The following is a 576,716-nucleotide window of genomic DNA, read 5'->3' on the forward strand; positions in this document are numbered from 1 at the left end:
TCGAAAATTCTGAAAACATATGCGGCCCCGCTGCTCCGTCAGACAGCAGCAACGTGTGCTAAGATGTGTAATTGCACGCTCATGTTTGACCTTGTTTGAAAATAATTTAAAAAAAAACTACTTTAAGGTTTCTTCTTACACTGAAGTCACATCTCAGCGAATTTCCTACTCCCCGCATCCAAAAGAACCCCCTCCCCACCCCCACCCCCGTAGGCACTTTTAACTGCATGACTTGGAAGCGCCCCCACACCACTCCTTGCCTTTCAACACTTCTACCTATTAACAGTGGATGGCTTGATTACGATCTCGGACATCGACGACAAGCTCTATTCATTCATGGCTCCCACCTCCAGGACAAGTACGATGACTTCTGAAATGAGGAGACCTCCCTCCACTATACGGCATATTATCATAAGTTTTGTTCCCAATAGGCAGTTTTCCTTCTCCATTCTCTTTCCCTGTATAATTGAGACAGTTTGGTAAAAAAAAACATCGAGTTTAGTACAGATTGCGCAGCAAAGCTCTTAGTAGCTCACTAGTCGGAAATCTTGATGTCATTGCCAGTCAGTGAACCAGACATAGAAACTTATAATATATGGGCACCGGGCTTCACCTTCCACTAAGATTGGAGCACGGAGTGCCCTTTCTCAATGTTCACTTCTCTATCACGTGACATATCCCTCCCCAGGTACAGTACAGATGAATTCCTCAACGATGTGACGAGTGCGGTTGGTGCACGTGTTACGCAACGATGATGCGACGATTCAGCCCGCGATTATGACAGTGAAAACTACGTGCCACAGCACTCTACAACTTCCCCGAAGGCACTACGGTAGATAGGAGAGGACCAGCAAGTCAAATACCTTCACTGTTGTTCAAACGTGGCTATGGCTAGGCCACGGAAATTTTGTGCTTATTAGGATCACCAGGAATGTCCACAACGGTGTTCGTTCCAAGCCACAGAGTCTAAGCGTGGGGCCAGGAAGGACAAATTAGTTCCTGCACAAAAGAGGGGCGGAAGCGCCAACGCCGCCAGAACGCTGAAGAGGTGGTACATGACTCAAGAATCGTAGCGCAGCGTGAATACAGTGATTGACAGAGTGAAGAAAACCGCATCACTAAGCAACAGCACCACGACCTTGCCACCGCAATGAAGACCGTGCCCCAGAAGCAGAGCGCAGGCGTGGCCAAGATTTCGGCGACTTCCCGGAAATTAAAAAAACAAGAAAATGCCGAGCGCTCGTGTGTGCGTGCCTCGCAGCAACCGCCCAGCGTCCCCGGCGCACGTTTGTCAAGCTGAGCATACCCACTAAGGGAGATTGGACGAGATAGGCAAAAAAAAAAAAGAAAAAAACTGCAGCGTTCGCCGCAATCGTGACAACACTTGCTCGGAACCAGAAAGACACGTCATAGCATATGCCCCTCCAAAGTGATCTCATATGATATCACTTTCAAAAAATGAAGAGCTCAGACGTATAGCAACAATGTCGGAGTTAACGTCGCTGCGGCAGCGAAGAAGAAGCAAATCGGCTGCAATCATGGACTTAAACCTTCGTGATGGTCGTGCAGGTTGCGTACAGCTTCGCCACCTTCAAATCTTCACCGAGTTCGTCAAGCAGCCCTCCTCCAACGTGGGCTTCGTGAACCTTGTCTTCTTCCCTTTGTTGCCTGGGTCTGGTCACTTCTTCGCCTCTGGCAATGATGATGACGTCAGTAGTGCTTTGCCCATTTAAATATGGCGACGCCTTCCGCGGGGCCTTGTCCCCCCCCCCCCCCCCTTACACCTTGTATATTTCTGGGATCTCACCACAATATCCCTGTGCGGCCAGGCTCCTGTAATAAAACGTAAGCAATAAATTAGGGGCCACTCCGGCTTCTGAAGATGGATGACCGGAGAAGGTGCATAAAATGCACATCAAACACGTGGTGAGAGAATGTACGCGTATTTATTTTATTCATCTTTGGGTAATTGTAATGACTGTGCCTCTGTGATTACTTAATAAAACTTAGAAGGACTGAAGTTTCAGCCCAGCAAACAAACATGGAGCTTTCCGTTTCCCTTCCGTATAAGCCAATGTATTCACAGCAGACAGAAATTTTAACAGCGAAGATGTTTAGCAAATCGTAATTTTTCGCGTCCCCAATTAAGAATTTCAAGAAATTGCCGAGCGCACGCACTCACGTGAGCGCGGGCCTCTCGGCGACAGCCGGGCAGTTAACAAAACCAAGAATATGCCTAGCCCTCGTGTGTGCGGGCCTCGAGACGACCGCCCAGCGTCCCATGCGCATGTCTTTCAAGCCAAGCACACCCACGTAGAAGATTACAAAAAAAAAAAAAAAAAAAAAAGAGAGCCCAGCGTTCGCCGTAGTCATGGCAACACTTGGTCGGAACGAGAAAGACCCAACATAGCGCACGTCCTTCCAAAATGACGTCCAATGATTGCGAATAACTGAACGAAACTCTCACTTACGGCCGCAATGATGGAGAAAAGGGCGTTGCGACAGCCAAGAAGCAAATCGGCTCCAACCGTGGAGTTCATCCTTCGGGACCGTCGCGAAGGTAGCGTACAGCAGCTTCGCAAGTCTTGCGCGTTAGTGTAAGCTTCCTCCATTTTTGTAACGTTTACAACTTCACTGTAAACTATTACGCGAACATTCATAACTTTCTTCCAAATAAGTTATTTGAAATAAAACTTCGAGTACTAGTTTTGCACATACAGATCTGTGAATTAACTGTGCGATTTTTTTTTATTTTGGTGCTCATTTTACGAAAAAACCCGAGGCAATCAACCGAAGACTGGCTACGGTAGAGGCAACTACAGCAGACATGAGCGTCCGCATGGCCAACATGGAACGCATGCTACAACAACTCCTAACACGATTCAACGAGATAACCCACCAACAGCAGCCGCAACAACCGAGCACGACCCGACCAACATGGCCAGAACAGCGCTAACGCGGGATCTCGTGGTGTGGCAATGGAACGCGAATGGCCTGCGCAAAAAGAAGGCACTCTTACAACAATACATGAGGCAAGTCGGCCGGCGGCCAGACGTAATACTCATACAAGAAACACACACCGAGACTCCCCCGGGCTTACCGGGGTACCGCTCCTATGCCAGCCCGCCCAGTGCAAGAACGGCTGGGAAAGGTGCGGGTCAGGGGGTGTGTACCCTGGTGAAGAAGGGACTCACTTATATCGAACACGGCCTGCTCCAAAACAGCGCCATCGAGCACCTAGCCATCGAGGTCGTCACGGGCCGCAAGAGAAAGGAGAGCACCTACATAGTAAACGTCTATAGCAATCCCAAACAGTTCCAACAAAGATTCAGAACCTTAATACACAAGACGAAACAACTGGCAGGGGACAACACCGCGCTCGTGTGCGGAGACTTCAATGCGCCGCACACGGCGTGGGGGTACCCGAAGTCTACGACCAAGGGCCAGAGCCTCTACGAGGAAGCTATGGAGGCGGAATATCACCTGCTGAACGACCCATCGGTACACACGAGACACGGCACTTCCACGCAACGGGATACGAACCCAGACCTTGCATTCTGCAACACTACCACCGGAGTCCGCTGGCGGAACACGGGCGAAACGCTGGGCAGCGATCACTGCGTACTCGAGATAACAGTGCCGCTGCGCGGCAAAGCGCCGGTCCCCCGCAGGCTAGCGATGACGGATTGGAACAAATACAGACAAGAGTTGGACGCTCTGACCGAGCAGATAGAAGACATCGACAAGTGGTCGCGTGAGCTCAACGCGGTGACACGGGCAGCTACAACGGAGGTGGAGGCAGACGAAGGGACCCCGCAAGTGGACAGCCGCCTAGCACACCTGCTGGAGGCGAGGAACTCACTGAGGGCCCAGTGGAAGCGACAACGCCACAACCGGAGGCTCCGTAAACGCATCGCCCTACTAAACACCGAGATCGAAAAGCACAGCGAGGTGCTCTGCCGGCAGCAGTGGCAGGCGGTCTGTCAGGAAGCGGACGGCCAAATCCACAAGAGCAGAACCTGGCACCTGCTCCGTCATCTGCTGGACGAGAGCAAGACGAAGGGGACGCAACACCACATCCTTGCCCGGACACTACACAAGGCGAAGCAGGAGCTCGGCGAAGCTGAGGTCCGCCGGCGCATCGACAACAAATACCTTCCATCCACCCCGCCGACCCCCCTCCCGAGTTACGCGGGCGAGGCTAACGCCAAGCTCGACGCCGGCATCGAGGAGTGGGAGGTCCGGGCAGTCATTCAAACCATCAACTGCAAGTCGGCCCCGGGGCCGGACGGGGTGTCGAACAAAGCGCTGCGCAACCTCAGCGACGCGGCCATAACGGCGCTGACGGGTTACTTTAACAAGTGCTGGCGGGCGGGCAAGCTCCCCGCCAGCTGGAAAGAGGCCAGAACAGTACTGATTCCAAAGCCGGGCAAGACGCCGAGTATCGACAACTTGCGGCCCATCTCCCTGACGTCCTGCATCGGGAAGGCGTTGGAGCACGTCCTCCTAAACAGATGGCAAGCGTACCTGGAAGAAGAAGGTCTCTATCCCGACACGATGCTGGGTTTCCGAACCAAGCTCAGCACGCAGGACGCGATGCTGCTCATCAAACACGAAGTCCTAGACCGACCGGCCGGCTCCATGGACAACAGAGCGGTACTCGGCCTGGATTTGAAGAGCGCGTTTGACAACGTTCGCCATTCAGCCATACTTCAACAGGTCTCGCGCCTCAACATGGGGGAGCGCTCCTTCGCCTACATCCGCGATTTCCTCACGGGCCGCACCGCAAAGATAGTGGCGGGAGATATGGAACTACCCAAGAAGAGTCTGGGGAGCACGGGAACGCCGCAGGGCGCCGTGATCTCGCCAACGCTGTTCAACATAGTCATGATCGGGGTTGCCCAACGACTACAGGGCATCCCGAACGTCGGGCACACCATTTACGCAGATGACATCACGCTGTGGATGTCCGGCGGCAGTGACGGCGAGATCGAGGCGTCCCTGCAGAGCGCCATCGACGAAGTCGAAGACCACCTGCAGGACACGGGCCTCACGTGCTCCCCGAACAAGTCGGAGCTGCTGATTATTCCACCGAAACGAAGAGGTCAGGGAAGCAAAACAGAACCCGACATCAACCTCCGAACTCGAGACGGGACGACCATACCGCGGGTGAAGACGCTGCGCGTCCTCGGACTGCACGTCGACGCCCTCGGGCACAACGGCCTTACCGTCACCAAGCTCGAGATGAAGATCATGACGGCAATACGGCTAATCAAGAAGGTGTCAACACGGCACGGAGGGATGCGAGAGAACAACCTCCTGAAGCTGGTTCAATCATTTGCAATCAGCCATGTGGCATATGTGGCGGCCTTCCACGACTGGTCGGCGGCCGAGAGCGGCAAGGTTGACGCTCTGATACGCAAAGCATACAAGATGGCACTAGGCCTCTATACACACACCAACACGACGCGACTCTTAGAACTAGGAGTCCATAACACCTTAAGCGAGATAGCAGAAGCACAGCGCACAGCACAGCTTACTAGACTAACGCTAACCAGAACAGGCAGGTCGATCCTGCACAGAGTAGGTTGCCAGACGAGGCTGCAGGGGGAGGGAGACAGGGGACCGGTGCCACCGCCGCCTCCGCGGTCGTTGCCGCGCAGGCTGCTCGGCCTCATGCAGGTCCCGCCGGTCCCCAAGCACATGGATCCGGAAACGAACCGGGAACGCCGCCTGGCCAGGGCAAAGGCCCTCACGGCCGCGCATGCGGCAGACACTAACGCCTACTACGTCGATGCGGCGGCATATCCGAACCGCCAAGGCACGTACGCTGTGGCCGTGATAGCGGCGACCTCAGGGGAGCTGTACACGGCGGGCAGCGTGCGGGCCCAGGACCCGAGGCAAGCGGAGGAGCTGGCCATAGCGCTGGCCCTAACCAACCCCAAGTGTGCGACGGTGTTGTGTGATTCGCGCAGTGCTGTCATGAACTACGCCACAAACAGAGTGTCCTCGTGCGCGTCTAGGGTGTGCGGGGCCCTACCACAACGAACAATGCCGGTGACCATCAAGTGGTTCCCGGCGCACATGGGCCCGGTGGGAACGGGTGCCAACCGCAACGAGGGGGCAGACCGAGCGGCGCGCGTGCTTACCAGACACAGCGCTGCCCCGAGCTCCCCCCCTCGTCCTGCGGAAGGCGAGGAAGAAGATGAAGAAGACCACGTCGAGGCAACTCCAATCGACACATACAAGGAGGTGCTGGCCTGGTATCGGGAGGGCAGAAGAGCCTACCCGCCGCCGCACCGGAATCTTACCCGAAGAGAGGCGGTGCTAGTGCGCCAACTGCAGGTGCGCGCGATATTGACGCCTGTGTTCGCCAAACACGTGTGCCCCGAATTATTCCAGACAGATAAGTGTGTGATGTGTGGTGGCGGTCGCGCTACCATGCAGCACATGCTCTGGGAATGCCAGCAAACGGACTCAACCACTGCGGATCCGCTGCCGCCGCGCTTGGAGAGTGCGGTGACCAGTGCGGAATATGAACTACAGAAGATGGCTGCGCAGCTCGCGCTAGCGGCCATCGATCGCCAGCGGCCGAACTTGTCACCTCCCCACCAGGGAGGCCGGCGATAGTAGGCACCCCCCGAGGTTTCCGCAGGCCAAATAAAGACGTTGTTTCTCTCTCTCTGGGTAAAAGGGGCGATTTTTTTTTACTTTATGCAGTTTTTGGGTCCCCACTTTCTTAATATTATATTACATTTACCCTGGTTCGTTGAAGAGGCCAGACCTGTTGCTAAATAAATGCCAAAGCTTTCTTTCATTGAACATTTCCTTATTTAATTATCATTGCTGGCGCAACTAGCAATTTTGACTCGTTTATCGACAAAAATTAACTTTTAGAAATTACCGGTAGATCTTTTTCGCACTTTAATGAGTTAGCCAAGTTAAACAAATCATGCTTATTCTACAGAAGAAAAACAGACAAACCTGGCTCGTGAATTAAGGAGAAAAATGTTTTGTGTTGCCGGTGTACATTGTCACTGGCCTCCAATGGCTGCATGTTTTCCGGGAGGTCTGGAAGGGCTGCATAAGTGGGCTTGTGCTACGTATTATTCGTGACACATACACCGCATTGTGAATGGGAAGCAGTCCTTCGGCATATATATTTTTTAAATAATGCATCTGGCTCTGTTGTGAGACTCAACAAACATGGGGTTCAAAGGGCACGCAGTTAGGTAAATGGTGTCACTTCGTTATACCAGCGTTTTCGTTATATTGAAGTTCACCATAATTTATGTGCGCTGCGCAAGGTACAAATCAGGTCAGAATTGCATAAAAGGCAAATGTGGCTGTGCTGCAAAAGTAGCACCGAAGTTGAGGAGCAAAATTACAACATATTGAGAGGCTCCGGCGAGAAGGCTTTGTTGAAGGCGAGAAGGCCCTTTATTCGGCAAGCAGCAGCCCGAACCCGAGAAGGGACCTCAAAACACGATGATGATGATCGAGCGTTCCGCGCCCAGGCGATGAGGCGCTGATGAGGAACGGGCGAGGTAAGAAGACGAAGACGATGCATTGATGGCAAATAAATGGAGGGAAAACGATGAAGGAAGCTCGGCAGTCACTTGCGCTTACAATATTCATAATTCAAAAAATGTGAACAGGTTAAGTACTACTGAGAGGTTCACGAAGGACGCCGCTTTTCCACTGCCTGCGAGGAATACGCGCAAACCAAGGTGCAATGACTCGGTGTAAAGCTTCTGTTTTGTTATGGAGTTATGGAGATAAAATACAATCTCGCTCAATTTGAAGAACTAGCCCTTGGAAACTCACTCAGGTCACGTCCTTTTTTTTTCCCTTGAATCGAAAAACAAAACGATAGAAATCTAAAATTTCGCGCTAGATGACGTCAGCTGTGACGCAATAGAGGACAACACTAAGAACACTCAATCCAAAGGCGTTGTTCGATCAGTTAATAATAGTAAGATTCTCCCTGGCCTGTGGTAACAAGCACTTTTGCTTCCAAGGTAACATGAAATCACGCGATAGCACTAGACGTTACTGGATATCTGGATATAGACGATATAGACTGTCACTGGTCACCATTCACACAAGTAAAGTGTGGTGTACTTTCTTGCGTCTGTATTTTGTATTTATGGAAGGTTATCGGGGTTTTACCGGGTTTTACTATAGTGAACTAGAATATTTTACTGTTGTTCAACAACACGCTCCCGTAGTAAGCCGAAGCTAAAGCCGACGTTAGCCAAAGCATGCTCGAACGCGCCGAGCTCGGTCGCGATTGCGATGATCAGTGAAGCGGGTTCGTGCTGCTGGTTGTTTCTCTACGAAGCATGTTGGTTAGCCAGGTGCCAAAGGCTATCAATATTGGGTGTACGAGTAACGTCGACTAGCTGATGACAAAGCTGACATCGATCTTGCTTCGAGGTAGGCCGAAACTCCTCACGATTGGTTTTTTCGTGCTGGTCCAAAACAGGCGCGATTGACACCTTGGGATGTTTCGCGTACATCGATCGCTGTTCCCTGTACGGCGGCCGGAGTTCCTGGTTAGTGCGCGTTGCTACCACCAAATGCGAAGGCGTCAAAACTTGCCTGTTTGTACATAACAGGCTCCATCACAAAAGCACACTCAAACCCCGTTAGTGCGAAAGCTGAGCCACACAGCGTGCACAGCCCAGCAAAACTTCGCCCGGGAAATCGGCGTAGTACATTGGTTCCCACGGGGAACCCTGAGAAATTGTACCGTGATAATTTCATAAAAGCGTGAAGTAGAAATGAAGTCTGTTGAAGTCTGTTGAACTCAAATGAGCGCCTAAATCGGCGTCGCTTCTTTCCCTCTTCTCTCGTCTTCTTCGCTTCGCCGTGGAAGGCGTATCTGAGCTTTCGCGTGTGCGTGACCGTTCGTCGCCTGGTTTCGGCATCGTCCTAGTGCAGCGGTGAAGGCGATCATGGCCGTGCCTCGACACCGTGCGGTGGCGTTGGTCGACATGGACTGCTTCTACGTGCAAGTGGAGCAGAAGCTGGCACCCGAGTGGAATGGCAAGCCCTGCGCCGTGGCCCAGTACAACACCTTTCAGGGCGGAGGGTGAGTGAACGGTCGAAACTCAGGACAGGTGGGCGGGAAAAGGGAACGGGAACGAAATATCTGTGCAGGGGGTCAGGAAAATAAGTGTGTGGACATAATGTCGCTATGCGTTTGTGCGAAATCTTACACTAAAGTTTTCACAGGGTTATTTAAGCTCTGGCTGTCAATTAATATAGAGTAGGGTTGCCGCCTTTTCCCGAAGAAAAAACCGGCAATTCAAATGAGGGGGGGGGGGGGGGGGGGGGGGGGGGAGAGGGTAGTAGAAGGTTGGATTTGTGTTGAAAAAAAGACGCCACATTTTTTTTTATTGACATGCAATGTCATTTCTTGTAGCTTTTCCCTACAAAGAAAGCAACATTACGTTTGTACTGAAGGCGATTGAGGTTTTGGCTCTTGCTCTGAATGTGCCGCACTGAAGAGTAACCGCACTTGCTTGTCGTGCCGGCGGCATCTCGTTGTGCTGTTCCTCCCTTTGGTCCCCTTCCATCTCGGGAATCGCGCTCGGCCGCGCATTTCCTCTGCTCGCGTTTCTTTGCCCAGCTTGTCAACACATAATGGTTGTCTTAGTACATGTGATTACGCTTACAAAAGGCCAAAAATAAATAACCGTGGCACGATGGCAAAAAAAACGGCCAATGTCGGCCGGTTTTAGGTACAGACCGGCAACCGGCCCGCTGTCTAAAAAAACCGGTCAGGTGGCAACCCTAATATGGAGTGTCTCAAAGTTTTTAATGCGGAAACATTAATGGCCCCTAAAATGGCAGACGGCATTGGAATAATAGAGTAGTAGAGTTGAAAAGAAAGTTAAAAAAATTTGGGACTGGGTACGAATCGAACCGAGGGCCTTCGAAATGCAAGTCAAGCCCGCGTACCCCGACCTCGAGACCACTAAGGTTCCACTGCTTTAGCTGACTAATTGTGGACGTAGTGAACGCGTTGGTTGGGGCCTCCGACTTCAAAATGATAGAAAACCTGTACACTGCTCGACGCACGAGTTTGACGCTGCTCGGTACACCGACAGGGGCTGAATATAAGTGTAACAGGATACCCATTCAGGTGTGGATTGGCCAGTGATTATGACAGCTGCTGTTAGATGCTCATGGCCATTATTTCTCCATATTTCATTTAGGCATAATGCCTACATACCCATTTCTCACATACCCACTCAAAAGGATTGTCCAGTGACGATGACAGTTATCTTCAGAAGCTCACGACCAGTTCACCAATTCCTTTTTGGCTTAAAAGTCATCACAACTAACTAGTATCCTCACATGACCACTTAGTGGGATTGGCTGGTGACGATAACGGCTGCCATCAGAGGCTCATGGCTGGTTCACTGATTCCCATTAGATGTGACATGAACGTGCCCGCTAAAAGGAAAACTACGCTGTGTTCAGTTAAGCGTTAATGCTTTCTTATTCACAACTAATGAGAAGTGCTCTGGTGTGCTGCTTTTTAATTTATTTCCTTTTTTTATTTCGTTTCTACTATGTTTTCCGACACTTCTTTCCGCCTTTATTGGCTGTTTCCTTATTTCTCATGATTTAAAGAATGGAAATCAGTGACAGAAAAATTTTTCTAAACGTTCTGCTTATGTTGCCATTTTTTGGACTTGCTCATCATGTCCACACATTAGTTGATGCAATTCTCTTCTTCCATTGGCTATCTTGTTCATGTGTACAACCAGCATTCACATATTTATCTCTAATTATCCTGGCTTACTTATTTGGCTAGTCAAAAATTTGGTCTCGTAATTTGTGGCACAGAGAAAACAGAGTTGACTGCTTGTGCAAACCACGATAAAGCCAGTTTTCTGATAACTGAAGTTTGCCTGCTGTCTAGGAGGCACATATATCATGTTAGAAAGTCCCTAGGAAGCCTGACACATCTTTGAGTGTTGTGAGGACCACTTTCAGTGAGTTTAAGTGATGAGGGGCACCTCATTGTTGTCTTACTTTGACTCTAAAATCTGCATTCCTTTGAGAATAGCTGCAGGCATGACTTGCCGCTATCGTATTCGCAGCACGGCGAATGTGTGCGAGAGAATGTGGCATTGTCAGCATTCATATACATACTAGGGCACTGTGAAATGTGTAGCACTAACTGGAATCATGTAAGCAGGCTATGCGTGTATTCTAGGACATCAGTAATGCCAGAGTAAAGCAGGTGCTTTTGAGATCCTTAAGCTGCGCAAAGAAAGAGTTCGTAACTATTCATTGAAAGTGGACTGTGCCATAATTACATCAAAGTCGTCATCTCCAAAACATGAGGGAGCGTGCAGGGAAAAAGGCGGCCAGGTTAAAACTATTTTGCGAGGGAGAAAGGTTTAATGAGAGCTGAAATTGTCACTTCCTGTGGCGGAAGGGCTTGGGAACAAAATGTGGCTCAAGAGCGTGGAGCAAAGATACGTATACGAATAAACAGTACTGGTTGCCCCAGTTAGCTGGCCTTTACATAATAAGTGACTCTCCTTAAGAGAGGGTGTGGTATTAATGGTAGACGGACAGACGGGTAGCATGATGCCTCAGAAATCGGCTCCAGACTACACGGATGAAACAGGCCAAGCAAAATGTTATGTATTCCTATTTGAATAAGCAGAATGTTCTATTTTCCCCCCTTACATGCAGATTGATCGCAGTGAACTACGAGGCCCGGGCGTTTGGTGTTAAGCGTGGAATGCGTGGTCAGGAAGCGGAAAAGCTGGCCAAGGACCTGCACCTGTTTCGGGTCCCCGAGGTCAGGGGCAAGGCTGACCTTACCAGGTGGGGGTCACCTTCCCTCCTCTTTCACCTAATGGTATGCATGCATGCTACATATCATCTCTTTTATTTGCCAGTCCTGAGCAGCTTTATTGGCAAAAAAAAGATACGGAGCTGCTTTGAACCAGTGCTGGGCAGTCCACGATGACACATCAAAGCCACCTATTCGCGGGGTGTTAGTGACAATTTTCACTAGGACACGAAAAGACGTCCACATGTTATGCATGGTGCATTCAAAGCCAATGACATCATATTCCAGCAGAAAGGTGTCATATTCTTTTCACTTCCAGCAGGGTCCAGTGTAGCCCATAGCCCACCTTAGGAAATGGCTGGCTGAGGTTTTAGTGAAAAGTCATTTCCAGGGAAGTTCTGTCACCTTTTGTGTTCTGCTAGCTGCAGGGGTGCATGACCTTGTGAGTGCAGTGCATGTGTTGGTGCCTGCGAGGTTTCACTTGCCTTTAGGTGCGCGACAAGAGATGTAACGCCAGTTTGTCGGAGCACCAACTCCTGCAGTTTTTCTGAAAATGCACTGTATGCGACAACTTCAAAACACAGTGTACAGCATACGGTCATTTCCCTCTAGCAGTTTAGCTGGCGCTTCTAACCACTGCCCTTGCGCGTAGGTACCGGGAGGCTGGTGCCGAGGTCCTCTCGGTGCTCTGCCAGTTCAGCGATGTGGTGGAGCGAGCCAGTGTGGACGAGGCCTACCTGGACCTCACGGAGGCCTGCAAGACGGTCCCCATCCCTCAGGACGCAAGCAGCAGCCTGCCCAACACATTCCTGGCGCAGCAGCCTAAGGGGGCTTCACAGGACGTGGATGGCACAAGTGAGCCCCCCACCCCAGCACTTTTGTTTTTCTTTTTCTGCAGCCTAGCCGATGGCAAGTTGGTTTCATTGTAAGGCATGAGCACTCTGTAACCTGCCTCCTATATTCGTGTACAAATTCAGGACGGCAATAGCTCATGTGGTGTATCACTCCGCTTAATTAAGCAATAGACTTGTGATGTCGGCGCACATGCGTGTTTTGAAAGGCGATTGCACCCAATGCGGGACATAGTTTCCTTTTTCTCTTCTAGTTTGTTTTTCATGTTGCAGTAATTTATTAGCTGATCCACTGCGAAAAATCATGGAGATGACACGTGTCCTGCTCAAACTATCCGCAGTAATGCACTCTTTGCACCGCGCAGGGGAACAGCCAGCTGTAGTGATGTGGTGCAGAGGTAACTTTTGTTGTCATTTATAAGTTGCCCCCCCCCCCCCCCAGTATAGTTGCATAAAATGCATTCTCACATCAGCCGCTCCACCCATGCGTGAAAAAATTTGAAGAAAAACAAATCCTGCACTTATGGCATCTCAAAACGGGGTTTCCTCACTTATGAAGCCGACACAGGATGACTTCTGCGTTGTCGGCATGAAGCGAAAGCTCGCATGATTTCGGCTAGAAAACACAATGAGGTGGGGAAAATGCGTGCTACTGAAGCCAGTGGCATGGACAAACACAGGTTAGAAGAAAGGAAAAAGGAGGAAACGCGCCGTAAACTCTTGCCAAGTCTGGCAATTAAGAAAGGGTGAGGTGCTAATTGATGGCAACATATGTGATGTGCCCCCGCATGTGTCATGGAAGAGACAGATGTGCATGTACACACTCACAAGGGGATTTGCTCCGTTCTTCAGAAAAAAAAACACTGTTAAACAAATTCATACAAAGAAAGAGAGCAGGCTCGGAAATTGCAAGTGAGGTAAAACCTCATCATTTCATTGTTCAGGGGACAACAGAGTACATTTCAGAGACACAAACAAACCAATGTTACATTGAATTGCAGCTGTTACAGCGGGACCAGGCTTTTGCCGCATAGCTACCAGGAAAACATTATGCCTGGGGATGCGTCAACAGAGTTGTACTTTATTCATCGACATTGCCTATTACATAGCCTGTAGTTTTCTTTTTTTAACTCCTTGAAAAGGTAAAATTAAAAATGTTTCACGTTTTTATTATCAAGCGTTTCTTCCTTGTCTTAGAAGTGTGTGGGCCCGTTGAAAGTATTGAGCACGTATCCAACCCCACAATTCTGCACATTGAACATTGACGCCAGGTGCAACAGCTGTTAGAGAAGGGTGAGGGTTATTCCCAGACATGCAAAGAAGGGAATTCGAGGTCAGAGGCTACATCTATTAGTATGCATGCGTGTGGTTCTTCCAGGCTCTGTTGTTTTGTCATCATTGCTTGTGACCCATGACAGCTGCTCTTGTTATACATCTATTAATTTGTAGCAAAGCAAGCAAGGATTCAGATATTGGTAACTTAAGTTCACATGTAACAAATAAGAGGCACTATAACAAACTGATGACTGATTGACATGGCGGTTGTTGTGTGCAGGGCGCACTGTACACCTGGTTCACATGAGTAAAAAGAATGCAGGGTTCGTAGCGGTCCTTGAAACCCTTGAAAACCCTGGAATTTGAAAATAGCATTTTCAAGGCCTTGAAAACCCTTGAATTTTTTTAGGTCCTTAAATTTCCTTGAATTTCGTCAATTGGCTTCTGTTCAGCCAGTTTTTAGCGGATGCCTCTTGAACGCCTGGCAACTATGTACTGGAGCCAACAAGGGATCCAGTCCAATCCACTCCTGTGGCTAGCGTGGTTGCAGCTAGAGATGGGCAAAACGGCTCACTTCAGTGAGCGGCTCAGAACGGCTCAGTTCACTGAAGTGAACCGGTTCATTTGAACGGTTCAGCGGTTCATTTAGGTTTGTAACCTGTGTTAAGCATCCATAATCTAAATTATTACTCAATTGTTATTTAGTCATTTATTTTGTAACAACATCCGCTGTATTTGTGCTGAAAAGAATTGGCCTCACCATCATTACAAAAGTTTTTGTGTGTCAGTGGTATTTCAGAATCACTCGGTCGATATATATAGAAGAAAATGCAACTTTTTGTCAACTTTATAACATCACAAATATGAGCTCTACTAGTGAGCTGTGACGCCAGAAAAAATGATTCTGGACATAATATAAGAAACTAATTTTAATATTGTGGTGGTGAACTACACTTTCTTCAGTTTATTCGAAGCGAGGTCGACGGGTCCGCTTTCTGGCAGCGATAATAGATGACGGGAAAGTTGCACACAAGACCCAGCTGAGTCGGCCGATACGCCTCTAATAACTCTACCGGAACGTGCCGACACGACTCCTTCAGAGCCATGCTCAGCACGATTCTCTAATCGAGCGAGCAGCCGCTGAACGTCGGTTCTTAGGAGAGCCGCTCTGCCAAAGAACCGCCGGGAGCCGATAATCGCCGCGGAACTGAGCGGTTAAGAAGATGCGGCTCGTTTCTGACTCGGACAACAGCTACACGCACAAATGTAACTGTAGTGATTCTAGTGAATTATATGGTCACAGGAGTTTATTGTCCTATTACTTTGAAAATACAGACGCAGTTCGTTCACTGCTGCCATTGCGGCCTCCCGATCTGTCATTCACCGCCGCCGCCATCGCGGTTCCCAAATGGCGCCTCAGAAGATCCGCTTCGCGAAGAGCGGCTCTCGAAAAGAGCGGGAGCCGTTCTTCGGTTCAGTAACTGAGCGGAAAGAGCCGGAAGAGCCGATGAACGGGTCAAAACTGCATCCGGTTCTCCTGGCTCGAATTATCTGCTCCCACGACAGGAGGTGCGCTGGAGGAGTTTGAAAAATTAGCCCCAGCCGGCCCGGCAGTACAGTTGCTTTCCCGCGCCGATAACAGATGGCGCAGAGCGACGGCTCATTTGACCCGGGTCTTCGGTTCTTTCGCTCAGTAACTGAGCGGATCCGCTCACCGGAAGAGCCGATGAACGGGTCAAAACTGCATCCGGTTCTCCTGGCTCGAATTGTCTGCTCCCAAGACAGGGGGCGCACTGGAGGAATTTGAAAAATTAGCCCCAGCCGGCCCGGCAGTACAGTTGCTTTCCCGCGCCGATAACAGATGGCGCAGAGCGACGGCTCATTTGACCCGGGTCTTCGGTTCTTTCGCTCATTAACTGAGCGGATCCGCTCACCGGAAGAGCCGATGAACGGGTCAAAACTGCATCCGGTTCTCCTGGCTCGAATTGTCTGCTCCCACGACAGGGGGCGCTGGAGAAATTTGGAAAATTAGCCCCAGCTGGCCCGGCAGTGGAGTTGCTTTCTCGCGCCGGCAATAGCTGGCGCGAGAGAGCGTTGACCCGGCTTTTAGGCTCTGTTCGCTCTTTCTCCATGGTTTGCAGTGCTGTGGCTCGCCCCGTTCGACACTGATCACTGAGGGGGCGAGAAGGGTCTCCCTCTCTCCAAAAGAACCGCCGCTCACTTTTACTGAGCCACGGCTCACTCGTTCTTCAAAAAGAGCGACTCAAAAGAACCGGATCACTCCTGAGCGACGCATCTCTAGTTGCAGCGGCAGCAACGATCAAAGCTAAGCCTACCCTACCGGTGTTGTGGGAAACATGGTGTGTGGATAGTCCAAGTCGTCTTCTGCAGCTGCAATATGCCGGGAAAATGCAACTTCCAGCACACGTGGTTAAGCAGTGCTGCTTATAAAGAGTGGATTTCTCCGGACACATCGAACTCGCATCGAGCTAAGTGCAAGGTATGTGCAAAAACATTCGACGTGTCGTCAATGGGGGAGTCTGCCCTCAAAAGTCACATGAAAAGCGCAAAGCCTGTGGAGAACATGACAGCAACCGCAGCGCATAGTACTGTGCGGAGCCACTTCACAGCTGTTGATAAGCAACGCATCGAGCCAACTCCTTCAAGTTCAACGTCGTCGGATGTGAGCAGCTTGTGCAAAGCTCACGAGAGTGTGATCGACGCGGAGATACTGTGGACCCTGAAAATGGTCACGGCGCACTACTCCTACAAATCGTCAGCACATACAGGGGACCTTTTCAAGAAAATGTTCCCGGATAGTGAAATCGCTAAGGCATTTTCCTGCAGTGAAAGGAAATCTGCGTACGTGGTGTGCCATGGTCTCAGACCGTTTTTTTCTCTCGCGCCTACAACGTGAATTGGAACAGTCTGATGGTTACACCGTTCTGTTCGACGAGTCTTTGAATGACTACCTGCAGAGGAAACAAATGGACATTCATGTGCGGTACTGGAGCACGATGCCCGAGCGGGTAACCACGAGGTTTTACACGTCGGTGTTCATGGGACATTCAACTGCCGAAGACCTTCAAGAGAAGCTTCTGGGTGCCCTGGAAGATTTGCCGCTGGCGAGAGCTGTCCAGCTGTCAATGGATGGCCCCAACGTAAACCTGAAGTGTTTTAGAGGATTGCAGGAGTACCTGCAGCAGAACCATCAAGTTCAGTGTTTGGACCTGGGCACTTGCGGACTTCATACCATACATAATGCGTACAGGGCGGGCATTGTTGCCAGCAAGTGGGGCCTAGAGAATCTCCTTTCAAGCCTCAGTGCCATTTTTCATGATGCGGCAGCGCGAAGGGAAGACTTCTCTACCGTGACAGGCCAAGTGACATTTCCTCTCAACTTCGCTGCTCATCGCTGGGTAGAAAATGTTCCCGTCATCGAACGTGCCATTACCCTGTGGGGCGACGTGCAAAAGTATGTCGCATGTGCAAAAAAGAAAGAGGTGAACTTGCCGAGGTGTGCATCGTTCATCCAGCTCAGTGACTTTTGCCAGGACCCACTGCTGTTGGCCAAACTGAAGTTTGCTCTGGGCATCGCGATGATTCTAAAACCATCCCTCACGGAATATCAGCTGGACAAACCACTGGTGTTCTTTTTGAAAAGGGATCTCGAGTGCCTCGTGAGGAAGCTTCTTGCGAGATTTGTGAAGTGCTCGGTGCTGTCCGCTTCCACAGGAGTTGTCGGCATGCTGAAGATGGACGTCGCAGACCCAAATAACCATGTATCATCAGAGAAAGTTGATATTGGGCACGCTGCAGAACAAGTACTCAAAGCCGCGAAGGTGAGCGCCAAAGATATGTTTGCCTTTAGGATGGAATGCAAACAGTTCCTTGTAAGCACAACCAAGAAGATTCTGGAGAAGAGCCCGCTGACATACCATCTAGTTAGGAACCTGTCGTCGCTTGATCCCCGTCAAATGGCCTCAAAGCCAGATGACTGCCTTACAGGCTTCAGGAAGGTCCTAGACGCACTTATTGCAGTTGGTCGATTGGGTGAGCATGAGCGCGATTCTGTCCTTGGGGAATACACAGAACTTCTCCAAGAGAAGAAACACAACCTGCGACAGTTTGACAAACACTCTCTTGGCCTAGACGAGTTCTACCTTGAGCTGTTGAAGGGTGACTCATCCTACATGCACTTGTGGAAGGTTATCCGGCTTCTTCTCGTCTTGAGCCACGGGCAGGCAACTGTTGAAAGAGGCTTCAGCGTCAACCGTCAGGTCTCTGTCGAAAACCTTAAGGATATCTCGTATGTGTCACAGCGAATCATTTGTGATGCTGTAAGCAAGGCTGGTGGCGTCCTGAACATTGGAATAACGAAGGAGTTGCGGAAGTCGGTCGCAGCCGCACACAACCGCTATCGGGCCTACTTGGAGGATACAAAAAAACAAGTGATGGAGCAGACAAAGGCATCAAAGAGAAGCCGCATTGAAGAAGAGATACAGAGCATCAAGACAAAGAAGAAGAGGCTGGAAGCAACAATCGCTGATTTAACAGCCTGTGCCGACAACTGCGCTCTGCGGGTGGAAGCCACAAGCGACATCACTTTGATTGTGAAGTCCAACAGTTTAAGAGAAACTGCAAACGAAAAGTCCCTGGAGCTTGCAGAGATGGATGAGAGCCTGAAGGGGAAGCTTCTGGAGCTTAAAGCCTGAAGGGAAGCTTCGGGAACCTAATGTTTGAACCTAGTCCCCTTTTGTGCGTGTGTGTGTGTGTGTGCAATACGTCTAGATTGAGAGGTGAATCAGCAAAAGGGATGTTGAAATCAGCCGAAAACAGTGCAATGAAACCAGCATTAAATGAAAATTGTGCTTGCATTTTCTTCCGTGCAGTAAAATATGTGCTTCCATGCTGTGAAAGATGGTGTTGTGTTTTTCTATTATCTCAAAAAATGTTATCTTAAGTCCTTGAAAATCCGTAGTTGGGGCCTTGAAAGTCCTTAAAAACCCTTGAATTTTTTTCTTCATGGCCGCTATGAACCCTGGAATGCTACATAAAGCGTATCGGAAACATGAGGCACAATTGACAAGGAATAATAATGCAGTAATGAAGTAATATAAGCATCGAAGCACAATTGGTGCTACTTGTAAGGAACATGACGGTCAGGTGGCATTTGCAGGGGTGAGACAGCTGCGCATATTGCGCAGATTTGATACAAATTTGTTTTCCTGCACCAGGCTGCTCCAAAAGCTTGAAAATTGGTAAAATTGCGCCAAACTGCTCCCAAACAGTCTGAGAGCCAACGATTTTAACGCTCCCATCAGTTTCAGTGGGGAAAAATGCTTACTGACCACAATTTTCCATTACCCCCAAGATGATGCTGTTTGTAAAAATTAATTGACTGATCATTCAATAAAAAACTCGCATAAAACGGTACCCGAAATAGTTTTTTCGGAAGACACAATGTCGGGTTGCACATGTTATATTCTGTATGTTTTTAAAGCTTTCCCATCGAAAATCATTGCAAAGTCCTGTATAAAAATACTAATGTTTACTGAGGCGACAAAACTTGTTCAAGTTAAGGACAAAACGGCAATTTTCTATACGGGGCGCCGCTATAGGCTCCGTGCGCTGGTGTTTCGAGCGCGACCGCAGCGCCGCCGAACAGCGGCGCCGTCGAAAATTGGATGTTGGTCACCCCGAAAGAGCGGCTTACCGGACGGAGATTCCGCAGTCGTTGTGAAAAAGTCGAGCTAGTAGTGCGCATTTCTATGCGTATTGCTGGGTCTACGGCTCCGCAACATTTTAAAAAGGTCGCGAGGAGGCTGACGAAAAAATAGTTTATCTCGGTTCTCTTGAAATGAAGCGCAAAGGCGACAGCGATGAACCAGCGCACTGCGACGGGCAATGTAAACAACGCCGATCGACTTCTGGCCATAAGCGTTCGTTTTGCTGTTCTGTGTGAATGTGGTTTATACTCTGGGATCTTGTTTTTGTGCACACCCGCCGTCAACTTCGCGGGGGACCTGCGACAGCCGGCGAAACTTGCACAGGCAACGCGAGCTTCGTCGGGAACAAAAACAGCGCGCCAGCATACACCCCACCAATCTTACCTGAGTGCTACGCAATATGACGCACAGTAACGGTTGACACGAAACTGCAGTGATCCCACAGGCAACCACCGCAGCTAAACGAATGGGCCATTAATATGCGCGTCAATCATCTTAAAGCAGTGACGATGTCGGTCGTTTTCTTTTTTCTTTTTGTCGCTGAGCTTATGCTTCCCCGGCATTTTAGCATTACGTGTTGCTTAGGCTTTACCAATCTGTATCGGTTATTCCTCTTCTCTATTATGGTGCTCATCGCTGCTTACCCCTTCCTAGGTGTACGCGCGGAGGTTCTGCCCGTGCGGCCTCGGCGGCTGCTTTGACGCAGATATCGCGGCAAACTCCATACGACTAACACTTCGTTGGTTCGGACAGAGCTGGAACACCAGCGTTGATACCGGCGCTAAAATTTGGCAATAGCTGTACGGTGCTCACAGTTATGAGTTGACGAACATAGCAACTGCATCGGCATGTTTACGCGAGCCGCGGCACCCGGCCTTGCGCGTGCAGCTTCACCCGCCTACCTCGCTTAGACTCACTGAACTCATAATAAAGTGCAGAGATGCGTGAGCCGCGTGTTTACAACAGAACTCGCAACCATTCACTGTACCGCCTAAAAGTCGCAGCCCAGGGTCACGTCTGTCATGTGCCCAACGCCATTGCTGGAAACATCGGACGGGTCCGTTGCGTTCGCTAGCTCCTCCCGGATGCAGTAAACATAGTTTGCGGCGTGTAGCTGACCACGTTTTGAGGTTTTCTTATATAAAAAAGAAAACGAGCCAATATATCCCATTTCTCTAAAACCGTTAAAACGAGCGCGCTGGTTTGAGCAGTCATCGCAGCGTAGCACGGGCGGAACGGGGAAGGGCGCAAGCGATGACAACAACATCCGATAAATGCCTCCAGTGGCCGTAGATGGCGCTAGTTGTACAGGCGATGGTGTCGCCACCATACCAGCGCACGGAGCCTATGGTGAGGATCGGAAAACATGGCCAGCGGGCGAAGCAGTTGCTCGTAGTTCAGGCTAGTTCATTCTAGTTCAGGCAGACCGCTCTCCGCAGATTTCTACTGTGCTTTTGGTTACGGGGGTGGCTAGGTTTAGATTTAGTTTGATCTGTTACGGGAAGTTGCGCCACTCGAAAGGTGGAGTTCATAGAAAACAACGCGGTGCCCGCAAATTCACACCGTGTTTCGTGTGAGGCGCGGTTCGCGCTTGAAGTGAAATTTCTGACTCATTGCGTTGTTATAAAACGCGGAGTTATTGCTGCCTTTGACAGCGAGCTTGCAAGCGGCGTGAATGGGACGGTCGACACTTCAAAAGGGGTGGCGCAGGCTACATCGCCGCAAAATGTTCAAGCAATGTCCGATAGCGGGACGGGCTATTATTGCACGCTAGTAATAATGGTTCATCAATCTGAAGTGAAATTTAATGCCAAAAGGGATATGGATAAACATATCAACGTTACTCGAATTACGATTGATCGTAGTGAACGTGCACCTTAGTGTTTGATATGGGAAAGCTGGTGGGGTGCGACGACTGTCACCTCGCTTTGCGCAACTTTTGCCGTGGCTCTACACTTGTGCTTAATAATTTAGGCATTCCCATGATAATAAAAATGCCTTACGATTGCATAGTTTTTCAACTTGATATTTTCAACGGAACTCCATGTTATCCATATATACATAGGGCCTAAGAATTTAAAAATGGTTTGTAAAAGGTAGTGCATTTGGTACCTCGTGATATTCTGGTAGAAAAACTTTATTAAGAGGCTGTTTCAGTGTTATATACATTCAAAACCGATTAAAAAGTGCTCTTTCCCCCCGAGTTGCCAAAAATTTGATTTTTTGGGCACCTAAGGTGACATAAAAAATATCGTTAACTGCTCCAAACCAAGGTTCTTCTGCTCCAAAATCGAGATTTTGCTGCTCCAAAAACTGCTCCCAAACTTGATTCAGCTGTCTCACCCCTGCATTTGCGCAACTGGAAACAGAAATTTGTTATCTGGGTACCTTTGTTACCCTGAACCATACTGTAGTAGTCATTCGTCCTTCGGTGCGCTTCGGCAAACTCCCTACGCTTGGAGCTCGGAGTCACTCTGCACGGCTTCGTTGCCTCTAAGTGGCGGCGCGGTTTCAGAGGACTTGGGAGTGACCTCGAGGTGCAAGGTGATGCGCGAACTTTGGCGAAAGTGCAGCTTCACTGCACCGCATGGTGCGCCACTGTGATGCGCCTCATTCCATCTCCGGATTGCAGAGGCAGACCTGGCTGCATGGCTGTCCGAAATCGACGACCCTGACTGCCCCGACGCCCTGCTGGCACGGGCTGCGGCACTCACGGAGCAGATCCGAGCTGCCGTCTATGCCCAAACAGGCTACCGCTGCTCAGCTGGGATCGCGCACAACAAGGTTTGTGGCAGTGTTTCAGCTCCTTGCCTTGACAGGTCACATAACTTGTGATAAGGAATTAACTTCACTAGAATGAGAACATGAAGGCGGAACATGAATGGGTCAGCAAATTTAATTTCATTTATCATATTAGATGCGAGATTTGTTTCATGAGAAGGCTACCTGCTGCTGCTGATAAAACCAAACAACCTCGATTGTTTCATCCGGTTCAATTTCTTATTTGACAAAAATCTTTTCTTCCCTTGTGATGATGGAAAACAACCAGCGCAAGAAAGACGAGGAAGGTTACAGACGAGTTGCAGGCTTGCGTAGTGATTCCTTCTTTAATTGAACTGTTCTGACATGCGCGGTGTTTTTTGTGTATGTATGTTTTCTTGTCCAATAAAAATTAAGTTGTGAGTAAAAAAAAAGCGCTAATTGCGCAATACATTTCTTTCCTCAGCTCCCAGGTGTGGGCACATTCTGACGCTAGTCAGCTCGTGTAGATTGTGTGCCCTAATAAGTGCAGTGGCAAGCTTGTCAAGGTGCTGGTACACAACTCAGAACTAGCACCCGCCATGCGGCGGCCAGTCTGAGCTTAGAGCCTAAACGGTTGTTTTGTCCTCCATGACACGTAGTGACCTTTACCAGTCACAACTGCATAGTTGTCGCCATGGCGCCACAGGGCACCTGCAGGGAAGCCTGCCTAGGGAAGTTGTGCAAACCTAACGTGTGGTGGGCAGTCTGAGTCGGCGACTAGCAAAGCGGGAGTGCGAAGAGGCATTTTCAGGGTAGAGAATGTGTGGAAAGTGGCAGGAATAGCTGGACAAGCAATAGGAATACAGCACAGAAAGCCGACACTGAAACCCTGATGGGCTCCTGACATGTTGGCGAGTGCAGTAGTACGTGTTACACATAGTGCAGGGGGGGTGCAGACTGCGAGCAAGTTAGTGTGCTGGTCTTGTTTTTGACCTGCATGCGCTTGTGTTTGTGTGTATACTTTTTTTGCTTAGTTTTTCTCAAAAGAATATTCGAAAAAGTAAAGTAGCTCCACACATATGACAGCTCTGACTGTACTAGAAGAGTTCACGATTTACATAATGGCTTTACGCTCTGGAGCAACACCTGAGGGTTGAGGTTGGCCCTAGTAGAGGCCTATGGATTAATTGAGGCAATGTGGTGATATTTACATTTTCTGCAATGTCACATATGGATAGTCATTTTGGTTTTTTGTCTCTATAAGGAAGACAGCTTCAGTGCTCATTGATAGGCCCCAAAACACAGCAAAGATCCCAACATTGTGAGCCTTCTGTTTCTGACATGCTTGCTTGGGGGTGGGGGGAGGGGGAGGCAGAGGCTTGTGTGAAACGGCTTGTGTTGATTGGAATGCAAAGGCCAACATCAGGTAGCAAAATTTGTGAACAAAAACTTGTGTCACTTTTGAGTTAATACAGTATTTTTCTGAGAAAATAAACCCTTCCTGGCAAACCTAAGCAAAAGCACGTGACAAAACTTACAGAAATTGTACTGACAGGCAAGAAAGCTTCACTTGTGAGTTGTCTGCTGTCCAATCCCAATGTTGCTCTCTCCCCCTCTTTGCTTACTGCAAGTCTAAATCATAAATCAGCAAGCCGATGCTAGAGGGGAGGAGCGAAGCACTTGAAATTCAACCAAAGTGGCGTGGGAGTTAGCTTTCATGAGTGTGGTTCTCAGCCTGAGCGATCGTGGGTATGAGTGAGGGACCAACCTTCTACGAGCCTTAGGCAAATGAATCAGTGATATGAGTAGGCCTGGGTACGAGTGGGCACTGAGTAGGAAAAAAACTTCTAAATGAGCTGCGTGGAGTTGCATGCAATTTTATTGTGAAAGCAGCATGGAGGGAGAGAGAGCGAGCTTGCAGTTAGTGAGCTTGTGAGAGAAGTGGAATAAGGAAAGTTACTTGTAAGTAAGCTATGTATGCATACCTACTAACTCTTCCGAATTTTCCGTAAAATGTACAGAATTTTGCCGCGTCTTACGATTTTACAAATCGTGTCTGAAATTTTACGAATTTTCGAAAAAAATTGGACCATCTTTAAATGACACTGTGGTACCTGCGCCGCCACGAGAAAGCAATACGTAGTATTGTTATCACCAACTGCGAAGCAGCGATTTCGGTCTTCTTCTCGGGATGGGCTACGTATCCATATCCAGAACTCGCTGCTTCTAAGACAAGTCTGCTTATAGCGTGTTGTTCACGGGCCGGTTACAACTTCCGTGTTTGTGGCGCTCTTTGTATTACTGCCGCGTCCTGTGCAGCAAGACCCGTGGTATGATAGCGGTAGTTCCTTCACATTGCAACGGCGGGCTCGAAGTTGCGAGACTACTACCAAGTGTTCTTGAAATCGTACATGTAAGAATTTGCTTCCCTGCCCAATGGAGTTGCTGCTCATTACTCTACAACACTGACGGTTTGCACGGATGGTTCTGAAAACGTGAGAACGTTTGTCACAAAACGTTCATCCGTTTAGACTTAAAAATTAAAGTGTGCTGCCCCCCACTTCCCCCAGTCCGCAGTTATTACGAATTTTCATGTCACCAGGTTGGCAGGTATGACTATGTATACTTTCACAAATGATGGAGAATGTATGAAGCTTGTTGCAGTACCAAGTAACGGTGAAACTGGAAGACTGAGGAGCGGAATGGGAAGGGACTGATGAAACAGTTTCGTTGTCGGGCTTGTTGTGTTCCTGTTTTACATGAGTCACCAAGTTTGGGTGAAGATGTGTCATTTTTAGACATTTTCCCTATGAAAATAAAAATAATGTGTGAATGGGCCAAAAAATGTGGAACATGGCCTACACGCCTACAAATTTAACCTTATATGTATTGTACATAATTAGACTGAGCTTATATACCTTTACGTGGCTCTTTTAAGCAAGTGCCTTGTTAGGAAAAGGCTGCTAGTAGTAGTAGTAGTAGTAGTAGTAGTAGTAGTAGTAGTAGTAGTAGTAGTAGTAGTAGTAGTGCCACTTTATTTAACATTGGGTTCAGGGTAGGGGGGTGGTGGAAGGCCAAAGGGCTTTCGCGACGTCCAGGGCTTTGGCCGGGGCAGTTTTCCCATAGAAAGAGTGAAAGTAAACAGTTGCTCCCTCAGCAGTCTATCGTTGTGGCACAGTCGAAACATGGTGTGTTACCATCCTACTTGACCCACATTCAAGCGCCTGCTCTTGTGGACTCACTTCCAGACTCGCGTCTACACGTTGACATGCCTGTCTATGTGCCAGGCATGTTTTAGAAAACAATGGAAAAAGGAAGAGCTGTCCTTGCACTTTCAGTGTGAACAGCTTGCAAAGAATACATGAACAAGACGCGTGTGTTCGATGCATGCAGGTGCTAGCGAAGCTTGCCTGTGGCCTGCACAAGCCCAACAAGCAGACGGTGCTCACGGAAAGCGGGGTACCCATCCTGTTTGCAACACTTCCCATTCACAAGCTGTGAGTAGTGGACAGGTTTTGTTTGCGACGTCAAAAGCGAGAAGTAACTTTTTGTGTTCTATTCGGGCACTTGTGCTGCCATCTCAATAATTTAGACTGAACAAAGTGGACGCGAATCGTGTGGGGCTTCTCCAGTTATATACCCCAGCCTTTCTATGGACTGCTTAGTACAAAATCCAGTGCTCGATTTTCTAATGTGTTCGGTCTATCAAGCTACCCATGGCAGGTAAATCGAGGATGCCCATTGTTTGTAAACTATGATCTGTTGGCTAGTTGAGGCTGTTTCCAAAAATTTGTGCACAGGCCTGCTCCAACAATATGCTTTGAAAGAGGCCATTCAGTCAAATTAACTTGGACCTCGTTAGCAGTATGGGCTCTGCAGTTTCCATGTACAGTTGAACCCCGCAATAACGAAACCGCCGGGGAGTTCCTAAAAATTCATTTTTGCGAGAATTTCAATGCCGCGGGAAGGAAACATAAATGACAAGAAAATTGCCCGCAAACTGAATATTTTTTTCCGAAAGTCGGTTATATTACTTTGCAAGCCATACCTTGCAACAGCTTCACAGCTCGGCTCTCACACTACAAGAAGTGATTCACTGCTGGTCGTCATTCAAGCCTAAGAGCAACAGAATCGCGTGGAACGCATCCAGAACATCCCGCGCTTTTGCTCTTCACATTTTCTATCTCGATCCTTGGGACTTAGCATGCAAATGAAGTCCAGCTTCTCTTGTTGACAAATTTCGCCACACAGTGGCACTTTGTTCCAGTGCTGTTCACAAAACCAAGTCAGCATGCTTTGTCGACATCCAGAAACGCCGCAGCTGTTACTGTTTTGTTTTGTGCGGGTGCGCCTCTATAGAGTGGTGGCCTTGCTTTTCAAAATGGTAGAGAGCAACCTGCACGTGGTTCCTTCCAGACTTGTCGGCACTATCCACCCTTTCTCCACTTGAGCCGCTGACTTGGGCAGTGATGGCCGCCTATTTTGTAGCGATAGGAACTTCTGCTTTTGGGCTGGTGGAGGAATCCTATTGGGAGCAAATGGGCCGATCGTCTCTCAAACAATGAACGCCTGTGTGCTGTTCAGCAGTAGCCGGCTAGCATAGCCAAAGCCATGCCGGGAGTCGCCACCCTGACCAAAATTGTGTTAGCCCCCTGGTAGTGTCACTACAAGGCTGCCTCCATGGCCACCTGCTGCTCAGTCTTTTTGTTAACAAATGGGTATACTGACAGAACAGCACGTGACGAAACGGCACGCGACAGAATAGCACCGACATAACAGCGCGGCGTCAAAAGGGCACGCGTCAAAACAGCACGCGTCAAAACAGCACAGCGACAAGAGCGCACAGCGACAAAACCGCACACGACAGAAGAGCACGGCGCCAAAACAGCACGGCGTCAAAACAGCACGCGACAGAAGAGCACGGCGACAAAACAGCACGGCGACGAAACAGCACGCGACAAAATAGCACACTGCAAGAGATGAGCACTGTAAAAGTTGGGTGCGGTGGCGTTGCTAGGTGGTATGGCATAGTGCACTAGCTGGAACGGAATCCAAACTCAGCGGCAAGTAAGGAATAGAAAAGCACATTCATTTGAACTTATTTTTACAAGACTTATCTGTGCAGGAACATATCAGTACATGGACATTTAGGCACCTGCATATTCCAGTGGAGGGCGATTTCGGTACAGGAAGAGATTTAGGTGTGCCTGTGATAGGCTGAAGCAACACAAAATAGTGAGCCGTTGATATCAATTACAGATTTTACTTGTTCGTATTACTTTCTTTTTCACGCATGGTTATATGTGCAATTATTTCTATGAAACGACTACTCCAGTAATTGCCTATTAAAGGTGGTTCCTCGATCCCGTTGTATTGATTGGTTTTTGGTCATGAATTCAGGGATCTATTTTTATGAAGACGCCATCTGTGCCCTTTTCGTGGTAATTTAACGCAGAGCCATGAATCTGCATATTTCGTGTACACTTTTTTCTGTGTTAATTTACTGAGGATTGTTTCTGGATCCTCTATTATTTAATTACTTTTCTTATAGTAAATGTTGTTTTAATTATTCATTTGCTCATTGAAGCCATTCTTTTGAAAACTTCGATGTATAGTGACGGTCTTTTTCACTAAAGTGAAGACTATGAGCTGCCGGGTCACCAATGAGCCACGATCCACAGTAGCTCATATTCGCGGACGCTGCTTTGACGCGCAATATTGTTGCGGAAATATTTCATACCCATGAAGAGCTCCTCTGTGCTGTTAAACAAATGAAACCCCCATGTATAAATTAGAATTAAGTGGTGTAGGACTTCAGTAAGAAGCAAATTATCCGTCGGAATAGTAGCGCTTAAGGATTACACTTCAGCTTTTTCGCTTCCATCATATTCCAGGTTATTTGGGTTGCAGCGGCTCATGATAACCTGAGGCATGCCTATTGCAACTGGCACTTGTTCTTTTTTTACACTTTCGATAAAATAGCAGAAAAAGAACACAGCAGCAAGAGAAGATCTTCTTGTGGGAGCCGAAAGATCACGGCCGCTGCAAAGCATGCCTCGGTACCGGTTTAAGGTCTTTTCTTGCCTTGATGCCGTTTTTCTTTTTTGTATTCGCAGTGCGGACTCAATAAAAGAAGCACACAAAAGCTTTCATTTCTTTCAGCTTTTTTAGGCTTCACAACCAGAACGCTAAATTTGGAATATGGGATGCTCCGCAGTGAGGGACTTTACACTTCTTCGCGTGCATTTAAACGGCGACACTCCGGCGTGTTTGCTCTTCTCCTTCATTTGAAATGCAACCACCATTGCGGGCATCTAACTCGCTTTCTTTGGCTCGGCGGCTCAACGCTATCCGCTCTTTCCAGCCCCTACAGGTGGCGCTGCGGAAAACGGCAATAGGAGAAGCGAGTTTCGGTAGGCGGAGGGCTAACCCGTTAGGGTAATAGAGGGTAGGTTTAATGAGTAGAATAAGACAGGCAAGTTGGTTGGTGGCAACGGACGTCCCGATACAGATGGAGGGCTTCTAATCATCATCATCATAATCATCATCTTAATCATCATGACGTACCAGACTGTGATCCGGCCTTCATACCAACATGCGCGCCAGCATCAATAGAGGCCCAAAAGCCCGTAGCTCTACTAGAAACAATTACTTTATTAAAGATAAACGCAGCCATATGTTGCTAAATGCGAGAGAACGTTAAATTTGTTTCAGGGTGCCTGGTGCGGCGTAAAAAGAGCCGCGTTATACGCAATCCGCTGTGCATGGCTCCGGCCGCACGGAAGTGGTTCGCGAACACCCGCCTTATTGTGAAAAAAACTGCTTAGGATGTGCAACGCTAATCTCGTGGGGTGTTTGCAGTGTATAGGTCATCGCAGTGTACGTTAAACTTTAGGCGTGTTTCTTTTTTTCCTGTGTAACTGCTAAGCAAAAGACCATACGCACGATGTGCGGGCGATATGGTCCCGGCACAAATGGTCCCGGAGCTACTGGCCCCGGAACTGATAGTCCCGGAACAAATGGTGCCGGAAAACATGTCCCAACTTCAAAGTAGGAAAAAAATGTCCCACCACTACTTCACCTATGCATGAGCGCCTGTATAAGGGAAGCAGGGAGGGGGTCAGTTTATTTGTCTTTACATGTTTGTATTTGTGCACAATGTATTTGCATCGGTCCGTACATAATATATTTGCTAAGGCTGAAATTATTTTAAATAAATTCTGCATGCGAATTTGTCGTCGTACGAGTATGTTTTCCCGTGCTTCCATTGCTTGTATCCTTTCGTTTATTAACGCTTGAGAAGCGAGTATCACGATTCAGGCTGTGCAGTGAGCGCTTTTACAGGCACAATATTATTTAGGTTACATGATGTATCGAAAATGGGAGTGGGCCGGCACCACTGAATATCAGACAACATAAAGCTGTACTAGCGATCACGCTCACCGATTTCTCGCTATTTAAAAAAAAAAAAACTTTACCCGATGAATGGTTTATTGCGTTACCTAAGCTGCGATACTGTGCTCTTCATCTGATATGCTTCGATATCTGCAGTTAGAATCAAGCGAAGCGGCACTAAGGTTTTGGTCCTTGATACTTTTGCAGCTTGCAGCTTCGATACTTTTGATTTTCCCCGAAAATATGACATATAGCTATTATCTATGACGAGGTGTAGCACGTTTCCCCATGTCGCATTTCCCCCGTCGCAGTTTTCCCGCCCCGCTCCCCCCGTGTCTCAAAATTCCACTGTCCATAATCCCTGTCTTTCTTCCCCCCTGTTTGGCCTCCCCCGGCCGCGAAAGCCGTCTCCCTGAGCTGGAGAGGGAGCGCCCCTTTTAGTGGTAACGAGCAGGGGAGCCCCGCCTGGCATTGTGCGAGCTCGTTCCGCGGGGGGGGGGGGGGGGCAAAGACGGTCGTGCCTCCCTGCCTGCAAGTAAAGAAAAAAGAACTCCAGCAGAAGAATGAAGTGTCAGTCCTCTATGGCGAAATTTAAATGCTTCAGTCCGACCGGATACTTGGGAAGGAAGTAAAAAAGGATGTAGAGGGAAGGCAGGAAAGTTCAGGCAGCTAAAGCCTAGTGAGTGAGGCGCCGCGACCGCTTTTCTGATGGAGGCGAAAAGCAGAATCGCCCGTGTGTACGAGATTTCGGCGCAAGTTAAAGGTTCCCAGGTGGTCAAAATTTATCCGGAGCCCTCCACTACGGCGCGGCTCAGCATATGCGTTGCGCCGGCGCGTTAAACATTGCAGTCGAGCATGGAACCTAGACGTTGACGACCCGTACTATATTCGGGCTTATTGCTAGGTTCTGAGGCACATGTGGCCGCATGGCAGGCCAGTTACTCTCCAACATGCCTAGAAAAAAACTATCCTGAAAGTCATAAGCAACTGCATTTCTATGGATTAACTGAGGAGAACACGGAACCAAGCAACACAGCAGTTCCGGGAGTAGAACGAACGCCCACCCATCGTGACAAAAATTTCGCCAAAACGCGCACGCCAGAAGTTGTGGAAAATCTGCAACAATTTGTAAACTTTTTCTGTATGTAGCCCGTCTGCGTGCTCACTTCTGTAAAAAAATTTGAAATGCTCATTGTGTACTTCATTAAAGTTCTTTCCCGCGTTAACTTGCACATATGTTTTCAAATATGTTTTCAAAAAGGCCCGTTCTTCCTCCACGACAATATCTTAGACGTGTCCGTAAAAAAAAAAAAAAAAAAAAAAAAAAAAAAAAAAAAAAAAAAGCTGGAGGGAACAGCGTTCGCTAATTCTTTTTAGCATGACAGCCCAGCCTACGTAATACCCGAGTCACCGTAATACTTTTCATAAGATTTGTTGCATTTTTGGGGGCTAACATATGTTTGTTATGTTTGGGATATTGAGAGCGTGCATGTAATTTATGTAATATTTATTGTATGTAATTTAAAAAACTTACGTAAAGAAGGCGTTAGACCATCGTAAACACCAGTCAATTGTCTTATCTAACTTGCATGCCACAAATAAAGGGCGAATATAAATTAACAACCTGACGTAAATAATAAAAAAAAACGTGTGCTAAAGAATTCAGTCAGTTGGCTGCATAACAGGTGTCCCCATGACGGGATATTTATTTATTCATTTATTTATTTATTTAATAAATACTGCCAGCCACCTCTTGGTGGCCAAGGCAGGAGTGATACAAACTTGTATACTTGCAGCCGCTTCGATGCAGCCAATTTCAATGTTCGCGCAAGCGCTCATTGAGGCATCGCCCTGTTTGCCCGATGTACTTTCTTTTGCACTTCAAAGAAACGCAATACACGACCGCGAATATCGAAACTCCCTCAAGGGCACGCCCACGTCACATTTATCATCGCACTGTAAGAGCTGCGGATGCTATCCCTTGTTTATTGCTACTGCTGTTTTAATGACTCACAAAGATAGGATAGTAGGGGAGATAGCTGAAGCCTTTTGCATGAAAAATAATTCAGATGATTGTATTAGTTGCCCGTCCATATCGCTACTGGATTTTGAAGTAGCCTATCTTGCCAGTTGTTGAATGAGTGGCTGTTCTGTGCATATGTGAGACGTACATGAAGATTCTTATGATCATGCACGCTCTTATATACTTTTTCACGGTGTAATAAATACTTCAGTTGTTAGTCAGCGCTCGTGTTGTTGTCCTCTTCCTTTTGTCCTTGTTTTTCGCGCGCTGTATCACCACTATGAATATGTATAGAAAAAGCTTCCCCCATCCTTTTATGTTAATAAAATTTGCAGTAAGGTTTCTTTTTTTCAACCTACAATAGCATGTTTCTGGAAATAGAAAGTTTGTCTACCCAGCGAGTTTGTTTATTTCACAAAATGTTTGGTGGCACTTGATTTTTCTTCCACGCGTTTTATGTTTCTCTGATGAGCAAAGCTTGCTTAGACAACTTTTTTTTTAACATTCTTTAATCCCCTTGCTTGCATCCCCTCTCCCCACCGTACAGCACACGCCCTCCTTGCTGAAATAAAAACTTCAATCAGTCAATAATGCTCATGGCGCCGGTGACACTTTTAGAGCGAGTCCTTTTCCGTTCAAGTCATTCCCGTGACTGCCCCATATTGCTGCTTCGCAAATTGTCCTATTGATTGATTATTGATGGTAGGGTTTAACGCGCCGACGCAACGCAGGCGATGAGGCGCGCCGTACTGGGCTCCGGATTAATTTTGACCACCTGGGGATCTTTAACGTGCGCCGAAATCTCATACACACGGGCATTTTTGCTTTTCGCCTCCATCAGAAAAGCGGCCGCCGCGGCCGGGAATCGAACCCGAAACCTCGTGCTCAGCAGCGCAACGCCTTAGCCACTGAGCCACCGCGGCGGGGTTCACAAACTATCCGCATACCGTCTATCCAGCGAGTTCTGTCATTGGTTCGGCAGTTATTTAAAAGGCAGGTTGAATTGTGTCTGTTATGAAGGCGTCACCTCCCGGCCTTTGGCGATGATATCAGCGGTACCTCATGATTCGACACTGGGCCCTCTTCTCTTTAACATTTTTGTTAATGACATCCACCCTGTTATTAGGCACTGTACGCTCTCTCAGTATGCCGCTGATATCAAGCTCTATCGCGCGGTTTCTTCACCAGACGATCACGTCCTGCTGCAAAATGACATCAACGCAGTTTCGACATGGTGCGACAGCAACTATTTGAAGCTCCATCTCTCCAAAACTATCCTAATAACATATACTCGCAAGTCTGCCCTGCTCATATTCCAACGTTCCCTGCTTGGTGTACCTGCAAGACGCGCTACTTTAGTGCGTGATTTGGGTGTAATATTGGACGCAAAACTTCTTTTCAACCTACACGTGAACCACTTGACCAACTCCTGTGTCTGAACGCTTGGCGTAATTTTCCGGGCCACCAGTAAATTCACCGACCGATAATGTTTTGTCTCCCTCTACCGCAACATAATTTTACCGACGCTCGACTTTGCCAGTGCCATTTGGAATTGTCTAAGCCCTTCGTCGTCTCTTCGTCTAGAAAGGATTCAAAAGTGCTTCACTAGAACCGTATTTTACTTTTACTCACCAGTGAGTTATTATCTGAACGGGGGGCTTTTCAAGCTCCTGAATCTTGATGAGCTACGTATTAGGCGTTCCAGGCGTGACCTGGTTTTTCTTTTTGACTGCATTCATTCCAAGTTTGACTGCCCTTGCCTTGTAAACCCTGTTCACCTGCGAGTTCCAAGCAGACCACTGCGGCCGCACGGCTGCTTTCATGTTGACAGAGCACTGAGCCAGGCGCCAGCTGACCGATGCCAACATGTCTATAACAGTCTGTTTTTATCTTGCATCGAAAGTTTTTGCATTGACATGGCTCTTCTTAAACTCTCCTTGAAAACTTGACTTTTTGAATGCACATGTTGTAGGGAGGTCGCACATGCACTTCTCCATCTGTCCTTGTGTTTCTGCGCGAAAGTGAAAAAGAAAGTTCATTACTACATACTTTTTCTACGACCTCCGAGCTCTTGTTGCTCAGAAAATGTTTTGCATTCCTTGATCACTAGGCTGTTTAATATATACTACACATTTATTTTTACACTTTTTTGAATTACTATTTCCCTTCATATATGTTGTCTTTTGTGTGTATTATATTCATGTACACAGTGCATCCCTCAAGGAGGCCCTTGCGGTGTTGTCGAGAACTTTAAATAAATAAATAAATAAGACTTTAATAACCTAAGTGAGGAGGGGAGGTAAATATCCGCTTGCTTTTATTTTCAGTAAAGAAACAAATGAAACATTTTTGCACGTGAAGGCGAGAAGCAAATGTGGGGATGCGTTTATTGATGAATGACTGAAAAAATACATATATATGTCGAAGCAAGATGTTTTAGCAATGACAATATAGTAACCTCATCTGGTAGTTCAAATGCGAGCTCTTGAATGCATTTTGTAGCCCCCGTTTTGGTTTTGGTTATAAGCATTCACGCACTTAAAAATCTTACCGACAATCAAATCAACATAACGTACTTACAGCCAGGAGGTTTCTCTAATTATCACAAGCCAAAAGTGCACCTGTAAAGTACTGCCTGTATTTTCATGTACGCTTCAATATCACACGTACGCTTACCTTTTTTTTTTACATATATAATGCTAGCATGTTCGTTTGTATACCACTTGATACGACGTAATAGGAGCCTCGTCTTCGCGGTTTTACTGCCCAAAGTCACTACTAGGTTTTAGGACATCTAAGAAAAACACCACAATACGCACATATCGCCCGCGCATTGTGCGCATGGGCTTCTGCTTAGTATGTACACAGGAAAATGAACACGCCTAAGTAAAACGTGCACTTCGGCGACTTACACTGCAATAATCTCCCAAAATTTAGCGTTGCACATTATGTATTAGGTTGTTTGCCCAATGAGGCGGTATTGTTCTCAAACCACTTCAGTTAAGCCTGAGCCATGCACAGTGGATTGCCTCGCATGCAGCGCTTTTTACACCGCAGCAGACACCCTGAAACGAATCGAATGTTGTCTCGCAATCGGCAACGTATGCATGTGTTAATGTTTCAAGAAAGTAGTTGTTTCAAGCGGAACTGCGAAGTTTCATTTAGGCCGCTATTGATGCTGGGGCACATGCTGCTACGAAGGCCCGATCACCGTCTCGTCCGCCATTGCTGTTTTCCGCAGCGCCACCTGTAGGGGTTGGAAAGAGCGGATAAATCGCAACGACTTTGTACCAACGACCAACTCCAGGGTTTGTTGGGTGCACTTGGACGGCAAGCAGACGGATCAAAATTCATTTATCACACACAAAGCTGCGACAGGGAACGGAACCCCCTGAAATGTTAGAAGCAACTTTATCCTTTACAATACAGCATTGATTGGTTGATTCATTCATTCATTCATTATGGTGTTTAACGCCCCGACGCTTCATGGGTGATGAGGCGCGCAGTAGTGGAGGGCTGCGGGTTAATTTTGACCACTTGGGATCTTTCACGAGCGCCGATACAATACAACACTACAATAACTTCTGGTTCCTTGTAGTCAATTTAAAATACCATATATTGTTTGGTCATTACAGCCGATTGGCATTAAACCATCCCCTTTTAATCTTATCTAACCTTTAAAATCACGGCGTTTTGTTTACTTTTTTTCAGGCCAACGCATTACACTGCCAAACGATTTGAAAGGATAACTTTCTCCATCGCACACTGCTGGTCGATACCAGGATAAGCAGGCAGCCAAATGTGGAAACGCAGCTCGAGGTACGCGTGAACGCTGCATTTGGAAAATAGCTCAACCTGTTCACAACGCGGTCAAAGGAAAAGCTTTTAATCCTTTCGCGTTGCCACGGAATCTAAAGTATTACAATTACAAAACAGTTACTGCTGGTCGCGTAAAGCATTTGTGGTGACAGCAGCGGTTTCACAAAGGTGGGCTCCGAGCGACAGGCCACATGCGCTGCGCAGAGTTAGGTCAATCATGATCACGATCATGATCAACCAATATTAACTCGCCCGAACGTCAACCCTTTTGCTCAACCTTCGAATAGTAATTTGACTAGTTGTGCGGTCGCGTTATTTTTCCGCCCGGGTAATTTCGTTTCGTCAGTAACCGTCATAAGTCTAGTTAAGAAAGATTATATTGCATTGCAATGCCAACAGCGTAGCAAACGCCTCGTCGAAAGTCCATCGCGAGCACGGATCACCGTGACCCACATATGCTATGCGCGCTCCGCATTCAACGTCCGCGCTTCCGTAAACATGACTAATCGGTGAACATAACAAGCACGGTGGCATTGAAAACACGTATTTACTCCCCGATATCGATTTCTATGTCAGTCGGTGCCATACCGGTACGTTTTCATCGCGGAACTGCGGAGCACCACCGGCACCACCACCACACTGCTACTGCTGCTGGTCTCAACAGCCGGGGTCGGAATTTCCCGCTCTGGCAGCAAATCAGGACCTAAAATCCGTCCGCAGATGATGAAAACAAAACAGAACACACACACACAAGCACTGCAACCGCTAACTTAACGCCGAACCACTACGGTTCACTCGGTAATGCACGGATTCCGAGCAGATGCACGCAAAGAACGGCGCACTTAACAGCCCAGCGCGGAGGTTTCGGCGGTCGCTTCATAGACGGCGCTAAAATAAAAAGCTCGTATCAAAAAATTGCAAAATGTTTCTGCGGCGCAAAGCAGACATACCAAAACTACCCTGCGGTTTTTATTACTGATTTTGCTCTGATCGCATTCCGGGCGAACAGTATTTCCTTTGGGTTCGTAGCGCAGGCGTTGACTTTAGACTCGGTCACCGGTTTTAGCGCGTGCTAACGCGGTCCACTTTGGGAGAGATGTGAAAGCCTGCGGACGAAATGATCCGGGCCTACCAGTCTTGGAGAACTGTCAGCGGCAAATTCGGAAATAAATTATTCTTCTTCTTATTATTATTATTAATAATAATATTATTATTATTATTATCATATAAAATTGTAGGGCTACCTAAAAAGGAACAAAAGTTTTACCAAATGTCGTGCCTGGCTTTTGCTTCTTTCATTTCAGATATCCCACATGCTGTAATAATTAAAGCCGTAGTATTTTTCCCGAGAAAGAGTAACGAAACGTGAAGAGAACCTCAGCGAGAGCAGTTTGCGCCCACTAAAGTGTTTTTATTCATGGTAAAATCAAAATATTTGCCCATTTAGGCGTACCATAAAATCGTGCCGTTCTGTCGCTGTGCTGTTTTGACGCTGTGCTGTTTTGTCAACGTGCTGTTCCGTCGCGTGCGCTTTTGACGCCGTGCTGTTTTGTCGCGTGCTATTTTGTCGGGTGCCCTTTTGACGCCGTGCTGTTATGTCGGTGCTCTTCTGTCGCGTGCCCTTTCGTCGTGTGCTGTTTTGACAGCGCCCCAACAAATGTGGTGGTGGCCATTCAAGCACACTTTGGCAGATGTTTATGGTATTTGAGCCCAAAAAATGCATTTCAGCACTGGTGGACACTGTTAGCCTCAGATTGGTAGACAAAATGGCAGCTGTGTTGCAGCGAATTTTGCTTTCGAAAAAGATTTCCTTACCAAGAGATATGAAATACAGGGGCTTCTGTAGACGTTTGCTGGGGATCTGGAAATATTTCGTTGCCACAGGAACTTCGTAGTGGTGGGATTTCATTATCGCGGAGTTTGACTGTACTCCCGTGCTGTTATGTTCTTGAAACAAGCTGTCAGTATTACTGAGTTACCCAAAAAATGTGTAGAGAAAATTAAATTACTTGTATTTGTGTAGTACAAGTAACAATGCACCTTCTTGTGTTAGGGGGGCAAGTTATTTGCAAAATGAAGCTTATGGTGCCTGTTGCCTGCAACAAAACACTGGTGTAGGGAGAGGTGGGCAACTGGCAGTTGCTGAAAAACAGACACGGACAATTTTCTTTCTTCCCATATAACCAATTTTGCATCCTAGGGCACATCTGAAGGTTGGTCCAGTTATGGTACAGGAAACCCCCCAAGAAATGCAGTGACGGTGATGAAGCTGTCATTGCTTTGGTTGTGACTAAGTTTGTTGTTAGTGCTGTCGACATTTGTAAAACATACACTCCTAATCTTGTTCAGCTAGATTCTGAAAGAAAATGAGCGAAGAGGCTTCTTTGACCAGTTTAAAGACTTTTTGGCTACCTTGTCTTTAACAATGGGGGTGATATGTCGCATAAACCTTGATTCCTTAATTTATCACCGTCACCTTGTCAGCCTATTTATAGGCACTGCAGGCACAAAGGCCTCTCCTATAAACTTTTAACCCCTCCAAATGTGACATGTCCGAATCCACTCCTTGCCTCTGAATTTTCTAATCTCAGCCCTCTTTTCTACTTATAAGCATAGAGTTTCTTACAATATAACTAGAGGGGAAACTGGCGCTGCGATCGTATGCCTCAATGGGTGTGATAGGTAGTTCTGGATTCGCATTGACACTCGATGGCTTGTGGAACGTGCTATGGATTGCAGGCAGTTTCGTTTTCATTTTGGATTTATATGAACGCATTTGCCTACGTGGAGTGTTGGGAGGAGTGATCCAAAAATACATTTCTCCTTAAACTGCATGCATCGCGTGCACTGACGCCACCCTGAGTGGAATTTTTTATAAGGAGAGGTGCGAATTAGGTTGGTTATCAATTCATTGCCGCACAGCGAGCACGAAAACACAAATGACAGCGCTTTGTGCGGCGAAGTTGTCTGCGAACTAGGAGTTGCGGCGCTGCTCATTCGGCAGAGAAATGTATTGTCAAAGCTGATGACGGTTGCAAATCGCTTGGAACAGCCACACCTTTCGTGCGAACGCCGGCTCCTACAGCGTAGAACAGCAGCACCGGTGGCTGATAGGAGTGCAGCTTGATGAATGTCACTCGAATGTCACTCGATGAATGTTTTGAAAGGTAATCGGCTTCTTATTTCTTATGAGCAAAAACATTTTCTTACTATTACAAACAACCAGCGCCAAAACTTTTATAAGTAGTTTTTAAAGAAGTCCGCGTCCTGCTGTAGTTAGCAGAAAATGGCAAACCTGCTCCACAAACCTCCTCAACTCCGCGTCTGCTTTTTATTTAAACGCGCTGTTTTATTCTGTACAAAACCAATTTTTCGTCACTAACTTTCTTGTCCGCAATGTAATTTGTAAACGGAGACCTGGCAATGAGAGCTTTTTTTGTCAAAAAACACAATTTGCGCAGCAAGAGGCCTGTTTTGATCCTACGCAATCCGGTTCCAGAACTACCCATCATTCCCATTGAAGCGTAAGCGCCGCTGTCATGTTCGCGTTGACACTAGCGCCAGTTTCCCCTCTAGTTATTTGTATGAAACTCTATGCTTATAAGTCCCATCTATCTGGAGGTGGCCATCTTTGCACATCATGCTGCTGTTGGGCTTTAGAAAGAAGTACCTGCTTCTAGTAGCTTTTCGATGTTATGCAACTACACTGAGATATTTATTGGTAATGTGAGTTGACCGTAGGTTCTGTTATCAAGTTCCTGCTAATGTCCTGAAGAGCTTTTCTGATATGGTGTGCCTTTCCTTAGAGGGAGGGGGGGGGGGGGGGGGGCTTGAGGCTGGCAGGAGTATTTTTATGCCACTTGCAATAGTTTTCGAGGAAAAACTTTTTAACGCACAGAATGCAAAAATGGAAGCTAAACATGTGGGTTTCAAAAAATCAATGTTTTGGTCATTTTTCCGAAGTTGAAAGCCGCATTCCCCCTTGACATAAGTGTTCCGTGAATGCCCGTACCTGTATTCAAGTCATTAACTTCCATTCTACTTTCCCTGTTGCCAATTTTCTTGCTTGGACTAGATTTTCTGCAATTCTTCTTCCTTGAGCTTCTTTTTTTTTTTTGTTATCCCGGTGCAACACAGTACCGTTGTAAAGCTTCACTTGTGGCATCTGCATTCAGTTCCCTTTCTCTCTTGCTGCATTCTCAGTCAGGGCCCGTTCGAAGGGCAGGTGAACGTTAAAAACAGCCACATGCGAAGAGTGCTATAAATCATCCCCTTCTGTTATTTCACTCTAAAGATTTATTGTATCTGTTATGGCTTTGCGGCACATTGGTGTTTTCTGCGTAAAAGTGTATGGAAGTTGCATTGCATTTTATACAATACTAATGTAAATGGAAAGTTCAAAAGCAGTCTCTGCATGCAAACTTTTGTTGTGGTCAGGGTTACTATATCCTCCACATAGCATATCTTATATCCATATTTCATATTCCCCATGCTGGATGGACGACCCCCCTTAAATTTCTTTCTTTTTCTTACCCACCACGGTGGCTCAGTGGCTAAGGCGTTGTGCTGCTGATCCCAAGGACGCTGGTTTGATTCCCAGCCATGGCGGCCACCAACAACGCCCATGTGTTCGAGATTTTGGCGCAAGTTGTATTCCGAGGTGGTCAAAATTAATCCGGAGTCCTCCACTACGGTGTGCCTCATAACCTGTGTAGTTGCATTGCGTTGAACTCCATAATCGTAATCATCATAATTTTTCTTTTTTTATTTTAGTTTTTCTTTCAACCACTGCCATTCGTAAAGTCTCATCTGCCTCCCCACCACCCCCAACTCTCTGTTTTCATTTTATTTTTCTCTTCCCCACAGCACTATACTTGCTCACTTTATGACGTAAGTGTGTGTACAGAACACCATTCAGCTCTCATGGTGGATCTTTGTCAAATGCCGAATCTACTTCATTGCTTTGGCTGTGTCCTATTTTTTCCATTTGCCCACCCCATACTCCTCCCACTATTACAGGCGCAACTTGGGTGGCAAGCTTGGCCAAGACATCCAGGATCTCCTGCAGGTCGAAGTGGTGGCTGATCTGTTGAGATTCTCCCAGGACCAGCTCACCACTCAATTTGGCCACAAGACCGGGTGAGTTGGGCGCTTTGCAAGGCAAAGGTGTTTGGGTAGAATATAAATGAAAAAAAGGAAGTTAAATGCTACTGTGCTTCAGCTGGTCAGTTTGGTTTGTTTGCAATGATTTATAGGTAGTGTAATTCAGCACGAGCATAGTGTGTGCACTTGTGGTGAAGGGTAAGCATCAAAACCTTTTTGTTGCGGCAAATGTGAGTGAGTGGTGACTGTGAGTGGTGAATGGCAAGTGCATGGGAGTGCTGGTGGCAGATTTGGGGGGGGGGGGGGGGGGGGGGGGGGTAGTGAGTGAGCCAGTCCAGTCCAGTCCATCCAGTCAGTCAGTCTCTTAGGTGGTATTCACTGAGAAATTTTGCTGTAAATTTCTTTGCTTGGCAACACTGAAAATGGCCTTAGACATGGCCGCTGCACCACGTACGGGCACGACTTGTGCCACTGCGCCTGCACGCCGAAGAAAAGAAGAACACCGGCGTGCGTCATCTGCTCGGTTTCAACCCAATTCTCAACGGTGGTGTCAACAGAGACGTTATTAATCGAATTCACATATGACTCGAGGCATTACTTTGCGTTTGGTGGGGTAGAGTTTGGAACGTCCAACACACATTATGTGCGTCCAGCACTCATCACGGACAAGTACTGCCATCCTGCGGAGCCCAACGTAACCAGTGACGCCGCACTCACATGGTTGCCTGCATGCATGCGTCGCCAGTGAATACAAGTTATGACGTGTCGAGGTTGCATCTCAGATACTCTGCGGAGATGAAGATGTGTGGGTGGGGGTGCTGTAGTTGCGTGCGATGTTAGAAGGAGTGGGTTTGTGGTGTGCCACATTTGTGTTTCCTCTCCACCAGCAGGAAACTTTCCTTGGTTTAGTCCCCAAAACATCCTCCTTCCAGGTAGGTTTGGTATTTTGGAGTGAACTCTTCTGCTTCCTCTGATACCGCACAGGGCTCTCGTGCATGTTAAAGTGCTTTGCGCCTGCACAGTGCTGTTTTTCCTCGGCAAACTCTGTGTCACGGAGTTTGAATTTCACCGTATAATTATTGTAGCCCATCACTACTGAAGCAAAAGGTGATCGACTGATGGTGAAACATCAGCACAAAGGGAAAAATTGGTCGCAGCACATACACAGGGAAGTGGAGGCAAGGCTGGGGCAACATTGCGGCGGGGCTGATATGCCCTCGCACACCTCCGACGAAAAAGTTGGTGCTTCTCACTCTGCGTCTGCCTTTATGAGTGTTGTGTGTGAGCTCTCACGGCAGAAGAGAAAGGAGGAAAAGAGGGCGGCGCATGCTTGAGCAGTTCCAACTCCCCGTGGAAAGGATAAAAGAAGGGGTGTGCATGTGTTGGGAAGGGTGGAGAAGGGACAGTGTGGTCGGGAAGGTTGCCTGGATGTTCCTCCTCTCCTCCGCTTCGTTACGGAGGGAGGGCAGGAGGAAGATCCAGTCACGCAGGAGGAAAGAAACAAGGAAAAAACGCAGGGAATGCACAGTCTCGTGCATCACTGCACTCCCATGCTCCTTGGTGCCGTGCTGCCATTCAAAGCGTGCTTGTTTGTTCGCACGCCCCGATGTGTTGTCTCCTCGGGCGAGACAGGGACCAAAAAACATGTGAGTGAAATATTTTTACTGTGCACCTGGGTAAAACTTAAGGGTGCACAAATCATGCGAGGGTGCAAATTATGCGAGTAAATACGGTAACACCAATGTGCAGTGCAGCTGCTTGGTGAAGCATTCTGCTCTAAGTAGGATGGTTGAGGTGCTCATTGTTTCAGCTGACGCTTGTCATGCACACTTTTGCATTGTAAGCTGCATTAATTTTACACTGCTGGTCTCTTGGTGGGAGGGGGAAAGCAAATTTAATGCATGAACACTTCAGTTTGGATCTCGTCTTCATGCATTCCCCTGCCAATGGCGCCATCTCTTGTCAGTTATGGAATGGTAAGAGTCTGCAACTTAAAAATTGACATCTGGCTTGAGCAGTGACCGTTATTAAAACATTGTTGAGATAATGAGGTCCAATAAGAGCCTTTAAAATGCATTAAATATGTGAGTAGTGCATATTTTCTAAGAAACCACAATTCTTCCTTTGATTTGCTCAGCTCTTTACGTACATTAGTCTCCAGAGTGTAGTGAACTCAGCTATAGGCAAAATGTTGTCAAAGAGAAAGGATTCCAAGTGGAATTTGATACAGTTCAAGTGATAACGATATGTGAAAACAGAAGGAACTTCATACCTTATTAAAGCAATTTCAAACATTTTATTTAGAACTGTGAAGCTTGTAACTATGGGACGTACTCTAGCGGGAGACCTGCTTGCACTTTTTTAGTTACATAGACTGTAGGCATGGACTAGAAAGAGGTGTACTCTGTAGGTATAGACTGTGTGGTCATATCACACTTGTAGGTGGTGAAAGAAGGCGCTTGCACTTAGTATCACAGTGCACTGACCTTGTGTATATAATAAATGACATCTAGCATTTAGAGCTTTTAGGTCTTTATTAACGCAACGATAGTTATCCACATCGTTATATGTTGGAGTAAAAAGAAAAGAATGTTGGAGCCTATTGTGAATGTTTGGGGCTAAAGATGTGTTGATCTCGGCATTAAGAAGAAACGTTGAAAATGATACAATTGATTAGCAAAGCCTATTGATGTTGGTCGTGTGAGGATTATTGCTGAAAATTAGTGCATCTGCTGCACAATAGAACTAACTCTAGAAAGCAAACAAAAAATTGTAGCTCTAACAGCGCTTATTTTCATTCACCGTTCTCGGCACACCCTTAATGAGAGCTGTGGCATTTGCACAACCTAAATTATCAAAGTTAAGAGACTCTTAATTGGGTACTAATGAGGCAAGGGGGACGCTTGCAGGACTTGGCTATACCAGCTTGTCCGAGGAGTCGACCACGAACCAGTGACCCCCCGCAAGCTGGCTCTGTCCATTGGCTGTGGGAAGAACTTCCGGGGAAAGCTCGCCCTTGACGCCACCAGCAAGGCAAGTGGCATCCTCTGCTCCTATACTGTCTCTGTTCATTTTCTACTCTTCCACTTTTAGCACCTTTTTTTCTTAGTGTAGAGCTACTTGAACTGGCAAGCTTCCTTTTTTCTTCTTTCTTAGTAATTCAGCACATTTTTTAGAAGAGGCAGTAGAAGCTGAATGACTGTTTTCAAAACTGTTTCAACTGTTGTTCAACGGCAAATGATGCTTTTTTGTTTAGATAGAAATAATTCAAGCTGCCGTTTCCCTCCCTTGCTTCCCTTCCGTATTTATGTGGCTTAGAATGTCCCACTACGCACCATGAAGAGATCCCATCGCACGCCTACAAAATCAGTCAAGGCATTTCTAGCCCAAAAGGTGCTGCTTGGTGGGAGAAGCAGTAGAAACTAGTAGTGATGCTATTTACCAGCACGGTAGCTGACAACCGGACATACTGTTTAGCCAATCACACCAGTGATAGATTTGCTGGTGGCTCTCGGGGCAGTATTATGCAGCCCCCAGCACGTCGTCAGAACCCCCCCCCCCCCCACCCCCCCCCCCCCCCCCCCCCCCCTTCCCCCTGTCACTTCCTACCTGAAGGCTGAAACGCTAGTTTTGGCCTCAAATGGTGTCAGACAGGAGGGAGACAAGAACAGAGAATCGATCGCTTCCAGTTGGCATTGTCCCCCATCTTCACACTTAGCCAGATTATTGTCATTTATTGTCAGATATTGTCAATTTACCGACTTTTTTCTTTTCGCCTGCAAAGCCCCCCTTCCCCCCACCCAATTTGCCATCCGGCCCTCCGCTGTTTCAGCTTCATGCAATTCGGCCCTCCACCTCAAAAGGTTGCCAACCCTGGATTTAGCTTATACACCGTATTTACTCACATAATCCTAGCACTTTTTTTTTGGAAAAGTCAATGCAAAGTTAGGGGTGCGAGAATTATGCGGGGGAAAAAATCCAGTGCACAGTGTTGCCAATTTGCCTTATGCCAATCCCGCTAAATGTAGCGGTTGTTTTTTGTAAATGTAAGCTCAGTGTTGCCAACAGCAGCTATTTCTTTTTATTTTATTATTTACAACGTAAACAGTCTCCGTCGATCAGCGATCATGAAATTGCCGCCTTTGCTTTCTGTCGCGCGCCCTATCTCGTCGTCGTATGTGCGTGCCCTACTCCAGTAACGCACGTTGAAGTCGGTGACGCTGAAGTGCCTGCATGCGGCACGGTTGCCGTGTTCGATTGCGTACTCTTTCGCTTTAAATTTGAAAGCGGCAGTGTAGCTGGCGTTCCTCCCCATGGCGAAGCGGCACCAAGCACAAAACAAAGAGATCAAAAAGTTCTCAAAATGGCAGCGAGCTATCCACCACTGACGCGAGTGACTCACTGACTGCTGCCGCTCAACAACGGGACCACGACGGTGACACGACGACATGACAGCGGGCTGCGCGAATGTAGTCTAGCTGCGCGCACGCGAAACCGGCTCAAGTACAGTGTGAGTAGCATGTTAGGGCACCTGTTAGGGAGTAGCCATGCAGGTTGTTAGGGCGCCTGGATGGCCTTGGATACACAGCGCTCTCCGCCGAACGGAGAGGCGGCGGGGGAGGGCGCGCGTTGGAGAGCGCGTGCACCATGCGGGTTTCGCGAGCAGGCAACTTTCGCCGCTGCAAAGTTGGGGGTGCGAGGATTATGCGAGGAACCAAAAAATCCAAGTTTTTGGTGGCTCACATTAGGGGTGTGAGGATTACGCGAGTGCGAGGATTACGCGAGTAAATACGGTATTAACTAATGTATTTAATCAAAGAGGACTTCATCAAGTGTCCTTGAGTGCAAATGATGCTGTTTTTGCCGCAAGAAGGTAACCGCAACTTTTCCCCCTTTCAGTTTGTTTCACATTGTTTTGGGCTGGCCGGGAAAATGTTGGTTTGTGCCCAGGCTGAGTTCTGACAAAAATAATAATTATTTTTTTTTAAAGGCTCTGTTTTGGTTTAACAGCTCACATGCAAACAAACTGAAAAATGCACTTTACCCTTCCTGGTACATCGCTTTGATACCTTCAGCTATCTAAAGTAGTGCCCAAACAGGAATGCAGGGTGTCATATTCCATGCCACGAAATATGTGCGAGTAGCAAGCAAGAAGGGGAACATACTGCCGTAGTGGTGAAATTCTGAGCAAAGAAAGCAGCTTTTGTCCCTGAACAAATACCAAGATAATTTAGTGTAACTTTAATGTTTGGGTTGGTGATAGGACACCTCTTAGGCCGTCAGGGCACACTCACAACAGGCCACATCACTGTGAAGTAAAAATTTGGAACCATGTTTGTACATCTGTGTTTTGATTGAAGCCATTGTGGTTTCCAACTCGAGTTCCTTCCTTTGCATGTCACGCAGGTGAAGCACTGGTTGGAGCAGCTCTCTGAAGAACTGGTCATACGACTTCTCAGGGACAAAGAGCAGGTCGGTTTGTCTGCTCAGTCATAGGAGTCTTGCATTGTGCCTGGCTGGTTGCTCTTTGTCTGAACACACCTGTGCACCTTGGGAGCCCGTATGAGCTCTTTATGGCACTGTAAAACTCTCACTCTGCGGTGGCGCTGAAAAGTTTGCACTTTTAAACATGACTGTACCTTTTATTCGTGAACTAAAGGTAAAATGTGGCTTGATTATTTTCTGTATAGTGATTGCTATTTATTATAAATCCAGTTTGTATAAAAAGTCGCCTGCGTGCATTAATTTTTTCTTATATTTCGGGCTTCTGGAAAAGAAAACGCAAGACAACACTTAAAGCAGCAACATTTATCATAGATCAGCTGCAGCTAAGAAGCTTTTTCAACCTGCACTTGTTTCGATGGCAGTAAAAATGCCTTGATGCCAGTTGTGATTACGCTGCAGTTGGGTTAAAATGACTGCGATTTTGCATCACAGCTTCATGTTTTTCACAGAGTTCGAACTCAGCAAAAATGTAATTACTGGTGGAGACTACAGTATGCAGAGGAAAATTCAAGTGTAAAATAAATGGGGCACAACTTGTAAAAGCAGTTTCTTTGCTTGTAGTTTTGTGCGTTTCACACATGCCTGGCATCTCTACATGACTCTTATGTCATTCAGGAAAGCTAGAACAGGGGTACCTCTGTGCAGAGAAGGTACGGGATTACGTACAGGAGTTTTGCAATTAAGTCAACTTTTTCAGCACTTCCAAGGCTTGCCAGTAAAAGGGACACAAAAAAGGGGGTGCTTTCTCTCTCTCTCTCTCTTTTTTTTTTAATGAGCCTCGCGGAAATTTGAAACCCTTTTGTGAGTTTTAGAGGATTTGCAAGCCACCGTTTGACAACAACCAGTTAACGTAAAGTGAACAAAACTACATTCACACAGCTTGTCTTCAAGTAATAATTTTGCTTTGTTGCACCACACTTGCAGTAGCAGCAGATGTTCTTGTTTTTTGAGAGCCAAGAGATGTTCTAGTTGGCCATTTGTGAAGGGGACGCGCAGAGTAACGCAGTTGCCCTGCGTGGCGATGCTTGCGCAGAACCAGAGGATAGCCCAGCTGCTGGTGGTGAGCGTGCGCAAAGTGGGCCAAGAAGGGGGCACGTCTCGGTCGTGCCCACTGGTTGCCTACGATGCGGCCAGGGTGGCCAAGGATGCGCTGGCAGTCCTCGCCAAGCTGAACACGTCCTCTGCGGCGGCCACTGGGGATGTCTGGTGAGCACACGGCATGGTGGAGAGCCTCCCACCAGATGGTTTGGCTTGCCGAAGCCACGTTTCTGAAATAGTGGTGTCACATTGCAGCTGTAACACAAAAAGAAACTAGCTCGGGAAAATGCCGACCCACTGGAAGGACGATGCCAACGAATTTAGGCTTTGCCCACCCGTCATCCCCTTTTCGGTTGTGTAGACAGGCGGCGTAAAAGTGAGTGATTGCTTTGCAAAAGGCGCGTCCACAGTGTTTGCAACATTAACGTGGAACATACTGGGCTTGTCATCTGACAATTGTGGGCTGGTTGCTTCATTGGTTGTCCGATCCTTCTGTCATCGTCGTCTTCTCTAATTTACACCACCTATGAACGAGCAGAAGAAACTCCTGAGGTGTGATTGGATGTCTAGGTGTTAAATACCTCTTCAGTCCGAGTGGTAGGCACCGCCATCTGTTCACTTTCCCACTGGTACCATCTGCCGAGCTGTAGACGAACTAAATCTTTGATGCAGGACATTAGCCAATTAATGACAAATGCATTGTGTGTTATTATTACCGGAGTAACATTTAATGTTAATTTAGTAATGAAAAGCCATTCTGTAATTGGAAAGCATTGCGCTGAATTTCAGCGACCACCCCTCTGCTGAACTCAACTCATTTCCTGCACCGCTGCTCCCTCCCTGACTCCTTGCAGGTCACCACCTTTGACAAACATCTCGTTGGCAGCGACCAAGTTTCGGGACAGCGTGGAGGATGGGTCTCAGGAGATCTCCAGGTTCCTCGTGCGGCAGTCAAAGGGCAGCACTTCCAAGGATGCGACATCGCTGCCTCCGCCCCCTGCAACGCCCAAGAAGGCAGAAGCAGGAGTTGGAAAACCTGCGGAACCGGTAACCAACGGTGAGAGTTCTGTGCCTGCTGAGCCGCCAGAGCCACCAAAACCATTAGAGACACCCAAGAAAGGAGACGACCTGCCGTTTGCAGAGAAGTTGGCCCTGATTCTAAAAAGTCCTCGGGAGCCCAGGAAACGGGACAATGTGCCACCACCGGTGGTTGCGGAAAGCCACCGCATCGAAGAGGTGAAACGGGCCCTAGCAGCCACTGTACCATCAGCCACCACTTCAAAAACAATTGCAAAGGTAACGACGTCGAAGAAGGCAAAGAAAACAGCCTCCACCAAGAAGAATGCTAAGAAAGCAAGCACAGTTACTCCAAAAGAAAGTTACTTCGAGAAGATGTGGGCGAAAACTGGGACGCACTTGCAAGCACAAACGTCAGCAGAGAAAGAAGACACTTCCAGAGTGAGCGTGAAAGACATTGCTACCGCACAGGACCTCGACAGATCTTTAGAAGACGCGCTGTCAGAATCCCTTAATGAAGCTGCGTTGGCAGGGCCCTCAGTTGTCAACGAGAACAGCAGCGACCCAACGCGGAGTTCAGTCCTTTCGGGTGCTGAGGGACAGAAAGCTTGTGTGAGCGTCAAAGGTGCAAACGACGTCGTCAATGTGGACATCGTGCACAGCCCAGACGGCGGTGCCACATCGGCGAGCAGTGACCAAATCAGCCTGAGTGGGGACCTTCCGCCGATTGACCCGAGCCTCTTGCACAAGTGCGAGCATTGCGGCAAGACGGTGGTGGTATGGAAGAAAGAAGAGCACGATGACTACCATCTTGCACTGAAGCTCAGCCGTTCTGACGAAACAGCTGGATCCAAGCCTAAAACGCAGGCAGCAGGCCAGAAACGAACTGCTTCGACTTCAACAAAAAGAACTAGTAAAACGAAGAAAATGCGGCCAGAGAAAGTGAAGACACTGAAGGATTTTTTCACTTAAGATTTGTATTCCGGAAACTCGGTGTTGTAGCTCTTTTTTATTTTAGACTTGCTTCGGCACACCAATTCTCAGCAGGGGGCTTACTGTGGTGCTGAGGAAGTCAATGTTACGGTGACATGTCTCTTGTATGACTTGCATCATCAAAAGAAGTGAAATTTTATCTTATTCCTGAATGCATTCAATTGATACCAGTGAAAGTTGTAAATAGAGGTGATGTTCAGTTCATGTTGACACTCCCTGTGATATACCTGTATGAATCCAACTTTTTTTAATGCTTGTTCAATATACATTTGAAGCGCGCTATTTATCTATCGAAAGATAATTTCAGAAGAAGTTTGGCAAATTTTTATATGTTAGTCATTGATTTGTAATGTAAGTATATGCCTGTGTTACATTTTTGTTACTACATAATGCATGTTCGTTGCTGTTCTAGTGTGATTATTGAACCCGTGCCTAGTGCTGCTGATGCATTAGTTGGTAGAACAGTGAGAATTTTCATAAACATACTTCAAACTGTTTCACTCGTCTCTAATTTTTGTAAAGAAAACCATAAACCATCGAAACGCCAACGTTTTTCTTTTTTTTTTTTTCCTCCAAACTTATCGTGCATATGAGTAATGCATTCTCTAGGCAACGAACTTGATGGCTCGATTGATGTTCATTTTACAAATTGTTTGTAATAACAAAGCTGCTAGTTCTGTAACGGTCATTTACTGCTATGCACCCCTGTGTATCTATTTTATTATGAATTCATGAATAGATGGTATGTTACTGTTCTAGTGAGCGAATTGGACTCGTGCCTGGATGCTGTTTGTGGCACAACAATTTGCTGCCCAATCCTGATTTTATGAAAGGATTAAAGCTTAGGACACATTTTTATTTTTTTAACTTGTTTTCAATAAATCTGAAAGAGAGCACTGCTTGCTTCATTTTTTGACAGGTCAGTAGTGCCGCAATATCAATTAACATTATCTAGACAAATGGATGAGCTTGTCAACTTAATCTAGTGCTAAAGGGCTTCAGGCCTGTGACATGTCATAGATCCTTGTACAGCAACAATTGAGCATGTGCTAAGTGACTGATGGACTGCCAGATAGGTACCGTTAAGCACAGCACGAATATAACGACACGGACAAAGGAAGGATTGTGACTGTGCTCTGCAGCTCGGCATGTCTCCATTGAAATCGGTGGCTGCTAGGCCTGGGGGTGGGTTCACTCACAGAGCACACTGTAGATGGCGCGGCGAATTTACCCAGCGTTCCCCACGCGCCGGAGCTGCTCACCTTGGTAGCCGTGGCGGCGGGATCATTCCGTCGGCTTTGTCGTCGGCTTTAGTGACAGTTGTTTTGGGCCTATTATGATGCAGCTTCGCATCCACTGCGCACTTCCTTCGCATGGCATGATCAACTTGTTCGACAGCCGCTCCTGGGTAACCCGGACCCGACAGAATTATATGGTCGTACGGCAAAGATTAATTGGTGTATTTATGGGAGGTTGTGGCCATTACTACACCATGGTGGCCAATCCGGCTCTGGGGAGGGAGTGCGTTACTGGCTATGGTCGCCGGGATTAGGCCACACCCCAAGCCTCATTCTGCAATTCCATCAAAACTCGGATTTTTTTTTTTTTTTTTTTAATGCGGTAGGAATTGTCCTTCACCGGGATTCGAGCCACGGTCTTTCTGCACGTGAGGTGGAGGTTCTACCTCTTTGCCACCGCTGCACCTGGTACTCACCGCTGGTACTCGCCTACGGGGCAGAAACTGAGGCTCACTAAGAGGGTTCAACTTAAACTGAGGACGACTCAGCAAGCAATGGAACGGAAGATGATAGGTGTAATATTAACGGACAAGAAGAAAGTGGAGTGGGTTAAGAAGAAATGGGTCTGGGCAGGCTTGTAATGCGGAGGCAAGATAACTGTTGGTCATTAATTAAGGGTAACAAAGAGTGGATCCTTAGAGAAGGCAAACGTGGCAGAAGGCGGCACAAAGTTAGATGGGCAGATGAGATCAAGAAGTTTGCGGGAATAAATTGGTCGCAGTTAGCACAGGACAGGGATAATTGGATATTAATGGGAGAGGCCTTTTGCCCTGCAGTGGGCGTAGATAGGCTGGTGGTGGTGATGATGATGATGATGATGATGATGACGGCAAAGGTACGTTAAGGATTCGTTTCCAGGGCGGGAAAACAAAATATAGAGACCACATACAGACATCTGGCCGCTGGAGGAACGCTGGAGAAACGCACTGCTTGCCACGAATGGGTCTCCATTTTCTAAATTTGCGAATACCAATTCGGTTGTGTTTTAAGAGGTATTACATAAGGCGAGAAGAGCAGCTGGTTTTGATTAATAGGGATTATAAAAGTTCCCTCAGCTTTCTCGAAATCCTCAATCTTACTAAAATATTAGTTTAAAACGGTATAAATGGGAATCACTAAGCTCACATGCCGCATTGTTTCGGTGTCCGCGCTTGTGTCCCGCGGTGGTGTAGCTGCAAGCTAGCACATCAGAATGGCTAGGTTTCCCTGTCTCACCCTTTGAAAGACGCTCCTATCCATTTTCTCATACTTCCGACACACGGCCGGGCTACAGCGGCGGCATCATCCGCCGCTCTAGCCCGGCCGTGGCCGAAGCTCCTGCGTTCGGGACGCTGTCCCCGCGAATTCCGGCTAACGGCTGGCAGAATCTCTTTCGCTCTTTGTAGAGCCACGTGTGTTAATTCAAGTGACGTCGCATGGGCAATTGTTGTGGGTGTCATTTAAAGCTTTGCTTTCCAACCACCTTCACAGCGTGGATTGGAGCAAGATTTTTTTGTTACAGACATTTTGCTAGCGTACTTGCCATAAAATTCTTACACAGTAAAAGCTATGTTGCAGTACAAATTAATTCAACATATCAAGGTAAATACTGCCGATATTCTTTAATTTGGTCCCAACAACATCGATCATACGGAAAAAGAAATTTAGTAGGCAACCGGAAAATTGCTTCACGAAGCTAATCTGTTCGTGTATCTGTGAACGCCTTCATCTATTATGCCATAGGGCTACCGTATTTACCCGATTCTAACGCGCACTTTTTTTCCCGAAAAATAGGTCGAAAAATCGCATGCGCGTTAGAATCGGATACGAAACCGAAACTGCCGAAACAGCGGAAATTTCGTCCCACCCATCGCCATCGCCATCTCCAGATGGCGCCCAAGCTTTTAGCAACAATTTTTCAGACGCAGGAAGCATAGGCGCCTAAGCTTTTCTATCGGCGTTCACACAAATCGTCAAATCGTTCCACTTGCGCGCTTGATAACAGCAATGGCAGCAACGGCTCTCACGCGTTCAAAACGAGCGGTCGGCTGAAGCGTGCGCCTCTGGAGAAGCTCGCGGGATGGGCGTGCGAGGCGTGGGCCACGATCCCATTGACCATGGTTGAACTTTCGTTCAGAAGTGTGGCATCGCGAACGCGCTTGACGGCACCGGGGACGAGATGTTGTGGTCAGCGGAGAGCGACAAGGAGTGAGATGAGTGAGATTACTTTGGGAAATAAATCGCCCGTTTCTCTCGCATTCGTTTTCCTTGCTCACAATGTTCCGCGCGCGTTACAATCGGAGGTGCAAGTTTTTTCGTTTTTTTTTTTTTCCCAGGAAAATAGGGTGCGCGTTAGAATCGGGGGCGCGTTAGAATCTGGTAATTACGGTAATTCTCGAATAAAAAAAAAAAGACGGAATTGTCGCATGTTTTGTTTTTGAACAACCTCGGCCTGTGGTTGTATTTGTTCTTTTTTTTCTATCTCCTGTACAGACAAATTAGCTTATAGATAAGGTGCCTCTCTAAAAATTGGTGAATCTCGATACGACCATTGGGGGTATGGCAACCACTGGGAAGCAATACACCGCACGTGCGAATGCTCGCTTCGTTTTTTTTTTTTTTTTTAATATTCGGCTGAATAGCGCATGATGCAATAGTCGCTTCGAATTGAGTATCAGTATTCTACAATATAGAAGTAGCCGGCACTAGCGTTGTTGGGCTGCTTTCTTTCCCGCAAAAGATGAGGAGACAGCCCTCATCGGGCGGGCTCACAAACATCGCTTGCTCGAAATACTCTCTGCCTACCCAATTAAACATTTCAGTCATTGCTACGATTCGGCGCTTAGTGCTTCGCCGTTGCCCTGTGTGCGCGAGATGCAACACTGTACCCCAAACTTTGCTGTCTCTTTTTGCATCTGCAAGGTTTTGTCATCCAGACGTTACTCGTGCAGATGCACTCTTATCAAACGAAGAGTACATGTGCATTTAAAGTTCGGGTGGAATGCTCACCTGTGGTGGTTCGCGGCAATGCGAAGTAACCTTCCCTGAGCTGCGCTGCCGGATTCCGAGGCTGAATTTATATCTCTTTAGATCAGGGCTTTCCACTATATATGTGTGCGGTGCCATGATTCGGAAACGATCGAAAAAAAAATTTTTAACCCTCCTCAACCCATCACCTGAGCAGTGGGAGTCTGCGCTGACCAGCTCGGCTCCGGAGCAACAACAAGCTCTGGTCAACCGGGCACTGGAATCAGCGCGGGCTCGCGGCCTCCTGGACTTGGGAGGCTGACCGCTTTCGCTCTTACTCCTTTCTCTTTAAGATAAATAAACGTTTTTATCTCTCTCTCTCTTCTCCGCTTGCCGGCAGCCAGACAGGTGACTTTTAATGAGCCGATTGAACCTATGGGGCTCACCCTTCCTATCCCGTAATATATATATATATATATATATATATATATATATATATATATATATATATATATATATATATATATATATATATATATATATATATATATATATAGGGTTTGGAAATGAGGGGCTCGTTAGGAAATACAGAAAGAAATGCCGGCAGTCTACAACGCCAAAGAAGGCATAGGGGAAGGTTAGACTATTTTTTTACCGTTAGTGATGTTACATTATTAATAACTTTTTATTAATTACGTGAGAAAGAAAGAAAGAAAAACACGCGCCCAGAGTGGGGACCGAACCCACGCCTTTCGATTAGATCTCGAATGCCTTACCAACTCGGCAATCTGGGCGACTGTGTTCTGCTTCACTTTCTGGGGTATTTATATTTACACTGTATCTGACGCTTGAGGGTGGTAGCCAGCGCCACTTCAGACTACACGGGAAGAAGGGGACCTTCTTTTTCAACCCCCGGGGCGTGACGCGAACGTCTACAGCCTGTCATGAGCGGTCAACTGGCGGGAAACCCTCTTATGCTACCTTGGCATCAAGGCTGCCAGAACCGAGGCCCTCGCTAAGCTTTCGCGCGATAATAGGGTTTGGAAATGAGGGGCTCGTTAGGAAATACAGAAAGAAATGCCGGCAGTCTACAACGCCAAAGAAGGCATAGGGGAAGGTTAGACTATTTTTTTACCGTTAGTGATGTTACATTATTATTAACTTTTTATTAATTACGTGAGAAAGAAAGAAAGAAAAACACGCGCCCAGAGTGGGGACCGAACCCACGCCTTTCGATCAGATCTCGAATGCCTTACCAACTCGGTAAGGCATTCGATAAGTTGGTAAGGCATTCGAGATCTAATCGAAAGGCGTGGGTTCGGTCCCCACTCTGGGCGCGTGTTTTTCTTTCTTTCTTTCTCACGTAATTAATAAAAAGTTAATAATAATGTAACATCACTAACGGTAAAAAAATAGTCTAACCTTCCCCTATGCCTTCTTTGGCGTTGTAGACTGCCGGCATTTCTTTCTGTATATATATATATATATATATATATATATATATATATATATATATATATATATATATATATATATATATGATTGCGATAGCGTAGAGGTAGAACACCCGTCTCGCGTGCAGAAGGACCGTGGTTCGAATCCCGGTGCCGGACAATTCCCACCGGATTAAAAAAAAAAAATCCGCGTATTGATGGAATTGCACAAAGGGGCTTGGGGTGCGGCCTGACCCCGGCGACCATTGCCGGTAATGCACTCCCTCACCAGAGCAGGATTGGCCACCCTGGTGTAGTAATGGCCACAACCTCCCATGAATACGCCAACTAACCCTCGGCCCTCAGTCCCCAGCGGCTGCGAAGCAATTGACCACGGCGGCGGTCAGACCTGTGACGCAGCAGAGGGTGCTAAGAATCAATGGATCCGGACAGGCCGCCAATGGAATCTGAACCTGGCAACGTTTAACGCGCGAACCTTATCTAGCGAAGCAAGTCTGGAGGTGTTGTTCGAGGAATTAAAGGGCATTAAATGGGATGTAATAAGGCTTAGCGAGGTTAGGAGGGCAGGCGAAGCCTTTACGGTGCTGAAAAATGGACACGTCCTATGTTACCGTGGTCTAGAGGACAGAAGAGAACTGGGAGTGGGATTTCTAGTCAATAAAAGCATAGCTGGCAACATAGACGAATACTATAGCATTAACGAAAGGGCAGCAGGTCTTGTAATTAGCTAGGCTAAATAAGAGGTACAAGCTCAAGGTTGTGCAGGGCTACGCGCCCACATCCAGCCACGACGACTAAGTAGTGGAACGCTTCTATGAAGATGTGGAATCGGCAATGGCTAAAGTAAAAACACAGTATACCGTAGTTATGGGGGACTTCAATGCTAAAGTAGGCAATGAATCAGGCTGGCGACAAGGCAGTTGGGAACTATGGTCTGGGCTGTAGAAATAGCAGGGGGGATCTACTAGTTGAGTTTGCAGAACGGAATAACCTACGCATAATGAATACCTTCTTCTGTAAACGGGAGAGTCGGAAGTGGACCTGGAGGAGCCCGAATGGGGAGCACAAAAATGAAATAGACTTCATGTTATGCGATAACCCTGGCGTCGTGCAGGATGTGGAAGTGCTCGGAAGGGTAAGGTGTAGTGACCACCGTATGGTAAGATCCCGAATTAGGCTAGATTTGAGGAGGGACCGCAACAAGCTAGTACGAAAGAAGCCGATAAATGAGCTAACAGTAAGACGTAAAGTAGAAGAATTCAGGATCGCGCTGCTGAACCGATATTCCGCTCTTAACGAGGAAGCCGAGTTTACGACGCAGGAAGCCAGCGACAACCTTACACGCATTATTACGGAGTGTGCAGTAGAAGTCGGGGGCACTATGGCTAGACAGGATACTGGTAAACTCTCACAGGAGACGAAAGATGTAATCAGGAAACGGCAAACCATGAGAATCTCCACCGCAGCTGACAGAATAGAACTAGCGGAGCTCTCCAAGCTAATCAATAAGCGTAAGACAGCTGACATACGAGAGTATAATATGGAGAGGATCGAATACGCTGTAAAGAACGGAGGTAGCCTGAAAGCAGTGAAGAAACGTCTTGGCGTGGGGAAAAATCAGATGTATGCACTTAATGATAAGCAAGGCAATGTCATCACAAATAGGGATAAAATAGTCACAGTGGCCGAGGAGTTCTATAGGGATCTGTACAGTAGCCAGGACATACAGGATAATGCCGAACGAGACAGTAGTTCACAGGAGATAGACATCCCACCAGTAACGACCGAAGAAGTAAGGAAGGCTTTGAAAGAAATGAAAGGGGGCAAAGCACCTGGTGAGGATCAGATAACAGCAGACCTCTTGAAGGATGGCGGAGAAATTGTCCTTGAAAAACTGGCAAACCTGTATACGCAATGCCTAATGACCGCAATGGTACCGGAATCTTGGAAGAACGCGAATATCATCCTAATTCATAAGAAAGGCGACATGAAGGACTTGAAAAATTACCGGCCGATCAGCTTACTGTCAGTCGTCTACAAGGTATTTGCCAAGGTAATCGCTAACCGAATTTCTGCAACCTTAGATTTCAGTCAACCTAAAGAACAAGCAGGGTTCCGTAAAGGTTATTCAACAATGGACCATATTCACACGATCAATCAGGTGATAGAGAAGTGCGCTGAGTATACTGAACCCCTATATATAGCCTTCATAGATTATGAGAAAGCATTTGACTCGGTCGAAACCCTAGCAGTCATTCAGGCATTACGGAACCAGGGGGTAGATGAGCATTATGTAACAATACTAGAGGATATCTACAATGGGTCTACAGCTACGATCATGCTCCATAGGGAGAGCAGTAAAATACCTATAAGAAAGGGTGTCAGACAAGGAGACACAATCTCTCCAATGCTATTCACAGCATGTTTACAAGAAGTATTCAGAACGTTGGATTGGGAACAGGTGGGTGTAAGGGTTAATGGAGAATACCTCAGTAACCTCAGATTTGCTGATGACGTTGCCTTGCTAAGTAACTCGGGGGACGAATTGCAAAGCATGCTTTCCGCACTGGGTGAACAGAGTAGAACCGTGGGACTGAAAATTAATATGCAGAAAACTAAAGTAATGATCAATAACCTCGGGACAGCACAGCGGTTTGACATAGGTGGCGAGGCAGTGGAAGTGGTAAGCGAATATATCTACTTAGGCCAAGTTGTGACCCCAGATCCAAACCATGAGGCAGAGATAATTAGAAGGATCAGAATGGGGTGGGGTGCATATGGCAGACATTCGGAGATAATGAATAGCAGCCTACCATTGTCGCTGAAGAAGAAAGTGTATGACAGCTGCATCTTACCGGTACTCACCTACGGGGCAGAAACTTGGAGGCTCACTAAGTGGGTTCAACTTAAATTGAGAACAACTCAGCGGGCAATGGAGCGGAAAATGATAGGTGTAACATTAAGGGACAGGAAGAGAGCGGAGTGGGTCAGGGAGCAAACTGGTGTTAAGGACATATTAGTAGAAATTAAGAAGAAGAAATGGACGTGGGCAGGACATGTAATGCGAAGGCAAGATAACCGCTGGTCATTAAGGGTAACAGAGTGGATCCCTAGAGAAGGCAAGCGTTGCAGGGGGCGGCAGAAAGTTAGATGGGCAGATGAGATAAAGAAGTTTGCGGGGATAAATTGGTCACAGTTGGCACAGGACCGAGGCAATTGGAGAATAATGGGAGAGGCCTTTGCCCTGCAGTGGGCGTAGATAGGCTGGTGATGATGATGATATGATTGCGAGAAGGGCTGTCTTTGGTTGCCGTAGCAAATAGTAAAAAATGGATATAGCTTCTAACAAAACTGTTGATTGGTCGACGTTTCGATCGGATGCCGATCTTTGAGAAAGAGAGTCTTGAGAAAGATCGGCATCCGATCGAAACGTCGACCAATAAACAGTTTTGTTAGAAGCTATATCCATTTTTTACTATATATATATATATATATATATATATATATATATATATATATATATATATATATATATATATATATATATATATATATATATATAATTTGGGTTGTCAGAAAGGGGTGTGTGATTGTATTCAAGCTGATATTTTTGCTACAGGTCGTTTGAATAATTGTGAAGGATTCTATAATTATTATGTACTTCGGGTGTTAATCATTGTGGACTTTCATTTCACGCCTTTTTGCACCCCCCCCCCAACGGTTTCATCGCGGTGGGAAAAAACTATCTCCGTGGGCAAAAACATCAAGGCGCGAAGGCTTAAAGGAGCCATGAAGACAAAATACAAGTTTTTTTTATTCTAAAGATTTCGTGTTTTATAGTGTCTCCAGCGCTTGCGCGGCAGCAAACGATGCCGTATTCACTGAGAAATTAATCAATTTAGGTTAAAATTTTGATTCTCCCGCCAAATCGTTCGTTTTGGTGACGTCTACAATTAATTCATAACCTTCCACTGCGCCATTCGGCTCTGCAGCCTTGTTTGCCGTCATACCTTCCTGATGGCGCTAGCACAGTCAGCACCCCGCCGTGGCTTTGTTTTTGGCAGTATTTACACCTCTTGTTTTTGTTACGGTAGAAACTAATCGCTTCGTGAAACGGGGTATGCTTGACAAACAGGGTCACATAAGGCAACGTCGCTTACGCCAATCAGCCAGCGTCGTATAAAACAACTCCAAAGCGTCCGACTGCCGTGCAGCTAAAGCAAGCTTAGTGCGTCCAGTATACCCACAGCAACGCGCATCGGTACTTCTATGTTTACGTGTATTTTCGTAACTTTTGTTGTTTACCGCACCATTCGTATACTGTTGTAAAATGGATATGCATTACATTTAGGCGCAAATAGCTCGTTCGGCAAGGTTATAAACTGTACCTAATTGCGTTTGCTTTTGTCGGCCTCCGCCGATCGCAGAGCAGGGTGGTATGACATCATAGGTTCTGTTGCGGGAAATGAGCAAGTGGGTCGCATGGCCATTACCTTTTTTGAGCTTATTTGATAGAAGTTTACGTTAAAAATTGTGCCAGTGTGATTCTAGCGAGGCAATCTTTTAAAATAAACCAAACTTGTGTTGTCATCAGGCATATACAGCATAGAGCTCAGAATACGTTTAAGGAAATGACAAAAGAAGCATCGCAACGGCAGCATGGATGATAAGGCGCCTGTCAAAAATGGGACCCCCCACCATGTGTTCCTACTAAAGATTATGTTTGCGGATTATCTTTGAAGGCTAGGCAGGACCATAGAGTTTCTTACGTACACTTATTAAGAAACTCTATGGGCAGGACTAGTGACACTGAATAGAGCAGTTCTTGCCCAAGACGCCGAGCGCATGCGTCAGGCTAGGCAGGACCCAGCATTTGCCGCCAGCGTGGAGGAAGCTTTCATCCGCGGCCGCCAGAGAGGCCGAAGTAGTGTCAGTAGATAAGGTATGAGAGTGCCGCCACTGAAGAACGCAAGTCAGCAAGGGCGGCCATTTTGTAGTTCATCAGTGGGCCTCTTCGATTTACAGTCTCGGGCTCACCGCGGACTCCCCGAGAAGCAGTCCAACATTCGATTTTCCCGTGTATCCCTGTGGCTTCGGGGAATCCTCGGACTACCCGCGGGCAGCCCGCGGGGAGCCAGAAGTGGAAAATCGAAGAGGCCCAGTGTTGCGAGATTGGCGCATCTACAGCCTCGCCGTTAACTTCGACTGGGGTGTTTGTTAACAACACTACCGAACATACGGCAAAACGCAATCTTTTGACCCACTTCTGCTGCCGAAATGCTGCTACACGCGTTACCTTTGATTCGCATTCGGAACAGCGCCAGTCGCGAACAGCCGCAGAGCAGAGAGGACAAGCTAAGCCTACCAGAGTTGACCGACTAAAACGCATGAACGGCAACAACAAAATGGCGGCGCCAATGAACCGTCGCAGTGTAAACAAATGTCACGTAATGCGAACTGGCCAATGATCATGGCGGTGGCACGGAACAATGAGAGAGAAGAGTGCCGATACTCTGTCTCTGTACGCCTTATCTATAGTGCCACTAGCCGAGCGCAAGCGACAAGCCCGCCGAGACGACGAGCAACATTTCATGCACTCCTCCATCACTATTTGTAGTGGTTTACAGCAGCTTTGCTGGACATCCCCTTTTGCAGGGCTGGATGGCGACCAATTTTTTTTTCCTTGAAAATAAATGGTTCTTTTTAAGGTACAATCGGAGTGCAGTCAATGATTTAGCCCTGGCCAATCCCCCCTTGTGGGTACGAGCGAAATTAACATCGAGGGTATCATCATCATCATCACCATTTTTCTGCGCTCGCTTATTAATCATCATCATTACCATCGTATCAGCTGTTCAAGTGACGATGAAGATGTCTTTGCGATTCTTTGCGCTCTGCCTGCATTGGGGAAGTAGTTTAAGCGCAACAGACCTATTCACATCCAGCCAAGATATGCAGGAAGTGCTCGGAAGCGAAACCCTCGCCCTTGAAGATGCCTCGTACCTCCTGCTGCTGGAGGAGGCACGCTTGCAGGAAGCGAAGGAGCGCCACAGACGGGAGGTGCCAACCACCTCACACACTGACCACGACGACTTAGGCAAGTTCCTTTCCGCGAGCCGTTTCGGTGTCTTCTTGAAGGACGTTTTAGCCCTACGCCAGAAGAGCAACGGCCGCTCACTGCGGTCTGCCTTCAAGTCACCGTCATCTGGGGATTGGTGGCCGGCACTTCGCGACCTTAGCGGAGCGGCCGTCGGAATCTGCAGACTTCAACAGGTCTACGACATACCTGCAACCAGGATGGCGGCCATGGCGGCCCCCTCGATGCCCGCCACTTCGCCCGGGGAATCGGTGGACGTCGCGAGAGGCTGCTTCGTAAACGGACAATTCGGCAACACTTCTGCTTGGCTTCAGGCCGCCCTTTTGACGGCGAAGTTGCGGGGCCGTGCATACAGGAAGCTGGAGCTTGGCGCCTCCTGGCTCGATGCAAATGACAAACGTCGCAAAGGGCTTAAAAAGGCACGACTACAGACTAGGCACCCCGATGCGCCACCCAACGACGCTCACGAATACAAATCTGTGTGTGTTCGGGAGGGTGACTTAAGACCTGTGGCGAAACATTTATTTTGCCGAACGTCGACTCATTCCAGCCATCCTCTTCTCGTGCTGCAGCCTCTTGCATTGGAAATGCTGTCCTCGAAGCCTCGTATCGTCGTCTTCTCGAGCTTCCTGAGCCGTTCTGAGGTCAACTTCATCCGACACAATTCGGTGCGAGCGCTGACTCGCGCAAACTACACGCCAGATGCTGTCAGCTGGCTCCGTATTAGTAAGGTAGGTAAAATTTTGCGAACCTCACAACGTATAAGCGCGCGCCCATTGCAAGCTCGGCATTCAATTGCGCGTGTTATGTCACGTCGAGCTAGGAGAGAATGAAAACGCCACCGCAACTTGCCCTTGGAGTTGTTAGTTGGGCGAAATCCTGACCACACCTTTATTAAGACATCATGAGGGTTGGGACTGAAAAGCCAGTTCAGTGCTTAAAGGGAGCTGTTGACGCTGTACTTGTAAGTACAATTGAGTACAGGTTGGTCGGAGTATTTATATGGTCTGGCAAGGAGCGAGAGCGGGCGGGCGTCATTGGCCCGGAAGTTCCCACTTTCTGCGACATTTGTAAGTTTGACGATGTTTGGTATCGAACATTTTCTGGACACTGATTTGCGAAAATCCAACGTACGCAGTCTCATATGCGCATGCGCGAACACACGAGCTAAATCGAAACAAAACACCAGCAGCACTGAAAGATGTGCGTTACATTTGGTTCAGCAAACGGATTCTTCGGAGCTCAGCCTATCAATTTCGTCATTCGGCTACCCTACAGTCTTCAACAGTTTGGTTCGGTATGGCGAAAAAATTAGGCTAGTTGAAAGCTGAACCATTACCGTTCCTGTTAAGCTAAGCCTAGATGTCAGAAAACGTCATATTCTTTTCATGAACAAACACTTTTTGTGTGTGATTGCAAAATGGTTACTTGTTACGTTGCTAATATTTATCCAGTCAAATCTGAAACAGAGAATTATTGTATCAATTTCGATGAAGATAGATAACTTAAGTGAAAAAAAAAATCCCTTCCTTAGCAATATTACGGCAATTTTTTTATTTTTTCAATTCCCTCCGCCATTGTTCCAGTCTACGAATGAGTGACCTGGGTTCGGTGCGCCATGTTTATCACAATGGAAAGTAAACAGCAGCAATAGATAATATACGTTTAGTTAACATTATTTTGTCCCTTGGAGCACAGCACGGGCCTGATTTTAAGACCCGAGCCCGGCCCGAGCCTGCTTTGTGAAGCCCGAGCCCGACCCGGGCCCGTCGTCTCAAGCCCAGGCCCGGCCCGGGCCCAGTCATTTATTTTTGAGCCTTGGGAGTGCCCGTGTGTGTGGCCAGGCCCAGTCTTAGACGCTGAAGAAAATTTGTTTATTATATTTGGTTCAGTGTCTTCGTAGCGGGAAATCAGACGGAGCATCTAGTCTGTACAAGGACGTCCTGAATTGAAACGCAAAAAATAAGGGTTTAAAAGTGCACGTAGTTTAGCTTACACCGTCAGCAGTTCACGCCAGATCGGCGTGAAAATACCTCGTATTCTTACACGAGAGACACCATCACCTTTGATGACCAGACTCTTGGCAACTTCATGTGGTTGTCTCCGTCACAAGTTGGTATTGCTGAAGTTTCTTGCTCCCCATTTGAATCCACGAGTATGTGTGTGCGTTGAAATATTTTCCCTGCAGTGCTTTTTAAGCGGTGGTGCTTCTCTAGCACGCGAGTTTGATTTCCAGCCACGGCAGCCGCATTTAGATTGGTTCGACATCTAAAAGACACGTACATAGACATAGGTTCATAGCTCCAGGGTGTCTCAATTCCTACCCCGCTAGGGCATTCCTTGTAACCGTATCTTTGATATGTTACACACCAGAATATAAAATCGTGATGCAGTACATAAAATGTCATTAAAATTACAGTATAGTGACTATCAGACCTAGCCAAACACGTTTTTAAAACATTGTGTACAACTAACATCAAGAAGCGCGTAAAAGTAAACTCAGAATATTCATTTCTGAAATCAAGGGTTTGACGAACGCCCGTCTGGTCGGGAGGGTACATTTGATAGAGAAAGAGGGCACCGACGAAGTAACCTACTTAGTCGGTGCCCTCTTTTTCTCTCAAAAATTCGTTTTTATGCTCTTTTGTACACTTAACGTTGGAACTATTGACGGCCTGGCCTATGAATTCAAGCCCGATCCCGGCCCGGGCCCATGGCGTCGAGCCCAAGCCCGGCCCTGGCCCGGGCCCACCGATAATCGACTTCGGGTGGCCCGGCCCGGCCCGCGGGCCGGGTCGGGCCCGGGCTTTTGGGTCAGCCCGGGCCCGTGCAGTGCTCTACACGTCCCTTGCTAGGGCTAGTACTCAGATCACATAGAATCGGCTTCTGTCGGCTGTCGTCCCTCATCTGGAAACTTCCATGCGAAACCGAAAACGCCTACACATGTTTGGCTAGAGACGATTAGCGAGATGAGCGCTCAATATTGTCACCCATGCGACAGGTCAAATGAAATTTTCCCTTCAACAAGCATGGTTGTTTTGTGCAGTGGTTGATCCTATACGCGTGAAGTCGCGCAAACAGTTGGCATTATTTCTTCGATTCCCGAAAGTTCCGGTATTATTTAGTCATGGTTGAAACAAGTTACAATTGAAGATATTGTGGCGTATTGCAAGAATGAAGGTGAAATAGTCCGGTAGAGTGGTAGGACTGAAGATAGTTTTATAAGGCGAACTAGTGCCTCTAAAAATGTCATTTCCACTGCACACTACGCGCTACACCGGCGTTCTTGCTCGTCTGGCTCGCTGCATGCTCTCGCGCACAAGAGCCCGCGACGTTGCCCTCGTCGTCGTCGTCAGCACGGCCTGATGAAGGGTGGCTGGAGTGTTTTTAAACCGCAGGAATAGAGCAGGGGCATGCTCACAAGACAATATGACGCCGTTATTATGGCTAAAGTGTTAAATACACCACTTCGCGAAAATGCGGCGTTTCGTGACTCAAAAATGGTCGGGACTCGGGTAAATGGCTGAACGAGTAAACAGTACAGAGCCCTTCGGAATGCGACTCCAACACGCAGCCCCAGCACCATCGCCGAGCCTCGGCTCAAGCAAAGAAAAGGCGAACCTCGTGAATTCGTTGTGGCCTTTGAATTAGACTAGCTCCTAAGAAACATACATAGAAGCATGCAGGAGTAATTTGAGCGTGATATTGGGGGACTTAGCGGGCCACGCCTACGCTAACAGCGTATATACGAAGGCCAAGAAAAAGGGAAGAAAGGAAAAGAATTTAAAGCCCCTTTCTTAAGAGAAAGATGGTTAGAACGCGAAGCTTTCTACCGTACAGAGTCAAAATCCAAAACCCGAGGTGCCGTGTCCGAATGGCGCAACCGGATAGACGTCAGCTTCACAACGCGAGGGATCCGGGTTTTATTCCGTACCACGGGAAGCGTTTTTTATACACGAAAGTGTTTTATTGCCGGATACACGAAGATTTCGCTGACGTCATATCCGCCACGAAAGTAACGCCATGAAGCAGGCGGCCTGTAAAGGGTGCACCCCTGCACACAGGGCCTTATTGCGGGGAAGCAACCTTTAGTACCAAAGATTACGTTATACTCAGGGTTGTTCGTTTTCGGGTTTTATACTTTAACACGAAAGTGTTTTGTTCCGGGATACACAAAGATTTCTAAAAGATGCTACAGCGCGAAATAAATCACGGACACAGAAACACGACGGGACGAGCGCTGACCGAACAGCTGTGCTACATCGGGCAGGCTGTGCTACGCAGGCTGTGATACGCAGGCAGAACGACAAGGTACGACAGCGACATACCGCGACTGCAATTAATGTAACAAGAACGGAAGGGTGCAAGGTTAGACAAGAAAAAGAGTCCGGTGAACTAGAAATAAAGCTTGACAAAGTGTACGTTATTTCAAAGTGTAAGTTATTTCGTGCTGTAGCATCCACTACAGTGAACTACCAACTCGCCCAACAGTACACTTTACAAAGATTTCACTGACGTCATATCCGCGACGGAAATGATGCCAGTACACCTTCGCAGAAGCGACCGCCAGCAGGACGTCGCTCGCCAAGCACACCCACAAGACAGCCGCCCACTCGCAAATCATGCTCAGCTGCAGATTCCGCTGCACATTTCCTTTTGTGTTTTACTGATTTCTATGACAGAGGAATCAACCACAGTTTTTTTTCGTGGGGAGCTTGATTTTTCTTCACTTATCATCATCATCATCATCATGTTTCGTGAAACCCAAGTTGGCTTTCCTGCAGTGCGTTCTGTTGCGACATGGGACGCCATCAGTGTGGCATAGCAAGCGTCGCTTTAAACCGCAGCAATGGGAGCAATGCTTCTCGTGACGAAAACGTTGCCGTAACAGAAGAGGAAATCATCCCGACCGACCTACCACGAGGCGTACAGGATCGCTCCGGTTCGATGATTTCGCAACCCCACACGTAAGCAGTGTGCCCGAATTTGAGGAGCAAGAAACGGCAGTGCCAGGGTGGGGTCACCTTTACGCAGTAGATGGGCGTTGAAACAAAGCCTGGTTTTACAGCGAAGCTGTATGTCTACTCCTTTAAGTTCTCACCCCCGTGTGGAACGAAAACCCGGGGAGTTGTGTATATTAAAAAATTCAATAAAATGGAATTCATAAAAATAAATCAAAGGTGTTAGGGCCTCCATATTATGATCGAAGATATACTGACCTTGGAAAAATGCCTTCCCAGCAATGCATTTGTTTAGAGGTGAAGCCTGCCATAAAGAAACATTGGTGTAAGTTGGTTTTTGTAAGCTGGCTTTCTCACTTCTCCCAATGTGTGTCGCACAGTAAAGCATGGCCATCTACGGAGGGAGTATGGTAGCAGCCATACTTCATACTCCTCTCCAGCGCTTCCGCCTCTTTCCGGGGTCTTGTGTTCTGCTCGCCACGCGTGGAGTCCGTCTACCCCGCCTGCCACTTTTATGCGTGCATTTGAATGTGGAAGAGGTGAGGGCACGCATAAAATCCGAGCTGCTTCGACTGTTTCCGAATGGTGGCGCAATCGGAAAGACGTCGGCTTCATAACGCGAGGGACACAGGTTCGAATCGGAACACGGGAAGCGTTTTAAGTGCGAATGCACTTTATAAGCGACCCTGAATTCCGGCGACCGCCGTCCGTCCACATAGCAACAGCTGCGGGTGCGCGCGCTCCTCGTCTTCCTTGGCAACGGGGGGAGATGGGCGCGCGCTGCCTGGCCGCTGACATGGCACATACCCACGTGGGGGATTGGCCAGGAATCTCCTCGTCTTCCTTGGCAACGGGGGGAGATGGGCGCGCGCTGCCTGGCCGCTGACATGGCACATACCCACGTGGGGGATTGGCCAGGAATCGGGCGTGAGAAGGGCTAATGCACCCGCTTAAAGGAGTACTGACACGAAATTTCAAAGCTGAGATCCGCTCTAGCAATCAAGTACAACGACAACACAAATAGGTGTCTGTGCATGACACATACCCACGCGGGGGATTGGCCAGGAATCGGGCGTGAGAAGGGCTAATGCACCCGCTTAAAGGAGTACTGACACGAAATTTCAAAGCTGAGATCCGCTCTAGCAATCAAGTACAACGACAACACAAATAGGTGTCTGTGAATAAATGCATCTTTCTTTCTTTGTAGTTGTGTGTGTGTGTGTGATCTCTCTTTCGCGAACATTACCGAACCGCGCAAATTCAACTCGTGCATTCGCACTTTCACATTCTTCCCCTCGGGGAAATGCGGGGAAATTTTTTCTTGAGGCAATTGATGTGCCTCCGCTTACAATCATCATCGTCGTCGTTTTGTGAAATCCATTGTGTAAAGTTGGGCTTCCCGCAGTGCGTTTAGCTCGGACATCGGCGCCTTCAGTGAGGCCTAGGAAGCTTCGCTTTAAAAAGGGCACCATTTATGTAGTAGAACGGAAATTTGAGCTTCATAGTTGGATCTGATTCATGTTTGAAGCACTGTCCGCGCTTCAAACATGAACCATTTATGTTAAAAGTACGCGCCTGGCTATGGCCCATCTAAGGCCGAGGACTTAAAGGGGCTTAAAACAGGGTTCCAAAGGTTGCGATTTTACGTGCGCAATCGCTGGAGAAGAGCGACTTTTTTTAAGCCTGACGAAGTAGCGCTTCTCGTCGTCATAGCAACGGGCTCGCGAGATCACGAGCTGAATCTGTGTCTGCTAGCAGATGGCGCTAGGAGTAGCGTGCGGCTATGAGGGGAGAGTGCGTGCATCCAAAGGCTCTACGCGCAGAGTGCGTCGCGTACGCGCAACTAAAAGGATACCAAACTACATGCGCGTGGGCTACGTACTCTTTTCACGTTTGCGTACGTGAACTCTGTACGCACGTGAAACTAAAACTGTCTAATTCGAATCTCACGTACGTCCGTAAGGCTCACGTACGGCCCTTTGCGTTCTGAGCATGCGCACTGGTCACCCGTGAAAGTTCTACGTACGTGGAGAGTCTACGTACGTGAAACTGAAACTGTCTAATGCACGCAAGCATGCACGTAGTCTGCCTCTGGGGAAGCTGTTACGTGAAATTTACCCATATAGCTGCGCCGGCTCTCGACGATGCGCACGGGAGAAAACGGCCTCCATTTGCTAATGACGCCAGGTCATGTAAGACGATCACGCCAAGTCTGCCGTGATGTGAACATGTAAACAAGGAGCCATGAATACAAAAAAAAAATTAAAGCTGTTCCACTCCACGTGAAAGCTGTTGGAAGTGCAGAGCCGTGATTCGCCATAATGGGCTGTAGCGCCGTTATCCGCTCATTGCTACCAACCAATGCATTTCCAATTTCCCGCCTTCGCAGTGCTCACGCGCGCCCCCTGCCTGAAACTGCACCAGCGCGAGTTCTGTTCTCTTTGTGTTTGCGTTTCCTCCCACGCATGCCGGCGTTGCACGGCCCCTTTTTTTCGCTTACTATCGTAAAAACCAACCCAACGAGCATTCCTAACTAAACTTGCCTCAAATGTACCAGCAGTTTTCTTTGCGCTGAACAACGGGGAGATGTATGACAAGCGCCAGCGGTTAACGAGTTTCGAACGCTTATGAATATACATGTATAAACCGCTTGGCTTTGGAAGCCTCTGGGTTACGCCGCCACCACAGCCGCTACGACGGAACGCCGTGTGGCTCTACTTGGGTTCTGGGAGTGAGCTACAACGGCAAGGCGAGCGCCTAAAGGTTTAATTTAAAACAACTACGCTTCAGTACCTCACGCAGCTCCATTCCATACACGAAGGACGTACCTATTTTTTTTTTTAAACCGGAAAACGCTAGTATTGAAAAACTTCCAAATTTACATGGCCTTAATCTTTCCAGGTTGCGTGGCTCTCGGACACCGAGCACGACGTCCTCCAGCGGATTTCCCGACGCATAGCCGCCGCTACGAACCTCTCCCTGGAGTCGGCTGAACCCTATCAGGTGGCCAACTACGGCCTCGGGGGCCACTACACGCCGCACGTGGATCCGGTTTCGTTCGACAGTGTTGCTGACGAAATCTGCAAAAACCGGGGCAACAGACTGGCCACCATACTGCTCTTCCTGTCCGATGTCCGGGCAGGGGGCGCTACGGCTTTCGTCGAGTTGGGCCTTGCGGTGAGGCCGCGTGCTGGCGACGCTCTGTTCTGGCTCAACATTGAGCCTTACGAGGGAAGCGACTCCCCTTGGGACTTCCCGTTCTGGCACCAGAAGAGGGCACCCGACTACAGAACGGAGCACGTGGGATGCCCTGTACTGCGGGGTTCCAAGTGGATCTCCACCAAGTGGATTCGAGAGATGGGCAACGTCGTGGTGAACTACGACTTCCCCGGATGACCACTGCGTATACTGGGACGCGTATTATTTAGATGTGTTTGACAATGAACTTGTTTCGAGGCCCTTCCCAGCACGCCTATTGGAATGATTAAACCGACAAGTTTTTTTTTTTTTTTTCGAGATACAGTGCACGGGGAGCTTGAACCATTTAGTTCAATTCACTTTAGTGGGCGAACGGCGCGAAGAAATACACCTTTTTGGCCGTCCCTTGGGTTTTATTTTTTGACAAAAACGCCTATTTTTCAATAAAAGTGGGGAACAGGACAAGGTACAGTCTTTGTCAAAATTTTGTAGGGCACGGCGACCGTGGCCGGAGCAGGCGCGGCCAAGCAGGGGCGCTGGAGAGAGCGAGGGGAACTTTCGCTCTTGCTTTCGTTTCGTAGTGTGGCTGGCGAGACAAGTGCTGCGCGAAGGGCCTGCGCTGTAGGGTGCCTCATGCGCGGAGCGGGCGCGCATCGAGGCACCCTACTGCGCTGAATCCAAGAGCGCCTCCTGTGAGAAACCGGGAGCGCGCCGCGCTTGTCGCGCCACGCATACCGCGAAAGAAAGAGCGAAAATTCCCTTCGCTCTCTAGCCACGCAACCAGCCAACAGCGGTAAGTGCAGCGCCCCTGCTTGGCCGCGTGCTTGCTCCTGCCGCGGTTGCCGTGGCCTAGAAAATTTTGACAAAGACTGTACATCATGCATTGTCCAAACCCGTACGTGCTGCGAACTATTTTAGTGCAATGCAGCAATTCCCGTTCAGCACCTTATGACTGCGTTAGATAATGTTGTAAATACTGTGGTAGCGGAATAATTAGCGCTGAAAAATAACAAAACATGTCAGTTAGGTTTGGGTTTGAATAATTTTTAGATGCGACTGCATCTCATTCACTCGCCTTGTCCCTCCATACGGCGTTGTTGTCCGTCCACACCCCGCCCCCTACACTATAAAAAAAAAAGTTAGCGGCGCCCGGTTTCGATCCCACGACCCTGTGGGCGGAACGCGAGGTACATGGTGCTCTTCCCACTGCGCCACAAAACCGAGACAGAATCAAATGCTACGAACGCACCTTATATCCTTGACTCATTCAAACTACGTCAAGAAGCTACTGATACAACGCATGATGGGGCAATGATTAACACTTGCAATAAAAGAAAAGAAGCTCCCACTTACAGCAACAATGATGGAGTAAAGGTCGTTGCGACAGCGAAGCCCCAAGCATACCACTTAGAGATTGACCAAGATTGGCCAATAAAACAATAATAATCATAAAACATAATAATCACACGCGATTTCAGAATCAATCCAACGGAAACACCAAGTGAACCCAGATCCTGGGCGAGAGCATATTAAAGAGGACGAATAAAACTGTGTTCGTAGAGCTGAGGCAGGGCTGTGCTCGTACCAGAAGTAGGGCTGAAGGTAGCTTATGATGGGGCGTTGACATGGGGGGGAAATGCCCTCTACACCCCTGCGCTCTGTGTACCAAGTGAGACCTTTTAAGGCCAGCTCAGCTATGTTTATCCCCCAACGAAGGAGGGCCCCCGTTCTGTGGCTGCAGAAAGGGAGGTCGCCTTGCCGAGGAATGTCTAGACTTTAGTGATGTTCTGTTTGCAGGCTGTGATCTGCGGAAAGCCAGGGAACGCAATAAAATCGCTTCACCCTTACGTGGTTGTGTTACGCTGGTGTCTTGAAGATTCACTTTCGGCATGGCTGCAAAACTAACAGATTTTGCCCATCATGCCTTCCTCCCCTTTTCTTCCTTCAGTGCGTGATTCAGTGACTGAAAAATTCAATGAAACTAACCTGATGGCTTTGGCATGCATGTGCAGTTTGTAGCATAGAACCATATGTTTTGCGCAGCATGCATGGTTCATATTGTAGGGTTGTTCGTTTTCTTTTTACCCGATTCGTACACCCCGAACATATATCAGGAAATTCGGTTTAAACCCGATTTCTCCCCGAATGGACCTTCTCAAAGGGGCGATCTGCACGATTGTGGCCTGACGTTCCGCCGTTCTCAAACAGCACTTGCTGGAAGCAAGCGCAAAAACACACCTTCCGTACTCATTGACTATTGGAATGAAGCTACCAACCCGCAACCTCAGGCTGGCAAAGGCTACCCTGACATTGTTGTGCGTAGCTAATGGAAGCTGTGGCGTTGAGAGAACCGTCTCCCAGTTGAGATACGTTCAGCGATCAGACAGGCCTCGAATGAAGAATGACAAGCTGCGCAAGAAGATCACAATAATGTATGTAAACAAGGATGGCGGAACAATCGATAACCAGCTTTCGTGAATAAAATTTTTCATTTGCTAGAAGCAATCAATGCTATTTACTGTCATTATTTACTCGTTTCCAAACAAGTGCCCAATTTCGAAGAGCCTTTTAAAGAGAACCCTTAAGTCCCCCCGATTACCAGCTTAATATAAACACCAATTTTAACGCGTTAGAGTTGAAAAGCTCCTGATACCCTCTAAAAATGAACTGAGCGTATTAAAATAAACTTAGTACATGTATCGATTTAACCCGAAAAAACCCTAGTTTTGGAATGGTTTCACAAAAGCACCTGATTTATCCCCGAATATCAGTTCGAAAAATAGCACCCAATTTTTACACCCGAATTTTGAAAAAAAAAATATAACACTTGAAAACGAACGACGCTATTCATATATTGTTGTGGCATGCTGGCCGACCAACGGGTACGTCTTGATGAAGCCCACAAAGGCAAAAATTGTGAAAGAACACATTCATGTGAAACAAGTGTAGCAACTGCAGCTTAAGCCACCAAGCTACGTGTTATTTAGCCATGCAGAAGTGATGTGTAATGAATGTGCATACGTTTGTTTAAGTTTTATTTGAAAAAGAAGTATTACGCCAGCTCATGGAATACAGCCAGCAAGTGTGCTGCGACAAAGTAGTCGCAGTGAAACGTACGGGAAATGTATCAAAGTATTTAATGATCAGTTTGACCTATCTTGATTGGACTGAATTTTCGCATCTACACTTCTTCGGCGACACCGTGTGGCATCAATTTTTTTCTTTTACTTTCCTCATCCCAAACTACCCAAGCTGGATTCAGGATCTTGTTTGGTATACTTTGGGATTGCCAGATGTGCCTACCCACCACCGCACCAGAAGCTTACCCGAGAAGAGGCTGTAGCCTGGCGGCAACTACAGACCAACACATACCCCCACCTTAGCTTCCTGCACATCATACACCCCACAATATATACACCAACATGCCCACACTGCAGTGAACATGCAACACTGTACCACACCACGTGGGCTTGCCAGAACACACCAGCAGCCCCCATTATTCGCACCCCCACCCTCGAACAGTGGGAGGCCGCGCTGTGCAGTTCGGACCCTGAGGACCAGCGACAGTTGGTGGACCGGGCACGCAGGACCGCAGCCGCCGCAGGGGCCCTGGACTGAGGGCTTCTCCCGCTTTCAAGCGCAAATCTGTTGAATAAATGTTTTTACCACCACCACCACCACCTTGGGATGAGGCGACTACCCGTAGGACCCAGACAAGCACTTTCCCTTACCTCACTTGGCTACACCACAGATACCCACAGAGTTTGAATTTGTGCAAAAAAAGAGGGGGTTTTCTAGTTTAGCAATCAAGCGAGGCTGTACGCGAAGGAAACTATTTCGTGATAATGATGATGATGATGTAGTGGTTTGTCCCTTTTGTAGTGGGTGGACACATGAGTGGTGTCCCAGCCGGAAATACGCAAAAAAAGCACAGGGGAGCATCAAAACAGCAGAAAGTTATCGAAAAAGGTCACGGTGATCCACACACGCACGCACGCGCACACATACGCACACACACGCACGCACGCACGCACAGTTGACAATCTGAGCACATCCAACCAACCGGACAACACAAACTGCTGGCCTAACGCTATGTTCAGACTACCGACGTAACAGCCGTATCGTGCGCTATGGACCTAAAAAACGGCGTTTAACGCAGTTCGGTTGGCTGAGACGACAAATGACGTCAATTTTTAAAGATATTACGACAGTTGCGACAACAGTGTGAACCCGGCCTAAGTCAGGCCCTGCGCACAAGTCAGGCCCTGCGCACAGTGGTACACCACTGCTCAAAGCGTTAAACTTGGCCCCACCTAGTGACATCACCAAGGGCTGTCATGTGACCTTATGACGTCAGAGTTCCGAAAGGTGACGAAAATGCTCTCCCCCTCCCGCACTGCTGTTTCCCTTTCCTGGCGCGCGACCCTGGCTCACGCTCACCGGCGACCCCCAAGTGTCCGAGCTGCGGGGACTACCGCAGCACTTATCCAACTCTCTGAACGTGCACCCAGATCCCCGAACTTCCCACCATGCACACCCAACACTATACCATCTTCGTGGGGAAGGAGCCTGGACAACTCAGTGCGAAAGTGCAAAGGGCACTCACTGAACACGCTGAAATGTCCCTGCCGACTGTATATCGGGAGACGGTACCGGCGCGAGCGCCGGCATAGGGGTTAACTGTGGAAGTAAAGTTTCTTTCTTCCTCTCCGCGCAACTTCAACTTTTTTAAGAGCGAATGCTCTTTATAAGCGACCCCAAACCATCCACCGCCGGCGGCGGCGGCGGCGGCGGCGTTGGCGTCCGCAGTGCTCCTCTACATTTAAAAAAGAAACAGCATCCGGCGCCAGGTTTCGATCCGAGGACTTTGCGGCCGCAGCGCGACGCGCTACCGACTAAGCCACGGAAGCCACGCTGATATCAGAGTGAGTAACGCGCCTTATATCTTTAACGCATTCAAACTACGTCGTCAGCGGCGTGCGTTGGCGACTCAGCGGCGTTATAGCGGCTTGATAACTGCGTGGTGTACACGTGATACTACAAACCCGATGGAAGAGATGGAAGAGAAGGCGGTGGGCTGCGGGGGCCGAGCGCAAGCGCCGCAAGCGGGCCGACAACCGTGCATTCGCACTTTCACATTCTCCCCCTCGGGGAAATGCGGGGGAATTTTTTTTATTGATGCTGAGTATACAGTGTTCTGAAATATTGCACACTATACTGAGTACCTCACAACGGTTTTTTGTACTTAGAGAGAGAGAGAGAATGCTCTTTAATGTGAACTGGTGAGATTTTTTTAGAGCGTTTCATGAAACATAGTGGTCAAAGGCTCGTCTTGAAAAAAAGAAACGATGAGAAGAAGAAGAAGAAGAAGAAGAAGAGAAAGGAAAAGAAAAAAACAACGGCCAGTCATCATCAACATTTCAAGCTGCCCTCCGGCGCGTGAAACCGAATTCGGGGACCCAGCAGCTATGTCGGTGAGAACGCCAGTCACTGCCTCATCTATCATTGCAACGGCTTTATTGCAATCTATTCCGGCCTTTGAACGAAATCAATCGCAGTGCTTATTGTTCGGTATGGCCGATTCACTGTGCACACGCAGTAAATGAAGGGCCGCTGCAGCTAAGCGACCCCTCCACCGCGGCGGGCATGTTTGGATTTGGAATAGGGATGGACTTACGCTATGGTGCAAGAACACGAACGGCCTGTAAGGTTGTGGCAGAGACAGGCAGGGTTCATTTTATCAATTCTTCTATTTTTCGCCGTTTGCATCGATTTCACTGTGCCGTTACCGATTATATAGCGTCTACATCCTTGTGAATGATCACGGGGGAGGTGGGGGTGGGGTTAAGGAATTGCGAGGCTGTCGTGTGTGAAAGGAAAATGAATTAAATTGCGTGCACTGACTGCGCTTTTTTAGTGCGGTGGTGAACCGTTACGTCATGAACTAGCAACTTTCCTTTTCTCGTTTTCTTTCCTGTTCGGGTTCTGAGTGCTCATAAATAACGGTTGGCGTTCACGCTTGTTCTGGTAGAAATACCGGCTCGGTTCCGCTTTATAATTTGGGTTGGGTTCTGGGCCGACGCCATGGATATCAAGCCTAGAGCAAGCTTCTTTTTTTACTATATATACTTGAACGCATAAGCCTGGTTTGGTTGGTTGCTTTATTGTCTTCCTGGCCTAGGTTTCTGCCGGGCTGGTTGGTAGATAGGCGCGTTATATTTCCTAGGTTTCTGCCGGTCTGGTAGATGGGCTGGCGCAGTAGTTATTTCGGAGCTTGCGGCAGTGCTCCTCACCAGCAGAGGTTGGGGATCATCCACTTTTCGTGTGCGACGCAGTCTATGTATGCGGACTCCACGGCTCGCTCCATGTATGCGGACTCCACGGCTCGCGTGGATTCGCCCGAACAGCCCGCGGGCCCGGGCACCCACGAGAACGCCGCGTGCGTGATCGTCGTCCTCACCCTCTTGCTGACGGTGGTGGGCATCGGGCTGTACCTGTCCTTCTGGCCCAGCCACCGCGACGGCGAGGAGTCCGGCTCCACGGGACCGCCGACGGACACGCCTCTCTGCAACGGCTCCCACTGTGCCAGCGCCGCCGAGACGCTCAAGGCCATCATGAAGAGGGACGCCAACCCGTGCGACAACTTCTACACCTTCGTCTGCGGTAACTACAAGCACCCGTCGGGTCAAATGCTGGTGCAGATGCAGGAACAGATGTACGACTCGCTGGTCGCCGGCTCACTGGCCCGCGCCACCATTCCCATCGGCCGTAAGAAAGCGGCGGAGAAGGCGGCAGCCTTCTACCGGGCCTGCCTGCGGGTTCTCAAGCGCGACGTAGAGGCCGACGACGACATGGACGCCGTCGGCGACTTCATGAGGTCGGTGGGCCTCGCCGCGGCCACCTATCGGAACGCGGAGGCGCTCGACAAGATCCTGATGGTGTTCTTCAAGTACAACCTCGCCACCGTCTTGGGCCTGTCCCTGGAGGACGTGCGGCTGCACCAGCGGAAGCGCGTCCTCGGAGTGAACTTCAACGCGGAGCAGGCGGCGTGGTTGTGCGAGCGCAGCAAGCAGCCGTTGCCGCAGGACTTCTACGTCGAGCACTTGGTGCCGTTCGGGGCTGCGCGCAAGAGCAGCGAGGCGGTCGATCTGGCCGCGAAGATCATCACAGCCGAGTCCGCGGCCGTGACGCGCCTCGTGATGCACGAGAAGCAGGGTGCCGATGACGTGGTCTTCTCCACAGTGGTCAAGCTTGACGACTACACGCCCAGCATGCCTCGCCGAAACCGATGGTCTCATCTCGTCTCGTATCATTCCCAGTACGCGTACGGTAGAGACGACATGGCGTGGGTGAGTCCCATACGAGCAGACGTATATACGTCGCATCTTAATGAGCACGCGCTCATACTGCTGTAAGTGGGTGATAGCTTTCGTACACGATAAATCCTGCTTCTGCAGTCAGTTAGGGAGGCTACAGAGCTGCTGTTTAAACGTACGCCTAACTCTACGAGTTGCTTGGATAACGTGAACGAAGCGTTTACACGTGTGGCGGACGCAGGATTTATTTGGGGGGTGAAACCATCAGGAAAAGAAAACGTTAATGAGAGAAACGAAAGCAAAATATCGTAAACAACAACAAAAAGTCAATTGAAAATTAAAGAAAACGAGTACTCCTAGATGTAATGGGATTCCTGTACGTACCCTTTCGTTTGCTTTCTTCGGGGGCGCACTTCAAAATGGTCGATAACCATGGGGAGAGCAGGCGTCGATCCCGCGTTACAGCCTGGTCGGTGTCATTATTTGGTAATAATCGGAGTCGGCGACCTCATGCCTTTTCCGCCTCCCTTTCCCCGAAACTCGGCAAATAAGGAAAGGGGGAGGAGTGTCTCCCTCCTTCCTTCCGAAATTTGAGCACAAAGCAACGTTCGAAAGATCACGAAGAGCCTTTTCCTGCTCCTTCCCGCAATTAATTTTTCGGTTGTTTCGCTATGCCAATTTCACTGTTCTAAGCACAGCAAGAGTCCTTCAATGCTTTACTTGTCACGAAACTTCGGCGCTCGCTTCATATAGGGACCGCGCGCGCCACTACAGGCGCCACCGCCGCACGAAGGGCATCCAGCCGCCGCGCATGCGGCGTATTGGCCTGCTCTTGGCGTGCAAACGCTCGCTGCTTTTGGTGCCTGCCCGCTGATTAAGTGTGTTTTTTTTTCGTAGTAGTCAGCGATGAATAGTCCAGTCATCACCTGCCTTAAATGGGGTTTTATTTTTCGAAGTAAGTTACCGTAGACTTCGGCCGCGAACGGCAACGGCTTCTGCGTGCTCTGGCACAAGCGCTGCGCCGTCGTGTTTTCGGATTTTTAAATCTCTATTGCTTCTTTTCCTAAAGCAAAATTTGTAAATACCACACATACGGCAGCTGCGTAGTCACGGACTGCTATGGGCCTATCGATAATACAATAAAAAAAACTGAAAGAAACCAAGTACGCGTCGTTCAGACTACGCTTAATGAATCCGTTGATTGCTCTGCAATGCACAGAACGCTAAAAGAAATAGCCCAATAGTATTGTCGTTTCGATGAGTGGGAACCAAGTACGCGTCGTTCAGACTACGCTTAATGAATCCGTTGATTGCTCTGGAATGCACAGAACGCTAAAAGAGATAGCCCAATAGTATTGTCGTTTCGATGAGTGGGTACATACTTGAGAACATCTAAAAACGCTGCAGAAACGCGAAGGATCAAAACACGAAGAGATATATGTTGCACCATGTGTCTTTCCGCTTCCACGCTTTGCAATCCTTGCAAAAACAGGAAGCGAAAAAGGAACAAAAAAACTGATTTTATCACGCAACAAAAAAATTCAATGTTACGAAGGGAGACAAAAGAGCGTGGTCCAACGTACAAAAATTTAGTTTTTCGCGCTGCGATGTGCAGCACACGGAGGAAACAGAATATTGCCACGTAGCCAAGAACGACGCAAAGCTTTTCTGAACGCAGCGAGCTAGCGAGCTTCTGTTCTACAAAAGACTAGAATAAAACACAAACGTCGAAGAAGCAGTCCGCAGTGTGACGTGCACAGATGAACGTCGATAAAGTGAGTTGCGCGGCGTTTGCTATGCATGCATTACTCTCGGAACGTTATTAATTTCAGATCCATGGAAATAGTATCGAGAACATTGTCGAAGAAACAAAAAATCAAGTTGGCGACAAGGTGCTAGCCTTTTCATATCAAACAATATTGCCCGACGCGACGTACGACAAAAAGAGCAAACGGGCGCTTCGGTTGAAACACCAGATAAGAAACCGGAATCGGACACGCGCGGTTACAAAACAAAACGAACCCTAAGGGATAATTCGCGGAAAAATGAAAAGTAAAAGCACAAGGACGTCCCAAAGCTTTTTTACACGCGAGTCTGAGCGCAAGGTAATACAAGTTTGCAAACAGGTAATGAAGCACCGCTACAACCTGACTGATAATACAAAAATCTGGCTTTAAGTTAGCCTTGTACAATTCTAGGTCCACGATGCTCTCAAAGTGTACATTGCTTTTTCCATTCTCACACACAATGCATTTCCACACACTGTCACACACTTACAATCGAAGCTGAAATCTCCCGTTTCTTGCCTTGGAATGGCGCGCCTCCATTTCTCACGCAGCTCCCCGTCGCCCGGTCAACAGAACAAGGAAACATTTTCTGTGGTATCGTTGTACAAGGAACGACATCCCGGGACGCAGCACATGTTCGGCATCGTCGTTGCACTACTTAAGTCGCATCACAAGAGCGCGATATGCACGTTACATTTTTTTTTCCCCACACAAAACCAACACAACTTGCCGCGGCTCCGCCGTTCGAGCCAGCGCAACGCCACCCGAGGAGTGACCTCAGTTAAGGTCCCTAAAAGTAATTTTAGGGACCTTAACCTAAGTGAGAGGGTGGCGCCACCGCGCGGCGGCCAAACGCAGCATATGAAGCTCTCCCATTGAGTTACGGAGCAGTTTCGTGACCAGTAAAGCATTGAAGGACTCTGGCACAGCTTTCAGCAGCACTGGTTCGTATACAAAAAAAAAAGAACGGTTTTCAGCAGAGTGCTTTGTGCAAAAATAAAATAAAAATTAAGGCTGTGTCTATGGGAAACGTAATATAAAGGTTGGAATGTAATGAGTACTATAGAGTTAGATTGCGCAAAGCACGCGACACCTTGCTCAAGAATTTGACGTGCACAGCGTTTTTCTTCTCATCCAGCTGAAGTATTTGGTATGAGCCATTTATTTATTTATTTATTTATTTATTTATTTATTTATTTATTTATTTATTTATTTATTTATTTATTTATTTATTTATTTATTTATTTATTTATTTATTTATTTATTTATTTCCACGATCACGCTACGTTACTGCTTATCCACGCTTCCAACCGACCTTTCTCCGTTCCTGTTTCTCGTTTCCCACTCACCATTCCGCACCGTAGCGCAGGAAGGGGAAACGCGACACCCCCACCACCGGCAGTCCTTGATCACATCTTCACCAAGGATCTTTCCGCATTAAAAAAGCAGTAACAGCACCTCTATACCTCGCCGAGTATAGGCAAGCACCATGCAAAGCGCCACACAACATTTTTCATTCGCGTTTTAAACATTAAAGGGACTCTGCAACACTTCCGATAAACGCTTTCACTCTTTCCTTCGCGTCTGGAAGCACTGCGAAAGCTATCGTTATCGACATCACGTAGCGACACTGCGTGATTTGCTCGTCGCAGCAGATGCGCCTTCCGTTTCTGCTTTGCTTTTGTGGCTTTCTCTTTAAAGTGGCTACTGAATGCGTTCATTCGAGCGGTTTAACAACGCCAAGATCGGGAAAGAGAGAAAAATCTTCTGAGCGAGTTTTAAAGTTATCTGATGAGCATAGAGCAGTAATTTTTGGCTGAGGTACTTTGCGACCCCCTAATCTAAGTACCAAATGTGTTGGTTTACTATGTTCTCCAAGCATTTAAGATTTCGCAAAAAAGTTGAAAAAATGGTTGCATGGTCCCTTTAATACCTGTATCGCCGTGCATATATGACACCCCTTTTCACGATAATCATGTCGCCAAAGGTCGCTAGGTTGAGCGGCTGCGGTTTGTCGGAGCAGCGCACTTAGGTGTTCGTTCCACAGGCGACGTGTACATATGACTTCGGCTTCAGCACACGCAATGTGTCCCAGAAGGGCAGTTTTATCACTGGTAAAAATATATACAGTGTCCTGATACTGGTCTCGCAACAACTTGTAGTTCAGGTGAATATGTTATTGAGCAAGTTATTAATCAGTCGAGGAACACATTACAGCGCGGAGTTTTGCGAAGACTACGAAAGAGCACGGGACAGCGCTTATTGTCCCGCGTACTCTCTCAACTCCTCGCCTACCTTTATATGTCCTCTAGGCACCGCCCTTCTCAGCATATACACTTCGTGGGGCACGCAGGTCAGAAAGTCCGCCATGACGTACTTCGACAAGCTGTACGCCGACCTCAAGGAGGACCAGGTCAGCCTCCTGGCGGCGTGGGAGTTGCTGCGCACGCTGATGCCGCTGTCGTCCCGCCGAGTAGCCGCGGGCCACTTCTACAGCGCAGAGACGGTGAAGCGCATGTGCCTCCGGGCGGTCATGCATGCCATGGAGGTTCCGCTGCTGTCCTGGTACCTGGCCGCCGAGGTGACGCGTGGCACGCTGCCCGCGGCTGCCAAGATGGTCGCGAAAGTTCGGAGCGCCGTCCTTGACGACATTCAGTACTCCAAGTGGTTGGACATGGACACCAAGAAGAAGGCGCCCTACAAGGTGAACGCCACGTACGCCCATGTCGGCTACCCCAGCTACTTTGCGGGGACGAAACAGCTGAACCTTGCCTTTCGCGACTACCCGGACGTCAACCAAAGCTTCCTGACGCCTTGGTTGGACGCCATGGGCAAGACCATCGCGTGGCGGGCCCAGAACCACAGCAGTTTCTGGTCAGCAACTTTATACCGCTCTCCCGCGAGTGAAATATTAAGATGACCGCCTTATTATCAATGCCGCTGAAACTATAAGGGTTGGGAGGGCTACAATTTGAGTGACATTTTAGAGGTCTACGTTGCGTACCCTGGAATGACGATATCGCTCCGACGAGGCACACTTTGCTGTCGTATTACGCGATATTTTCCCTGAGCTTATCCGATGAATGGGTCACCTGACTAATTTCTCTCTGGTCTGATAAGAGTCGCGAAGAACGCTTGCGGTCAATGAAAGCGCCTTTTCTGGTCGTGATTTGTGCTTGAAAGAACGTTCGGTATCAGAATTGTGCTGCCACAGCTTGTTGTCCTCTGATTTCATAATGCTGCCCCGCTTATTAAAGCGAAAGCTTGTAGTGACACCGGTGGCGTTCTGTCAATAAACTAATGCATTTCCCATAGACCGGTTGGTTGAAAGAACAGCTTTGATAAAACCTCTGACACAAGGTGCTTCCGAGGAAACCGGGCTTCCATTGCGTCAAGACGGTTACTTGAAAATCGCGAAAAAGGAACGATTCTAGATGAGACAATACACGCATCGGTCATGAAGGAGGAGCACAATAGCATACCTTTATCTTATAAACCACGTATCTGTATTCGTTTATACCATTCGCAGGGGTTAGCTTAGTGCGCGAAAAACCGTCGCATGGGTTTGTTCGTTTGCAATTCGGGTCTTCGAAGGTTAGAAGATGGATTGCACGCACTTTCAGCAAAAGTTGGACGCACTTTTAGCTTTCGCGCTTCCCTCGGCTTTCTTCAGTAAGGGGTGATGATTTTTATTCTCCACCTCCCTTTATTCTCTACACTGATCGCTATCCGGTGGAATCCATGATCTTACACTCATCGGTAGCATTTACTACGGAAGCACTTAGAGAGAGAGAGAGAGAGAGAGAGAGAGAGAGAGAGAGAGAGAGAGAGAGAGAGAGAGAGAGAGAGAGAGAGAGAGAGAGAGAGAGAGAGAGAGAGAGAGAGAGAGAGAGAGAGAGAGAGAGAGAGAGAGAGAGTTAAGTGCATCGTCATGTGGGGTGGGGTCCTCAGTCCAGGACTCCATTGCAACGGTCCAGTCCAGGACTCCCTGTTGCAACGGCCCTTTCCACCAGCCTAAACTGGCAGTCGATACCGGAGCTGGACAGCTCCTTCTCCCACTGCTTACGGGAAGGGTGCGCGATTCTTTGAACCTTAGGGTTTGCCGAACACTCTCATCCGATGTGGTACGGGGTGTCCGGGGCAACTCAGAATTTGCACTGCGGGAGGTACTGTAGGATGAAGCAAGTGGAGTTTGGTCGGATGAGGAAAGGTATTTGTTTGGAGGAGCCGGAGGCAGTGCTCCTGCCCCTTGATTTGGGATTCCATGCGTAAGGATAGGTCATTCTTTGGTATTTATAGTACTCTGTTATCTCTTGATACGTAAGCAAAGGATACGCAGTCTCTAACCAACACGCTCGTATCGCCTGGCAGGATAGATCTCGGGCGGTGTCGTGGACGGTCTTTTGCCCTGGAGGCTCGAGTGCGCTGGTGTCCAAACAATCTTTACCTTTCTTTCGGGTGGCTTCTGCAGCAGGATGTCCAGAGCCGTCTTGGAAAATAGGAAGTTTCGACAAGCCTTCTGCGAGTCCATAATAACAATATCCGCGTTTGACTGCGAGATAAGCGGAGAAATGGCCGCTTCTGCGGCGTGTGTAGTGGTGGTTGCGAAGAGCAAGGTGATGCTAGTGATGTGTTTCACGGTTGAAGTAACCACGGTGGTCATGGCTCCCATAGTATCAGTACAGTATCCGCAACCCCGGAGTTGAAGCAAACCGCCCTTTAAACCAAAATTCTAGAGCATATGAGATTTTTTTCGAAATGAGCCAAATCCACCTAAAGCGGATTTTAGAAAAAACCAAAAGTTTGTTACTGAACCTAAATGCAACGTTCTCAAAGGTATTATATGTTTTAAAAGTAAGCTAGGGGAAGTACGTTTATGGCCACAAGTAATTAAAAATTATGCGGTGAATTTGCGCAACATTGGGATGATAAGTTTGGATTTGGCTCGTATTGAATTGGAATACTCAAGTTGATGCAGCATTCTCATGAAAACTTCATTTAAATCGGCTTTCAAGAATGGTGTGATGGAGGTTTAGCGGTAAATGCATTAAACATATGCACCAAGACTTCCCGAACAGTATAACTATACATGAAGGGCAGGTGAGTCCTCTTTGGCAGCAATATCAGTTTTTCTCGAATCCTTCCGTAGGATAATTTTCTTTTGCACGCCTGAAGACACTCACACACTAAGCAAGCTCTTCATTGCCTTGCCATGAATTTCCAAAACGCGTCACAAGAAGGCTGCTCATGTCTTCTTTTTCACCCTAATGAAGTGGCTCGTACCCACAGAGGGGTCGGGGGTGGGGGGTTAGGGCTTCTAAGCTGCTACTATTTAGTTTCGCACTAAATGGTAAATACGGGAGTAAAAAATCAATATTTCATTTTTCATTTCATTTATTTAAACAAACCATGTCTCGGGAGGAGAGGCAAAAGGCAGGTTGACTCTGCCTGACGGCGGCCATCAACCCCAGACATGTAACATTGCAACATTGCACAGCAACGGTAGAAACAAAACATGACAACTAGCTATACAAAGGTGATGTAGAAAAAACAAGATTATACATTTTTTTTTAAATAACGTAGTAGAAATTACAATAGGAGTACAACACAAATAATTACAAACTACACAGCGTAACACTATACGATTCCACACTTAATCCCAATAAAATACAGGAAAAGCCAAAATTGTACATTTATCAAAAGTAATATAGCGGCAAGCACAACAGGTGCACAACAAAAATTATAACAAACTACACGGAGTAGCGCTACAGAATTCCCGACATTAAGTAATGTTTACTTTTTTTTCTTTAGCGCGAGCCAAGACGTGGTGTGTTGCAGTAATTCTACAATATAACCAGATTTACTCCGTAGGGACGGGGGAAACGAGATGAAATGATTGTTCCACATCTCTTAATTAGTTTCAGGGGAAACGAGATGAAATGATTGTTCCACATCTCTTAATTAGTTTCAGGGGAAACGAGATGAAATGATTGTTCCACATCTCTTAATTAGTTTCAGGGGAAACGAGATGAAATGATTGTTCCACATCTCTTAATTAGTTTCAGGGGAAACGAGATGAAATGATTGTTCCACATCTCTTAATTAGCTTCAGGGGAAACGAGATGAAATGATTGTTCCACATCTCTTAATTAGTTTCAGGGGAAACGAGATGAAATGATTGTTCCACATCTCTTAATTAGTTTCAGGGGAAACGAGATGAAATGATTGTTCCACATCTCTTAATTAGTTTCAGGGGAAACGAGATGAAATGATTGTTCCACATCTCTTAATTAGTTTCACTTCCTTCAATTCTTCTTCCGTACGCTTTGTCGTCGACGTATGGGGACAGATCTATAGTGTCGCCGATCTCCTAATTGCCGTCTGAATTCATAGTAATCCAGCTCCGAAAAGAAGAAAAAAAAAATTTTGAAAACACCCACGAAACAGCCCGAACAGTCAAGCCAAAAACAAATTTATCTTATTAGGCAAAAAGATTTGGCCCATTTCGATCCGTGCAACAGCAGGATCTGGCCCATTTTCGATGCAAACTACGATCTGCAGGGCGTTATCTAACCTATTTTGTTGCCACCTCTTATGTAAGGGAAAGTTTCTGAGTTTTTCCCTTCACTACAGTTTTATCTCACTCAGTTTCGGTTTGTGGATTTGGCTCATTCCGAAAAAAAACGCCTCATATGCTTATGACTTGAGTGCACTTATCGGGAAAGTTTTCGTCTCGTCTCAGTTGTCTGAAGTTTCTACTTGCTGAAACGTTAATTGCACAAATTCACGTCAGTTTTTGCTGTAGATGTTTGGCCCCACATGAGGTTTCAGAACTCTGAAAGGTTGAGCAGAACTATATATTGTCGCCGATTCGTACACTTTGAATGTCGGTGCTTGAAACAATCGTTTGGTATTTAATGTTAAAAAATTAGGTAAATATTTTCCCTTAAGAGAATTATTTCACTTTTATACTCGGGCAAAAACATACGACTGCAGCACGGCGCTCCGGCGCGAGCAGTCACCTATGCGCCGCCTTCTTATCTCCTTTTTGATGTTTTCAATTGAGACTAAACAGTTATGTTCCGTTTCTCGCACTTGCACTATATGCATGTTGTTAACGCATGCATGGTATGCATGCTGTTAACGCAGGTATGCATGTATGCATGTTGTTAACAACATGGTATGCATGTTGTTAACGCAGCATGGTATGCATGCTGTTAACGTTGCCACGATATCTTACAGTACACCGTATAGGCGTCTCGCTTAGCTCTAGGCTTGGTCCAGACCATACTCGGCGCCGAAATTTAGAGGTTTTCTGTTTTGGGGCGAGTGTTGCGGCGACGAAACATTTTGCGTTGCCTGCGGGGGGACAGGAGTGTCTTAATCTGCACAGAAGGCACAAAACTGGTGAGGCAGGAATGCGGCCGGACTAGAAAAAGTAGTCCACCCCCGCCGGGGGACTGATAATGTAAAGTCAGCTGTTTATAGTTGCCTTCGTTTTGCGACCTTATTTGATTCATGACTTCGTGTAGCGCAAAAAAAAATGGACAAGCACAAAAACAGGTGACGGTTAGAAAGGGAGGAATGCGTGTTTGTTGCGTATGATAATGTCCCGCGTGCGTGTTGAAACAGGTGGCTTTGTCCATAAAGCTCAGTAGCGCTTGTGCCCGTCACCTCTCTCTGTGCTTGCCCGTCCTTTTTTTTTTTTTTTTTGCTTTACACCAGGTCACAGATCACCGGTACCAACTAGCCCAAACCCAAACTCTGCCTCACGCACCTGCAGGTACTCCGTCGCGAAGGCGGACGCGCGTTACTACCTGATGCGCAACAAGCTGGTGGTTCCCGCCGGCGCGCTCCGGCCGCCCCTGTTCTCCGCGGACACGCCCAAGTCCTACAGCTACGGCAGCCTCGGCAGCGCCGTTGGCCGCGAGTTCACGCACGCCTACGACGCCATGGGCCGCCGCTGGGACGTGCACGGGAGCGAGACCAACCTGTGGTCGCAGCAGACCCAGGACAACTACGAGCAGCGCCTCAGATGCTTCCGCAAAGCGCAAAGCAAGGGCGAGGTGGGCGCTCTGCTTCGCAGTACGGTCGCAAAGGCTTTCGAACTGTTTTAGCTTGAGCTTGTTTTGGTGGCATTAGCAAAAGTTCACGAGGATGGCTTGGTGGGCTAGGTGGTGTAGCATCATAAAGGGGTTAACAGCGCACAAAGAAGCGCTTGTCCGGTCATCTCTTCCTTGTGCGTCGTCGTCTTTGTGCGCTGTTAACACCCTTTAGCAAAAGAATTACCAAAAAAAAGCTCCGCCGCCTGTAAAGGGTGCACCACCACAGATAGGGTATTATTACAGTGAAGCCGGTTTTCGTGCCCGCTCGAGTGTGAGCACAAGGGGCATATGCGAATACGAACCCCTTACTATGTCATTTTAAAGGTGATTGCCTTTCTGCAGCTACTAAAAGGCAAAGAAATTGTCGGAGCTTACACCAGTGGTGCAAGGGTGGAGAAACAGCGGAGCTGGGGGTCGACCTAGCTTCTCCCCCCCTTGGGATCCGCTGTCAGTGTGGGGGACCAACGGGATCGACGGGAACGGCCTTGTAAAATTCGGCTAAACTTGGCCTCACCCCTCAAGACTTAGCCTAGCCTAGCAAGAACATCGCGAAACTTAACAACACGTAGCAAAGGCTAACAAAACCCGGCAAAACTTAGCACAACCGGAAGAAGCTATAGGTCGACCCCCAGCTCCGCTATTTCTCCAGCCTTGGCGCCACTGCGCCGATTTTTTAACGTAGGTTCAAGAAAGAATCGCATTACCGCCGATGTAGACGGGAAGCGCCCTCGACGGTTAAAAGTTTCTCCTTCTTTAAACTTTTTTTAAGCAGTTCAGATGCGTTTAAAGAGCAGTCAACTGGCGTTTCGAGTAGTGAGATTAGGTGGCCACGAATTACCCAGGCGAAATTCTAGTTCTCTGCGCCCATCAGAGAGGTGAGAAACTCGCTCAAATGGTTTTTTTCTCTTTCTCGGTTTGGAAAATGTTTGCTGGCTTGAGTGACGTCACTAAAGCTATATCGCAGCTATTGGCCGGCTCCCTTCCAGTTGCAGGAAGGAAGGACTCATTCTGCAGCATCTGAGAAAAAGGTCTCAACAAAAGCAAAACCGGAACTAGAAGCTGTTTCGGCTGCGACGCGCAAATCACGCACTATGCCGCTGTGCGCTTTCGATAATATAGTTTTCGAAGTGCTTCGAGGCATGAAGGAAAGAGCGAACGCTTTTATTCGCAGTTTTGCAGCGCACATTGAAGACGGCGCTTTTATGCGACCCTCGTGAGGCCTTCAATTTATCTCGTACAGGCTGCATGCGTCCAGCAAAGCAATTGCGAGGTGAGAAGAGGCAGCAGGGCATACCAGACGTGAGAGCTTTTTAGGTCTTAGGCGCTCGTTATAGGTTCGAATGCTGGCGTCTTCGTACCCCCCGGCAGGAAAGAATGAAAAGCACTGTGAAGGATGGTACGGTGATAGTGAAGAAGCCGCGACGAGGAAAGCGAGGGAAGAGGGTACGGCGGTACCGTGAAGGTGAAAGTGGGGGAGGAATTAAAAGGGGTCAGATTAAAACGTAAGAGAGTACGGTGGGGGTGGGTAAAGAGTGGTGCTTCGCTCTGTGGTAGCTGCTGTGAAACGCGCTGCAGCACGGACATTCATCACCTTCCGCGGCTGAGCCCGACGTCCGAACACGATGCCCGCGAACGGGCTTAGCGTCACTAGCGCCGGAATACTGGGTGTGCGCCACCGATGCCGATGCCAGGAGTGGTCTATAATTGCGCATATACGTATGCCTTTCAAGTTCTTCATTACACTATATCGCTATGTCAAGTGATCCGAAGAGCCGGGCTCGATATCGATCGCGTAAATAGAGAAACGCGATCGCAGGCATATTTGTTTGTTGTGGTTGACTGCACCACAAAAAATCCATCTTATCTGATGGTGTCTTCTACGCCTTCGAAATTTCGCTGCCCAGTATAAAGACTCAGGCTCTTAGCTGTTGGTTGGCCTTGAACTGTAATGGGAGGCCTTTTTTGGGAAAACTGAGGAGGTGGCACAATCTCTTAAACTACTGATAAGGTTTACCGGCTTGCGGCACGTGATACAGATGACCTGCACCCCCCCCCCCCCCCCCCCGGCCCCCTTCTCGGCTACAGCGAACTATAAGAAAACGCCTCTTCAGCCTTCTATAGTTCACCGTAACTCGGCCACGACTGTAGGAGGGAGAGGAGGAGTACATGGCACATTTCACGCTGTTTATTGGTAGGGAGTCTCAGACCCAACGCTTGTATCTACAAACGTTGCTCAGGCCTGAGTTTGCAACTGCGCTGCGTGCGGATTGGTAGATGCAAATTTTATCTATCTGCTAATTGGCTACACCCCGCTGCATCACCTGGTGTAGCGTGGGGGTCAATTCCCCCGCCGATTTATAGTCGCTCCAGTACCTTGCATGTGCTCCCATTATTTTCGCTTTAAGAGAAATTCTGCAAAGATTTCGAGAGTTGCCTATTAAGGCATAAGCGTTCTTACGGCGATTTTCCGTTTCACCAAAATCGAGTTTCCTTGGTGACTTTGAAGGAACACGTCTCGCCGCGCCCAACCCCCCAGAGTAATGAAATCCCTGAGCCGGAGCGCCGTACGATCGCTGATTGTTTTCCCAGAGGCGCAGCTGGTGTTTTTCCCCTTTTTATTTGTTCAGTTTTTCTTACGACGCGGCGACGGTGACGCCACCAGTTTTTTTGTTGCCACCAGTCATATTATTATTAATATTATTATTATTATTATTATTATTATTATTATTATTATTATTATTATTATTATTATTATTATTATTATTATTATTATTATTATTATTCAATGCCTTCTTGCTATAGGCATTGTACTTTGTATATGTGTGTGTGTCAAAGCGTGTAAGTTTCGCTAACTGTAGTCAGTGCTATTTTCTTTATTTCTTTTGTGAAAAGTGGCCATCTTGCATCGCCTGTTTGTTTTTTTCTTGCTTTGTTTCGTTCCCCAGCGAAAAGGCCCTGGGGCCGTTCTTAGGCACACTAATGAATTGATTGATTGATTGATTGATTGATTGATTGATTGATTGATTGATCGATCGATTGATTGATTGATTGATTGATTGATTGATTGATTGATTGATTGATCGATCGATTGATTGATTGATTGATTGATTGATTGATTGATTGATTGATTGATTGATTGATTGATTGATTGATTGATTGATTGATTGATTGATTGCGTCTACCAATAAGTTACTCATATTTTTTATAATCCGCAGCCCCGCAGCAGGCTTCTCTGCACACATGATCGTAACGCGGGAAAGTAAGCTTCAAAGCCGGCATGAATCGGCTTTGTGAATCGGCATAGCCCAAAATCGATACATTTGCTGCCTTGGTGAGATGGCACACGCCACCGCCTTCGTACAAAGGAAACGCCATTAGCAATTAGTCAGCAAACAGAATTACGAGAAGGGTTCCCTCTCTGATCAAATGTTTTTGTTTCAGTTGTTTTTTTACCCATTGCCAGGCTACAAATCAGCTATATATGGATATATCACCATTAAATGTCTTACCGTCACCAGTAACGCTTTTTTTTTTTTTTGCAGGCACAAGACGTTACACTTTTCCAGTTACGGACAGATTTCGCGCGGTATTCGCCAAAGAATGTCTTGTTTGCGCATATCAAAAGCAGATGATGAGAACTAAAAGAATCAGGAAAAATGCACACATTCTAACAAACCACGCACCTTGCTCTAATTAGCGCCGCGGGAGGGAGCAGCGCAGCGCCATGCTGCATGTGATGCACAGGGCATGGAGCCCCATGTGCGCAGGCAAAAAGCAATAACGCCCGTGTGTACGAGATTTCGGCGCACGTTAAAGATCCCCAGGTGGTGAAAATTGATCCGGAGCCCTCGATCCACTACGGCGCGCCTCACCGCCTGTGTTGCGTCGGCGCGTTAAACCGTATACAATCAATCAATCATGGTGTGAGCAATTATTGAGCGGGCATGGAGCCACTATGGTGTTCCCGAATTCGCTTTGCGTGCGTGGAAGCCAGAGAGCCTTGTTTAAAGCAGCTTGCCCTTACGACAAATGAGCACAATTCTGCCTCGCAGCACTCCTGAAGTGCATTTAATGTGAAGGGGAGAAGGGGCGGGGTGAGAAGCTCATGCCGGTCCCGAAAGGATCGGTGCGTGCGTGCGTGTGTGCGTGTGTGCGTAAATATGCGTTGAAACGAACTGGAGAGGTGGAAATGCGCCTAAGAAAAATTAATCGTAGTCGAGCTGCTGAAGAATGTAGACACTTGTGCATAATATGTGTCCAGAAGACATACCGAAAGAAATATACAATGCTGTGAAAGGAACTTTCAGCTTAAACCGGAAGATATGCGTTGTGTTATCGTGAGGTTGACTTACTTGATGCGCTGTTCATAATCAGTTATTGTCCCTGTAGGTCTCTGTACGCCCATTATCTACAAACAGTCGTACCCTGGTATTCTGAGTCCTTCCTTCACTCGAGCCTCCAGTGTAGGAGATCCTTGAAATAGATTTGCCCATGCATTAGCATGGCGGAATCCTCCCCTCATCCGAGTGGAGAGTGCAAGTGGAGGGGAGGAGGGACTCAGAATGCGGCCCATCTATAGACTAGCAGTCGCTGTTCATATCCGGGTAATGTCGCTGGTTTCGCAGACGCCCATAGACTCGGAGAACTTGGCCGACCTCGACGGGCTGGTCTCCTCGTACGAGGCCTTTTCGGGCTTGGGCGACACTGAACAGTTCCGGGACCTCAACTTCGGCCCCGAAGAGCTGTTCTTCATCTCTTCGTGCGTGAAGTGGTGCGCCACTGAGCCCGCCAAGGCCGCCTGCCGGAATACGTCGTCGGACGAGTCACGGTACGGCCCCTGGTGGAACCGCTGCAACTTCCCGCTCAAGAACATGGAGGCCTTCGCCGAGGCGTTCTCCTGTCCCGTCGGGTCGGCCATGCGCCCGACCGCTAAAGTACCCTCGGGCACATGCGAGCCCGACAACGAGTAGCGCGCACCTTGTGATGGACACCTTTTATGCAGCGACAACGCGCAACTCCGTTTTCGACGATGTCTTCAGTTGCATTACGAGGTCATGAGTTGTATAATATAGCCAACCCATGCCTCTGCGCATTGACAGTTTTAGTGGCAGTGGTTCAAAAAAGCCAAAAAATAATGTTAGAAAAGTATAGGAAAACAATCTTTTTTAAAGCATAAGTGAGCAATGGAAATTCGTATACGTCTAATCTGAAGTAAAAAAAGACAGAGGACGTCTACACTTGCGTGGCTCAAGATGTGTCTGCGAGAGCGTGCGGCGATGGGGTGTTGCTCAGTTTGTGCGAAGATGCGGCAGTTTCACTTTCAGTGTCGCAAAGCGCCATGTGCTTGTCCGCGTGGCGTCATGCATCGTTTGGCAGATAGACCTCGCGACGGTGGCATAACAATTGGTATAACAATTGACAAAATGACTCCCATAACCATTGCTTAAGGTACCGGCGGAAGGGCGCAATTCATTTCAAATGGGAGGATGGGGGGTAAGGTAAATGGCACCCATTGCTACAACATCTCTATCATTTGGTATGGGAATGCCGACAATCCCCATCATTCGAACCATCCCCCGCCCCAGAATACGAGCACTGGGTCAACTGACTGACCATGATCTATCTAAGACATCTCGACAAAGCCCATGCTAATATAAAGGGGCTACGGGCAGCCAGCAAGGCCACGGTGATCCTGGACTATAGAGGGCGCCCGGTTACATAAGCTCATCGTGCTGACGGTGAGGGCACCGGACCATAGGGCCGGTGCCCTCCCGCACGGCATTCGCCGTAACCGTCGCGTGTGATGGATGACCCCGCTCGTGGAATTTAACGCTCCGAAGAGGTGCATGCGCCGTAGTGGAGGGCTCCTGATTTATTGTCACCACCTGGGAATCTTTAACGTGCGCCAAAATCTAGACACACGAGTGTTTTCGCTTTTCGCCTCTATCAGAAAAGCTGCCGCCGCGGCCGGGAATCGAGCCCGCGTCCTTGGGCTCAGCATGATAGATAACCCCATTGTCTCAGGGTTCCTTACTACCGTCGTTGCGATCGCCTTACGCGTTTGGTAGAACGACATGGTAATGGAATAGGCCCACATTGGTAAGCCGAGTCAGTGGTGTTCTAACGATGTCATGGGATGGCCGTGTGTCGTTGGAACTGCCGAGTACTACGACGAGCGACGTGTAGAACAGCAAAGGGAATGCAAGCGTCACCGTCGGGAGGCCCGTACAGAAGGAGAACGTGAAGAAGCAGCCAAACGAAGACGGTTAGCGAGACAGGAGAAATGAGAACGTCACGAGGTGAAGAAGAGCACCCCCAGAGGCGCGAACGCCAAGTTTAAACGTGGCTATCTGGATCGACACTTCTGAGCTAGTTGCGACGTGTGTGACCGGCTGTGGTTCGATAACGACGCGGAGCAGATCGGTAGCGTGCGCGAAGCGAACACGAACAGTCGGCGATACGAGTGCTGGCAGGCGGATTTCCGAATGCCGCCAACGTGGGGGACCTCAAGGCGATCGCAACGACGGGTGTAAGGATCCCTGAGATCTGCCGGGGAGTTTTCTCCTTTTCTCCGCAACCAAATGCCACAAACCTGATGCCACAACCTAATGCCACAAATTTCCGGTCTAATGCCACAAAAAAGCAGGCACACCTGCCTGCTCGCAGGCGCGCGCGCTCAGGCTGGTAGGGCGTTTTTGAAGCAATAAACGTTTTTTGTCGAGTGGTCTCGTTGAAATTTGGAGTATTGAGTTCGTCAATCAAACTCCGCGCGCACTCAAAACGCAAAAGAAACGCCATAACTGTGCGTACAGGTTCAGGCATAGAACAGGGGCCGAATTCTTTAAAACGACGGGGCGTCGCTTTGAAACAAAGGGGTAGCGCCATGCAAATGCATGTGTTATGGGGTTGGGGCCGTCGCTTTGACAAAGCTGTGCACTCAGTGCGAGCCACAGAAAAGCACTGTGGCAAGGGCGCGAAGCGACGCCCACTGCCCCCCATCGTTTCACTTGTCGCTTCGCGCCCTTGCCACAATGCTTTTCTGCGGCCCCCACTTGGTGCACACCTTCCTCAAAGCGACGGCCACAACCCCAGAACACATGCATTTGCATGGCGCTACCCCGTCGTTTCAAAGCGACGCCCCTTTTTTAGAGAATTCGGCCCCAGGTTGGTACACAGCGCCGGTGACGGCGGATCGTCAAAGGAAATGCTAGAAGTAAGCCGCGAAGTTTACCAGCGACAGCCAATAGGACAGCCATGGCCGCAATGACGTCGTTTAGGCCATGCCAGGCATAGAGTTTCATACTAATAATTAGTATAAAACTCTATGATGCCAGTGGTTCATAATGAGGAAAATTGAAGAGAGCGTGGTTGCGTTCCGCAGCGTGGTTCCGCGTCTTTCACGGCGATTTGCGCGCTCACCGCTTCACGTGCACGTCTAATATTTGGCTCAGGTATTCCTGGCAGTGTAATCTAAGCGTCGCGCAGGTTTACTCTCACTACTGAAAAAGTGTTACAGGCTCCCTTTAAATTTCACGAGGGGTGTCATCCATCACACGTGACGGGTACGGCGAATTCCCTGCGAGAGCGGCGGTATTGTTCCACCACCCGTAACATCTGCGTCGTGCTTCGTACTTAAACGGCGGTAAATAGTTCCCCGATGCACTGGGGGCATCCACCGCCCTTTGGATGGAAAACGAAACCCCATAGTCACGCATTACTGTGGGCCTCTTTTGTGAGCCCCCACCACTGAGTAAACTGTCGCCGCCAGCACTAGACCTTAGGATCCTAAACATATACAGCTTCGTCGTGAGACACATGTATGATCCGATAGGATCTGGACCCGGGTCTGCACAGCCGCAACCCAGTGCCCTACCAACTGCGCTATCTCCGCACGTTACCGCCGGAGAACAAAAGTTGCCGTTGTTGTTCCGTTCCTCGTGGTAGCTTTCATCCCAACCAACTATTCTTCAGGTTAACACGCTCTGAATCCTAGGCCTACCATTTCACCACGACGGATCAGAATCGGCCCTCTTACCTCACTAAGTAAGACTGTCTCGCAGCTCTCCCACCTAATAAGGCGCGTACGTGAACGAAAACATGACCTTAATGCATATGACACCTGTATGTCGCATTGAACAACCCCTCATAATCAGCGGAATGACTTAGGGAACAGCATTTTTTGCCCTGAAAAAAAATCAAGAAACCATCAAACTTGACTCCCTCATACGCAAAACCTTCAAATCAGCCCTTGGATTCCCAGCCTGCACATCAAACGTGAAACTCCTGCATGCAGCTGGGACTGCACAAGCTATCGGAGTTTATAGAAGCGCAGAAAGCATTTTAACTATCCCGACTCTCTAACTTCCATTGGCAGAAAGGTACTTCAGGAGATTGGGAGATCCCATCCAATTTCTGATGACATCCCGGAACCACTACGGAACCAAACATACGCAGGGAACTCAGAGTGGCGCCTGCTCTGAAGCATATGCGTCCAATCTTCAACAAGAAACGACGCAACGCAAGGGTTCGACAGCTCTCTAGGAAATACGAAGATGACCAACACACAACACCGACATCGCACAGTCATAAAACGCCCCAAGTACAGCTCGTAGTCACGACCCCAAAAGGGGATATCTCCACCGCGGCCACATATCTTCACCTGTCAGTTGGCGCCGCAGATGCAATGGCCATCGCCCATGCCACCGTGACTCATTGCAACGACCATGCCTCACAAAACCCTCTCGACACGCCTGCCGCCTATACCAAACCGAACTAGCAATGGATAGCTCCCATCCTAAAAACGCTTCCTGGCGACATCGGAATAACTTAAAAAAGCCCGAGTGGGGTGGAGCTCAGACACTTGACTGGGCTCCAGCCCATTCGGGCCTTTTCGGGAACGAGGCTGCATATGCAGCCGTCCGCGACCTTAATACCCAGGCATTCCCAACTTGTGGACAGGAAACCCCGAGTGGCACGGAACCTTCAGCCGGCAGTCCAGCACCTATCGACCCAACTTACAACTCAATACTCTCACACTACGCACACATAAGAAGAACATGTCTTCCTCGCACCCCTCACTATCAAACGACCAAGCATACATACTCCGAAGACTGCAAACAAACATTTTGCAATCACATAATCCTCCCGAAGATATCAACATCCCTTTTCTCACTGAACTGCCCGCACTTCAACTCCCCTTTTAGGACGTATCATCTCGCATTCTATTGCCCACATAACCTCAACCCCATTAACAATCCATTCCTTGAGCAGTAGGAGTCTGCGCTAACCAGCTCGGCGCCGGAAGTTTAATAATCCCTGGTGCAATGCGCCCTGGACTCGGCGCAGGCGCGCGGCCTTCTGGACACAAGAGGCTGAGCGCATCCCCGTCCCTATTCTCTCTTGCCCCAAAAAAATGTTTACTCCTCCATCCTTGGTGGTACGTACGTGGGGGTCGGACAGGAATCGCGAGCTTTGAGGGCAAATGTAACTACTTCACCAAAATGTGAATTTCGGAACGTAACATTTGTAGAATATTGCGTGCCGCGCAGAACCTGAACGTGATCGCAATGGGAGTATAACAGGGCCACACCAGCCACACAGAACCCTATTTCTTTAGGGTGGCTGTGGCGTGTGCCGTAACACGAAGAAATAAAAGCGGAGAGAGGCGCATACATGTGCACGGCGTATCAGCAAAGAAGGCGGTTCAATTAATTGGAGCAAAAAGACAAAAACAAAAGCAAAGCAATCGGTGCAAATAGAAGTTCTTAAAAAGTATTGCCGGGATTCTGAGCAATTTCGATTTCGGCGAACATTAAAGATCCCCAGGCGGTCAAAATTCTGAGGTGCACTACTGCGCGCCTCATAGCCTATATAGAGGTGTGGCGTCGGCGCGTTAAACACCACAATCAATCAATCCGAGAAGATTTTTTAACCCTTCACTCTTTTGCATAGATAGCAGCGCATCCTGTTTTATGATTTGTTGGGGAAATGGGAATGGATCCTTCTTGTGCTCCGTCAAACGCGCTTACCAGGAGAGCGCACCAAATTATGAAGGCCACGTATACGTGGCCTTGGAGCTTGTTGTGGGCACTGCAACCGTCGATCGTGTACACCGGCCATCGGGCAGTTGTAAGCTCCGAAGTCCGGCTGCCTCAACCCAATGGCGTCTCGTCTGGGGCAAATATCTTTGCAGCTTAATTTGTGCTGGAGCACCCGCAAGCGCTTGTTCCGCGGTCATGCTGGCCAACACTCGTTGCGCTTTACTCCAAGGAGACATTTTGCCAGCTTTACGTGCGCGAAGTGGGAAATGGTTGTGTAGAGATCGCAGGTAACGGCTGGGAAATTTCAGTGGCTGCGCAAATAGGGTACTGTCTTGGGATGCGAAAAAGTTGATGCACTAGCTCACAGCAGTCGCACACGAGGTTGACGACCTGTTGGTTACGCACTAGATCGGTTTATGGTTTCACTATACATTACTTGTTATATTTGCTCGCTGGCGCCGTCCGGGCCTCCACGTGACCAGCGGTTGTTTTTGAGTGCAGCTCAATTCGCATGAGTTTGCTCATTCGACACGTACATCTCTGCTTTTTCGACCCTGCGACCGTTGTGTACGCCTGGCAGCCCGGCTCTGCCTTGTTTCCAAGGCCACTAACACCCTCTCAGCTTAACGAGCTATGCCGGATACCGTACACAGCATTCTCGTCATGTGCACCATTATGAAGGAAGGAACACTGTGATCTTATGAGGGACACTCCTATTTTTTAGGTTTCCGCGGCTGATTGTCTTCTATTTCCGCATCGAGGACATAGTTTGGTTCCACGCTCTGAAGATAAGAGAATCTTCGGTTTGCTTCTCCACTTAGTGACTCCACTTTCGGTTAGGCGTAAGATGCATTCGCCTGTGCCTTAAGTAGCTGAGGTACGCATGCAAGATGGCATGTGCCATCACACCAATTCATTAATAAAGTATTTAGTCATCATCATCATCATCGTCGTCGTCATCGTCGTCGTCATCAGCACTGGCACCTCAGGGCTGCGCAACCGTCGTTATTGAACGATGCTGTAATTAATTATCGTCAACTCGCTGGCCATCATTGGTCCCCGTCGTATGGTATATGGGCTAACAGCGACTCGTAACAATAAAATAATATGAAGCCCACACTAAGGCGTAAGACTTGAAGGTTGCGAAGCTGTACGCAACCTACAGGGCCATCACGACGGTTTCCGTCCACGATTACAGCCGATATGCTGCTGCTTCGCTGCCACAACGACCTTTACTCCATCATTGTTGCTATAAGTGTGAGCTTCTTTCCTTTTTTTTGGAAGTGATAATCATTGGACATCACCTTGGAGGGGCGTACACTATGACGTGTCTTTGTTGTTGCGAGCAAGTGTTGCCACGATTACGGCGAACGCTGGAGTTTTTTTTTTTTTTATGGCTAATCTTGGCCAATAAAATCAATAAAATTGACAGTTGGGCTAGTTGGTTTTGATTCATCGTAAGTAGCGCTAGAGACGGGACACAGAAGAGCCAATCTCCCTAAGCGGGCGTGGCTCGACAACTTGCGCCGGGGGGGCTGGGCGGTCGCCGTGAGGCACGCGCTCACGTGAGCTCAGCATTTTCTTGGTATTTTTAACTGCGGACACCAAACTCTAAAGATTTGCTAAACAGCTTCGCTGTTAAAAATTCGGCCACTTTCGCAATTGAGATGAAAGATTGAGGAAATAGCGGAGCTCGTGGTCATCACTAGCTTTAACTAGCTTTTATTAGGTCTGCCCCTTTCTAAAGATAGATAGATAGATAGAAACTTAATTGTTCAAGTGATGGTTGGGCGAATCAGCCGCCTCGGTCTGAGCAGCCGCTGAGGGCCCTGATGATGTGGGCCGTCAGTTCCCGTTGCTCTTGGAGACTCGCCACAACAGCCAGCCACTCTCCGGTGTAATTGTGTGGTTGGGTAGGGTTGTAGGGGCACTCCCACATAATGTGGTCCTGGGTAGGGGGAATAACGCAGTGCGGACAGAGTGGGACAGGGGTGTCTGGCGTGCGTTGGAATAGATGGAGCCGAGTGGGGGTGTGCAGTGTATATGTTTGCGCCTGCCGAATGACTGCTTGCTCGCGACGGGTAAGCCTGGAATGGAGGGGAGGGAACCTGCGACGTACGCTGAGAAGGTCTGCTAAGGTGGGGAGCGGAGGGGAAGGACAAGGATTTGTGTCGCGAGCGTCGACAGGGGCCCGGAGGAGAGCTTCGTGGGCAAGCTGATGAGCGCGTTCGTTCCCTGCAACGCCTGCGTGACCAGGGATCCAGTGCACGTGAAAAGGCCCTTGAACGTTGTTGAAGAGGGACAATGAGGAGGGGAAGGCGAGACCCTGAGCCAGGTGGTAGCATGCGGACTTGGAATCGGTGTAGATATTGGTTGTGCGGACGGGCGAAGTGTTGTCAGCAACGGCAAAAGCGATGGCCAGAAGTTCGGCTTCTTCTGGGGAGGTGCAGCGTCGAGTGATGGAGGAGTGAGTACCTGCTGAAGTGATGAAGGCGACCGCACTGAGGTTATCTTCAAATGCCGCATCTGTGAATACGTGGCGGCTGTCGGTATCACGGTTTACTTTTTTGGCGTAGTATGCGGCACGAATAAGACGGCGTTTTGGATTGCGTTCCTTGTCCATGTGGCGGGAAATAGGTGATACGGTAATATGTTGGAGTATTTTGCTGTCTAGAGGAGTTGTTTGAGGTCGGGGAGGACGGGACGGGTATCCTAATGTGCGTGAGATATGAAGACCTATTGCAGTTTCGGAGAGGCATTGACGTTTATGGCTGCGATGGATGTCAATTATATCAGAAACCACCGCGAGTACATCAAGTTGCGCAAGTCAGGTGGTGCTAGTGTTAATTGGAAGACCCAGAGATATTTTTGTTGCTTTGCGGATAAGAGCGTCAAGCTTCCCTTCCAAGGTGCGCGTTAGGACGACGTACGGCGCTTGATAACGAATGCGGGAAATGATAAAAGCATCGCGGAGTTGAAGAAGGTCCTGTTCTTTGAGTCCCCTGGAGCGTGTAGTGACACGGCGCATCATGTTAAGGATGGGTTCGGCCTGACGGAGAATGTTGCACGGCCGAACCTCCTCCTTCATCAGATTGCATGTGAAGGCCAAGGACTTTCAAATTTTTTTGTAGGTGGATGGTGTTGTCATGATGACGAAGGGCAACTTGAGGTGGGTTCCAATGACGGGAGTGCACAAAGAGCAATGAAGTTTTCTCAGCCGAGCAAGCTAGACCGATAGTGTGAGCTGCTTGATCAACAGCTCTGAGGGTGGCTTGAAGGGTGTCTTGAATGAATCCCGGACTGCCGCGTTTGATCCAGATAGTAATATCGTCGGCATACAGAGAGTACTGAATTTCGGGGAAAGGTTGGAAAGCGTGGTGGATACGGCGCAGGGTGAGGTTAAATAAAGAGAAAGATGGTTAAAAAGCGAAGCCTTCTCAGTGCAAACTGAATCAAATCAAAGCCCACAATCTACCCTCATAGAGTCCAAAATGTAAACTGCCAAAGTCAGCAGGCAAAGTCCACTTCAACTCCGCCAAAGTCCAAAGCCAACGTCCGCGCTACGAACCCAAAGGAAATTCTGAGCGCCCCGAACGCGAAAATAGCCGTTCCACTCCATTGAAAAGTTGTCCGGAGTGCAGAGCAGTGATTAGCCGTAATGGTCTGTAGCGCCGTTATCCGCTCGCTGTCACCACCCATCACGCTCTTCGCCGCCCTGTCTCACTCCTCTCTGGATAACGGAACGGAGATTTGTCCAATGCAATTCAAATTTCCTGTCTTCACAGTGCTCGCGCTCCCCCTGCCTGAGACTGCGCTAGCGGGAGTTCTGTTCTTTTTGCGCTTGCTTTTCCTCCCGCACGTGCCGGCGTTGCACTGCCACTGCTTTTCGCTTAAAACCAACACAACGAACGTTCCTAACTAAATGAACGCGGGCGCTGCTGGTTAATTACATATATTTTGCCGTAAACGCACCTGCAGTTTTCTTTGCGCTAAACAACGGGAAGATGTATGACAAGCGCCAGCGGTTCAAGAGTTTCGAACGGTTATAACTATTTAAACCGCTTGGTTTTCGAATCCTCTGCGGGGCGCTCTGACGACGGTACGCCGGGCTCTACTTTGGTCCGTTATCTCGCTGCGCCGCTTGATTCCGGCAGTCGCTTGACATCGAGCGTTACAGCTAGGTACGACGACAAAACGAGCCCCTAAAGTGCTCTGCACTTAAAGCGGTGATAGCGCAATCGGACAGCCGCCGGTTTCATAACGCGAGTGACCCGTTAGATTCCGACGATGGGAAGCGTTTTTTTTTTTTTTTTTCTTTCTTGAGGCGCGCACTTCCCACACCTACTCATCGGCTCCTTGCCTCCTCGTCGCTTTCCCTCGCACTACTTGGCCTAGCATTTTTCCCTTCTCTACTTTACTGCGTCGAGATTTGAGCGACGCCAGGCAGGGATGGAACTCAAGCTCCGCTGTCAAAAGGCAACAGAAAATTTGCTGTCAGGGCTTCTTTAAAGGATGCTTCACGGCAAGCACAGTTGTGCTGCGGTGAAGCTTGAAAATAGCCAAACGGAGAAGTACATGTAGAACCCGCCCCATCACAGATGCTTCATGAACGCCAGATTCTCACATCTAAATAAAATTAAACTGAAGCTTTTTTAATGCGTGTACCTAAACAAAACGTTTTCATTGTTTCTGCGTCTGAACGCACCTCGCGAGCGTAAGTATTACCATGCCCAACGCTATGACTGGAGGGCCCCACAGCCCAATGTTTCCGTAACCTATGTATTACTCACGGCGGATTCTCGGTGAATTTCGAAGCAAATATAATGAAATAGTCATTGCAATGCAATGATACTTTATACGGCTTAATGATCCACTTAAGTGGGGTTCACATGTGAATTCTAAAATTAATGAACAGCAGTGGATTTACGTTCAGTTTTCCACAAGCTCCCCCACCTAAAAACTTGGCGTTCAACTTTCGAGGGGGGGGGGGGGGGAGCCTCCTCTGGATATACGGTCCCATCGTAGGACATCATAACCCGATCAAAATTTTAAAGCGAAGCTCTAGTGTTCTCATTGGTGGCGTCTGTAAGGCGAAAACAGGTCGCCTTACAGTCCCTCGCATTATAAAGCCGGAGTCAATCCGATTGCTTCATTTCGACAGGGTAAAAGCGGTCTGGATTTGGAGGGGGGTGCATGGACGTGCAAAATTAGACAGAAAAATCCTGCACCCCACCGTGTAAAGACTACTATGTTTCGCCACAAAAAAGCTTCGCGTTCAACCATCGTCGTCGTTAGACGGAGGGGTGCGCGATTTTTTTACACCTTGATACATCTCGCGCCTAATCCCCCGGTTTGTCAAAGATGTACGCGCGCGCGTAGCTTCGGGAAAATGCTAATTACGGTGCGCGTATGGCTTTTTTTGCGCAGCTTTTCAATAAAGCCGAAAGGCAAATTTAATACGTTGCGGCTGTGCAGTCCTTGTGGTGAATCACTGTGAGCCTTGACGCTATTGTGCGTCTTTGGAGGAACGGAGTGTTCCACGGTCCTCCGACAAAATTCAGGTAAAGGTATGGGCAAAGTTTGCTTGTGTTGCGACCGAGTGGGGGCACCCTATCCGATCTCCGTGGCCTCGGACATACGAGTGGTAGCGTGTATGATGCGAGCGGCCAGCCGCTGTTGCAGCCGTGAAGAAGTCCAGAAGCCGTAGGCTAACGTAACTGTTTACTTCATAGCGAGAGGTGAGCCGAAGCCAAAGAACAATGCCCCGACGGGCGAGGTTACAATACAGGACTCGAGCAGAGCGACAGCATCGATTCGCTGCTCAAACAGGAATGGTTTACAACGCTTGCGGGGGTCTATTTATACCCAAAAGCGGTAACGGTCAAAATGCAACAAGCGGCAACACGCCACGAACGTCACACACACACACAACGCTCTTTCCAGAGTTCGTAAGCCGTTCATAGCCTCGGCGCACGTCGAGTCCGGGAGAGGGGAGAGAGGAGGACTCTGCTGAGTTCGCGGGGCCTCTGTGTCCTTGAAGAGCGTGGAGACGAGCCTCGCCGCCAGCCGCCGAAGTTTTGAAATGCGCCGAGAGCGAAACGTCTGACGCGGCTTGTCGCAACTTGTCACCGACATGGTGGCGCCTGACGGCAGAAAGGCACACGAGGTGGCTTCGCCGCACAGCCGTGGAGTGCTGCGGGAAAGTACGGCGGCGCTGGCCGATTCGTAACACTTGTCTTGAGCGTTGACAGCGGTCATCTCTAACGAAAACCCACAGTTACAGCAGTCATCTGCTGAGCGTTCGCGATAAAGTTGTCTTTGCCACAGGGCATTTCGGCACATGCAAAACAGAAATGCACGGAAGCGTACATGAGGGCTATACCACAGCATAAACGTACCTAAAGCATACACAACCATCCGAACTGAAATAAATAACAGCCAAAATGGACCTGAAATGGTTGAAAACCACGGTGTAGAAAAATATTCAACAGAAATAGCCGAAACCGACCTAAAAGGGGAAAACCCGCAAAAACATACAAGAAGCAGTAGCCGAAACTTACCAAAAGGCAACGAAACTACCCGAAACCCCATTTACAATGCATAAAGATGTCATAAATAGATTATATGCGTGATAACAAATGTATGTTAGTGTGCAAATATGACAAACCGTTGAAAATGAAAAACAAAAAGCGGTAATGGGATTTTAACCCGGGTTAGGATGTTTACTTCGGAGGAGCGGAGCTACTACACTACAAGAACAAGCGGTTCTGAGCGATTAAATTGAGGGCCAGGTGCACGTGGACATAGCTTCAAACAAGCCCCTAGATGGCGCCATGCGTCGCTTGGCTTAGACTTGTCTCTTACGGCATGCGCAGGGAAACTCTTTGAGCGAATTATCACCAATCGGCTAACCAACTACATAGAAGATAACGGCATCTTCCCAAATAGCATGATAGGCTTTCGTGCAGGACTGTCCACAAAGGACGCCTTCCTACTCATAAAGGAAGAAGTAATAAAGTCATAAAGGCAGCTCAGGGAGAACACTTTATCTTAGCCCTGGACTTGAAAGGAGCATTTGATAACGTATCCCACAAAGGCATTTTAGAAACTCTCAGCGAAATGAGCGGCGGCGAAAGAACCTTCAAGTTCGTAACAGCGTTCCTATCCAACAGAACAGCAACGGTAGGAATTGGCGACCTGAGATCAAAACCCTTTCAGATGTCAAATGCAGGCACGCCACAGGGATCCATCATATCCCCTCTCCTCTTTAACATTTCGCTGATAAAGATCGCGAACAAGCTGAGAGAACTCCCAAACATTGGACACGTCATCTATGCAGATGATATAACGATATGGGCGACGCAAGGGTTAACTACAGAAATAAAATTCCCCGCATTTCCCCGAGGGGAAGAATGTGAAAGTGCGAATGCACGAGTTGAATTTGCGCGGTTCGGTAATGTTCGCGAAAGAGAGATCACAGACACACACAACTACAAAGAAAGAAAGATGCATTTATTCACAGACACCTATTTGTGTTGTCGTTGTACTTGATTGCTAGAGCGGATCTCAGCTTTGAAATTTCGTGTCAGTACTCCTTTAAGCGGGTGCATTAGCCCTTCTCACGCCCGATTCCTGGCCAATCCCCCACGTGGGTATGTGCCATGTCAGCGGCCAGGCAGCGCGCGCCCATCTCCCCCCGTTGCCAAGGAAGACGAGGAGATTCCTGGCCAATCCCCATCTCCCCCCGTTGCCAAGGAAGACGAGGAGATTCCTGGCCAATCCCCCACGTGGGTATGCTATGCGGACATCGCCGGTGGACGCAGGTTCAGGGTCGCTTAAGAAGTGCATCGCACTTAAAAGAAAGGCATCTTCAGAACGCCGCAAACTGGGTAGTAAAGCTGGCAGGCGAAAATGGACTCCAGTGCGCCCCGGAAAAATCAGAGATAGTAAGAATCCACGCACACCGAAGCAGCGACAAGGAAGAGAAGATAGCTGTAAAGATTGGTCAATCCGTCATCCCAGAAAGAGACCACATTCGCGTCCTGGGAATGAACATACAAAGAAACGGCAGAGCCGATCTCACTATTGAAAAATCAGTAAATCTTCAACCCAGCTAGCCCGAATTGTGAAGAGAATCACTAAAGGAAGATCCGGATTGAGGGAAGATGAAACATTGAGAATCATGCAAGCCCTCATCACGAGTAGGCTGGCGTACAGCTTACCGTATCACAATCTAAACAAACAAGAAAAAGAACGAATAAACATTATCATCAGGGCGGCATATAAAGCAGCACTGGGCCTACCATTGTACACGTCCACCGAAAAATTCTTTCAATTAGGAGTGTACAACACCTTCGAAGAGATCAAGGAGGCATTACTAATCGCCCAGAAGGAAAGACTTGCCACCACTAAAACTGGGAGATCCATCCTCTGGAAGATAGGTAGCCCCCCAGAAAGAACACGACTGGACACCATGACGGACTTTAAACCTGAACAGTGCAGTCACATCAAAACCCTTCCTCTACCGAAAAACATGGACCCCACTGTACACAAAGGCAGAAGGCAAGCGAGAGTCAAATACATCAGAAAAAAATTCAAGGGTAATGAAAACACGGTCTATACGGATGTTGGAACATGTGACAAAACCAACGCCACACTAGAGGTCACAGATTTCAAGGGAGCTCTGCAAGAGTGTACGACAATTAGAGCCAAACACAGAAGAAGCGGAGACTGGCGCCATCCTCATGGCAATTCAACTCGGCGAAAAGACGAGCAGAAATCTGAACATAGTAACAGACTCCAAGAGAGCAGTATTGAATCTTGCCGCAGGAAGAATACCAAAACGCCTAAAAAAATTGGGCCCATCTCCCCGCGAGGGGGACTCGAGTAAATGCGTCGCATAGGGGGTGGGTGTATTGCGTTAACGTTTAGTGTTTGGGGAGTTGGTGGTAGTGAATGCGTTGTATCAGCAGCTTCTTGACGTAGTTTGAATAAGTCAAGGATATAAGGCGTGTTCGTAGCCTTTGATTCTGTGTCGGCTTTGTGGCGGTGGGAAGAGCACCATGTACCTTGCGTTCCGCCCGCAGGGTCGTGGGGTCGAAACCAGGCGCCGGTAAGTATTATTTTTTTATGTAGTGTAGGGGGAGGGGTGCGGACTTGTTGTTGAGAGCGAGGAGGGTAGCGTGATGCGGGAGAGGAGGAGTGGGAGAGAGGGCGCACCTGCGCGCTGAGCTGTTGCGGACGGACGGCGGACGCTACATGTGAGTTAAAGAAATGCTCTGCATTTAAAACCTTCTTCCAGCTGAACTGAAGAAAAAATACAATGTCCCATGGTGTCCCGAACCCGAATGACTGGAGGGTAATGAAGCAGCGGACAAGGCAGTGCGTGAACTCACACACCGCACACCTGACGATCACGCTTATCACACCCCCTCCCCGAAAAATATGGAGAAAGACTCTCGCTTATTAGGCAGAAGAGAAGTACCTTTCCTACTCCACACAAGGAATTAAATGCTATAGAAGCTCCAATCCTGAGGCAAATACAAACAAACACGTACCCACATACATCACGACTGGCAAAAATGTTCCCCAATTCCTTCCAAGAAACGTGCACAAAACGCGTAGAGATAGCCACGCTATTTCACGCAACCTGGGCGTGCCCGCGCATCTGGCCCCAGGAAAACAATAGTATACAGATTAATCCTATCGAGACATGGGAGGCAGCCCTTACCAGCTCATCTCTCGATGATCAGCTACGTCTGATCCAGAGAGCCAAGGTGGGAGCCGTTGCATCTGGAGCCCTGGACGTCGGGCCCCACCCATGAACAACTCCCTCTAAACTTTTCACCCCCGTCCCCTTTCTTCTCACAATAAAAGTTCTACTACTACTACTTTGCTGACTAGGAAACGCCTATACGCTGCACAAACCCTAGCCTATGTCCACCTCGCACTAGAATCACTTCCTCCTTAAGTAGGCTGGGTCGTGTGCCCCTCCCAAGCCCAAGTCCCCTATGTCCATCTCGCACTAGAATCACTTCATCCTTAACTAGGATGGGTCGTGTGCCTCTCCCAAGCGCAAGTCCCGAGCGCCTTTCGTTAGGAAGGCGAGCATCCCGGTGTGTTCTCTATCTGCGCGGTCACAATCGAGTTCATGGGCCGTTTGAAACGCGAGGGGACACACCCCGGGACGTTCGTTTTCCTCGCGCTTCGAAGGCGCGCGGAAGTTTGGGAGTTGTCGTTGACGGACGGAAGAGGTATATGAAACCTTAGCCATACATAGCCTTTGCTGAAAAAGCATTTTTCACTGCAGTCTACGAAATGCATTGGCAGGCCTCACGTGTCCCTGCTAACTACACGTGACACGCGACAGCGGCAATCGATACGTCGAAAACGGAGCTCTGTCGCTGCAGGCTCCGTTTTGAAGCACGGGGAGGACGCGTGCCGAAGTCACATTATGCGAAACAATCAGGTTCATTGCAAGGTCGCCTGCTCGAGAAGCGTTGGATTTCCTTACTTAATACATGGCACATACCCACGCGGGGCAATAATGGCCAGGAATCTGGGGTATTGAGAGGCTAATGCACCCGCATTACGAAACTATGTGCGGGAAGCATGCACGACCCGTCTTGTGCCGTCTGACAGCGAAGATCTCGAGATCGGCGGCGCCGCTCATGAAGAAAATATAGTGCGCCGATTTCTTCCGTAATCAAGCCCGCGAAAAATCGCAATCGCGTACTACAGCCATGCTGGCAATGGACATGTCACCGTCATTCTTCGTGACCTTCGTCGACGCGGCGTCATCGCCAGTGGCATCAGTGCTGCGCTCTGTACCAACCATAGAGTTTCTCAATAGTGAGAAACTCTATGGTACTAACATTCTTTACTCGGTTACTCGGTTACAACTCAAGAACGGCACCACCTCATGTAATGTATCCCTCCGCCAAAACGCCGGACCCGTGACGTCAGTGCGCGCGCGTTTTGAAAGGGGTTTGCTATGAATGCGTGATATCGTCTGCCTTGTCTCACGCAGTTTGCTTGTCGGCACTGGAGTCGTTTATAAGCATATTAAGTCCAAAAAATTACGGGAACGGCTCACTCCATGTTCAAAATATTCCCAGTAACGCCCTACTTGCGCCGCGCGGAGAAACATCCGGCTACGGTGATAAGGCACTGCGGCAACTTTCGGTGCCGTTCATAAGTTGTCACCGAGTAACGTTGCTCTGTACAGTGGACTCGGCAGTTGGTGCGGGTCTGATTGACCTTCAAGACGATCAGACGCTGAAAAGAGGAAAGGAAGCATGCAAACGTACGCCAGAGAGAGGCATGGGGGCTGGAAATCCTTATAGTAAGCAGAATTGGAACCTCGAAAGCTAGGACGCGAACAGGGTGCATGCTTGGGCTTGAATGCGTATTTGAAGAATGTGTTACACAGGCTTTTATAATTGGCTAATCACACTTCAAACACTAAAGAAGCATGCAAAGGAGATGTCATACTTGAGCCTACCCATGACCAAATGAGGCGACAAGCAACAATGATCTACAGCATGGGCAAAATGCTAGGATGGCTGTTGCATGTAGGTTAGAGTTTTCGGACCACAGATGCTTACCGTGGTGATCGAACGCGCGTAGGATTATAGGATTCCTTGTTTTCTACCCTTGCTGAATTTTTCGAAGGTTGCTTGGAAAATTTCTGTGGGTGTTTGCGGTTAATTTTCTCACCTTTTTTCCTCTTCCTTACAATAGAACACACACAGGCTGCTAAAAGTTTAATTTCTCTCTACAGGAACTCTAGTTAGAAGCTTCCCATAAACCCCACCAGAGTTATAGTAAAGAACTGTGGCACCAGAACTGCCGTTATGTGAGCATGTTGCATGGGGTATTTGAACTCGTGATTAAGCTGCAGACACCGGATACCCACAATTGGCACGGCTGGCGGTTTGATTCACAAAGCGTTTGGGTTGTACTTAGTGCTACCATGGCAAGCAGTCCATGGTGCAAGGAAATAACCTTTTGTATGTCGAAAAGAGTTCATTTTCGGAGTTGATACTGCAGCCCAGCACGTCATTTGTATCACATGGAGGAAGAATATGCCTAAAAAGTGACTTGTGTATGAAACGCATGCGTGGGGACGGCCTCCAGAAAAAAGAGCTTGAAAACCGTGGCATCCTCCACGACATTTGCAAGCCCACAGGGTGGTCGTTATTGATGGTTGTGAACAATCGTGGTGCAATAAATTGCATGCCAAAACTTCACGAGAAATGGTTTTGTCTAAACAACATCAGTACACTTTTCAAATGCTGGGCCCCTAGGAAGACATAACTGTAACTGACATGGCATAACTGCATTGGCAGTGCACTTAGTGAGTTACACCACACGTGTACACTTTCCAATACAGCATTCCAGCAAGGCAGGCTGTTGAAGTGCATAAGCCTTGGCTGGATACAGGCACTTTGGGGCTGTCAGCTGCATCCCAATATGGGTCTGCATGCGCCGTGTAGTTTAGCAGCAATGGCCGATTGGTCATCCCTTTTGCGACAGCTGCTACGGCCTCACCAAGAGATTTCGGGGTGCGTGCCTAGCCATTTCTTGAAGCAATGGGTTAGGATTAAAAGCCGGTCACTCAACACTGTCAGTTTAAAGAAAGCATTGCCCTCCATTTCTACAGGTAAAAAAGTTAGAGCACATGTATATTCACTTTTACAGGAAATCAGAGCAATAATTATAATCCTTCAAATAAAACGCTGCAGTGTGCATTTCGCATAAGTGCTGTCATGGTTTTTCATGTAAGCCCAGCTGAAACAAATGACAAACTGAAGTGCACATTAAAACCCCACACTGGTAGAGATACGAGCAATTTTACTAATTTAGAAAATTTTCTGACGAGTGGTAATGGCTAATTTGACAACCAGGCAGCCCTGGCCATATGTCTGAAAAGCAAACTTTGGTCAGTTCTTTGATGTCTTCTCTGTCGTTGCATTTTTCTGCTGCTTTTGCAGTTTTTCCAAGTTTTCTGTAACAAAAGAAAAGGAGAAAAAACTCTATTAGAGCCATGTTTTTTGGGGTTCGATGTACGGTGTTCATTCGAAGAGAGACTCAACTTTTCATCTCCCACTCGACGTCAGCCAACGTTGACTTGAAGAAGATGTTGCTGTTTGGCTGCTGCTTGTAAACAGACTGCAATGGAACACAAAATTGTTTGTAAGAACATCCTAACACAACTGATAGCTCAAGTGGACTTGCCAGTGAACTGACTTACAGCGTCTTTTTTCAAGCAGTTGATTTCATGCTCCAAAACCTTCAGTTCCTGTATCTGAAATTAACAAAAAGGAGAAACAAAAGAGGTTGTGGAGCATAAAGTAACCACCTTCAATCCACCACAGAGAAACAGGTTTCTGAAATTATGTATATTTGTGCGTCATATAGCGCCGAATAGCATACATAACAAGACATAGCCTGTATTCTTAAACCATGCGCTTGTGAAGTTAAACCTGCATTGGAGCAGGCATCTCATAAAGTGCGTCGTGCGATAAAGTTTGGTGCAACATGAGTCCCAGGACCCCCCCACGGCTCGTCATCGACATGCAGGTGTTGCGTTCTTGCTCATACAGCTCATCCAGCCGCAGCCACTGCCGCACGATTTCCATGTCGATCTCGGCCCTCCGAAACTTGTCCCAACAGTAGTGTTTCGAGCACTTCTTCTTCAGCACATTGCAGAACTCCCCCGTGTGTTCGAACACGTTCTCCACGATGGGAAACCCGCACACCTCGTCGTCGCTCACTTTGGGCTCCTTCGAGTGCTCGGGGCAGAGAATTCGCAACCGTTTGCAGTAGGTCTTCTGGAGTGGGTTGTAAAAGTCACAGAACACATTGTCACCTTCGATGCGTGTCTTGTACACCGAGCCGTAGGAGCTCTGGCTCTCGTACTTGTTGAAGCACTTCTCCATGTGACGCATGGCCACGCGAGCACTCACTTCGTGGCCACATGTGACACAGTAGGTGCTCAGCTCACTCTCCTCGCAGTCATCCGCAGCTTCTTCATTATCGACGAGGGGCGTCTGCTTCGCTCTCTCGATGAGCTTCTCCAGCGCGACACGCTTCGCTTCCATCTGTTGGAGCGTGTTCCTAGCGTCCATTTGCTGCTTGCGGATCTGCTCCAACTGCCGCCGATTCAGCTCGTCGGCGTGGCACATGCTCGACTGCCACTGCTGGATGCGGTGAGGCAGCACTTCGTAGATGCGATTTGTGGCCAACTTGAGCCCACAGTCATCGCTGCAGTACTTGGACCCCGGCCGAGTTGCGGCGGTGCAGCCGGGTCCGTAGCACTGCCTCGGCACGTCGTCATCCTTCCGACTCTTGTCCTTGTCGCTGCGGTGCTCGCGCTTGTGCTCTTCCTTGCGGGCGCGCTTGGACTGGGCTTTGGAGTCGCCGCCCTTAGTTGGGCTCCGTTTGTGGCGGGGCTTCTTCGCGGAACGCCTGACGAGCTCGGGTTCGTAGTCGTCGTCCACGTAGTCGTTCGGCAGATCAGAGCCGTCGTTGCCCCCTTCCTGGTCGGGGTCGTAGTCATCGTCGTGTCCGCTCCGCGACCTCTTCGGGGACGTGACGGGCTTCTTGCCCAGTATGAGGCCGAAGTTGAGGCACTGCCGCTTGCGACACTTTTGCCGGATCTTGTTCGGGCCGCCGAACTTGCGCATGTCCTTGCAGAAGTCGCAGCGACCGCAGTCTTCGGTCATGTAACAGGCGGTGCATTCTCCGCACTGCCGCGTGGACTTCCGACGCTTGTTTTTCTTGGAGCGGTGCGACTTGTCTTTATGCCTCGTAGGAGAGTACTCGTCGTCGTCCCTGGATCGGCTACGAATCTTGTGCTCTGCGTGCGAGGAATGAGACTTCTCTTTGCGCTCCCTTTCCTTTCGCTCCTTCTCCTTGCGCTCCTTAAACTTGATCTCAAGTGTGGGATCCCTGTCGCGGCATATGAGGCAGTAAAATTTCACGATGTTTTTCGCGTAGGACTCCGTTATGCTGATACAGTCGCCGTGGTACCATTCGTTGCAGTTGTCGCAGCCGATCATAAACCGAGTCGTGTCGCTGGTGCGACAAATGCAGTACACGATCTCTTCCTCGGAGTCGTGCTCTGATTCTTGGTCCTCTTCTACGCAGCTCTCCGTTTCACTGTCTGACCTCTGCCTTTTGGGCGCGCCTTCTTGCTTCGCCGGCAGTGTCTTGCAATAACTATGCATCTCTTGACCGTAATGTAGCGTTGTCTCGACGTCGCCGCCGCCGCTGTAGTCGATCCCGTCATTGCTCATCCCTTCGTAGATCGTTTCTGTCTTAACGCTACACATTTTGATGCTCTGCGTAACGCACTATGGTATGAAAAACGAATTACCTATTACGTTACTGTTCCCTTCTACGGTTATAATAACTGTTTCCAAAAGTAAGGTACAGAAATTAATTCTTACGCGTCGTTCAAGCGGTCTGGAGTCTTTGTCTGCCATTTTGCAACGACGATAAACAAATTCCGGAAGCGGAATTGACTTGCGTTTGCGACCTGACTTGGCTCAAGATTGACTCTGGACGATCCAGAGCAGGAACAAGCCGCAAGCCAAGGTCGAGCCAGAGCTGCTGAGCTCTCGTTGTTTCGTTGAGTTTAGTTCGGACATGTGCGGCATGTGCGTATCGCTTGTACGAGGTTTTCTGGCTTGAGGGCGTTAAGACGATACAAATTTGCACCTTTGCCTAGTTTTATTGGAGGAAGGTGAGTGTCGGAGTGTATTGCCAGACTGTAGCAAAAATAGTTCACCGGCTCCCGTACTATTTCTACCTTGTGTTTTCTGAGCAACCGAGCCTGTGTTAAAATTGGTTTAGTTTGTGTGCCCCCTCATCCCGCTTCACCGTCCTTAGCCCCAGTAATTTTCCTCTGATGTGTTGTCCTTTCCAGTGCCTTCAGTTACTTCGACGGCTTTTAACGCGTGGTGCATAACACCTGGTCTCTTTTTTTTGCCTGCTCAAAGCAGCTCCAAGCAGCTCCGTATTTTATTTGCCCATAGAACATCTATGGCGGGAGCAGTTTTGGGCTGCCTGGAACTGCTCAGAGCTGCTCTGAGCAGGCAAAAAAAAAAAAAGAGACCTACTATCCACGCTGCCTTGCCAAAACCGCAATTTTTTGCCCCGATTCTCATGGTGATGCTTCAGTGGTTTTTACCGTTGGCCGTGTAACTGTGCCCACTTCTTTCATAAATAAAATTAACTCGTCTTTTGTCTTTTTAGAAATGGTGGATGCGCCGATCTCTTCTCTGCCCATACAATTGAAGTTTCCGTTCGCGTATAATCGAATTGGTGGCTTTTCGCTCACCGATAATTACCCGGGCGCAACTAAGAAACAACTTGGTTTCGCACTGCAGACTCTGTGAACCATTAGTCTGTAAACCCTCTCTGACCTAGCGTGTCCAAATAAGCTTTACGACGTTCCTCCGCCAGCTTTGCGACTTTCTCACTGATCTGAAGCAGCCTGAGGTTTTTCATATTCACGCCAGTCTTACATAACATTGGTCCACTTCAGAATGTCCAGCAACTTCGCCCCAGGTCGTCTATTTAGCTCACTAATGAATGGCAAAGTCTGCACCAGTTCCGATTGCACTCATTCGCTGTATTCATGCTGCCACCTCTTCCACGTAGCCATACCGTACGACAGCATCTAGGCGGCGACATAGTCGACCCTTGAACAACTCATAATCGATTCATACCCAATCAACTGACGTTCATATATCCAACTGCCTGTGCATGACCTTTGATTCCACACTGTGCCTCAAACATTGTGCCCCAAGGTGGTCCTCGTGCGCTTCAGGTGGGCCTAGAGATGTGCAGCCTAATCCCTGCCCTGAAGAGTCGACATACCTGCTCATGTATACTGTGACTGAATAGTATTGGCTATTTGGCCACTACTGGGCGTGCTTCACCCGCCCGTTCCACCGAGTTCGCTGAGCATGGAATGGCGGGCCAGCTCCGTTTATAGCAGCGACAAGCTGCATTGCCAGTCTTCTTGCACCTTCACCTACCTGTGGCACTCCTGTTTTGCATTGATACGCCCACTGTCTTTGTTTAGGCCTGAACTTTGTTCTTTCTCTTCCTGTCGCGCATTAACCTGTTGCTAATAATATTCTGCCACGTCATGTCTTTTTAATGTGTAGGCGTCATTCGCTTGTTACGTGGCTCAGTTGGGGAAAAACGTGGCATCCTTGAATTTAGGTAACCAAACATCACCGGCGATGCAGTAAATGGAGTATGCTTGCCTAACAGAAACGCCACAACAGCAGTGGAGGAAGAATATACATCACTGTCTAATGGCCAGCTGAAAAGCCCTGTCTTTGACCAACAAAGTGGTGTTGTCGCTTTGGAAGATGGTGTTTCTTCAAAACAAAGCACTACAAACTTTTGCTGCTACACTCTATAAGGAAAGTCGCTGTGAACAAAACTCCACTAAAAGGTCTAGATACGGCCGGTTATTTTTGTTTTGGGAAATCATACACTTGGCAACTGTAAACTCAACAGCCTCTAACTCAGTCAGAAGTGATGCTCAGATCACAACAGAGAGCTTTTTGTTGTTTTACTGCAGCTCTTCCCGTCTAGTTTGGTGCTCCAGGCCTTCTGGTGGCTGTTAATTAAGTGGATATTGTTACGTGGTGGAAAGAGGAATGGCAGAAACTGTGGGTGAATGTGAGGTGATATATTTACATGATATTGGCTATCACAGCAAAGCCACACACCACGTATACAGCTTTGCGGTCTTCTTCTTCTTTTTGTGACAATATCTTACCCAAGGTTCTGGACCCCATTGCTAAGTGGCCTTTCTTCAGCGCTTGTTAGATGAAGTGAAAGGACAGTGCGTGTAAACGAATCGCTTAGCACTACATGCAGTAAAACAGCCGGAGTTTGTGATCAGCACTTCTTGTACACAGATGTTCCTGATTTGGTACATTTTACGAAGTCCTGTTAACACAAGACACATTACTGTGTTGTGAAATACTTTTCTGCTTGCATAGAAGGTTACTTGCAGCACTAGCTAAACTGTTCCACTGATCTCTTCATTGATTCGTGTATCCATTCAATCATTTATTCACCGCTTTTCACTTCCTTTTTCACGTGCAGTTGCCTAGCACACAGTTATTTACTCCAGCTGGATAAATGCCTAGCTGAGAGTCGGGGCATGTTTTCTCTGCTTCTCTACGTTCAGTTAGTTGTTCATAGTACTCTTTCTAATGTGTGAGCATCCCTCTCAGATTATTTGGCTCAAATGGCAAAAAAAGTGGTGCCTTGAGATCCCTGTGGTCGGGACTTGTCATCAAACTTATGATTGGTTGCATGCAGCCAGAAATGGCTTTTTGAAATCCTCCATTGGCTATGATTGGTCCTATGCGATGGCCTGACATCTTCGCTGGCTGCAAATGGGAGCATGCAGCAACTCGATGTCCGTTAGGTACCCAGTGGCCTGACGCTAGCCCCAACGTTATGCCTTGTGGTCTAACGTCGTTAGCCAGTTTGATGTACAATGAGTTTAATGTTTAATGTTAAGGTCGCCTGATGTTAAAGCAAAATATAGGCCTTACAACATGCTTGTAAGGCCTGTTGGGTGTATTGGCCAGTGACAATGGCAGTGGCCATGAGTTGTTTACGGCCAATTCACCACTTCTCATGTAGCTGCGACGGCAGTGTGCCAACCCCCAATTTTTAAGTAATTGGTGTATTGCTTAACTTGTAACCTGATGGTGACCTATTGTGAGTTTGTGAGTGTGGCTTCTTTGCTTACAGAAAACCTCATGATGACATCTGCTTGGTTTCTGAGTGAAGCTGGGAGAACAGCTGCTGGAATTGCTGGCCTTACCGGCGGTTTGGTGGGAGCCTTGGTGGGCTTTCTTCCCCACACATACCTTCTCGACAGATACAAACAAGTTGTCCAGTACTACAAGTGAGTGCCCTATTTGAAGTGCACTAGCAAGTAGTGATGTCTCCCTTGTGGCCCTCACAGCACTGTTTCTGTAGGATAAATGTGTCTAGCTGGCTTTTAGTACATGGGGCTCCTGGAGGATATGTAGTAGGAATGTGCGGGCACGATAACCCTGCGAAGTTCCATATTAGGCAAGGCATCAGACAGGTGACACCATCTCACTGAAATAGCTTACAGCGTGCCTCGAGGGAATGTTTAGGAAGTTTGATAGGGAGAAGCAAGGGATATGAGGAAGTTGAAAATATTTGAGCCATTTGAAATTAGTAGACAACGTGGTTTTGTTCAGTGATTCGGGAAAAGACTTGAAAGAATATGCTTCAGGGACTGCACCCCAACGTCTGTTGCTGCAACATTGGCGTCTCGTTACTCCCGCTTTGTTTCCCACATTCTCTCTGCCAGTGACATGCTTTGGAATCGTTACTGACAGCGCACATGGAAGCCTTGTTAGTATGTCAAACAGCAGGGTGGCTTAAAAGCAGCAGTATCCAATTTCCATGCATACGTTCCCATATATGTCATCATTGGCTGGGGCGCACTACTGCTGCTTTGTGTGCTGCTTCCCTTCCCCACATCAAAGCACAATTTACTGAGGTTGCACGGAAGTGTGATAGGGAAACAGGCTTTAGATGAGACCCCCCACTGTGTCCGTTTGGTTCAGTCGATGTGAGCGTATCTTTTTATTAAGTTAAAATTGAGCTGTACCTGTTGAGCAAAAAGCAATGAGTTGTGGAAGTATGCTGACGCGTACTGAAAGATGGATGTATTCGTACTTTATGTCTTAATGTCTGAGCCCTCTCTTTACTGTAACAGCAGCTGCGCCCATTTGAACTTGCTTACTGATGATCACACTGATGCCTTAAAACTGTACATGTCCAGCGAGTCATTTCAGCATACTCGCAAACCTCAAAACATGTAGTTTCCGGACCAGAGGTGTCATCCGGAAAGTGGAAGTGAGCGTGACGAAGACAATGCACTTTCAGCCTGAAATGGTCTTGCTGTTCTGTGTGAGCCTACAGACCGTAATGGAGTTTCAGAGATTGACAGTGGTGGCAGGAGGAAATGGCTCGCGTTCAATTAACAACAGATATTATTGTTGAAACTGTGCGACATTAATGAGCGCCGCGAGTCCGTTGAAAGTGTCCATGCGATCTTGCTCTTTTTGTCCTTCCCTGTGGTCGACTTCCCCTGTTCCTCTGAGTGAGGGCAACACGCGGTAGGCGGCTCTCTCTAGAATTCATGGAGTAGCTAGCCTCGCGTTTAATCTGAGCACCAGTGTGGATGGCAACACGAGTGTTCATGTTGCAGGTGCCATGCAGGAGGAGAAAGGTGGCCTGGTGTTTACGACATTTATCTGTGTATGCCGAGAAACAAGCCTTGATTTAAATGTTCTCGTTTTATTTTTCGGTGGCGAATGCGTAGAAAAAAATCAAGTCTCCGCGCTCTCCCCTGGAGCAGTTTGCAAGCAGTGGAGCTTTCTGCTGCTGCTTGTGGATGCTTTTTTTGTTGCACGTGGGCACACCACTGGTAAAAATTCATTTTTTTTTAAAATAGGGATGGTGAGCCGATGGAACTGGACCCACTTGTGCAGAAAAGAGCATATGAGGTGAGCCCCCTCACTGAAGTGGTATACTGCTTTTTCTTTTTTTCTTTTTTCCCCCCCTTCTATCAGAGGCATGAGCCGTTTGTTCCGTCATTCTGATGATGATTCTGTCACGGCTTGAGGGATGGCACAGTGCTAATGCGATGTAGGCCGCACCAGTAATTTTGACTCAACGGCGATGCAAAAAAAAAAAGTGAAGAATAAGTAAATCGCCAACTGGCAGTGATGTGGTCAAGGTAACTATTTAAGCCTTAACTGTGCAGTGTATTTGGAGCGACTGTGTGCTCACACTGCCAGCTTGCTGTGTGCAAAGTTGGCCTGCAAGCGTGCTGCCGTGATTGGCAGAAATGGTTTAGGGTTGCTGGTTGCACAGCTGTGCAAAGCTCCTAACATATGATGACTATATGATGGATATATGATGGTCTTCAGTCTTCGTTTGCTGCATGCAACTTGCTCCAGACCTTGGGCTACATCAACATTTCCAGTGTTATTAAGGTACAAGCAGCACTAGAAAACAATATGGTATTTCAGAGAAATACCCATTTTCTCAGCCCAGAATTCATTCATTTTTGGCGATGTCATGGGTGGTTACAGCAAAGTTTAGAAGAAAAAGAAAATAATATGACATGTGATTAGTCTTTGAAATTAAGCGGCTTTTTTGTGTGTGAAAGTGCAACTGACTTTTCTTGGTTGGGCCACTTCCCTTGCTTCATTTGAGTACTCGTGCATCGACCTTGTGGTCTGAGGGGAAGATTTGTGCAGAAGGAGTGCTACAAACAATTTGGTAGGTGTGCGGGGATTTAACAAGTGTGGGCTGCATTTTGTTGAGGGGTAGTGCAAGACAAATGTAGTATAACAAAATCTTTGCCAATATGTAAGCTTTTCAAGCTGTGCTCCGATCTGCGCTGGTCTGACCACAGCGAAGCATTGCAGCACCGTTGAGAGAGTAGAGGTATGAAATTGAGAGCGTGGTTAGTGGTGATCTCCGGGTTAAGAGAGGCCGCTGTTGCTGATGCCCGCAGGTGTTGCAGACGGTCGACCTCCCGCAGAGGAGGAAGGACATGGTGCACTTTTTCCCCGTGCCCCTGCTGGACCCATTCTTTGCCGGAAGCACAGAGGCGTCCCACGGCGCCATCCTCGGCCTGCCGGTGACCTTCAGCTACGCGCGCAAGGAGGACGTCCAGACGCGGAGCCTGCTCCTGCGCGGCACCAGGGAGCCCGCGTGGGAGACGCGGGAAGGGGAGGCCCTCAAGAAGGCCCTGGTGCTGAGCGACCGGGCGCAGAGGTTCGCCATCGCCCGGTACCTCTACTGGGCGAGCACTTACTACGTGCAGATCCAGACGGCGGCCCTATCATTCGCCGTGGTCAACTGCTACTTCATGGGGCGCCTCATCAACGACCGCTTCCGGCTGCTGGGCCGCGTGCCCCGCTCACTGCGGGTCGGCCTGTACGGCGTCATCGTGGCCATTAATGCCACCGTGTACCTCTGCTTCAAGGATGCCACGAGCCAGTTCTGGGACCGCAAGGCAGACGAAAAGGCAGCTGCGCTGGGCAGGGACTACGTCGAGGGCGGCATCGAGTTCTACGAGAAGGCGCTCCAGCGCAACCGCGCCCTGAGGGAGCTGCTGGGGGACGAGGGCCGCAAGTACTACACCTCCAAGGGAAACCTCAACGAGCTCATTCGCAGCACCCACGTTCCGCTCACACACCGGCTCGACACCGTCAGGAGATTCGCGTCGGATTACAGTGGTGGCGGTGGACTTAGTGCCTGATGTGTTGTTGTTTGAGTAGAGTAGAGTTGTTTTAAGTGTAGTTTGTTGGTTATAAAATGGCATAGAAAACTTCTGGCTCGGTCTTTGTCAAAAATAAGTGTTTGTATGGACAGCACGAGAGAACAGCCTAGGTCCATTGTGGCACTGCCATCTGCCTTTGCCCATTTTTTGATTACGTCAAAGCATTGCGGGGTTTATATTGATGCTAGCTGTTAGATGAAAATAACCAAGACAATGACGCCAAATACAGTTGTGCAGGAGAAGCACGGTGTCGGAGTATATGTGTCCTAAATAAATTGCACTACCACGTTCAACCACTGCGACAGTGTCATAACTGTGCACGTTTTACGTATGTCTGTCATGTTATGCCGGAGCCGAGTTAAAACTGCAGCCTAACAAAGTTTCTCAAAGGAATAATCAGCTATAATCGAAGCAACGAGAAGGGAACAAATCTGCGCCCATTTGGCTTAATGACTCTTTGGTGTCACCAATTAATGTATCCGCTAACCAACCATGATATCTTCCTCCTCCTTTGTATTTATCAGACAAAACATTGAAACAGAAACCGCAGGCAGCATTCATCTCCCATGATCATCTTTTTAAACGTTAAGAAGCATTCTTTGGATTACAAGAAACACCCGCACGGATGAGGATCCCTGGATCCTAACAAGAAACAATTCGTGAAGTGCATGATTGTGTGACACTTTTCATTCTTACGGAAGCTGTTATGACGTATTCAAGCCCACTGCCCAAAGAGCCAGGCCCCTGAAACCAGTATTAGGAGCCAAGTAATGCTTTGCACGGAAAAAAAAAAATACAGGATGATCACCCTACTGGTGGTGTGTTGCGATTTCAAGTGGCAGCTTCGAACTGCAGCTCTGTAGGCTTCACTTCACATGCCGATGCTCTGTTACGTGCGTACTTGTGTTTTAGCAAGTGGGGTGTCATTGCACACTCTATAGGGACCGGGCAGCTGGACGGGTGGCGCCACCACTCGGCGCTCCCCTCGTCAGTGGAATGAGCCGGTGCATTGGACTACACAGCCTCCCGTTGTTTTTGTCGTGTTTGCTTCGGTGCTTTGTATGTTTTGGTGGCGTTGTGAGCAGACATGTGAGATGAAACGAAGTCTAAACAGATTTGTTGGGTTCTTAGATGCAGTAATGACTACGTAAACTTGTCAGACTCGTCTAAAGTTGCGTATCGGCTGCAATGGCATGAGCGCTTTTTGCAGCGATCTGCGCTTGGCTCCACCCGTTCTGAGTACGAATAAAACTACTATTATTAGTATTATTTTCTTCTTAAATGCACTCACGGCTACGAAAACTTATTGGATCATTGTAAGGTTGGGGAAGGGCTACATTGACACGAGCGCTTTATGCAGCGCTCTGCGCCTGGCTCCGCGCGATCTGAGTAGGAATAAAACTATTAGCAATATTATAATTCATTTCTACCACTTTAAATTATCTTCACTGGCTTCAATGACTACGGTTTCCACGCCAGCCTTAGCGCTGGGATACCTCGATACGTGTCCTTTAAATAGAAAGGCACCTGCATACGAGATAGATTACAGTGTAGCCGTAGATATGTCGCGGTAGTTCACACTTTCTGTAACCGTGAGCTTTATACCTTCGGTTTTGGTGAGTGACACTGTGACAGCATGGGAGCCTGAAAGCTGAAGTGGAAATCCCACGTTTGTGGTGGTCATTTTATCAAGAGCCAAGGTTATTCACCAACTCGACAGCCCAAGCTACAAACCATCCCTCCTCCCCTTCCCGTTTTACCACCTGCGTAGAATAAAGGCTGGCACCGATAGTTAAAAAATGTGGCAGTGTTAACGTCCGCCGGTGTTCTTTAATGCTTAAGTATTCTTTACAGAGTACCTAAAAAATCGTGTAATGCCTGGTGAAGACACCAAAAACGCGCGATTAGTTGCCTAAAATATGGGTGCATGAGCCCGAGTCCTCCACCATGCACAGACACATTTCCGACACGCTGGAAAAAGTTTAGATTTGGAAAGGGGGCATAGAAGTTCAAAATTAAACAGCAAAATCATGTAGCCCTCCGTCTAATGATTATGATGGTTGAACACACAGCTTTCTTCGTGCGAAATCGAATGGGAAAGGGTCAAAGACGCTGCGATAAAGAGACCAAACTGCGTGCTGGTCAAATTCTACGCTTAACTAGTCAAAGTTTAAATCCAGAAGGCAACCAAGGAAACCCATACGATAGAGCTTTGCGATAAAGCATCATCGTCGTTAGACGGAGGTGTGCATGATTTTTCAAGCGTAGGTGGCAGCTTGTAAACCGACCGCAGCATTCAGTTGTGAAGCTGAGTACAGGTTTCGGGCACACTCCTGTCTTGCGTCCTTCAGCCACGCAGGAATTGGTTTTTGAAAAACCATTTACCAACTAGCCCGCAACCATTGCAATTCTTGTAAAGCAATGCTTCTCCACGACAAGCAATAACATTCTACTATCATGCGGTATTTATTCTATCAACAATTCCCGATGACTGTAGTAAGAGCATTTCTGTGAAATTAAACACGTTTCAGCCGTAGGTAATGAAGTTACGGAAGCGTCGTCCGTCGCTCTTTCTGTTTTGAGGTAAATCTTCGAAGACACCCTCCAACTTTGTCTTTTGCTTGTGCACGACGTCGGCGCCGTTTCGTCATCAACTGCCAAAGGCCAGCGCCGCAGCATTCCTAGATCGGTTGCACACACCGGCTTTGTGGGAGCATTTAGCGGCAATATACTCCTCGATTCGCGAAACTGCATGCAGGCATGAAAAAATTGCATGAAGCAACGAACTTTCATTTCCAGCTTGACATCCAGCTTGGCGCATTGAGCGTCGTCTGCTATTTGTAAATACTGAGTATGGGCGTAAATTACACACATGGCATGCCTCGTAACCGTCACATCCACACTCAAGATTTACCGATCTGAAAAATGCACGTGGGGTTACGTTCGCTTTGCAAGCCGCACCGCAGAAAAACGACAGAAAGCCATGCACAACTACGCTGCGCTGACCGCCATCGGCATTCCACTGACGAGCGGTTCGCCACGGGCGGCGCTGTTCGCTGAAACGACGGTGGTGCCATACAACGGCCGCCCGGTCCCTATAGTGTATGCTGTTCAGAGGCCGTATTACGATGGCTGTAATTTTGATACGACATGGTGTTGCTATGGGAAACGGATGTTTTCCTTGCTTTGGGGGTCCTGAGGGCATGCAAGAACCTGCAGACTTTAATGGCAAGGGCAACAAACTAATGCGCAAAGTGGTGCGAAAGGAAATGTGACCTGTGTGTATTGTTTCACGCGACAGTGATGTCCTGTTGAATTTCGAGCGTTTGTCTTTGAAGGGCATGTTGTTCCGCAAGCCAACCCTCACGCAACACTGCAAGCGTTAGGTGAAGTGCAGGAGTTTCCGTGGTGTGTCGCTACTAGTTTTCCATACTCTATCGAGTAACTGTACAGCTGTAGTGACATTCTAAGCCAGGTCACTGGAAAAGTCTATGAAACTTCCCATTAATCCTCTGCTTGTTGAATAAGTGCAGTGATGTGTTCTCCACTGGATCGTAATGCATAAGAATTGGTGTGCCAAAACCACTTTCGTGCAGTCATCTGCATATCGGAGCAGGTTGAATGGCACCAGAATTGACATTGTAGCACACAAAAACTTGCAGAAGATGGACCACAGAATTAAAAACAGCAAAGCCACATTTTGTGTAACTCCTTTAATTAATTTCTTTCCTTTTCTGCATCACGCAGAATGCTGTGGCATTTAATATCTCCCAGGAGGAGTGGACGTCAGTTCAAAATGGCCACATTTTTTAAAAGCAGGCTTGAGGCGGTTTAGGAAAACAACACGCACAGAAAAAAAACAAAGGTACACAAAGCTCGCGGTGAATTCGCGCACCACAATTTGCCGCCAGCACTAGTCACTTGCTCCCTGCACACACCCACACGAAAGCATATTAGTATGTACAGACATGCTAATAAGAACAGGATGTAAGCATGTACACTAAACACCAATGGCTCGTTGCTCTGTACACTAGCTTGCTGATGTTTTGTTGGCGAAGCATCATTTCATCGCATGCAGAGAGCACTAATGGCAAAACTGGCAATTCGCACTTCCATTTTGCCTCCGCTCAGAGGGGTGCTAGCATGCACCAAGTACAAAATTGGTTGATGGCAGTGGTACAGATATGTGGCTAGCAGAGCCATTATATACTTTTTCTACGAAGAGCCTGGCAAGATACACAGTCTCAACACTACAAACTCTTCCCCCATGCTATCTGACAGGGTCGCTACACCTCGTATCTTAATTTGGTGGTGCGAGGAAGGGCTTGGGTGGCTGCTTTACAGGTAGTGTAACAAGGTCCCAGTCTTTGTGGGCAGTTAGTTACGCCAGAGGACACCACTGAAAACAGCTGTGGAAAATAGACTGCCTCAACCGTTACATTCCAGCCCGTGGGAAATTTCATTTTTCCTCAGTTTCCATGTTCAGGTCCAGAGAATGGATTCGTTTCTGTACAGTGGAGTGGAAGAACATGGTGTGAAGAGGACACACTTGACGCATGTAAGCATTACTGCTAGCTTTACCAAATTGCTAAGGCTCTAGACACACGTGTGGCACGAAAATTGGCAAGTGCACGTAAGGCCTGCAATGTCAACCCTCGTTTGCAGTGAAAACAACGTAAAAGGAAAACACGTCTGTTGTACATCAAAAGGCAGGGACTGGAAAGTGAAAGATATGCACAGGCATCTAAGTTGACTTCAGTTTATGGCTTCAGTCATGAATAACAACGAATGCAATGGGTGTGTGGGTTGTACAACAACTGATGTGGCACACCAGTATTGTAATTGACAATTTTCCACACTGATGAGTTCCACGGCCATTGGAGCCAGGTGAGGTTCTTTTTGCTCAGATGCCTGTGAAAAGCTGCACAGTGGAGGTCGTGATCAGAAAGGGGATAATTGGATGGATGGAAAAAAAGAAACTCAATACATTGTCTCTACTTCTGCAAGAGTGATGCAGGCTATACGTGCTGTGACAGAATTCTATGGTCCCTGATTTGTCCCTACCTTCAAGAACAAGATATTCCCCACATGGGAAACACCTTGGCTACTTGAAAAACGTCCACAACAGTGAGCTTTCAAATACCATTTTCAAAAGTGTGCTTTGAACATTTTTGCCACTGCAGATGTAAAAGGTTTGGAAGACCTGATGCTTTTTAGTTGGGCTGGTAACAATTGGTCAAGAAAACCATAAAAACTGCATGGACAATCTCTTTCATTTCATGCATCTTTTTTTCAAACGTATCCTGTGGGCCTCGTGGCAGACAGCTACCTTTCAGCCAGTACTCCTAGGTGGTGCTGCACATAATTTTCAGATGTGCGGAAAGGGCAAGCAATAGTGTCATCAGGGGACAAGTGGGCTATAGTTGAACATGTGGCACCAAGTCGGCCATGAATGTGCAACTAAACACTGGGTACCTGGCAGAAGCCTGTCAACCTGCATGCTGTAAAGGCATGCAAAGCCATCGAAACCTTCCTTCTCAACCGTCACTGCTACTTGCACACACCTCATTACTGGCTTTCCACTTGTAAAAAGATCCAATCAGAGGAGGAGAATCACCCGCGTCAATGAGAACCGCCAGATTTCATTGAATAGAGAGATAATTCCCCAGCTCTAACTGACACAACAGTGCTGCCTCAATGCGTTGCCCTAACTCAGCCGTGTAGGCGCTCGAAAAATGTGTCGTACTTCATTCAAGGAAGCATCCGAAGGTTGTCATCTTCTCTTGTTTGGGAAAACTAGAGGTTATGGTGCAATTCCTTGAAGTAATTCTGGATACAGTACTTTATAAACACGCTTTACAGCAGACACCGGTGTCGCTCACTGAATATGGCATGCAGAAATCCCAGCTTCACATGTTCTGTCTCGTTTCCATTCGTTCAGCTTGCAAAGACAGTAAGGGGCAAGGTTGAATTGGAGGACTAGGAACAGAGCTGTTTTGGGCCCACTGTTGAGGACTGTTGACAAATCTACCTAAGTGGAATCTCGGTGATACGAATTCGGTTGATACGAATTTCGTTGTGATACGAATTTTCAAAATTCCCCGGCCAAAATGCATTGTACGCAATGTAAAAAAATTCGGATGATCCGTTCGCATTTATCACCCGGTGCGGGTGATACGAACACGCGAGCCGCGAGCAGATGACTGCGGCGTGGACGGGAGGCGGGAGTGTTTGTGCGGCCGTGTGGCCTTGGTCGCACGCAGGCACAAAATCATTAAGCGTGAACTGCATGGAGCGTTTTCTGCTCACGAAAACGCGCCGCGCACGCCACAGGCGCGCTGACGCCACCGCGAATACCACCCGCATGCGGCGCGCGGCGCGGTAAGCCGCGGCAACATGGCGGCGTCAACGGCCGCGAAGTAGGGCGGGTGGCTCGACCGACCGCTTCTGACCGCTCTTTAAAGAACAAAAGAAGTTGCTTATGAAGTAAGGGAGCTGATGAGTCCGAAAACGACACTGTAAAGCATCGTCCGCGCGGCTAGGGAAAGCGCCTATCAAATATCCGCCACCGTGGTAAGCCTAAACATCTCCGGCGGAGCCAGCGGGCTGTCCGGAGCGCTTTCAAACTGCCGCCATGAAGAGCGTGCATCCCCGTTGGCGCAAGTCGGCAGGCTCCTCCCACTGCCGCGCGCGTCGCGCGTCATTTTAAAGAACGCGCGCGCAAACGCCGACGCGCCCGGATGGCATGCGGTTCAGGCTTGAGTTCGTGTGCGCGCGTCGCGTCGGCGATGAGCGCGCGTTCTTTTGACGCCCGCGCTGACGATTCAGCCCGGCACCCAGGCGCCAGCCTCTGCCTCGGTTACCGCTAACTGCATTGGGAGGAGCCTCACGACTTGCGCCAATAGGGAAACGCGCGCCTTATTGTGATTGCGGCAATTTCGGAGCGCTAGCAGCAGCTGGCTGGGCCACCTCCGCGGTGGATATTTGGCGTAGATGACATTTTATAGTGCTTCTCCCATACTGTCAGCTCCTTTCCCGCATGAGCAATTTAATTTACACATTGAGCTCCGTTTTATCAAAAGGTTAGAAGCGGTTGCTGAAGCTACCTGCACCTTTTCGCGGCAAGAGCCGACGCCATATTGCCGCCGCCTGTCGCATGCGCAGCAAATTTCCATTTTTTCTCGTTTTCTGATGATACGAATTTTCGGGTGATACGAATATTTTTGCCGCCCCTTGAGATTCGTATGACCGAGATTCCACTTAGTTAGTCATTCACAATCACTAATAGTACACAGGCTGATGAGGGAACGAAAAAACCCTAATGAACAAGCTAGTTTTGTTTTGACCTTCACATTATTAAAGCAAGCAGCGCTTGTATGCCAAATTTTACACATGTACATTTCAAACTAGTCAACATTATCAGAAATGCTATAGGGGCAGTCCTTTTGATGATGTCACCCCTAGCTTTGTGAAGATGCTGTAGACAGTATGCTGTATACTTGTAGACAGTTAAAGCATATAGTGTGCCAAATGGAAAGTAAGCTACACATTAAATGTCACCAGCCTTGGCTGCTTGACACTGCTCTTCAAAGCCGAATCTTCGCATTAAGTCAAGTCAAGCTCCAGAAAAGGTGGTATCGGCAATGTCAAGTTAGATAATGCAATCAGTTGCCAGGGTTGCACCGACAAAAAATTTTGACAAACACATTTGAGAATGTGAGTGCACAATTTCTCACGACATCAGCCCTAGCCTCTCGTGTTCAATGCTGCTCTGTACTCACTGCCTGTGCTTATCTCTGTCGCCACAACATGCTTTGAATGAAGACACCTGGCAAGGGAACAGACAATGTGGCACTTCTTACAGAACAGAAAGGGAAGACAAGCGGGAAATACACGGGCCTCTTCCCCTTACAGCGGGTGTGCTCTTGCTATCACATAATGCTGGCGCACAGATAAGGGGAGACCAGAAGGAATGGTGGAGGGGGAGGGTAAGGTTCGCAACCACATATCTACATCGACAAACTGCACACCTTTATGTACAAAAAAAAGAAAATTCCTAAAAAGGCCACTATAAAAATACAGCAGCTGCAAGAGCAGCAGCCAGACAGCGGTCTTCGACAGTCTCTTCTGAGATGGCGTGCCAGGGAAGGATTCACTTGGACACAGGCGGCCCCACCAATGTCTTCGAGAAAAGGCAGAAACGGGTTGTAAAGTGTAGGCGCGATGTCATCGTACACGCGTGCACGCACACACACACACACACACAAACATCCTGTACATCGCGCACGTCTTGTTGGCTGCGTTGCTCGTTTTCAACAGCCCTTGCAGCAGCTGGGGTTCACAACAAGCGAGTGTTCTTTTTTTCTTCTTCTTTCTTCAAACTCTTGTCACTTTTTCCTTCTAGTCGGGGTGGGCGTTGCCCCTGCAATCTTCACGGTGTACAAGCTTCATACTTGTAGCAGTGCTGCCGTGTGCTGGAGAAATGGCGAGGGCAGCAGGCTGTCTCGTGAAACAAACGCAGAGGAGGAGGAGGAGGGGTGGAGACGGCAGAGGGAACGGCCAACGCAAAGCGCTACTCCGCTGGTGCACCAAGTCCACTGGTCACGGCTGACAGCAGGACCATGTGGTGATTTCCCCTTTCATCAGACAGTGGTCGTTAAACACCTGAGAGAGAGGAAAGGAGAGCACAGACGCCTACAGTAAATTTTTGTGGTGCGTCCGTTAGTTGTAAAGAATGCAATGATGTTTCATTCAATATTCTACGAGAAACATTAGTGTATTGGCAGCTATTCAAGCACCCTTTGCAGTTTGCCAAATCCATTTAGAGTTCCAGCTAAGGCTATATATAGCCCTTGCCCGAGGCGCCTGCACACACTGGCGCACAAGCTTTACTGGCACTTTACGAGGGCTAAAATTATCACCCTATAGAGCAAGGGACATGCTTTGTGAAAAACCAGGCATGCTTAGGAACTGTACACATGTGTATACATTACAAAGCAATGAGTAAGCTAATAATCATACACATCTTGGTAACCATACATGTGTAGCTACGATCATGCGTTACCAAAGCATGCTTAAGGCGCTAAAGTTTCGCAAGTTGGTAATGAGCGCTCACAGTAAAAAACAGCACGAAGACACAAGCAAAGCAAAGGACGAGACAAATATGAGCACTATTCCCTCCCCCCAAGCTGTTTTTAACAGTGAAGCTGTTGTTGCTGGCCATAATGTGTGCGTCATAAGAAAACTGGGTCTTAGTTGCTCCTGCCATTTACTGTGCACGTGAGCACATGCCTTACAAGGAGCGCTCGGCATTGTGCAGGCTTGTGCGTGGCGCTCGCAACAAAATACCAAGAATACAGTTCATGTTTTTCCATGCCTCAGGGGGGAAGCACAAAACAGGTTGCGCTACAGACGCCCAGTTCGCAAAGCCAGTTCCTGCCGGTTCTAGCAAGTGCTGATGTGCAAGTGCAAGTGCTGACGAATTTCAAGCCTAATGCAATGTGTGGTGGTCTGTCCTTCAGAGCTTACATAGAAAGAAATCCTCCAGCTTTGCTATGGTTCAAGCCCTGCACAACTTAGTGCAAGCTTTGCCAATTTTTCATTATAAGAACACATTGCAACCTTTACACCTTATGCTATAGAAGCTGAATAATAAAACTTGCTTCTGGGCTAGTTGGTTCATAGTATTACAAGTACTTTATAATAAGCTCCAGTCCCACCCCTTTCTCCAGTGTTTGTTCAACACTAAAATATTTTTAGAATCTTAATAGGAGCTGGTTGCAAGGCAAACACATCACAACACTGGCAAAGTTTGCCTTCTCAAGATGCACATATTCTGGTAATTAACAAAAGCATCTTAAAATGGTACAACAAAACTATACCCATTGGTGTCAACTAGTATCGAGGGGTGCCTGTGGAACACAACATTGCGGCCGAAGTTGATCTCGCTGTGCAGCAAATTCTACCCCCCCCCCCCCCCCCCAATTCTCCTCCTAAAAAAACTGGGGAAGCTTGCACTAAGTTGTGCAAAGCTTGAAGCTGCACGATTTCTTTTTACGTGAGCACTGAAGGACACATCACCATGCATTTGAAGATGTTTGACATTGTTTATTTACATGCTCCGCCGTCGCTTTACACTGTGCTAGTAGTAGCCATCGTCATGTTCATCGATATCGCCGTGCTCCTCATGGGAACCATTACACGGAGTGGGCAAGTGTTCTGCAAGTCCATCCTCACCACTCTAGACTTTCATCAGTTCCTGCTCGTCAAATCGAGGGAGCGATACCTGCAAGTTTCTCAGTAAGGCGTTGCACACTTGTAGCCGAGGGAAGCTGGGCGGTCGTTGCAAGGCCCACGCTCACGAGTGCTCAGCATTTTCTTGGTATTTTTAACACATTACGCACCACACATTACGGCCAGCTACAAGAGCTCCGCTGTTAAAATTCCTGGTACAGGTACACCACCCACACACTGACATCGGATATATTGCAGTAAACCTCGTTATAATGAGATGGACTATAACGAAATAATGGATATAACGAGCAAATCGCTGTTCCCCCTGGAAGTCCCCATAGAAACCAGTGTATTTAAAACCTCGTTTTGTGACAACGTAAAATTTGCCTGTTCCGGGATATAACGCACAAATTTCGTTAGGAAATAAAAATAAAACTCTAAGCCAATTTTACGACAGTGCGCAACGTGGATTTGAAATGGAGTGTAAGGCAACAATTGCATTCAGCAGTTCAAAACTCCCACCACGCAGCCTCCAACAATGTGCTCAAAGCTGGACAGCGTACGGCTTTGCATCCGCTGCACCTGCAAAGCTGTTCCCACTTTCCTCTCGCTGCACACAGCATGCAGCCCATGCTCGTGGCATGCACGGCTGCGGCATGCTCACCTGCAACTGTTGTCACTCACTGACTTGCACCGTGCGAGCCGCATTGCTGAAGTTGTATGCGTTTTGTTTTTTATTGCTTAAGCCTTATCTTTTATCGTGCTGTGCGTGTGATTCGAGCAGTGTGAATGCGCCAGGCAAGTAGCAAAAGCGAAAGCTTGGGACTGGATTGGAAAAGCGAAAGACTATAACGCTAGACCAGAAGGCGGCTACGATAAAATCGGTCAAATTGGGCACAAAGCTGAGTGAACCATCGTCCGCATCAGAAAGATGCATCAACGTTCTTTGCAGCAAAGTCTGTTTGAAATACGAGTTACTTATTTTGAACTGCAATAAAGTAGGTGAGTGACTTTCACTTTTCCCCTCCTGAATGCGGCTGTGTTGTGTACCAACTTGCGGCGAGATCCAATTTTGCCCGCTATGTGTTTTGGTTAAGTTCAGTGCACAATATTTGCAGTAAATACCCACTACGGCTATAATTAAATATCGGTTAAACAAGAAAATTGTGGCGCTCCTTTAATTTCGTTATAACGAGGTTTAAATGTATTAACGATCACTACGTGAATATTTACAGGCACAGCCCCTTACCTCTGGTATTCGGGCAATGGCTTGACCACACCCTCTGGAATGAAGAATCAGGCACAAAAGCAGCGTCAGCACCCTCAAGCTGCCTTTCACTTTGTTTCACTTTGACAGGGCAATGTCAACATAAAAAAAAAAAAGCCATACTAAAAATAGGCAAACAAGGGCTCAGCTCACCATTGTACACTTTGAGGATGGCTTCGCAGACAAACTTGTACTGACTCTGCAATGGAGTAAAATGCACAAGTCTCTTATTAATTGCGCACTGGAAAATGCTTCCAACAGCCTCCTAAGACTCAGTAAACTGGTCCTTGAACAAATGACTAACTTTTGAATATGTGACTTGCCCTACCTTTTATGCTTAGAACACCACTTTTCATTTCCTGAATGACATTCGCTCGAATGCAAACTTGCCATAAACATACAATTACAATTCCCAAAGATGCTTGTAACAGAGACACTTTAAACAGCCATATCAAAGTTGATATATTAGAGAATAAAATAAATCTGCACCAGATTCGGCAAGTTACTTAGTCTGACAATTTTTGGGCAACTTTGTGGTGTTGAATGTGTAACTTTGATGAACAGTTCTCATGTGAGACTGCTGTCTTTTAGATAAGTTGCTAGCAAGGCATAACTCAGGGTACCAATTTCACCTGTTGTACACATGGTACCCAGTATTTTTGGCAGTTATCATGGCGCTTGGATGCGACATTCTTATTCTGGCGTTCTGACACTTCTTGAACACAGAACTTTCCTACAAATGTTTAAAAAATTACAATAGCTATCGCAAGCGTAGCGTGAAAGAGAGAGTAATCAGAGATGGGAAGGGAGTCTGGTGAAAGCTGCGAGTGTTGATAAAAAGGAGTGCGTAGAATACCCTAATGAGAACGGTGTAAACAGGAGGACTCTGATGAGGGCAGCTTTCAATATATACCCGTGTCCTCATAGCTTACTATAAATGCTCTGGCAGCCTCAATAAGAGCTGGTGTTTAGTTACTTTTTGTTCAGTGTTTATGCATAAATGCCACACGGGGGGTGAGACAAGGATGAAGATTTCCCTCGGTCCCACAATCCGCAACAACACTTGGCTCCCTCCCTCGCCCTGTCGTCCCGGCCCAGAAGAAGCGCACGGGCAGCACTCACAGAGGTCTGGATGAGCATGGCGCGCTGGTCGCGCATGTCGCGCGTGAGGTCGAGCGGGTAGACGGGCTCGTTGGCCTCGACGAGGCACATGGCCGTCTCCATGAGGATGAGCACGCCCGTGCGGCCGATGCCCGCGCTGCAGTGCACCACCGTGGGCTCCACCATGCCGTCCCGGCTGCTGCGCACACGCGCCACGAAGCCCAGGAACTCGGACGAGTCCTCGGGCACCCCGTGGTCGGGCCACGCCAGGTACTGCATGTGCGTGATGTGCCGCTCCTCGCGGTTCTGCGTGGTCAGGGCGGGGCAAGGAGGGAGCAGGGGTGAAGCTTTTAAGTGGCACGAGGGACAACCCGGTTGCCCCAATCTTCACCTTTTGCTGTTCGAGTTGAAACTGTTTTTCTTTGCTTACCTAGTATACTTTACAAAAACACAGAATTAAGAATAGAATTAAGTGTAGAATTATAAATTCTACATTTGGCCAGTGAAGTGCCACAGTGAAAGATGACGGACTGACTCGGAAGGGACCTATAACATGAGCTAACCACACACGCGGAGTTCTTTCTGCATTTTGTTTCCATCGTAAGCTAAACCTCAACAGTAAGGAATCGAACACGGTGTGTTGTAGCTCAATGCCTCAGGCACCCCGTGAGAAACACCTCAACAAAGTCTGCTGCTTTTCTAACATGCTGCACTTTCACAGTGCCCAAAGACAGTTCAAAACTGTAGTGCGAGCACCAGTAGCTTCAGCGAAAAACCTCCAGAGGTTGTCTGTTGTCAGGTAAAGTCCTCAATAAGTACTCAGATCACTCTTGTACCTTAGAGCAGCCAACTGGTGTGCTGATAGCCAATTACTACCAGGACATTTCCGTGTGCTTCAGGGTTGCAGCAAAATGTGGATGATGCATTCCTGTCCATCCCAATTAGCCGAAAATTTCAGAAGCTCCGTCGCACAACAGTAGTGCCCATGCTTATATATCTGCTTGGTTAAGGGGGGACGCGGCTTTCAACTTCGGAAAAATGACCAAAACATCGTTTTTTTGAAACCCACATATTCGGCTTCTATGTTTCCTATTCTATGCGTCTGCAAAGTTTTTAGGCTGAAAAGCGTCGCAAAGTGGCATAAAAAAATACTTTTGTCAGGCGCGGTGACAAACTATCAGCGCAAAAGGGCGAAAAAACGGCAATTTTCGGTGCGCTCTATCTCCGCACCGGTGCCACCGGGCGCGGCCATTTTGATATGGTTAGATCGGCCGAGCGATCGTCTTTCCGGTTCTGCTCGTCTCTTTTATCTTCGTTCATTCACAAACGCACAAACGGCAGAAAAGAAACGACGCACAAACGAAGCTAGAAATAGATGCTGAAGCGCTATTGGTCCTCGGTCGGGGCGCGGAACACCGACCCTCCTGATTGGATGTCACGGGCGCAATGCAAGATGGCGGCCGCCTGAGCTGCGTAGCGAGCGGGTTGAGTTCATTTTCGCCGCTTCGCTCGGCCGAGTTTCTGTTCAATCTATGGCATTCAACACGGACGTTATCGCGGTGGGAATGCCGGAGATAACGAGCCAGATTACGGAAAGTTGTGTGGCTCGAAAGGAGGAGGTCATCGAACGCTTCGTGGTGCGCGTGACTCTACCGTCGCCAGACCCCGGAGGGTGACGCGGTGTGCGCGCTTGCAATAGCGGTTCGTGAAGTGAACTTTTGGTCGGGTTTGCGATGTTTACACGCTTAGTTATTGCTGTGTTTTGACTGTGGGCTCGCTAGCCTTGAGAAAGAAACGGTCGACGCGTCAAATGCTGCGGCGCGCACGGCATAGCCGACGCGCATTGGGGCAGCACATGACTGGGCAACCGGTTACGATTGAACGCCAGTAGTTGTAATTAATGCCTGCGTCGTTAGATTTAATCTTAAAAGCGACCTGACCAGCCATATCAGCTGTAATCAAAGTTCGATATGTCGCGGTAAGCGTGCGCTAAGATGCGCGCGAGCCATATCGCCTTTCTTGCGCAACGTTTCCCGTGCACTTGTAATTTTCATGCAAACAGGTTTGAGTTAGTAATATAGGAATAAAAATATGTTCTCTGCATTAAAAATGTACGTTTGTCGCAGCATTTAACAGTGATTTTTTAGTGAAATTATTGATTCCATTGCTCAGGGCATACTGGCTTTGCTGCGAGAAATATTGGATGCCTTGAATGTCAAAAGTAGTAAAAAAATATGCTCTTGCATTGAAGTTGGGAGTTATGCAGAATACTCTACCAAGCTTCAAAGTAGCTCATTTTCATCCTTGTGGTATGCAAACTTTTGGCAATGAACACCTGCACGTATGAGTACTAAGTTGCTGTGCCAGGCAAGATGATAAAACATAAAAAAAGCCAAAAATGTTCAAATTTAAGTAAAAAAAATGCTTAACTTGTTGCCATGGTGACAACACTGCAAAAGGAGGCTGTTCAGTGCGATACAGCCAACCAGCTAACCTACTTTGCATTGAAAGCCCATTGAAACCCATCTCCCCCTTCCTTCATTTGATCTGCAAAGTGGGGTACTCTTCACAGAGGAGCTGAAAATGATATTTTCTGGAAAGAGAAAGGCTGTGAAAGGCACTCCAATTTCAAGGCAAGGCATTCCAGAAGCCCCATGTTCAAAAGGACATGAAAGGCTACAACCGTGACGACTTTTGATAAGTGAAACCTATGTTGCAACTTTGGAAGCCGTTTTCTCAAAACAGTTTTTTTTGCCACCTGTGTCGCTTGTACCAGGGATTTCTTTGTGACCGCTGGGTCTATTTTGATTCCGTTTCTTGCATTACATTCCTTGATGAACAGTTCAGGTCGTGACACTCTTGGTTTTCCAGATTTGTTTTTTGTGATTTTTTTATTCACATAATCATTCACAGTCAACATGCCTATTGCACATTAACCTCTAAAAAAATGAAAACTAAAAAACATTGTGTTGTAAAAAAAAAATTCTAAAACTGTCACGACCTCGTCCATTCATTTGGGAATGCAAAGCACTTCGAACAAATTTTCTATCATGTTTTATAAGCCGCTCAAGCTCGGTACAAGCGGAACAGAAAGAAAATTTAATACATAAAAAAGTTTTCAGAATATTAGCTTGAAATTTTTATGGTGTTATCACGGAAGCATTTCCAGTTGCTGTGCCAATTTTCATCAAAATCCACAAAGAAATAAAAAAGTTGATTTTGAAAGCCACGTCCCCCCTTAAGCTACTCAAGCTGCCACGCTTCCTTTTTGCACTTTACTAAGATGTATGCCAGCAAAGCTTTCTTGCTTTCCTGTACTAAGTTCATCAAGCCTGACAAGCCAATAGCCTCAGCAAAATAATATCAGCAACAGCAACAAAAGAAAAAAAAAAGGACAGTTTGAATTTTTACAAAGCAGAATAGGGAGTTTTCCTACCTGTGTGTTTATGAGGGTGAATTCACGAAAGGCAAAAGATGGTGTTTCTTTCTGCCGTACACAGGACACCTGCACAAGAACAAAAGCAAGCCAAGTGTCAAAGAGGCACTGCCAATGCAGAACAGGAAAGGACCGATATTCAGCTCGTTTGTGCTGTGAATGAAGACTAATGTCAAGGGTTTTGAATTGAATCCTATTATGACAAAGGTTATTTCAGACAAAGATTATTTCAGTCAGCAATCCAGAATGTTGAACTAGACAACTCTGGAACGAACAACATCATAGAAATGACAAGGTCGATGATCTCCCCTTTGTGACTGCTAGAATTGTAGCTCATCGTTGTGCTGTCTAGTCAGTTTAATTTTACACCAAGTACCGCATTAACTTGCGTAATGAACCCACTTTCGCTTCAGAAAATTCGGCATGAATTTAGGGTAAGGGTTCATTATACAGCAAAAAGTTGCAACAGATTTTTAAAAGTTGAAATTTCATACAATAACGATGCTAAGCGAAGCACTGTCAAAGCTTTGCTTTTCTAGCAAAAACATATAGGTAATCATGCAATGAAATTTCTTTTTTTATTCACAACATGCTAGCGGCCCCCTACTTGCGATCGGAGCTGTCCTCCTCACTGAAGTAGCTTGCTGCTTCATGTCGGCTCACAGCGCATCGTCTACCATGCCGTCAAGGCACTCCAAAACTTCTTTTCCCACACCGGAAAACTTCCCTTCTGTGGGCCCAGGAAACACACAGCGATCCCTGTTCACCGCCCAAACCTTGTTTTCGCCAGTAGCCTACACGCACTTGGTCAACACTGAAGTGCCATCCTGCCGCGTGGTTTCGATAAGCATCAACGCATGCTCCACCACCTTCAGTTTAAAACCAGCTGCGTGGCTCATGTACTGGCCTATCACATTCCGTGCACCAGGAGCACAAGAAAAGGTCGGAACGCAGCTGAACAACAAAACCATGGAGCGTAATGGCAAGTCGTGGAACAGCACAGAGCAGGGAAAGAGTGCGAGGTATGTTTGGTGATTCATTCGCACAGCGCAGTGTTTTAATGGCACAAGAAGGTTTGTTATGAGTTCAGCAGGTGGCGCTCTGGAAGCGCGCAATTTTTAAATTGTGAGCCACGGCATTCGTGCTCGTGGCTCCGGCTACTGTTGAGATTTCTTTTTGTTAGAACACATTTTTAGCATTTCCGTGCGTACCGTGGCGTGATATCAAGTTAATACGATCGTCTACGGCATCAGGTAACCATGCCAAGATAAAAACATATTCCTGCTGCATTTTTTATGCAGGGTGACTGGAAACTAAATTCACAACCCCTCTCCCAGCCCCCATTATTGTGAGCAATAAGTATTGTGCATACCTGCAAGTATCCGTAGGTGTCCGTCTCGTACAGGTCCGGCCAGTACTTGTGACACTTGATGCGGCCCCGCTCCACCAGGGTGGTCAGCATCACCACCAGCGTGCACTGCTGCTCCCACACCATCTGCACAGGCACAGGCACGGCCATTAGAGACAGGCCCAAACAGCGTGTTCGTTGCTGAAATGTTCCTCAGTTAGTAAGGTGGCAGCAGTTCGTAAGAGACTGGCTCGCAAGCGCTTTACGTGCTTGTTTCATGACCTTTCGCGTTTCTCTATTTCCCTGCCCCTTTGTTCTTCTCAACTTACAGCCCTTGGTTTTTTTCTTCCCCCAGATCTATCCGTTCACATTTTCACACCTGGCACAATAAACACATATGCAACAATAAAGGAAAAACTGTGCTGAGGTAGGTAGATATGCGAGAATAGGATGCTTACTTCCAGAATTCAGTTTAAGGTGGATGGTAACTGCAACATGCGGCAAGTTGACAAAATTCAACAACCTTATCTTTCTCTATAGCAGCTCCTGATTGCCACGCAAGCAACCAGGCAGAGGAGTTCCTGCTGAAGTTTCACTTGCAGTAGGCTGACACAGTACAAGAAAAACAGGTTGCACGTGCATTTAATTCAATCAAATTGCCCACCCAGTGACAATTTGTTACACAATGCAAAATAAGCTCCATATATTTTTTCGTAACACTTGAATATTCTTTCAAACGAACGTGCAATATTGTTACAGAGACTGACACACAAAGGTAAACAAAAAAAGAGTGGGGGTAAATCCTGCATGGCACTCACCTCCCAGAAATCTACAGTGGTGTTGGGCAGGGGACCTTGTGTGGCTATGTACCTATTTACAATGCCCGATGTTGGGATGTTCATCTGCAAGCAACAACCACGTGGGGCAGGCGCATCAGGAAAGGGAAACGGGCAATGCAAACATTTACACAAAAGTTGCACGAGAATCGGAGAAACATCCCAAAAATACCCTGAAGTTAATTCATTTTCCTAAAGCCACATGCAAGTACCTCTGGTGCTATTCTTAACTTTAGACACACCTTCCTCTTTATGCACATGTGTATTATGAGCAAGGTTACAATATCAAGTTTGCCTTGTAATGCGAATCTGGCACTGCTTACCGTAATGCCTTAGTACAGCGGTTCTCAACCACGAGCGTGCCGCGGACCCCTTACGAGCTTGCAAAAGCGACGGGGGACCCCACGGTGAATTATGTTGGTCCGTGTTATACTGTCAAACAATTTGCACTTGCAGAAGTTGCCCTCATACTTACTTCTATGCTTGCCTTTTGTGTCTGTCTTTTATGCTGATGCTTGTCATCAAACAATTTGCTCTTGCAGCTAAAAGAAATGCCTATATACTGCCTTTAGGGTGTCTGGCTTCTTGGCACTGCAGATGCATCGTGACAAAGGCTAACCTTAAACCATGTGCCACGTGGGAAAATTAAATGTACAAGTCGTGCCGCGAAGCCACTTTTTGCATTGCCAGGTAGGTTTGGCAGAAAAGAAAAAAAAATATGGGTAGTGGGGGAAGAGGTTCTGGAAAGGCTTCAGGGACCCCCGGAAATTCCCGGGTTTGTGGACTCCCATTTGAGAACCACTGCCTTAGCATAGACAAACAAAAATCTCTGTCAATTCAGAGATGTACTAATCACTATTTAGCAGTGTGAAATTTACAACACTCCAAAGATAAGCTACTGTAATTGCACAATGTCGAGTGACACATAGCCAACTTACGCATGCCAACAAAAAAAGAAAAGGACTAATTTGCAATGCAGTCTGCACTTTCCGCAGTCCGCAGTTAGAAAGTGCTGACAGTGCAATCTGCCGTACCAGCACTTTTTAGAAGTGACAACAGCAAAATTTCACGACGCAAATTTGCGCAACCCTTTCAAATATACCGCTACCAATGTTAGTTAGCACTCAGGCCAAGACATGCACAAAGACACTCACATTTACATAACTAGCATTGATATAGTCCCCCGATGTGCCCTCCTGGAGGATGACTCTTGTAGCATCGTCTGAAAACATGAGGGGTACATTCCCATGTGGTTAATGTACAGAAACATTAATGCACAGACAAGTGCAATGAATTAAGCCCAGTGATAAGTGCAAGAAAACTCATTTGTTGGTTTCTAGATTATTTGCACCTGTCGTGCAAGAAAAAAAGAGTAAAAGCAGCATAGCACTCAGAATAAAACAGCTGTGCTTAAATTTACCGTAGCACCAATTCTCTATACTGTATCGCAAGATAATGTGGCATTAAAATACACAAAATCAGTAAAAAAAAAAAAAGATCAGCTTTAATGCAATGCAATTTCTTTCAAACAGCTTAAAACATCCAAAACCTTGGTAGGGCCGTGCGTAAAAGTAATGTACACCCGCAAAATAAGAGCTACGAAAGATAGAACAGTGGGCAGACAAAGGGCAGGGGATAGCTATGAAAAAATTATTTTATATTATTAACACTGGCATCTGCTCGCACTCACATGGGGAGATATCTCGGTATCGGTTCTTGGACACGTTGGCAGGCAGCCTTGCACATTTCATCGTATAGTCGGCTTTCTTCCGGTACAGTTGCTGCAGAGGGACAGAGGGAGCGAGTGAAAGAGAAAAGTAAGCCTCATGAAAACTTCAGTTCAAGCACGAGGGGTCAATAGTGCCCAGCTGTTCCTAGGCACCCCACAGGGTACACATAAGTGATTTCTGACATCAATTTGGCAGCCAATCTGCACATTATTTTACTTTAAAGCTTACATGAACCTCTTTAATTTCCTCAGCAGGATCTTAACCACTTAATCTTAATCTTAAGCACGGTGTGGATTGTGCTCCGCAGTCACATCATACAATGGCGACTCATCGTACACATCATCGTACATCGTACAGATAAGACATCGTACAGATAAGACGACACAGAACATGACGAGGGCATTGAAACTTTATGATGATCATCGCTGCACCGATGAGAAAAGTTTTGCCAAAGAGGTAACCTTTTTCCCTTCCTTCAACCAAAGCATTTTTCTTATTCTCCAGTGCTGGCAGAAACAAACAAACGCCAAAATCCAGATGCCTGCGAATGTGGAAAACCCCTGCTTGGTGAAAATTGAGCACCATTTTACTGGGGCATTTTGGCAACAAATGAGCATTCACGAAGCGGGAACTAATTGGAAGGGAAACTACACAGACAGCAGAGAAACACTGCAGTGGACTGTTTTCACTTGTTTTGAGCTTCTTAAACCTCCCCTGTTTGCAACAAGAACTGTTCAACTGTTCATCGCACAAGATTGTTTTGGCCAAAATTTTCTGTTGGCCACTTTTGGGAGGACTTCGAATTTTGAAAATAGGGTGGTCACAAGGTTATTACAAAGGAGACCCATTGCCTTCTTGGCTAATTTAAAAATAAGTCCTAAAATGTGCAGCAAGTAGGCAAGATGTGCCCTATCCATAGGGCACTACCCATTTCTCTGCAACACAGAAAGAACTGAGCATGCCTTTATGCACCACATCGTCCTTTCTTTATGTAAAAGTCAAAGGGACACAGGGTGGGTAAGGTCTAACTGAATAGGAGAAGGGTGTGAGCTACCTTGACCACACACCCCTCTTTCCTTATGAGCTCATGGCATAGCATGGCGTCGGCCATCGTTGCTGGACATGTTGAAATGCCAGTCATTTCTTCTGCAACTATTCTGAACGAGTTTTGCACAGCTAACCACCTAAACAGATATACCTGCAAAATTATCTGCTTCACTGGTACCAGCCACATTGCAAAAAAAGAAAACTAAGCATTCATCCAAGTGCCAATGTCTACGCAGGAGAAGGGTGTGCAAACATCTTCCATTCTCCCAACAATTCTACAGACTGCCTGTAATGATTTCCCTAAAACCACCACCTAAAATTTCAGTAAAGAGAAAGTTTGCTATGAAAAAATGTAAGTAGCCTAAGCGTTCAACAGCTGCTAAGATCTAAATGTGGTAGCTCTTGCACAGGTAGGGCGACACCTTTCCAGAGGGCCCTAATTTCTTCTGGCATGGCAAGTACCGAACATCCCCCCTACACCCAGCATCTTCCTCATCACCTGCCTTAGGAAGATGCTGGGTGGAGGCCTCCATCCTTTTGCTGACGAGGAAAAGGGCGGGGGCTATTTTCACCATTTCGTCCAGCCATAACGCGGCTTATATGGCAAAGGCCTCACAGGAATCTACAGGGAGGAAGAAGGGAAAAAAAGCCAATGCTCACCTCGAACTGGGCGATGGTGGCCCCGCTCTCAAGTCCCTCGGCCAAGAGCAGCATGGATTCGGCCAGGGCGCCCCCGCCGGCGCGGTTGCCCCGGCCCGCCACTGCAGAGTCCGGAATGTACTGAAAGTCGGGCTCCTCGATCTGCTGCTCGCCCGCCGACACTGCTCCGACGGCGAGGGCGACGGGAAAACCACGAGGGGGAGAGGAGAGGGAACAGAAAAAGGGGGAAAGGCGCGGAAAAAGGGGAGGCGATGGGGGAAGGAGTGGGAGGGCGAAAGGAAACGGGGCGAGGGAGACGAGAAGGGGGGAGGAGACAAAAGCCGAGAGAAGATTAATACCACTGCCCCGCCCCACAGCGCTCAGAGGAAACGCCGCTCTTACGAAAAAAAAAAAAAAAAAAGAAGACAAGTGGCCATTCTTCTTAAATAAGGATCGCAGGCAGTGATAAAACAAAAAAAAAGAGGATTCTATCTGTGCACTGCACCGCAAGAAATTATATAAATACACGCTATATACGAACTTAATATGTTCGAAACAAAGCGCGAATACGAAATTGTCCCGGCGGGCAATAGTCAGCTGCAAATAAGTGTCTGCATCCTTTGCAGCGCCTACTCTGCCATTCCTCTCATCCGGCCATCGCTTTTTTTTTTTCCCTTTTTACCGCGCTGACCTTAATTAACCCGATTCGTTCTCTTCAAGTTACGCAACCAGCAGACGTAGAGATTTCCCAATCTCGTCCACGTAGCCGCGGCATTACAGCGGGGGAAAAAATAAAAGGGAGAAGAGAATGTAGGAGCCCTAACTGGCCCCGCAGAACCTAGCGCAAGCGCAACCGAGCAGAAAACGCCACTCCCCTAATCAAATTCAGCTCCCAAACTAGCGCGCCGTGCTCCCTGAGTAGCGAACTCTACGGCACAATCCGTACCCCATTTCCTCCCACAAAGAAAAAAAGCAAAAGCCCGAAACAAGTTATAGCTCCGAGGGCGAACGGAAGTTCACAAAAACTTCCACGGCCCCAAAATCTCGGGAGAATCGATACTGCTGTATTCCCTCCTTGACTCTTTGAAAATGAAAAAAAAAAAAAAAAACGAAGTGAGAAACCGAGAGGAAAGAAAGAGCGACCCGCCGAACTCGACGAGCAGCCGCAGTCACCGCCACTACCGCTCGTAAAGCGTGCTTCACTGCAAGCCGAGTACCGTGGAGGAGAAGCCCAACCTCCCGCCGAGTGGCGGCCTTGGGAGCGTCACTTCCTCGTTCGCCTGCGCCCACGACGCGCCCTATGCACTGTACACGGCTCATCCTTTCCGGCTCGCATCGACGAACTAGGACGCGCCCAGACGACGCGGGGCGCGCACGATGTGGTATATATGCAGGCTGCCACTTTGCTGCGGAGCCGCCATCAGTCAAGCTCGGAGCCGCCTCCGGCCACGAAACATTCGCGAAGCTGTACACTCTTTCAACAGCAGACGCGTTCTCGCGATGGGCCCTCCCCCGCGTTGTGATTGATGGGACTTCGTGAAGGGCATCTAAGACGGCGAAAAACGAAATCAGACAAGACTGCTTCATTAAGGGTTAATTATACCTATCGCCAGATAACACTTGTTTGAGTAACCCAACTACGTAAGCAAGGAAGTACGAGGCTTAATGCGAATACGTAAAATAACTCGTGCACCATTTTTAACAGCGGAGTTGTTTAAGCTTGAGCTTAGTCCGGTGGAATTTTAAAGTTATATTCTTCAGCTACTAAAACGCAAAGAAATTGGCGGAGCTGGTGGTCGACCTAGCTTCTTCCCTCCTGGTATCCGCTGTCAGTGTGGGAGACCGACGGTAACGGCCTTGCAAAATTCGGCTAAATTTGGCCTCACCCCACAACACTTAACCTAGCCCAGCAAAAACATCACAAAACTTAGTAAACCCGGAAGTCAATCCCCAGCTCCGCTGTTTCTCTAGCCTTGCACCACTCGTGAAAGTTGCGCCAATTTTTTTTTTTAGTTCAATAGAATAAGCCTCGTCCGATCTTAGCCAGCTAATGCCACCCACAAACGTCGCGTGCGTACAGAAACAACTGACATTTTCATACAAGAAATTAAAAAAAAAATCTTCGTTCTATTAGAGCGGCTGCTTAATTAAGATGCAAGTCTTAAAGGGTATACGTCCTTGTTTTCGATATCTATTCGCTCCCCGATGAAGCTTTTTTTTTTGCTCTATCACAGACAACAACAAAACCATTGCACCGCTGCTACGTTCACGATTTACCTCTCTTTTCTGCCGCGTGTACCTCTCACAAGGATGAGCTAGCAATGAGAGAGCATCTACGCGTTGTTCGGAAAACTTCGTGCAGCCACTGAGGCACCCGATCTCACTATGCTGAAAGCCCAAAGGTGCGGCAACATGGAGAAGACTCGTCGTCGAAGAAAGCAACGCTAACAGCTAGTACGTAAACTTGGCGACCTAACGCGCTTATTTGGGAACGTTCACCTCAAAAGGCGCTCAAGTTTGAGGCACAATCGTTAGCTCAAGAAGTGGAACAAAAGTAAGGTGCACGCGCAGTTCAGTGGACAACAAGAAATGAAAAAAGAAAAAAAAAAGAGATCGAGTTCGCCTTTGCCGTGGTTAGCAACAAGCAATGCTTTATATATGCTCTGGAGGAATAACTAAATATCGGCAAGCATCGCAGCTAGGGCGGGCCGAGCTTTTTAGAGCGGTTAATATCGGTAGGACAAAGCCAAAAATCTTGCCTGTTTACAACAACCCCCTCAACAATATAACTATCACTTAACGGCCCTTGTACAGTGCGAAACACAAACTAACCATCTAAATTCAGGACCGAAATATTCGACATCGGGCTACTGGAAAGTAGCGGTCAAAACTGTCACGCCTAGACTTAGGTCCATTTCTTCCCGCGCAACTTAGCGTACACCGTACACAACTGACACAGCGAAGCTGTGTACAGGTAATATAAAGATACTTTTTCATAAGGAGCACTTGCGCGCAAAATCTTTTCGGTTCTTGGGTGGTTTATGTCTAATGTTTATGTATATTACAGGACAGAACAGGAGCGCGATAGTACATACCCAGTTCCCTCAGTATTTAAAAAACAAACAAACAAAAACTGTCGCATTACGACTACAACTAACGGGTCATTCGACCAACTTTTTTTGTTCATTTTAACGGAGCCTCCCCTCGTATACGCGAAAATGCTTAGACAAGGTATACCTCTCGGCTGGAGCAACCATTCGCCGCGCGGTCAGGTTTCGATGCGGACCAACGCACAAGACTATTAGCGCGTTACATGTCCCCATTCTACGTCCACGCCGCGTCGTCAAAGACTCGCTTACCATTGGCGGTGCCGGCGGCCCGCGAGCGATATGAATGGAGGAGCGCGATCTTTCGTGTGTGTAACGGCAGCTGCGCTGCATTAATAGCCGCAAGCGCTATTGTGTCCGGTCGGTGCACGGGGCTGTTGCTATGCGCGGCACCTTCTTCCGTTTACGGCGCTCTTCTTTGAATTCGCGGACGTCTTGTTGCAAAGTCGCCGTAATTGCTGATATCGAGATTCGTGCGATTTTACTTTTCACAAACGTAAGCTGGTGCAGAGTAAAATTCTGGCAGTAAATAACGGTTAAGCACGCGCGAACAAAAGAAACCGGAAAAAATATATATATAACCGAGTTGCGCCTAGCTGCTTCCTTCTGCGTTTCTTCCGTTTCCGTTCGAGAGTTGGCATTTCTGTTTTTGTCGGTGCCCAACACAAAGGAAGGAAGACATTGCGGGCTCATTTTGTTGATGTTGTTTCCCAGTGCCCGGGCCATATTTGCGCTCTATCACGATCGCGGCAACCGCAAACCTCAAACTGGAGGATTTCGAGACTCAGCGGCACACAAGAAAGCGCAGTTCTATTAGGCGCACGAAACGGCGCCGGCAGAAACAACACGCAACATAGGACTCGCCTGCCCCTCCCCATTTCCAACTTTAAACTTCGGAACTCCCCCCCACCCCCTTTTTTTCCCAATAAACCCAATGATTAAGGCCATTAATGCGAGGAATAGAAAAAAGCGCTTCTTTCGATCAGCCGCAAGATTCCAAACTAAAAAGCTGTCCCAAGCTGTCGCTCAAGCTGCGAGAAGGACCTATAAACGGGGAATAAACTGCAGACGCCGGGACGGTCCGCTATAGTGGTCTCGAGTCTCACTCAGCCGAAAACGAAATCAAACTTTGCAAAACGTTCGCGCGGCAGCTCGCGCAGAATTCCGCGCAAAATTCAGAAAAATAACGCGAAATAATAATTCCTAGTCGAAGTCCAGCCCACCGTGCCTCACTTGACTACATCCGGGAGACTAACTTTAACTAATTAACCCCAACTCAATTCCCACCCACCACAAGTCCCCAGAGGCTATGAACTAAGATGCCTCTATAAGAAGAAAACAAAGACAGGGAAGAGACGAACGTGCGCGTATATGATCTCACCTTGTGCCTTGACGGTGAGCACGAGCTCGCCATTGTCCTTGGGCGCCCGGATGAGCTTGACCACCTGCGAGAGCCAGAGCGCCAGGCCGGGTCTCAGGCGACGCACGTACAGCACGCACAGCCACCGGGGCACGCAGCAACCTCCCGAATTGCCCGCAGGGGACGACGACGAAGAAGCGGGCGACGGGCCGGAGGCGGCGGAAGGGGGCACGCGGCGACTCCACGACGCCAGCACCGACGCGACGCTGGCACGCGCGCAGTTCATGCCGACGCCGCCGCGCGCACCGTCACTCGCAGCCAGCTGAGTCGCCGCCGCCGCCGCTCGCCATCGGAGCGCCTACTCGACGCGCACGGGCCCAGCATCGCCGCCCACGCAGGTCGGTCGGCGGCCCGGCCGCCGCGCGCGAAGAACAACCTGCCTTCGGGATACTCGACGCGGGAGTTTCAAAACCTCGGCGTTCTATCGCGGTCGGAGTCCTTTCTCAGGTCTCGTTCGAAGAAGACGGCCCGAAGGAAGAAAAGGGGAAAGAAGACGTCTTCCGGCCGCTAATGAGCGCCGCGAACGAGGCCACCAGCGCTACGCGCACCGCGCGGCGACGGATGCCACGGCCGGGCGACGACTACGACAAGCGGGCGGAGCGAACGGAGGGGGGAAGGGAGGGAGGGAGGGAGGCCCCGGGGCGCTCGATAACTGAACTGCGATGACCGCCGCCACACCGCGGAAAGAAAAGGAACGGAGGGAGTAGAAGGGGAGGAGGTGGGGAAGGTTCACCACTACTACTACTACCCACGCGAGCAGCAAGGAAGGCCGAAAGAAGAAGAGCCGGAAAGAGCGCAGCGCAGAGCGTCTCTCAGGAAACGCGGCATCAATATCGACGAGAGGGTCACAATCCACGGGGGAGGGGAAGGGAGAAAGCCGGCACCCAGAAGGAGTCAAGTCGAGCGAGAAACAGGTAGCGCGTCGCGTCGGGTTTCGTTCGCGCCTTGTTTGTTCTGGCGACGTAATTAAGCCTTGACGGAACTGCCGAGAACAAGGTCCGCGCACAGGACACCGCTCCAAGGAGAATTCCACTTCCTCTACCCTTCCCCTCCAAACTGTAAATGTGTGTGTGTGCGCGCGCGACATTACATACGTAGGCTGGCTCTTACTGTTCTCATATAGAACACGCTTCCCGTTTTCTTTTCTAAACTTAATTCGCCTCTGTAACAAAGCTGCATTTTAAAAGTGACTTCGTAATCACGGAGCTCGCGCTTGCGTGTACACATAAACGCATGCATGTATACACATACGCAAATATGCTATACTCTCGTTGTGGGGAGTTCTGATATTTACACAACTGTACCGTAAGGACGCCTCGCGCTGAGGCTTACGAGCCTATCCAGATTCAAGCTAAGAATTTATTTTACGAAGCGGAGCAAGACCGACGCGGACAACGGTTCCCATTTCAAATGCGTCGAAACATCAGCGCACGCACGTTTATCTCTTTCTTTACCCCTCCCCCCGTCTCTCCGCGGCCATGGAAGGCCAGCAATGAAACCTGTGAGGCCAGTGGACACGATTACGTATCCTAGTTAATTTCGCAAGCTGCTCGCAGCACTGTGGAGGAGACTACGCAGCTCTCCGCTAATCCGCCTCTAACTCGCCGCGTCGTACAACGGAGGCCGAGGCGGTTCCACCTGCAAAGTGGGGACGAAAACGTCCTTGCTACGCCCACTGTCGCTTCTCTTCAAGCCGACGTCCGTACAATGACGTCACGGTGAGTTAGACACGGACCCAGTGCTGCACTCAGTTCGTGAAAGTAGCCACAGATACAAGTACGCTGTCAGGTCTTCATCGAAAGCAGTGTCATGTGCAAACCATGCCGGAGAAGAGTCGGGACGCGGAAGAGAGGGACGCGCGTACACCTTGGCCTCGGGGGCGGCCAGCTGAAAAGGCGCCGCGAAGCGCGGATCGATGTCAGCAGCAGCGCAACTATAAGCACGGGGCAAGGGGGAGGGGGGGGCGGCAGCTGACTCACCTGGGGTCAAACTCCACGTGAGCGGAGCACGTGGAGCGAGAGGAGAGGGGGCTGTGTTCTTGCGGAGAGCTATCAATGGCGCTACCGCACTAGTCACTGACGGACAACTAGATGCATCGCGCGGGATCGCGAGTTGCGGGATCGCGAGTTGGATATTAGATCAACGCGCTCACCCCCAGCGCCCACGCACAAGAAACTTGAGAGGAGAGCGGGGGATCCAGGGTCAATAACTAAGGGGGATACTTAGAACTTTCTAAAAACGTGAAGGCGAAATCCTAGTTGGGCCTTCTGTCTGCCATGTGTTCTTCAACTTTGTGTTGAACTTTGCAGTCGCGCTCGTCATCACTTGACCAGTTCCGCTCGCTCGCCATCGCCAAAAGCCTCCTCCTGTATGACCCCGTCGATAACTTTACCTATCATGCTGCTTCCCCTTCACGGCGCGCGCTACCGTTTTCTCTACCTCGCATCGCGTCCCACAAAACGCAGAGATCTAAGCTCACTGGCGCGGATCAGCACGTACCTGTTCGTGCGAGAGGCCGGCGACGTCGCGTCCGTTGATGAGCAGCAGCTGGTCCCCTTCCCGGAGCCTGGGCGAGCAGGTGTCGGCGGGCGTGTGCGGCACCACGCGCGACACCAGGATCGGAAGGCTCTGGTCGGCGCCGCCCTTCACGTTGAAGCCGAAACGGCCCTCGGCGTCGGCGCGCATGCACACGCGCACCGCCGGCTGCTGGGAACCCTCGTCCGGCGCGGCCGCAGCAGAACCGTTCGCCTGCACGATCGAAGAGAACCTCCGTTGTAACGAAATATCGCTTTATACGAACTCCCGCTTCATCCCAAGTCTTTTGCGGTTCCAGCGAATTGGGAGCAAGTTGTAACTGCGTTTAACGAAATGCAGATCATAACGAATCCAGTTTCCTGCCCTGATGTGATTGCCACCAAGCCGATAAGGAAAATGGACACGAAAACGCCCACTGTGTACCGCTAAAGGAGGGAAGGCTGGCGCTCTCCTTTACAAACACCATTCCCCCACAGAGCAGCTACGTCAGCAACATCCGCGAGCACTCATTAGTGAATGCTTATCGCACCCTGAGCCACTTTCCAAGCCGTTGGAACCAGCTGTGTCCTAAAGGGACATGCGTGCTGCGAAAGTCTTCCCACACATTCGATACAAATACTTTTTCCCACGCGCATAAGCGACGGTGCGCACGCATTGGAAAAAAATCGAGTTAGAAACCCAACCTTCAAAGCTGAACAAGGGAAGGCAGATTAAGTCGTTAAATTGTTTGAAAAAAGTCCACCTCTTGAGATCGATCCTCGTTAAACAGGACTTTAAATGTGGCTGCCTCGCCACCAGAAGTAAACGCGACACAACCAGCAGACAGTTTTGAGAGCACTTGGGGAAAACTAGAATAATATATTCCGATTGCCCACGCAATATAGGCTAGGTCCTCAGTGCGCACCGATGTGCGCCGAGCAAATGCAGCCGCCAAGACACCGTGCGGTGAATATCATGTCAAAAGGTCGTGCATACCGGACGACGCCACTCGCCACCGCATTTTAAATACACCGAGTCCATGCTGGCCACACCACAGGCGTCTCCTAAACATCGACGCGACTCCGATCAACAAAGCACCAGAGAAGGCGCAGTGTCGAAGCTTTCGTCGACGTTAGATACAACCTCCGCCGAAACTTGCTACATCTTGCAACAGAGACGCCCGCACACACGCGAGCAGCGTCACAGAAATCGAATTCCACCGACGCTCTACGAAAATCGAAAAAAAAAAAAAAAGAGATGGCCGGAGGCTCACCCGCACAATGGTCTCGAATGCGCAGCACACATGCATGAACAGCCAGCCCGTAAGCACTTTACATACAACGCATACACACGCCGTTATATCAACTGCCCATATAGCAACCATACAGACCACGCCATAGCTCCAGGACCCGTACAGCGCTCGGAAGACGCGACAAACTCACCGGAAAAAAAGGCACAATTCGCGATGGGTTTCCGGGCACCAACCAGATCCGCTCGAAAGCCCATTCTGCCAATTCCCAGACCCACCGCGGTTTGGCGTAACATCCGCGTAACGGTAGCGACGTCAGGGGAAGATTCGACAACTGGTGAACGCTCACAGATAGAGTTGACCGGGAAAAAAAAGAAAGAAAAGAAAACTGGGCACTTATTGTGCGATATGTGAACGGCGAACGCACGGCAGTCTCGTGAAAAAAAAAAAAAAAAAAGCCGTTTCGAAAGCCGCCAGTATACGACAAAAATGATCCTTTCGGAGCCGACATGTTTACGAGCGGCCGCTTATACTAGGAAGGCGAAAAACGCGCGGGGAAAACGAAGCGTCGGACGCCCGGTTTCGATGAAAAAGTGTTCGCGGTGGCCAAACCTTCGACGACTTCCAGCTCCCGAAACGCGCACGCCAGAAACGTTCGCTCGAACGCGCAACAAACACCCGCGGACTAAGCAAGAAAGTACCACTGGGAGAGTTCGAAGAAGAAGAAGAAGGCGAGAAAGTACGCGTATTTATATGTACCGCACGGCTTTCTTCGTTTGGAGTTCGCCAAAAAAGAAAAAAGGAAAAGTTTCCAGATAAGAGGTGCAAGCAAGCGCCTCAATACCACGAGCGCCCGCAAATGCGCAACCGCTTTCTCGCAATGCAGGCATTCATTATACTGTACGCGCGTTCGCGGGAGCATTTATTCTCCTCTGCTATTCGCGCACGCACAGACCGCATATGATCATTAAAACATTCTGACTCCCCCCTCCCCCCCCCCCCCCCTCTCTCTCTCTCTCTCTCTCTCTCTCTCTCTCTCTCTCTCTCTCAAGCACGTACAGAAAAGACGGCGAATAGAGAACTCGAGCGGCATTCGACTGTTGCTCGTACCAGGCCAATGACACAAAACAAACAAGTTACTTTTGGAAGCGCCCACTCGAACAAAATGAAAACAGCAGCCAGGGATATCTGCCGGAAAGGATGCCGTTTTCCCGAGTGCTTTCGTTTCGTAGGAACATTCTTCCCCTCACCATTCCACACATTTTATTTTTGATCGTCCAGACAGGACCGCTGAGAATGGCAGTGCGTTTAAAAATGTCCCGTTTTCACCGCAGAGATTATTTTCCTCCCCCGTATACCAGCAACGCTCTTCAGAAAAAAGGAGTGCCGGCATACGGCTCGTCTTCGCGCGTGTTGTACGGAAAGCGTCCGAAATAGCGGGACAGCCAAGCAGCGCGCACTCGCGACGGGAGAAAAACAAGCCGTTTACGCAGAGCGGCGCTAACGTTTCCCACTCCGTTCCGCAGCATCCGCAGGAAAGAAGAAGAAGAAGATGCGGAGGAGAGAAGAAGAGGCGAGACGAGACCCAAGGAGGAAACGGCGATTCACGATGCAGTCAAGCACGCACGGGGGACGACTAAACGAGGAAATTAGATGAAAAGAAGAGGTGCAAGAGGAGTAGGAGGAGGAAAAGAAGAGAATACTGGAGGCAGGGCTTCTTCTTTCACGAGTCCGTTGCGCGCAGTTCAGGAAGCGCGCAAGGGCATTCACCACGGTTATCAATAAGGGACTCAAAGAGAGTTCCGCAGAAGAAGCACGCGAGGGGGATAAAAAAAGGCCGCGCTGCGTGCACGCTTTCAGTCATTCTATTTTTTTTTTTTTTGCTGCACTTATAGCTTGAGAGCCACTGGTTTGTATGCCCGGTTTAACGGTGTGACGAATGAACGCTTCTTCCCCCGCTGTCCAGTAGTTCCGCACAGGGCGCTTTAAAGCGGCAGTTAAGTGAACGCAAGCGGAGTATTAAGTGTGCCACGTCTGTTTGTTTGACTGTTTTGTTTTTTCTCCCTCCCTTTTATAGGCACGCATCCACGTCAAGCATGGCAGGCGTACCAGGTAAGAAGGAACCGGCGCCACCGTCTTGACGCGCACGCACTAACCCACCGGTTCTCAACTATGGAGTTGGCGTCCCGTTTTTGACTTGAAGAAGCGATGGACATTACGGGAGGAAAAGGGAGTGTTGACAAACATGAGAGATACACTGAGCGAGATTTGCGCTCGTGCACAAGTATTACGCTCTTCTTGCGCGCGAATGGTTATCTTGCACAGCTTCGGTGTCGTGCAAAAAAGCCAACCCAACGGCTCACGCCGTGTGAAGAGGCCACGCTGATCTCAATGCAAAGCCAAGCTCCTCCAAGAAACGTTTGAGGGAAACGAGACGACACGGGTGATGAGAGGTGTGCGCTGCGCACGCGCAGCTAAGACTTCGATGACGTCACATACCACCACAGGAATGTCAGAATTCCGCTACTACCACAAGGTCGCGGTGTCGGCTCATGGACGTGCACCACAAAAACCGCTCGGATGAGAAAGATTTCAGCGCACGCAAACGAACCTCGGGTTGTCAAAATTAACCCGCAGCGTTCCCTTCCAGCGAGCTTCGCCGCCAAACTAAACCTTAGCTGAGCGCGTTAAACAACAACCTTGACCGCACTCGACAGCCAGGGTGCATCTACGACGGTAGTTCAAGGGTAGTGGTACGACATACAAGTCACGTGACAACGGTGCTTACGCTCGCGCAGCATCTCGAACCTCTTCACGTCGCACACTCCGGCGCCGTTTTTACGTAGCCCAACACTGCCCGACGCGGAAGAAAACAGCCTCGTTTTCGACGCTGAAGCTTCGCTATAATTACAACAGCCACTAGGCCGTCACAAATTGCCGACGGAAACAACGGAGAATGGAAGGGGGGAGAAGAAACACAACAGACGCCTCGGTTCTTCGAAAAAGGAGCGTAAAGAAACTCAAAGGTTGAAAACAAAGAATTCCTGGAACGGAGATAAACGTACTTAAGCGAGTTCAGGGAAACGCAACTCCAGATTGGAGGCACGACACGGGGGAGGAGAAGCTCGGGGGAAGTGGAGGGGGGCTTTAACGCCGGATCTGGCTTGTCTCGTGGACGCGTACGAGCTTTCGAGTGAGACGCGACCTCGGACGCTCACCCAGGCGAGCCTCGAACGAGGAAACTGCGCGGCGTTCGCTGGGATTACGTCTAATCCCCCGTGCTCCTTTCAGGATTTTAAAGGGACACTACGGGATCAACAACTTCTTTTGTTGTAAATGAAAGAACACGCGTCTCGCTGCCCAATCGGCTGTCGTTAGACGGCCAATGATGCCTTGTTTGGTGAAGAATAAATAATTCGGGCTGGCATTTCTCTTTCCCGTTTCGCTTCCATTGTTTCGTGACGTGAATTCAGAGCACGTCACAAAGCGCACAGAGCGAGCCGGGGCCCTACTTTCGACTTTACTCGATCGTGCCCATCTTCCCGGAAGCCTGTTCCTATCGGCTCCCAAGTTCGTCGCAATCAGAAAGGGTCTTTTTGACGCCATCTTTCCGACGTCAAAGTTGCTCACCAAGCTCCGCCCCCTGCCGCCCTTGGTGAAGCTTTCATTGGATGTACTCCCGTCTGCGGGCTGGCGTAGAAAATTACCGCGCAACTGACCAGCGAGGTTGTCTGTCATCTCGTTCCAAGCCGATTGTGCTAATAACCTGATTTTGCCCCTGACTGTTGCGCATAGATTAACTAGTGATGTCAGTAGGTACGGTACGCGCACTCACCTTCAACCACACGCACGCATCTTCTGACGACGCTTATACGAAAGGCAAGAGATTTCAACAAAATCGAAACTCTGAGGCATCATATTTTAAATGCTTGCAAGCTGATGATCATGTCTTTTGAAATGCGCGTGACCGGCAAAAGTTGCCGCGCACATTTATTTTACAGCTCAACTTCGGCCGGCTATTAGTGGCGCCGGCCGCGGCTGTTCCACGCGAATGACATACTCGGTTGGAAGGCACCCATAACTGCAGCCCTCACTCTTAGCGTTTACACAGCGTTGCCTCCATCGCGTCCTCTACGCGGGGCCACGTGTCGAAACCTTGCGCCGTTCCGCGTAGGGTTAACGGTCTCCTCCATCCATCACTCAGCCATGCGACGCCGCAAAGCCCCCGGCCGACGGAGGAACCCTATCCGTCGCAGCACACGACCCGATTCCCCGCGCGCTTGAGCAACATTCGCAACTTTGCCCAAGCCACGCGCGTTCCGCTGCGAAGAGAAGAATGCGCTTTGCACGAAGAGAAAGAAGATGCGGCTCCCCTCCTTTTGGCGCCATCACGAAGCGCGAGTAACGCGTACGCCCACAAAGCCAGTTCCGAAAACTCCCGCCTTATGCGGGAGCAGAAAGGCGGGTTCCCGCGAAAAGCAGATCGGATGAGCGTGCGCGTGAACGCCTCCTCTGCGTAAGAGGTCGCCAGCTTCCCCATCTACCCTTATTTGCGCTAAGCCCCGAAGGCTCACCATCCGGCTAAACGAAGGAGCGAAGCGTGCGTCGAGAAAATTACCAGAAACAATATAATTAAAAAAAAGAAGTCAAGAACAAGCGTTTAATTAGGAAGTCGGGAAATTGGACTTAATTCATTCAGCTTTGTTAAACAAAAATCAACGCTAAGAACGTCGTCGAAGAGAGGCGAGACAAAAGCATACACCAAATTAAATGACCTGGAGCTGTTCCAAGGCTAACAGAAGCAAAAGGACTCCACAGGTGGTGCACGAGCCATGCGAACGCGGGAAAATTGAATTGAGCAAACCCAATGCACCGTAATGAGATTTGTATTCAGGCTGTGCCTGACATTTGAAATTGTCCTGCTTTGTATTGAGAACTGCACTCCATTTGTTTTCGACTAGTGAACTAGGTACCGGCACTCACCTACGGGGCAGAAACTTGGAGGCTCACTAAGACGGTTCAACTTAAATTGAGGACGACTCAGCGAACAGTGGAACGCAAGATGATAGATGTAACGTTAAGGGACAAGAAGAGAGCGGAGTGGGTCAGGGAACAAACGCGTGTTAATATTAGTAGAAAATAAGAAGAAGAAATGGACGTGGGCAGGGCATGTAATGCGAAGGCAAGGTAACCGTTGGTCATTAAGGCTAACACAGTGGATCCCTCGAGAAGGCAGTCGTGGCAGGGGGCGGCAAAAAGTTAGATGGGCAGATGAGATCAAGAAGTTTGCGGGGATAAATTCGTCGCAGTTGGCACAGGACCAGGATAATTGTAGATCTATGAGAGAGGCCTTTGCCCTGCAGTGGGCGTAGATAGGCTGGTGATGATGACGATGATGATGATGATCAGTGTACTAGGTTTACCTTTGTTGTGTAACTGTACTACACTTGTAATTCCTCTACTGATGATTGACTTGCTGCTCTGTGTGATAAGGTGGCCAGGGCTCTTCAAGCTGTCTCAGCAGTTTTTTTTCCTGGTCTTGCAACATGGTTGACCAATAAACTCAATTGTCAATCATGGAAGGAGAGGGAGGGGAAGGAGAGTGGAGGCAATTACGACGCAGAGGCGGCTTTCGATGGCATCAGCAGCTAAGCAGGCAGATACGCAACCAATCTTCCCTTAATTTCACTTAACCGTTCGAGGAAACCAATTTCGAGCACCCACGCACGTGTGACGCAAAACGAAAAAGGCAGGTCATCATATCTCTCGGCGGCGTTACGTCGCATAATGCCGCCCCCGCGGTGTCGGCCGAGGGGAGATAAAATAACCTGGAAATCTGACAGGATGCTGGCGAGACGACGGTGCTCGAAACACCCCCGAGGGTTTTAATGCGTTCGTCGTCGCGGATGACAAGACCCATCCTGCCGCGAGAGATATGAAGGGGCAGGAGAGAAATAAAAGAGAAAAGTAGAACGACGGGCCGCGATGGGTTTGCGATTTCTCAGAACGACGACGAGAGAGCTTGATTCGCATCGAAAACTCAACAAGGAACGTGGGCGGGCAGCGGGATTAGCGCGTACGAATTTCCCCACGCCGCCTACGAGGAGGCCGCTGAAGGTGACTGACGAAAAAGGGAGTGTAGTTGTGAAGGCTCGGGAGGCGCCTTAACAAGCTCCCAGAAAAGCATCCACGTGGGCGTGCAATTTGGCGGAATTTTCTTTATTGCATTTTTAGAATGTGACAGGACTATACGGTACACGCACACAGCCTGCAATTATGGCGAAAACTGGCGTTCATCTCATTTCATGAAAACAACGAAATCGCGCGGATCTCACGCCCCGTGGGAATTTGTGTTAGGGCGAAGCCCTTTTTTTTTGTTTGACTGCCTGGCTGGCCTGGCTGCCTTTGCGTACACGCTGATTTGGACACAATCATCGCGGTGCCAACGACTGCAGTGACGTCACACAAGCTTGCAATGTCTTTCAGTTAGCCCACGCTTCAAACAGTTGATGTTTACTCCTTAAAACGTTATTATCGTTTTTTTTTGTTCTTCCACCATGTGGGCGTGTTAAACCTACCAAACAATTGGCTAATGTAGCCCCAGTGACTGGCCAGTGCGTCATCATTTTCGACGCCAGCAAATGGGCGGAGAAGATGGTGCCAGAAAAGCGACACTTTCCAAAGCACGTTTCTCGTCGTCAAATGGGTGCACGTCGACCGGAAGAACTCGAAACACGGCCTATACGCTTTCTACATTTCAATGAAATAGGGTAATTAGACAATGTTTACAACTCGCTTCGACGTCTCTACTGCTATAGTCCGGATGTCCGGACTACTATCGTCCCCTGTCTCTCACCGATGGAATCACTCGTGCAGAAGCAGCTGTAATCAAAAGGCGAACACAAATAGTGTGTGCGTGTGTGTGTCAGATATATATATATATATATATATATATATATATATATATATATATATATATATATATATATATCGAGAGAGAGAGAGAGAGAGAGAGAGAGAGAGAGAGAGAGAGAGAGAGAGAGAGAGAGAGAGAGAGAGAGAGAGAGAGTTCAAGGGGTGAGCTTAGCGAGCCCTCGCAGCGAGTGACCAATAGCTTACTACTAGCTCGGCTCAAACACAGGCAGCTAAGTGGCAACGCCTGCGAAAACGGCCCCGAGCTTCAGGGACGCCGGAGAAGGCAGAAAGTGACAAGGGTGTCGAGAAAATGAACCTTCAAGCAAACGCCCTCCCCGCGCATGACGAGAGCACTCGCTTGCTGCGCAATCCGTTTGCCGAGAACCATTCGTCCTTCGCCTCGGGCTCGACCTCCAGTCCGTCCATGCATCAATCAACGCGGCCACGACGACGTCCCGTCAGCGCATGCAGACAGACGGCCCGAGACCGCGCGGAGGAAAACCCGCACCGTCTGCCATTTACCCGAGAGGGTTAACGCCGCAGGCAGAAGTGTAAGTGATTCCCTCCTCTTGGTTGGCTTAAAGGCATTGCGCTGCTCAGCACGAGTTCGCCCGTTCTCCGCCAGTTTGTGGGAGTAGGGATATACTTGAAATGTACGCGACAAAGACAGAGGGGACGGGGGGAAGCTGACGTCTCAATTATTCTGGAACTCTCAACGCGCCGCACCTCATGACTACTGGCGTGCTTCGCTGCATAAAACTCTCTCTCTCTCTCTCTCTCTCTCTCTCTCTCTCTCTCTCTCTCTCTCTCTCTCTCTCTCTCTCTCTCTCTCTCTCTCTCTCTCTCTCTCTCTCTCTCTCTCTCTCTCTCTCTCTCTCTCTCTCTCTCTCAGGGGTACGCGTGCACGCAGACACCTTATGATGCTCGTTTCACCTGAGGCGTCAAAAAAGGAATTAAGAAAATTTATAAGCGCGCGAAAGACAAAAGAGACTCAAACTGTCCATGCATCTTTCACACGCTTTATAACAATTAGGAAGGTGTCAACGGGGCGACTGGATCGAAAAACAAATTCCACTACGAGGTCAAACAAGGATGCGCACACTCTTTAGAAACAGCCTACAAAATTCACTCATATGTTTGCGGGCAATTACTTTTACTAAAACAGCGAACATTGCATAAAACAGTGTCGAAAAAAAGAAATCACAATAGCTAAGAATACTCTAAAGACTTATCATGCGTCTCCTGTTCCTTACACCAGAAGGCTTAAGTAATTAAAAGGCATCTGGCACACTGACGAAATGAATGCTACAACTTTTGTACCGGGAGCGTAAAACCCAAAAAAACCAAATTCATGTCGAAAAAAAAAAAAAAAAAACGGGCTCCACCACAAACAAACAAACAAACGAACAAAAATAAACAGAAGAAGATTAACTGGCTGATAATTCTTCTACATTATTTCGCCGATAGCGCCGCTCAAGTGGCGCGCCCGGCAATTTTTCGCCCAAGCTCACAGGTCGGCAGAGACGGCCGTTGAAGAATGCGGAAGGGGTGGGCCCTTCGCCGCGCGGCGCATCGCGTGCACACAGGCTCGCGAGCAGGGAGAGCCCGGTGGCCCGTTACTAACACACGCCCGACCGCCGAGAATGCACGAGCAAAGCCAACAAATCCGAAGAGAAAAGCCCATCCAAGTGACACGACTCGATTACCGGCTCTCCCAGCTCGCCGGCCGGCCGGCTCCAACGCCGCAGCGGCCGCTGACCGTAAGACCCGCCACGCCAATCATCACGCCGCAAAGGTGTGTGTGTGTGTGTGTGTGTGCGGTGAGCGAACGGGAAGGACGAAACGAAAAGCAAGAAAACTGGGCCAAATCTAGCGGCCACATTTGCTTGTTCATTCGTGCCAATGCCTTCTTGATTTTCGGAGCTCCCTCTCCCTCTCGGCTAACTTCGACCCTGCCCAAGCTCGGCTCCGACGGCGGCGGCGGCTCAGTGGAGCGTTCGCTTCGTCGGGCTTGAGGTTTGAGTGAGCTAGAATCGGGTCCAAGTGGGTCGCAAAGCCGCGATAATGGCTGCCGCCGGCTGCGGTGCGCGCGCGTGCCAAGACGGAGCGGAACGCCCCGAAGCTTTCGACGGTGCACCGTGAAGACGACGGTGTGCGCCTGCCTTCGCGAGGGGAACAGGCGGCGGCGGCCGTGTTTTGCCGCGCGTTCAGTCATCGCCCCGGCCGCGTGCCGACCCCGAAGTGAACCACGATGTCACATCTCGAAAATAGACGAACGAAACCGAAAATACGCAAAGCAGGCGCGATCAGGCACGACGTAGCGGAGCGATGGAGTTTTCAGCACACAGGGTGTTCGCGAGGAGGAAACGAAGCGATGGCTTGACCGTTGCGGAATAAAGTACATTAAGGATAATTCGCGGTGAGTACCTGAGCCCTCCCGCACCCCGCAACCTCCCTTACAATTACCCGAACAAAGTCGCAGCCCGTGCACGCACGTCGCCGAGCAACCCTCGTTTAGCCACGTGCGCTGCTGCGAGCACGAGGTCGTGGGTTCGATTCCCGGCCGCGGCGGCCGCTTTTCTGATGGAGGCGAAAAGCAAGAACGACCGTGTGTACGAGATTTCGGCGCACGTTGAAGATCGCCAGGTGGTCAAAATTAATCCGGAGCCCTTCACTACGGCGCGCCTCATCACCTGCGTTGCGTCAGCCCGTTAAACCCTACAATCATCAATCGTTTAACCACATCACGCTCACCCGTCCCTACGTCCCACAACACTGTCTGCATAGCGGAGAATGCACCACAGTACGTCATATGTGGGCCTACAAATTTGACCCTTTCGTTCTCACCCCCTCCCCCAAACAGTTCGACTAGAAGCAGCGCTGGGTTGTTCAAACCTGGATATGCAGAGCGAACTCGGGGGCTCGGTCGGGCAGCCATAGTCGCCGAAGTCGGCCACCGCGCTGCACTAACTCTTCGTTTGACGAAGTTCTCGTCCAGCAACGCTTACAGCGTTAGGGCACCTGTTTTAAGCCATAGAGTCTGAGTTGACAGTTCTTGAACGCTTGATCAAAGTCCCACTTTCGCCAACACGAAACGCAAGCGCGAGAGCAGAGCTCGGGATCACACCCGAGCTCTGCCGCTAGGCTTTCGTAGAAAAGCTCGAGCTTCACACCAAGAAGCGTAAGCCCCCCGAAAAACTGTCTAGGCGCCGTCCCCTTTTAAAGACGATAGTCTTTCTTGAGCTATTTAACCCCGAAAATTTGTCTGTCTGTCGGTATGTTCCTGTCCGTCTGTCCGCCAATTCAGCCTTCCGGCCAACAGTTAAAATAACCCCTGAACGAGATGTTTATATAACCAAAAAACATTTAAGAACTCCAAAATCTGGAAACTACACTTCACACTGCCTACATTGTTGAGCTAAGAGAAAACATAAGGCATGGTTGAGGCAAAACATCCATGCACAAATGATACTCCCAGTGTTCTTTTAATTGATAATAAACGCGTGTGGGTATTTGCGATACCAAACAAAATATACCTGTTGAAAACAATGTTTTGACTACACCCCCCTCCAAAAAAAAAAAAAAAGCTCGCGCAAGCCTGGACCTCGTGGGGCGGTGTTCAAAGTTCAGCAGTAACAAAAGGTCCCAGTGGGTGGCGCGAGCAGCGGAAGGCGGGAAATTGAATTGACTTTAGCAAACCTCATCCGTGTTTATCTTGGGTGGATCGGAAGGGAGGGGAACAGCACGAGAAGTAGGCAGCGGGCAGAAGAGAGGAATTTATGTGGCAGGGGCGTCTCTCGACGACATTTGCAGCAAAGTGAGCCGATATGCAGCCAACTTCTTGTTTCTGGTGCAGGCAGCCACCGCCGTACCTGTTCCGACATCATCCTCGCTGCATTAGGAGATGCCTGCTGCTGCTTTCTGGCGAAGGAAGATGACTGCAGGCGCTTCCCGGACGACGAAGCGTCAGAGCCCAGCGATTCGGTGCTGCCCACGGGGCCATTCCCGCTTCCGCGCCTACGCTCCCCATCTTCGTCCTCCTCTTCCGCAAGAGTGCTTTCCTCAGCGAGAGAGTCTTCCTACGAACGAGTAGCCATCTCGTATGCTGAGTCAGCGCCGACAAACGCGTAAACATTCCACAAATGTCTGCCCGCTAGGAACGAGAAAGAGTCGCGAGCTGCAATCTGAATTCGTTATAAAAGGCACTGCGTTAAAAGCAGGGACGACTTCCTGTACAGGCACCGGGGGGAGCGTGAAAAACGTCGAGTAAAGCTGAAATTCGAATAAGGCGGTCACGCTACAACGAGGATTTACCTTTGATTGATTAATTGATTATGGGGTTTTAACACGCCGACGCTACACAGGCGACGAAGCGCGCTGTAGTGGAGGGCTCCGGACTAATTTCGTTAACGTGCACGTTAACCGGCACGGTGCACGTCAACCTGGGGATCGTTAACGCGCACTGAAATCTCGAACACAACGGGCGTTTTCGCTTTTCGTCTCCATCGGAAAAGCGGCCGCCGCGGCCGGGAATAGAAGCATTTTCCTTGGGCTCAGAAAACGAGGGTTTACTGATGTTTCCGTTTCACGGCGCAGGAACATCAAGGTGGGCTCTTATGCGAGTGTGGCTCCGCTTTACAGGCTATATTAAACAGAACCACGGCTCATGCATCTTTCGCAAGTCGTCCAGCAACGCTTACAGCGTTAGAGCGACGGGCAAGCCCTGACCACCGGGGTGGCATGCTCCGCGAGTCATTTTCGGCAACACGATGTACGAAACCAAGCGCAAGTAAAGTGGGAATAAAACTATTTGTAGCAACGAAAAAAAACACGAATACACCCGCCTGACTTTTGCCGAAAATTCGCCTTAAAACAACTTTTTTTTTTAGCGCATCAATTGCAATAGCATGTAAGATAGTAAAAAGGATGAAAGATTGTACCGATTATTTTGTTGTATAAGTTTTAGCTCCTCTGGGTTGTTGCTGTTTTTCGTCGGTTTTTTTTTTTTTCCTTTTTTGTGCTCTTCTCCTCTTATTCTTCTATTATTACCACTGTATAATGACGTACCACCGTCCCGACCGCTGCTGCATAGTCAACTTCGGTTGACTTTATAGGGTTGTTAGTTTCCTGAGGGGGTGCGGACCCAGTCAAGCCGACCATGTCAAGGCTTTTTGTCCGTGCTTCCAACATCGCGGACAACGATGTTGAATAAAAAAATGATTTGATTTGATTTGAATAACTCGCACTACAAGCCAAAAAGGCGTACGCCGCCGAGAATCGGGATCGGCCTTTTCTTGTTCCTGTGGGGGATGCCGCAGCCGTACCTGTTCCGACATCATGCTCTCTGTACGGGGACGAGAATGCTGCTTTCTGGAGGAGGTAGACGACGGGCGACGCCTTCCGGACGACGAAGCGTCGCTGTTCCCAGACTCGGCGTTGCCCATGGAGTCACTATTGCCTGCGCGCCTACGCTCCGCATCGTCGTCTTCCTCGTCGCCCCTTCGGTCCCACCACCAGTAGCGCAGAGAGCTGCGCTGGAAGCCTCCTGCGCGTTGCTGCTGCTGCTGCTGCCGCTGCTGCTGCTGCCTCGACGGCACCGGTTCGGAGTGGCCGTGCTGGCGGCGGCGGCAGGACCAGCAGCGCATCAGCACCGCCGCGGTCTCCTCGGGCACCCAGCTCAGACGGGCCGGGTCCGTGCGCCGATACGCCATGCCTTCTTCTAGGACCGCAGGTACACGCACAAGTGCCGACACACACTTCACCTTTCTCCACTCAGCCTCACTTCACGTTCTTTTCTATTCTCTCCGTGTCCACGATCAAGGGTTCCACAAATGCAGGTGTCCTTGAAGCTAGGTGGCATGTTCCAAGCTGAGCGCGATCCAGGCGTCGCCAGTCCCGTCACGCAGCGGAAATCCACAGATGGGCATCTTTGCAGAGGGGGGCAAAAGAGCCCGACGACCCGAACACTTGGAAGGAGGACCCGAACGTACGAAACGGCCCGAGGAAACGAGCGAACCCAGGCCGCGTGTATGCGCACGGGTACAGTGGACGAGGCGGAGTGATAGGAGGTGGTGAAGCCAGCGGCGCCCATATCTATATGGTATTAGGCGCAACGCGGCTGATACGGGCTGTATACTACCCCCGCACAAGAGTGTACGAAAGGACGCCACTCGCCTTTGTCGCGGGGCATCGTAAAGGCGGGAACGGTACTTTTTTTTTTGTCTTTGTTCTCCTGCTTCGACGCGCAGCATAAGGAGAGCCACAAGGTGACAGTGGACGCTGGCACTGCGACGAACGCACGTGCGCAATCAAACCGCCCTGCAGATGATAGCGTGCACAAAGAAAGTGAAGATCGCCGTGCAGTTGACGATCTGTCGGACCTGCGATGGCAAGAGCGTTTGGATTGAATTGGATGCCGTACTGACTGTCTCCCAACTACGACCTCTTCCGCAACACAGTGTTGTTATTGAAAGGGACAGTGAAGTGAATCCCCAAAACTTCTGTCCTTGTTTGTATTGTATAGACTGACGCAAATGAACATACTTTTCATCGTTCATCCCGTCGACAAAGCAGTGTTTAATATACAATGCCTGAAGAAGAAATAATACCATTTGACATTTGCAGCGGCAGCAGCAACTAACAGCAGTGACGCGCATACGGGATGCAATGTAACTGGACGATGTCCAAGATTAGCATTCAAACCAGTTTCGGTTTCGGTTCTGGTTCTGTTAAACAACATGCTTGGCATCCGACGTCATCGTTGGGTGGACATTCTCGATAACTTAATCATCAGCATACCACGCTTCTGCCATGTCGGCTGTAAAATGCGTCAGATAAGCCTGCCAGCATGGCTTGGAATCGTAACAATCACTAGCCGAGGCATACGCAGTGGATGAACGATCTCCGCGCCACCGGAGGCGCGATGCGCTTTGCTCCCCCCAACACCATTTCTTTGGAGCTTGCCTGGCTCGTGCCTGTATCGTAAGAGGCGTGTTCGCACCAGGCCAATGGTGGGCTGATTCGGCACTGAGCCCGCAAGCTGTAGGTGCTCATCGCAACACCACGCCAACGAGAACTCGCCAGGACGTCAGTGTCAGTCTCCACGCGTTCTGCGAACTCGCTCGTAGAGCAATGAATGTTACAGCGCAAAAATGGTGAATTCAGTATAGAAAATATCACCCAAAAACAAATAAACCAACTTACAAAAAACATGCAATATCAGAGATTCGAACTTGCGAATTGCAAAACTGCACGTAATGCTTCATACACTCAGTCATAGGCCAGCGCTGCCAGGAACGGAAATATAAAATATATATAGTATGGGCCTGTTCACATTTTTATTTAGTTTTAGCATTTCAAACAGCTCAGATGGCTAATTCTCGGATAACGCTCGTGCAGTAAGCGTCCCCAAATTCCCACAAATATCTCATTTCTAGAGACTGCATTCCTTCGACAGAAAAGTGATCGCAAATGTGTGGTAGTACTGCTGACCGCTGCAGTTCATCCAGCGCAAAAAGAGCTTCCCGCACCTTGCTTTGACGCTGTACAATAAAAGTTTCGGTTGATTTTAATTCCTTAACTTCGCTGACTCTTTTCCCGCCTTTAATTGGCCTTAGATTTTTTCTACTAGCGTAACGGCACACATCGTGTCGTGGCTCAGTTTCAATTGAGCGAACGAATTGCGCCGACCCTGGGCCGACTGATTCTGTCGGAGGGTCGGCAAGCCGTGCAGTAGCGCAGTGAAGCCAATCCATCTCGATTGAGCGTCATACGAAGCGTCATAGGAAATCGGCAGGGAGGGTGAAGAGAGGAGGACAGCACTTCCGAATTGATTTTCCTAGTGAATAAAGTCGCGAAAACGCAGCGAGAGCGGTCGAAACATGGTCTAGAGACTCGAGGCTACAAATTGCGCTGGTAATCCCGCAACGTTTACAGATCACTTCAGTGTCCCCTTGACGCGCACAAAGTGGGTGCATCTGTACCTTTGTTGTATGCCGCAAAGCGTTAATGATCAGACTTGCAATGGCACGAACATTTGGACAAGTTGCCGTTTTGATTCACCACTACACCCTGAGACGTACGGCTGTGAGAACGGGGCTAAGCTACGAGGTATATATATCTTCCGGAGGAATACGGTTATGCAGGGGTGTTACGATGTGTTATGAGGTATTCGAGTGGAAAATAAGTGTCGTCAGAAGACACAGTTTTCGCGGCCGGGAATGTAAATGTTTATCTCACGCGTTGCCTACACACCGCCTCAACTTAATCTCCAGTGCTTTACGGACTTCGTCAGCAGGCGGCGTAGCCGTTGAGAGACGCAGGTTTAGTCTTTTCGCGGCGTAGGTATACGTACGCCCACATCCCCCCTCCCCGTAACAAGGAATACGTCACACCCTGCGATTACGAACGAACTCACCCTGTAACACCACATGACACTCACAAACCCAGCGGTAACCCAATCCTACTCCGAATTAAACTATATTTTCGGTGAATCGCGGCGGTTAGTTAGCCTGTCACAAAACACCTTGAACATGTTTATCAAAATAAAACTCAATCATCAACTTCAAAATTGAATAACGGTGAGAGCCACGGCGCTTTGGTACAGCTACGGCGCTTTACAGCCCAAAACGAGGTTGTCGGTTCGATTCCCTTCAGCGGCTACGACGCTTCCGAGCACAGGCGATGTACAAAAGCCCTTTTGACAACGCCATTTGCAGCACGTTGAATGGCCCAAAGCCATAACACAAAACCGCGAGCTTGACTACACACACACTACTTCAGAGCGTAAAATGCCATTTTACATTGTTCATCGCGAAGAACTCGCTTCTGCGTCGTTTCGGAGTCTTCTTTTTATAGAGCCGCTGTTGTATAAGCGTTGTCGTAATATTCCAATTTTCCTGCGTCCTAGCTTCTACATCTCTACAGGAGGAAGAAAAAAATAGAGCAATATAAGCAGGAAAGCAGAGCAGGCGCGTTAATCTAAGAAACCGACCGAAGCAAAACCGCCGAGTTGAGAAGGAAACCTCCTCCTCAGCCGTACACACAAAAGGCGCTCGCGGTGGAAACCTCCGCCTCGTTATCAGAAACAATAACGGGCACACTGCCAGCCCCTGCGGCGTTCTCTCGGACAACGGTCAAAGGTCGTCGGCGACGCAGATAACGCGGATATGGAGAAAAGAAGCAAAAACGCAACGAGGAAGAAATCGCGTACACGCACACACGTGCGCATACTACGGCAAACGGGCGATACACTACAGGCTCTTTCGCGGCCTGTGCACCGTCTACGGTCTTCCGCCTCGGTTCCATCAGGAGGTCGCTCGCCAACCTCGCGCTGCGACGGCGGGAACGGCGCGCGTTCCGAGAACATCACAATGGCCGCTAAATGATGACGCCAGCGACGACACACGCCTGAATGGCACTCAGTGTCGACACCAGCCGGCCTGTCTGCAAGCCCACTGGACTCAGGAGGCGACGACGAGGGAAAAGAAAGAGGTGAAAAGAAGAGAAGTTAGGGGGGCACCTAAGCTTGCTCTGATGACGTGAGAATGAGCCAGCACCACTTCTCGCTGAGTTATTATGTCGCCGACTTTTGTGCTCCCGAGTGAATACTGTCGCGAAGCACGCCAGACGACAACCCGGACGTCTTCGGACCTTTTCACCATAAAACTTATTTCCTTCGCACCTTTTGCTTCTTTTCTCAGTTACTGCGACTAACGGATCAATCGCCCTTGTTAGGCCTACATTCAGGCTTAACGTCAGCTGACCTCACGACGAGCTAAATGACGTGCCAAACAACGTCAAACTTCTTGTGCATCGATTTACGGCTACCATTCAATGAGTTTAGACATCAAACGTTAGGCATAACGCCGCGACATTAGGCCTAAGAGTGACCTAACCCGCGTTCTCCCTGTATCTGCTGCGCCAGGCTGGCACACCCACGTTCGCAGCCAATGGGGATTGCGCTTACGTGGATCCAATGGGCATTTTGCCAACAGATTAAGTCTTCACACTCTCTCTGGTTACGTGAATCTAGCCAAACGAGCCAAGGAATGCATGATTGATGCGCACGCATTAAGAAAAAATAAGAGTGATATTTCATCGATTGCTGGCTGGCTGTGCACGTGTAGGCGAGTGCGTGCTCACTGATAACCTAACCAAGACGAACCCGACGTGACTGGTTCTCGGAAACCTCCTCGGCGATCGTGGTTTCTTTCGGCCGCGTCTTGGCCGCCAAAGCGCCGTTCGCACAGCCGGCCGCGATCTTCGTTGCTGCTGGTCCCGTTATCTACAACGCCATAAAAGACGCCCTCGCCTTCTCTCCCCATTAAACTTATCACAAAGAGGAGTAGCATAGCCCCGACTACGTTGTACATTGTGCGAGGTTACGAGCTTCGAAGAACGCGCAGAGCGGCAGCTGCGAAAAATCTCAGGACGTTCCGACGTCCTGATTTTCTGTCGAACTGTGGCAACAAATATCTGTATGATGACGGTACGCGATATCTGTCTAGGACGTTAGGATACCGAAAAACCGCAACCAATGGCTGATCTCTGGAATACATAGATTGGTCTGTAACTGTGTTCGACGCTGCATCAACACCCGGCTTACACATATCCGGGCACAGAAAAGGGAGTGGAAAGAGAACTAGAACTAAATCAGCGCACCCGTGATGTCTTGGCGAGCGAGGACTCTGCCATAAAAGAAAATCTCGTCAATTGAAACTCGAGGTGAACCAAGTTTCCGTTCGAAAGAAGAATAGCTCGAATAGAGGTTAATTCTTAATGCGCGAGAATCATTACGAGACCCTGGAAACGCCTGGTTACCGGGTTCCCACTAAATTCGAATGGAGGTTATTAACAACAAAGGTGGCACGAGGTACGAAAGTACCGTACCTTCTCTATCTCTATTATTAGTATCGCCCTTCTTGAAAAAAAAAAAAAAAAAAACAACAAAGTGCACGTGTCGACCCCACACTGAATAGCAGACAGAGGTCGGCGGAACCGTTGGATTAAGCGAATCACTCAGCGCCCTCAAAGTATTAAACGATAGACGTCCATATAGGTGGCGTGATGGCAACCGACGCCCCGATTCAAAGGGAAAGCCACTAATCATCATCATCATCGTAATGGCCGGGCTTCAACACGAAAATCGCGAAACATAGGCTGTTCTAGCAGGTCGCGCGTACGAAGTACTACGCAAAATGAAGACACAAAGGTCAGCTAAACAAATGCATTTTCCTATATCCCGTAAAAATGTATGTGCTCCTCTTTTTTTTTCAGCCAGCTGATAGCGCACTAACAAAACAATATCCCGGTCGATGTCACGCAATCTTGTGTAAACTTTCACACAAAGCGACACCCCTTTTGTTCAAAACTCGTCTACGGAGGAAAAAAAATCTGAGAGAGAGAGAGAGAGAGAGAGAGAGAGAGAGAGAGAGAGAGAGAGAGAGAGAGAGAGAGAGAGAGAGAGAGAGAGAGAGAGAGAGAGAGAGAGAGAGAGAGAAGAGAAGAGATTAGACTGCAAGGCATCACACTTCCTCCCACAGTTGCTAAGCCCTCTGTTCGTCGCCAAAACATCGTCTGCCGCTCAAGCAATTTCCGGGCGAGGACCAAAGAAAACGGACAAGTCGGTCGAAAACAAAACAAATAAACAGAAGTGTCAAAAACATCACAGGCAAAGGCTAGGCAAACGCCCCAAACAATAAGGGGCTGCGCAAGCAGCCTTCCACGTAACGCCAGCGTGCGCACAGCGAGCACACTCGATTTTCCCACGGTACGTTTTCTTCCCGGGGTCCAAAGCAGCAGGTCACGGTGCGTGTGCGCCAGCGCAAAACTTTTCTTCCCCCCTTTCCGCAGCGCTGCTTTTCTTTTCAGACTGCTTTTTTTGTGCGTGCGACTCGCTCGTTCCGAGCTCTGGGCCTCCGTCCGTCCACGCCGGGGCCGACGGAAAGCGCGCTGCTCGGATGAGCACTATTGGCGGTGAGATCTTTGAGTGGCGCCCCCTGGCTCTGACGTCAGCTTAGGGATGCGCGCCGCTGTCGTCTGCTACACTCCGCTTGTGAGGGGCAACAGTGCCTGGGCTAGAAATCGCCCGCTTCGTTGCTGTAGTGCGTTAAAAAGCGTATTTCTAGCGACTCAGTTATTTTGCCAGCTTCTGACGCATCTGAATAATTTGAAGCTGTATCCCCCACAAGTTTGCAACACACGAAGAGATCGAGAACAACTTTCTTCAGAGTATCGGTCAGAAGATCGTGTGTAACTCGTCCTTTCTTGCTTATTCGCGAGGATCAGCGTTCAGAGCTTCTCAATAAGTATTCAAAATGCGTAGGCTTCCCTGCAGTATTTTTGAGATGCTCCTATGAAGACTCAACAGTCTAATACTGCGTACCAAGCAGCGGCCTCTACACGCTCATCGCACAGTAGGAAATAAAGCGGCTTTCTTCTGTTTCTTTCGTTGTTGTATTGTATCGGATTAATGTTTCTTGCTTTTTTTTTCTGCGCAACGCATTAATTTTTCTGCGCCGTCACCAACTTCTTATTAGGAGGTTTCGGGATGTTTGGGAGCCTCACAAAGGTCGTGTGGATATTTCCTTCATTTTGTATGGCATACATTCCTTCTTCACAAATTGGCTTTCATTACGGCTGCGTGCAAGAAGGTGCATATCCGCAGCGTGCTTTGTTTATTCACATGCAAATACAATGAGAAGGTTTGTGGTATACGCCACCGCGATCGCACCCTAAACAACGTGGTCCACAGTACTCGAAGGCGGTTTTTGTGCTCCGAATTTCTATCGTAATTATATCGTTATCATAACGAACTGACTCTCAACTCGAACAATGATGACATGATTACGGTGTTGAAGGCATGATATACTCGCTAACTAACGTAATAAATAGTATACCTGCATATATTACAAGACTCGAAACCGAAGAAGAATTCCAAGTGGCTCTTTATTGCTTTTCAACCCTTCCAGGCGCGAAGAACAAATCCTATTCTACTCGGGATGGCGTTCTATGATTTGAAGAAAATTACTTTTACTCTCTTGTCCTGGACTGAGGACCCGGCCCACTAACCAGATCGATATAATTGTTAAACAAAGTTTTCCCCTCCTCCCCTTACTCCTCCTCTTCCTTTTGAGTGCAGTTTTCCTAAACGCATACCCGAATATCGGGAAGATATGGCTGTGCAAAATGTTCCGAAATATCCCTCCAGGTCTTAACAAACATATATGTGTTACTATAAATTTAACGAAGACGTGACTCGATTTGCTCAATAAACCTCCATAATGGTTAGATGCCTGGTATAGAATCAGCACGCGCGTATATACACACTGGCTTATTTGGAACTCAACCTACAGTTTTTGCAGTCTATAGTGCATGTCGGCAAACTTTCATGCCTTGACAACGTAAAGTGATGTGACAAAACGCGTTCGAGCGTTCGGCAAGGTTGCAAAAACTGTTTTACCTTACATATGATTACCGGGAATCGTGATGCCTTCTGCCAAAGCCGACAGCCCTGAAGGCGTAGAATTTGTTTTGGTCTTCCATTTTCGCTGTTGTCGGTTATTAGGAGCTGACTGTTCCTTTTGTTCGAATGCTTACATGAGAAGCTGACGCCGAGCTCCGACTCTTCGCGCTCCGCACAGGACCGGCTTCGCAAGGAATGGGGTGGCGCCGACAATGTTTCTCCCGTAGCGGTATCCAAAACTATACTCTAATGGACACCATGAGCTGGTCTATGCGATTTTAAGCCTATTATTATGATAAAAAGTTACCCATACGCCAATTCTGGTGCGGACAAGCATCAGACGTTGACCGAGCGCAAAGAAACAGCAGGGAGAGCGATCCTGAGTGAAGCAGACGACAAATACGAGAATCCCTAAGCTGACGTCACGGAGGCGCGCTTCGCAGCGCCGCCTGTGTTCGCGCTCACCGCCAATACGCGGGCACCATGCAGTGAAGACGCCTTCGCGGCCAACGTTTATGGATACGCTGGCGGCAGCGCCGGCCACCAGACCGAGAAAAAGGAAGACGCCGCGGCCACCATCACACGTCGCTGCTCGGAAGTGTCACTGCGAAAACCGGAGACTATCACCCGAAGCCCGCAATGCGCGCTTCCCTACCATTAAAATGCACCAATCCGCTCAGTTCACTGGCAACGGAAGTGGGTCATTCCACAGTTTTCAATCGGGTCCACATTCAGCTAAGATTAGCGCTCTCCCCCAGTGGCGATGCACTGGAGCGCTACGCTACGAAAGCCACTAGGAATGCGGTTTCTCTCAAAGCCTCCTCGCTTCCGGGGTTGAAACGATCACGCACCAACTCAAGGCAGACGATGAGGGGAAAAGTGACGTCCCGAATCTCGATAAATGCCAGGCGGTCGCGCCTGAAGGTCGCAAGGCACACGACGCTTACACGGAACACGAGGCGGTACATGCGCGCTGCGTCCAGGTTCGTGCACGAAGCGCGCGCGGTCATTCGCTTTCGCGGGATGCGTCCTTCCCTCGAGCCCTGCTGGCCTCAGTCCAGTGCGCACAACGCCAGCGACGGTCGGCTGGTCGCGTCGCGCACGAAGAAGCGTTGGATGCGCCGGCCACCGGCCCCGACGCAGATCGTCCCGAGAGAAGCGGCAGAAACACGTACTATACGTTCGCGCCGTCAACGGGAGCGCTCCGCTCGCTCGAGCTGCAAGCGACTTTCCCGCAGCTACACCGGAGCGGATGCGAATTTTCAGGACGCCTCGCTCGTGTCGTATCGTTCGGGATTAGCGCTGTCGGATGGGGGAAGTTACGAATGCGTTTGAAACGCGATCGCGTAGTGTGGAGGGCCCCTACTCACTACTACGCGACTGTTTACCTCACCGTTCCCTAACTTTGTGCCGCCGTACAGAAGGCTGCTGAAAGAGTGAAAGTAGCCGAAGAAAACGTGACAAATATGGGAGCGGGCGGCACACTATTCAGCCCAGCGCTACTAGAACCTATTCTAGTAACGTTGGTACAGCCCTACGCGTCACTTTGCGTTAGTGTGCGCGGGCTTGCGTGCACAGCAAACCTTCGCTATACCGAAATAACCAGGACGGAAATATTCGTTCCAAGCTGTGGTTCGATATAACAGATGATGACCTAAATGCACAAGCACACGACTGGGAACGCGCACGGCGCGTAAAGGCGATAATACGAATGAACCGATTTCGTTTTAAAATTAGGGTTACTTACTATAGAATAAGTTTTTTTTATGCTGCATAAGCATAGATCGAAAGTATTCCGTCGGGCCGATTTCGTTCAAAGTAAATGCGCCAGAGGACGCATGATTTCAATTATTTATCCGAATTACGCGGAAAAATGAAGGTAGCCCCGCACTACAAAGAAAATCATCTGAAAAAAAAAATACAGCTGCAGCTGAAAAGATCTTAATCGAAAGTTCGATTTGGACAGAACGAAACCAGTAAATTAACGAGATGTCAAACGACAAAACCTCCCCCCTCCTCCCCCCCCCCCCGCCCCACGCACACACACATACACTTCTCACACCCCCACGGCATGTCTTTAGCAATGTGCGAACTACACCAAAAAAGTGGTAAGCTAGGAACTGCTGAAGGCGGCTTCTACACACGGCTGGAAGGGCAGGCAAGGAGCCACGACCCATATCCGTTATTTTCCAGTACAAATCCTGCCCCACGCCACCTAGCCATTCACTGCCGACAACTGTCATTTGGAAACAGCTTCACGAGCTAGCGTCTATTCAGCACGAGCAGAGGGACGGCAGGTCAGTGCACCGTTATGTCAACGACACGCGTATACGCTGCAGAAGCAGAGTGAACAGAGTGACTCACAGGAGATATCTGAGATTGCTCGGTCGATGAATTTGAATAGGCAGCGTCGGCTCATCGCTATCAACCCACATAGAGCTACGCCGAGATAAGACGCATGCCGATCAATGAAGCGCGCACTGATTGCAGCTGCGCGCGCGCGCGCGCGCGCGCGCGCGCGCGCACGCACGCACGCACGCACGCACGCACGCACGCACGCACGCACGCACGCACGCACGCACGCACGCACGCACGCACGCACGCACGCACGCACGCACGCACGCACGCACGCACGCACGCACGCACGCACGCACGCACGCACGCACGCACGCACGCACGCACGCACGCACGCACGCACGCACGCACGCACGCACGCACGCACGCACGCACGCACGCACGCACGCACGCACGCACGCACGCACGCACGCACGCACGCACGCACGCACGCACGCACGCACGCACGCACGCACGCACGCACGCACGCACGCACGCACGCACGCACGCACGCACGCACGCACGCACGCACGCACGCACGCACGCACGCACGCACGCACGCACGCACGCACGCACGCACGCACGCACGCACGCACGCACGCACGCACGCACGCACGCACGCACGCACGCACGCACGCACGCACGCACGCACGCACGCACGCACGCACGCACGCACGCACGCACGCACGCACGCACGCACGCACGCACGCACGCACGCACGCACGCACGCACGCACGCACGCACGCACGCACGCACGCACGCACGCACGCACGCACGCACGCACGCACGCACGCACGCACGCACGCACGCACGCACGCACGCACGCACACACACACACACACACACACACACACACACACACACACACACACACACACAGAGAGAGAGAGAGAGAGAGAGAGAGAGAGAGAGAGAGAGTTCTTCTCAAAAATATTGCATTATTGCACTGTAACCCGCCGCGGTGGCTCAGTGGCTAAGGTGTCCCGCTGCTGAGCACGATGACGCAGGTTCGATTCCCGGCCGCGGCGGCCGCTTTTCTGATGGAGGCGAAAAGCAAAAACGCCCGTGTGTACTAGATTTCGGCGCACGTTAAGGATCCCCAGGCGGTCAAAATTAATCCGGAGCTTTCCACTACGGCGCGCCTCATCGCCTGCGCTGCGTCGGCGCGTTAAAGCCCACAATCAATCAATCAATTATTGCACTGTATCCAGTTTAGCGGATGTTCAGAGCTATCTTCAGCTATTAATAGTATTATTCATCACTTTATTCAGTTCAGCTAATTATCGCATTTAAATCAAACACGAACCGAAAACGCAAAATGTCAAAATTATTGTTCAAAAAAGCTAATATAACGGCGTACTTCCGGAACATAGATGGGGGTGACCGCTGTTAATTACCATAAGTGAGCCCCGTCCCAATTTCGAAACGCGCAAAGAAATATCGAAGTTAGTACAGCTTCACAATTGCACGATCGCGCTTGTTTCACTTCTCGCTGACTACGCAGCCTTGCGTCATGACATTATTAACACTCCACGCCACTGTGCTCTCCGTTTCAACGGAACCGAAAAGACGCTCAACTCACCTCACTTCCCCCCATCCACACCCCTAAGGAAAAGAAAGACGCCGGGGACGGATGTCATCAGGCGTGGAAGAGGAAAGAAGGACGAAAACAGCCCACAAAGTCGACTGAATCCGCATTGTGCAAAAAACTGGCAAACTACACCTTTCCGTCGGACGAGACGGGCGGCAATCGAAAGCAATCGCGCGCCAGCACGCTCCTACAGTGACGTCACACAACGAGTTTGGCGCAAGCGCGGCAACTCGTCGCGTACTCTTTCCTGGTTTCCAGTTACGGTAATTCCAACCTTAGGTCAAAAGACAGGCATGTGGCGGTTCATTTTAGTATATTCGAAAGAAAAAAAAAAAGACTCTTTAGGCCCATTTTCTTGTACTACTTGGTAACATTTGTTTTAAAATTGCGAGTAACATCTATGAAAAAAAAAATAAAACATGCTGTCAATGCAACATGTCAAACGTAAAAAAAAGAAAAAAAAATGGGCGGTCAAACGTGCCGTAGTTTAACACACGTATACCCGAAGCGCGAATCATTTTTTTTTTTTTCGGGATTATTCTCCACCCTCTGAAGAGTATGATGTGAATGTCGGAAGCGAACTTCCAGACATTTTTCTTTACAGCGCCGGCTAGGTGTCCGCTGCTTATCATGTCTGCACCACGCGGTCGTGCCACTATCAGGGCCGATAACGAGAATCAGACAATCACTGTGATCATCTACGATAACGACGTAACGTCAAGGCTGAACGATCACATATTACGATCCCGTAACTAATCGCCTTTTTCTCTTTGCTTGGCTTCAGCGCGAAACTTTGATGGTTATGGAGTAAAAACGTCTAGCTGGCAGACCAACGATAATCGGTTATAAGAAATAAGGATATCCACATCGCACGAATTTCATTTCGGCCCTCCGCACCGCAGATGTCCACGCTATAAAAAGGTTGACTCCATCATGGGTACTTTTTGCGTACCCATGACGGAGTTTGCGTACAAAGTTGGCGGCCGCACAGCAAAAAGCAAAATCAGTTCCTCCTAGACATTGAAAATCGTCTCAGACGGTGGTGCTACCTAACTACAACGCTTCACGCGCGAGATCACGGCTTTTTGAGACCCGGACACGGCGACTGTACTTCCAAAATCACAAAGTAAAAAAAAAAAAATGAACGAAAGCTGTCAGTAACCAAAACCAATTCTACATCTCTCCACTATACACCGTCCCCGTACTCTACCTTTTAACAATTTCATTATTTAATTTCGGCGGTTTAACGGGCAGATCTAACACCTGGGATAAAAAACGCGCCGTAGTGGAGGGCTGCATATTAGTTTCGGCCACTTCGGGATCTTCAACGTGCGCCGAAATATCGATACACGGACGCCTTCGCTCTTCGCCTTGTTGTGGAAAGCATGCCACCACGGCCGGGATCGAATCGCGTCCTTGTGCTCACCAGCACAACGCCTTCGCCACAGAGCCACCACAGCGGTGCGTTACGTTTCAACAGAAACAGAGTGAATCTGATGACAAGGAAACGAAAAACAGTTCCTCAACCGGGGGAAAATCCACAAAAACCGAGTCATCGTAAAACAGACCCGACGTCCGACACGGGCCCGAAACGGACGCGACGGCACTCACGTCAGCGGCGGGAGCGTCCACGGGCGTCGGAGCAGCTGGCAGGGCGCGCAGCGGCGCGGCCGGAGGGAGCGCCACAGCCGCCGGCGCCGACTTCCTCCGTCGCAAGGACGACGACACAGCGTCCGCGAGCCACTTGAAGCCGAGTCGAATGAGCAACATCCGTCGCCGTCGTGCCCCGCGTCGACTGACATGGGCCACCGCTCCCCTCCGCGGACGCGCGCGCTAGAACGCGCCGCACCCGGCCACCACCGACCGCGACGCAACGATAAGCGCGCCAAGGTGTGCGCGTACTACGGGGAAAAACGATAACGAACCGCCCAACGAGGCCGGACGATATTGGCGCAGGTGATCGGCGCCACGCTGCCCACACCCCGTGGCGCGCGCTCACTCGTTTTTGAAAAGGGGGGGCCTGCTGGCTCCGGAAAGGAGTCGATTTACGTCGGACCGTCCGACACTGTACAAATCCCGCTGCAATACGGGTGACGTACTGAAGAAGCAGGAAGCGCAGCGCTACCGATGCGGGGTAAACCTAGAACGCTCCAGGGCAATCCTCTGCCACATTTCTACGACAGTGCGCCGGACATTTTCCCGGACGGAAATTCGCGAGGCCTTCGAACTTCTCGAAATAAATTTCTAGATTGTCACTAAGGGTATGTGTCTCAACGTGTGCGTGCGCATGCGCGCGTGTACATGCACTGACTTCGAGGTTTTTTCCAGTTACTATCTCTCTCTCTCTCTCTCTCTCTCTCTCTCTCTCTCTCTCTCTCTCTCTCTCTCTCTCTCTCTCTCTCTCTGCCTACTTGTCCTATGTCTATTCGCCTACAGATATTTGCCCATGCTTCCTTTCTTCAATCTCGTTTGGAAATCCTCGGTGTAACAAAATCGCTTTATTTCAAATCTCGCCAAATTCGAAGTGTTTCGGTTTCCTCTGCAGTATATAAAAAGCCCATCATAGCGATTTTAACGAAGTCTCGCTTATAACGAAGCAAGTTTTCCGTCCCGTGGACTTCGTTACCACTAGGTTTATTGTGTGACAAAAGAACAACGAGACTGGCAACAATGCACAGGCCAACAAAGCCGCTGCATACTCTGCTTTTCATTACAGCTAGGTACACACGTGGCATTTACTCGACACAAGTCTAAACTTCCTACAGTGCTTGTGTGGTGCATCATAAAAATGGGCCGGTGAATTTTAAAGCAACGCTGCGCCTTCAAATTTTGCGTAAAACTTCACTCACTGGCTCCTATTATCTTCGGAAGGTTACAAAAACTAGTACGAAGAACAGCCCCGACTCAGGGCCACACCGTTAAAGGGACCCTGCAACACTCTTTGAACAGTGCAAGTAAACCTGCGCAACGTTTAGATTACACTGCCAGGAATACCTGAGCCAAATATTACACGTGCACGTGAAGCGGTGAGCGCGCAAATCGATGTGAAAGACGCGGAAAAACGAACCGCTCTCTCTTCAGTTGTCCTCATATGCATGGCCCGAGGGACGTCACATAGGCCATGACTGCCCGATCGGCTGTCACTGGTCAACTTCGCGGGTAGATTCTCCCATTTCCGTCGACGTCATCGCTGTGTACGAACCTCTTCTATGCCTGAACCTGTAGGCACAGTTTTGCCGTTTCTTATGTGTTTTGAGTGCGCGCGGAGTTTGAGTGATGAGCTCAATACTTCCCTTTCAACGGGACCACTCGACTACAAACGTTTATTGCTTCAAAAACGCCCTACCAGCCCGAGCGCGCACTTGCGAGCAGGCACCCATGCCTGCTTTTTTGTGGCACCAGACCGGAAATAGGTCCCTCCGCGTTGCGGAGAAAAGGAGAAAACTACCCGGCATGGGATATATCGAAGGCCGCCGAAGAGAACGCCGCGAGCCACCTCCCTCTCCGGGAGAGAGCGCGCAGCTTTCGTCGCGTTGCCCGCGGTCGAGTTGAGAGGGAACGATTATGCGCGATTTCTCATCGCGCGTAATTTCGTTAATTGTGAACGGATTTTCATAATTCTTGCGGGAGGAGATTTCTGGGACAATAGACTTTATCCTAAAATACATTATTAGTAGTCGATGGCAAGTGTTGCAGGGTCCCTTTAAGTCATTTGCACAGAGGAGGTCGGAGGAGGAGGAGCAGAAGGCCAGCGCTGTGCGAGAAGGCCTTCAAAAACCTCAAAAGCAGACAACAATGTGAAAAGAGTGAAGATTCTTGCAAGACGGTCGATTGATTGATTAGCAGTGGGTTAAACTTAAACCAATCAGTTAACCAACCAGTCCATCAGTTTTAAGCGCGCGTTTTCGGCACGAGAAGTGCACCGACAGTGCCTAAGAGCGCACTGAACTTGCCACGACGAGATGGCAAGTGCAGAAAACTCCGAAGACACCTAAGAAATTCTTATATGCGCTGCAAATGCGAAAGAATTTATGTCCAATGGGACGCCACACATAGTGCTCCTATTTAAAATGTAAAATAAACGCGTTCAACAACAACAACAACCTCGGGGTGCGTACGTCGACGTTGCAGCTAATGGGAATCGCTGGATCTGCCGCGAGCGTCAGACAGGCAGCTATCATTGCCGTTACCTTAACGCTGAGCCTAACAGCGAGTCAGGCAACGTCAAACTCGCTGCACATTGAGCTGCGAGCACCGGTTGTCGATATTTTTCCAAGCCGAAGTTCACAACGCACCCATTTGGGTCCACTTTTATTCAGCTAGAGCCACGCAAACCAAATGTACGTAACTGATCATTACGTTTAGTTTTGTTCTTCCTCGTGTATTCGACTCATATGTGCTATACATATTTGTTATAAGTATCACTTCCTACACTGACTTGCAGTGAAATGAATACCACGTGAAAAAAAAGAAAAAAAGGGGGGGGGGGGGGCGGCTTAGTGGTGTCCGGTATGCATGCTCGGCTCGCATTATGGAAGGGATCCGGGTTCTATTCCAAGCGAGTCCCGAATTTTCCCAATTTTCTTTTCGACTCAACACTTTACCTTTATTCCCTTTGCCCCGCCGGCCATTTTACGTGTCGTTTCACTGATACAGACGCACAACTCAACGGGCCATTTAACTTTTTCGCATTAAAAATCCGCTTTCCTCAGCGGTGTATCAGCAGGTGCAGCCACGACGTGCGGGGACGCTCCAACACGCACAGAGGCGCAAAAAGGCAGTGCACAAGGCGAAAAGTAGGCCAACACATTTCCGCCAGACGGGAAAGCGGCCTTGCAGGGTCGCAGTACGATCGACAACGCTCATGCGGCGCCGCCGCACGCTCCAACAACAGCAACACCAAAAAAGAGAGACGCGAGAACGAAGTTAGCCTTGTGTGCCGATCCAGTTTTCCCCTTCATTACGCACTGCAGTCGCTTTGTTGGTCGCGCTCCATTCGTCACGTCGCTTGGTTCGCTGCGGCCCGCGGTATACACACACACCCGCCGCGGGCTGCAGTCTTACCGCGCGCCTACACACAGTTAGCGCGAAATAATAACGGAACACCAAAGAGAAATAGAGCAAAAAAAAAAAAAGTTGGGCGGCTGGCCTGAAATGAGAATGCAGCAAACTGAATAACGGGACGTCAAAAACAAAACAACAACAACAAAAAAATAAAAAAGGCGGCCAAGTGTATATACGCAAAGGAGAAACCAGAGCGCGGAACACTTTTGGCCCGCTTGTTTCGTTTCCCCTCCTCAAGTCCATTCGGGTGAAGAGAGAGACGCTCGCAGCCGGCGACTCACCGCCGCACGCGTCGTTACAGCGAGCACACGACGAGACGAGAAAACAGAACGGCGAAAATGTGACGCACAAATGGCCAGAACGCGTCGGCGGGCTTCTAAAAATGGGCGGCGAACGCCCGAGGAGAGCGTGCGCTAGAAAACGTGCGCCGAAGAACATAACCGCGACGCCCACCTCGTTACACGGGGAGAATCTTCTCTCCGTAACGTGTTAGTCCCGTTTTTTTTCTTCTTCTTCTTCCCTCCTCTTGTGTCTCGTGACCGCGTTCGGAGACGGCGTCCGCGGCTGGCCAAGATCCATTTCTTGTGGGCCCCTTCTCCTCGCTTCAATTTTAGGAGGCGACAAGTTTTGGGCTGGTCAGTGCGTGGTCCCAATGTTCAACAGCCGGCCTTATCGGCCCCGGCCGGCAGACGAGGCTGCGATAATCATCTTCGGCCCGCCGTTGCACCAATACCTTGAGGGTACGCAGCGATCACCACTCGATTACGTCCCAGAAAGCTGCCACTGACGCAGCAGCAAACGCAGGAGCAAACTTGGATATTCTCTAAACGGGCTGTATACTATAATATGTGCATCAGGAGGCATGTCTGGCTGCGGATTTGCCAACACGCCCAAGCGGGGACACGCAGAAAACCTTAGCATTTGCCGCCTCAACCTTCCGCGCAGTCACGTGATACGCACTGCTAAGCAGGGGGCTACCATTTTTGTCAGCAACCTCGAAACGAACTGGGATCATTGCTACGCACGGACACAAACGTGTGACGCAGGCAAAGAAGCTCCAATCGGAGGCAACTTGTGTATAGGAAGGGAGTGAAGGTAACGGCACTAGGCTATTGCCGTCACAGTTACTCGGCCGGTAACGATTCCCCCGGCGCCCTGACAGGCTCCACCCTCGAAAGTCAGCCAATACCACTTCACTCCTTACGCCACCAAAAGAAACACCAATGTTTTGCCATACATTCCACCAAAACCCATAGTTTAAACCCGTCCTTCGGAACTACCCCCTACTTGCATTTGATGCACGCGAAAGCCCGTTTCAACCCGTTTCTAGCCAAATAAACGCAACCGGCCAGCCGAGAATCGCTGACCCCCACTTCGACCAGGCAATGGGCTGCCTCTGCAACAAGGGAGCCGCACCTCCACTACGTCACGAGGGCATTAATTGAGAGTTTAAACGGGCGTAAACTACCTCATTTCACACTGTCCTGTTTAGGAGTGCACCCCAAACAACCCCTTCCATTTCTTCGGTTGCTTCAGGTGGCTAAGTATTGTCATTCGGATGACGATCCAGCATTAACGGCTCCAATTTTTCACTGGCCACACAAGACTGAGGCATCGTCCCCCATAAAGACACCTATAGGACGGCGCGATTACCTCTTCTTAGGCCGCCTCTCCCAGGCAGTTCTGCAGATACCGCGGTACCCGTATCGCCACGGGGAACGTGCGTCCGCTTGCGCCACCTGTTCGAAAACAGCCGGTGATCAACTTACCCGCGAGGGACAATAAAACTCGCTCACACGCAAGAGATCCGACCGAGGAGGCAATAGCGGCGCATAAAGCAGGAAAGGAAAAAGGTTCCGTCTTTTACTTTTCTTACTGCGCGAGTACGCCATCGAGCTGCCGCGCCTCGTTAACCCAGAGCCGCCGCCGCCGCCTGAACGGCCTCCACTAACTGTAAACGTTAACCCTGAGCGCTCAGCGCCTCAGCCGTCGCGATTTCGAGAGACGTGGGCGTCCTTGCCGAGTCTCGATCGCCGAGCGGCGTTGTCCGTGCAAAGCTGCGGGGCGGGCTCCCCCACCCAGCAATAAAAGCCGTCCCGCGCTGCACTGCCGACACACGCCCGTGCAATATACGAGCACCATACGCCGCGCAGCGGGAGAATTAAGAAAGGAAGAAAAAGGTGGGAGGAAGGGGGCAGGCGCCGGACAGCGACCTTAAACGAACCAGTCTGCCGACAACAACAACGCAGCGGCCGATGCAATCCCGGGGCGCCTGCCTGTACGTGCGCGCATGCTGCGCACGTTGGACGCGCGCACACCCCTTTGGCGTTCCTGTAGCGCCTGTTCTTTCCTCGTTCATTCGGTTCTTTTTTGCTCGTTCGTCTCTTACGAGTTACACCCATCCCCACTGCGGGCTTTAAAGACTACCGTACAACGTCCCGGAGGTCCGTGCGGGACTGGAATCCAAACTTCCGACATCGATAGCGGAGGAGCAATGCTCTCTCCTCCCGGGCTGCTGCGTCTCCAGCAGCAAAGAAAACGAGCGCCAAGCCGGTCGACGGACAGCAGGAACGACCGGAGAATGAACTGGGCGCAGTCACTCACTCTACGGGCGACGGTGTTTTCGTTCTTGTTTCGCGCATGCGCAGTAGACTGTGGTCACGTTGAGCTAAAAGCGTTCGAGAACAAGCAGGCCCGACGGGGCGCAAGAAGTCGCTTAACACCATCTCAACACGGTGCCCATTGGTGCATAAACTTGGATTTGTCGAAGTCTTCGTGGTGGCTGCTGCATTGTGCAAATCATGACCAATGTAATTTAATAACTGACTGTTTAGCCTTTGGTTTATTTAGTTTTAGTTTAATATGTAATGCGCTACAGAAGACACACCACAGCGTAGCCTGGTGGAGAGGGCCACGGCACCCAGTGGCCGCCCACCGGCCGGCCGCCCAACCCTGAAGCTCGTCTAAATAAAGTTTATTCACTGAATCACTCACCGACCATTTGTGGCAGACGCCCAAACAACCGTAACAACATCTCATTGATTCGAAATATGTTTTCCGGAGATCTCGACCTTTTAAATTGACATATTCCTCCATCTCACGGGCGAAATCGGTTTTTAGATTGTTCATGCAGAGTTTGTGCAGCTTAAACATGCTAGCGATCTGCGAAGTTAAGCCCTGTGGACCGAAGACATCAAATCAGCGGGGGAGGATGATGCGACACGATAGCAGACAATCAACAGACTGGTTTCGGCTTTACTCTGACTCCGATTTTGGGATTTTACGAGCCGAAGTTTCACTTGGGCTATGCAGGGGCGCCGTAGTGGAGGACTCCTCCGGAATAATTTCGGTTACATGGGGATCTTTAACGTGCGCCGAAATCTCGACCCCAGGGCGTTTCCGCTTTTCGCCTCCGTCAGAAGAGCAGCCACCGCTGCCGGGATCGAACCCCCGTACCTGGAAACAGCAGCAGAACGCCTTAGCCACGGCGGCACCGCGGCTGATCACTGGTATTTACCGCGGCTGATCAATGGTATTTACAACGTGGCATTTACAGATGACTAGGGACGCTTTTCGCGGTAAGCGATAATTTACCGACGCAAGAGAGCGGAGACAGGGCGAAAAGAACTTAATAGCGCGACGAAAAAAGGAAGAAAGACAGTCAGCACATGTATTACAAGCGAAACGAGAGAAGTCATTCCGGCGGCAGAGGGACACCCGCACGGAATAAATATCCGGTGATATCGGAGCAACATTACGTCGTGCGTGGGAGGCACCGGCGTCGAAAGCGAGCAGCAGCCCTCGACTCTATGGAGCGCGTACACAGAAGCCGTGACGCAAACGCATTACGAGAAAGTTTATATGCATCTGGGGCCGCGGTGAGTCGTCGACGGAGGAGATTCGTGGAACGCCCCGACGTGTGCGCGCGGATGGCCTATATTTGCCCGTCGGATGGGGGAATATATATCCGAAGCAGCCCGTGCTAGACCGACACTAGGTTCGGGGAAGACCGCGGGCAGCCGGCTGCGTTCCGTGAACGCCTCATCGGTTGCATCGCGAGTAATTTTAGACAGAACCCGAAGGTTAGGTTCGCGCTACGGTCTCGTAAATTTCCCTCCGGGGTGGCGTCACAGGGGCACACTCGCCAATCGCATTCGCGAGTCGGAGGCGGCAGTTCCTTAACTGATACGGACGAAGATGTGATACCGCAGAATGTCAACGCAATTGATCGGCTACAAATGATCATTCAACTTCGGTAACACAAATTTACGCTATGAGAAAGTAAGAATCAAACCTACAACAAACGCTCGCTATAACGAAGCTCTCCGAAAAAGAACTGGCTTCGTCATATGCGACTGTTCGTTAAAACGGGTACGATTTCGTTATTATTCACTGTAGTGTGGATCACGAAAACTTCAAATAATTCAAAGTTTTAGTTATAATGAGTATTTACTGTATCCGCAGATTCAGACTGGTTCTCAGTCGTAGTGCGCCACAGCCACGATCGACGTCAGCTGTTTACAAGTAAAAGAAACGCAATATTCCCCGTACTCGCATGCGCCTGACAAGAAGACCCCAGCTGTCAGAGCGACCGGGTTCGGCGAAGACAAAACGCGACACCTCACTCAAAAACGTCAAGTGTCGAAGTACACGTTCAGCCTACGGCAGCCCGAACGCTTGGAAAGAACGAACGACAGGTTAAACGCCTGGCGCGCCGAAAAGCACCAGTGTCTCCTCGACAACTCGCAACATGTTACCCAACCCGTGCATTCTCTACGCTACACAGAAGCTTGCACGTCCGCGTGTATCACTCACTTTTCACCGCAGCCTCTCATTACCCCTCTCTCGTTTTTCTCGCTCTCTCTGGGCGGTTGCAAGCCGTCTTCGAGCCGCAAACGAGCGCCACGCCGAACCGCAGCCTGCAATCCGTTCCCGGGACGTCCGTTGCGACAGCGGGACGCTTGCACGCACACGCGAACAACGACCAAGGTTAGCTCGTTCGCACGCGGTCGTTGCGTGCCGCATCCATCGCGGCGGCGTCAAGCTGGCGCGGGTCAAGAGAGATGCGCGAACGACGACGAGCATATGCGGCAACGGCTTGCGAGGCAAACGACACTCCGCAGCAGTCCTTCCGCCTAATAGCGTAATCGCAGCGTCCAGTATACATATACATGCTCGCGCGAAGCGGTCGTTAGGAGGGCATTGTACGACGATGTGCGGAAGATACAATCGGATGCAGCAACTGAGCTTCGTCTGTGTAGGAGTGCGAGCCTAGAGGTGTATACGCTAGCCGGAAGGCAACCGCCTATCCTCACTGCCAATGGGGGAACAACTGGAGTGCATTAGGAGGTCCTAGAAGATGATTGATTACGCGCAGCCAACAAAAGCGATATCGGTATATCTGTCGTACAACTCCTTCAGACTAGTTGCTCTAACAACAGCACACCTATTCCAACATTCTGCACAATTGAGATGTGTAGTAACCAGGAAAAAAGAATTTCCCGCGCGAAGACAGGAACTCTGGTGGCGAAATCGTATCGCGGAGAGGCAGTGGGCACCAGTCACCACTGCGGTTTTGAAGCTCTGAGCTTTCCAAGCTCACGCCGCTTCCGGACTTTTGGTTGTTCGCCCGATTAAAAAAGGGAATGGCAACAGTATAATAATCATCATCATCCTACCTCGAGGTTATCATCCTCCGGGGTGGTGGCGGCGGCGGCCTCGCCGGGCGGCTTGCGCGACGCGAGGCTGAAGACGAAGAGCTTGAGGAAATCCAGGAGGCCGCATTTCTCGGCGAACACGCGCAGGTACACGAGAAACATGTCCGCGGCCGGCTCGAGCTCGGCGCCGACTTCGGGACGCCGCTCCAGGTCGACGCCTTTCGCACCACACGACGACCACAGCGCGCACAACCCACGGCGGCCGGTCTGTGCCGACGGGTGGCCCCACAGGAGCACGGGGCAGCGAAGAGGTCCCGACGGTCGGCAGTCGCAATGAGTTCTTTCAGCTTCGATTCCCGATCGAGCCGAACCTAGCCGATGCCTCCGCGAGAACAAGGTACACGCGGGTGAGGGCAACAGCTGTTTAGCCTTCTATCGCGGCCTGCGTAGATTTAAATAGCAGCGGGATGGGAGGTGCGCATAGTTCGAATGAGTTGTTGTGACAGGCGAGCTCGGCTTCGGAATGTTGACGCGCACGTGACCGACGCTTCGTCAAGAGCTGCGCAGTTCGGAGCGACCCGTGCGTCACTCAGTCGGGAACAGCCCTGGGCTCTCTGTTGATACAGTCGACGACGTGAGCGAAAAGAAAGCGCGGGAAAGGGGGTCCACTACACACGCCCTTCCCGTCATTAAGACGTCGCCACGCGGCGACGATCCGCAGCTGCTTCGCGGAGTTCCGGCACCTCTCGACGCGATACGCACGCACGCACGCACAGCGAAGAAAACCCAGCAAGGAACTAGTGGGAGATCTCACCCGCGAACCGAACGGTCCGGAAAAGGCGAGTTTCCAAGCAGGACGCAACAGCCGGAGAAGTCGGCGGCGACGACGGGTGTGGGGCCGGTCCGGGCACAGAATGGAAAGCGTACGCAAGGGACAAAGATCCGAGTCGCGTGGAGGGGCCGTGCGCTGCTTTCCACCACCAACCGACACAGCGGTCGGTCGTCCACCACGCGTGCCGCACAACCCGGCAATGGCTGTTGGCCCCCCCTCGGCCCGCCCGGAGAGGCGAGGGAGGGGGAGAGAGAGCGGCGAGGGCGCGTTTCCTTGTGGCGCGGGAGGCGACCTTGCGACCGACCGCGCCTAGGCAGAGAGCCGCCGCCGCTCTTCGAGCAGATCCCCCTCCGCTTCTTCGAGCACAACAGAGGAAGACCCGTAGAGCGACGCGAGGAGCACAAGAGCCCTGCGTACGTTGACTCTTGTTGGCTCCTCTGAGGCCGGGCCTGCTAGACTCGTTCGACGCACCAGCCCCCCTCCTGCACGTAACACCGAGGGGCCTCCTTCGGTTGGGAAGTATTATGAGCGACGCTATTAAAATGAGAAGTGGGGGACGCCGCCGGTGTACCGCTCGCTGCGGGACCCAGTGCCCCCGGCTGGCTCTGGCTGTCAGAGGGAAAGCCGGGCCGCCATTTCCAACAGAGGGGGAGAGGGAGAGAGAGAGAGTTCTGCCGTGGAATTAGTTCTGCATACCGCATCACACAAAGAGAAACTGGCGAACCGGCGATAGGGAGGACAACAGGAAAACCGGTATCGCAATTGCCGCGATAGGGGCTCGACACGCATAGCGGTGGATAACTTCACAATGGAAATGATTCATCGATTGAATGGACGTCTGTTTCTGACACAGAGGATGACTCTTGGGTTCCGCAGGAAAGAGCAAGCACAATATTTCAATTTTTTTGATTCACGCACTAAGGGCTATGAGGCGGCGCAGTTGAGGGTTACGGTTAATTTAGACCACCTGGGGGGAGACCTTTCAACGTGCCCCGAAATACACGTGGGCGTTTGTTTTTTCGGCTCTGTCAGGAGACAGCTGCCGGGAATCGAACCTACGTCCTCGGGAAAGAACAAAGCCCCACGCATCCCGGGAGATCAGAGGAGTCCAGTTACTACCGATCAGTCGCGACAAGCGAGGAGGACTCAACAGGCAAAGGTGGCAGCAAATTAAGCAACGATCTTTTCGAAACTACCCTGCGAGTCCGCTTCGCCATAACACGACGAAATGGCCAACCGTTACTTGATATGGAACGACAGCAGCGCACCTGTCTACGATCGGTTTTTCATAAACTTGCATGCTAGAAAATTCGACGACCCCAAATCGAGGAGAGGGACGGGGTTGTACTCAAACCTTATATGCCACTTCCGCTCCTCTGGTTACTGCCTGTAACTTTTCGAGGATAGGCGGTGAAGCAAACCCACAGGGCAACTCGATTAAAAAAATAAAAAGCAAAAGAAAAAGGCCGCCTACCCACGCAGGGCGAAAGGCCTTCGCCATCTGCCTCGACTTGCAGCCATGTATCGCGGATCCGACGTTTCCCCACACAGTGCGCAGCTGCACGTAACAGGCGATGGGAGGAGAAACGTGGTGGCCTCTAGGGGGAACCTTCGTTGACGTCATCGGATGATACATCCAATCGCTGGGAGACGTATTTGCGGTGGGCTTCAGTTCTAGGGCTTTGTTATCGCGCTTATATAGCACACAGTCCAGTAAGGACCGGCAGCAGAGCGGTAGTACACATCCTAAGGTCAACCCCTCCATGGTCGTCTTCCCGCGGTCAACTTGCCGACTGCACTCATAACGAACAATGCACGGCAGTCCTCTACACGCCGCTGCCCCGAAACAGCGTTAAAAAGCGAAGCGGCCGGCAGGCAGGAAAAGCCTTGTGCGCGGTTATCAGACGTCTGATTTGTCTCTATACTCACGCCTTCAGGGCCAAGCACCTGAGGGGGTTCGAGCTGTCGGCGTCTCCTGTCGCGGTCGTCTCATGTCACGGTAAATCAAGTTGTCAAACGGTGGTAAGAAAACAATTATATAATGGATAAAACCGGTTCGAAATAAACTAACGTGATTTTAACTAATTTAAAACACAGGAATAATCAGGATTAATACTCAAAAATGTGTTCAATTCTGTCTCAAAATTGGTTTCAAACGCCAGGTTTTCTCCTGTAAAGCATACTTCTTAGCAAGCTGTGACGTGTGACACGAAGACAACTTACGGCCAGTCTGTTTTCTCGTTTAATTGTTTAAATTCGCTTCAACGCAAGAGACGACAAAAACGCCTCAGCAAGCGCGCGATGGCTCCTCCCACCGGCGCTTCTCCAGCGCCCAATCAGCGCGCGCCATGTGGCAAGAGAAAGACTTACAACATTTGAATACACTTAAACACTGCATACTTCGCCCCCTCCCGAGGTTTCACGTTAGTGAAGATGGCCCGGGATTTTTTTGTTTCGGTACAGGAATGGTTTTTGTGACCAGCGAGAGAGGCAAGCCCTGATATGTATACGAAAACGCTTCACAGCTATGAAGTGCAGCCTTTGTCAAAATTTTATAGGCCAGGCTTCTGGGCCGCAAGAAATTCAAAGCAAAAGCTTAACGTCCAAGTACAGGTTTATGCTAGAGAGAAAGAAAGGTGCCCTTGGCAGCTTTCTGACATAAAACATTTCAGCCTCGCTCGAGGGGCAAGCTTGTATTTTGAATTCTTTGTGACCTACTAACGTTTGCCATAGCCTAGAAACTTTTGACAAAGACTGTACATATCGTAATGTGCTAAATACCATACTGTACACGGGTGTTGGCGCTACGGGGTGAAATCCTTCGAAATTGGCACGAAAAAAGCCAGAAGAAGAAGCGACCACAATTGGCAACGTCGAGCGCGACAGCAAAACTCCCCATGCGCCGAGTTGGGAGAGAAATCTGTGAAGATCTAAACAGGGGCCAATCAAGAGCGCCCTCGCACTGACAGGCATATCCCTCGGCGTCGGGCGTTGCGAGCCGTCTCAGAGTGATGACGCCAGATGCGTGAAGTCAACTGCCGTATAGGCGCACGCGGGCTCGCGGTTGACGCACGAATTGCAAATTATGACGCGTTTGGAAGCCACGCACCCCTGCGCAGTGACTGTACGCATACATTGTGTACGCACGCCCAACACGACCGGTGCAAACATGCTGCTTACCTGCTGTTCGCGCACGCAGGACTACACGAATGAATACGCGCTTCCGGAACGCTTCCTAGAGCGATCCTCGCAGAAATATACAACGGCTAAACGTTTGGTCGCTCAAAAAAGACGCGGGCGCTACCAAACACAAGTTGGAGACGTCACTGCAGCGTGCAAGAACCCCACGACCGTACTTGGGTACCGCAGAAATGACACAAAAAGCGGAGTACAGTCGTTGGCACAGTGCTGCAATCACCCGCGACAACAAAGACGAGTGTTAAAAAAATTAGAGCACTTTTACTGCCGTGAAGATGAAAGACCAGTATTGGTGGATAGCCACATTGAGAAATGTAACCGCATTTATCGAACTAAGACAGACACACACGTAACTTCGTTATATCTGATTCTAAATTCATTCTAATAATTTGTTTCGGGTCAGTTTCTATAAAATAGGAAATACAGCCGTTTTCTGCAACCTGGCAGCAGTCGGGGATCCTGTAACGCTTAAAACTCACTGTTAATTAACTACTCACGACAAGCACACGAAACTCGGCGTAATAATAGAGCCCCTCTGGCAGCCAATTTCAGTACGATTTTTGTTCTCAAAGATACCTAGGTTTGACAGCTATAGAGAGCGTTTTACAGAAGCTGTAGAGCAAGCGCGTGCGATTCTTGGCCGACGCACCCCGAAAGACGCACGAAATTTTGGCAAGAACCTGGCGCAAGACAACTTTACCGTTAGAAAAAAGAAAGAAAGAAAAAAAACACACAAGCGATGAATGGTTGAGGGTGGGCGGTGTCATATATGGGTAGGGCACGATACGACAATGCTGTTCGCATACGGGCTGACGCAGTTAAGGCAGCATTTCCTTTAATTAAGGCGTCGCGTTATCGAGCCCAAGGCCACAGGTTCGATTCCTAGAAACGGTAACTGTCTTCTGATGAACGCGACATGTGCGTAAACGGGCCAAGCTGCAGACGCAACATTTGGTGCCCCGACTAAATTACCACGCGGGGCGCCTCTACTCCGGCGTGCATCCACCCCATCAGCGCATTTCCTCCGCAGCCTTGAGCTTGTACGCCTCTCCCCCAAAAGGTATTTAGCGCGGCTTCGGTACAGGAACTCACGCAAGCAGACAACAAACCGTTACAGGCATTCGATCACCTGTCCCGCCCCACACACGCAAGCTGGCAGCCACGGCATACGCGCAAATACGGGTCACCTGGATATCGTGCAGCAGCGGCGACGTCCGGTGCGCATTCTACTTGTACAGTAGAAGGCCGTTTGACACTACAGCCCTCACCGATGCACGATGCAGCGCGGCGAATCACAACAGCAGAGACAATCCCGGGCAGAAACGTTTTGTTACGGCGACTGGGTGCCAAGATGCGACGTCGAACGCTCCCTCGTCGTCCTTTCTACGCCATGCCAGCGACTACCGTCGTGTCTCAGCGTCTGATTCCTTAATATGTGGGAGTTGCGAAGCTCCCCACGCGCCCACGTATATATAAAAAAAAATGTCCCTGTTTTGCCCCCTCGTACTGGAAAGTATACCCAATTACGGTGCGGAAACTCCTAAGTAGGAAATGTCGGGCGATTGTTTAAGCGGCTATGCTTACACCCAGCCCCTTGAAAGTTCGTTTCACCACTATAAACCGATGCTACGCTGGGAAGGAATCTTACAGCGAAGCTTTCTATGCTCCGCTGATGGCGCTCCATGTCGCGCCAAAAGGCGCTGTGAAAAGGTTATACACAGTGGGTTCTACAAAACGATGATGATGATGACGATGATCGTAAGCGAAGGCGCATCAAGCGCCTCAAGAAAAAACGCCTCCCGTGGTCGGAATCGAGCCTGGGTCCCTCGCGTTATCAAGCCGACCTCGATCCGACTGCGCCATTCCGACACTGTTGAATCAGTTCGGATTTTCGACCTTGGCTCAGGTTGCATGGGAGAAAGCTTCGTGCTTCAACCCTCTTTGTCGTTGGATGACAGCCGCTTAGATTTTTTTTGGACCTTAAAGTCGGACACAAAAGTAGATTAAATACCTCCAAGGACCCCACGTATCCGTATGAAGGGCTATAGATCAAACCCCCTTGCAGTCGCCTGCGCTACTATTGGCGGTGAGATGTTTGAGTGGCGCCCCCTGGCTCTGACGTCGGCTTAGGGACTCGCGCCGCTGTCGTTTGCTACGCTCCGCTTGTGAGGGACAGCAGTGTCTGTGGTAGAAATCGCCCGCTTTGTTGCTGTATTGCGTTAAAAAGCGTGTTTCTAGTGATTCAGTTATTTTGCCAGCTTCTGACGCATCTGAATAATTTGAAGCTGTATCCCCCACAAGTTTGCAACACACGAGGAGATGGAGAACAACTTTCTTCAGGGCATCGGTCAGAATATCGTGTGTAACTCGTCTTTTCTAGCTTATTCGCGAGGATCAGCGATCAGGGCTTCTCGATAAGTATTCAAAATGCGTAGGCTTCCCTGCAGTATTTTTGAGATGCTGTTATGAAGACTCAACTGTCTAATGCTACGTACCAAGCAGCGGCCCCTACACGCGCATCGCACAGCAGGAAATAAAACGGCTGTCTTCTATTTATTTCGTTGTTGTTATCAGATGAATGTTTCTTGCTTTTTTTCTGCCCAACGCCTTAAATTTTCTGCACCGTCACAAACGTCTTATTAGGAGGTTTGGGGATGTTTGGGAGGCTCACAAAGATCGTGTGGATATTTCCTTCATGTTGTATGGCATACATTCCCTTCTTCACAAATTGGCTTTCATTGCGGCTGCGTGCAAGAAGGTGAATATACACAGCGTGCTTTGTTTATTCACATGCAAATACAATGAGAAGGTTTGTGCTACGACACCCCGATCGCGCCCTAAACAACGTTGTCCACAGTACTCGAAGGCGGCTTTTGTGCTCTGAAGTTCTATCATAACCATCGTTATCATAACGAACTGACTCTCAACCTGAACAATGATGACATGATTACGGTGTTGAAGGCAAGATATACTCGCTAACTAACGATATAAATAGAATACTTCATATACACTCGAACGCCGCTACAACGAACGCTTCTACTACGAAATAGCCTGTACAACGAAGCAGGCCATATGGCATGGCCAGAATGATATGTTTCCTGTGTATTGTGAACGCTACAACAGCGAAGTTGCCTGTTTAACGAAAAAAACTCATGCGTTCGCAATCGCTGAACTGTTGTTTGATAACGAATACGTCTAGCTGCACACGTGCTAACGCGCAGCTGACAGATTTGTTGACGACCGTGAGTCATCCAGTTCTGCCACGGAGCCGCAGGGATCGATAAACACGTACAGTGCGTGTTGCGGCGCAACGTAGTTTGTGACGGCCGACGATTACGTCTCGGTTAACGACCGGGTCCTGGTTTACTCTTACCAGAGAACTGACGGCATCGTAGAGGCTGTCATAGAGAAAAGGGGTGCTACAAATGGTCAGGCGAGCATTTGCTACAAATGGTCAGTGATGAAGAGCTTGATGAGGAGCCGAGCGTAATGAGTAACCCGTGATGACGCGCTGCAGATATATATCCCGTCACTCCCTGATTCGCGCCGCAGCGCGAGGTCACGGTGTGACGAGACCTGAGTCAGTGAGTGATCTGGGTCAGGTCGGCGGTGTTGTGCATTTAGTACGTCATACTACTGCACAAAAGCAAACTGTTGACGTTTTTTTTTTTTTTCACCTACTGCAGTATAAATGGTTTTATGGCTTCTCTCAGTATGCTTATCTGCTTTATAATGGGTCAGTGAAGTTGGCGACGCATATAACGAAATGACGCGCTCAACGAACTATTATCTCGGTCCCAGACGCTTCGTTATACGGGCGTTTCACTGTATTACAAGAATCGAAACCGATGACTAATTCCAAGCCGCTCTTTATTGCTTTCCAACCCTTCCAGGCGCAAAGAACAAATTCTATTCCACTCTGAATGGCGTTCTATGAATTGAAGAAAATCCCTTTTACTCTCTTGTCCTGGACTGAGAAACCGGCCCGCTAACCAGCTCGATTTAATTTTAAATAAAGTTTTCTTCTCCCCCCCCCCCCTCCTCCTCCTCCTCTTGAGTGCAGTTTTCCAATAACGCATATCCGAATATCGGGAAGATATGGCTGTGGAAAATGTACCGAGATATTCCTCCAGGTCTGAACAATCATAGTCTTACTGTATCTTTAACGTAGACGTGACTCGTTCTGCTCAATAAACCTCCATACTGGTTAGATGCCTGGTATAAAATCAGCACGCGCCTGTATACACAGTGGGTTATTTGGAACTCAACCTACAGTTCTTGCGGCCATAGCGCCTGTCGGCAAACCTTCATGCCTTGACACCGCAAAGTGATGTGACACAATACGTTCGAGCGTTCTACAAGGTTGCAAAAACTGTTTTACCTCACATATGATTACCGGGAATCGTAATGCCTTCTACCAAAGCCAACAGTCCCGAAGGCCTTGAATTTGTTTTGGTCTTCCATTTTCGCTGTTGTCGGTAATTAGCAGCTGACTGTTCCCTTTCTTCGAAAGATTGCTTAATAGAGAAGCTGACCCCTTGCTCCGACTCTTCGCGCTCCGCACAGGACCGGCTTCGCAAGGAATGTGGCGACGCCGGCAAGGTTTCTTCCATAGCGGTATACAAAACCATACTTTAACTGGCACCATGAGCTAGTGTATGCGATTTTAAGCCTATTATTATGATAAAAAGTTACTCACACGCCAATTCTGGTGCGAACAAGCATCAGATATTGACCGAGCGCAAAGAAACAGCAGAGAGAGCGAGCCTGAGTGAAGCAGACGACAAATGCGAGAATCCCTAAGCTGACGTCACGGAGGCGCGCTTCGCAGCGCCGCCCGTGTTCGCGCTCACCGCCAATACACAAATGCTCTGCTTGGGAGGCATTTTGCAGGGGCAATATGGGATCTCCGATATCGAACTATAGACCACCGTAGGGCCTTTTAATGAATGTTTCCATATGGCCCCATGAAGTCGAATTCACTACTACGCACAAATTAATTGCTGGAAAAACATTTTAAAGGGTAATATAAAAACCCTATATCAATGTATTAATACTTGAGGACCTCATATAAAATCACTCCATAAAACAATGTATGTATCCCTATGGAGCGCAGTATATCGAGCCCCTTTAAAGTTAGCTGCACTACTATACACACGTTATGCTGCGAAGCCATGTGTTCGGTGTAATCAAAAGTGTCTGATATCAAAGTGTGAAGGTCATATGGGCTCTTATTATTACAATATCCGTATGCGGCAAAAGTGTGACACATTATTCGTAACAGACGGACAGACAGGCTCCGTCGTAGGGTCCTCATAGAAATGCTAATCATTTAATATTTGCAGTGGGAGGGGACTGTTTACAAAGCGGACATGTTTCTCGTGGCGACTGTTCTCAGGCATCTTTCATTCAACGTACGATCCGCTGGACTATTGGCGCCCGCACGGGATCCAATAACCGAACAAGTTCCACACACGCCAAAGACAATCCGGGAGAAATAGGACCGATTCAGGGGCGCAACCGAAAGCAGCGCGGCAGGGGCCGTCAGCAACCGGCGGACCCCGGTTCGAAAGCGGAGCCATTTCTTTCCCGGAGGCGAACAGAAGTCCCGAGAAGAAGGGTCCAAGCGGCCGGCATGCACACGCCGAAACGTTCCGCGAACGGCTCCCGAGCTCCTCCTGCTTCCGGGAACAGCCTCCTCCGAGAGACGACGCACGCGCGGGCGGCAGCAGCAGCAGCTTAGCCGCGACTGACAGCAGTCAGACGCAGCAGCAGCTGGGCCCAACTGCTCGTGGTTGGGGCGCGGCACGCCCACTCGTAAAGCACGAGCAAGGAAGAGGAGCAGACACCGGACGAGAGGACCGGGAGAAGAAACGGAGGTCGTAAAGAATTCCCAACTGACGGGGTGGCAAGTTCCTGGCCCACAGAAAGCACGGCCTTTCCTTCCCGCGACATCCAGACACGGCTACGGCGAGCATTCCCAAAGCCTTAGCCAAGTGCAACTCGATTTACGATGGTCTGGCTTTAAGACGTAATTCAAAGTAACAGCGAAAGGAGGCAGGCAGCGAGTCAAAGTTTCGGACGCGTGGACGTCATGGAGACGGCACGACGAGCTCGGATAGTGCAGCCAAGTCACTGCGCCAGGAAGGCTTGGATGCGCTCTCCTGGCGCCGCTGCTGTATACCGTTGCGGTGAGCTTTTGCAGTAGCCTCGTAAAACGAGGCTATATTTGCAAAGTTGCTGACCTGACCATCGCTGCTGGTGTACCAACACAATCGGTGTACACAAAAGAAAATTGCGCGACTATTTCTCAGTACGAACTTAGCGGCGGCAGTGGTGAGCGAGCACTTCGAACAATTTTTGTGGAGCATCAATTACGACTGCCACAACCGCAGTGCGCCTCGGTGTCGGTGCGTTTAGCAGCCCGCTATCCGCACTCCATTCGCAACTCGCAGCGCCACCTAGCCCCAGCGGCGCCACCGCTGCAACCAGTGGCGGTCAAGGTTAACGCGAAAGAGGCACAAACAGCAAATACAGCTACAAGCCCACTTATTTCCTCATTTTTCCTTAAGACCAATGAGCCTTCAGAAGGATGTAAAAAAATGGGAAAACGCCGACGCAATAAAACTTTTTTTTAATTCTAGTAATTAAACTGAGATTCGATCCAGCCGCCAAACCGGGTCTCTCGTAACGTGCGTAATACGTACCACTTTGAGCAATTCACCCCTCATCGGCGTGCCAGCAGTCGGCCAAAGTGGAACAAGGAAACAGATGGAGACAACGAAAACCAGACGTTCATCCGACCCCAAAAACACCGGCCGGCAACCAACGGGCGCCTAAAGGCCTGCTCGAAATACACCAAGAATAGAAAAATACAACGAGAGAGAGAGAGAGAGAGAGAGAGAGAGAGAGAGAGAGAGAGAGAGAGAGAGAGAGAGAGAGAGAGAGAGAGAGAGAGAGAGAGAGAGAGAGAGAGAGAGAGAGAGAGAGAGGGAAGGAGAGAAACCCTGGAGCATCAAACACAAAAATGTTCAATACTGTGAAAAATCGGCTACGGCACGTCTCACAGAACACAGCTTAAATGAAGCTCAGCGAAAGCATATAACGCGCCTTCGCATGTATGCGCACCGACAGTTCAGGCGAACTACCGGCCGCAGTTCTGCGCCCGGGCGATAGCGGGAGCAGCTTCAGCCAAGAATCCGTCAGAGCGCGCGCATACCACCCACGCTCCCAAGCTTAAAAAAAAAAGAATGCCGTGAAACAAGCATTTGTCATCCCTTTTTTGCACTCTCTGTATCTCCTTCCTTCTGGGGAGTTTTTGCGATGCAAAGAATCGACAAATAAAGTTGAAGACCTATAGGTCGTCAGTTCGCTGTCGCTGGGTTAGCGCGAAGCAAAAACCCGACGCTCATTAGGGAGAAAGTAGGAAACGCGCCCGCAAGAAAATGTAAAAAAGCGAGCCCGCAAACTGCAGTGCTTTTTGCGGCTCTGCCTCCCAACGCCACGGCGTCACACTGTTCACCTTCTTTGCAACAGAAATGACACCGCTGCAGGATTTTTTTCAGGAAAAGAGATTAGGGAGGAAGTACTGAGAACTACCCAAGGAAGTAAGCTTTTTTTTTATAAAAAAAAAATGAACAGAGAAAGCGTGAACAAACTGTATTACAGTTCTAAACTTCTCGTCTCACCCATCCAGCCGAGCGAAGGCAGTTGCACCATGATTAGACCAGACCAGACGCATTTCAGGAGTAAAAAAAAAAAAAAAAATCGCAGGGTCAACTTGCTAACTAGTTCGATGTTTTCCACTCGGCACACATCTATACGTCAAGTGCTTCCGTTCCATTAATTTTTTTTTTTTTTACCACGCACGCGAAGCGTAAAGTTTTGTCTCGGCTCATCTCACAACTGCTGCCATTGGTGGAACACTAAACATTCGACGAGAAACGGCTCTACAAAACAGGCGACAGAAATAACCTTCTCAGGAATACGCTTGAACCAACGCAGCGGTATGAAATGTGAAACAAAATAAATGAAATCTACGTCAGGCCAAACAGTCAAAGGTACTCCAGAGACTGGCGAAAGAAAAAGACATGTTTCCCCTAGCTATGTATTGCTTGTATTCACTGGCGAGGCGCGCATGCAGGCAACCGTGTGGGTGCGCCGTCACTCGTTATATCGTTACGTCGGGCTTCGCGGGACGGTACTTGTCCGTGCTAAGCACGACTGTGAAACACTGTCTCACCGAACGCAAAGTATAGCCTAGAGTCCAATGTGAGTGCGATTAATAACATCTCTGTTGACGCCACCGTTTAGAATCGGATTGGAACGGAGCAGACGACGCAAGCCGGTTTTTTTTTTTTTTTTTTTTCAGCGTGAGGGCGCAGTGGCCCAAGCCGCGCCATGTCCGTGGCGCATCGGCCATGTCTGTGGCCGTTTCCAGAGTTGCCAAGCGAAGAAATTGACATCTAAACCTTTCAACGAATATCACCAAACTGATCTTTTTTCTCTTCTCTGCGCAGCCGCCCACTTACATGTCCTTTAAAAGAGACATTACTGTCACCGCCTGCACGTCGCCCCTAGAAGAATGAACAATCAACCATTTCTTCTCCCCACAGATAATACATATCTCCTGCTTCATTATTTCGTATAGCCCACTATGAAATACCCCAGCAGGCAGTATGATGCAGCACGAAACCGAAGAAAGAACGAGACAAAAAGAGAAGGAAGACGTTTCGGTAGCAAGCTCGTAGACACGTGTCACGCTTCGAACAAGAAACCCTCGCCCGTGTCCTCACATCTGTATCGCACCAAGAGTTCCGACCGATCGCGGTTTCCAAAGAAGCGAGCCGTGACAATAATTGGGTTTCTCGGAGTTGCCGTTCTTGGGCAAAAGGAGGACCAGAAATGAAGACCGGCGCGCGTACGGAACAACGCGGCGGCGTTCTGCTTACACTAGAAGGCAACATGCAACATTCCCGAAGTCGCTGTTTCTTAAGAAAGGCCCCGCGTATCCGAAGAACACTCCCCCTCCGCGGGCGAAATTTACGACTACAGGTTCGGCGAACGCAAAAAGCGCGGCGGGAGAAATGGCTCGCTCAGTCGAACGCGGAGGCTCGAAGAAGTAATGATCTGTGAGCAACTCGTACATAACATCTCCGAGAAACTACCATCATCACCACCACCATCATCATTATTATTAATGTTATTATTAATCCCTCATTTATGTAACAGGAAACACCAAAAGATGCAGCATGACGACCTCTTTCGAAGAAATTGATGTAGACACGGAACCCAAAGCGAAAAAACTGTCAAGCTATCGTCGTTGCAGAACTTTTATTTTTTTTTTTTGCCGCATTTTAAGGTGGCCGACGCTCGGGCCTGGAAATTCTAGCACGCGTACGTCATGGTTCCATGCTCGAAAGCGACTTGCACTTCGAGAAACAAGGCACCAGTGAGGAGGGGCATATTCCGAAATTGTGGACTGTTGTGCCTGCGACATCCGCGGAAATACGGCGCGAGTCGGCGTCGGTATTTCTGAATACTCGTTCAAGTCAAGCAGACGTAGGTCGCCTTTTCCGTTCCTTCAGCCAAGGCAGTACGGCTTACCGCCAACACGTGCCACGTTACTTCCCCTCGTGGCAACGAAGTTTTACGGGAACGAATTTCTCGACCCCACAGCCCAGCTATGCGTCCAGGTTGTGCCGCGTGGCTCCTCGAATGCAGACGACAGGTGTCTCCGGCAGGGTCAGTCTGTCTCTCTATTTTTTTAGGGGCGAAGCTCCTAAAGCCATGGGTCTGTCCATCCCTTGTGTCTCGTGGTACGTGACCGCCGCATGCTTTCGGAGATGTCGCAAAGTGGGCCGCGTTGCACGCGCAAGAACCGGCTGCAACCGGCAGCGCAAACTCGGCACCGGGAGCGCGAGCTTGTCTGTGTTCGCCAACGGAGGCGCGAGCGCACGTGCACTGCGAGGGGGAGATCACGCGAGAGATCACGCCACGAACGCAGGCAGTCGTTCTCGGAGATCGAACGAGACGCAAGGACCTTTGCCCGTTTCCTCTCGTCTTGTTCGGGCACAAGTTCGCCCAAAATAAAAGTTCTTTCTTTACCGTTGTGTCCCATCCTACGTGACAAATTGTGGCGGAGGTGCGGGGTAGTCCTCGATGGCGCGGGGTCTTTCACCAGGTCTGGGCCTGGGAGCATTGACTCCGAAAATAAAAGTTGATTTGTACAATGTACGCACACAGTTTTACGTCTTTCTTAATGATGTAATGGGCGAACTTTCCCGGGAGAGTTACGGTTACCGATGATCTCCCCCTCTCGAGCTTCGCCCCACTTATCATCATTCATTCCGTGGATATGGCGTGATTTTTTTTAAAATCTATGCCGCACACAGTGGCCGCTTCGTGATCAGCTCCACTAGCCTCACAAGTTGCGCGCAGAGGATGCCACAAGCAGCAACAATGGCTCAATGTTCTTCTCGGGAAACGGGAAAACATACGGATTGATCTCCGTTTCGCGGCAGAGTGCAATACAGCGCAATGCCTGGGACGATGCACATTCCACGCGAAGATTCCTCCTCCTGTTTTCGGCCGATTTAAATTCAAGGGAAGCAAAGGACGACTGGAAGCGTTGATAGTAGCGGAGGAGGTCCATATAAATGGCCAACTGCCAAGAATGATAAATTGCCGCCAGTGACGAAGAGAGACGTCGGCGATTCCGGCACTATGTTCCGCTCGAGTGCCCTCCGCCTTCTGCTGTACAATCCCTCTACGCACGAGCCGTCGTTTCTGCGCGCGCCACAAAGAACGTCACCGAGTATTCTGCCGCGAGCGCATTGTTTCAAGCGCCCCGCAATCCAGGCCGCGCGTTTGTCCTGTAATTTAAAGCACGTCTAATTTTTTCCACGAAGCAACTGTCCCATCTCAGTGTGAAGGAGCGAAGAGGCAAACGTCTTATTGGGCCAAATTTGAGTAAATAAAAAAAATGAAAAAGGATCCGTAAAGTCTTCAGTTCAGGAAGCCACGCGCTTTTGCAACCCCGGTGGTCCAGTTGACCAGACGTAGTTGGTCCTCCCGGTGCAGACAGGTCATCACGCATTCCCGCCACTGGGGGAGGGTGAAAAAAAAAAAAAAAAGACCAACAACAACCAAGCGACACACTGCCCGAGGAAATTCTGTGGCAAAGCACTGAGGAAGGAAGATGGAGCGCCGCGCAGAAAGCGATCACGCGGGAAGCTGCCTCTCATAAAAGTCCCCGCGGCGTACGAAAGCCCAGCGTCAACAGGCGGCAAACTTCTCCCAGCGCTACGGCTGTCCGCAGCGGAACGATTATGCTCGTCCAGAGGCGTGCATATGAGATTCGCTATCGCGTAGCGCCATTAAAGCATCGGACGACCACCGTTTCCGCTTGCCTTCCAGCCGAGAAACAGTGTAGGCCTGCCCGAAAGACGAGAAGGAAGACGAATCTAGAGAGAGCAAAGAACGACAAAGCCTCTTGTCGCCATTGCCGACGGCGAGAGATAACTTCCGCGCGGAAGTGGTGCAGGCGCACGACAAAAGAGGCGCCGGAGGCGACGACAACGGCTCGCAAATGGATCGCCCAGTCGGTCGCCACCCGTCCGTCCACCGCGGTCAGCGCCAGTAACGTTGGCCAGCGCTGCACACCCTCACCGTGCGGCCCTATTATTACGCGTACGGAGGATGAAGTCACAACGCGCCGGCCTCGCGCCACGCATGCTACGCTAGTCAGGAGACCCACTCTGGTGGCTGCAGGGTCGGGCGGCAGTGTTGGTTCTTACGTAATGGCAAGAAGGGCTCGGCGAAAGGATATATCCGCGGGCACACATATGACCGCAAAGGATTGCTAGTGAAACTGAAACTCCCAATAAACTATAACAATCGTGATGGCTTCGGACCACTCCAAAAGTATTTAAAGAAAGAAAGAAAAAAAAACTCATGCGCCCCTCCATCTAACGACGACGATGGTTGGACGCGAAGCTTTCTCGTGGTGGATTCTTTGATTGGCCAACACCACAAGAGCGCAGGTGTGCTGCTCAGAAGGTACGCACCACTTTTCTAGAATACCCACGGCAGCTCTCGGGTGTGCACTTCGCAGCCCTAACGTTTGGGTTCGGAGTGTACGGCGCGAATCGGTACCTGCTGCCTGGCGTTCGCTTCGCCCATGTCGAAATGGAGCAGTCGGATAGACGCCGGATTCATAACGCCAGGACCCACGCTAGATCCGGCCACGGGAAGCGTTTTCTTCTCTCCCTACAACGGCATCGGTGAGGGCGCTAAAGCTTCGCGTTAAAAACACTCACATCCCAACTTCCGTGTTCCTTTTAGTGGCTGGTGCTGTTACATCCCCTGGCTGTAAAGCTGGTCATCGTATACACAAGGACCGCTTTTTCACATCCCGAAATCCGTCGTGGGACTCGCGGGGATGGAGGGAAGGAGGGAGGGAAAGGGAACCTACTTAAAAACGGCATCATTAAAAGTGTGCACGCCGTAAAGCCAAGGATTAAAGTCCAGGCGCCCAGATATAGCCGGACAGCCAAGCTGACCTAGTCAGTTTTGTTCGTGGTAAGACGGTCTAATAGCTCCCACGTGTGGCGTGGGGGGCGGTGGCAAATAACGAACGAATGCACAAAGCACACATTGTCTGCATTCGTTCTTCTCCCCCCCCCCCCCTCTTGTGTACACCGTTGGGCTTCTAATTAAGGTCCAAATATAAACCCAACGGCATCGTGCTCTACAGGCTCGAGCAATACCCCCGCCATTTTACAACTCCAGCCGCAAGTGTCGTTCTCACGAGCTCATTTCAGCCTGCCCGTTTTCTGCAATGCCTGCTCGTAAAGCAGGGCTGCTAGAACCTGCGATCTTTCCGTTTCGTACTGCACAAACAGGCCCCAACAAACTAGTTCCGAAAAAAAAAAATATCAATTATTTTCCCGCAAAAAAAAAAATAATAACGCACTTCTAGTAAACGTGAAAGCTGTCAAGTGCAACGTATAGTGATTCGCTAGAGGGGCTGTGGCACCCTCTGTTGGCCAGTTTAAGCACCAGCCTGGCGTTGATCACCGCAAATGGCCACGAGAAGGCACCGCAGCCCTTGAAAAAGTAAGGTCCCTGAAATTACTAAGGTAGCGCCATCTTTAGATCTCGCCGTCTTTCGCCCTCGCCCGCGCTCCTTTCCTCCTTCGTTTTTTTCCATTTTCTTTTTCGCCGGCAAACGCCGCGCGCCATTGGCCAATGGCCAGTGACGTAGTACCTCGTCCCCGGCGTTGTTAGTTTTTTCTTCTCTTCAGCGCCACTGTCCATTTAAATTCGCCATTTTAGGCTCAGCTGCCTCGGAGCAGGCCTTATCGAAGCCGCCAGCGTATAACAACCGATAACAACCGAAGAGTCAGCTGCTCGTTTCAAACAAGTGTTGCAACGGCGTCACTTTATGTAGCTTCGCGATGCCGAGTTGTTGTGCCTTGGGCTGCTCGAATAAGGTCAGTGCAGTGACGGCCAGCTCGGCTGTAGCAAGCTGTAATTTATCAAAGCCCACACATGAATCAATGTTAGCTGTACAGCATAAAAAGGATTCACAATTGCGCTTGTTAGCGCGCTTCTGGCCTTGGAATACGGTAGTTATTATAGAACTGGGCACTACAGCTGATTGTTAGCTGAGCGCATTCTTTAACTGCGCGTTCTTTGTGCCAGCCTTTTCCAGATATGCCCGACAGGGCCTTACTCGAAGTAATTGTGAACGCCAATCGCACGAACATTGCTATGCCACGGACGCACTGCCAAAAGTACAGCCGTCATGGGCGAGGCCAACGAGGAGACGCGAGAACTTTGACCCTGACAGCAGCCTATAACGACGTGAAGGTGACATATATTTTGCAACAGCGTCAAAGCACCGGAAAATGCACGGAATAAAGGTGCCATGAATGTCAGTAGCTAATGCGGGACGCACACTGAGCGCTGCCTAATTGATCTACAACTAACGCAAAAAACGCGAACGCAAAAAAGCCAGCGCAGCCCTCAACTGCCGCGAACCAAGGTCACCGCGAACCATGCGCAAGCCCTCTGTGCAGCGCTTGCACACCACAACTTAATCACGCAAATGCAAGAACGTAATTACTGTAACAGAGCAATTTGAAACGTACACGTTCGATCCTTTCGCGTTCACGAACTATCCTGAACATGCCGCACACGTAAACAAACACCGCGCTGTCCGTATGCGCCAGCGGCATCCATTCCGCAAATATCCCCTTCTACACAAAAATATACAACAAAACAGCCTCACTTAGGGCGTGTTGGTAATACGGGGCTCTAGAACTACTATGTAACAGAGCAGTTTGAAACGTCCACGTTCGATCCTTTCGCGTTCACGAACTATCCTGAGCATGCCGCACACGTAAACAAACACCGCGCTGTCCGTATGCGCCCGCGGCATCCACCCCGCATATATCCCCTTCTAGACAAAAATATACGACAAAACAGCCTCACTTAATGCGTATTGGTAAAACGGGGCTCTATCAATACTATTAATGCTACCAAAGAGCGATTGCGGCGCGAAAACAAGAGCAAACTGCACGAAAAACTGCAGCGAGCGGCCCGAATCGTTGCGAGGGCGTCTGCTCTGTGGAAGCCAACAAACATGGCGGCCCCGCCGCAGAGTTAAAGGGACCGCGGCGCCGTGGGTGAGGGGAGAGAAAAAAAGAGGAGGGCAGCGGAGAAGGAGGGAGCAGTTGGCGCTACCTTAGTAATTTTAGGGACCTTATGAAAAAGCCCCTAAAAAGACACTGAATTGAGTTTTCATTTGAGGTAATTCACGCGTTTGATTTCTTTCTTTATTTTATCGCCCTGTGTACTTATTTGCGGCCTAGCAACGGCAGCCCCCGTGACAACGGCGCAACGGTGTGGCGCAATGGGATTGACATCGGCTTCGTGACGCGAGGGACCCAGCTTCGATCTCAACCAGGGGAAGGGATGGCCTTTTCGAAGCCTCTGTTTGGGTGTGCAAGCCGCGGCACGTGTCAAGCTGTCAAGCTTGACACGTCAAGCGGCACGGTCAAGCTGTACTCGAATGACAAACTAATGCAGCACCGACAATACAATTTCGGCGAACGACGTTAAGCTCACGACTTAGCTCAAAAGTTCGGTGGCATCACGCAATGCAAGCACGCCGTCCTGCAGTGCCAGTGCAGATCGCCCTTCCGAGTCAGTCAACGTTACTGACATTCGATTTTGCTCTGCTGGCCGCATGAATTAGCCATTTGGGTGCACTGTGGCGCAGCACGGGATTGCGCGGTCACTGCAGCGGAAAGGTGAGCCCGCGTGCACGGGGTTCTCTCAGCTACTGGCTAAAGTCCCTCCCGAGGGGCGGCGGACGCGACCAGTATGGCGGGGCTTTAACACCGGGCTTAGAGAGTACGTTGGCAAGAGCGGCGGACAGCTGCAACCGTGCTCCAATTCCCTTAACACGTCATCGTAGTTCTGCACATTTTTTTTTTCTCGACAAGATATCTTGCCAGAAAGGGGATACAGCACGCAGAACGCGTAGAAATGCTGCGAATGACGAAAGCGTGAGCGCATGTACCCCTTAGTCAGTGGCGTAGCCAGGGGGGGGCTGACCGGGCTCAAGCCCCCCCCGAAATTTTTCCGGCCAGCGCCGTGCTGCCTGGTACGTCGCCTGTGAACAAAGGGGCATAACCTTCGGACGTGCTACTATTAAAAACATTCACCACTGAATGCCTGTCCTGACGCATTGGCGCTTACACAAAACGAAGCACCCAGGTCAGGATAATTGCGGAGGGGTGCAGCTCCAAAAGCGATGGCGCCTTCGGGTAAGCTCAGCAGCCTCAGCCCACGCGACGCCAAAGGCGTGCGTTGTGTCCCTTTGTGTGTGGCATGTCGCCCCACAGAGAATAATTGCCCGGCTGAGTCGTTCTCAGCAGAGTAGATTGACTCGTCACGGTATGGCCGGGGAAGCATGGAGTGCGCAAAAAAAAAGAGGGACCGCCGGTCATTGATGGGTGAAGACTGGCACGATGAAGGCCGGAAAGGGAAAAGACGATCTTTGTATGCGTAAGCAGAACCACGTGTAAACGGTGGTGGTTCTGAAGAAAACGATGGGTCTGCGTATTGGGCGAAACGTCTGCTTTAGCTGGATGACTGCCGGGGGGGGGGGGGGGGGGGGGGGGGGGGGGGGGGGAGCAGAGGGCCTTTGTGGGTGAGGCGCACAGCAAAGTATGCCCCTCTTCTGCACGTCACCCCTTCATTCTTTTTCACGTTTCTGTGGAGCCCGGGAGGGTGTTGGCGTGGGATAATTGTATGGTCTCAGCTTGCGCGCACTGCATGTGCTCTCCTGAAAGCGGTGTTCCAGACAGACATTTTCTCCTCCGCGATTAGGCAGATTCGTTCGGCGGTATTTTTCGCTAACCTAGGAAACTGGGGAACACCCACTTGACAAAAAGGGCGCGCTGCCCACAAAGCGGGTTTACATGAATGCGACAGCAGCGTATCGCATTGGTTCGGCGAATCCGGCGCGGCTTTATTGTAAGCGCGAAGGCGCGACAGTCACCAGCCCTACCACGGGCAGACGGCGGTCGCGACAGTAACCAATACCCGATCGCCATCTTTGACCTCGGTCACAACTAAAGCTCCTCCATTGCGTCCACGGCCGCTTTTTGCCTGGGCGGCGGCTGCCCAGAGCTGTGTATTCGCCGCGAGCTCGACATGTAGGTGGCGACAGCGTCGCGCTGCTAGTGTGGATGCTCCGCTGAGCGGCCCGTAAGAATGCACACTGTGGGCGCGCTTCATGTCTTTTTCCCGCCGTATGTGCGCACGAAAGGTGCAAACAAGAGTGGTATGCTGTAGTTCGGTTCCTAAACGTTCAATGTATAGCATGGAAGCGGCAGTCAGTTTTCATTACTACGCCAAAAAAAGCGACGACTCATCGGGAATCTCAGAATGGCCGATGAACTTGTGCGCCGTGGCTCGTAGCAAGCTCGATCTTTCCAGACTATGGCTTTGAGCCTTCAATAAAAGCATAAATAGATACAAATCAGGAAGCCTCCATCTCTGAAATTCAGTTTACAATGGCAATCTCAATCGCTTTATCTGGTGGCATGACGCATTCTTGCATTTGTGGGATGCCTACTTAACTGCCCCGAAATTCTTTCTAAGAGCTTACGATATTTTTTGTGTGTTCAAAAGGCAACATAAAATTACTGAATTTTGATCAGCGCAGAGATACAAATGTAACCGCTCTAACGGGTTTTTTAAATGGAATTTTAACGACTCTGAAGGAAGGTTTGATGAATAACGGTTTCGGATCACTTATTTACGGCTTTCGTCGCAAGTGAACTTGCGAATTGAATTGTCAACGCACGCAGTACAATCAACATCTCATGTTTAGCTAGGTTTTCGCAAAGTGACAAGCAGGTATACAGTGTGCAAACCAAGCTTCTGGGACCTCACAGTGAGCACAAATTTTCTGTTACGGCTGCTCTGTTGACCATTGGCGTTCCTTTTAAAATCTAACAGGTGCCTGCAACAGCGAGATGTGTTTGCATTCTTGCGTATAAGGTCGCTTACGAACCCTAAGATGGCAATAAATGAAGTTGCGCTGTTGCAAACATTTCCTTTTTATTTCTCGTTGCGAATCAGCGCAACGGGTTCCCGGTAACTACTTTGTTTTGTAAACTGAACATCGCCTTTGTCTTGGCATTTACTTCTTGAGGATTGGTTAAAAAATAAAATTCTGTGCATTTAGTTTTTTTTTCAGGAGGGGTCCTGCCAACGTTGAAAGAGCAGCGAGAAGAGAACGCATGTAACGCGAAAAGCCAAAAAACTATGGTTATCAGTATTGCCAGAGTCCTTCAATACTCTAAAAGCCAAAAAACTATGGTTATCAGTATTGCCAGAGTCCTTCAATACTCTGGTATTACTTACAATCGAAACTATACACCAGGCGTCGTGTTCTGTAGCGGTGAAAAAGCAGTACGTATTTTCAAAACTGATTAACCCCCCTTTGGTCCGGGATTGTCCAGGAATTGGGGCTCGCCTTTTTCAAAATTGTATTGAAAAAAAAAAGAATTGTGGGAAAAATTAAGAAAAAAAAAACCAGTGAGTCATGGCACACACCCCTCACGCATGTGGGCAACAATTAACGTGCATCATATTACGCGTTTTCTCCTCTTTCTTTAAACTTAGGTCCACCTTAAGAGGTTAAGACGTGACCATATTAGGCATTCGGTTATGCTGAGTGAGACACGTTTCTGGACAAGGTGATTCATGTCGGATTTGAAAATGATATTATGAAAATGACACACGAAATGCCACATGACAAACGCAAACTCACAACTGCTTTTAATTTTACCGAAAAATCCCCCTAAATACTTTTGCGCATCCATAGAAACGTATTTTAAATAATACGTAAAATTAGCAACTCGATACAGTTGGATAAATGTTTATTCCTCCTCCTCAGTATAAACAACGACTGTCCAAAAATGGTATTTATTTTAGAAAAGGTACGGGAAGGACACGATCACACAGGCGCTTGCGGGTGTCAAATACGTGTCCGGTAATATATGGGCGATAGCGCACAGGTCATGTGCAGTGTAAATGTTTTTGTTTGTTTCTTCTCTCTATAAGGACACAGCGCAATTTTACAAGGGTGCGGAATTTGCACGCGTATGCACAGGTATTATCGCTTCTTACCCGTTTCGCGTACTAAACATTTATCCTTTAAATAATAGGCAGTTTTAGCATATCGTTACCGTGTTTGCGTTATCGTTTACCGTGTCACCGGAAGCCGCTGGCGACGGTGAAGCCTGTGCCAGTAAGTTACCGTGCGCGGTAGCTCTCACTCTGCGCAGTCGACTCTCGCAAGCACGGTAAACGGCAACGTAAACACGGTAACGATATGCTAAAACTCTCTATTGACCACGCCACCTTCAAAAAGCACCCTTCGACGTTCCCGAAACGGCAGACGACTGCACTCAACATTAAGAAAAGTGCAATGTGTGGAAGCAATGTTTATAACACGTTTCACACTCAAGCGGTGACCAGGGCGAAGATGTTTCGTGGAATTACACCAGCGCATTAACCCACAACGGCCACGGATTATTGCGTTTCTAGAGGAAATGCGCAAGGAGAGGTAACTAAGTCATTGCTTACTGCCAAACGAGCACACATATTGGTTGTTTCGTCGTGTGCAGCACGCGTCTTGCGCCGCACGCAACGTGAAGAAGCAGACGACGCGAGAGCGCCATCCACACTAGGAGCGGTTCGTCCCGCCGCCGCCAGGGGCCGACTGTGTTCGCGCTCGGGGCGAATAGTCAGGGGCCTGAGTCACAACAACGCCGACATGAGAGAACGGTGCAAGGGCAGAAGCGCCCTGGCTTTGGGAAGCTCACACTCGAAGTGCCATGCAACACACAAAAGAGGCCGCAATTGTAAGTCATTTTCTTCCCTTGACCCCTGATTTATGCTTGCGTGATCACTGACTTGCGTGATCACTGTATCTTTTAATATTTAAATAATTGCTTCCTAATATTTACACGACGTCACAGTACCTTTATGTCTGCAAGCGAAAAAAATTATATCTACTTTTATTTCTAATGCAATTTTTGCGTTTGAATTGGTTGTTGAAAGGAGCGCCAGCTATGAACCGGGTAGGTACCTTTGAAAGAGGGAAAACGTAAATTCTATTCATATAAATGCTTAACTATCCTATGATGCACAAAGTTGACGAGGGTTACTCAAAGCGTATTGGGACAGCGTTAAGTTACCGCTGTCTATGAAGTACATGAAGAGTTAAAAATATATTTGTGTTCTCTGCAACTTCATCTACATTCACGCAACTCAATGTGAGGTAGGCGCTGTCGCATGGTGTGCCCGTTATCGGAACTTTTGTTGCCGCGTTTCACACTGACGCGCGCATTCACTGCTACCACCAATTTTAAAATCATCTTAACAGTGTGCGCAAGTGAAGGACCTTCGTACTGGTGGCGAAGAAACCAACGTGCCTTTCTAGTAGAATTTTCCTTCAGCTCTTTCTGGCCTTTTTTTTTTTTTGAAGTTTTGTGGGCTCAAGAGTATCGTTCTTTCAATGCTCAAACGATTTGGCATGATGAACGAATGTCGTAATTAAAAAAAAACAGGCTACAGACCACAGGCCCTCTCAAGAACACCAGTACACTTCCGCCCCCCGCCCCACATACGGGTGCGCGCTGAAGTGATTTTGCCGGGATCCACTACTGTTATACGTCCTAAAATATCGCATGAAGTAAATTTCGAGCAATACTTAAGTAACCCAAATGACCGATGAATTATCACTGCAAACACATTTGCAATTTTTTGCCAATGTATTGTGTCGTAGCCTGAAACCATGCTTCAATTTAAACATCACGGTCGCTGTACCACAATAACTGTACCATTAGTGCCCATTTCATGCTGAAATACTGTAGTCTGTGGCATTTATCTACGCAGGGCCATGCCATTACGCATGTTTTCTTGGTGCTGCGGGCAACAAAATGCTGACTCATTTCGAGCATCGACCCAAGCCTGAAGGTCATGTGCAGCTTCCCACTGCACCCTGTTTTCTGGTGGACCAAGGAGCGTCCCAACATAATAATCTATTTCCATTTCCCGAGTCGCTAACGAAAACCGCAAGATTCCTGTGCGTCCTCCAATGCTGTTTTATCGTTTACCTTTAAAACCGCCAGTGTGTGCTCGGCTCAACAATGGCAGCGCATGCGTCCACTAAACAGTATGTCATTTCATTAATATTTGAAACCAGAATGGTAGGACCTCATTATAATTCTTTCCTGAGATCTCACGACAAAATTCCAAATGCAGCAAGGTTTTGCTCAACTTGCATGCCTAACCGCAAGAGTATGGTCAGACAACGCCGTCTTTGCGTTATTATTTGTTCTTGATGAATTTAAAGTTCGTTATTGCATTGAATAGTGAACTTTGCAGTGATTTGCTCTACCTCATCCAAGAGTGGTACTTACACCTAAAGGGGATTGCCGCCCCACAAAAGTTGCTGAATAGTACACTCCTTCAGGCAGACTGTAGGGAATTTACGCACGAAGAATTGAAAACTTGACAGAGAATAATGCAAGTATTTCAGAACACCAAGGCCGAGCTTTTTACAACAGAGTCGACATTTGGGCGTACCGAAACATTAACCAGATTGGCGATGTTACAAAGCACCAGCTTCTCATATCTACCTGGCGTCCTTAGAAGCTATGAGGTGGACTGCGTCACAGAATCAAAACAGAAGCCGAAATTTCAATTGACATGGCTTGACAGTACCGATGGATGAATTATTCCGCTTTGCGTGAGGGCTAATCCTACCATGTTCGTGTAATTTTCGCCGTTAACAGCGCAGTTCTCGCGCGTGATGTCTGTGTAACGCTTCTTGTATGCATAATTCATAGCCTGTCGTTTTTTTTCTTAAGATAAAACCTGCGCTACATATAACGTAAGTGCATAGACTCGGTGTATTCTGCACAAACTTTGCTTCATTGGCCTTACACTGGAAGATTCTGTACGGGCGCAGAAGGCTTATAATCAAAACAATTTCTGCATTTAAACATCAACTAAATAAAAAGATCTCATTTTTATGGCCTACGTAATGTTATTTCGGATGTCACAGACACCATACTGCACATGTTGAAATAAAGCAAGTAATCACGTGAAACTGTGACCATTTAGTGCAATGCCTGCACAATGTGCCCGTGCGTGCAATGTACGCCCCGTATCACGGGCGCAGATTTGCACCACGCGGTCTGCGGATTTTCGCCCAGTTTACAACTTCACCTGGCACAAATACAATCACAATCAACACAAATATCATGAGAGAACCTTAAAGGGCCTATTTGAAGACAAAATACGACCTAGTTCAATTTAATAGCACTGGTAACTCGCACAGCTCCATTTCAATCACAGACGTTTTTTCAATCGAAGCAATGCAATGTCATAAATTTTCAAATTGTGCGCTGCAGTGAAGTAATATGGGCAGGAGTGATGTATATAGGCCAGCACTAAAACGTAGTTATGAGTATGTTAACTGCACGTTAGAATTCAAATGATAAGATCAATGGAGGCCCCTCTACAATCGCGCAATGTTCCTTGGCGGTGACTTAGGTCGTTGGGCCAATCGTACATACAAGATACTGTGATGTCATAGTGAAATCGCCACCGGGAAGTGGGCGGGGATTCGCCACTGCTTCAAATGTTTAATTGACTGATTGATGGATTGTAGGGTTTAACGCGCCGTAGTGGAGGGGCTCCTGATTAATTTTGACCACCTGGGGATCTTTAACGTGCGCCGAAATCTTGTACATACGGGCGTTTTTGCTTTTCACCTTCATCAGAAAAGCGGCCGCTGCGCCCGGGAATCGAACCCGCGTCCTCTTGCTCTGCAGCAGAACGCCCAATGTTTAATTTATTATGTCGATTATTCCTTTGATTAGTTTGAGATAGAACTGGTATCGTTGTTATTGGGACAAGACAGTCTTTTTAATGAACGATAGTCTTTTTAATGAACCCAACATGTATTTTATCTTCGTAGCCTTTAAGGGCGCTTGCAAACTGCCGCGCTTTTTTTTTTTTTTCGGTGGGGGGGGGGGGGGGGGCGATCGAGAACAACCTTAGCCCCCCCCGAATAAAAATCCTGGCTACGCGCCTGCCCTTAGTGAGGACTCCTTAATGGCACCGGGCTTTCGTTTCCTTTTGCTCTCGTCTGCCCCCTTTACAATACAATTTTCACCGAGCTTTCCCGCTCGCTGAACTAAACAGCTCAAGATAGCCGCAATACAGGCTCCCTAGAAAGAGAAGTGTGCAGCAAACGAGGCAGTGAGTGAGAGAAAGGGAGAAAAAAAAAAGGCGAATTTGGAACGACGGGATCTATTCTGAAGTCAAGGACGCCTGTCACACGAAGAGAGTAATTTTTACTGTAGTTCTCCGCAAACGCACAACGCTCTTGACGGCCAACGAACACAATTCAGGTTGCACGCTCCGAGGGGGAAAGCGGGCTCATTTCGGCTGGGAAACGAAGCCCCGCAGCCGGAGGACAACTTTCCTCGTCACACACGCCGACGACACGCCGACGGGCTAGACGCTAGTTGGAGCATCACGCACGTTCCGAGTAGAGCCACTAAACGCTACGCTGGTGGCTGCAGCTTCAAGCAAGCTCGCCCGAACAAGACAACGCGAGGATGATTACTGGGTTAATTTATTAGCCAGCCCAGAGTAGTTCTTGGGCAGTGGAGAACTACTCTCGCAATAAAAATTATATGGGCAAGAAAGAAAGAAAGAAAGAAAGAAAGAAAGAAAGAAAGAAAGAAAGAAAGAAAGAGAAAAGATACTTTGAAGCGGTGTTCTGAGCAGTCGAAAACGACCAATAAAAGAGACATTTCTCACAAACTGTGTCACACGCCTCAATCAAGGCAAGACAAAAACTACCATCCCTTCCTGAGGAAAGTTGAGAGGAGCGCGAAAGCTTTCTCACACCAACACTGCGTCGACGATTTTTCCGCGCACTAAGCAAACGTATACGAAAGATCTAAATGCACACCGATACGTGTTTTACGAGATAAAGGTACACTATTGTATACTCCTCCTTCATGATCGATGCGTCACGTGCGTTGTCTCATCCAGAACCGATCCTTTTTCGCGATTTTAAAGTAACCGCTTTAACACAAAGGAAAAAGCCCGGTTTCACGCATGCGCCGTGTGTGTCCAGAGACCGTATCAGAACCTTTTTCGGTCGACCAACCGGTCTATAGGGAAACGCATTAGTTTTTTTGACAGGGTGCCATAGGTCCCACTAAGAACGCTTTCGCTTAAAAAAAAGAAAAAAAGTCTCTGAGCGTGGGGAGTTGCGAATTCATTTGGTGACAAAAAATGTTGCGGCAAGTCTGCACCCACTTTCTTAAGGATCGAGGGTATGTGTTGTTTTACGTTACAAAGGCTAGAAATGGGATTGAGGCGCGTACACTCGCGTAATACGCGTCCTCACGGGCTGTGCGCGCCCGTGCATCTGAACGCGCGCGCGTGTACAAGTACGTCCGCACGAACGCTACCTAAGTACACGCACGTGCACCTCATTTCTGTCTGCGCGTATGAACGCCCAACCGATATCGATTCGCAATGAGACGGCGGAACAGCCAACCTAATGCAAATTTAACGCCTTTCAACCGCACAACCTTTGGCTTTACTCAGACAAAAAGCAGAAGTCAGAAAACAGCGGGTATTCAGCTAAGAGCGTCTATATTAGCAGGCATTTCGGAGAGTCTCAAGCTGCAATACGTAGTCGTAGCGTCTAAATTCGGTACGTGTACGGGCACACGTACGGGCAGGTATTCTAGGTAAAATATTACGAGAACAAGCTCACTTACGTGACTCATAAGCTGCTACAGGATCAATGTGCATACGCGCCGGTCACCTTGGCAACGTAATGGGGCGAAACTTCAAACACTCCCGACGAAGGAACGTCAAGGGGAAAAAAAAAAAAAAAAACTGAAAACAAAAGCGTACGTCGCCGTGCACCGCACCCGGCCGAATGCATTTTCTGGGTTTAACGGTTTACCACCATTGTGCGAACGTTGGGGGGTGGGGGGAGGGGCGACAAGCTGCACACATTAGAAACTGAAAAAAAAAAAAAAAAAAAACGAAAATTCAAATTCAACTTAGAAGCTTTTATTGGCTTATCGACAAATTAAAAGGTTTGCACTGCCTCGCCCTGCACTCCCGCTTCCTTCGACGCTCAAAAATTTCGTGCCAAAGTCTTTTCTTTCTCTCTCTTGTGATTTATGATGTAAATGTCGTTATTATATGCCCCGTTTCTTACGGACTGGTTAGGCCTAGTACAAATATTAGAAAGTAGTATTAATCAGTAGCACAGTGCGCCTGGGCTTTCTATCGGCGGCGATTGCCGCCAATTCGTTATCGCAGCATACCCTTGGGTTGGCCATCATCAAGGTAGGGGCGACATTCTTTTGTCCTGTGAAGGGTAACGCTTCGTATCCAAACTCTATCAAAATGTATGCGCCACTCCTATATGTATGCTACGATCCGTTCATAACCAGCACCACGCCGCGTGAAACCCCTTCATTGCCTACTAAGTAAACCAACGAAGTCGTTAGACAAGGAAACTGGCTTCGTTATAAGCGATACTTCGTTCTAAGCCCGGAGATTGTTCGTTCTCAAGGTACTGCTGTGGGTACAATTAAAGATTTCTAATGAAGCGATGTTTCGAATAAAACGGCTTCGTTGTAACGAGATTTCACTGCTTTCCCAGAAGACCAACACAGGGCGTTCACATTGGCCAGCCTCGTTTCCTTTCAAATGACTCCGATTAGCATCAGACCGGCGGCGGGAAGCTTTTCGGGCGAACTCGCGCGATCGACAGTGTCGACAAAGCGACCCAGTTCCGAGGCACAGCAGCATCTAGTATCCAGGGGCTTCACCGCGATTTTCGCTGGAAAAGAGAATGCGCGCGCTTTTTCCCCGACGCAATGACCCATCAGAGCGAATCCAGAAAAGACAGACTGGCCCATTCGCTGTGGAGCAGCCGTCGCTGCCTTTGCGTAGTCCTCGACGCGCCTCGGAGCAGCATGTGCTAGGGCGAGCAGCGGCCGCGAGCTGCTCTGTCGCTTTTTCCGCGAATTGCGTCCGGTGCGTTTCCGTCCCCGCGGCGATACGGGGAATGGCCACCTCGTCCCCGCAAGATGTGTGGCCGCGATGTGGCGCGACCGCAGCGAGGATGCGCGAGAGCTTCCTGAGGAGAACGCACACGTGGTCGCCCCCGCCCGAACAGCCCGGAGAGTGTCCAGACACCACCCTACATAGCCTTCGGGCTATTTACTTTATCACGCATCTCTTTGTTTGCTCCCTCCTCGATTTATTTGCGTTGTCAGAAAAAAAGAAAAAAAAAGAGAGACACGGCTCTTTTCAGGAAGCATAATAAGAAAATTTAAAACAAAAAGACTTTCAAGCACCGGCTGCATGAGATACAAAAAGGCAGGAGCAGCGTAACTGCCCCCATGCCTGTACTGTACACTTACCGCGATGGCGTAGTCAATATTAAATTCAAGCTGCGATATAACATCCGATGCGACACGTATGGCAAATCAAACGTACCGCCGCTACGTCATTTTGGATAGAGGAAACGAAAAGCACTTTTTTTTTCGTTACAGAGAAGGGAGGTGGGCAGGCCCTGATTTTATTGATTGAATGTAGGGTTTAACACACCGAAGCAACGCAGGCGATGGGGGCCGCCGTAGTGGGAGGGCTCCGGATTAATTTCGACCACCTGGGGATCTTTAACGTGCGCCGAAATCTCGTACACCTGGGCGTTTTTGCTTTTCGCTTCCATCAGAAAAGCGCCCGCCACGGCCGGAAATCGAACCCGCGACCTAGTGCTCAGCAGCGCAACGCCTTAGCCACTGAGCCACCGCGGCGAGTTCAGGCCCTGATTTGAAAAGCAACACAACGGAGTCTTCAAATACGGCTGACCCACCACCCCTAACGAACCGGACCGTCAAGCTGAATTCGTTCGTTATATCCGAAGACCGTTATAAGTGTAGTAAGCGTTTTGTGCGCGTGAAAACTCGGCACATACGGCGGGCGCACTGACGCGGCCGCGGACATCGCGTAGACGGCGCTGCCTGCAGCCATGAAGCAAGGTTTGCAGCTCGCCTGCCGGAATGGAACTCCTGGCCCAAAAAGAAGTTAGACAGGCGGAGGAATACCTCATAATATATTGTAGTGCGGAAGAGGTACCAGTACATCGAAGCCGCGAGACCAGCCATCCGTCCATAGTTACGTTCATGGTAACAGCGGTCAACAGTTCTGTATTAACTATTTCTTACCCTTTCAAGGAGATTGGCCATCGTACAATAACGACAAGGAAGATTAAGAACCAGTGTACCGGACAGGAATCATCATCAGCGTGGACCGCGAGAAGAGCGCGAGAGAGCCATCCGTGTGCCCCGCTTGTACTGGACTGCCTTCGCTGAGCATCCTGCTGCATTTCCATTGGAAATAAACCCATCTTACAATATGCATAAAAGTCCTATAAATGGTCATTGGAGCTTGCGCTTCCTGGCCGACGGGTCGGCATTGATCTTGGAGCTTAGCATCTTCTCTCTGTTTTTAAAGATTGTAGATATTGGCAACTTGGACACATTGTACTTCTTAACCAGGTGGCAGTTTTTGGCTCCCTGAATAAATTTCAGAATGTCCGAAAGAACAACCGATAACGCCTCAGTGGCACTCGACTCGTTTCGGCTTATGGCACGGTTTCCCGTTCCTCTCTCTCTTTTTTTTTTTTTTTCCTCCAATTTTTTTCTCATCCGAACTTGGTTCGCCGAACTTTTGGCGATTCGTCCGCCCGCAGACAGGCTGGATAGGAGAAACGCATGCGCCTCACACTGTGGCGGATCCAGAGAGAGAGAGAGAGGGGGGGGAGAGGAGGTTGTCCTGACTCCTTCTTTAATTTTTGATCTGATGTGTCACCCCCTGATGACACATCAGGTCGAGAAAAATTCGAATTGACCACTTCTGTTTTTTGTATTTTTCCTTTCCCGGAATTTCGGTGAATAAAAAAGGCTACCATCCTCCTCACCCTAATCATCATTATCACTGATAGGAGCTGACCCCCCTCTCAGTATAATCCTGGTTCCGCCCCTGGCCTCACAGGTGTTGACACAGTGGAAACGCTAACTTTATGCACGTTCGCCGCCTTCTCCCGTATTTCCATCCCTATCCCGTTGAACTCCCCTTACGTCATGTGCTCCCTCCATTTCTCTGCAGACGAAGTTGGGAAGGGGGGGGGGGGGGGGGGCAACATGGGGTCCACGACGACGACGGCGTCCTTTTTCGTTTCCATTTTCTTTCCCTCTGGTTTTATTTTGATGGCTGCAATCAGTTCTGTTGAAAGCGGCTGATCCCAGCGCAGTTCATTTGACGCTTTGCGTTCGCGGGAAGCCGATCAAGTGGCGACTGGGAACGCTAGGCGCAGTTGGGCGATGGCCGATCGTTCGCTGTACCCGAGTTACATCCTCGCGACAGTTCTTTATATCCGAAACAAAATGCCGTTGCTTCAATGCATCCTGTGACGGTCATGCCGCATTCGTTCGTTATAAGTGCGGTTATTGTAAGCCTGCTCGACTGTAATCAGGGGATATGCTAAGGCACGGAATAGCACCTCGATGCCATGGCCACGGTATTGCTCTCGGCGAGTAAGGTAGCGCGGGTGGCTCCACTACGTTAGGACTAGTTGGAACTAATAAGCCGCAGGCGGTTTTTTTTTTTTTGGTTGGAAAAACGGCAAAAAAAAAAAAAGGTTTTAGGTTCAAAACTAGCCTCGCTTCTACAAAGACAGGCAGCTTGCGCAAGCGTAATAAGTGATTAGCTCGATACATACGCGCACATGCAACGCCATCGGTGTGCGTCTCAATCAGAAAACAGTTTCCGCTGAAGAAAGCGAGAGAGAGAGAGAGGGAGACGGCGCTCCGCTCAAACGTCCTCCTGGAAACCTGCGGCCCGCCTTCTCGCGCGCCACCATTTCCCCACGGAACATATACCAGGAACGCCGCAGGGGTACGGCCCATACAGATACCCTCTCCCTCTCTACACCCCCCCCCCCCCCCCCCTTTCCGAATATTCTTTTCTCCATGTTCGTTTCGAGACCACAGGTTGAGAGGCGAGAGCACTCCCAGTGGCATCCCGTACTGCTGTCTGCTATCAGTCGATTTGCTCAGACGTATTTACACTAGTGGCGGCTGGCAGGTTCTGAGAAACTGCAGGAGCCGTCGGGCAGTTCGAAGTATGGGCCCGAATAACGAGATTAGAGCGAAAGATCAATCGGTCTTTCAGAGAAACGACGGGGGCATAGAAGAGCGAACATATGTTCGCATCTGCGTCCCCCTACCGTCTTCGACGCAGACATCAATGTCGAAGCTGTGGCCGCCACAAACAAAAAAAGGCAGAAGCGATAGCGACTACAACAAATGCAACAATAATAACATAATAATAATAATAATAAACTAAATACCGAATGAGACATTTTATTTCGGTGGACATTACGCCTCCACAGTGTCACGCCCTCCGCAGACAGAGCCGTGTGGTACAGAATAAGGAACGACGTGACATCCTTTAGTGAAGGGCGTGCGAGAAGGGACAGGCCCGCCCACGCCAAAACCATCTCCAATTGTCCCCGGTAATTCTTCAAACGTTAAAGGGAAAACAAATTGTGGTTGATTCCTGTCATAGGAATCGGTAAAACACGAAAGTGAAATGTGCAGAGAAATCTGCAGCTGAGCGTGATTTGCGTGTCGGTGGCTGTCTTGTGGGTGTGCTTGGCGAGCCACGTCATGCTGGCGGGTCACTTCGGCAAAGGTGTACTGGCGTCGATCATTTCCGTGACGGATATAGCGTCAGTGAAACCTTGGTGCATCCCGGCATGAAACACTTTCGTGTTAAAATATGAAACCCGAAAACGAACAACCTTAACTATAACGTACTCTGGTTCTAAAGGTAGCTTCCCCGCAAGAAGACACTGTGTGCAGGGGTGCACCCTTTACAGCCCGCTTGCTTCGTTGTACTGGCGTCATTTCCGTGACGGATATGCCGTCATTCAAATGTTTGTGTATCCCGGAATAAAACACTTTCGTGTTAGAAGTGGTGCATCCGAAAGCAGTTAAACGAAGTTTGTCGAGCGACAGCTCGGTTTTCACGCCGATAGCGCGCAGTCGCCAGTCTATGCGCGAACGTGCGCAGTCAACCTGGATGCACCCTGAGTCTCCTTGCATCGCGTTCTGACGGCACGCGCTTTCCGCAACTATTCACCCCCCCTAGAAACAGCGACGCTTTCACTGCGCGCAACCGCGCTGGTCTGAGCTTGGCTGAGCTTGAAGGCCAGACTGACACTACGAGGCTACGACTGAGGGTGGGGGAGGGGGGGATGGCTCCTGGAGTAACGGAGCTTAATTTCTCTCTAATAAGGGGAGTGGGGCTTCGACTGCCACCATCTCCTCAGAAAATACAACGCCACAGCTAAGCACGCCCAGGGATGCAAAATAGGAAACGAAACAGTGCAAGGAATCCTTCAGCTGGTGTCACCAGATAAGGTGTAAGAGTACCGCTACTGAAGCCCGAAAGTCAGCCATGGTGGCCATTTTGGTGTTTATTAGTGTTGCGAGATTTCCGCTTCTACGGCCTCGTCGCGAACTTCTACCGGGTCGTTTGTTAACAACACTCGAAGATGCAGCAAAACGGCATCTTCGGACACACTTCTGCAGCTGAAATGCTGCTACGCCCGTTGTCTTTTATTCGCGTTCGGAACGACGTCAGACACATGCAGCCGCAGAGCTGGGAGGACAAGCTGAAGCCTACCAGGGTTGAAAAACTAAAACGCATAAACAAAAAAAAGGCGGCGCCAATGAACCGTGGCAGTGTCAACAAGTGTCACGTAATGCGAACTGGCCAATGATCATGGAGGCAGCCCGGAACAGTAGGAGAAAAGAGTGCCGATAGTACCCTGTAACTCTATCTAGCGAAACTACCTTCGGCGGACCAGCATTATCTATGCAGTCGTAAAACGATCCGAGGTCGGCTTAGCCGCTTCTGCGTTCAAGGCAGCGTTGCAGGGCGCGTGTGCAGTCTCCCTCCCTGTATTTAAAGCGGGCTGCTCTGCATATCAGCACACAATGCGAAGAACCAACGCGGCGCGCGCGCGCGTGCAACGCACACAGCCCGGCAGCAAGCCGTCATCCTTGAGATTTTCCAGACGTGCGCGTCGGAAAAGGGCCTGAGCGTTGCTGTTGCGCTTGCATCTAAAAGCCGGCATCTATAGCTCGTATGGAAGTGGGCACTTGAACAGAGGAATCGAATCAAGACATTCAATACGTTCTTCTAGCTGTATCCTTTGAGTAGGATGCATAAAGGACCCCATGCAATGCTTTTCTTTTTTTAAATTATTTTCAATACCTGAAACGCTTTTAGAACGTGGCCAACAAGCGCGTCCAGTCCTTCGATTAGGAGGGCACGAAATACCCGACCATATATAGACAACTCAGGAACTCGTAGAAAATATTTTTACCTTTTTCCCGGTGTTCTGCAAAAGTTAGGGCATTGTACTCCGTGCTTGAGCGACGGTACACCGGCAATATCTGCGCTAGCTATCGGCCGACCTCCTTTTAGGCTCAGCATTCAAGCGCCATCGATAGCTGCTTAAAAAATCGCGACAAAAAGCAAAGTAGAAACTAGGAGAGGTATCCGCTGAGGCGAGCAATCACACAATGCCGCTCTGCGCTGGCGATAATTATAGCTTTCGAACTGTTTCCAAGCACGAATAAAGGAGCGAAAGCGTTTATCGGCCCCGCCGCTGGGTCCCTTCAAGCGACACAGTTTTAGGAGCCTAAAAAGGTGCACGTTATAGACAGACTGTATTGAGAATACTTCGGGTGCCGGCTGTATCAAAAGAATCGTACCACTAAGTTTCTTAATGAAGGTCTCCGGGCGCTTGCTGGGGAAAAAAGTCTATGCAAGCTTGCGTCTTTGCGGAAACAGCCGACGTTTCATGTGGTCTAAATATAGGAGCAGCTGGAAAGATTAAAAAAAAAAGACAGCAAACAAGCACCTGCGCCCATGTATCCAGCTGCTCTGCCTCATTTCACTGAGAACCGGTCGGCTCGACCGAGCATTCGACATCGACAGATGTCGGCGCACTGCACCTGACCGGAAGGCGCAATCTTCGCGGTCTCGGCACACCTCAGAACTGTTCAGTGCTGACCAGTGGGAAACATTGCAAAAAAGCCTAAAACTACATTTAGTGTCGTTTTTTTTTTTTTTGTCTTCAATTCAGATTGCGAACATGAAGGAAAGTGCATTCAGGAAAGCATTTTCCTTCGGTAATCTGCGTGTTCATACATGGCGGTGGGCCGCGAAAAAAGCGCGCAGGTCAAAGCGGTTGAAAATGAACTATATTGCTGTCGCCTGCGTTCGGATATTCAGATTCCCGTAATATTTGCAAAACAATGAAGCTCACACTAACGCGTAAGGCTTGAAGGTAGCGAAGCTGTACGCAACCTTCACGACCATCATGACGGTTTAAGCCCACGATTGCAGCCAATTTGCTTCTTCTTCACTGCCGCAAACGACCTTTACTCCAGCATTGTTGCTATAAGTGTGAGCTTACTTTTTTTTTTTTTTTTCAACTCATAATTATTTGACATCACCCAGGCGGGGCGTACGCGATGACGTGTCTTTCTCGTTCCGAGCAAGTGTCGCCACAATTACGGCGAACGCTGGAGTTTTTCTTTTTTTTTTTTTAGCCAATCTTGGCCAATCCCCCTAAGTGGGTACGCTTGGCTTGACAAACGTGCGCCGGGGACACTGGGCGGCCGCCGCGAGGCACACACACACGAGCGCTCGTCATTATCTTGGTTTTGTGAACTGCGGACACTAACGATTTGCTAAACAGCTTCGCTGTTAAAATTTCTCATGAAATGTCCGCGGTGTGGATATACACTTTCAGCAGGCACGAACGTTAGAAGGCGAGGTCCTCTAAAGACGATTTCAGCAGCCAGCGATTCAGACTCAGTTCCAACTGTCGCGACCAGAGATTTTGGTGTGCACACGCAGAACGTCAAAGCGACTTCCACGGCGCGAATGCACGGCGAAAGGCGTTGAAACGGAACGCAAGGACGAGGCGACGGATGCTGCCGAGGCAAGGTCGGGTGTCCCTGACTCGAGCTCGTCGCGACTTGGGAGATAAGGTGCTCTCCGAGGGGAGTAAAAGGGGTCAGACGACGCCAAAACGATCGAAGGAGAAAAAAAAAAAGAAAAAGAAAATGCGGCGAAAATTGGCATTAAATGCAAGAAGACCCTGGTGGATATATAGTCTGATGAAGAGCCCGATTCCGCTTCAGCCCAGTTGCAATTTTGCTGGCGCACGAGGTCGGGAGCCAAACCCAAGACAACGAGCAAGGGCGCCCCAATCCTTCCCCTTTTGTGGAGTTCCTCGGCGCAAGGGCACCTAAGGCGCAAGAGCGCCGCTGCTACATGATGAGATAAAGAACGTCTTGACGAGAGGGGTGCAAAAAGTTCATAAAATTTCATTGGTCTAAGCCCAAATCCTTCACGGTGCACTTGTTTTGCATAGCCGCGCTGGCGGTGCGTTTCACGAATGCGATTATATTCCCCGAGTACAGGCACGTCATCGCGTCTTGTTTTACTCGCTGTATCTACAGTTATTGAGGAATAAAAATGCCCGTTAACCTTTTCTGCGATGCGCGAAACAAACAATAGCTGCTGCGGCCACATCGGCACTTTACTTCTTCATAGGTGTCCGGTCGTAAATGCAACAAAGGAAGCTTATATGGCCGGAACACTCATCGAAACAACAAACAACAAAAAAAGCGAAATAAATCGGCACTATCCGGCTTTGTATCCTAACGGAAAGAAGATGAATGACGAAAGATGATAAACGATAGACGAACGGGAGTCGAGAAAAAGAAGCAAAGAAAGGAAGAAAGGAACGACTGAACGAAGAAGGACGACGTGTGAAGCTTCCCTTTTCGGACAGTCAAAAATAAATGGAGCAGGCGCTCGCTCCACTTCCGCGAGTTCTCTGTGCGCGCATATTAGCGCGCACGGAACACGCCGAAGACTGGATCGAAAAACCTCGACTGGACCTCGCTCTGTCTGCTGCGTGCATGAGAATCGCGTGCAAACGGTGACTCGATTTGAAACGGTACGCTTCGGGAGACGTCAAGCGGAGGAGACGCATCGTGTGAACGAACTGACCCGTACACGGTAGCAACGAGGTCGGGGCGCAGGGGTCACCCCTCGCTGCGAGCTGCCGGGAAATATGGAGCCCTCTCCGCAGCATGCAGCGGCTATTCTTCGCAGTTGAAACGCGCTTGTGTCATAAGCGGCGACAGAGAGCAAAATAATGAGAAGAAAAAAAAAAGCACGCATGACAGTTGAAAGACTTCCGCACGGGGTGCTGTTATTTTGCAACCGATTCAACGGGACACTGACAATAGGTAAGCGAGCATAAATGAAGGCCAGTGCTGCCATGGAGCGCGACATCCTTTGACGACATTGTCACGGCACACGGCGTGACACCGGCATGGCGTGGCGGTTTTATCTCACTACGGCGGACAGTCGCATTACGGCGAAGAGTGCATTACAGCTGAGCGTCGCAACACAGCGGAGAGTCTCACTACGGCGAAAAGTGCGTTACGGCTGAACGTCGCAACACGGCGGAAGGCGGACAGTTTCAGCCGTTCAGCCGTTCAAATGATCTGCAGCTAGTTTCATTCAGCATTGTCGCAGCTGTGCGTTATGTGCAAGAGCCAGCATTTATGTTGACGCGTCTTTCGCACATGTTGATTGTTTTTCGGCACTTGTTTTATTTTTTGCGTGTATGGCGTGTTTATTTTTTACGGCTGAAATATGCGTTTAATTTTTAAATGCGTATTATTTCTAGAGGCATTGGAAGTAGCGAACAATATTCCTGAACTCAAAAAAGGTCTCGCGGGGTTTGTGGATAATTATCGCCCCATATCTAGTCTTCTCTTCTCAGATAAGGTTTTAAAAAAACTAATTGAGACCAGCCTTTCCCGCCATCTTCAAAAAAATCCGCTTGCTCCCCCTTTTTCAGCTTGGTTTTCATGCTGTCCTACCTACTAACATTATGACTGTGCGCCTAACAGACAAAATTAAATCGTTCATCGAGCGCGGTGACGTTGCTGCTGCCGTTTTCGGGGACATGGTTTGAGCGCTAAACAGGACGAGCACAAGAAAGGCGACAGAACAAGCACCGCTGCATTTTTGTTTTCGTCTGCGTTTAAACCGTGTCCACGTTGTTGCTCGCTGAACTGTGTCGTCGATGGTGAATGCTCCAAAACATAGCTGTCCGAGCCGAGGTCTGCAATGGGTCGGAATTAGGTGCGTCAAAGAAACCGCACGGCAGTTATAATTGTCTACGTGGACCCGTTGGAGGAGTTTCATTAAACTAGACCTGATTATACGGAAAACAAATGCACTCACACACTCGGGTACGCGCAAGGTCCGAAGCCACATGCTTGAAAAGGACGCGCAAACATGTCCAATTGACGCGACCCTATACTTTTTGTCCGCAGAATGCAGTTCAGCGATCGTTACCTACAGCTTGCGAACCCGAATGCTGGGCGTACTTGAGTGTGTTTTTTGTGTATGTGCTTGCTGTAGAGGACAACCGGTACAGCTCTCCGCAGTCGCACGCTGACAGGAACACGTTAGTGTGGTCAACTGCGCAAGCTGAAACGCGTTACCTTATATATATATATATATATATATATATATAGCGCGGCAGAGAATAGGGAAGGGCAATGACGATTTTGCAACGCCCCAATGCATTCCGCCTACTCGCCCAGGTGTACGCGGTACGCCAAGAAAATTTCCTTCGAAGGTTCTTCTTATAAGTTATTGACTAAACAGTCAATCATCGCGAACTTGGAAACCCGACTGCCACATATAACGTTCCGTGTCTGCGTCCGTCATCGTTGTATAACTCCATCGATGTCTAAAATGCGGCCCCATAGCGACGAATACTTGGAATAAAAAACGTGCGCGCTTAACACGGTAGTTCCATCATCCTTTAAAAACACGCCCTTTGTCGCGCACCGATCAATCACGTGTGTTGAGCACCGAAGAGACCGAGAACCCCCCCCCCCCTTCCCCCTGCGTGCGTGCATGCGTGTGTGTATACTCGATGCTTCCATGTCGTCGCAAAACAACAATAAATTAAAAGAAGTACGGAGCAGCTTTCTGCGCGTAGCCTGACGTGACAGAAACAACCGTAAATTTTCGGCCGCTCTTGGTCGTCGGTGCCTTGGGACTGCCGTCATCAAGCACCTCGCACCTGCTTGCACTTGATACATGCGCAACTGCTCGTTTCACGAAGCGTGTTTGCATGCATGTTTCCGTTTTGTTTTAATGTCACTGCAACTCACATCCAAGAAACATAATTTTGATGAACCAAGCGGTTTGCGGAACTCACTATTGTAACGTAGTATTTTGGTTACATACTGCCGCTACTGTAGCATGAAGATCGGAAGGAAAAAGTCGAGACGTCGAAGAGGTTTTAAAGGTTAACTTTACTTTACGGGTAGCATTGATGACATTTAGCACATACAAAGTTGAAACAATTACACTTATTACATAGATGAAAAAGACAGTCAATAGATTCAGAGTACTTAGCGGGACATAGCTGGCGGGCGAAGGGCTCCCGGCGGGAGGGCACGTCGACGGGCGGCAGAGTTTCTGACGTGAGCTGGTGCAGGCCGCCCTCTCGCCCTCAATCGCCAGAGGGGCCGCGTTATATTTGCTTTGGGGGGACGCATTGGGGGAAAAAGCGCATCCTAGCGTGTGCGGACCGGGTGGAAAAAGGCTAAGGCACACCCGCAGCCAATCAGGAAGACGCTTCTTAGCTCAAATCAGACATGTCCCCGCCAAAGTGAAAAGGACCAAAAACACAGACACAAGGTTCCGACTCGAAAACGCGCGCTTGGAGAATTACGGGCGTAGAGCAAGTAGTTAGGCAAAACACACTAAAGTAAACAGGAGAAGAAACAGGAAGGTCGTCGGAAGAAGACACGGAGCCCGAACGCGACCAGCGCACACGCCACGGGGGGGCATGGAACGCCGCGGCCGAGGTAACAGAAGCCGAGGCGCCTGCTCGCTCCCCGTCGTCTCCTGGTCGGCCGACGGGCCAACACACACTCGGCAACACGTTTCTTAGAAAAGCGGGGCCTCGGTGGCCGAAGAGGGATGCTAAAAAATTGAAAAAAGCAAATGGAACCGGGGCTTCGCGACACTATTATCGATGCTGCAATAAAAAGGAACGCAAAAAAAAAATTTTTCCTGTGACCGGGATGCACTAAAAGCGTTCTTTTCATAATGCAGAACAGCTGATGCGTTTAAATGCCCCTGCCGAACTTGTTTTCGCCTTACATTCAGCTCCACGCGCTTTACGGTAAAGTTAGCTTTCCCTTATCATTACAAAAGTAGCAGTGAAGCATCTTTTACAGGCTTCTCAAGGCGCACACTACTGCGAATCCCTTGGCCTTTCAATGCTGTGAAAAAAAAATCCAGGGCCAACTCCTTTTCAACACGCAAGTGTTTTATTCCGGGATACACAAACATTTGAGTGACGTCATATCCATCACGGAAATGACGCCAGTACAACGAAGCAAGCGGCCTGCAAAGGTTGCACCCCTGCACACAAGGTCTCCTAGCGGGGAAGCAACCTTTAGAACCAAAGAGTACGTTATACTTCGGGTTGTTCGTTTTCGGGTTTTATATTGTAACGGAATATTTTGGTTACATATCTGCCGCTACTGTAGCATGAAGATCGGAATGAAGAGGTCGAGGCGTCGAAGAAGTTTTAAAGGTTAACTTGTTTACTTTACTAGTAACATCGATGCAATTAGCACATACAAACTTGAAACAATTACACTTATTACATAGATGAAAAATACAGTCAAAAGATTAAGGGTACTTAGCGGGACATAGCTGGCGGGCGAAGGGCTCCCGGCGGGAGGGCACGACGACGGGCGGCAGAGTTTCTGACGTGAGCTGGTGCAGGCCGCCCTCTCTTCCTCAATAGCCAGAAGCGCCGCGTTATATTTGCTTTGGGGGGGGGGAGGGGGGCGCATTGGGGGAAAAAGCGCATCCTAGCGTGTGCGGACTGCGTGGAAAAAGGCTAAGGCACACCCGCAGCCAATCAGGAAGACGCTTCTTAGCTCCAATCAGACATGTCCCCGCCAAAGTGAAAAGGACCAAAAACACAGACACAAGGTTTCGACTCGAAAACGCGGACTCGGAGAACCACGCGTGTAAAGAAAGTAGTTTAGAAAAAACACACCAAAGTAAACAGGGGAAAAGGGAAGGTCGTCGGAAGAACACTGAAGACACGGAGCCCGAACGCGACCAGCGCACACGCCACGGGGGCGGGGGGGGAGGGGGGGGGGGGGGGGGGGGGGGGGGGAATGGAGCGCCGCGGCCGCGGTAACAGAAGATGCGTGGATGGTCCCTCTCGAGAGCCGCGTCTCCCGGGTCGGCCGACGGGCCAACACACATTCGGCATGCGTTTCTTAGAAAAGCGGGGCCTCGGTGGCCGAAGAGGGATGCTAAAAAATTAAAAAAAGCAAACGGAACGGGGGCTTCGCGACAATATTTTAACACGAAAGTCTTTCATACCCGGATAAACCAAGATTTAACTGACGTCATATCCGTCACGGAAATGACGCCAGTACACCTTTCCCGAAGCGACCCGCCAGCAGGACGTCGCTCGCCAAGGATACCCAGAAGACAGCCGCCGACCCACAAATCACGCTCAGCTGCAGATTTTGCTGCACATTTCACTTTTGTGTTTTACCGATTCCTATGACAGAGGAATCAACCACATTTTTTTTTTTTTTTCAGACAAATCGGTAGGCAGGAAAATCACACGTGTTGACAGGGGATCGCGTTTTTACACACACAAAATTCCTCAGTTTGTCACTCCTGAAATTGGCGTGTCATTCCTCTACTACTACTACGTTGACGCCGTCTGAGATGCGCAGTATAAAGAGCGCTGCCTCAGGCGAGAAGCGGGATCCTGAACTTAATTCCGCTGCTCACGTCGTGAGATGTGCCATGACCTACGCGCGGGCAATACTGCACAAACAGCAAGGTGACGTCACACGCACACGAAGCCCGCGCGAACGGAGATGGTTCTCCCAGACAGAGAAGAAAACGGTAAACACGGATGCGCGTTGCGAGTCTGAGTGGCTGAAAGCGGCTGGCCTTCCGGAAAAGGATCCACACCGTGTAAAAAGAAAAAGAGAACCTCGGACGCGTCTTTGCCGCCACCAGACGTGTGACAGAAGGGCGACAGGCCTCGTGTTCCGACACTCTCCAGACGCGCGTCCTTCGTCGCCTGACGTCATTCTTGGTTCCGCAATGCGCGACACAATACAGACATCAAGATCCCGTATGGGCCACCCCTTGGAATGGCTGCCGAAGAGCAACGAAAGAAAACAAGGACGCGGTAGCGCGCATTTTTTTTGTAGTTATAAGGTCTTAAGTGATGACTTCTGGCGAATCTCAAACCATTCATAACAGAATCCCCTCAATGACTTCCGGTACCAACCAATACTTACACTGCACCTTTTTCTTGTTGTCACACAATATAGAAATTTCCGATCATCTGGGTTATTTCTTAAAATATAGTAGCCAGAGCAGACCTGACCATCACCATTAGTTTTTTTTTTCTCCCTCTCTCAGTCACCAGCGGATGTCTTAAAGGCTGGCCTCGCTAGCGTATGCCGCTAAATCAGAGAACAAACTCTATGCTCGGAGACTCACACAGCCTACGGGCATGTCGGTTAGACGACCGTGTACGGCGGTGTTCGACGAGGACGATGACAGAACATCGAGTGCTGACCTTTTGAGGAAGTGTTTTCACAAGAATTTACAGAGGGAATACGCGAAGAACGAACCACGAACAACGCCAAACAAAAACAACCGAGCGAAACATAACCATACGCCACAGTGGGCTCAGGGGTATCGCTGCACGATCCCCGAAGGAGGCTCGCAAGCCGTAAGGGGCCAAACGCAGCGCGGTTGGCTCAATGCGCAGGTCCTTAGCGCCTAGAGGCTGCCATTGGAGTAAATTACGCTTGCGACTGCGCACAGTCGCTGCTCTGAAGAAACTCCGGACTCGAGGGAGGGGAGAAACAAAATGTCAATCAGAAAAAAAACGAAAACAAGATGGTCGGGGGAAATGTGGCCTATTCGGCGAAACCATCACTGCAGGGTTACTTGTCATTTTTGAACGTCACGTCAACATTCTTTTAGACAAGGCAGAGGCCAGTTGTCCTCTGCCTCCCGAGAGTTTTAATGGAGCCAAGGGGTAATGCAGGGAATTACGAGCCACCACATCGAAATATAAACTTTGCGTGCAGCCCTTGCTGCTGTCAGGTTTACCGTGGTACTGAGGTTGCTTTATAGGGGCCATGCAGACAAAACACAAGTTTGGTTCATTCGACAGATTGCCTCGTTGGAACCATACTGACCCCAGTTTTAACGTAAACTTCGCTCAAATAAGCTACATAACGAGGAAAAAGGGGAATGGCCATCCGACCCACTAGTTCATTTCCCGCAACAGAACGTATGATGTCATGTGACAGCTCTGCGATTGGCTGAGGCCGGAAAAAGCAAACGCAAGTTAGGCAAGGCTGATAAACATGCAGAACCAGCTATTTTCGCTTAAACGTGATGCATATTGATTTTATAGTAGTAAGAATGGTGGAGTAAACAATAGAGAAGTACCACTGCGTATAGTGCAGTTGGTGCTGCGCACTATGTGCTAGTTATATAACAGTCTGGAGCTTGGGGTTGTCTCACACGACACAGGCCAATCGGCCTACGTGGTACTGTCTTACGTGACCCTGTTTGTCGAGCATACCCCATGTTTCACGAAACGATCACTATAGGCTCCGGACAGCGAAGTTTGCCGCGCGAGCGCAGCGCCAGCCGCGACAGACGCGCAACTCCGGGTCGGTCCCGCCGCGCCGACCGCCTTCAGCGCCAGTGAACGCAACTTAGCAAAAAACGTTTGTTATAACGTTATTTGCGCGTATATGTACTACATAGTGCAACAAAGTCATGTAAAATGTTATGCAGTCGGGGGAAGCCTCCAAATATAACGGGGCACTGATAAAATGCTGTCGCCTCGCTGCCGAGCCGTAGGCTAGCACAACTGGGAAGCATGTGTTCAAGGCTCTGCATTCTCCCGCGGATTCTTCTTCTCTGTTTTTTTTCCCGCAAATACCGAGCATGGTTACTGAATCTTGAAAGACCCACATTAAGCGAGCGGATTACATGCTGCCGTGGTGTACGATCAGCTTGTTAGTAGGCTGGTTAGCAGGCGGTTAACTGCGCTCTGAATTTGGTAACAAAGAGGGCCCCCAAGCACAATTATAGCATTGTAGCTTTATCACCCAGCGGTTCTACTCTGCTTCATCTAATATTCCACGTTCTTATACCGCCGAATTAAATACATATAACCACATATGGGGCGCGGACACTTATAGGCGTTAATGTTCCCAAATGTTTCGCGAGCATTTGGATAGCATAAAATCACCGCCTCTTCTTGCAAAAGAAACAATGAAATTGTTGTCTAAGCCACTGAAAAGCAAAGAAAAATAGAGCTAAGACGTGCCGCAATCAATGTTGGAACAATATGTACACAGGAAAAAAAAATTCGCGTTCGGGGAGGAGGAGGAGGAGGACAAACTTTATTTATCCCATCCGTTGTGATTGCGGTCACTCCGGACCAGTGAGGGGTGTACTCAGGGAACTAAATTTTTTCTCCCGTGACTTTTGTTGCAAAAGTGTTGACGGTAATAAAAGCACTACTATTCGTTCCTAACGGAGGTCTGCTGTCGAACCCGTTGGCGTGAAGAGAAAAAAAAAAATGCCCGAATATGAATATTCCGTAATTTATTCCGATACGCCTATTAGATGTTCTGTTTACCCCTCCCCCATCCCACCCCTGCCCAAAGGAATTTCTTGTGATAGCCTTCTCGTGATGAGATTCTTTTTTGGGGGCGACTAGCAACTAGCAACTAGCGTACTGGGCTACAACTGGAAGCCCAAAAGTTTCTCGGCGAAGCGGGCACTTTCGCTATACCCCAACAAACGTGAATTTCATAGTGTTACATGTATGGAGCATCACATTCGGATCAAGGACCTATATGTAACTCCCGTGTGGTCCAGTTAGTAGTTCTGCAGTCGCATGCAAGTGCACTCACATGGATGGAATACCCCGCGCGGAAACATCGCGCAACGTCTGATATATTTGCAGGCAAAGCCTCCTCTTTTGTGGAGTGAACAATATAAATTACGTTTTTTTTTTTGAAGCGAAACATGCTGATCTTGAGAAAGGTTTGCCCCGCAGGCAGGCTGTACAAGCGTTTCTCTTCTGGGCATCACGGCTATGCGGCCTTTATATGCCTTCTCATACGCGAGTTGAACCGAATAAATCCTTCTCCATTCACATGCACTATGTGGCAGGATTACTTTACAATCTCTTACTTCGTTTTAAGCCCAAAAGGGGCGACTAATATGCTTAATCCGCGCTGCAAAAAGAAGAGCGCCCCCGAGCCAGCAGCGTAACGGCTTGCGGGGACCGACCCAGTGTTGCGCATACTGCCGAAGGGGGTGCTGGGTGTCGCGGGCTCCGTGTCGCCCTCTGGGCGCTGTCCGGAGCCTATGCAGAGTACAAAAACAATAGGGTAAAGAGCAAAGCAAAGGCGGACAGCGGCCTTGCGTGGTATGGTGGCGCCATCTAGTAGGACTAACGGTAAAAAGGCGTTCCGCGTTCAGCTGCAGAGTAAACAAACGTTCGCTTGAAGACCTTCCCTCAACCCCGTCATCGCAAACGTCGTGAAAACACACGATTTGGCGGGAGAATATAAATTATAACCTAAATCGATTGATTTCTCAGTAAATGAAGCATAGTTTGGAGCCGGACAAGCGCTTGGGGCACTATAAAACACGGAATCTCTCGAATAAAACAAAATTGTTTGTATGCATGGCCCCTTTAAGGAAATAAAGGGAAAGGCGAAAAGAAAAAAAAAACCCCGGGCAACCTAAAAGTCGTCGGAAAACGACTTCGGGGAGGCTCCAGGAACATTTGTAAGCGCTAAGAACATTGCTAGGGCACCCAGCGATTCTGTGTAAAACTAGTCACCCTGCTTTTAAAAGGCCGCTTATGACCAAATTCCGCGTTCAGCTACACCCGTAAGAACAGCTAGCTTCCCCTCTGTGCTGGTCCTGCTTTGGGAAATGTGGTCGTTCCTCGGAGCTTGAGCAACATTTGACACAAAAACAGAGCGTAAAACTCGCACATACACAAGCGGTACGCTCGTTGCCTTTCGCAGCGCATTAAATTTAATCGAGACAGTACCGTTCCAATCCTGTAGCCGTGACGAAAGAAACAATTCTCAGTAAAGCCACCTTTACAGGCGAAGCAACGAATCCGCGCAACGGACCATTTCTCGCATTCTACTTTTTTTCTGTGAAGTATCCCTGCAGAGGCGCTGATAAACGCTTTCGCTTTTTCCTTCGTGCGTCGAAGCACTGCGACAGCTGCAGTTATCGCGCGAACAGAACAAAACTGCGGGATTTCCAGGCTTCGAGGGGGTGACGGATTTCCTCGAAAAAGCGCGCATCCATTTCATTATCGGCTGTGCGTTCGTTGCAATTAGTTTTAAGGAGACTATCGAGTCCTGTTATCTCTGCAGCTGAAAGGCAACAGGACAAACTTGGCACGGCTTGAGTGACGTCACGCTAGCACACAACGAATTTAAAGGTTAGAAAAACAACTATCGAACTAATTTCAAATTACCTGCTGTGAGCGGAGGAGATTCGGCTTCAGTATTTCTGGGCAATCTATAGCACAGGGGTCGACGCACAGAACGACGACGTTCTAAGGGCATTTCAGGCCTCAGTAAAAGTCTAGTGCGGGCGCTAGCTCTTTAACTTAACGACACACGCCGCGGTGGTTCAGTTACCGTGACTGTGGTGTTGGGTTACTGAGCCCCAGGTGACGGGTTCAACTTCCGGCTACGCCAGCTATTCTTCGCGTACAGAGGCGAAAGCACTCGCGTGCACCAGATTTCCGCACGCGTTATAGATTTCAGCTGTTTTAAATATGCAATTTTTCAATGCTGGTTACTGTTTTGTATGCGGGACGAAATATTAATAGATTAATTGATAAATTCCTTCGTTCGGAAGAGAAAGACAGGATGTCGCTGGCGTGGGAAGAGGCAAGAAACTGATTCGAAAAGGCGGCTCCGACCAGGTTTCGGAAACGAATCACGATCACTTTCTTTAATAGCGGAGCTTACTTCCGTCAAGGGTTACGTACGACAGCATTTCCCGCATCACCGGGGACCAAACAACGAAGAGATTACAGTTACCCGCACCCAATTTAACGAATATCCCGAAAAGAAGCGCGGAAGTGGTGCCGCATTACACGCAGCCACTCCGTTACCGATCGCAGACAGCGAAGAACCGCCTAAGAAACGCCAATGAGCATGCATCATCGCTAGCAGGGGCGTTACAAGCTGCAACTCAATGCAGGCGGCAATAGGACCGACCACGTGGCAGTGGCAGATGCGCAGGGCGGCGGAATACCGCCAACATCACGCGCTGAAACTCTCATGCCACCGTGAGGACCGGTATTCCAGCAACAAACACGCTCAAAGGTGTGCTCGATGCCTGCCCCCACGGCATTCTCGACTGAGGGGCGTCGACGACCCAGGGGGCAGGCAGCGATAAACGGCCGACCAGCTGGAAATAACGAGTCCGATCTGGGGGAAGCGGAGATCCGGCTTTCAGGGCGCGGAGAAGCGCGCGTGCCGCTCGCGTGCGTGGCCTGTGGCACGACTCGCGCGCGGATGAACAGTCTACAGCCCTCCTCCCCACAGCGCGGGCAGCGTGTACGATGCAAACGCGGTTCCGGGAAGCAGGACACGAACGGGACTCAACGCTGACGAAGACTGCGGACAACAGGGGCGCGAACGGATCGACACAGAACTCGGCCGAACGTATGCGCTCTTTACCAAGGGGCAAATACGCCGCAGAAAGACCGCCCACATAGAAAAAGTGTTGACGAAGGCATCCTCTTTCCACCCCCGTCCTGAGTAAACTCGGGGCCCTGAAGGAGAGCGGATGGAGCGGACGTCAAAATAAGTGGGAGTGCTGTCGTCACCGCCGTAGGCACTCCGGCTAGGTGACGTGTGCCGTTTGTACACGCGTCCTATTCTTTCAGAAACAACAAGCTTGGACGCGGTAAATCACGCGGGCCCCGCACCAAAGCGCGATGAAAGCAAGACGAAAAAGGGCCACAAGAATAGCGCACTGCGAATCGCCGCACTGGTAATGCACCCGAGGCTTCATCCTATCTCCCTTGCGCTCGTAGAAAAATGCGGAAATAAACGTCGACATCAGAACAAAGGAACCGACGCGATCGCTCTAAAAACCACGCAAAAAAAAAAAAAGAAAGGTATTGAAAAGGAAATTTTCTTCTCCTGCAAGTTGTACCGCCAACTTCTGCAATGTTTTAACGCATACAGTGCAGGAGCGCGATGGCGCAACAAGAATTGAGGCAGATTTGGAAATAAAGAAAAATCGAAAACGCACTTTTTATGGATCGCCGCACACCGGCAACAGAGGAAGCCGCTACCGAGCCCGAGCAACGATTCGACCCAGCCCGAAATCAATATGCGTGACACGCAGTTGCGAATGCACCTTTATATACGCGCGCTTACGCGCTTACCACGGCGGCTGCAGCAAGACTTTGGCTTGCGAAACCACTTCCTGTTCGGCACAATGCGAGAATCGCGGACGGGAATGTGAAAACGAGTGAAGCGTGGTGCATACGTTATTCTCGGGCCCTTCTTTCCGTTTCCGTCGAAACGTTGCGCAAAAGATCAGACCCACGCTAAAAGGATTCAAAATGCGCGCTCCGCCCCGCACGGTTACGCAACCGAGGCGCGCTTGAATTCAAACCTCCCCCTTTATTCCCCGCGCCTCCACAAGAGGTATAACACGTCACACGAACCGCAGTAGCTCTACTTCCTCGTTACGTCTTGCAAACGCCGAATAGCGGACACGCATGCGATTTCAACACTGCCTCGCAAATATGCAAAACGTGTGGGCGCTACCGGAAGACTGCGTTAGTCCGCGATGCCACATGTTACACAACTTTCGAAATAGGGTTTACTCGGTGTTGTTTCCTCGACGAAGTTTTCTCCCCTCGTCGTTTCGCAAGAATACGATCTATAAACACGCTTAATTTAAGAATTGTCTACGCAGCTGGCGTACGTGTATAATGGCCTGGCGCAACGCCAAACTAGTGACACGTGTGCGTGGGAATGTAATTTATAGTACGCGCACAACGTGTTACCAGAGTTCTTGAATAAATACCGATTGTAAAGAGTCCGTCCCACAATGCGAACGTCTGGCGCTACCCTCTCTCTGTTCCCCTTTCGGCAATGGTTAGCGACTGCGCATAGGCGCGACGCCTGCCGTTGGCAAAGTAAACGTACAACAGCTAAATAAAATTCTCGCACTTCCCTAGCGTCGTTGCGGAAGCGTGAGACAGTTGTAATTGGCAAGGCAACGTCGCCGCAATGTTCGGCTAGGCGACGTTTTAACTCGGTCTCTTTTATTTACCTGTGCTGTGCTGTTTTGAGCAGTTCTTGAACAGCCCAGAAATGCTCTTATTAAGATTAAATTCTACGGGCAAACAAAAAAATGCTAATAATAAATCCTCCGAATTCTCATATTTGTAGCCTTTCAGTAGGGCGCTAAAACGGGAACTATAGGCCCGTGTTACAAAGGAGGAAATAACTTTTCGTTCGTCTCACAAGAAGCTACCCGGCGCAGCAACGCCACTAAAAATTCGAAACGACACTCTACGTAAGTATATAAAAAAACGAAACCTCGACACCGTTCTCTGTCCTATACGGCGATCAACTCACAGCGCTATAGTGTATACTTTGTTCGCGCGATATTAGAGGCGAAGCCCCTAGGGGGCTCGGGATGTCGGCGTCTCATGTCATCCCCGTAACCATCGCCTCACGTAGTCACAGTACTAAAACACCGGGACAATCGTTTACGACCTTCCGCTGGAACGCTTCGTAAAGCGTACTAAAAAAACAAAAAAAAAAAAGAAAAAAAAAAAAAACGGGACACTTGTTTACGCTTCGTGCTAGATAGCTTCCTGCTTCAAAGACAAGAGACTTTTACAGCAAAGCTGTATACTTCTACCGACCCAACGGTTTCATTTCCGTTGGCAAAAACGCCAAGGCGCCAAGAATACACTTATACACTGCATGCTTCGCCGCTTCCCAGGTTTCACGTCGGTGGAGATAGCTAGGAATTTTTTCAGCCCCGTGTATAGTTAAGGTAAGGGAATTTCCGGCGGCATTTCCGGACCCCAGGGTAAACAACAGGGCAGATTTAGCGCGCTCCGTATGTGGGCGTAGCAACGTGGGGAAAGCACACTCCCAGATTCAGACGAACGCCCGCAGTGTTAGCGAGCCGCAGCTCGGCGTGCAGGATCCCAGAATATATCGCCCGAGAAACGGGGGCGATGCGCATCACCGACGCGAGTAATACATCAAACCTGTGTGCCCACGGGTCCTTTCCCACTCTCCACGCTGAAGAGCGATCGAAGCGGAGGGCGAAGGAGACGCACGCACGCGCCGCGATGGAAGTGGCGCTAGCCTAAGCGATCTGGAGGAAAAAGATTGATCAGCCCGCGTGGCATCTGATAGAGACATCCCACGCCGACCGCGCGTCTTTCGTTTTTCTAGGGGAGAAAAACGAAAACGCCCCGCGCGTGTCGAGATTTCGCGCGAACGTTAAAGGGGCCATGCAGACAAAATACAAGTTAGTTGCATTCGAAAGATTTCGTGTTTTATAGTGACCCCAGCGCTTGTCCGGCAGCAAATATTCCCCGAGAAATTAATCAATTTAGCTTAAAATTTTGATTATTCCGCCATATCCCGCCAAATCGTGTTTTCGTGACGTCTGCTATGAAGTCATAACAACGGGTATTCAAACGAACTTCCAGTGCGTCGTTAGGCTTTGCAGCCTTGATTACCGTCAGTCCCCCCAGATGGCGTTGCCATACTGAGCCGCAGACCGTTGTCGGCCGTTGCTTTGTTTTTGACTGTATTTGCATCTGCCTTAGAACTCTCTGCACCTGCCTTAGAAAAACTCTTAGAGAGGAGGACACGCCGTTTCAGCCACAAAGTAGACTAACTTGAGTGACGTTCACAAGGACGCTACGCGAAATGAAGGTTCCTCGTTTGTTAAAAATTTTGATTGCGCATCCATAAACGCCCAGCTTGAAGCTTTAACTAGGTTATTTTAACTAGGAAATCTGCAGCTACAACACACCAAAACCCCACATCTGAAAAGGTGTGCTTACGCGTTGTTTGCTTCCATCGTCATCATCATTCAATCAGCATTATCGCTTGAAAGTATGAGGCTTACACGTAACGGCATCATAACAGTTGTTAGAAAATAGTGCAACCCCCCCGCGCACTTTCTTTTTTTCTTCAGAGAGGCCGTTTAGGAGAAGCCTGACAGCAACTGAGAACCCCATGAACTGCGACAAGCGGGCGAAGGAGAGATGAAGTAAACGTTGGCGAGCCACAGAGGCAAGAAAAAATTGCCACACACGCAGAAAGTCCCGTTAAAACCCCTGTCGTATACGCCTCATTCTTGAGCGTACTGCGAAGAGCACACACACGCACAAAAGACCGTTACATCATTCGTGACGGACGACACTTCACATTGCACATCGCACATAACGCAACCGCCGAGTAAAGCTTTTAGTCTTCGCGCTTATTGTTCCAGCGTCCAGACAAAAACGACACTCCATCTCGCACAGTTCTCGGCGCGAAATTGCGCGTCATCCCTATCGTCTCGACTGAAGACTGCGCAAGAAGCCACAATAACTTCACTAACAATCAAACAGCACAACGCGAGACAAAGAAAGGCGACTAGGCGGAGTTTGCACCTAGTAGAAGTGACACAACATAGTCGTAGGCTGCTCAGACGGGAGCATTGTAAGTGCTATCACTGACACCTCCTCGTAAGGAAGCCAATCTTCAGAGGCGTGCTCGGGAGAGTTAAACACACGACACACGGGGTGGGTGGAATGTCTACAGAGACGCACAACCAGCTATAAGAGGCGATTACGGGCGTGTACCACCACGTACCTCGTGCGGCAGGAACAGGTCCCAGGGTATGACGTCGCGGGGCCACCCCTTCCACGTCCAAATCCACGGCTCCCACAGCAAGCCCATGGGCGAAGACGCGCGTCGTCCGCGGCGCCACAGAGGAGGCACCGCTTCGGGCACCGAGGGCGACCTGCCCCAGTGCGACACTCGCGACATAGCGCAGCCGAGACAGTCGCTCGCTGGTTGCTGCTTTCAACGAGTCTACAGCGGCATCACTTCGAAGTTGTTCCTCTTAACACACTGACGAGCTGAGCTCCGTGGGCGGTCCGATATAATCCCCGTCGTCCCAACCGCCGAAGCGACGAGGGAGCGCGTAGGTGGAGCTTCGCCGCAGCACACGCAGACGATGCAGAGAAGAGACCTTTCCGGAGCACAGGCACAGTAGTTTGGAGGGATCGTCGCTTGGTGCCCCCTAAACGCGACGCTATTGTTCCTCCAAAGAGCGGGGTGAATTAGCGCCGCCCCAAAAAGAAGAGTCACGCGTCTCCGGCTGACCAACACACACGACTAAGTGGGCGGGCGGCCAAGGTTCGGCCCTTTCTGCGCCGCAAGCGGCGCGTGCCAAGGGATCTCGAGGGGCGGGCGAGGAGGAGGACGCGGTGGCAGTGTCGACACAGCACCACGACGCCGAGGTCTCTTCCAGCGGGCGTCGTTACGGCAGACCGCCTGACGCGCTATCGCCGAGCGCTCGCGACGAACGCGCCGCCCCGAGCAGCGGGCGACAACAACGCGGGCCCGAGTAGTGACGATGCCTCCGGTCGCCCTTCTTCTTCAAAGGTCTTCCCGCACGCGAGCCCAGTTTCGCGCGGCTAAATGCGGCCGGCCTTGAACGCGAACGCACTCGCGGTCGCCGCCTGGTTAAGAGGAGACCTTCGGGTACGGCTTCACTCCGCACACCGCCGTCGCCCACGCGAGTCAGCCGCAGCGACCGCCCACATCCACCGCTGGTCGCGACGGACGGCTTTCATCGGCGACTACTGCCCCGCGCTTCACACACAGCCGCGCACTCTCCCGTTCGGATTATGGGCCGAATAACGTCCCTTTGGCTGCGTACTTTGTTCCCAGAAGCCGCACGCTCTACTACGGCTGCGTGTACGCGCAATCTGCCCACGCTCTCACCGCGATCGACGAAGCCACGCTACGTCACCGCAACAGCGCCTCGATGGTCGTTTCCACGGGCTCTCCCCCTCCCCGCGATAGAGTCTGACTCACGACGGTCATTCGACAGAGAAAGGGGCGAAACAAAAAAAATACAACGAGAAATATCCAAACGCGTGGGATAGTCTTCGAGAGGTTCGCACGGCCAACGCGTTTTCTCTCCTCCGCAATCTTACCACGAGATCTGCCTTTCATTCGAATGCGCGCGCGGCTCCTCCATTCAGAGACGCACGGTGGCAGCAGCGAGCGTTTCACGCGCGCGGCAGGACTACAACGCCGTCGTCACGACGTCGTCGGCCATGTCTATCCTTCTTTTGTGCACTGGCTGTATACACGGCGGGTCCCATTCGACTTCTCGCTTCCTGTCGTCCAACCACCCGCACCACAACCACAACGGGGCCCTAGAAAAGGAACACGCACGTTTAAAACGACGCGGCGGGCTTCCTGGGCCGCTTCTTGACGTGTGTGGTCCGCGCTCGAGAGTTTGGAGGAAAGCAACGCCACCGCTCTTCGCACACACACTGGGTTCAGTATCCTCGGTACGGCACACGTCAAACAATGTAGGGCAGCGGGCCACGAGCCAGCACCGCTCTCACTGGGACAAAATTCAGCACACCTCGACGCTGGCACCGCTGACGTCCAAGCTTGCGGCGTCCAAGAGCCGACAGAAGTTGGTGCAGGACGGACTCTCAATCACCGCACGCAACCACGCCCCCGAAGACACATCGCCACCATTGCACCGCTCATTTTCCGCGCGATCACAATCCAGAGGAGTACCCGGTTATGGCCGTTAAGGAGGCTGGAAACCGGCGACGCTATGGGCGTGCTGATGGGAGCCCCGTGCCGCTTCCCGCCACTCGGCCAATGTGCCGACGCAGACTGGCCGCGCACGCGGCGAGCCGGTTCCGACGCACGGCGCGCCAAAACAAGGCCAGGGGAGATGATGCCGTGACCCCGCGACACGGACCCCGGGGCGAGCGGCCGAATAAGCGCATCCGACGCACAGAAGGAAAAATCGTCCGCGGCGGCAGCGGCGGCAGACAGAAGGCGGCTGCACCTCACAGCAGCGCGGGGAGAAGCGGCGGCCCACTTGGCGGGGAGTGGAAGAAGGGGTCAGACTCGAAGCAGGCCAAGCCCGGGGGCGCGACGCCGCTGCCGCCCAGGGATCGTGATCCGACCGGAAGCGGCGGACAGAGCACCGTTGAAAATCCCTGCGAGCCGCCGAGCGACCAGCAGCTAGGATGAGCAAGGCGGCCGGCCGAGCGACCGAAGTGTCTGGCGGCGCGGCACGAGAACCTGAACCGCTTCGGGGGAGTGCGAGTGGGGAGCGCCGCCGTATCTCTGGTCGGCTGTGCCGCGTCCTCCGCCGGGGTGGCCGGAGATGATGCCATCGCTGCTGGGGGCAGCAACGCAGGAGAAGAAGGCGAAGGTTACGTGAGCGAGTGCCAGCCTCGTTTTCCTCAAACGCAGCATCTCCACGGCGTCGCGGGGGCCATCTCGGCGCGAAATCGAAGAGGACGGGAGATACGCGAAGGAGAGGAAAGGTGCTCCGAATGAAGATGGGCCGCCGCGGTGCTCAGTCTCTTTCGGTCTCAGCTGGTTAGTTACCGAGTCTATAAAAGAGCCGACAATCCGTATTGATGGGCCGACGGTAAGAGTGCCACGGGGAATGCGCGCTCTACGCGTCGCTCCGGCGTGAGGTGATACAGATTGGCGAAAAAAAAAAGATGCGTGGTGGCTGACACAAACGGGGGAGCTTGCTGAATTCGCTTTCCATAAACATTCGTTTGCTTGGCGACGCGCGACAAAACGATGAAATGCCGTACGCGACACCGAAAGATTCGGTACAAGATGGGAACACCCTAGTTCCTCAGGCCATACTACGCGATATAGTCCACGATAACGAAGGGAAAAACTTGACACTATTTTAGAATAAGGTATAGACAGTAACGAGGGCACCAGCAAAATGTCGGTGTGGTACAGCTTCGACTAAAGCTTTACAATTCTTCGCGTACCATGAATATGGTCGTTCATCATTCATTCAATGAATGTGCATTTTGACCACGCAATTAAACAAATGTACATCCGAGTACTTGGCCGCTGTCAAAATAGTTAAAAAAAAAAACAGCTACGAGCAAAAAGAGGCATTATTTCGGTGGCAACCGGTGAATACCCGAGACATTAGGGCACGCTGTAACAAGATACGCGGTATCCTTTCGCAGTATGCTTTTTCTGCTTAAATTCCCATCGAATGTTGGGGTTACGCAGAACAATAATAAACGCGCCACCTCGAAGCCCCAAGACAGCTTAGCGTGGACCACTTATGCGGTAAGTCCGGCGTGGAGCTTAGTGCGCTTCGCAGCTAACTTAGCAGCTTAGAGAGAAAGGAATCGGGCAGTTCCAGCCCTTCGCTGGAGTAGGGGACCGTCGCACGGGTGCACCGATAGATCCGTCCGAGAGCGTGTAGAGGAGGTGTTCAATGATGACACACGTGTATAGCCTACAATGATGTGCGTACGGTGCTCGATAAGCACAGCCCTGGCAGGTCACCGGGTAAACTCCCAGCGAATAAATGACTCTCGCTTTCATTTTCACAAGCTCCGACGCCTCCGTCAATCTCAAAACAGAGCTTCAATAGCACGAGCTGAAACCTGCACAACGATTTGGAACAGATTCACTAAGACAAGGCCGCTATTCACCGTAACACTTCGCTTCAATCTCTCGTGGGACTTTTCCTCGCACTTCTCCGTCTCGCCGCAGAAACGCCACTACCGTGCGAGATGTTACGGTAACAGCGAACGATACGCAGGGGTAGGAGCAGCAGCAGCAGCAGCACCGAGCCAGCGACATAAAAACTATCCGTGCACGGAGCGGAGAACGCACGAGGAGGAAGTCGCACGGACGATCACGATATCGCCGGCCGACAGCGGTGGGACGGAACACGGCGCGGGGAAAGAGCAGCGGGAGGAGCAGAGACCGATACGCCGCCGCCGGTGTATCGGTTGTTCGTCCGCGCGCGCAACAGACCTTGGCGGGAAAACGTGACCCGACTTCAACGGCTCGGCACGACGAGACGGCTGCCCGGCGGCCGCAGAAAGGAAAAGAAAGAAAACGAACCGGCGCCGGGAAGAGGCTAGCGCACGCGACCGCTGTCGCTGCGCGCGGAGAACAACACCGCGCACATAAAACGGAAGTCCGGCTTCCTTCCTCGCTACGACTCTTTGAACACTTTCTCTGGACGGGATGTCCGCTCCACACTTCTTCCTTCCGAGGACATCTCAACATTTCGGTTCCCCCAATGGAGGTGGCGCATTCTGGTGATCAAAGCTCCCGGCGCCAATGCATCGCCCAAGCTTCTCTGTCTCGGCGCGACGCCACTGCACGATATGCAAAATAGCAATAAAATAGTTCCCGGACAAAGCACCGGCCGACGGCGAAAGAGTCAGGTCACGGGAGGCCTACAACAAAGCCGCTGTCGGCCTGTTGTAGAGCGTGCTTCGAAGCACCCTCCCTCTCTCTCTCGAATCGCCCCCTCAAATTTGTTCCTAACGGTGCACGCACTCGTGAAAACAGCGGCGCGCTACCGGGGCTCGGGAAAACAGGCGTGACGGGCCGCCTCCGAGCTACTGCAGGGGACGAAGAAGTGCGCGACGACTAGCCAACCGGATAACCAGCTTCACCGGAAGCATGGAAAGAGAGAAGAAGGGGGAGAGGGGGAGAAACAACGGTTAGAGTTTAATATAGCAAGCCATCACCACCACCTTGAACAACCTATTCAGTCCACTGCAGGACGCAGGCCTCTCCCATTGCCCTACAACTGCTGTCCATTCTTTGTTTCTGAGTTTCATAATTTCGCCCATCCGTCGATTGACTGGCCTTCCCCTTCTTCTAAACCCGTCTCTCGGTGTACACCCTGTTACCCTCGTTCACCTGTTGTCGGTTCGTCTCACCGCATGGTCAGCCCAAGCACATTTATTTTTCTCAATTTGAACGATGACATCGTAATTCTAGTCGAGTTTGTTTCATAAATCCAGAAGTCTCGTTTCCTTTCCCTACGCGTTACTCCATCATCCGTCGTTCCCAAGCAGTTACTAAATCCTGCAATGCGCCCGGCGTGTCAAACGAGGCGGCCAAACGAACTCACCTCAATCACGAACCTTTTTTCCCCCTACTCCCCTTGAAGCGTTAAGTTACACAGTAACGAGTGAGTATGTTGGCGATAGGCGCCAACAGGCAAGCTTTTCCTCCGCAATCCTCATCGCTACGCCACTCTGAGGCGTTCATTTACACAAGTTCCGTTACCTCTCCCGACAGAACCCCCGTGCGCGCAACGTATCTCGAACCCCGGCCCCAGCTCCTTCATTCCCCTTCTCCCTACGTCACAATTCCTTTGGTACGCATTTTCCCTGGAACCGCACATAGAAGACGCCCTTCGTTAAAATTCCCCGCCTATTTCCACACGCGGGCCTATTATACATGCGCGGCCACCCACCCACCCGTTTGTTCTCGAGTTAAACACAAATACTCGGCGACCTTGCCATTAAGCCCCCCGCCCCCGCGCGCGAAACGGATGATTGTGAAACCAACTTTTCAGCAGGGTTCGTCAGCCGAGCTTAAAGGCAGGCTTTACAGTCGCTCGCAATCAATCGCCTCCGCCCTTCTACAATACGAAACCGCGCCATTGTTCGTCGGCCTAAACGAGACCTTTCTCACCAGAGCAGTGCAAAAGCGCCGCGAGGGCGCCGGGCAGATGAGAAAATTAACCTTCGTAACGAGAAAATTAACATTTTGTACCAGCGAGCGGTTCGACGGATGGGCGTAAACACCCGTTGCGGAGTAAACTTCTTGCTCGCGTAAGAGGCCGGCGGCCCCGCCTATTACGTACACTTCGTACACTGCGACCTCCAAAAGCACATTATAGCTGAGAGACGGTACAATAAAAATTCGTTATAACGACGTCGCTTTGTTCGAAATATCATTTTATTCGAAGTGTTTCACGAATCCCAACAGCGATGTGTAGAGAGCACATCATATGCGTTTTTAGCGAAGCATCGGTTGTAACGAAGCCATTTTCCTGTCACGAGGGTTTACTGAAGTAAAGAACAAAAAAAAAACGGGGGGGGGGGTGCAAATATTGTCCCCACTAATCGCTGATGCGTGGGCAATAGTCCGAAGGAAAACACCCGTTCTAGCTAGGTCCAGTGCGCCATAAACATTAACGAAGTGGGTGTGCGAATGGTCAAAGGTGACAGGACGCACGTAAAACACGCGCAAGACATCGAAAACAACGAGGACTTATTGAGAAGTGATTCGGGACGGGGAGCGGGGTATGAATCGAGGCGCCGCCTGCACATCGATTTTCCGGCCGAACAAGTGAAACGGCAACAGCGCTGCAGGAGTGGGCGAAGAAGAGTTAGTAGCGAACGGACGCTGACGCCGAGAAAGAACGCTCAAAAAATGCCGGCTTCGACCGCGGGACAACGGAAATGTTAGCAGCGCCCGCGAACGCACCCCCACGCTCGAATTACCAATAAAGCGTAGGACGTCGAAACTTTGCTCTCCCGAGCCGGCAGCAGCAGCCACGTCACGGCTCGCTCACGGTTTGCAGAGGCGTAGACGAAGGTACAAGCCTCCTCGGACATCAACGCAGTCTCGCATTCACACGCTCCAGCGCGCACCTTGCTCTGTTTATCGTACTCCGTTTTCTTTTCTCTTCGTCGCTTTCCCCGGCGCGCTGAAGTGCCTCGTCGCTGAACCGTGCCGAGCGGAAAAGCCGGATTCAATGAAATCTTCCAAGAGCGCGCTCGTACGCCGGACGTGCCTGCAGCTTCGAGGCGTACACGAGCAGCGGTGCAGGGAAAGGGCCCGAGGGTGCACAGACGCCCGCGTATACAGCGCTGCACAGAACTACGGAAGGTCACAAATAGTGCCGCCCACAACGGTGACACGTCCTAATGCGCGACGGAGCGCGGTTGGCTCGGTCGCGTCTCAACAGAGGCCAGATGCGCGGGAAGGGAAAGATAAACAAATTGGTGGCGCAACGATTCCCGCCAAGTTGCTTTGCGTCGCTGCCAATTCCCCGTTTCGCGGGCGAAAAACCATGGACCTACGGACGGAACCCACACACATACACACCCGTTTTAAAGCAAAGGTTTACCAGGCTTTACTAACCTAGTCGAGCCGAGTTTCGCCGTCGCCAGCAATTCGACCTTCATTCGACCACAGCTGCGCCGCAACCATAGCAACGCATCCCTTGGCTCGCCGCGCCGAGCTCCGCCGTCACCGGCTTGGCGCATGCGCTCTCCGCAGCTGGGTCGCCGCCTGAACACGTGACTCGCCGAGCGCCTGGCAAAGAGGAGCGCCGCGCTCGCCTAGCCAGTGCGAGCTTGGCTACAGATGAGAGCGAGGCGGGGGGGGGGGGGCATTTTCTCTGAGCGTTGCGCGGGAGCGGAAGCTCTGAGCCGTCGTCAGCAAGCGGCGTCTGACCACGCCGCGGATATCGTTCAGCGAGCTGCTTCATTGGAGCGTCAGAGACTGAGGAAGAGCGGGCCGTCCGGCTCGCAAGACGCCGGAGTAAGCAAAGACAGGCTTTGGAGGAATAGTATAATAATTAGAGCTAAATGAAAGGATAAGCAAGTGAAACCAAGACTTAACGAGGCTGAACCAAGCCTTCGCTTTGCGTATCCAGGGTAAGCTGAGCTAAGTCGCAGCCATTTTTTAGATGCGACGCATCTCTTGCTCTGAGGCAAGTCCCTCCTGCGTCGGCGACGGCGGCGTCCGCACGCCACCTGCGCATGCGCGACTCTCCTCCGCTCTTCTCTCCGACAGCTGTGCGCAACACTCTCACTCCGTCTCATTATCATAAACAACAGCTGCGTGCGCGCGCTTCGCTCCGCTCTAGTCGCGCAAGTGCGCGCATGCGCGACTCTTCTCCGCTGTCTCCTCTCCTTCAGGCGCTGTGAATATAAAGCGGGTAGCGCGCTGCGGCGGTTCAGTCAGCGCTCACTCTCGTTCGACTTCGCGTCACAACACGTTTCACCCGATTTAAAGAATCAACCCAACGGAAACCCCAATTGAACCCCCCGATGCGTCGCACCACACCAGGGTCCCCTCGCGGGAAGATGGGCGTAATTTTTTTTAATCTCCGATGAACAAAGTGGGGTAAAAGTGGAACACCAATGAGTTCTATACTGCAGAAGAGACGAATGCCTGAGACAGGCAATCAGGACTGTGTTTGATCATTTCGAGGTTTATTCTTACTACTGCACAAGGATGACGATATCCTATTCTGGTAAGCGAGTGCTGTGTCCCGGAAGTCTGGGATCAAGAATCATGAGCCACATACCACTCTGTCAAGGATGACGACCAGCGAAGCTATTTAGTGCGCGACGCGGAGGTGACGCAGATCTGAGTATAAATCTGCCGTGTTTAAACGCCGTTAAGACAAGTTTGTCGAGCGACAGCTCGCTTTCTCTTGCAGAAAGCGCGCAGTGAACGCGCACACCGCGAGACGAACGACCGACGCCGCTCGACGCGGTAGGTGCTGTAGGCGCGTATGCGCAGTGAAACTTGGATGCAGTCAGCGTCTCATTGTGTCGTTTTGAAGCTCAGTAAAAGTTGTTCAATCAATCTGATGCGCCCTTATTCTTTCCCACCCCCTCCGCACCCATCTTCTTGGAACGAACGAGCGATTAGGCGCTTTCACTGCGAAACCACCCGAGGCTCTGGTTTTTGACCTTGGTTTAGCTTGAAGGTCAGATTGACCCTACGAGGAAGGAGCCGTTTTCTAGAGCAATAATCTTCGCTTAAAAGACATTTCACCCATAGATATTGACGAGTGGAACACACGCGCACTGCTAGACAGAAACAAGGGTTGGCAGTCAAGAAAACCTCGGAAAGCAAAGGGGCGAATGTGGTAGGTCATTGAAACAGATAAAGAATTTGGAAAGACAGAAAGAAAGTGGAGAAAAAAATGCCCGCCGGGTGGGATCCGAACCCACGACCTCCAGAATACGCGTCTGGTGCGATGACCACTACGCTACCGGCGGGGCTATTTCCCCCCCTCCACTTTCTGGGGTATTTATGTGAAGGTATTTTTGTTTCCTGCGCTTGGGGGTGGTAGCCAGCGCCACTCGGACTACACGGGGTGAAGGGGGCCTTCTTTTTAACCCCCGGGCCGTGACTCGAGGGTCTACGACATGTCGAGAGTGGTCGACCAGCTTTGAACCCTCTTAAGCTCCCCCCATCCGAAAAAAAAAAACAAAAAAAAAACGCGGATTTCTTTTTCGACTTCTATTTTCGCTTATTTCTCACTGTATCAAAGAAACATGACAAACACATGTCATTCGGCACTATTAAAAAACATTTCGAAGAAAGCCGAATAGCATTGGCAATTGGCGGTGAGCGCGACCACGGGTGGCGCTGCGAGGAGCGCTTCGGTGACGTCGGCTTAGGGACTCTCGCATTTGTCGTCTGCTTCACTCGGGCTCGCTCTCCCTGCGGTTTTTTTGCGCTCGGTTGAGGTCTGATGCTTGTCCGCACCAGATTTTGCGCGTGCGTAACTTTTTATCATAATAAAACACTTTAAATCGCATACACCAGCTGAAGGCGCTATTTAAAGTATAGTTTTTGATACCGCACCGGACGAAACATTGCCGGCGCCGCCCCAGTTTTTGCAAAGCCGACCCTGTGCGGAGCGCAAAGAGTTGGAGTAAGCGTCAGCTTCAGTGTTCAGAAATCTTTAGAACAAAGGGAGCCGCCAGCTGCTAATAACCGGCAACAGCGAAAATGCAAGACCAAAACAAATACCAGGCCTTCGGGCTGTCGGATTTGGCAGAAGGCATTACGATTGCCGGTTTTCATATGAAAGAAAAAAACAGTTTTTGCAACCTCGCCGAACGAAAGTATTATATCTCATCACTTTACGTTGTAATAGCATGAAAGTATGCTGACATGAACTATGGCCCCCAAAACCTGTAGATTGAGTTACAGATAACCCACTATTTGTCGGTTTTATACTAGGCTTCTAACCAGCATGGAGGTTGATTGAGCAAAACGAGTAACGCCTACGGTAAAGATACAGTAAGACTATGTTTGTTCAGACCTGGAGGGAAATTCAATACATTTCTCACAGCCTTTTCTTCGCAATATAGAAATATTCGTCATAGGAAAACTGCGCTCAAGAGGAGGAAGAGGAGAAGGAGGAGCAGGAGGAGGGGAAAACTTAATTTAAAAGTAAAATCGAACTGATTAGTGGGCCGGGTCCTCAGTTCAGGACAAGAGAGTAAGAGTAATTTTCTTCGATTCATAAAACGCCATCCCGAGTAGACTAGGATTTGCTTCTTACGCCTTGGAGGGGTGGCAAGCAATAAAGAGATTTTTTGAAATATTCATCGGTTTCGATTCTTGTAATATATGCACGTATACTATTTATTGCGTTGATTAGCTAGTATATCACACCTTTAACACAGTAATCATGTCATAATTGTTTGGGTTGAGAGTCAGCTCGTTATGATATCGATGGTTACGGTAGAAATTCGGAGCACAAAAACCGCCTTCGAGTACTCTGGACAACGTACGTTGTCTGGAGTGTGATCGCGGTGGCGTAGCACAAACCTTCTCATTCTATTTGCAAGAGAATAAACAACGCACGCAGAGAATATGCATCTTCTTGCACGCAGCCATAACGAAAGCAAATTTGCGAAGGGAATGTATGCCATACCGCCTGAAGGAAATATCCACATGATCTTTGTGATTCTCCCCAGCATCCCAAAACCTACTAATAAACGTCTGTGACCGTGCCAAAAAATTAATGCGTTGGGCACAGTAAAAAAACAAAAAAACATCAACCTGATACAGGTCAACAACGACAGAAATAGACAGCCGCTTTCTTTCCTGCAATGCAATGCGCGTGTAGGGGCCCTCTGCTTGGCGCGTAGCATTAAGGCCGACCTCCATGCAGCGAAGTTTCTCGGCGAACTTGGCGCGGCGGACGCCGTGGTTTGACGCGCCGCTCAGTTTTCGTCCACCCAACCTCCATGCAACGTGACACGGCGAACGCCGCCGACGGAAGACAGGACAGGAAGTACAACGAAGTACGAGGCTGTGATTGGCTGCGGCCTCAAAATGCAGTTTGCCGCTTCCGGTCGCGTTCGCCGCCGCGCGTTCGACATCTAGCTCGCGTAGATCGCCGGCGAACAGCCGTATTTTCGACGCCGGCGGCAGAGCGGCCGCCGCCGGGCGACGTTCGCCGCCTTTTCGCCGACATTTCGCTGCATGGAGGTCAGCCTTTAGACTGTTGAGTTTTCATAAGAGCATCCCAAAAATACTGTATGGACGCCTACGCATTCTCAATACTTATCGAGGAGCTCTAAGCGCTGAACCTCGCGTCTAAGCTAGAAAGGACGAGTTACCCACGATCATCTGAGCGATGCTCTGAAGAAATTTTTCTCTCTCTTTCTCTCTCATCGTGTGTTGCAAACTTGTGGGGGATACAGCTTGAAATTATTCATGGTAAAAATACCTGAATTACTCGAAATAGGCTTTTTGATGCACTCAAGCATCAAAGCGGGCGATTTCTAGCACAGGCGCTGCTGCCCCCCACAAGCGGAGTGTAGCAGACGACAGCGGAGCGAATCCCTAAGCCGACGTCAGAGCCAGGGGGCGCCACTCAAACATCTCACCGCCAATAACGATTGCAACCTTGATATACGCACACACACGCACACACATCGGCCGCGGCTCGAGCGCCCGCGTACGCGCGAGAGAAAGACACGTGCGAATGACAGCTAAAACTACGTGCCTAGCCTGGCAGCTTCGAACCTTACATCAAGCCCACACACGCCCTCTCCGTTGAACACGTAGATGCAACTACGCCGCCGGCGGCGGCCATCATACAGGAGAGCGCCCACGCGTATAATCCAACGTGCGTAGTTTTTTAACGGACAGAGCCGTAACAGCGCCCACGGACTGGGGGAACGGTCAACGGCGACTGTTTCGATAGCGCGTTCACTACGCTTCGGTAAAAGATGTCGGATCCCGAAACAGAGGGGATGGGGTCTTTGAGTACCTTGAAAGCCCAGCCTCGCATTTATCATAACTGCGCACTGGAATGCAAGCAGCGCGAGGACTCATCGCGGGAGACTTGCGCTCATCTGTGCTTAGCTCTTTTTTACGGAATTTCATGAAAAAAAAAATAGAGAAAAAAATTAACTCGGTAGGTTGAAAATCCGGCGCCGTAGTCGTGGCCAAGAGATGGCACACAAAGCCAACGGAGCGAAGCGCGCGCGCGCGCGCACGCGCACACGCACGCACGCACGCGCGCACACACACACACACACACACAAAAGAGAGGTCAAAGCGTGCGCGTATTGACGCCAAATTTAATAGTAAAACTCCTTGAGAAAGTTTCTCACGAGGAAATTTGAGAAGTGATTCAGTTCAAAAGAAACTGCGAGAAATTTGGGTCTGAGTGGGCACAGATTTTCGCTTCGTTGGGCTTTCGCTTTGCTTTGATAAGCATAAGTATGTTCGGACAAAACAACCAGAACACGCGAAGTCAAGAGCCATCCGAGCGAGATAACAAAAACTGGCGAGCTATGCGACGGATCAGCACAAATTGATACCGATTGAAACGTTTTTTTTTTTTTTTTTTTTTCTAAACCAAAACCGGCGACACGCATGGGGGCAGAAGCTCATCCTGCCGAACAACAAGCGTCGCAGACACGGTGTACTAAGAAACCCTTCTTACATTGGCGTTGATATCCTCCGTCACAGACGACAATAAACACCACGAAGCAAGCTAGGCTCGCCTCTCCGTTTCGATCCGGTCGCGCGGTGCTTTCAAAGCCGAGCCGCCACCGCGCCGCCGCTTTGAAGTCGACGTCATAAAGGAGGTCGCGTTGCCCCGGTAAGAAAGCGGGATTTATTGGGTTCCGCGCCATAGGAAAATTCGGTGGCATTTCGGCGAGAAGCCACGCCGGTCGAAGCGGGGAGGCGGCCGGATACGTACGCGGTGACAAAAGTTTCAAAAGAGTAACAAAATAATGTTAAAGGGGTCCTGAAATGCCTTCCGCCGATGCATGGATGTACATGTAACCAAATAAAGCAATGTATTAGCAATCTCCTCCTGCAAGAATTTTGTTAAAGCGATGAGTATTAGCTGAGAAATCGTAAATCAAAAACCGCGAATTATCGTCGCGCCGTATTTCCTCCTCCTTTCAACTGTTTCTTCGCTGTTGGCCTCCCCTCCCATGATGCTCCGCTCCTCAGCGGTGACGTACTTCCGCTATTGCGCTCCCACAGACTGCCGTCTGCTACGGGCCAGCTCTTTCGGCTTTTTCATCTCTGTAGACACCATGGACACAGGCTGGAAAAGCGAACGAATGACCTGGCCGCATGTGTGCGGCCTGGCCTTGCCCTTTCGCGGTGTACGTAGCTGCAGGGCTGCAGTTGGTATCGGCGGCGAACTCGCAGCCGCGTGGGGAGAATCGTGCGCTCGTTCCCTTTGGTGCACCGCGCACTGTTTATCCAAAAAGCGCGGTCTCAGATGTGGCCCCGATGGTGCCGGGTGTTATTTTGCGGTGGTTGTAATTCCTATTACCGGCGGCATGTGAAAAAAGACATTTTCAACCGACACAGAACCCGTGCACAAAACGCGCCGGATCGGATCGCTTTATCAGCGGCGATGAACGTGAAGGCGAAGAGCAAACCAACGCTGCACTCGATCAGCGAGAACCCGTGTTCTGACAAGCTGCACCCATGTGTTGCATTCAACACTGACGGGAAAGCGTTTGTTTGCACTTGTTTGGATAGTCGTAAAATGTCCAAACACTCCGGCACTCCGCTAGCAGATCAGCCGGCGAGACATTTCGGAAAACATTTGACAGATGGCGCCGTATGCATTAGTGTGTCGCTACGCAAAACTGATGAGACGCTCTACTAAAACTCCCATCGCGGTGTCACGTAGCGGGACGCAAAAATTTAGCGTTTAGCGTATGCAAAGGCCACAAACGCTGTACTAAAACTCTATTAGCAGCAAAATAGCGTGCGTATGTGAAACCGCTTGCGTTTACAAAGCTGCACGGCGAGCGCGTACGTTTCAAACCTAGTGACATCGTTTAAATACACTGGCAAGCACAGTGTAACGTAGTCAGATATCAACCGTATGCTCAGGCGACAAGCAAGAGCTTGTTTTATGTGGGGCGGAGATTGCGCATAAAGGCCCGTTCGCACTTGCGACGAAAGCGAGTGAGAGCGGCAGGAATTCCGTCGCTTTGTCGCGCGACGATCGTTTTTGTCGAATGGTCGGGACAAATTTTGGTTGCGCGACAGAATTCCCGTCGCTTTCGCTCGCTTTCGTCGCAGGCGGGAATGGAAAGTTCTGCCGCTGCCGTCTGCTACGCAGCTCGGAGGTAACCGCGCGATCTGCTCGGGCCGGATGAACCCGCACACTCCCGCACGGCAGCGCCCCAAGTGGCAGAGGCAGACGGCCGCGTACATCGCTCCCGGCGCCCGCCTGGTTCCCGCCCTCGGCACACTAGCCAGTATATTCCAGGCACTATAATGGAGGAAAGATTTTTTGCTTCCGATGAACCTAGTTCTTTGCCCCTGTGTTTTTAAATACGTGAAGTGGTTAGCACGTCGTCTTCACGCAGCTCTGTATCGTCGTAGCATCGCTGATTGTCCGAACGAAGCTTGCAGCTAAGCCAATGCAGCGACCGAAGCTGTGTGTGTGTGTGTGTGCATCGCCTCCTGTGTGTTGTGGACGCGTTCGTTTCGCGATGAAATGCGACATTGTACTTCTGCGGGTGGATAGTGCTTCCCATGGTCTGGATTATCTTTCTCGAACGACGTACCACTCAACCTCGCATGGGGTATGTGCAGTGTGCCTGGCTAAAAGCCTTCTCGCTTGCGCGCCAGAGTTGTGACTTGCTGCTCGTCCCCGCAAACCGGGTGTGAGGTGAGTGCCGTATTTACGACGGGCAGGAGGAGGCAACTCATCGTCTGTCAATCGCGGTTCAGACTTGCAACGCATGTTGTGACGTTGCGTTCGTTCGAAACGCATCTCTGGATTGTTTTGAAGTTGAATAAAATGTACGCGTCAAACCCGCGCATTCGGCTCAGGGCGTTCTCTGCGATTGCACCAAAGAAGTGCCACGGGACTTTCTTTATGGTACGTACTCACGTAAGATAAAATCCACGTCGTGTTATGGCCGTGTTGCATTCAATACAAACGGTTAAGCGTTTGTTTACACTTGTTTCGTTTGTCGTAAAATGTCAAAGCACTCCGGCACTCCGCTGGCAGATCAGCCGGCGAGCCGACGCTGAGCAGACGACTCATCTCTTTGCCGGAAGTGCGTGAAAAAGCCGCCCAATAGCAGGATGTCTAGCTCATGACGAACATCTGGGAATCGATGATGTAGACATGTGAAGATGGCGGCGTCCAAAAACACGAAGGAAAGGGTGAGAAAAAAGCGACAAACTTTGCAACAAAAGTGTGAGCTTTCCGCTGCGCGTAAAAGAGTAATACTTGGCACAGGTGACGTTGGCGACCCAATCTAGCGATTGCGCTAGTTCATTTAGTGTGCTCAAAATGCCTTTCAGGGCCCCTTTAAGAGTAACGCTTAGGGACAGACAACGAGCTGCCTGAATTAATGAACAAACTAGGATAGATTATATTATACTTCAGGTTAAGAAAAATTCCCCCGCATTTCCCCGAGGGGGAGAATGTGAAAGTGCGAATGCACGGTTGTCGGCCCGCTTGCGGCGCTTGCGCTCGGCCCCCGCAGCCCACCGCCTCGCCGCCTTCTCTTCCATCTCTTCCATCGGGTTTGTAGTATCACGTGTACACCACGCAGTTATCAAGCCGCTATAACGCCGCTGAGTCGCCAACGCACGCCGCTGACGACGTAGTTTGAATGCGTTAAAGATATAAGGCGCGTCACTAACGCTGATATCACGTCGCGTCCGTGGCTTGGCCGGTAGAGCGTCGCGCTGCGGCCGCAAAGTCCGCGGATCGAAACCTGGCGCCGGATGCTGTTTCTTTATAGAGGAGCACTGCGGACGCCGACGCCGCCGCCGCCGACGCCGGCGGTGGATGGTTTGGGGTCGCTTATAAAGTGCACTTAAAAGAGTAAGCGAATCGATTGATTGATTGTGGGGTTTAACGCGCCGACGCAACGCAGGCGATGAGGCGTGCCGTAGTGGAGGGCTCCGGATTAATTTTGACCACCTGGGGATCTTTATCGTGCGCCGAAATCTCGTACACACGGGCGTTTTTGCTTTTCGCCTCCATCAGAAAAGCGGCCGCCGCGGCCGGGAATCGAACCCGCGACCTCGTGCTCAGTAAGCGAATCGAGACGCTCCGCGACGGCTGCCGTCACTCAATACCCATTCATGAAAGTCAAAACGCGACAACTCGGCGCTCGCAAATTCACTCGTGCCTGTTCTGCGATGAAGGAACTCGGTGATTGTGCAACGAGCTCGAAACGCTGTTGCCGAAAACGCGCGCGGCTCGTTTCCAGCAGAAGCAAACCATTCGACGCAGCGCGCATATGCGCACGAAATCTCGAAAAGAACACGCGCAGCTATCTTCTTCGGAGATAGGAGACTGTTCAAACGCAAGACAGAAAAAAAAAAAAAAAAAACCGAAAGAAAAAAACGGCAACGGAACGGAGCGGACAGCGCCCGGAAGACAATCGGCCAGCACATCTAGCAACGGACGTGTCGCCCGGAAACGCCCCGGAAGAGTCGGAGAAACGCGCGTTGCGGACCACGCAGCGCACCGGGAGGTCAAGAATGCCAGTTATCGCCCTGCGTTTTTTTTTTTTTCTTTTCCCTCCGCCGGCAAGTCCGCGTTCACTTTACTCTCACAACGTGCCGCCCCTCCCCCTTCCCCCCCAAGTTGTCTGGAAGCGAAGCAGAGCCTCGGAGGCCAAGGACATCGCTGCACCTCCAACCGGGCGCAGCCGATCACTTCACTGTGATACGAGTGTGCACGGGAGGGCAGGACGGAATGCAACCACGAGCACTCAGGTATCTGCTGCCGCCCTCGACTCACGTGGTGGCCGAGCCTGTCCTTTCTTTGTCGCGGTACGAAGCCCTAGAATGAACCTGTAGATCTTTCGGCTGTCACCAGCACCTCTCCTGATGCAGTAAACCATCCTTTTTCATCCCTATCAACTGAAAAGAAGAATAAAAAATCAAAGCCGTTCCACTCAATGTGAAACCTGTTGGAAGAGCAGAGCACTGATTCGCCATAATGGGTTGCAGCGCTGTTATCTGCTCACTGCTGCCACCCAATGCATTTCAAATTTCCCACCTTCGCAGTGCTTGCACGCCCCACGACTGAAACTGCACCAGCAAGAGTTCTGATCATTTTGTGCTTACTTTCCCTTCCACACGTGCCTGCATTACACTGTCGCTTTTTTTCGCTTACTATCGTAAAAACCAACCCAACGAGCGTTCCTAACTAAATGAACGTGGGGGCTGCCGGTTGAAAACACAAAAATAGCGCGATTTCTTTCCATGCAAGCCAAAATGACACCTGGCTTAGTTGCAAAAACAAAGTTGGGAAATGTGGATTTCCAAATATACCAATAGCGTGCCATTATATGAAACCTACGAATTGTATTTTTCAAGTTTGCACGTTCTGGTTCATATTTTCGTGTCCGCGTTTCATTTGACGCCGATAGTAACCTGCAGTTTTATTTGCGCTAAATAACGGGGAGATGTATGACAAGTGCCAGCGGTTCACGAGGTTTGAACAGTTATGACTATAGGGACCGGTCACTGCTCAGAGGGCGCGGTGAACAAGTACACCCAGCGCTGGCCTGCGCTTGAGCTAACTTTGGGTCGATGAGAGCCAGACGGTGGGCACGCATTCATATGTTCAGCACCTCTCGGTTGTTTGTTTTTGCAATTCTGCGATTGTTTTTGAAAGGTGTCTCGTGCTTGAAAACTGTTCGGGCAAATATTTTCCCCATGTCTCAAGTGCTTCTGTGTGATTTCCGGACAATTACGGGGCTGAACTACTACTGTCAGCCTCGCGTGCGCGAGAAGTTACAGCAATTGTACACTGCTGCACGCGTGTACGCCGTGAAAAAAATTGATGGGACAGACATCGTTGCAAAGTCCCATTCTTATCAAGGGAGGCTTATTTACAGCGCAAATTCAGGTCAGTATTAATTTTTTTTTCTATCACAGCCTAATAAAGTGACCCCAGCGTATACAACGGCGCTCCACGACAGAAGGGTGTTTGTGTTGTTTCCTCTGTTTGCGCAACCACATTCAATTACATTTTCAGTTGCCCTTTTTCAGTTCGGATGGTGTTGTCACTAATTAACAACGGATTCGGCATAATGGGCTGTAGTGCCGTTATCCGCCCACTTCTACCACCCAACGCACTTCAAATTTCCCGCCTCCGCAGTGCTCACACGCCCCCTGCCTGAAACTGTGCCAGTGGTACTACTGTCCTTTTTGTGCTTGCATCTCCTTCCGCAAGTGCTGGCATTGCACTGCCAGTTTTATTGTCTTACTATCGCGAAAACCAACCCAACGAGCATTCCTAACTAAATGAACGCGGGTGCTGCCTGTTAATTACGTATATTTTGCCTCAAATGTACCCGCAGTTTTCTTTTCGCTAAAGCAATGGGGAATATGACCAGCGCCAGCGATTCACGAGTTTCGAACCCTTATGACTATATAAACCACATGGCTTTTGAAGCCTCTGGTTATGCGACCACGACAGCCGCTACAATGGAATGCTGTGTTGACTCTACTTGTGTCCAGGGAGCAAGCTGTGACGACAAGGCGAGCGAGCCCCTAAAGTGCTCTGCACTTAAAAAGATGAAGGAGTGGTGACCGGCCACCCACTTTCTTGCCAGGTTCGAATATGTTGCAAGGGCTTGCTTGAGCAACTGGCAGCCGCCAACCAATGTAACACCAAAAAACATGACTGTGATTGCCTCTGGTTCCGGGTGATCCTATTGCAAGACTGTCAACCAGTAGTTAACACACTGATAACTCTGTTGTTGGTATTGTCATACTGCATCACTGCTGATGCCATGTAGCACAGAATTTGAAAGTTTTTGGTGGCTCGAATTGTGTTGACTAAGGCTAAAATTGTACTTTTTGTTTAACGAGATCACCAAAACAACATACCATACAAAACACGCATATGCATAGTACGAGGGGGGGGGGGGGGGGGGGGGTAAAATATCCGTGTAAAATGCGAGCAAAGCAAACTTAATGAAAACATTTATTTAGATCGCACTGTGCACTCCAGTCATCATCATATCCAGTTGTGCTGTCCTTGGACATAGTGTAAGAACTTTTCTAATAGTCATCTTCTGTGCTGTCGAGTGCATTGGTGATACATGTATACTGCACTTCTTGAAAGCTCAACACACATTTTCTTATGGGATGCTAGCCTATGGACCTGCCTTTTACTTGAACAGTGTGGCTGTCGATACCTGCTTCAGTCGTCCAGTTTCCATCACTCCGGGCTCACCCGACTGCACATGTTCTGCGTAGCTTCGCTGGACCCAGTCCTTTCAGACCTTGTTGATGCACACATCTCGAGGCTGCATGTCTTCACTGTAGGACTCGCACAGCACTGTCTTTATGGAGTGGGCCCAGTGGCATTAAAGTGCATCCAGGACGAGGACAGATGGAAACGATAGCAGTGTGCCGGACAGCCTACACCACACGGACTTGATCCAGTAAAGCCCAATGCCCAAGCCTATTCAGGTTTTCTCTGTCACTTCGCAACGATAACACATTTTTCAGTAGCTCCTTGCCTTTCAACATTGTCTAGCGCTTGAGGATGACATGGGCAGGAGCTTGAAACATGACGGTTACATCCATATTCTCGTTGCCGCTGGGTCAAACAAGAACTTGCTTGGAGCCTCTTTCACCCACGATGGCAGATGAGGGCATGCCCAGACACACTAGCGTTTGGTCACCACTGCCAATCTTCCGTAGCTGGAAGGTTTTCACTCTTGCACAATAAAAGAACCTCATGCTGAGAAGCCATGGGCAGGTTTTCAAATGACTAGCACAGCTTTTGCAGAACCAACGTTTGCCGGTGTAATGAATATGCAGTGTGGCGCACATAGAAAGAGACTCAGTGCTTGCTCACTTTGAAGTTAGAGTGCAGGAGCCTTTCTTCTCTTGCAAGCTTTGTGGCTTTTGTCTACAAAAGCTCTATGCTCACAGCTCGGTGCTCAGCTCACTGCCGACAATCTGTCAGCGCAAATTCGATACGCGGGATGGTCCCACTCTTCGACCCTCCAAAGAATCAAAAGAAACAAACTAAAAAAAAAAGGGGGGAAGGGGGGGGGGGGGCCAAAGACCAGCCCCATTTCATCCAAAGAACTTGCATTCATATTCATAAGCTCATGGCTGTGTTTTCTTTCCTGATGGCTACACGTGAGCTCCCATCGAGCCGATGAACATGAAAACATATACACCGCAACCCAATGGTGATGACCGGACAACCTTTTTCTTCGCCGCTCAATCCAAGTTTCTTCCTTTCATGATGCTCTTTCTCTCTCTGTTGTTTCAACCTCTGCATCACTCCACGGTCCTTTCTTTCTGGCCTTTACGGCTCCTACCACCTGATCTCTGCTGATCAGCGTCTTTCAAAGCCGTGCTGTCGCTCCGTTCCTTACTTTCCCACCTTTTATCTATCGCCACCTCGTACTATCGCTTGTTTCACTTGGCAGTTTCACACTCTCGCCTTTTCCCCTCTCAATTTGCTCGACCAGTGTGGGCCTTCCCAGTTTTTCTTGTGCGTGCGAGGTGCAGGGCTGGTGGGCTAGTGCCGGATGGCATCAGGGTCGCGCAGACGCCGTGCGGGTGTGTGCGTGTGTGTGTGTGTGTGTGTGGGGGGGGGGGGGTCACAAAACAGGCGTTCTTTTTTTTTTGCTTTGTTTTAAAACTTGGGATACCAGTTAGGGGTTCGCAACTTATGCGAGAACGCGCTTAATATAGTAATTTCGATATGTTCTTTGCCAACATGTCGGGAGAAACCATCTACTAGGGCGGATTTACCCGTACCCTGATAATATGCCACCCCGGTCATACGAAACTTTTGCGCAGTCCCTGGAAAGTTGTATTATCCGTTCTACTGTACTTATGGTTGGAGGTGATAGAAGCAAGCGCTTAGTGCACAGAACAACAAGAAAGCAGTTATGCAATCTCTGTGGAACATCAAAAACATGTCACATCTTTCCAAGATGGTGCAGTGACATCAATCTTCCTGGGTGATGAGAGCTTCCGCTTGGACTGAACAGCCAGTCCCTGCCTTGACAGGGAATGCTAAGGCACTGTCATTATTTGATTTGCTTGCTGGCAACATTGAAGAACATCCTCTACAGAACGGTAAGGATTGCGGATGAAATGATAGAGGAAAAGTGGGTGCCCAATGAAAAGAGCCTCAGAAACAAGCAACCTTTCCATTCAGCTAACAGAAGACTACTCGAACCTTTTTCTTCCCTCTCATTTTACATCCCTCGGAGCACTACAACCCCTTGTTCTCAAAATCGGGCATCGGTCTGAGGTGTAAACGTGTGGACTGCTGCTTGCTTGGCAGACGTGCCAACATGGAAACTCATTATTGACCATACATTCTCTCACTTGCACTGCATTTTTCCGTTGTCTTGTTGAGGTGAAGGTGCCAGAAACAGACAATTTTCGAGGAGGCATGCAACCCACCAGCACAATCTACATTTGCGAGAGCCCTTGCACACCACAAGTGGCATGACGCTGACTGCCAGATTTAGCTTCTATTATAGTCTATTATATTATATACTTACAGTCATTTTGCAAAAACTGAGGAGGATGCTTAGAATTTTTTAAGAATGTGAAGAGAAAAACTAGTTGGACATTCCGTTGATCTACTGTAGGAATTTCTGGTGAACTTTTGTGTCACTCTTGTCAGGGCACCGCCACAGATTCATCCACAACCACTTCCTCCCATAGCAGTGACGAGAGGAAGTTTGAGCTGCTCTAGCCTTTTCTGCTGCGGTGTACTTTCTCGGTCTTTTTTACCCACGACTAGGGCCTTGTGCACTGTCACCAACAGCGATGTGGAATAAAGCTCTAAGCCCACATGGCAATGATGGAAGGCATGTCCAGAAGGTTCTACAGTCCATTGCCCTTTATCAGAACCCGCCTATAGTGCTGCTGCTTCCTTTTCTCAGTGTGCGCTATGTCACCCTTTCTCGGAGTACTCCTCCAGCACTGCTGATTCTCTTTCTTGGTGGGCACTCCGACTTCACATTTTTCACGGTGCTTTTCTACACCTCACAATGCAACCTTGAAGCATAGAGATACAATGCTTCTGCCTTAAGAACAGTGTGGACGAGGTGCATCGGAGTGGCTCATTTTTCTGCCGCAAGGTGGTAAATAATAAAAAAAAAAGAGGGTTACCAATTGGATTTATGCAACAGTTATGTGTCGGTATTAATTGTGCCCCTTTGTGCCCATTCCGATTTTCCGCAAAAGGATGAGACAGACACTGATTACTTGTTTGACACAGATTCTTGCGCGTCACCAAATGCAGTTCCCTCTCCTTAGCCGCTTCAGCATCATGTCTTCGCAGTCTTGACATTCATCCACTATGCTCTTGCACAGGACCATTCGAACCACAGAAGAAGGCATAGCATCCATGTCACTTTTTAACTATGCAGCCACTAACATCAGTATGTGTAGCTCATCTCTGGAAATGTTCGTCAGCTCATATCTCGTTGGCTCCGTACCAGACTACCATAATACAAGCTGACATACAAGTCCTCGTTCACATGAGCATTCTAAGGCTGACACATTTAAACTGCTTGACTATGTAGAAGAAACACAGCAATGAACTGCTTTTGCTTGACATTCCTCTTCCCAGTGGGGAACCAACCTAGTTTCTGAAAAACGATACTTGCCAGCTAACCTGAGCTATGGACGAGGCAACATACCCTCGCTAGCAGAGGCGTTTCTGTAATCATTGTAGTGCCAATAAGCTGGCACCTCCCGCTCATACTGATTAAAGCACAATTTAAAAAAATGATGGGAGAGAGAGAGAGAGAGAAAACTTTATTATTTGCAGTAGGTTTAAGGGGTCGGGGTGGCCGCAGGCTCCAGCCTGGCGGCGCCTAGCGTAGCCCTGTCCACGAGGGAGAGTTGTGTCCCTAGGTCAGAGCTACCCAGCGCCCCCTCCCACTGCTCGTCGGAGGAAATTAGAGGGAAAGGGTCTTTAGGGCAGCCCCACATGGAGTGGGGTACAGTGGAGCGTGTGCCACAGGCAGGACAATTGGGGGAAGGGTAAAGGGAGGGGTGGATGTGGTGAAGTACCGCTCGGCAAGGGAGAGTGCGAGTCTGGAGGAGTCGCCATGTGCGTTCCTGCGCGTGGGTGAGCTGGGAATGGGCAGGGGGGTATTTGCGGCGGGCGAGGCGGTAATGACTGACAATGTCGTGGTAAGTAGTCAGTCTGTCCCCGGCAGATCTGGCCCCATGGTAGGGAACGAGGCTGGGGCCCGCTCGGATTGTAAGTCCTCGAGCGACGACGTGGGCTGCCTCATTTCCTCCGAGGCCGGCATGAGCCGGGGTCCAAATTAGTTCTACCGGGGAGGTTGGGGAATTTTGAGCCAGAATTTTGAGGGCGAGTGGCGAAATAAGGCCACGAGCGAAATTTCGAACGGCCGTTTGGGAATCTGAGATTATAATTGCGGGGGTCGGCCTGTGTGACAGCGCTAGCGCTATTGCCGCCTCCTCCGCCTCTCCGGGATGAGGGGTGTTCACCGTGAGGGAGTTAATGGGAGGGGAGTCGGGCCTGTTGATCACGGCTATCGCATATGCGTCATGGTGGCGATATTCAGCAGCGTCCACGTAGTGGATATCTTGGCGGACTGGAAGACGCCTCTCGAGTGCTCGTGCCCTTTGTGTTCTTCGGCCCACGTTATATGTTGGATGCATATTGCGGGGTAGTGGCCGAACTATGAGTTGAGCGTGGGTGGTATGCGGAATGGAGACTTTCCGGTCTAAGCCTGCCGGGATATTAAGGCCAACTCTTTCAAGAATGTGCAATCCTGTAGGGGTAGTCGCTAGACGGGCTATTTGAGCAGAAAGGTGCGCTTCTACTAGCTCTTCTGCTGTGTTGTGCACCCCTAGATGTTCGAATCTGGCAGTGGATGTGTGCAGGGGCAGTTGATAGGGCAGCAGTGCCTCCCTCTGCACATTGTCAATGTGTAGAATGTTTCAATGCCTCTGATACCAGATGATGTAACCAGCAAACTTCCTCGTCCACTGGACGAGGAAGTAAAATACTGTCGCTGTCCCGTGGTTCAGCAACCTCCCACTCTAGGGCGAGCTGGAAAAAAAAAGGCTAGACAAAGAACTGGCATGCCACACTGACCATGATGAGCTCTGGAAGAGAGTCGTCGTCCGCGTATCGGATCATCTTGGGGGGAATGGCAGGGGTAAATGCTTGCGCATCCCTGCCGAAGAGAGAAAGCAGGGAGAACCATGAAACGAACTGCGGATAAACTGCACAACGTCGTAAGACTATGTTCAGAAGAAGTTTGCCTAGTCCGCCAATTTCGGCTTTCAACTGTGTCCTTATAGGGATAAAAATTTGGTGGCATGGCAGTGGACTGGTGTGCCGTAAGACAAACGGAGCAGCATTTAGCCTGCCCACCTCTTGAGAGGCAAACACCTAAGAATGGAAGGCTTTGATATTTTAGCCAAGTCTGTCATGATTGTTGTAATGTTCCATGTCAGCCTATATTTTTTAAAAACTAACTTCCCAGTGTTTTTAAAATCATAGTTTGCCTACAGCCTCAAAATAAATCTGTGACAAGCACAAACGCTAATCCCATTTGTGTCACCAGTGGCTAGCATGGCGATTCTTTTTTGCCAAGGAGGCACAAAGCGCACAGTGTGAAAGAGAAATTCTTGCTATCAACGTGCAGGCGAAATCCCGCGTTTTTTCTGAGTACCATCAAAGGCGGAGTTGAATGAATGGCTGATTTATCCGAAACGTAGACAGTTTGCTGCCTGCCGCATCCCATGATCTCAACCATTAAAACATGATGACACAGCACCATCGGGTGCTTTTCCACTAAAACTGAAATTATTTCGCAAGTGAAGCTGTGAGGCGGGGCTAGTTGACAAGTATGGTGGTGGCAGCCCCATTGAATGAAAAAGCCTTTCTTTGAAAGCTGTGTACAAGTGTTATATTCACGACGTATAGGGATCCCACTTGGCTCAGCTTCCCCGTATCAACCGCTCTGCCAACCAAATGTGTTTTATTGCCACCTTCGAGGAGGATTTCTGGGTAGCTTTACGTTAATGTCGATCACTTCATCGATCAGTAAAGCCGGCACCACCACTCACAGGGCGTTGCTGTTTTCTAGCCAGGCCTTGCGGGGCAGGTACTCGGGTGGCGGCCCGGAGATTTGTACTCGGTGGCTGAAGCTGTCGTAGAGGCGCACGTGCGCGCTGGACGTGCCGTTCATGCGGCTCTTGCTGGACGGTTTCTCCCCCCGTACCTCGCCACTGGGCGGGGGCACGGTCTGACGGATGCAGCGCTTGCTGGGCGACCTGCAATGGGGACAAGGGGCGCGCGACGCACACAGTCATTAATGGTTGCTCGAAGGATCACTAGTCCCACTCAACTTTCAGGCTGTCAGGATCACCTAAATTTACGCCTATTAAAGTGCAGTGTGCACCACTGATTTTGGACGCCTATTCCCGACCGTTTTCTTCTCCGGAATCCCCTAGAAGTGCTCTGACCATTTTGTTCTTACTAATTGTTACTAATTGTTCCTATACGAAACGCCAGTCCTTAATGATGAGTCAATTAAAACTACCAAGACTAACAGCTAAAAAGAAAACGTCACTTGATGATACAGCCCCTATGCGCTGTACCCCATTAGCTCTGATGAGTGGACATTAGGTAAAATTTTGAGTGTAGGAGGACATTTCCGCTCAATCAAACTGATGCTTTCTAATGAAAATGCTGTTAAAGATGTTTTAGGACTGGTTGCCTGCATCAAAAATATCCCCCCCCCAAAAAAAAACCGAATGCATTCAAGAAATGCAACGAGTGTATTAGCTACCACGTGTTGCAACTTTCACTTGTAGCTGAAGCCTGTTTTGTAGCTTCAGCTGTCCCAACATGTGACAGACTCCCAGGATTTAGTGCCTAATGCCTCTGCAATCCGAAACAACCTCTGTTGTATACAGGGTAACCACCTTCGCACTAGCAATATGTGGGACATGCTAAACGGGGGTGGGGAGGGGAAAAGGGGGGGGGGGGGGGGGAATCGACCCAACATGATTGATGATTGATTGATTGTGGGGTTTAACGCGCCGACGCAACGCAGGCGATGAGGCGCGCCGTAGTGGAGGGCTCCGGATTAATTTTGACCACCTGGGGATCTTTATCGTGCGCCGAAATCTCGTACACACGGGCGTTTTTGCTTTTCGCCTCCATCAGAAAAGCGGCCGCCGCGGCCGGGAATCGAACCCGCGACCTCGACCCAACATGATTGCAAATAAGCTATCACAATAGTTCATTTTTCAAGTTTTGGTGAACTTTTTTTTCCCCAAAATATTTTGTCATTTATGAAACACGGAAATAGAAAAACCGATACAAGTTGCCGTCAACAACAAAAAGGTGGGCCCCGACTGCCCTCCCGATTTTCAAAGTCAAGCAGTCTGTGCAGTGTTGAGAGCATCGCCATCAGCTGTGGGGCTACTGCTGTGTCATGCTGCAATAATTAACCCCTTCTGAAGCACGTCCCCACGTCTTTCTGTACTTCCAGTACCCACCACATGGGCCACAATGGAGGGGTCGTTTGCTTACTGAGCTTCCTCCTAGTCTTGAAGACATCCTCCTAGTCTTGAAGGCAATGATGCTTTCGAACAATCGAAAACACCATTCCCCATTCTTGGCAATGCACGCTCTTCCAGACATAACACCAGCATCTCCCCATTCACTCTCAAACGAGTGGTGTTAGTATTATGCGGGACATTGTTGAAGATTTTCCTATCTTTTGTGGGATGTGGGACAAGGCTGGCTTGACTTCTGGAACCTTCCCATGTAACCTTTCTGCACAAAAACAGGAAGTTGACAGAAAAAGTGTGTTCTTACCTGAGGAAAGGTCGGTCGTCCAGCCCCCTCTTCTTCATGTCTTCCAATGTCTGGTATTCCGTTCGGCCACTGGAAGGATAACGCCGTCAGACGGGGTGCGAGGGCACTGCTGGTGCAACTTATTTCACAAGCTGCAGCTTAAATAAGCTATGTAACCAGAGTCTCATAAATTTAATGAAACTGCTGAATGTTCTTAGGTCAAGCTACCTTTTCACACTCGAGCAAGAAAAAAAATAGCATCTCTGCTCTTCATACTTAAAAAATTCTACTGGAATCCTAAATCATAAACCCTCTGCTATACGAAATACACCTGCCGTATTTATATCATTGTAAGTCAACTTGTTCTTTCAAATTTCGAAATCCAAGTAGGGGGGGGGGTCGACTCACAATCGAAACCAAAGCATGGCATCGCCAATAAAAGCAAGACAAACAACGTATCAGGGTCGTGACAGTGGGGTTGCAAGTTTGCATAGATTCAACGGCTCTGCGCATAGTATTCGGCTAATCTGTGCGCTTCTTCGGGATAATATTCGTTTCTCTTTTTGCCTCGTACTGCACACACCACACTACTGCCTCCTAACCACACTCACAGCAGTGCCGATAGTTAATAAAAGGGTTGCTATTCCAATCATGGAAGCCGCAACCATCTCTTTTTTGTTTTGCCAGTAAATCTGCGCCAACTTTTATTGTGACTATTATGAATCGATTCAGCAGGTTTTATTAGGCATTCTTTCCCCCATGCCGTGGGCACACTGCGGCAACGGTTCCTGGGAGTGTCGATGGTTGATGGAAGAAATGACACGGCTCAGTCGTTAGGAGCCATATTCTTGTTTTGTGGTGTTGGCGATTAACTCTTCATCATGGGCTCTCCAGGTCCTAAGAGTACGTGGCGCTCGTTAACTGCCACATTCAAGAGGGTAGTTATTATATATGCTGAAGAAACAAACAACTGAGAAGCAGGCCGCAAGTTTTGACGTTTCGGAAAGTGCGGTGCGGGAGTGGAGGTGGCAGTGAGTCAAGATTTTCAACTGCGATGCCAAATGAAGAGGCTTTTGTGGGCTGAAGTCAGGACATTTTGTGGAGCTGGAGGCCAAGCTTGCAGCGTACGTCACCGATATACACGATCGGTCACTTCACTTCCAGTGACGTCTGAAATGATTTGGGGGTGTTGACTTACATCTGAGTCGACGTACATTCGTGCAAATATGGTACGAAAGGGAGATGTGTGACATAAGGTCCTACTGAATGCTGCATAGTGAAAGGAAAAATCCAAAGTGAAATAAAAATTTGTTTGCTCTGTGCTTCAAACACGAGGTCACAACCTATCAGAATAATTGCTATGCCAACTCGGCTAAGCAGGGGTGCCTGTTCATCAAAAAAAACTTTCCCTATCTTTCAGATGCGGTACTCGTACACTGTATTAAAGGAGTACTGACACGAAATTTCTCGCTTTCAGTTTTTATGCTGTAAAGAATACCTATGGTCCCAGTAATTACGAAAATCGAACCGAAAGGCGTCAGCCACCAACATATAATTAATTATAGCACGTTTATTGCAACCACTTTCAAATTCGGTCGCCGCGCGGGAAAATGGCTGTTCGAAGGAGAGCCTGCAAGCGGACTGCCTGACGTCACGGTCTCCGTGACGTCGGACCGTGACGTCATGGTCTCCGTGACGTCAGGGACGTTCGCTGCATCGTCTGCTACGGATTGCACGCGGTTCACACTAAAGCGCTGGACACATGTACGATTTGTACACTCGATTCGCATGCGACTGATCGTTACGACTGTCACCACGACTAGTCGTACGCGTGAATTTGAGACACATGACCCGATGCGTGCATGCGATGCGTCGTCGGCGTCGCTCCGCCCACCGTTTTTGCTCCATGGTCAACTACGACTATCGCTGAGCTGAATTTGTAGATCCCGCGCGTTTAATCGCAAAAAATGGATAAAGCAGGCAATCGTGAAGCGTTTCCTGCCTTCGGAAACAGTTCGCGCACACGCCGGCCGCGCCTGCCAGCTCGGACACTCAGCGGCTCGATCCGGCGCAGACCACGGTAGCAAGACGGTAGCAACCGCTTGTCGCTGCTCTTCTGAATCAATCTGATCGTTAAAATGAAGTTCCACATGCGAGAAAGTAGGTGTTAGTGTGGTGAAAAATTGTGCTTGGGATTGTTATCAGGGCTTATTTTAAAAGCGGCGATCAGATATCTGCCGCGATGCAAGCGTATACGCTGACCGGCCCCCCGCGGCGCGCGGCGGGCGGTGCGCCGACCGGTCGAGAGATGGCAATACCTGCGCGGAAACGTGAAGTGCGCACTTCGCAAGCCTTGCTCACAGCGGTACCGCAGCCAAGCCAAACCTCCTATCGAAGCGAGACCGCCCACAACAACAGCGCAGGCTATCGCTTCCGGTTCCGGAAACAACTGTATGACGTCATGCTGAATCGGCCGCAAAATCGCGGATAGCCTGACGTCACACCCTAAGCGATTTCGCTAGTGCTGCCGATTTGTAATAGTTCGCGGCCAGGGCAATTAAAATCGATTTTTGATGCGTTTCCAGCCTCGGATCGCTCCAAAAATTTCTGTGGGTAATCTGTACAAACTACTGAAGCCAATTATATCGTTATTTAGGCCTCTAAATTTGGTGTCAGTACTCCTTTAACACCTGCTCCTTGCTTATAAAGATATTCACACGAACAATTACACACCTGTGAGCTTCCGAAGCTCATTTGCCTTTTTTTTGGGGTGTTGCCCTTTTTCACCTAATGAAACAAATCCTTTTTTTCTTTTTTTGAGGAGAGGATGTATTTAGTTGGGGGGAGAGGTGACGCTAAGGCGACCAGAGCGCGAGAGCTCTGCGAGAACAGCAGCAGCAGTGCAGCACCTCCACCCGAGCGGTCACCTGTATCTGAACTTGGAGCCGAGGGAGAAGAGGAAGCGCCGGCTGGTGGTGGGCCGGGGCAGGTTGAGGCGGAAGAAGGTGTGGTGCTCCACGCACGACTTCCACAGGTTCTTGCACGACCGGTAGCTCAGCATGTTGAAGCCCAGCAGGTTGTCGTAGCTCTCCGTCTGGGCAGGCATGGGAGGGGGGAGGGACCCCGTCACGCTACTTCCCCCCTGGCGTAACGGGGGGCACCGTTCCCAATCACTCGCTTTATCTCTCAAGTTTTCTTTATTCAGGAAACTGCCTCACAAGGCACGTGAAGCTCTTGCCAGTGTGCCACATTCATTCGCCAGCGTGTCTGAGCACATCAAATGTGCGTGTAGCATCACCATTCCTGGCCAAACAAGATCCTAATGGGTGCAACTGATTATGCAACTTTTACAAGAAAATCGAAGGGGATGTGTTAAGCATTTTCTGTTTCATTAAAATAAAATGGTCACTACCTAATTTTCCTAAATGCAGTAAGAATGCATACACGCAAACTCCGATACTTATGCCTACACCCGGAATATCATTCATATAAGCAACGGTTGAAATGTAAAAAAAGAATTACTGTAGCACCCCTTCACTAAGTGAAAAAAATAAACCGATAAAGCCAAGGGAAAAATTCAAGCCATTCCACTGAATGTGAAAGCTGTTGGAAGTGCAGAGCAGTGATTCGCCATAATTGTCTCTAGCACCGTTATCTGCTCACTGCTACCACCCATCACGCTCTTTGCTGACCTGTCTCACTCCTCGCCTGATGAATTGAACGAAGGTTTGTCCAACGGATTTCAAATTCCCCACCGTTGCAGTGCTCGCGTGCCCCCTGCCTGAAACAGCGCCAGCGGGAGTTCTGTTCTCTTTGTGCTTGCTTTTCATCCTGCACGTGCCGGCGGCGCCTTACTGCGCAGTTTGGAACGTGCCATTTTTTTCTTGCACTGCCACTTTATTTTCACTTCGTATCGTTAAACCAACGAGCATTTCTAACTAAATGAACACAGGGGCTGCCAGGTCGTTACGTATATTTTACTTCAAATGTAGTTGCAGTTTTCTTTGTGCTAAACAACGAGGAGATGTATGACAAGTGCCAGCGGTTCACAAGTTTCGAATGGTTATGACTATATAAACCGCTTGTAGAGCCACGGTACGCCGTGTGGCTCTACTTGGGTACGTTATCTCACTGCGCCGCCTGATTCCGGCAGTTGCTTGATATCGAGCAGCATAACAGAGAGCGAGCTTCGGCGACAAAGTGAGCCCCTTAATCTGCACTTAATAAAGAGGATAATGCCATCATGTGGCACTGATCATTCACCTGATGCACAGGATTCATTCACCTAACTGTATGTTCCTAATTTTGATTTGCGCTATACACGCACAATACGCACATATAAAATGACTTCCACAGCAAACACATGGTCACGGTGTTTCTTGTTTTGGCCCGCTGACATGAAGGATGGCCTTAGCCACGCTCTGAGGTCTTCTGATCTTAATCCGAACATTCGAATAATTGCTGACATACTACTGTATGTTGCTGAACGTTCTGTTTACTTGCCAAAGAATGGCAAAGTTGTGTCCAGTAACCAAGCTCATGATGATAACTTTCCAATGCGGTAGGTCGCCATTGTGGCCCAAACTAACGCAGATAAATAAACAGTACTTGTAACAAAAGAAAATTTTACCAGAGATGCGAGACACATCTGCACCTTCGGCACACATTAATGAATCTGTCGCCTTCCACTGTGGTGCACCTCACAGCCAGGTGCAGTTTTGGCACGTAAAACCTCAACGAGAACAAATGTGCAAGCAGTGAAGTACAGGGGTTGTTGCAGTAAACGGAACAGCAAAACAATATTTTCGGAACACTATATTTTAGAAACACAGTTACCCATTCTCTGCTTTACCTAGGCAGACAGTGCTTTATAAATTGCTCATTGAGCAATCACCATTCGTCGCTTACCATAACTGTTTTCCGCATTTTCTCATTTCCAAAGCTTTGTTGCAAACGATTAAATATATCCGCAAATATGGGTATACAACAAAGGTTGCAAACAGCATGAAAGCTCAATTGTGCTTTGCAGCAACAAAATTGAATAAAGAAAGTGTGAACAGACTTACCCCTTCTCTTCTCAACTGGATAAAGAACTGTTTTCTCTTGAACGAGATTTTCACTATCTTTGCCCTAAAAGGAATAGGCAGGATTAAAAAAAACGGCAAACAAAACTTGTTAACACACCAGTGTCACAAAAAGAGAGAAAAAAAAAACATTTGCGAGATAAGCGAAGATTGAATTCCTCTCACCAGGAGAAGGTGTTGATCCGAATGTTGTTCTGAAAGACTACCAGACCGTAGGACGTCACGCCAAGCTGAATCTCAGCTTGTGTAGAGTCCTGCATAAAAAACAGGGGCGCAACACTGATTCCGGTCCCTTCCAGATTGTGAAGCAAGCCAGTGTGCACAACAGTAAAGGTCCTTCTGGCCCTTTCTCTTCCAACTAAAAACATACCTCAGGCACGCAAAGATTGCTACAACGCAACTATGTATGTAAGGTACGAGGGTCCCTCGAAAAGATGTGAAATATCAAACGCTCTGAGCAGGGAGTCGAGAAACAAATGCCCGGTGATAAAGCTTCATCTTATCGCAGCACATACACTGATACTCGGGTCCAACTTAAGAACGACAACGGCAGTTACTTCTGCGCTGCATCACTGCTGCTGGCGGTTCCTCCAATTGGCGCGAAGAGTGAATTACTGCGAGCATTTTGAATGTGACATAAGTCATTTCCATGATTATTTTTCTCATCTAATCTGCCCATAAATTACTGCAGCTATGAAAAACAAATTATCTGAGAAAATACAGATGATGACACGTATTAAATGCAATCTCCTTTCAAAATGTGTGCGTGCATTGACATCTGGATCCATAGCTTTGGTGGAGTGACACACTACATGATATGTAGTTCATAACTTGTACCTGAATGTAGCTTGGCACCATCTACTGCCAGCAACATCTACGGCTCAGTCAAGCTAGGACATGTTGCTCCAGGTGCGGCAAATTCGCAGGGCCGTCTTTGTCAAAAAAAGGTATCATGTCGCAAAGCATCTTTAAGCCAAACAATAAATCAATAAACCAAATAAGTACACAGGAATGCATTTTGTCAGTTTTGTGTAGACTCGGTGCATAAACAATTTTTTAGACATACCTGAATATTTAAAACCACAAACACATCAAAAATGGTGTTTTTATTTGATCTGCAGCTTTACTACTCAAAGCATTTGCGTTTTGAATACTTGAGCAAATATAAAGAAATAAATGTTGGCTCTGCCACACCACCCATGCATTTACCATGCTTCATTGCGAGGCTTAGGGCCTAGAGTTTGTTCTTTGTGCAACACTGCAGTTTTGCAAAAACAAACAAACAAAACTACCCTAACACAAACAAGTGACACTGAACCTCCTGGACCACTTTGACGACTGTTCACAGATGACTTGCAGACATGTTGGCAAGTCACCAAAGAAGGCAGGCAAAGTAATATATGCAAATAAAGCACCCTTTGTGCTGATAATTACATGGCGGGGGGTAGAGGGAAAAACACAGCGTTTATTGAAACATGGCTGCATTTGGGCAACCCCGAACCTAATGAGCAAAAAGGTCAATACAGTTAAACCTCGTTATAACGAGATGGGCTATAACGAAATAATGGATATAACGAGCAAATCGTAATTCCCCTTGAAAGTCCCCATAGAAACCAATGTATTTAAAACCTCGTTTTAACGAGGTAAAATTTGCCCGTTACGGGATATAACGAACAAATTTCGTTGAGAAATCAAATTTTGAGCTAATTTTTAAACAGTGCGCAACGCGGATTTGAGACAGTGCGCGACGCGGCAACTGTATTAGCAGTTCAAAACTCCCGCCACGCGCGCGAAGCTGGATGGCGCGCCATGCGGACGCTGCGCCCGCGAAGCCATTCCCACCCTCCTCTCGCTGCGCACGGCATGCAGACAATGGGGCCCTTCGATTTACAGTCTTGGACTCACCGCGGGCTCCCCGAGAAGCAGTCCGACGTTCGATTTTCACATGCATCCCTATGGCTTCGGGTGGCTTCGGGGAATCCTCGGACTACCCGCGGACTATCCGCGGTGAGTCCGAGAAGAGCCCCAATGCGCCAATGCGTCGCCTTCCTCTCCCACCCCTGCCCCCTCCTCCTCTGTTCGTATCGCCGACGTCGCTGCGTAGTTGCGTGTGCGTGGGTTTTCGCAGTCTTCAGCCTTATCTTTTATCGTACTGCTCGCGTGATTCCAACAACGCGAGTGCGACAGGCGGGAAGCGAAAGCTAAAGGCTATCACGCTTGAACAGAAGACGTCTATGATAAAAGCCGTCGCATCGGGCGCGAAGGAAGGTAAGGTGCACTCCGTGGTAAGGTGGCAAGAGACTCTGACGTGTGGACGAGTACGCTGTCCACCATCGTGAGCAACCGAGAGTCCATCGTCAGCGCTGTTGCACGTGGCGTGAAAGGAAGCACTAAGGACGGCGTCGGAGGCACTAGATGCGGTGGACGTGCTGCGCCGCTCCTTCGGCGCGCACGAGGGCGGCGAAGATGGCGTGAACATAGCGGCCGCAGCTGAGCGAGCCATCGCTCGCATCAGGAAGGTGCATCAACGTCCAATTACGGACTTCTTCGAGCCAAGTCTGTTTGAAATACGAGTTTTGAACTGCAATAAAGTAGGTTCGTGACTTTTCCTTTTTACCTCCGGAATGTGTTTATTTTGCTGACTACCGCCGTGCGGCAAGATGCTATTTCGCCCGCTTTTTGTTTTAGGTAACTACAATGCAAATATTTGCAGTAAATGTCGGCTATGGCTATAACGAAATATTGGCTATAACGAGCAAATCGCGGCGCCCCTTCAATTTCGTTATAACGAGGTTTAACTGTACAACTGAGAACCCCTTCGTAACCACCAGGTGACATGGCTAAATGTACCACAGCCTGTTGCTGCGTTTGCCGTTGCCGCCAGAAATAGCGGCAGCAGTCCCAATACACAGCCCTGATACACTTCACAAGCGGTATCTTCACTGGTGTCATTTTGAAGAACCAGCAACCTGAATTTTCTGCCCTTAGGCCACAGACTTGATTGCTGTACTGTTTGGCCAAACTGCAAAACCGTGAGTAGTACAAAACCATTTCAGGATATCCCAAAGAACGAAACTAGAAACTATGTCAACCGCTTGTTTTAGGTTTGAGTAACAATTCAGCTCTAAATGGCTGCATAAGGGAAGCAGACAATTTGCAAGCCCAAAAAGGAGATGAGTAGTGCCGTCTCCATTTCCATATTTGCCCGGCCAGCAGTGATTGACCTGCGTCGTGAGAATAAATAGGTTGCTAGACTAACAACGAATGCCTCGTTTTGGCTCCTAGTTTCTCAAACTACACAACCCTCCTCTTTTTTCTCTTGTAATAACTTCACTTCATTAGTTTCTGAAAAAACAAAAACAAAAAAAAAACAAATACAGGAACATTTTTAGAGTCAATATGACTATAAGCCTTTGGGACAATAGCATTTAAAAATGCAAAAGCACGTGTTCCTCTGCACAATGCAATGCCTATGGATCAATGCAACATGCAATCATGCTTACATTCCACGGTCATGTTTATCAAGCTGGGCCTACAAAATTTCATAAATGTATTTTGACAATTTAGCACACACAACAAAGCTTACTTAAAACTGATGGCTGCGCAACAGCATTACCCAAAAAAAGGTTCTACATAAGAGGAAAAACAAAGAGGAAGAAATTTACCCCAGCTCTGAGATATGCTTACATTTGTAAACAATCGAGCATGACAATGTGGCACATCCAACAACTCTACTCGTTCCGTCTAATCGAAACCACAACCTTGCATCTAAGTGGGTGGAAACTGCAAGCACAAGGGTCCCAACCAAGCAGCCCATGCAAGACAAACATGCAAACGTTCCTTACCCTTACCCTTGCCTTGTGCAAGTCCACGCCATACATGTCCAGTCTCTTTGCGTGCTCGAGGAAGTTGAACTCTGCGTCCGCCGAATTCTGGCCTCTGAGGCACAACAAGGAGAGGCAGCAGGGGGTGGGATCACAAGGAAAAGAAAGAAGTTAGTGCGTAGTGGCAACAAAAAGCCAGTAGCAAGGCTTAGGGAAGGAAAACACCAAGTACATAGATTCTAGCAGTCAGGAAGTGTTCGACCACTATTGCCGACTAAGTCACAACTACAGTTGAACCTCGATATAACGAACCTCGATTTAACGAAATTCGCGATATAACAAATTTTTTCAAGTTTTCTATCCAAATTTTGCTAAATCCATGTATTTTTATCTCAATTTTACAAAGTAATTTCGTGCAGCGCTTTCGATTTAACGAAGTCATGGCGAGAAAGGAAGAATGAAATTCGGGTCGAGGCACGTTTTATTTTGCCTCTCAGAGCCAACATTGAAAACATTCATTACTCCGATTATGCGGTTGACAACAATTAAAAGCGATGAAAGAAGCTGCTCAAAAACCGCTAGCGGTCATGGACGGTTTAATAGTGCGGCCACCATTTTGACGTCTCCGTCGTTGCCTACGCCAGCGCCCTCTATGCTTGGGCTGCCGAAGCCTATTTCAAGTGTTTTTTTCTACGCGTCCTTGCTCACGGTGCGGCTGCTCTAGGTTGTGCTTGATAACCACATTAATGTTTTGATCGTCCATCATTAGATGAGTCTTATAAGCAGCATGAGCACTCCAACAGAAAGAAAAGTGTTCCGAACAAGAGCCTGAGGAAGTGTCGGTGAAACCGAAGGCCACTGAAGTGATGGATGCCATCGACGTTCTGCGGAGGCACGCAGGAACACGAGAATGTTTAAGAGCAAGCCTTGTTTGTGCTGTCAGCATACGAGCGTCACGTAAAGCCCACCCTGGTCAAGAAACGCCAAGCACTGCTTTTTACGGACTTCTTCACTACGGCTTGAACATCGAGTGCTGGTGGCAATAAATTGCTCTCCGAACGTGGTCAAAACGTGTTCATTAGAACGCTGCAATGCGGAGAAATCGGTTTCTTTAGGGCTCAGTGGGCATAAAAGTAATTGCTTAATCAAATTTGGCCAGAAGATATTTAATGTAAGCTTTCCGCTTTAGCGGGAGCACGTAAGCGCTGCTCCACAAAGTGAAGCGGTCCGTGTGTACTCCGCTCAACTCACAATCATGGCTTTATCTCGAGTGTTGTGGTTTCATCGCGCGCCCATACTGCAGAGCCTTTGTGCATGAAAAAAGTCTTTCAGAAGTTTTATAGCACTCTTCCGCTGTTGGCCCGCCGCACCCCTCAACGCAACGCCTAAGCCTACCACTGAACGGACAAAAAGAGGCGTAACTTCGAACCAGCACCTTGCCGGGGCGAAGTTCACGGGGCATGGATGTGGGTTCAATTGACTAACAGCGGCGTTTAGTAGTGACCGAAATGAAAAAAAAAAAAAGTGGAAACCTAGTCTGCTATCATATTTAAGGAGGCGTTGCGGAAAAAGCACTGGTTTTACGGCGACATGAACTACTGTCGGCTATCCGAATTCTATTGCCAAAGTGCTGAAGCTCTTAATTCACACAATTTTCGCGGCCAGTTTTGGTACAAATTTCGCTTTAAGTGGAGAGGTAACTACATAGCAGTTGTTTCTGAGCGATGGGCAAGGTTCTGAAACCTCAATAACTGGTTAAATTAACTGTAAAATCGAAACCTCCATTTTACGAAATTCTCGATTTAACGAAATTTTCGCCCGCAAGTACGACTTCGTTATATCGAGGTTTAACTGTATTCTGTTCATGGTTCAGCGCAAAAAAAACTTGGGTGGCATCATCTGAGGGCCTAACCTCCTTTAAATATCTGTTGGCACTGCAAAATCAGAGGATGGTGACAAAGAGGGCTGTTGCAGCCCTCCCAGATTGGGAGGAACGGGAGTTGGAATGGACAAGGTCACTAACCCTGTGTTTCAAATAAAAAGTGCCAGGTCGCAAGTTACACACTATGCTTATGCGGCTTTGACCTCTGTTCTTACCCTGCACAATGACGAGCCGTTTTACAATGCTCCTGAAGGAACGTAGAAATGAACAAAACAATAGGAGGTCATGTAGAGTACGCTTGCGGAGTCTCGAATTTGTCAAATTTTTTAATTGCTTCTGTGTTTGTATGTTCTTGTAGCCTCCATTCCTGTTCTTTTTATTCTTTTCTACTTTTATATTGTGCCCAAAATGAAATGCTGCATGTGCCACTGTTTCCCGGTAAGTAATATCTTGTTTTTCAGATACTATTTACCTACAAACATATGGCTGGTGTCTCATGGTCAGACAAAGAGCAGATTAATTTCAAGTACAAATATTTAATGCCACCAGCCCATGTCCGGCACATACCAGAGGGCTCAAGGCAGCCCAAATTAACATGAATTAAAGCACCATAGGATGTCTTTGGCTCATAAAACTTCGTAGCTTTAATTTGCAGCTCACTTTTGCGATAATTTGATATCAGCCACAGTGCGGTACCTTACAAACACAGCTTGTTCTACTTTTACACGTAAGCCAGTTGGTAGTTTTATCTTGGCCTACGAGTGACAGAAATGAGCGATGTGAAAAGCGTAAACCAATCGGTACCACAAACAGGTAGTGTGGGCAGCAGCGACAAGCGAAAAAAAAATCTATACGCTGCCGCCAGGGGCCTCCATTGCTGTTGCTCATCGCTGTCACTCGCTTGTAGGCTGAGGTGATGGCCCGTCACTGTGGTTGCCCCCGGCGGCCTATGTGTTAATTTTTTCGCTTGTCACTGTCACCTACACTACCTAATTGGTGTACCCACTGAATTATGTCTTTTGCGTTGCTTTCCCCTCTAACTGCATGTGGTTACCTGCTTAGTGCTCTCGGGACATGCCTACTGGCATCTCCAGTAGATGCAGATGGCCATATTAATCAGCAGGATAGAACGGACGCAATGCAACACAGCTTACTTGTGCAATTTGTGGAGCTCTGCAATCTTCTCTTCCAGCTCTTCCGTCTGATGGGGCACCAGCCTCATGTCAGCCAGATACCCATGCTTGTGGTCATCAGCGTTGTAGTCTCCAAGTTCGGCTGCAACAGAGACCACAATGATTTTTATGCGTTGTTAACCAGTGCCCTTTGCAGTGCAGATCAAAGCCAAAAAAATTTGGGTTTCAGCGATTTTGTTTTGCAGTGAAAGCTGCACGCAGGTGGGTTCCTAGGATTCCGCGTCGTCAGCGTGCAATTTAAAAACTCCTTTGGTGGAAAGAATAAAATTTATAAATTACCCACCAGTGGGAATTGGACCCAGGCTTATCTGCTTCCGAAGTGGAAATCAAACCACCCGTTCCCAGCAGTGAATCCCCATGCACATCTTCCCTCGCTTATTTAAATGCAGCACTTGGTGGACTCTGCACAATACAAGGCAACAATATTGCTGGCCATTTTTCTTTTTAGGTTAGCATGAAAGACTTCAAAAGGCAGTGTGAAAAGAAATACAAAAAATGACAGTTGTCGCCTGTACCCGAGTGGGCGACTACGAGAGCAAAATGGAAAAATGAACCCCCCTACTAAGCGAGCACGCAAACTAAGGAAGCTGTCAATCCTGGCATGGTGCACGGTACCGTTACTCCCTCATGATCCCCTCCACATGCTGGCATGGGTCAGATTTGGCCTGACACCTTCACAGATGTGTCACATAGACATCGCGGACACAGAACCATCAGCCAGTACTTTTTTATGCGTACGTGCAGCCAAATTAACCAATTTACTTTACAGTATTGCCCAAACATGTGTTACTATTACCACAAAGAATTGTACTCCTTCTAGCTGAAATGGTCACTAAGCCTCCACAGACCTGTCCAAGCCCTGCGCACAAGTTCAAGCTAGGCTATTTTCTGCCTGTAATATTCATTTATGCATAACTGGATGCAAATTTTGAGGACAGATTATTTCCCAAAAACTAAGGCGATTCAAACTTTGGGAGGGTTTTGCATGCTGAAGCTACACATAGGCTGCGAGGCACACCATAGTTGAAATTTATGGATTAAATTAGATTCCCTGGGGGTCTCCAGCCTGCTATAAAATCTCGCCACATCGTTTTCGATATTCACCTCCGTCAGAAAAACAGTCACCACAGCCAGTACTGAACCTGGGTCCACGTGATCAGCAGCACAACACCTCACCAAACACTGACACATTAGAGTGCCCTGTCCACTCCTTGAATTTAGCTGTTTCCTCTGTTCAATGTTTCGTCCAGACCACGAAATATAACCCCTAGTATTAGGCAAGTTTCTTGCCCACATTTTTTATATGGGACTGCAATGTTTACTACAGGTAGCCATTGTGTAGAGTTAAAAAAATATACAAATGTGACCACTTGGCTGACTGTAGCGCACGTGTGCCTAAGCTGGGTGAAATAAATTTGACGACAGTTAACCAGGGGGGCATGGGGGGCTCACTCACACTGGACAGCGTAGCTGGCTAGCAGCGCTGCAGTGGCTGGCGGAATGACCAGTCGCCCCTCCAGGATGTCCTTCTTGAGTTGCAGGAAGAAGTAGTACCTGGCCAGGAAGGGGAAAGGTGCAAGTAATACATTAGGCTTCAAGCACCTCGTTTATAGCTTATGGAGCTGGAGCTCCTCAGTAACCGACATGGCTTATACGGGGGTAGTAATATACCCTATCACTGGTTTCATTGCCTCTAGACACACTTTAATTAAAGTAACCACAAAGAAAAAATACAAGTTTTCGTTTATTACAAAGACTGCTTTGTCCCAACCACGACGATGCCACTTCTAACGGAAACTTCATGACAACAATCTAAACACAAAGGAAAACAGACGAAGAAGTGGCGAATCCTGGGCCACTTTCTCGCCGAGTCTTTGTGTCGTCGTCACCACCAAGAAACGTGACCGTACGGTTGCTGTGGTGTGTCTAGTTCCATTTGATTGCACCGCTTGAACAGTATCCCCTCAAACTGGAAAAGATTCAGTTCTAGCAAACCTGATGCTAAAATGCCACCAGCAACAAACACTGTCCACGTAATGTGCCTTGCAACCACAGACAACCTTCGCATGAGGCTGACAGCATTGAACTCGCCATTTCCTTTTTTTGACCTCTATGTAAACCCTGCTTTGCGACTACGGCATACTATATATGTAATAAAAAAAACAACCAGTTTCTCTTAAACTTCTGTATCAGAATGATGAGGGCAGTGGAGAATCCTTTGCGACTTTTCCATAGCTCTGATGATTCTGTTTTGGACAATAAGATGCTTACGAACAACAATGCTATGATGAATGCTATGGTAACCTTTAGAGCCGGTCTTAGGAAAGGCACCTTTCAGCGACAAGCTGCATGTGAGGTTGGACTTGCAAGGGGCCACATAGCACATTGAAACAATCATATGCTGCGACAGCCACAAAATGACTGCTTGTGTGAAAAGTTACTGCGTCCTGTGTCCTGCTTATTACTATAATTACAGAATACACCATGCACAATGTATCTTTGTTTGCTAGATCTTCAAGGATTGTTAAAACAAGGGTCAGCATATTATATTTGCCATACTGTTACATTATACATACAATAGCCTTAATATATTGGTCATATCGCATAAGAACCACATAATACATATCATACTACACTATAACTTAATTAATATAACGTTACATTGTCTCAGTTTATTTAGGTTAGATTTAAATCATATACCAATTGCAGTTGCAGCTTTGGAGAAAGAAGCAGTGATTCTTACCTCGTCCACTCCTCCTGAAGTTTGCTTGGGTCAGAAACGTAAAACTTGACACGAAAATATAGCAGGTATGGAGGGCCAACTGCAAAAGCGTACACACAATGGTCATTCACAAGCAGCGGCGTAGCCAGAAACATTCTGTGGGGGGTGTTACTATATGCTGTCAGTAAGAAAATAAAATGAAAGAGAGCCTGCACCCAAACAATATCCTAGTCATAAAGTACCAAAGTTGAAAATTTCGGAGGGGTTCGGACACCAAACCCCCCCCCCCCCCCCCCCCTCTTCCCCCCACACACGTAAGTTGTGTGAAGAACGAAAAAACAAAGCATATTTGAGCTACAACCACAGAAACATGGGCATGTTACTTTTGATGACCATGGAGTCGGAGTTTTTGATCCTCCTGCTTGAAATAGATCTGGCAACACTTTTGTTAAATATTTTTCAGGTAAAGGTTTTTACAAAAAGCATTATACCAAAGGGACACAGGCAAGGTCATTTCCTCCCCCCATTCTTTTCCCATTGATGTATACTTACATAGATGAAAGGCAATACATACCTTTCATCTGTTTTTTTATGCTTTTCACAGGATCGAGCCACCTCTGAAATGCAGTCATGCCAAACAGGTTAGGTGAGCAGTACGCATTTTCTAAGGATCCACTACATCATCAATAACAGAAGGAACAAGCTAACAGAGCAGTTCAGAATCCTTATATCAGACACCACGTGGCTCGTACCGAACCGGTTGTGGGGCGACCTGCCTTAATTGAGCCCAATTATTTTGTGGAAAAATGATTCAAAACTTATAAAACTGCAGGAAAAGAAGTTTAACTTCCATACAAACGAAATACTAAAAATTTTCCCGGCAAAGACCCAGCAACCAGCATCCATGCAAGTAAACGACCTTTTTATTGAAACAAAAGTGCAGAAAAAAAAGGTTACCTAAAAAGAACAATACTAAAAGAAGGAAACAATAGAAACAATACTTATAATGTGCACTGTATCCATGCACAAGAAGTCAACGAGGTCATGCTAATTCCTTCCTCCTGCCTTCAGAGCTCAGAGACTTGTTCAGCACTGGTTATCAACTCCCACGGCTACTTGCACTTTCAGCATCATCTAGACTGACACAATAGTCCCGCTCCCTCATGTCCTGGGCATCCCGCACTTACCCCCACAAACTGACCAATTTGTTTTTCCATTTCCTCTCACCGATAGCTTCCCAAACCCTTCTCATCCGCTCCACACACTCAAGATAAATTCATCACGATGCCCAGCTCGGCAACAGCTCACCGGAGTGCTACTGCGGCGAGCCACGACACTTGGCAGCCGGGGGTGACTTCAGGTCTTTGCCGTTTCTTTCACAGGTAAACCTCAGTCCCCGAAACAGACTGTGTGTGTGGCCCACATGCACTCACCATGCCATCAACAGCCGATGCCTTCTCCGAAAACTGCAGCCCAAAGTAGTCTTTTTCCACCAGCTCGGAGTGTCGGAAGACGAGGTCGAACAGGACCTGGCCCTTGGATCGCTTCTGCAATGGGGAGGGTACGTCCACAAGACGCGCAGCACACAGTCAGTGCCGCCCTGCATCTCGTGAAATGCGCATCATGACCATGCGTTCACAGCAATTGTTTTAAATAGTTTTTTAGACATGAAAGCAACTGACGGTTTTCTAAATAGTGGTTGTAAGGAACTTTGTCGGTGCCCAACATAAAGCCACGGGCTCACAAATGGTCATACTGTAAAGAAACATGATCCTCTGCAGCTCTGTGTTAACTTTTCCTTAGACGCTAGGGTGGGTATTTTAGAAATAACGTGCCGTTACGCTGTTACACATGAGTTACATCCATAATGTAGACTGCTTGAGGATCAATGCTGGTCGTCCCTTGTGATGGTACTTTATCACACTTTATGAAACTTCAATATATCGCATGCTAAAACTTCCAGTGTTTTAGGGGACAAGCCCCTTAGAGCCTGGGGCTGTAGGTGTCTCCTGTCGTCGTCATAATCATCGTTCGTCTCGTGTAGTCATGGTACCAAAACACCAGGAGACTCACTTACACCTCACACTAGAATATAACGCGTACTAAAGAAAAAACATGGGAACACTAGTTTACGATTGCGCTAGAGAGCTTTGTGCTTCAAACACAAGAGACCTTTACAGCAACGCTGTATACCTCTACCCCCCAACGGTTTCATCTCCGTTGGTAAAAATGCCAAGGCCCCAAGACTTCGTCCCTCCCCAGGTTTCACATTACTGAAGATGGCCCAGGATTTTCTTTTTTTTTTGAAGCCTCGGGTTTGCCCAACAAAAAGCAGATTTTCAGTTTTCCCTCACAGGGCTTGAATGAAAATTGAACCAGCACAACGGCAAACAAAATGATCAAAATGGCATGGCCATCCCATGTATTTTAACGATGGCACATTAAATCAGTGGTTCTATCAGTAGAAAACAATCATAGAATAGGATAATTATTAACTACACATAATACAGGATGCTCTACTTTTTTAGATAAGCCTAGACAGGACTGTCACTGCAAGCCATGACGTTGAGCATGCTGAGAACTTAAAAACGTTTGAGAATACCACAGTGGTTATTTAACAAATATACCACTAACAATGACAGCACCCCTTTATTAGTACTGGGAAGAACATCAGACGAAGCCTCATGAGAAATGCCCCGGTGAATTTATGCAATAAAAACAAATTGAAATACAGGAAAGGCCTTTCAAGGCGTTCCCTTTGAATTCTTGCTGCAATACCCTCTTTAAATGGTATACAAGTCAAAGCCCCTGTTTGCAAAGGGCAAGGATGGAAAACGAACAGTATTTAACACTTTTCCGATGCTCTGAAAAGTGACTCCTCATTCCAGCTGTAGGCAGCGAGGGGAAGAGTAGGGGGGGAGGGGAGGACTGCACCCTCACCTGCACGTCGAAGGTGTGCTGGCTGTCGTCGAGGAAGAAGACGATGCAGCGGAGCGTCTTGACACTTTTGGCGTCGCGGGCAGACTCGGAGGCTTGGACGTGGTAGGTGCCGCTGGTGCTGCCCAATGCCCTCCTGGACATGGTCCTTCGCCAGCCACTGCAAAGGCAGGCAGGGAGCAGCCGGTCAATTAAGGAAGGCATCGCAACTAATGTTTGCAAGTTAGCAGAACAAACTATTCCAAGTTTTCTAACAACAGGATGCCAAGCTAGGGAAGCCTTAACAGTAGTAACCCTCCTCGGCAAAGACACTTTCATGATTTTAATGCCATACACCAGGGACTGACAACATCCTGCCTGAGAGAAGCCATTGTGCAGCCCCCCCTGGGGGATTCTTGGTGGCATCCACACAAGAGGCATTCAAAGAACATACTATCGCCCATTAGTATAAGTTTGCAGCATGTGCAGAATGGGTCTGCACTGTGTGAGCTCTGCAGGTGCACAAGGTGGCATGCTCCAACAGGCTCCTATAAAGCCCCCTAGTGGTACCAGCACACAGCAGGGAAGGCCTATTCTAGGGGCTTAGGTGCTGACAATACAATGGCACGCACAATCGCTTCCACGGAGAGCTTCGCGACGCTATTATTACTTCAGGAACCTGCGAGACATTTCGAGCTCTTGAGGCCTGTTGTCAAATGGCCTTAAGTTCCGCTCAGCACTCTTTACAGAGGCAAGGGGTGGGGGGATGAGGTAAATTTAATCACCTCGCTCCCTTGATGACAGACAAGCTGGCCCAGTGCCAAGTCTGTATGATGCCATTACCGCTCGGCGACGTGATTTGCTCCTTTCCCCTAGCTGTACATTCTCTGCCGCAACACTCCCTCTCTTTCCGACATCCTTCCTTCCTTCCGAGGTCCTTCCGCAAGTGGACACTGACATTTTATCCTTTGAAATGGGCGTTCACAAAAGCTGACATATTAGTATGCATAGTAATAATGTAAATACATTGTATTTACCGTAAGCACATTCCGACAGGAACGCGCGAATATTCTTAACTTCCGAATATCGAAGCGAATAACACAATATTCGATTTGGCTTCGAGTAAAACGGCACTACCTAAGGATTTCCAATATTTTCCAGGTGTATTTCGAAGTTCGCAGACGCACACGGGGAGTTGTTTCAACTCAATAAACTGAGATACATGAAATAATTCCTTGTTAAAATGAGGGCTTCCTGGATTAAAACAGGTGCGAAATATATTCTTAGCAATCAGTTGCAATTACTTGGGCACCGCATCCATCGCACTTCGCGCGCTTGCAATGAAACGCCGCTAACATGCACTGGCCTTTGCGTTTGCACAAGCGAGCTTTCCGGCAGTGCACTACTGACGCGCGGCGAAGCAACAACAACAAAAGGTTCAGGAAATCTCGCGCGTGAATGGCGGAGCTCTTGTAGGTGAGCGTTGCCGGACACATAGTTGAGTTTCCGTGTCACTGTTTATTTGCATAGTTGCGGTGCTAGTAATCGTCGTCATATGCATCGAAGAGGTCGTCGTCGTCTTCGCGGCAAGTGGTGGACGCAAAGTCATTCTCAGCATTGTAGACTTCCGCCAGCTCAACTGGCGAAGCTTGCACTAAGTTGCACAAGGCTTGAACCACAGCGAAGCTGCATGATTTGTTTATACGTGAGCAATGAAGGACATATCACCACGCCTCTGTACAAGTTTAAAATTGACAGCTGCATTTGCATGTTCCGTCGCCACTTTGCACTGTGCTAGTAGTAGTCACCGTTAAGGTGGCTAGAATTCTATATCGTAGTCTCCCTCATTCCAAGCATTACATGCGGGGTAGTGCGGCAGCACTGGAATTTTCATTCATTCATTCATTCATTCATTCATTCATTCATTCATTCATTCATTTTATTTTTATTTATTTATTTATTTATTTATTTATTTATTTATTTATTTATTATTTTGCTAAAGCAATTGCCCGAGCGGGGGACTCTGCGGTTGCCGCGAAGCCCGCGGTCACGAGCGCTCGGCATTTCCTCGCTCCTAGTATGCTTTTTTTTTTTCAGTTTTTCTTTTATTTTCTTGCTAAAGTCACTGCGCGTGCCAGGAACGCTCGGCGGTCGCCGCGAGACACGCGCTTACGAGCATTCTTTTTGGTAATTTTTCCTGCCTCATCGAAATTAACGGCTTTTACAACAGCTCTGCTGTTTTAAAAGTGCTTTCGGGTAGTGACTCTCATGACCTTCACATTGAGCCAACTTTAGGGCTGCCACCTGCCCGATTTCGGATCGGCCCGACCAGTTTTTTAAACAGCGGGCCGTTTGCCGGCCCATACTTAAAACCGGCCGTCAATGGCCGGTTTTTTGGTTCTCGTGCAATGATTATGTTCGTCTTGGCGTTTTATAAGCGTCCATTCAACAACTAAGACGATAAATATGTGTCGACAAGCTGCGTAAAGACACGCGAGCAGAGAAAATACACGGGCGAGCGCGCTGCCTAAGATGAGATGAAGGGGGGCCTAGGGGAGGAACAAAATAACCAAGCGAAGCACTAACCAAGCTCTCAATCACTTTTAGTACAAACGTTATGTTGATTTTTCTTTAAGAAAACGCGACAATAAATGGCGCCGCATGTAAAAAACATGGCGTCTTTTTTAAACCCAAATTAAACATTCTATATACCACGCCCCCCGCCCCGCGAAGGGCCGTTTTCTCTTGTTTTTTCTGAGGAAAGGTGGCACCAACATTTTTCTTCCTCCATGGTGGCACCCTAGCCAACTCTGCCCTCGCGCTTCTCTTTCCACATCCCGATGACGTGATTGCGCTCAAGCCACTCCGGTCACACCCTCTAGATAAGGAAGCCCCGCTGGTGCTGAAATTATCCTCTGTATTTTCATCGAACGATGCGAAAAGGCGATTCTTTTTTTTTTTTTAACCTGCAATATTCATCGGAATGATGCGGTAATCTTGTCCAACTTCGTACTCCCAGAAACCATGAGAATTTTGTTAGCCCAATGGCGTTGAGACAGCGCACAGGCGTAGCCCGCGCTTGCGCCAGCTTTCGTCTCAACTCTCCTTATACGTTTATATTAGGCTTGCAATGCACTTCTCGGAACCCGTATGTAGCGATGGCAGCGCCGATGGGCCTCCACGGGGCTGTCTCCCCTCTCACTATGGGTATTGTATTTCGTTCCCTTCCGTCAACGGGAGTGAAAGGAATCGACGCCGGCGGCGCTAGGTATTGTTCCCTGAGCATGCATCGGGGGGATGCCATTCTTTCCTCCTGACCGTCAGTAGGACGAGTGGGGGGGGGAAGGGAGGTCAAGGCCCTTAAATAGTTCGGGCACTGCTTTTTGGCGAGGAGCGGTTGAAGCAGGCAGGCCGGCGACGGAATCCGCTAGCTTCGACGAGTTTGTCCAGAGCTGCGGTCCAGAGTTGTCGCATCGTGACTTGCTCCCGTGGCGGTTTCTAGCATGGAGAAAGAAAAATTTTTCTTTCCTCCATGGTTTCTGGCGACGCCACATTCTCTAGGTGGCGTTGTTTCTGGACGCCAGGGCCTCGCGCATTCCTCGCCAACCGTGCGGCGGTTCGGCACCTTTTTGGCATCCGGGCCCCTCTACCAGGGTTCGTGCGGATACCCTCCTCGTGCGCGCGGCGCATTTTAATTTTTAACCGTTGTCATTGTAGCGCTCTTCATCGTCTGCAGTAAAGATATGAGCATACGTGTAAATAGGCGGGTCCTGACACGACTCCACGGCGACAACACCACATCACCGACGAACCAGCAAACTTTACTTCATAATCAAGATTCTCGTGCGTGCGGCGCAAGTGTGTCTTGAATGTAAACTTCACGCTACGTTAGTACAGGTACAGGGAACTAAAGGACCCGCCAGTAGAGGATTGCGTAACGGGGGAAATGCTATCATGCGATGAGGGCATGTCTGAGGGGGTTTATCAACGAGGCGAATTGTTATGCCTTGCGTTGACCCTTACACGAAGCTTCTTTTATCTCCTTAGAGCTTGCATAAAAGTTCATTTCTTTGTTATAAGGGAATAGCGCCAGTCGCACAGCTTGTCAGAATGTATTGTTACACCTAGCTCGACTGCATAAAATAGTCTGAAGCCCTTGTGGGAGTCACCCCAGTAGATGAAAGTTGCCCCGTGTAAAATACAATACTCCCAATAAAGCGGAAAGCAGCCAGCAAGATAGCCTTGTTTTTTTTTTTTTTTTTTAAGAAAAGCCGTCGGATAATTTCGCGAACCCTCTTACATGAGCCTCTTGAATTTACTACAGCGTAGTTGCTGAGGCGTGCTTGAGAAGCTGTAAATTTTAGCTTTATTATAGGAAATCGCTAAATGTTTGCTTCGATTAGCAACTACTTTATAAAAATACGTGTTCGCTGCGTATTCGCACACCCCCAAAAACAATAGTAGACGACGGTCAAGGATGAATTTCAAACACGACAGGTAAAAATACCGCACTCTATAGACTCTGCATTCTTGAAGCCGTCACAGTCGATGATAATTTACGAGGACTTGTGGGCGGTTACAGGAATTTAAGGTTACTGGGACTTGCGGGAATTTTTTCGCCAAGTTATACAAGTAAGGCGCTACGTTTTGGCGCTACATCAAAACATAAAACGCAATGTTCCACTTCAAATGCTTCGTGCTGGTCAAGCCAAACCTTATTGGGCTTCAGTCGCAACATCGCCGGGTCGCAACATTTTCACCCGACATTCTGCCTCGCTTTGTCGTCCAACTTTAGACAGCGCATACGCTTGCGTTCTTTCAGGCGAGAAGCCTCAATAGAGAGTTTTAGCAGTCCATCCGTTCCGTCACATACGTAGCTATAGCATGTTTACCGGGACCCGTCTGGGCACTTGGGCATTCGTCACGGTAGGGGGATTAGTTCCGCGCTCCTGCCTTCGCCATGTCCGCGCCTTCTCGCCCTTCCTCCTCGCCCTTCCGCGCGCGCAGGCGTTGTAAGGTGATACAATAACGCCGAACCAGAGGTGAGTCACTCCGCAAGTGCAGGTGCGCTCCATGCCCAACAATTCGCTATCTTTTAATAATAGCCCGGTTCCGAGAAGGCCCTTCCTTGCTGTGCCAACCACTGTATCCGAGTCTTGACCGCCTATTTTCCCAGGCGGGGAAGGGGAAGGGTGTTGACGTCATAAGTGGGTAAGGCGTTGTTTGATGTGTCTTTTTTTTTTTTTTCACTATATTTCCGACGTGTAATGCGACGAAGCCGATACATTGCGCGCCGCAGACTATATTGCCGCGAACCATACATTGGGTTTGTTTATTTGTGTTTTGCTTTTACCGCCCGGCTGTGCCGGTCTGTGTTATCTCTGCGCCAAGGAAAGCGCGTGTTCAATTCTTTCTTTCTGTGCCGCATGTGTTATCTGTTGTGATAGGGAGAGCATTCCGATCTAACGTGAACAGCCCAGAATAATCTTCTTGGGTCTACTATGTTCTCGATGCGAATCGACGTTTCGAGAACCACGCGCGCCAAAAGATAAAAAGCCTGCAGTGCGGACGCCGGGGCATTCGATTCTGCGACGCTCGCTGACGCAAGTCACTTTGTTGACCGCCGCTTCGCCGCCTCTGTATTCTTTTGAGTTGTTAGGGGAGCACAAGTTCGCTCCAATAAACTTGTTTCTCCTGCAAGACAACTGCGTCGTCCTTGGCTTCGTGACATCTGGTGGAGGTGCTGGGTACGCACCCTTCATGCCCACTACAACCTCGAGAAGCCGCCAAGCCAGTCCAACAAGAGCCAGCCCCCGCCTGCAAGATTTACCACCCGAGTTCGGTTTGATGCCAGAAGGGCCCAAGAAAAAGAACGCTGCAACCAACCCCATGGTGCAAGAAACAACATCGCCAATCATCCTGCAGCAGCCCCGGGAACCGCCATCGTTCCGGGGAGCCCCCGCTGAAGACCCCGAAGAATGGTTGGAGAAGCTGGAGCGCATCCGCATCTTCAACAGGTGGGACGACGAAGAAACTTTCCGGCATGTCTTCTTTTACTTAGAAGATGCTGCTCGAACTTGGTTCGAGAACCATGAGAGTTCTTTGACCGACTGGACTCACTTCAAAAGGGAGTTCCTGAAGACATTCACTACCGTTGTGAGAAAAGAGCGAGCTGCGCTTTTGCTTGAAACTCGGACACAACACCCCAACGAAGGGGTCGTGATCTTCGTTGAGGAGATGAAGCAATTATTTCGCCGCGCGGACCCCGAAATGACGGAAGAAAAGAAGTTACGCTTCTTGATGCGCGGTGTGAAGGAGGAGCTGTTTGCTGGACTTGTCCGCAACCCGCCCAAAACCATCGCTGAATTCGTGACCGAAGCCAGCACGATTGAGAAGGCTCTCGAAATGCGTGCTAAGCAGTATGACCGGAACTTTGTTGGCGCGGCCAGTGCGAAGTACATCGACAACATGCGGGTTCCGGCTGATAGCCTACGCGAGGCTATCCGCGAAATAGTGAGGGAGGAGCTGCGGAAACTGCTCCCGACGACGCCGCAACCACAAGTCGCTTCTCTTACCGACGTCATTAGAGAAGAAGTGCAGCAAGCGCTGGGAACTTCAACGACGCCAGTAGCACCTCGCGAGCCGCAAGCCATGACCTACGCGGCTGCTGTACATCGCCCTCGCCCACCTGCACCCTATCGTCACGAGGCTCCGTACCGTCGTCCCCTCTCGCCAGCCCGACCACCTGCGGCGCAACCCCCTGCCCCAAGGAAGACCGACGTGTGGCGAACGTCCGACAATCGTCCGCTGTGCTACCACTGCGGAGAGGCCGACCACGTCTACCGTCGCTGCCCCTACAGGAGGCTCGGTTTGCGAGGGTTCTCCGTCGACGCACCCCGCCCCCGAACTGGCCAGCACCCATCGGAGATCGAAGAGTACCTGTCCAACACCAGCCGTCGACCAGCCCGTTTCAACCGTTCGCCGTCACCCTACCCATACCAGTCGCCGAACCGCCGTAGCAATGCTGAGTTCTCACGTGGAAGGTCCCCCAGCCCACGCGGGGGAAACTAAAAGCAGCAACTTCTGGAGGTAAAGTTGCACGATCGCGGAAAAATGAAAACCCTCCAACGACGCAACGACTCGCGGAAGACAGTGACTCACAACATGCCCTCATCCCGACGACCCGACCCAGACCTGACGAGACTCCCGTACACGACGAGACGTCCGCTGAGAAGACGATGACAACGACGACGCACAGTGCCCGACCGTCAACACGCACAAGCCGAGATGCGACGCCCCGACGCACCCGGAACTCGAGGAAGGCGGCATCCGACGTCAAGGTGTCCATCGACGGCTTTGACGTAGTCGCCCTCGTAGACACGGGAGCCGACTATTCGGTAATGAGCGGACCATTTGCGTCTAAACTGAAGAAAGTTATGACCAGATGGGACGGACCGCACATACGCACAGCAGGAGGCCACCTCGTGACGCCAAGTGGAATGTGCACATCGCGCGTCACCATAGACGGCACAACGTACCCTGCGGCGTTCGTCGTTCTGCCTAACTGCTCCCGCGACGTGATTCTCGGAATTGACTTTTTGACGGACAACGGCGCAATAATTGATCTGCAGACCAAGTCGATAACATTTTCCTCCGATCACTCCACGACGCCGCAACCGAACCCCGATCACCGTGCTGCTGTCAGGATCGCCGACGATCACATCACCCTGCCACCCCGCGCAAGCTTGATGATCGCCGTCTACTGTGAGGATGCTGCTTCTGACATCGACGCTATCGTAGAGAGTGATCGAAGGTTGCTTCTCGACCGCGGCGTCTCCGTCGCAAGAGGCATTGCGCACTTTAAGCAACGCCAATCTCACGTTTTGGTCACTAATTTCACCGAAGAGTACCAGCATTTAAACAAGGGAGCTGCAATTGCGTTCCTCGAAAAAACGCAAGAAGCAAGTGATGTGATCGCAGTCGCCGACTTTGAACGCACACCCGTAGAAACCTTCAAGCTCCCGCAGCCATTCGACGTGAATCCGGCGCTACCGCAAGAACAACGGAAAAAATTATTGGCTTTGCTGCGTCGCTACAGCGAATGTTTTTCGTCGAGCGCAAAACTACGTCAGACCCCTCTAGCGAAGCACCGAATAATAACCGAAGATGGAGCCCGACCTACCAGACAGTCACCGTACCGCGTCTCTTCACACGAACGGGAAGCCATCCGGACTCAAGTCGACGACATGCTGAGCGATGACATTATACAGCCATCGAAAAGCCCCTGGGCTGCGCCCGTCGTACTCGTAAAGAAAAAAGACGGCACATTAAGGTTTTGCGTTGACTACCGGCGACTGAACAAAATCACGAAAAAGGACGTGTACCCCCTTCCCCGAATCGACGACGCCCTCGACCACCTCTGCCACGCGAAGTACTTCTCATCGATGGACCTGAAGACCGGCTACTGGCAAATCGAAGTGGACGAGAGAGACCGAGAGAAGACTGCATTTATAACCCCAGACGGCCTATACGAGTTCAAGGTGATGCCGTTTGGGCTGTGCACAGCACCAGCGACGTTTCAAAGAGTCATGGACACTGTGCTAGCTGGCCTTAAGTGGCACACCTGCCTCGTATACCTCGACGACGTAGTGGTATTCGCCCGGACTTTCGACGAACACCTTGCAAGGTTGGAATCTGTACTCGAGGCCATTCGCACGTCGGGGTTGACGCTAAAGCCTGAAAAGTGCCGTTTCGCATACGGGGAACTCAAGTTCTTGGGCCACGTCGTCAACGCCGCGGGAGTCCTACCTGACCCGGCAAAAACTTCAGCGATTGCGAACTTCCCAAGGCCGAAAGACAAGAAGGGCGTGCGAAGATTTCTCGGGCTGTGCGCATACTACCGGCGCTTCGTGGCAAACTTCGCACGCATTGCAGAGCCACTCACGCGCTTGACGAAAGATAGCACCCCTTTCAGCTGGGAAAACGACCAAGAAAAAGCATTCTGCGAGCTGCAAATACGCCTGCAAAGCCCGCCCGTGCTCGCTCATTTCGACGAAAAAGCCGAAACGGAAATGCACACGGACGCCAGTGATATCGGCTTGGGTGCCGTCCTTGTCCAAAAGCAAAGCGGCTGCGAAAGGGTAATCGCCTATGCCAGCCGTGGTCTGTCGAAGGAGGAGAAAAACTATTCTGCCTCTGAGAAAGAGTGCCTGGCTATTATATGGGCGATTTCAAAATTTCGCCCATACGTGTATGGAAGGCCATTCAAGGTTGTAACAGACCACCATGCGCTGTGTTGGCTCGCCAATTTGAAGGACCCCTCTGGCCGTCTTGGGCGGTGGAGCTTGCGCCTGCAGGAGTTCGACGTTACCGTCGTTTATAAATCCGGCAGGAAACACTCCGACGCCGACTGCCTGTCCCGCGCCCCCGTCGACCCACCACAAGACTCTGATGAAGACAGCGCGTTCTTCGGGATCGTGACGGAGAGCGACCTAGCCGCCCAGCAGCGTGCCGACCCCGACTTACGCGTCATAATCGAGTACCTCGAGGGATGCAACGTTGCCGTTCCTAGGACCTTCAAACGCAGCTTACCAGCATTCAGCCTGAGAAACTCCGTCCTTGTGAAGAAGAATTTCTGCCCCGGAACAAGAGCGAATTACCTCCTCGTCATCCCCGCGGACCTTCGTGACGAAATTTTGGAAGCGTGCCACGACGACCCGTCTTCCGGACATCTGGGCACAGCCCGCACTATTGGAAAAATCAAGGCGAGGTACTACTGGCCCGGCCTTACCTCTGACGTCACCCACTACGTCCGGAGCTGCCGTGACTGCCAGCGACGAAAAACGCCGCCGACAAGACCCGCCGGACTTCTGCAACCGATCGCCGTCCCATCGAGACCATTTCAACAGATTGGAATGGACCTTTTAGGCCCGTTCCCTACGTCACGATCACAGAACAAGTGGATTGTCGTAGCGACAGATTACATGACGCGCTACGCAGAGACCGCCGCTCTTCCGAGGGGGACTGCACAAGAAGTGGCGAAGTTCTTTATAAGCCAAGTTGTGCTACGACATGGAGCCCCGGAAGTTCTAATCACAGACCGCGGAACGGCATTTACTGCAGAGCTGATGCAAGGAGTATTACGCTACAGCAACACGGATCACCGAAGAGCGACCGCGTACCACCCCCAAACGAACGGACTAACAGAACGTCTGAACAAGACAATCGCAGATATGCTGTCAATGTACGTTGACGTTGAACATAAGACTTGGGACGAAGTTCTCCCGTATGTCACGTTTGCGTACAACACGGCTATCCAGGAGACGACGCAGCTCACGCCGTTCGAGCTTGTCTACGGTAGAAGGCCGACTACGATGCTCGACGCCATGCTTCCGCACGTAGAAGATGACGACCTCAACGCCGACGTCCACGGATATCTTCAACGTGCGGAGGAGGCCCGCCAGCTCGCTCGAGTTCGTATAACGGGCCAGCAGCTGGTGGATGCGGGCCGCTACAACCTCCGACGCCGAGACTCCGAGTACCAACCAGGGGATCGTGTGTGGGTTTGGACTCCCATCCGACGACGCGGACTCAGTGAGAAGCTCCTGCGACGGTATTTCGGACCCTACCAGATTCAACGACGTGTTGGCCAACTTACCTACGAAGTGATCCCCGATGGTGACTCCGGCACATCACGACGACGCACGCGGCCTGAAGTCGTCCACGTGGTTCGCTTAAAACCTTTCTACGAACGATGACGAACTTTTATTTTCATTTGTTCGGACTGTCGCTTATGTTAGCATCGGGTCGATGCACTCTTAGAGGGGGGGTAATGCCGCGAACCATACATTGGGTTTGTTTATTTGTGTTTTGCTTTTACCGCCCGGCTGTGCCGGTCTGTGTTATCTCTGCGCCAAGGAAAGCGCGTGTTCAATTCTTTCTTTCTGTGCCGCATGTGTTATCTGTTGTGATAGGGAGAGCATTCCGATCTAACGTGAACAGCCCAGAATAATCTTCTTGGGTCTACTATGTTCTCGATGCGAATCGACGTTTCGAGAACCACGCGCGCCAAAAGATAAAAAGCCTGCAGTGCGGACGCCGGGGCATTCGATTCTGCGACGCTCGCTGACGCAAGTCACTTTGTTGACCGCCGCTTCGCCGCCTCTGTATTCTTTTGAGTTGTTAGGGGAGCACAAGTTCGCTCCAATAAACTTGTTTCTCCTGCAAGACAACTGCGTCGTCCTTGGCTTCGTGACAATATCTATATCCCAGTGAACGTAGGAAACGAAGCTTGGCAGGGGCGATAACTTGAAAATATTTGTCGGCTACCCTGCTTCAATAGTGGCGTTATTTTATCCGCTGTAAAAGAGAGAGGGAATTGAAAAAAAAAAAGACAACCCTTTAGTACCTTTTCATCAAAACTGAGTGACAACGGTCGCGCCATCTGTTAAACGCTGTCTGGCTAAATTGTTCGCATTCATGTTTACCGCGCCATCCACGCCGCTACGTACTAAGAGACCACGAGCTAAATATTAACTAAAGGGCCGGGTCCTGTAAGTGTTTTTTGAGCACGCCAAATGAACAAGCGCAGCCATTACGTTGGGTGTTAGTTTCTGGAGTGTAATAAACTTAGTAATGTCCATAAAGCCCATACAACTCAACACAGAGTGTTGAGTTATTGATTGCATTAATGCGACCCGTATTTTGGCTTACGGCGCTTCTGCCGTGCGCTTCGGCGACCGGCGCGCTTGTAGAAAATATAACGTCAGTTAGGTGTAGAAGAAAAGCTACGGAGCGTCAAGCGGAGTAGAGGAGACGACAGGACGACGCTGTTGTCCTGTCGACGCTGTTTTACAGCGTCGTCCTGTCGTCTTCTCTACTCCCTGTCTTTGTATATTACGCTGGAGTTCACGATGCATAACCAGTGCGAACTCGCCCAACTGTCGATCCTCTTACGGAGCGTCATTTAGGTAATAAGAAATCAATGTTGGCCGATGTTTTTTAACGTGGAGCGTAAAAAAAGTGGGGCAGGCACTATTCCCGCAGCGCGCAATCGCAGTCGCAGCCGGGCACACCTTTGCGATCGCTTTCTTTGCCCCGTAGCAGCGCAGCTGCTGGTGATCAGACATTGTGGCGGGCCTCAGGGAACCATCTACTGTGCAAGCGCTATTCAAGAAATGTTCAGTTTACAAGCCAGCAAATCTTTCAACCAAGTAGGAAATATTGATGCGAGACACGAAGTGTGCGCGTCCATCTAGTACAAAGGGTATTTTTTTCACAAACGCACCCGTTCTGCATCACGCGCACATTGTCTACGTTGCGGGTTCAGATCCCGGCAGGGCCTTAGATTTTTTTTTTTTTTCTAGCCTACAGTACTTTCAAAGGAAGAAAAAAAAAATCGGTATGTTTCCTTCCATCAACTTAAACAAGACTTGGGGGAGGAGGGGAGATGTAGGCCGCGGGCGGCAAGTCTTATAAAACCTCCTTGGCGGCAACCAAACCCGCCATATGGAACGGCAGCACTGAGCACGTAAAAAAAAGTTAACGAACAGCCTTTATACAGAGAAAAACGCTTCTAGGCCATCAGGGGAAAGACTGAGGGTGGTTTAATTGTTTTTTGCAACCATATGCAACTCACACTACTCTTCCGAGACCTCTCGTAATATTGGTTACGCTGTACTTGCCTAATTGATAAACGCAGGGTCTAAGAAATTTTCTGGAAAGAGGGGGGGGGGGGATCGAATGCACGACGCACGCTAAAAAAGCCCTGCACCGTATCGTGCAATTCGGCTGCTTTTTGTAACGGTCATAAATGTTTAGAACTGATCAGAATAACGGAATGGAATACTACAACTGCCTGTGCATACGCGCATGAATGGCGTCACCACAACAAGACCAAGCTCGACATTGGCACGAAGGAGCGGCCAGCGAAGCAATATATAAAACGACGTCGGTTCGAAACGCATGTACGTGCTCACTCTAACAAATTTTGAGGCGATTCTTTAGTCATTCACTCAATATATTTTAGACTGCCATTATACGTATACACCAACGCGTCGTCACCGCGTCCGCGCGGTGACTGACAGGGTTGTTCTCTTCTGCCGCGATCTTTCAGGGGTGGTGTGAAGCGCAGGCGTAAAAGTGCGGCCCCATTCCTTCTGTCAGCTTTTCAGCCGCGAACGGAGTGCGGGATTCATAAGTAGAACAGTAAATAAGTAACCCGGCACAAACGGAACGTAGAAGGTCCCGTCCCAAAGCAACGCTTGCGACGCGGTACTATCGTAGTAGCAGACGTGAGCCACCGGATGTTGTTGGAGACGCCACCGAGAAGCCGATACGTCACCGAGAAGTAAGGCATCATGGGCAATATCCGAGCGGAGCCCTGGCGGAGGGCAAGGAGAACGGCGAAACGAGAGAAGAACGCGCCGCGAACAAAAATGCGCTGCTTTGTTTTGTAATAACTGCACTACCCTAATACTCATCCCTTTAACAAAATTCTTAAAGGAAGTGGTTACTAGAACGCTCATTTATCCCAAAATGTGAATACCCACGCATCGACAAAACCTCTTTCAGGGCCCCTTTAAACCGCTAAAAGTACTCCAACGGCGTGCACTGAAATATCGTAAACACGGGCACGAGCGTGCTAACACATTAGGCCACTGTTGAGAGTTCACAGAGCCTATAGTTTAAGCAGGCTGGCAAGCAGCAGCCAAGTCGGACAGAAAAAGGGGCGTCATAAAAATATACACGGCGAATGAAAAAAAAAAAAAAAAAGCAGAAACTCAGAAAGCAGAAAAAGTGGAATAAGCCACTCTGATGTACACACAGGCTCCTTAAATTCGGCTTCACCACTGTACACACAGGCAATGCTGGGAAGTGTAAGCGTTTCGATACCAAAGTGGGACTTCGAATAAATATATCCTGAAGACCAACCCCAACTATCACTACGAAGCGTTATACACTCAGCACCTTTGCAGCCGGCTTTACTACTACGCAAAAATGCTTTGTTCGAAAGAAATTTTTTTCAGGGGCAACATTTCAGATCTTATATGAGAATATGAAGGCAATAGGGCCTTATATTCCCATAAAACTTGACGTATCCATAATTATTAAGGAGCTGTATACAGACGCCCCTTTAGAGTAGGTTTCACTACTATACAAACACAAATTCATTGCTAGGATAAAATTTTTACAAGGTCACTATAAGACGTCTGATATCAAAGTATGATAATCGGGCGGCCTTTTAAGAACCTCCATCAGACCCTAGTATCCTTACGGAGCGCTACACACCTAGAGCATTTAGAGTTAGAGTCGGCTTCCGTACTATGCATAAACGCAGTGCTACGAAATTCTTTTTACAAGTGTAATATAAGGAGTGTGGTTTCGAAGTATGACGGTAGAAGGGCCTCTTTTTAAATATCACCACTACACTCCATGTATCGCAATAAAGCGCTATACACAAGGACCTTTAAAGTCCGCTTCACCGATAAACACAAAAGCACAGCTCAGAAGACATTTTTTCAGGGGCAGTATAAGGAGTCTGATATTGTAACGAGGCTCAGACGCAGTTGAAGATGCAATTTGCACTGTGCACGGGGCAGAAACTAAGCCAACGCTAACGTCTAGTACAGCTGATGATGATGATTATGATGATGTCTTCAAATATTTTGGCACGTACCCACAAGGGGGGATTGGCCAGGGCTAAACCGGTTAAATACGTGGGAACTTCAAAATAATACTTATTTCCGGAAAGAGGCTGCGCGATGCCGCGCCAAACCTTGTCTTCCTTTTCTTCGAGTACTCAACCCTCAGCATTCCCTGCTTCTTCAAAATCCAATAAAAAATCGAGCTGTCCTTCTTAGGTAGCCCTTGGCGACATGAAAGTGTGAAGGACCTACAGCGCCTTATATTTACTGGCGGATCCAGAGGGGAGGTCCGGATGTCCTGACCCCCCTCTTATGCTGTATTTGGGTGGTCGTTATAGAGCGCTCTGTAGCACTCCGGAAAGCGACTCCGCGTCCGGGTGGTCGAAATCGAGCGCTCGACGTGTGTTCGGTTGGTCGTCTTAGATCGTCGTCCTCTACTCCGAGCGCCTCCGACTGCTCTGATTCCGAGCGCCGCCGAAATCTGGAGGCGAGCGGGTCACGTGACCCCGGCCGCCGCGACTGGCGGTCGCTGAGGCCTAGCCAGCGGTTTGTTGTGGGAGCATTTCGACGTTTTTGCTGTTACTGAAGGCATCTCCGCATCATGTCGAAACAGAGACGCCTATTGAGTGTAGGGGAACCGTCTCCCCTGCTTCTGCAGGCCGAAATAGACGCCGAGGACGACAACTTGAAACCGCAGCCGTGCAGTAGCCGTGCTGGCCGCGCCGCGGCGCCACGGTCGCGTGCTGCTCCAAGATCGGTTTCACGTTCGGTAGGGAATAGTGACTCTTGCTCGAATGTCCGCATCGGTGTACTCCGCGCCTGAGTATCAGAGCGACCACCCGAATACAGCATTAATTTCGGAATTTATACCCCCGATAGGATGACCCCTCAGGTTGTAGAAAAAGTCTAGTTGATGTTTTTTTCTACTTCTTGCATTTATGGTTATCAAAAATTTAGGTGAATAAAACAGGCTACAATCCTCCTCCTCATCCTAACTATCATCACCACCATCATCAACAACATCATCATCATCATCATCATCACTGATAGAAGCTGACTCCACCCCCCCCCTCAGAAAAAACCTGGATCCGCCCCTGCTTATGCTAACAGAATATACGTATGCGGCAAAAGTGTGACAAATGAAGCGTTACATACAGAGGGACAGACGACGCGTTTCCTCGTAACGTCCACTTAGGAATGCTCAAGCATTTAAGTCAAGAAGAAAGGCCGATTTTTGTAATGTCGCTCATTCGCGTTCCATGCCTTCGTACGCTGTATATTTTCATGACAAATTCACGCTAAGCAATTCTGCTCCTTGCGCCGACCGCCTGTCGGGAGAAGAAACGGCCCCTGCTCCAGTTGTTCGGCGCATTCGTTGCCATTCACGGCAGCAGTGGCATAATGGAACACGGCGCTCACAAATAGAATACCCGGAATAACACAGCCCGGTGACATCCTTCACGTGGCCTCTTCTTTTGTTCTGCATTTCTCCTTTCCACCCCCTCTACCTTCATACCCTCCCCGCTTCTCTCATGATTCTTTATATGCGCCTCTCGCCCTTCTTTCCGCCATTCACTGGCTTAGCTATTCTGAAACGCACTGCCTTTTCTGTGGACCAGACCACAGAACAACGTTCAGCTTTATTCTGTGGACCAAACCACAGGGCGATGTTCTGTTTTGAGCTATTGTTAAAAGGGCCTCAGTCGTCGGCTTCCGTGACGCAGAGGTTTTGACTCTAACGACATGGATTCGAGTCCCGGCAGTTGAACTGTTTTTCTTCCAAAGTTAATTTCCTGCTGTAACATGTTCTGTCAAGTCAATTCTACGCATTGTTTATGTAAACAAGTGTGAATTGGTATGTTTTAGGTCGTTTAGATGAACAAGGCTTAACCATATTGTGCTACGGAGCACAGAATAAACCTGAGCATTTATTACCCAGTTGTCTGACCCACAGAATAGGCACTGCCCCTCTGAAACACTTCGTGAGGCATTCAAACACACTTTGTAAGGACAACATCTCCCGTCCGAATAATCCACTCCTTTGGAAGATTTTTAAATTAACTTAAGTGCGCACAACGGTGTTTTAAAGACGATAGTCTTTCTTGGGCTACTTAAACCCAGAAATTTTGATCTGTCTGTATGTCTGTCTGTCTGTCCGTCCGTCTGTCTGTCTGTGACTCGATTCAGCCACCCGGCAAAAGCAGAACAATGCCTGCGCAATAGTCTTATATAGTCACCGCTAAATCTACCCGTCTATGTCCGATGTAATGTTCATACTTGCCAACATTGTTGAAGAAGAAAGAAGAACAAGGCATTACGCAAATATGAGACAACAAATCAATACAGAAATGATATTTGCAGTGTTCCTTTATAAAAAAATCAAACATGCTTGACTTTTGCGAAATTATATACTTCATCAACTGCAGAAAAAGAATCCACTCCGCCGTCGCCTGCTGTCGTCCGCGCCACTATAGCTTCTGGCGCCATTTTAAGAAATCAACCGGCTACAGTTACGCAAGGTTCCACTAGGTAGGTACCACGTTCTGCTTGCAACGCACGTGGAGTAGGGAAACGCGGTTCTTTAAACGTTGAAGTAGGGCGCCTCGATTCACGCGCGTCTTCGCCGTACGGCAGCGTTGGCATCGAGACACCCGGCTTGGAGCAGTGGAACGCGGTAAATTTAAAATGACTTAAGCAAACCTTTGGCATCTTTACCTTGGGAGGAGCGCGACGCAAGAGGAACAACATGAGAGGTGAGCGGGAAAGCGAAGGGAGGCATTTACTTCGCAAAAGCCAATAAAGACTATCGTCTTTTGACGGCATTTGCAAAGAAAGGAGCAGATACGCGGCCAATTTTTTCCTCCTATTTCAACACCACCCGGGCTTGCGTCCTCGCAATAACACACGCACGCGCGCACACACCGGACATCGCTCATTCAGTTGCACAGGCCATCGTACCGGCCGCAAGCGCCACTGGAATTACAAGCGCAGTGGCTTTTCACTCCTGCTCCTCACAACGCTGCAGGCAGGCTTCCGATGCACACTCACAAAATCTGATTGATTGATTTGATTGATTCATTCATTGATTTGATTGATTCGCTGATTTGATTGATCGATTCACTGATTTGATTGATTGATTGATTGATTTGATTGATTGATTGAGTCGCCCGAACAGCCCGGAGACAGTGTCCAGACACCGCCCTACATAGCCTTCGGGCTATTTTCTTCGGGCTATCTCTTTGTTTGCTCCATCCTCGATTTATTTGCGTTGTCAGAAAAAAAAAAAAAAAACACGGCTCTTTCCAGGAAGCATAATAAAAAAATTTAAAACAAAAAGACTTTCAAGCAGCGGCTGTATGAGATATGAAAAGGCAGGAGCAGCGTAACTGCCTCCATGCCTGCACTTTACATTTACCGCGAGCGATGGCGTAGTCAATATTAAATCCAAGCTGCGATATAACATCCGATGCGACACGTATGGCAAATTAAACGTACCGCTGCTGCGTTATTTTGGACAGAGGAAACGAAAAGCACCTTTTTTTGTTACAGAGAAGGGAGGTGGTCAGGCCCTGATTTATTGATTGATGGTATGGTTGAACGGGCCCACGCGACGCAGGCGATGAGGCGCGCCGTTGTGGAGGGCTCCGGATTAATTTTTACCACCTGGGTATCTTTAACGTGCGCCGAAATCTCGTACACACGGGAGTTTTTGCTTTTCGCCTCCATCAGAAAAGCGGCCGCCGCGGGTCACTCCCAAAATCTGCTTTCGCTCTTTCAATCAAGGCCGGGGAAGGGGGGAGGGGGGGGGGAGGGGGAGGGTTGCGGACAACGAAGCCCTGCTTTTCCGCAGATACCTCCTGAAAGAATGACTACTTCGCCATTACGTTCCAGTCCTTGTTTGGAAAAGTAGGAGAATAACTTTATTAAAAAAAAAAAAAGACAAGTTGTTCCGCGGACCCCCTTTAAAAAATATATATATATACATCACCGTAACCACCCGGAAACGTTCAGCAAATGTGCCACGGGCGGCTGTCCCGACCAGAGCTGAGCACACATTTTTGCACGCGTGCATGCCGGCCCCATTTTTCTCCACGCTGCTTACGCACTCTTCCCAGTCTACAAGATGCCGTTTAGGGACCGCACGTTGAACGTCAGCAGCACTATACGAGGATTGGAAAAAGTAATGCACGGCCACGCGTGTGCCAGCAAGCGGCACAAAGGCACGAGAAGATCCTCCAGCGAACAATATACGCGCCTCGAATGCAGGCGAGTTTGTGCGCCGGCTGATTTTTTTTTTTCTTTCCCCTACATCGGGTTGTGGCGTTTCAAGCCTCGCATATCGCCGCACTGGCATCGCTCGCATTATTCAACGCGTTCTCTTTAAGGTCAGGGGTTACAGAAGAAAGGTATTCAAACCAATGCAAATACTTCAGGGAAGCTAAAGGGCCGAAATCCGATGTCACTAAAAAGAGATGGTTCACCACGCTACCATATATCATTGCACAACTATGATTATATTACGAGATGCAGTACCCGCTGCATTTTTTTTTTTTTGCGGGGGGGGGGGGGGGGGGGGGGGCTCTTTGCAGGAGACCAATGAGGCTTCGATAACCGGGTGCTCTGTGACATCATGAGCAAGGATCAACACTACTTAATCGAAATCAGGGTATCGTGAATTCTCGCATATTCCCGGCTAAATTCAGAGGGAATCAGAAAATGCATTGAAAGTTGTGCAGGGAAGCTGTAAAGCGGAGAAAAAAAAAACGGTGAATGTGCTATACGGAGCGATGGCGCAAAGTGCGCAGATCATCTAGCCTATGCATGAACGTTCGTCCACGTGAAAACCTCACTTGCACGCCTTCGCGCTCTTATATATATATTATAAAAAAAAAGCGGAATAGTGCGATTTTCTTGTACAACGAATTAATCGATGGCAGAGCCGTTTCGAGCTCACCGACAGTGCTGAAATGCGTGTTTCTGTTAACGGCACCCGTTTCGCACGAATTTTACGAAACAATAAACGGCGGACCAGACACAAGAAGTCACAATAAGGACTGCTCTAAGGTCAGGAGTATTTCGAATCTTTGCACCTGCCTCTCGTTTCTCCGGCAAAAAAAATGAGTAAGCATTCTTTGCCTTACGCATTCTGTGCGGAGTACCCCACAACCCCAACCGTGCAACGCCAGCATCTACACAAAAATGCATAACCGCCGAAATTAACACATTCAATCGTTGAAATATTAACTAAATCTGCCCGTCTAATGCATCGGGCGCACACGGCGAAGACAAATAAAAAAGGCGCGAAGAAAAACAAATTGAAGCACGAATAAAAAAATAGTGAAGAAGCACCAAACCGTGTAACGCTCTCTTCATCCGCACAAAATTGCATAATGCCGGAGTTAGCTCTTTAATCATTACAATAGCATTTATGCAGATTATTGGTCCAAAGACAAAAAAGATTCCTTATGAAAACAAGCGACGAATGTTTACACGTCAGATGACAATTATCAGAACTGCTGCACATGTTTTTATTTACGTGGACTCTTCGGCCGCAGAAGAAACAAATAAAAACAGAAAAGCGTATCTACGTCATCACAAATGTCACGCCCACTGAGTACCTAAAAGAAAAAAAAATGGCTCCAATCCACGCTGTGAAGGTGGTTGGAAAGCAAAGCTGTAAACGACACCCATAACAATTGCCCATGCGACGTCACTTGAATTCACACACGTGGCTCTACAAAGAGTGAAACCAGAGATCCTGCCAGCCGTTACCTGGAATTCGCGGGAGCAGCGTCCCGAACGCAGCAGCGTCGGCCACGGCCGGGCTAGAGCGGCGGACTCGCCCGCTGTAGCCCGGCCGTGTGTCGGCGGAAAGAAAACGGAGAGGAGCGCCTTTCGAAGGATGACACAGCGGAATCTAGACATCCTTATGTGCTAGCTTGGGGCAACACCACCGCGCGACACAAGCGCAGACACCGAAACAATTCGGAATGCGAGCTTAGTGATTTCCATTTATACCGATTTAAACTAGTAGTTGGTTTAGTAAGTTTGAGAATTGCGAGAATGCTGAGGGAGCTTTTATAATCGCTATTTATCAGAACCAGTTGCTACTTTCGCCTTTTGTAATACCTCTTAAAACCTCTTAAAATTTAGAAGACGGAGTCCCATTCGTGGCAAGCAGTGCGCAAAAAGAGTGTTTCTATAGCGGCCAGATGTCTGTATTATGGTCTCTACATTTTGCTTTCCCGCCCAGCAGGCCAATCCTTAACGTATCTTTACCGTACGACCGCTTAATTCCATCGGGTCCGGGTTACCCATGAGGTGCTGTCGAGCGAGTTAATCAAGCCGTGCGAAGGAAGCGTGAAAGGGACATAAGGTTGTGCCAAAACAGGCCCAAAACAACCGCCGCTAAAGCAGACGACAAAGCCGACGGAATGGTTCCCGCCGACGCGCCCGCCGGGGTAAGTAGGCTCCCGCGCGCGGGAAACGCTGGGTAATAGCGCCCATTCGCCGCGCCATCTACACTGTGCAACGTAAGCGAAAAGCGCCCTCCCACTCCCCAGCCGCATCGGGAGTATCGTGTGGCGCACGCAACGACGAAACCGTTGTCTGGTAGAGGTAGAAAGCTTTGCTTTATAATCGCCCACTGCGCCTAACAAGTGCAGAGTTCACAGGCTCCTAACAATTAGCTTTTATGGCGAAAGGCTTCAATGGCTCAATTGGCCATAAAAAAAAAAAGCGGCGTCCGGCATCCGTAACGGGAAAAAAATGCCGCAGCTTACGCTAGTGGTGCAAGGCTGGAGAAGCAAACGCTTATCCGCGAGCCGGTACAGGAAGAACTATGCGCAGGCTGCGGAAATGAGCCAGAAACCTTGCGACATATTGTAACGGAGTGCAAAAGTATCCGTCCAGTCCTCAGTGATGGAGCCATCCAGCTTCCGGAAGCCCTTGGCTTAAGGTTAGCGGAAAAGTGAACTGGACAGCAGTAGAGGTTAGTAAAAGAAGGTTAGAATGTTGGTAGGAAAAGAGCAGAGAACAATCTGGGAATACATGCGAACAAAGAAGTCAGGCTAGCACAAAAATTTCGTAATAAAAGTATTTGCTTTTTATTTTGACATTATTTTTATATTTTTTTATTTTATTTGGTTTGTATTTTTCCGGCGAGGTGATTGTACAGTAGCGTTGCGACTAAGGCCGCTGTGCAACGCCACCCCGTTACAAAGGGGAAGCCACTAAGCCTCATCATCAGCAGAGTGCACCTCACATGGATTTCCGAAATTGCCGCTGAAAGTTGTCCATGACTGGCAGGCCCGGATCGTTTTGTCCGCAGCTTTTCACATCTCTCCAAAAGTGGACCGCCTTAGTACGCGCTAGAACCCGCGGCAACCAACTCCGCCAACTCGGCGTCTGCAGCGCGAACTCGCCGTCTGTGCTCCCCCCCCCCCCCCCCCCCCCCCCTTCAGGATTGAACGAGATTGAAGAGATTTGTACCTACTTTCAAGTTATTTAATCAGGACAGAACCATTTTTGTCTGAACGGACAGCCACCCTTAAACTCGGCAATAGACAATCCCAACCCTGCACCTTCCCGAAAGTGGCACCCCCCAAGGTTCAATCTTATCTCACACAGTTTAGCATAGCTAGCTCTTAACCCTGTCGCTACGGCACTCGCCAACATTCCCTCGCTCCACGGTAGTCTATACGCCAACGACATAACAGTCCGGGTAACTCACGGCACTGCTGCCTACATTGAATTCACCCTTCAAATTGCGACGGACACCACACCCTATCATGCGCCCCTGACTCAGTCCCACACGCACCTCCTCACTCCACGCCGCCGGCCCACCCCTTGGCCTCCCCCCATACAAATCTACATCAATTACCAACCAATAACACCTACGCCAAGTTGGTTCACCATAGTCGGACTGACCTTACAGCAAAATCGAGGCAACTCTTGCACGATACAAACGCTCAACCGACACGTGACACAAACTGTAGGACTTATCCGCCGGACCAACCCCCGCGGCCATGGTCCCTCCGAAAAAGTGACATATTACCTGCTACAGCTCTCCCCTCACGCACTCACTCCTTTACTTGTACCTTAGAAAAGCGGAACTCGACAAATTGGAAACCTTACAGCGCAGCACTTCTCCGTCCACCCGACACCTCTATAATCCGCCTCCTATCAACTGAAACTTTTAACACGATCCCCGAGCTCCTCGAAGCCCACCGAATTAGCAAACTTGCTCGCCTATCCACAACTCCCACAGGTTCGATCCTCGTGCCCCAACTCAACCTTACTGTTCCAGGACCCCCTCCCCCCCTCTCGCTACCTACCCCTATCCCACCACGAAAATATCGAAATCCTCCCCTCCCCGTCACATGCATCCTACCTACAGCCCACCCCCACGAGGCCGAGGAAGGCGGCAATAGCGCTGGCCATATATATATATATATATATATATATATATATATATATATATATATATATATATATATATATATATATATATATATATATATATATATATAGAGAGAGAGAGAGAGAGAGAGAGAGAGAGAGACAGATGCCAAGACCGAAGCGAGAGCGGTCGGCTCGAAATGTAAGAGAAAAACGATATTGTATGCGTTTTTCCTGTGTTTCCATTGTTCTTCGGTTATAAATCACTATTCGTGTAACAATCTCGCCGACTGAGCGCTCCTTTTAGAAACGGTCGTTATCTCGGCGAGAAGTTGAATTATTCAGCCATCATGTCAATCGTAGAGGACCTGCTGAGAGATCTTTTTTTTTTTTTTTTTTTGATGGAGCAATATGTGAATTCAATTAACAATGAAATGTATTTGCATCGCATACAGAGAGTACACGATGCCGAAGGCCGGCAGACGAAGCTGTCTCAAAGGGCAGGTTGACCGAGCAGCGGGCCACCCTTTTGTGGCACCAGCGCAATACAGCCAGCGCAATACATGCAGTTTTCAGCAGAACATAAGCCAAAAAAAAAAAAAAAAACAATAATAACCCTTGCGACTTCGGAAACCCTCAAGACACCGGTTTAAATGTTACATATGTTCCATGATTTAGTTTAGAGCTAGTTGTTCTTATTTATATTGAATAATTGTGCAGTTTAACGCGCCGAATCTTCACTTGGGCTATGAGGCGCGCCATAGTGAAGGACTCTGAATTAATTTTGACCTCTTGGGGGTCTTAACGCGCACCGACATTTCGACACAGAGGCGCTTTTGCTTTTCTCCTGCATCAGAAAACCAGCCACCGCGGCCTGGATCCGACCCGCGTCCTCGGGCTCAGCAGCACAACGCCATAGCCACTGAGCCACCGCGGAGGGTAGTTTCTCTCATTTAACTTCTTCGATCGAGGTACAACGTGAAAGAAGGCGTTCCCGCTATAACGATCGAGTGATGCAGTTTGAGTCGGACATGGTTGTTTTTTTTTCTTATTGTACTGAATGTCAGCTACGTGAAAGTGAAATCGCTATATTTGATAGATACGGTTTATTATTTTAATGTCTAATTTTGCGACTGCACAAGTTTTGTTGATAATTCGTTTAAGATTGACGGCTTAATAAAATCTTCCTTCTTCTCACTGATACGTTCTTCTGTTCCTTGGCTTATACTGCGCACGACAGATAATAACCGTTAAATGTTATTAGAAACCAAGCCAATAAATTATTTTCCCGAAATAATAAAAAAAATTACGCTTGTCTTACAGCCGATCAGCGCGAGTGACATGGAGGCTTCAAAAATTTCAGCATTTTAAACCAGTCATCATCACCATCATCACTGGCGTCGCCATTATAGGTCCCAAGGACGCAGCTAGCCCCGGGTAACAAATTTATTAAGAACAAGCAGCGAAACCAACCATCGTCGTCTACTCCCCATAACACGATAGCATGAACGTGCATTGGCGCAACGCGTAGGAGACAGCTCGAATCCATTCGAAGGCGTTGAGGCGTATCGCAAGCAAAGCGACTCCAGAAGCAAGACTGCAAAGCCCTTTGGCAACGCGAGGCGAAACAAGGTGTCCCGGGCGTTCAGGTGGATATTCGTCCTTTCGCATCCTCGGATTTCGTTTGTAAGTGCCGCTGTGCGTCAAGCGATAGACAGTTTCCTTGGAGCAGAATTAGTGCCCACCGCACACGTGGTGTTAGCAGCTACATTTCCGTACATATCCCGCCCCCTAACTCTACGTCTCCATATATATCCCCTCTTTCTCGGAAGGAACACTAGCATGCAAAATTTGCTGCAGCCGCAATTTGAGCAGCCGCCTCTCAGAATCATGGCATTCATTCCAAATCGCCAACGCGACAGGGCAAGTTTCCAAAGCATATACTAATCGAAAAACGAAAAAAAAAAATGCAGAAGTGCACATTGACTCACACGGCACGCCGACAGAGCTTGCAAACGCCCGTCAGCGACGGCTCGTGCACTCCGCCGCCAAAGCGGCACATCTTCACGGACTCGGTGAAAAAGCCCCACGGAGCGGCCACTTTACGGCTAGGCCGGTGGGCCACGCCGATCATCGCTTCACGGTGCGTTAGCGCCGCGCGTAACTGATACAGCAGCAGGGCGTCTGCCACCCGCTCCGCATAGGCGCGCGAAAGCTGCGGTCTGGCGACAAGGATAGTCGAGCAGAGTGGAAGAAAAACTCGGCTGCGTCGCGACATGCGCCTTTTATGCCGAGCGCAGCGAGTGCATTGTTTGACGGCTCGCCGTCCCCGTTCGCGTGATGAATAGCTTTCGGTTGCCACGCGAAGCTCCAGGTGACGTCGGCGCCCGGAAAGGGCAACGAGCGCGAGAAGAGACCGCGCTATAAGAAGTGAGATACGGTACTATCTCTTCGCAGCTGCGACGGATAGTGACTGCTTTTTCTGCATGTGTACAAGTGGCGGAAGCGCGTGCGGTGCGCTCCCGACTGCGCTGCACCGCACGCGTTATGCGGAGGTCTTGGTTCGATTCTCGCTTCCGATCACGAGGATTTTTTCTCAACTTTGATTAAAAAAATTACAGTTACCGTTATCGGCGCAACAAAGCACCTTCAAGTAGGATATATATATATATATATATATATATATATATATATATATATATATATATATATATATATATATATATATATATATATAATACACACACACACACACACACAGAGAGAGAGAGAGAGAGAGAGAGAGAGAGAGAGAGAGAGAGAGAGAGAGAGAGAGTCGAACCTCGTTAATTCGAACTCCGAGGGGACAGAAAATCTGTTCGAATTAGCCGGAGTTCGAACTAGCGGGGGTCCCTTTGATTGGCGGTACAGCGCACGCTACCAGTATTATGCGCGATACAGTAGGCGGTATTGGACGTCCTTCGGAGTGCAGTTTCAATAATTACGTGCAGCGAAAGTACGGCACACGGAATGGTTAGTTCGAGATGCGAACCCGAAGAAGCAGGCACGCACTTCTGGACTGCGATCCATAGAGCGAAGGTGGCGCGGTTGATGCCAGCTGCTTCAGCGTACTCGGAGGAGGCACGCGGTTACGCCTGTGGGAAGCTGCGGAGGCTAGTGACGCACTGAACTTTGGCCTTCGGCTTCGAATTTCACGAAAGGTAGTCTGCGCGAACGGGTAACATCGTTCGAATTAACCGTGGCGGGTGTTTCAGGTTCGAATTAGCGAGAGTTTTCCCCCATTCAAATGCACGTCACTTTGCCGGGACCAATGCACCTACAGTTCGAATTATCCGTTGGTTCGAATTATGCGACTTCCGCATCATTCCGACACCCGCATACTCATATACAATGCCAGCATCCTAGAAAACCAATTAAGGTATACGGGAGGTACATCATTTTTTCGTATTGAAAAAAAAAAAGACATCTTTTGCGGGCGAGGGCCGAACTCACGACCTTCATGCATACTATGCCATAAAACTATGCTACCTGGAAGGCCGCGCTCTCCGCCACTTTCTTGGGTATTTTTAACAAGTGCTAAAAGCGCTTTCTTAACGAGTGCCGTAATTTATACAGAAACGTGCAGGGCAGCCAGGAAACTGACCTACGACACTTTTAGAATGCGGAATCCGAGCTTAGGGCACGGCAGCGCTCGTTGTGAGCGCAAGTGCGAGGCGTTTTATAACAGCCATCTTCGCGCAAGGCTATCTCTCCCGCCTGCAGCGCCAGCACACATATTTCCAGATGTTTCAGTGCATACGTTCGTGACGCAATATTGTAGGAACAAAGAGAAAAATTAGACGCGAGGGTTTTATTTCATAACTGAAATTGCAAAATGCATTACAGCCCACGAATCGTCCTGAGGCAAAGTACCTATAGTTTCGTAAAAATTCGCAAGAAGTCGGTCCATGTGCATATGTAATCCGCGGCACAACACAGGCAATCAATCAGCCTGAACTGAAACGCAAGACCACGAACGCGCGGCGAAAAATTCCGCGAAGGAAAACAAACCGGTGACAAAAAAAAGAAAATCGGGCAAGTTGCCGCCAGGCAATTGTGTAATGTACGCTGACACTTATGAAATATAGACCAATCACGATAGCACATGTGGCCTAAACCGTTTCTTCGTGACGTCACAACACCTGCCACAGCAATGAAATCAAATTATATGCAAGCGAATTCCGAGCTCCTATCTCTGCCAGTGCGCTGGGAGTCTTGGCAACCACGGCAGCGCGCGGGCGTCCCATATCTAAGGCGCACACTAAACTTTCTTACACCCTTTTTGGCCGAAAAGGGCGTAAAAATCTTGTCCCATGGCGCACATCTTTAAAAGGTGTTTTGGCTAAAAAAAGGGTGTAAGGATGAAAAAAGGAGTGTTCGCGTGAACACCCTAAAAAAAGGGTGTGGGCAGCGCAGCTACGGGTGACAATGTGGATCCGCAAGCGCGCAGCATGACATACAGACACATTCAATATGCAAAAGGCACACTTGGATTACAAATGAACTGAGCAAGACAACCAATGGAATGTATACGGACACGAGCACATACTTGGAAACACATCAGCTCTTCTTGCTTTTATCGCCAGCAGAGGAAGAAAGTCCTCCGATAGAGACGGTAGGCTTCTCGCAAAAATCGGATATTTTACCCCTGATTTTGGAATTACGCATTGTATCGTGAGCATATACAAATCAGTATGTGGATATGCAAAAAGTTTGTAACCGCGAGGTAGTTATTATGTTCAATAAGTCATGGAATTTTATTAAAAACCAAACAAATATTCTCCTTCATCTCAACACCCTTCAAGAAAGGTGTTCATTATTTCAACACCTTTTTTCCCTAAAGGGTGTAAAGCTACGCATTGGGGTGTTGGAAATTAAGGAACAGGGTGTAAAGAAGAAAAAGGGCGTAAGAGACCTCCAACTTTGGAGACATTTTATACCCGTTTACACTGATGGACATAACATTTTCTACTAGCGGGAGGATGTTTCTTACCTCACGATGTTTAAAACAATATTAATTGGCATAAATTATAACCAGTGAAAATGTTTAAACTTGAGCTAGGTTCGATGGCGATAGCAAAAAAAAAATTAGAGCCCTTCCACCCCGTGAAAAGGGATGGCCAACAAAGCTGCGGTGCCCAGCCTCAACGTGAGGTTTGACTGGGTCCAAGGGGTGCACAAAGCAAAACACGTTTGTTTGTAATTTGCGATTGAGCATTGCTCCTGGTTATTAACTGAAAGTCCAGTCCTGTCCAGTCACTGCTCCTCGCGCATGCTCAGCACGGCTCATCACGAGCCACGTGAAACGGCTATCAAGCGGCTCCGACGCAGCGTCAGACTTGGCTACTGCGCAATTGAGGCGCACACATGGGCACGCGCCGGCGCCAGTGCGTCTGCCGCTGCTATGACGCAACACAATCCAACACAATCCCCTTTAATCCAATCCAATCGAATCCAATCCAATGCCCCTCGCGCTTGCGCAGAACTAGCCACCATAGCAGAACGGCCCTTCACGGCACACGCGAAACTGCTCAACCTCGGCCGGTGTACGCTACAAAACACAGGAATCGTGGGTAGAAATTTATTACAGCGCGGGCATGGTAATCACGGCGCATGCTCTATGAAGGCCCTAGGACCTTTTTAATTTTGTATGATTTTTTCCATGCCCCGAGTGTGTGGCGCGCAGTTTTACGATTCCGTGGATTTGAGTGGGCTCCGCAACTTGGCGCTACGCTCGCTAGCGATTCCTGTCTACATCGCTCTGGGACCGGAGACGATCTGCTGGATCCTAGCCTTGCTGTAAAAAAGAAAAAAGAAAAAAAAAAGAGAACTGCGCCGCCTGTAAAGGGTGCACCACCACAGATAGGGTATTATAACAGCGAAGCCGGCTTTCAAGCCTGTTCGAGTGTGAGCGCAAGAGGCGCATGCGGATTCGCACACCTCTTACTACCCCATTTCAAAGGTACTAGTCTTTTTTGGATTCTAAAACGCTAAAAAATTGTCGCAGCTTGCACTGGGCGTGCAGGCTGGAGAAACAGCGAAGCTGGGGTCGCCCTAGATTGCTTCCCCCTTCGATCCGTTGTCAATGTGGGGGACACACTGGAACAGCCTTGTAAAATCCGGCTAACTTGGCTTCACCCCTCAGCACTTAGCCAAGCCTAGCAAGAACATCGCGAAAGCTAACAAAACGTAGCAAACTTAGCAACACTGGAAGAAACTAGGTCAACCCAGAGCTCCGCTGTTTTTTTTTATGCAACTGAACACCTATTTCACACCCTTTCAACATCCTGCAGAAAGCCAAGCGTGTCGCAGTCGGTCAACACGCTTTTCGACACACAGATATAGTCTTTTTTATTTTAAAAGTTCAAATTGATGTCTCACGTGCCAAAGCTAAACTTGGGCCATGAGGCGCACCTGCGTATAAAGAAACGAGAGATCAGTGCAGACGAACAATTCTTTTTTTTTTTTTTGCTTCTGAGCATTTCTCACGAGGTAGAGAGGATGGTATAAGGGAATGTCTTGTACTTCACAGTGCAATTATGCATGCACGCATGGCCTTAATCAATCGCAACACCTTTTCCACACCCTAGGAAAAACCAAGGGTGTTGATGTTGGTCAACACACTTTTTCCACAGAAAAAGGGTGTAAAGCTACGAAAAGGGTGTTGAGATCCAAGAAAAAAGATGTAATGGCCTCCCAACATCCTTTTTTCCCACTTGTGCTACACCTTTTCTGGTCAAAAATGGTGTCGAAAAGTTTAGTGTGCGGTGTCTACAGAAACGTCAGGCTCATTTAATCGGAGTGATTTCAAATTACGCGCTCATTTCCCGGCATGTAGTCCACCCTAGCAACCGCGGCGTCCGCAGCAACGCGCGACTGCACCTGTTCCCTCATACGTCTGAAGCCCAAAGCAAATACTGCAACCAACTAGGAACGCTCAGACATATCATCCTAGAGTGCTAGCAAAATCCAAGCCACCACAAAATCGTAGCTTATTTGGTGGCTCTAGCGTAACCCAGAGCCACTAAATGAGCCACGTTAGCGTAACCGAGCCTGCTCCTGTCGCACCAGTGCGCTGTATCGAAATCCTCGAAAAGTAAACACAACTGTCATGGTTACCAGACGGCGGCCGGACCAATTCCGCTCGTCAATGTCGGCCGCAATAGAGCGCGTAAATCTGGCCACTTATGGCTGCCGCCGTGGGTCAGTGTCGTTACTCTTAATAGTTGTAGCCAAGGCGGCGCATGGATACCCGTGAAGAGGGCACCACTCCCACGAAAGCAACGGTGCTCTTTCTCTCTCTCTAAGATTACACAGTACAGCAAACTGCCTGCTTCCGCAGCGTGCTCACTTCACGATCAAGAGATGCATGGTTCGAGACCGATTAGGGGAAGTTTTTTTTTTTTTTTTTTTTCAGAGGTAAAGGACGCGCGCAAAACTAGGGACTCTGTCTACGTCACCAGACACGTCGCCGCCCCCAACATCAATTAGTTTAGTCGTTTTACTCCCCACTCGCCCATCTGTGGCACCTGCCGGCACGACGTGTCACGTTCATAGGCCACCTTGACGAAGAGCGCTGAAATCAAACAAACAATGAACAAGTCAAAAAATAAATGATGCGAACACAGTATACGGGCCACATGGACGTACATGTCAAATGTACTGAAGGAAGGCCAAAAAGCGCTAACTGTCCAGCTGTCCTTGGGCGCATTGCACGGGTGAAAGTACTTCGCAAGCGGCGGTAATCAGCCGTGCCTATGCTCTCCACACCTGAGTCGACACCACAACACGCCTTGTCGCCGTTCCTTACTGTTGCCGAAAAGGAAAAGAAAGAAAAAAAAAAAAGACGGACAGTGGGAGTGATTTCGCAAAGGGCGTGAAGCAGCCTCGCTTCCTTTTATAGCGAGCACAAAGAAAACGCGTCGCATTGAGTGCTGTTGCTAAGGCAAGCCGACTGGAATGGGGATGCAGCTTATTACGGCGCAGTGGCATTTACGCGGGCGCGAGAGACAAACGCTTTTCGCGATCCGGTTAATGTATTCATTTTGTGGCCATGCTCACTGCGCAACTGTATTTTATTTTCAACTAATCGGTTTTAACTATCTTTCTCATTTATTCACTGCTCATTTCACGGCCTATGCCCCAATTCTAAAAACCTGCAGATCGACCTTTAAGACGTGCACTCGATACATCTGCCTGCGACGAGCTACATCGTTAAGTAATTTTTTTTTTAGTGCTTAAGCATTTTTGTGCGGTCTCCACGAGGAGGAAACTCGGCTGTGACGCCTGATGTGCCACACTTTTGCCGCATATTAAGAAAATGCCGCATATTAAGAAAGAAACATAAAAGCCGCTACAGGGCCTTCATACACTGACATGAGACTCATCGTATATTGCACTTAAAATGTCTCCCTATATACGTATAGCTATGCACTTTCGTCTCTAAAGGCTTTATTAGGCAGGATGCATGGGTCTTATGAGGTATTTTACAAAATGCGCTAGGGCCTCCATATTTGCATACCATGACCTGTTATAGTGCTTCTGGAAAAATGCATTACCAGCAAATCGTTCGAGTATAGCAGCGAAGCCGACTATAAATGAGTTCATTTTAGAGCGCTTCTTGAGGATACGTGTAGTGTTATGGAGGTATTTATTCAAAGGCCCTGCGGTCTATACATCGTCATCCTGTGGGACAACCTGGACTTTTACGTGACCCACGGAACACTCCCAGTTACCTTATTTTTTACCTCTTCCTTTTTCCCCCTCTCTTTCGCCCTGCCTCCTTTAGGGCCTTTATTCCATTCACCCCTCCCCCGCAGAGAGTAGCATGTAGGCGAATACATGCCTGGAGACCTCTCTGCTTTCTTCCAATAAAGATCTCTCTCTCTCTCTCTCTCTCTCTCTCTCTCTCTCTCTCTCTCTCTCTCTCTCTCTCTCTCTCTCTCTCTCTCTCTCTCTCTCTCTCTCTCTCTCTCTCTCCTGCGGTCTTCCAACTTGTAATATCAGACTGCTTATTCGACGCCTGGTAAAATGTCTTCCAGCAATGCACATGTGTGTCGCAGTGAAGCCGGCTATAAAGGGGCTTCGTGAATAGCACAGCTGCTTATGCATTTATTTGACAATATTACCACTTGGGCGTCCCTGCAAAATTTCCTTTTTTCCCCCACCAACAAAAAAACAAGCGCGCTAAATAATAAACGAAATTGTTCGAAGATGCACCAGTGTATATTTGAGAGTGCGTGAGCAACAAGTCCCTCTCCTTTGCGGACGCGTCGCTCCAGCTTTAAATGTCCGCAACGCGGCGTTTCTCGCACGCGCCTCGCACACGCGCTAACCGCGCTTTGCGTTCAAACCACCGCAGCGGTCCCGCTTGCTCGCCTAGCAGCGGCATTGGCTGCCTGTCGCTCCTTTCGTTGCCCACCAGTATGGGCCTTTCGTCGCCGTCATTGCCATTCCTCCCCCTTTCACGCCTGCATTCGGATCTTAAATGCGTACAAGCGGTCGCTTGAGTCGCAAGACCCGTCGAGGCAGCAGCACTTGGCGGTTCGCCCTTCTACTTGTCACCATGGCAACGTGGCTAGCGTTCCCAAACGATCCTCCCACGGTACATTAACCCCAATTTCTTTGCCTTTTTGTGCTTCTCTATCACTCACTCCGATGACAGAGGGAGGCGATAATGAACACAATGCCGCGGAAATTTTGCCGATATGGGATCACGCAATAAAATGCTCAGGGGGGTCCGCGCGCGTGACATATTAGTTTTAGCAGTCCGTTCGTTACGTTCGTTACGTTGCTACCGGGTTTACCGGGACCCGACTGCGCATGCGCCATTTGTTCCGTACGCGGCCCGCGTCTCTACCGGCGCTCTGCTTCCGTGTTACCGTATCCCGCAACCGGCTTGCGTTGCTCTGGTCGGCTCGGGTGTTGGAAACTTTAGGCTTAGCGCCCTGGCAAATATTTGATCGCCGCTATCTGTGCAACTGCGAATGACAATCCGTAACACAACTTTTCACCACACTATCATCCCCTTTCTCGCATGTGAAACTTTATTTGAGCTACAACTGCCGTGAGCGACCGGTGACCGAGAAATCTGCGTAGCCTGTTTCGATGCTTCCGCGCAGGTATCGCCATCTCTCGGCCGCTCGGCGCACCGCGCGCCGCGGCATCCACGGCCGGTCAGCATAGGCTTGCATCGCGGCAGATATATCTGATCGCCGCTTTTAAAATAAGCCCTGAGAACAATCCTTAGCACAATTTTTCACCACACTAACACCTACTTTTTCGCAGGTGGAACTTCGATTTAGTGATCAGATTGATTCGGAAGAGCAGCGACAAGCTGTTGCTACCGTGGTCTGCGCCGGTTCGAGCCGCTGAGTGTGCCGAGCTGGCAGGCGCGACCGGCGTGTGCGCGGACTGTTTCCGATGCAGAAAACGCTTCACGATTGCCTGCTTTATCCATTTCTTGCGTACAAACGCGCGGAATCTACAAATTCAGCTCAGCGATCGTCGTAGTTGACCATGGAGCAAACACAGTGGGCGGAGCGGCGCCGACGAGGCATCGCACACCCGCATCGGGCCATGTGTCTCAAATTCACGCGTACGACTAGCCGTGGTGACAGTCGTAACGATCAGTCGCATACGAATCGCGTGTACCAATCGTACATGTGTCTAGCGCTGCAATCGGGCAAGGCCAAGGCCATTCCTCCACGTGAACGGCGCGCGACCATGTCGTCACCTGCGCTCGCTCTGGTGCCGTCGCCGCCGCCGCCGCAGCCCCTGCCTCACAATGCGTCCGGCCGAGCGCGATTTATTTTAGATTTGCAATGCTTTAGGGGAAACTGCGTTCTTTATTTACGTATTTTTAGCGTGTGGATTTTTGCAACAACTCGGCTAATCAGCCGTCACACGGAACGAACGGTACGACGCTACGGAGTGCTAAAACACGTTTTCCGTCTCACTCTACGGAAAGAACCCGGTACGTACGCGCGCATGCGCAATCGGGTCCCGGTAAACCCGGTAGCAACGTAACGAACGTAACGAACGGACTGCTAAAACTCTCTTAGCAGTCCGTATGTTCAGTCGTGTACGTGGTTACCGTGTTGACCGGGACCTGTCTGAGCACTTGGGTATTCGTCGCGGTAGGGATATTAGTTCCGCGGGCCGGCCTTCGCCATGTCCGTGCATACGCCACGGCGGGGTGAGCCTCCTCACCCTTCCGCGCGCGCATGCGCAGTAAGGTCCCGGTAATCACGGTAACAACGAGCACGACTGACTGTTCCGTCGTGTACGTAGTTACCGTGTTGACCGGGACCCGTCTGGGCACTTGGGCATTCGCCGCGGTAGGGGGATTATTTCCGCGGGCCGGCTTTCACCATGTCCGTGCATTCGCCACAATGGGGCGAACCTCCTCGCTCTTCCCCTCGCCCTTCCAAACGCGCATGCGCAGTCGGGTCTAGGTAATCACGGTAACAACGTACATGACGGAACAGACGGACTGCTAAAGCTGTGTAATGCTCTGCACTGGGGTTTATACCGCAGAGCTTGTACCGTGCCACGTGGCGCATACGAAACATTGGCCAGTCTGTGGCAAGTTGTCCAGCCACTCCGCTGGCACGCTGCCATCGCAACGATGGCTCGATCATTTTAAGAGTGCAGTGGTTTGAAACGTGTGATCCGTATGCCCGTTCCGGCAAAAACGAAGACGTTTCCTGCAACCTACATACGTCAGCACTCCGCGTTCAAAGAGGACTGCGCGAAAAAGGCATGTCTATTCTTCAGTACGACAATTTTGGCTTATGCGAACAACCAGAGATAATTGACCTTTAGTGTGTGCGTGTTCGCAACGCACTTTTTTAGAAGCATTATACTCTGTACGCATCATTCGTTTCTTGTCTTTGCGAAGTGTCCATCGGGCGCCATACGACGTTTTGTTCTGCTAGGATTTGTAGTTTATGGAAGGGCCGCATTACTGAATGGCATGCAGACCTTCCTAGGCCAAGTCCTTTTTCCGTAAAACAGGCGGCCGTTTGGCTTGGCGTTTATGTGGCGTGAAAAGGTGCCGCCAGGGCGGCTTCATCTTTTGGACGCTTGCCAGAATTTTCGAGGGTCCCGCATAACTGCCTTAACAAACTGCCCCTTCTCCGTTGTCTGTTCGCTGGTTGTTAATTTTTGCGAATCATTACTGCGTAATTGTCAGCTGCGAGTTTGCGTGAATACCCCATGCATTAAAGAAAAAAAAATGCGCGGACACCTGGTCTATGATATGACGAAGTGAATGTGAAAGCATTGGTGCTCCATTGCCGAACATGTCATCTCCTTGTCGTCCCCGCCATTTACCTCCAGCTTATTTTTTTTTTTTTTTACTATGACTGAGGGACTTAGACAACCGCCCCAGTTATAAGCCTATGACTAGGATGAACGTCACGAAGCCGAAGCGCTGCACTGCATGCCAAGCAACGTCAAACTCACTGTACGTCAATCTGCTGGTACCACTAAGCGAGGTTAGAACTCAAAGCGTAACCTTAGGCCTAACGTACCGTCTAACGTCAGGCCTAACGCCAGGCTGGAATATACCCGTTTCGCATGGCCGAACAGAGAGCACGTTTTGCTGAAACGTACTTGCTGCTCTCCTTTTACTACTTCTGTAATTACCATATGCTCAGATTACTCCTGTATGCCTCAGTGCAGGTCTCTAACAACCATTCCTAAGTCGAAGCCTGCCAAGACGCCCTCACTATATGCAGGGTGTTACGACAATATTTGGAACACTTTAATATTTTTTCCCTAAGCGAACCGCTGCTTGGTTCGTGCTCAAACTTCACACGAAGGTCGCATTTTGTGGTCTATTTTGTTTGAAAAAGGGAGCCGCGACGGTACTTGCCTGTTTATTCTGGGAATTAAAGAAAAACGATTTTCCCCATATGGGAAAATGGTGGTTGATTTGGACGTGCGAGCCAGTGCAGCCTGATCCTGGAACGACGGCGCCACCTGGAGTATGCAGAGCGAAACGGACGATGCGTATTCACGGTAGAAAGGAGCAGCAAATGAGGTAGCAGACGATCAGAAAATCTGTTTCGTTCTTAGTTTAAGATGATCACAAATAGTTGCATACAGCTTATACCAATCATAATAAAATATCCCCACGGTTTATCGTTGTTAATAAAAGTTTGATTTCTTTCCTTGCCTGCTTTCACACTTTCTGATCGTCTGCTACCTTATTTGCCTCCTTCCTACCATAGAAGCAGCCAAATGAGGCAGCAGATGATTACAAAACCTGCTTTAACATTTTCTGATCGCCTACTACCCCATTTCGCTCCTTCCTGCCGTGGAAGGAGCATGAATCCCCATCGTCGTTTCGCTCTGCATTCCCCAGGTGGCGCCGTCGTTACAAGATCAGCTTGCACTGGCTCCCGCGTCCAAATCGGCCGCCCTTTCCTCATAGGTGAGAATCGTTTTTATTTATTTCAAGAATAAACAGGTAAGTACCGTCGTTGTTCTCAATGTAAAACAAAATAGACCCCAAAATGCGACCTTCGTGTGACGTTTAAGCGCGAGCCGAGCAGCGGTTCGCTCGGGGAAAAAATCTAAAGTGTTCCAATTATCGTCGTAACACCCTGTATACGTCCACCTTTTGCACACATACAGCCGTGGTAGCGTTGGGGATGCGTGTTCGTCCCGCGTCTTCCTCCGCAGGCGCCAGATTCGATTCCCACCTTGACACAAATTGGCGAAATGCTTTTGCACACAATTATTCGCTACCATTCTCTTTGGGCGGTCGGACACTTTGAGTGCTACTTCGATCTTACGACGCAGACGCCGAATTTTCGACTTACCGAGCACTCTTGTGCTTTCGTTGCTGAGTAGTTAAGACTCCAGCTTCAGAAGCGTTCGGATTCGGTCCCGAAGAACTTGAGGACTGGCAAAAGCGTTTCGCTTGTCCGGATATGTGCTCAGCCGCGCACGCGCAGTGATGCCGCCAACGCGCGTCATCCGCTGATCCCCTCCCTAATCAAGTGTGGTACACAACGAATGTACACAAGACAGTCAAGCACTGCATCTACAGGTTCAAACGCATTCGAGGACAGTTACAGCGCGCGAAAGAACGTACCGCGCGCCCCTAAGAAGAAACACCTGTGAAGTGGTGATTACCTGCAGTGCCCTCAAACGCGACGAACGCTCCAGTTGCTGGGAGGCAGGAAGATTCCCGGAGTTTTATTTAATGCATCCCTGTGGATGTGCGATAAAAGTCGTTTTCCGCAGAATGCTTCGAAGATGCCTTCCGAGCGCGTGCAGTTACAGGTACTAATATTGATACCAGACAACTGCAGTGCTTACAGCTCGCAAGAAAACACAAAAACGATGCCAATAATTAGCACAATTGTTATTTACATTTAAATTACCGGATTTAGAGAACATTTTACGGCAAGAAAATCTGACGCAAGCACTAAACAAGCGCAGAGTAATAATAAAAAAAAAATACGATCTCGCCGGTGGTTAGGAAAAACACGTCCCCAAACGTCGTCCTCAAATACGTCAGCGTTCAACGCCATTTTAAGATCTTGCGGTCAGACGCTCGTAAAATGACGCGCAAGATGGCGTTGAGCATGCGTGCGTGCGTCCAAAAGATTGGGTGGGTACAATACATTAACCGAACCCCCCCCCCCCCTCTCCTCAGACGACGCTTACAGAAAAAAAAATTGACAGCCACAAAATACAGCCGCGTAGCCGGATAAGCAGGGCTTTTGACAGAGCTTTTGACAGGGCTTTTGACAGGGCTTTTGGCCGATTTACACAGCACGCGAAAAGTTCTAAGTTAAACAAAAGGACGTCACCGCAAAGCCGTCTGACGCTTAAACAGATATTTTATTACTGACATTTGCATCAGCGATTTCTGACTAGGTACGCTTCCAGGGAATCTGAACAGGGAGAAAATAAGAAGGCGTGTTGACACCGGCCGCAATGGTGGTATACTACATCTTTCTACAGACATGACACGCAGTTCGAAAGCCTTGTATTTCTGCTATTATCAGTTCACTGGCGAAACTTACTTTTAAATCGCTTCCTTTAACAGCAGAGCCGTTGTTGCTGACCGTAAATGTGTGCGGCGTCATCTGAAAGCCCGAATCATAGTTACTCCCACCGTTTACCGCAATGGTGAGCACGCGTTTTACAAGGAGCGCCCGGCGTCGTCCTGGTTAGCGCGTGGCGCTCACAAAAATACCAAGGCAACAGTTCATGTGCGCCCCCGCGTCAAGGGGAGGGAGGAATCACAAGACAGCTCGCGCTACAGACGCCCAGTTATCAAAGCCGGTTGCCGCCAGGTCTAGCGCGTGCTTACGCGTTACACTTTGGGATAAATCTAAAAGCCTGCGTACAAAACGATCCGGGCCCTGGCAGTCATGCATGAGGAAGACGACGATACAGATGGATATGACGATGACTACTACTACCACAGTGAAAAGCGACGACGGAACAGGTAAATAAACAATTTCAAACCTAATGCAATGCGTGGTGGTGTGTCCTTCAGTGCTTACATAGAAGGAAATCCTCCAGCTTCGCTATGGTTCAAGCCTTGCGCGACCTAGTGCCAGCTTCGCCATTTTTTATCTCTAACGGTTATATCAGTGCACCTGAATGAATGAATGAATGAATGAATGAATGAATGAATGAATGAATGAATGAATGAATGAATGAATGACTTTAATGCAGAGTGGAGGATTAAAAGCCCGCCCTGTGGGTAGCGAATGGAAAAGGGAATTGGGAAAAAAAAACAAGGACCCGTGTTTCCGCAGACCAATAGTGTTTTTCCAGTCTACAGCTTTTAAAAGCCGCCCGATTTTAACACCGAATTCAGAAATTCCCAAAATTGAGAACGATAGGCTCCATCGCGCTTAGCTGAGGCTCTCGCGAGCGGCCCTGGGCGCAAAAATCAAACGCCAATTCGTCTAACGACAACGATGGTTGAAACGCGCTGCTCCCTCGTGAGCTGCCGTAGGGGTTGTCAGGGCCGGTTCGCAGAGTTTTGGTGACCCGACGGTCGCCGTCAGAGAGACCGAGAAAGCTTCGCTCTAAATCCCCACTGCTTAAAGGGGCCGTGAAGACAGAACACAAGTCTGGTTCATCCAAGAGACTGACTCGTTAGAATCACGCTCACACCACTTTTAGCGTAAACTTCGCTCAAATATGCTGTATAATTAGGGAAAAAAAAGAGAATGGCCATGCGACCCACTCGCTCATTTCCCGCACAGAACCTACGATGTCATACCAGACAGCTCTGCGATTGGCGGAAGCCGGCAAAAGCAAGCGCAAATTAGGCAGAGCTTATAAGCTTGCCGAACGAGCTACTTGCGCTTAAATGTAGGGCACATTCTTTTTAAAGCCGTAAGAATGGTGGGACAAACAGTGGAAGTATACGAAAGCACACGTACACATATATAAGTACTGATGCGCACTGCTGTTGGTACTGCGCGCACTATGCTTGGTTTAGCTGCACAGGACTGCGGGGCTTGATGCCCTTTTGCGGAAAACCTATCGACATGCACTACTCCTTCCTCCCTACACCTCCAATGACAGACTCCTAGCCCTAGGCGTCCACAATACCATCAGAGAACACCTAGACGCTCACCACAGGTCCCAACTCACGCGTCTAGCCTCTTCTCCAACAGGGCACTACACCCTACAAGCTATTAACACCACGCCACCCACACTCCCTCCCCCTCCCACCCCCACACCAGCTCACATCCGCGCACACATTAATGTCCGCCCTCTCCCCAGACACATGCACCCCACATACCATGCAGCTCGCCGGAATGCCCGAGCAGTCGCCCACTCCCATAAATACCCCCCAGCGTCACACACCCTCTACACCGACGCCGCTCCGTACCCCAAACGCCCCGCGCACCGCGTTGCAGTCATCGGGCATAACTCCCCTCACAGTACAGCCACTGCCACCATTCCAATCTCTAACACCACGACGGCGGAGGAAGCCGCTATTGCCCTCGCGCTTTCCCAGCGCCCCACCCCCCTCTACGTCCTCTCCAATCCGCAGACAGCCATCAGCCATCCGACAGACAGCCAACATTTCCCCACAAGCCCTGAAAATTCTGACCGCCCATCCCCCAACCGACACCGTGTGCCTGTTGTGGACTCCAGCCCACACAGGCGTAGGCGCTAATGAGGTGGCGAACGTACGTGCTCGTGAACTAGTAGACCGGGCCACCACTTCATCGACGCCTACACGCGGTGCCCCTTACGGTAGCCCCGTCGGGCTCCTGCATTACAGGGACATCACCCTTCACTACCGCCTCCTCCACCGCCAGTGCCCTCCAACACACCCTTAACTCACCCTCGATGCAGCTCACTGCCTGCGCGTCCTCCAGACCCACACCTTCGCCCCAGCGCACTCAGCTCAGCTCATTCGCACCCACCCACACCTTTTTGACTGCCCAACATGCCTTGCCTGCGGGGCCCTCGACACGCACAATCATTCTTTGTGCGAGTGCCCAGCAGACCCCTTTCTCCCCCTTCCTTCCCCCTCCCTCTGGGAGCAGGCGCTGCGCGACCCGGAGGCATCGAGTCAAGACTTGGTGACCACCCGTGCCCTGGCGGTCACGGCGGCCCGGTGGACCGCCCCCACCCTCCTCACCTGATCACTGAGCATAAATAAAGTTGTTTCTCTCTCTCTTGGGGTTGTCTCACACGGCACTGGCCGATCGACGCAAGCAACGGTGCCCTACGTGACCATATCTGCCGAGCGAGCCCTATGTTTCACGAAACGATTATTTTCTACCTGAACAAAAACAGGCCAGGTACAAATAAGATCAAAAACAAACCAGAGGCAGAAAACGGCTTGCCACGGTGCGGTGGCGCGATCTAGGTTCACTAAAGGTAAACAAGGCTCCCCAATCGGCTGCAGAGCGGTCGGTTCCGGTGATGTCATTGCAGACCACGAAAACACACGACTCAGCGGGAAAATCAAAATTTTTAGCGTAAATTGCTTAATTTCTCAGTGAATAAAGCATCGTTTGCATCGGGACAAGCGCTGGGGGCCCTATAAAACACGAAATGTTTCGAATAAAACAAACCCGTATTTTGTCTTCATGGCTCCTTTAATTAAACCGTGCCGGATTGGCGCAATCGGATAGACGTCGGCTTCGTAACGCGAGGGACCCAGGTTCGATTCCGACCACGGGAAGCATCTTGAGGCGCTAGATGTGCCTTCGCACACCATCATCATCGTCGTCGTCGTCGTCGTCATCTGAAACCCACTGTGTAAAGTCCACTTTCCTGCAGTGCGCTTTGCCACGGCAGCAGACATACAAAGCTTCGCTTTAATATGGCGATCCTCAAACCCCGACGCGAAAGGCGGCGTCTCCGATTACTGCTCACGTAAACAATCTGCTGTGGGCCGAACACGAAAGACGTCCCTTAAAACACCCACAAATTGCAAGAAATATCGAAACCCTTTCGCCTATGTAATGCCCCTCCCCCCCCCCCTCTTTTCTCTCTCTCTCTCTCTCTCTCTCTCTCTCTCTCTCTCTCTCTCTCTCTCTCTCTCTCTCTCTCTCTCTCCTCTCTCTCTCTCTCTCTTTTCCGCCTGTCTTTCTCTTTCACGCCTTTTCTATTCCACCCCTAACCTCCTCCCAAGTCTTTTATCCCCTCTTCCCCTCCCCACCGCACTGGGTTGTATGCAGGTGAGCTCCCTACTTAGCTCAATAATATCCCCAGCGCACTTTCCTTTCCTTTCTTCCATCCAATCACTTCTCTCTCTCTCTCTCGAAACCCTTTCAAATTGCGCGCCTTAGTCCCAAAATACGGGCAGGAATGGTGACGCATTGTGGGCCAGCGCTGAAAACATTGTTAACTGCACGTTACCATTCAATAAGTCATACGGTCAAACGGAACTAGGAGCCCCCACAGAGATCACCCAGACATGTTCCTGGGCGGTGGCTTCGTTTGACGGCTGCCGATCGCCCAGAGAAGATCGCGAGACGTCGCAGATAAATCACCACAAAGTGACAGGGCAGTCGCCACTGCTTGATACCTCGTGTTCAATATTTCGACCAGTTGTTTGGAGCTTGCGACAAAACAACTGCTATTGTAGATAGACTGATCATAATTTTAATCGGAACAAAGCAGCCTTTTTAATAAACCAAACTTTTATTGTGTCTGCACAGCCCCTTTTATCAATCAGCGAGCTGAGGGCGTAGCATTACGGGAAAACGTGCAAGTAGAGTTGAACTCGAAGAGACCGTGAAAATTTGTTCGTAGTAATCGGAAATTATCCTCGCGGTTCACTGGGTCAACTTGTCACTAGCCTAGCTCGCCAGCCAGCGTGCACTCAACAAAAATGCCAGTAAAAAGGTAGTAACTGGTTGCATTTACTAACTGCTTACGAACCTTACCACCCCCAGAACGGTAAGTAGGTCCTGCCACTAAGTACGGAACCTAAATGCTATCGTCACTAGTCTAGACCGTAGACTTCGCAACTTGTTTGATACCAACATTCACGTGAAGGATAGTAACAAAATCATTTGAATTACTGAACATAACTGCAGCACTTTTCTCACTTCATTTCACGATGAAAAAGTTTTTGCAAATCCACTTGCTGACCTGTACATGCTCGAATTAAAATGCATAATTCTAAAATTATCGCTAAAACGTTTGATTTTCGCAACAAGTTCACCGACTCTATCAGAGGACTTTCCGGTGCCGGCTATAAAAGCAAGAACAGCAGATGTAATTCTGAAGTGACTAAGTTATACTCGCTCTGCTCGTGCATCACGTTAGTTTTCTTGCTCAATTTATTAGATGCAAAGCATCTCTTGCTCTCGGCTCCGTCGTCCGTCGTCCGTCCATCCACCGGCCCAGGAAGACACCGGCAACACTGCCGCTCCAGGAGCCCTTTAAGGGGAAGCGTGCTCGTCTTGTGCCGGCCCAGGAAGACACCGGCAACACTGTCTGTCGCTCCAGCATTCCATGGTCGGGGCTATGTCCCTCCCTTGTGGCGCCGTCCACACCCCCACTGCGCATGCTCGGCTCATCTCGGGCCGGCCCAGGAAGACACCGGTAACACTGTAGCTCCAGGAGCCATTAAAGGGTAAGACACCACCGGGCGTTCAGCAAGCCGAGCATGCGCAGTGGGGGTGTGGACGGCGCAACAACGACAAGGGAGGGACATAGCCCCGTCGCACCTAATAAAATTACACCATCTTCCCGTAGGGGAACCCTGAGTTGTATGCGAAACAGCCATGGACTCAACGCAATTTCCCATTTCGTAGTTCCGGTAAGTGAAAAGTGTGGTAGTTACCATCGAAAGCAAACTGTATTTTAAATATAACGGTAGCTACGTACCTCAACCTAACGGAAACGACGAACTGAAAACTAATGGCACTTGATTCGACCCCATGGCTGCTTTGCATACTACTCAGGGTTCCCCTACGGGAAGATGGTGTAATTTTTTTTGTTGTCTAAGTGTGATATGTTCGTGTTGAATGTGTCTATGTCACGCTGCGGGCTCAGCCGATCCACATTGTCACGCGTAGCTTTTTACTAGGTCATGCATGACCAGTTAATAAAAGCACTAATTACCTAGTGGATACTGTGACAAGTAACTGGTTAGTGTTCTGTTAGTAAGTGCAACGGCCTTTTTTTTTAAGAGTGTAAGCCATAAATTCCCGCCAAGACGTGCTGCTTTCTCGACAGACTTCAAGAAATCGATCCGCGAACTCTTGGGCGGCCACGCGCACGCGAGTCGCCGCTCGGGTTAATAATAGTCCAGTCGTTGGGTGCAATCGATTGCCCTCCATCCCCCGTGCTCCGGAGAATCGCGGATTAGAGCACAACAACCGCACGTGGAGCACGTGGCAGCTCAGATGACAAGAGCGATACAAGTGCGTTTGGGCAAGCCTATAAAAGGTGGACCACACAGATAACGTCTCGGGACATGTGCGCGCGGCAGAGGGAGTCATTCAAGAATGTGGTAGAGTCAGGTAGGTACGGCCGTTTTGGGCAGAAAATGTATGAAACGGAGCTGCATACACAAGCAGTAAGACACCGCTGCCACACGCCAGAAGGGAGCAACGAACGGATGGCCAAATGTGGAACCATTATCAAGCAAGAATCCCTGCAAGATTTTCTGTTGCGCTGTACAAGGCGTGATTAAAGGGACTCTGCAATGCTTCCGATAAACGCTCTCACTTTTTCCTACGCGCCTGAAAGCATCGTCAAAGCTGTAGTTATCAACAGTACGAAGCGGAGTGAGTTACTCATCGTAACAGATAAGCCTTATGTTTCTCCTTTGCTTTTGTGGCTTTCTTTTTAAATTATCCATCTAATGTGTTTATTGCGGCAATTGAAAGAAAGCCGGCCAATAGACGCTGCACCGCTGCAATGACGTAATTCGAGCGCTCGAAGAACGCCAAGACCGGGAAAGAGAGAAAAATCTTTTAAGCAAGTTTCGAAGTCAATTACTCTGCGACCGCCTAATCTAAGTACTGGATGTGCTAACTGACTACATTCTGCAAGCACTTCCAATATCGAAGAAAGTTGAAAAAAAAAACAAAAAAAAAACTGGCCGCGTATCTGCTCCTTTCGTTGCAAATGGCGACGAAAGACGCTAGTTTACGGGCGCCCCTGCTTTCACCCTTGTCTTTCACGCTCACCTCTAATGCTGTTCCTCTCCCGTCTCGTTAATCCAAAGATAACACGCTAGAGCTTTGCTCAAGTCCATTTAAATTTACCGCGTTCCACTGCTCCAAGTAGGTGCCTCGATGCCAGCGCTGCCGTGTGGCGGAGACGCGCGTGAATTGACGCACCCTACTAAATGTTTATAAAACCACATTGCCCTACTCCATGAACGTTCAAAGCGGAACGTGGATCCCATCTAGTGGAACCTTTAGTTGTTGCCGTATGATTTCTTAAATGATTGATGATTGATTGTGGGGTTTAACGCGCCGACGCAACGCAGGCGATGAGGCGCGCCGTAGTGGAGGGCTCCGGATTAATTTTGACCACCTGGGGATCTTTATCGTGCGCCGAAATCTCGTACACACGGGCGTTTTTGCTTTTCGCCTCCATCAGAAAAGCGGCCGCCGCGGCCGGGAATCGAACCCGCGACCTCGTGCTCAACAGCGCAACGCCTATTTCTTAAATGCCGCCAGGGGCGTGGGCAACAGCAGGCGACGGTTTTCTGTAGTTGATGTATTTCATTTGCTATCGCAAAACCAAAGCATCTATGAATTTTTTAATAAAGGAAAACTGCAAATATCACTTATGTATTGATATTCCGCCTCATATTTGGGTAATGTTTTGTTCTTTTTCAACAATGCTGGCAAGTACGAACACAGACACCGGACTTAGACGTTAGATTTGGCTGTGGGTATATAAGACTATTGCGCAGCATCTGTTTCACTTTGGCCGGGTGGGTGGGTGGGTGGGTGGGTGGAGAGAGAGAGAGAGAGAGAGAGAGAGAGAGAGAGAGAGAGAGAGAGAGAGAGAGAGAGAGAGAGAGAGAGAGAGAGAGAGAGAGAGAGAGAGAGAGAGAGAGAGAGAGAGAGAGAGAGAGACCAAAATTTCTGCGTTTAATTAGCCCAAGAAAGACTATCGTCTTTAAAAAAACTGCGCAGAAATTTCATTCACCCGATCGTTCTTCCCAGCCATGCGTCTCTTGATTACAGTCGGGAAAGTGCTTTAACCGTGTTCGAGTCTGCCCGGTTGGAAGTATTTCCGTGACGCCTAGTGAGAGTTTTGTTCCCTTAGCGAGGAGAAAACCGCCATTCTTTCTTTAATTTATGATCGCATGAGTGAAAAGCACCTGAAGCGTCTTCCGTCAAATCTAAAACTGTTGGGTGCCCTCCACCTCTTGCGTTGCAACAACATCTCTCTTCGATGATCTGTTGAAACTTTCGCAAAATTTATTCCGCCCCAAAGTATTTCCGCAGTGAAGCCCGAACATAGTTTTCAGCGATGTAGGCTTAGTGAGCTCAATGACAACTCTGTTAGAGTAAAATTTGGAAGAATGTCCTGGGTGCCAAAAACAGCGCTGGTGCGCAAATGTCTTCATGGATGCCACAACTAACCATTTCACTGCTCACGCTGCCAGCGTCCAATGCTGCAGTAGAACGAATGTTCAGTAAGACCTCTAACAAAATCTAACTTGCGGAAGAGACCGTCCATAGAAGCCCCGGAGAACATTTTGAATGTAACATTTGTACTAACGAGAAATGACAAGTGCAGTAAGGACTTCACAGCATCCGATATTTTTTGGCGCATTTCAATACCACCACAATGTACATACACTAATGGACCTGCTTGCACTCCAAACGTGGTTGGTTAAATAACTTGCACTCACCCTGCAAATATATCGAATTCTTCACAGCAGACATCTGCATAAACCTTTCGGTACACTGTCAGGTCGAGGTGTCAGCGTTGATGCGTATAGCGTGAAATGGAGCGAGCGTGGAGCGTGTTCAGGACAGCGTAGGCGGCAAGAGAAGACGAAATGTGATCGACGGAGACGGAATTCCTGAAACTGCTCAATAACGAAATAATCGGGAATCTAACGCTGATCGCTAAGCACGCAACTGTGGCCACCGAAACTGCAGAACAACGCAAAGTACGCCTGGAACGGCGTGCGGATTCCGCTCGCAAACGGTGTGCGGCAAACGCGAGTGTGAATTCATTCGCAAGTTCAGAAAAGTAGAGTTAAGAGACGTTGGGGCATTTTAAAGCGAAGCTTTCACGGCCCATGGAGCGAGAAAGCCGGAGTCCGGTGTCGACGTGCTTAACGGAAAAGGGGGGTCCTGCTTCGTAAGTGTTCCGTAGCACGAGTCGTTCCATAGCGCCAGCTTAAACTTGGAAGTATACGAGAGGTGGTTGTGCACCCCAGTGCACCGGAGATGAAGCAAGGGAGCGGGAGGACGCAGCAGAACGAGCGACTAGACAAGCAGCAAAATCCACCCCCGTCGTCAACTCCCTTATTACACGGAGGAAATAACGAACAGTGACGCAATGACAGGACCCAGGTCGACGCCGTTCGAAAGCGTTGAGGCGGACCGCAAAGCACAGTGTCCCAAGCCCTTCGACAATGCGAGGCAGAATGAATGAAAGCTTTATTACTATATATCTTTTGCCGGTATAGGTCCCCTCTGTTCAGGGAACCTCTAGGTTGCCTATCGTGGCTTCCTAGGCGGCGTCCATGCAAGGCAGAAGCAAGGTGTCTCAGGCGTTCTTTGACGTTCGTGCTTTCACATTCACAAGCCATAAGGGCTCCGGTGTATTCGCTCTATCAGCACACATTCCGCTTAAGTCGTGATAAGATCCTACATATGCACCGACAGAACCGCACAACGCTGGAGTCGTGTCAAATTCGCCACAAATTTAAGAACGCACAAGAATGCCACCTTTAAGTGTGAACATTCGCATGACAGCGTCAATATCGGCACGCTGGCTGTGATAGATGTATACAGTAATGACGCATATATAAAGCAATGACGCGAGCGTTGCACCCAGGAGTTCACCTTCCCGTGCACTGCGATCTCGTGCATGCCAAACATTTGCGTCAATAATGTCAGTGGCCTCGCGGATGGAGAACTCGGTGCCTCATTAGAGGCTGGCTATGGGGCACTGATTGACGTATCGCATTGTCATTTGCGTTTACCTTCCTGTCAGTTCACGCAAGTAAACGGGCGTTCAATTGCACACAGAACACTTCATCTTTGTGCAACTACTCCGCGCGTTTGCGGCGTTTGTTTACCGTTGCCTTTACTATTTGCTCTCATTCGAAAACGCAAAGGCGAGCGCTAACATTGCGAAAATGTACGAACTGCAAGGCTGGTTTTCAACAGTTCCTGCGTCTGCATGCGCTTGAGTGTTTCGTTCTACACTTCCCTACAGGTTTGACACCGCTAAGAACAAAATTTCCTCCGCCACATTTGATCATTGTGGGAGTTTGTGCACCCTGCGATGCGACAGTCCGTCCGTCCCTTCGTCTACAGCATGGCACGACGAACTTCGTACATATACAGAGGCCTTATGGCCGCTGTTTTCGTTACACGGTGATTCTCCGTACTAGGGAGAAAAATTCACATTTATACGTTCGGAAATTCCCTATTGTTAGCACTTTTCCCCGCGGATTTCCCAATAATTCACTGTAAATTCCCTGTATTTCCAAGAATTTCCCGTAGGAATTCCCTGTAATGCATGGTGAGGAGCGACGACGCTGTTGGTATAGAGTGTATGTGTAGAGACGAGTCGGAAAGAATCCTAGAGCACTATTTAACCACTCCCATGCGAAGATTTCTACGAGACCTCTTTTATATTTACTTATCTTATACTCCATCTTCTAAATGGGGCACGGGGTGTGTAGGCTAGACACATTCCGCTCCAATGCGTACGCGTATACGAAAAGAAATTTTTGAAGCTTAGCTTCGGAGAAGATCGTAGACGCTTCCAGGATTTTCGCAACTTCAAACAGCTCCAGAGTGACACCAAGCACAGCTGATTCCATTGTTGTCTTTCAACAAAAGTGACATTTTTCCGTCGACGTTCAAGAAGTTAAAAGAAACTGAAGGCAGTGTGCTTTTCTCAGCTTCGCAGAAGAACTACTCCGCATTCCTCCTTCGACGACGTACTGTTTCCAGAAGGACACTGGATTGCTAGAGGTGCATCTTGCGCCTTATCCTAAACTTTTTGAATGTCACTAACTTCTGTGACTTTGGGTGATTGGATGCGCAAAGGTGCCACTCGGGCGCAGCGATTGCCGGCATGCCTCGCAAGGCTAGGTACGCCCGTTTACTTTTACTTACACTTATTCACCAACTTACTCACTCACTCACTTACTTAATTACTCACCTATTCACTCACTCACTCACTTACTTAATTACTCACCTATTCACTCACTCACTCACTCACTTACTTAATTACTCACCTATTCACTCACTCACTCACTCACTCACTTACTTAATTACTCACCTATTCACTCACTCACTCACTCACTTACTTAATTACTCACCTATTCACTCACTCACTCACTCACTCACTCACTCACTCACTCACTCACTCACTCACTCACTCACTCACTCACTCACTCACTCACTCACTCACTCACTCACTCACTCACTCACTCACGGTGCTTTGCGTCATTGTAATAGAAAAGTTCGCTTAAGCTCACGCGCTTATCTTGCAAGCATTGCAAGCTCCATCCAAATATTTTTTGTACGGTCGTTTTTACACTTTCGGTAGCAAATATCCACCGTCAGGTTCGCGCGCGACATGAATTGCGGTGGAACAGCTCCACCAACTATTTTAACCAATTTAAACGACCGGTGCGTTGACGAGGTGCGCGTTCTTCCGCGTATACAGGCGGGAAAAGATGCGCTGGCTGAGCAAGCCGCTTCATAGATGTCGCTACCAGTAGCTGAGCCCATGCGTTGCAAGGCAACGGTAGAGGATGACATCTTTCCAGTCTTGCTAGCAATATTGTTTCTTCACTGCCGCGTGAGTTGTACGTAACCGTCAACTCTTTACCCCGATCATTTTGAAGCGTAAAATTAGACACCACGCTTCCCAGGAATCCTGTCTTAGAATAGCAGCAGACTGAGCGACTTGGTATAGATAATTCGCCATACAAAGGATTTCCATTCGGACTGCTCCGTTTGGCGCAACGCCACACAAGCACAAGTTCTTCGTGTTTGCGACCAATAAGCTGGTGGCCTTCCAAAACACCGCATACACCGATGGGGCAGGACACGATGCGGATGGGCACCCGCCGCGGTGGCTCAGTGGTTAAGGCGTTGCGCTGCTGAGCACGAGGACACGGGTTCGATTCCCGGCCGCGGCGGCTGCTTTTCTGATGGAGGCGAAAAGCAAAAACGCCCGTATGCACGAGATTTCGGCGCACTTTAAAGATCCCCAGGTGGTCAAAATTAATCCGGAGCCCTCCCACTACGGCGCGCCTCGCCTCATCGCCTGCGTTGCGTCGGCGCGTTAAACCCTACAACCAACCAACGGTGCGAATGGGAAGGCATGACGACAGAGGCGCATGCTGCAGTCTTTGACAAAACGAGTTTCAATGAAGCCGAGTATAGTTGGCAGCGCCCCTTGTGAATTGTACCTTCGTGAAAACCCTTATCTGTGCCCATACGTTTTCGCGTTCTCAGCGAAGGGAACAATCAGCAGCACTCGTTTCCCCGTTTGCCTCGTCACCGCGCGCACATATGTACTTGCACAGGTTTTTCCTAATGTCAGCGTACGTACGTTACGAGGATCTTCAAAACGCACAGCGCAAGCCGAATAATAACTGGTTCGATCAAATGACAGTAACTTATTTTTAGGAACGGCAACGAAAGAGTAAAAAGGCGTTCGCGTATACCAGTTAATGAAGCGAATTCAGGCATACGGCTCTGAAGTTATTATAAATGATTAATGAAATAAAAGATTACCGACGAACATTATGTATAGCTCCGTTGACTGGGCCGCAAGTCAAGGATGCACGAAACGAAAAACGTTTGTTTGTAAATGTGCGATTGAGCATACATCCCGGAGAATTAGAGGAACTTGCAAGTACTCTAGCTTCATCCTAGCGGCCACACATGGGGCTCTCCGGTTATTTCCTGTAGCAACCGAATATAGTGACAGATGACCGTATAATTCCGCAACACTTACGACTTCACTGTGAACTATAAAAAAGTGGGTGAAACTCGGCGTAACCAGAGACTCGTTTTAACGGCGAATTGTCGTAGAATTTGTTTGGAGATAGTTTATATGAAACAAGAGTTACACTAACTAATTAATTATGGCAAGTAAACGAAACCCGGAATAATCATAGAGCTGTCCTAGCGGCCAATTTCAGTGTTTTTTTTTTTTTCAAAATTATTACACACCTACATTATATTGAAAGCTACAGGGCTTTGCCGCCTAATTTGTCGACGCGCGCTTTCCGTCCACGCACGCAATTTTGGTCACAGCCTATGGATTATAACAGCTCCGCTGTAAAAATGGTCACATCCCCCCCCTCCCCTTCCCATGTTCCAAAACATACAAGACGGTGGTAAAGTGATTGATTACGCCTTACGAAACACAACAGCACTGGGCGCAAGAAGCGCCCACAAATTCTTAGCTGGCTGATTGCATACATACTCGGCGCACAAGCCCTTTCGCAACGAATGGAGCTCGTCGTCAAGGCTTCGGAAGTTCACGACTTGGCTTCGCGCTAACACGGATGTTGCCTTTGCCACCACTACAGAAATTTCATCCTGAAAAAAGCAATCAGTGAATACCTTTAAAATGCACCCACGTCAGCGAGCAGCTCAATGTCAAAAACAAACAAAGCAGCAAGCAAAACGCAGTGAAAAAGTATGCAAATAAATGACTGCATTCCTCCGCCCCGCGTTCGGTCATCAATTTACATAAAAGTCATTGTAATGACGCAGAACCTAATGATCACAGCGCAGTATATGCGGGAGATGACGTCATTCCCTCGATACTTTTTTTGTCACACGCCATCTATTTTCTGCATACCGCACGTCAGTAGCTGGCTCGCTCTTTGAAACATAAGGTGCTTCAACAAACACTTGTGTGCTTTAAGACAGCGCGAATGCAACAGGCGGTCGAGGAGTGTGCTGACAACAGGAATCAGTCTGCACGAATAACATAAACGGTATGCGGCCATGAACAGGGTTGCCGAAACGTCGGCTTTTATTGCGGCCCCTACTTGACTAGCCCTGAATGCGGGGTCATTCGGGAAAATTGTAAAGGGATCTTCACCGCAGCACGTGTGATTCGCTTCCTGGAAAATGCTCAGTAGCACGCGTTCCTTCATTAAAAACATATGGAGCGAAATGTTCCAAAGTACAGCATCACAACACCCCCTCGCACGCCACTGGAGAAACGTGGGAGATGTGCTAACCTATGGACTCACGCCTCTGCAGCTTACACGAGTAAAGAGCCTCCTCCAGGCACCGCTACATAAATGCAATTCGGACATCCAAGTTCATTATGTAGCGGTTTGACTTTCTGCACGACGTCCCCGACATGTGCTGTGACCACCGGGTTGTCACTTCTAACCGGCATACAATCGGTCACCGACGACCAAAGAAACAGTGGGTACAGCTCTCGTCGGCCCGCACTGCAGGGCCCACTGAGGGCAAATTTTGGGGGACAAAGTGAGTTCGCTGTCTCCTTTCGGCAGTGTACGAAGGCAATTAGATACGTACAGTCGTCAAAAGTATTAGCAACAACAAAGAAGCAGGTGCTAGCCTTTGCCCGGAGTGGTCGCTTACGACAGCACGGGCACATCTTCGGCCTCCGCTGACCTTCTGCAGTCGTCTGCTCGAGCGCATGCGCCACAAAACCTTGCTGTCCAGCTTGAGCGCTATCGTGAGATGCCGCTCTTGGTTGTTAACACTTTTGACGACTGTACACACACTCGGTTTCGCCAGAATCGGGACTCATCAGGGAATACAAACACACGCTGTTCTGGAAGAAAAAAAAAAACAAAGCTTCCATTGTCACGCGTGCCTCTGTTCAAATACAATCCAGACAAGACAGACTACAGCGCGCGCGTCGACGCGTACTAAAAAGAGTTCGGTTAGGTGGAAACAGCTGTGTTTTAACTGCACTCGCAAAGTGATGGCGCGTTCCACTCGATTCCATTCTGCCTTGCACCCAGAGAGCGCGACCATTGACTCAGTGATCGATCATAAAGACAAAGGCACCCTGCTATCTCCAGGAGCTTACAGCGCATCGCACTTGTGTATACTCTCTCCCTGGTCACCCTGCCGGGCGCATGACACCGTTCCAAGGCCCGATTCTTCCATTTTTTAATTTACTTATCGCTGCCACGTTTTATAGAATATTTCTCAATATCAAATAAGGGCACACGATCTTTGCATTTTACCGGATAACTACCCCCACCATTTTCTTTTCGTCCTTACAACGAGAAAAGCCGCTCCCCTCCACCTCACTTCGGCACATCCTCTTCTTCAGGCCACCTGTTCACCTCTGGCGCCTCATACTTTAATACAGGATGGTCTGGCCTATATCGAGAAATGTCGTCCCATCAATGCTTTTGTGCTTCGAAGTGAAGCCGACTCTACGGAAGTCGGTGTAAGCTGATGATGATGATTGCTATTAGTTTCCCCTTTGAAGCGGGGTGATGACATGTCATCTTACCAAAAAGGACTAATATAACCATGCTTTACACTCTTGGTTTAATACTAGCGCTGCTTAGGGCAGGCACTAAAGCTTATTAGGCACGAAATACTTTTTTTTTTCCCTGTTTCAGGTGGTAACTGTCCTAGGCAATATTCCCCTCTCTGCTTTTCGTCCACCAGCATTCTAATCTTCTTTTCGTCCCCTCGACAACCTTGAAGTTAACTTCCACTGTGATACCCTTAAATCCTAGGGCTTCTGGATGCCCAATATTCCCTTCATGTAGATTTGGATGGATACCCTCACATTATAACACTATGTGCCGCATAGTTTCTGTTTCTTTTCCGCAGACCACACATACCCCATCATTTTGTGAATACTTCCCCACAAAACTCTTAGTTCGCAGGCAACCTGCTCTAGCCTCAAAAAGCAAAGCACTGCCCTGGGAATTATCATAGAAATTTCCTTTTTTGATGTTCAATTTCTCAGCCCTGTACATCTCTAACGACGTTTTAGCTTCCATTTTTTCTCTCCATTTATTCTTTTCGATCTGCCTTGCCTCTTTTTTGGTTACCTTGGCTGTTTTGGATTCCCCGCTGTTCTTTCCGTATTTCATCGTTAGCCTTCTAGTCTTTCTTAACCACTGCGTGTCCACGCTTTTCAAGTATAGATACCTAAAAACCTTAGCTGCCCACCTTCGTTGATCCATTGCCCTCAACCTCATCTCAAAGCATATTTTACTCTGAGCTTCTCAAACTTAAAACGACGCCCAGCCCATATCTCCCTGAACTGCTTCGTTGGTTGTTTTTCCATGCGCGCCTAAGGCCAAGCGTGGCCAAGCGTGGGCGTTGTAAGCTGGCTTTCCCACATAGTGTGTTGCACAGTGAAGCCTACTCGCAGTCACGCTCAACCCGTCCGCGACGCGACGGCGCGGTTTGAGCGGGCAAACCAATAGCCAACAAACAGCTTCGCTGGTCATCCACAGTGGCAGAGTGAAACGGCACTGATTTCTTCTTTTTTTTTTTTTTTGTGCCTCGTTTGGGATATTTACTCACAACAGCGGGTCATGACGTGGCCAGCGCACAATACAATACGGAGATTATACCTCTCGGAACACCTTAAAGGAGTACTGGCACGAAATTTTCGTGTTACGTTTTTTTTCGCTGCTATGCGTGCCTACCAGCCCACTAATCATAGAATGACAGATTTGACGGTCGAGCGCAGCGTAAACATTCATTTACGGCGTCGTTTATTCGTGCCAGTTTCGGTTTCGACTGAAAAACGCTGAGCGGCCGCCATAACAGGATGTATCACATGACGTCACCATTCTTGCCGCATCGCCGCCTCTCTGGAAGCGCGCGCGAGCGAGCGAGCGCACGCGCGCGCCCAGACCGGCCGAGGTCTTTGCCGTCCCCACAGGCCCGGGCAGCATGACGTCAGTCCCAAAACCATGACGTGTACACACGCCCGAGCAGCGCGCGCCAACCACAGCCAGCGCGTCGGCTTTGTCACGGAAGCCCCGACGTCGGCAGTTTGGGGCAAGTAGCACATGATGTCATGTCGGCCCGCTCTGGGCTTTCTCGTGCGGGCGAAGATTAAAATGGATTTCAAATATGTTTCGCTGAACTGTTGCTGTTGAAACTTGCTGGGAGATATCTCCTGATAAAAAGGAAGCGTTTTACATAGTTATAACAGCTTTGAAATGTCGTGTCAGTACTCCTTTAAAGCTTTTGTTTCCGCCGCACACCGATGAGAAGCGAGGCACGTTGTATCCAGAAAATAAAAATAAAAAGGCGAAGCTTGCGCTAAGTCGCGCAAGCCTTCAACCATAGCGAAGCTGGAGGATTTCTTTCTATGTAAGCCCTGAAGGACACACCACTACGCATTGCATTAGGCTTAAAATTGTTTATTGACACGTTCCGTCGTCGCTTTACCCTGTGGTAATAGTAGTCATCGGCATATCCATCTTCGCCTTCCTCATGCATGACTTGTGGGTCCGGATGGTATTGCCCGCAGGCTTTCACATTTCTCCCAAAGTGCAACTCGCAAGCACGTGCTAGAACCGGCGGCGACCGGCTTCGCGAACTGGGCGTCTGTAACGCGGACGCACGAGAACTGTTTCCTTTGTATCCTTTCGCGAGCGCCACGCGCGAGCCTTGAAGACGCCGGGCGCTCCTCGTAAAAAACGTACTCAGGGGCGGTAAACGGGGAGAGTAACTATGGCCCGTTATTTTTTTTTATGATGCCGCACACATTACGGCCAGCAATAACAGCTCCGCTGTTAGAAACAGACGGCGGGTAGTGATCGGCTACGCAAACGGCGATTGGAACCTGGAGTCTCGGTACGAGCCGCCCCGCTCGACCCCCCGAGCCGCTTTTACAAAAGACTGCGCGTGTTTGATGCCACCTGCTGCGGCGCGAACAAGACGCGGCATCCCCGCAAATGGCCGAGTAAAGAGTAAAGGAAAATACGTTCGAGTTCCATGGGAATTGATCCCGGGCCTCCACGGTACCAACACGTTTTCAGCAGCGGAACGGGAGAGATTTAGTGCGTAATAGGTGAACGCGACCGCACGGGAGCAGAACAGGCGCACCCCAGCTACGCCAGCCCGCCCGTCTAAGTACTTCGAGCCAAAAGAGCTAGAAGAAAAATAAAAATGGGGCAAAGAGCCGAAAACACGATGGGGCAGTAAATAAGTATTTGATAGGTATCGCCAGGGGAGGCATTAATCTTTCGCCTTCAAAGCGCGTAAGCAGACTAAAGCGCCTCGAGGAATTATTTTTCACCAAGTAGGTTTGAAGTAACCCTTTAGTTAGAAACAACAGGGCTTGACACACGTTCACCAGGCAAGTTCGAAAGTTCACAAATGCGCGTCATTGTACTGTCACCGCTTGATACAGCTGTTTGCTGGGTTCTGTTAACCTCTCAAGCAGAGGCTGCCAGGTTTCTCGAATGATATTAATCTGTTGAGCCCGACTTCGCGGTTTGAGGTACAAGTTTCAACTCACAAGTTGGAAAAAGTTTACCTCCCGCTGACGTCACTGCATATTTCTCACGCCGTAATTTTTCCACTTCACAGCCGTGGAATTCACCCCTCGGTAAACATACGAAGGCGAGACTTCTTGCGTTAGGGTGGCCGAAAATGCGTGGCGCGCATCTGCATGACAGCCTGTATAATGCGGGCGCCCTATTGTGGCCAACGAATATATAAGCAGAGTGAACACCGAAAGGAGGCGAAACGAAGATACATGTGGAGCGAAGTGCAGACAAAGCGCGTGTCGCGAAACAAAAACTTGAAACACGAACTGTTCGCGTATCGAGGGGGCTGTTATACGAATTCGCCGCTGTTTGTCGCCGCAAAGGACTTCGCAAGGCGCATGCGTGCGCGGCTTCCGCTAGGGTCACTAAACAAACGCTTATTAAGGGGCTCGTAGCTCCCAGTCGCCTCCGCGTCAGAGCCGTCTGCGAACGCTCGCGCCTCTCCCGTGCCTACTGCGACCACTCTTACGCGTTAATGTTCCTGACGCAAGGCGGAAGCTCTCTGCGCTGCGCTGCCATTGTCCCAAGCGGCGCCATTTCCTGCCCAGAAGCGTCGCTAATAGCTCGCTCACCCAAGGACACATCTCCACTGCCTGCAACTGCACATCTTGCCACGCTATACACACCTTCGTCGATTCAGATCACGAGGTCAGAGCGCCAAGCTAGCTCACCTTCGCACCATCAAACAAACACCGCATGGTCTTATCTTCATGGAAAGAAAACGAAGAATACCGACAAAAAAAAAAAAAAGTGGCCACCTTCGCAATTGACACGCGAAGACCGAGGAAACAACGGGGCTGGTGGTCTGCACTATCTTCAACTTGGGTCTGTCCTTTCATAAGAGAAGGATGGTTCTTTCTCCGAGCAAACTGAGGTAAATCAAAACCCACAATCCACACTCCTAAAGTCCAAAATTCAAACTGAAAAAACCCGAAGCCAAAGTCCACTTCAACTCAGCCGAAGTCAAACAAACAAACAAAAGATTTCATTTCCTCGGAAGTACGAGGAGGCAGGCTGGGACTAAAGGCTACAAAGCCTGACAGAGGCCCCAGCCCCCTTTGGCACAGTACAATGATGAGGCAGAATCAAACAAGCTAGAAATTCTAATGTGAGTTACAAAAATACAAACAACATGTAGATCACAAGATATTACAGAACAATATGGGAGAAGTACAGTAACGTACATTAGAGTACAAAAGAGTAAAGTAAAACAAAATACAAGTGGACAATCAGAGTAGAACTATGATTGAGTTTTAAAGATAGACACAACTACAAAACCTGCGCATTAAACAGGTCGAGACGACATCCACAGCTCTAGCCATTGAAGCAGATATTCTGATTTAAGAGGTATTCTTTCGCCTGTGTTTTAAATATGTTTCTACTGCATTTGAAATCAATGTGGTCTCCAACTTTGTTGAGTATGTCGGTGCGTTGAAACAGAGAAGACTGCCTGCCATAGTTTGTTCGAAGTTTCGGTGTATGTATTTTGGCACACCTAAGAGGGTATATACTGCTATTGCCGTTATGTTTGCCATGGAGATTTTCTTTGTGTATAGCTTGTAAAAGCTTCATATAATAAATTTGGTCAGCCTTAAGCATACTATACTGAAAAATAGTGGACCCGTTCTCAAGTCGGCATAGTGCCCGTGAAAATTGGCAAATAGACGGAGAACTCTTTTCTGTAAGACGATCAGCCGTTTGTAATTTGTTTTGTTTGTTGTTCCCCACACTAATATCCCGAAGCAAAGCCTAGAATAGCCAAGAGTGTTATAAAGCTGTGTTTTCAACCAAAGCGGTATTAAGTCTCTCAATCTGTAGAGAACGCCAATATTTTTCGAAATTTTATTGCCTAAGTGTTCTATATGAGGATGCCAAGATAATTCTTCATGAAACCACACTCCTAAGAACTTCTGTTCTTTGACTTGGTTGATCATATTGCCCCGATATTCAATATGAATGCCTTGATCTATCTTCTTATTAATTGGTCTAAAAATGATGTAGGTAGTCTTCGATGCGTTTAGCTGTAAGTTATTTTCGTGTAACCACTTTGACAACATTTCTAAATATCTATTTACTTCATACTGGAGTTCTCTTATACTGCTACCGGAGAAAAATATGTTCGTGTCATCTGCATACATGGCTATCCGGGGTGTACAAGGTATGTTTGGAATATCATTCACATATATTAAGAATAACAACGGTCCCAGCTTTGACCCTTGCGAAACACCGTGTTCTATTGCCAATAACTCCGATGAAATACCGTTAAATTCAACAAATTGCTCCCTATTACTTAAATAGCTCCTTAATAGGTCAACCGCTATTCCGCGTATTCCTAATTTTTTTAGTTTTATTAGCAATATTTCATGATTGATAGAGTCAAATGCTTTTTGTAGGTCCACGAATAACCCGAGTGTAAATTTCTTTCCCTCTATATTTTCTATTATACTGTCCTTAATATTAAGCAGAGCTTCCTGCGTTGACTTGTTTTTTTGAAAGCCGTACTGATACGGTGAAATGACCTTGTGTGTGTTGAAAAAGTTTGTTAGTCTATTATGTATTACATCTTCAAATATTTTTGAAAAGACAGTCAACACAGAGATTGGCCTGTAATTGGACAACTGGTCATCGCCACCTCCTTTGTGAATTGGCCTAACTCGTGCTACTTTCAATTTTTGAGGAAAAACTCCAGTAGATAATGTCAAATTAATAATAAAAGCTAAAACTTCACTAATTTCAGAAGCAATATGTTTAGGGGAGGAGGAATGCCTTTAATGAATGAAGAGAAGTCAGCCTGGCAGCGAGCTTGGCTTGCTACTCCACATGAACATGAGATGTGCGAAAGTGAAGGGAAACGAAAATACAAAAACTCACACAGACACTACAAAAGCAAATAAGCACACAAACTGACAAATGCAGGATCACGCACACGGCGCACAAACTGGAGTGAAGTTAAGGCACACATTCACAGAGTTTCGTTCAGGCCGGAGTCACGGAGAAATGACACCAAAGCCCGTGTACTCCGTGTTGCCGCGGCAGTTGAGTGCCAAGGACCAATGGCGTCAGAAAGCTTCAATGGTGCATCAGCACGCAGTCCCAAAGTTGTCTTCCAGGTTAGCCGCGGGGTGTCATAACGGGGACACACACACAGAACATGTTCTATGTCCTCACGGACACTGCATACTTGACAGTGAGGGGAGGCAACCCGGCGCGTCTTGTGCAGGTAGTGGCTGGTAAAAGCGACGTTGAGGCGAATGCGGTGAACGACTGCTTCGTCGCGCTTTCCCAGGCCACACGGCATTCGAAAAGTGCAGGCGGGATCGATTCTGTATAGTGGCTGATAATTTTTTGTCCCGTCCGTCCATGTGGAGAGTTGTGACTGCCGCGCCACGGAGTACGCAAGTGTCGCGGCGTCACGTCTAGAGAAAGGAATCGGGATGATGACACTAGATTGGGTGTGGGCCGCGCAAGCTGTTTCGTCGGCCACCACATTCCCATTCACCCCACAATGTCCAGGTAGCCACTGTAACACTACCTCGTGAAGCATTCTGGCAGCTTGTGTATGCAGAGTGTGTATTTCGTGGGCCAGTTGCTCGCGCGGGAATGATGCTAGTTGCTGTAGCGCCGCCCGTGAATCTGTGAAAATCACCCACACAGAAGCTTCTTGCCCAAGAATGTACTGCAAAGCAGAGCGCAAGGCAGCAAGTTCTGAGGTCGTCGACGTTGTTTTGTGGCTTAACCTGGCCGCAATTGTGGTGCGCGTTGATGGAACCCAGATTCCGACAGCAGATGATGTGGCCGTCACCGATCCATCAGTGTAGATATGCTTGTGGTTAGGGTAGCAATTCCACATGTGCTCTAGAGTGAAGTACTTTAGGGCTGGAATTGGCAACCTTGATTTACTGCTGATGCCCGGTATTGTGGTGACGATTCGCCAGGGGGAGTACAACCAGGGCGGGAGATGAAGCGGCGCAGGGCACTTCTGACACAAGGGTGGTAGAGTGTCTTGTACCTCTAAAGCAGAGCTAGAACTCAGCGGATGTCCATGGGCCCTAGTCGCCAGCCGCAGATGTAGGCGAAGCTGCTCCTCTTTCACCAGTACACTGGGTAAGAAGCGCCTAGACTCTCGTATGGTCCCCAGCGTAGAAGTTGTCTTCGGAAGACCCAGACAAAACCGCAGAGCTCGGGCCTGCATACTTTCTAACAGCCTTGTGTTGGTCTTGGAAAAAGGGCCGAGTACTGGGAGGCTGTATCGGAGCAGTCCTTCACAGAGTGCCGTGTAGAGACGTAGGAGGGGCCCAGCAGAACAACCTCCTGAGCCGCTGGTCAGCATGCGTAGCACCTGAGCAAAGGAGCCCAGTTTCTCCTTCAGGAGACGAACGTGGGGGGACCACGTCATCGACCTGTCAAGTGTTACGCCCAGGAATCGGTGTGAGTCCACAAAGGGTATGGGGACCCCTGCCGCTGAAAGATGATAGCGGGAGACATCACGCCTGGTGAAGGCTATTGCCGCACATTTCCTAGCCGAGATTTCGAGGCCACGTCTCGTCAAGAAGTCCGCTATAGAATTGATGGCTTTTTGAAGGCGAGCTTGTAAAACTCGCCTGTTGCGGCCAGAGCTCCAGATGCAGATATCGTCAGCATAGAGCGATATTTCGACAGTGTGTGGCACGCACTTCTCAATTCCAATGAGGCTGATATTAAAGAGGGTTGGGCTAAAATGCCGCCCTGTGGCACACCTCGCGTGACATTGTGAGGGGCTGTTTCGCCGTCTTTCGTGGACATAAAGACGGATCTGTCAGACAGATAATCGGATATCCACGCATACATGCGACCTCCGATGCCTACCGACTCCAATGCAGATCTTATTGCCTCATGTGCCACACAGTCAAAGGCTGCTTTAATGTCAATGAACACTGCTAGAGTGATGCGACGCTGGGCTTTCGCACTCTTAACGTCATTGACAAGGGCAAGCACGTTGTCGATGCTGCTGCGGGACTGTCTGAATCCAGTCATCTGTGGGGCATACACGTTCCGCTCTGTCAAGTCCCAGTCTAGGCGAGCAAGGACCATCTTCTCCATCAGCTTCCCCACGCAGCTCAGGAGTGCAATGGGGCGGTAAGACTCAATTTCCGTAGGGATTTTGCCGGGTTTGAGCACGGGAACAAGGCGACCGCGCTTCCAGCCCGGTTCGAGGCGGCCCGTTTCCCAGCTGTGGTTGTATGTGCCGAGAAGGAAGCGCTTAGCTTTGTCTCCAAGGTGTGACAAAGCTGCATAGCTTATGCCATCTGGGCCCGGTGCAGAAACCTTGTTTACGGAAGACAAGGCAGCAAATAGTTCTGCCATTGTAAATGGCTTGTCCATGACGGTTACACTTGCAGAGGGCGGAGAGACATCGGTCAATCTGGCAGGTAAGACTGGAGCCGAGAAGGCTGTGACCTTGGCGCAGAAATCTTCAGCGACGTCTAGATCACGGCGGTTCTGTTGCAAAGCGATAGAGAGGAAAGGATGCAGAGCAGTAGGTGGTGCACGTAGGCTGCGTACTAAGCTCCAAATTCTCGTAAGAGGTTTTCGGGGGTCTAATTTTGAGCAGAACGACTGCCATTCCCGCTTAGCCAGTTTCTTCATATGTCGCTGTACGTGCCTCTGCGCTCGTCTAGCGGCTTGCATATCTTCAGATGTTCGTGTTTTGCGAGCACGCCTTTCAGCCCTGCGACGCACCGCGCGGAGCCTTTGGTACTCCGCATCGGCCACAGAGAACCTCGAGGGTATACGGAAAAATTTCATACAGGAGCTTCTCGCCCGTGTCATGGCGTCTATTAGGTCGCTGTACGATTCAAAATTCCCATCGAGCTCCTCAATAAGAGCAGAATACAGAGACCAATCCAGGCAACGAATTTCTCGATTGAAGGGCCCTCCACAGAGACCATCCAGCAAGATATATGTAGGCAGGTGATCGCTCCCATGTGACTCGATGTCGACGTACCACTGGGCCCTACGTGATAGTCCGAGGGAGAGCATGGTGACATCTAGTGTGCTCGATACTGCGCCTCGGCTGAACGTGGGTTCGCCGGTTTTAATGACAGCCAAGCCGTTACGGCAAGCCGCATCGAAAAGGCGCCTGCCTCTAATTGTGTTCTTAATGCTGCCCCAGGAGGGATGGTGCGCGTTAAAATCTCCAGTTAGCACGTGCGGTGCCGGTGTCGTGCGTACAATGTGCTGCAGCCTATCCACGTTAAATGCAGCATCAGGTGGAATGTATGCCGCTATAAGGGTAAACTGCTGCGCAGAACTTTTAATAGTCGCTGTGACGTACTCGTTTGTGTCGTCTGGAGGCAAGGTATGCTCCATGTACGTCAGGTCGTTCCTGATCGCGAGCAGAACTCTTGAAAGAGCCTCACCTGTTCTAGACTGCAAAACAGTGTAGCCAGAGAGCCGAATGTTTGCGCGTAACCGCGTCTCTGATATTGCGATAATTGGAAAGCGGTGTTGCTGTATGAACCGTCGGAAGTCCGGAAGGCGGCTCCGAAGACCGCATGCGTTCCATTGAAATACAGTGGCCTTGTTCCGTATTTCCAGAGTTTTTGGTGTCACAGCTCCTATCGCCATTGCGTGAGGAGAGGCAATACAAGGTCAATGATTGTGCCTATGCCCTTGGCCACCGGAGATGAAAGCGGAGCCAGGAAAACTCGAATGGCCTCCACAACTGAAACGATGAGCGTAAAAATGTTGCCAGAGTTTTGGTGGACACTGCGCCTGGGCCTCTTCTGGTTTGCCTGCTGTCCGGAAGACTCCGCTGTCGCTGTCACAATCGACGACGCAGCTGCAGGCGCGGTCTCGCTTGAGGACGCGGCTGCAGGTGGAGGAAGCGACTCCGACGTCTCCATGGGTGCCGACTGGGATGACGGCATGGGTGTCGCTGTAGTGGGCGCCGCAGGTTTCACGGCTCCGCAAGCAGGCAGGGGCGGGAAGTCATCGCCGAAGCTTGCATCTGAAGTGTTGGAGGCTGGCGGTTGCCTTTTGGCGGCCTTCTGGGTTCCTGAAGAGGACTTTTTCCAGGCAGCACCCTTCCCCCGCTGATCATGCAGGGTCGCCTTCGCTGACTTGTAGTCAATGTTTTTGTCCCCATTAAGCTTGTGTATGGCCTTCTCTTTCCGAAGGACCGGACAGCGGGCAAACGTCGACTCGTGACTGTTCCCACAGTTGGGGCACCGAAGATTATCAGCGTCACACGCAGAACTTTCGTGACTGCCACTGCACCGAGCACAGCGGCTCGGAAGTCTACACATGGTTGCCACGTGGCCAAAACGCTGGCACTTAGTGCATTGCCTGGGCGTCTCAACATAAGGATATACGCGGTAGCGCGTGTAACCTAGGAAAACGTGTTCAGGCGCTATTTCAGTGGCAAATACAATCCGCACGCTCTTGGATAACTTGCCTAGACGACGCACAGATTTGACAGGGGTTTTCTGACGCAGAGCTACGAGGATTTCAGGCTCCGACAGATCAACTGGAACATCTCTGATCACTCCTGCTCCGCACTCACTCGAGCGAGGCTCATACGCCTGAATAGGGATGCCCTGAATGGTTTTTATTTTCAGGAGACGGGCAGTAGCGTCAGCGTTTCGCGTGTCCACTGCTAGAAGGTTGAGCCGATAGTTTGGCCTTACTTGAAGGACTCCATCTGGTGCCATAGACTCGAGGCCACTTTTCAGAGCGAGCGGGTTGAAACGGGTAATGACGCTCTCCGCCTTTGTGGGTTTGAGAATTACTATACGCCCGTGCTTCGGAAATTTAATGATAGGCTGGCAGCTGAGAGTCAAATGCTGTCTCTTAGAGCCACGTCGCCGTTTAGGAGGCATCACGGTCTGGAAATTTTCTTGCTCGTCCGTACTCCTCGAGTTTTCTTGAGCATAAATAATTGTGGCAGAGGTTGCATCTGTCATGTCTGAGAAGGCATCCTCATCGTCCGGCAGCGGTTGATCAGAAGGGCAAGGAGATGAGAGGGGACTTGCCTGACCAGCTGGTATCGGCGACGATTCCAATGAGGAGGCGCTAGGGGCGTCTTCAGAGACGTTAGGAGCGTGTTCAGAAGCCGTTTCGGAGGTTGCCTGATGAGAGGGGTTCATCTTCAGGTGACCGGTAGCAGCCTCCGGAACGGGGCCAGAGAGGTGACATCAGACGTAGCACTTGGCAGCATACTAGGAGGCGAGCCCGGCGGCAGCCCTGGCGGGGCTGCGCCCGCCGCAGGAAACATGTCCTTGACTGATGTGACGTACCGAATTCGACACGCAAAACGTTGAAACTTATTTAAAATGAACTGCAAGGAGAAACAAGCGCAGCCGGCCGAACGCGTCTTCTTCCTCTTCTTCCAATGTGTTTAACAGGAAGTGGAGCAATACCATCGATGCCAGATGCGACGTTGTTTTTAAGTTTAAGAATAAAAGTTTGCACCTCACTCGCGTTTGTCGGACTTAAAAAAGATAGAGTTTGGAAATTGTGGCTGTTCCAGTATAGCGCTACGTTTATCTTCATCGACCTCCGAAATGTAAGCCCCTGCTTTGATGAAATGCCTATTCATTGCGATTGCCATTTCGGCCGATTCTACCCGCCTACCGTTCAAGCGAGCAACATGCGACTGCGTGCTCTTCTTGCGGCCCGTTATCCCATTCACTGTTTCCCATATCTTTTTTGGATCGTTACGTATATCCTCGAAGAGGCGTTCATAGTATCTGAGCTTGGCCGTTTTCAGGTCGCTCTGCAGTTTGTTTCTATATTTTTTGAATTCTAGAAGCAGGTTAGGGTCACGGGTTCACACAAAAGAGTGATACATTGAGTTTTTCTTTTTAATTCGTTTAAGAAGTTGTTGATCTATCCAGGGCTTTCGCACCTTTCGAGAATTTCTTTGTTGTGCCACTGGTTGAAACGCTAAGTCGTAGCACGCCAGTATGTACCTCAAAAATAGGCCATAAGCTTTGTTGGAGTCGTTTTGAGCGAAAACTTCCTTCCAGTCGAAAACTCTGACAAGGTCTCTAAACTGCTGCAGTCCCGAACTAGTTATTCTACGCCGATAATTTCTGTCACAAGTATTGCCGCTTGTAGTAACCTTTGTGTTGGCAAAGCAAAACACTGGTAAATGATCGCTAAGATCAGCGGAAAGCACGCCAGCCTGAATCTCATCGATGTTGATATTAGAAAAACAGATATCTAGCAGGGTAGCACTACCAGAAGATACCCTAGTCGGCAGTGCTACGAGATTTGTGAAAGCATGGCATGCCAGTACGTTTTTTATTTCCAGAGACCCCTTATCCGCTGAACTCATGTCTATATTGATATCCCCCATAATAATACAAGAGCTGTTATTACTGCTACCAAACTGAAGGAGTCGTTCAAGAAAAAGGCTAAAGCTTTGCCTGTCACCATTTGGTGGTCTATAGACCATAGACACTGTGGTCTTTCCCAAACGAATTGTTAAGCACTCAACGTCGTTATTACTCCTAGAAAAGTGGTCAATGACCGTATACGGTATGGATTATTTAAGGTAAATTGCAACTCCACCCCCCCCCCCCCCCTCCTGGCCTGTCTGAAAAGGTGTTTAGATCGGTATCCATTAAAGAATGGAATCGCATCATGTTTCGTCAACCAAGTTTCCGAAAAGCACACCAGATCAAGTTCAGGTTTAATTGTTGCAAAGAAGATATTAATGTCATCTAGCTTGTTTCTCATGCTCCTGGCATTTATGTGCATCAACGCTAGTTTACGACAACCGGTGAACGCTTCGGAAAAACTGTCAATGTCATAATAAGATTTACCGCTTTCCGTAAGTGTCATAATGACAGGGAATTTGTCAAGTTTTCTCTAATACTGCAGTCAGTACTTTCCTGTCCAGAGCCCCAAATGCCACTTTCCGGACATATTTCGCGTTTTTGTGCTTTTTCGCTCTGTCCTTTTCCATCGTTCAAAATTAGAAGCTATAGTCACTGCAGCAATAGCACGTACATCCTACTCACACATTGACAAGAAGATGCGTTCGGCCTCCGCGACGCGCCGAAGGTAAGTCGGGCAGTCGCGGGAGGAGAATGCATGGCGCGTGTCAATGTCCCCGCCGCTGTCGTAGTTGTGCTTCTTGAACACCCAGCAGGAGGGAGGCCTGGTGCAGCCTTCGTAATGGTGGTCGTCGTCGCACCTGGAGCACTGATGAGCTGCAGTATTTCTCCAGGTGGCCGTAGACTGAACAATTGCTGCAGCGTGGGAAGAATGTGTTATCAAAGAAACGACACCGTGTCCACGAAATGTTCAGATGACTTTTACCCAGCAGTGCATTATATGCTTTTTTCTTGATTTGGAGTATGACTGTGTTGCCATGTTTTCCTTTCCACGATGCCTTGACCTTTAGATCCTCCTCCGAGCAGTCGAGATGGTTTTGCTTGATGAGACGTTGTGGGATGGAGTCTGTCTCGATGTCCTCTTCTATGCCAACTATTTTGATTTCTGGAAGCTTTGCCTTCGGGACTTTTGTCGTAAAGTTTTTTTTTTTTCAAGCTGTCATGTGTCTTGATAATTTCGTCAAGTCTGTCTATTCCTGTTTTACAACTGGCAGAGATGACTACCCCTTCTCTTGACGGCCTGATATTAACATCCTTAACGCCTATGTCCGCGGGGTCAATGGACTTCTTAATTTCCTCAATTACCTTCACGGAAGGAAGGTTTGACTGCACTACAAGTGCAGTTTTCGTTTTCTCCCTTGTTGCAGGTTTGTCTGGCTCAGACTTTGGGAATTCTTTCTTGGGCCATATGGGAGCTCCTGGGATAATGGCATGCTCCTCCCTGAGACCCTTGACCTCCCCTTGTGCAACTTTAAGTTCTTGGTTTGCTTCAAGCGCAATCGTCTTCACTCTGGTGTATTCTGTAAGTAGAAAGTCCAGGTCTTTGCGGACTTCTTGTTCTTGGCACTTGTTTGAGATCGACATCAAACACTTAAAGAATCTGCGATCGCTCTTCTCCAGCATGGCCAGAAGAGAATCATCCTTGCCTGGATAATTTGTGAGTGCTTGTTGGAGGCTAGGGAAATCGTCTTCACACTCTTCAGTGATTTTACTCATTGTCGACTGTTGTACTGGGAAGCCGCATTCCGATGCAGAGCCATCTGTTGGGATTGCGTTTGTGAAGGGAAGTTTGCATCCCTGCACTTGTTCCAGCTTTTTTGCTTTGTCTGTCTCGGAAAGAAGCACTTCTTTAGAATCCTCTTCAGAGTCCGAGGCAGGATCTGAAGGTTCTTCGCTCATTGTGCCTTCGCTTTTCTTTCTGTGAAGTTTTTTTCCCTGTTTGATACGCGTTTTTCTTGCATTTTTCCTTCGTTCGCGTCATCGTTCATCGGACTTACTCGGCCTAGTACTGATCGTTAGCAGGTTCCTAGTTTACAGCCAAAATTGGCGGTTCCTTTTTGTTGGGAACCTTGGTTTTAACATTGGTTTGGCTACTGTTTTTGGTCCCGGAAATTGAAATCACGTTTTGAAACGTTTTTGGCAAAATCCGCTATATTTGGTGCATTTGGTTTTTTCGGTCTATAACCACTGGGCTGCTGTCCTTATAAAATGACTGCCTACATATACGGGCCACGTTCTGACGTGGTTTGCACGGTTTTCTTCGTTCGATGTGCAATTTCTACGAGCAGGGCCAGAACAGCAGTTGCCCAGGTGTTGGGTAGAACTTTTTCGAGCTACATGAATGGGTTGTGAGGTGGAGTCATCTACATTCCATCTACTGTTTTGAATTTCCACGGGATGACTTTTCGTTGAGACTGGGGTACTTTAGCAGGTTTCGGCCAGCTGACGAAAGGTGTCGCTTTGAGCGGGAGATTTTACTCACTGGAGCTGCCTTAGGCGACAGTGGTCCTCGGTGAACTGAAGATTTTCACGGCTCACGGGCATACAGGCAGTTCTGACTGTTTTTGTGACGCAAAACATAGGCGAAAGGTTCCGGGGTACAGTCCGTTTTGGTTTGGTTGATGGGTTCGTGCGGCTTGTAGTCAATGATATTTCACTCGAGTGGCCTCCAGGTGTTGTTGAGGTTGGTATGTGATCAATTGCAGGGCACACACTTGAGAAAACCATAAAAAAAAAGGCACTGTTTCTGGGTGCGCGGACGAGCGCAAACGCTGTGCGCCCCGAATGCGAAGATAGCGCAATCGTATTGACACCGGTTTCCATTGGACACAGGTTTCGAATGGAGGTTCGATTCCGATCCCGGGAAGCGTTTTTCTTTACTTGAAGCGCGCATTCCCAACACTTTCTCGTGGGCTCCTTGCCTCCTCTCCCTAACACTTCGCGGCCTAGCATTTTTCCCCTCTCCATTTTGCCGAGCGGAAGCTCCTATTAAAAATACACACGGACAAAAGAACGATTAAACAGTTCCGCTGTTGCAAAACTTTTCCGTGGTTGATGGCGGTGAAAGCAAGTTTGTCGAACGAAAGCTCGGTTTCCGCGCCGCGAACGCGCACTGAACGCACACACAAATTGCACCGCAAGTCAAACACGGTGGCTGCTCGACTCGTACGGATGGCTGAAGACGCCGCCAGGGTCCAAGGACTCCCGACTGCCGCATAAAATGGTCAAGAGGAGTAAGGAGGATCTCCAACCTCTTCCTTTTTCCTCGACCTCATACCGGGCATACAATAAAGTTGTGTTTTTCTCTGTCTCTCTTTCCCTCTCTCGGCGCTATAAGACGCGAACGAGCGGTGAGCCAGGATGCAACCGCCTTATCCTACCATTGTATGATGCCACGCACCCTTACTCTTTCCCCCTATCACCCCCTCCGCACCCTTCCCTTCGGAACGAACGAGCCAATTATACGCCTTCACTGCGCAACCGCACGAGGCAGTGGCTTGACCTTGGCCGAGTTTGAAGGTCAGATGGACGCTACAAGCTATTTTCCGGATTTGTATACCGGAGTAATACAGCTTTCGCTCTAAAATCAGCGATAGACAGTGCATGCCCCTCTCCTCCTACCCGAGTCCCGTTTTTAAGTCACCTCCCCTACAAGCATTCGACGCGGCGTGTCTTACGTGTCGTAAGAAAAATAAAAAAAAACGACAGCGGTGAGAAAATATAAACGGAAACCATTATTTAGTGCATGCCCATTATTTTTCGCGTTTTTTCGCTTGCCCAAGCAATTTCTTCCAGATAACAAGCAACATTGCCGCAACAAGCCCTTCTTGGAACAACTAAAGGTTGAGCCAGAGTAACGCTTCGTTAGGCACGCTCTCGTGCCGACTGCAAAAGGTAGATTTTCAGGTCCCGCGAGACAATAACAAAACAAAAAAAAATGAAACAAGGCTGTGGTGAGAGGCGTTGAACTTAGCTTGCGCACAAAATAGGCGACCGCCGCCGAATCGTGCACACATACAGAGAGAGAGAGAGAGAGAGAGAGAGAGAGAGAGAGAGAGAGAGAGAGAGAGAGAGAGAGAGAGAGAGAGAGAGAGAGAGAGAGCTTTAATGAACACTGAAGAGGTTAGCCCCACACACGGCGGGGCTTGCAACTTCAGATCGAGGCGAAAAAAGAAGGGAAAGTGGAAAGGAGCACGTAGTAACAATGAATGAGAAGAAGAAAAGGAAATTAGTTCGGAACGTAGAAAAAAAATTACAGCATTAGGAAAATAAACCTGAGGATTTCAAGTTTAAAGAACCTCGACCAATCCCGAGTCAGATAAAAACTCCCACCTCCCCTCGCGGGAACCCCTGTGTAGATGCGACGCATAGGCGGAGCGGCGAAGGGACCAAGTTTTATAGCGCGCATAACGTTGAGGGGACTGCGTAAGCCGGTGCCAGTCGATGACGACGTTGGCGTACTTGTAAAGCGGCGTGGACTCTAGGTGTTTGAGCCAAGCGTGGATGTTGCTTCGCCGGAGAACGGCACACCGGTTATATGCGCAGCGCGCCCGAAGGAGAGGAAACCGCGGAAGAGAGAGTACTGCACATGCGCCGGCCCCAGCGCGTCTGCCGCGGCTATGACGCAACGTGCCGCGGCTATGACGCAACACAATTCACTTTAATCCAATCCAATGCAAATCCAATCCAATCCAAGCGAATCCAATCCAATGCCCCTCGCGAGAGAGTGTTCGCTATCGGAGAGGAGAGGGGGTGAGCGGCGGAGAGCGCAGCTGGCGCGGCGAGGAGAATGGGGGAGGGGCGGACAACGCCGACGACGACGCCGGAGGGACAAGGCAAGTGAATGAGATGCTCTGCATCTACAAAATGTGGCTGATTCTTCTGTCATAGGAACCAGTAAAACACGAAAGTGAAATGTGCAGCGAATAGCGAAATTTACAGCTGAGCATGATTTGCGGCTCCGCGGCTGTCTTGTGGGTGTGCTTAGCGAGCGACGTTCTGCTGGCGGGTCGCTTCGGCAAAGGTGTACTGGAGTCATTTGCGCGGATATGACGTCAGTGAAATCTTGGGGTGTCGCGGCATAAAAGACTCGTGTTAAAATATAACACCCGACAACGAACAATCCCAAGTATAACGTACTCTTTAGTAATAAAAGTTGCTTCCCCACAAGAAGACCCTGTGTGCAGGGGTGCACCCTTTACAGGTCGCTTGCTTCGTTGTACTGGCGTCACTTCCGTGACGGATATGACGTCAGCGATATCTTCGTGTATCCGGGGAAAAAAAGTTTAGTGTTAAAAGTTAAAAGAGCCTTTGTCCCTTTCGCCGCGTCAGCGTGATTTTGCCACGGACCAACAAAGTGATGCAGTACTAAAGAGTTTCCGCGTAGGAGTCGCACAAGAGTTCTTTTCGCTGTTTCGCGTTGGGTTGCACGCAGCAGGCAGTAGACCAAGACACGCCGGATGTCTTCTTTCACAGAGTACAATGGCGAGTCCACCCAGCCTATCTTAAAGGGACCCTGCAACGCTCTTTTTTCAACTTTTTTTTTTGAAATCTTCAATGCTTGCAGAACGTAGTCACCCAACACGCCCAGTACTTAGATTAGGGGGTCGCAAAATACCTCAGCCGAAAATTACTGCTCTATGCTCATCAGATAACTTGGAAACTCGCTCAAAAGATTTTTCCCTCTTTCCCCGTCTTGACGTTCTTAGACGGCCCTAATTACGTCACTGGGGCCATGTAGCGGCTGTTCGCCGGTTTTCCTTCAGTTGCAGCAATGAATGCTTTTCGATCGCAACTTTAAAAATAAAGCCACAAAAACACAGCAGAAACGGAAGGCGTTTCCGGTGCGCCGAGCAAATAACACAGTGCCGCTCCCTGCTGGCGATTACTGTAGCTTTCGCAGTGCTTCCGGACGTGAAGGAAAGAGTGAAAGCGTTTATGGAAAGTGTTGCAGGGTCCCTTTAAACAGAAAACGGTAAGTGAAGGCAACGTTCAGGCGTAGTCGGTGAAGGACACCCTCAGTTGGCTTTGGTAGGCATCGCTGAAACTGGAAAAAAAATTGCACTAATTGTCAATCGCACGCAGAGCCAACGGTATCCTAAGAGGGTTCTGCCAAGCTGACAGCTACAATTTCCATCCCAGTGTAGAAACGGTCGTACTTCCTTCTTGTCTGGAATACGGGACTCGGGCAATGGAAAAGCAAATGATATTTGACTCATTTTGCGTTCTATAAAATGAAGACTTTGCCCGCCAAGCGACGCGCACAGGCGGGAAATCTAGGCGGGGCAACGTACGCTAGACAAGAAATGTCTGAGACGAAGGCAGCGCTTTCTCCAACTCCGGCGTCCATTCTCGTTTCTCCTTTATGCAGGATGACGACACGTATGAGATGCAGTACAAATGGGCAGGGCCATTGTCACACAAAACTGGGCTCGTGGCGGAACCTCGGGTAAGGATTCATCACGTGGTTGCTCAACCGCAGTAACCGCAATAGTGATCAATACTCAGGGGACGTGCGGGGTGCCCGAAACAACGCTGAATCGATTGTGAGGCCGTCCGGAGGGTGGCCACGCTGCTAAATTCACTTTCTCGGAAAAGATAAGATATGGAGGCTCATCCCGTTCGGCGTCCTCCCAGTAAACTTAGGTGCGCCTGAAGCGACGTGAGCGAGCATTAAGCGCACTGTTCCACCCGAATTTCTTGGCTGCCACGCTCACCCGAGCGCTCGATGAGACCAACTTTATTTACCATGATAAGGGTCGGAAACTTTCGCGAAGTATGGCTCCAACATTACACTGCCAACTATTACTGCTGCGGTTAACTAGTGCTGCTACTAGGCACATTTACTCCAACATTACACTGCCAACTATTACTGCTGCGGTTAACTAGTGCTGCTACTAGGCACATTTACTGCGGAATGTCCTCGCTACGCGCTCGAACGCACCACCATTAAGCTTTGTCTGGGCCTACCCGTGTCCGCCCAGATCTCTGTGCGGAGTGGGGTCTTCTTGGGCCGTGGCTCACAACAGGAATGGCATGTCTTTCAACAAAGGCGCTCTTAACGTCGGTGTGTCTGAGCAGTCACGTGTATGTGAGAGCCTCATATCTTTGCATATCACCTCCACCCCTATCTGGTGTAGCAAGTCAAGCGGGTAGTCTTGCTCACCTCGCCTGCCCATTAAGGATCTCTCTCTCTCTCTCTCTCTCTCTCTCTCTCTCTCTCTCTCTCTCTCTCTCTCTCTCTCTCTCTCTCTCTCTCTCTCTCCCCCCCCCCCCTTGTTCTTTGTTTCGATTGGCCACGTTCTACTCGTAGTCATCCATTGTTCCCTTGCAGGAACAGAAATGACACCGCAGGAAGACCGGCCAAGGATTATCTATAGCGGCTAGATAGCAAGATATAATCCGCCAAACTTCCAGTTTTAATCGCCTCTAGTATTAATTAAAAATCTCTATCCCTGTCTCGCGGCAAAACGACAGTTATGAGTCGTTAGGGAAAAAAAACCGCTTATAACTGAAAGGTGCCCATTAAGGCGCGCATTAAGGGACCAAAACTACTACTACGTGTGGGAGGATATGAAAGGGGGGGGGGGGGAGCGTCGACGCACAACCAGAATGAGTTTATCCGTTCAATGAAATGTGACAAAACACGTACGGAGGCCTCGCTCGTACATATAGGCCAGCCATCCACCCGCGGTTAACTATTCACGCAACCAGAGGTTTCTAAATTTTTAACTAGCGGAATCCTCATCCCTGCAAGCAGGGCAGCTATGCACCTGACAACGCAGGGGCGCGAGCGCCCTCTCTCCCGATCGACCTCTGCGGCTTGCACACTCTCTTTCCCCTCGGCCTGACGCGGAAGGGAGAGAGCAGTCAGCCCGCTCCAAACGACGGTTTGATGAGGGAACGCGCGGAATAATTAAACGAGAATCGCCCCCCAGAACGACGGGGGGCGCGCTGGCCGGTCGTTAGGCCGCCGCAACAAGGATATCATTGGGGGCAACTAATGCTGCGGTCACCACCCGGATGAGGAGGGGGGTGTGAGAGAGAGAGAGAGAGAGAGAGAGAGAGAGAGAGAGAGACAGAGAGAGAGAGAGAGAGAGAGAGAGAGAACTGACTTAAAGGGAGCCATGAAGAGAAAACAAAAGTTTGTTTTATTCGAAAGATTAGGTGTTTCATAGTAACCCTAAGCGCTTTCCCGGAAGCAAATGATGCTTTATTCACTGAGAAATAAGGCAATTTAAGCCAAAATTTTAAATCTCCCGCTAAAATTGAACATTCCGTGACGTGTACAATGGCGTCATAGCGCCGGTCCATGAAACAGATACTTAGTATGTCGACTCCATATAGCACCCACACGCAGTTCGATCGAGACGGCGGCCATTTTAAAAATACTAGTAAAACCTAGTGCACCCGCAGCCCTAGTCATGGAATCGCCTGATCCGGAGAACAAAACTCTCGCCGAGGAGCTCGGGCTTGCATTTAACAACCTTACACCACTTGAACGCTCAACGCTTCTAAGTGCACGAGCGGCAAGAGTTGTGGGATACGCGGTGGACGGGAAAGCGACCATTCCGCGATAGCCACAACAGACGAACGCCCTGCCGTCGGCACCGCTGCCTCGTCAGCGCCGTCGCCACGGACGAATACAGACTGGTACGTATGTGCCGTATTTTTATTACGGTTAATAATAGTTCAACTTCAGTAGCAGTATCGCTTATGCCAGTTAGCCGGTGTCGTGTATGGAAAGCCGTTCGCGCGAGCTCTCTGCTTCGACCAGAAAGATACGAGCGTTAATGCGCGGTGTTTACGGCATTTTTCCTCCAAGGTCAGAGCGCTTCGAACCCGAAAATTCGTCTGCGCGACGGCGAGATGTCGAGCTCGGCCAGGCGGTTGTTTCGTACGCATTGGCGCACAGGCTTGCGTGTTCGTTCGGAACTTCAACCGTTTACTCCACCGTTCTTTGTCATAAAAAGAATGTGCAGTATGTTTCACGGGCATTTAGCTCGCTATGCAAACTGTAAGCCCTGCCTAACATGCGTTTGCTTTTGCCGGCCTCCGCCAATCGCAGAGCTTAGCCCATGTGACGGCATAGGTTCTGTTGCGGGAAATGAGCTGGTGGGTCGCATGACCATTCCCGTTTTTCCTAATTATGTAGCTTATTTGAGCGAAGTTTGCGTTATAAGTGGTGTCGTTATGGTTCTAACGAGGCAATCTTTCGAATGAACCAAACTTGTGTTTTCTCTTCATGGCTCCTTTAAACCCGCCGTTTGTTGGCTGCCTATGTCCCGCGTGGCTACATCAGCATGCTGTTCAAATGGGCCTTATTTCATTAGGCGCGAGACAAGCTTTGGAGAGAGCATTTTGTTTATATGCGCAGTTACGAGTCAAGGGATGCCTCGGGGAGCTAGGGTCAGAAAGGACGTATGGAAGGTATAAAGTGATTGATTTTTTTCTCTTAGCCCCCTGCAAACCGTAAGAACCGACAAAGGTTCGACCAAAGCTTCTGGCCGTAAAACAAGGGGGGGGATCGCGTGGGTAATCCCTTTTCAGAGAAAGTGCTATGAACACAAAATGCGAGAACATAATGGCGGCGCATACACACGCGCAGAAACTGTCCCTCAGTCCCTGCAAATTCATTTTATCTCCCCGGTTCAAGCATGAATTTAAAAGGGTGCCATCTTGAAGCTCTGGATAATATTCCATTAAAACCATCAGGACTGTGCAACAACAACAAAAAATGACTTGTCCATTCATGTGTCGCATCCCACAAAGATTACTTTTGAAGGGGATAACCTCGATATTAAAAAAAAAAAAGGAAACTGTTCCAAGTCGGCCCCTGGCTCTTCGGTGACCAAACGAGCTCAACCCGCACGCAAGAAGCTGGCCAGTCACTCTGTCACGTCGCGGCCCGTCGACGGGCACAGGGCTCGGTCACAATAGCCTCTACATTAAATACACCCTCTACGTTCTGGAAAGCCCCCCGCTGATGGCAACAATGGAAAGACTCCACCTACACAGTAGTCCCCCGCAGCGCTGAAAACTGGCATTTCTTCTAAGCGACCGATTTCGCCTTACAGGGCAAATACCCCGCCTTCACACGCACAGATGAGAGAGAGAGAGAGAGAGAGAGAGAGAGAGAGAGAGAGAGAGAGAGAGAGAGAGAGAGAGTAGTACAAAATCCGCTTATGCCTTCTTGTTCTGTCAGACTTTGTGTGTCACCACCAATGAAACAATGAGAGAGAAAGATTGCGTAATCCTGCGAAACAAAAGGAGAGATTACACCAAAGCGCTTTGCAATACCCTCACGAAATAATGATTAAAAAATACAAGCAAGGCTGGCGCCTGCGTATCCGGCCGGCAGGCAAAAAAATAAAAAAAAAAAAAAGAAAACGAGGAGACCGCGACCTTGTCCCATGGCAGTGACGCGTACGTCTCGCCTTCACCGCCACCGTGGCGTTCACGTTAGAAGGGAACGCTTTCGAGAGCGAGTTCCGAGAAGGCCGGAGATGACGGGCCGAGTGGGAGAAGCAGACAGCGGGTCGTCGTAGTCGCGCCATATGCGTCCTCGTCCTCCTCCATCGGGGGATGAGGAGGAGTCGCGTATCAATCGAGCGTCACATCTCTCGGCCGCGAGAGGGGAGAGGAGGGCTTCGCAGAGACGCGCAGTCTGCTTCGCCTCGTCAAGGACGACGCGGTGACCATTGTTGTCGCTGCGCGCCTCTACAGCGGCGGCTGCGCGGCAGGACGGAACCCTAGTGCCGTAGAGCTGCGCGAGAGGCATAACGTCCGTTCTACAATCCTCGATTTCCCCTCTGATTGCTCTTCAATGGTTGTTGCCTGCAGGCGCACCATCAACGTTGTACGTCGATCTCAAATCGATTCGAGCTAATCTCCAGCATAAATTATCAAAGGCAATACATCTACCGTGAAGTCATGTACATATCTTGTATTACGTCAGAACATTACGAAGCCGTAACAGGAAGGTTGCAGCTTGGCAGGGCTGTAAGACGAAGAGCGGCTCGCAAATGCGCCTCGATTACCCTTTTCTGGCATCACGTACAGCTTTTTCTGGCATCCCCGTACCAAGCGGGTAAGACTACTTTGCACTACGGTCAGTTTTGCATCAGATATTGTGTTGGGATTCTACAAGTACGCGCAGCAAGAAAACGCGCGGCGGGCTTTCCCGCAGCTCAGCGAGGTGCTGTGGAGAAGCTCCGAGACCGTTCTACTCAAGTTCGCGGCGTTGTGTACACAATCCAGTGTAAATCTGTGTAATTGCAATCGGGTGACGGTCAACTCCATAACCCTTTCTTATACGACGAGCATTGGTAAAGCATTTGGGGCTGCAGCGCTTCCCCTTTACAGTTAGCAAATAGCCCTGAAAAAACGTTTTGGGAACAGTCATAAAACTGCATTATCTACAGAAATCTAAGCAAAATGGGAACTCCATATTCTCCTTGAAAATCAACACGCTTTCCAACCGCGTTTATTTTGACTGCATTTTATTAGCGAAAAAGAGACGCGGACGAATAAGAAGCACACAGGACACTAGCGAGTGTTCTGTGTACTTCTTCTTCATCCGCGTCTCTTTTTCGCTAGTAAAATGCAGTCAGATAACAAACTAACCCAACTTTCTGCCTTATTTGATTACTGCATTGCATTCTGGCCTCCGACATCTAATGAGCGGATTCGGGCGCAGACAAAGCAGACTGGGACCTACGCCGCGCGTAGCCAACGGTGCGGCTCCACGAATACAGGAATTACGGCCTCGGCGGCTGCGTTTCGACTCCATTAAAACAAGAGCACTGGCGCAGCACTGCGAATTACCCGTCAGTGTACTCCCCACACGCCGAACAAACGGCAGGGGTGAGGCGCGCCGCTCACTTCGGTAATACGAGACCAGGCGAAAGTAGGGCGCAGATTGCGCCTGATCGTCGAAGTTAGCCGCCCCACTAACCACACGCAGGCCGAACGGCAGCGTAAGGATGGCACGGCACCCGTTTCAACGCACCGCTCGCTTTCGCTTGCGATGTGTGCACTGAAACCGCTGCGACGGCGTCGCCGGGCACAAGTAATAGTATTAAAGAGGTATCACAGAGGAATCGGGCGGACGAAACACCCCCTGGCCGACTTTCTTCGGACTTGGGCGTAGCCAAAAAGGGGGGGACAAGAACACACCTTCTAGAACAAATGCTGGAAAGCGCTTGGGCGCCTACCGCCTTTACAGAAACCAGTAAAACGGCTGGTAGCTCTTAGCCACACCGAGGCTTTTTTCAGTAGTTGCTTAGGTCCGGTGAAGGTCTGTCAAGTTGTTACATTCAACTTAGCGCGCGAGTTTATTTTTACCCGTGCGATGCACAAAATAAGACACATATATGAGCTATCACAGCGGCGTTTTCCCATCACACATTCAGGACTTGTTAATTAGATACTTAAATAAAGCAACATCGCTTAAAACATGCCAACACAACGCTGCATGAAATGCCCTTACCGAAACACAACTCCCTTTCACTCCTTTTGCGTGCACACGGGTGTCGCGTGCCTTTAAATTTTTGGCGCGAACGTCAAAAGAGATGGACTTTTTTTGAGGATTATATTCTGTATACCTTGCAGATGTTATGTATATTTGGTATAAGTAAACTATTTCTCTATTCTTAATACCAACAAAAAATTTGAAAGAAATAAAGAAAAAAGTTTCCTGCATGAGGATGGAGCTGTTAAGGGCCCCCCGTTTCAACGCAAACCATAAGAAAGGTCGGCCAAATTTTTAACACAAACATAAAAAATGCGGGCCAATTATTGTACCCACGACAAAATTCCCCAGAAAGATATAAATGCAACAGCAGCTGCCCAAAACTTGTGACATTTACCTTCGGCAGTTCCAAGCTGGATAATATTACGGCCCTCTGCTGTTCCGCTTTAGAGAACAATTAACCTCCGCATCCACGACGAAACTTCCCGGCGATTGATATTTCCATCGACCGCTAAACCCCTCCTCCTCCTCCTCCTCCTCCCCCCCCCCCCCCTTACCAATACCTGAATCCTCCTTTTGACGTTTGTTAATTATCAACAGGTTTCCAACTCCTGAGGCCCGAGTCATTTTTCGTGGTGCGCGAATTTCCGTTAAAACCGCACCTGTCCAACTGCGCAAAGGGCGACCCGTGAGAAGATGAATTCATTGCCCGTTCTATCCGCGAGACGGCTTCATTCTCTTTTTTTTTTTCCGACTCCACCCCCAACCCGCCTTCGTTCTGTCCTTTCGTGACGTGAGACGAGCTATTTCATATAGTCCAGCAGGAGATTCTTCGAGGGACCGAAGGGCATGCCCGTCTCATCGCCGTTTCGAGGACACAGAATAATCTCGTAAAATGACGTCTTAAAATAACGGGCGGGGTGGTAAAAAGGTTCCACTTGAAGTCGATCGCGAGAGAGAAAGAAGCAAATTGAGCTAAGCTATACTCATAACACGTGTATTGTAAATTTTTTCGGTGCTTTACGCGCGCGCACACGCACGCACAGCCTTTTTTTTTTCGTTTCGAATACAGTCAAACCTCGATATATCGAACACGGGTATATCGAATTATTGCCTATATCGAACACTTTCTATATTACGCGGGAAATAACATGCATTTTTAATTTTTTATTTCGAACTGGGACGGACATGAAATGGGTATATCGAACTCCGTCACCCCAGACTGCCCAGGCCGCTCGCGCTCTGTTGACAGGCGGCGGGCTATCCCGCAGTACCCTCGAGGATAGCGGTGGCGCGATGGGCGTTCCCGACTGCTGCGCATCGGTTGCACCGAAGCTGAATTAGACGGTGCAAAAGAAGAATGCGAGCTTGAAGAAACCTGGGCCAGCTGGAGCGCTTTGTTGGGGCTGAGCCACGAAGCATGTGCATTGATGACTTAGTTGGCGGTGACGACAGCACCGGTACGACGGCAGAGTTGACGGGTGTCGAGATCCTAGCGGAGGTTACTACTGAGCGCACAAACGAAGGCGCTGCTGAGGTTGTACCCGCAAGCGCTGATAGTGCTCCGCTCCCGACTTCGACCGAGGCTTCAGCGGTTGTGGCCCTACCGCACCGCTACTGCAGCGCTATAAAAGGCTCCAGCATGTCGCTTGCGGAACGTTTGGACTACGTTGAGGAAGTCGAGTATAACACGCCAAGCTACCCTGTGGCAGTACTTTAAGCCAAAAGAATAAATACTTTGAAGCACCAAGTGAGTATTTACTGCACAATTCGTTCATTTATTGATTTGCACCAGTTTATGACGCGTTTTCTACGTGATTATATATATCGAATTCTGGTTATATCGAACTATTTCGCGGGCACCGCGCTGTTCGATATATCGAGGTTTCACTAGAGGGAGTAGCTCTCGACGTAAAGGCAGGCGACCGTACGTAGCTTCCTCGCCAACCTTTCACGACCATAAAGGGGTTGGCAGTCTGAACCTCTGCCACAGACCTTGATCCTACTTAATAATTACACACATTAGGCGCTAAACGGGTATGACCGCGTACTCGTTCCACGTCAGGGTTCCGTCTCGGGAGGCAGGCGCCGCCCACTCACCCGAGGAAGCCGGGCGCCGTGCTGGGGCAGTCATCCACGGGCAGTCTGGCGCTTCCTCCGTGAGCAGCAGCGGCCGCAGCTCACCACCGCGCCTGCGCACAGAGAGGGAGGCGGGAAGAGTTACTACAAGGTACACGCACATTTAGGCAGAAAGCACACGCAGACGGAGAAAAAAAAAGACAAGGTGGTGAAGTATACTTGAAAAAAGTTCACGGAACCCTCGACACTTTTTATTAAAGCTTCTGAATGCGAAAGCGTAAAAAGTCCAATCCGCTTTTCTTTCACCTCCCCGCGTTATCGAAGCTCTTCGTCCCGTTGTCGCTTAATACTTTAGCTTTGCGATCCGGTCGTTGCGCCTCAACGCTTTCGAATGGCTTCGATCTGTCTCCCACGCGTTGCGCCGCTACTCGTTCCCGCCGCCGAGTACCGGGAGAGTTTACGACGGGAGAGTTACTTCAGGTGCATGCTATGGAACGCCTCGCGCGATGGAACGCTTCGAAGACACTTGGTCTACGAACCGTTACGCTGCTAGAGGCGTCGACACCGCCTTTCTCGCTCAATAAGCCATCTAGTGCTTTGGCAGTAAACCCCAATCACAATAGCTCTGATACGTAACGAACGCCCTTCAACTGCATACTAACTGGTTACAACAGCGCGCTGACTTGCAAATGAACCAGTTGACAGAATGAAATGTTAGCAGCGACTTTCCCGCCATAATGCGAGAGGGTGCTGGCACTCCATGTTAGCTTTACAGGCGGGTGATAATTTGCCAGCCATGAATCTATAGTGTAGTCCCTTTCTGCTTCGAATCCCATTTAGCGTTCTGGGATTTAGATTTTGTAAGGGCGCAACTACAACTAGAGCTAAACGGGAGCACAAAATAAGCGGCTGCGAGTGCGAGACCAGCTGGGGATCTCCAGTGAGCGCAGAAATCTCATACACCCTACAGACGGGCGTTTCCTGTTGTTCACCTACATACCTTCACTAGAGGAAAAAGAGTGGCCGAGACCAGAACCTGAGAGCTCGCGCTCGACAGGAAAAGGCCCTTGTGGGACTCCCAAATTACTGCCCTCGCGAACACCAAGACAAACTTTTGTTGGCGCCGTGCCGCGCTTCATTCCGGCGTGCCATTTTGCCTAAACTTCAATTGCATCCATCGTGACATTAGCGAAACGGGAGGGAAAGAGCACGGAATGTGAGAGGGGAGAGAGGAGAGGGTGTCACGTGGCAGGGACGCCGACACTCGCAGCGAAGCTAGCAGATACGCGTCCAGTTTATTTATTTTTTTTATTTCAAAAGCTAAAATACAATATGGACAGGCCATAGTATGCAATGCGTTCAAGACACCAGTAAGTTCTTCCGTAGCTAACGCTTCAGCGCCAAGTGATACCTCTGTCAAACGTGACTATTTAAATGCAGTTCCACAGAGTGTACTGGGTGCGGGAGCAGCTAAACGGCAAACGCGAATGGCCCTTTGCAATGAACGCACTTTAGATGAGGGCGTTCCAGAAACACACTTTACCGGGGCCGGGTCGCTGAGTGAGTAATCTCGTGATTAGGGGTACGAAAATCGGGAAAAATAACATAAAAACATAAAACAGCGAGCGTTTAGATGACAAGAAGTAATGTTACAAGTTAATGATTGATATGTTATTGAAATATATTTAAAAAAAAGAGAGAAACGGCGATGAAAAACAAGAAAATAACGTCGCTCGATGATGATGATGATGATTAGCGGCTTCCCCTTTGTAACGGGGTGGCGTTGCACAGCGGCCTTAGTAGCAATGCCACTGTACAATCGCCTCGCCAAAAATACAAACAAAATAAATAAAAAATAATATCAAAATAAAAATAAAATACTTCTACGAAATTTTTGTGCTAGTCTGACTTGTTTGTCCGCATGTCTTCCCAGATTGTTCTCTGCTCTTTTCCCACCAACATTCTAACCTTCTTTTACTAACCTCTACTGCTGTCCAATTCACTTTTCCGCTCTCAACGACGTGCCAGCGCCGCCTGGCGGTGTTTTGCTTCATGGCAGCCGTTCTTTGAGGCGTTTTCGTGGGTGGTTTCGTGTGGCCCTGTGGTTGTGTTCCCGCTTCAGCCTTGTCTGTTATATTCCACGCTTTTAGATAATTTCCTCCAAGTTATAATGCTGCTGCGATTCGATGCGCAGAGAATAACAGTAAAGCTATCAGCGCCGGTGTTCAGTCGCCGCCTGGACTAAGTGTTTTTTTGTGGACTCGCGCGAGGCGCCGATTTAGATTTCGAACAATTAGCAAACACAACGTAATGTTTACATTGTTGCTCACGTGATAAATAGAGGAAACGCCAATTCATCTTGCATAACGAATTCCATCGTCACCGACATCATGGCCAAGGGCACTTTGTGTCGTCGTTTAGCTGAGCGCACCAAAAGTTCGGGAAGCCCGAGTGCACTCAGGCACGTTTGACAGTGGTATGAGCCTTCAGCAAAACTGGTAACCCGGAAGAACTACCACGCATAATCAGTTCGTCTGTGCGATACACTCGTTAAACGTACGTTCATTCAGATGATGATGGGCCTCACTGCACACGTCACGCGCGAGCACCCCGCGTAAACCCGCCGCCGCGTAAACGTACCCAAACTGACACGGTTCCTGGTCGGCAACACAAAGCTCGTGCCGGGAAGAGACAACCGCCACGCACGCTCATTAATAATCAAACAGCGCTCCTCGCCCCCCTGTACGCCCCGTTTCTCCGCGCAGCGCCGGGCAAAGTTCGCGGCCGCCAAAGACAGCGCGCGTCAGGCGCGGCGGGACGTCGTTTGAATAGCCGCGCGTCGGCGGAACGCAAACGCGCCAGATCCAGGCCATGTAAACGCGTCGCCGCAGGAATAGGGCCGCGACAGGAACCTGACGTCAGACGCCGACGGACGGGGGCAGTAGCATGCTCGGCTAAAAGGTATGCGGGGGGCTGAAGCATACGTATACGACCGCGTAGGCTCCCAGTGCGATACATGCAAACGCGCGCGCGAATTCACCCCCCCCCCCCACCCTCTCCCCCTCACAGCCCTGCACGAAAAGACCTTCATCTTCTTCCCGCTAGTGCAACGGATGTCTTGAAAGGTCCGCGTTTTCTACGAGTGCATACCGCACTGAGAGTATAAATAAAGTCGGTCCCGTTTACTGCATTTCCCGCGTGTTGCGTTGTGAGAGCTCTGTCCCAGTGCAACTACACTGGACTTAAAACAGACTGGGATACTAAGTTTTTTGGGATTACACATTTCTCTCTTGCAGTTCCGTGAGAACCCGTTCAGCGATGTTTTAGTGTATGCCTCTGCACTCTGAAGGTGCCCTTCAATGCAAGAAAGTTCACAGCGCCCCCCCCCCCCCCCGCCCCCTCTACACTTGATTTCATATTCATAGTTATAAAAAAAGTACCTCCTTAACCTATCAACAAAACAGTTATTCTCGAAACAAAGTACCTTAGGATGAAGTTAAATAAGGTTTTCGAAAGATAAGCACCTACGATATGAAAAAGCAAGATATACTGACATTTCCGAGCAAAGCAGCGACGCAGAAGCCTATCAGCACCACTTGCCTCAATAAAGGATCTTCCGCAAAACAAATCAAACAAATGCTACAAAAAAAAAAAAACAGGAAAGTTTTCCATTTCGGTTTACGCGGAAGATTGTAGATCAAGGAAGGGATTGGGACAAACAAACAACGCATCCTGCCTTTCGAGGGCCCCGCTTTACTCGCAAAGAGAAGATCAACAGGGAGTGGGAACGAATTCGCTAGAGTCGTTGTTTCGGAAGCAGGAACACGCATCTAGATACGGCAAGCGGGCTCGAGGAGCGCGGCAGTGAAACCGACTTCCCGACGAACGATAAGGAACGGGCGACAAATCCCCCGATCGCCTCATCGCTCTTCGCACGTGGGAGCGCCTTCTTCCGACAGACGCTTAGTCGCCGAGGCAATCACGACGACTGCGCGCTGATCGAGGCGCTTCTTTATCTGCTCGTCGATAAAAGGAGGGAAGGAGAAGTACACGGGGGAGCGTGACGAGGAAGGAAGTCTTGATTGGGTCGCCGGAGCGCAGGCTGGATGTTTTCCCCATTCTCGGGGAGATTAATGAATGGAAGGGGGAGACCGACCTTCGGGGAAAAAAAAAAGAGGGCTTCCACGGATCGGACTTGCGGAAATGCCACGGCACCTTTGCAATGGGGCTACACAGAGAGTGGACGCGGCCGATTTCAGGGTCTTCGCCCAATTAATGAACTGGGCAGCAGCGGCCCACAAGGAGAATTGGGCGTCAACCGCGGTGGCTTGTGCCTGCGACGGTCGCCACGTGCGCAAAGCCGGCTTGTATAGGGACGAAGGGGATGAAAGGGAGCGCGACCAACGGGGCTTCCCGTTGCCATGGAGACGCGCCGCCATTCAGGCTGATCTCGTTTGAGCAAACCGAATAGCGTCGTCTCCGGACCGATGCGAGTGGTCTGCCGATCCGTCGTCGCGCTAGCAAGGACGGTGACAGAAAGGAGCTGTTGCTAGCCGGTGCCGAGAAACGCCGTACTTGCGCTGAGAGTTAGCTCTCTCTACCTAACGCCATCATTTTTTTCCTAGCAAATGCGATATTACGGCTGGTTCCCATTCATACCCCTGCAGTAACGGCTATAACGCTGTAAGTGCCGCGTATTGCAGCTAGGCTACAACGCGCATCGACGAAGCGCGCTACTTGATTAATTTTAAATTCCCCACGCTTCATTCCATCGGGAGCAGCCGCGGGGCATTCGAGGCAAGAGTCGCCGACAGCCACAACAGCGAAACGATTTCGCGCGTGACGACGAACCACATCTTCTAACCGTCGGTTGAGCTTCCTCGAAGTAAAACGTACAACTGCACGCCTAAATTCGGCTTCACCTCTGAACACAAATGCATTGCTAGGAACAACTTTTTTCTGCGGCAATATAAGCCGTCTTATCTAAAATACGGAGGCCCTGGAACCTCGCTTTTTTTTTCGTGAATTTTTTCGTACGCTGAAAAGACGCCGACGAGTAAATTACGGTGCGAGACCCTGGGTTTCTAGCCATATACTATAACAATAATAATAATAAAAAAAGAACAAGGGACGAAACACGAGTTCATGTAAGTAGTGTACACCGGCAGTTTAACTTGTTCTACAACAGATAAACCCAAGCCTGCAGGTCCGGGGAAGGGATACCCGTGTGGAGAGCGAGGGGACGAGCGAGAAGGCAGCAACTGCAGGGGCGAAGTCGAACAAAGCCGGGTACGTGTCCGGGCAACCCGAGACAGCAACGCGACGCTGCTGCCGCCGCCTCCGCAATCGCACCCACGAGAAAGAAGGGCTGCTTGCGGAGGTCCCACATCACCGGCTGCTGCTGCGGTGGCGGAGGAGCGGGCGATCGAGAAACAGGGCACGGAGACCGGCGAGGCGCGCTTTTTCCGTCCGGGCCAGACAGAACGGCGCAGAAATCGAAGTCGCCGACGACTGCGGGATATCACAACAAAGGAGTCTGCATCGGACTACGCGACAGCGAAGGAGAATGCAGTCACGCCAGCGACCACGCGACAGACGAACGACCGGTGAAAGGAGGCGGCGGATGAGAGTGCCGTGTGCGAGCACTCGTCTTTATTTAGTGGTGCAGAACTACGAACGCTGCTACCGATAGCTTAGACATTTGCCCCTCTATCAAATTATCACAACCCATAGGGGGAAAAAGGCAACTATGCAGACTTCAACAAGGTTCATTTCATTTACCCCACACTGTTCAGCTACGAATGCAAACAACACGGTACGGGAGTGTAAGAGCGACGAGGGACTACCACAGTTCCTGGCACAGCTAGAGCGGAACAGTGGGAGGCCCTGCTCACCAGCGCAGCCCCGCAGAACAAGCGTGGCACGGTGAACCGGGCTATTCACTCTGCTGCAGGATATGGCATCTACGAGGGAGCCACTCACCCGAGACCTACCCCTTGAGACAATCACAGTGTGATCATTCACCACTCCCTTACCCCACTTGAACTCAATAAACCTTTATACTACTACTACTATTATTACTACTACTACTACTACTACTACTACTACTACTACTACTACTACTACTACTACTACTACTACTACTACTACTACCGGTAGTACAAACAATAGGCAACTATCTCTGACCACTCGTAAATGGTCGATAGTACACTACAACACTCGGAGTAATGCTACTGGCCATCGACAGCTGTCAAACTATCAGCCACCGACTGTCGCAAGATTATTGGCATAGTATTATTGAGGTTGGATGAACAAAGGTCATCAATGTTGGTTCTTCTAGGCTGCCAAAAACGTCGAGGAACCTCCCACGAAACCTCGCCTCAAAATAACACCAAAAATCCGCATAATTAGTACTCCTAAACCAAAGAGCAGGTAAAGAGAATCGATCACCACATATTATCTAAACTTACACTGATGGATCTTCGATCACCTTTTCTGGTAGATTGCCCAAACTTATTGGACGGCATCTGGATTACTCCCGAGCTCTCAAAATGGGTGTAGTGCGAGCAATAAGATGAAAACCCTATCCCACCGATGCACGTAAACTGTGCCTCCCCGAAACAGGAACGTTACCCTGAGCACTACGCTAATTAATGCCACCGAAAGTCATTTATTTCATTTCTGAAGACACGACAGGTGGGAAAATGTTTGGGCGTGATGATTCATCCCCACGCGGAAAACAGCGCAGTAACAACAACGGTTGAGACGAGGACCGGAGAAGCGCTCGTCAGGTCCTCGCCTCGTCCTTAGTCGTTACTGCACTACGTTTTCCGTGTGAAGGCGCACATCTACAAGCATCAGAAGGCGAATGCATTTCAGTGAAACAATTTATTTTTAAAAAGTCAATACTTTCTCTTCACCAGCTCATGCACATGAATTCCGCAATTTCAATTTTATTATCGCGAGTTTAATTAAGAATTAATATTTGAGACTTTTCCAATCCATCACTGTACTTCTTCGCTAAGACTAAGCTATAATTTCAACCAAGCGTAGAGGATGAGGAGGGAGGAGGGGGAGGGGGTAGATTCTGCTGCTGCGACTATCCTATCCGTTCCTCAGGTGAAGCCAGCATGTCACGTATAGATGTCGCAGCTCACGAGTGCCGTAGTGCTGGCCATGCCCCAAGACGGCGTCCACAATTGTCCACAATTCTATCGGCATACGACTAACAGAAAACTATCGATAATTTTGTGCTGTATACATGCAAACGGGCTGAACGACTCCTGAAACATGTAGCAACACAAGTAGATGAGTACCACATCTTAGGAAATGAGACAGATGTATTCGCTATTCACAATCAAGTTCTTGTGGCTTATATCTGACTATGTATTTATTTTTACGATATCGGATTGATTAGGCGAGTTGTCGACACCATCAACCGCCCCAACATCTAGGCTTGATGCGCGAACATCTGCTGCCAACAGGGCCAGATACGGTTCCCGCACCCGGCTGCTCGGTTTCATATACCCTCAACGGATGACCCTGAGGGCGGTCGCGAGTACGTCGGACGTCACACAACTGAGAGCTAACCGAATTCTTGAAACCATGTGGCCCAGGGCAGATCATATCAATGCAACATCAAGCGAGAAGTGTCCGCTTCATCTACGTACCCGAAAATTTCGCTTAAGCACGTCCCTCTCAATGAGAAGGCTGATCGATTAGAAACCCGTCCGAGCGCCGCGAAGACATGCTCGAGTTGGCTGGCTGGATGATCGCGGCACGAAGCAGGTGCCTTGTTCACCCACGGCCCCGGCCGGTGCGATGGCCCCGTGTTGCGTGCCAGCCGTGCCCAGGGCGCGGACGGGGTATTCTGGGAGCCGTTGCTCAGCGCCCGAACACGGGAACTCCACCTTCTGCTGGCCGCCGCATTGCGCGTTTCGCGAACGGCCGATTCGCATTCGCCGCTACAAGCGCGCGAGGGAGCCGCTCCCCGGCCGCGAAACGCGGGTTTAAAAAACAGAGGGAAGCCCAAGAAGGGTCGGCCCAAGAACCAGGAACGGAAAGAAAAGCGGGAAACAAGCGCCAACCTCGCCACGTGAAGTAACAACGTGTTGTGATAGGACTGTATAGCAGTGCGCATCACTAGCTGACCCACGCCCATGGCCTCACGATGGAAGGGCTGCACGCACAAGCACGCTTCAGCGACAGCCAAGATGGGTGCAGTTCTTGCCGGGCACCAGTATATTATTAGCGCGAGAGCCCTAGATGTGACGTTCTTGAAAAGGCCGCAATTCCGATGCACCCGAAGCCTCCTGAGCACGAAAATACAATCCTAGCCAAGAGGAGGAGGCCCGTCTCCGTTGTCTGGCCATGCACAGAGCGGCTCGCCTGGCGCCAAGGGAGACTCGTTAAAGCTAAGCTAGGCTTCCCTGCGTTTTTCCTGCTGGCGAGCAAAATCAGTGTCTCACGGCAAAGCCAACTTTATCGAGAATGCAAAAAAAAAAAAACGGCTCTAACTCTCGTTTTATCAAAACTTTAAAAGAAAATTATATGACAGCTGGCCGCCAAGAGGATTCTATTATGGATTCTATTAATTGTCACTACTGCCTAGTTTCCTACAAACGAGTCAGCACCTTTGCTCAAAATTTTGTGCCACCTCAGTGTTGTCAGCTACGCAGCTACCACGGCCACCCACTTTCACAGAATGTAGCTGTTCGCGGTGCTTCCTATCCCCCTGTTCCTTCTTCTCTCTCTTGTTCTCTCCGCCTTCTTCCGCCTCGTTCGGCTGTCTCTCAACGCCGCCGGCGAACGCGTGACCTCGACCTCCCCCGCACTACCACCGCATGCACCGATAGAAGGGCTTTCGCATAATTATGACCTCCCCTTCATCCACCCGTAAGCGGGACTTCCTCATTGGAGATATGCGCTTCTTCGCGATCTTTCCCAACTACCATCTGAATCAGACCATTTAAAGGGACCCTGCAACACTTTTTTCAACTTTTTTCTACATTCTAAATGCTTGCAGAACGTAGTCAACCAAGACATCCAGTACTTAGATTAGGAGGTCGCAAAGTACCCCAGTCAAAAATTACTGCTCTGTGCCCATCTTGGAAACTTTCTCGAAATATTTTAATCTCTTTCCCGGTCTTGGCGTACTTCGACCGCCAGAATGACGTCATCATAGCGGTGTAGCGGCTGTTGACTGGCTTTCCTTCAGTTTCAGCAAAGAATGCATTCGATAGTCACGTTAAAAATAAAGCCACAAAAGCAAAGCAGAAACGGAAGTCACATCTGTTACGGCGAGCAAATCACGCATTACCGCTCCGTGCTGGCGATAACTACAGCTTTCGCAGTGCTTCCAGACGCTTAGGAAAGAGTGAAAGAAGTGCTGCAGAGTCCCTTTACACATGCTAAATTTTCCACCATAGAAATCAATCATGTAGTCAGGGTGGGAACCTCTCGGAAGTGTCGCTCGCGAGGCCACGCGCCCAGTCACCGAACGAAATGGTTTTGAGCTCGGGCCTTGAATGAAACCGCGAGGGAGAAGTTCGCGGCGGTAGAGACGTGAAGGCTGCGCAAGAGAGCGGTGATGCACGCGCCCTGCGTCAAATCACGACGCTCGGTTGGCCAAGTTCCGCGGCAGCGGCTAAAAATCGGCGCCACCCACGCACCAGCCGGAGCTGCAAGCCGAAGGAAGCCGCGCTGTGTTGGCTCAACGCAGAGAGAAGGCGGCACCGTCGCGACATGGACGGAGTGAACCTCAATTAGCGTGAAAATCGATTAGCTTCGAGCAGTAACCACGTGCACAGGCCGGCATCTGCATTCCCGCAATCTACTGGGCCACTACGTCATTTTGTATGGATTTGATCGCCCGCACGCCAGGCACAGTTTAGACCTACTGTACTAAAACCTGTAATTCAGTGGTGAAAAAGGAAACATCGCTCACGTAAAGGAACGCTTCTAACCGGATTCACTGCCGGAAGCTTTTGAAGGGGCCATGGAAACAAAACATGGCATTATTAGAATGTTAGAAAGCTTTCAAATTCGCTACAATGACGTGATACGGGCCAGCACTAAAAAAGAGTGTTAACTGCACGCTCACAGTCAAGTGATACAATCAAACGGAAACTAGAGGCCCCACTACAATCGCCCAGTCATGTTTCTAGGCGGCACGTGGCTTCGGTCGGCTTCCGCCAATCGCACAAACAGGATTCTGTGACGTTATAGAGAAATTGCCGCAAAATGGCTAGGGAGTGGCCGCCTCTTTATGCATTTCAACATCTCTAATGTTTGTTTGAACATTCCGACAAAATTGGTATCATTGCCATCGGGACAAAGCAGTGTTTTTAATGGGCCGAACTCGAATTTTGTCTTCGTGGTCCCTTTAAAGGGGCCCTGAAATACCTTCCGCCGATGCATGGATGTACATGTAACCAAATAAAGCAATGTATTAGCAATCTCCTCCCGCAAGAATTTTGTTAAAGCGATGAGTATTAGCTGAGAAATCGTAAATCAAACACCGCGCGACGATCGTTTTTGTCGAATGGTCGGGACAAATTTTGGTTGCGCGACAGAATTCCCGTCGCTTTCGCTCGCTTTCGTCGCAAGCGGGAATGGAAAGTTCTGCCGCTGCCGTCTGCTACGCAGCTCGGAGGTAACCGCGCGATCTGCTCGGGCCGGATGAACGCGCACACTCCCGCACGGCAGCGCCCCAAGCGGCAGACGGCCGCGTACATCGCTCCCGGCGCCCGCCTGGAGCCCGCCCTCGGCACACTAGCCAATATATTTCAGGCACTATAATGGAGGAAAGATTTTTTGCTTCCGATGAACCTAGTTCTTTGCCCCTGTGTTTTTAAATACGTGAAGTGGTTAGCACGCCGTCCTCACGCAGCTCTGTATCGTCGTAACATCGCTGATTGTCCGAACGAAGCTTGCAGCTAAGCCAATGCAGCGACCGAAGCTGTGTGTGTGTGTGTGCATCGCCTCCTGTGTGTTGTGGACGCGTTCGTTTCGCGATGAAATGCGACATTGTACTTCTGCGGGTGGATAGTGCTTCCCATGGTCTGGATTATCTTTCTCGAACGACGTACCACTCAACCTCGCATGGGGTATGTGCAGTGTGCCTGGCTAAAAGCCATCTCGGCTTGTGCGCCAGAGTTAAGTGACTTGCTGTTCGTCCCCGCAAACCGCGCGCGAGGGGAGTGGCGAATTTACGACGGGCAGGAGGAGGAAACCCATCGCCGGTCAATCGCGGTTCAGACTTGCAACGCATGTTGTGACGTTGTGTTCGTTCGAAACGCATCTCTGGATTGTTTTGAAGTTGAATAAAATGTGTGCGTCAAACCCGGGCATTCGGCTCAGGGCGTTCTCTGCGATTGCACGAAAGAAGTGCCACGGGGCTTCAACGCTTTCTTTATGGAACGTACTCAGGTAAGAGAATATCCATGTCGTGTTATGACCGTGTTGCATTCAATACAAACGGTTAAGCGTTTGTTTACATGTGTTTCGTTTGTCGTAAAATGTCCAAGCACTCCGGCACTCCGCTGGCAGATCAGCCGGCGAGCCGACGCTGATCAGACGACTCATCTCTTTGCCATAAGTGCGTGAAAAAGCCGCCCAATAGCAGGATGTCTAGCTCATGACGAACATCTGGGAATCGATGATGTAGACATGTGAAGATGGCGGCGTCCAAAAACACGAAGGGAAGGGTGAGAAAAAAGCGACAAACTTTGCAACAAAACTGTGAGCTTTCCGCTGCGCGTAAAAGAGTAATACTTGGCACAGATGACGTTGACGACCCAATCTAACGATTGCGCTATTTCATTTAGTGTGCTCAAAACGCCTTTCAGGGCCCCTCTAACGAAACCCCAAGTGGCTGCTTGCAGCATCGCAACATGACGACTCGAACAGCAACAGTAAAACGTCAGCAAAGAACAACCCCTTGCTGAGACGCTTCCCAACTGCTCCCGTCATCAGGGAACGAAAGCCTCACGACGACCCTTTTACATGAATCCACCTCAAAGCCTGACGCTAACCGGCCGCAAAATTGTCTGCCCTGCACTCGACCCATGCGGTCTTCGACGTTTCTAGCTTCGTCAGCCACGTACACAAGAACCGACGAGAAAAGGTCCAGCCGCGGGGAGAAATTAAACGAACGAGCGAAGGACGCGAGTTGAATGAATGAGTACGGATGTAGTGTCGCGATGCCGCAGACGCCGTTTTGGTTCCAAGTTCAGGCCTCTTGTACGCCTGCCCATGCTATACGAAAAAAGGTAGCAGACTAGGCACGTAGGGGAGATACATGTCGCGCACAGTTATAACCCCCCCTGCATTATTACCCTTAGTTACTACACGAGTGAATAATTCAATAACGATTTGCTGCCAACAAGCTTAGGAGAGGGAACTCAGCGGTCTTGACGAACTCTCAATGTCGTTGGCCACGTCTCCTGGTCTTGTGTAAACCGTCAGGACCTCTCGGTCAGGACCTTTCGGGCTGCGGCTACCCTGACGCCTTTGTTACATCCATGGAAAGAAGGATTGCTCTACAAACTACGCCCAGTGCCGGTAAAAAGAAATGGCCTGTCACTCCTTACGTCCCTGGCTCAAGCGAAGCTCTGGCTCGTGTTCTGCGCAGCTGTGATGTGCACGTGGCACACGTGCCATCGAAGAAGCTGCGACACACACTGACCCACGTAAAGAATAAGCTTCATAAAGAAAGATTTCCCCGGAGCGATATACGAGGTACCCTGTGCAGACTGCCACTCCGTGTACGTAGGCGAAACGGGTTGCTTTCAAAAGCGGCGTCGAATGCCCTCGCCGAACATGCAGAGCTGACGAGCGACGAGATGGACTGGGAAAATGCACGCATCATCACTACGGAGAAGAATTTGGCCGCAAGATTAAATTTAGAAAGGCTCTAATAACACAGACAATGCCCAACCCCCTTAATCGAAACAGCGGAACCTTGAACCCAATGTATGCACGCTGCCTACGTCATGTTTTAAAGCCTACTTAAGGCCGTTTTTGTATGCAATAAATTCATTGTGAACAAGGCTCCCGTGCGGGAGCCGAAACGTCTTTTTAAGGTTTTCTTTATCATTACTTGGTCGGTTCCCTCTCCCTCGCTCAGACGTCATGCAAACACGCGATTTGGCGAGAGAATCAAAATTTTAACTTAAATTTATTAATTTCTCAGCGAATAAAGCATCATTTGCTGCCGGACAAGCGTTGGGCCAGTACATGACACGAAATATTTCGAATAAAAAAAAACTTGTATTTTCTCTGCATGGCCTTTTGAACAAAGGTGCGTTTGCATTAAGCAGTGAGAATGAAAAACAAACCGTCAGACGGGTCCCTAATGACCCTCAGATTTAAATAGTACAAATAACAAACCCGCGCACACCACTGATAGAAAAATACAGACGCAGCCTCCCCTCCCCCCCTCCCCTTCCCCCCACCTTAGAAAAAAAAGAAGAAAAAGCCGACAACTACGTGCACTACGCGTGTAGAACGGGGACTACGGTCACGACACTGAACTTCGGGAGCGACCGACTATTATGCCTCATTTCCCTTGCGGGTCGTCTTTTTTGCCCATTCCTTTCTTTTCTCTCCCTGCCTACTCGAGGCGTTGTTTGACCCCACGTCGCGGCGCTCCAGATAACCTCCGAGAGGCCACATTGGGTTAGGGTAATGTGCCTCCGGGCATGAGTGCCCCTGCCACTGTCGCTCGCAGGGGCGTAGTCTCCCAAAACTCCATTTACAAAAAGAAAGAAAAAAAAAGGGGGGGGGGGGAATAGAACGAAGGCAGAAATTTTTCAGCAGTGCATGTCAGTCACAGTCCGAGCTCTCGCAAATGCGATTTACAGCTGGTTCGCCAGCCACAATTTTTTTTTTTTTTTTGCCGCGTGTTTCTAGCGCTGCCGCAAGGTCTACGACTTCGCAAAATAAGCAAGAGCAAAATCGCCCCCAGCAACGCGTCGGCGACAGCACGAGGAATGGCCGTAACGAGGTCCAAACTTGCTAAACTGATTCGAAGTTGGGATGAAGGATCTTACTGAAGTTCAACCATGCGTCTCTCCAGAGCTCCCAGAAAAATGTGGTAACGTCTTAGGCACGCGTATGGTCCAACGCTTCGCTTTTTTTTTTCGTTTCTTTCGTGAACGCAACATATACTAACTACTACACAGTTACGTACATATATGGTTTCCCACCTAACTTGTACTAAGATTTAAAAAAAAAAAAAAGACCAACCGATCAAGCGAAATCGGACCAATCACATATCAGTCATGATGTGGACTTCCAACCAGCATCTTTTTTTCATTACTGAGAATTAATTATTTCCAACTAGTCAAGTTTTAGAATCGGTGATTCGAAAGTTGTAGAGCGCTTCGAAAAACTACCCGAAGCAGGCATTTTCTTGGCGGTACGATTTCAGGCTTTTTTTTTTTTCCTTTGAAAAAAAAAAACTAAATTTGAAATGATACGCGTTCGCGCAGCTACTAAAGCGCTCCCAGGCGAGCTTTATTGACGGGGGCGCGGCTTTCATTTCCTCATTCCTGGCTTTTTTTGCTGGTCGTGATAATGGGATCTACATAAGCGTGGTGAGGTAGGGAAGGACGTGGTTTAAAAGAAAAAAAAAAAAGCGTCACGGCACCTGCAAATATAATTTTGCCAGAACATAACCAATAACTTTCAATAATAATAAAAAAATTGGTTGTAGCTCCACATGACGATCAATAATATGCAGTTGGTATAATTTCGGTAGATCTCTTGTTCATTTTTTCAGCCTTGGTTCTAGGAAGGAAGGAAGGATGTAAAAGTAAGGCAGGAATTTTAAGTTTGCTATCTATGCAGGGGAAGAAAGCGAGGACGGGCAAAAGGAGAACGCAGTTATAAAAGAACGGTGAAAGGTAGGACAGAACTTACCTACCTTTCACGCTGGGCCCCACGTTAGTGCGCCAACCATCCGGTTTAGTATTGTCAGAAGAAAACGAATAGGTCTTAGTCTGACCGAAAACAAAGTCTATAGTAGTATAGTGTCCTGTACAAGTTCTTCGTTCGCAATTAGCTGGGAAACCCTGTATATCATCTGCACGTTACGATCCCTCTTTGAGGACACCCGGCTACTAAGAGGAATCGCAACGACTAGATGATATACAGGGTTTCCCAGCTAATTGAGACATTACGCTGAGGATTGCGAACTGCCAATGCTACCGCTAATAGAAGAGTACGATTAAGAACACGCTTACCGTCGTTTCCAGATGTGCACGGCTACTCGCGGCGCTATGGGTCAATCCTAGCAAAGAAACACCTCAAGCCACATGAAGCGGATTGTGCCAACAGTGGGTGCGGACCCAGAGAGAAGCAAGGACAAGCGCAGGCGTGAGATTTTCGCTTCCAGGTTTAAAGCTTCTCTTCAAACCTGCGCAAGGATGCACGAAGGAAGTGCGCGACACAAATAGGCCCAGCAGCTGCAGTGCCAGCGAATGTCACAACGCTTACGCACTTGATCGACGCCATACAAGCCAGACGTCACTAGCGAGGTGCAGGCAAGGGCGCTGCATAGACGTCACTCAATTTGAGCACTTAAAAAAAAAAACGGAGTTTCGCTGTGCGTAAGAGTGGCGGCGTTATGCACCCACTACGGCTACTTGGCCATAACGCGCGTTTAAGAAGACGACAAAAGTGGAGCAGATTTGACCATTTAATGAGAAAATCGACGAACACACGAACGCCCCAATCGAGCCAGCAATCGAGAGAGCAGTGTTACGATTCCTCGCGCCGCCACCATCTGCGCGCGTGCAAGTTCTGTGCAGAGCCTCGGTGCTGTGTAAGAAAGCCTGCCTTCCTCGGGCAGGCTACAACGTGCCGGACAACGGCCGATGCGTTGACGCCTCGCTGTTGCTTCCTCAACCTCAGCGGCTGCTAAAATACAAAGCAAACTTTTCTTCGTGTTGAGACTTGCACCTGCGAAGCGGAGGCCGCAGCCGAGATCGTATCCCGCTGTCGCTCTGATCAGCCATGATGTAAGCTCTCCCGGAAGGGTGATGTTCCTGTATTGTCGCTGATCATCTCTCGCTACGCAGTAAATCAGTTAATTTTGCCTTCGGCGTTTTGCCGTAGTCACCAAGGCAGCTGCTTCTGTTTTCAGCTCGCCACCACGCTACCACTACATGACGGAGGCGACGGATCCCGGTTCAGGAGCGCTTTCCCGATTGTAGCAGCAGACATTTGTGGACACGTTCGCTGCAGACAGAACGCGACAAAGCACTTACACAAGCGATGTGTCGACATAGCGCGTATTCGAAGGCAAGTCTCGGCGGCACCAAAGCGAGACGGGAGCCAAGGGCCGTATACAAAGTAGCCGGTAAAGAAGCGGCTGCAGTCAGCAGTCAGAAGCAAGTGCCGAGATCGGGTCGTTTCCACGGTAACGCAGAAGCTCATTTGACAGGCGGCGCTCGCCTTGCAGCCGACGTTCCGAGAACACGACATCGGGCTCGTTCTTTTCCCTAATTGGAACCAAAGGGGGGTAAAGGAACTGCGCACGCGGCGCCCACTCTGTCGCTGGCGTTGCTGTTTTTAAAGGGAAGGCCGTAACCACCTGTTTTTCAAGCACGCGCATTGTAAGGTACAGAAAATCGGTGGTACAAAAAAGTCGAAGTTGTCGTCGGGGCGAGCGCCGGCCGGAGATCGCGTGCCGGGAAAGGGCACAGCAGCGCGGGAGGTGCTGTTGGTCGGAGGGCGGTACCGAGAAAGGGCGACGAAGCGCGTGCCGGGAAAGGAAAACAGCTGCGCCAGAGGAAGGTAGGCCCAACACCCTCTAGACGTCTAGGGACTAGGCCCATTCGTCACAAGTCCACTCGTCATAGGCCAACTAGTCACAGGTAAGCTGGTCAGGCGTGCCAACTCGTCATAGGGCGTCTCGCACGAGGAATTCTCGGGTTGCCCGAAAATTCGCCACACGGAAAAGTCGCATTAAGTGCTTGTTTTGGAACGCCAAAGTGATGTTACCACCTGCTATGCGTCGACTTTTAAAGAAAGGTATAGGCGAGTGCAGGGACGTAGCCAGAGGGAGTATTTGGGGGTTCGAACGTAATCCGAATTTTTTTCCAGGCAGCACGGAGCCAGACTTAGTGCATATTTCGGCAGAGCTTCTTTCTTCTAATAACACCCCCCCCCCCCCCCTGATAAAAGTTTTGGCTATGGCCCTGGGCGCGTGTGCTTGAGTTTTCTGCTGAAGTTAGGTTAATATACCGTCACACCTCATTAATTATGTAATTATAATTGGATTCAAACTTATATCACATGACGCGCTTTTATACCCTGATGCTTCTTTTTTAGGGGGCACGCGATTTGACCGTAGAGCAGTGAAGTCCAAGCGACAAAAAGGGAATACAAACGACAAAAAACAAGATATTTTCTGTGTCCAAATTTACGTGGCGAAATTGCTCTGCTATCAGTCCTGCTTTCAAAACATAAGAGAGAGCGGGGCGCGCTGCCTTCTCGCCCCCCCCCCCCCCCCCTTCTCCGAACAGCGCTTCAGCTGCGTTTAAAGAGTTCAAACATATGTGCAGGTCACACCACGACGTGGTTACACAAACCTCTCCACCACCCTGCCTTAGAGTACCATTTTCCATACCAGCTAAGTACTTAACCTCAAAGCCCCTGTATGCTCAGCCCTTCAAGGCAGTCCAGGTCACGCTAATTCTTCGCCCCTTCCCCCTCCCCAATAAAAAAAAAAAAAAAGAAACAGCGCTTCAGGGCGTTATAAACGCGTGCAGGTCGCACAGGTCCCACGCCCTCCTGTATTGTTGAAACCAGCCTCAGCTCCGCTTTCGTCGCTAATTTCCCGTCAGTGCATGCTTCAAGGCTTTCGTTCACGTGGTGGGGGTGCAACGAAATCCGTGCGACGAAAAGGCACCTTGGCTGAGAATTCCTATCTCGAGATGGCATTGTTTTATTAAAAGGCCGGTGTGACGAGTTGGCCTGTGAGGAGTTCTCCGGTGACGAGCGGGCTTGTGACGAGTGGGCTTGTTCCCAAGGAATTGCTAGGCCGCTGCTACGCGTGCAATACGAGCGGCCTTGAGAAGTACCGACGGCTCTTGGCGATGCGAGCGGAACGAGGGTGCTGTACAGCGGGCTGGTTAAGTAGTGACGGGCGCGGCCGCTAAGTTCAAAAGAAAATTTAACAGCTGATCAACAGGAGGTCCCACTCGGCTATTGCTTTCCCATTCTTGAAAGGCTGTAGGCATTGCCCGTAATTCTTTTGTTTCTCCGACATCCAGTGACGACACTCCATACAAACGCGTAGCAAGACTTCTTGTATTACCCGTTTCGATCAGCGAAACAAAACTGCTTCCAGCTGCTTCCAAAATCTGCAAACCAAATCCAGTTGGTAACTCCCCTTCTCCCCCGACCTTTAACGGCCCGTAAATAACACCCGTAAAACAGCCGCACTTGTACCGCGCCAAAATAAACAGCGTGCAAAGAACTGCGACCGTTTCCTGCGGTGTCCCGTTTACTCTCCCCGCTTCTTCCTTCCCTTACAGTCAGCCGTTGTCCTCTTGGCTTTGTTGGCGGATTGGCCGCTGTCCTCATTTGCAGCTCTTCCGCCGCGAAGCTTCTCACTTCCACAAACGAAACATTGTCATCGTTTTAACACCTCAAAAAATATGCGCACCCAACTATAGCCCAACGCCAAGCCTTAGTGTACATTGGCATCCGTCCTCGCAAACCAGAGGCCGAAAACCATAAAACCATAGGCCGCAAGTCATGAATCTCACTTTTAACATCTGCATGCTCTGAGAATGTACAGACAACCCACGAGCACGCGCTCAAAAAAATCGGCGATGAGGTGAGTAAGGCGAAAACTAATCTAAAAAATTCCCCCGCATTTCCCCGAGGGGGAGAATGTGAAAGTGCGAATGCACGGTTGTCGGCCCGCTTGCGGCGCTTGCGCTCGGCCCCCGCAGCCCACCGCCTCGCCGCCTTCTCTTCCATCTCTTCCATCGGGTTTGTAGTATCACGTGTACACCACGCAGTTATCAAGCCGCTATAACGCCGCTGAGTCGCCAACGCACGCCGCTGACGACGTAGTTTGAATGCGTTAAAGATATAAGGCGCGTCACTAACACTGATATCAGCGTCGCGTCCGTGGCTTGGTCGGTAGAGCGTCGCGCTGCGGCCGCAAAGTCCTCGGATCGAAACCTGGCGCCGGATGCTGTTTCTTTTTTAAATATAGAGGAGCACTGCGGACGCCGACGCCGCCGACGCCGCCGCCGCCGCCGCCGGCGGTGGATGGTTTGGGGTCGCTTATAAAGTGCATTCGCACTTAAAAACAGCCGCTAAATTACATACACTACCACTGAGATCACACACGTTTCAAAAAAGAAAACAAACATGCGTCGGAAACTCGGTCGCCGCGAACGCACAGCCTGAATCTGCGTCCGTAAGCAAGACTCTCGTGCGAAGCACGGCATGTTTATTATCACACCGCCACCCCGCACAAACGTTAGTCACGAGCGAACAAGCGGAGTATAGTGCAAAGGCGGGGGTCGGTCGGAAAGTACGCCAGGTTGTTGTGGGAGCCGGCCCGAGTCGGGCGACGATTGCTACGTCAGCAGAAAACTGAAGCGGGAGAAAATGGGACGCTTCGAAGCGGGCGGGCGCGCGCGAGTACGATTTCTGCTCCTGGCGTGCGTCGAAGCTAAAATGTTGCTGACGCTGCTCCTTCCACTACAAACAAACGCGATTCATCGCCTATCGGGAGAAGAAGCGCTGAGGCGACAGGCGCAGCTGAGAAGCGGCGGTACGGCGGCCCACGGAAAGTTAAAGGGGGAGCCAACCGATTTTAGATGCGACTGCATCTCATTCACTCGCCTTGTCCCTCCATACGGCGTTGTTGCTGTCCGTCCGCACCCCTCCCCCATTCTCCTCGCCGCGCGAGCTGCGCTCTCCGCCGCTCACCCCCTCTCCTCTCCGATAGCGATCTCTCTCGCGCGAGAAGATTGGATTCGATTGGACTGGCTTGGATTGGATTAAAGTGGATTGTGTTGGATTGTGTTGCGTCATAGCCGCGCCACGTTGCGTCATAGCCGCGGCAGGGGGTTCACGGCACGTTTCACGCGATGGGAGAATCAACCTAACGGAAACAACAACGGAACCCCCTATGCGTCGCATCTACGCAGGGGTTCCCGCGAGGGGAGGTGGAAGTAATTTTTTGTCGAGTATATGTATGCCCTCTATCCCAAATGAAAGGGCATCACTGCAAAATTTCTTGAACGGAAACTTTTTCCCCGATGGAGACCTGGAACGTTCGAAAGCGGAAATTTATACCAGCCTTAAGGATGCTGCCAAAAGGAATGCTGGAAACTATGACAGAGAGCCGAGCGGCAGCACACTTTTATCTGTACGTGAGATGAAAAGAGTTCTTTAGAAACTAGAATAATAAAAGTGTACTCTTGCCTATTCCTTTACGCGGTTTTTGAACCACGCCTTAAAACCGGTGGGGCTGTTTGTACACGTACGGTAGTGTAACGTTTATACGCTACATGACACCACCTTTCATATTTCGGAAAGTGTAGTAGTGCCAAATTAAGCCAATATCCGTCAATTTATTTACAAATTCCTTGTGGTTGCCGCACTGTGTAAAACACTAGCTTCCGTGTTGTGAGATAGAGACAGGCACTCCACAAAAAGCGGTTGGCTACCTCTTTAAGAGGAGGCGTTCTGAAAGAAAAAAAGAGAGAGATACGACGCGCTCTTTTAATCTCAGGCGCGAAGCACGCAGCGAGGGTTAGCGACCCTGGCGAGAGTACACACTGAAAGGCCGAGTGCGGCTCACACGTACGGAGGCCCCTCTTGACCTGGAAACAATGGCGGCGTAGTCGACGACCGGAAGCGGTTCCCAGATGAGGCCACGCACGTTGCGCGCATTTAGCAAGAGGCCACGAGCTTATAATACCCCAGCAACATGGAGGAAGTTCACCAGCAGCAGCTGTTGAATGCGTACCGTCGGAGCTGCTCTACATTCTCACTGCGAAAACGGTTTCTTATATGCAGGGTGATTTATATCTACCCGCCACCAAGTTTTAAAACAAATCTGCCGACGGTAGGGAAGCAACATAGCCCGGAACGACAATTTATATGAGCGAAAACTTCGGAGATGCAGGTGTCTGATCGGAAGACAGATTTTTGGAGTTTCGGTATTATATGACCCCCTTTTTTGCAATATAAACATCAGCCCTGGACGAAGTACAGTATAGAACCCCACTCTTACGTTCCTCGGTGCTGCGTTTTCCCGGCTGCTACGTTGTTTTTGTCTAGTCCCGGCGTAGCTCACATAGAGTCCCATGTATTAAAATCCACACTGTTACGTCGCGGCTCAGAGTACCGTAAATACCCAATTCTAACGCGCCCCCGATTCTAACGCGCACCCGATTTTCTCGGCAAAAAAACTGAAAAAACTTGCACCTCCGCTTGTTACGCGCACGGAACTTTGTGAGCAAGAAAAACGAATGCGAGAGAAGCAGGCGATTTATTCCTCGAAGTAGGTAAGTGGGGAGGGGATGAAGTGGGATACCACTAAAGTTTATTGTGGGATCATAGGTCCTTTCGAGGGCGTCTTCGTTCTTGGGTGCCGCTTAAAAAAAAAAAAAAAAAAACATGGTCAGGCCCGGTCTATACTGCTTTGTAGAGACCACTCTCTAGTGCGTATCGGCCTATTGCTCCGAGTAAGGATGCGTTACTCCGGAGTAGCTGTAAGTGCGCGCGAGCGTCAGATGGCAGTGTCCACTTATCAAGCAGGGCGGCTCTGCCCTTGTCGAATGTCGTACAGTGCCATATTAAATGATACAGGTTAGGCGTTGTAGCCTGCCCACAAAAGGTGCACGTGGGTGCCGATGTGAGGGAAGTGGCGCCGTTAAACCATTTTCGGGGGTATATGCCGCGTTTGCGTAGGCCTTGTTAATAAAGATTTCTTCTTGCCGTCTGAGGGGGATTCCAGCGGGCAGGTAACCCTGAGGGGTAATGTCTTGGAGCCGCTTACGGCTTTCTTGTTGCAAGCGTTGGCGCTGCAAATACCATGTTACTGGGGTAGGCGCCGGCGGAGGGTTGGAAATCACGGGAGGAGAGGTTAGGAGGCACTCCCTTGCTGCGTCGTGGGCTTGCTGATTTCCATCTGCTCCAGCCGTGTGACCAGGTGTCCACGCAAGTCTAACAATCGTGCCTTGTTGCTGGAGGGTCTGTATTAGTGCTATGATGTGATTTGCTGTTGCATTGTGAGTGTAGGCCTTGTTGAGCTCGTGCAACGCTGTATGAGAGTCCGTAATTAATCTGAATTTGGTGACGTTAGTTGGTGCAGAGTGTTGCAGTTGTTGAAGCGCCCCGAGTATTCCAAGGAGTTCAGCTTCTTTGGTGAGGCCGTAGGTGTGCGCTATTTGGCGGCGGCCATTGAGGGCAGGGTGCCCAAAGGGCTTCGTGCCTCCTTTCAATAAAGCACATTCATTCATTCATTCATTCATTCATTCATTCCTCGAAGTAATCTCACTCATCTCACTCCTCGTCGCTCTCCGCTGACCACAACATCTCGTCCTTGGTGGCGTCAAGCGCGTTCGCGATACCACACTTCATAACGGACGTTCAACCATGGTAAATGGGATCGTGGCCCACGCCTCGCACGCCCATCCTGCGAGCTTCTCCAGAGGTGCAAAAAGAAGTGCACGTTAGAATCGGGTAATTATGGTATGTTCCCGGATCATTCGTCGCTATCTGACACTCCGAACCCGCCCCGGCAACATGCGCGGACCGCCATTTTGACGTTTGACGAGCCTTGGTCAGACTTGGATACAGAACTGACTGCATGAAGCCATAAAAGCACCACCGCAGGAATAGTACGCGCTCTCGTCGTCGTCGTGCGCTTCAAGCTTTGAGAACACCGTTGGACTTGCAACCGCGAACTTGGTCGTGCCTTGATGGCGTCGCGAAAACGGGAGCCGCTGCTCTCCCTTCAAGAAAAGCTTGACGTATAAACGCAGTAGACAAGCTGCGCGGAAGAGAGTCGACATAGCTATAGGGACCTTGCGTTGCCACGTGTGGTGTTTTCCAGCGATCGCAAAAAGCGGCAATCCTACATTCTCGGTTTTTTTTTTTTTTTTTTAAGGTTCCAACGCCAAAGTCGCAGAAATACATGGTTGCAAGTCAAAGCTACGCTGTTTTCGTTCATTTTCGGAGGTTTCCTTACTGCTGCGTTTTCCTGGTTGTTACATTTTGTTTTCCTTCGATTCCCGGCCGCGGCGGCCGCTTTTCTGATGGAGGCGAAAAGCAAAAACGCCCGTGCGTACGAGATTTCGGCGCACGATAAAGATCCCCAGGTGGTCAAAATTAATCCGGAGCTCTCCACTACGGCGCGCCTCATCGCCTGCGTTGCGTCGGCGCGTTAAACCCCACAATCAAATCAATCTACATTTTGTTTTCCCGGTGCGGTGAAAAACGTATGAACGGGGTTCCACTGTAGTCGAAAAAAAATATTTTTATGAATTTCTAACAATTAAGACCTGGTAGGTACACGGTTTGGTGACAAGCTGGGCGAGTTGGTAGTGGTTCATCTTGATTGTGAAACGCAAGCGGAACAGAGGAAACACGAACGCTCGTGTACTCATCTCTTTCGTGTCGTCTTTGTTTCGTTTTCGCTGCACGATCAAGAAATAACTTCTGTCTGGCCCTAAAACTTGCCTGCGAAAAACTGCACTCGTTATACACTGCCGTGTATTCATTTCGAAACATAGCGCACGGGTAAAAAAAATCATTCTGCGTGAAAACACAACACCCGAAACTCGTGGGTTCGAAGAATCCCACACAGTCCGTTCATCCTATGTACTCGCCCCTCCACTACATAAATACCAATACCGCCGCCTCTTTCAGGCTCAAACTGAAAGGCGCGGCCAATGGATAGACACTTTTAGCGTAATCTTAACACTGCACATATTCGAACTAACATCATCTGCTTCTGCACTGCCCGCGGTTCGAATGCGCAACTTCCCTTCCTGCCACTCCCCTTGTCAGTTCCTTCAAGATTCTTGGGAAAGGCAAGGAGGCCAGATGGCGAAACCAAAAGTATTTGCAAAGGTGTGTGGCCCCATAGGCGTGCTCCAGCTTCGGGTTGACTGCTTGGAGACGCGCCAACGAATTTCGCAAGAAACGCCCTAAGCAATCACGCTTGCGCTTGAATGTCACTCTCACTGAGAAAGGCGCAGGTGTTGAAAGATGGTATATTTAGCGTGCGACCTAAGAACTCTTTCTGCGATTGATTGCCTGATGGATTGGTTGAATAAAAATACGTTAATTAACCCACTGAATGGCGGTGTCAGAAAGCTGCCCCATTTAACAAATCCGGACACCACACACACACACACACACACACACACACACACACACACACACACACAAACACACGCACACACACACGCACGCACGCACACGCAGAGAGAGAGAGAGAGAGAGAGAGAGAGAGAGAGAGAGAGAGAGAGAGAGAGAGAAAAGTTTATTCAAGTGAAGCCCGAACTTGCCCCAACCGCCAACCAAGTGAGAATGGCGCCCCGTTTCGCTGCGAACTAGGGAGTAAACCCCGAGTGAACGACCCTGGTACAATTCTGAATCCTTCAGGGACACCGTAAGAAGCGAAACGAAACACCGCACGCCAGACGCAACAAAGGCGTAATAAACCATCCGGATAGAAATGATGATAATGAAAGCCCGTGAGGCACACATCGCAAGAGTACTGTAATTAGAAACAGTACGCACCGAGCAGCGCAGTTGGGGGGTTCAACCGAACCATAACACTTCAGGGAGGGCAAAGGCAAAAAGCAAAAGAAACGCTCTTCCGGGGTCACTAGAGATGGACGTGCCCCCAAATCACCGCCCCACAGTTTGTCCCATGGCCCCTTAAAGCACCTGCGCGGCCCACCGCGGGCACAACGAGCTCGAGGACACCACACGGCACGGACCTCCACGTAGTCTCATTCGTATGCTGCGCAAACAGCGCCTCGGACAGAACAAAAGCCGAGCGACGTCGCGGTCTAACGCCGAGCCGCGAGGTCCCGCAAACGCCTTGGGACAATGCCTCACGGGCCAGCCGAACAAGTGGATGCAGCAAGGCGCGCGCTGACCGACCAAGCGGCGAACAGGAGGCCAGCGCCGGGTCCGGAATAGCTCGCCCTCTTGTTCCCCCTCTCAGCTTCCAGCGCGAAGAAAGGGGCCCGCTTTGTAGTATGCAAGCGGAGCTCCTCGTTGTAGCGAGCCCGGGTATTTTCGGCGCAATGGGGGGAGCGCATACCGCAGGGGCAGTCGGCCCGGTGCACACGCAGGATGTAGCGACGATGGGCCCCAACTCACGCGACAGCTATTCAGCCACTATTCTCTTCCGAAGTCAACCGCGGACACGGGGAACATAAAGGGCCGCACGACGCGTCGACAAATGAGGAGGAGAAGGAGGAGTAAACTTAAGTGGGACCAAAAACTGTATCTGTAATCTTCTTATTGCTGGTCCCTCAGATGGCTCCCAGACTCCCTCGGCTGTGGCGGTCAGGCCACGGCACTCGATCTGGCCGTGGTCAAGATGACCCGAAGACTTTTAGATGCAGAGCATCTGATTCACTCGCCTTGTCCCTCCGGCGTCGGCGTCGTCGTTGTCGTCGGCGTTGTCCACCCCTCCCCCATTCTCCTCGCCGCGCCAGCTGCGCTCTCCGCCACTCACCCCCTCTCCTCTCCGATAGCGAACACTCTCTCGCGAGGGGCATTGGATTGGATTCGATTGGATTGGCTTGGATTGGATTCGATTGAATTGGCTTGGCTTGGCTTGGCTTGGATTTGGATTGGATTAAAGTGGATTGTGTTGCGCCATAGCCGCGACAGACGCGCTGGGGCCGCGGCGCATGTGCAGTACTCTCTCTTCCGCGGTTTCCTCTCCTTCGGGCGCGCTGCGCATATAACCGGTGTGCCGTTCTCCGGCGAAGCAACATCCACGCTTGGCGCAAACACGTAGAGCCCACGCCGCTTTACAAGTACGCCAACGTCGTCATCGACTGGGACCGGCTTACGCAGTCCCCTCAACGTTATGCGCGCTATAAAACGCGGTCCCTTCGGCGCTCCGCCTATGCGTCGCATCTACACAGTCGTCTCATGTGCGACCCACTTGGTGAAGCAACCATGGTAACGACGACGCTGTAAACCAACTACGGCCGCCGTCAAAAATTGCGGACATTCCGGCGGCCAACCATGAAATGAGTGGTTCGCCTCGGACGAGGTCGGACTATGTCGTCATCGCAAGCCGCCGAGCCAACAAATAGTTCTGTCTCGTCGGGGTAATAACTTTTGTTTGCGTGAGCGAATATGCTTACTATTTTTGGACTTGTTTCTACAAGAACTATAGAGTAGTTTTCTGACACACATAAAAACACTTTGAAATCCATCTCAGGGCCCCTTTAACGATCCCGTGCGTAAAATATCCGCTTCCTCATGCACAGCGACGGTAAAAAATGCGCTTCATTTCGGCAGAAAGAGAGCAGATGGCTCCGCACCTGTTCCCCCTCCTACCCTTCCCTGCCCCCTGTGCAATGCCGACCGAACCACCATACATCACCTTCTCTGGGACTGTGCCGGACTCTCCGAGGAACGCCGTAGGTGTCGACCTCGTCACGTCACGTCCCTTCAAGAATGGATAACGCCTTCGAGCGATGTGAAAGAAACTTTATAGACTCTGTGCACCTGTGCACATTTGCTGCACGCACAGTCTTGTGAAAATGACCTAAACCATGTGGTCCGTGTGCGGAGCGGACACGCGCTGTGATTGAACCCCATCCCCCCACTGGTTTACTTCCCTTCCCCCTCCTCCTCTTCCCCCACACGAGGCGTTCGACCTCTCCCTTCTTAATAAATTCATTCATTCATTCATGCCCCAAGCCCAGCAAAAGAGGAATCCATCGACCACTTCTGCTCATTCCCGCCTAAACCGCGGCCGACAAACCCATCCTGCGAGCGAGCACGTCCACCTACATGTAGCACCCGCAAACGTGGCGCCCGTCCTGCCTTCTGCTCGAAATTCTGCGGGAACACGCGCGTTCTCATCTCCGCGCCATACTCTTCAACCCGGAAGTGGCTCACCAACACATCTCACTCAGCAGCGGCCTGCTTCTACTATTTTCTTAAGCCGCCAGGAGGGGAAAAACGGAGGAATACACGCATTCGCCCGGTCTCTTCTACAGGCGTTCGTCTTAACAAAAACAACGGGGGGCATAGCTCGCGCTAAAAAAAGGCTGGCTGCCCGCCTGCCGGGGCGAGCACGCATGCAGATGCGTGGGAGCCCGCACAGACGCAAACATGGCGTCCAGTTTCGGGGCAGCGAACCACCGACGGGAGGGAAGAAGAGGAAGGGGAACAGGCCGCAACCTGCAGCGCCACCGCGCTTCCGCTGAAGGTAGGTGCCCATTGGAGAAAGAGAGAAAGTACAGCAACGGAACACGCAGAGCGGAATCGCCTATGTCGGCGAAATTATTAATTATAACTCAGGGCCACCGCGGGGCGGTTCTAGGCCAATCCCTGCTTAGCAGGCTCCGGGACGACAGTGACGCGGCGCGAAAGTTGAAGTAAATCGCTAGTCCCGAGTTCCGTGCATTGTTTTTTATAGGTTCGTTTAGCAACTCCGCAGGTCTAAGCCCACGAAATAATCAGCGTCGGCCACGCATGGTGCTAGTTTAGCAGCAACAACTGCCCGGCATGTGCCGGAGGACCCAAACTTCGGCTCCGCGCCTCGAGGCCTGACCGCAACCGGCACCCGCAGCTTGGAGCCCACTGCGTATGCAATGAGTACTTTTCCCAGCGTGTACCGGTTAACGACGTAACGCTTCAAGGCGTGACGTTAGGCCTAACGTCTTACGTTTAGGCCTAACATCAAAAACCTTCCAGCTGTTCCTCACGACAATCCAAGCCACGTCACCACTCACTGTACGTCGAGCACTGCATGGATACGCGGTTGACGGCGTTAGACATAAATGCGCATGCGCGACGCTAGGAGGCCGGCGCATGTCCGGGTTGCCCCCTCCCTTTGCTGCGCATCAACCTTTGTGCGAGCGCGTTATGAACCGGAAAAAACGGGGGGCTTCACGCACGCTCACGCCGATTTCACAGAGGTAGCCATTTACGCTTGCGCGTAAACAGAGAGCCAGAGACAGGGAGATTAAAAACACCCTAGGTGTACGCAAAGCCCTTTGCAAGAAATAAACGGGACAGCGCTGTAATTGACGGAAAGTGCGGGCGTTTGCAGGTGGGAGAACTTCCGCAGCCCGTTTAACGTTCGAACAATTCATCACGGCGGGAAAGCCTATCCTCCAGGCTGGCCACTTTGCCGCGCCCGCCCGAAATGGTTGTGGACGGAGCGGATCTAATTTCCCCAAAAGGGGCCATCCACAGGTACAAAGCAAAAAGAAGGAAGAGCGCTCTGGAGGGAATTCAATTAGACGCGTGAACAGCGGTTTCTTTTCTCTTTTTCGCTCGACACCGACCACAGGTGGCGGAGGTGTGTCCGCGAATGCCAAAACGCAACTCCGGCCAATTACTGTGACGGCATAAGAGACACTAATGGTACACAACAGGTACGCACGCTCACGGCTCGCTGCTTGCGCATACGCCGTTATGTGCGTTTTTTTTTTTTTCTCGTCGGATTTAAACGCTTAAGTGCCAAAGTGATTTTCCAGTATACATGTAAGACAGGGTTTCCTCGGTCAGAAGTTTCCGTTCTACTACGTGGGACGTTTCCTTCCCTTTTTTTGCGGCAAAGAATACATATATTCATTCAGGTATTTCAGCAGCTTAGAAGGATTAAATCTTGTCAAATGGAGGAGGAATGACACTGCAAAAACCCGACTGGCGATTCCATTGAGACAGAAACAAGAAAACGAGACAAAGTAAGAGCAAACCGTAGTCCAGTAGGGTGAGCAGGGCTTATCTTGAAAAGAGTTGATCAGATATCTTATCTTATACGTGCTATTCGATCTAAGCTTCCACTTAAAGCCGATGAAGATATCTAAACGAAGTACTCAAGCTGACACGCTGCAGACGCTAAGGCCATTTCGCGACGCATAAGGCCGGGTGGCGCGGTATCTCGACGTATCACAACTCGCTCAGGGAACATAAAACAGTCGACCACCCTGCCTTGTGCTCGCGATCGCTTGTGGAATTAACGAACGTAGCAGACTTGCACGATACGTCAAGAAAAGGTTCTGCCGACGAAGACAAGTTCGTTCAAAGGTATCCGGAACAATTCAGGTCGCGATCATGGTTACTGAGCCCATGCGCAGTTTTCAGACATAAGCTCCTGAATTCCCACTCTTGAGAACCTTCGCACTTGGTATCACTGCTCTGGCTGTCAGAACGGCATTTACGTCCTGCGGAAACGTCCGACGATTATACCACTTCCCCCCCCCCCCCCCCCCCCTCCTCCTCCTCCTGACAAATTTTCGCATCCCGCTTGGCCCGGCCTGGCTAACTCAAATGGCTACCTGGCCGCTGGAACAGTCCAGCGCCAGCTGGAGCTGGGCTACAACCGCGAAAGCATGCTGGACTAAAGGTGCTCAATCCTCCTGGATAACAATGTTTCTTCAATCAGTCAGTCAGTCAATCAATCAATCAACCAATCAGACAAACAAAAGCGCCACCCCAGGAAAACTCCTCGTGCATCCTAGCACACTGCACGCGAAACAGTCTGTACAATATTTGTCACTTTTTCTCCCGCGCAAATCTATTTTATCCAGGCGCTACAACATATTGAATTTCATGTACTATAATAATTAACGACACAGAGACCAGCAAAGAGTTCCCTCGACAGCTCTTACATAAACCTCGCAGCAGAGGAACATCCCAACCAAACGAAGGAGCGCCCGGTCGCGTCTATAAGAGTGAGTGAACAAGGAATTGCATCCATTGGTAAACGCTATCTCAGCCTGCGACGGGCTCGTTACGAAAGCACGGTGCATCCATCGATCCGTTACTGCGCAAGCGACGATTCAAGTAGACGCCCTGAAATGAAAAATGAGTTTTTTTGGGGGGAAAGGTTGCTGTACAATCGAAAGACTACGCGTAGCTGAGCACGGTCGATGCTGGAAAACGGCAAAGAAAAAACTCAGGGAAGCTTGCACTCACGCGCAAGACTTGAATGGCGAAGCTGTTGTAGGTGATAATTAATTAATGGGCACAAAGTATAGTATAGTATATAGTTTTAGTATAGTTGTGGTGTCGTGGCTGACGTCCGCGGCATGGCATTTTAATGACCTTATGCTGAGCAAGGCCAGAGTGAGCTCGTCGCTTTGGTCACTCTGCGAGAGCGACTTCTTTTTTTTTTCGAAGCCAATGTTGGCCAATCTCCCTAAGTGGGCATTCTCGGCTTGAAGAACGTGCGCTCGAGGCACGTGGCGAACGCTGGAGTTCTTTTTTTTTTTTTTTTGCCAATAGCGGTTAATCTTACGCGTACCAATATGCATAGCTTGACGAATGTGCGCTCGAGGCACGCGTGCACGAGCGCTCGGCATTTTCTTTGTATTTTTAGAACTGCGGACACCATACACAAACGATCTGCTTAACAACTTCTCTGCTTAAAATGCGTAATGGTGGTTTGAGGCGTCTTTAAAGAGTGGTGCTTTAAACAGCTTTAAACAGCCGCTACGGTGCATGAAGGCGACAGGCTTTGTCAGAACTGTTTCCGCCGTCTTAAAGAGGACACCCGAAGCATGCCAGAGCAACCTCACCTCGCACTTGATAGCTTTCAGTTTGGAGAAGAAATTGTTGCAAACGTAAATGACACCATCGGCAGGCACTTGACAGTATCTCCACTAAAGAAACCGAACGCTGTGCGGAAGCGCCTCAGAGCTTCTTACGTAAACAGGAGGAAAGAAAAGGAAATTCATGATGCCATGGTCACTAAATTCCAAGTGTAATGGCGGCGTACAATGTCCCAGGTTGCCACACCCGGCACACCGGGAAATGGCCCTCCCCAGTCGCTCCCCCCTTTTTTTAATAAACAACTACGGCGTCTCTTGCTAAACACAATGCCGCTGGGAAGCTGCAGTGACTGCGACACCTGGAAAGGCAACACGAGCCAGGCGTATGTTAAATGCACCTCTTTTCAGGAGCGGTGCCGCTTGTTCACCCCGCTAGTACCACCCGCCATGACAACAAAGGAAGTGCAAAGGGTGGTTCTTAAGGCGGCTGAGCACATAATAAAGAAAGCAAAAATTAAAAAAAAAAAACTCGCAGATTCTCAAGGCGTGTGGTCTGGGCCGCTACTGTAGACAGAGAGTGAGTGAGGAAGACATCCGCACCGTGCTCTCTTACTACACCACCAATGAACTGGACTCTTCAAGGCAAAGCCCTAACAAAAAGGATGTGGTGCGCGCTGAGGTCCACGGATAGTTGCAATGGACTTCCAGGCGCTTCACGACACGGTCCGTGCGAGAAGCGTACCGCACCGACAAGCTCGCACACCGTGCACCTCCGGAGTTTGAATCACGAAGTTAATTTCACTGCGTCCTCACCGGGTGAAATGCGCTCCATACCGTCAGGAATGCGTGTGCATATACTGCGCCAACTTTCCCCTTCCCCTAGCAGCCCTCCAAAGCGCAAGTGGACGTTCGCTTTCAAGCGAAACGCGTGCAGGCTCTCATCTACTCATGTCCTCAGCCTACAGCCATTGTTTTCTTGGGAAATGTAAACGTTGCCCGAAACCCGAAAACTCGACATTGGATAAGCTCGATGTTGACTTCGAAGAGGAGGCGGTCATGGCTTCCTGGGAATCTGGTGAGCTTATAAAATGAACTACGGCCGCACCAGTAGTCATTGAAGAGCTCCAAAGGCTGACCGAAAAATGGGAGCAATACATGATGCTAAGTAAAACTGCAAAACGAGTGCTGTAGTGCTACATTTCGATTTTACCTAGAACTGGACAAATGTATTGCCCGACTAAGTTCAAGGTTACCACTGGCAGAAGAGGCAAATAAGTGTGTTCACGTGTGTTGTAACGTCAAAAAAGACGACAATAAATTATGCCATCACCTGCGACTACCTTAGTCATGACTCTGCCCATGCATGCTTGACGCTGGGAAAAATCAAGCAGAATCTTGAAGACAAGTATCTTGAAGACAGGAATCTTAAAGATATGATATACCATATACGCTGTGCTTACGTAAGTGATGGTTCTGCCGCCCATTTTAAGAACACATACCAGTTCCACGAGAGCAGTGAATGCAGGGAGACGAAGTGGCTTTTCTCTGCAACCGGAGATGGCAAAAATTTAGGCTACGGCGTGGGTGGCCTTGTGAAGCACCAAGCAACGCGCGTAATTTTCGTTTACCTGCCAGTGAAGCCATACAAAGCTCTAAAAACAGCTCGTGGACACACTTGCATGGAAAAGTGAAGAATGTCGTCATGCTGCATCTTGACGACAGCGAACTCGCCACATTTAGAGAGAAGAAAAAGAAAGAGGAGTGGAGAAATGTCAAGGCGGTACGTGGAATCCAGCCTTCTTACATGTGGAAGTGCGTGAAACCACATGAAGGAAATTTCATGTATACAGGACACAAACAGTGGCAGTGACGGTTTTGACCTGCGCTTTTGGACACTTTGTAGGCGCTTTTATAACAACAGCAATTTGCACCTTCCCGTTAACATTGAAGGGCTTTATATAAAAGTACGTAGCAAGTTTTGCAGTGGTATAAAAGCTTCTATTTGTTTCCGTTTCTAAGAAGAAACAGAATTTTTTTTTAAAAAGTGAATCATTTTATGATTCCCGGGAGCCTGAAAGGCGGTCAATTGAAAAAAGCTTGTCTTTCCAAGTAGAACTTCGCATGCAGCAGACCACTCCAAATGAGCCCTTGACCACGGCTATCGCATGTCGCACCTTCCCAGTACCAGCGGCGTGGTTACTTGCTTGTAAATGAGGTAACTTTACATCATTATTTTTAATTATCTATTGATATTGCGATCTTTTACAAGATCACAGCTGGGGTGGTACAAACCTTGAGCATCAGTGGTAAGTGGCAGACAACAATCAAAAGAAAACGAAGTACAAACGTATATAACGGTGATGGCTGCAGTGATTCTTCGAAAGCAGAGAACCAACAAAAAACAAAGTACAAACATATACAACAATCATTACTGCAGTGAATCTTCAAAAGAAGACAATGCTCTTAGGGTAACAACGTCGTTATGTAGGCGATTCTATTACACGATTGTCCTAGGAAAAAAATTAATATTTGAAACAATTCGTTCGTTGCATTAGTGGTGCTATACTCAGATTGTCTCTGTTTATATCTCTGTCTCTGTCTCTCTGTCTCTGATTATGTCTGATGAAGCAGGATCAGAAACAAAAAAAAACATGGTTTCTGGCACAGCTAAAGTAAGGTGACAAATTCTGATTAAACAGCAAACTTTTACTGCTGTAGAAAATTTGGAATTAAGGAAATATCCACACGAGGTGAAACACTCAATTATTTCAGTGAATTCCGCAACTAAGAAGTTAAACGATGGCTAAATATGATTACACAGACCAACTTCGTTTATGTAATTCACATTATATATCTTGTTTTTCTAAAAACAGCCATAATTATTTCCATGTAATAATTGCGCAACGCTATTCTCCTGTCGATCGGACAAGAACACGTGCCGAATATGACCTCATTTTTTCGAGTTACAACAAAAATAGTGCAATACATTTTCCCCACTTCAGAATATTCATTTATTCAAGCACAATTTGAGAAAACCTCACAAAATTTGTCAGACCGTCGAAGGCGGCTCTTCTTCAGGGATTTTCATTTTTCTGCACACTTGACACAGCTGAATTTCGAAAAGTTTGTTTTCTACGGAAATGAGCAGGTACAAAATGTTCAACTGCCCCTGATAAACAAGGCTAAAGAAATCAAGAACGTACATTATAAGAAAATACGTAAAAAATGTTTCAAAAGCGCCATTTTTGAACACCACTGCTTTCCCTACTAACTTTGGGAAATACTTCCTGCAGAAATATAAGTAGGAATAACTCAATTTTAATGAATTCAGCAGGAAAGTCTGCAAATAGTTAGGCGAGAAATTATGAAGATTCAGAAATTTTCCCTTTTGACGTAGAGGCCACAAAAGTTGCCACTCCCGGCACACTGGGAAATAGCCCTCCCCAGTCGCTCCCCCCTTTTTTTAATAAACAACTACGGCGTCTCTTGCTAAGATAATGTCAGGTCCATGGTGAAGACGCAATCTTCTATGCAACTTAAAGTTAAATCCCAAACAAGAAATGGTCATGGCACCACTTCGGTTGCCCTTATCAGAACACACCGCGCGTGCGTGCATGTGTGTGCGTGTGTGTGTTGTATGTGGAGGGGGGGGCATAGACACACGCACACACATTAAGCGTAAAGAGGGAGACGATAGCACATCCTGGTGGAAAAGTCGGTTGAGAGACCCACCGACGAGGTGTAACGTACCCCGTCGCGAAAGACTACAGCCCCAGCAACCCGTCGTCGACGGCACCTGTAATGTACAGACAATCCTGCATAGCTGTGACGCAAGGAGGCTCCATTCTGGTTCAAATGTCGTAGGGGTCCCGAAGTGGGCACAGAAAACGTGACTGATTGTTCAGGGATCTTGGCGAAACAAAAAGGTCGGCCTGGTAAAACTTGCGCGTTCCTGTGTCGTCGGTACTGTTCCCCGCGAACCACGGCGGAGGAATATGATATTCCTCCACCGTGCGGCGAACTAAGGCGTCTCCTGCGAGGGCGTAAGATTGCCTTGCACAGCTCCAGGGATGAAACTTCTTTTTCTTCTCCGACAGTCGAACTCGAAGGGCGGCAGAAGCGGGGAATTGCGAACTCGGCGAGTATACACAGAAACGGCTCGAGAGTGGGCTGCCGTGCTGCCGCAGCCAGCGCTTCCGCGGCGTGCGCTGTGTGCCGCATAGTAATCGGGGCAGCAGAGGCAGCAGCAGCAGCAGACGTTCGCAGCGGGACGTACGGAGGAGGAGGAGGAGGAGGCCGGGTTACGACGCTCCTTCCCACGCGTCGGCAATCGCCTCATCGCCGGATGATGTATGTACGGACGACTGCCGCCGCCCTCGCCGATTTGCACACCGAGAAGCGACGCACGCGCACGGCACTGCAGCTAAAGAACCGCCGCCCTTCCCCGAGGCCAGGGCGAACCGACAGGTGAACGGATGCCGCTACCAGATTGGGAAGCTTTTTCGACCAAGACGTCAAGGCTTACCGCAAATGCTGGCCAGTTCCGACAAGCAGAACGGGTCATGAATGACGGCAAAAAAAAAAAAAAATATATATATATATATAAGGTCTTTTTTCCTCTCTCCCTGACGGCTAAGGACAGGTAAACACTCTCCCTTCGCCACAAGTTGTTTAACGGAGAAGGGCTTATCAGCGCAGAGCGTCATTACTTTCCGCGATATAACGGTGTTGTTAAAAATATCGACTGAGGTAACGTCATCGCGAACTTTTTCGAATCCTAAGAAATAAATATAAAATGCTAAGTCGCAGCGGCCTCTGTCGGTAAACATGTCTAGCCCGTCTACATGGTGCGAATTTCGCCTGCGAATTCGCAGCTGCGGCGCCACTCGTGCGGCAAAACCATCTATTCTAATTGTTGTGGCAAATTGACAAATCATTGAAATGTATAGAACAGTCGAACTTCTCCTGTGAACGCCGCCTGGCATTTGGCAATTTGTCGTAGCAGTGAAAAGGAAAATAGATGGTTTGCCGAACGATCATTCTCACCATGCAGAACGGGCTTAAAGCGGCAATACAAACGCCAAAATTAATCGTCAAATTTTTTTTTTAGAACTGCGACCTCGTAAAAAAAAAGGCCGAGAACGATTTATCGAACTGAGTTAAATACCTAGCATAGATGCAAGTAAATTTAACAGTAAAGAAAACTGCAGTTTCCTCACACCACCGTTAAACTGCGCTCACATAACCCAGACATTTCTGCGATCCTCTATCCTCAGCAATATTAATTAATTGCTTTGATTTAATAAAGGAATCTCCATGGGTGAAGCGTTCCACTCAACCAGAAGCAGGGACTGAGCCACATTACACGTATCTCTGTGAGCGCCGCATTGAAACACTCTTTTCAGGATACGAATCGACATCCTTCCGAGCCCCGAGACCGCACTAGCGCACCTCAATGGCGCTCCAAAACGGGATATTGGAGAGAAAAGTCTCCGCTGAACAATCACCAATAAACGCCAATAATGATCATGCATGGTTGTAGCTGTAAGAGTAATTGCGGTGAGCGATGGCATAAGTCGGATTCCGCCCTGCGCAGCCGGGTATTAGACCCAACACCTCCCGTGCAGCATTACCACGGTCTGACCCTTTCAAACTTAGGAGCGGGATCAAAGTTGTGGAGGGGCGATTCCACCGCGCAGCTGACATAACTTTGCTGCAACTAGACATACATCAGTCAACTCGCACAACTGGACATAAAATGACCACGTGCACCCAAACACCCGCAGTCGCCTTTACTTAACTCTACTGCTCCCCCTCCCTTTCAGTGTCCACAAAAATGGGGGAACAGATTTGACTTCCGGCATTATTCGGAGGCCAAATCCTAAAAAACAAGTAAGCTACATCTGTCGTTCGTTGAAGAGGAACGCATATCAACACGTACAACTGCCAGTGAGAACTTGGGGGACAGAAACTTTGCGCCTTACTGAGCGCCTTGACAGAAAACTTGGGTCAGCCCACGGAGCGATGAACAAGCTATCTTCTTGTGGCAGCTAAATAACGTCACAAGCATTTGGCGCGCCCGTTACGCACGGGGGCATCTGGTGGCGGGAGAAGAAACTACAAAGACGCCGCATTCCGCCAGGTCACCGTAAAGTGGCGCAGACACAGTGTGGATGAAGCCGCTATCATTTCATTCTCCGTCGCAGCTGCGGAGCTTCGCATATAGTCCGCGTTAGCATTCATTGTGACATTATCTGGTCGCTCACTCGCGCCCGCAGCAACGCATATGTCGCCCCTAAAGATGTTCTCGGTCCGTGAGTCATCACAATTCAGGATGGCAGCAGTAACGCCCAGCGATGGGAGACGAGCATCCCACATCAGAGAACAAACACACGGTTAGCTGGAATTAGGAGGGAAGAAATGGACTTGTGCTGGGCGCGTAATGAGGACAACTGACGATCGGTGGACCACCGGGGTAGCAGCGTGGCTACCGGGAGACGGGACTATAAGTATAAGTGCATCAGTTTGATTGAGATACAAAAAACTTAGTAGACAAGGAACGGACTAGGGCGTCGCAAGACCGCAGCGGCTTGGGGAACCCAGGTTCGGCTTTCGTCGTACAGTGCACACAGACAGGCTGATGATGATGACGATGATGTTGATGATGATGACGATTATGATGAAATCTACATTCTCTTCGTTTAATAACGGCCTTGAGGCTCCTTTTCTCATCGGTGTATGTTTCTACTCTATTATCTAACCTTGAAAGTTTGCACCCCACCCCCCCCCCCCCCCTCTTCCTTGGCTATCTTCCTCAAATGTCCTGCGGAAGCGTATACGCTAGAGGTATACCCTACTTACACGCCAGATAGCCCCGATACGTACGTAGGGCGCTGACAAATGGGCCAAGAGCAGCCCGCTCCGCATACCGGGATGTCCTCCGCTTGTACCTGCTTCCGGAAAAGGGCGTCTCCCCAAAACGCGCCCGTCTCTCTTTTTTTCTGTTCCCCCCAAAAAAATGCGCCGGAAGAACAAGCCCGTCTGTCGCCACACGTCTACCACCCACCCCGCTTCCACCATCGACATTAGGTAATTCATTCACCCAGCGGGCTCGACAAAGCTAAGCCGGTAAACTACCTCCCTTTTATTTATCTGCGTCTACGCTGCCACCGCCTAGCTTTTCCCGCTTCTCCTTTTTTTCCCCTTTCTATACCAGCAGCCGATTTCCGTCGACCGACAATGACGTGCCATATTAATGGCCGCCGGTCACGCGAACGAACTCTTCGTATACGACCGAGCAACGCAAAAGGACGACGGACGGCCACAGGGGCGTACGTGCGAAATGCGCTGCCATAACGCGACGCCAATATGTCAGGCGACACGCCCAAGGTATACAACAGGGAGACTACGCAGGGCGGGTTTTGTTGTTGTTGCAGTTGTTGTTTCATCGACAGCTCCAGATGTTTTCATTTCCTCAAAAGGGTGTTTGGAATCAGACTCGTTAACACCACACGTTCGTATCGAAGCGGTGTTAATGTAGAAAAGCACGTTCAGGATCTGTTCACGCTAATTGCAAACTGGCCCGTCCTACATAGCAACCACCCCCGGCGCAAAGATTATTCTTTATTGACAGGTCTTGATATATTTATAAATCAGCACTAACTTTCTGATGACCGACGCTCTCCCTTCGTTTTCTTGGCGGGCCTGACGCTGTGCTAATTGTCTCGCTGAGAGCTTAGAGAACGCGTCACACGTCTCGGTGCCATTCTCCACGCTTAATCTCCCCCCTCCACCCCCCCCCTTTTTTTTTATATTACCGCGACATCCACTGACATCCTTCGACCTCTTCATAAACAAAGCGCAGTGCGCCACGAGCAGATGATAGAGCGGAACGGCTAGAAGAATGGGGCTAGCGCTATGAAAAGATGCGCCGCGAATTATTGGTTTGCTTGTATATTTCCGACGCGCGACCGGGTCCCACCGCTGCCTCTGCGTGCTTGATGGCATAGGCTGCACTACATCCACCACCGCCTCGGGTGGTGACGCTAGCCTATTCGTCTAAGATGACGTTCAACACGGGCACCTGTCGTTTCTCTGCCTTGCATTTCTCGACCGGCTGTGCTCTATATTTCCACGCACACCATGCAGCTTCAATTCTTACAGCAACTCCGCTCTCCTTTTTTTCCTGGCTTTTAAATTTTCTCTCTTCCCGTGGTTCCGGAGACAGCAAAACCTAAACTTCAGTGCTTGCCTAGCGCAATAAAAATAAATTTAACCGCGTAACTGCTTGCTTGGCTCCAAATGATGTAGAAAGACGATAGCCTTCTGCCGGTGCCCCTGCCACGTAACCAAATTTCCTTTAGGCACTTCCCGTGACGAACTCAATAAAGGTTTGTCCAATTCGATTCAATTTTCCAGCGTTCGCGCCGCTCCCCGCGCCCCCGGGTGGGGCAGCGCGTGCCTTTTTCTTCACCTTTCATTTTCTTTTGGTTCTGCTTGTAACATCAAGTGCTCTTTTCTATGTGTTTGCTTTTTCGCTCGCCTCTCTTCGCCGCATGTTTCTCACGCGCAGTACAACACAACAGGAGAAACAAGAGCAGTAAGACGCGGCTCTTGTCAGTTTAGGCCCGTATCTTCAAAGGAAACTGATTAATCGGGCTCGAGCGGTGGCAAGATCCAGTGGAGTCTTGAAATGAGGACCCCAGCCTCCGCTCTACAGTGAATATCCCTTTGTATTCTTTCTTTCTCCATCTTCTACGCTGAAAACCAATCCAAGTTTATTCTTGAACAAGAAACCGCCGGTTCTGTAGGTTCCGTACCCACGTTTTTCCGTACACATGCCCGAGATTTCCTTTCCTCTGAATAATCTGGACTAGTGTGAACCATGGCAGAAATTTTTCTAGTCTAGAACGGTGGTGCATATAGTATACACTTTGTGATCAAGCATTGCTTCACTTTGGTCTGTCCGTTGAATCGAGTATGACAGACAAACAGACCAAAATTTTCGCGTAGCCCAAGAAAGACTATCGTCTTCAAAAAAAAAAAAGAAAACTATCAGGTTTATAAAATGATTCAGACTACAGCGCAGATAAAACGCGCACAAAAACAAAAGGAGGGCATACGCAGCGCTCACTTCCAACTGAATGTGTAATGACCCGGAAACCCTTGCATACACGTCAACTATATTTATAAAAGACGTGTTTATAAAAGTTCAAATTTGGCGGTACTCGCGGCTGCTCAGCCACCCCGGGGCCTTGCTGCTCGGAGCAGCGGAGAGATAACGCGCCGCATCCACGCCCGTCTCTCCAGGTCACACGCCAACACAGCAAGGCGGTGAGAAGAGGGCCGCGCGAGAAGGAAGAGCACGGGCGAACATTCGGCGTTGCCCAAGCCCGGACGGAGGCGGAAGAGGAGGAGGATGTCGGAAGAGAAGAGAAGATGAGCAGGGAGAAAAAGAAGATGCGCCTCACGGGGCGGCGAGCGTGCGACTCGCTGTGTACAAGCCGTGCCACGGAGGTCAGGGCAGACCGGGAGGCGCCAGCCAGACGCCCCGGAGTCCACGGGCATCGTGCCCGGGACAGGCCGCTCCGCACGCATCCCTCCTCCCTTCGCCGATGAAACAAAGACGACGGACGGGAGGATGATAATGAGCAGCGGCCGGCCGACGGAGACGCCGCGGCGCAGATGAGCCAACGCGTGTGTGTTCGACCACCACAACGTCGCAGGAAACTACGGCAGCCATTTGCTGAAACGCTACCGCCAACCGCAATCCGGGATGCAAACTTTTATGTGGAGCACGAATTGCCCGAGGCGGCCCTTGGGTTAACAAGGCCAGCACAACCAAGACAATATTCGAAATCTTTGAGTGTCGCGTTGGAAAGCTGACCTCGGGTGACCCCGGCGTCGACACAAATCATTCAAAAACCTAGGCGAACAAAGCATTCCAGCCATGTATGAGAAATGATTAATGATTACTAAAGCGAAGATTGATAACTGATCGATGATAATGATTAATAAGGCGGGATTAAGGTCATTAAATTAATTAGGACGAATTAATGTGGATTGCGATAAATTAAGACGGATTAAAATTAATTAAAGAGCATTACCATGGGACCAAGGTGGATCAGGATGAATTATGGCGTATTGAGATGGTATAAGGTCAGATTAGGGCCGTTTTTAACGCGGATCAAGGTGAATTGAGGATGCATAAATACCCTGGCTGCTGTGTCGACGCGTGGACGAGTATATAAAAGGTGCTCGTAAAGACAGTAAATCAGGCTTTCACTTCCAGAGGACGTAAGAAGACTACTCCCGAGAATTTTTTTTTTTTACAACAAAGTTATTCTCTCTCTTCCTCTACCCCTGTCGTACATCAGAGCATCAGAGCAACCCGGTGCATCAGGGCATCGTCTTCCACCAAAAATATGTCACACCTTTTTCGTACTCTGCTGAGCACGAGGTCGCGGGTTCGATTCTCGGCCGCGGCGGCCGCTTTTCTGATGGAGGCGAAAAGCAAAAATGCCCGTGTGCACGAGATTTCGGCGCACGTTAAATATCCGCAGGTGGTCAAAATTAATCCGGAGCCCTCCACTACGGCGCGCCTCATCGCCTGCGTTGCGTCGGCGCGTTAAACCCCACAATCAATCAATCAACTTTTCGTACTCGGCGCGGAGGCGTATACAGCGAAGGTCAAATTAAAAACGCTGTACTGCTGCACTGGAGGGCCTGAATTACAGCCACAGATGCAGTTTTCTTAGTGCGCGTGCCCGGGTAAGTATAGCTGCATGCGTTGTGCGTGTCTGTGCGTGTGTATGTGAATCGCGCTAATACCACTCATATAAAACTTCGTGGCTTAATACTGCTCACGCCATTTACCCACAGTGGCTCATGACGACGCGTCGAGACATACACGCGCGTACGTATACGGACAAATTCTTTCTTGGAGCCAGGCCCACATAATACTTTATGATTTAAAAATGGGAAAGGGCCGAGAGGGAGGCCGAAGCGGGCGCCTTGCCTACATCACAAAGTCTCGGCGTTAAAACACACCTTCTTCGCCAATAACCTGAGTGGCTATATATCAGAAAGTATCGGCGCTAAAACGCACCATCTACGCCAACACCCTGATTGGGTATTTGTGACGCGAAGGAACGCGTACCGTCAGAACCGAGACGCGGCATATTTTAAGATCAACGGGGCAGACAACCGAATTCTAGGAGTGCATGTGATCTAGCGTCTATGAAAGCCAGCGTTTTCTGTGTTGGGGTATAACCACAATGAATTTAACATAATTTTAAATTTGCAGTAAAACTTCTGAAGTCTGAAAGGTGTCGTCATGCAGTGTCTAAACGAGACACGTATACCTTACATGTCCAAACGACTCCGTCGATTTCAACGCGTAATTCAAAAGCCGCATAAAGGAGTAGGAAAGGTTGCACGTCACTGTTGTTGTAGCCGGGGAGTTCTTAAATACCTCTTCTAATCTCACGTGCAGTTAAAAGTATGTTGCCGCCCTGTTCGGTGTCATAGTTGCCAGCATTCCCTTCGGAGGTCCACGTAGCGCTGGCAGATACAAAAATTCCGCTTTCAGAAGTTCTAGCGCGCTATCAGAAAAACCGTTCCGTGTCAATTGACGCCCTTTCGTTTGGGATAAAAAAAAGACATGCTCGGCAAAAATCAATTGTCTGTCACCGTCATCACGTTCGGCGTCAATAAAATCTGGGGGTCGCAGCAGGTGAGCGCTTCCCATCATGTTACTCCCACTGCAAGGCGGTATAGCGACCCAACAACCCCGCTATCGGAGATGCAAGCGTCGGCGAATGCAGGAAAGAACAATACGAGCGCTTTCATCCCGTCTCCGAGCTAAATACAACCCGCGCCACAACGTTCGCTCTTTTTTTTTTTTTCAACGCCTGCCAAAGGGTGCACTGTATGCGATGCGCAACGCGATGCCTGCTGCCCTCGCCCCCGATCGTGGGTGGACAGGCGGTTAGATACCTGTCCGCTCTAAGAAGCGGCTTGCGCCGACGTTGGCCTAACGAGCCGGAACCGCGGCATAACGCGCGTGGCCGCCTCCTTTTGTTCTCGCAGCGCAGCGGCGGCGGCGGTGACATATCGCGCCGCCCAATGCTCCGCCGGGAACAGCGCTCGAGGAGCGCCGTCGTCCCACCGCTGCGCGCGTAGCAACAGCGCCCCCGTCGCACTGCAAGCGTTCAACGACCTTGAACGAGCAGTGCGCCCAACGACGACGACGACGTCGCCGAGGCTGCGACACCGTAGACCCCCACGGTCGCCGCAGCCCAATCGCGCAGCGCAGGTTGGCGACAGGTACACACAGCGATTTGGAACACCAGCGGCCAGCGACCGACCCTTGAACGTCTACGTACACCCAAAGACCGGAACTTGCGTTAGCAGTCAGGCTGTGTGCAGAAGGTCGCGGGTATCAGCGTAAGTGCTTCCCATTCAATCAATCAACGGAGATGAAAAATTCATCGGCACTTCAGTGCTCTGAAGCCCATCGATCACCAAAGACCGCTTCACTAGTGCGTGCGTCTCTTTCTTCGCTTTCCGTTCTCCGTCTTGTGACGCGAATCACTGCGACGGGCAATTCACGCCACAGCTTACCCACAGCGAGACCCCTCCTGTTCTACTCACACCAGACCCCACGTTCACCTCTCACGCGGCACGCACCAGGATAATTCTCCTTCCATTACGGCAGGGTGCCCGGTAACTCGGCTACTGCCCTGGCGACCCGGGTTCAAATACCACACGAACTCAAATGTGTTATTATTTATTTATTTTCTATTTACATCGGCGGCAATTTTAGTACCCCTCCTGTTGTCGCCGACAACAACTATACGGTCACTTTCCAGCTTTCGCCTTAGGAAAGTGATTTCTTCTAGAAAAAAGATGCTGCTTTTACAGGGTGCTGTTTTGTTGCCACGACAAAACGGCGCGACAACGGGAGGAGGGAAGGGGGGAAGGGGGGGGGGGGGGGGCTCAAACAGCCCCCTTGCGTTCCTAGTGCTTACAAGCCTGTGCATACAAGTTTCAGCTGTGGCGCGGGAATTGTAAATTAGTCGAAACATCGGAAAATTCGCGCAGAAATGAAACCCCGGCACCATTACAACTGTAACAACGCTTGGGGCCCTGAAATAACGTTGCGGGCGATACATTTATAGGGGGAAGCGGTATCGAGAACCATCCCGCCGCGCCTGGAAGGAACCGCGAAGAGTATACGACCGCGAACATCAACTCTGGGCCGTCCAGCAGTTCGTGAGGGCGCTCGAAAGGCACGAGACTCGCGAGCCGGCAACGGCCAGCGGACGGCTCGGACCGAGTAACGGCTAACCCCTAGGACGACACCGGGCCCGCGTCACGGCGCGCAAGAACGCCGATCTGCAGGCACAAACTGTACTCCAATACAATTTAAGGCCCCCCTTTGGTTCCTAGAGCAGCCGTTTCATTACAGCGTAGCCCCATCCATCAGGGCTCTTATCAAGGCTTCCGGGCTAGTGATCTTCTGTGTGTCCTTCATCCGCCATCCGAGATAGTCCGATTCCACGTTGCAGGACATTTGTACATCATATTCAGTTGTATCGAATAGAGTGCACAAACGACAGCGTGCATAGCAGCCAGCCCAATAGGGATGATAATCATCGTGTCCCGGTGAACCTAATAAACTTCTCTTCATACCCGCCGCGGTGGCTCAGTGGCTAAGGCGTTGCGCTGCTGAGCACGAGGCGCTTCTGGTCAAGAGGTCCAACGCGTCAAGAGGTCCAACGAGCCTCCTTCAGGTCACTTTATAAAATCGCTGGATCCACTAAAATGTCCTAGTAATGTCTGGTTCAAGTTTTGCGGGTTTAGATTGCGATAAATGGGTGCTTGTGATGGTTGCTGATTGTTCTAGCTATTTTCACGATTCTGTACTATACGACTGCTATATGGTTGTTGGCGAAAAGAATCAGACAGACTGCTAATAATACCCTACTTACACGGGCGCAGTTAACAACGGTCAAGCAAACCGCGGTTAGACAAAACCGCAATTTGCTGCGTTACACGGCAGACGAAACTGCGGTTACCACGCTAACCATGGTTAACACAAACTGAGCTTGGCCACCTGAATTCAGTCACGCTAACCGCAGTTGCCGCAGCCGCAGTGCTCAAAATCGCGCAAGTCAGTTCGGACGCAAGTGGCGGCGCATCAGCGAAGGCGGAAAAAAAAAATAAAAAAATCACCTGGCGTTCGGAGGAGACGAAGGTTCTCAAATAGCGGTCGCCCCATAGCTGTGCCCAAGAGGCGCTTTCGTTCTTTGCGTCGCTCTCGCAGTCAGCGCGACTGCCCGTCAGCAGCGGCTCGTTTCCCGATCCGCCCGATCAACTACGACAAAAGCCGTGCTAAATTTGTGAATTCCGCGCGTCGCCCGCCAACAAAAACAGGATAAACCAGGCAATCGTGAAGCGTTTTCAGCACTTGGAAACGATCGGTGTGCACGTCGGCCGTGCCTGCGAACGCGCCGATGCGCCAGCCCGCACGGAACTGCAAGCGGCTCGAACCAGCCCAGACCACGGCAGCAACAGCTTATCGCCGCTCTTCGAAATCAACCTGATCGCGGAAAAGAACTTCCACATGCGAGTAGTGTAAGTTAGAAAGTGGAGCTGCGAATTACAATATATAGCAGAATTTTTCACCGCACTAACTTCCACTTTATCGCATGTGGAAGTTAGTGCGGTGAAAAATTCCGCTATATATTGTAATTCGCAGTTGTAGAGATAGCGGCGGTCAAATTTCCACCGCGATGCTAAGCCTAAAGTTCACAACACCGAAAAGACCTGAGCAAACCAAGCCGGTTGCGAGCTTTTGGGGAAGCCCCTCCCCTCTCTTTGCCGCGCGCGACTGCATTGCGTTTGGCTCTGAAGCGACTGCTTTAAAGATATTTCCTTTTGTCTACACTGCTTCTCTTTTGTTTTTTATCGTGAAGCTAAAAGTGTGGTCCTGTACTCACTTCACGAAAGCTGACTTCTTCTGGAGCTAAATCCGCAAGTTTAGTTCACTCTCTCGTTATTGATGGTGTGTCTTTCATGCATGTTGGGTGTGTCGTTTGTTAATTGATGGTCTGCAGCCTCTGAAACCGCGGTTGAAGAAAGCCGCCGTACCGCCACATAACATTCCTATGCGCATGCACGAGAAGAAAGTGAAGCGAAGAACAAACAGGAGAACGTCATGGTTCTTTCATTAACGTGCTGGTTTCTTTTAATAAATGCTGCATTCCAGTTGCATTTCGTGCTTTGTTGGGTTGTTTGTGCTTCGTTCTCTTTTTTAGCATTATGTGTGATTGCTATTTTGAATATGCTGCTTTTTTTCTTTCTCAAACCCCCACAGGAATGGACGATGTAGGTATTTCTATTAAATAAATGCACTTGTTACTGCGGCATCGTCGTTTCCGACAGCGCGCTGAAAGCACAGCACAGCTGATGTAGCAGGCCCTGCCGTAGAGGCGTCAGCGTTTGATATTTAGTTTCGGTATTTTTATTATTACCTGTAACCTGCATAAACGCCGTTGGAGCTTTCCTTATAAAGACAGCCCACAAAATTATTATTTACTCGCATTATTCGCACTTAACCCAACACAATTGCGTAAGTGGGAATAACAAAACGCTGTGCATGGTTGCGTCTACCGCACTCTGCTTGGCGCCTAATAAATATTCGTAAATTGTGCTTGAACAATTGTACGAGCATGGATGCAAGTGTAGCATCCTTTATAGAACCTGCAGTGCCAACAAACGTTCACGCAGTGCGGTTGGCAGCTTGCGGTGATTTGTTAAAGCTTGGACCTTTCGACTCGTTGGACCTTTTGACTCGCCTCAGCCGCGTCAAGAGGTCCACGGTGAGCCAAGAGGTCCAAAGAGACGAGAGGTCCAACGCGTCAAAAGGTCCAATATTGAACCTTTTGACGCGTTGGACCTCTTGACTCATTGGACCTCTTGACTCGGAATCAGCACGAGGTCGCGGGTTCGATTCCCGGCCGCGGCGGCCGCTTTTCTGATGGAGGCGAAAAGCAAAAACGCCCGTGTGTACGAGATTTCGGCGCACGTTAAAGATCCCCTGGTGGTCAAAATTAATCCGGAGCCCTCCACTACGGCGCGCCTCATCGCCTGAGCTGCGTCGGCGCGTTAAACCCTACAATCAATCAATCAAATCAAAACTTCTCTTCATCAAACATTCCCCTTTTCCTTCGTTTAGCACCAACGTTTATTCGTGTGCGCCAGCGCATGCGCAATTCTCATTTCGTGGAACGCACTTCAGATGGTGGATGTTATTAGCTGCCTTGTAGGCGCGGCGTCCTTCCACACCACACAATAAGCCGGCTTCTCTCCGGAGCTTTGGCACACCTCTGGAACAGACCTTCGCCCTCTCATGGACGTGGCAATAGCCAACACAGATTATCTAGTTCGTCTAGCAATAGCTCACAATTATTACAGCAACGCGCTCTCCTAACGGAAGTGAAACAAAAACGAGCTGCCTCTACGCGCAATCATGCGGCACAATTTGCTTTCTCTCACTCTCACAAAATAGACATCACAGGTTTCAAAGATTTGTACATTGAGAGAAATGTACAAATCTATGAAACCTGTGATGTCTATTTGGTATATATATATATATACAGTAATACTTCGTTAACTCGAACTCGCATATCTCGAAAAATCGGCTAAGTCGAAATTTTCCGCGGCACCGAACATTTTCCTATACGTCCCATGTAGATTTTTTCCTTTATCTCGAAGTATTTTTGGGTCGGATTGCGGATAACTCGAAATCTTGACTGGGAGTTGAACGAAAATTCCGCCGCCGGACCATTTCACAAGATTCGCGCGATGCTGCCACGCCTGAAGTCCGTCCATTTTTTTTCTTATTTAGCCGCGCCTGCCATACGTCGGTGCTTTCCGCGAACGCGAAGTGCGCGAAGTCTCAGCCCAGCGACATATCAACTTTGTCAAGCAACCCTGTGGCACGTCATGTGACACATGCGCTGAGCCGGAAGGCCCGCTGCTACAGTGAACTAGCCCAAGCTTGGCGTAGTTTGTCTCGTTCGCTTTGTGCAGTGCACATGATTTTCCCTGAGGTGTGATTTACGTTCATCTGCGCAAACCGAGCGGTACGGATTTTTCGCTGACTGTGAGGAGCGGCAACTTAGCGTGAGTGCGGCAAGCATGGCGTCAAAGCAGTGCAAGTCGCTAACGCTAGAAAAAAAAAGTTGCCCCAATTAAGGAAGACGAGCATTAAGCAGTTTTTCTCTGCTAAATAAAATGGCAGGGCGGCAATACCCAGCCGGTTAAAGTCGCTTGTATGTTATTTTTTTTCTCTTTTAAACCTGCACGAGAAGAAAGATTAGAAACTGCTGCTGAAGAGCCGGTAAGTAGTAGTGATTTTTCTGAAGAGCGCTCATTTTTCCCGGTGATTAGCGCAACTTTGCTTATCTCGAAAATCCGTTTATCTCGAAATTTTCCCTGGTTTTTACGACTTCGAGTTAACGAGGTATTACTGTATATATATATATATATATATATATATATATATATATATATATATATATATATATATATATATATATATATATATATATATATATATATATATATATATATATATATATATATATATATATATATATATATGAGAGAGAGAGAGAGAGTTGTAGGGGTCGCATCACCCAACCAGGCTTGTCTAGTGCGGATCGATTTTTCTCGCCGAGGGTGGTGTCTAAATGTATGTCGGATCCACCTAACCGGCCAAGCGGGTCGAAGCAAAACCTCAAGATGAGAAGACACCAACCGCGTGGCCCCAGGAAACATTAACAAGGAGCGCGCTGTACATACATGTTCACGAACGAAGATCACCTTCATTTTAGTGCGAAAAAGGCTTCAGTTCAACGAACTGCGACGTGATCCCTCGCCTTACGCCTTTCGGGCAGCCAATCTGTACCTTGGCCTGATGAAGTGGACGCAGCGCGATTCCCGTTTCGATATGTCGCTTACAACATCAGCAAGCTGAGCGAAAGAGCGTGACCGCTCTGCTGAGCCTGAAGAGCCATAATTCGCACAATACAGGCACACCAAAATTATCCGAAAATTCCCAGAATCTCTAAGGTGCCAAGGAACAGAACTAAAAGACCGAAATTCGAGGAAGGACCACACTCAAGGGTACCCGGATGGGTTTATCACCGACATCCATTCTCTCTCTACAACTGCACACTGTCGAACTGCACTTCTCTGGCGGCTATTCCTATAAGAGACCACTCAATAGCTAGTTTCGATAAGGAAGCAGCGTGTCTTATCAGCCAATATCGACATAGCGACACTTCACGCCTTACATGAAAGTGCAACCGCAGCAAAAACCAGCGGCGTGTTCAATACCAACTGGGCATGTCTTGATAAGAACTCGTTCAAACGCGACGCCATATCGCGACAGTCTATGTTAAGCACCAGTCGCAGATCGCCGCGATAAGACCCCGGACGTAGGCAAATGTCCTGGCTTTTGATAAAACCTCAGAAAATCAGCCCTCTCTTCGTGCTGGTCTGCACAGCTTACTTGGGTTCCACCCATTTAAATAGCTTTGCATGATTTCCCAGGCTGGACATAGCTACTCAGTGAGTTTCAGAGAGGTCATTTCGAAAATTCTTTAAACTCAAATGCATGTTTTCCGGGATTTCTGGGGGAGTAGAGAAGCTACGCACTGCCGTGGTTGACTCTTAGCGAGAAAAATATATAACGCACCAGTACAGCATGGACTGTGCTAACAAATTGCAGAGCAAAAAGTAAAGAGCTTTATTTACCAAACGGGGAAAATTCAGAAATCCCGAACCCACATGAACTTACACGCACACAATTATCATGCGTAGTGTTCAAACATGCAAGAAATCAGATCCAAGTACCTTTTTTTTGTTGTTTATATCCAGCTTGCCTCGAATGTCGAACCAAATACGAAGTATCTAGCTGTACAGCATGATTTTAATTATTAACACAGCATGCGGGACAATACGAATCCAACGTTTGAAGCCGTGGCCGGATTATACATTCGACAACCGTAAACAAATGTAACAAATGAACATTTAGAAGCAATGAATGGTTCGAACTAACGCCTGCGTTTGCTGCTAAAATGAAGGACGTCAATGCCGCAAAGCACCCCATCCACCTTTTTGCTTTTTAACATCGACGCCGACTTGTCGTTTCAAGTTTCAACTATGCGCCACGGTTTAAGCTATGACATTCGCTTCTCCCGCCAGAATAGCGCGGGTTACGAAACAACCTCCCTTAAACGCAGTGGCTTGATAGTAGATTCTGGTGACGCAGACTTCGAACAATAGGATGGCCTCTGGATATATTTAAATTGGGATAGCTTTACAAGAACCTCTTTCAGGGCATGCTGGTTACCGTTTAAGAACATGGTTAATAACAGCGCAAATAAACGAAACAGAAGAAAGGGGTCCCGGCCCGTGTATCTCCTTTTAATTGTGTTTCGTTCATTTGCGCTATTAACCATGTTTTGGGGATATCTTTGCATACAAAGAAGACAGAAGACCTCAAATCATGCAACCCGAACAGGAACATACAAGTACAAACCTAATCATTTCGTTTTAATGATCATTGCTTCGTTTATTCTATGCTGAACGTAGTCCCACCCATATTCCTACCAACAGACCTACCTTAACATTGAGATCGCGGTAAAGTCAATCAGTGTGCGAACCCGAATCGATCATCACTGGCCGTTTCCAAGACTGCCATGCAAGGCACAGTGCTGGGAGAACGTATACACAAAGCGAGAACCCGCGGCAGACGCTGTCTGAAGTCGGCTGAGTCAATAGGCTCTTGCGATGAACTGCCCTAGCTCACAAAGAGGTCACCGACTGCCCGTGGAAAAAGAAAGCCCAGACAGAGGGTAAAGGCAAATAGCCTGGCAGTTAAGGACGAACAGGTCAGCAACGAAGTAAGCCCCAGGGGAAGAAAAATAAGCGGAACAGTTGCACCACCCCTTTTCTTCTGCTCGGCTTCCCCTATAGCCCGTTTCGCATAGTGCAAATGCAAAACGCCATTCTAGACGGAGCCTATTTGCAGCAAGACGAGCTCTTGCGGACCTCGCAAGTATGTTCCGCCACGGCCAAATGAACGGATAATCTTACGGAATAGATTACTGCGTTCACCTGTACTCCCATCTACGAATTAACCACCGTGCATTGAAAGAATGAGTTATATAGGAGTATATCGCGCTTGGGACAGGAATACGACTGTTTCAGCCGACCCTCTCGTAAAGCAGAAGCTGCGGCCTCGTCAAGCTGGCAGTGTTGCGCATTTGTTCCAGCTTCTCCTATAAGACAATCGTGTACTAGGGATCTACCGTATTTGCGTGATTCTAACGCTCCCCTGATTGCAACGCGCAGGTAAGTTTGCTGGAAAAAAATCGAAAAATAGTTTGATGATTGATTGATTCATTGTAGGGGTTTAACGCGCCGACGCAACGCAGGCGATGAGGCGCGCCGTAGTGGAGGGCTCCGGATTAATTTCGACCACCTGGGGATCTTTAACGTGCGCCGAAATCTCGTACACACGGGCGTTTTTGCTTTTCGCCTCCATCAGAAAAGCGGCCGCCGCGGCCGGGAATTGAACCCGCGACCTTGTGCTCCGAAAAATAGTTTGACGGCGATTCTACCACGCAGATGTTAAGAGACATGACACCACGTATACCTGGCAGAAGACGTTTTATTTGACGCATGCAACTGTGGCAGCGAAAATTCCTTGTGCTTCTTGCTCATCCAGCTCCAGCTGGCATTAAAACTAAAGCGGGGAACATTGAAAGCTGATTTGGTTTTGAGCCCGATTGTAACGCGCACGCAAATGCCAACAGTACTCTTGCCAAAAAAAGATGCACATTAGAATCGTGCAAACACGGTATAAACTGAATTTGGAAGTCCAAATTAAAAATATACAATGCGAGAATGATCACTGAATAAAACCTTGATTGACCCCTCTGTATGGATGCGCTGCTTACAAAAAAAAAAGAGAGAGAGAAAAACTCTAGTACGAGCACGAAACATTTCCCACGTACGTCGTTGTTTTGACTCTGCGGATCCGTATAAGTCCCTCCAAAAATTTTCACTACACTCGCAGTAATATGTAATTTCATACTAAATAATTCAATAAAAGAAATGAGTACCAAAAAGAATTGAGTAGAAACTCTCTAGAGGGATGGCCAGGTAGTAGTAAGCTCTTTTTCCAGGGGCTCACCTGGCACACACACACACACACACACACAGACCTTCGTATGTTTGCTGTGGAGTTCTTTGAGCCTAGGTGATTTTATTAAACGCCGTATAATTAATTAAAGGCCCCAGAACACTTCATTATATGCCCCATATGAGTCATCGAGTCATCTACACATCCGATCCTCCCTTCTCCAGGCCGGCGCGATATCGTACAAGCGTGTATATTGTATAATTTGTACATACCTATTGCTTGACTGATGGAGGCGAAAAGCAAAAACGCCCGTGTGGAGAGAGTTCGGCGCACCGTCAAGATCCCCAGGTGGCGGAAGTTAATCCGGAGCCCCCGTCCACTATAGCGCGCCTCATCGCGCCTGTGTAGGGTAGGCGCGTTAAACCTCATAATCAATGAATGTTGTTTGACTGATTGTGGAGCCCCGAAGCTACACCTGGGCTATGAGGCGCGGTGTACTGCCCCGGATTAATTTCCACCACCTGGGGATCTTGAACGTGCGCCGAAATCTCTGCACACGGGCGTTTTTGCTTTTCGCCTCCATCAGTCAAGCGGCCTTCGCGGCCGGGACCGAACCCGCGTCCTTGGGCTCAGCAGCGCAACACCTAGCTTAGCCCCTGAGCGTACACCAGGGCCATAGCCAGAATTTTTTTCGAAGGGGGCTATGGGTTATTCGAATGGAGGAGTTTTGCCATATGAACACTAAGTCTCGCTCAAACCCCGCCAGGAGAAAAATTTGGAGGGGGTTCGAACCCGAAACCCTCACTCTGGCTACGTCCCTGGCATATATATTGTACACCTCGATATTATATATACCAACACTTCGTGTCACACGTTCCGGGCTGGCGGGCGGGCGCACAGACTTCTGGAGGAGAGCAGTTTAAGGCGGCTTACGCAATAAAAAAAAATAGCAAAAAAATACCATGCTAACTCTGTTATCACTAAAGGCCCACAGGGTCCACCCATCGGTTACACCAACGGAGTTAAGCCGCAAGAAAAGTGAGGCCATCCCCAATGCTTAGCCATGCTGTTGCACTTGGGATATGCACTCCCAGATTGCGCCAGAGAACAAGGCCGATCGTGCAGTCTGCCCAGGGAGCCTTCGACGCCGCGACCGTTGAGCAATACCGGCAGCCGGCCGCCTGCAACCTGCCCCGAGCCCGCGAGGGGCACCGCAGAGACGACGCCACGCAACGCTGCCCCTGTTACAATGGCGCGTCAGCCCGGAGAAAGGCGGCGGCGGCGGCGTTGGAAATAGCCTCCCACGTTCGACTTCCAGCGGCGCTTATCGGCCGCTCCGATGCATAGAAAGTTAGCGTCGCTGCCTATCACGCGTCCGCAGGAAGCCGCCGATAACCGGCACTTGAAGAGGAAAGGGCTCGCGCAACCGACCCGCTGCCCACCGGAGCCCGTTTCGGAGATCCCACGCAAGCGCTAACTTCCCCGGGTGCACAGAGGGATCGCCGTTACGCAAATGCCCGTGCATTACGAAAGAAACGAAGTGGGGAAAAAAAAAATTCCCACCTGAAGTTCTGCGCTCGGGAATACACCTGGGCTAGGCTATAAAACTAGCACCGTGGCGGAAGGCCGGAAAAGGGTACTCAAACAGAACTTTCGCGCTCGCAAACTACACCTGCAAGCTGGGTAATCAAAAAAATTAAAAAAGAGCACCACAGCTAGGAGCTCTGCAGATTAATTTAGCCGCCCAAGTTTTAGTTTTTTTAAGCCGAGCTTCGTATGACTCGTTGATGGCGATGTTGCCCCAAAACGCACTGCAGAAAGGCCAATTTTCTCTGACGACAACGATGATCGTGGGTGAAGCGATATATGGTTGGGTTGAAGCGCGAAGGACAAGTGGGCGAGCCCGTTCAATACGTGGATCTCGTCCGCCCTGCATTCAAACGTGGTCTTGCACGTGATATTCGACCACTACGCGTCTGCGACGTGCAGGTGACGTCAAAAGTAATTGGAACACGGTCTCGTACATTTACAGGAGGAATTCCTTCTTCCAGAAACCGCCTGGCTGTATTGTTGTGCGCTTAAAGAAGTCCTTCCTAAAAGAAAAATCTTCCCGTAAACCGGTAAGAGCTGTCATAAAGCCAGTAAGAGAAATGTTTTGTGATATTCTCAAATCCTCGTTCCAATTACTTATGACGACACCTGTACGTGGTCGACTACCTGAACGAGGTCGACCGCGGTGCGTCCAACATGCGCAATGCGGTCGCAGACAAACCGCACACGAACTCACGAACTACGCGCAGGTGCTGCGGGTTTTTGGCGCCAACATCCCCATGCCGAAGAGTCGCGACGGTGAGTATATACGTACACCACGTGTCTAACCGAAGAGAGATCTAGGCTGTGCAAGACGGTGCTCGCCGAAAGCCTGCACGTGTCGTCGACAGACGCCTGGAAGCGCGACGTGGTGCAGCGCTACTAAAGCTTCCCGTTCCAACAATCTTTCGATAGAAAGGCGAGTTCCTTTTTTTTTTTGTTTTTTAGAAGTCCAATACACATATAGGAACTTTGAGGAAGCGAACAATTTGCCAATCGTTAGTTAATCGATCGGTGGGGCAGCGAAAGGAGTAAGACGGCATTTTTTTATGTTTAATCAGAATACATTTTAGCCGGATAGCGTGACTAATATCAAAATCATGCATTTGTCCACGCTTGCGGCCCAGAAAAAATCGATCTGCTTCGATCCACACGCATAAGGAAATTTATACGCACGAAACGAAGCGCGTCTTTTCACTTTCTCAGCTCTTCATAACCTGGCACCAAACCTCTTCAGAACTAATAGCTTTGTGTGTGTCTGACGCCAGAAAACGCAAAACACGAAAACCCCAGCCGATGTGTTAAATGGAACAGCCCGCGGAAAGTAGTTGTGTTTGCGCTTATTTCAGAGCCCCAACGCTTAGCGGATAAGAAGCGAATTTGAGCTAGCTTAGCATCCCGGGTATAGTCTAGCAAGGCACGGTAGGCAGGACCATGGAGCCACCGATGTTAACGAGTGTCTTGCCGCAAATCCTGACCTGCCCTAAACCCCGTGTTTCCTTGGAATGTCGCGGGAAATGAAAACAGAAAAGGGGACTGTAGCACACACCGTAAATATGTAACGAAACCTGAGGAGCATTACAGCGAAAGTCAGCTAGGGCACATCAGAGGAAATTAAAAACGGTGCCTCGGTCAGAAGGGCACTCCGAAGGGAAGTTCGGGGGGCGATTTTAAGCGCATTAAGTTATTGGCTTCCTCATAAATCAATCGATCCTTGGGTCGAAACGGCGTAAGTTTCAGTAGCGAAGCGAGTATAAGGTGACCCAGTTCCGTGCGCGCGCCTGTCTATACAAGCATAGCAACTCTCATAAGGTATGCACCACCGGCGAGAGCAAATATCACGGCCCATGCAGGAAGCAGAAGGAAAATTCGTCTTCGCGGCCATGGGCAGAAAGTGGTTCGCACAGTCCGCCCTGTGTGCGTGTAGGTCGCACTTTCCGTCACCGCTGAACACGTGTCACTCTGCCGTGGCAGCCTGTGAGCACTTGAGGCATGAAACTCGGCCGGTTACAACCACTTTAGGCTAAAATCACGAAGTCATAGCTGGGCTACTATGAGTTCGCAGCGTGACGAACACGCAGCGCCCATTATAACCCTTTTTGTACCACAGGATAATGGCGTAGGAAGACTGGCTACAAGTCCGTGCGTACGTGCATCAGCATCTACCATCACCATCACGGCAAACATTGAGGAAGATTGACGACTACGACGACGACGGTGGGAGTGTGTACGTGCGTGCGTGGACTAACTCAATACAAAACGGTTCGGCATTGCCGAAAGCACATAGTATCTAACTGAAGGAGAAACGACAGAGGCGGTGGATATTTTAGCCGAAAATACATTCGGCAGAGGTTCGACGGTCCAAGCACCCGAAAGAAGACAAAAATTCGCCCGCAGAGATAGGGACTTCTCTTTTCTTTTTTTTTTTTTTCTTCTGTGGTTTCAAAAGCGCAATCCACTGAAATAATTTTATTAATTAATCGTCACATAGATCGAAACGCGTCAGCGTAGGGGGCCGACCCTCTTCTCTCTCTGTTGTGTGTTCAAAAGACCCTGTTCACGAGAGACAAACGAAGAAAACATCAAAAATAAGCGACAGCAAAACACAACGGAATAGGACTAAAGCGCAGTCAAAAGCAACTCGTATCTGCGGCACCCTCGTGCGCGACGTCACCCAGTCGCGCAGGTAGGTCCCTGACCGCCGATTGTCCGAATCGCGCATAGTTCGACAACTTGCGGTGGTTGCCCCTCGACTAGAATCCGACCAAAGTAGCACTGAAGTCGCATCGACCGAGTCGGATGAGCATCGACAAAGTAGCATCGACCGAGTCGGATGAGCGGTGACAAAACGGCGCCCGCTAATTGTCCTCGGCGACCGCAGCTAATTGTCCTCCCGCGAGGGTTTCGGCGTCGGTCGACCAACAGCGCTCGCGCGCAGTGGCTCTACCGCGGCCGCTCCTGCGACCTGCTCGCCCTTCGACAAGAACGAAACTAAAAGACAACAATAAGCGAAAACTCTACAGCAGGTTTACAAACGTGTTCCCTCTACGTGCAATGACGGATAGCTCATCATGATTACATTAATAAAAAATAATAATGACGATAATGAGACACGCATAATCATCGTCGCCGTTGTCAAAAGACAGCGCGAGAACTACGAGAGCACCACGGTAGAATTGCGCAACCCGAGCATAAAGTTCCCGCCAGTTCTGGGCTCTTGCGAGGCGAAAAGAGCAGCAAGAGTGGGCGTCAACAGTACACTAACTATAACATTAACACCGATGGTGCCAACGCACAGAGCTCAGTCAGCGTCAGCTGATGATCAAGCACGAAAGTACACTACTCCAATGTACTATCGGCGTCAAATGAAACGCGAACAGGAAAATATGATCCAGAACGTGCAAAATTGAAAAATACTGTTCGTCGAGTTCATATAATGGCTTGCTATTGGTATGTTTGGAAATCCACTTTTCCCAACTTTGTTTTTGTAACTAATCCACGCGTCATTTTGGCTTGCATGGAAAGAAATCGCGCTATTTGTGTGTTCAGGTTCATATTTTCGTGTTCGCGTTTCATTTGACGCCGACAGTACGCCGGTGGAGGGTTAGGAGGCGGCAGGCAGCGCGGACATCGGGATCTTTATCTTTCGGGACGTGCCTCACATCTGCAGTCACGTCATAAGAGGTGGGAGGGGGTTCTTGGATGCGGACATCCAAAGATTTCCTGGGTCGTCGCACTTCCCTCCAACGCAATAGAATTGCACAGCGTTTCAATGCCAAAGCAATAAAGGGCCAATTGGGCGAAAGAACCGGCGTCGGAAGCCGAGAAACAGCTGACACGGGACCGCGAAGCGTTGCATGCTAGGCAAATATTGGTCCTACGCGGAGCCACGTGGGAAGCGGCGAGTTGCAGCTGCGGGTGCGAGTTCGGCGTTCGGAAGCGGCACAGAAGGCCGCTGCTGACCTCGCACAGCGGCGCACCAGTCACCGTTACTCGCAACGCCAAACTACAATGAGAACTCAGCGGCGTTCAGTGAGACTTGAATGCTTTCGCATTCACACCTTTGGTGGAGCGCTTGGGTGGAGTTTTGTGCACTCCCATCCCTGCCTCCCATCTAGGCTTCTGAAAAGTCACGTGGTCACGTCAACGTTCATCGGGGCGGAGACGGAATCTGCCTGCAGCGCCGGAGGATGGCCTATCTTGTAAACACGCCAATATTTATATACAACGAAACACGTTGCGTACATCCAGTTTCACTCGACAAAAATGCGCAGAAAATGCTGCTGCTATGTGCTTTTTCTAGGGAGTTCACGTAACTTCTTCGGCGCCCCGGTAAAAGGACTGAAGGACTCTGGCATTACTTCAGGCTCCCCTGGCAACGCCAAGATCAACGCTTCAACTGTTCATCAACACGAAGGCTTCGCTTTTTCGGCCAGCAACATTGGAAACAACTCCACAATCTTTATAATCACGGGCGCACCATCGGCATCAGGGTATAATAGTTACAGACATAGCGAACTTTCTCTGCGATCCGCGGACAATTGCTTCCCACTGGACTAATTAAACTTAGGACAATCGTTGTCCGCACGGCCGCCGTGTGTTCAGGTTCGAGGAGAGGCAGGGTGAATAAAAGTTGTAGTTCAGTACCAGCAGAAAAACGATGTGAAAAGGTCCGTGCAGTCGAGTGCGTACACGTGTATGTGTTAACATAGTCTGAACTATTATACTTCCGCAGAAGAGTTAACCGTGATTCTTTTTCCATTAACGTAGGAAACATTAAAAAAATTAGGCGGTCCACCACTCACCGGCCGCCGCACCCGTCGAATGTTCTTGCTGCAAGTAATCCAAATCCGCACAGGAACGCGCGCACGAATGGGCGAGAACACAGGCACAAAAAACTGCATCTCACACCACAAATGCCGCGCCGGGTTTGTCACTTCGCCCGTGGGGAAGTTTCGACTCAGGCGGCCGACGGCACTGCACAAAAGGAACTCAAAAAAAGAAGAAAAGGAAGCACACGCGCGCAGAAGCAGCTCGCCGCGGTACCGCTGTCAAAACTCGCGCCCGGAGCACGTCGACAGGTGAGGATCAATCCACCACCGGCTGGCTGTCAGGTGGCTAACCTCCTCGACAAGAGGAAAAAGATCAAAAAAAAAAAAAAAAAAGCTTTCGGGGGTGAAATAAATGGCGCCAATTATGAACAGGAGAGGGGAAAGGGGAAAGCCCTGGCAGCGAGAAGCAAGCCACAGCCGGGGGACGGCAAGGTGCGACGCGCACTGCTACTACTACTACTCTTCACGGCACAAGAGAGGGAATGAGCGCGCGCGCGCTCGGGTGGATGCAGTCGACGTCAGCCGTCGCCGTCGGTTCTCGCCAGCGCGCCCTTTGCCCGGCTGCAGACGGGCGGCGGCGCTGCCGCGCGACCTGACGTCAGGTACGGCACGCGCAGCGGCGGCGGCACCTTGCGAGCGAGCGAGCGAAGGAGCCGTGCGGCTCCTGAATGGCAACGATTCAAACCGACGCGCGCCAAGAAGCTGTCAAGACGGGAAAGAGTGCGAGAGGCGTGATGCAAGGTTTCCGGTTAGACTTTCGTTCCGGTCGTGTGCTAAGTTCTAACCTGGGAGAAAGGGGACGTCGAGTGGGGGCCACTAATCCCCAGCCGCCAATTGCGGGAGCCGTACCAGGGGCTTTACAAAGCGCTTGGGACAAGTTCGAACAAGAATCAACCATTCTCCTCGCGAGAAGTTCCGAAGAAAAAAAAAAAAGAGAGAGAGAAACGAACCCAGCATTGCACTCCCTTGGCTTCCAAAAATTATTGAATCAATTATTCAGAACCATATTCAGTCACCCAACGTTTTCAGCTACTTCTGTCAAATATTCGGGCGCAGGAACAAGCGCCGGGGATTCAATCCATTCGGCAAAGGCTGTGCGAAGCGGTATCGTACGGCGACACAAATGACGTCACAGATGCTGGCATTTACCGTCGACAACGTAATTACGAGAGCGCTCTAAAACCGCCGTTTGTTTCTCTCTCTCCCACCCTCTCTTTCTCTGGAACTAACTTAAGAACTTCATCAGACACAACACGTTTCTAGATCCCGTTCCTATGGCTCCCACTCGAAGCTAAAAATAATGATATCGTCCGGCATAAAATATTCCAAACGCCCAGCGGCTCCGAATCAGTTAGCGACACGTTTCCTAGAGCCTTCGAATTTATAGAGAGTTTCAGCTGACCGCTCTTGACGGTCCGCTCCGCTTTCGACGGCCCGCTCAGAACAACCGGAGCGTCAGCCGTCTTTCCAGAGACGAAAAACGTCTTTCCAGACACGAAAAACTGAAAACTGGTCAATAGTCATCTTCTATGGCGCGCCTAATAATACCCCATTTGAAGCTTCGGCACGTGAACCCCCATTTGAAGACTTAGCAACAAAAGATGACCGACCATCCAGGCAGGTTTTTCAGATGAAAGCCGCACATCGCACAAACTTCAGAAAACTTTGGCCTCGCCCCGACCAAGCCCGGATTTTCAGCCGCGCGACTGTGTGTGGGCTGATACATGTTTTCCTTCGCTATAAACTAGGTCAACCCAGGATAATTCCTCGAAATATTCGGTAGAATTTAGTTAGGAGAAACAAACCCAGAGCGAAGGGAACCCAAAATTTGAATTTCGGCCCTTTCGCGCTGCCGCGCAAGCCGCGGCAAACGTGCAACCGAGCGCCGAAGCAAACGAGCCAGCGTGCAGGGGAGCCCGCCGCTCAGGAGCGCGCCTCTTCGGCGGGAAAAGCAGGGGGCACAGAAGCGGTCCCTGGAAGAGCAGGGAAGAGCAAACACGCAACACAAACAGTGGAGGCGGGTTAGGAAAGAGGACCGCTGCCAATGCGTGCGTAAAGGCAGGCAGACACGCACGCACTTAGGACGACGAACGACGACAGGGGGCTTCGTCACAGCGAAAACATTTCGCTCGACCGACATTCATTTCCCCGCCTTCCGCTCGCCCTCGCTAACCCCTTCAAAAAGGACCGGCCGCTCCGCGCTTGATGGCTCAATGCGTGTTTGGCAAGCGCCCCTTTCTCCCCCGCCTTCTCGCTGCCGGCTCGCACGCAACCCCTGCACAGGGATTTGCGCACAGAGGAACGACCCGCCAGCAGAAGACCCGAACCCCCCGAACGAATCCTTTCAAAGTTTCGCATGCTTTCAAAGCCTGTAAAATGAAATTCCCTGCGCAGCCTCTTCGGTCACCGCGAAACTGGCAGCAACGGGTCACATACAAGGCTACCTTCACCGCAAGTTTAAGCATATTGAGACTTAACAGAAGAACCTATCAACCACCGGACAAAATCCTCAATAAATTTAGAGTAAGAGCCCACTCTCAGGAGATTACAGACAGACCCACACTGGCTACACTACACTCCTGGTACCCCATGATATATTCTCCTTTCTGCCCGCGCTGCCGGGAGAGGGCGGACGCTTACCACACGGTATGGGTAAAAAGGGGCTTTAGGTATGGACACGCCAGTATACAACTACACACCCAACCACAAACACGTCAAGGGAGCAGTGAAAGGCCTCCCTGCTCAGCCATGACCCTGCCTGCCAGCGATGGCTGGTGGAGAGAGCCACAGTGGCGTTGGAGGCCGGTGGAATCCTGGAATTAGGATAACCACCTTTTTCCCTCCCCCCTCCTTTCTTGAATAAATATTTTTCAATAAATCGATCTCTTCGCGCAACTCAAGAGTGCTGCCCCGAGAAACTACCCCAACATTTCGGGCTGTTTCTCGCGACAGCAGCAACCCAAATTGTGGATTTCAAATAAATAAAAAAAACCGCAACAAAAAGAAAGTTTGCGATGGTGTCTTTTTTTTTTTTTCCTCCCTCGGTGCTAGCTAGAAAGCCGAGCTAACCGCTATAATTGCATGTACCCGACTAAATATATGTTCGTTTGAACATGTCTCTTCAATTACGACGCGCCTGCCTCTTGGCGCAACTTCTTTTGCAGCTCACGGAGTTCCGGGACACACGTTTATGCCGCCATTTTTATGCGCGTTTTACGTCACACTGATAACAAGCAAACGCCATTTATGCCTTCTCTCTCTCTCTCTCTCGTTTGCTTTTTTTGTTTTGTTTTGTTTTTTCGTTCGCTGGATATCCATACTGAAACGCTGCCGAGGTCATCGGTTCTCCGACACTGCGCGCTACGTCAAAATCCAATCATCCATCAGTTTCCTAATATAGACAGCGTGCGCTACCGCGTCCAAGAGGGAGACAAAATGACATTTGACGGCTGATCGTGCTCGCAGGCGCTCCGAGCCGCACAACGAAGCGCATCGCGTTAACCTCCAGGCGAGCCGAAACAATTGCATCGACAAAAAAAAGAAAAAGAAAATAAAAGGAAAAGGCGCGAGCTTTCAAAATCGCTGGATGACGTACACGGCAGCTTCTATTTTCTCGCTAACGATGCGCGTACCTGCTACACGGGGTCGGAGCGACAGCGGTGGAAACCGGCATCCCGCACGGGAGGAGGGAGAGGCTGCAACACTGGAGACGACGGACGATAATATTGGAAACAAATCACTTTTAAAATGAAACGGGTGAGGGGGGGAGCAACGAGTGCACGGTGGCGCAATGCACGCACTCAGAGAGAAGCAAACAAGCGCACTGGAGAAAACCCCAGCGCCGACGACAACCTAGAGCTGCGCGGCGACACTGTCGGCAGCCAATTTTCCGGGTGAAAACGCGCAGGGGGGCTTACAGTAGCAGAGCGAAGAAGGAGCTTGGCACCGATAGATTTAAGTTTTAAGGAGAACGACAACGTATTAAAACGAAGGCACTAATCAATCACTGCGTACGGCAGCCCTGTTTCTTTTTTTTTTTTTAGAGGATGGAATAAGGGGAAGGGGGGGGGGGAGGGGATCTGTGTTATTTTTAGAATTCTGGAGAGTCCCACAGCTATGCGCACACCATAGGCACCCCTAGAGCCACTAGAAGCGTAGCTTATTTATTTCTTCCCCCCCCCCCCCCCCCCCTTTCACTATAACTTCACCTTTGCTATAAGCACTGGGCACGGAATCGACGACATAAAAAATGTCGGTGAGAGATGAAAAGAGAAAGTGGGCAGCAGTTCCCGCCGTCTTGCAGGCCTCGCACAATGGCGAAGGAGCCCGTTCGACACTGTGTAGGCTGGTGTACACGCTGACCTTGTTCGCTGTCGGTAGATGAGGCTGACCTCTGCTCAGGACAATACTCCTCTCATCATATGGGGCTGCTGCAGTTGTGGCCGAGCGGACATGCAAAATCGACGCTCCGAGTCCGCGCTATCCCATAACACAACCACACTAAGGAGGCGAGAGAAATTCATTACGGGGTTTAACGCGCCGAAGATACGCCTGGACTACGTGGCGCGCCGTAGCGGAAGGGGGCTACGGATTCATTTCGACCACTCGTCGATCCAAATCTCGACACACGGGCGTTTTTTTGCTTGCTGCCTCTATCTGAAAAGCAACCACCGCGGCCGGGATCCAACCCGCGTCCTTGAGCCCAACAGCACAACGTCTTCGCCACTGACCCACCGCGGAGTGTGGGCGGCGAAACAGCGGCTGTTCTGCCGACAGAGGTCTGCGCGCTCTCATCCCGCTGGCTCCGCATGCGTGAGAAGGAATCGAGCGAAACATCACGCGTAAGAACCCCCGAGACCGCAACTATCGGATGCACCACTCAAGGAAGGTAACTCGGGGAAAGGCCAGTGCGTATACGCGCCCCATATACCCGAGCGGCCCCAAGCTAGAAAGGCGAGTGGTATCACGCCTAATGCTGGTGGTGACTTAACTGATGAAATCGGAAGCCAATACCAACTTATGAGGACGCCGAGGAGAAGCAACTGCCGGCAAGATCTACAGTATGCCGGCAAGATCTACAGTACAGATCTACAAATCTACATAAATCACGCCAACAACTCCTACGTAACAAGTGGCGCAGTTTAAGGGGGCAGCCGTGATGCGCGGTGAATGGATACCGGTTTTAAATGAGGCCAACACCACCGCTAAACATCACTGCACGCAAAAAGAATTTACGCAACCGTGTCCAAGACAACCACGGTCTGAGTAGGCATTGGTTTTTCATCTACCAAGTGTTTCGTTACGTGTAACGCTACAATTAATAATGACGAAAATAATAATCGACGTAGGCAGTACTTTCTGAAACCATGCATGCCACATGGCATCCCCAGTGCGACAGAATCACGCATGAGTTTAATTTTTCATTTGCGCAAAGGTTACAAAACACGCACGACATGCGATTTTCTCAGGCTTTCTCAGAAATGTGACGTCACATCACGTCAGCTCACAGAGGCCGAATTTTTAGGCATTAAAAAAATCGCGTTTTAGGCGCCAAAAAACAGGCAGGCAGAACAGCGTTTTAGTCTACCAACGTCGTAAATATAGGTACCACAAATTTTTACATAAATGAAAATAATTTCAAACGAAGACGTGTGCGACCTGTATTTACGACAGGAAAACCAAAATTGGTGTTGTTTATGATGGCACAAAGGCGCCAACAGTTGAAGATAGCCGTTCAATCGCCTCATAAAACTTCTGAACAAATGGCGATTAAACAGGCTTAATTCAACAAACGCGATGCTCACATTCATGCTCTATGGCCACCGTCGCTTAGAGCGTCGCATATAGAGAAACAGGCATGGAAAAGAATACTTGAGAGCTGGGAATACGGGTTTTAAAAAGCGCTATACTGGGGTACAAGTCAAGAACGGCAATAGCTGATGCAGTGTTTCACTCCGCCGAAGCGATGGCCCCAGGGGTCAGCACGGGCGCGCGTTTTGAAAGCAGATTGCGTTTGAAGCATGACATCACCTGCAAAAGCAAACGCAAATTAGGATGAGCTTATAAGTTTGCCGAACGAGCTATTTGCGCTTACATTTAGGGCACATCCTTTTTTATATCAGTAGGAATTGTGGGGTAAACAGTGAAAGTTGCGAAAGTACACGCGAACATAGAAGTACCGATGCGTACTGCTGTTGGTACTGCGCGCACTATGCTTGGTTTAGCTGAACAGCACTGCGGCGCTTCGGGATTGTTTCAGACTACACTGGCCGATTGGCGTAAGCAACGGTGTCTTGCGTGACCCTGTTTGTACAGCAAACACCGTTTCACGAAACGATTATGTTCTACCTTAACAAAACCAAGCCAGGTACAAATATGGTCAAAGACAAACCAAAGGCATGCAGAAAACGGCCCGCCGCGGTATGATGGCGCCATCTAGGTTGAGTAACGATAAACAAGGCTCCCCAGCACATATGATGTCATTGCAGACGTCGCGAAAACACGCCATTTCACGGGAGAATCAAAATTTTAACTTGCATTGATTAATTTTTCAGTAAATAAAGCGTCGCTTGATTCCGGACAAGCGCTGGGGGCACTACAAAAGACGAAATATTTCGAACAAAACAAACTTGCAATTTGTCAGCATGGCCCCTTTAAGCAAATCTAAGCTTTATCCACTTAATAACGGCATTCCCTTTAAGGAAATGTCTTTTCACGAAGCGTCGCCTACCCAGCCCGCTTTCAGCGGTCGCCTCCAAAATGTTCTCTTAAATCGAGAGAAACAGCGAAGGGAAAGCAGGAAGTTCCGAGTGCATAACAAATTCATGGTCGCCCTCCTTTCATACGCGCGAGCGTGCGTCTCCGCAGAGACGAGGACAGCTTCCTTTCTTACCCCACAGCAGCACTAAATATGCGCCCGATTTACGAACGCATTGCGCTTCAAAGAGAGCGTGCGGGGGAAAGAAGGAAAATAATGCGATTCGCGAACGCGTAGTGCGACGAAGATGAACGCGACAAAATGAAACAAAAGGGGGGATTGCAGTGGAAATGCGCGAGGGACATTCGAATGCGAGATGAGGCAGCACTCGCTATTCCTTTCAAAAGCACTTTATATGGAGGGGAAAAAAAAAAAACGAAATTGCGGAAATGTACACACGGGGGGTGGCAGCGCCTGTGCTGACGGATGTTTACAATGCCAGCCATTACCAAACGAACAGGAAATAGAAAACTGAGATCGCTTTTTGTCAACGCGACATCGAGGCTATCTAAAGATAAAGGGGGGGGGGGGGGGAGAGAACAAACAGAAAAGAAAGTGATATTGGCCACACAGGCTCGCATAAAGAGAAACGGGAATATAACGCGGCCCCATCGCAGCATAGGAGAGAAGGACGGCCACGACACTATATTCATTGTTCGACGGCTTCACAATTTTTTTTAGTGTTCTCTGCCTTTCAAGTACTGTTTCTCGCCATTTTTATTATTCTTATTTAATGTAGAAGCACGGAGACGACAAAATGACATCTTGCCAGCTTCGCAGGCCATGCGTAGTTATGATGGCATCGGAGAAGTAGAAATAAAAATACACTTTTTTTTTTTTTTTTCAGCGCATCCGCTTCGCTTTCAGTTTTCATAACTTCTCCGCCGATCCCGTCAAGCGCTGCGACCGTGCGACAAATAAGGCGTCCCGGCAGTGGACAGCAACAGTGTATTCGGCATCGGTAATTTTTTCTTCTCGTTGGCGCTATAAATACGCGATGAACTTGGGGAAAAACTATTTGATCTTTAGCATTTCGCAAAGGCTGGCAAACAGCACGCGTTACTCAACAAGCGTCCCTCCGACCAACAAACGAACGAAAACCAAGCCTACTCGAGCACCAAGCCCCACGAAGGACGCTAGCGTAATACGGCAGAAAATAAAATAAAAAATAAATAGCACGCTATAACTTTACTTCGTTTCCCATTCTTGCTTCATTTTTCGAGCAGTCTGTTTATTCTTGTTGGATGCTTTCGGTGAATAGCGACGTCTAGCATACAACTCCTCCATTGGCTACTCGCAAACGATTCCCTGTCCGTCCTCAACGGTGGTTCCTTCTCAGCTAACGCTGCGCAGCTTCCCTTATCTCCGCTGTACAGTGCGTCGAAGCATTCGTCACTCTTGACAGAAAAATCACTCCGCTCGCCACTCCCCTCGTTTTAGGTTTTGCAGAGCTCTTCGTCGGAATCACGACTACTACACCTGCAGGCAGCTGCTCTTCGGAACCGTTCGCCACTCCCCGCGAATATACACAAAAACCCCATCCGTCACTGCACTGTACTCATGTGCCAAATTGGCCCTATCCGTGACGAATGCCGCATAATACGGCAACTCACGACGTCGCTAAGTTTTGCCCTCCAGCAGAGACCATTTTAGATGACGGATACAGCGGAACCGGCGTTATGTTGAGCAACTAGGCTCCCAATGGACCAGTGGGAGTTTCTAAAGCGCTGAGACTTTAATGTTTAACGACCAGTGTTGTGACGAATGTTATAATTTAACATACAATTTGCATCTCAAATACGACTGAAGACTTCAGAGGTAATGCTTACAAGGCCTGAATTGCAGAATACAGAACAAACGCGGATCAAAAGGCGGCTGTCGATTCAACCCAAATTTTGGGTATATGCCGAGAAAAACAAAAGATAAAACAAGAAAACAATGAAAAAAAAAAGTGCACGCACGCCACTGTCTCTGTTTTGTCTAATATAGCATATGCCGGGCGAAACACAGCGGGCGAGATTAAAGGACAACAGATAAACAGCGCATAAGCGACGCGGGCCGCGCCAGACGGTGGTCTAGACCGGCGCCACCACTTGACAACCGGAACTCCGCGACGCGCCACTAACCGCAGCGCCGCAGACAACCACGGCACGTCACATAAACCGGATACGCCGCAACAATTGCGAGTCCGCATTCACAAAAACCGCAGCGCCGTTAACTAGAGACGAGCGTTTAGGTATATAGTAAGAGCGTACCGAGGACATGCGCGGTTTACCAAGAGGATGGAGGGAGAGAGAACAGGACGGATGGAAGAGGCAGAAGCTGCATACGCCAGGAGGAGGAGGAGGAGGAGGAGGAGGCAGTCGAGCCTTCTGCATGCAAGCCAAGCAGCGTCATGCAAGAGCGCCTCTTCGGAGAACGCCGAGGCCTACGTAACGACTAGCTCGAAGCAGCGCAGACGCGCGAGCCAACGGCCTTTCGGGGGTGAAATATGAAAAACCCGCCGGGAACATTGCTCCTTGCACGGGAGGGCAAAAAGAACGCGGATGAAACGCGGCAGGAGGATCCCGCCGTCCATCGGCTGTCAAAGCGACTTCATTAACCGGCAAAAAGACAGACAAAATGACGGGGAAAGAGAGACGACTCACGAGACGGCAAACGACCGTCGCTTGGACAAGCTCGGGAAATACAACTCGCAGTGCGCTTAAGGGGAGAGAGAGAGAGTAGAAAGCAACACCGAGCCCTCGTCTCATGCCGCTTTATTTTCGTGTCCACGTTATAACGTGAAGTTCAAGCGCATTTCCACTGTTGCCGCCTATTGAAAACTTCAACCGCGTTTAAATCATAACGCGAGCTTTTTTTTTTCATTCTTATTACTTCGTAATTTCATTACTCCGTGAACCCAGCCACTAGCCGCTTCACATGCGCTTAAAAAAATAATAACGGGCACTGACAGTAAATTTCCCAATAGCTCATTTTTCCTCCAGTCCTCCGTGCCCTCCCCCGGTCCAACCCCATCGCACCTCACACCGTTTCAGTCCCCGTCCGCTACGCACCGCCGACGCTCGTGCGTCCCGTTGCCTCACATTCCGCCGAGTTTCCGGGCGACCACGCACCTACCGAAAACAAGGCCTCTCCCCTGAATGGAGCCGAGATCAAAGTGACGTCCCCACCTGCAGCACAGCACTAGCTGTCTGGCGTGGAGTGAGAGAGAGAGAGAGGAGGAAAGCGACGCGTACGCCTCCGTTCAGCGCCTTCCGACGGATTCCATTCATCCCGTCACAACCAGCGGCGCATGCGACGCCGCCAGGTGTGACCGAACTCAACGGATCGCGGTCGCCGCAGCGGCCACTGCTGGGTTCCTTTGTTTCGGGCGCATTGGTCCGCTACGAGGGCAGCTTGTAGCTTTGCATCGCGCGCAGGGCGACATATTCCGGGTAACGTATAGTCACTCCACTGCAAGGCTGATGTGCGCGCGTACGCACGTGCACGCACGTGTGTGCCGATCACCTTGCTTGACTCTTTTTGCCGCGTCAGCTTCGCGCGCACGCCTCGCTTTTTTTTCGCAAACCACAGACACTCATCCTTTCTCCACAAGCCACAAATGACGCCTATTTGAGTTCAGCGTCCAACGCAATGGCGTTCTAACTTCGGTGCTCTCAGCTGCAATATACGAATGAAGGCGAAAATGTACGCAGAGGCCAACTTCGCCACAAGCCGTTGACGACAAGCCAGTACCACCATTATTATTGCGAGAGCGATAAGTGGGACATCTCGGAGAAGGAAAATCTCTCATAATGCACAAGGCAGGGTTAAAGGGAGGGAGAGGGTGTTGAGACGCTCAAGTGTGGGTGGCGTTCCTCAGACCGGGATCCCACTGGTAGAGGCCGCAGCTCGTGCCCCCTGTACCAGAGCCCGCGGAGACTCCAGGTCCGAGGGAAATGTCGGCACAACTTTTCGCCTTCGCCCCATCGACAGGGCGAAAGAAGACAGGGAGGAACGTGTGGCCGCAGTGGCGCTGCCTTCACAACTGCTCCCGATGTTTGTATGGGGGAGACAAATCGAAGCGCGGCCCGCCAGCTGCCAATGCTTCGAAGGGTCTTGCGACTCCCCCCTCCCACTGCTTGCACGCTTAGGAGAATCGAGTTTGCAGACAGAGCGGGCGTCAAAAGAGGAAGGGATGGGAATGACGGCGACGACATACCGACACCGGTGGGCAATAAAAGGAGCGGCAGGCAGCCAGCGACCGCTGCCAAGGCGAGCAAAAAGTGAGACCGCTAGAGCGCTAAGCAACGGTTGTCACGGCGTACGAGGGACTTTTGAAGCCGGAGCAAGGCGTGCGCATCGGGCTGAACCTCAAGTTAGCGAGGGAGAGGGGCGAGACGTTCACGCATTCTTAAAAATCCCCCAATGAATCTAATTTTAACAGTGGAGCTGTTTAAACTTGAGCGTGGTCAAGTGGCGTTAGCAAAAAATATATATCAGGAAAAAACTGCGCACCTGTAAAGAGAGCACCACCACAAATAGGGTACTATAACGGTGAAGCCCGCTTTCGCGCATGTTCGAGTGTTAGCATGAAGTGCGAGACACATGCACAACTACAGCACGCGATTGCCATCCGACTGATCGTTGCGACAGTTGTACAGAACCGGTGTTGGCGTCGTACGCTCGTTGGAGGAGGCTCACGACGTGCGACTGGCGAGCCAGATGCAATCGTGCGGTTGTTGCGACCACCGTGCGGCCAGTGCGGCCGCAGCCAATGAGAGCCCGAAGGTGTCGTCGTATTGACGTCACTGTGAAAGTTTCTTTCAACACCTCGAAGAGGCGCTAGTAGCAGTTCCGAGTATTTTGAAGGGAGCAGCGCGGGGCGCGCTCACGCGCACTCCGCCAATAATAGACACCTGGTAGACACATGTTGCCAGCGGTACCAACAGCTTGGACGAGCGGAATTGTCGGTGCTGAACGCTCGCACACAACTTTACTGAAGATATAAAATGCAATGTATAACGTAATAGCACTATTCATGTTTACTTCAAGTTGATAAATGGTTGTCTTTTCTAGCTGCTCGGACTTCTCTTGCACTAATCTAAACATGCCGGAGTGCGCCTAAACAGGGAGGCAACCATGGAACGAAAACAGTGGGAGGAGCGACGCCGACGACGGATCGCCGGCACGCATCGGAGCATGTCTTAAAGGGACAGACAACCGGTTTTTGTCGAGTATATATTCTCTATCCCAAATGAAAGGGCATCACTTAAAGCACCTTGACGAGAAACGGTTTTGCTGATAACGCCCTAGAACTTTTTAAATCGAAATTTTTAGATCTACGAGCCGTATGTGTCCCTCCCAAAACTAATGCTGGCAACCATGACATAGAGTAGCTCGGCAACATACTTTTGTCTGTATGCGAAATAAAAAACAATCTTTAAAAACTTGTTCCCAGCTAAAAAATTTTGAATCGCAGGCTTTCCTGTTCCTTTATGTGTTTTTTTAATGCAAGGGTCCATTTTGCACGAATGCGCCATCTGTTGGGATAGACGATAGGTAGAATCTGGCTTCACGTTGTGGAGGCGGGAAGTTCGATTCTCCCCGGGCGCAACGTTTTTTTTTTTTTTTTTTTTAAAGCTGCCGTTGGCGTATTTGGAGACTGAAATCAAATATTTTGGCAGAACAAACGCCCCTGACTCAGACAGAATCGTCAAAGCTCCTTCGCTGGGTTTGTTTACTGAACGCTGCCGTTGATTCTGGGCATGGTGGCTCAGTTAGCCACACTGAGACCAACCCAGCGGCGGCGGGCGGCGTGTCTTTAGAATTTTCAAAGTAATGTTTAGAAATACATATACTATTTAAGCTTGTAGAAATACTTGTGTTAAAAGGTTTTTAATACGCAAATAAACGTTTCAGCAGTTACAGTAGCTGCTAGGTTTGCAGGTCGCGTGACAGGGACACATATTGTAGTGCCAAGTTTCGACACTACGAACCGCCACCCTTCCGATTTCAGAAAGTTTGCTGCCAAATTACAATTATTTTCGCCAGTTTGTTTAAAAATTGCTTGTGGTTACCGGGCTATATAAAACGCTGGCTTTCATATGAGCTAGAGAACATACACGCGACAAATATCGGTTGTCTGTCCCTTTAAATTCACGCGTACGACGCTCATAGTCGTGGCAGCCGTATTTCCGACCAGTCGTGCATCACATACGATAGCGCGGTCGTGCATGTGTCTCTTGTTTAAGGGCATATGCGTATGCGCACCCATTATACTATACCATTTTAAAAGTGGTAGTCTTTCTTAAGCAACTAAAACGCAAAAAAAAAATGGCGCCGCTTGCACTAGTGGTGCAGGGATGGAAAAACCAACCTAGCTTGTCAGTGTGGGGGACCGACGGGAACGGCCTTGCAAAAAACCGGCTGAAGTTGTCCTCACCGCTCAGCATTTAGCCCAGCTTAGCAAGAACATCGCAGGACATAACAAAACTTAGCAAAGCCTAGCCAAACTTAGCAAAACCACCAGCGCCGCTGTTTATGAGCCCCTTGCACCGCCAGTGCACGCTGCACCATTTCTTCTTTTGTTCATCGGCTGTGAATATTTTGGCGCCTACGTTTCCGCGTGGCAGCACAGATAGCACAGGTGCGACACAGGTTCTCAGCTATTTTACAGAACGCGGTGGCCGTACACTAGGAGAGCCACTTCGATTCCGTCACAGCGATCGAAGCCGAGGATAATTAGCTTGATCGCCCGCATGTTAACGCCGCGCAATCGATACTGCGCGATTCGAGCACCGCAATCCCCACAAATGCGCCCTTCCACGTATACACGAAACAGGAAAACGCCCGGGTGTCTGCAAGAGACCGTAAATTCCCATTTGCCTTCAGATAACGCGACGCGCACTCCCCCAGGAAGCTTAACGGCGGACTGCATCCGAGCGCATCGTTGCATTCGCCGCATTCGCCGCCGTTGAGTAAGCACCGGAAGTCATTTTCGCCAATATTTTTATTTTCTTCTTTTCACGCGGCACGAACATCTCACGGACGGCGCGCGACTAAAATAGAAGCAAATAGAAGCAATAGAAACGGGATTCCATGCATCGTTACGGAACCGGGCTTCGGGGAAATATAACTAACGCGCATTAAAAAAAAAGAAAGCAGGAAACAACAACGAGATTGACGCAGTCTCGGCAGATTTGACGCACGCCGCTCAGTGCAGCAACTCCAGGGCTCCATACAGCAGTCAACATAACATGCCAAGTGGTTTCTTGATACCCTAATTTCTAAATTGTCAGCGACACCCGACATGCCGAAACACTTGTACATGGTCAAGAGTGCGCGCATGCTGTGTGTGTGTGGATGCAGTGAGAGATCCAGCACCTTGACTTTGAGATTCGGGGCTAATTCTACCGTAAGAACATCGAATGAAATCACGACAGATGGGTACATATTCAATAAAAAAAGAAAAGCTCCTTGACTGAGAACAATCGTGACAAGACAGTCCACGCACGCGCATGCAGCAAGGAGTGATGCTGTTCCATCCATTAATTAATTATTAATTAATTAATTGAGCGACTGGTTGATTTTATGGGGTTTCACGCACCGAAGCTACACCCGACCTATGAGGCACGCCATAGTGGAGGGCTCCGCCGTATTAATTTCCACTAACTGTAGATCTTTAACGTGCGCCAAAATCTCGAACACACGGACGTTTTCATTTTTTGCCTCCATCAGAGAAGAGGCCGCCGCGGCCGGGAACCGAACCCGCGTCCTTGGGCTCAGCAGCACAACGCCTTAGCCACTGAGCCGCCGCGGCCGGTTGCTGTCCATCCAGGTATGATGACGCAGCCCAACAGGTGAAATATCATACCGCTCCGCAATGTGACACACCATAGTTTGTTGAGTCACGTCCTTGAAACCACGCACAGACACGCTACAAACGCACGCACACACACGGAGGCCGCTTATGTCCACCAGCGCTGCAGTGTCCCTGGCAGATTCCTATGCGCGGTTTCACTTCCGAGGGAGTGGCCCCGAACGCGCCTCTTCAAAGCGATAGTATGCACACACACACACCCAGGAAAAAATCGTGTACGCCTCCGTCTAACGACGACGATGGTTGAACGCGAAGCTTTCTCGTGGTGGATTCTTTAGTTGGCCAATCCCACACTGCGAGTATGTGCTACTCTGGAGATACGCTCCACTTTTCCGGAATACCCACAGCAACTCTCGGGGGTGCACTCCGTATACTCTAACGGTTGGGTTTCGGGTGTACAGCGCGAATCGCGTACCTGCTGTTTGGCGTTCGCTTCGCCCATGTCGGAATGGAGCAATGGGATAGACGGCGGCTTCATAACGCGAGGGACCCACGTTAGATTCCGGCCACTAGAAGCGTTTTTTTTTTTTTTCTCCTTTCAGTTCACCCCCGATGACTCATCATCATCGTCAAAGAAGGTTGGCTTTCCTGCACGGCGTATTGGCGTACAACGGCATATCAGTGAGGACAATTTTCGCTTTATTAAGGACTTGGCTCCTGCTCCCATCACGAATCACGGGCGCAGCGCGCCCGATTGATGTCTCTTATAAGACGATACGATCCAATTGGATTGCAGTGCGCTTCGGGGAACTGCAACACGGCGCAGCAAAAAAAAGGAGGACAGTGCCCAGGTAAATCCGTTACACGACAGAACAGACCTACAGCCTTCATGCTATTGAGAAACGGCTGAACGAACATGGGACAGGCCTTCGCTCTGCAGTGGACACAAAGGGCTGATGATCATGATGACTATGCTTCAACACGGAATTGGCAGGAAGGCCTATAGATAGGAGGCACGGGCATTCGCAAGAGCACTGACAACAAACTGTCCTCCGGCGCGCGCACTCCCGCTTCTATATTCTGTGCTGTAACCGCACTGGAGAATACACGTGCTCCGGATGTTGCCAAGAGATTTCGAGACGTCTGCTAGGCGGCTTGCGTTTTTTTTTTTTTTACAGCGAATATGTTAACTCCCTCATCCTCTTTATTTCTCGTTTTTTTTTTGCGTGCGTAGAACCTTTCCCTTTCGCCTCCAGCCAAGAGAGAAGGGGAGGAGAGGGGGAGAGAACGTCTATTGCGATAATTTAAGGTGTTCTTGCAGGAGTGGTTCCCCTTCACAGGAATCCATGAGCTGCCTTAGCCTCGACTGCTCTCTCGATGAGCAGGAGCTGGTCCCACTGCTTTCCCACTGCCTCCTGCCAACCCCACCTTGTTACGGCCAGAGTATTTCAATGCTTTGAAGGACTCTGCTACGGCGCTTCACATAATGAGATAAAATGGCGCATATTGCCCCTCGGACAAATGTCCTCACATCAATTATGCATTTGGGTTTAGAAATAAAGCACTTTCAGAAGATCGGTGTACGCTTTGTCTTGGTAAGCTGGCTTTCCCGCATTGTGTGTTGCCCAGTGAAGCCTACCCACCAATAATAGGCGGCAATGGGCGCGAACACGGCGGAAGGAAACCACCGAGGACGATCGGGCCGCAGCGCCACGCGGAAGCGCGATGCGCGTGCGGACCCCGAATACCACGAAGCCGAAAATGCAATCCCACCGCACCCTTCCAAGGCACGACGGCGCGGTTGGAGCGGGAGTTTGTGGCCAACCAATAGGTGACCGGTAAAAACCGCAAAGGCTCATGGGTACAGTCTGCTTCCGCGGAGTCCCGCCACTTCCGGTTAGAGATCTCTCCTGCCCTCCCGTACGCCTGCGCCTTTCACGCGCGTGTGTGCGTGTTGTTTATCTGTTTCCAAAAAAAAAAAAAAAACGCTCATGTATCGCGCATTCAATTGTGAATAACAATGATTAACTCTACTATTGGCTTCTCTAAAAGGTAAGCAATTTGTGACAAACACACATGCGCATGAAAGCCGCCGGCGTCGGGAGGGCAGGAGAGATCACGAACCGGAAGTGGCGGGAGCAGACGACGTACCCATGAGCCTTTGCACTCTTTAGCGGCCACCTATAACCCACAAAGAGCTCCTCTGGTCATTCACCTTTACAGAGTGGAATGACACAGACTTTTTTTTTTTACATTTTGGAGACTCGCTTATTAACTCGGGAACATTGTCAAGCTCGCTAGAGCTTTTATTTCCGAGCCCACTTCTCCTTAAAGTGAAAATAAACAAATTGAAATTGAACTGAGAGCCAGCACGATATACTTCCTCCTTTCAATGTAACAAAACTGCACATCAGAAAAGTAAACGACCCGGTATTTTTCAGGTTTTAGCGACTCGCTTATTTCCTTTCCTAACAGTAACCATGATGGCACTTGCGCTTTTAGGTGTAACGAAATTACAGAGCGGACAAAAAAAAATCCGCTTTAAAGGCAGACAGGCACAAAATCAAGGGGAAAAAGTTCGCTTTCTCTCTTTTTCCTTAAAGGGGCACTGACACAAAAATTTAGCATCTTGTTTTTTTCGTTGCGATAAGTAGCTAGTGACCTACTTATAACCTGTAGAAACCTCATTTGCTTCAGCGTGCGACGGTTGTTTAATTAGAGGGATTTTAAATGCGGCCAGTCGCAGTTTCGGTTTCAGCGAGTGCCGCGAAACGATGGATTTTGTGGATTTTGTGTGAACAAAGCTGACCACGTGACCGTCGGAGGGATATCACAGAGCAGAGCCGCCGTAGCACTGTCGAATCCGCATCGACGGCAGTTTCTGCGAATGCCCCCAAGTACTGATCTCGTGAGGCGCTTAATTAAAAAGCGACCGTGGATGTGACGCAGGCGCTGCGAGTGCAAATGCTACCGCGGCTAAAGAACGACGCGCGACGCTCGAGACGGTGGGTGGCAAGACGCGCGCTGGGAGCAGCCGGCCGGTCTGCCTATAGGTCCGCCTACAGATGTGTTCGGCTTAGCACTGCGGCGGATATTCGAGTGCCGCTCTCGTAAGCGGTGCAGATGACAATTTTTAATGCAACCCGCCATCGCATCATTAACTCCTTTCTCATGTAAGCCACTATGGTCGGGACTTGGGGACAATTTCGTGCAGCGGTAACAAGCTATCACTCGAGCTACCTGCGCCGGCCTGGGCCACTTCGCGGCCGTGGCCGCCGCCTGCACAGCGACCGTGCGGCTAGCTCAGTGGGCTTTTCGTGCCTCCGGCGCGTTTTCGCATCCAATGGTAATAAACAGTAATAGAAACAGAGTGCCTGGAATCGCTGTAGAACTTTTGTCGCGGCCAGCTGCCCGATTAGCTGACGAAATCACGGCGCCTCCGCCGCCAACGATCGGGTCGTTCGTTCTCGAGAGCAGAAGCTCCGCCCTCCGGCCCTCCGATTGGAGCGGCGAGCCGGGCGAGGCCGCGTAAAACGCCGGTAGTGCGGAATCGGCAAACACAAACTCGTGACGTGTTTGGATGTTGTTTATTTACAATTGCGCGTGGTCCTCTGCTGGCTGCTCGGTTGCGTTTCGTACACTTCAAAATTGATTTTAAATATGTTCTAGGCTGTATTCGCCGCTGATATTTTGCAGATGATGTATATGTGTTCCCACCAATCTATCTCCGACGTTATCTCGCCTTCAAAATTTTGTGTCAGTGCCCCTTTAACAAAGGCTGGTATCGAATACACACCGTCCCCGATACTGCCGCGTCAAAGCACAGCTTTTGCGAGCCGATCACACAAAATATATCCTTTTCACCTGCCGAAAACTACGCTTGGGAAGCCGCAAAAAAGAAATATATGTTTGTTTGTTTTTTGTTTTCTTGTTTTTTTTTTTTTTTTTTTTCACCCACGCCACGACTTCTACGCTTTGATCTTTTTGTATGCCAAGCCAGATCTCCCTTCCGATAGAGATTCACGAAGGAGGTTCCGTGGAACCACACACGCACACAAAAGAAGCAGCAGCTCAGAAAGCAAGGATACAAACCGACAGACACGCCCGCTTTCCGAAATAATGGCGCCAAAAAAAACTAAAGCGGGAACTCGCGGCAGAGAGTCACAACGAGGTCTTTTCAAACTTCCCGCGACACCATGCTCTAGCGAAAAAAGATGATCCTCGATACGCTGCACAGAAGAAAAAGAAAGTGCCCGAGGGCCTGGCCTGCAGAGCGACGGGATAGCGCGCCGTTCCTTATCTAAGCAGTAAGCAGCGCAAAGATGACACGAGAGACGATTTAATAACTCGTCAAGACGACATTAATTCCCTAATGACACAAGAGGTCGAGCGGCTCTCCAGCGACCGGCAGCAGCCGTGGAGCAAAAAAAAAAAAAAAAGAAAAAAAAAAGGAACTGCTCTTTAACCTCAAGTAGATGGATGCGGGGGATTTTCTCTGCACAGTTTTTCCTTTCACGGTGTTCGCGGGTGACAAGACCAAAGTCAAAATATATCAACTTCCTTCCTTGGGGACCGAGTGCACGGGGCATCAGTTGTTTTTGCTGCGGTGCATCGGCTGATCCGGCGTTACTGCGCGCGACTTCGGATGTGGACGCTGCTTGACACCAGGCACTTTTGTCCGCGTCTATTCCCCGGCTTTCACGCATTCAGTTTTCTTGTTCTGCTATCCACTTTAAATCCTCTCAGCACCTTTAAAGATGTTGACGTTACGCTGCAGCAGGTCCCTAATCTGACTACCGTTGAGAACCTCATATAGCAGGCATGCAGAAAGCACGCATGTCGAATTGTGGAACATCCAACAAATTAATAAAGAAGAAAAAACAAAGCCCCTTTCTTAGAGAAAGATGGCTGAACACGAAGCTTTCTCCCACGCAAATTGAATCAAAGTCCAAGGCCAACGAACCCGTAACGAACCCAAGTTTCGCGTATACCAGTCATTTATCTGTACTGCCATTCTGTGTTTGTACCAATTCCGTTTACTGTACATCGATGGCTCTTTTTACTCCGCCAGCTTAGCGCGAACGTTTCGTCTTTTCCTGCGGTTTCGCGTCGCCATCGGCTTCGTTTTTTCTTGAGGCCGCAAAGGAAAGCTGAGTGGACACGAATCATGTTCTCCAAACGTTCTCAATTTTCATCATCATCCCCGAGTTGCTTTCCTGCAGTGCGTTTTGGGCGCTCACGGACGAATCTGTGAGGCATTCAAAGCTTAGCTTTAAAAAAAAACAGCGGGACATCGCAAGTGTTTTAAAGCATCTGAAACCACGCACGATAAGCTTCCCCACTAAATGTGCAGTCGAGAGTTGCTGCTTATTTTTTCGAAAACCTTTTAAAGGGCGCCGGAGCGTTCTCTCGGACTTCTATTGCCGATTGTGTAATGACCACGGGGACGGAGGAGGCTGCAGGTTCGTCTTTCAGCTTGCGAAACGTAGCGCAACGAGAAAAGAAGGTAGCAGAAGCGACTACACTAAATGTTGGGGGCCATTGCGCAGTCGCATGAGGGAGGTTTCCACATTACTGGCTCGTTTCATATTTTTAGCGCGAAGTCCCTACTTGCCCGCAGACCTGAATTTAGCACCGGTGTGCGAAGCCATTCCTCAGCTAGCTGAAGAAAAAAAAACTGTGCTTGATTCCTCTGTCATAGGAATCGGTAATACACGAAAGCGAAATGTGCAGCGAAATCTGCAGATGAGCATGATTTGCGGGTCGGCGGGTGTCTTGTGGATGTGCTTGGCGAGCGACGTCCTGCTCGCGGGTCACTTCGGCAACGGTGTACTAGCGTCATTTCCGTGACGGATATGACGTCAGTGAAATCTTGGTGTACCCCGGCATAAAACAGTTTCGTGTTAAAATACAAAACCCGAAAACGAACAACCCTAAGTTTAACGTACTCTGTAGTACCAAAGGTGGCTTCCCCGCAAGCAGACCCTGTGTGCAGGGGTGCGCGCTTTACAGGCCGCTTGCTTCGATGTACTGGCGCTATTTCCGTGACGGATATGACGTCAGTGAAATCTTTGTGTATCCAGGAATAAAACACTTTCGTGTTAAGAGAAACAAAAAATGGCCACGTATCTGCTCACTTCGCTACAAATGTCGTCGAAAGAGATAGTCTTCTGCCACCCCTGTTACGTAAATGGCTCTCTTCCCTCCCCCGCTTACACCGCGTCCCCGCCCACCATGCATGCTCTTCCTCTCCCTTTCGATCTCCCCGCGATAAACACGGAGAAGGTTTGCTATAGTGAATTTACTTTTCCCACGTTCACACTGCTCGCACGCAATCTACGAAACCTTTCGTTATTGTGGGACTTGGAATGCCGCCACGAGGTATGACCTCGGGCGCGAGCTCTTTCTGTATTTTGGGTCAGAATACTCTTTTCAGTGCATATTTTTAATTATATCGCACGCACATCTATCTTCATTCAAATGAACACTGCCTAGTACCAATTGCGTTAAATGTTTTGCCTCAAACATGCCTAAAGTTTTCCTTTTGCTCAACAATGTGACTTATGCTACCATATTTAGCGGTTTGGAAAAGTTTTGCCTACATGAACTTCTCGTTTCAGAATTCTCTCACCTTTTCGCCGGGTGGCTGAATCGAGGGACGAACGGACGGATCAAAATTTCCTCATTTAAGTTGTCCAAGGAAGACAATCGTCATTAAAAAAAAAAAAAAAAAAACGCCCGGGCAGGCGTCGAACCCGGGCCCTCTCCCTCTCGGTTGCGACGGGAGCACGCGTTGCTACAGACATGAGCGGGAGATGTGAGATCGCTCATTACCTCAACCTTGACGGTTTTCAAAACAGCTGTTTATTATTTAAATATTCAGCTTAATTTCCTGGTTATAGCGCAACCCGTGGGAAGACAAACGGTGGTGCAGTACAAGCCGCAACTTGCGCAATTCCTAACGTGCACAGACATCTATATCTCTGCATGTCACCGCCAGGCCCGGCATACAGCGCTCACTACGTTCGCATGGCGGCGGGTCGTTTCAGTACAATGCGTTGAGAGCAACGGCGTCCCCCTGAACGACTCGCAGGGCTATCGACCACAGCCGCAGCTTGTTTACAAGCTCTCTGGATAAGACCGCGCTGCGCAGCGAGCGAGAGGAAAGGCTGCAGCTTCGTTTGCGTACGCCCATTAAACAAGCTCGTTAGGCGCACACGAGCTCGAAGGAGAGGCCGCGGTGTCCCGCAGAGGGGAAGCTTGAACCTGGCCGCACGGTCGTCGTGCTCTGCGGCCGCAGACAAGCGTTAACGAACGCCGACGACGTCTGCCCGGCGATTAGCTGCAGTAATAACCCCGCCATAAAGTTGCGAGATCGACAGACGCCGGCTACGGAGAAACGACGTTCGAGCAATGTATTATGCACTCGGAAGCACGTGTACCGCGACTGCTATACGAACATGCAAGCCGTTCATATGCAGCACGAACACACCTTGCGGGCATTACTTGCTTCCTAGAGTGCAAGCACTTCGACCCTCGCGCTGCATTCTGCAGCTACGGGGAACATGCGTGAAGCTCGGTCAGAGAGAAAATGTCGAAAGGAAATGGGAATATTCCCAGGAGAAAAGCACGCTCCACCAGTGCGCTCGGAAATAGGAAGCCAGTGAAAACCATAGGCCGCGGAAAGCCTTTCCGCTATAACGTCATCAACTGCAAAAGAGTCACGTGATTGGGTCTTTCTGAGTTCGTGGCCGTAAAAAAACGATGTGAGGGGAAAGATTACGGCGTACAAGAGACTCGCAGGGTAATCGAAGGAAGTCGTGAAATGGGAGAAAAAAAAAATTCGTCAGGGCACTTCAGTCAGCTTAGATGCTTTGAAGGTGAAAGCACAGCGATACCTTTTGCTTCTTTAGTGCTGCATCGTGTTTGCATGTCTTCCCTTTCGTTTCTTCGACCACTGGAAAAAGGGCACAACACCACCGGCATAGAATTAAAAAAAAAAAAAAAAAACATGTTTTCATTCATTCACGCGGCAGTATCCCCAGAACCAACCAGAGTTCCTTTTGACTGACATGCACCTGTTCTAATCACGTGTCGTCACGTTGACCTCTCACGCTATACATCAGCGCTGCACGCATAGCTCTTGTTCCGCCGCTGGCAGGGTGCGGAGGCCGCACGGCGGCAATGCACTCGGCTCCTAACTTGGGAGACCAAAGTTCGATTCCCACACGAACTGAGCCGCGTTTCTAAAGAGAATCTTTCTACACTGTAAACGCAAACTAGCCGGAAATGGAGTTTTAATCAAGTAATGTGCCCTGAAAAGTACCTATAGCAAAAAATGTACTCCCGAGGCATGATCTAAAGAAGTGGACGAACCTCCACGGTAGTACCTTTGCCCATCCAGGTAGCAAAAGGGAGGATTTAGAACGACTTAACACCATTTGTGAGATGGCGTTCGGTTCCTTGTATACTACCACGTCCACAATAAACGCCCTATCTGAGGTAATCATCTCAAGCGGGCGGTCGCCATGTTAGTCTTCTGTTGTCTCCGTGCACCAGCACTTCAACCGTGGCCTAATGCTAATTAGAACGAGTAAGCAGGACGCAACGGTTGCACGCAGCTACAAAACCAATACCGTACGTATACCCGTATAGATGCTTCAACTGCTTCAACCAGCGCGATCACAGGCAGAGAGCGCGGCCGTGTTGTCTCAATCTGTTTATTTTGGCGATAGGTGGTGTCAAACTCTGCTGCTAACGAAGAGGCAGTTCTCGCCGTTGCAAACAATTGCAACGTTCATCTGCTTCGCTTGCTTGCGCATACATAGACGATTTAAATTCCCGTGCCAGCGCGCCAACGCACCCGACTGCAGCGACTCAACTTGCCCTGGCGGCACGACTGGCTGCCCGGATGTATACAACGACGCAGCACGGCCGGTGACTCGGCGCGGCCGGAGCTTCAAGCCTCGCCTTGGGCCGTCGTTTTTTCTTATTTGTGAAGGACTAGTAGTGCCATTTGGTGGAAAGATTTTCATGTGCCCCTGTCACACGAGGAACGGCCGCAAACAGCATTTGGATACGGCGACAGGTGTGGACAGCTCGCTGGTAAGTGGTCTTTCATCAGTCGATGCGTTTGTCAAACGTTTGGATAGGGTTAACAGCGAAGTACCCGGGTACCCGTGCCGCTCACCGCTCGTACGCGCACGGGCAAAGAAAAAAGCGCACACTCGTATTATTTTACTTGTTTGTGGGTTTTGGGATATGCGTTCGCATTCTTTTGTAGGCTGGTTTGTAACAGGGCATTCGAGGTAAAATCGTTTGCCGCGCGCGGCGTCGTTTCAAAGCAACGTGACGGTTACTTCGTGCTGGCGAAAATCAGCGCAGTCAGACGGAAGCGGTAAGGAAGGTAGAGAGGTCGGGGAAGAGGGCGCTAATATATAAAAGAAAGCGTAATGCAAGACGAGAAATATAACACAACCCGCCTGCATTTCTCCGAACTTCAGGACAGAGCCGCACACGGGTACGTTGTCACAAACTCGAGCGTACGACGTCTAAAAGTACCGTATATTTTTTTTTTTTTGCATTTTTCAACGTGACCTGAGCCACTTATCTTCTCATTGCCGCGCATGCAGACCTGATTGTGTCCCTGTGTTTGAGCGCACAGCCATCCTTTTGCGACATAAGAACCAGTAAACGCGAGAAATTGTAGAAGCCAGCCACATCAGAAAAGCTGGTTCCGAATGTGTCAGTCATCCCTCTATCGCCCTGCTTAATCGAGAAGTCGCATATTTAGACGCACATTGAGCGCTATTTCGGTGCTTCTGGGAATGCGTGTTGGGGGTGGGAGGGGGGTCTTAATCCATGTATGATGCGGTTATCTTTGCTGATTTTTCGCCTTTCGTGCACCTCAAAGTTCGTTTTGTGGTTTTGTTGTTACGGTTTTTTAGTATTTTCGGCTGAGTGCGCCGAGAACTGTGACGCATTGGGGGCGCGGTAATTGGGCGCTTGGGCATATAAAGCTTTGAATTGTGCAATAATAAACTAGTTGCGAGTGTGCGCTTGTGCCGTCTTCATGTGTTCTTGTCCTCGTTAATTTGCGCGCAGTTTATGTTTCGCAATGCATAATTACCAACTCGCCCAACTCGCAACCCTTTTACAGATCCTATACTCCGTAAAAATGAGTTGCCTGTCCTTTTAGGTACGGCAAAATCTCGCGCAGCGCATCATTCTGCCAGGGGGCCATATCCTAATGTCAATGCACACACTATGAAAGCAGCTTGCACTTAATGCGTCACATTGTCTGCTGTTAAGCATTTTAGATTCGCCCCTCTCATCATCATTCACTTCGTGGAGATGGCGGGATTTTCTTTCATAGCTTGTTGTCACTGCAGTAATTAATAGCAGAATCAGTCCTAAAAATCACAGAAACGGTTCGTTTCACGTTGAAAATAATCACAGTAACACACTTTGCACCACACGGAGGAACTATCGGTTGCAGTGATGAGGCATAAGGGTAACTTGTTGTTAAAGGGTCATTGAAGACAACCAGCAAGTTGATTTCAAACGGAAGTCGGACCTCCGCATAGCCATTTCAGCATTGATTTAGTGCCAAGATGCCTTAAGTGCTGAGAAATCGCTGTTCAACTGCTCATCAAACGTGACGCAAGCACGACTGCAGTCGCTGTTTGCATCAGGATAAACCGGAAGCAAGTGAAGCAGCGGTGATTAATAGCAGTATACAAGCAACTGAATACAACATTACCACGTACCAAGCAGTTTGGTCAGTTCCGGTCAAATCTCTCATGCTTCCCCAAACTCCCCTGTCATTTGCCGTTCGAGACCACTAAGCAAAATGTTTCTCCATTGGACCTGTGATCAGTATTTACGCTTCACTGAAGAAAAACATTGGCCTTTTGAGGCCCCGCAAGTTTTGGCGTCGAACGATTTTCTCATGCGTAGCTCGCATGCTCCCTTGGAAAGCGGTACTGCCACCCCAAGTATGGACGAGTAGCACCATCCAGCGGCAGCCAAGAAAGAAGTTGTGCGCGTCAGGCCACTTAAGCCCTTCCGGTGAAAACGTGTTTTTGCTAGTTTCAACCTTATTTAAAAAAAAAAATGCCAGGTGTAAGAGGGGTATAATAGTGTTCTCCGTGAGCTAATCTGTCAACCTAGAGAGACTTGCATTTTAACTCCACTGTCATTTAAGGTTGTGCTCGAGTATATTGTGCGGAAGTAATATCTTTTTTATTGCTGCAAAAGCCACGATGGTTAATGTACTGGCACTTGGTTTTATGAAGCCTTTGCATTCCTAATTTAAGTGCTGAATCTTCGCAGGGAACCTGGCATAGCAATTTTATTACTGTACCGAATTATTAAGTTCATTTAACCATAGTGTCTGTTTTGAATTTTACATGTGGGGCATTTTTTTTTTCTTTTTTGCTTTTTCAGGTAGATGTTCCTTTGACTCCCTGCCTGCATTCCGCGAACGGGGAAATTAGCCTCCGCATCGATGGCAAGAGTGTCTTGACTGCATCATCTTTACTGGGAGGACTGTGTAGTCTGTTTGCATCGTTCTGGGTTTTCAACATTCAATATCCCAAGAAGGCACACAGAGCTCTAACGTTTGTGGAACATGCCTTTTTGGACCTTGCCAGCACCAAACCACGTGTGAAGGATTTAGAACTAATTAACTTTTATCGCATCAATATCCCTCACCAATATTTTATTTGTTTTCAATCCTGTAATCATTGGATAGTAGTTTAAAGAATTTCGTATTATGTTTCTGAGGTTTTCTTTTTTTTTACTGAACAGGGGATATTTGATGGGCCCTTCTGTATGCTGATAATACAGCTATCTTTTAGTGAAGCAATAATATTAACCAACTAATATAACTTGAAACAATTATCTAAATAATGTTGGCAACTGGTGCCAAATGAATCAACTCAAAATTATCGGAAAAACACGAATTACATGGCTTTTTCTTCTCACTCTGAAGAAGCTGTCGTGATACCACCCATTCTGTTCTATATCATTGCAATTAACCCCTCAGACTGGGTCACTTTTCTTGGCGCATTTGTGTCTTTATCAAAACGCACTGGTATTTTCTGCAGCATATTTCTCGTTCTTTATATACTCATTTATCCATAGCCATCTCATTGCTGTCTGTCTCCTACATCATTTATCTCTTGTGCCTTTACCATCTACAAAATGCTCTTTACCTTTCAATATCAAATCGTTACACAGCTCTAGCTCATTTGACCACCAATTGAAAAAATTTTTTGTTGTTTTAAACCACTGCAACCATTTTTTTCACTTTGTGTACTGAGTACTGATGCGTACTGATAAGCACTCACGCGTTCTCAATCCTCTAGTATTATATAATGATGTCACTTACCATGTCGTTGTGTTTGTGCCTATATGTTTTTCGCGTATTTCCAGTTCTTGTAGTAATATTGTTTCTACAGTTTGTTCAACTAGCGCACAGCTCATTTCACCACCAACTGAAAATTTTTTGTTGTTGTAAACCACTGCAACCATTTTTTTCACTTTGTGTACTGAGTGCTGATGCGTTCTGATAAGTTCTGATAAGTACTGACGCGTTCTCGATCCGCTATTATTATATAATGATTTCACTTACCATGTGGTTGTGTTTGCGCCTATCTTTGTTTTTCGCGTATTTCCAGTTCTTGTAGTAATATTAATTCTAGGGTTTGTTCAACTAGCATTCTATTGCTGTCTTCCATTCCTAACTGGCGTGTTTTTAGCAATTTACCATGTTTGCTTTCTTATAGGAGGTCGCCCCAAGTTTTTATTTTGGAGCCTCCTTGTTGTGTACACCATGTACCATGTAAACTTGTATGCGAAAGTTCGTTTGAAATAAACCTGAAACCGAGAAAAACCGTGTGAAATCAGTACTCCCGCAGGGAACTAGAAACTCTCCCTTGTGGCCTTGAAAAACCTCCTTTCGGAAGGCCTACAAAACCGCCCCAACTTTGCAAAACTCCATTCAAAAGAAATATATGCTTCCCTTGAACCTCCTAAAAACTCCCCTCGCGAGGCCTACAAAACGTAAAACTCCATGCAAAAGAAGTAAATGCTTCCCTTGAACCTCCTCAAAACGCCCCTAAAATAACATAAGTACTTCCCAAGGGAGCCATAATCGGCTCCTATTTAACCGCCTAAAAAGTCCATAAACATCACCTAAAAACGCCTTGAGGAAGTAAAGAATACTCCATTTTGATCTCCTTAAATTCTCCCTAACATTTCTTAACACTCCCTAACTACCTCCTTTCTATCACCTAAAAACACCTTGTTTTGAGGAGGTAAACAAAACCTCCCTGTTCCATGTAGTAAAAAAACTCCTACAAGGAGGATCACTAGAGGACAGGCGAAAAAGAACCTCTAGGGAGTATATGGGTGGAAAAAAAGTTTACAGTGTATGCTTCGCCCAAACACGCTGCAGAAAAGCCAACTTTACCCGATGAGTTTCCCAAAACGATGTTGAAGACGACGGCAATGATGATGATGATGACGATAAGCGAAGGCACATCAAACGCCACAAGGGGAAAAAAACGCTTCCCGTGGCCGGAATCAAACCTGGGTCCCTCGCGTTATAAAGCCGACGTCTATCTGATTGCGCCATTCCGACAAGGTTGAAGCGGTTTGGATTTTGTACTTCGACTCAGTTGGCATAGGAAAAAGTTTCGCATTTTAACCATCTTTCTTTTAAGGAAGGGGCTTTGGTATTCTTTTTGTGCTTCCCAACATCGGCCACTTTCTGTACTGGACAACAATGCAGTTTCTCGCACATGTATTGGGGCATTTAACGCCTTCGCCTTAAATTATACGGAATAGAGAAAAGTCCAACGCATGCCACATGTCCACCCGAATCACGCATGGCCAATCCCCTTTAGCGTGCAACGTTTGATAAGGAGATGAAAGAAAGGTATAGAGCTACCAGGGAAACGTTTTGCGCCATCGACTGCGGTTGTCGTTGTTTGGCATCCCGCTCGTATAAGGGTGACGGAATGTGCCATCTCACTTCAGGCTTCCAATACTACATCCAATTTAAGCGTTGCCGCTATCGAGCGACAGCTTGAGTAAATTGAATTTTGTTCGCGACAGGTGGATGCTTACCTACGTTATGTCTTTCCCTCTGCTTTGCCTCCGCCCTTATTCCAATCTACTGTCACCCTCTTCCACAGCTTTGCAGTTTACGTGGTCTGTATTAGTTTTAGATCGATGGACGCGGACATTTTCCTCACGTGGAATAAGGATGGATATAGTAAACACATACCTTCGTTAGCAAAACCACTTTATTCAAAATTTGAGAAATGTGAACATAATCATGTATCCGCAATGGAGTGGAGGCCATCATTTTTGAAGGCCCATGTTGCTGAATTATAGTGCAGCTTCCGAATGTGCCTTTTCCACCAAAGCCAATCTTGCCGGGGCATCGGAGTGAAAAGGCTCGAACTGAACTCAGAAATAAACCCTCCAGAGGGTTGGCGTACTTCGACGCCAACTCCCCTACTTTTAAAGCGACCATAGCCAGAGGTTCCTGGCCACACCTATCGAAGCTCCAACCAAAAAGAAAACTGGCTTTACTGTCTCTTAAGATTTTCCGTGACCCATAACTAGCAAATATGAATTCACGGATGGTGTGAAATTAACCAAGGATGATAAAGTATCCGTAGAGTAGTAAGGTGTGCCATTAAAGCCCTGCTTACATTTCTTAGTGACTCCTCTCTGGATTCTCGGCTCTAGGTCGCAACAAAATTTAACAGACTGCAGAAGAATATCTCAATTTTTTTTATGAATGATAATCATGTGCTGAAAAGAGGACTGTAATAATCTGGTTCAGCGCACCGTAGTATGTGAGACGTTTATTAGTTTTACCGCTTGTACACAGTTCATTTGTTGATTTCATTTCATTTCTCATGCCTTTACTATTCATTCTTTTCTCTTCTTGTCCTAGTACCTTCGACCAAGTGGGAAGTAGGAGGCCCAAGATCAGTTTCTCAGGCCGACCTCTTCTCCTTCTCAGTAAACGTTTACACTCTCTCTCACTCATTCCCCGATTTCAATAGAATTTGAGCGCTCTTTTTCCACTAAAAACAGCATCTTGAGTGAAAAGCATCTTTGCTCTAAAAATTGTGGGATGATGCTTGTTACAGTTTCCATAAATGCTTAGACAGGTGGGCATTTCTGGGTGTAGGAGACCCATCTGCCTATCAGTAACGCTTGATGTGTCACATGTTGGCCGCATATTAAGAAAATACTGTTAGCGAAAGGCGCTCGGGCATTCACACTTTCATATCAGGCTGCTCTTACTGCCCCTGAAGGAACGTCTTCCCAGCAGTGCGTGGGTGTAGTAGTGAAGAAGACTTTAAAGGGGCTCGAGGTACAGTGCTTTATAAGGACACAAGGTGCCTAATGGAGGTATTTAACAAAAGCTCCTACTTAGATATCAGGCTGCATTTATTGCCCAAGGAGAAATGTCTTCACATCAATGCATTAGTGCGTAGCGGTGAATCCCAAGTTAAAGAGGCTAAAGGAGGAATATACTAAAAGGCTTTAAGGCCTTGATATCACTTTGATATCACGCCACTTACACTGCTGCTGAAAAAATGTTTTCCCATCAATTCGAGTATGTACAGCAGTGTATGATTTATCCGACAAATACACACCTTTGTAGTGCTCGTTATTATCATTATTAATCTACAGAGGTCCTTTTTTTTTTAATTACAGAATATCCACGACATAATAATGAACCACACTTCGTAAATACTTCTTCATGCAAAGTGGAACTACATCACCTTTCAATAAACTTGCAGCATTAAAAGTGCGCTACTTTATTTTGCGCCAGTAAACCGCCGAACTAACTCTGAAGTATAATAGGAAGTATACAGCAACGCGCATCCCAAACATAATACATGCAAGAGAACAATATTAAATAAAATTCCAGAAGCACTCGGTAAAAAAAAAAAAAAAAAAACAGCAGCAGAAGACTTCAAATTGACGTCAAATTCTACTTTAAACAAACGCACAACACAACGACCTACCACCTGTGCGCCAGCACACATGCTAGTTTCGGTTTAAAACGCTTAAGACGAGACGAAGCGCAAAATGAGAAAAGCTTAAATGCTATGAATGGGGCGGTCGCTCAAGCAGCTGGTGCGTTGTCGTCCGCCTCGCACAAGACCACTATTATACATCGCGGTTCAAAACGAAGGTCCGAAACCAAATGCAGATTCGCTTACACCCACCAATGACGTCTCATTGCATAAGTTCTCCTTTTCGGGTCGCAGCTAAAACATCTTTCGCCGTTGGCAAACACCTGCTGTGCGTTTTGACATTCCGCCGAAAGACAGCGGCGTGCCGCTAATGACGGAACAAAACAAACGTCGCAAAGGCATCGCTTCCGTTTTTGCGCCGGTAGTTCATGCACCGCACGGAGGGTGCCAGGGTCGATGTTTCCATACACGGGAAAAAAACACGGCACGAATTACTTTTGCGCGTGTGCGCAGAAGTATGTTTGGAACAGGGTTTTGAAACAGTCAACGACGCATGAGGAGCAGGCGTAAGCGAGCCGCAAGGCGATCGGACGCCGCTGCGTTCATTCTACTGCAACAGCGCGCACGATGTTGGCTTGAAAAGTCCTGCTGTGTTCGCACGCGTACTTCATTGTGAGGACATCGTGGGAGCTTATCGATTTTTGAAGCGACGCGGTAACTTTCTCAGCATGTCCCAAAGAAGGAGAGTTCTTTTTTTTTTCTTCGAAGACGTGAGAGTGAACGACGTCGGACTCACCGAGTATTTTCGTCTTGTCCGTATTTCACATGGCAGTACTCCTGAAGAGCTTATCTTCGGGACAAAATCGCAGTGGGGTCGCACACAGTATGAAATCACATAGTACAACGCACACAGCAGCAAACGCTCCACTACTGCACCGCAATGGCGGTTGTCACGTGACCCGAAACGGCCGATTTCGCTTTGGGTCTTGAACAAATGTTTTACCAAAATGACCCCCCTAGCTTTTAAACAAAATAATGTACCATTATATTTTTTTATTGTATTTTAGAATGATAGTTGCATATTTTTTTCTAAATTTTGAACTGGCGCTTTTTCCAACCGTCAGGGATCGCTTCATTCGAAACAAATGGCAGCGACGTTTCGAACGTCAACAAATATTCGAATATTGCGTTCGTAATATATGATCGCAAAAGCATGATAGAGGCTGGTATAACCTGGGGAGTTTCCAGCACTCAAGCGAGATGCGTAGAAGACGTCTCATGCTGTATAGTGCGCGAATACTTGTCCCGAAAGGTAGCGACCCGTTTGTTGACGTTTCCTTAGATACCGGCCCAGTGATGCTCGTTTTTTCGCCAGGCGCAATGCATCGTTGCGTGCATGCATCCTGTGTACTCAACGAGCTTGATTTTGCGGCCGGTGCGATCGCTAATTTGGTGCCACAATATTTACAGGGGCTCAGAGATACGCTGGCGAAAATGGACAAAGAATTCCCCAGAAACGAAGGTTGCTTTACAGCGAGGGATCAGCTGATCAAGGCTGCCTTTATGGAGCGCCTCGTACGAGACAACAAGGTGAGACTACCTCACTGTCAGCGCTAAGCCCGCGATCAGGCGTTTAAGTCCGCCGCCGAGGCAATTGGTTCTTTGTGCTCCTAAGAAGGGGGTTGTCTTATGCCTTTTTTTTTTAAGGAGGTGTGGGTGTTGTGCCGGCAGCCGGCGAAGTAGACTGTGCGAAATGTTGCCGCACTGCGCCACCATTGGCTGGTCGTGATCATGTGACCATCTGCCGTCAGTCGGTGTTTTACTCTCTCCAGAACAGCTGCATTGTTATTCGTGCATGCTTTATTCCTGTGTATTTTAAGCCAACTTCTAACCGAACCCGACACCCATAAAGGCAGGTCTAGAATAAACAAAAAAGGCCGCAACAGAACCGAGCGGATCTGTATTATTACCTAGTACCGATTTTAATAAACACCATGAATAGGGCGCAGAAAATCACAAGGAACAACGTTCATAAAAATAAGACAACGAAAATTGAAGAGGGTGGGATCCAACCACGATCACAAACCAGTAGTGCAACCAATGTGCCACACTAACCACAGCTGACTGTGCTTTCGGCAGAGGTACACCTACCAGGCACAATAAAGTAAGCCTGATCAACCAATGTGAAGACAGTGCCAGCAAAATATCCCTATCAGCTAAAGTTCCAGCTGCCGGCAATACTTCCACTATAAAAAAAGAAAAAAAAAAGTAAATCAATGTGAGTGCTTCCCGGGTTTTTTCGGTTGTCAAAGTGGGCTTCACATTTATGTTTTCTTTTCACTTGTAGGCAAGGGACTCTCCTTTTCGAGCGCTGCTCGAGATGCTTGTCTGCGAAAGGCTTCAGAAAAAGAGTGCCAAGGGCAAGCAAAGCTCAAAGCTAAACTTGCCGCTGCCAGCAAGCGCTGGTTCACGACACGCGGAGATGAATTTTAGGAACGTCAGTAACCACGTACCCACGGCCGAAAAGGGGATGAAATCCGACAGCAGCGACTCTCTCAGCTCCCTCGAAGGGGCCCTGCCCGTGAAGGCCATTGCGGAAACGGAGCGGCCTCAGTCGGCGCGGGGTCGCCGAGAGTCCGGAGGTTGCATAGTGCGCCGTCCGACCAGGAACGACATCGAATCCGTGCACCGGCTCATCTCCAAATCACAGCAATACCGCGAACCCACCAGGACCACTGCATCGACTATCCAACGCATGGAAGAGGCGCTAAGGCTCGAAAATGGACTTCACGAGACAGATGGAGACAAAATTGACGCGGACCAGTTGCTTGAAAAGTATGGAGGTAAGTGGGTGGAAACAGTCCGAACAGGGTGGGCCACGTTAGCTTCATTGGATGGTAGCATTCTTGGAACATGGTGTAGGCAGTGGTGTCTTGCTTATGTCATCCCTGATTGCAGTCCACTGCACTCTGTTCCCTACAGGCCTGTGGAGTGAAAAGTTGCTACACTTGACTTACAAGTTAACAGCAACAGAAGTTGCCCCTGCACTTGATCATTGCAACCAGCTGTTCCTCCGCACTGCACAAGCAGTGTATTACTGTGACTATTTTGAGAAGCAGGCGCAAAAAGAAGACTGAGTTCGGCACATAGGCTCCCGATCAGAGGGAAAAAAAGGTCACTAGCACTGTTCTGCACTTGCGAGCTAACCAAAGGTTCATTTGTAAAAACTTTGGGCAATGCTAATTTTGAGTATGAAATGCTTATTACGCTTTAAATTGGTGTGATGACAAGTGTGCGAAGTGTCGTTGGCAAGCTAGAAACCTAAAAATGCTCTGCGAGAAAAGCAGCAGAAGTGATCGGCACACCTGCTGTCGCCATCCGCCGTATGCATACCAAGAGCATTATCTCACATCCAATGACTATCACTCCGTGGCACTGGCGGAAGTTGAAACCGCGTGTCCCATCATTCAGGTTAATTCTGTGAGCTAGAGTACAAGCCTGACACTAGTGAATGGAGGAAAACGAGATTTCTTCATAAAGTAGAAGTCATGACGGAGCACCAACACACTGAGCCCTCCCAAGGATGCCATCTAGTGTGCCTCTAGTTTTGCGGTTCATCAGTCTTAGGAATGCGGTGAAACACTGTTACGGTTTTTATAAGGAACCCTGCTACAATTTTTTTTTACTTTTTTTTATATCCTAGATGCTTTCAGAACGTAGTCAACAAACACGCTCAATACTTACAATAAGGGGTCACAATGTACCTCAGCGATAAATTAGTGCTCTATGCCCATCAGATAACTTGGAAACTTTTTCAAAAGATTTTTCTCTTTCCCAGTTTTGGCTTTTTTCCACCCCTGGAATTACGCCATTACAGCATTGTAGCGGCTTCCGGCCGGCTCTCATTCAGTTGCGGCAATGAACGCATTTGATGGCCACTTTAAAAAAAATGCCACAAAAGCAAAGCAGAAACAACAGGCGTATCTGCTGCAACAAGCAAATCACGCTGCAGTGCCTTTCGTGCTGGTGATAACTGTAACTTTCGCAATGCTTCCAGACGCGAAGGAAAGAGTGAAAGCGTTAATTGGAAGTGTTGCAGAGTCCCTTTAAACATAGGAGCACAAGAGCTTTGAATGCAGGGCTAAGCTAGCGTGTCGCTGGATCATACGTTTCGTCCCCGGCGGTTCAACGCAGGTAACTTTGCCGGCATCAGCTCAACTGTGATCACGCGGTCGACGTTGCAAAGCGCCCTCCTCTCGGCACGTGGGGGTGAACGGAAGCTCTCGGCCAGGGCGGCGTACGCGGGCGAACCGTCCACCAGGCCTGCCCAGGCACTGCATACGCCGAGGGTGGCTGCGTTTCCCGGCAGGCAGGCAGAGATGTGGGCGGAATTGGAAGCCGCTAAAGCTCGGACACTGCAGCCCAGACACGAGGTAGGATTTTTTTCTTTAAGGATTCTGAGTACCTTGCCAGTGTCTTCGCTATGTGCCACAAGGTTAAAGGGAAGGGACCATGAAGACAAAATACAACACTGTTTGGTTTGAAAGAACTAGCTTTTGTTATGTCGCTCTGTTCTATTCCAGCCATAAAAGACTGTTTTCCTTTTGTAAAAAAAAAAAAAAAAATGCAGTATTGATAAACTGTCAAACTTCGCACTACACGGCACCAGCAGTGACAAAGTAGAGGCCAGCATTGAAGACATAGTTATCTGGATTAACTGCATGCTAGCATTGAAATGATACAGTCGATGACCGATAATCCGGACTTCGTGGTGAAGGTAAATAAGTGCGAACTATCGAATGTCCGAAAAAAATGGATGCACGAAAAAAAAAAAAAAAATTTTACGCCTTCGGGCCCCTGGGGATGAAAGAAGTTGTCGATGCATTTCTGCACGCAATTCTAGTTACGTGCAGCCAAGTCTGCCTGGATCTCCTCTAGTGTGGCATAATTGCTGTATGCTGTCCGCTGATTTTTTTTTTTTTTTTTTTAAGGCAAGATCGTAGCGCTTTTTAAAGTTCCGAAGCCAACCATCACTGAATTTAAACCCGTCTATGCCAAGTCGAAGGGCAAGGGTCTTGGCCTTTTGCTTCAAAATGTGGCAGAAAATAGGAACATGTTGAGCGACGGTAGCATTAAGCCATATATCCAACACTTCCTCTAACTTCCAATAAAGGCCTTGCCGCACCCTTTTCCGCTCACTTGCAGAACATCTCTTCATCGCGCCTAAAATCTTCTCCTTATTTTTCATGTAATCCGATATGGTTTGTTTAGAAACACCAAATTCTTGGGCAACTTCGACCTATGAGCAGCAACTCAGCACTTGTTGAATGATAGCCACCTTCTTCCTTATTGTCAGCCTTTTGTATTTGCTGCGGTACATCAGCATGGTCTTCGGTGCGGACGGTGAAGGCGCCATTTGGCGCAGACTTCTTAGAGACAGCAAGCTGCTGCCTAGCATGCAGAACTGAACAAACAAACACAGAACAGCAGGATGATGTAAAGAATGCAAAAAGGCAAACAGACTGGCAATAGCGCATCATCGGCCCATGCGTGAGGATTGCGGAACAGAATGATCACGATGTTTATACGACCTCACAGTTGAGGCCGTGCCTCCAAGATCGGCGTTTGCAGTTATGAATCTCTGAGGCCTCACAAGACCAAGCCTCGAAGATCGCCAATTACCTTTTTTTTTTCTGGGGCGAACCTCGTATCGTTGAGGTGCCAGAGGAGACAATGGCGGCCGATTTGGCGTGCGCAACAGTGAGGAACGGGGTCCATATTATCGAATGTAGAGCTGGTGGCTGTCCGAAATATCGGTCGTCTTTATACATTAACTCTATGGGGCCATCAGCGGTGCCGCAGAGCAGTCCAAATTACGGAGCCTGTCCGATTAATTGTACGTTGACCATACTATCAAATGGAACTAGTGGCCCTATTACAATTTCTCAGTGGCTTTGGTCGACGACCTCCTATGGAAAATGCAGCCTAGGGAGTGGCAATTCAGCACATTTCAATTGAAGAAAAAGAGAGAGTGACAGAAGGAACGTGGTGCCTGTTTAATTAAGGTGTTTCTAAGCAAAGCCAGCACTCAAGTTAGACACACGGAAGCTAAAGCAATTTCCAGCCTCAGACTGGTATCACTCTGCCTGCACGCTTGCATGAAGTCAACGTGCTGATTACTGTGTGTTTAATAGCTCACCAGTGACATTGCTGCTGACGTTGTGCAGTGGGGAATTTGAAGATTTGGCATTGTTAGTGATCTTCTCTTCTTGCTAATTTTTTTCTTTTCGGAACACCTTTCGGGGCTGGAACTACGTTATAAAAGGTATCAAAAACTACTTTGTTGAAATAAAGTAAGGGTGTCTGTTGTCTTCACATCTTTTCAACACTCTTCTTTCCATGCCAGGTTTGTTCTCCGACCTTGACGACGTCGTACCTGTTACGGAGTCAGAGTGCACCACGGCTGGATGCCTCACGGAGGAGGTCCAAGCCTTCCGCAAGTCCGGAGAATGGGCCATTCAGGGATGACAGAGGGGAACACCTCCCAAGGACATTTCTGCCCATCAACAATGATGTTGAAGTCAGCGACGTAGCGTTCCAAGACACCTACATTGACCCACTCGTGATTACCTCCCAGCGTACCACATTCAGGCCCATTACACGGCAAGAAGCTGTTGTAAGTAGGGCTGCATTTTAGTACGCTGCTTAGCTTTAAAGGTCAACTGGACACAAAATTTTAACCTCCTGAAAAGTTCTATTTCCGCATAGTATGCCTAAAAGGACTGTAATATACAACATATGACTGCTGAAATACGCGTATCCGCGGTGGAAGCGACCATCAAAAATCAGAGATTTTGAAAGTGAAATTGAGGAGAGTGTGGCCATTACGGCCAGGCTGAAGTGACATTAGGCATGCAAACAATGTCATGTCATGCAAGCACTGTGGAAACGTGAAACGTTGACATTTCCATGTGTTTAGGAACTCAAGGAACTGCTGTTTGGGACCAGAACCGGCACATTTGGAGAGGAGTGGGCTTCGCAGGGCTTCACCTTCACCAAGTCCAATGCTGTTCCATACGGCCTGCTTCAAAAGAAGGTGGGAAAACCATGTGACTGAAAGAAACCGAAGCAAGTTGCAGGGGGACGGTATTCCTCAAAGGGACACTTGTCAAAATACAAGTTGTTGTAGATTGATATATTAGCACGCCAGGAGCACGAATATACCACTCTTACGCATAGATTTTGTAAAATAAGGTAGAAAATATTGAAAACAGGAAGATGGGTGTTGCCACCACTGGCTATGCCACGCAACCACGGTGCAAGAATATATAGGAGGCGAAACGAGGCTTCTAAATGCTGTCAGATAATGTCATGAGTGCTTGTCATAGGTTAAACTAGCGGCATCTGCTGCGGGTGAAGAAACTGTGTGGCTGCCGCGACTGGCATTTCACTGCTCAGCCCCAGAATGAAGAATGGCTGCTATCTTTTCGTCCATCAGGTGCTGCTACCCTCTCCTTTGCCATCGCAGCTACAAAGCTTTGCAGTCCACCTTGGTTTTCTTTCCGACATTATCTGGTCGCTCACCCGCGCTTGCCGCAATGGGCCGTTTTGCCTCCTATTCTTGCTCCGTGCATGCATTTTACGCCAGAAATGGTTGAAATTCCGTAACAAATATTTTAGCAATACGCCTTCACAAGTTTATAAAAACTTAACTGGAAGTTTTGGTAGTGCCATGTTTGAACGTCAATGAACAAAAAGAAGGCTAGAAACAATATCGTGAGAGCCCAGTCAACAGATCACGCAGCGACCTCTAACTCCAACAAGTTCGTTGCGGTTTAGGTGCAATACCTGGTACAATACTAGGTCAGGTAATTGTGTGGCCCTTGTACAGTGCTGTGGGCATGGCCACGTTTATTATGACCCCCTCTGTGCTTTTGCTGGTCTAAAAATACAAGGGAACGCTTATTTTGGCTAAAGTCAGTATTTTCAAGTATACACAATGTCTGGCGTAGGCAATGTTTTCCCTGGCTACCACTGGATGGCACTACTTGTCCACGCTTGTGGCGATACCAGTACGCGAGGAGGCACGCTGCAGACGACTGGTTGGTTCAACGCCAACCTTCACGCAGCCTCTAAACGGCAATATGTTTTTCTTCAACAATGCGCCAATACTGATCATGGGTTTCTATGAAGGAACGTTTTGCTTAGTGGTCCAGAGCTGGAAATGACGTTGAAGTTTGGGAAAGCATGCCTGATTTGACGGAAACTGATGAAACCGCTCGTTACATGGCAGCGTTGTATTCCGTTGCTTCTATACAGCTATACATCACCGCTGCCTCACTTGCTTCCGGTTAATCGTGATACAAACAGCAGCCGCTGTTTGTGTCATGGAATCACTTTGAGGGAAATGTGGAAGGGAAATGCGTTTTTTGATTAGCAATTTCATAGCAATTATGGCATCTTTCGGCAACGAATCAACACTAAAATGGATATGGGAAGGTCAGACTTTCGTTTGAAACCACCTTACTGGTTGTCTTCAGTGTACACCCCTTTAACACCGAGTAGAAAAAGGCCGGAAATTTCTTCTGAGCAGGTTAAGTCTATTACAGGTTTGTTTTATAGCCATTTGTGTGTATACATCGGCAGTTCAGCACTGCACACGCACTGCTGTGCTTGAATGTGGCACCAGCACCTGGTGACCAGGCACGCGCATTGACTTTCCGTGGCCGTGCTGACCAAGAGGGGTTGTAGTTTTCTTCCCCAGAAGGGGTGGAGGAGTGATCATCACTGCCCTTTAAAATAAGTACCCCAGCTGTTGTGATCGCGCGATCCAATGACGCTCGGCTCCATCGAACTATAATTCAGTACAAGATCACTGTGCACCATTTTTAAAGGTCTTTACTGGACTACCTATGGACTGCCTAAATGCAAAAATTTTGGTGCTTTCGTCACTAGTTTCAACAACTCGGCCAAAAGAACTGTTGAAAGAATGGTCGAACACGAAGCATGTATAGGCAAGACCACTCCAAACTACTAAAGCTGCTGGCATGGATAATATATGTGCACAATATTTAGGCATATTATATAGGTGTATTTGAAGCAAAATGCAAATACATAACTGACAGTACCAGCGTTCTTGTAATTGAAACCGCATGTTGGATGGGTTTTTATGGTGCCAAGTAAAGATAACTGCGCCGCAAAAACAGTGGAGAAAAGAAGCGGGATAGAAGCAAAAACTTAACAGTGTCATCCCGTGCTGTTATAAGCAGAAAGAACAAAAAACAAAAGAAGCAAACAAAAAGACATAAGCTTGTACTAATCGATGCTGTGCAACCTGTGCGAATGCCTGAAAATTGACGGGAATGGAGCTTACCTTCATTGCATTCATCATGAGGGTAATGAGAGGCGAGTGGGATAGCGTGACAGGGGGGGGGGGAAGCAGGGGTGGCAAAGGACAGTCATTGCTTGGCAGCATTTGCAATGAGCAAGCAAATACATGGTCACTCTTTTATTTTGCATTTAATTTGAGCAATCTGATTAGCTGCCTAGCGGGCAGCATAAACTGCATGCATTTAATTCATGTGCAGCACCATGCCTGTACGCATTCTCTGTTTCTGGGTCAACTTGTGCACCTTTTGACCGAGTCAAGTCATGTCGGGAACATGAATGTGTGCGGGTGTCCTTGTTACCTTGTTTTTTCAACGGCTACGGGTGTCGCTGCTGTTTTCATTTCAGGGGGGACCGTGTGGCGTCCTTGCTGCTGTGCAGGCGTACATGATCAAGGAGCTGCTCTGGCCGAAAGGAGCGACCCAGGATGCTAACCCGGGGTAATGTCATCACTTTCAAGCACAGCCCAGTCAATTCAGTGGACCATGGTTAAGGTTCTCCCTCCAGACCTTAAAGGATCTATTGCTATTGGGGAGATCGTAATTTTTGTCATGCTTGGTTTGGTGCCTCAAAATGTCCACTTAATGAAGTACTATTGCATTACATGGGGTGAGATTTCCCGTGCTTCTTGATTTGTGAGCACTGAAGTGTGAGTCTGTGAGAATAAATTGCATTAGCTAATTACTGCACACAACAAGCTGAATGCTTGCTGCCCTGTGTATTTTAGTGCCTCTAATATACTGTGTTGTCCAAAGCAGACTGTGGATGGCGCATTCTAGTAGTAACTGTGGCATTGGACACTCTACATAAAGAGTTCAAATAAGGCAACTATGGAATGGGTGCCGGTGCGTAATGTAGCTGCACTAACAAGCAGCTTCATAAATACGACAGCTGTGAAATATACAGGTGGGTCTTTTCACAAGAGATGGGACAGGTGTGCTAGGATGACATCTTTAATTTTGACGAAAATTTGATGTATACTTTCTGTACACAGGGGAAACCATATCTGAAGTTATTTTGTAAAAAAAAAAAAAATCCATTCCTCAAAAAAATTACCAATGCTGGCCCAAGTTTCGGGTGGGTAGAGCGGTTCACGGAAAATTTGAAACTCTTATTGCCGTAAAACAAAAACTACTGCAGCTATTGCCCTAGTTTTTTTTATGTAAAGACTTTGCGTACTTTCAAATGATTTAACATATTCGTGTTTGGCTTGAAGAGTGAATTCCTTTTAATGAAAATTCCCAAATTGGGAAAAATTTTGAAAATTTCCAAGATGTGGGGCCTTCTTTCTCTGCATCTAAACAAACTGGGTAGTTCAAGTAATTTAGTGTTGTTCTTTTTTTCTTGGTTAATATTCATGTCAATTTTAGTTTGTTGCCAAGACGGTTCAGTTTGAAAAAAGCACTGTACTGCAGCTAGGTAATGCGTATTGGTATATATTGAAAGCCAAGTAAAAAAAACGTAATCTTCAATTTTTTTTCGAACTTTCACAAATTAAAGCCAAGGTCGCTCTTTATCACCTACATCAAAAGCATGTTGCACTATTTGTGTTGTTTTGCAGCTACAAAGTGTTGCATGCAAGTTGCATGCAGCGCTTGCATTCAACATGCAGGCGTAGCGTGCAAGTGTAGTGCCAATTGCATGCAAGTGTGGTGCCAGTTGCATGCAAGTGTGGTGCCAGTGTTAAAGGGGCACTGACACAAAATTTTGAAGGCGAGATAACTTCGGAGATAGATTGGTGGGAACACATATACATCATCTGCAAAATATCAGCGGCGAATACAGCCTAGAACATATTTAAAATCGATTTTAAAGTGTGCGAAAGGCAACCGAGCAGCCAGCAGAGGACCACGCGCAATCGACATCCCGAGGATATTGTGTAAATAAACAACATCCAAACACGTCACAAGTTTGTGTTTGCCGCTTCCGCACTGCCGGCGTTTTTCGCCGGCTCGCCGCTCCAATCGGAGGGCCGGAGGGCGGAGCTTCTGCTCTCGAGAACGAACGACCCGATCGTTGGGGACGGAGGCGCCGTGATTTCGTCAGCTCATGGGGCAGCTGGCCGCGACCAAAGTTCTACAGCGATTCCAGGCACTCTGTTTCTATTACTGTTTATTACCATTGGATGTGAAAACGCGCCAGAGGCACGAAAAGCCCACTGAGCTAGCCGCACGGTCATTGTGCAGGCGGCGGCCACGGCCGCGAAGTGGCCCAGGCCGGCGCAGGTAGCTTGAGTGATAGCTTGTTACCGCTGCACGAAATTGTCCCCAAGTCTCGACCATGATGGCTTACATGAGAAAGGAGTTAATGATGCGATGGCGGGTTGCATTAAAAATTGTCATCTGCACCGCTTACGAGAGCGGCACTCGAATATCCGCCGCAGTGCTAAGCCGAACACATCTGTAGGCGGACCTGTAGGCAGACCGGCCGGCTGCTCCCAGCGCGCGTCTTGCCACCCACCGTCTCGAGCGTCGCGCGTCATTCTTTAGCCGCGGTAGCACTTGCACTCGCAGCGCACATCCACGGTCGCTTTTTAATTAAGCGCCTCACGAGATCAGTACGTGGGGGCATTCGCAGAAACTGCCGTCGATGCGGATTCGACAGTGCTACGGCGGCTCTGCTCTGTGATATCCCTCCGACGGTCACGTGGTCAGCTTTTTTCACACAAAATCCATCGTTTCGCGGCACTCGCTGAAACCGAAACTGCGACTGGCCGCATTTAAAATGCCTCTAATTAAACAACCGTCGCACGCTGAAGCAAATGAGGTTTCTACAAATTATAAGTAGGTCACTAGCTACTTATCGCAACAAAAAAAAACAAGATGCAAAATTTTTGTGTCAGTGTCTTTTTAAGTTGTCAACTCTCAGTCATTGATGGTGAAGAAGTTTGCGACTATGCAGAAAGGCAATGTGAAATGCAGTCCTAGATTGTCGCCATTCACATTTCGCCATTCACATTTCCGCCTGCCTAATTGTCGAAGCTAGCGTAAATGCACCTGAAATATGGAGGCCAGCAACACCCCTTCCCATTGTCCTTGCAGTGACCTCCAAGTGGACGTGCCCCGAAGAAACGCCGCCCTCACTAGGGCCCTCGCATTCATCCTGTGGCAGGCGGGCGACTCGAAGGAGGTCGTCGTGGCAAAGTAACCACATTTGCTCCTCAGATGCTGTATTAGCATGCGCACGTCTCCTCTTGAGTGAACGTGATGAACGCTCACTGATTTGCTCCCGCAGCCCGACCGGCGTGAACGTGACTCGATCGGACGGCCACCTAGCCAGCGACGGCATCATTGACACTGTGAGCAGAACTGCCTTGCAGTGCTAGAGACGGCCAGGAGTGTGACCCTGCCTTTACCTTTGCAGCTGACGCTGTCGACGTTTAAGTCGAAGGCGGCAGTGCAGGAGTACTACAGCTCCTGTATATTCAAGGTACGCTTCCCTTTTTTGTAGTTGTCAGGAGTCTGTGTGCCATTGCATTTCTAGCATCTTCAAATCATGCAAAGCTGCTTGGAGGTGCACAGACCACAAACCTTTCATGCGTAGTCCAGTAAGGCCTCTGGTGCTAAAAGGGGAAAAAAAAAACGTCCTGGACCTAAAAGGGTGGCAAGTACTCGACTAGAAAAAAGGGAAGATAAACTGCATGCTTTCATGAGGCTGCTCTGTTGAAGTTGAGAACCACAGTGAATTGAAGCCTAGCATTCCAAGCATGGTATTGCAAGCACCTTGCTGCCCAAAATTCTGTTGTGCACCTTGGGCCGTGCACATCTGCATGAGGGGCAAAAGTAGAAGTTATAGGCAAGTGAGTTATTATTTCATAAATACTGTATAAGATACCTACTGCCTTGAATTTCTTAATGCGTTCTGCTGCTAAATTGTTTAAGTTGTGAAAGCGTAAAGCTATTGAATATCGGGCAATAAACACAGTGGAACCCCGCTGATACGTTCCCCGGACTTAGGATGACCCGCTTCTTACGACGGATCACCGCGGTCCCGGCAAACTCCCCATAGAAACAATGCTCTAAAACCCCCGATGATATGACGCTCGAGCACATGCGGTCCGCTTCATACGACGGACCCTGGCGCGGAAAAACCAGTGTTTTCCCTTATTTTACACCGCTTCGCCGCCTCGTCTCGACCTTCTTTATTGTTAGCCCCCGTTTGATGCTGCTGGATGTGCAAAGGCCTGCAGGCAGGCCAAACGACTTTCTGAAGAGACGCAAGCAAGCAGGCGGGTACTCGTGATCGGGAGTTAACTTTAGACAGCCCCACGCGGCAGCAGTACGCCGACGCGCCAATCGCGAGGAGTCGAAGTTCAGTTGGCTGGCGGTCCGTGAATTTGAAGCTGCCGCTGAGCCACCGACAAGCACGAAAACACATATGATGCAACCCCACAGCGACGACCGATACCTTTGCTCTCTGCTTATCAGTGTCTTTCAAACCTGCAATGTCACTCCGCTGTGCCTATAGTTACACGCGTCCGCCGCAAGGGTGTAGACACGTACCCGTTGGCACCGCCATTTTGGTCCACTCACTGGCCGCCGCAGCAAGTCACTGTAGCAAGACCGTGCTATAATTTTCGCTGCAACACGTTTTACTTGCAAAGGAAACTAAAATAGCTATGTGTTGAGCACTTTGACCCAATTGTGACGGCACGGGACCGTTCAAAGGGTGGCCTACTAGGCCGGCTACTATGCCGGCATTTACCCGCACCCCGGTCGTACGACACCCCGGTAATACGGCGCTTTCTCGCAGTCCCTTGAGACTCGTATTATCGGGGTTTTACTGTACTTGATAACAGCCACAGTGGTTCCACTCGTATCATATGATGCATTCCTACAGCTCAGGTTGAAGCTGCACGCCTGAGACCAGCTTGTACAATCTAGTAGATCGCCGCCAAGGCAGTGCCCTGAGCTAATTTCGTAGATGCCATGTTGGTAGCCATATGCTGTGGTTCATTTCTGATGCATGTGTTGTGGAGCGTGTCACAGCCAATGGGAATTGAACACGCAACAATTGTTGCTGCCGGTGTTGGCGCCAATGCATGCGCTTTGTCCTCATGGCACCATTTTGTTCATATTTGAAGTACCTAAAACACCGTGTTCTGCACAGTGCCATCGTAGAGTAGTGGTTAGGTCACTTGGCTGTCACTGCGTGTCCCCAGGTTTGACCCCTGTCCTTGTCAGAGTTACCCAGTATGCACCAGTTGAAAAACTCCCCACGTATTGAAAACCAGTTTGTGGTTGGCCCCTGCGCTGGGAGCAAACAGGGGCAAGCATGGGATGAGTGGATTGTCCTGCTGTCCGTTGACACAAAGTTGAAGTAGCACTCAAGCTTTTGCAGCTGCTGCTGTAAGTCATAATGGATTGGATTAGATTGGAAGAGACTTTGCTAAGACATAATGGAAAAACTATGGAAATGTAAGTGAACATTACCAAATGTATTGTTTTATTATTTGGAAAGCAAGCTTTATGAAGTTCTGTTATGCAGTAAATATGTAGCAAATCTCAGTTTTTGTCTCTTAGGTGGAGGGCGAATAGGATTGACCCTAAGTTACAATGATGCACGGAATGCTCGCATAGCCCAAGTTCTTAAGTGGAGTTTCACAACTGGTGTATGCTGACGAACTCTCTCTCCCTATCACGCTATTTTTTTTAATATGTTATACGAAGCTATTTGTATGTGGTAACGCATTAAAATTTGGCTCATTCGCGTTAAAACTGGGTTCAAAACTGCATACGGAGGACTGCCTCTTATATATCGAATAAGGGATGGGAGTGGAATTATGTCAATAAAAAGGTGCCAGGACCGATCCACTCAAACCTCGTGCGGTCACCACTGTGACATCGGGGCAGTCGCTCAGGGCACAAAGCTGCATAAATTGTACTGTGTTAAGGGCTGCTGCAACTTTCTTTCCGTCTCCTTTTTTTTAACACTTGAAACACTTTTGAAACACTTGAAACCCACTCAGTTAATCGGAGCATCCATTTCTTAGATTCGGCAGCCATGAAATATGCAAAACAAATATTGCTGCGTCAAAAAATCAATACGCCTGTGCGCCAAGATTTCTACGCATGTTAAAGATTTTATAGTGGAGGGGGGGGATGTATTTAAGAATGGTTTTCTTGACTTTGCAGCTCCAGGAAGAAAACTGCTCCAGCTGTGTCACATTCTTGATATCTGTTTTGATGACACACGGCCTCAAAAGGTACGCTACTGCAACATTGGTCACGGTCTCGTTTTCTTAAATGGCATTCAGTGTTTGTGTGTCAACTATTTTGGGACAAAAATGCCTGCTTCTTTTGGTTGACAGGATTCGCGAGGAAATGGACGACGAGAACAGCTCACTGATTGGGAAGCACAGCCACTGTAACCAGGTAAACAATCCTCCCCCTTCCATGGAAAGGAAGCATAGAAAAAGAATCATGGAAAGGAAGCATAAGCATGCTGTAGGAATTATGTCTCCTGTGTTTGCTTTTGGAGACCTGTCAAAGTTTCACTATAAAATTTAATGGCAGCAAAGTCACTGCATCTGCTTGAACATCGGGCTTATCGAGGATTTTAAATAAAAAGAAAGAGGAAAGAAGTAATCTTAAAAGCGTTACTCGGACGCTTATCGAAGACGTGATTTGCAAATTTGCATGAGCATTGCTGCTCTGGCTGATTCAATGTTTCTTTCGTGATTGCAGCATCGTAGGGTGACGCTCGTACATACCATAAACCCTCGTTACAACAACTGTTGCTTTATGCACTCTCGACTGGGTTAGTCAAAGCATATCGATATAGTTTGCTATAGATTGCTGCGCTTAAAGTTAACTTTGAAGTTGCGAATGCGTGCTCACAGTATCGCTCATGGTGCTTACGAGTTGGCGAGTAATTGTCCCCGTCGCCGGTGAATTTTCTGCACCCTTCATGTTGCTGCACCTTTTTCTCCAAGTGACCCTTTCGATGCTGAGCAAGTGACCGTCCTTATCACCAGCAGGGTAGCTTTGGCCCCTCTTGACCAGGCTCTGTGAAGCTGGGCACATAATTGTTTGTGAACAGGTGGAAGGCAACTTTGAATCCTTCGCTATGGCTGATGCAGTTACTACCGTCATTGCCCCAGCTAGGAACACTGAAATAGCAGGCTTGGTTCTTGGTGGCCTCGGTGAGGAAGTCGCCAAGGGCTGATAGGTGAACAGGCTCATGCAATACAAGCTGTGGCACAGATGCAGGTTAGCAGTTGGAGTGCACGGGGGGTGACCGTGACCTCCAGCTGTGCCTAAACAAGCTAAAGTGGGCACTCCGCGTACCCGTCAAAAATTACCCAACAGAGTCATCTTACCGCCTTTTTTATACCTACTCAATAAAGGTGTGGTTGGCTGAATATGTGGCACTTTCCACTTCTGTAGAGTTGCCATGACTAACTTGACTGCACTAATAGGGAGCAGCCATGTATGTCAGATTACCACTTATATTGAATTTTTTCACCGTCCCATTTACTTCATTATAACGAGGGTGTGCAGTACTTATTTACGCGTGTGTGTATGTGTGAATTGTGGGCAAATCCCCGTGATACATGTTGTTTAGCAGTTTAGAATTCAAGACCTTTCAAAAACACCGGCACTTAGCGTTGGTTTGTGTCATGTTGACGGCGTGTTTCCAACCAGCACAAAGCATGTTACAACTTGCTAGTTCATGTAAGGCATTTTGTGTTCTAAAAACACTGTGCTCGTCACATCCTGGAACTTGAACCTTGGAAAGGAAAAATTTTCTTTCAACATGTGTAACGCATGTGTTTGTGCATGGGCACACGAGCTAAAGCTTTGGCTTAAATGAACCATGGGGACAAAATGCAAGTATGGGTCATTCAAAAGACTGCTTCGTCTTCATAACAATGACGCCGATTTCATCGCAAACTTCATAATGAGTGAAAGCTCGTTAATTTGAATTCCAATAATTTGAACTTATGTATAATTCAAATTAATAAATTAATTGTACGATTTGGTCTGGCCGAGTGCCCATAGAGGTCTGTGTATGATAAAGCCCATTAATTCAAACACAAGTTGGTTCCACCACGAATAATCCAAACTACGCGCCACCGCGCCAGCGGCTTGGGGCCTGGCCATCGGCTAAAGAAACGCACCCGCTGCCTGCACATGAAGCTGCGTCGCCTCCGGAAAGGAGAGAAAAATGTAGAGAGAAGTTAAATTTGGTAAAAGCAATCTAAAACACCTGTGGCAAACCTTTTACGAAGAAGTTTCTTTCGGGGACCATGTCGAGATCAACATGAATTCAGGGTGTGGGGTGTGCTGACTGGTGGCATCATTTCTGAGGTTAGATGTGCAGTTGGTTAACCAAGGACCACACTAAAGACAACGGGGATGGGGCAGACAAAGTGCCAGTGTGGCCACCTCTCAGAAGTAATGACCAGATAGAATGCGGCCTGTCGCTTTTCAGTTTGGAAGTACAGTTTGGAAGACGACTTCAAAGAGACCGTAAAAATTTGTTCGTATTATCAGAAATTCATCTTAAGCGGAGGTTTTTGCATTGTGAACGTTACAAGAGAGCTAAAATTTTTGTTCGTCTTAACCATAGTGTTTATCTTAACCAAGTTCTTCTTAACGGGAGTCCACTGTATATGCAAAAAGAAAGCCTTCCAACACACTCGTCGGTGAGAGAAAAAAAGGTGCTGGCTTTCCATTCAAGGCAGACTTTAATGGCAGGCTTTCTCGAGCAATTAATTGCTGACATGCTCTACTGCTCCCCATTCGCGTTATTTGGCTCTTGTTCTTCAGTTTCGTTAATTCGAGTGTTTATTAATTTGAACTGATGTGGCACCCATTAGCAATTTGAATTAACGAGCTTTTACTATGGTAAAGAAAACTTGTGAAGCAGGGGCGACTTTTCTATGACGTCACGGAATCTTGTTTTTCACGCTCCACTGTGCCCCACCCCATGTGGGGCTGCCCTGAAGGCCCTTTCCCTCTAATTTCCTCCAACGAGCAGTGGGAGGGGGCACTGGGTAGCTCTGACCTAGGGGCACAACTCTCCCTCGTGGACAGGGCTACGCTAGTTTCTGCCATTCTGGAGCCTGCGGCCACCCCGACCCCTTAAACCTACTGCAAATAAAAAAATTCTCTCTCTCTATCTCTCGCGCGATTGCCGGCCACCAACCTAAGCCACCATCAAGAAATATGACTGTAGTGGGGCCTGTAGTTTCATCTGATCATATCACTTGATTGTGAACATGCCGTTAAAACACTGATAAAAATGCTTTTGGTGCTGGCCCATATGACGTGACGCATTCCCGTAATACGTCACTGTTGTACGAAATTTAACATTTTTCAATCTTCCTCACTTTTTTTTCTGTTAAAAAAAATGTCTTTCATGGCTGGCATGGAGCGGACTGAATTACCAAAGGCTAGTTCTTTAAAACTGAGCAAAGTTGTATTCTCTCTCCATGGCCCCTTTGAATTCCCCTAATGTCAGCTTTTAGGGGTCAAGCACCTTCGTGGCTGGGGCTGTTGGCATCTCCTGTTGTCGTCGTCGTAACTGTCATCTCATGTAGTCAAGGTAGTAAAACACCGGGAAGCTTGTTTATGCCTAGAGCTAGAACGTAACGCGTACTAAAAACACACCGGCACACTTGTTTACGCCTCACACTGAAGCGCTTCGTAACACGTACTAAAAATACACCGGGACACTTGTTTACGCCTCGCGCTAGGGAGCTTCGTGCTTCAAAGGCAAGAGACTTTTACAGCAAAGCTGTATACCTCTACCCCCAATGGTTTCATCTCCTTTGGCAAAAATGCCATGGCGCCAAGAATACACTTATACACTGCATGCTTCACCCCTCCCCAGGTTTCACATTAGTGGAGATGGCCCGGGATTTTTTTTTTGTTTCCAACATTGTTTAGCCTAGTTGGCCTAGAAGATGGGAAAGCCTGGAAATTTCTAAAATTCTTTTTGTTTCTTTCATTTAAAGTGCTTGGCAGTGCTTTTAGTCTCACTGTCCCTACATCCAATGGTCTGCTCATTAGTGGGGCAAGGGGGTTGAAAATTGGGGAAATGGCAAAAAGAGTGGTATCGCCATCATCATTCACAGATATTAGTATCAGAAGGATTGAATGCTTGTGATTGTAGATGGGACGAGCCACCACGCTATAGTGTGCTGCATTTGAACAATGGAATGGTAACCAACTGAAGACTCAAAGCGTTGCACCTTACGTACTCTGGGCAAACTGTGTAAGAAGAAAAAAAAAGAGGTCTCCCCTTGGAGTGCAAAATGCATGTGTGTTCATATGCTCTTCAGAGTAGTTAGTGCTACTCCTAAAAGCATATGATGATGTTCTTGCAAAGTTGTGCTCGAGACCTATTGTTTCTGTTAGTTGGAACTAACATCTGATGAAGGGGCCCACGTTCTTCACACTCGCTGCTAGTGCTGTCGTCGATACAGTTCTGCAAAAGTTCTCTGGAATTACTGAATGGGGCAAGGGCATATGTTTGGTATCTGTGGTTGCAGTTCAGAGCACAGGTAGGTTAAAAATATGCTCAATAAAGGTTCAAATTCAAAACTGAAAGAACAAAAGGTGCAGTTCATCAGTTGTTCCAGTGAATTACTCCAAGTGCTTAGACGTGCGAGTCTCTCTCTCTCTGTGGCCCAGGAAGTGGTGAACCTGCTGCTTGTGGGCAAGGCAGTGACCAACATCTTCAACAACGAGGTCAGCTTTGGCAGGGAGGAGACCACTGTGCTCAGGGGCATCACCTCCAGGTCCAACATTGGCCTGCTGTCGCTCTACGAGCACTACAAGTCCTGTCAGGTGGGAATGCGGCCGGCATTTGTCCACAAGTGTGGGACCATTTGTGACCATCTATGTGTCAAAATAAGCACATCTCTTTAGTACTTTAGTCATTTGGTAAATAAAAGTAGTTCCAGGGTAGTCTGCCATATTTACCGTATTTACTCGCGTAATGAACCCGCTTTTTTCCATAAAATTCGGCATGAATTTGGGGGGAGAGTTCATTATGTGGGAAAAAATTTCAACAGATTTTTAAAAGTTGAAGTTTCATGCAGTAAAGATGCTAAGAGAAGCGCTGTTCATAGCCTTACCATTTTCATAAAAACCCAGAGGTAATTATGCAATCAAATTTCTTTTTTATTCCCATCATGCTAGTGGCCCCCCACTCGCCATGGAGCTGTCCTCTTCACTGAAGTTGCTTGTTGCTTCACATTCATTGTTGGCCCACAGCGCACCGTCTTCCGTGCCATCAAGGCACTCCAAAACTTCTTTTCCAACACCGGGAAACTTCCCTTCTGTGGGCCCACGAAACGCACAGCGATCCCTGTTCACCGCCCAAAAACCTCTCGTTTTCGCGCGTAGCGTACAGGCACTCGGTCAACACTGAAGTGCCACCCAGCCACGTGGTTTCCATACGCATCAACGCATGCCCCACCACCTTCAGTTTAAAACCGGCTGCGTAGCTCATGCACTGGCTTATCGTACGGTCTGCACCAGGAGCTCAAAAAAAAGGTCGGAACACACCTGAACAACAAAACTATGGAGCACAATGGGCGAAGTTGCGAAACAGCAAGAGCAGAGGAGTGCGGAGTACGTTTAGTGCTTTGTTCGCACACCACAATGTTTTCATGACACAAGGTTCGCTTTTTGTTCAGCAGGTGGTGCACCGCAAGCGTGCAATTGTTACATTGTGAGCCACGGCATTCGCACTCACGTCTCCGGCTACTGTTGAGATTCCTTTTTGTTGGAATTCGTTCTTAGCGTTTCTGCTCGTACTGTAGTGCAATATCAAGCTAATGTGATAGTCTACGGCATGAACAACCATGGTGAAATAAAAACATGTTCCCACTGCATTTTTTATTCAAAGTGACAAAAAAAGTAAATTCTTAAGAAGAAAAGTTGGGGGAGGGTTCATTACGCGAGTGAGTCCATTACGCGAGTAAATACGGTAGTTTCTGGTCATTTCTTCAAGAGCGGTTCCTGGGTAGCTAAACAAGTGAGCTTTGCTCAGCTTGCAGCTAAAACAAGAGTGCTGGTTGGAGGACGGAGACCCAGAAACTAAGATAGGAGCCAGATTCCAGAAAAATATGGCGTGGTCTATTCATGTGGCTCCTTTTCCTTCAATCTGCAGTGGGGGTTTTGAATGCTTTCAGGCACTTAGCAGAAGCGAGACACAGGTGCATCAGCTTTCGCAGACGTTAATTTTACTTCACCTTCCGAAACCAGAAGCAGTCTGAAGCCACTCAAGCTCAGGCTTGGGCCCACTCCTCACTCCTAAATCAAGTGTCATGCCAGCCTGGTGTGGTTATTCTGGCCACAGCAATGCCTGCCTGTCTTAAGGCCCAACCACATGCAGCATACTTTCGGCGTTTTCATGTGCCGATGTTGTCCCGCATCGACACGCATCAGCGCGCGTCGCCAAAAATGCATGGCGACATGAGCTGATGCGCCAGATATCGGCGTCAACGCAGCGCAAGACAGCATCGGAAAGCGGGCGGCAGCATCCTGGGTTTCCTGTCCTTCTCGTGGTTTGGGGTCATTCCTTTCAGCAGAAAACAATCAATTTCTTTTTAACCTGGGTAATCGGTTGCCTTGAGACAAATTGCAAGCTATTTCTGTTCTAAACTGCTCATTCCTTCATGGCTTGTTTGGCTTTCATCGGGGAGATCGGTGATATGCGATAGCTTTGTGTGAGTTAAATAAGGGAGCTCTGGCTACATCGCATGCAGTATTAGCATAATGTGGCTTGTCTGCAAAATTGGTGCGTGACGAGCAAGCATTATCAACGCCAGAATTCTAGCGGCGCATTCCATTCCATTCGTAGCTACCGTGGCTTGCACAGGGGAGACCGGGGATCTGCGATAGCTTTTCTTGACTCAAATAAGGGAGCTGTGGTTACATCGCTTGTAGCACTAGCATTATTGTCCTCAGCTCCAAGATTGGTGCGCAAGAAACAAGCGTTACCACTGCTCAAACCTCTCAAATACGACCAAAACAAAGCACCCCCGACAATATTCGTGGGCAGCCTCGATAAGTATACTGAATTCTTCGAGGCCGCATCGTGTCCTGGCGTGGTCGAGCGGTTGAGTGCCGGACGTCTGTTTTGAAAGTCCGCGGTTCAAATCCTGGCAAAGCCTTCTTTTTTTTTTTTTTTTTTTTTTTTTTTTTTTTTTTAAGCAGGGTTTAGAAAGGGTTCCAGAGTACCTTGCCTTTTAACCTACAAATGGCGTTCGACGGTAACCTCAGTATCAAGGCAGCGCTGAAATTTGTTTTGCTTACACTTAGAATTCATGAACGTGCAGTCGGTACATAAGATGAAGGTTAAATCAAGTAGCAAGTAAAGCAGTTGTGTGAAGTGCATCTTCATTTATCATCCTATCTTATTTTGTTCAGATTTGACCGTTCTGACTTGAGATACATTTCGTAGCATTACAATATTTGCCCGCCAACATTTAAAAATGAATAAAGAAACCAAGTTTTTTTTTTTTTTTTTTTTTTTTTTTAATCCTAAAGCTAGGGTCTTGATAATTGCTGTTCAAGAATCGACAATAACTGCTCATAAACAACTCCAACAGGATGGCATACGTGTACAGAAATGCCCGTCGACGTAGCGACTGGCGCGCGACTTTGCCGGTCTCATACGGTTGCTCGCCCTCTCCTGCGGGTCGGCGCGTTGCCGCTGAACGACGCTGACGCTCGCGTGACGCGTGATTTCGTGCCCATGTGGTTAGGGCTTTATACGCAGAGAATGACTATTTGATCTTGTTTGGGCACAAATAAATTAGCAGTACCGTATTTATTCGAATCTATGTCACTCTCGATTGCAGGCTGACCCCCGAAATTTGATAAGGCCGAAAAAAAAAAAAAGATAAAATCTTACCTCGAATGCAGACCGAATGAAAAAAAACGCTGTTTCATTGGCAGAAAACTCTGCATTTTTATTGTGTAAGCGCACACTTTGTAGGCACGTACATATAGAGTTTATTCGTCTGTCATCGTCACCATCGTCCGCAACATCGCTGTCCTCTGTTGCTGAGTTCACCCCAGAGGGCATCATCCTTTCTTTCGTCCATCGCGTTTAAAATACAACACTTTTTGAAAGCTCTAATGACTTTTTCATCTGGAATTTCATTTCACGCCGTGGCGATCCAGTTCAACAGCTGGCCGAGCAAAGCATGCTTGATGCGCGCCGGTTGGGGTGAGCTGATGTTCTTCCGACATAAGCCAGTCGGTATAATGCTTGAGGAGCCAATCTTTAAAGGCCTTATTAATGACGACGTCAAGCAGTTGGAGTTGCCTAGTCATGCCAGCAGGGATTGTGGCGATGTCTGTGCCAGCACGAGAAAGCACGGTCTTCATGCTGCCAGTCAGATGGCTGCAGTAGGAATCGAGGGCTAGAAGTGACTGTTGGCACAACGCGGCCCCTGAACGGCGTTCCCAAACCGTTTTCACCCAGTCCTCTATCAAGCCGCTGGGCATCCAACCTTTGTCGTGAATGCGCACAACATTTCTGGGGAACTTTTCACCGCTGGTAGAGTCTTGCACTTGAATAGTGTGTATGGAGGTAGTTTTCATCCATCGGCGGTGCAGCACAACATTGCTGCCGTTCGCTGCTTTTCGTAACCCGCTGCCCTTAGGTTTACTTCCTTCGCACCCCTTTTTGTTCATGGTGTATTCCATTGGCATGTCGAAGAACGCTGGGGTTTGGTCGGCATTTGCAGTGTGCCCCAGTTGGTAGCTCTGTACCCGCTGTTTGTCCATCACGTAGCACTGAAACTTGACGAGCTTCTCCTTGAAGCCAGCGGGCAGCTTCTGACACACAAAGGTCCGTCGTTTTGGGCTGAAACTGAATCATTTCGTGAAGCGCGTTGCCTAGCCCCTGCCTGCTTTAAAATTGGCTCGTGCAACACCCTTCATGTTGGCAGCTTCCCTGGCTTTCATCTGGATAACCTTTGTTGTCATGGGCATTCCCACTTCCCTTTATTCCCTGATAAAATCTGCAACAACTTCTTCCACATCATGGTGTCGGGCTGTTTTTGATCTAGTGAACGCCGTGAGCGTTGCTGCACAGCTGAGCAGCTCGGTTCGTTGTTTGCACCATCGTCAAACATTCTCTTCAAGCTCGCTGAACTCATGCTGTACTTGCAGGTTTGAAGTTTTCTGTGCATGCAAAATGACCTTTCGCTTAAAGGATGCACTGTAGTGGCACCGCTTGGTTGCTGCCATCGCTTCTCAAGCACAGGTGGTGCAGGCGTTTTGCAAGGACGTTGTTAAAGCGCGACACTTCCAAAACTCTACCAATACGACTGCAATGAGCGATCGCTTCCAGAAAACTGTCAACTCCGCGCCTGCACCACTGCGCCATGCGAGAGGAAGAGAGGAAGGGGTGTCAAAGTGCGTGGCAATCACCGGGGCTGTAATCACGTGACACAATCCACTCTAGCTGGCGTGAAAGCTCGCCGGCTCGACGACCCTTGCTGCATGAACATGGCGAGAGGCGCGACCTGCTCAGAGTTATTTAGAGCTCAGTGTAAATAACTCTGAGCAGGTCGCGCCTCTCGCCTCTGTGGCGAGAGAGCAGCTGACGAGCGACCGCAAGCAGGTGCTTGCATCGAGCCCCTGCGAATAGGCGGCCCGGCATGCACCCATGAGGCCGGGTTGTAAGTGCCGAGCGCGGGGACTCGCATCGAGACCCTGCAAACAGGCGCCTCGGCGTGCGCTCATGAGGCCGCAGCGCCAAGGTGGCAGAATTTTTAAAAAAGCGCTTCAGCCGCGGGCGTGTCGTTGGGCCACTTGTCGCTACTCCTCAATACTGGCTTGCTGAAATATTTGCGTCACAGTGAGGGCAAAGTTAGGCGACTTCTGGGAAATCGGTACTCGCACGTTAGGCCATGGGTGCTTGGAAGAGGCTCGAGGAGAACTAGATATATCCGCTTCTTGGATCATCATCAGCATTCCTGAGGATAAAGAAGAACCTGCCATAGCGTTGCTGGAGCGGGTGTTGTTCCCCAGGTTATTCTTTTTATTTTTGGGAGGGGGGGAACATGGAAAAAGAATTGGAAGAATTGGTACTGAGAGATTTCGGAACAATGGACAGTATGAAGCACACAATAATACGGTTCGCCTGTGTAGACGGGAGGCCGCTCCTCTACCGCTGAGACTGCGCGACCACATCACTATGCAGCTACTGTAGAATGTCGTGAAAATGAGCCTCGGGCGCGCATGCAGAATAGCCTGCACATGGCAGCCTGAGATCGGCGCATGCCAAGCCGTCATGCCGCTAGTGTGTCCGGGTCCTCAACGGTCAAACCGTGGTACTCAAATCTAAGCCAATCCCCCCCACTTTCATACAGTGTTTTTTCTGAAAGAAAAAATCAACCTAGATTCGAGTAAGTACGGTATCTGTTGTGCCATACATGCAACTCTGTGGATGTGGAGTGTCACTTGCTAAAGCTCTCATCATTACTTCATAGTTCATTGGCCCTTGCAGTGCTATGTTACTTAAAGAAAATAAGCTTCCAAAAATTTAAATTATTTCCTTAGTATTCGTTTTTCCCATCCACAGCAATATTTGTCACATGTCCACATTGACTGACGAAGTGTTAGAAAACGGCGATTTGACGTTCCTAACCATTAAGTGTATTTCCACACGAATAATTATTAGGAATGGGCTGCATATTCATAAGCTCATACAAACTGAATCCAGCATCTCCTGCCTCCCTGAACTGGCTGCAGGCGCAAGAAATGAGACAGACGCAGTGCCTAGTCTTCTTGATTCTCAGTGGTGTTTCCTGCTCTTCCTCTTCAGGTGGGCTCGTACTACAAGGACCCCAAGTACCCCATCTGGATTGTGCTGAGCGAGAACCACTTCTCGGTGCTCTTCGCCAAGTCATTCGTAGCGCTCGAGCCCGGCGAAGAGAGGTTCGACCTCTTCTACTACGACGGAATGAACAAGCAGGAAGAGGAAGTGCGCCTGACGCTGGGTACGAACACTGCACTGCGCGGCGATGCCTCTTCAAATTTGCCAATTTTGGGAGTTTAAGGGTCGGAGCAAACTTTCTTATTTCTTGGCGTATTGTAATGAAATTCGGTAGGCACCTTGGAAAGCACTCAAAATTGTGATATTAAACGTTTCATAATGATACCTTCAGTAGTTTTTGTGTTACGGAGATTTACAGGTTGTCCACTCGTGGAAAGCCTAGAGAAGTGACAAAACATGGTAGGAAGTTCTAAATACTTTTACATTGTAGCCAAAAGAACACTACAGGGTATGACATTCCTAGAATTTTTTTTAAACCCTGTGTTTTTTTTTATGTATAGCATCATTTTCACCTGTAACCATTTGTACACAACTAGTATTGGCATAAATACTAAATAAAAAAAAACTGCCCGAAATTGAAAATCAGAAAATGTCGTACCCTGCGGAACACTTCAAGAATTAAAAAGAAAAACAGGAACAAAATCTGTCCAGTGGTTGCAGTGGTATCCTCTCCACGGGCAACAGGGAATGCCTGAAACGCACTTTTGAGAAAACGGCTCTCAAAGTTTACAGAACACTTGATGTCCCTCAAAAGGCACCGGATGCATTGTCCTTGCTGTCCTTGCTAGAGAATGATCTCTTGAGCTTTTGCCTCTTGATCTGATGTGGTGTCGCCAAAATGGGTGTTTTTCAATCATCGTAATCAATTTTGCTTCCGCCTCCCCCCACAAAATCATTTTTTTAGTGCTTTTAGAGGCCGTTTTCTGGCACAATATTTTTATACAGCATAGAATAAGAGTTCTGGAAGCCAACGCAGGCAGTTCCAAAAATGATTTCTTTCGGCGATTTCCGCAACCCGATCCTTGCGTCCCCCCTTAACATGCCTAAGCTACACCAGGGCTATGAGGTGCGCCATTGTGGAAGGCTCCGAATCAATTTAGACCACCTGGGGATCTTTGACGTGCCCCGAAACATCGACACATGAGTGTTATCGCTTCTCGCCTCCATTTGAAAAGCGGCCGCAGCCGAGATCAAACCTGCATCCTTGGGCTCAACAGCAGCAGTGCTTTTGTTGCAGGAACTGCGAGGTAGAAGGTTGCATTATTACCATGTGTGCTTTCTGTAAGTTGTAGCATGGGAGAGCTTGTACGAAGGTGGGAACATAAACTTGATGTTTTGATTTAAGCATTTTTTTTAGCTCTTTTGCTGCTGTGCATATTCAAAATCGATCCCTTTGATCGACGATTTCAATGGTTAATTTGATGGAGTTTTAGGCATTTCTAGGACAAGTAAATCCATCTGATGCTTAGCTTAGAATCAGTATCAGTTCTGTTATCATTTGTTCTGGAAATACATCATTTGGGATGCAAATCTGTAACTCTGGAGTATAAAAATTGGGCGTGGCAGTCATGCTCTGCTGCTTGGGAAAAAAAGCTCGTACCATTTGTAATTACAGTGAATCGGCACTTAGTGTTTGTGATTAGTGCACCAATAGTAAATCAGAAGCCGATTTTCCGTCATTGGACTTGCGCTGTCAAGGGAAAACACCGGTCCTGTGGTGATACTCAGTCAATTCAGCTGAAAATATTACCAGGTGTTTATAGTTATTGATTTTAACTGGTTTTATAACAATTTGCATGGGAGGTCCAGTGATAGTGCCAGATGCCATTATGACCACATTCAAATGTTTTCAACAGTTTGTTTTATTTTCTGGACTGAAAAATTCTTATTTTTAGCAGCTCACAGTTATCCAACTGTGATCTGCTTTGCCATGGTGCTTTCGTGGTACACTACTGCTCCCCCAAAAAAGCATGCCACTCGTGATTCTAACTTATCCACACCTGATTTGTGTCATAAGATCTCCAACTGCAAGGCCCAAGTTGACGAGAGTCCACTTGTCATCGGCTCCATTCTAATGGTTATTTCAGTAAAACTGACAAAGTCTGCAAGAGTTGCCATTTTTGTGGGGAAATGCATGTGGCACTGCAGTACGAGAAGTGTTAGTTATTAGACCACCTATGTTAAGTGACAGTTCCTCGGTGAAGCGGTGGTGAGCTCAGTTCTATTGTTGTGTACTATCTGCAATAAGGGCTGTGATAGCAAGTCAGCTGAAGCATAATAAACAGGCACTCAATGTCAGCAAGTGTTCACCGCCACCTTTTATTTTCAACTCTGAGTGGATTGCTTAAAGCAGCCTTGCAAAAATCTCATGCTGGTCATAAATTCAAAATTCACCAATGAGAAGGCTTTTACGTAATGTGGGAAAGATTTGTTGCCAGCAGTAGGAAAATGATTGGTTTCTTTGAGAGGGCCGTCCAAAAATGCACCACTTAAAATTGAGAAGCTGCTTCACTGCATTATGCGGCACCACAAATGCTAACATTTATTCAAACACCAAACATCGACTTTATTGTGGTAAGAGCAACATCATCTGCAGATCCTTCATAATAATGGACAATTGATTGTTATACGCCAACATTTCCAGTTGCTTGATTTTCTGTAGGTTGCTGCACTTTTTCGGGATGAAGCCCCTTAGAGGCTCAGGCTGTCGGCATCTCATGTTGCCATCGATGTAGTCACGGTACTAAAACACTGGGACACCCGTTTACGCCTCGTGCTAGAACGTCGTCATTGTCTCATGTCATCGTGGATGTAGTGACGGTACTAAAACACCGAGACAATCGTTTACACCTCGCGCTGGAACGTCGTCGCCGTGTCATGTCATCGTCGATGTAGTGACAGTACTAGAGCATTGGGACAATCGTTTACGCCTCGCACTAAAATGTCGTCGTTGTCTCGTGTCATCGTTGATGTAGTGAAGGTACTAAAACACTGGAACAATTCATTTACGCCTCGCACTAGAACGTCATCGTCGTCTCATGTCATCGTCGATGTAGTGAAAGTACTATAACACCGGGACAGTCGTTTACACCTCGCTCTAGAATGTTACGCATACTAGAAGAGCACACCAGGGCACTTGTTTTCCAACGCATCACACTACTATAATGCTTCGTGCTTTAAAGACATGAGACTCTTACAGCCAAGCTGTATACCTCTACCCCCCCAGCGGTTTCATCTCCGTGGGCAAAAACGTTAACGCGCCAAGAATGCTTACACGTTGCATGCTTCGTCCCTCCCCAGGTTTCCCGTTAGTTGAGATGGCCCGGCGTTTTTTTCCATGAAGACAGTGCCCTGAAAACTTTTCCTTCTGGCTGTTTAAACAGCCTAAATTATGACGACAGCACTAGTGCTCGTTACCATTATGTGTTCTGCATAGACTGTTCGCTAGTCAGTTCTGATCCTACTTATGCCATGAGTTATGTTCACTGTGGTGACCAGTGCCCTTCCTTGCAGATCCTACAGTTGGCATAACAAATGAAGACGTCGTGATGACACCCCCGCTTGAGCTGTGCATTCGGACGAGGTATGCCCTCTCCCCACGTTCACTCTTCTTCCACTTCTAGGCACTGTACTTTTTTCCCCTTTTCTCATTTCAGAATTGCTTCGCAGTCTACTTTTTCACTGCTATGAGCTCACAACATGGCTGAGTTGATATCGCTAGCTATCACTTGCATAAAATTGATAATGAAGTCCGAAATGTAGCATTATCAAAGAGGAGTTTTTCAGTTTTCTTTTGGCTTGTGGCTGGTGCGTTATGGAATTGAAATCGAAGGTTGCAGTATGCGGGACTGCAGATGCTCGCCACATAAGCTAAAATAGCAAAAAACTGTTCTGAAGCATATTGTAAATGGGCGAACGTATTTTTCGGAAGATAAGGCTATTGACCGTTTCAGCGTTGCTGAACGGAGGGGTACATTCTCCATTTTTGTCCAGTCTTAGGACTGACATACCCGTGCATTTTCCGCCCACATACCTACCTCCCAATGCACCTAGGAAAGAAACCGGCACTAAGCATGTATCACCCCCCTTACAAGACAAGCACTAAAAGAACCAACTCCTTTGAATGCATGGCATTCTTTGCCGAGTACACCCACAGCCAGGTTCGTGTAACGCCCTGCATTTCCACAATAATGCAGATATCACGAAAGTTTCACCTGTAATCGCTATAATAGCATAAATGGAGATAATTGGTCGAACGAAATTTTGACAAACTAAAAAGATAAGTACAATATTGTGGATAATGGCAGACCATGTTTGCCCTGCATTTCCACAATAATGCTGATTTTGGGGAAGATCCACCTGTAATTGTTATAATAGCATAAATAGAGATAATTGGTCGAACGAAGTTTTGAAAAACTGAAAAAATAAGAAAAATTACAGAAAATGGCAAACCATGTACCACCCTGCATTTCCGCAATAATTTTTCATTTCAAAAGCTCACTAGCAAGATGTAGCTGGTGAGCTGCTTATGTGCTCGTCAGTCGGTTGTCATTTGGCAGTAGAAAGTGAACTGCTTTGCATTTCTGGCCGTTGCACTTTTTGCTATTGCTCTTTCTACCACCTTGAATTTCCATGCTGTGAAAAATGTCTTGAAAAAATAAAATCCTAGTTGTAAGTTTGGCGCTCCCAAGTAGAATTCTAATTGTAGTTTTCCAGCTTGATTTTGAGTTAGCTGTCGAATTCTGGCCTCTTTGTGCCAGAGCTTTGAATTCGATTTCATTTTTACTCCCATCCTACTTAAAGTAAATGTCGCTTCGTTGTTGCTTTCAGGTGGAAAGGTGCGCTGGTCTCGTGGAACAACGCCGAACCACTGCTGTGATCTTCTCTGCTTGTTGGCAATCCCGTTCTAGTCGTTGCGGAGCGAATTTTAGTCGTCGTTTGCTCTTCTTTCGAGTTTATTTGAGCTGAAGATCAAAAACGTGCTGCTTTTATAGTGAATATACACACATTTTACAGTAGTCTATGGCTGCACCTTGTACATAGGTTCAGCAGGTGTCATTGTAAGCGAGGCGCAGTGCTTTTTCCTATTGCAGATATTGCGTGCTCATTTGCCCTTGCGGCCTGCTGGAGTGTGCTACATACACTCTGTACGCTCAACAGCTTGTGTGCATTACAGAATAGTTGTGTTCACTCGTGGCGTGATCATAGATTGCAGTCAAGCACACACAGTTGCTACAAGTGCAGCAAGAGGGAAGCCCAGAACTGTATTTGAAAAGCAGGGTGTCAAGTACGGACTCAGCAATCACGCGTAGTCATATTTTACCTTTGGGTGCTTTTACCACTTTTGCCCGTTTTGTTAGGCTTTTGACGTTCATTTACACCGAACAGTATTTTACATTGTGTTTTATGTGATTTGTGTTTTAAACAGGCATCTTCCTTTGTTCATCACCCCAATTGTAACAGGCTAAATGAAAATTGAAATTTGTGCCTAGTTGGTTGGTGTCTATCCCTTGGAAACAAGCCCTCAATTACTCATTCTGCTTCTATAAATCTTGAATATTGGCTCTGTTGTTTCGTTCTTTCTGAAGACCATTGTCAGTGTGGTTCGAATTGGAGTGATGGTGAATTGCTGGTGTGTCAGCCAGCCCTCTTGCAACAGGTGAAGATGACCTATTCGAGCAATTTCTAGCCTGTCGTGCTGGGACCATGTGACTGCAATGCGTGGTGACATCAAGTACTCCCCTTTTGTCATTATTTCTTTTTTGTCTGGTTGCTGAGACCAGATTTCATTTCCACAGGGGTCAGAACAAATATTGATTACCTAGGCAAATTGCTGATGTTATACGCATTCTATTCCGGCTACTGAATGTGACATTGCCATTACTTTGAGCTCCACCCTCGCCAGTTGCTTGGTGACGCCACAAGCTTTGCTTTCCTTACTGCAAATCAAGCGAGAGAAGTTCAACAAACAAGTTTGCCAATCTGATGACCGGCTTGGCTATATAACTTAGCATCAATCCTACATTATGTGCCGCAGATGTGTCAGGACTATTTGCGGGCACAAAAAATGTGATAAGGCTGTACCAAAGAAAGCAGGTCAATGATGTGAAATGTTGGCAATGGCAATTTCTTTTTTTTTTTTCTATTCTTTTGTGCCTGTTCGGGTTTTAGAAACATGTGCCGGGATTGCGGCAAAGTCAATTTCGTGATTTCTATTGTCATCATTGGTGTGGTGTGTAACGAGGTTTCTGCCACAAGGTTTAACAACAGAAAGAAAATAGATGTGGGAGCAAATGTTGTACAGAAATTCACGAGCTTCACAGTCCTGAGAAATCGCATAAATTCTGACAAGTTGGCACACGTATGAGAATTGCTGAAGGTGTATGCTCCAGCCTTTTCTTTTTTTGACAGTGAATTTGTTTTCGTTAACTTTGTAAAAGTACAGCAACAAGTACTTTTATAACTTGGCATCTTTTTTTTCTGCATACTGAATCACACATGACAATATGGTGACTCCACATTTCAAGCTGCATGGAACTTACAATTGTCACAAAATCCGATATTGTAGCGTTGAGAATAAACATAATTAAAATCTAAGCAACTGTGGAGGGAATTATACAAATCTTCAGAACTACCACTAGTGGCCAGTGCTACAGGGTACAACCTCTGGAATGCTGGGTGATGACATCAGTGGTCTCTCCATGGCATCACCCAAGAAGCTCACAGGAGGAAAAGTATTCTAGAAACCCACTGAACTGCTTTCGTTAAGCACAAAGGCGATTGAGACATTGTATGTCAAGCCGCTAAGCCTGTTATAAAAAGAGTAGGCAACTTGTTGCAATTCTTCCTGGGGACCAGCAAGCTGAAGTGATGCAACCAACAAGTTTCTAGTTTTTGAGCTTTTGTTGGTTTAATGTTACGTGTATTTTACAAAAGCCTCTAAATTATGAAACAAAGTAGACTATCATTATGCAGAGTTCACATAAGCAAATTTTGACAGACGTGCTGAAAGGGAGTATTGTTTAGTAGGATTCTTGTAGTTGCAATGGAAAAGAATGAGCTTAGGTTTATCACCGTAATTCACATGAATTTCTCGAGCGTCAGTGCAGACAAGTGCGCAATGAAGAACCAAAGACTGTAACATGGCAGGCTGCTAAAACTAGCCACCAACGAATAAACGCAGTATGGACTAGTTATAAACATTGTTTCTTCTCAGAATGTGAGAATGTTGTAGTAGTAGTGTCTGCAGAGCTGTTCACTAAGACGAAAAAAGCTTCCCTCAAAAAACCACCCTAAGCCTAATTGGCCTAATGGGGAAAGCTTGTTTTTACATCATTGTTTTGTCGTCATGATGTTGTGTTTCCTAATTACTGCCACGCAGCAGTCAAGACTAGCCTTTCATTTTATTCTGTGCGGTTTATCGGCCGACTTGCAGATTAAGCCAAATTTCTCCTGTACGCTTTGTTTATGGGTTAACGGGTGGCATCGACAAAGTACGCTCTTAGCCGCAATCCCGTATTTCAGTAGAAGATGCTAGTCAGGAGTGGGTTGGCTGTGTGCGCAGTAAGTCCTGCCGCACAGACCTGAGTGGTTGATTTCGCCTCGTGTAAGGGGCAGAATTCTGAGTTGTGTGCATTTTAAGGCGCGACGTCGTTGCGGTTGCAAGGCCTGTGACCACCAACCACCATCACTGCGCAGAAACCAACAAAAGAAAACTAACGCCCGCCTCGCGTTGCTTGTTTGTGTCACATCTGTGTCATCTACGCTCAGCCAATCAGGGCTCACTCAAATTGGACACTCAGCCGGACATGAAGCAGACAACTCAGAATTCAGCCTCCGGTCTTCGTGCTTTTACTGTTTGTTTCGGCTCATTTTTTTGTTGCTAATAAAATGCTGTGATAATTTTGATGTGTTGTCCAAACTTTTTATATCCCACATGTAGCAGATAGCGTAGGATGTTCGCAACGTCTTAAACTGTTAACAGCAAAAAGTTGTGGTTGTGCCTGCTATAGGGAACAGCAAGGGACTCACCTGATCACATTCCTATTGGACTTACTAATTCATGACCCAAAAAGTTTACAGATACATGAAAATGTTTCTAACGGCCTAGTTTGCTCTTTTTATAAATATATCATTCCTTCACTAAAGACATATTTTTAAAATAAGCAAACTAGGCTGTCTGGAGCATTTTCACAGATCTGCAAAACTTTTCGTATTGGTGCACGATGGTTTTTAAGCTCGTGGGTAATGAAGTAGCAACTCCCATAGGAATTTAAAAGGTGAATAGCACTGAAAGCTAACATTTTTTTATTCAGTGCAAACATTGTTCCTGTAGTTGCTGAACTAGAATTATTCAGTAGTGAAAGTTGCATTAACATAGAATGTAATGTCCGGCAATGCTGTATTCGCAGTGTGTTTCACAAACTGTGATGCGTGGCCCAGTTGGCTCAATTCTACAACTGGCACACATTCCAACAAAAGGGGTTGGCCAAGGCGTAATAAAATGGCTAATCAGATAGTAATAGTCAGCCCCTTGTGATCACCCGACTGTTTCAATCGATTAGTTCCAAACAAACAGTAGTTCGTAACATGTTCACCTGATACTGAAAGTAGCAACAAAATGGATAGTTGGGCAAAATAATGGGTATTCTTTTTGAAGTGCAACAGAACAAAGAACAAGGGGTGCAGAAGAATGCACGAGGTGTTTGCCATCTTGGCGCCTGTCTTGTGCATCCTCCCCGGGAGCCCGCACCAGTCCAACCAAGACTTGATAAAACTACTAATGATGTACATAATTTGTCAGACTCGCCACGGTGGTTCAGTGGCAAGGCGGTGCGCTACTGAGCACGAGGTCGTGGGCTCGATTCCAAGCCGCCGCCGCCGCTTTTCTGATGGAGGCGAAAAGCAAAAACGCCCGTGTGTACAAGATTTCGGCGCACGCTAAAGATCCCCAGGTGGTCAAAATTAATCTGGAGCCCTCCACTACGGTGCGCCTCATCGCCTGCGTTGCGTCGGCACGTTAAACCCTACAATCAATCAACCATAATTTGTCAGTAAGAACTCTAGCCAACACTAAAATTCGCAACCGATCCCTCACTTAATGATGCTTTAATAGGTTTGGAGGTCACCTGAATGCATCGGCAAGACAGCTTTGTAGCTGTGTGCTGCCTACCTGATGCATATGGTGGCGGTTGTGTCTGACCGAGCCAGTAGTAAGCAAACAACTCTATGTTGTCTGAAGGAAAAATGTACTGGGGCAGAGGCCATTGTCCCCCCATAGGTTAGAAAAAGTGCAAATTAGCACAATATGCCTTTTTTTTAATTCATTCTAGTCCACTACTGCATGCGGTGACGTGCCAGGTTGTGGTGCAGAACAGTTTTCTTCCCCAGCAGATGACCCTCCAAATTTGCCCAGCAACTGCTTGGCCTTGTCCAAGTCTGTAGTTGATCCCCGCATTGGGAGACCTTTTCTAAACCAGACGTGCAGTATCTCCAGATTTATCCAGGAACAGCCTACATTTCTGGTTTCAGTTTTGAAGTAGCATGAACCATGATGAATTATTACTTCACCTCCTAGTCTTGAATGCGTATGAAACACCAAAACTTCAGCAAAGAGTTGTGGCCAAATAGTTAGAATCCCCGCTTCTTCAGGCGACCCCCGGTCGACCCGTGGTGTTGACAAAGTTTTCAATTTTCGGATCTGTGCAAAAAGTGTCGCGCTAGCATGGGGTTGGGTACTGATAAACACATTTTATGCTTTTGAGCCCAATATCATCCATCCATCAGGAATCCATCATGTGTCCTTCATGCATTCTAATGCTGCTGATGCATAACAGAGCCTAAACAGCATTACCATAAAAATGTAGAGAAGGTTGGATGTGATGAAAACAAGTCTTTGCACAATCTTTTCCATCCACAGCAATCTGCAAGTATGTTGAATGAAGGTCCATAGATGAAAAATGGTCCATATATGAAAAGTTTCATGGTAATGGTCCAATTCATCATCAGTACTGTATGGGAGGATATTAGATGAACCCTTGAGTAATCGCATTCAGGCCGTAATAATCAACACAAGGTCACCAGGTAACATTGTCCTTCTTGAAGAGCATGAGCAGTGATGACCAGGGAGTGGGAGCCTCGCACTGCACTACTTGCCATTCAGGATGGGATGTGCAGTAAGGTCATGAATAAATTGATTTGATTGATTGTAGGGTTTGACACACCGATGCAACGCACACACGAGGTGCGCCATAGTGGAGGGCTCCGGATTAATTTTGACGACCTGGGAATCTTTAACGTGCACTGAAATCTTGTACACACGGGCGTTTTTGCTTTTCGCCTCCATCAGAAAAGCGGCGGCGGCGGCCGGGCATCAAACCCACATCCTTGTGACCGTGAATAAACTGGGTTCATGCCACTGGTATCAACACAATGTGTCACTGCTGGGGCCTGGTTGAAAGGGGGATAATGAAAGTAGGAAATGTCCACATGCTGAAACAGGAGACTTAGTTGTTCAGGACGCTTGGGAGATAGATTCAAAGCTATCATTTTAGCTCAGTTCAGCAGAAGAGGGCTCAGGTGTTTTCTACGAGTAAGCACCAACTGCTAGTATTTTGTAGGGGTGTGCGAATATCAATTTTTTAATTTCGAATCGAATTCGAATAATAAAAACAAAGTTCGAATCGAATCGAATATTTTTCGAATATTTTTCGAATACGAATACTTATGGTTATTTGTAAAATTAATGTTTTCACCATCTAGAGACACAAAAACTGCAACTTTATTGCACAACAAATCGCACAAAGTAAAATTAGGAATTACACAATACCATTGCACTCAACAGATTAAGGTCTGCACTCACTTAAATGTTAACATGGAGAAAGGTTAACTGCTCGACATGTTCGGGGAGCAGTGACAACCTCCTGCTCGTCACCACTTTACCAGATATCGAAAACAGCCGCTCACTTGAGACACTAGTAGCTGGCATGCCCGAGCCCGTGCACATCGCCGCGCGCTGATACAGTAAAATCTTGATTATACTAATCTCGCGGGACTGCGAAAAATATTCGTATCATCCAAAATTCGTATGAACCAACACAGACCAAAAAATTTAGCGCTGAAAAAAGTTTTCGTTTATTTCTTTTCCTACTTTTGCGTGAAGAAATTCGTGATTTTTCTGCTTTTTTTAACCCCCGTGTCGCAAAGCAGTCCTTTCTGGAGCACGTAAAGCTTCGCGCTCGTCTCCTCACTCGGTGTGCCCAAGCTCGCTACACGCCGAAACAGCCAAGCGTGAACCGCATGGTGCGGTTTTGCACGCGGTTCGCTCGCCTCGGCTCTGCGAGCGCTGTATTTTCACGCCCACATCGACGATTTCGCGGCCGCGGTAGCGCCTACCTCGGTCAGAAAATGACGCAGTACGCGCGCGGCAGAATGGAGGAGCCTGACTACTTGCGATGAGATCGAGACAGCCGGCTTGGCTCCGCCAGAGACGGTTAGGCTTAGCACCCCGGCAAATATTTTATGGGCGCTTTCACTAGCGGCGCGGATGATGTTTTATAGTATCGTTATCGCATGAATTATCAGCTCCTTTACCGCACAAGCAACTTCGTGTCTCCCGTGAGCCGCATTTTAAAGAGCGGTTAGAAGCGGTCGCTCGAGCGCCCGCGCCAAATCGCGGCTGGAGCCGACGCCATGTTGACGTCGCCGGCCGCGCCGCGCGCAGCGTGGGGGTGGTTTCGCGGCGGTGTCAGCGCGTTGGGCGTGCGCAGAGCGTTTTCGCGAGCAGAAAACAACAGCCCGGCCGTTTCTGGAGAAAGAGTGACAAACAGGGGAGCGAGAGCCGTCACTTGCTCGTTCAGCAGTCGGGTGCCTCGCCGGCTCGTTCGTACCTTCCGCCGGGCCGCGCAGGTCCGTTCGTAACAGCCGAAATTTTTCCCATTGCAAACGATGCAATTTCTCCGGGACTTTTCGGAAATTCGTATCATCCCGAAATTCGCACCCCCAGAATCGTATCAACGAGAGTCCACTGTAAATAAACACCGATACAGAGACGCTTTGAATATTTTTTTTTTTTTAGTTTTGGGTGGTTCGAATATTTCGAACAACAAAAGTGTCGTTCGAATCGAATCGAATACCAAAAAATTCGAATCGAATATTCGAAGTTTCGAATATTCGCACACCCCTAGTATTTTGTACTCGTCTAGACAAAGAAAAAATTTCGAAATTGGCAGTGGAGCTCAGTCTCAGCGGAATGTTCGTCACTGCATGTGGAATGGTTATGCTATGGTTTAGCAGAATGTCAGTTACAGCGGAGGCAGCACAGTCATCATCACTAAAAGGGAGACAAGCAGCGAAAGCAGAAGCTCCAGGAGGCAACATAACTTGCACTATGTAACAGAAGCACAGAAGAAATTTGTTGTTGGTACAGGGCAAAAAGTCAAGGTGGACAACATCTACTGGGTGGCCGTAAGCATGCAAGCATAATCAATAACAAACAGAAAACCAAGGATGATGTCGCAAGGTCGTTGACAGTAAACAGAACAGTCTGATTGCGTCCAACAACTGACACACTTGTGTTGCACATATCAGCAACTACTGCTGTTCCTCTGTCAGCAAGTTGCGAACGTGAAATTTCAGGCGTCAAAATCTTGTGGAGCCTATGACAAAGCTTTGCACTCACGACCGACGCTTGGACCCCTGCATCAATCAATGCAGTAACGCTCATACCGTCGGCTTCGGCGTCCAGCAAATTCTGCTTTTGTAGGGCAGGTCAGTGGAGGATTTTCGGGCCAAGTCGTTCACATGCAGTCATCTCCACGAGTGCACATTCCTAGTTCTCTTGCGAGGTCAATCGCTAATTTATCGGTGGGAAAACAGCTGCAATGTGAATGAAACCTACAACGCTGCGATGGTGAGTGCCCTCTGGATCTGTAGATGGGAATGCTGGCATCAAGATGTTTCAGCTAGCCCAGGGTGAAAAGGAGTAGGCCGGGAGCCGTACTTGGAAAATTGGATATTGTTGTTTCGTGCTTGCGTAAATTTCTCAAAGGGGCCATGAAGACAAAATGTAAGTTTGGTTCATTGGAAAGATTGCCTCTTCAGAATAACACTGACACCACTTTTGATGCAACCTCCACTAAAATAAGCTATATACAGTATTAGGAAAAAAGGGAGCCGCCAAGCCTCGTCCTCTTATAGGTGGGGCTTGATGGTCACGGGGAAGCTTTCCAAGGAGCTGCTACCTTGCATCACTAAATGAAGGCTTTTAAGCGTAGCTTATTTAGTGACGCTAGTGCTAACCCTTGCATGTGCCACAGCAGGTGCCGCAAATTCACGCCCAGTTTCTAGAAGCAGTTGTGGGCCATCGCCTTCAAAGCAGACTGCTGTGATCTCTAAATTTGCCACTGGTTGTTCATATGTGTGCGCTAGTGGTAAGCAGTACGATGGGCTCTTGCGTTCATTCGCATGCGTACATCCTTTGATTGCACTTGTACGCAATACGAAACATTTCAATGAAATTAAAACTGAAACGAAACATTTCAATGATATCAAAACTGAAACAAAGCTTTCCGCCTGAGCTGAGGCACCCTACTTCATGTTTGCTAGTTGGGCTTGTGTCTTATAAAGTTGCCGCATGCATTTATTTTACAGATTTGTGATGTCCCAAAATGTTGTGAAGGGAAGTGTATGGGGCAGCACAACGTTCCTACGATTTCGGCATTTTCTGGCTGATGAGCAGCTGCACATTTGTACTTGCGGCATTTTAATCAACTGATATAGGTCGACTTGCGTTTACATTTTAGAGTATCCTTGATGGTGGCCGGAGACCAAGTTTACGATTTCCTCGCAGACAAAAATGGTCCGTAGTCACAGTACCAGTACTATAATTTTTTGTCATTTCTCTGCTCGCTAAGGAGTTGTTGCTGTTGACTTTAGAGTGTTTGTGGCACATTTATGATTGGTGAATCCAACTTGTTTGCGACCTTCAGGCAGCGGCCAAGCATTTAAAGTTCCCTTTACACAGATTAAGAGGCTTGGATAATTGATTTAATGTTGAAAAAAAAAGGGCCATTTCCATAGTTGTGCAGCGCAGCTGGTGCCATTACTCCAAGTTAGCGGTTCACAATCTGGTCAAGTCATCCGGTACAGCACTTTTACGCGGCTGATGTTTGAGTAAGTAGGTCTTTGCAAAACGAAGTGGCTGCTGTGTTCTGGAGCCTGGTCATCATCATCATCATCTGCCTATCTACGCCCACTGCAGGGCAAAGGCCTCTCCCATAGATCTCCAATTATCCCGGTCCTGCGCTAACTGCGACCAATTTATCCCCGCAAACTTCTTGATCTAATCTGCCCATCTAACTTTCTGCCGCCCCCTGCCACGCTTGCTTTCTCTAGGGATACACTTTGTTACCCGTAATAACCAACAGTTGTCTTGCCTTCGCATTACATACCTTGCCCACACCCATTTCTTCATAATTTTCACTAATATGTCCTTCACACGCTTTTGTTCCCTGACCCACTCCGCTCTCTTCTTGTCCCTTAATGTTGCACCTATCATCTTCCGTTCCATTGCTTGCTCAGTCGTTCTCAATTTAAGTTGAACCCTCTTAGTGAGCCTCCAAGCTTCTGCCCCATAGGTAAACTGCTGTAACATTGCGTCAGAGCTCGTTCACACTGCCTGCATTCAGTGGTAATGGCATCGGCTTAATCGGCAGCTTTTACGGGTGCACTAAAGGCCGAATAACTGTTTTAACTGATAGATAACACCTCTGAAGCTCTTTTGGCTTTTGTCCAACGAAAACCAATGCTCATTTTGTTTAAGCACACATAATTAAAGCTGGCATGCATGTCCTGTTTCTCGTATTCTTTCCATGATGTAAGGTTGCATTTTAAAATGTAGCCAGAAAACTGCCACAGAGACAACCAGTGTGGTGCTGCCAGACAGGAGATAATATTCGTGCAACTGGCTAGTATAACAATCAGCAGGGCTGGCAGCAGGAATGGTCTCACGTCCTTTGCCACTAGTTGTCGCATATAGACTATACTGGCATTGAATAGGATAGAGCTCACGTCCACCACCCCACATTTCATTTCGCTTGTGCAAGCCAAAACTCATCAAAAGTTTAAATTGAAGCAATGCTTATGGCTTTTGGTTTTAAAACAAACTGTTTCATAATTATTGGCTTAAGTTTACGTCAATTTAAAAATGTGCTTAGCTGAAGTTTCAACATACAACACAGTTTGCACCCGCATGCCCCTGCCTTCCTGTTTTATGTATTCACAAAATGTTTAGACAAGCTTCGTTAATCCTGCTTCATCATTCACGCTTGCGATGTCACATATCGTAGTGTGGCAAAGTGAAGCAATGCCAGTTTTCACATTTAGTACATTTTCAGCATTGATAATGAACTACGAGTAGTACAGTTGGATTTACAGCACTGTAATCTACCAATATAGGTTGATTTCTTTTTGCACTGGAGTGTCTCCAGGAGCATGGCCAACGCAGCTGCTCTCCGCATAACGCAATTAAACTTGCAGGACAAAGGCAACACATCCTCGATCCACAAGGCATTCAATTCCATAAGGCTCACACCAGGAGCTTTTTTTTAACGGTCAGCTGTCGACCGGTGGATTTGCTGAACAGTCTGGGAGGTTCTTCTTGCGTATGCCACAGCTCATGTCATCTTCACGAGTGTTGTACAAACCTGGGCCATACCAAGCAAAATGTTGCAACGACCAAGTGGTGGCAGACACTTGCACACAGCTCAGCCCTTTTGGCCTTTAATGAGACAAAAAGGGCTCTTGCCTTTACCCGCGAACTGAAGAAGATAAAGTGGGCATTGGTGCATTGTCCTTGCATAGTGCAAAACCATAACAGTCACCTCTTAGCAGCCAAGGTTTTCCTTGTCTGTCTTGCGACTACGTACCACTCAAAGTCACCAGATATAACAGGCCTACAACACACCCCAAGGACATTTCCCAAAACTTGCAGTCCGATACTTGCCGCTAAACAATATCGCAGTCAAGTTTTGTTTCGGCTCAACAGAGCATAAAATTGGTTGTCTCCACCACTGGTTGTAGTAACATGATATATCTGGTATGCAATGTGCACTGCTAAAAAGGGGTGACCAAATGCAGATACATGCTAGTGCTTGCCAAAATAGCAATCCACAAAGAAAAGTTGCGGAATTTTCTCGGTTCTAAACACCTTTTTTCACTTTATTAGGAAAATGTTCAGGAAAAGTGGACATTTTAAGGCGAGTGAGCTTTGAATCTACACTCTCCTCCTTACATTAGCATCTTGGATTCTAAATAATAGGGGTGCTTAGAACCGAGAAAATATAGTAGTTCTCACTGCAGTGGCCAAGCCCACACGGCATGCAAAAGCACAGCCACCTGACCATACCAGGGCACAACTTCCGCAGCATTTCCAAAATCCCCCTTGCAGGAAGTCGAGTGACACACTCATACACACTTTGTGTCTCTAAAAATTTATTCGAGTGTCATAGAAATAAACATATGTACACTAAAAATAATACACTCACAACTGAAAACAGTCTGTGTGGCTGCCCCCCTTGTTTGGGCACGGCAACATCGTGCTGCAGCGTGTACACCGTACAACAGAGAGAGCAACGCAGTTTTTCCTCGGCATCCCCCCCGCCTATGCCCAACGTCAATTAGACAACGCCCCACTGACCTGAACCACTTGAAATACACGTCGCACAAACACTGCAACATCACACCCTGGAAGCGACTACAGAATTACGTACAACAGTACGACACCAAAACATACATTGACCATTGGTGGTGGTGTTACGTGTCTAGTAGTTCCACATCTAGCACACAGTGTGTCAGCACTACCACAGTGGACACTGGACATGAGCCATCGTATATAACGTTATCACTTGAATTTGAGCCCCGATGCATAGCGAAACAAAATCAGACTTGCCTTTCAAAAGCATCATCACAACCTCTTGGTAAAAATTTGGGCCTTTTCCCCCCCCGCGCCACAAGCGCCGACCACTGCAATTCCCGAACGCCTTTTTTGCAACCACCTCCCGTCACGTCAAGGTGCAGACGCCCCAACAAGCTCGTATGTACACACCACCACGATAACAACCGTAACCAAGTGACGCAGACACCTCCTTTGTTCGACAAAAGCAAACGCTTTTTCATGCCTACACAATAAAAAGCATGGCAGCCAACTCTCGACTTTCTGGGGGGGGAGGTCACGGGAATAGAGAAAGTTGAACTACTGCATACACATTAGTACCTACAGAAACACAGCCAAAAAATCAGCTTACCCATGAACAGCAATACCTGACCCTCGTAGGGGGTGAGAGAGGAGTGATGTAGTGGAGAGGAGGTGTAACACTGGTAGGATAACATATAGCACTGAGTATTATTGTTCTTTGCCTACTTGTTTTTTTTTTCCACCCTAGCCCTTCTACTCTGTGCAAGGGGAAGAAACCAAACTGTCTGGTGCGTCAATTACTTTCCAACTGACGCAGGAACGGGCATAATGCCACACTGACACACTACAGCTGCGACTTTACTGGGGACACTCGAAGTCCCAGGCCGCACCTTCCAACAAGCTGCACCGGCGTGTAAAACGGTGCGGTGCACACTCGACATGCAACACCCGAGAAGTGGCTTTCGAATCACCAATGTACATTTGATGAGAGCGCAAATGTGATTGGTCTGGAGTTGGGACTAGTTGTATAGGGGGACACAAAGGGACTAAAACCACAAAACGTGCGGGCATCACACACACACACGCATGCGCGCTGGGGCACTCGTACACGATACTTAGGCGGAAACTGTATTGTTCGCTCGCTATTTTCCCGCTAAAAGTACGACAGAAAGGCTAGTTGAGAGACAGAGAGAAGGGAAAAATGTACAGTTAGCGTCAAGAGGGCTCTTGGCATACAAGCCTGGTGCACACACTGAAAGAATACTGAACGTGTGCCTACACGCATTTCTCCATTTTCCTTCGTGGACAAACGCATTAAGCCAAAGCTTGAAATGGCAGTCGTAGCACTGTTCCCTGGCAGCTAGACTAGTGCCAAATGAAATGAAGAGTAACGCTAGGTTTATAGGTAGCAAACAAAATCTCAAGGCAGGGCATTGCAGGTTGCAACCAATCCCAGCACTAACTTGGCCTTCCCCACATTCGGAACAAAGCGTGAACTACGCTCAACGTGCCAAGCACAGCAGCGAAAACAAACCCAGAGGGTGCTACCTGCCAGCTGTGCACATTGTACGCAACATACATCTTACGAATTAAAAAGGTACGGTCATAAAGGAAAGAAGCATTGTAAAAAGTGAGCACACTAACTTCCTAAGCAATACATAAGGCTGGAGACGCGAGAAAAACTGTTTCCTTCTACTTGCACCACCCTCGGCCAAAACTTGCGCGAGCCCCGACGTTCCGAGGACACCACATGGGGTCGGGAAATGAGACTGCTTAAGCCCGACAGCAGCACTAGCCTGCCTACTACCGTATATATCGCTTCTCACACACCCAGGTCCTCATATATGGGGCAAAGCCGAGCGGCCAAGGCCAATCCAAACAACACAGGCAGATTTTGCACCACCACCTTCGCCACAACAGCTCTCTAGCACACTCGGAAAACACACCCACAGCCCCAACAATACGGCCCGGGGAGAGGGTGCCCTGTACAAGCACATACTTATATTATCACACGCCACTGGCGCAAAACTCTCACCAGAACTGCCAGCAAAGGAATGGGGGAGGAAGAGGCTGTCTGAACCTTTTGGTAGCACAAACAGCACCTCTCGGCAGAGTCAACCAGACCTGGGGACTTTTTCCGCCCAGCGTAGTTTTGCACCAGCAGCAGGCACACGCACACGCACACAAACACACACGCACCGCCAACAAGAACAGGTAAAAACTAAGTGCGTGCCAGCAAACAGCCAGGGACGAGTAAGCAAGCAAGCAAGCATTTGTGGTGGGGGCAAGAAGACGGGCAGGAGGAAAAAGCAGCAAAAATCACAGCGCAGCCAAAACGACGACAGAGTCACGGGGTTGGCTTCCATAAGCTCGCACTCTTCTCTGGCACTACGGGGCCCTTACGCCGCGGCAAGGAGAAAAGCACACGCGCTTGCAATGTACACACATGGCCGTCAAAGCAGGTCTCCAGGGGTCGGAAGGAGCGGGGACCATGCCACAAAATGCCCAGGAGCTTCACAGTCAAATCGACGACGAGCAGGAGGTGCAGGAGGGAGAAGACGGAAGAGGAAAAATACAACAGAGGGGGACTGTCTCAGGGCCGGGTGAAAACAAAAGTTCACAGCGGTTACATGGCTGTCGGCTCCTCCTCGCCACAGCAACAAAGTTAATGCGCTTTCTCGCCCCCCTTTTTCACAGACGCACGGCACACACACGCGCACACACACGCACACACTCCACTGGCAAGGAGCTCAAGGAGAGAGGAGGGGTGTTTCTCCCCCCCTCGTTGCCTTTTAGTCCATCGCCTTGGAGATGAAGTCGAGAAAGCGCTTGGCATACTGCTCGGGGTGCACCGTTGAGATCTCGGCGCCGGCGCCGTGCTTCATTGTCTTGGCGGCCTGCGCGGTGCGTTTCTTCACGCCGTAGTGCGTCAGAACATCCACCAGAGCCATGAAGTAGACTTCTTTCTTCGCAGAGTCTGGGCGAAATAAGAGAGAGATAAGAAAAAAAGGCTCTCCCCAAAAGACTCCACAAAGATCCGCATGCTCCTCAAGCCAAACTTAGGTGACATGAGTTTGTTCTGAGGCCTCAAATCACTCGGACACGCACCAAAAAGAAGGCTTCCTGAAAAGCATAGCGTGACTGATCAACAGCTTCAAATTCTTCTACTAAATTGCAGCTAAAAAGAGAAAAAAAAAGCAAATGTGTAATTATAGTTCATTTCACAAGCTGCATACAGCAGGGCAAAAGCTACGAGGTAGTTCCACCTGCCCAGCAAGGGCACGAAAATGCCTTCCAAGGCCGCTACTTCATTATTGCGTGAACATGTGGTGCACGTCGACGAAATTTTCGTATCGCTCCATCAACAGAGCGAGCAATAGAAAAGCACAGAACAGCAAAGTGGAGAGAGTGAGTGGAGCGAGCTGCCTTCACAACAGCGCCGACGTCGCCATTGTGACATCCTAGTCAAAGCACGTCATGCCACCTGCCTCTGCACCGCCTCAAGATATGCAGGCATCTGGCTGATCCTCAAGTGTACAAGGAAGAGGGATGAGATGCCCACACTTTCTCAAAGATCCATCCACACATTTTCAACTAATATTCGTTGCTTCTTTACAGCCAGCCCTCATAGAATGTCACAGTGAGTTAAGCACACTCACTCGGAGGATTAACTCTGAGCTGTGTAGCATCCGGATGCTGCATACAGCTTGTGAAATGAACAGCAGGAAAATGGTGCTGTTGTGCAGAGCAAACTCAGCCCTCACATGAAACATTTTTCAATGCAATAACAACCACTAGCCCTCTGAATACTTTGCAGTTGTGACAGCAGACGAGGATCACACGGATAGTTTGCTAATACGGAAAGGGGATGACGTAGCTCCCGTTCCTGATACAACACAGCAAGAGCTCATAAACTCAACTGACCACCCCAGTCCACTCATGCCACCATAGTGGTCCATTTGTTACCTAGCACAAACAATTGTTTATCTACATATTGATAATCCCAACTGCACATACCATGCACGGGTGTACCCACATGGTTAAAGCCATGAGAGGTTGCGATCCCCTTTTACAAGGGAAATTACAAATCCCAGTTCACTCACAACTCTCCCTACTCTTATAGGCGAGAGGCTGACCTCCTTATCTCCTACCAACGTGTTGCGCTTGGTCTCATGCACTTTTATGCACTTTGACTGCCTGCACACACGTAAACTTCCTACTAGCACACAGCACCGCGGGAAAGAGACATGCAATGAAGGCGAAAAGCGAAGAACACCCGACACCCGTGTGTCAAGATTTCAACGCATGTTAAAAGATCCTGCAAGTGGTCAAAAAGAATCCAGAGCCCTCCACTACAGCACGCCTCTTGACACAGGTGTAGATTCGATGCGTTTTAAACCCCAATAGTTAAAATTTTTTCGAAAGAGACCCGCACGTACTGTCTGTGCTGCTGATGGCGTAGATGTCCCTGCCTGGGTTGAACAGGCCGTTGGAGATTCCCAGCTCATTGCGGAAGCGTCCACCTCCGCCGGGGGAGTCCGGTGGCGTGGGCACCGCGTCGGCCAGGCCCGAACCAGCCGAGTCCTCGTCCTCCTCGGACTGGGGCAGGGCATCGCTGCCCCCCGTGCCGTTGTCTACCTCCTCCATGAGTGCCTCGGCCCGCTCCCGTTCGAGGGCTTCCTGCTCTGCCCGCTCCACGTCATGGATGCCCAGGCAGAGCGAGTAGTCCATCACGTTCATCTGGGCCAGGAACTGTGCACAGCGGGTAGGGGAGGGTAAGAACAAGACAGGAGGGGAGACGTCGCTTCCTAGTGCGGCCAGATAACATCACAAGCACTTGGCCTAGTTTAAGGCTAGCAGTAATTGCCACGAAAGAAGAAACTGTGCGGCTGCCGCAATCAGCATTTCACTGCGCAGCCCCTGAACGAATTGTGGCCACTACCGTTTTGTTCATCAGGTGTCGCTACCCTCTCCTTTGCCGTCGCAGCTACGAAGCTTTGTAGTCCCTGTTCATTTTTATCGTGATATTATCTGGTCGCTTGCCATTTTTTGCTCCGTGGCCGCTGCTCGCCACAAGACCAGGGCTATGAAACTGCCAATTCATTACCCCGGAAAGTTCTCAGCCCGTCCTTTTCAGGCAGTTTTTCTGCCTCCTTCTATCCCATGACACCAACTATAAAGTTACGAAAGAACGCCCACCCAAATGACAGAGATATCAAGTAAAAATACAGGACGGGCGAACTTTCGCTTCAGGCGTGGAAATATACACAAAAGTGGCCGTACCGCCAGCCGGACAGGTTGTGCCTCTTTTGTTCAAAATCGAGACATTGGCGGTGTTCGCGGCCACAGGACGTTTTCACGGAGGGAGCTCCCCGGGGTTTTCAGGGTGTCGAAGCTAGGGGGAGCTTAGGGGCGGACGATCTTTGGGGTCTTCTAGTAAATTGAATATTTCGCCCCTAAAGGGGGGTGGGCAATGTTTCGGGAAAGGGCGTCCTCTCGGAACTTTACAGTACTTGTGCCACCAACGTCATCCCCTTGTTGTTTTGCATTGCACGGTTCTCGTATCTTGACATTTCATGCCCAGACCTGCACTGGTTGTTTTGAGCAGCTGATTTTTTTTCACTGTGGCCAAAATCAGCATTGCAAAAACTGGGCACGTCCCTCCCACGAAGGATTTTGATTTGACTTGATTGATTAGCGAAGGGGGAGCGCAAGACAGCTTGCTCTACAGACGCCCAGTTCGCAAAGCCGCCGCCGGTTCTAGCACATGCTGACGCATTCCACTTTGGGAAAAATGCGAAAGCCTGCGAACAAAACGATCCACAACCGCCAGTCGTCCATGAGGAATACGACGATACAGATGGATATGACGATAACTACTACTACCAGAGTGAGAAGCGACAAACAACGGAAATAAATAACAATTTCAAACCTAATCGAATGCGTGGTGGTGTGTCCTTCAGTGCTTACATAGAAAGAAATCCTCCAGCTTCGCTATGGTTCAAACCTTGCGACAATTTAGTGCAAGCTTCGCCATTTTTTTTTTTTTTATGGTACACTGCTAGTGCCAGGTAGCCAAAGTGCCATTGCACAATTTAACTTTACTCTGCAAAATAAATAGGAACTTTGCTAAAGAACAGTGCTTGAGGCTTACGGAGGAGCTAGAACAAGGGTTCCAGCCCCAAGCTGGTAAGATCAGCGTCTTTAGATCAAAGATTCTTAGAATGCTTTTTTTGGTGTACACTATTTGTACAAGACCACGATGCCACACTTTGCATAAATGCCACAAATAGCAGAATCAATGCAACCTGACAAACGCGTGACCATCACAAGAAAATTAATGATTCCAAAAATGGCTGCTTGCCTCAAAGTCAGCATGTGTCAATGCCGTATTTACACGATTTTAAGTCGCCTCGAATGTAGGTCGACCCCCCAAAATTGCATCTCGGGGGAAAAAAAAAAAAGAAGAAGAAGAAGAAGAAAAAAGAAGGAAAGAAAAAACATAGGAAGCAGCTTGTTTGAACGCTGCTGCGAATGAGCGCCGAGAGAGTTCCTAAGGCCCAGGCGTCACCCCCGGAAAATCTTTTCGAAAGATTTACCGGGGATGACGGTCATGACAGACGGGACGATTCAGCACAACACAGAAGTGACACAAGAACACGCGGCAATGCGCCCGCCTAGAAAGTCGTATCACAAGAAGAAGCTCTTCCGTCAACTACCAATACCCCCCATACAGCAGCTCTTCCATCAATGATCGATGCTCCCTCAAAAGCCATACGCTCGTGGTGCGCACAGTAGATGTTAAAAAAGAACAGCTTTTGTACAAGCACGCAGAATAACCATGCACTGTGAAGTGAGCGGGAAACTTTATTCCCAATCATGAGAACACATTCACTGCGAGATGACACCCATCGAAGCTAACGGCAGCAGCACTGCAGCGCGATATCAAAACAAACAACATGGCGGCTGACACTAGCGGCCGCTCGCGATTTCCTTTGATTCGCGAGCATGCTACACGCATTCAAGAAGCGTTTTGTTCGTCTCTAATAAACAAAATTAGTATTACCGAATCCCTTGAATCAATGCACGGCGCTGTAGGCACGATCATATCACGTTCATCCGAACGCGCTGGTGGAAGGTTAGCCGCTCTAGGTACAGTGGACAAAGTGCACAGATCGGGAATGCCAACTTTCATAGTCGGCATCAGCTTTATTGACGCTAGAATGTATGGAATGGTAAACGCTACACTTCGACCGTAACCATAGAAACGAGGGTGTTATGCTTTCCCCAGCTCATAGCACCCCTGATTTCTCATTTCTCTTGCCGTTACATGCGGCACAAAGTTCGATTTCGATTCTAAGTCGACCCCCCAACATTGGATTGTCAAACTTGAAAAAAGGGGCCGACCTACAGTCGTGAAAATACGGCATTGTTTTTTTTTTTTAATATTCAATTGACTAATACATAAAAAGATGAAAAGTTAAGTAGCATTTTCCAGTGTGCAAGGCAAATGCAACCAATATCAGGGACGCAGTTATGTTTTCACAGAACTCGCATTCCAAGCATATGCTATAAGAGGCAACGACGAGGTTCATTACTTCTTTTTTTTCTGTATGCGAAGACTGAACCACTCACATGGGAAAAAAAGAAAGGAAGGAAAAGAACAGGGTGGAGATGATAGAAGAAGTCCAGACGCCATAGTTTCAGTTTTGGTGCGCGAGACATGAAGCTGTCTCCTGCGACACCTACAAGAGCCTAACAAAAATAATCTTAATGCCATTGGCTCACTGAAACACTAAGCTCAAGAAACTCCACACCAGCAGTTTGTCTTCGTGCTTGACGCATCTCCATGGGGTCCTCTTTCAGTGACTGTGGATGAAGCCTTGGATGGTGCGGTGCATTTGAACCCAGTTTCGACCTACTGCGAAAAACATCCCACTGGGGATTACTGTTTAGCGCATCGAATGCAAAGCCGAGCTAAAGGGGCAATGCAGACTGCTCCTCAGCCATAGGTGCTATTTTTCTAGCAAAATGACTTAGAAGGGCGGCTGCTTCCGAATCACCTGCATCAGCACACGTTGCTGGCACCACCTTTAAGTTGGCTTTGCTGCAGGACACGCTCTCACAGCACTACATATCCATCCCTGAGCCTCTTACAGCATAGCCGCAGCTATGCTGTCAGAGGCTAAATGAACATCACTTAGTTGCAACCCCCAGAAGAGGAGGCTATGTTGATATGTCTACCACCACTACTACTACTACTTGGCAAGCTTTGGCTCCAGCCAGTCTTCTCGAAAATGGTCCGCGCTAGCGCCTAAATAGCCGAGGCAATGAGCAGAAGTACAGCAGCACTCACATTGACGTCAGCAGTCAGTATCTCCAGGAATCGCTCCTTGGCATCCGTGCCAATGTGGACCTTTGTGCCGTCCTTCACTAGGTCATTGTCCTTCAAGGTGGGAATGTCTTTTTCCTAGAGGGTGACGTAGACACACAATGGAGGTCAAAACTCGGTGGCTAGTTCGAAAGCGCCATCTACAAAGCATTCATGCTTGGCAAACAACAGTGTACCCTATGTAGTAAGTGCATGCAGGCAACAACATTGTGTCACCATCTCTTGCCTCTACAAGAGCCACAAAATGCTGCTTATGCTAGAACCTGCACAATGCTGTTTTCAGTTGGCTGGTTCCCATAGACAAATACAGTTTTTTCTCCGTATCATTAGCCCATGTAAAAAGCTATTTTTGCTTATGAAGCAAATAAGATGCAACTAACGCTCCTTTTTCAAATGCACTCTATGCTCGTTACAGCAGATCTAGCAACAAAGTACTTCTGGTTACAACAGACCATTCCTGTTTATTTGGTCTCCATGCACTTTAAGTGGTGTCCACTCCGCCCAGAACAGGCCCGGCTATAGCAGACTATCGGCTACAACAGACTACATTTTAGGCAAAAATTGTTTTGACTGAATGTTAATATTATCGGCCTTCCGCAGTGCCGGCACCCCACATGCTTTTTCTTTATTTATTTTGGCAAGGACACTACAATGTCTGGCAACATTGTCAGCGTAAAACAGGTCATTGGCGCAGCCAAGCCAAGCCAGTGCCAGTGGCCTTTTTTTTTTTTTTCCCTCCCCTTGACAAGTAGCATGAGCGGCAGGGGAGCTGATTTCACTAAGCAGAATTCCGCTGTCGTGCATGGCAAAAAAAACAGGCCAATATCGCTAGAAGTACGGGCCTGTCTAAGCAGACAGTCCGCTCAACCATCGAGAACAAGGCCGCTGCCGAAAAACACGACTGCGGTGAGGTTGAAGAACAGCGCTTTCGAATACGCGAAGTGGCGCAACCAAAGCTCGACTCTCCCCTCGTAACAATTTTTTATGCAATTAAGAATTCAGGTTCAGTGAAGTTCGGCCTTTATTATTCCCATGCATGCATCATTCCCATTCCGTTCGATGAAAAAGGTAAGAAATTAATGGCTCCCATCCATTGTGCGCAACCTGCTCTGGCCGTGGCAAGTCCAACTGGTCTAACTTTCGATTCCACAGCTGTACATCACATTATTTCAGATCAGCGGCTTTACTGACTGACCAGACTATGATAATTAAAAATGCGGCAGCTGCCTCAGAGGAACATCAGGCAGCGATCCAATTTGTTTGACGAACGGTTTCGGGTAAACATGCCTCGTCATGAAGGGTTTAACAAGAGCCTGGTTAATTCTGCCAGCCTTAGACTGATTTTCATAGCTGGTTAGTAATTGTTCCTAGTCATTCTTGCTTTACATGCTCAGCTCAGCATGTGTCTCTATGCATTCGACCGCATGTGCGAGGCCTTTTCCAAGTGCCAGTGCTAAGCTTCGAAAACAGCATTAGGCGATCCTTTTTCCACCGCAGGAATGATGTGCAGAGATGCTGCAGGCGTGTAGAAAAAACAAAGTGTCTGTAGCATGTATATGCAATACCGGTCAAAGTACCCACTTTATGCTCATATACCCTCCCCCCTCTCCCCTCCTCGTTCGGATACTGTACTTCGGATACAGCGAATATTTTTTTCCGGATTAAGAGGGTTTGTGGTAACGGGCGTAGACTGTAGTTACAGGACGATGGGAACATTTTGTGACTGCTGATACGAAAACTTGAGTAACCAATTTTACAAATAGAATTTTACAAATAGTGTCTGTGTCTTCTTCTTCGCTGTCCTCGTTTAAAGCGCTGTTTCCCAGTTTAAATTTACAAATAGACTTTAGTAAGTGGCACAAAAAAAATATATATATGCAGAAATTCAAAGAACTGTCTACTAATGTGAAGCATTCTTACGCCACTTGTCTTCATCGTGATTATTTTATTGCCTGACTTTGTCACGTGTCGTCAAATACGTTGTGTTGTGTATTTGTTCTAAAGCTTACCTGTTCCTTTTTGCGCATTGTGTACGTTTACACCATTATAGTGAATAACTGCCTTGACCTCGCTAATAGTGTATTTTGCAGATGCAGGGCATAGTGCATGCTTGGCCTGTTTTCACTATATTTTTCTTTGTGTGTGCAACCTTCATTGCAGGGCTTTCTTTTTATTTGAATATTTTTTTGAGGAGATGTAGGAGAGATATTTTTGATTTTGTTATTCATTATTGTAAAATTTTTCTTTACCATATTTTTTTGTATTATTTCATTTGACCAATCATCTAGATACGCTTTACATTATTATAACGATTAAGTGTGTTACTTCCCCCAATTATGTATTCTTGAGAAAATGCAGGGCGCTACATGGTCCTGGCTGTGGGAGTACTCACCGAAGAATGCTACGTATTAAAATGAAGGCTCATTTGAAGTGCGCTTGCCATACCGTCCATGCTGTTTTTTTAGTGCTTCCAAGCTGTCCAATATTTAAAAATTATGTCAACTCTATGACATTTTAGTCTTTACAACAAATACTCCAAAACATAGACAGCTGATCAATGAGGTGTTCGCCCTCACTACATTTAGGAGTGAGGGCGAAAAAAAAATATACGGCAACAAAAGCAATTCACTTGTCGCGGTTGCTAGTTCACAAGGGCCACTGCTACCTACTGCATCACATGACAACACTGCCAACTTAAAACTTGCACCAAGATGTGCGGATACTATACAGAAGTATGAAATCAACAAGGGCTGAAAGGTGCTTTGACACCTCGTGTAGGGCAAATTTCCCCAAACTATACACACGTCATCTTTGGAATACTGCAAGCACACACCAGGGGTGTAAATTTCCTTTGCAGCGGTGAGGAATATCATCAGAAAAAAATGTGTAATGCAATACATGAGGTTGAACAAGCAGAACTCACCCTCTCTTTTTCGCTGGCTTCCCTGTCCACTGTGGACCCCTGTGAACATTCGCAAAAAAGAAGTCAGCACGCAGATTGTTTAAACACCACGTGCGTTTGTCATCTGCTGCTTGTTCGGAGAGATAAAGCGCTGGGCAAAGAAAAGGATTATAGCCAATCTATTGCCAGAGTTATTTCTACACGTTGTACACACCATGAACTAAAAATTCTGGGTATAATTTCGGTTTCAGTTTCAGTTTATTATTCGTAATAAAATATACAATGTTAAATGACCAGATTTACGGGAAATCCCCAAGGTGGAGTAACTTTCTGCAAAGGAAAATTTGACATCCACCTCAATGCTGCCATACGGTTACAAAGGAAAGCTGTACAGCTTCCTCAGAAACTTTGCAGTTCAAGAAAAATCCTGGACCAGGACGAATTTTTTTTCAACTGTGAAGTTTCTGAGAAAGCTGTACAGCTTTCCTTTGTAGCCATTATGGCTGCATTGAGGTGGACGTCAAATTCTCCTTCGCAAAATATACAATGTGCCAAAAATATTTTACAGTGCGAACGTAGCTTGCACAGGGTGGCAGTTTCTGTTTATAACAACGTTAAACAGGGTTAAATAGGGCAGACAGAACAGCACTAGCAAGAATGTAACATGGACGCAGAAGTGATTTGCACCTGATTAAAAATCTAGAATGCCCACCTAACTTGTATACAAACTGTGCATTAACAAATAAAATGTAGATCTTTACCCTGAAATGAGCGGAAGTCAAAATTCTGAAAACTGGAATAGCGCCAGAAGGCATTGCAAATCAGTGTGACAGATGTAAATCGGCAGATGCAAAGGGTGTGTGGTGTTTTCCTTTTCTTCCTCACATTAGACATAAGCTAGGGCTGTAAGCTGCCGTTAAGCCCTCAAAAGATTACGCGAGTTAAGCGATGCAGCACAGCCACAAATTTTGCTAAATTTATTTCAGTGTCCTTTTAAGCTGTGCGCCGGTGGAATAACAGGAGCAGACACTAAATGCCTATCACACTCTCAACACTGCAGACGTTTCACAGTTACAAATCAGCATTAACAGGTACAATGATGCTCACTATCCCTTGCTAGTGCATCCAAAAAATGAATTATCTATTTTATTAGATGCTGCCTTAGAACTTAGTTTACTTCAAGCAAAAGAAATTGCCACTTTTCATTTTGTCACGGACTCGTCCAAAACTAAAATAAAGAATAAAGTGTTGCGAACATTTATTCCATTGTTAACTTTCTTGTTCTTCATCTTTTAAATTCACCATAGGTACCTGCTGGCATAATGCTTGTTTGCATGCCTTTGATTGCATTTTAATTTTCTTATTAAGCAGTACCATTAAGAACAACAGTATAATAATGCACAAAGTTAGAATAAAGCAAATTTTGGCACAATGTGTAATAAAAGTTACCTTAGTTAAGGTCAAATTACCATTAACAAAATTGACAAACCGAAGTTTCGGGCCAATGGCTCGCAACACAATAAAATCATGCAGTAATGCAAGTACCATGATGAAAGAAGTATAGGTGATGGTGCATTTTGCTTTGTGGGGTAGCTTAAAACATCAAGGTATGCTACCGGTTGGGGTGTACGCATGCTTTATTGCCATTCACAGTCATGGGAGATAACCCAGCTGTCAAGTTTTTTATTTTGCTAAGGTGGCATGTAGCGGTACTCAGATGTTGAACGTATATAATGCAACTGAAGAGCATGGCTAACAACAGTGCACAAGACGTGTGGCCACTGAAGAAAACTTGAAATGTCTGTGGACAGTAAAACAACCGTGTATCGACAGTTCTGGGCTCTCCTGACGACATGTACTAACGTGCAAGCAATCGAGAGCGCTGCCAGAAATACCTTTTTTATAAATAACACTGACCTGGCCTAACGATTTACTGATGCTTAAATATTGAGCACCAAATAAGGGAGCAGTGTTACTTGTGCTCAGTTGTAGATTTTCTGGTAATTGAATTTATCAGCTGAAAAATTCTGTGGAACCCGCTGCTAAGGCGTTGAGCTGCTGAGCCCAAGGATGAGGGTTCGATTCCCGGCCGCCGCGGCCGCTTTTCTGATGCAGTCAAAACGCCTGTGTGTTCGAGATTGCGGTGCACGTAAAAGATCCCCAGGTAGTCAAAATTAATCCGGAGCCCTCCACTATGGCATGCCTCATAACCTGTGCAGTTTTGGAGCGTTAAAATCCATAATAAAAACAAAAAAAAAAAGATTCTATGAAGAAAAATGCATTCAGGGATACATTTCTAAAAAGACGCAGTTACTGATAATGCATTGCCCCATACTGATCGCATGTTTAGAGCAAACGCTATGGATAATAAGCCAAGTGTTATAGACATTGAAATGAAAACAAGTAGCACGCCAATGTGTCGAGGAAACGAACCGACAGCAAAAATGTGTGATCATCAGCCATCCTTATTGGGAAGACCTTTGCTCAATGCTCAACCAATTTCCATTTGGATGAGTGCGGTGTCATCGCCTAAACACTTCTTACACCGTGGCACGTACATTGCTTCCAATACTTTGTTTAAATGCATTAACAGCTAGAGCTTGCTCCTCCGCACAAGAAAATTTAAATGCAGCACAATGACAACGCACTAAGCACTTCAATCCTGCGGTGTAACAGGACCACACAGTCATTAGTATTTCCACTTTTACATCCCCCGTTGCGGCAGCAATTTCACCTTGAAATGCTATAACAGCCACATATCCCCACACAATGCAAACATCTACGTGGCTAAATGTGCTCAACAGCGAACAGTGCTGGCAGTGACAAGTGCAGCTGACGGCAGTGGCGGCACGACGAACAACAGGGGGGGAAAAAGCAGCCAAAAATGAGGCCTGAACGAAGCATTTCACACTGGCAGGCGCCCAACACCGTTTTTTTAACTGCAGGCCACAACCAGCCCAGTTGGCCCTGCATAAGCCTGTGCTAAAATGAAAAGCAACATCAAATGCACTACTTTATCCCATAATAAAACGACATCACATTGCAAGTGATTTTTCTCATGGTCAAGGCAGTGTAAAAAAAAAAAAAAATAAAAGACTTGTTGTTCATGAATTCACAAGATAAGCTAGCTTTTAATCAGAGCCATTTTCGATACCCTGAATGCTTCAAAACTCTTGTCGAGCTCCTAAACAAGGACTGAACTAGATCTGCACATGAACGTGACATGGTGACAGCTTGTGCTGTAAAGTGTGGCCTTGCCAGCCCATTCATGTTAGTGTCAAGCTTTTAGTAAACTAGCAGTGTGCGCGGATAAAGGGAAACTCGGTGAATACAGTATCGGGTGCAGGGTGGGGTGCTTTTACCGACAAAAGCTGGTTAGGCAAAGCCTCTAAGGTGCACACCAAGCGTAAAACAAAAAGGCCTCCAGTGCCCTTACCTGGATAAGGCCAGATGACGACCTGTGCTTTAACAATGGGCGAGGCTTAGCACTCAGGTACCCCTTCACATTGAAAACGTTTCCTCATCAAAAACCTACCACGAAAGCATCATGGCGGGTACTGGTGCCCACGAAAAAAAAAAAAATCTAATGCACAGGGTCGCAGCAGGCCAAATTTGAAGGAATCGCATGTATGCAATAAGCCAGGAGAGTGTCACCTCCAACTTTGGGACACAGATTAGTTATTTGAGCAAATTCGGCTAGAAAGAATATGTATAAATGACTGTCCATTGTCCGCCGCTAACAGGTCTTTGCAATCAGGGTGAGATATGACTGATTAATGTTACAAAGGTTGGAATATTTTTAGTAGGAGTATGCAAACTGACCAGAATTCATTCAAATTTGGATCCCTGCTGCGCGATTTTTCAGAAAGCAGCAGCAACACAAAAACTGGCAAAATTAAATGTAACGCCACACAGGGTTGCTGTTTCTGGGCAACGCATTAGTCTCAAAAAAGTCTCTACAGCATTTCAAAAACTCTGCAGCTCAGAATGGAAGCATTCCTACAAACTACCTACTTACACTTCACACCACACCAGTACTGGTTATGGGGTGTCTATTCACTACACAAATACTATTGAGCACAAACACAGCAACATGGCATGGTGGCCGTGAGGGGTCAAAACTAGACGTCAGGCCTTGAAGTGAAGAAAATGTTGTACATTACGAATTCTTTTAACTTTAAAATCTTAAAAAAAAAAAAAAAAGCAGCCAAGGAACCAGTACTCAAGAACTTGAGGTCAAGCATGGACTAACACACTAGTAACACTTAAAAAACAGCACAATTTCAAACCAGTAATTAAGCTACTTAGGCATTTGCAAGAACAAAAAGCATTTGAGTATTTTGACAGCTTCAGTAAGTATATCTCTTCTTATAGGCATCTTAGAGAGTACTACCGATTTACTTTTACTGAGTTGTTATAAACTGGCAATCAACCCAGGTAGGCTGTATGTACATTTTAACTACTAAGCTATGCACACGCTAAAAAAGAAACAAGAAGAACCCTATGATGTCCAAGTTAGAAACAAATGGCCCGGAAACCACAAACAAAATCGCTACAATTCTATTTTACACACGTCGCAATTAACAAGTGCAACCCGCCACCACTACAGTCACAGCCAAACGCAGCCTTCACGAATAACAGCCACGCAAAAGAGAGCAACATCGAGTTGGGAACACCGCATCTACCTAGACGCCAACAATCGCCGAAGTCTACTAGCCAGGAGGAAACAAGCACCCACCGACACCAAGCAGCTGTGCAACTGACCAATATGTACAAAGCAGTCGCACCCACGCAAACGTGCGAGAGGTAGGAGGAGGAGGAAGAGGAGGGGCCCACCTTGAGGTCGTACTTGACGTGCACGTTGAGGTGGCTGCTGAAGATGTTGCGGATGACGACGAGGTAGGTCTCGGCCCCTTCCACGGTGAGCCGGTACATGGCCAGGTACTGGGGCAGCAGCGTCTTGCCGTGCCTCTCCACCACGTACTGCGAGCGGGTGGCAGGTGGGGCACATCAGCCATCCCATGGGGCTGCTTTTCTACACTGAATTCTTTTTCTTACAGAGAAGCTGTTAAGGCCATCTCTGCCGGAATCTTTCGTGACCACCATTGATGTAGATGCGCAAGGAATTTACTCCTCCACGATCCACACATTCCATGTGCATGCATGCGTGTGTGTGGATATAAGTTACTTTGTTGCTGGAGATTTTCTTTTTTAGCTCAAACACGTCAAATACCCTGCATGTACAAGTATGCATGCACGCACACGCAGCCTCCAGCCAACTTTTATTTTTGGGGCTGAGAAATAATACGAAAGTTTTTAATAAACTGTTCCACTGGCATATCCTGTGAGGCCTGCATTACCCCCCTCTCTCCAAAGGCCCGCACAGAAGGGGTGTGAGGAAAAGGTTAGAATGGACGATCTACAACTTTTCCTACCATCAAATAATGACTACCAATGTATTTATTTTCGTGCCACATCCGTCGGCCAAGCTTACACCATGCTTTCACTGTGACAACAGTCCTTTGTTATTGCTCTGAACAAAAACAAAAGGAAAAAAAAAAACTAAAAGATCATGTGAAATAGGCCCACTGCACCGAAGCTGTTTTCAGTTTTAAACCGATTTTGTGGTTGGTCTTGTTTGGTTGGTCTTGTTTTCCTTAGGGAAAGCATTTTTTTTTAAATCAGTGCTTCTTTGGACAAATTTTTGACCAGCCTGATTATCTACCTTTTTGTAATCCTCACCAAGTAAAAACAAGAAACAGTGACTTGTGCACTCATAAACGATTGTCTAAATATGCACATAAGTGTGTGGCAAAAGTGTGCTTGCAAGTGTTTTTCAGGCATGTGTGGACAAATTCCAGGATTGCGACCATTTGGCAAAAAGGGCACACTTGTTTTATATATAACGCCCATTAAATGAGATCTAACAAGGGTAGTTTTGGCAACTGTCTCAAAACTATGATTGCGAGTCCAGAAAAAACCCAGCGCCACTACATAGCTAGCTCAGCCATAATATAAGTTCAGATTCTTAATTGCCTTGGTGGCTCACTCATGTGCTCTGGCCTAATCGGCACCCAACGTAACTTGCTACTACTGACACAATGCAACACAGAATAAGCAAGAACACAGATGAATACTAGCTTTTTGTATTCCATAAAATTTCCGTGCCTTGCTTTCAATTAGAATTCCGGGCATCAAGGCGAGGCAAGTCCCATTCCTGCTATATATCTGGACAAGCTTATCCCTCAAATGCAACGATATGGCATGAGCTAGGCAAATTCGAGTCACAATCAAGCAGAGTTCAGATATTGGCAAAGAAAACAGCGATCGAGCGAACTTACCATCTCCAACTTGGGAAAAATGTGTAAGAAAAAGGACGAAGGAGACCACACACAAGTATGGACCTTCAACTCGCCCAGCTGTCTTTTTTTACTCATCATTCAGGCGTAACCTCGAAAACGGCATTAGTCGTGGACTGAGCCTTCATTATATATAACACAACAACTTAGAAAACAGGATCAACAAGCTTCAGCTTTAAATTCAAGAATAGCTCATAGACGCCAACAGCCTAGAAAAAGAATTCCGAGACTTAGGCTCACACCCGCCGACAGACACGCAGAGTGGGGGCAAATAATCACCGGGTGGTACTCCTTGAGCAGAACGTGCATCTGCTCCACCTCCTCACTCAGCAGGGTCTTGATGATGAACAGCCGGTCGTACGACTGGTAGAACTTGGAGCCGCTCCGGCCCGGGGAGTCCACCGCTATCGCCTGCGACTTGGTCAGCGAGTGCTAAGGGAAAGACAGAGAGGGGACAAAGCAGAGAGCTTAGCAGGGATAATAACTAGAACATAGTTATTCGAACCGATAGTAAGAAAACGCAGCTATGTTGATGCTGCAATGACACTGTGATGATGCTATGACACTGTAGTAAATTATGCAATTACGATGCGATGATGTAGTGCAATCACAATAGGATCGTTATTCCTTGTCCAAACGCAGGCTCCATCACAACCATATCACCTCATGGCCGTGAGCTGCTTTTAACAGGCCATTGCAACTAATGCACCCCAAGCTGCCCCCTTCGTGCACCTTTGCATGGGAGACTTATAATACTATTGTTCGTCCCCCTCTAGTGACATAGGCTCGTTAAAAATAACAGTAAAAGAAGAAGAGACTGCCAGCCCTGTTCCAGCTAACGCCATCTGTTTGCCTGTTCACTAAAGCCCACCTTTCCTGTTGGCCCGTTGCCCCTCCTCCTCCAATTTCTGTGAGTACGGTTAAATAAACCCCCTATTAATTGCATTGACGAGGCAAAGCAAGGTGCAGTAGACGCATCGACGAAACTACTACGTTAAAAAAGAAAACCTGCAACTCATATTCAACAAATAAACCATGCACCATCTACCAGTGTCGGAGCAATAAAAAGGTTATTGCCCACACCTCCTGTGAAGCTACGAGCTGAAAAGCGACAGATAAGTTGAGGGGACATGCACGCTGCATTCCTCCACTACATTTCAGGGCCACTAAATGGAGGCGGACAAAGAAGCCGGAAACACACCATGTAGACGCAGTCGTCGATGCCAAACCTTTCCCTCAGGTTTCGGAAGACCAGAGGGCAGTACTCCTTGACCTTGAAGTGGCTCGGCATGTTCTCCCTGCAGCACAAGGAACACAGCGAGAATGCCATCACACAAATGGACGACAAGGCTCATCAAGTGCGATCAAGCACTGCACGGGCCAGGGCTCAATGCCACGGGCTTGGTCCAGGCTCGGGCTTGAACCCGAGGGCCGGAGCTGGACTCGGCGGGACCACTCATTAAAGGGCCTAAGGCAGGCCTTTGAGTCCACACGTACGTGAGGGATTGCACGAATTGAGGCCTTCTGTGCCAAGCTGAGGTGCACAGGCTCTTTGGATGTCTCACCAAAGAAAATAGTAAAACATTATGCTTTAATGTTCTGCTTTTCACAGAAATAAGCATTGTTTTCACCTGATTAAAAGTAAACTACACAGAAAACTTCCCTTCAATCCATTTCTTGGTTACCGCTCTTGCGAATGCACTATTACCAACCCGACACAATTTTACTGCAGTAGTAACGCAAGGGTGTCTTTCCCTACTTGTGGTTTTCTTTTATTTTGTACACTTTTGAGTTCACCTGTTTGTATGCATACATATATTTATGTACAATCAAGGCAAGTCCATTCGCAACAGCGCAAACATAAAAGCGTAGACTCTGGGCCAGATCGGTAACATCTCCGTGGGAGAAATGAATAGTTATACCAGGCCCAACCCCGGTATAAGTAGGGTCAGGCTGGACTCACTTGTTCAGCCGGGACCGGGCTGGACTCGCTTATGAACTGCAGCAGGATGGAAAGTTGGGCGAGTTGGTGTTGCGACATGGTGACTAAACAGCGCAGAAGACGAAACACAGAGAAGAGCAAAAACAGGACGAGCGCTCGTCCTGTTTTTGCTCTTCTCTGTGTTTCGTCTTCTGCGCTGTTTAGTCACCATGTCGCTTATGAACGCCCGGGCCCAGGCTAGGTGTTATGGGCGATCAGCCCTGATCACACTCAGCTTCACAATGCAGGCTCGGGCCGGGCCCGGGCCTTAAAATCAGACCCATGCAGTGCTTTATCGCCATCCACTACCACTAGACAGTGGGGTGATCAAGCGGCAGCACTCACTTGTTGAAATGGTGGTTGTCCACCTTGATTTTGGTGAAAGCCTTGAAGTCGTCTGGCATCAGCATCACCGGGACGTTGACGTGCGTGAGGCCATTGATCTGTGATGGGAAACAAGAACAAAGAAAGCATGTTTAGAGGAAGGCCGAGACTACAGTTGGATGGCATAGCAATGAAGCTGGTTCCTCCTCGGCCAAAAAAATCAATGCACCTCAATTCGCAGGTGCAATAGCCTTTTTTGTTATATACACAGGACCGACAATCAAGTTTGTGTGTCCTTTCACGTGAGGCAATTCAATTTTTTTTTTTTTTCCCATGTTCCTCTCTATCTTGCTCTCTATGCTTACAGGCACCAGTCACTGCCCAGATAGTGATACGGAGCCGGCGACGTCCAGCGCCACCTTCGGCAGGTACGTGCAACACTAGGTCGTTCACCGCGTGCCAGCACGTTCATGACTGGGGCACGCTCCTTTTTCGTCGCACCCAGTGAATCATATCAGTATCCCCTTTTGAGTTTAAAATAAATTGTATTGTTCTACATTAATTCTGCGACACAGTGCACACGAGTGAAGACGGAGTTTCTCGGTTAAGCTCGCGTATGGGATGGAAGGTTGAAACAAGTTGGCGTGACGCCCGGCCAACTACATTGTCCCGAGCCTGTACGTATATATTAACGCGCGCGCGCGCACGCACGCGCGCACACGTTTTTTTCGCTGATACGTTTCCGCTAGGTGAAATCTACCAGGAATGGGGAGATATATACAAATAAAATCCCGCCAAGAATGCCAGTGTGGGCATAGAGGAAAATGTTCGCCTAATTTTTGCGTGAAAATATTAATTCATAAATGGCAGCAAATAAATCAAATTAAAAATTAACGCCCCGGGCGGGATCCAACCACAGAACCTTCGGATAACGCGACCGACTCGGACTTCCGTTAAACAGGATCCTTCACAGACGCCTTGTCCCTGATTGTATAATTGCTCTGGAGAAGACGGCGGAGCCAGTGTACGCACAGCCCGCACCGCCTGTTCACTGCAGACACTTCGCTACTCGAGCAGCCGTCGCTTGAGGCTCGGATGAACCCGGCGTACTGGCCGAGCGAGTGCGTACATAAAATACACACAAGTACAACGACCAGCGCATCTCCATTTCACGGACCGCAGCGATTCGACGCAAGCGTGACGTGCGGGCTCTTCTAGGAGACCGCGCATATGCTTGTGAGAAAACGCGCCGACGAACACGAGCGGACTCCAGCATGACGTCAAGAGCGCGACTCGAAGAACCGACGGAGATAGGCAGCTTTCGTCGTGTTTTCAAGCCTTCCGTTTCAATGAGTAGGTTGAACGCAACGCTGTCATGAACGATAGAGATCTCGCCCCCCTCCCCCGGGTATCCAATAACGGCGAAACAAGGCGGCGGCGCGGTCTTCGGACAGAGGGCAAGAACTTTCTTCGGGCAAATGCGGCATTTGTGATGCCATACGGCGCGCAACCAGAGACACGACCGTAAACAGAAATGGCGCAGCTACATTGCGAAAATCACCATTCAGGCACGCTCAAGTCACGAAACAGGAAACGCAAAATCACACCGGGAAGCGGGAACCCTAGAGTATGTATCGCAGGCCAAAGGCCGTCGGAACCGTCTCCAAAAGCGGAATATGCGGCCACCGGCACTCAAACCAAAGCCGGTTATACTGAAATATTGGACATATTACGGCGTCGCGTATAATTTATTTCTTTTTCACCAAGAAAAAGAAGTTGCACTTGCTCAATGTGGCCGATTTCACGAGCACCATCTCACCAGCATGCGGCGAAGCTGCAGCTGATACTTTCAGTTTGTCTCCATGAACCCGCAACAAGTCAATCCAGCGCATCCATAGGTTGTTTGAATAAATGCTCAATCTAATAAATAATCTCAACCTTCGATTTACTGCGCAAATAAAAAGGAAGAATAGCCTGAACGTCAAAGGCGTTGCACCTGTCCTTCTCGTCCAAAGAAGAAACATCAGTACACCATCAGGTATACAAACACGCGTACTCATACAGTCACAGCCAAATGAAACGAGATCACGCAAATAAGGACCGAATGCGTATTTTATTTTCATGAAAATTTCAAATTTTGTAGGTTTTACGCGTCGAAAATGCACCTAGAGCCCTATTCTCGACTGCATTAATTCACCGCGAATTTGTCATGCTTTTTGCGTATAACGTAAGCACTCGGTGACGTGATGCATGCATAGCTATGACGACACGCAGTGTACACTTCGCTTATAAAAATCCCAACCAAGCTATCAAATATTGCGCACAAAAGATGTATTATAAAAACCAGGTCAGCATTAGGTTGGCAAGCGGACCACATTTCTCCAGGTTAAAATTCGCGTACACCATAAGGCGTTGATCCGAAAGCGAGAGAAAGGCGGGCGTTGAGCTAAAGAACATCACACAACGTTTTTTACCGTATCCATTTATTTCACCCGCCGCAATGGCTCAGTGGCTAAGGCGTTGCGCTGCTGAGCTCGAGGTCACGGGTTCGATTGCGGCCGCGGCGGCCGCTTATCTGATGGAGGTGAAAAGCAAAAACGCCCGTGTGTACGAGATTTCGGCGCACGTTAAAGATCCCCAGGTGGTCAAAATTAATCGGAGCCCTCCGCTACGGCGCGCCTCATCGCCTGCGTTGCGTCGGCGCGTTAAACCCTACAATCAATCAATCAATCAATCAATCAATCAATCAATCAATCAATCAATCAATCAATCAATCAATCAATCAATCAATCAATCAATCAATCAATCAATCAATCAATCATTTATTTCAATCGCTTTTAGTGACAGTTGAGCTCTCTGCTTCAATGCAAGCGTTGTTGCGTTATCACCTTCCCGGCCGTCACCACCGCCACGCTTTCGTCTGCTGCTATGTTACAAGTTTATGGCGTGATTACAATAAAAGACGGCCGTGACCATCGGTTGTATGACGCGATAAGGGCAGCGAAACGCTACGACAGGCCTACGTTGTCATGCTCGCTCCATTTCGTATATAGTTTTTTTTCATTCCCGGCCAAGAATTATGCGCTTTCAGTAGAGAGCAATAAGGCAAACGTCAGAACAGGTGCCAGTAAACGCCACGAAACGTAAAAAGGAGGACAGCACACACAACAGTTACACTGTACTACAACAGCTTTGTCAACAGGAAGCACGTGACCAAAAGTGAAAGCCACTCAGACAAAGCCTCCGGTGAATTTACAGTTCACGGTGAATTTACGGCGTCGAGAATATAGGGTCCCTGTACAATGAGGCGCGCCGTAATACAGCGCTACGATTAATTAAACGTGCGCCCTAATCCCCACGCGCGTGGGCGTTTTCGTTTTCCGCCTCCACCAAAACATGTCGATAAAATTGCTGCGTGGATAAGTTGCGACGACGACGACGTAAGATAGCAGCGTTTCCCATGCAAGTCCAAGGACGTACGCCATTATTTATAAGCGAAATCTCGGATATAGCGTGGATCTTCGTGTTCCATTTATCCGTGAACGCCTACACGACTGACTGCTTTCGAACTCCAAACGTCAACAACTTCGCTGCCATCAATGCGAATACGCGAGACGTCGTGTAAACAAAATTCGGAAACCAATCGCGCGAAGCGTGAGGCAATGGGGTAGTAAACATTATTCCACGGCCGCCGCAGGGGACGACCTTTCGACGGGCGTTCTTTTTATGGAAGCGGCGGAGCGTCAGCAACCTGTTCTCTGCGTCAAAGAGACGACGCAGGCGCGCGTATACTACGCACGGGCGGGGAATTAAAAAGGGAGAACGCGGAGAGAAAAAGAAAAAGTGCGGAAAAGAAGAAGAAGGTACGAAGCAAAAGAGAGGAGGTGGGCGTCGAGATGAGCGAGGAAAAAGGGCGCGCGCTCGAGATGACTTTTCCGTGTAACGGCCGCGAGTGCTGCTTGTATTCGCACGCGCCGGCGCGAAGAAACGCGAACTCTGCACTACGCTCCCACGCCTCTGTCGTCTCTAGATTCCTCTTTTCCGTACTCCAACTGTTTCGTTCACTGGTTTTCGCGAAGGCAATAAAAAGGAAAAGAAAAGAGGAAGCAGCAAACATTCTCCTCTCCTGCTGATGTACCACGGATGAACGCAAACAACTGCCCGGCGCACGTGGGTGGTGGGCCCGACTCCGTCACCGAGAACCGTAGTTATGCAAGCGAAACTGGCTGAGCTGTGATATCAACGCCCAGGCCAAAAAGCTGGACCCAGAGACTCAAAATTTCAGGGGTTGATTGATTGATTGATGGATTGATTGATTGATTGATTGATTGATTGATTGATTGATTGATTGATTGATTGATTGATTGATTGATTGATTGATTGATTGTGGGGTTTAACACGCCGACGCTTCACAGGCGATGAGGCGCGCCGTAGTGGAAGGCTCCGGATTAATTTCGACCGCCTGGGGATCCTTTTCGTGCGCCGAAATCTCGAACACACGGGCGTTTTCGCTTTTCACCTCCATCAGAAAAGCGGCCGGGAACCGAACCCGCGTCCTTGGGCTCAGCAGCACAACGCCTTAGCCACTGGGCTACCGCGGCAGGTAGAATTCCAGGGGTACACTACTACAATGCGTTCCTATAATAAAGCTGCATTCATTAGCAAACAGCATTTTTCATGTGCTCGAGAAACCTTGCGGCAAAGCCAGCCTTACCGCGAATGCTGTAAACGCTCTCGTCTTAAAGAAACTTTCCCAACAAAAATCATACTAAAATTGGCCGCTAAGAAAACTGTTATTACGCCGAGTTTCGCTTACTTGCCACAATTAGTTAGCACGGAATAAACAACTTCGTACCTTTGATTAAAATTCTGTATCGTTTCTTCTATGTCATGTGCTAAACAATCTCGCATGGGTCGTCCACCTTCAGAGTGGAATGATTCATGATTTTCTGATTTATTCGCCGTTCTTCGTGTTCTTCGGCGACCAATATCTATGGGGCATCACCTCCGAGAATCCCACTGCACCGATAGCGGAAAAACGAGAAAGCTGCGCTGTTTTCACTCACAATGCAAGCTCCGCTAATTTTCAGTAATCAGAACTCTAACTGCACCCCATTAAGCCAGACTACCACTAATCAGCTCGAGCGGTGCTTAATCGTAAAGAATTTCACAGCTCAGGTCTGCCCTGGAAACTCAGAAATGGCTGCAGCGTGTTGTTGTAACAAAAATAATCTTATGTAGCATCTAGGCAAGTAGCATTCTAGGCAAGTAGCATTCTTATGCCGCTTGCCTAGTGTGCGAAAGACGTTGGAGTATTTCATTCTTTTTAAGTTTTATTTTATTTCTTTTATAGCTATGAGGTGACTAATTCGCTAATGACGTTTTTTTTCTTTTTTCGAAGATGCAAGACGTACTGCAGAGTTGGTCCATTTACGTTATTTTTATACTTATTTACAATGTCATTTCGCGAACTTATTATTGTTTTTCGGTTTTAAGGGGAGATGTATAAAATGCATGTTATAATTTTGTCAGATCATAATTGTAAAAATCTTTTTATCGTTTTTTTTATTTCTTGGTTTTTCAATATTCTATTTGGCCAATTATCTCCATTTACGCCATTATAACGATTAAAGGTGTTACTTCCGCCAAATCTGCATTTTTGCGGAAACGCGGGGCGTTACACGGTCCTGGCTGCGGGGGTGCTCGGCAAAGGATGCTGCGCATTAATAATAATAAATTCCGTGCACCTGCGTGACATGGAGTGCACATGTACACGCTCGCGACGAGCGACGCGGAATCATCCGCACCGCCGGGATTCTTTCCTCTGACGCACGGGAGGACCTCGGTGGCGCGCGCGCGGCGGTCGCCGCTGACGCGAACAGTTGTCACGACGGCGCGACGTCGTCTAGCGCAGTCACGGCGCGCCATGTCCCGCCACCACCTTGGACGACGACGCATGGCGGCGCAGTCGACTGAAACGACCGCCGATGCCGAAGACCCGGAGAGCTCCTCGTCGTGCACACAAATTGAGCGCGTCCTGGCACGGCACCTCGGTCTTTCTCGATTTAACTGCCCCAGACGGTCCTCGGGCAGTCCGGGGGCTGTCCGAGAACCGCCGCATTGGCGTCCCTGGCATTCGACGGGCAGCACGGGGCTGACACTCCAGGGGTAGAATGCTGAGTGTTGTCTATTCCACGTCAGTCTCGAAGTAACCTTCGTGAGCGAGCCCTGATTGGCTGAAAGCAGGAGACCCGGATTTTCGAGCGTGTCAGGGCACGCCACGTTGTTATGGACGCCAGACAGACATTTTCAAGATGGACGCAACTCTGAATTTTGCCGCTATGACCCGAGACCTTCAGCGTCTTGAAATGCATCACGGAGACGAAGTAAATTACGCAACCAATGCTCGCTCCGCGAGGGCTCCCTAAATTGGCGTTTCATCAGAGTGTGAGCGCACGTAGGTCGCCACACGGCGTTTTCGGGGGCTCCGCCAACGGTTGGCGACACAACTTCTCGGCCCGGCGCAGAGCACGTTCGATTTGACCCGAAAAAGCGGGGCAAGGCGTTCGGGTGGCGAGACCTTTGGGCGACGACAGTGATGGACGACACGCGCCGGTGGGCAGATCTAGGCTCTCGCTCGACCCCCCTTTCAGCGAGGCTCCGAGAGACACAGGAGGCTCTCGAAGAGATGGCACACGCAGAAGACAATAGGACAAAATAAGGTTTCGGGAAAAAGATACAACGCGTGGGAATGGCAGCGCGGCACTTTGTTCCGCATTAGCAACGGCCGTTCGCCCAGGAGTGCGCCTAAGTGTGGACGCCATGGGAAGACGGCCCTATATATATCGAAATGAGCCAAATCCATTTGCCCAATGGGAGTTTGCTTTTGGCTTGACTGTTCTGACTGTTTCGTGGGTGTTTTCAGAATGGCTTTTTTTTTTCAGAGCTGGGTTACCGTGAATTCAGACGAGAGAGTTACGATATCCACGAAATATATGTCCCCAGACGTCGACGTCGTCGCCCCCCCCCCCATCCCACACCACTTCCGTCGACCCCCTCACCCCCCCCCCTCCCCCCCCCCCTCCTGAGGATACGAACCACTCCATTAAGGTGAAGAAGAAATCAGCAGCCTTCTTGTGAAGCGTTTTCGAAATTCATTGCAACGTAATGAAGAGCTCGTGAGTGTCGTCAGGCGCCTCAAGAAAATTATCCTACCGAAGAATTCGAAAAGAGCTGCTAATGCTGCCAAGTAATGCTGCCAAGAAGACTCACCTGTTCTTCACGTATAGCTCTGCGGTTCTTGAAGCCCTGTTGCATACCTGTAATGCCTTTCCCGACAAAACTCAATCGCACGTACCCTTCTTGAAAGCAAATTTATAGTTTTCATAAGAATGCCGCATCAACTTGACTGTTTCAATTCTATACGACTAAAATCAAAACTTATCATCCCAATATTGCTCTATTTCACCGCATAATTTTTATTGTGGCTGTAAACTTCCCCTAGCTGACATGTAAAGCATATCATATAATAGCCTTGACTACGTTGCATCTAGGCCCAGTAACAAACTTCCCCTTGTTTCTCAAATTCGCTTTAGGTGGATTTACTCGCACGCGCGCGCGCTCTCACTCACTCACTCCTTCACTCACACACCACGTGCACGCACACGCAGGCACACAGCTTCGCTCCGTATGGTGCCTTCTTCCATTTATCAGCGTCACAGCTGTCCAACTAAGCAATATTTGAGTACTCCAAAGTGGACAGACCTACATGTACTAAATGATGAAAAAAGGCGTGCCGGGAATGACACAGTGTGGAGAAGCGGAAGCCGAAAAAGAACAATAAAAGAGAGAGATAAGGCGCTCGCCTGCGGGCCACAGCCGTGTGCACGCATAGACAAATACGAAAACGGGCGGTGCAACGGTACACGGCAGTGCGGCACACAACAAACTCGCGACTAGGAAATAACAGGGAATAAGAAAATACAAAAGGGAAAGATACGCGATACTGGGAAACGGCGAAGCAGGTAGAGCAGACACCCGCGACGTGCGGGATTTCGCTCGGTCAAGGTTTCATCTCAGAAGTTCGGAAATGACAGGCCCGTGTCACGACAGATGACGGATGTACTTCCACAGGCGCGGAGGAGACTCGGCGCAGCGCCACGGTGCCGATGGCGTTGGGCGTTGGCCGTGGGTGGATTCAAGGCCCTTTCCGCCGATCTCGATCGCACGCCACCGATTCCGCCGAAACGGTCTTTAAATGCGGGCAAAGCGGCTTATATACATATATGTGGGCGGCAAGGCGTAGACGTACACCTGGACATGTCACGACACAAAGCTTTCGACACAGCGGGGGGGGGGGGGGGGGGGGGAATATAGACCATAGACGGCTGCGCCCGATTTAGACGCGTTCTGTGGCCAAGTACATCGGGAAATGACGCTTTAATCCAAGTTGGCAGCATTTACGACAGTCCGAGTGTGCACCGACAATTAAAGTTAATACGCGCACGGAATAATCCGTGTCCTCGTTCTCTCTATATACGTAATACGGAAGTTCGCCTGACGGCATGGAGGTGTAAGATGTGGCAGCGCAGGTAACCAAGCTTAGGCGATGTATGCCAAGGACCGGTGTCGAAGGCGACATTCTAAATTTGCATCGAACGCACAGTCACCTGTCGAGGGCACCGCAGGTAGACGGGGTCCCCGATATATTTCTCGCACCGCGGAGAGCGCTCTAAATCAGTCGTCGCAGTTCTCCGTACGAAGAGCCTATGGACGGCGCGCGTGCGACATTCGCCCCAAAGTGATTTCAAAAAGTGAGACAGTTCATGTTGGCGGCGGGTGGAGGGAGTTCGATCGGTAAGCTAAATACTCTTGTCCGCCATGAACACTATTTAGTCAAAAAAATTGGCGCAGCTTGCAAGTACTACTGGTGCAAGGCTGGAGAAACAGCAGAGCTGGCGGCCCCTCTCCCTTCGTCGAAGATGCGGATGTTACACCTCGAGTGGATTTCCAAACTTGCCGCTGAAAATTCTCCATGACTGGCAGGCCCGGATCGTTTTGTCCGCAGCCTTGCAAAATCTCTCCCGCGCTAGAACCCGCGGCAACTGTCTTCGCGAACTCGGCGTCTGTGCTCTCCACTTAAGGCGTGAACGCACGTTAACTGGCGAGCAAAGAGCATGCGAGAGATTGCGCCACGAACGCTGGGCAGACTGTTCTCGCAGGTCGAGCTGGCCGACGCCGGGCGCTCCACACGAGGCGCACGCTCACGTGCGTTCGGTATTATTTCTCGATTTTTTTGCGAGCTCCTCACGTGGCGCGAGCCCACGCGCAAGCCCGGACGACGCCGGGCGCTCCTCACGACACGCACGCTCACGTCCGCTCGGCTGGGCTGAGTTTCAAAGTAAAGCTGCACGGCAGCCGTAAAGACATAAACAGCTACGCTGTTAAAATAAAAGGAGGCAGCCCATATCTGAATAAACACGGTATCGGTCTCGATTCCCAGCCGTAAAGCCTTTTCTGCGTCACACAACGCGGCCGCACCCTCTTGCCGCACCCGCGCGCTTGCGCGTCACGCGAGTGCAGGAAGAGCGAGATCTTCCGCGCGCTCCCATTCGAATCACGAGGCCCGCGGGCGGCCGCTGACGGGAAGCAGCCATGTCGCCCGCCACGCACCGAGTCACCATTGCGTGCACCGTTTTGGCGTCGCGGCCTTGTAAGCGGCAACCACGTGTCCAAAGAGTGGCACTCGGCCAGCCCCGTGCACGACGAACGCTCCGAGGAGCCTCCGCGATTATTTAACACGTCCAGCCACGGAGAGAAACTGAATCACGCAGCCACTCTCCGTTTCGTCAACCGTACGGAAGCCGCCCTTCTCCCTGCACGACGCAAAGCGTTAACTAACATGGTGAGTGGCTGCACAGTGCGCCTAAAGCAATCTACTAGAACATACTGGATCACTGTCATTTAAACGGGTACATGCATTTATTTAGAACACTTTTACACAAAAATCACACGGACTAAATAAAGGACTCCAAGGGTTCGAACCCAGGCCGTTGCAAACGGAACCAAAGACTACCTTGAAGCCACAAAGTTCGAATGCCGGGTCGTCTTTAGCAGTCCAAAAGAATGTCGCAGTGCTGAAAGCGAATTCCGTGTAGATGGCGATAAGTACTTTCACTTCTGTACCGTATACGAAACGAAATGGCGCCAGCGCTGGGGCGAGACAACGGCCCGCGGTGCAGCCCTGCCACGACGAAACAGACGGTGTCCATCGCTGTGACGACAATGCCAATCGATGGAGTGATCGCCCATCGTGCTACCGAGGCAAGTTGTCCCGAAGTTGTCACCTCCGAAGTCTTCACAATGCTGTTCCGGGCGTCCGGCGATGTTTTAAATAATACGGCGCCTCTTGTTTTTCGGCGTATTCAAACGCACTGCGGTGACCTTTCTATTGCTGGTGCGTTCGTTGCAGGGTATTACCCCTCACAAAGAGCGAGATTACCATTCCGCCCCCTTGTGACGAGGTGCAGATAAGCGTTGAAGACACCTTGAAAAACAGCGCAAAAACACGGACGTAGAGAGGTTACACAGACACGAGCGCTGACGAACAACTGGTGAAATTTTATTAAAGTTGGCAATAAATAGAGAAAAGAAAGCAATCATACGCCAGTACAAACGAGATAAATATACAGCTTAAAAGCGGAGTCGGGAGTAAAAGTTGATAAAACACACACAAAGTTCCTTTTATCCGGCCAGATAAGCAATCTCGCGCTCAAACAGTGCCACGGATGGCGAACTCACGCAATCCTTCCCCTTAGTGGCTATGACTGAAGCCTCAAAGATTTCGCGGGATCGGGCATCACGATACCGTTTTAAGACCCCCAGCAGGTGGATCTTCTGTTTTTGCTTCTTTCCGCGTTCCTTTCTTGGAAGCTTGGCCAGCATCCCTTTCCATACAACCTCGGTTACTGTTGACGCTACCCGCAGATCCGAACGCACCCGTCCTGGAACTTGGCTGACGACATTCACATTAACGAGCGAGAGGCCAGAAGACAAGAAGCTGCGTTTCCTTGACATGGAATTGACCTTCGGCAGTCATGTGTGCTGGCAATATTCCCCGCGTTCACAAAAAGGACTCCTACCGTTCAGTTCGGCACACTCGAAGATTGTAAAACGTGGGATAGCCGTGGCAGCCATCCAAAACGCAGTGACTAGGTCCTGCCGTCACATGATGACGCGGAGCTTGGACCATCAGGTCAGCAGACTCAATTTGGCAGGGTATCCTACGCCATTGCTGCGCAGCTCGGCGGAAACCGTTTTGAAACGGGTGAACACCAGCGGGGCTACGATAAGGTCGCAAGAGAATGCCAGGGGCCGCCTTAACGTCATCCCATACGTCCACGCCGTGTCGCACCCCCTGAAGAAGATAGGAGACAAGGCAGGAGTGCGGACAGTCTTTTCAGCGCCCAACAAACTAGCCACATTGTGTGCCATGGTGAATGACAAAAAGGCTCCCAGGGCTGCTTGTGGGAAGAAACATGATAAACAGTATGTCAAATGCGTGGAATGCATAGTATACGAGATCCCACTGAAGTGCGGGCGAGTATACGTGGGCCAGAGTGGAAGGTGCGTAAACGACCGTCTTCGTGAGCATGCAAATAACATGCGCACAGGAACTGGTAGCAATCTGGCCTTACACTGCAAGAATTGCAAAGATTGCTACCCCAAGCTCAACGAAACCCGCATCTTAAAACGGTATCGTGATGCCCGATCCCGCGAAATCTTTGAGGCTTCAGTCATAGCCACTAAGGGGAAGGATTGCGTGAGTTCGCCATCCGTGGCACTGTTTGAGCGCGAGATTGCTTATCTGGCCGGATAAAAGGAAATTTGTGTGTGTTTTATCAACTTTTACTCCCGACTCCGCTTTTAAGCTGTATATTTATCTCGTTTGTACTGGCGTATGATTGCTTTCTTTTCTCTATTTATTGCCAACTTTAATAAAATTTCACCAGTTGTTCGTCAGCGCTCGTGTCTGTGTAACCTCTCTACGTCCGTGTTTTTGCGCTGTTTTTCAAGGTGTCATGCATATCCAACTAGCCCAAAGTCAAGCCTTAAAGCGTTGAAGCTCCGGGAAAAGTACAAACCATTGTACTTTGCCCGATGCATTGTTTTAACGCGCTCACGTCCAGCGCTATACGCCTCGAGCGCGGCCTGTAGGGGCGCCACTGAAATCCCCCTAGCGGCCCGTTTCGAAAGCAGGCGCGGGAGTCCCCGGCCCGCTCCCCCCTGTCGCCGTTGCTTTTGGGGCTCGTTCAAGACAGCGATTTACCGTTTGTCCGCGTTCGAAATACCGAATAACGTGGAGCAGGCACTCTGTTTGCAAGCGTGGTATGTTCACGAGAGTATAAACGTTTATGACGCGATATTAGTGAGATCTATATGAGCGCCAGGCGTGTGTCACAGGCCGGCGTCCCGAAGCCAGCATTTGCATGCAGCTGATTGCAATTCCGCTGCCCTGAAATTTAGTGACTGTGTCTCCGTAAGCAGTCTTTCCTCCGATGGTCATGTTGCGGCCATACACACTATGATGTAAATCGACTTTGTGCACTTACATAATCTATCGGAGCACTCATACCTGACAGCACGCAAGTTACGCCTGCCAATATCACATATCAGATATTGATCAGTACCATGAACAAGCTAATGCGGCATAAATTTCACAAACATTGTACCAAAGAAGTACGGTGGATAATGCAAAATTACACTTCGGAGTCAGCACACGACGACAAATTTATTGCTGGGTCGTCTTGTCCCGAGCGAGGTGAGCGCTCGCAAAGATTCATCTGTTACATTTATCCTCCACGAGAAGCGCGAAGATGGGTTTAAAGAGTAATCCGCGTCCGTGACCAAACTCTTCTTCGAAACACCGTCATATGAGTCATGACACAGGGAGACTGCAGAATCTAGCATAAACCGAAATCAGAGACCCTTATCAGATACGACACTCTTCCAACGAGCCCGTGTGTACGAGATTTTGGCGCGCGTTAAGGCTCTAGGTGGTCAAAATTAATCCGGAGCCCTCCACTACGGCGTGCCTCATCGTCTCCGTTGCGTCGGCGCGTTAAACCCTGCAATCAATCAATCAACTCTTCCAACGACACCTCGTATCGCTTGTGAACTGCCTACCCAGTATTCTTCAAAAAATGAGTCCGCCGAGTGATCAGCCGTTTTTCAAGGCGAAAAACAAACGAAAAGTGAACACGCAGCTTGTGTGTGTGATTACTAAAACGTTCATTCGTTGATTTCGCTCCGCATTTGTAAACAACGATAGTTGAGCGTCCTCCTCCTCATCCCCCCCCCCCCCCCCCCCACCCGCCTATGTCTAGCGAAATATCAGTGCATTTCGCATCTAGTTGGTCTGGTGAATACTACCTTGCTCAAACAAACGTCTTTAGCATTTCAGAAGCTGCACTCGTTTTTTTTTTTTTTATTCCCGTACTATTCTATTTATTCCTTACTTGCAGACCATTCATTTTCCCGTGGTTTCATTAACATATACCTTGGTTCTTACTATAAGGCATGAGTGGGCACATATCTGACTTAACATTTTCTTTTCCGTACTTAATATTTTCGCGTGGCTTATATTCCCATAAAAGGCACAAGTTTTTGTCAGCTATTGGGTAACGAACCAACCTTTTACAGTGCCAATATCAGGTCTAAACGAGACGACAATAAATAGAATTCACTTGTGCTGACGTGTTCGAAGGTGACAGCGGTGATATGCTGCTGCCATCGCCGACGCCCGCAAGAGCGGCCAAGAAGCGCGCAGAACCGCCTCCCCGGGTAGCTCTTGTTGGCGTTAGAGCGCTCTACCAAGACGCAGCTGTTTTTTTTAAGTGCCCTAAACGTGCAGTTAGCTTACAGACGTCACCATAACAAGTTGTTTAGAGCGCGAAAAGGCAAAGAGAAGCGAAAGAAAACCAAAACACTGCATGACCACCTATCAGCCACGCAGCGCTAATCCCGCAAACGCCGCGGAGAAGCGGCGGCAGGCGGCGCAGCGATCGCGAATCTCGAGGCGTATAGCACAACGAACAGGCGGCGCTAAAGCGTATACCTCGGTCTCGGCACCCTGCGAAGCGGGGTTTGGTCCGCAATAGCGCGAAAGCTATAAAATAGCGGCGAGGGAAACAAAACAAAACGTCAAAGGGTGAGGACGAGTAAAAAAAAAAGCAATACGCACACGACGCATCGAAACCAGAGGAGTCTTTGTTACGCAAGCGAAGCGCACGCAGCGCGCACGAAGTTTCCGCGACAGGAATAATACATGGCTTCGCGGCGAAACTCCCGTTTCTTTCCGAGGCGACAAATCGGATTGAGATGCCGCCTCCTCCCCCGCCACGCGCTGTGTGTACACACACAGACGCCGAGCCCGGCCCGGAGAAAGAAATCCGATCAGCGGCGCACTGATTCCAGAGCAGGTACACAAACACGCCCAGCAGGACTTGAGTCTCGACCCCTGGCCTATACGGAAACGCGCGGGCGGCCGAACAGAGGGAGCCACGGCGCATCCATCTTTCGCGGCGGAACAAGTACACGGCTCACGTCGCGACCTAACGGTATTCGGCTGATGGGAAAGCGCGGACTCGAGCATTCTTCTATGCGGGACACGGCGGCGGCGTCACGACTGCGCTGTCTGCGCAGGGCGATACCACTGTGCTTGCGCAGGGCCGCTACGCAAACGCGAGCTGCACTCAACGCACGCACGATACGCGGCAAGGTTCCTCCGATGCTACCGCACGCGATGGGAGACTTCTCGCCCGTATTCCCGCATCGCTGGGGTCACAACTTCTCACCTAAAATACGGGATCAAATGCGAAAATGCAATCGCAGGGAAAAAAGTGCGCACGATTGCCGAGCCCAAATCTCGCGAAAGCCATCTGTAAATGCCCACGCCTCAACCGACGTGCAGTTTTCCTGTAGTTGATCTCTAACACAAACCCGCCGCGATGGCTCAGTGGCTAAAGCCCGTACTACATGGAGCGATTTCGCCTGCGAATTCTCTGATGCGGCGCCGCTCGTGCGGCAAAACCACCTTTTTTCGTTGCTGCGGCAAAGTGCCAAACATTTGAAGCGGTCGAGCAAACGCCGCTCGTGCGGCGTGTGCGGCGTAGAGGGGCCGGACCTGCGGCCAATAGGAGCACAGCTCGGCACCACTTGCACGCTTGGAAACCAGATGGCGTTGCTTGTATGAGCGCGACAAAAGCGCGGGCACACCAAAACGTGTCTTCTCTGCTGTGTGTGCGTATATTGATAAAAAAATTGGCGATTCTTATATAAAACCGCTAATAAACTTATATTTACCGCAAACCAGTCAAAAACAACTTGCCAAGAAAGTAAAATAAAACCACCGTTGTTAAAATCACAACAACCTTTGCTGGTGGCAAACTTAATTCAGTCTGCAAACAAGGCGCATCTGAAATGCGAAAATCGCGGCGTTCGCAGGCCCCATGAGACGATAATTCCAGGCATTGCGAACTTCGCAAGTGCGAATGTTCGTTCCAGCGGATTCGCAGGCGAAATTCGCTCCATGTAGAACGGGCTTAAGGCGCTGTGCTGCTGAGCACGAGGACGCAGATTCCCGGCCGCGGCAGCCGGTTTTCTGATGGAGGCGAAAAGCAAAAACGCCCGTGTGTACGAAATTTCGGCGCACGTTAAATATCCCCAGGTGGTCAAAATTAATCCGGAGCCCTCCACTACGGCGCGCCTCATCGCCTGCGTTGCGTCGGCACATTAAACCCTACAATCAACCAGATCTCTAACACAAGGCTCGAAGTCGGAGGCCACAAGCCATTCATTGGGTTTAGTTTATAGTCAGCCAGAACCGTAGGTCTGTAGTGGTTCAAGGGTTTTCCCCGCGTTCATCTGGAATTCCGCAGCGCCCCCGTTCGAATTCCATTCAGCGGAAAATTTGCCCAATTGTGTTTTCAACTCATTTAGTTACTTCTTTGTCGGAGCTTCCCTAAGAAACGAGGCCTAATTCCAAGCAGTTTTAACTTTTTTTTTTTAATCGATTGAGCAGTCCGTTAATCCGCGAGCCGACGCTCATTTGCAGAGCGCCATATAGTATCCGCTTACACGCACCCAGCGGTGCGTCTGTAATCGCAAGTGCCATCATTCTCGTCCTTGCTTGTCTGCGAACATCGTGGTCAATAACGTCAAGATCGATACTACAGTCCCGGCGTATAACAGTGAACCGGCACTTAAAATTTTGCCCCCACCCCCCTCCCCTCTTTTTTTTCTTCTAACGCCTCTGTCGCGGATACGCGATATATTATAGAGCGCTGGGCTTTTCTCTTCTTTTGTATAGCTGAGCCATACAAAATTACCGACCTAAAACTGCGCGACGGCCCAGCAAAGGACCATCGAATAATCACCCCTACGGCGCTCCTATTCAGGCATTCCCCCATAGCAACAAAATGGGGGCTGCTAGGGAAGAAACGAAAAAAAAAAAAAAGAGGGGGAGGTCTATGAGAAGTGCCGGGGATCACAGGCTAGGCGAAGCTTACCTCGACCGCCGCAAAATGCCGCACGAACGGAAGATTAATGAACGGAGTGGAAAGTATACGACAACAGAAAGTGGCAAAGAATAATACAAAGAAGCGCCGATATGACGACACATACTGCAGAAGAACGATTAATGATGAAAACAAAGGAACGAAAAGCGCGGGAAAGGCTCGCTTTTTTTTTTAAACGAGCGCAGCGGCGAAATGTGTACGCTTGGGAGGTCTGACCAGCAGGCCGGACCGTCGGTTGGAGCGACTTTATACGAAGACAAATGGGTCAGCTTCCGACCGCACGCGCAGGTACGGCGGCTGCTCACCAGCTCTCGCTCACCGCCGCAGGGTATACGGCCAAGCGGATCGGCAGTGCGGCCATAAGTGTGCATCGCGGTGAAATGAACTTCGTGGCGCTGTGACAAGTCGCGGCTTTTGTATATGGACGCATGGACGATGCAACGTGATACAGCATGGAAAAAGTGTTGACCGGCAAAGTTCGCTGCCAAATCATCGCGACAGGACACAACCCTGCCTGCTTTATTCGAAAGATTGGGTTTATATCTCGCTACACTCTTCTTTTTTCGAGCGTTTAGTTTGCCGCAGGACATAGATGACGGTGCATGAGTTGATGAGGAAACTTGCAGAGATGAACATGAAAATGACCCCATCACGGATAAAGTCTTACATCGCTTAGCGGATGAAAAGATGATGGGTTCCCTGTATCCATGCGGTGTAAGCCTGTTACTGCCGCACCACTTCATGGGCCTTTTGGCGGAGCAGCCCGACGCCGTAGGAAAAAAAAAAAAAAAAAAACATCAGTTTAAATGGGTATCAAACTTTACTAAAGCCTAGCAGGCCGTTTCACAGTGTAATAACCATACGTCTCGTCATGAGCTTCGTTACGGCTATGCCTGTACTCAACTGAACCTTGACTGCCTCTTGAGGAAACATCCGGCGCGACGAGTTCACATTATTTCGACTTAAAGCACTCGTGCTGTTGCGAGAGCCACTCGCCAGATGGCGCAATGTGCCCTTTCGTCGCCTACACATTTGGTTTTGCAACCTGTTTTTTGCTCTGCAACCATTCGCTGATCGGCTCATCCGCGTTAGGTCTCGCTTGAGGCGCAATGAGTCCACGGAGCAAGGCCACAAAACTATTTCAAGATGCGTTCTATCGTCACCAGCAAACGAGAGTCACAGGGTCACACGCCGTGTGCGGGCGAGTTATCTCACGAGTCGCACGCCGCCCTTCCTTCTGTTTTCGTTGTTACATAGCTAATGTGAGGAAAAGATTGGCAGGAATGTTTTTCCGACGATTACAATTACAACCAAGTGTGCAGGATACACTAGCGTTACATCTTCAGATTTCATGAAAGGCGCTCTCTCTCTCTCTCTCTCTCTCTCTCTCTCTCTCTCTCTCTCTCTCTAATAGCGCTACAGTTGACCCTTAAGGTTGCCTCAAAAGCGATGCAAAAGCCTTCAGTGATCACCGCTTTCCTGAAAGGGGCTTTGAACACAAAATACAACCTTGCTCATTTTGAAAGAACTAGCCTTTGGCAATTCACTCAGCTCTATTCCAGCCGCAAAAGACGTTTTTTACCCGGAAAAATGCAATATTGAAAAGCTTTCATACTTTATGGGCAGGAGTGATCTAATACGAGCCAAGATTAGAAACAGTTATCAGTGTTTAATTGCACGTTAGCACTGAAGTGACGCGTTCAAACAGAACCAGAGGCCCCGCTGCGATCACCCAGTCAGGCGTCTTGACAGTGATTTAATCGGCGGCCGACTACCGCAAAAACAAGGTTCTGTGACGTCATAGAAAAATCGCCGGAATTCGGCTGGGGAGTCGCCACTTGTTCATCTGTTAAGAGATGATATTAACCCTGTCATTTGCTTGAAGTTTGCGACAAAACTGGTACTGTTGTTATCGGGACAAGACAGTCGTTCTAACGAAACAAACGTATTTTTGATTGATTGATTGATTGATTGATTGATTGATTGATTGATTGTAGGGTTAAACACGCCGACGCAACGCAGGCGATGAGGCGCGCCGTAGTGGAGGACTCCGGATTAATTTTGACCCTCTGGGGATCTTTAACGCGCGCCAAAATCTCGTGCGCACGGGTGTTCTTGCTTTTCGCCTCCATCAGAAAAGCGGCCGCCGCAGCCGGGAGTCGAACCCGCCTCATCGCGCTCAGCAGCACAACGCCTTAGACACGGAGCCACCGCGGCGGATACCAACAAACTTGTACTTTGTCTTGATGGCCCCCTTCAATCCTCGACGATCGAGCTTATTTTGCGTACCCCCGCTTCGACGCGCCTCCCACCACATTTGCGCAGCACCGCGCGGATAACATCGATTGTCGAATTGCAATTCCCCGCTAAACCAAACGAGGCAACTTGAGACTGGACAGTTAAGTGGAAATCGATGGTAAGCGCTTCATTAAAATCCGGAATGAAGAAAGTTCGATTCTGTAGCCCCCAAAAGATTCGCTTGTACATTACAAGGCTGCAAGTTCTTGGTCACGATAGCAACGCGCTTTATTTAGCGAACAAAATCAATACAGAGTTATAGCAGAGCGTAGAACCGGTCCCGGTACGGTACCCGGTACACGTAGGCATGCGCACAACCAGTCTTGAAGCCCCTGCGCACGCGCAGTAGCGCCGACTACTTACCGGGTACCGTACCGGGACCGGTTTTCCGCTCTGCTAAAACTTTCTAGTATCTCCACGGTATAAGGAGCCCGACTAACCGCAAACGGTTTTTGCTAAGACGTGCGATGCGCAAAAAGAAATCTTACATCACTGTTCCGTTAATTTAGGAGGCGAGTTAGAGTAAGGAATTTGTGCCTGCTCACGAAGTTGCATTTCTAAAGAGAACACAAAAGAATAGGAGGAGGACACCATGACCCAAAGTTTAATAATCACGCTACGGCAACGGAAACACAGCGACGAGCCAGCCGTTGCGCCGCAATAAGAAACAGGGACACAATGTCGCGATACAATGCCTACTGTGCTCCGCGTGATATTCTGGACCAAATTATAAACTCATGCACAGTTGGATCTCGGTGACAGGGTTAAAACGAAGAGGTATGCTTCAGGGGTGGAACAGGGTACATAGGTTTGGTAGCAGGTAGCAGGCAAAATTGCCCTCTGTAGCAGGCGTGGAGCAGCCAGAAAACGCGTTTGAAAGGAGGCTGTCACCGGGAACTGGGTCAGCCCTCTATCTACTGTATCATATCAGGCGTTCTACCATGCACTACAACCTACTCCGAACCAGGAACGCCGTTCTCATACTATATCTGAAAATTTACAATATGCAGAGTTATCTTTTTTCGGCCCCAAAGAGTGCACCGCGTTATCACCGCTCAAAGGGTGGCGCAGAGTAACGGGATCAGATAAACGGCCTCGCTTTGTGTCTAGTAAACGGCAGCGTTAAGCGAACTCACGGCGGCATGACGTAAAATAAGAGTTTCGCTTGTGTTTTTTCTATCGAACTGCGGTTTCAGGGCATGCGAAGCAGAACATAGCCTTGCCTCCGCCCATCACGCCGTTGCGACAGTCGACGAACGCACGCCGTATAGACCACGTTACGAGCACGCGTACCATCCTCCACATAAGCAAAGCTCACCCCAAAGTTCACAGGCGAAAATTAGTAATTACCTCACAACTAAGGCGAACCGAATTAACCTACCAGGGCAAAGCGGCCATGACCCTGTTCGTTCAATACATGCAGCTACACTCATCAAAAATGTCCGACTGAATTGAAGCTCATCTCCAACAAACTACAGCCTTTCATGAGACTATTATTCTGTTTTCTATCTGTTTGGAATGTGACACAAATACATTTCACTTATTTTTGGTCATTTTCCAGTGCTTGTGGTGCAGCGGCAGGCACCGGCAAAAAAAAAAAAAGTACCAATTCGGCGCAAATAAAACCAAAGCGAGGGCGGGGAAGACGCCTAGTGACTGCAGCCGTTCATAGCATTGATAAAACCGAAACCATAACCACCTTGACACCTAAAACACGATATTTAGCCAAGCTTTCGGAAAAGGGCATCAAGGCGGTCATATCTCGCGGCTCAATTCGGGCGCTGTGACGCAGGGCGGCGCTGAAAAACGAGCTTGGCGCAATAGGAGTGGTTCGGCGCAGGATGGATGGCGCAGGTATGTTATAGGCGCTCAATGACGCAAATGGCGCAGCTGTTCCACCAATGATGCCTCCTTCCCAACGACAGGGATATTTCTCCCTTTTAAAGTCCCGAACAGTATACCATCTACTGAAATAAACTACCGGTATCGTGAAAAAATCGCCTGCGTCGCGTCGGCGCGTTAAACCCTACAATCAATCAATCAAGAAATGATTTTTCAAAGGACTACCTAATTTGCTGCAGTGGTTAGTTGCAGTGGGGTAAATTTGCAGAAGCCAAGCGCTCCATTCTAAGGGCGGTGCATTTGCTCATCCTTGACTCAGCATACACCCCTCGTTTACGAGATGCGACGAGGGGGATCACCACCCCACTTCAAATACACACATAGGCCTCGGTAAAGAAATAGCTCTGAATGTTTGTAAACAATGGGAAGAGACTGAACACCCGTCGGCGGAATGTATACAGCTTTGCAGCAGTCAATATTTTGACAGCAGTCGGCGCCATCAGCGGAATGCGCCTACAGTGTGTACGCGCGGCGCTATTTTGACGTCACGCTGTGACGTCGCATATCCCGACCACCCCGTTACCACCCCCCCGCATTCTACACTCGGTGCGCGGGTTGTTTCAAACCCCCCGCGATGCAAAGACAGAAGAAGCAGGCGCAGATGTATATCTTTCTGGCAAATGAAAAACAATTTAGCCGTCAAACGCAGCCGCGCGGCGGCGACAAAGGAAAATTATACAGCAACTGCCCTTAATCCTCGACACACAAGCCAAATATTTCCCGAGCACCCCAAGAACGCTTCCAGCTCCACGAAGAAGGCGCGGAAACAAAACAAAACAAAAACATTTCGACGAACAACTGCCGAGTAACGGCGCTTCCAGCATTTAGAGATATCGGCGGAGATCAGCTAAACGACGCCCCCGGCATTGGAAAAGAAGAGATTGGAAAGAGAAATTCGAGAGCGTGCCTCATTTTTACGGCCACGAACGGGGCGGAGAATCGCAAGAGCTGCCTCTCCACATCGGCCTCGGCGGCACTCATGATCGCTGGGCTCGCCTAATAAAAGCCCCGCGGCCGTAACAAAAAAAAAAAAAAAAAAGTTTCGGAACAAGCCCGGTGTTCCGACGGGGCGGCCAAGCGCGCAAGCACGGGGTCGGGAATCCTCATTCGAGTAGAGAGGGAAAGGGAAAAAAAGAGCACCCCCTCCCCCCACACACGAAAACAAAAAACTGGAACAGTGAACAACAACGCACAGTACGCCCGCTACGCACGTAGACTTCACCTCACCAATTGCGTGCAGCACGGGAGGAACAAGGCACCGCGCACACTCTGGTGTGGAGCTCGACTTGACGCAGAGTAAGCGAACAAAGTGATTCTCTCTCGCACGCAGCACAGATTTATTTGCCGCGGCCCAGGGTTACTCCATTTCTCGCCTGAGCTGATACGCTCCGGTACACGCGCAGATGTACCACTGAATATATATATATATATATTTTGCGTTCTCTTTCCAAGATGGAGTGCACCACTAACTGACACAATGACTATCCTTCCTTCACGCACTGTGCCACGCTTACAAGCACTGTACATGCATACCAACTGCGCATTTGCGTGAGCGCACTTCTGTCTGCGACATTCAAATCTGGGTTCGCGCCAGTTACGCCTGGCTCATGAGGTGCGCCGCAGTAGATTGAAGCCGCCTTGGATCTTTAGCGTTCGCTGAGATCTGGGCACAAGGGCATTTACCTGACTGCGTCTGTGCGCGTGAGATAGCGGGTTGCAAATGTGTTGCAAATGTGGTAGCTAAAAGCCAGACATCTCTACACAAATTGCCTGCTTTGCTCTAACGTCACAAAGCAGTCGCAGGGCCGTCAAGATTAGCAGTTCATGACGGCACAGAATTGTCGGAATTAGTTGTGGACAAAGTGAAATAAAAAAAAATGAATTTTCGCTAAGGTGAACGCGAGTCGTTCTGTAGCGCTAGACCACAGAGCGCCATTTGGTTATTCTTTGTTCTGCTGTTTTTATTTTTAGTTTAGTAACCACTTCGATTGATTGATTGATTGTGGGGTTTAACGCGCCGACGCAACGCAGGCGATGAGGCGCGCCGTAGTGGAGGGCTCCGGATTAATTTTGACCACCTGGGGATCTTTATCGTGCGCCGAAATCTCGTACACACGGGCGTTTTTGCTTTTCGCCTCCATCAGAAAAGCGGCCGCCGCGGCCGGGAATCGAACCCGCGACCTCGTGCTCAGCAGCGCAACGCCTTAGCCACTGAGCCACCGCGGCGGGTCGGATGCCTGTTGTTCGGGCTACCACTATCCATGCCACCCATCCTTAGGGGTGGGCGATTGAGCGATCAATCTACCGATGAATCGATTAAATGCATTGTTCGCGAATAAATTCTTTCATCAATTAATCGGTTCGACTCACTTGAGGCGAGTACACCAGATATCAAGTCCCCCAAAACTTTGCGTAAGCATGTTTGAGGGCATCGCCTATACATATCAACAACCCGTTCTTATAATAACATGGTTAGAATCGAAACCGCATGTAGTCGAAGACGAGAGGCGCCGACCTCGCTCCTTCGAAAAAAATAGCGACAGTTAAAGGTCTGTTCGCGCAACGTCTGTACCACCCGAGTGTCTGTTTAGCCAACACGGACACCCACACACAATATTGCTTTAAAATGCAGGAATGTGTACGAAATTCTATAGCAAGAAAAGAAACTTGGAACGCGAAATGTAGTATTATTTTTTTATTCTTTCTGTAACCCCCATGAACTGACAAACCAATTCGATAATTACCTGCCGATTAACTAGATTAAAAATTTTAATCGATGCTCAGCCCTACCATCCCTCCATCCACAAACCCATCCATTTATCCGTCTGTACATCCGTCCGTCCGTCCGTCCGTCCGTCCGTCCGTCCGTCCGTCCGTCCATCCATCCATCCATCCATCCATCCATCCATCCATCCATCCATCCATCCATCCATCCATCCATCCATCCATCCATCCATCCATCCATCCATCCATCCATCCATCCATCCATCCATCCATCCATCCATCCATCCATCCATCCATCCATCCATCCATCCATCCATCCATCCATCCATCCATCCATCCATCCATCCATCCATCCATCCATCCATCCATCCATCCATCCATCCATCCATCCATCCATCCATCCATCCATCCATCCATCCATCCATCCATCCATCCATCCATCCATCCATCCATCCATCCATCCATCCATCCATCCATCCATCCATCCATCCATCCATCCATCCATCCATCCATCCATCCATCCATCCATCCATCCATCCATCCATCCATCCATCCATCCATCCATCCATCCATCCATCCATCCATCCATCCATCCATCCATCCATCCATCCATCCATCCATCCATCCATCCATCCATCCATCCATCCATCCATCCATCCATCCATCCATCCATCCATCCATCCATCCATCCATCCATCCATCCATCCATCCATCCATCCATCCATCCATCCATCCATCCATCCATCCATCCATCCATCCATCCATCCATCCATCCATCCATCCATCCATCCATCCATCCATCCATCCATCCATCCATCCATCCATCCATCCATCCATCCATCCATCCATCCATCCATCCATCCATCCATCCATCCATCCATCCATCCATCCATCCATCCATCCATCCATCCATCCATCCATCCATCCATCCATCCATCCATCCATCCATCCATCCATCCATCCATCCATCCATCCATCCATCCATCCATCCATCCATCCATCCATCCATCCATCCATCCATCCATCCATCCATCCATCCATCCATCCATCCATCCATCCATCCATCCATCCATCCATCCATCCATCCATCCATCCATCCATCCATCCATCCATCCATCCATCCATCCATCCATCCATCCATCCATCCATCCATCCATCCATCCATCCATCCATCCATCCATCCATCCATCCATCCATCCATCCATCCATCCATCCATCCATCCATCCATCCATCCATCCATCCATCCATCCATCCATCCATCCATCTTTTTTTTTTTTTTTTTTTTTTTTTTTTTTTTTTATTGAGAGTACCCTTAAAGGCCCCGACAGGGGTATTACATAAGGGGGGGGGAATACAGATCACGAGAAATGAAGCGAACATGGGGAATATTTAGTGCAAAATGGTATGAATATTTACACATAGGTGAAGTTCACAAAGTGAAAAGTATACAGATATCCAGACAGCATAAACAAACAGTACTACTGATATACTGACTGCATTGAAAGAAAGTGTGTTTACAGCTGTGATAAGGCATTGCAAAACGCGTCGTAGTCACCCATTACAGCAGTGTTACAAGGCAGGTTATTCCACAGTTTTATTGCCAGTACAAGTGGTGAATATTTATACATGTTGGTACGTGCAAACGGTAGAAATACTTTCAAGGGGTGATCGGTACGGGGGGAGATGTGGTTTGCCGGTTTGATATGCAAATAACGAAAGGTTGATGCGCCATGGTATAACTTGAAAAAATGCTGCAACAGGAAATTTTCGCGACGCTGTTCTAAAGTGGGTAATTTCAAGTTGTTTCGGAGTAGTGTAATGCTTTGATGTGTGTAATTACGTAGAATGAAGCGGATAGCGCGATTTTGGACTGCATCGAGAGATTTTTTAAGGTACATCTGATGAGGGTTCCAGATGATAGCCGCATATTCGAGCTGTGGACGTACAAATGAATTGTATGCCATGAGTTTTGTCTCCCACGTTGCCATATAAAGGGATTTACGTAGAAGTCCCAAAGTCTTACTTGCTTTGTTTGTGATGTGGTCAATATGGGCGTTCCATGATAGATTAGATGTCAGAATTACCCCTAGGTATTTGTAATGGTCTGTACGTCCAATGTTGGAACCGGAAATATAATAATCGCAGGAGAGAGGAGAGCGGACACTAGTAAACGTCATCACCTTTGTTTTTTCAGTGTTTACACGCATCAGCCACTTGGAGCACCATGATGATACAGAGTTTAGGTCGTTTTGAAGCAGTATAGAATCGTTGCAGTCTTTAATTTCGCGGTACAACACACAGTCATCAGCATAGAATCGGATTTTGGATGAAATGAAATCTGGAATATCGTTCACGTACATCAGAAACAAAAGCGGACCCAAAACGGAGCCCTGCGGCACTCCAGACGTGACAGGAACAGATGAAGAGACGATATCATGAATTGTGACACACTGTGACCTATTCAATAAGAAATTTTGTATCCACAGGATCGTGCTGTTGTTAAGGTAAAAACTGTGTAGTTTTGATACTAGGCGCTGGTGAGGAACTAAATCAAAAGCCTTGGAAAAATCAACGAAGACTGCATCGGTTTGGTTACCCGAGTGTATACTGGTGTGTAGGTCGGTAATAAATTCAAACAATTGAGATTCGCAGGATTTCCCGCGTTGAAAACCGTGCTGATTCGGGAAAAGTAGATTATTGGAAGAGAGGTGTTGCATAATTTGCGTGTACAAGATGTGTTCCAAGATTTTGCAAGGTATAGAGGTCAGAGATATGGGCCTATAATTGGAAAAGTCAGTGTGGTCCCCTGCTTTAAAAATGGGAACAACGAAAGCGAGCTTCCAATCGCCAGGTAGTAAATTCTCGTCGATGGATTGCTGAAATAACTTACAAAGAAAAGAGGAAGATTGGGTTACCGTTAATTTTAGCAATTTAGATGATATTTGGTCAGGACCGGGACTACATCTGTTTGGGAGACGCTGTATGGCTCTCACCACACCTTCTAATGTTATCAAGATATCGGGCATTACGGCACACTCGGGGTGAGAGGTGACATGCGGAGGCGGCAGAGAGCTTTCTGTGGTGAAAACAGAGGAGAATGCTGTGTTATGCGATTCGGCTATTTCCAACAGCGAAGGTCGGTTTGTTGAAGCATGGTTTTTGCTGTCATTACGTTTATTAGGATTAATGGTGTTCCAGAATTGCTTGGGGTTGTCTTTTAGCAAGGTTGGAAGGGTTTTGTTGAAAAACCCCGCCTTTGCTTTTTTAATTTCGACTTTGCAGATTCGCGATGCTTGTTTGTATTTTTGCCACGCATCGGAGTGATTTGAACGTTGGGCAGCTTTGAAGGCGCGTTTCTTCTTCCCAATAATTCGTTTTACATTCCGTGTAAACCAGGGGCTCAGGATTGAGGGGTAGATACGTAGTTTTGGCACAAAGTGGTTCCTGACATACAACAAAGCTTCCTTGAATATAATCCAATTTTGTTCTACAGTTCTAGACCTGAAATTGTGTTCATCCCGTGCAAGCGACTCATTAAGGAACTCGTTAATTGCAGACATGTTTGCCTTGGAATAATCGAAAATAAATTTGTGTTGCCTAGAATTCTTACTAAAAGTAGATATAAAGTCAAAATTAAACTGTACGAGTTTGTGGTCGCTGATTTCGTCAAGGACGTTCACTGTAATGCTGTCGGGGTGAGTAGTACACACGATATCGAGGATAGCTTCGCCACGAGTGGGTTCCTTAACCATTTGTTGCAATGAGAATGTACCTAGTAAGTGCAGGAAGTTGTTGCATTCGTTTTTGATTGAGGACGAGCTGTCTACTTGATTGTTAAGCCAATCAATACCGGGAAAATTAAAGTCGCCGGCCATAATTGTAGGAACGCGTGGATATGAACAATGAATATATTCAAGTTCGGCTTGAAGAGTTGTTAAGAATTCTGTGTTTGAGTTAGGGGGCCGATAGCATGCACCAATCAGAACGCATGAAGATTGCGAAGCAGCAGAGCGAACAAGAGCCCAACATGTCTCGATTGAAGAGGGTGGAACAGGGACGTGAACAGAGTGGAACGACTTTCGGACAGCGATTAACACGCCACCGCCACGTGAAGTCTTTCTGTCCTTCCTGAAGATATTGTATTCCGGATGAAATGACAAATGGCTGTCCGGCGTGTCGTCGGAAAGCCATGTTTCAGTTCCTATTATTATGTCTGTACTGCACGTGATGAGGGCGGCAATGAGATCGTCCTGTTTCGGCAATATACTGCGGAAATTTCCCAACAGTAATGACACGGGCGCGGGTTTGTTAGAAATAGAATTTGGATAGCTATTGCACTGACGTCATTTAGGAGAGGACGCTTGCGCGGTATCAGAAGGGACGGCTTCATGCAATACTACGGTATCAGAAGCTGGATCATAGATGTAGGTCTGTTTATCAACTGAAAGTTTGTCATAGTTTAGACGAACTTTTTTACCTTGTTGATGGTGCACTTTGCCAAACTCCCACAAGCGCTTCCTGATACCGCGCATCCTCGTAGAGTAATCATCTTCGAACCACACTTTTGTTTCGCTATTTCGCTCCTTTAACTTCGACGCGTTTGAAAAGATTTGTTGTTTGCTTTTGAAATTCAGGAAGCGAACTATGATAGGCCTGTCAAAGCCTTCTCTCTGGCGCCCTAGACGATGGGTTCTTTCAATTTCGCCTACTTCTATACGGAGTTCACTTCGAAAAAAATCGCGAACGGTTTTTTCAGTGTCGTTCCAGGTCCTTTCGTTTCCCTCTGCAATTCCTTTGATAATTAAGTTATTTCTTCTGGATCTGTTTTCAAGCTCATCTAGGGAGCCAGAAAGAAGGGCCACCGCGTCTTGCAGGCTGTTAATTTTGGTGGAAGATTCCTGAACGCTTGACTTTATCTCATCATATCCTTTGGCAGCAGCCTCTAGGATTGCCACGCGTTCCGTTAGGCCATCTATTTTGTGCGCTATATCGCTCAGCTGCTCTCTGGTTTCACTCTGAAACTTCGTGTTCTGTGAACCCAAGGCGTCCAGTTTCCATCCATCCATCCATCCATCCATCCATCCATCCATCCATCCCATCCATCCATCCATCCATCCATCCATCCATCCATCCATCCATCCATCCATCCATCCATCCATCCATCCATCCATCCATCCATCCATCCATCCATCCATCCATCCATCCATCCATCCATCCATCCATCCATCCATCCATCCATCCATCCATCCATCCATCCATCCATCCATCCATCCATCCATCCATCCATCCATCCATCCATCCATCCATCCATCCATCCATCCATCCATCCATCCATCCATCCATCCATCCATCCATCCATCCATCCATCCATCCATCCATCCATCCATCCATCCATCCATCCATCCATCCATCCATCCATCCATCCATCCATCCATCCATCCATCCATCCCATCCATCCATCCATCCATCCATCCATCCATCCATCCATCCATCCATCCATCCATCCATCCATCCATCCATCCATCCATCCATCCATCCATCCATCCATCCATCCATCCATCCATCCATCCATCCATCCATCCATCCATCCATCCATCCATCCATCCATCCATCCATCCATCCATCCATCCATCCATCCATCCATCCATCCATCCATCCATCCATCCATCCATCCATCCATCCATCCATCCATCCATCCATCCATCCATCCATCCATCCATCCATCCATCCATCCATCCATCCATCCATCCATCCATCCATCCATCCATCCATCCATCCATCCATCCATCCATCCATCCATCCATCCATCCATCCATCCATCCATCCATCCATCCATCCATCCATCCATCCATCCATCCATCCATCCATCCATCCATCCATCCATCCATCCATCCATCCATCCATCCATCCATCCATCCATCCATCCATCCATCCATCCATCCATCCATCCATCCATCCATCCATCCATCCATCCATCCATCCATCCATCCATCCATCCATCCATCCATCCATCCATCCATCCATCCATCCGTCCATTCGTCTGTCTGTCTACCCAATTGGATTTGTTAGATTTTATCCTCAAGAAGCGTTCATTTCTCGCCCATATATGAATATTAAAGCATCCCATCATTTTTTCAACCCTTTACCTAAAACGCGAAGGGAGAAAATCAAAACCACAAAATAAGTTCAGTGCTCGTGCTCAGCAGCATAACGCCTTAGCCACTGAGTCACCGCGGCGGGCCACTCGTATCGAGGCACGAATCATCCAAGGCTGCGGTAGAGCTCTCGCGTCCAAGTGCGTGGAATACGAGCCACTGCAGTACTTGCTTTTATCACGGCTTCCGAATCTTGTTTAGTAACCACTTCGTGGTCAACGGACGCATCTTGCATCTTGGCGTTGCTTGCGCTGCACAAACACGTGGGGATAAGGCCAGAAAAAACGCAAAAAGAAACGGCTTCACGCATTTTTATGGGCATGTATCGAGCAGCGTCTACTTCCGTATTAGTCGCAGTGTTGGATAGACGGACAACGTCGGAACAAAGAACGGTAGCAGGTTGGCGTCTCCTAGCAACGCCCTGTCCTGTTACTCGCGCAACATTCTTTCGCTCTGCGACCTTAACTGACAGGCCTCGCACACCACCAGACACGATTTTACAAGAAATTTTACGAGACAATTTTTAGCCCTTTCGCGCTAAAAATTGGTACCAGCACGCCGCGGCCAAACCATAACGTCGAACTCTGCAGCGCGGAACGGTTGGTTCGTCGCTGTTACTAGCAGTGCGTGACAATCGACCGCAGAAATCAATTGTGTGGAACCCGCCTGCTGCGACACACACCGCAAATAGAACTCGGGAGCAAGAGTTAATCAGCCCCGTAGAGAAAACGGGCGCCGCTGCTACTGCAAACAAAAAGGCCCGTCGCCCTTCGCAGCTAAGCGCGTACAACGAAGGGGAATGTGCGAAGGGAATCGTATGGAGGTTAAAAAGGTGGCTGCTCTTACTCCGGAGACATATTTCAGCTACTACAACCGCTTGTAACTTTAATGAAGGGGGAGGATAGGAAAATGGCTGCATCTAGAGGAACTTCGTCCCTAATACTTACCAACCTTGCATACCTCTTAATTTTGGAAAGTGGGACAGCTCGGCTCTTTAGCGCAACATACGGAACCTCCTCGCTTTCGTTCGCGCAACACGGAAAGACGTGAATCGAAGTTGACTGAGCCCCTCACACCGAAAAACCCATTCTAATTGCGGGTTTCTATGCGTTGAACGCCTGCGCGGCGAGGCGCTCCATAGTCGAGCGCTAGTCGATTAATTTAGAACACCGAATGATTCTCAACGTACGCACGCCTCCCGCACATACGCGGCCGCTTACTTAATCCGGCACCACCGAGTAAAATACCGCGTTATTCCACCCTGTCAAGGTGGGTGACCACCGAAGCTGTTTGCGGGTTGGCCACAAACTCCCGCCCAAACCGCGCCGTCGCGCCGGGGAAGGGTTCATCGACACTGCGAGTAAGCTTCTCTGTGCAACACGCAATGTGGGAAAGCAAGCTTACACCGATCTCTCTAAAGCCGGCTTCACCCCTAACCACAAATGCTGTGGTGGGAAGACAGTCTTCCAGGAACAACCGACGCCATTTCCTCCGGAGGCGAACTAGGCGGCCGAAGGGAAAGGGTGTGCTGAAGTGAGGAGGCCGGGAGCAGCTTTTCTTGTCCCACGGACGCAGAAAAAAAGAAGGGGTGGATGAGGTGGCCTATAACAGCTCCGCTGTAAAAAAAAAAAAAACTACTTGCGCGACTGAGAATCGAACGCGCAACCTCGCGATCAACATCGTGATTGCACTGAGAAACGTGAGAGCGTGCACTTCTTCCAAGTCTACATCATCAATCCGGCGCCCCCTCTCCCCCCTTCGCCGTTTTTTTGATTGAATTGGTTACGGTTCCCGCGTGCCGCTGCACGCAATTCGAAACAAGCGTAACCCCGGGCCCGCCGTCTGCAGTGGTGTGAGCGGCGAGAATCGGGGTCCCTTTGCGGCAGGCACGTCCGGCCGAAAGCGTCTGGCCCCTCTTTCCCCTGCAACACCGGGGCGCTCTTCCAGGCGTGGTGAACGCGGAAGAATGAGATGCGCGTGCCCCGACAGCGCAATGAATCGACGGCGCGGCAGTAGTGCTCCACACGAGAGCCCGCACAGAAGCCGCTCTCGTCTAGCCTAACCTGAACGGGCATAACGCGTGGCGCATCAGCGGCCAGCTACGCCTGGAATGCACCCGGCGAGGCCCTGGCGAAAAGGGAACGTCTCCGGCAGACCAATTTCGGCCGCCGGAACCTCGGCAGCGCCTACGTGGCAGCAACACACTGCACAAAGGCACCCTTCAGCTCTGCGAGGAACGAAGCGGCGCGCCGAGCGGCCGAGATTCGCACGAAGCGCGCGATGCACACGTTGAACCGAACGCGGCCCCGCGCGAACAATGCATACCGCGGACCTCTTCACACACCAGGAGTTTGCCGTGCTTCGCCTTGAGCGAAAATCGATGCGCTACCTTCGGTGAAGTAAATAAACTAAGCAGTGACCCCACGTCTGGTCTAACATTCCGAGTAACATCGGATTAGCAAGACGCTTCCAAGGTGATTTCCCAGAAGCGAAGGTACAGCTACCTATTACTGAATGCAGAGAGCAGTCCTTGAATGCTGCGCAGTGACTGCAAATATTGGCGTGCCGGGCGACCGACTTCGGCAACTGGCGCACCTTTCACAATCCAATCGAATGTGCACTGCTCCCGCTCCGATCCCCCCCCCCCCCCTCCCCCCGTTCGAATTTTCGCTCTCGAAAATGAGGTTCGGAAGCACTAGCAATAGGGGAGAAATCACTGCAGAAGCCCCAGGAAACGGGCGGATGTATGAAAATGTATGCGGAAATTTGTATTAGGGCGGTACACACGCCAAAACAGAAGCGGAGGAGGAGGACGGGGAGGACTGCAGGGGGAGGGGGGGGGGGGGGGGGGCAACAAGCGCGGCATTGCGGTGTCAATCAGACGGGAAATTAAGAAAAAACCGCGGCACAGCGAGCGTTGGCCGGGGGAACGTCGCCCTTCCTTCAACCAATCGCGGCGCCGGCGGCGGCGTCGCTTCCTGGATCGTGCCGTTTCCGACGTGAAACGAACAAAGTGCCGCTCAAAATACGCCGCCTCATCCGGCCTATCGTTGCGGGAACATTTACGCCGCAGGCAAAACTCCTCTCGCATCCTCCCGCCCCGCGACGGTTCCGCGTATATGCCCCCTACAGTTTCCGTCCTCCAAAGCGTATCCGAGGACGTAGGAGGACGAGAGGAAGTAAAATAAGAAGACCGCGCTCCCATCCGGTCAGTTCCTGCGATCCCTGCTTCACGACGAAAGGAGCGTCGCCACACAACGTATAGAAAAGCTTCTTGGACGAGGTCTGAGCGCCGCGGGAGGGCGGGGGGAAGAAAAGAAGGGGTCGAAAAGTGTCCCTTTGGCACAATGCGGAACAATGGGCGCACCGACGAGAGAAAGATGAGCGGACGGCGCGACGCCGGGGCGGCTAGTTCGACGTAGCGGTTTAGCAGGTCGCTTCGCTGATGGCGCGGCTCTGGCTCGCCCAGCGGGCGTCAGTTCATTTCCGCGCGCAGAGGCGAAAAGAAAAAAAAAAAAAGGACGAAAACGCGGCTGCACGGTTATATATACGCGTATGTACAGAGTACGCTGCGGGGGGGGAATGGTGGGGGGCAGGGGGGGGGGGGGGGGGGTGTTGGCGAAGGTCATCCGCAGCAGGTGCACTGCATCCGTGCGTCGTACGTGCCCTGGAAGCGAACGCCATGCGCCAATGCGTCAGTACTCAGCGAGCGCCGGGGAGTCGTCAGACGTGCCGCATACCGCGCGCCAAATGTCGCAACAACGCCGCTTGATTCGGTCGCCCTGCTGGTAGGACCGCGCGATGTACACCTCTGCGCGTCCGTGATGCCCCCCTCTTCTCCCGCGGAAAGCAAGGCCAGGCACCGTCGGAATGGGCTTCTATGGGTTCACGTGATCATAAGTAGGCCGACTTCAGATCTTAAGAGGAGCTTTCTGTGAACACGCACGTGATGCTGCGAGCGCTGACGGTGCAAATGCGAGGGAGTTAGCCGTTTCGCGCGAAAAGTGAGAGGAAAAAAACATGGGGAGAGGGGGGGCGGGCAGAAATGCACATGCGGTCGCCTGGAGATGTGCAATAATGCAGGTTGCGCTAACAGCGGCATCAGACGCGTATTTGAAGGTCGTGGGTTGGGTTACACCCGAAGAGCGTGTTTTCCACCGCTTTTTATTCCGAAAAATAAATGCACTTCAACACAAAAATGGATAAACTCCTTCCCAAATGTCTTTTTTTTTTTCGTCGTTTACTGCTGGCTTTCCGTTCTGCGTTCATTTAACGAGTCCCTCATCTCCAATTATGACTCTCTCTCTCTCTCTCTCTCTCTCTCTCTCTCGACGCGTGTGCATGTGCGTACGTGCACGCCACTTTCTTGCTATCTATGCGCGCGGGTACATAACAGTCAGAGTAAAACACCATCGCAGCGTGGTGCGATGGTGTTACGCGGCAGTAAGACGATTGCATGTACGTCGCGCACCAGTGCTGGAAATATTTCCATAATGCGCGCGGCGCCGCGAAAATACAGCCAAGGCTTTGTTCGCTCTTTCCCTTTTATCACTCACCCCTGCATGTGTGATGAAGCCGTTCCCCAAGCACGCAGCCAAGCGTGTATATGCGCCGAGTATGCAGGCAGTGATTCGCTGCTGCACGCGGAAACAGATTTTTGCGCATGAAGGGCACTTTGAGATGTGCGCGCGCGCGCATGCGAATACGCGCTCTTCCCAACAACGACCTCCCTTATCCACGCGAATACATAACACGCACGCACAAACGAGCACAGAAATCGGCATATGTTTCGTTCGGCGCTGTGCCGTCTGTGGATAAACTGTATACAAGCAGCAGAATTACACTCAGAATATGGCCGACTTGAAACGAATCGATTGATAAAAGCGGTGACTTAAGTGACACGCTAAAGGATCAGTTTTCGGCGTGCGAGGTAATTAAGAAGATACAGAAATTCTGAGCACGGGTTATTAATTCGTAGCCATTCCCACGCCGCTGCTCCGATCCTCCAACCTTACGCTTCCTTGGTGGCGTTGAAGGAACAGCGCATCAACCAAGAACGCGTATTTCTCTTCGTTTTTCTTAGTTTAGTTTCGCGTGAAGGCGCTCAATTATTAAACCTTCGTTACCGCGCGTTAATTCTCCGTTTTTATTTCTTTTCAGTTTTACGCGATGAACGGCGGGCGCAAGACAATACAAGGTCTATACAAGGTCAACATTACAATCAATACAATGCAAGACAAGGTCAATAGCCATATTGCCAGATTTGGCTATCCATGGCAAAATTGGGCTATGTTTTGTTTTTCGCTCGGTTACATTTTTCGTTTGGTCTTGCGTTTTTTGTTTTTTTTTTGCAATGTTCTACATGTAACGTATTATTAAAATTAGCTGTCTAAACTTTGCCAATTTCGAATTTTTGTGCAGATTCTAGGCCTTAGTTTGGGATACTCGGAAAAGAGTGCGATAAAGAACAGCGTGTTAACACGAAACCCGTGACCAGATACTAGCCTGGACCAGAGCGCTAGCGCGGGCAAGTGATCACACTCGCTTGAACCACCACGACTAGTGTCACTAGATAAGACACAGAGTACCGTCATTGACGTAAGGTGGCTAGCCATATTAATTGAGGCACGCAAGTGAGAAACGGCGGCCATTTTGGTGTTCATCAGTGTTGCCAGATTGCCGCTTCTGCGGCCTGACCGCTAACTTTGACGAAGTAGTCATTTGTAAATAACACCGCCGAAGACGGAGCAACACGGCACCCTCGGACCCACTTCTGCTGCAATGCTGCGAAGCGCGTTATCTTAGATTCGCGTTCACAACGGCGCCAGTCGCGCGCAGCCGCAGAGCAGGGAGGACAAGCTGAGACTACCACAGTTGACCGACAGAAAACGCATCACCAACAAAATTGCGGTGCCCATGAACCGTCGCAGTGTAAACAAATGTCACTTGATGCGAACTGGGCAATGACTACGGCGGCGGCACGGAACTATAGGAGAAAAGAGTGCCAGTACTCTCTAACCTTATGTAGTGGCACTAACCACAACCGCCTAATCCCAAGCTGAACTCCACTAAAACGGTTCGCCAAGGCTAAACGTTTCCCTGAAGGGCATAAGGCAGCCAACGGACACGTGACACTGGCGAAACCATAATCAAGGCAGAGTCTGTATGCGCTATCGGATGACACACACAACAGTGCCACGGGACAGGTGCTATCGCATGGGCGTACGGAATACGGCTGTACCTTAATTGCTCCGGCCATGTACTACATGCGAGCGTCTGACGTTCAATCGATGAGGCATACACACTGCGGGCAAGAGGCGGGTTCCAACCAGATTGATGGAGCGACCTTTTTCCGCCTGAAAGATTGGTATAAAACTCGTCCGGGCAGCCCAGTTCCGAGCATGCACACGTTCTGTATAAATGTACGAACATTCTGCTTCTGCTGTGCTTCCCCTTTAAAGCGATGGTACGCCGATCGATTCATTCATAGTCTGTTGCGAACGCTGGTAAACACTAAAAAATGAGAAACGACCTATATATCATTGACCTTTTTCAAAATCAAACCTTACAGTAGGAGCAGCGTTCCCCCCTTCTCACATATCGTACCGCTCCTAAACAAGACAAAACTAACGCAAAGAACTAACGCAAAGAATTGCCCACGAGTATACAATAGTAATTCCACTTGCGTTTGTAGCTGCACACGGAGAGATAACGCCTTAGAAAATTGAAAGAAAGATGAAGCCAAAGTACAGATATTTAGGATAATTCCAAAGACTGGTACAGTCGGGATCAATTTGAAGGTTATCGCGGGAGTGACAGCGCCTTAGCGTGACACTTTTTAGCATCAGCCACAACGAGATTATGCTAGGTTTGCTTCTCCCATGGCTGTTCCAGGCAGTGCGCGCACTGCCGTCAAAGACGATAAAGGACACGCTCGCTTCTTTTTTAAATGCAGAGCATTTCAGTAACTCACGATGTCACCCGCGTTGACGTCCGTAGTCCGCACCGCACCCCTCCCTACTATATAAAAAAAAAAAATACTATCCGGCGCCAGGTTTCGATCCCTCGACCCTGCGGGCGGAACGCAATGTACATGGTGCTCTACCCACTGCGCCACAGAGCCGACACAGAATGGGACGCTATGAACGCGCCTTATATCGTTGACTCATTCAAATTACTGCTGACGAGCGCTCTCTCGTCAGCAGTTGCAACAAGTGCAACAACATTAACGTAACCCAAAACTACTTAAAGTCGTGCGCCCCCGGAAATGCTCTGCATTTGATCGTGCCCCTCGCGAGGGGGATGCTTCACTGCGTCTTCTCTCGGTCGCGGGACCCGTGGCGCCATCTGGCGGAGGCGCGGCACAACTCGTAGCACTTTTTCTTTATCCTTTTCTCTTGTCATCGACATACTTCACACTGATACGCAGCCTTCTCAGGGTAACTATGCCGGCATGCCGGGGCACTGTTCTGTAAAAAAATTGTAATTTGCTTCCATAATGCCGCAATGCCGAGGTATCTTCGGTGTTATCAGGTTGCCGAGGAACGAAACAAGGATACGTCACCCAAAAGGAATGAAGAAAAAAACTGCGGCAGTCGGCCTTTGCAACAATTTTATGCAACAGCCAAGGGGTGAAGGAGGGCAGCATAATCTCATCTTCGCGAATGAAAAAAAAGTGCCACCGAACGGCGCTCTGATCTTGCTTGCTCGGTGCTCCCGCGATAACCTTCAAATTGAGCCTGACTGTACGTCAGCATGACGATCATGCCAACTTTAACGAAGACTTAAAAGCGAGATTTGCGGCCGCCGACAAAACCTATGCCGCCAGTAAACATGTTTCCGAGTTATATTCGTGCCTTTGGTTCCGTTTGATCCCACCGCTTCTATTTCTCTGCTTTGGGCACCTCACCGATGACGTTTGCTGTTGACGTTCGGTAGCGGGAGATGTTAAAATTCATCCATTCTAAGTTAGTGAAAGAAAAGAAACGTCCCCTGGTAAGGGCATTTGTGAAATTATTCGAAAAAACACAGGTGCACACTCGACTGGTCTATAACTCGCGTCATCTAAAAAGAAAAAAAAACGTGCCCGCACAATATCAATGCCCTGTTTATCACTCTATGAAGTATATTTTCAAGGGCCCGGACCCGTACTTCACAAATCATTATTTCGTCCGTCCAGGAAACCACACAGCGTCAGGTTTTTGACCATGTTGCAGAAACAAAATCACAAAAATAAAAACGAATTCAATGAATAAAAATAAATTGAATGTCGCGGGAAGGCTCCAAACACACTCGTTCCACCAACCTAATCACCCGCTGTACTGATCGCAGCGCTGATGAACCCGGACGGGACGATCTCTCCCTTCTCGCTGTACTACGAAATTCGAACGATCGTGCCTTGTTGTTGGAGTGTCTGTATTAGAGAGTTTTAGCAGTCCGTCTGTTCCGTCGTGTGCGTAGTTACCGCGCGGACATGGCCTTCGCCATGTCCGCGCATTCGCCACGGTGGGGGGCGCCTCCTCTCCCTCCCTCCTCGCCCTTCCGCGCGCGCAGGCGCAGTCGCGTCCCGGTCAACCCGGTAACTACGTACAGGACGGAACAGACGGACTGCTAAAACTCTCTATTGCTCCGTTTTAGCGCTCCGTATGCTCCGTCTGTTCCGTTAGGACCATGTTGACCGGTAACCGTTTGGGCACTTGTGCATTCGTTCCAGTAGGGTGGATTAGTTCCGCGGGCCTTCCCTCGCCATGCCCACGCATTCTTACGGTGGGGGTATCCTGCTCGCCCTTCCCGCGCGCGCAGGCGCAGTCGGGTTCCCGTCAACACGAGCCCCGTGTACATGGACGCGACGGGGGCGGGGTGAGTTGAGTGGCAGGTTCAGCTTACCTCGACGCGTCCGAGTTTATATGAACCCCGTCCAAAGAATCGAGGTGAGGGGAGCGGCGGAGTTCACGGAAAAGGAGCTACCGTATTTTCACGATTCTAACGCGCACCCTCTTTTGCTAAAAGGTAGCTTAATATTTGTGTGCGCGTTACAATCGTGCTCAAAACCGAAATAGGCTTTAAAGCGACCAGCAGCATTGCCATGCGCAACGGACACGAAGTACCCGCAAAATCCAACTCAATGCAATAAAAACAATCCGTCAACACCACGTGAGTGAATTTCGGCGCAGTGATTCCTCAATGGCATGCCGCATACCTTGGTCAGCTGTTGCACATTTTTTTGTGCTTCTGCTTAGCCCCTAACGCTTAGAATTATGAAGATCAAGGCACTTGAAATCGCAAGCAACTTCAGTGTTCCCTGCTATAACTTTATTCCCAGCAGCAGCTGGATAAGCAACCTTGTGAAGCACAATTTATTTTTGGCTTCCAGAGCTGCATGCCAAATAAAATCTCCCTCTTCCAGGTACGTGGTGTCATGTCTTTTCCATCTGCGCAGTACCGTCAGTGTCACTTTTTTTTTTCGAATTTTCCTCCGTGAAGTTACCCGCGCGTTACGATTGGGGGCGCGTTAGAACCGCGGAAATACGGTATTCTGCTCCCCGCGGCCCCCCGACTCAGCCCGACGAGCGGGCTAACCCACCCCCTGCCTCCGAGTTGACTGGACTCGCCGCGACGGCTCTCTAACCCACCCCGTCCGCTTATACATGGGGGTGTCGAGTCCAAAAAACCTGTTTATTTCGACTCAACGCGCTCTCGTCGGGTCAATGTAAACGGGGCTACGGTAGGAACGGAAGACGCGGAGCATACGGAGTGCTAGAGAGGCCTTGTTGAGCGTCCTTCAAAGGGCTCACCCCTTTCTTTCGTTCTTCTTCGCCTGCAGTCCTCAGCTTCATGTGTTTTGTTCCCTAGGCAACGTCGGGGGAACGCTTTTCTTCCCTCCTGACCGCCAAGGGCGGACGTCAAGCTATTTTTCTTTTTTCTTGAAGGGGGGGGGGGGAGGGGGATAGGCACGGAATTTTTAAAAGGATTTAAAAGATAAAGCCTCAAGTAGTTAGCCCACTGCTTCGGGCTCGTTTAAGGAGCCTGAAAGTGCAAACTTCGACGAGCTGGTCCGGAACTGCGGCCGAAACCGACTCGCTCCCGCTGTGGTTTCTGGGCGCAAGATCACCACGCGTTGTACCTCCCCAACCGTGCGGCGGTTCGGCAGCTGTTTGGCCTGCGGGACCCTTCGTGCGGCGACGCTCTCCTAGTACGCTGCGGCGCAGTTTAATTTTAAACCGGCTTTTATTTTGCCTTGTGTTCCTGCTTCATCTACTTCTATAAATACTTGTAAATAGGACTTTTTCTTCGCCATCACCTCACGAGTCTCGTAATCGGGTACCACGGACCCTTCCACGGCGACACCAACCTACCTCTACAACGAACCAAACTTTACTGCAATTTCGTAATGAACTCCGGTATCGCGGTATAATCAGCCCAATGCCAAAAACAACAGCGTCGTCAGTCCTTCAATTATCCGACCACTTGCTGCTTCCTTGATTTATTTTTTTACCCTTTTCGTTCACGGACCCGCGATGACGCAGATCAGATACCATATATCGTCCCAGCTTCTCAGGCGATCGCACTAAGACGAGAGTTCGCCTCGGTGTGCGCGTTTAACAGGTGAGGACAAAAGCAGAAAGTTGAACCACGACGAAAAACCACTTGTCTTCACGTGCCCAAACTATCAGCGAGCACGGAAGGGAATCGGAAGCCCTCTCGGTTTTCTCTGCAAAAACGCTTTCGGCCCCGGAAAGAGAGAGAGGGGGGAGGGGGGGGGGGGGGGGAGGAATAAAGATCGCAACTTCCCGAAGAAGCTTCCGTCTAGAGCGCATACCGTCTCCTCTTCGATTTGCAGGAAACGCACTGCACGCGAGGTCGATAAAAGTGTTCTTTGTACATTCTACCCCAAATTCCTCCCCCAAGCTTCCGGCGCCGACGAAAACGCGGCGGACCACCGCTCGATTTCCGGACGGCTACGAACACGGGGTTTTCCAGCAGCCGCGCAGTTGTGCAATTTCCAGTGCACCGCCCATCCTGCCCCGCTCACGGTGCCGTCTCCCCTCATGGCCTTTTCGGAAACAGCGGACCACGGCGTTTCAAGCGCCACAACGAGCGAAGCATTGCTCTAAATTTAACGCACCGAAGCTAGACCTGGGCTATGCGCGCACCGTAGTGGATCGCTACGGATTACTTTAGACCCCCTGGGTATCTTTAAAGCCCGCCGATAGCTCGTCGAGCGCTTTCGTCTCTCGCCGGTATTCGCCGCGAGATCGACATGTAGGTGGCGACAGCGTCGCGCTGCTAGTGTAGATGCCCGCTGAGCGGCCCGGGAGAATGCACACTGTGGGCGCGCTTAGTTCCTTCTTCGCGCCGTATGTGAGCATGAAAGGCGCAGACAAGAGTGGTATGCAGTAGCTCGGTTTCTCAACGTTCAATTTATTACATGGAAGCGGCGACAAGTTTTCATAACTACGCCGAAAAAGCGGCGACCCTCCGGGAATTTCAGAAAGGCCGAAATCCGACAGTGAACTTGTACGCCGCGGCTCGTAGCAAGCTCGATCTTTCCCGACTAGAGCCTTGAGCCTTCAACAAAAGTATAAATAGAAACAAATAAGGAAGCCTTGAGCTCCGAAATTCAGTTTACAACGGCAGTTTCAATCGCTTTCATTGGTAGCATGCCGCATTCTTGCATTTGTGCGATGCCCTGAAATGGTAACACCACTTAACTGCCCCGACATTTTTTATGAGAGTTTACGATGTTTTCTGTGTGTTCGAATGGCAACATAAAATTACTGAATTTTCACCAGCGCAGAGATATAAATGCTACCGTTTCAACGGATATGTTGCGCGCAGCTGTAGTTGAATGAAATTTTAGCGACTCTGAAGGCAGATCTGATGAATAACAGTGTCGGGTCACTTATTTAAGGCTTTCATAGCAAGTGAACTAGCGAACTAAACTGCTAACGCCCGCATTACAATCAACATCACATGTTTAAGCGAGACGATTGCAAAGTGACAAGCAGGTTTACAGTGTGCAAACCAAGATTCTGGGCCCTCACAGTGAGCACAGATTTTCTGTTACGGCTGCATTGTTGACCCTTTGCGTTCCTTTTAAAATCTAGCAGGTGCCAGAACAACGAGATTTATCTGCATTCTTGTGTAACGTCGCTTACAAAGCATAAAGATTTCAAATGAAGTTGCCCGGTTGCAGATGTAGTAAAACATTCCTCTTTATTTCTCGTTACGAAATATCGCAACAGGTTCCCGGTAACCGCTCGATGTTGTAAACTGAACCTCGCTTTTGTCTTGGCATTTAATTCTTGAGACCTGACCATAATAGGCATTTGGTTATGCTGAGTGAAGCACATTTTTGGACAAGGTGTTTCATGTGATTTGAAAATGGGGTATTTAAAAATGACACACGAAATACTTCAGGACAGACACAAACTCACAGCTGCTTAATTTTACCAAAAAATCCCCCTGAAATACTCTTGCGCATCCACAGAAACGTATTTTAAATAATACATAAAATTACCAACACAGTATAAGCAACGAATGTCAAAAATGGTATTTAAAAAAAAAGGCTGCGGGAAGAATTCGATCACACCGGCGCTTGCGTGTGTAAAATACGTCCCCATTAATGTATGGGCGATATACAGCGCACGGGTCGTGTGCGGTGTAATTGTTTTTGTTCGTTTCTTCTTCCTAAAGGGACACAGCGGCGTTTTACAAGGGTGTGTCAAATGTACGGGTATACACGGGGGTTGTCGCTTCTAATCTGTTTGTTGTTAAAGGGGCACTGACACAAAATTTTGAAGGCGAGATAACTTCGGAGATAGATTGTTGGGAACACATATACATCATCTGCAAAATATCAGCGGCGAATACAGCCTAGAGCATATTTAAAATCAATTTTAAAGTGTGCGAAACGCAACCGAGCAGACAGCAGAGGACCACGCGCAATCGACATCCCGAGGATATTGTGTAAATAAACAACGTCCAAACACGTCACGAGTTTGTGTTTCCCGCTTCCGCACTGCCGGCGCTTTTCGCCGGCTCGCCGCTCCAATCGGAGGGCCGGAGGGCGGAGCTTCTGCTCTCGAGAACGAACGACCCGATCGTTGGCGGCGGTGGCGGAGGCGCCGTGATTTCGTCACCTCATCGGGCAGCTGGCCGCGACCAGAGTTCTACAGCGATTCCAGGCACTCTGTTTCTATTACTGTTTATTACCACTGGATGCGAAAACGCGCCGGAGGCACGAAAAGCCCACTGAGGTAGCCGCACGGTCGCTGTGCAGGCGGCGGCCACGGCCGCGAAGTGGCCCAGGCCGTCGCAGGTAGCTCGAGTGATAGCTTGTTACCGCTGCACGAAATTGTCCCCAAGTCCCGACCATGGTGGCTTACATGAGAAAGGAGTTAATGATGCGATGGCGGGTTGCATTAAAAATTGTCGTCTGCACCGCTTACGAGAGCGGCACTCGAATATCCGCCGCAGTGCTAAGCCGAACACATCTGTAGGCGGACCTGTAGGCAGACCGGCCGGCTGCTCCCAGCGCGCGTCTTGCCACCCACCGTCTCGAGCGTCGCACGTCGTTCTTTAGCCGCGGTAGCATTTGCACTCGCAGCGCCTGCGTCACATCCACGGTCGATTTTTAATTAAGCGCCGCACGAGGTCAGTACGTGGGGGCATTCGCAGAAACTGCCGTCGATGCGGATTCGACAGTGCTACGGCGGCTCTGCTCTGTGATATCCCTCCGACGGTCACGTGGTCAGCTTTGTTCACACAAAATCCACAAAATCCATCGTTTCGCGGCACTCGCTGAAACCGAAACTGCGACTGGCCGCATTGAAAATGCCTGTAATTAAACAACCGTCGCACGCTGAAGCAAATGAGGTTTCTACAGGTTATAAGTAGGCCACTAGCTACTTATCGCAACAACAAAAAACAAGATGCAAAATTTTTGTGTCAGTGCCCCTTTAATCCTTTAAATAACCACCATGCCACCTTCCAAACAGCACCCCTTGATGTTCCCGAAACGGCAAAAGACTGCACTCATCAATAAAAAAGTGCAATGTGTAGAAACAATGTTTACAGCACGTTTCATGCTCAAGCGGTGACAACGGCGACGATGTTTCGTGGAACTAATCTTGCGCATTATCCCGCAACGGCCCCTGAATATTGCGCTTCGAGAAGAAATGCGCAAGCAGAGGTAACTATGTCATTGCTTACTGCCAAACAAGTGCACATATTCGTTGTTTTACTGCGTGCACACGCGTCTTGCTCCACGCGCAACGTGAACGAGCAGACGACGCGAGAGCGCCATCCACACTAGGAGCGCTTCGTCCCATCGCCGCAAGGGGCCGACTCTGTTCGATCTCGGGGCGAATACTACACAAAAATTCTGAGGGAGATATTGCAGCTAAAAAAAAAAAAAAAAAAAAAAAAAACAAGTGCGTGTACCACCATGATCCCTTACCCACTATACGCCTCCGCAGCAAATTCTATACAATAAAATTCAGTTATGTTGTTGCATAAAAAAAAACTGGATTGCTTCCCTGCACAAAGATGATTAACGTAGCTTGACAAAGGCGCTAGAAGCCATTACGTATCCGCCGCGGTGGCTCAGTGGCTATAGGGCGTTCTGCTGCTGAGCGCGAGGACGCGGGTTCGATTCTCGGCCGCGGCGGCCGATTTTCTGATGGAGGGGAAAAGCAAAAACGCCCGTGCGTGCAAGATTTCGGCGCACGTTTAAGATCCCCAGGTGGTCAAAATTAATCCGGAGCGCTCCACTACACCACGCCTCATCACCTGCGTTGCGTCGGCGCCTTAATCCCTACAATCAATCAATCAATCAATCAATCAATCAATCAATCAAAAGCTAATACGCATGCAAAAGCGGGCGAGATGCGTTTAAGTTAAAGGAGCCATGAAGAGAAAACACAAGTTTGGTTCATTCGAAAGATTGCCTCGTTAGAACCATAACGACACCACTTATAACGCAAACTTCGCTCAAACAAGCTACATAATTAGAAAAAAAGGAAATGACCATGCGACCCACCAGCTCATTTTCCGCAACACAACCTATGATGTCACTCGAGAATGCTCTGCGATTGGCGGAGGCCGGCAAAAGCAAACGCATGTTAGGCAGGGCTTACAGTTTGCATAGCGACACTGTAAAAAATTTCTGTAAATTTACAGAGTTTTCACATACAATGTCTGTTGCCGTACAGAAGTTTTCTGTTATGGTTTGTAAACAGAAACCCGTTAGCAGAAAAAACACAAATTTTCTGTTATTTCCTCATCTTGACCAATAACAGGCTTGAAATCGTGAAAATATTGTACTATTAATTTGCATAAAATAGAATAAAACATGAATACTTTTTTTAACGTTTCACAAGAATTTTCTTAATCATCAAGCAGCGCCCGGCCGACGTCATTTTGTTGCGCTCCTGCAATTTTGAAATGCGGCCCTTTGCAAATGGCCGCCCTGTAGGTAGCAGCATAACGATACAGCGGCGGGCTTCTTTCTTCAATTTTTCATCTTCCCAGGGTGAGTACTAAATTTTAACTATGATTTTAACTATGTCGTGTGGAGGCGGCGCCTAGTTCCTATTTATGCCTCTCTTTTTCGTGCCTGCACTGTTGTTTGTTGGCTTGTTGGATGGAAATAGATTGTTACGAAGTGCCACCCCGTACCGTAACGATAAGTCGCCTCGTGGGACAAGAGCGTTGTGCTGTGCCTATGTAGTGACGCTCACCTTAATATGAGTTTCTTTTTGCTTTTGTTTTTGTTTTTTATGAATGTTGTACGCAGACGCGGCCGCCGTACTCTCCGTTTCCTCTCTATTTACCTGCTGATGACCACGAATCAACACCACCTCGCGCGTTGTCTGTGGTTATATACATAGGCATTGTCTAGCGTGGGTTGCTAAAAGTTCTGTACAGACGAAATGAAATTCGGCGCATCAAATGCCGTTTTCCGTCGTGGAGTTTAGTGTGAAGGTTACGTCTCTGCTTACGGATGTTATAATTACGGGTTCGAGTCCTCCCGAGCTTTGCTCTTTCTTTTTTTCTTTATGTGGCCGTGGCTTACAGCTGTAGATATACTTCACGCCCCGTATGAACAGATCGCTACTGGAAAAAGTTCCATTGGACCTTTTTCCAGTGGCAATCTGCACATGCGCGGGCTGCCGGTCCACCATTATTGGCAGTTGCCTCGGGTGAAATAAACAAAAGGGCGCTGCCTCAGCTTGCTGCTTGGAGAGCGGCTATGCTTCTTAGGGCTGCACGTTTTTATTTTCTCTTTCCGGGAAGTTCGCAGTGAGTTCGTACATGCATACAAAAAAGGCTTTCAAAAAAAGGGAAAAAATGTTTGAGGCTGACCACTCTACCAGCACTTGGCTACCTGTGAGGGAGCAAGGAAAATGAAAAAAATTAAAGGAAAGGGGGTGCTTCGGCCACTGCAGATTAGTCACGCGAGCGTGCGCCTGCTACCGTGGCATTAATGTGAGAGGCACTGGTGACAGCTGGGTGTGGGAGGGAGTGCAGGACCAGGATATTTCGCGCAGGGGTTCCCCGAAAGCCAAACATTTTTGGGGACGTGCCTTACAGCCAGTTTGATTCGCCGTGGCGGCCGCCTGGAGGGCCGGTACTGGACAAAGGTCCATTCACTCCGTGAGGGCGGTCGGTCTTAATTTTTGTTCAGCCGGCCAAACCGCTGCCGCTTAGGCTGAAGCCAAGGCTGATGTAGCCATGGATTTGATAGAGCTACGTAGGATAATCTGCAAATATTAGTAGTGATTAATAATTAACACTAACTGGCTACTCAGCGAGCGGGAGCAGTTTGGCCGTTTGGAAAAAAATCGAGGTTGACTGCTCCCGCTGTGTACAGTGAAGCGGGTAGTGAAGAAATAGAGTGAACTGTATTTATTCACCCCTTGCAATGTTGGTAGTCTGCTATATATATTTCTTGCATTTGCTCAGGTGGTACGTTTGGATCGCCTCAGTAGCACAAGAAAACGGAATGCAGTTATCAAACACCTGAGTCTAGCTTAACACTTGGTTTAAAAAAAAAAACTGGCAGCTATTATTACAGCATGATACCATACATAAAACCCTGCAAACGATGTTGTTATGTTGGTGCACATGTATTTTATATGCGGAACGTATGCTGTTCTTGTTGCAGGGTTATTGCAGCCATCAACCCTGACATGGGAGCAAAGAAGGAGAAGTCAAAGCAAAATCAGCATTTCCTGTTTCCAAATGTCGCATCCCTGATCACTGTGGTGGAAGACCACGAAATCTACTTGGCTCTCCAATTTCCCTGGGCAGCAATGAAGATTTCTCTGATGGACGCGCCTTGCACCAAACGTGCCGCATCCTTGGTTACTTTGCTATTGTATGAATTGACATTTATATGTTCTCTGCTTTTTTGTGATTTCATTAATGTGGAAAAGATGTTATGTTCCCAGTCTCACAACACTTCCTCCCTCATTTTTCATTACCGTGCCATTTGCGTTATGTTGCATCTTTCTGCTTCCAGAAAGCGGCAAAAATGTCGGGTTTTATTTTATTGATGTTCTTTTTTTTTTTTTTTTTTGAAGTAGAGGAAAATGTGTCCCTAGTCCTATCGGAGCTCTCACCGTAGTAGTATTGTACTGTAGTAATACGACATGTGAACATTTTGTAGCTTAATGTCACTGTAGAAAAAGTGTTGTCAGTTTAACGTCACTGATTAAGTTCTGTAAATAGTTCGTTTTGCCTCAGTGGCGTGTTTGTGGGCATTTCTGAAAGTTGAAGAAAAGGTGATATTCCTAGTCTAAAACCACCTCTGTCACGGAAAGTCTCCTTTTGTTCACTCTGCCACAATATCATGAATTGTGTTTTTGTTTTCATACTCATAGATCCTTATATTTGAAATTTTTGATACGTTGTTCGTAACTGGGTTAATTCTTGGTAGCAACAGCCTTAAATTTTATCAGAAAAAATAAATAATGTCAATGATACTTTAACCCTGCTTTCTTGTGTGCCTGAGTGGTCACTTTATGCTGTGTACTGTACACCAGTAATTGTGTTGGCAGTTTCAAACAATATGATACAGGGTGATATTTTATTTTCAAGGTATGATTATTCTCACCCATGAAGCATAAAGCCGCGAAATCAACTGCAGTACTTCCAAGATGTGAAAAAGTAACAGGAAATGTATTTTATGAAGGACCATAACCGAAATTGTGTCAAGGTGCTGAATTCTTTTGCTTTGACTTATTTTGCCAGAGATTGATGTCAAAATAAGTCATAGCAAAACAATTTAACCTTACTTGTTAAATGAGCAAAACAATTTAATCAGAAACGTGAAACCGTACATTATTATAATTTTCGTAAGAAAAAACGATGTATGCGCAACACAAATAGTCTATAAAAAAAGTGCCAGTGAAAAATAGAAGGTTCACAGATTTTCTGTGGAGAAAAACACAACCTTAAAAAACAGAAAAAGTATAAAAAAGCAGAAAACTAAAAACAGAAAACAGGGAATTGACATAAATTTTCTGTAGTGGAAACAGAAAATGCTTGTAAAATAACAGAAACATGAAAAACCGAAAACAGGGAATTGACATAAATTCTCTGTAGTGAGAAACAGAAAATGCTTGTAAAATAACAGAAACATTAAAAACAGAAAACACAACTTTACAGAAAATTTCTGGCAGGACAGCTGCCAGAAAATTTCTGTTTTTTAGAGCAAAAATTTTTTACAGTGGAGCTAAATGCCCATGAAACATACTGCACAGTCTTTTTATGACAAAGAACGGTGGAGTAAACGGTTGAAGTTCCGAACGAACACGCAAGCGTGTGCGCCAATGCGTACGAAACTACCGCCGCCCGAGCTCGACATCTCGCCGTCGCGCAGACGAATTTTCGGGTTCGAGGCTCTTCGGGGCCAACGAACCGTCCCAGCACGCACAGCCGCGACCTTGCTTGGTATCGTAATCCCTTCACAGGAGGTTTGCCGTCCTATCGCCAACCAGCAAAGGTGAAAATAGAAACGAGGGGAGTAAGGAACAGCAAGAAGCGACGAGATAGTGCCAGTCGTCGCAGAAGTTTCGAATGGTGTTGGCTTGCTGCTGTCGTTACGAGCTCGTTTCCAGTTTACAACCACTGAAAACTTCAGTTTGTTCAAGTACTTTACAATGAAATTTCGTTGCTGCGTTTTGAAATGCCCATGTAGTACGGGCAAATCGTCGAGGGAGTGCGACATCCCCGCCGGTGAGATCTCCTTTCATGTGCTGCCCAACGACGAACCTCGGCAAAGCAAGTGGCTACGTTTTGTGAACTTTGCAAACGGAGGAGAAAGAGAGCTAAAGGAAGTACGAGTGTGCTCGCTTCATTTCCGAAGAAGTGATTACGGCAGGGACCCTTACGTTAGCTCAATCCTGGGACGTGCTGGCGCTCGTCGCCGACTTCGTCAAATCGTTCTGACCTTGGGGAGACAAATGCCGTAAACACCGCGCATTGACGCTCGTATCTTTCTGGTCGAAGCAGAGAGCTCGCGCGAACGGCTTTCCGTACACGACACCGGCCAACTGGCATAAGCGATACTGCTACTGAAATTGAACTATTATTAACCGTAATAAAAATACGGCACATACGTACCAGTCAGTATTCGTCCGTCGCGACGGGGCTGACGAGGCAGCGGTGCCGACGGCAGGGCGTTCGTCTGTTGTGGCTATCGCGGAATGGTCGCTTTCCCGTCCACCGCGTACCCCACAACTCTTGCCGCTCGTGCACTAGAAGCATTGAGCGTTCATGTGGTGTGAGGTTGTTAAATGTAAGCCCGAGCTCCTCGGCGAGAGTTTTGTTCTCCGGATCAGGCGATTCCATGACTAGGGCTGCGGGTGCACTAGGTTTTACTAGTATTTTTAAAATGGCCGCCGTCTCGGTCGTCTCCCGCGTGTGGGTGCTATATGGAGTCGACATACTAAGTATCTGTTTCATGGACCGGCTCGTATGACGCCATTGTTCACGTCACGGAATGTGCAATTTTAGCGGGAGATTTAAAATTTTGGCTTAAATTGCCTTATTTCTCAGTGAATAAAGCATCATTTGCTTCCGGGAAAGCGCTTGGGGTACTATGAAACACCTAATCTTTCAAATAAAACAAACTTTTGTTTTCTCTTCATGGCTCCTTTAATGGTGAGTAACACGTGCAACGAAATAAACCGAACGCTTTAACATCACAAATTAACAACGCAAAAACGAAAATCCAGAGAACAAGTTGGGATTGAGACAGGTCGGGATCGACGCCCGTCTCTTCTTTCTTTTTTTTGCGTTTTATTTCTGAGTGAAGCGCGCTATGGAACACGTCACAGCCGATGGGAATCGCCGTGCCGTTCACCTGCCACTGGTTTCCTGACGGCGAGGCCTTCGAAAAATATGCTAAATTATAGAAAAAAAATCTTCCACCCCTCCGTCTAACTACGAAGCTTTCTCGTGAGGGATTCCTTGGATGTCTGAATTTGGACTTAGAATCGGAGACGGATTGGACTTTGTCTCGTTCAGCTTGTTGACTGAATCGCACGCAGTTCGGACTTCCGATCGCGACGGCTTTGACCTTGACCCTTCGCCATTTGATCTCGCACGAAGAAAGCTTCACGTTCAGCCGTCGCCATCGATAGGCGGAGGGGTGCATGATTTTTCTGTCTAATTTTGCGCGCCCATGCACCCCTCTGCAAATTCATAATGTTTCGACCCTCCGACCGTGTCGTGATGGCACATAAAAAAAAAGAAGCGTCGCAAGGGCGGAATCGGATAGGCGTCGTCTTCATAACGCGAGGAACCCACGTTCGATTACGATCACGAGAACCGCTTTTTCCTTCACTTCAGCCGTTACAATCATCGTCAGGGGAAGTTGGCTTTCCTGCAGTGCGTTTTCGACGCGACATACGCCATCAGCGAAGCATACAAAGCTTCGCTTTAAAAACAAAACAAAACAAAAGCCGCAACTGCACCGAACACAGTGCAGACATCCATAATCCCTTCCTCCGACTCCAGCGCGTTGTCGCTGTCGCTGACGGCGACGATCGGCTCGAGTTAGATTTTTACTCGGTTTCTCGGGAGAGTTCCTCCTGGAGAAAAACGACGCCGAGGCAAGAAAACGGAGCCGCGGCGGGCGGAAGGTATATGAGTCGATTTCCTGAACTGCGAGCGCACTCCCATAAACAAACCTTGCGTCGAGGGGGCGGCACCCTGGAGAATTATGCCGCCGTTCGCCGATCCACCCAAGCACGCACAAAAGACTCCCGGGACGATGCTCTTTACACTACGTGCGCTCCGATATGCCGCATCACAAGTGAACGAAGGAGGAAAAAAAAAAAAAAAAAAGGATGAACGCATCGCACTTTTGTTTCCGTTTTCTGTTTTTAAAACGCAGCGTGCGCACAAACCCGTGTACGCCGCGAAAAGAACAGTCGAGCGTCTTCCGCTCACTGCTGCTATTTTTGACCGAGCTCTTGCCTCTCGCATCCCCGAGGAGGATACGTTTCATCCTTCGTGTTTTTTTTTTGTTTTTCTTTCTGAAGTTGAAAATAACGATGAGTTAAGAACAAAAAAAAAAGAATGTAAATGAAAATCGCAGAAGCAGATCGATATACAGACAAGAGTCGGGTCTACGGAACATACAGACCTCGGCGCGCGCAGATCCTACGCACACAGTACTATCGTGATACATTGAAATACGAACAACGGAGCGCGTGGCTTTCAGCACATCCTGACGACGGGCCGCGTATGCGCAGTGCGAACAAGTTTCGAGAGTTCTTGACTAACCTTGGTATGAACAGACCATCGTCTTCCCATCATCTGTTGGGCGCTCAGCACGAAATAAAAAAATAAGTAATATAGCTGCATGCGCCGTTTTCACTCAGCACAGCGACAAAAGAAGAATACAACGCGAGCGCTACGACTCTCCTTCTGCATCGTCGGTACGCGCTTTAAATGTGAATACGATCCAACTAGCTCGACTTTCCGTTCCACTACAGCGACAAAGTTATTTATAACACTCGTGTGAGCGTGCGCCGAACGCGGCAGGAAGAGAAACCAAAACGCTCACACGCCGAACGATGGTCTTCCTATTCCAAGGTTGGACACGAACTCTTTCGTACTGCGCATACGCGGCTCGGGTCGCCAGGTCGCGCGGCATGTACTCAAAGCCACGCGCTTCGTTGTTCGTATTTCAATGTATCACGATAGTACATACGTACTTACACAGCTGTATTTAAAGGGTCCATCAAGACGAAAAGACGAGTTAATTAAAGAGTGCTTTGTCCCAATAAGAATGCGGGCAACTTTATCGAAAATTTCTAACAAATAATCAGATATTAGGCAAAACAGACGAAGGAGCGGCGGCTCACCAGCAACTTATTTGCCCGACCTTTATGACGTCACGGGACTTTGCACAATCGGCGAAGGCCGACCAAAGCTACCGCCAAGGAACAGGATTGTGCGATTGTAGGGTGCCCTCTAGTTCCGTTTGATCGTAGCAATTAAGAGCTAACGTGTAATTAGCACACGGATAACTGTTTCGAGTTCGGCTCATTACTGTAGTGCTAAAGTTAATTTGTTTTGCAATATTTCTTGCTTTAAAAAAAAACTCTTTTGTGGCTGTAAAGGAGCGGAAATTTTGACTGAACAAACTTTAATTCTGTCTTCATAGTCCCTGTGCAGCGCAATAAAGCGCTCCGCTTTCATGGAGCGTTCCGTTATCTCACCTACGGACTGAGCGCTCGCGAGCGATACATGTTCGCTCCTTAAAAGCGACGTTACTCTTGCGCTGCCGGAGTCCCCCGACGTACTTTCCATACACTGCAGATTTACGCGCGAACGTAGCGATTTGGGCGTGTTCATTAGACATCGTGAAAATATCAAAAACCATCGCAAGCAGCTCAAACAGGGACCACAGGAATACGAGTGCTTATGTGTGAGTGTCGTTTCAGTTTGGTCCTTGTTAAAAGTGCGCTGGTGAAGAGGTAGGGATGTACGGTTAAGCTCCGACGGCATACATCACTCTCGTCAAATGATTAGTTATATCCGGAACGACCTTATCTCAGAGCACATTCTGTAGAAGCGTATTCTACCCAAGGAACAAAGTACAAAGGCTTATAATCGCGTAAACACGGTACTGTATTCAACAACGTCTCCATGTGACAGGACTGTCAGCAGCGCTGAAACCCGGCGGACTGCCTTTTCCCGTTGAGTTAATGTTTTGACGGTATCGACACGATTTACGTAGCACGCTCTCCGAACCGAGAAGGCGTTACGCACACCGTGACAAGGCAATCGAACCAGCAAACAATGCCACACAGTTGCCCTCGGTACAAAGAACGACCTCGATTTCTTTGTCCAATCGCACCCTCTTTGAGTCTAAGTGCCCGAATACAAGTTTCCTACGAACGCTCCAGCGAGAAAGAGCTGCAATGTTACCCTCTTCTGTCGCGAAAGAGGGCAGAATCATCGATTGACAGCAGAGCCGCCCGCTTACCGTATTTACGCACGCAGAGGGGCAAGCACATGAGATAAAGAAAAAGTAACGCGGCGGCCCACATCGCTGAGCGAGGAAAGCGGGACGAAGTACGACGAGGGCCGAAAATGAGGCCGTCCTGCCCCACGATTACCCCGGCCTGTAATTGATCTCGAGTCAAAAGGAGTGTCATTCGGTCGAGCCGCCGGGGGACTTCGTCCGATGATGGCAGCGCACGCGTTTGAGAGAAGCGACGATGCGGTCACGAGAGGTTAGTGTGTGTGTGTGTGTGTGGCCTCGTCCCGATGTTCAAACTGCTGTGAGTTGGTATTTGATGCAAATATTGAATGTTCGCAGCACCCTTTCTTTTTACAAGGCTTTTCCTTCTTTTCGTATGGGATGCTATATACCAGTCCGGCCGTCTCACATGAGACCCTAAAACTCCCTGTAAAGGGTGCTTCACCCCGAGCATGTGCGTGATGCAGAGAAGAACTTTATGGAGGAGTACATAATGGGTTTGTATTTTTGCATGACGCCATTTTAAGACAAACTAGTTGATGTTTGAAAACACGCATGGACCCCGTAAGCCGAATGTAAGCGAAAATAAAGTTCCCTAAAACCACCGACATGAGAAGTGCGAAACTGCGCTAATTGTGCCCGATGATTAGTGGGTATGAGAAGACAGCTAGCGATGGAGTTCACCGCTGTAAGATATATTTGTTTTTCTTTACGGCACTGCTAACCGCACAAATCTCTTCCGCCGATCCTTTCAGAGAGAGGAAGCAGCAGATCATTTGCGGTGAGATCTGTACGTTATTGCCGCGGTGCCATCGCCCGCCTAACGGACCAGACAGAGTGGAGCCAGCAGCTAAGAACGCCCATGAAGGCAGATGGGAAGTAGTTCGCCGATTCCTTGATGGAAAATAGGAATTTTGAAACAGTAGGAAGAAAATAAAATGGAATAATATATGCTGGAGAATTGTAGGCTGCGTCACAAGCGGGGGCACACGCACACACAAAATGATTTGCGTTGAGGAGCCGTTTTAATGGAAAGTACGCGTCTGTTTGCGCAGTACGGAGCCCATGTGGTTGAACAGTGTGCACCTCACGTACGCCCCTGGCGACGGACGCGGAGAGTTTGGCAGTTTCTGGAGCCAGTTATGGAACCACAAGCAAGCAGCGACCGCACAGTTAAAACAATTCGACACTATAGCTGCCTTCATACAGAGCTGCTCAGGCGGCAAATGAAGTCGAACAAAAGCAAAGGCAACGAGAAGGGGAGAAAGAGCCGGTTGTCATTCCGGCTTCCCCCTTGCTCTAATGGCGTGACCGGTCAATCGAAGGAAAGAGCAACGCGCCCTACGCCGCTACTCCTCGGCACCTGCCGCTAAAGAGGTTCGCAGCGAGGTCGGCGACCTCCATCCACGCCGAGCGTCCTCTTCCAACCCAGGCGCTGTCATATGAAGGCTTCGTCCGCGCACAGCGGACTCCTTGATGAGCGTTCGGGCCCCCACTTAACCCGGCCGAACAATAGCCCCACGTGCACGAGGTGTGACAGGGCTGGAACTTTCCAGCCGCACGGGCAGCAGCAGCCAGCGACAAAGCCGTCAGGCGCACGTACTCGTGAGTGCTCCATTCAGGACGAAGCGTTCTGCGCCCTCACGTCAAACACATCGTCGCCAGAGGAGGACGCGACCTTTCTCGTAAGAAGCGCGTCCGCAGCGCGACGAGCGGTCATGTTTGATCAAGGAGCCCTCTGGGATGCCGTGCACGGACAGCGAGATATCAGCGCGCACGCTATATACGCTGAAAGTGTCACCCGGGTGCGGCGACGACTATCGGTGGGATGGGTGATGATCCTGCGCTGCTGGTGGGTCATGCAGACGTTTACTTTTTGTGGCGGATTGAATAAAACGTAGGGAATAGTGAACATACCGCTGGGCTTCCTGCTGGAATGCCCATCTACACATACAGAGAGAATATTAGGCGAGAAGAAAAAAAATAGCAGTGGCTCAGCTCGGCTATGCCAGGATATACGTAGCGTGAGCTAAGGTTCAGCTGGTTATTCTTAGCTTTCCTGGGTGCCTAGGATTAGCTTGATTATCATGAATACTGCTGATTCAATGACACACACACACGGTATACGCATTATGTGACACATGTATGTTTATCAAGCTGCTCCGGCGCAGCGTTACCAATCGCCCCAGAGCTAAGCTGGTTCCACAGGCGCACGCCGGTGTTGCTGCGACGCACGAGCCATCGGTTCCACACCCGGCCACCCCTCGCATGATCATCAAGTGGACCGGGCCGCCACGTGCGCAACGGAGGTCGGCGAAGACGCTGGGCGCGTGGGGTGTGTGAGAGACGCCGGGCAGCGAGCAACGTTCTGTGCGCCGTGTGACGTCACTGCTCATCGCGCATGCGCAGCAGGGCTCTCCAGGAGCCACGCGAAACTGCTCAATTTCGGCCAGTGCAGCTCATGCTACAAAAACGGTCCTGGGCCCACTGATGAACTATTTCAGAGCCCAAGACCTGGATGGCACGAGACAAAACGAAGCGTAAAACGGCGTCGTCGTCAGAAGCAGTCACGTCGCGACGCACGCAAGTGCTATCCATCCACGCACTAGTTACAGCTTTCCTCAACTTCGCAGTGTATTGCCAGAGTCTCTGCAGGACACAGGCGCCTACTGGACAGAAAATATCTAACATAAAATATAAGGCTAGTTTCAGTAGGTTACCCCAAAATGCTCAGGCTTTTGTTTAATTTTCAGTGGACGTCTCGTCACTGCGGAAAGCGTCACGCGCTCGTATTTTGCCTGACAACTATTTGCGAGTTTTTAGAGAGTACAGCACGCAGCCAATGCTGGTGATGGTCCCCGGTAACCAATCCCTCTCACTATACCAGCCTGCCATGTCTCTTCAGGTGTGGTGAGTTAAGCGTTTGGCTTTAATCGTCGATTACCATGGTATCACCGAGATGCACGAAACATATAATATTATAACTCGAATAACATTAACGCGGTGCTCCGGGCTGACCTAATCAAGTCCTGACCCGCCGCGGCGGCGCAGTGGCGAAGGCGCTGTGCTGCTGAGCCCAAGGACGCGGCTTTTATCCCGGCCGCGGTGGCCACGTTTCAGATTGAAACGAAGAGCGAAAACACCCGCGTGTCAAAATTAATCCGGAGCCGTCAGCTACGGCGCGTCTAAGAGCCCAGGTGTAGCTTCGGCGCGTTACACCCCCAAAACTTGAAAACTTTGAATCTAGTCAAGTTCGAGCGTGTTGGTATCACCGAGTCATCACACCGACGATGGCGCCGAGTTTGATTATGTTTCCCGATTCAGCCCAACGCTCTAGGTGGCGTTGTTCAGCCTCGGAGAGGGGCATCTCGGAAGAGGCGAGAGGCGTATGGAGGAGTGGTCATCTTTAAGGAGATTCCCCTCATCGTGAACGATGTGTACCGCGATCCTCCCCCCCTTTTCGCGGCATCTCGGCAAGCTTGCGGAACATCTCTCAAATAGAATGAAGAGGACGGGCACGTTCAAAGGAAGCACGACGTGCCTGCGCGCGCCGCTGCAGCGAAAACAACCCTCCAAACTCGCTACCCTCGTTCAACTGATAGGGCGATCGGCAGCCGCTGCGTCTTTCCCGTTCGCGCGCCCCTTCCACACCGCAGGACGCCTTTTGCAGGGGCCTGCGTATGCAAAGCGAGAGAACCACCGATGACTGAACTGCGGACGGACGACGAGAGCGCGTGACTCCGCTGGGAACGGCGAGCTGCACCGGGAGAGACGAACAGACAAACCATAACAAGGGCGGGGGAGCCGTAAAGTGAGCGGCGAAGCGCCAAGGACCAACCGCAGCAGCAGCGCCAGCCAGGCGTGGTTCCTGCGATGGACGCACGCTTCGGCGCAGTGCAGTGAAGTGAAGCGGCAGCAAGAGGGGGAGAGGAGAAGCAGGGAAGGCGCCACAGCGCACTTCTTCACCCCGTCGACAGTGTACGCGACGACGGGCAAACCGGCCGTGCAGCATCTTTACTGCCGTTTCCCTTCCAAAGCAATCGCCAAGTTCAATTTCACTGCAGTGGAGACCTTGGCTACGGTCGTCCAAATTAGAAGAAGCTAGGCCTACCATCTTGACGACGTCGTGCAGAGGCCTTCTCCGCATCTGTGAGGCGTCGATCAGTCTCGGCTGTTCGGCACCGGCCGCGCATCCGGAACGGCCCCCGCGGGTATACGGGCGATGCCCATCGGTGCCCGCGAGCACGCACGACCATAAGCATCCCGCCGGCGAACGACGAGGCGCGGCAGCCGGCGCTAACGGTACCAGCAAGAACAACGACCAGCCGCAAGTCCCCTCTAGCTGGCCAGCAGAGAAGTTTGCTCCGGCCGCCTCTCCTCCTCTTCCTCGCGAGACGGGGGAAAGGCACAGCCACGAGCCAGTTTTGGCAATCTCTGCGCCTGGGCGCCGGGATACTGCAAGTTGCCCTCTTTTTTTCTTTTACCCCCTGCCAGTATGACGTTGATGCGCGTCGCCCATTTATCGCCGCGACGATGTGGTTAGACTCAATTACCCAGCTAATGACTATGGCCGTTGGATTGCGGTATGTCGACGACGAGGATCGATGAACAGACGCGTGGGGACCGAAGCGAATTTGAAGGGAGCGTGATAGGGAGCGTCGCGCAGCCATTATTCGGGAACGCGAGGAAGAAATTCCACTTTAATGCGCATTTAGCATTCCTTGTATAATCTCCGGAAGAGAAAAAAAAAAAGAAACCAGGCGGCGGTTGCCACTTTTCGGACAGTATTGGGCGCAAGACGGCAGCTCGAGCGAACCAACCAGGGACGGTTTTAGTAATCTTCCTAATGTCTGTAAGGAACCAATTATGAAGCGGTCATCTAAAACAGGCGCTCTTCGATGCAAGCACTCCTGCAGTAGACTCTCTCCCTCTCTCCCTCCCTCCCTCTCTATTTTTAACCGTTTTTGCATCAATTTTTGGAATTATTTAATAATTTTTTCTTCAATTTTGGGACGTTGGACTTTTTGTCATTAATGGAAACACAATTCTCTCTCTCTCTCTCTCTCTCTCTCTGACCAGGTGGTCTACGAACCGAGGCACTCATACATAATAGAGTTTAATACTACTATACACTAGAGGGAAATCTGGCGCCAGAGTCTTGGCGAGCCGCGCTTCAGCGAACGTTCCGTCATGTACCGGGCATGCACGCTCCACTTGCCCTCGGCATGGCCCATGAACAGGCTGCAAAGTTGCCTCCGGCTGCAAAAATGCAACAATACTACTGTACCAAGCTTAATCAAATTTATTTTGTTATTGTAAAATGGAAGCTTCAAAAACATTTGTCAGGGGTTATTTAGAAGCTTCACGCAAGGTGAACAAGTAAAAGATGTTACCCTCCCTTTTTTGTTGGTTCTGGCTTAGAGACAAAAAAAAGAAGCCTTGTGGCTAGCCAAGCCGTGTAGGCGAGGAACGTCGCTAGCTGCAATGGCGGCGCCCACGACGGCCCGCAATGGCCGCGCCAGAATTCCCTCTCTTGTATATTAGTATGAAACTCTACGCATCCAGTAGCACCCCCCTCGCATCGCACAACGAAACATCGTGCAACGAAACGCTCTTACAGCGCGGGAGGTCAACCCGGAGCACCACGACGCTTTTTCGGGACGGCGCTTCGATAGATGGGCCCCACTTAGCGGAGAAGGGTTACATGGCGATACGGCGACGGCCACGCTCTTACAGCGCTGGGAATCAATTCCGCGCGGCAACTCTCCCCAGGGCGGCATGATACTCGGGCGAAGAAGAGAGATCGCCGAACAGCCGAGTGCTACCATCAGGCTGCTATACGTGGAAGCGCATCGCAAGGAGCCGGAGGTGGCTCGCTCGTATATACCCTCGTAATGGCCCACTCCCGGGAGGACGCCGCTCGTACTCGTCGTCTTCGGCCGTTGCAGAGCGGAACGGCTGGTGGCCCCCGAACGACATTATACGTTATCATCTGTGCGAGTTGTCTCACGGCACATATCGAACAGAGAGAGAGAGAGAGAGGGTGTGTGTACGTGGATGTAAATAATATTTTCCACGGCATCTTTCTCCCGGAAGGCTCAGAGGACACGTAAAGGCGTGTGTTCCAGCGTGTGTGCATGAAAGCACCCTAAAGCAGCTCCGAGAGGGCCCTGGGTGCAGCCATCATCTTACACAAAGACTGAGCAGTTGCAAATTGGCTAATATTTGTTTGCCCAGACTTTGTTTCTATAGAAAGGTTTTTTTCAACTTTAAGAAAGCGGAAAACGAAAAAATTTCCCCGCATTTCCCCGAGGGGAAGAATGTGAAAGTGCGAATGCAGGAGTTGAATTTGCGCGGTTCGGTAATGTTCGCGATAGAGAGATCACACACACACACACACACAACTACAAAGAAAGAAAGATGCATTTATTCACAGACACCTATTTGTGTTGTCGTTGTACTTGATTGCTAGAGCGGATCTCAGCTTTGAAATTTCGTGTCAGTACTCCTTTAAGCGGGTGCATTAGCCCTTCTCACGCCCAATTCTTGGCCAATCGCCCTAAGTGGGTATGTGCTAAAGAAATTAGGAACTCTTCTTGGCCAATCGCCCTAAGTGGGTATGTGGTGCGGACGGACGGACGGCGGTGGACGCGTGATTCAGATTACTTGGCCAATCGCCCTAAGTGGGTATGTGGTGCGGACGGACGGACGGCGGTGGACGCGTGATTCAGATTACTTGGCCAATCGCCCTAAGTGGGTATGTGCTAAAGAAATTAGGAACTCTTCTTGGCCAATCGCCCTAAGTGGGTATGTGGTGCGGACGGACGGACGGCGGTGGACGCGTGATTCAGGGTCGCTTAAGAAGTGCATTCGCACTTAAAACGCTCCTGTGTCGTTGTTTGGGCGCACGTCAAGGACTCCCACACCGGGTAGTCTAAATTTGTCCTTTTTTTCCACCACGGCATCTGCCATACCCCGGGTGCAGCTTCGGTACGCAAGAAAACAATGTTAACGCGAAAGCACTAAGGGAGCCATTTAGCAAAAAAAAAAAGCCGGCGTCGGTAGCCTGTTCCTAAACCACGCGACTGCGAAGCGTTCCACACCACGCGCGTCGCATTAATAAAAGAACCGCGCTGTTAAGCGCAACGCCTGGGCATGCGCAGAGCCACGTGGTAACCGAAAGGTGCATTAAGCATGCGCCACCCTGGCCTCACCAAACGCCGCCACAGGCACCAGCGAACCAGGCCGTTGAGCGAGTCAGTAGAACGCTCAGGAATATATATCTCAAATGATCCCGGCCGCTATACAGCAAAGATAACCGCGCAGGAACTCTTGAAGGGGCCACGGAGACAGAACACAACTTTGGTTCTTTTTAGATGCGGAGCATCTCATGCTCGGGGCTGTGTCCCTTCCTCCCTTGTCCGCCGTCCGCACTCTACTGCGCTTGCGCGTCTCTTCAGCCCCGTCAGCGTTTGGGCTGACGTCAGCGCAGTCCACTACAAAAAGAAATAGTTAGGCGGCGCCCGGTTTCGATCCCACGACTCTCTGGCCGCAACGGGAGGTACGTGGCGCTCTTCCGCTACAAACCGAGACGGGAGCATGTGCTACGAACGCGACTTATGTCATTCATTCATTCAAACTACGTCAAGAAGCTACTGATACAACGAAGTCACGCGAAGCTGAACGTCAACGGAAGCGACGAACTGAAAACTAATGGGAACTTCAGTCGACCCCATGGTTGCTTCGCATACTACTCAGGGTTCCCCTACGGGAAGATGATGTAATTTTTTTCTTAAAGCCTGATTTGTCCCCATAACAGTGGCCCCAATATGATCGAAAAATTCTAACAAATCATTCAGATATTGTTGAACACAGATGAAACAATGCAGACAGCACCAGCCAGTTTTCCGTCATTTCTTTATGACGTCATGATATCTTGTTTGAGCGATTCATTACCGTTGACAGAGTAGTGAATGATGACTACCATCGCCGAGAAACAAGAACGGCAATAGCTCACTTGCGCGTTTTCAAAGATTGCTATGAATGCGTGATATCGTCTGCCTTTTCTTACGTAATTTGCTTGCCGTCGCTGCAGTCGTTTATAGGCATATTAAGTCCCCAAAATCACGAAAACGGCTCGTGTTGTGTTCAAAATATTCCCAGAAACGCACTACTTGCGCCGCGCGGAGTAACATCCACTGCGGTGACGAGGCACAGCGGCAACTTTCGTTGCCGTTCTTAACTTGTACCCGAGTATAGTTTCGTTTTATATTATCGCTGTAATGCTAAGGCGCAGTTAACAACACAATGATAACTCAGTTCTTACAACTGGCCCGTATTACGTCACTGCAGGGCGAACTTTGAAAGTTTTTCAGTATTTCTGTGTCCTTTTCCGTTTAAACAAACCTCTTTCGTGGCTGTAACGGAGCTGAGTAAGTTACCAGGAACTAGTTCTTTCAAACTGAACAAAGTTGTATTTGGTCTTCATGACTCCTTTAAAAATAATCCGCACCAGTTTAATCGCAAAACTCGCCCACATAATAAAACTCGAAGAAACACTCAGCGACGTCCAATTCATAAGAAGCGTTGAAAAAAATCTCACACTCGAAACTCGTATTTATTCGGGAAATGACCAGGTCAACCGGACTCACAGAGCCGGTCATGAGCTGGTCTTTCCTGCGCACCAGCCACGCGCCCTGCAAATGCATTAAACAAGTACAGAACGACGCTGACGCGAACGGTAAAACTTCCCACAGCAGCAACTCCGCCATGCTTACGTGAAAATGCTACGTCAAATATGAAGAGAAAGATAAATAAGACCGACGTCACACGCACGCATACTCAGCGCACTGCGTAGCGCACCAAAACAATTCGCGATCCCGTAACAATACTTCTACGCGCAAACACACAGACACACGCACATTAGGACTCGGAACAAAAGAAGCGGCAAGAGAAGCACGACAGAAAGCTAGATTCAAATAATAATAAATGTCCTCAGCAATAAGCGAGGCAGCAACCCAGCGCCGGCGGCAGGCTATTGTATTCCCCGGCGAAGAGAGCCCGGACGCGCGATAAACGTATGCAAATATATGAGCGCCATTATCTGCGCCCGCAGGTCGTCGTCGTGAGCTTACTCAGCCGTTGATGCCTTAAGCAGCCTTAACAGCCGCGATTACGGCCTCGTCGTCGTTGCGAGGCGCAGACCGTCGTCTAAGACGACGACGTCGGCGGGCAACGCTACGCTATACTATATATACGAGCATTATATCGCTGGTGGCGTCAGCGAAGCCTGTAATGGAGCCGACGCCCCCGCGCGCGAGTTATTTTCGCAAGCGGCGAAAAACGCGAGAAGTTTATGCAAGACGAGCTGCCAAAGAGATAACGGGGCTCCGCTATAAGCATACACTAAGCCTACCCTTACCCCCCCCCCCCCCTTTTTTTTTTCGAACACCCTGCCAGACGTTCTTTTCGACAATGGAATGGACTGCCGTGAAAAGGCGCCGTTATAAGAGTAGGCCCTATCTGTGCCACGTGTCGAGAGCCTACACGTGGATGGGCTTAAGTATTAAATACCCCCCCACCTCCGACCACCCACCTCTTGCGCCATATTTCTCTATGCTATCGTTCAGAACACCGTGCAGTCTACACGCAATTACGATCGATTCGGTTAAACCTGCGTAATTTTTCGCCACTGCCCCCCCCCCCCCCCCCCCCATCTCCCCCTCTTTGCTATAGCGTTTAGCAACGCCAAACCAGGCGCCACCGACCCGATCGATTCGGTGTCCGCGCGTGCTCGGTTAAAAATGCCTGCGATCAATAA

General features: G+C 49.0%; 10 protein-coding genes and 1 non-coding gene across 19 annotated transcripts in view; 6 read left to right on the forward strand and 5 right to left on the reverse strand.

Annotated features, from left to right (window-relative positions):
* The first annotated feature begins 8,238 nt into the window (after window positions 1-8,238).
* On the forward strand, window positions 8,239-50,207 carry LOC144169333 (DNA polymerase eta-like). Of its 3 annotated transcripts, none has more exons than XM_077698426.1 (11): window positions 8,239-8,439; window positions 8,942-9,097; window positions 11,725-11,859; window positions 12,480-12,682; window positions 22,315-22,466; window positions 25,818-25,921; window positions 40,681-40,800; window positions 43,674-43,797; window positions 46,171-46,236; window positions 47,303-47,475; window positions 48,162-50,207. In XM_077698426.1, exons 2-11 carry the CDS (start codon window positions 8,961-8,963, stop codon window positions 49,294-49,296), a joined length of 2,349 nt encoding a protein of 782 aa, XP_077554552.1. In that variant the 5' UTR covers window positions 8,239-8,439; window positions 8,942-8,960; the 3' UTR covers window positions 49,297-50,207. The 3 variants fall into 3 exon arrangements, with proteins under 3 accessions (XP_077554552.1, XP_077554551.1, XP_077554553.1); XM_077698425.1 differs by having other exon boundaries at window positions 8,947-9,097; XM_077698427.1 differs by lacking the exon at window positions 8,239-8,439 and adding an exon at window positions 8,540-8,558.
* On the forward strand, window positions 16,703-18,668 carry LOC144170927 (uncharacterized). The gene has a single exon (XM_077700926.1). It carries the CDS (start codon window positions 16,830-16,832, stop codon window positions 18,666-18,668), a length of 1,839 nt encoding a protein of 612 aa, XP_077557052.1. The 5' UTR covers window positions 16,703-16,829.
* Window positions 50,208-60,967: 10,760 nt separating the features above from the next.
* On the forward strand, window positions 60,968-69,571 carry LOC144168360 (prolyl 4-hydroxylase subunit alpha-1-like). Its single transcript, XM_077697362.1, has 3 exons — window positions 60,968-61,230; window positions 61,663-61,843; window positions 68,975-69,571. The coding sequence occupies exons 1-3, from the start codon at window positions 60,968-60,970 to the stop codon at window positions 69,467-69,469; spliced, it is 939 nt and encodes a 312-aa protein (XP_077553488.1). The 3' UTR covers window positions 69,470-69,571.
* Window positions 69,572-75,414: 5,843 nt separating this feature from the next.
* Window positions 75,415-91,598, forward strand: LOC144168361 (endothelin-converting enzyme homolog). The gene is made up of 4 exons (XM_077697364.1): window positions 75,415-76,620; window positions 80,728-81,248; window positions 86,125-86,440; window positions 91,105-91,598. Exons 1-4 carry the CDS (start codon window positions 75,517-75,519, stop codon window positions 91,447-91,449), a joined length of 2,286 nt encoding a protein of 761 aa, XP_077553490.1. The 5' UTR covers window positions 75,415-75,516; the 3' UTR covers window positions 91,450-91,598.
* Window positions 91,599-109,354: 17,756 nt separating this feature from the next.
* Window positions 109,355-112,062, reverse strand: LOC144169338 (uncharacterized). Its single transcript, XM_077698436.1, has 4 exons — window positions 111,975-112,062; window positions 109,775-109,828; window positions 109,617-109,692; window positions 109,355-109,528 (listed from the first exon to the last, which is right to left on the reverse strand). The coding sequence occupies exons 1-4, from the start codon at window positions 112,008-112,010 to the stop codon at window positions 109,464-109,466; spliced, it is 231 nt and encodes a 76-aa protein (XP_077554562.1). The 5' UTR covers window positions 112,011-112,062; the 3' UTR covers window positions 109,355-109,463.
* On the reverse strand, window positions 109,908-111,982 carry LOC144169336 (CXXC-type zinc finger protein 1-like). The gene has a single exon (XM_077698434.1). The coding sequence runs from the start codon at window positions 111,855-111,857 to the stop codon at window positions 110,001-110,003; it is 1,857 nt and encodes a 618-aa protein (XP_077554560.1). The 5' UTR covers window positions 111,858-111,982; the 3' UTR covers window positions 109,908-110,000.
* Window positions 112,063-112,118: 56 nt separating the features above from the next.
* Window positions 112,119-118,961, forward strand: LOC144169337 (transmembrane protein 177). The gene is made up of 4 exons (XM_077698435.1): window positions 112,119-112,270; window positions 115,321-115,477; window positions 117,068-117,119; window positions 118,139-118,961. Exons 2-4 carry the CDS (start codon window positions 115,329-115,331, stop codon window positions 118,886-118,888), a joined length of 951 nt encoding a protein of 316 aa, XP_077554561.1. The 5' UTR covers window positions 112,119-112,270; window positions 115,321-115,328; the 3' UTR covers window positions 118,889-118,961.
* Window positions 118,962-122,607: 3,646 nt separating this feature from the next.
* Ptpmeg (protein tyrosine phosphatase Meg) lies at window positions 122,608-451,829 on the reverse strand. 6 transcript variants are annotated; one of them, XM_077698433.1, is made up of 29 exons: window positions 451,671-451,829; window positions 442,757-442,815; window positions 361,907-361,998; window positions 281,702-281,858; window positions 280,195-280,308; window positions 279,336-279,378; window positions 278,783-278,861; window positions 277,496-277,593; window positions 276,001-276,121; window positions 272,986-273,079; window positions 269,306-269,394; window positions 269,123-269,186; window positions 266,984-267,150; window positions 264,078-264,146; window positions 262,316-262,522; window positions 261,336-261,417; window positions 147,573-147,821; window positions 145,035-145,098; window positions 140,568-140,728; window positions 138,821-138,911; window positions 138,285-138,352; window positions 137,113-137,196; window positions 136,319-136,441; window positions 134,947-135,015; window positions 131,532-131,816; window positions 130,563-130,608; window positions 130,392-130,425; window positions 126,170-127,603; window positions 122,608-124,940 (listed from the first exon to the last, which is right to left on the reverse strand). In XM_077698433.1, the coding sequence occupies exons 4-28, from the start codon at window positions 281,840-281,842 to the stop codon at window positions 127,552-127,554; spliced, it is 2,694 nt and encodes an 897-aa protein (XP_077554559.1). In that variant the 5' UTR covers window positions 281,843-281,858; window positions 361,907-361,998; window positions 442,757-442,815; window positions 451,671-451,829; the 3' UTR covers window positions 122,608-124,940; window positions 126,170-127,551. The 6 variants fall into 6 exon arrangements, with proteins under 6 accessions (XP_077554559.1, XP_077554557.1, XP_077554558.1 ...); XM_077698431.1 differs by lacking the exon at window positions 442,757-442,815; XM_077698432.1 differs by lacking the exons at window positions 442,757-442,815; window positions 451,671-451,829 and adding an exon at window positions 420,271-420,576.
* Trnat-cgu (transfer RNA threonine (anticodon CGU)) lies at window positions 245,907-245,979 on the reverse strand. Its single transcript has one exon. It is a non-coding gene; the product is annotated as a tRNA-Thr (tRNA).
* A 178-nt stretch (window positions 451,830-452,007) lies between the features above and the next one.
* On the forward strand, window positions 452,008-484,987 carry LOC144169339 (putative ubiquitin carboxyl-terminal hydrolase MINDY-4). The gene is made up of 16 exons (XM_077698437.1): window positions 452,008-452,186; window positions 452,345-452,464; window positions 453,222-453,717; window positions 455,069-455,307; window positions 457,281-457,550; window positions 457,854-457,970; window positions 460,610-460,701; window positions 463,303-463,404; window positions 463,496-463,559; window positions 463,625-463,690; window positions 466,396-466,466; window positions 466,572-466,635; window positions 470,905-471,060; window positions 477,068-477,242; window positions 480,593-480,662; window positions 481,910-484,987. The coding sequence occupies exons 1-16, from the start codon at window positions 452,088-452,090 to the stop codon at window positions 481,956-481,958; spliced, it is 2,250 nt and encodes a 749-aa protein (XP_077554563.1). The 5' UTR covers window positions 452,008-452,087; the 3' UTR covers window positions 481,959-484,987.
* An 8,566-nt stretch (window positions 484,988-493,553) lies between these two features.
* Window positions 493,554-576,716, reverse strand: part of Pip4k (phosphatidylinositol 5-phosphate 4-kinase) — a gene marked incomplete in the record, with an annotated part of 113,752 nt that continues 30,589 nt past the window's right edge. The window contains 9 exon segments of one of the 2 annotated variants that reach the window (XM_077698438.1): window positions 493,554-496,749; window positions 498,212-498,524; window positions 502,129-502,242; window positions 505,088-505,126; window positions 508,503-508,565; window positions 509,903-510,049; window positions 511,705-511,857; window positions 512,627-512,723; window positions 513,752-513,849. In XM_077698438.1, the coding sequence (XP_077554564.1) occupies window positions 496,565-496,749; window positions 498,212-498,524; window positions 502,129-502,242; window positions 505,088-505,126; window positions 508,503-508,565; window positions 509,903-510,049; window positions 511,705-511,857; window positions 512,627-512,723; window positions 513,752-513,849 (1,209 nt within the window). 2 annotated transcript variants of the gene reach the window in all.

This window comes from Haemaphysalis longicornis, unplaced genomic scaffold (genome assembly GCF_048455015.1).
Source record: "Haemaphysalis longicornis isolate Haplotype H1 unplaced genomic scaffold, Haemaphysalis longicornis Haplotype H1 scaffold_2, whole genome shotgun sequence".
In the NCBI taxonomy this organism is placed as follows: domain Eukaryota; kingdom Metazoa; phylum Arthropoda; class Arachnida; order Ixodida; family Ixodidae; genus Haemaphysalis; species Haemaphysalis longicornis.

Coding starts and splice junctions, on each gene's coding strand:
- LOC144169333 (XM_077698425.1), top strand. CDS start 8,409: ATGACAAAGCTGACATCGATCTTGCTTCGAG. Junction 8,440..8,946: donor GACATCGATCTTGCTTCGAG/GTAGGCCGAAAC, acceptor GTCCTAGTGCAG/CGGTGAAGGCGATCATGGCC. Junction 43,798..46,170: donor CCCTTGACGCCACCAGCAAG/GCAAGTGGCATC, acceptor CATGTCACGCAG/GTGAAGCACTGGTTGGAGCA.
- LOC144170927 (XM_077700926.1), top strand. CDS start 16,830: ATGGTCTCAGACCGTTTTTTTCTCTCGCGCCTACAACGTGAATTGGAA.
- LOC144168360 (XM_077697362.1), top strand. CDS start 60,968: ATGCAGGAAGTGCTCGGAAGCGAAACCCTCGCCCTTGAAGATGCCTCG. Junction 61,231..61,662: donor TCACCGTCATCTGGGGATTG/GTGGCCGGCACT, acceptor GACTCATTCCAG/CCATCCTCTTCTCGTGCTGC. Junction 61,844..68,974: donor GCTGGCTCCGTATTAGTAAG/GTAGGTAAAATT, acceptor TAATCTTTCCAG/GTTGCGTGGCTCTCGGACAC.
- LOC144168361 (XM_077697364.1), top strand. CDS start 75,517: ATGGGCTGGCGCAGTAGTTATTTCGGAGCTTGCGGCAGTGCTCCTCAC. Junction 76,621..80,727: donor GTAGAGACGACATGGCGTGG/GTGAGTCCCATA, acceptor TGGGGCACGCAG/GTCAGAAAGTCCGCCATGAC. Junction 81,249..86,124: donor CAGAACCACAGCAGTTTCTG/GTCAGCAACTTT, acceptor GGTACCAACTAG/CCCAAACCCAAACTCTGCCT.
- LOC144169336 (XM_077698434.1), bottom strand. CDS start 111,857: ATGTGTAGCGTTAAGACAGAAACGATCTACGAAGGGATGAGCAATGAC.
- LOC144169338 (XM_077698436.1), bottom strand. CDS start 112,010: ATGGCAGACAAAGACTCCAGACCGCTTGAACGACGC. Junction 109,829..111,974: donor CCAGACCGCTTGAACGACGC/GTAAGAATTAAT, acceptor TGTTAATTTCAG/ATACAGGAACTGAAGGTTTT. Junction 109,693..109,774: donor ACTGCTTGAAAAAAGACGCT/GTAAGTCAGTTC, acceptor GTTCCATTGCAG/TCTGTTTACAAGCAGCAGCC.
- LOC144169337 (XM_077698435.1), top strand. CDS start 115,329: ATGATGACATCTGCTTGGTTTCTGAGTGAAGCTGGGAGAACAGCTGCT. Junction 115,478..117,067: donor CAAGTTGTCCAGTACTACAA/GTGAGTGCCCTA, acceptor TTTTTAAAATAG/GGATGGTGAGCCGATGGAAC. Junction 117,120..118,138: donor TGCAGAAAAGAGCATATGAG/GTGAGCCCCCTC, acceptor TGATGCCCGCAG/GTGTTGCAGACGGTCGACCT.
- Ptpmeg (XM_077698428.1), bottom strand. CDS start 306,856: ATGATCGGCGTGGCCCACCGGCCTAGCCGTAAAGTGGCCGCTCCGTGG. Junction 277,594..278,782: donor CTTCAGGAGGAGTGGACGAG/GTAAGAATCACT, acceptor CTTCCTGGCCAG/GTACTACTTCTTCCTGCAAC. Junction 127,604..130,391: donor CCATTGCCCGAATACCAGAG/GTAAGGGGCTGT, acceptor AATTTACTGTAG/GCGTCTGTGCTCTCCTTTCC.
- LOC144169339 (XM_077698437.1), top strand. CDS start 452,088: ATGATAGAGGCTGGTATAACCTGGGGAGTTTCCAGCACTCAAGCGAGA. Junction 452,465..453,221: donor GCCTCGTACGAGACAACAAG/GTGAGACTACCT, acceptor TTTCACTTGTAG/GCAAGGGACTCTCCTTTTCG. Junction 466,636..470,904: donor AGCACAGCCACTGTAACCAG/GTAAACAATCCT, acceptor TCTGTGGCCCAG/GAAGTGGTGAACCTGCTGCT.